Source organism: Triturus cristatus, chromosome 11 (assembly GCF_964204655.1).
Source record: "Triturus cristatus chromosome 11, aTriCri1.1, whole genome shotgun sequence".
Lineage (NCBI taxonomy): Eukaryota > Metazoa > Chordata > Amphibia > Caudata > Salamandridae > Triturus > Triturus cristatus.
Window position 1 is genome coordinate 547,491,102 of NC_140594.1, and position 576,716 is coordinate 548,067,817.

The window sequence follows — 576,716 nt, forward strand, 5'->3', positions numbered from 1 at the left end:
CGGGATGCAGGTGAAGTGAGTGTAGCCAAAAGCACGATGGGGCCTGTAGTCCCAGATAATGCACACCCTCCTGATTGGCCCATCAAGACCTCTCTGAAACATGCCCACATCACAGGGAGTGGAAAATGACTGACAAGATGGCTGACACTGGGTCCTGCTGTGGGGAGCACAAGGCCCTGCTAGGGCTTGTGTGCAAATCAGAAGCAGGACACCACTGACTGACATCCTGAAAGACAACTTGCACGCCCAACAATGGAAGCACGTTTCATCATGGGAAGGAGAACTGACAGCCCTGACCAGACTACTCAGCATGGGGATACACCCCCCCAACACAAACTCCACACAACTCATCGGGAACAATGCATTGACACACACCTCATTGAAATATCAGCAAAAGATACCCCGTACTGGGTGCTGCTGTGTGAAGCACAGGGGCTCACTTGGGACTTGTAGCCAAACAAACACCAGGATTTCACAGTCAGCCATCTTGCCATTGCTGTCACACCCCCTCACAGGGAAGCAAAGTCAAGAGGGAGGAAGCATGGGCATGCTGGGAAGGGGGGTGTAGCCAAGAGTATGATGGGAGTCGCAGTCACAGACAACCTACACCCACCCACATGGCTCAGCAAGATCAATATGAAACATACTCGCCTAACAGAGAGTGGGAAGGGACTGACAAGATGGCTGACACTGGGCTCTGTTGTGGGGAGCACAAGGCCATGCTGGGAAATGGCCAACAACAATATCAAACTCTGTCTGTGACAAGCTGGGAAAAAGCAGTGTACAATGATGCATGCAGAAACATAAATCACATTGTGTGTCTCTTCCAAACACAGGTGGTACTGGGCACCCAGCACCAAATGACGAGGATACCCAGGCCCAGACTCTGGTGGACACGGAGCTCTGTGGTCTGACTCTCTCACTGTCCTCTTCGGATGACGACGACCAACCTGGCACCTCCGGTGTGAGCCATCATGCAGCACCAGCAGCATCAACATCTGCACCCCTGTACACACGCCTCCAGCATCTGGACACCGACAGGGCATCTCCGTCAACACGGACAGACCAAGGACAATCAACACCCACAGCACAGGGACACAGGACCTCCTGGAAGCTACAGCCAACACCACCAGCAACACCATCCAAGGGGTCCCAGTGTCACCTGTGCGTACCGCCGCTGGTCCTGCCTGTGTGGAGAGGGGTGCTGGGAGGAGTGGGAGGCAGAGGGCATGCCTTGCAGAGGGGTCTGGACTGCATGATGACCCCAACTGGCACGCATCTTAGATGTGTACCAGGATAGCACCGGAGGATTTGGCCAGGTAGTGGGGATCAAGGACATGCAACACGAGCAGGTTGCCCACCATGCCCGCATAGAGGCCAAGTGGGATGACATCACTGCGGTGGATTGGGACATACTACAATGCCTCCGCCAGATCAACACCAACCTGTCCACACCACCCTGTGTGCCCACAACCTCTGTTGCAACACCATCTGCCAGTACCACAGGGAGGGAGGAGGACTCTGACGGAGAGTCCCCTGCACCGCAGAGGCCTGCACATAAGGATCCCCCCCGGAAGAAGAGGGGTTGTCCGAAGAAGGACATGTGAGAGGCAGATGTCCCAGCACATCCCCCAGGGCCTCCAAACCTGTTCTGGACAATGTTTTTTGTGCGCAACCCGTACACCTTGTCCAATCGCACACAACTCGCCCACATGACATGTTGGGCCAATGTATCAGATGACTGTGGACTTTACTCTGGACATTTCATCTACCAGCACTTCCAACTCCAATGTGAACTTTGGATTTCCAAACCACTGTACAGCACCCACCATCCTGTGCACTTCCCTCACACATGTTTGTAAATAAACTCACCAGTACACCACACTTGCCTCTGTTGTGATTCCAACTTGTCATGTTCAGGGAGATATCGATCTGCTACATAACACAGTGCATGCCAAATACTGCAACAATGTGACCAACGTAAGGTGAGTCATGGGGATGTGACACATGTGAGGGAGACACACCACTATGGCAACACAAAACATACTCACCATGGCCATGTTACTCATCACACACAATGATGTTGACCTGAAACACATTGGCATGCACAGACACAACACCAAGCCCAGTCAGTGGTAACAAGTCCACAGGTGAGGTTAGCAGATGTCACTCAGATGTGGGAAGACAGACAACGCACATAACAAAGCGTAGCACAGGTTCATTACACATCAGTAACCCGTTTATTTCACACTAGTTGCACGGTAATTCTACGTAACAGTGGCCACACGCTCACAATGTGTTGGAGAATGGAAGACCAGGGATGTGGGGTACATCAGTTGATGGGAATTGTCAACTTCCACACTGGTGTTGGCTTCTGGGTGTTGGGGGTCAGTGTTGACCACACAACAGGCAAAGTACCCTGGGAAGGACAGACAAGATACAGTCAAAAGCACAGAAGAACAGGAGAGAAATGCAATACACATGCACAAAACATGTTGCAAAACACCTACACAAACACTAGTTGGCAGTACTACTCTATTGTGGAGTACACACCAGCTGAATGGACACATCACAGCACGCATCCAGTCAAGTGGCACACAGACACACTCAGACAGCAACAGAGCTGGCTCAACACATTCCAGGCTACCTCCATACATTCACATAACAACCCTGGAAACTCACATTCAGGTGAAGAAGTTGTTGATGAGCTGGGAGCGGACGTCATCATCATCTTCATCATCACTGGCATTTTGGCCCAGGCCGGGATCCTCCACAGGTGCTGGAGGTTGGTCGTCGTCATCATCATCCTGGATGAGAGGTGTTATGAAAACCTAGGACACACTCACTTCCAAGGTGTATTTGGTGTTCTGAATGTTTCTGACACTAGTCTTTTATGTGAACCCTTGTAATCTGTTGCATTAGTCAAAGATGTTTCTAGTGATATTAACCGCCAAAAAGGCATGATGTTCTTTTGATCATTCCCAGAGATTAACATGTTGTATTGCTTTTGCCAATTCATATTGAATTGCTCTTGCCAATGTTCGTTTTTATTATATTTAAATCACCAAAGCTGTTGTTTCCAAGGACAGTACTGGGACACGTTGTTAAATGCTTCAAACACGTTTTGGTAACCACCGAGCCGGTACACGAGTTATGCAAATCATCCTCAGAACACGTTTCAACCGTTTTTAGAGTCATGCGCGCCGGTACACGAGTTATGCAAATCATCCTCAGAACACGTTTTAATCGTTTCCAGAACCATGCGCGCTCAGCTCTATTTAAACCCCACCCGCCTTGCTTCAGCGCTTCGCTTCTTGTGAACTCCACTTACCTGACTCCGTCTCCTGTTGGCTCAGCGCTCCCCGCCTTGAATCCAGGACCCTGCTCCGAGTCTTGACATCCTGGAGACTCCAGTTGTGCCGTCTTCCGCTTCCTGGAGGTCGTCATCGAACTTCCTGTAAAAACAAAAGAAAGAGAAAAGGTCAACAACATCAGTTACTTACCAAGCCTCGAGGGAATGAAGGTAAGGCTAAAAACAAAAGAACTTACGAGGTAAGAGCACTTTGTTTCAAGCATACTTTCGTCACAAGGACTCATCGGGAGAGAAACCTGATTAACCCTTCACGAACTAAAGTAAAAGGAGTTATTGGCAGGTTGGCAACTTCAGGAATATTTTAGGACTACGCTAATTCAGCGGTAGGCTTTGAGATCTAGAAGCTTACGAACTACAACAGTAAAGAAACAATTCTGGAGTTAAACAAAGAACTTGGGTACTTTAAAAATAAGGCCAGATCTTCACTGCCGGCAATATTGTGAACCATATATATATATATATATATATATATTTGGAAAGACTTAATTTTCTTTTATTTGTTAAATCATTTCAGAATCCCGTTTTAAGTTAAGATCCAAGAGACTATCAGGTATAATGTTTTGATAGAGATGATTAATGAGAGTTACATTTAGTTAGGTAGCTGAGCACTCATTTTTTTATTGAAATTATTGTTTATTTGTTACAGAGAGATAAATACTGAATAACCACAGTGCAAAGATATAATCTAGATGGTGATTTCAACGTCCAGGTTCATTTCTGTGGTATGTTTTAGAAAGAACAGAAATAAGTGTTTTACAGAGAAATCTAAGGACAATTACTTAGCGAGTTACAATTGTATTTCTGTGTCTTTAAAGGCAGGTGTTCCTGAAACCTAACAAACAGAAAATACAGAAGTTCACCCTGGCCATTGTCCGAACGACATCACCACCGAGACACCAGTGTTATCTTTTCTCTCTCTCTTCCCATTCCCCCCTTCCCCCGGGGGTCAGACGGAATCGCAAGAAATTTAACTCTTTGCGCTGCCGGCTGACTTCAGGGAGATTCGGGGACAGGCAGCATCGAAAGTGTTCAGGTGGGTGATTTTGCAACAAGAGGCACCTCCTTCCGCACCGCCATGTTGTGTAGCATGCAGCAGACCAGTATTATTTTGCACACCTTTGCACACCTTTGCAGACTCATATGGGAGGGCCCTTCCGGTCTTGTCCAGGCAGCGAAAGCGGCTTTTCAGGAGGCCGAATGTCCGCTCAATCACCCTTCTGCTCCGACCATGTGCCTCATTGTAGCGTGTGTCATTGTAGCTCGGCTGGTGTTACAGGGTTCCTGAGGGGTGTCAGCAACCACGGCATGTTGGGGTATCCGGAATCACCTACACACACAAAAATGAACAAGTAGCTGAGTTTTGTAGGAGTGCAGAATACAACAGTGACAAACACACACAATGAGAAACAGTCAGTACACACCGATAAGCCAGGCACGCTGAGCTGGCATCTGTGACATCAGCGTTGCAATGCGACTACTCCTCATAATGTAGGCATCGTGCGCCGAACCAGGGAACCATGCACACACATGTGTGATCGACATGTCAGCAAGACAGACCACCAGAGCATTGATCGAATGGTAGTGCTTCCTGTTCTGGTATGCCTGCTCATGTGCCTGTGGTGGTATCAGGGAAACATGTGTCCCATCAATAGATCCAATAATGTTCGGCATCCTCCCCAGTGTATAAAAGGCATCCTTAATTTCAGGGAGTTCATCTGGGCTCGGGAACTTGATATACAGGTCGAGGAATTGCAACATCCCCTCCAAGACATCGCGTAGCACCTGACTAAACATCATTTGCGACATACCACCAGCAGTAGCCACAGTGTACTGGAAGGTACCGGTAGCAAAGAAGTGCAGGGCTGCCATCACCTTCACCTCTGGGGTCAGTGCTGTAGGGTATGTCCGGCCAGGTAGCAGATGTGGCACCAACTGCTCCACCAACTTCACAATCAGTGGCCTGGTGAAGCGGTACCGTCTGATGCAGTCGCGTTCCTGCATGGTTGCAAGGTCTGGGAACGGACGATGGACATCTGGTGCCCTGCAGTACAGAGATGCACAAAGGAAGATTGTCGGTACATCCACCCATGTGGCCATGACCACGATCACTATCACATGCTAGTTCATGACATTACACAATGTACTGAGGTGTGGGCTGTTGGGTATGGACACATATGTCACCTACAAGACGACCACCTCACATCTCAATTCCACTTGTCCACATGAGTCCCATGAAGTGCAATGGGCCAATCATCTGGCGTTGTCACCCAACCTATGTGCTGCTGCAACGTTAAAAAAACACACCCCAGTGACAATTGAGGCCTCATGTCTCCCAGGCATCACAGATCTTTGCCATGCAGAAACCCAGGCTCCCTGTATTGCCACATCAACACAGCAATGGCGTAGCAGGTACACACCACAAGGCAAGCATAAGTCCCACAGGTAGTGGCCACTGTTGTTCCTGCCAGCCCTACATGTACGTCTGAGACACAACATGCACACAGACTGTGGGTGCACATCAGTATTGGGGCAACAGGTCTCACTGTGATGTACATACCATCACCCCCAGGACTCAGGGTGTATGTGACATGTCTTAAACATATCCAACCTGACACTGTGGCCTTGACTCATGCCCATTACTGTCCAATTGCACATCACAGTGGTAATGTGCACAACACACAAAGGATTCTGCATGTACATGTGCACAGCCTGGGAGTGGTTGCACAAAGTGCCAGCCAAAAAAACAGCTGTGGCCCCCAAACACCCAGGGAATGCAGCCTTACATACCATTGGACACTGTGTGGCCAATGCTATAGTGTGAGAGGTGTGCGCAGGTGTCCATGGCCAGTATATGTGTGTTGCATCCGTATAATAGTCACACTAATGATGTCCGACGCGGGTGACAATGCGTACGCATTGCATGGTTCACAACTGAGCCGAGCGTACGCTTTGTCATTGAATGCAATGAGGTCCGACGCGGGTGACAATGTGTACACATTGCACGGTTCATGACCGAGCCGTGCGTAGGCTTTGTCATTGAATGCAATGAGGTCCGACGCGGGTGACTATCATGCATACGCATGGTGCGAGACAGGCGTACGCCTTGGCCATTGAATCGTATGGAGACGGGTGCATGTGTACATTCAAAATACACGTTGCACAATCAGTTGAACGGGCCGGGTGCACCCATTGGCTCAGGACTGTCATGGAGACGGATGCGGATTCAAAACTTGTACGAGTTGTGCACTGGAAATTCAGTTGGATGCCTACAACAATGTTGCAATTTCAAGTGTTCCATGAAGGTGAAGATGTGAATGATGCGGAAGGCATGTACGAGTTGTACTTTTGAATGGATTGGCCAGATTCATAGAATGCAACCATGTTGGACCTATCACTTGGGACACATGGCACATAGTCTGCCTCTGCAGCACAGATATAAGGCTGGCTGGCCCCCAGGGAGCTCACTTGCCTGCGCTACATGCTACTGGACCACATCCCTGCTACCACTGCTGCTGTCTATGCATCCTCTGGCTCCTGCTATGGCACGTACTCTGGAGAGGGCCCCAGCCTTCACTGAGGAGGAGAACCAGGCCCTTCTGGACAGGCTCCTTCCAGAGTACAGAAAGCTCTATGGGACACCAGGGGAGCAGGTGAGTGTGCTGTGCACTGCCTTCCTAATTATGTATGTTGTCTGACTAGCAGTACTAGCAGTGTGTACATCAGTGGCAAGCATTCTCACTGACTACTTTCATCCCACAAAGTGTGTAGGTACATGGAATGAATAGTTTTCCTGCTGCTAAAGTGCATTATTGCAAGCGTAAACTATCCAGGCATTGTTAACATGTCAGACATGCATGTGAGTTTTCATTCCCCATGGTTGCACTACCTGTGTAATTTATTTCCCTTTGTGATGATGACATGTATATCCAAATGTGTGCTGCACAAATCTGGGGCATGTGTGTTAATGTACTTTTCACTTTGTCCTCCTCACAGGTTGATGCCCACCAGAAGCAGGAGATCTGGCTGACCATCGCCCGGGCTGTTCGTTCTGTGGGGGTCTATAAGCGCCGGATCCGCAACTTCCAAAAGAGGTGGCAGGACCTTCGGGGCTGGACCCGGAGGATAGCTAGAGTCCAGCTGAAGCTGTCACCTCCACGCAGGAGGGGTGGACACCGGACCCTAACTCCCCACATGCTCCATATCCTGGCGGTGGTCTTCCCGGACCTGGATAGGTAGTTGAATACCAGACAGCAGCAGGAAGGGGGTGAGTCCATGTCTGATCTGTGTACTATGTCTGACATGCAAATAGCAGCCTTTTGTCCTGGTCACACTTCCACATTACATAGGTCTTGTAGTCCAAAACTCAGGTCCCTCATTTATGTGATGCACCCTCCTCATCTGTTCCACAGGTGTGGCCCCTCCAGTCTGTTGCTTGTGTCACTAGGGCCCTGTGTCCCTGCAGTCAGCTATGCTTCAGGTACCGGTCAGCATCAGTTCCCGTGAATCTGTTGTGTGTTTCATGGGTGGGTCAATTGTTTACACAATGCCTGCGATATGACATGTGATCTGTGTGTGCCCTTGAGATGCGTACCAATTGCTGGTCTGACTCGCAACATGTGGCTGTGGTATTCCAAACAAACCCATGCAGCAGGGGACTCCAATTTTTGGGTATCAGGAGTATGTATATCAAGTATGTCACACTTGCTTAGCCACCTGACTACTGTCCGGGGCAAAACACTGTTTCACTTAGTCCTGGCCAGTCATGCCCCTTCAAGGGCATTCAGAAACACTCTGTAATCCCACTCATGTGTATGAAATTGCAGGTTGTGCTTAGTGACATGTGCCCTCAGGTGTCTACCTCTGTGTCATTGGGGTGTGGCTTGTTGCTACGTAGAACTGGGGTGTCCATGATTCAGAGGGTCAGCATGACATCTGCGTTGTGACTGTGAGAGACAAGACGTGTGTGACATATAGGTGTGTGATCATCTGACAGCGCACAATGGTGTATGCAACTGTGTCCTTCATGCATCTGGGTTACATGCATGGCAGACTGTGATGTGTTAATGTACAGGGATTTGTGTTTGCTGAGACTCATATGAATGATTTGCATGATGTGGGGTCTTCTGGGTCCTGGATATGTTGTTTGCATGGGATGGGCAAGTGCACCGGTCATCTGCAGAGTTAGCTTTACCCCTGAGCTAGGATTGTGAGTCAGTGCATATTGTTGTTGTCTGGATGCCCTGCCCCTGTGACAGGAGACAGTGTTGACTGACGTTCAGGGCATCCCGGTGCCATGGCATATAACTTGCTATGAGTGAGCCTGCGTTGTGTTCAAGTGTGCACCATGCACCCCATTGTGGCCTTGCCCATCAGGACATAAGTACATCATAGTGTGTGTTGCTGGCATGCATCCCAAGCATGTGAAATGAGTCTCTGCCCATCCCTTCATCCGGACACCTGTACTGAGTCAGTAGCAAGAGATGTGCTGTGTGTATAGTAACAAGAACACAACCAACTGATGGTTGACACTGCACACTGTGCTAGGGGTAACTGGGACCCTGAACAAATAATCACCTTATCATAAAGAATAATCAAACACAACAGTCCAAATCAAATAAGCATATATTAATTCATATGCAAAGTGAATGTATACAAAGGTAGTTAAACCAATGGTCAGACATTACTGTAGTTATTTACAATCATCAACTGGATACATTACTGACAAAGCAAAAATATAATGCATGGTACATTTGATCGTTCACATGATGACTTAATGATGAGCCCAATGCATTTCGGGACTTAGATGTCCCTTCGTCAGGGGCAATCTGTGAACAAAAGGAACATAATAATCATGGAATGAATTTTAGAAAAAAACTTTGATTCACATAGCATGATGCTCAATGCTAAACATCACAAATCCTGTGGCTACCGATAGTGAATAACCCACGTGGGTACATAACACAACATGCCACTGTTAAATAGGTTTTACAAAAGGTATGCGTTTTGTTTAGAGAGAAAAAACGACATCACCCAATAGTGTAAGATCTCCATAGTGGTATAGGTGAGCAGAGTGGCTGTTAAAGAGGAATAGTGCCCAGGTAAGTATAGAAATATGAGAATATGTGGCGAGAAAGCCTCACCTCATGTACTAACTCGGTAAAGTTGATGAAAAAAGAGTTTGTGACTATCGGATCACAACGTGGCTACAGTGGAGGAGAGAAACAAATGTAAATAAACAACAAAGATGTTGATAAGGGTAAATGTTAAGCGGAGTAAAATGCACCCAACTCACCAGCGGTTTTGTAAGCGGGGCCACGGAGATAGAGACTGAAAACAGAGAAAGTATGGAATCAGCGGAAATGCTGAAATCGGTACGGAAGACAACGCATAAAAGAACTGGGTGCGGTACTTACAAGTATGATCTGGGGAGAGTAGCGTGGACCGTACAGCCAAGGAGCATCCGATACCGAAGGAAGGTGCACAAATGAACGCTGCTCACTCTTGATTATATGTGTATCGGTAAAGAGAGGCGGTTACAGACTTCCGGGAAGGGGTAGAGATGGAAACAGGACTCAAACTATGGTCGCCATGTTGGAAAAGAGTAACGTGGCAGAGTCACGAAAGGGACACTACATGATGAAAATAAGGGGTGTATACGGGGAGTACGGATAGGAAGATCAACAGCGGGAAACCGAATACTTACAAAATAACATGAATGGAAAAAGGAGACTGAAAGTTGAAAATGAATGAATAAAGATTGAGAAAAACGATAAATAAAAATAATGGCATGAGAAAGTGGCTAAATAGAGAAGAGAAATAACCAAAATGGAAAGAAACTAAAAAATGTATTACTAGAGAAAGGAATGTATACTAAGGCAGAGATGGGCGTGATAGAAAAGGGCTGTGCATCATCAGAATGATGCGTCAATATGAAGATTTGTTGGGACCTGAAATGCGGACAATGGGCAGATAAGAGTCAATAGAAAGCAAAGCGCAATACATATAGCGTGAAACAAGAAAGTGCCGAAGCTGGCATCAATAGTGATGAGAAGTCAAAGAGAGTATGGTGTGAAAGTCATTAGTGGATGATAATGGAGGTGAAGTTGTGGTAAAGTTAGTTTACCCCAGGGTGATGAGAAAACACTAGAAATTCATAAACTGAATTTTGAGGGGATTGTCTATAGAAAGCATGACAGATCAAGGCGATCATTGAGACCAAATGGGGCCAAGGTATGTAATTTCTGAATCCAAAAAATTTCTTTACGTAGTAGTAGGTTAGTAGTATCAACTCCTGGTCTGACGCTGATGGTTTCAATAATTTAAAAACGGAGTTGTGAAATCGTATGTTGGGCTTCAGACCAGTGAATCGCAAGGCTTGAGGTGGTGTTTCTGTTTCTGATCCTGGATTTGTGTTCCGTGATGCGGGTCTTAATTTTACGTTCTGTTTTACCTACGTATGCACAGGGACATTTGATACAGTAAATGGCATGTGAAGTATTGCAGTCACTGGTGTGTTTCAACGGAATTTTAGAACCAGATGAGGGATGAGTGAGAATGTTGCCAGTTATGACGTTATTGCAGTTCACGCATGCTTGACATTTACGTGTACCATGGTACGTACTCAGCTTGTCAGAAACTGTAGTGGGTTTCAAGAGGGAACGTAAATTCCTGCCTCTAGTGTAAGCAAACATCGGTTTCTCTTGGAATAGACCTTGGAAATCTTGTTCTTGTTGAAGAAGTTCCCACCTGGAGTGGATGATGTTTTTGATTTTGGAAGAAGCAGTCGAAAAATTGCTTACAAATACCAATCTCTGGCTGGGAGGACGCGTTTGTTGTTTCAGGAGTGCATCTCGCTGTTTGTTCATGGCTCTCGTCATACAGGTGGTTAATACTTTTTGAGGGTAACCTCTTGCTAGAAAACGTTTGGAAGTTTCAAGTAGTTCAAATGTGGTATTAGTGGCTTCAGAACAAATTCTACGTATCCTTATGAACTGAGATAATGGTAGATTCATGATCAGGTTGCGTGGATGAAAACTTGAAAAGGTTAAAAGGCTGTTGCGATCCGTTGGTTTGTGAAATACTGTCGTATTAAACTGGTTGGAGGATATTTTGCTCACTTGTACGTCAAGATAGTGGATCGTATCCTCACTGATGGAGTATGTAAGTTGTATGTGTGGGTTAAAACTGTTGAGTTCCTCTATCATCGTGATGAAAGACAATATGGAGTCGTTCCAGATAAGAAAAATATCATCGATGTACCGATAATACAGAATGATTTTTGTCCACCAATCAGGGTTAGAGATGATGTTATCCTGCTCGTATTGTGCCATGTAGATATTCGCATAAGCTGGCGCTCCCGAAAATCCCATCGATGTACCGTTCAATTGAGCATAGAATTGATTTTGATATTCCAAATAGCTGTTATGGAGACAAAATTTCAGAAGTTGGAGAATAAAACTTTTTTCGGTATCAATGTCCTCCATTTTGAGGAGTGCCCACTCCACCGCATCAAGACCCGCGGAATGTGGGATCGAGGTATAGAGGGCTGTCACATCGATGGTGCAAAGGTATATTGTGCTTTGTGGGTCAATCATGACCTGTTGTAGAACTTGAAGGAAATGCGTCGTGTCTTTGAGGTATGTACTCCATGATTGGACAAACTTCTGTAGGAAATGATTCAAAAATTTCCCGATGGGGTCAAAAATAGACCCACAACCAGATACTATCGGGCGAAAAGGTGGGTCATTGGGGTTCTTGTGAATTTTTGGGATCATGTATAGATGAGGCCGTTTAGGATTCGTAGACATCAGGTAAAGTCGTTTAGCGTTATCAATCCATTCGTTGGTGTATGCCGTCTTAAGAACTGAGTTGAGCAAATGTTGAAGTTGTACAGTCGGATCACCTGGAAGAAGCATGTAGGTGTTGGTGTCAGAGACATATGATGCTACTTTCGAATGGTAATATGCTGAATCCATAACTACTATGGCGCCCCCTTTGTCAGCCAGTTGTATTGTGATCAGAGAATTATTTGCCAAGTTCTGAATGATGTTGCGTTCGTACTTGGAGATGTTACTGTTGTGCTTTGGTCGGTAGTTAAGCTTTTCCAAATCTTTGTTTACCAGGGTTTCAAAGCTGTCCAAAGTTTTATGAGAAGTAGGTGGCATAAAAGTACTCTTGGGTTTAAATTGTGCTAGAGTAGATTCAATACCTTGTGGGGTAGATGTCACAACATTATTGAAAAAATGCTTAAGCAGGATAGTGCGCATAAATTTGAAAAATTCACCCTGTGTCTGGAGATGGTTGGTATGCGATGAGGGTACAAACGATAATCCACGTCCAAGTAAGGATGTTTCTTGATCATTAAGCTTGTAGGATGATATGTTGATGACTAATTCACTGTTTTCCCGCTTCGTAAGGATTTTCCGCTTGCTTCCTTTCCCTCTCCGGGTTTTTCGTGTGTTGTTAATTTGGATGAATCTGGTTGGGACGGTGGACGTCCGTGATCCATGGCCTGTGATAAAAAAGTGGAGGATGTGGAAGGAGCAGATGATATGTCAATGGATGTGGTGGCTGATGGGGTTGAGGTGCCAGTTTGCGGAGTTAGATTGACTACTGTAGCGGGGGTCCGACTAGTGGTAGTATCCTTATCTGAGACCAGACTTTCATCAGAGGATGTAGGTGTTTTCCTGGTATCTAATTGTTTGCGTGTGCATATTTCAGCCCAAGTATATACTTCATTCAGTTTGTAGTCAATCGTGTCTCGCCGGTATTTACGTAGTTTGCCTTCTTGTAATTCTCTTTCATAGTTGTCAAGCTTCTGATTAAGAACTTCCAGCTGTAGTTTCCAAGAGTCAGCCTCCATGCGCAATTGTAACTCGTTTTTTAAAGAATAGATCTCCTCCTCTAAGTCTTTTATAGTTTTGGACAATTCCTCAATTATCAAAAGTATCAGATCTAACGAACATTTATTAAGGATGGAGTACCATTTGTCCATGAAAGAGGTATTGAGGTGGAAGCGAAATAACATGGGTTTGATAGCAAGGCGTAACCCTCTCGGAATCCTCTTAGCTTTGTGATATTGAACAAGTGTAGATGCGTGCAATTTTTGGTTCAGATGTCTCCTTGTTATAAATTCCAGCTGGAGTAGTTGTTGGGTGATAGATCCACCATGTGTATCGGTAGTTTTCACTTCTTGAATGAGTGAGTAAATAGCAGACGCATCATCTGAGGTGTAAGCTTTTGTATTGGCTCTGTTATCTGTGATATTTGTGATTGCGTCGAACGACATGTTGATCGTGGGTGCTGCTGCTGAGACAGTAGAATCAGATGCAAAAAATAGGGGAGCAGCGCACTCCTGATAGTTGACTATACAATTCAGTTGTAGTTTTTTTATATAGGTGCTGCAGTGTTATGCTCGCTGTCTATCGGGCATTGAAGTAAAGAAACAAGAACACAACCAACTGATGGTTGACACTGCGCACTGTGCTAGGGGTAACTGGGACCCTGAACAAATAATCACCTTATCATAAAGAATAATCAAACACAACGGTCCAAATCAAATAAGCATATATTAATTCATATGCAAAGTGAATGTATACAAAGGTAGTTAAACCAATGGTCAGACATTACTGTAGTTATTTACAATCATCAACTGGATACATTACTGACAAAGCAAAAATATAATGCATGGTACATTTGATCGTTCACATGATGACTTAATGATGAGCCCAATGCATTTCGGGACTTAGATGTCCCTTCGTCAGGGGAAATCTGTGAACAAAAGGAACATAATAATCATGGAATGAATTTAAAAAAAAAACTTTGATTCACATAGCATGATGCTCAATGCTAAACATCACAAATCCTGTGGCTACCGATAGTGAATAACCCACGTGGGTACATAACACAACATGCCACTGTTAAATAGGTTTTACAAAAGGTATGCGTTTTGTTTAGAGAGAAAAAACGACATCACCCAATAGTGTAAGATCTCCATAGTGGTAGAGGTGAGCAGAGTGGCTGTTAAAGAGGAATAGTGCCAAGGTAAGTATAGAAATATGAGAATATGTGGCGAGAAAGCCTCACCTCATGTACTAACTCGGTAAAGTTGATGAAAAAAGAGTTTGTGACTATCGGATCACAACGCGGCTACAGTGGAGGAGAGAAACAAATGTAAATAAACAACAAATATGTTGATAAGGGTAAATGTTAAGCGGAGTAAAATGCACCCAACTCACCAGCGGTTTTGTAAGTGGGGCCACGGAGATAGAGACTGAAAACAGAGAAAGTATGGAATCAGCGGAAATGCTGAAATCGGTACGGAAGACAACGCATAAAAGAACTGGGTGCGGTACTTACAAGTATGATCTGGGGAGAGTAGCGTGGACCGTACAGCCAAGGAGCATCCGATACCGAAGGAAGGTGCACAAATGTCATTATATTTTTGCTTTGTCAGTAATGTATCCAGTTGATGATTGTAAATAACTACAGTAATGTCTGACCATTGGTTTAACTACCTTTGTATACATTCACTTTGCATATGAATTAATATATGCTTATTTGATTTGGACCGTTGTGTTTGATTATTCTTTATGATAAGGTGATTATTTGTTCAGGGTCCCAGTTACCCCTAGCACAGTGCGCAGTGTCAACCATCAGTTGGTTGTGTTCTTGTTTCTTTACTTCAATGCCCGATAGACAGCGAGCATAACACTGCAGCACCTATATCAAAAAACTACAACTGAATTGTATAGTCAACTATCAGGAGTGCGCTGCTCCCCTATTTTTTGCATCTGTGTGTATAGTGACATACTCCTACATGTTCACTTGCATGCACAACTAATGTGTCGGTGGTGCATGTTGGCACATTGGTGTGTTAGCATCCAACATGCAATGGACATATGTGTGAAAGTCAAGGAGGGATATGTGTGCTATGGTTGATGTTGAGAATGACAATTGTCTTATCCTAAACAGTGTTGGCACTTTGAGCTGTGTTCAGCTGATGATGCCAGGGCTTGCCCTGTGATCTGATGTACTCACTGTGGTGTGTGCATTTGGTGCAGGTGACTGATGTAGTTCTGTTACTTCCTATTCCTATCCAGATACATCCACGGCCACAGGAGGGGACAGCTCCACAGACCAGGAGGAGCCACAGAGCCTTACAGGAACAGAAGGAGAGGAGTCGGGTGGACCCAGTGGCACGGAGGGTGAGTTGAGCCACACAGAGGAGTCGTCAGCACCATCCCCCAAGCTAAAGGCCACAGCAGCTCTGAGGATGACTCCCTTGTGGAGGCGGGTGTCAGCAGCCACCAAACCCCAGCTAGTGAGGCTGTCTCCGCCCCTGCCACCACCACCACCACCAACCCCTCCCATCGGCTCCCATCCCAGATGTCCCAGTGGGCTCCCGTGTTCGTGACCATGTCTCCTTTGTGCCAGGCACCGCACCCCCTGCCCCTGTGTCCCCTGCTGCCCTGAGTGAGGAGTCTGTGGAATTACTTAGACAGATCCATGTAGGGCAGGCGTCGATGCTGAAGGTCCTCCATGCACACACAGGTCTGTTGACACAACTGGTGCCATTCACGGAGGGCATTTCCTCGGGCATGTCTGCCCTACAGAGGACCAATCTGTCTGTGGCCTCCTCCCTGACGGCAGCAGTGTCCCTCCTCCAACAGTCCTGCACCCCTCCTACCCCTGCACCACCCATGATTCCTAGCACCCTACCTGTCCCAAGCACAGAAACCCCCAAACCAAGGGCTAGACGTGCACACAAGCAAGCGCAGGGGATTGATTCCACACTCACAGGGGCTGGTTTGCTGACACACACACACAGTCATCCACAACCACTCCACAGTCCTCCGAGACCTCTCCCTCCCAGCCCCCTTCCCTTGCTCCACCTGCAACCCCATCCCCCCAGAAGCTCTTCCTCTGTGACCTTGGCCTCTTCCCCACTGACCCTGCAGATCCTGATTACAAGGGGAATAGGAAGTCCCCACACACAGAAGGGAGTGCCCCTCACACCCGGACACCCTCCCCCAGGCGCAGTCAGACTGAGATGCCCACCCGCAAGTCCCCCCCGGCGCAAGAAGAGAAAGACCCCCCCGCCACCACACAATTCCAAGGCAAAGTCTCCATCCTCCATCCCCCAGGCCACCGATCCAGAGGTTTCCCCGCCACTCCCTGCCCTGGGTTCCCCCACACACAGATACACATCCCCAAAATGCTAAGGCCATCTCCCCTAGCACTTGCTCCTCCACACCTGGTCAGACAGTTGGTGCCACTGATGTGGGGACCATGTCCCCCCCTGCCCTGCCGACCTCACCTGTCACCCATTCCGCTCCCATGGATCTAGGCACTGCTTTGGAGTCCACGACCACCCCGTCTGACTTGGGCACTACAGTGGTGAGCCAATCCACTCCATCTGACCTGCCCACTGGAGTTGTGCCGGCACCCACCCCATCTGACTTGTGCCCCACAGTTGTGACAGCACCCACCACTTCAGTCAGCTCCACTGCAGTTGCAAGTGTCTCGCCTGCATCCACCACCTCTTCACTGCCTCCTTCTGCTGCACCCTGATCCTGCGCCTGCGGTGTCTCTCCTGCCCCCATGTATGCCCCTCCGTGGGGATGACCCCGCACCTTAGCCCTGCAGGCGAGCTAGGTGTGACAGTTGTCACTCTAGTTCACTCCTTGGCATTTGGACATGGACTGGCCATTGGCCTTTTGTTTGCACAGACGTTTAGATTTTCATATACTGAATTTGTCACTCAAGTTCAATCCTTGGCATTTGGACATGGACTGACCATTGGCCTTTTGTTAGAACAGACGTTTCACTTTTAATATGCTGAATAAAGCTTTTTTCTTTGTCCCTGTGAACTTGATTTAGCTGTACATCATGTTGATGTTGTTTTACATGCCCTTGTACCTGTAATGCTTGGTTTACATTGTCGCACACTGATGTGTTTTGATGTGAGGTACTCCCTGTGGTCCATGAGATATGTATCCTATTCTGGTGGGTATCCATGTCATCCTTTGCAGCTACCTGGGTGTGTTAGGATCAACTATTTGTGTACATCTCTCTGTGAGCATTTCATTGGCATGGTCGCATCTGTGGCTTGCACCCCTGCACATATGATGTGCTTCCCATTGTCCAATGTGTCACTTCCACATACTTTGTGCTCATCAAGATTGGACCTACAGGTGTGGGCATCATTGTAATGGGAGCAACTGGGGCCTCTGTGCAACTTGCTAGACATATGTTTTGGGTATGTGCAGATGACTTAGGGGAGACTCACGTACCCAGGCTGTTGTGACCAGAGCCTTCATTGTGTAGTAACTGATGGCTGAATGACCAAGTGTTCTGCAGACATGAGTGGGACTTGCGGTGAATATGTTTGGCACAGCTGGGCTCCCACAGGAGTTGTGTCCCCTCAAGTTAGTGTGTTGTCCAGTGATATGGCCTGGGCCCATGGTGTGTGTTGTATGAGCATGTGTGTGTGTCCACATCCCTGTTCATACACAGACAGTGTTCCCTTGATATGTTCCTGTTGTTGATGCTTGTTGAGTGGTACTAGGTTCATCCCACTACTTTTCCAATGGGCTACCAGATGTGTGGGTGCATGACACACTACTGTTAATTGGTGTGTCATCATTGTGATTTGTCAGTTCTGAGTGGTGATGATGTTGTCAGACACAGATGGGACACAGTCACGGTTCCTCAAGGCACCTGTTCATTTGCTAACTCATGTAGTTGCCCATAGGTGGTAGTTTTCAGTGATTGAGACATTTGTATGTGTGTGTGACTGCTCCCACTTGTCGGGTTCATGGCTGCTATGCTGGCAGGTGTCAGCATGTGTGCCTTGTGGTTCTCCTTGGCTTCTGCATTGTCCTGGGACTGTGGCAGGGATTCTGAAGGTTACATGAGCTTTGAGGTCATGGCCATGTACCACATACTGTGCAGTATGTCTGTCATTCCCCAGGGTTGTAAACAGTCCTTGTGTGATGTGTCTGTGCACCTTAGTTCATCCCAACATTCCTGTGTTTGTCATGGGTGCATGTGCAATGTCACCTGTCCATGTGGACTTCACAGATACACATTGTTGCAGTTCAGGTGTGTGGTGTTGAGGGTGGACTGTTGTGAATGTTTGCATGGATGGTCCCCTAGCTCCCATTTGTCCATGGATGAGAGGCCATGCTGAGTGATTTGTGTTTGTGTATGTGTGATGTACGTTTGTGGCACAGGACACATGCATGGGTTTCCCAGTTTGTACGACATCTGCCTTTGTCATCACAGTGGAGGTGTCATGCATGCTTGTGTCACCCCACTGTCTCGTCCCTGGGGGTAGTGGTGTTGTGTGTCAGTCTCTTGCTGTGTTAGTTGGTGTTCATTCTAGCTTGTGTCACATGTGTCTGTTGTGCTCCCTCTCATCTCCCAACGCCTGATTGCCCACTGGGGGTGTCCCAATGATGGTTTACTTTTGTATGGCACTGTGTCCACATCTGTGTCACTGTGGTTCAGCCCCCCTCATGTGTTGTGTAGTTGCCTGGGGATACTGTGAGACACACACACACATGTTGTGTCCGATGTGCAGTGTGAGGTTGCCTGTTTGTGTTTGTGCATCTGCACCAGTGCATTGGTATTGCTGTTGTGGGCCTTTGTCTGGATGCTGTTTCTGTGATTTTGCATGCTGTCCCTGAGAGTCATTTCACATCATTGTGCACATTCATCCTGGTTGTTGGGTGCCATTGCTGGCATGGAATGTGAGTTTGTGAGCTGACACCTATAGTCTACACATGTTGTTTTGATTGGTGTGTCTATTTTCGGGATGTGTGCATGCTTGGTGATGGTCACTTCTGCTGTTGTGTCATTGTATGCTGGATGCATTGTCAGCCCCCATGTGTGGTGCTTGTCTGCACATGGCCGAGAGTGTTATGTTTTCACAGCACTGTTAGCCTCACCACATCTTTGTGTGTATGGGACACAGCCACTAGTTTGCCCCAGAAGTGTTTGATGTGTTGGGAGCAGGGATCATGCATGCTGTTCGTTATTTGCAGCTTTGACCATGATGACACTTACCTTTTGGTCACTGTGATGAGGGGGGTTTGGTCCCCATCACCACAATGCTCCACATCTGCTGCATTTTGTGAGCCCCCACTTAACTCCTGTTCTACACAGTGAGGGGGTGTTCTTTTTACATTTCCACAGTGCTATGGTGATGCTTGCCTTGTGTATGTCACACTCATGTGTTGGTCACACATGTGCTGTTACTTACATTGTATGCTCGTAACCATAATCACTGTTGTGGGCATTTGTCACAGACTACACACTGTTGTCATGATGTTATGGGGGATGTATTTTGCGGACATACCTGATGTTTGTGTATGCTGGATGTGTTGCGCATCACCCATCCTATGGCTGGGGGTGGCAGGGGTGATGGGCAGCATAAGCACTATGGGTGAGGGTGGCAGGGGTGATGGGCAACATAAGCACTATGGGTGGGGGTGGCAGGGGTGATGGTCAACATAAGCCCTGTGAGTGGGGGTGGCAGGGGTGATGGGCAACAGGTCCCCTATTGCTGGGGGTGGCAGGGGTGATGGGCACCAGGTCCCCTGTGAGCGGGGGTTGCAGGGGTGATGGACAACATAAGCACTATGGCTGGGGGTGGCAGGGGTGATGGGCAACATAAGCCCTGTGAGTGGGGGTGGCAGGGGTGATGGGCAACATAAGCACTATGGGTGGGGGTGGCAGGGGTGATGGGCAACATAAGCCCTGTGAGTGGAGGTGGCACGGGTGATGGGCAACAGGTCCCCTATGGCTGGGGGTGGCAGGGCTGATGGGCAACAGGTTCCCTGTGAGTGGGGGTGGCAGGGGTGCTGGGCAACAGGTCCCCTGTGAGTGGGGGTGGCAGGGGTAATGGGCAACAGGTCCCCTGTGAGTGGGGTGGCAGGGGTGATGGGCAACATAAGCACTATGGCTGGGGGTGGCAGGGGTGATGGGCAACATAAGCCCTGTGAGTGGGGGTGGCAGGGGTGATGGGCAACAGGTCACCTATGGCTGGGGATGGCAGGGGTGATGGGCAACAGGTTTCCTGTGAGTGGGGGTGGCAGGGGGGCTGGGCAACAGGTCCCCTGTGAGTGGGGGTGGCAGGGGTGATGGGCAACAGGTCCCCTGTGAGTGGGGGTGGTAGGGGTGATGGGCAACATAAGCACTATGGCTGGGGTGGCAGGGTGATGGGCAACATAAGCCCTGTGAGTGGGGGTGGCAGGGGTGATGGGCAACATAAGCCCTGTGAGTGGGGGTGGCAGGGGTGATGGCAACATAAGCACTATGGGTGGGGGTGACAGGGGTGATGGGCAACATAAGCACTATGGGTGGGGGTGGCAGGGGTGATGGTCAACATAAGCCCTGTGAGTGGGGGTGGCAGGGGTGATGAGCAACATAAGCCCTGTGAGTGGGGGTGGCAGGGAAGATAAGCAACAGGTCCCCTATGGCTGGGGTGGCAGGGCTGATGGGCAACAGGTTCCCTGTGAGTGGGGGTGGCAGGGGTGCTGGGCAACAGGTCCCCTGTGAGTGGGGGTGGCAGGGGTGATGGGCATCATAAGCACTATGGGTGGGGGTGGCAGGGGTGATGGCCAACATAAGTCCTGTGAGTGGGGGTGGCAGGGGTGATGGGCAACAGGTCCCCTATGGCTGGGGATGACAGGGGTGATGGGCAACAGGTTTCCTGTGAGTGGGGGTGGCAGGGGTGCTGGGCAACAGGTCCCCTGTCAGTGGGGGTGGCAGGGGTGATGGGCAACAGGTCCCCTGTGAGTGGGGGTGGCAGGGGTGATGGGCAATATAAGCACTATGGCTAGGGGTGGCAGGGGTGATGGGCAACATAAGCCCTATTAGTGGGGGTGGCAGGGGTGATGGGCAACATAAGCCCTGTGAGTGAGGGTGGCAGGGGTGATGGGCAACAGGTCCCCTATGGCTGGGGGTGGCAGGGGTGATGGGCAACAGGTCCCCTGTGAGAGGGGGGGCAGGGGTGATGGGCAACATTATCCGTATGGCTGGGTGTGGCAGGGGTGCTGGGCAACAGGTCCCCTGTGAGTGGGGGTGGCAGGGGTGATGGGCAACAGGTCCCTTGTGAGTGGGGGTGGCAGGGATGATGGACAACATAAGCACTATGGCTGGGGGTGGCAGGGGTGATGGGCAACATTAGCCCTGTGAGTGGGGGTGGCAGGGGTAATGGGCAACATAAGCCCTGTGAGTGGGGGTGGCAGGGATGATGGGCAACAGGTCCCCTATGGCTTGGGGTGGCAGGGGTGATGGGCAACAGGTCCCCTGTGAGTGGGGGTGGCAAGGGTGATGGGCAACATTAGCCCTATGGCTGGGGGTGGCAGGGGTGATGGGCAACAGGTCCCCTATGGCTGGGGGTGGCAGGGGTGATGGGCAACAGGTCCCCTATGGCTGGGGGTGGCATGGTGCTGTGCAACAGGTCCCCTATGGCTGGGGGTGGCAGGGGTGATGGGCAACAGGTCCCCTATGGCTGGGGGTGGCAGGGGTGATGGGCAACATATGGAACTATGTCATAACATGTACAAACCTAACAACAAATACTGCAAGGCATTGGCATAAATCACCAACAAACACTGTCATCCATTTTGCCACCACTGGCACACTACCTCACAGGTAAGCTGAGTCAAAAGGAAGGAAGGTTGGGTCTGCTGGGAAACAACAGGACACCAATGCCTGAAAGCCTGAAAGGTAACTTATACTCCCTGCAATGGAAGCATGCCACATGGGGGATTTCCTTGCCTCTGTGGGTGAAGGAGGTCCTGCAATAATTTCAAATGCTATCAAGGCCGGCTCAAAACACACCTTCTCAGCCAGAACAAATAGCACCCTTGGGACCAGTCACTCCGAAAGTAAATGCCTTGGCAAGATGGTTGACACATGGTCCTGATATATGAAATGGCTGCAAGTCACACCTACGCACTGTCCAACTCACACCTTTACACTCACAGCCATTAGTACAGTAGGTATCCCCTCACTGTCTGAGGATGCAGTGTCCCTGGGGTGTCCCCTGACCTGGCTGTGACGGTGTGTCTCGTAGATGACAACTGGGGAGATGCAGACATAGTACATAGCACCAAGCACAAACAATGTCACCTATACATTATTGACAGGGGACAATAATGTAATTCCCAAACGGTGCAGTTGTGAGCTGCATTTCAATCCCACATCGTTCTGCGTTGTATGTATCATTCACACAACCCATCACACAATGTCATAGACACTCCAAACACAATGACTAACCAGGACTGCATTGGTGGAGGCATGCAACTCACAGCAGCAGAACTGCAACACACACACCTCTGGCCATCACTGTCATGAGCATGGAAAAGCAAGAGAGCTGCTGTGCTCAATCCGTCTCATCATGGAGGAAATCGACAAGATAAATGATGTTAGCATGGACAAAACTCAGCACCAACATCATTAGCTACGGTAACACCATGACTTGTATGAAATGAGATGTGAACTGGGAACACAGACAACCAAATAGTATCCCCCATTAGATCTCAGGCATACCGGACAGTGACCATGTTGTTCAGACACACCAATGTGACTCACAAAGACAAGCAAAAACTGCCACCACACATGCCCCAAGCTTGCAACATACCCTAAGTGGAATTGTACGTATGTCATCGTTAAAGCACAAATGTGGACAGGGATGATACAGCTGTGTCAGGCATGTGATGGCACTTGAGTAGCAATGGCCATGTACAGACAATTGATCAATACATGAGCTGGTCATGCACACAGCTTGACGTGCACATTGAAATTCTTCAGGTTGCCATGACAAAGTGCTTTAACAATATCAACCTCTGTCTGTCACAACTTAGGACAATGCAATGTACAGACTCTCATAATGATGTCCAGTGGCAACTGTCATGTGTATGAAACGTTGATGTTGGTAGAACCATAACATACATTGTGTGTCTCTTCCAACCACAGTGGATGCTGGGGACACAGCAGGAACTGAAGAAGAGTCCCAGTCCCAGACTCTGGCAGACCCTGAGCTCCCTGGTGTGGAGCAGTCTCTGTCCTCTTTGGACGACGACCACGAATGACCTGGCACCTCCGGTGTGAGTCATCGTGCAGCACCAGCAGTAGGAACATCAGCACCCCCTGCAACCACTCCTGACACATCTGACAACAGACAGAATACCCCTGCCCACACGGACAGACCAAGGCCACAGACCACCAACAGCACAGGTATACAGGGCACCCTGGAAGCGACAGACAACACCGCCAGCGCCAACACCCTATGGGGCCCAGTGTCTCCTGTGACTGCCATGGCAGGTCCTGCTTGTTTGGGTAGGGGCGGTGGGAGGGGGGCAGGCAGAGGACACGGCCTGCAGAGGGGGCTGGACTGCATGATGAGCCACACCTGGGACGCATCATAGATGCGTACCATGAAAGCCCCGGAGGTTTTGACCAGGTAGTGGAGATCCTCAAGGACCTCAAAGAACAGCAGGCTGCCCATAATGCCCGCTTGGACTCCCATATGTCCTGGGTGGAGACACACATGTCCCGCAGGGAGTCCAAGTGGGACAAATTGGATGATCTAACAGCAGTGCATAGGGACAAACTGATATGCCTCCGCCAGATCAGCGCCAACATGACCACACCTCCCTGTGCGCCCACGACATCTGTTGCCACAACATCCGCAACTGCCATAGGGAGGCAGGAGGACTCCGGCGGAGAGTCCTCTTCACCGCAGCCGCCTGCACTTGAGGGTCCCCCAAAAAAGAAGAGGTGTCGTCCAAAGAAGTGCAAGTGAGAAGCTGATGGCCATAAACATCCCCCAGGAACTCAACACCTGTTCTTGATATTGTCCTTTGTGTGCAAACCATTTAACCTTGTTGACTGACTCCCAACTCACCCACTTGACATGGAGGGTCAAAGTTGTGACAATGCATCAAATTACTGTGGACTTTACTCTGGACATTTCATCTTCCAACATTACCAACTCACCTGTGAACTTTGGATTACCATCACACTGTACAGTACTTCCAATTACATTCACTATCCTCACACATGTTTATAAATAAAATCACAATCACACAATACTTGCCTCTGTTGTGATTTAAACTAGGTTTGTGTCATGGAGATGATGATCTGCTAAAGAACACTGTGCATGCAAACTACTACAGAAATGTGAACACCGTTATGTGGGTCATGGTAATGTGACACATATGAGGGAGACACACCACTAGGGCAACACAACACATACTCACCATGGCCATCTAACTCATCGCCTACACTGATGTTGACAGGAAAGACAGTGGAATGCACATACACCACACCCATTCTGAGTCAGTGGCAATCAGCCCACAGGTACAGGATGCAAATGACTGTCGGATGTGTGGATACAGACAAAGCACCTCCCAAAGTGAAGCACAGGTTTATTAAAGATTCACAACCTGATGAGAGGCATCTTCTTCCTCACTGCCAGGATGTGTAGCATGCAGCACACTATGAAGATTTTGCACACCTTAGCAGGTGCATATGGGAGGGCCCCTCCTGTCTTGTCCAGGCAGTGGAATCTGCTTTTCAGGAGACCAAATGACAGCTCGATCACTCTCCTGGTCCGACCATGTGCCTCATTGTAGCGCATCTCCGCCGGTGTCAGGGTTCCTGAGGGGTGTCAGCAACCACGGCATGTTGGGTATCCGGAGTCACCTACATACAGACAATTGCAAATTAGATAGGTCTGAAAAGAGGGAGGAAAACAACTTTACCAAACACACCCAATGGTAAACTGTCAGAACACACTGACAAGCCATGCACGCTGGTACTGCATCTGTGACATCATCGCTTGGATGCGACTACTCGTCATGATGTAAGCGTCATGCGCTGAAACTGGGAAACAAGCACACACATGTTAAATGGTCATGTCCACCAGACATACCACCTGAGCATTGATTGAGTGGAAATGTTTCCTGTTTTGTATGTCTGCTCATGTGCCTGTGGTGGTACCAAAGCCACATGTGTCCCATCAATGGAGCCGATGACATGTGGCATCCTTCCCAGTGCATAGAAGTCACTCTTGATGTCAGTGAGTTGTTGTGGAGTTGGGAAATGGATGTGGTGGTTGAGGAAATGCAACATCCCCTCCAACACATCTCGAAGCACACGGCTGAACATGGTCTGTGACATTCCACCAGCAGAAGCCACAGTGTATTGGAAGGTACCGGTGGCAAAGAAGTGTAGGGTTGCCATCACCTTCACCTTGGGGGACAGCGCTGTAGGGTACGGCTGGCCAGGTTGCAAGTGTGGGGCCAACTGCTCTGCCAAATCATCAATCAGTGGCCTAGTGAAGCGTTACCGTCAGATGCAGTCACGTTTCATCATGGTTGCAAGGTCAGGGAACGGTGTGTGGACAGCTGGTCTCCTGCAGTACATAGATGAGCAAAGAAAGGTTGTCAGTTCCCCTATCTATGTGCCAGTGTCCACGCTAAATAGCACATGAAACATCATAACAGGACACAAGTATCTGATGTGTGTGCTGTTGGGTATAAGCACATATGTCAGATACATGCCCATCATCTGACATCTCAGCTCTACATGTCTACACAAGGTCCATGTTGTGCAGTGACATATCTATGGGCTCTGTCACAGTACATCATTACGAGTATCTCACATACCAAACACACGCCACAGTGACTATTAAGGACAGATGTCTTCCCCACATCACAGATTTTTGACAGACACACACAGGGACCTTGTATTGCCACAAGGACACTATCATGATGTAGCGTCTCATGTACATGCCACAACGCACACATGACACCCACATGAAGTGCCACCAGATTTGTTTGCAGGTCATACATGGATGTCTGTGATGCACAGATGCAACATCAACTCACATTGACAAAACAAATGGATGTGGTGACCGTTTGACATTGAGCACATGAAATCAGTCATCTGCGTTGCAAAATGCACACATACTGTGGATGAACATTACATTTGCGGCACTGGGACACCCTGTGACACACATACCATTCCACCTGAGAGTCAGGGTGTATGTCACATGTCACACACAATGTACCCCTGGAACTGTGTTCATGCCTCGTGCTCTGAACTGTATAGTTGTCAATCACAGTGGGTATGTGTGCAACACACAAAGGTATCTGTCCCCATGACACCTTGCACAGCCTGGGAGTGGGTGCCACTAAGTGCCACATACTAAATCACATGTTGACCAACATACACACACATGTAATGCAGCCTGACATGCCTTTTGATATACTGTGTCACAGGCTGTATTGTTGTAGGTGTGCACATGGGTCCCTGGCAAGCTATGGTGGGTGGCATCCTTTTGCCCATTGACTGCAATGGTGACAGGCGCGGGTGACTTTTTCAAAGACGTGTCATACACCTAGGGACCGATCCTTGCACACGCCTTGCCCATTGACTGTAATGGTGACAGACGCGGGTGACCTTTTCAAAAGACGCGTCGTACACCTAGGGACCAATCCGTGCACACGCCTTGCCCATTGACTGTAATGGTGACAGAGGCGGGTGACCTTTTCAAAAGACGCGGCGTACACCTAGGGACTGATCCGTGCGCATGCATTGGCTATTGACTATCATGGAGATGGGTGCGTGTGAGTTTTCAAAAGACGCATCGACACCTAGGGACCGATCCGTGCGCACGCATTGGCTATTGACTATAATGGAGACGGTGCGTGTGAGTTTTCAAAAGACACGTCGTACATCTAGGGACCGATCCGTGCGCACGCATTGGCTATTGACTATCATGGAGACGGACGCGGATTTGATACTTGTTCGATTCGTGTGCTGAAAAATCTGTTGGCTCCCGACAACAATGTATCAAATTCATTGGTGTTATGAAGTTTACATTTTTTAATGATGCAGAAGGCGTGTACGAGGCGCGCAATGCATTGGATTGGCCAGATTCATAGGATGCAAACGTGTCGGACCTATCAATTTGGACGCATGGGACAGAATCTGCCTCTGCAGCACAGATTTAAGTCTGTCTGTTCCCCTGAGGGCTCACTTGCCTGCACTACATGCTCCAGATTGACATCTCTGCTACCACTGCTGCTGTCTCTGCATCCTCTAGCTCCAAGAATGGCACGTACTGTGGAGAGGGCCCCAGCCTTCACAGAGGAGGAGAACCAGGCCCTGCTGGACAGCCTCCTTCCACAGTACAGCAAGCTGTATGGGAAACCAGGGGAGTAGGTGAGTGTCCAGTCCACATGCTTTCTCATTGTGCATGTTGTCTGCCTAGCACTAATGGCATTGTGTACACGAGTGGCTAGCATGCTCACTGAGTAGTTGTAACCCCCAAAGTGTGTAGGTACCTGTAGTGAACAGGTACCTTGCTGGAAAAGTGCATTTTAACACAGTTATAATACCCAGGCAATGTTTCCATGTTGTTAATGCAGGACTGTCCTTCACCATAATTGCACTACCTGTGTACATCATATGCCCTTGTGATAACGACATGCATATCCAACTGTGTGATGCACAAACATGTTGCATGTGTAGTAATGATCTTTTAACTTTGTCATCCTCACAGGTTGATGCCCATCAGGAACAGGAGATCTGGCTGACCATTGTCCGGGCAGTTTGATCTGTGGGGGTCCACAGGTGCCACATCTGCAACTGCCAGAAAAGGTGGCAGGACCTTCATGGCTGGACCCGGAGGATCGCAAGAGTCCAGCTGAAGCTGTCGCCTCCTCACAGAAGGGGCGGATGACGGACCCTGACCCCCCACATGCTCCGGATTCTGACGGCGGTCTTCCCTGACCTGGATGGGCAGTTAAAGGCCAGACAGCAGCAAGGAGGGGGTAAGTGCATTCCTTTTCTGTGAACTATGTCTCACATGCTCTTTGCACTCCTTCAGCCTGGTTACACTCCCACAGTTCGTCTGTCTGCTTGAACAAGAGTCATGTACCTAAATTAGGTCATGGCCCATCCTCATATGATACACAGGTGTGGCCCTTTTAGTCTGTGACTTGTGTCACTTGGGTTGTGTGTCCCTGCTGTTGTACACATTTTAGGTTGGAAACAGCATCTGCTACCAGTGCATTGTGTTGGGCTTCATGAGAGAGGCAATTGATTGACATGTGTCTGCACATTGCCAGAAATCTGACATATACTCTGTGAGGGCCATTAATATGTGTTCTAATTGCTGCTCTGTCTCACCATATGTGCCTGGGGTATTTACCATACACCCATGCAGCAGGTGAGACTATGTTGGGGCCTCAGAAGAATGTACATCATGTGTGTCACACATGCATAGACACATGCCTAGTGTTCAGGGTAATCCCATGTTTCACATGGACCAGGACAGGTGTGCCTACTCCGGACAAGAAGTACACTCTGTTCTCCTACTCCTGTGTGTCAGCCTACATTTGGTGCATTGTGAAATGTGCAATTAGGTATCTGCCTCTGTGTCATTGTGGAGTGGCCTAGCTTTTTAGACTCCTAGGGTGTTAAACAGTTTGGGGTGGGCAGCCAGCTGAGATGTGGCTGTTAGATCAGCACAATGGGGTAAAACATAGATGTGTAATCACTTGACTGTGCCTAATGGTGTATTCTACATTAAAGTGCAGGCAGCTTTAATTTGTTCTCAACAGACTGTGATGTGATCATGTTTACAGATTTGTGCTTGAAGTCACTAAACTGTAGCATTTGTATAACGTGGGATTATCAGATGCCTCAAGATGTGATTAGCAGTGGGGGAACATGTGCACTTGACAGCTGCAGGGCTTACATTCCCCACAAAAACATGATTGTGACACAGTGCAGACTGTTTTTGGATGCACTGCCCCTGTGACTGAAGCCAGTAATGACTGACTAGCTAGACTGGCCTGTAGCATGGTATACCACTTGCAAATGTGTATCCTGCAGTAATGTCATTTATCCTGCATGCACTCAATTGTGGCATTGACCATCAATACATGAGCACATCATGGTGTCTGGTGAAGGAAGCATATCCATATTACTGACAATGGCTTTGGTCATCCCTTATCCTGACACATGTACTGAGTCAGTGGCAGGAGATGGGATATGTGTGTACTGACACATTTCAATCACAAATACTGCAGTTTAGACAACTGTCTATGTGATGCATGTGTGCACATATGAGTAGTGGCATACTACATGCACCAGACAGATGGGTCCATGGACGGGAAGGATATGAGGGGCATGGTTGACTGGCAGACTGACAAGTGTCTTGTTCAAATATGTACATAATCAAAAGGGGGAACTGAAGAGTTAATATTTATAGAGGTCCTGTACCCATGCTCCTCAGTGTGCATATGTAAGACATTAAAGGGTAACCAGTTCCTCTCTTATAGCATATATGGCATAAACGTGAAAGATACCACTGCATGCCTGGAAATTTCTGTTGCTGGGAGATCTGAATTGCCCTCACACACCTTTTTAGGGGAGTCATGCTTCATCATAGAGCGCTCCTCGTCGGACCGGCGCTGCAATGTCCAACGGGCCTGGTGGCTACTTTGGCGGAGTTCTTTTGATCTGTAAAACGCCATATGTGAAGAGTGTATATGGGCAATCAGTGCTATGTGTGTAATAACGTGAGTGAGTGATTTTAAAAAAGGCTCCAGGTCTGTAGAAATTCTTTATTCAGTATTAGAACTGGCTCTCAGTAAAAACAGTGGTGCCACCTGTAGGACTTTAAGTACCTAGGTGGCAAGTGGTGTATATCAGGTCGACATGTTTCGTGTCATAGAGGCTCCAAAGTCGAGCGACACTTCTTCAGGACCTATGGTGTGCAGTGACGAATCCCCATAGAATACGTCAAACAAAATGGGCCTCCAGAATCGGAGGACATAATAGAGTCAGAGGGGAATCCCGGATAGGGACATCACCCAGCCTTTCACCTAAGTCAAATGGGAGACATAAGGGAAGGGGTGGGAGGGGAGGACAAAGAGAAGCAACATGAGGGAATATACTTCAGAGAAGGCGAGTACTTCAAAAAGGAGTATAATGTCAGCATTAAATATCTGAGATCCATTGTTAATGGTTGTGGTGAAATAAATAATGAGGGCGCCATCACAAACAGGAAAGGTCCTGGACGGGGGTATACTAAAGGTTAAAAACATAGAAGGAAGTTAAAAACTGGTAGTAGGTGAATCAAACGCATAAGCTAGCACTATAAATAAGCCCAATCTAAAGTGGTAATCCATGTCGGAATGTGCAACAACACATCAAGTACACTAAAGGTGATGTGCTGGTCTTACCTTAATTCAGCAGCGGGTTATGCAACATGGAGGAAGGGGAGTCAGCCCAATATATTAAAAGGTAGCCAACTACAATAATAAAAGAGAGGCAAAAAAACATACATTAGTATATAATATTTAATATTAACGCCCTTCAAGTGGAGGTGGTGAGAGGGCTAAATGTCGAATCCGTTCCCATTGTGGAACATATACTCAATCCTGCTATAGAAAGGGTGTCCTTGACTAGGGTTAGGTGTGCGCTCAAAGTGCGCTGAATGATGAGCTTGGTCCCATATTAAAATACATAATCACATGTGTCATATAACAAAGGTCGGGAATTATAGTTATAAGGACCCGTAATAGAGCTTGTAATGTCACAAGATATAGGAAGACTATCCATCATAGAGATTCTTAGATCATGTTTAACGTGTTGGTGGACGCCCTATATAGCGTTGCAAAGCCTACCATAGCAATCAAAATAAAACTTAAAACTAAAGGGTGTGGATTAAGATGAGGATCGTACGGAGAACGGAACCAGGCTGGGTCCGGAGTGCCGAAAAAATAAAATAATAAAAATAAAATAAAGGTTAGACTAAGGACCGACATGTATATCCTAACTCCGGACCTACGCGCATATAAAACGAGCGGAGGGCTGGGATACAGAAGGTACGGAGGTACCGTATTGTGAGTCAGGTGCCCCGAGGTCGGACCAGTTCAAATATGTGTCAGCACTTTATTGCAATATTTTGCAAATTATGCAAAGGCGTGCTCTGTAATGTGCTGTCCTGACTGTGATGTGTCAGGGCAAGACAGGTGACTGATGTGGATCTGTTTATCCTGATTGTTTGCAGATACATCTGCGGCTACTGGAGGAGACAGCTCCATGGACCAAGAGGAGCCGCAGAGCCAGACTGGGTCTGCTGCAGAGGAGTCGGAGTGACCCAGTGGCGCAGAGGGTGAGGGGAGCCAAACTGAGGAGACCTCAGCTTCAACCACCTCAGCTGAGCAACACAGCATCTTGAGTGATGACTCCCTTGTGGAGGTGGGTATCAGCAGACCCCAGACAACACCTAGTGAGTCTGTCCCTACCACCACCACCATCTCCACCCTCCCATCTGCTCCCATCCCAGATGTCCGTGGAGGCTCCCGTGTAATCCGCAAATCCCCCCAGACCAGGAAGGGCAAGACCCCACCACAATCCTGCACTTCCACCACACAGTCTCCGTTCTGCAGCCCCCAGGCCCCCAATCCACAGGCCCCCCGCTTCACCCAGCCCCAGGTTCCCCCACACACCGATACCGCATCCCCAAAATGCTTAGGCCCTCCCCCCTACCACATGCACATCCACCCCCACCTCACACGCTCAGCCTGTTCCTGCCACTGGTGCGGAGACCATGTCCCCCCTCTGTCCTGCCCACCTCATCTGAACCCCATTAAACTCCTTTAGAGATTTGCACTGCAGTAGAGAGCACATCCATCCCATGTGACTTAGGCCTTGCAGTGGAGACCCCGTCCACACCATCTGACCTGCCCACTGCAGTGTTGCCGGTGACCACCCCATCTGACTTGAGCCCTGCAGTGGTGATGGCACCCACCACATCTGACTTGAGCCCTGCAGTGGTGACGGCACCTACTGTGTCAGACACCTCCACTGCAGTTGCCAGTGACACTCCTGCACCCACCACCCCTCCCCTGCCCCATTCTGCTGTCCCCTGATCCTGTCCCTGCGGTGCATGGCCTGCCCCTAGGCATGCCCCTCCAAGGAGAGATGTCCCCTGGCCATAGCAGTACAGGCAAGCAATGGGTGACAACTTGTCACATGTCACCCTGGTAGGACTCTTGGAATGGACTCGCCATTGGCCTTTTGACATTGTGGACTTAACAGTTACAAGGATTTATGTGCTGAATAAAGCCAATTGTTGTTATCCAGTGGTGTTGCATCTAATGTACATGATGTTGATGATGAGTATCATGAACTTGCTGTTGTAATGGTGTTTTAAAGTAATAAGAAACTGATTTGTTGATGTGATGGACTCCATGTGGTCCATGGCATATGTGTACTATTCTGGTATGTATCCATGACATCCTTTGCTGCAATTTAAGGTTGTAATGATAGCAAAATCTTGGGACCAGGATTTTCGCCTTTTGCTTGCTACTTCACATCTTTGGCATACACTGTTTCATATATACTGGGCTTGCATTTGTACACATTGTAAGATTCCCTGACTGGACCCATCTCCACAGGACAGGCCGGTTTGTGCATCAATGGTCCACAAGTCATCTGTGTCATCAGTGCAACTTGCTATACATGTGTATTGCGTATGTGCAGATGACTTAAGGGACACTCCCGTACACAGGCTGATGTGACCAGAGCTTTCATTGTGTTGTAATTGTTGGCTCACTGAGCAAGTGTTATGCTGATATGACAGAGCCCTGCACAGAATGTTTTGCACATCTGAACTTCCCCAGGAGAGGAGTCCCCTCATGGCAGTGTGTCATTCCGTGACATTGCCTGAGCCCATGGTGTGTGTTGTGTGAGCATGTCTGTGTGTGTTCCCTTCCCTTTTTCTACACAGCCTGTGTTCCCTATAGATGTTCCTGTTTGGGGCACTTGCTGAGTTCTCCTGTGTTTATCCAACATCTTTGCCTTGGGTTTTCTGGGATGTAGGTGCATGGCAAACTACTGGTCATTAGGGTGTCATCCCTAGGTCTTTTAGTTGTAAGGTCCGGGGATGTTGTCAAACACACGTGGGACACATTCAGGATTTCCCTTGGCACTTCTGTGTTACCAACATCATGTTATTTTCCCTATGTGGTATCTGTCAGTGAGTGGGTCACTTGTATGTGTGTGTGACTACTCCCATTCATCAGGGTCAGAGCTGCAATGTTGGAAGGTGTCGACATGTGTTCTTTGTGGCTCTCCTTTGGCTCCTCATTGGTGTGGGAGTGTGAAAGGGATGTTCTAGGGTCTAGTCACATATCACTAATAAATGTGAGACTAAAATACTCCCTAAGTAGGGATGTATCTGTAAACAACAATAGAGGAGTGCTCATGGGGTCATCTAAGGGCAGATCCCTTTAAGGACGTAATCCCTCACTCACCATAGGTGACATGCTTCATCATAGGGACTCTCCTCCCAAAGGAAACACCTAGTTCCTTTGAGGGCTACAACCCCCTCACTGTGAGGGAGGAGCTCAAGGATGTTTTGATGGAGTAACTTGGGTATCCTAAACCCACCTATGACGAGTCTGACGTGTGAGTGAGAACGCAGCGCAAAGAATAAACTACAATATGTGATGTGGGTGATTGTTAAAACTGACTAAAAGGCAACAAACAACAATTTTAATCTAGATATGCCAGATGTCAGGATTAAAATAGCAGTGCACTAGCGGTATAGATTTAAACCGCTAGGATGTGATGACAAATGTTCGACATGTCGACCATTTGTCATCACATCCTAGCGGTTTAAATCATCCCTATTGGTCCAGATCACGGTGTGTGGTGTTGAGAGTGGCCAAATGTGAGTTGTCTCATGGCTAGGCCCCTACCTACGTTTTACCCATTGATTACAGGCCATGGCCAGTGTTTTTTGTTTGTGTAGGTGTGATGGAAGTTTGTTGGTCAGGACACATGACCCAGTGAGCACAGGTGACTGTGCTCCACAGTATTGGCAACATCTACCTTTGTCATCACAGTGGGGTTATCATACAGGCTACTGTCACCCCAATGTAGGGTCCCTGAGGGTAGTGCTCTAGTGGGTCTGTCTCTTGCTGTGTTGGTTGCAGTTCCACCCAGCTTGTGTCACATGAATCCGTTGGGATCCCACTCATCTGACAATGCCTGCTTGCCCACAAAGGGGTGCACAGTTAATGAGTTACTTTTGTATGGCACTGTGTACATATCTGTGTCATTGGAGTTCAGCCCACCGTCATGTATTGTGTACTAGCCTGGGGACACTGAGACACACACACATTTTGTGCATGATATGCAGTGTGGGGCTGCCTGTCTGTGTTTGTGCATCTGCACCACTGCATTGGTATGACTTTTGCGGTCCATTGGCTGGATGTTGTGTGGAGGTTTTTCCCTAGTGTCCCTGCGTCTCCTAGCTCATCAGCCTGCACATTCATCATGTTTGGTATGTCCCATTGTTTCCATGGTATGGGAGTTGGTCATCTAACATCTACAGTCTCCACAGGATTCCTTAGTTTGAGTGTCTGTTTGTAAAGATATGTGTGTATGCATCATGATCCTTACTTTTCACATAGTCTAATTGGACACTGGAGGCATTGTCAGGGATCATGGCCGATGCTTGTCTGCACATGGCACAGGGTGTTCTTGTGATACACAACAATCTTTGCATCACCAAATCTATGTTTGTATGTGACACAACCACTACGTTGCCACAACATTGCTTGTGGTGTTGGGACCAGGAATCATATATGCTGGTTTGAAGATGCTGCTATTTTTATGTCCACACTCACCTTCTGGTCACTGTAGTGATGTGGGGTTTAGACCCCATTACCACACTGTTCTTGATATGTTGGTGTTTTGAACCCCACAATCCCCTTTTGGTCACTGTAGTGATGGGGGGTTTAGACCCCATTACCACAATGATCCTAAAATTCTGGATTTTTGAACCCCACAATCACCTTTTGGGCACATATGTGATGGAGTCATATTGTATGTTCACTGTTAGAAATGGGGGTCTCTAGTTGGCAATGGATGGCCACTGTTCAAGTAGGGACCCTTCTTCCTAAGTCAGAGTAAGCCAGCTACACCCTTTGATAACCCCTGCTCAACCCTGTGGTAACGTAGCACAAGCAGCTAGGCCTATCTCAGAGGCAGTGTGTGAAGCATTTATGACCATACACAGTAACACAGTGAGGAACACTACAAAGGGACACCACACAAGTAATTATCAAAAAATAAGTATCTTTATATATAGACTTAACACAAGACCAATAACAGTAAAAAGCCACAATACTAGAAAAATAGGGTTACTCTTGAAATGCTGAAAAAATAGTTCAATTTTGCAAAGAGGAGTTCAGTTCAAAGCAATGGTCTCTGCGACCCTTTTGCTTACAAAGTACCTGGATTCTGTAGCAAAACAACTAAAATGTTGCTAAGGAGCTGTAGCGATGATTTTCCTCACGCAAGACCAGCGATGTGTTGAATCCTTGCCGCAAGGGAGGATGAAGCGCTGATCTGTGTGCAGGATAAAGCGACAAACTTCGCCACGCTAAGCCAGCGATGCATTGAAATCCTTGCCGCAAGGGAGGAATGATGCGCCGAGCCTGTTGTGTGTGCTACCCTGTTGCAATGAGAAGAAATGGAGCTCCGCAAGGGAGCCACGATCCGGGTGCAATGCGATGAAAATAACGGCCGCCCGGCGTCCGCGCTGCGATGTCATGAAGCGATCAACTCGATGCGATGATCTTTGGTTAGCGAGCACTTGCCGGCCCGCAAACATGCGATTATCTTCGGGTTAGCGAGCCTTTGGCAGCCCGCAAACGTGCAATGCGATAATCTTGAGGTCAGCGAGCATTTGGCAACCGGCAAACGTGTGATGCGATGATCTCCGGTAGTGAGCACTCAGCGGCAGCACCGCGATGATTTTTCGTACACGCTTCAGCTGCGGCAGCTCGCAAATGGGCGTTAGCGACGATTTTAAGCACTCTCTTCTCTGTAGTAGAACTAGAGGCCCTGGAACTCACAGGAGCCTCACCTGCAGATAGAAATCCTCGCTGGGAGGAAACAGGAGGCTGGTGGTGGAGTCTGATGTGCCTGAGACTCCAGCAGGAGGCTAGCTCTCTTCTAGCCCTTGGGTGATTGCTTTAGCAAGTTGAAATAAAAGTTCTCTTCAAAGTCCTTTTCCTCTTCTTCCAAGTCCAGTGAAAACTACTGCAGGCCAATCCAAGAAACAGCACACAAGCACAAGGACAGTCACCTCTTGCAGATTCCTTCAGTTACACGGACAGAGGTTCTTCTTGTTGTCCCGGAGCAATACCAATTGTAGGGGTTTCAGCACAGATATTTATACCCCAAAAGTCTTTGTTCTCAGAAGCTACAAGTCACTGAACCCAGCCAGAACCAGTTCTGCCCAGTCCTGGAGCACTTTGTTTACCAGGCTGCATCCTTCCTTTCAGAAAGAGGGGGTCTGCAATTTGACGCACAGTAGGAGGTGGAGCCAGCATTCACCTTGCCAGGCACAGCCCTATTCAGGTCAAGGAGCTACCCCTCCACATAGTCCAATGCAGATCTCTTTATTCAACCCGGGTCTGACTCAGCCTGCCCTGTCCCTCCAAAACCAGACAGCCAATACACATAACAGCAGAGCACACTGGAAGGCTTAGGCAAGAAAATACCTACTTTCTAAAAGTGGTATTTTCAAACACAGAAAATAAAAATAAACTTCACTAAAAGATGTATTTTAACATTCTGAGCTCCGGCACACTAAATTTGTTTTTCTACCATGTTCTTTGGGTCAGTTAGGACAATAGAATGTAATAGTCAAACTGCCCATTCTGGCCTATGGAGAACAGGTACCCTTGCAGTAGTGAAAAACGAAATTGGGTGTAATTCACTACCAGGACATGCTACACACACCAAGGCATGTCATACATTACACATACAATGCACCCTACCATAGGGGTGACTTACATGATGCCAAGGGAAGGTTCAAGGGCTGGGAAGTGGGTGCACTTCACAGCTAAGATGGCAGTTCAGGACTGCACACAGACTCTGAAATGGTAGGTCTGAGACACACTTTACAAGCTGCTTCTGTGGGTGGCGCAAACCAGCGCTGCAGGCCCACCAGCAGCATTTGGTTTACCAGCCCTGGGCACACACAGGCCACGCTACTAGGGACTAACTGGTAAACCAAATAAGCCAATCATAGATATACCAATTCACATGTCATATTTACACAGGGAGCATTCGCGCTGTGGCACTGAATGGCAGTGGCACAGCGCCCAGAGCATCTAATACCAGGAAAACAGAGGAGATAACAGTGAAAAATGGAAGGGAGACCCACGCCAATGGTGCCAGGTCTAACATTCACTGTCTGTGCTGTGAGCATTTTACACACAAAAAAATACAATCTTGCTTAGATACTCTATGTGTGTGAATGCTGATAGTGCTAGGCATCCAGCCCCCTATGTGTAGGGGATACTGGTAGTGCTGGGCATCCGGCTCCCTATGGGTAGGGGTACTGGTAGTGCTGGGCATCCAGCCCCCTATGAGTGGACATGGTAGTAGTGCTGAGCATCCAGCCCCCTATGAGTAGGGGGTACTGGTAGTGCTGGGCATCCAGCCCCCAATGAGTGGGGATGGTAGTAGTGATGGGCATCCAGCCACCTATGAGTCGGGATGGTAGTAGTGATGGGTATCCAGCCCCCTATGAGTTGGGATGGTAGTAGTGATGGGCTTCCAGCCCCCTATGAGTAGGGGTAGTGGTAGTGAAGGGCATCCAGCCCCCTATGAGTAGGGGGTACTGGTAGTGATGGGCATCCAGCCCCCTATGAGTGGGGATGGTAGTATTGCTGGGCATCGAACCCCCTATGAGTGGGGATGGTAGTAATGATGGGCATCCAGCCCCCTATGAGTAGGGGTACTAGTAGTGATGGGCATCCAGCCCCCTATGAGTGGGGATTGTAGTAGTTATGGGCATCCAGCCCCCTATGAGTAGGGGGTACTGGCGGTGATGGGCATTCAGCCCCCTATGAGTGGGGATGGTAGTAGTGATGGGTATCCAGCCCCCTATGAGTAGGGACTGCTGGTAGTAATGAGCATACCCATGTGTGGGGACTGCTGGTAGTGATGAGCACCCCCCTTTGTGTGGGGACTGCCGGTACCGATGACCATACAACCCCTATACTTTTGCAGTTGGTGGGGGAATGGATATCCACCCCCTATGTGTGTCTACCATTTTGTGGGTTTGTGACGTTTGTTTGTGTGGTGGGTGTCTGACCTACCGTCTGCAATGTACGTGTCTGTTCCTTATCTGGTCATAGATATACAGTACTGGAATTACCTGCGCGATGGGATTCATCATTGGTTCGTCTGGTACTTGCTGACTGTTGCTCTGTCTCGTGCACGTTGAGAGTTGGTCTGTCTCGTAGCCGTGGATCGTGTTGTGGCACGAATCGGACCTGCAATACTGCTCTCCCAGATGCTGTGACGTGCTGGAAATGGCGACCGGTTCGGCGCGTATGAAGTACGCATCGTACTTGTCTGGCCGGAAACTGCTGTGAAACTGCTTCCGGGTGACTCGAATCGGCGTTTACAGATCCGGCTTGTACGGCAAATGTTGCTGGAATCGGAGCCTACGTGCCGGTCGGGATTTTTACAATTTGCGCGTAGTACTCATTCGCCCAGACGGACCGGCTCCCGGAATGAGCCGGTCGCACGGTAAGGCTACGGACAGCTCTCGGAGGGCTGTCCGAGAGAGATCGGAATCAGCCCCTCAGTAGGATTTATCAATACCATTCCAGACATATGAAACATGAAAACTCCTCTCTGATCAGGAATTACACTTTTTACTTAACACAGTACCCTGCACTTAGGGCTACCTAGGGCCTACCTTGGGGATGTAATAAAAGGGAAGTTTAAGGCTTCACAAGTGGTTTTAAATGCGAAGTCAAAGTGGCAGTAAACTCCACACACAGGCCCTGCACTGGCAGACCTGAGACAGGTTTGAAAGGCTACTCCTGTGGGTGGCACAATCAGAGCTTTAGACCCACTAATAGCATTATTTTACAGGCCCTGGGTATATGATATACCACTTTTCAATGGACTTGAGAGTAAATCAAATATGCAAAACAGGTGTAAACAATTATAACATGTTTAGAGGAGAGAGCACATGAACTTTAGCACCAGTCAACAGTGATAAAGTGTCCAGACACCAAAAGCCAACAAATAGAAGGCCATAAAAAGAGGAAGAAGATACCAGGCATCTAGAAATAGCAGATCATGTTGCAGATAGCAATTTCAGAATGTGGTGTTACATTGTAAGCTGCATGCCCATTTGTTAGTTGCGTGTCGAATGTTGAGGCAAGAGTGGTCAGAGGATTGGTAAATGATGGGAAGTTGCCAAGGAATGCATCGTACAGGGGAGTTGTGTCTCTGTCTGTCCTGTCTTTTGGTTGATTCATCCAAGTCAAATTGAAGTACCTCACAATGGCCAAGGATTTGCAAAGTTTTAAAGCTTATCCTTTCTCTACATGTCGTCTTATTTAAAATTTCGCCATCTTCACTAAAAGGGGTCCTATGCTTCAGCATGAACCTTGCTCTACTTTACAAGACTGCAAGACTGCTGATCGCAATCCACATTCCACTGGCTATTGATGTGTATTGATGTGCAGACTAGGTAGAAAGACAGGGATGAGAAGAACAGCTTATTATGTTGTATCACTCTGGCAACATGCCTGAGTCCGATACAAAAATGAAAACTTGCTCTCCAATGGAATGTCATAATTAGAGAAACACTCACCAGGACTGGTAGAATGGTTTGAATTGCTTCATTGAAAAAAATCAATAAAAAGAATAAGTATGAAAATATTTGAATGATAACATCAATAATCCAGGCAAGGAGAAAAACAATAAGGGACTTATTAATTATCATATAAGTTATTCTGTTGTTTAGACTATTAAGAAAAGTACAAAAGCATACAGCCTGAGTCATCAATAATGCATATCATATTTATAGTATTTTTAATGAAGGAACAGTGCAGAAGTGAAAAGTGAGAAGACAAAAACAGAGAGAATGAAAAGGTGAGATGAAAAAGAAAGAAGAGATATAGACATGGTTAAGACAAGAGAAATTTGAAAGATACACTAGACATATAAGTTAAAAAAGAGAGAGAAGATATAAAATATATAGACGGAGCCTTGGAAGAAGAGAAACTAATCATTTAAAAATTTAAACGAAAAGAGGTATAAGAATAAAATAACAGTATTTAAAAAAGTAGCAAACTTAAAAATTCACAGTGGCTAAAAATGTTGCATTTGCTTCAAAAGATGGAATGTGGTGTCTAGATAATTATGTGGTAAGTGCTAACCAGAGTAAGTCTATCTTAATTGATTGACGGTTAGATTACACTTGCTCTATCCAGTCTATAGTTCTGACAAAGCATATTCCATCATCTAGTACAAGAAATGTTTATAGCATCTTTCCAGCTAGATGTAATTATTTGTAAAGCAACAGTAATAGGCAAGTCAACAAATTTTCCATCCATTAAATTGTCATTCCAGAGGTGTCAAGCGGAAAATATGCAAGAAATCAAAGTGCAATGATAAGGAACAAATGTTTGAAAAGTTAGCCCAAACGTGTCACTAAAACGTTTTAACTGGCGGACAATGAAAAATATATGTATAAGATCTGCTTTCCCAGTTCCACAAGTTTACCATTTATCATCAACAGTAAGATTATGTTTATGGGAAGAAGCAGGAGTAAAACATAACCTATTTAAAAAATAGTATAGTGTTTGTGTACTACTTGTTGAACTTGAGGTGTCATCAACCTAAGATCCAATGTTACTCTAGGCCTGAAGTGGAAAGGTACAGTTGAACTCTAGTTCCCATTGTGTCTCCACATTGGATTTGGATTGATTGGTAGGGGGAATATCCAGATGTTTACAAAAATAGGAAGCATTCTAAGTGGTAGAAAAGTTAAAAACAGTAGGAGGTGTACTATGAATAGGAGTATTAGAAGGCTAAAGGGCCAATATGTACTGGGAAATAGGTTTGCTTAGTTCTAATAATGATATACATGACCTTTTTATTCTATAAAAAATTGATGAGCAAACTATTTAAGGTTTGAAAAATGTCTGAGGGAGTCTCACAGGGATCTTTGCTAGATAAAAAATCATAATTAGTAGCATCATCATTCTTGATGGTATTTAATCCACCCCACCAAGATAAAAACAAGATAGATTGAAGTATGAGAATTGGAGAACATAAACAAAAATGGATGTGCTATGGGAAACCATTTTAATATACCAGGACCAAAACCATACTAGGCAAAACCTTGCATCATAAAATTCCAATTGACAAGGTCAAATGCCTTTTCCACACTTTAAGTTATGGCTGCAACAGGAAACATATTTTCTGAGGCACGATGAATAATATCTAGACATGTTCAAGAATTATCAGTAATATATCTACCTTTTACAATGCCTGCCTAAACAATTCCAATCAGGTCTGGGATAAAATTGTTAAGTCGTAGAAAGTAAAATTTTTCAAAAATCTTACAATGGGAGGGGAATAGGGCTATAATTGCTACAAATAGCTAAATCTTTGTCTTGTTTGGGAATTAGTCAAAGCATTGCTTCCACAAAGGAACCACAGGCTTCATTTTTTGATCTAACATAACTGAGAAATATCTCTAGTTTAGGGACAATTTTTTTTTTTAGGGGTTGAATGCAACCAGATTATAGATTGTTGTTCTCTAGTTCATTTTATTCCCCACAAATCTCACAAACAATTTCAATCAACTATTTCAAAAAAATGTTTAGTCGCTGCATAGAGATTATGCAATCCTACTGCTAAAGAATATTCTTTTTGTTCTCCTCCACATGGTTCCCTTTCTTGCTTAGACTACATTTTTCTTAATAAATTCCTGGCACAAAATCTCTTTTCCTCCACTATTGAACCCATGGTTATTTCTGACCATGCACCAGTTGTTGTAGAATTGAATTTTCTCCCTTCACGTCTCAAGTCAAACAAGTCAAACAGGTGGAGATTTAATAATTCTATTTTCTTAGATACAGTTTTTTCATCTTCCTTTACATATTTTGCTGACAAGTTGTTTCTGATACATCTCCCCAATTAGTGTGGGATACTTTTAAAGCTGCAGTGCGTGGCTTTATCAATGATTTTGTCTCTAAAAATAATAAGAAACAATTTCTTACACTGCACAAATCCCTCTTATCTAATATTAAACAAGTAGATCATCAATTCTATACTACATCTTCAGATTCTACTTTACAAGAACTTGTCTCTGCTAAACTAGAATTCAATAAAATAAAGATAACTGTGGACAATGTCTCTTCCATCATATTATGTACTAGAACTTGTTTTTATGGAGGCTGTAACAAAGTAGAGAAACTTTTAGCTAATTATTTAAAGATTTGCAAAGAATGTACTTCTATTGCCACTATTCATCCTCTGTTGGGTAGCATATATTCATGGATGAAGACATTCTATAGGAGTTCATAAAATTTTATAAACAGCTTTAAACTCATGATTCTCCTGCTCAAAGTTCTTTTATTGAGGTGTATTTCGACGATAACCCTCCCCCTCCTCATCACATATTTAATTTCCTATCCCTTGAAAATGACATCAATTTCAGAGTTATCCAGTGCCCTTACTTCACTTAAAACACATTACATCTCCAGGCCCTGATGGCTTTACTGTGGAATTGTATCTACACTTCTCCAATATGCTATAAACTAAATTTCTACTACTTTTTCAATTCTATTATCACACGGGGTACTTTCCTGGATGCTACAATTTGCCTAATCCATAAGGATGGTCTAGACCCTATTCAGTGTAAAAATTATCATCCTGTCTCTCTTTTAAATGTTAAATACAAACTGTTTGCCAAATCACTTGCTTTGCCACTTGAACTTATTTTACCTAAAGTAATAGTTAAAGAACAATCTGGGTTTGTCAAGGATCGTTTGACCTCAGAAAACCCAAGACTTTTTTTAATTGTATTAAATAAAGCTTCTCTTTCCTATCCTTTGGCTGCAGTGTCTATTTGCACTGAAAACGTTTTTGATTGGGTAAATTGGTCTGTTTTATTTAAATCCCTTGTCTGGCATGGGTTTGCTCCCAAGATTATTTCACTGATTTCTTTACTTTATACAACTCTAAGGGCTTCTGTTTTATTTAATGGACATATTTACCAGTATTTCTCATTACAACGAGGGGTTAGTCAATGGTTTCCTTAATTCAACCTTTATTTGTTTTAGATCTTGAATCCTTCCTATCTTGTATACACAAGAATCATCTTATCTCAGGTTTTCAATATGGTGATAAGCATTTAAAATTATCTACTTATGCAGATGATATTCTTCTTTTTCTTTCCAATCCAGACAGTTCAATTCCTGCCCTCCTTCATGAGATTTCACTTTTGTTTCAGGATATAAAGTTAATTCTGATAAAACTGAGGTTTTGACCATTACAAAGTTTTGTGTTAAGTAATCTTGTGAATCCACAGGTTTTCATTGGAAAAATTCTAAGAATAAATATTTGGGTATTTAGTTTACTAACTCTATAGCAGATTCAGGCAAACTCAATATGAAAGAAGGTTTAAATAGAATTGATAAGCTTTTGTCTACTGGGAATCCCCTTTTATTTTCATGGTGGGGCCGCCTCAATTCGAATAAAATGATGATTACTCCTATTTTATTATATATTTTTTCTATGATTCCAATATACATTCCATCTATATATATATTTTTTTTTAATGACTCTCTTCTCTCTAAGTTTCTTTGGAATAAAAAAAAATCTAGAATTTCTCTTTCTTATCTCAAGAAGCTTAAGGCAGATGGTGGTGCACATTTTCCAGTCTTTCGGACATATCATAAAGCGCTTTGTTTAAGACAGGCTTCCAAGTGGCTTCTCCCTCTTTCCTCCCCTTTATGGCCTCTGTGGTTTGATGTTCATTTCTTCACCAATTACTCCTGATGAAATACTAGCTTTTTTCTCCAAAAGTAATAGTACATCTTGATCATTATTCATTCATACATGTTCTTTGTTGAAGCCTCATTATCAATTTCGGATTCTATCTTGTGACTCTTTTTTGCATTCTCCCCTTTGGCATAATCATCTTATTATTATCAAGAATAGACCCATGTATTGGCAGTCTTGGAGACAAAAGGAGATAATTTGGGTTCAGGACTTGTTTGACAGTTTTCAATTCTTATGGAACTTATTTTAGATATTCTTTATTCCTTTCAATCACCTTTCACGCCTCCGGTGTCTCACGAATCGCTTCTAACATTACTTACACTTGCTACTCCCATGTTTATACATACTTTTTGAGCCTATACCCCTCACGTACAAAAACTAAGATAGAATATACTTGGGAAGCGGACTTAGGATGTTACTGGACTGTTATATTATGGAACAAAATTAGGTCCAGAATAATTAAAGTTTCGAGAATCGCCTCTACCACCCAAACCCTATTCATTTTGTATCACACACTGGTCTCTATAGTCAATTTTTCAAAAGATTTATTTAGATTTATTTAGAGTTTGTAGAGCGCGTAGTCACCACGAGGGTATCCCAGCGCTAGAACCTTGTTGCTCAGGAGGGGGAGCGGCTAGGTAAGAGACCGGATTAGGGGAAGAGGAGAGTTTTGAGGGTTTTTCTGAACCGAAGTAAATCGGGCTCTGTTCTGACGTTCAGAGGGAGTGCGTTCCACTTGAGTCCGGTGTTTACCGAGAAGCGGCGGCCCCCTATCCGGGCCTTTTTCACCATGGGGATCGTGATAAGGTTTCCGTGCTCTGAGCGAAGCGCTCTCGTGGGTCTGTAGGGGGTGATCCAGTTGTTTAGTATGGGGGGGCCGGTGTTATGGAGAGCCTTATGGGCCAGGCAGAGGGCCTTGAAAGTGACCCTTTCTTTGATCGGGAGCCAGTGTAGCTTCCTAAGAGCGGGTTTGGCCGATGATCTGGCCGGGGTGCTAGTTAGGAGTCTGGCGGCGGCGTTCTGAGCCTTTTGCAGAGTTTGGAAAGTGGATTCCGGGGCGCCCAGGTAGATGGCGTTGCTATAATCCAACCTGGATAGGATTAAGCCCCGGATCAGCATAAGGCGCGACTGGAAGGGTAGGAGAGGGATTACTTTCCTGCAGGATTTAAGTAACCCGTAGCAGGTTCCGGCCGTCTTTCTGGCCTGGGTCCGGAAGGTAAGGTCGGTCTCCAGCCACACGCCAAGGCTCTTGACCTCCTTTTTGGGAGTGGGAGGATCGCCCATGCAGGCGGGCCAGAAGTTGGAAGGGATGTTAGAAGGGAACCAATGTCCTATGTCCATCTTTTTGCATTTCTTAGGTAGTTTATGATATGTAGTTATGTAACAATTTCCATGACAAAAGTTTATTTGATCTTATGCTGGCCTTAGCCTTTCAGCAACTCAGTACTAATTGGAAGTGTTCTACTAATGTATCATTTTCTGCCTGGTGGAATAATGTTTGTCATTATCATAGGTTAGATATTACTTTTTCTTCTTCGTGTAGACCCAAGGTTAATAGAGACATATTGGATGTCTTTAACTAATTACTTAAATATTCTTGCTAAACAACATGTAATTGATACTGATTCAGAAAACCTTAAACCTCTGTAAATTGTAATTATCTCTGCTTTTTCTATATGTATGTCATATAATGTTATTATTTGTGCCTTTAATTTCATACTACCTTCCATCTTCAATTTTGTATTGATGCTACATTTTACCCTCTTCTCCCTCCCTCTTTTTGTACCTTACCCTTCAGAATATACAAAACTTTAAACAGCTTTCCTGTATTTCATGTTGGTAATATGTATACTTTTTTTCTTTTATGCTTCTCTTATTAGGTATACTTATTTTTATGTAAATGTTACTTTTAATAAAGCTGATTAAACAGTTAAAAAATGAGTGCTAAGGAAGAGTCAGCAGATGATGCAAAGATTGACTACATTTTCGAAAAGTAGGCAACCCAAATGTCAGCCTAGATTAAAATATCCGGAACTATGTTACTTTTTTAATCTTGAACAGGAAATATGTACAAATTACAGTAAGCGATGACTTCCAAGTTATCAAAGGCAGCCAGAATAATGCTATGGGTAACCAGATTTTCCTCACAAAGAAAGAAACCCACAAGAGAGTAAAGTAGCTAGCACTGAATTAGAGTTAATACTACACCATTTTATTCTCAAACCATTGTCTTTGTTAACTTCAACTCTTCGCTATGTTATTGGAAAGCACAATGATCTTAATGTGAAAGGCTGAGAATTAAAGGGATGCAGTAGCTGATTTTCCAATTCGATCCATGGCCTGATAGCTTAACAGTGCACCACAAACACTACAAGATTTCACAGAAGTGTCCAACAATCAAAACAACCAATGTCCTATGTCCATCTTTTTGCATTTCTTAGGTAGTTTATGATATGTAGTTATGTAACAATTTCCATGACAAAAGATTATTTGATCTTATGCTGGCCTTAGCCTTTCAGGAACTCAGTACTAATTGGAAGTGTTCTACTAATGTATCATTTTCTGCCTGGTGGAATAATGTTTGTCATTATCATAGGTTAGATATTACTTTTTCTTCTTCGTATAGACCCAAGGTTAATAGAGACATATTGGATGTCTTTAACTAATTACTTAAATATTCTTGCTAAACAACATGTAATTGATACTGATTCAGAAAACCTTAAACCTCTGTAAATTGTAATTATCTCTGCTTTTTGCTATATGTATGTCATATAATGTTATTATTTGTGCCTTTAATTTCATACTACCTTCCATCTTCAATTTTGTATTGATGTTACATTTTACCCTCTTCTCCCTCCCTCTTTTTGTACCTTACCCTTCAGAATATACAAAACTTTAAACAGCTTTCCTGTATTTCATGTTGGTAATATGTATACTTTTTTTCGTTTATGCTTCTCTTATTAGGTATACTTATTTTTATGTAAATGTTACTTTTAATAAAGCTGATTAAACTTTTCAAGTCAAGTCAAATCAGCTTTATTGCGATTAGATTTACCATAAAAGCACATGCAGAAAAAAACCCAATACAGTTCACAAGTCAATTAATACATTTCGATACATAAATCTCATGTTCCTAGATGATTATTAGACATTTTGTTTTAAAATAATTTAAATAAGTTAAAAAATACTAAAATTGATAAGAAACAGATCATTAAACATATAAAAAGGTAGGTCTAAGGACTTGATGGTCATAGGCTTATTATTAAAGTGCTACAGTGTCGTTTATCAGCTTCCTTCGTGTTATCCACATAGAGTGTAAATATTTAGCTACTGTAAAGGCGATCAGTGCATCAGTATCTGTTTTCAAGACCCTAAAAAAAGCCAAATATTGCCTTATGCCCAAGTTCTTACATAGCTGAATTATCCATTTCTTCCTAATGTAGGAATAAGCTGGACAAAAGAGCATAACATGTACCGGAGATTCATTCTCTTGTAGACAACCTGGGCAAGGTCGTGCGGGGCCCCCTTCCCACCTATCAATTTTCTGAAAAAGAGGTAGAGTACCATATCTAAATTGTAAATACAATTTCTTTGCCAGTGTGGGTTGAATTTGGTCAATCACAGACTCGAAGCTATAAGAAAGCTTGATATCCAAGAAATTATCGGTCAAACTTGAACTTTTTGTGGAGCTGAAGAGGTTCATTAGATTTTTTTCTTTAATCATACTTATCATAGTTTGTTTAGAAATGGCCGGGCAGGAGACTTCAGGGTTAAGCCAGAGTTCCTCGAGCCCAGTCAATATATGTGATTTTTTTACAAAGGCCAACCACGGAATCTTGCCAGATCCTATTGTGGCTAGCACAAATTTGAGCTCCTCCTTGTAGTGCACCAATTCTGGGGTGCTCCACAAGCGCTTCCAGTAAAGTAAGGGCCGAAGGGCAATAATTTCTGCGATTGGATAGATATTTAGATCTAGTCTTAAGGGGACCAAAGGTGTGCTTTGAGGCAAGTCCAACAGCTGTCTTATAAAATTATTTTCAGTTAGAGATAAGTTACTAACTGATATGTGTCCCCAAAGTTCTGCCCCGTACAGGGAAGATGCCCTGGCTTGGACTTTAAAAATTTCAAGGGGGGCACTTATTATTTTATGTGTGCAATTCTTTTGTACTTTCAGAATTCCTCCAGCCGATTGTGTTAGCCTTAGATTAGCTTTGGTCAATTGTGGGCCCCATCCCAATTTATCGTTAAGGGTCAGACCCAGATATTCGAAAATCGGAACCCTTTCGAGAGGTCTGGCATCCATTGTTGGATGGGGGCAGTTGACAGTATTGGCGTTAAAGACCATATATTTAGTCTTATTTACATTGATCACCAGATTTCTTTTAGAACAGAATTTAGAGAATTGATTTAACAAGCGCTGCATCCCCATCGGGGATTTTGAAAGCAGAAGCGTGTCATCCGCAAACATTAGAGCGGGGAATCTCCGGGAACCCAATTTGGGGGAGTTGATATCATTTGCGGCTAGTAGGTCTTCGATAAGCCCGTTGAGAAACAAAGAGAATAATGTCGGAGCAAGGACACATCCCTGTCTAACACCTTTCTCAATCGGGAAAGGACCAGTTAACTGTCCTTGTTTACCGAATCGTACTCTCGCATAGGTACCATCATGTAAATGCTTCAGTTGTTGACAAAGATAGGGTGGGCCCCCCATTGATAATAATAAGGACCATAACTGATTCCGTTCCACCATATCAAATGCTGACTTTAAGTCAACAAAAGTAAGGTAGAGACTACCCCCTTCCAAAGTCACGTGCTTCCAATGAAGCACTTGCAACCGAAATAATTGGTCAATTGTTGATGTTTTTGCCCGGAACCCCGCTTGTAGATGTGTCAATATATCATTGTCGTTAATCCAAGTCTCTAATCGATGAAGCAGTAGTCTAGCGTAAATTTTTTGTGTGACGTCGATTAAGCTGATCGGCCTATAGTTTGAGGGCTGGAGGGGACAACCCTTTTTGTAGATCGGAATGATCTCAGCCCCTAGCCAGGTACTTGGCAATGGTAGGCCCTTCAAGATCGCATTGAATAACACCAAGAGGTATGGGCCCCAGACTGCTGGTTCATCTCTAAATAAGTCCCCGGGAATCTTATCGAGTCCCGGCGCTTTATTAGACTGAATACTTAAAATGGCCAGCTTTACTTCCTCCAGAGTGAAAGATTGCACTGGGCATATGGGAATCATAGCTGGAGGCCCAGGGGGTACTTGGTTTATACAAGAAGGAGGAAGTGAATATAGATCTTTAAAATATATGGACCAGGCTTCTTCTGAGATATTCGGGGAGATCGTGGTTCTCCCTTCTGGAGTCCCTGTGTGTACTAGATTCCAAAAGGTTCTTGGGTCCTTGGCCTCAAGTGCGGATGTGATGGCCACCCAGCGATCCACCTCCCATTCTGATTTTGCATTTTTTTGCAGTTTTTTGTATTCCACTCTGGCTGTGATGACATCGGGCCTACTGCCTAGCCTTAGAGCCTGCAATAGCGCATTTTTAGCATCCCTGCATGATTTATTGAACCATGGATTTTTGCCTTTACATTGTTTAGATTTGGCAACGCCTTCCCTATAAAAAGTATCCTTTAGAAGGGTAACCATTCCATTATGGATTTCAGCCATTGTCTCAACCATCATGTTAGAAGAGTCAATTAAGGTGGAGTGTGCCCTTTCAAGGAAGGGGATGGCATCATGGTATAGTTTTGCCATAGTTTCAATGGATGAGTAGGCATCCGCCCAGCGGATTCTTCTCCCGCCTTGCACTATTCTTAAATTATTACTTGGAAAATTATCTGGGGCGCTGTCCCCACTAGATAACTGATAGTCCATCTCAATTATCAGGGGATTATGGTCACTTTCTATGCGGGAAGGCACACTAAAATCTAAAATTTTTGACCAGAGTGCCAAACTCACCTGAAAGTAATCTATGATAGATGAGTGCCCCAAAGAATTATAAGTATATTTGGCGGGAGTATCGCTCTTAAAGCGTCCACTGCAGGCTCTAATAGAGAACGAGTAAGTAAGGGAGGTCAACTGGATAGCAAGGGCAGACCAATTTTTCACTGGATATGCATTAGATGGCGGGACTGACCAAATGTCATCCTCAACCGATGTGATGGGAGGGACCCCTTGCAGGGGTTCAAAGTGACAGTTGAAGTCCCCTCCAATCAACAGGACTACGTCACCCCCAAGCCTGTGTAACAATGCAGACAGATTATCCAGGGTTATAGATGTTTTCCCGGATTGTACTGGCCGGGAGTAGACGTTAATCAGAGCTAATTTTGGTGTTTTACTATGGGTCATCAAAATGCATAGAATATCAGGACTGTTGGTCTCAATTTTTTTTAACGAGAAACCTAAGTGGGTACCCACCCAGATACACAGTCCCCCAAAAGGTCTTCCTCTAATGCCCTTTAAAGCAGGTTCCCCAAAGGTAACAAACCCCAGTCTGTGAGGTGGATCGACCGCCCATGTTTCCTGAAAAAAGCAGATCCCATGGGAGTCCACAAAAGTGCACCAATCCGGGATGTCTAAGTTAGATCTAAGACCCGCTATATTCCATGATAGAATTTTAAAAGACCTGGTTGACGTTGTCTGCTTATACCCTGAGCAGGTCTTGCGGGTTAATTCATCATGACCCGGTAATCCAAGCTCATGTACGACAAAAGTTGGTTGCACAACGGAAATCTGGAATTGAGAATCCAGTGAGGGATGGGCAGACATCAGAGAAAAAGGGTCATCCCCTGACTTCCTTGTGCTGGCCAAAGATATGCCAGTAGACAACGATGTGCCCACTGTTTGGTAAGAGTTTTTGTTGGCACTTTTGATTACCTCCATATAATCCCTCCCGACAGGCTTAGAAGCCGCTATCATGTTGCTAGTTTCCAAGTAGTGGGTGGGTGCGAAACTGGGGGATGCAGAGAGTCAATCCACCTGGTCAAGCAAACTAAATCTATTACTCAGCGGGATTCCAATTGCTTCTCCCCTGCGTTGGTCACTCCTACTTCTATGAACATAGTGCCAAGTATCCTCCCACTGTGGCCTCACAAAGTTCCTTCTACCAGAAGGAAAGTAATCATGATCTGTTATGTAAAAATAGTCTAGCCTCAGAGGTTTGATCGTTGTATTAGGACTTGTCTGTTGCCAACTACAAATATGTTCGACAACCCTATGATCCTTAAAATTAATAATTATACAATCGCCACCCACATTTTTAGTTTTTGGTCCCACCCACCCCGCCCTTCTAACAAACAAGATCTTACTTTGAATTGGTCTAGACAAGGGTCTGTATGTGTTCAACCAATGAATTGTCTTATTTTTAAGTACCTCATAGGATTCCTGTTTGGAGCTAATTAGCTCGGGGACTTCCGTAAGGATTACTACAAATGGGGCACAGTCCAGGGGTAAATTTATACAGGGTAGGTCATGTTGGTTAAAATTTCCTCCGTTGGAGTTTTCATTGTCCTTAGCCGTCTCCTTCCTCAAAGTGGCGATGTTAGGTGAATTAACAGATTTGGAAGGGTTCACTCTTTCCACAATAGAGGGATGATTATTAGGGCCATTGGGATTAGACCCCGAGGATGGTCCTGGAGCAGTAGGCAAAATAGGTTGATCCTTTGCAATAGTATGTGCTGATTTTAGTTTTGACTGTGGAGCGTTGACTGATGTTACTAGGGCTTCAACTTGGGTCTGAATAGCTAGGAGGTCCGTTCTAAAGTCCATATTTCCCCCGAGCAAAGACTCCAGTTTCCCCAGTCTTTCATCTAAACGGTTCAGTTTTAGGACCACAGGTTGGATAAGAGAAGATATGGCCACACTAAACTTCCCCACCAAAGAATCTAGATAGGGGGGATATGTGGTTTCAGAGTCTCCAGTGGCCATGGGGGGGTATCAATTGGGAGCTCAGAGGTGCGTGCTCCTGTAATGTGAGGGCTATTAGGTTTGGACTGTTTGGAGGTTTTTGGTTTTTTTGCCGGAGGGGCAACACCGGGACCGTTCTTGTTTTTTTTTGGGATTGCGCCTTCCCTGGAACGTAAGATCATTTGATTATTAGTGTTCACTTCCGTTGTAACCGGCAGTATATTTGTGCCATTATCAGGTGTTGAGTTGTTTGATCGAAGAGAAGTGTCGGGTTGGGCCCCTATATTGATCTCAGTTTCATCAACAGGAGGAGGCACAGTAGCTCTGTTTGACTGGCTAGGGGCCGGTGAGCAAACATGCGCAATAGGGCCCAAGGAGGATCTTCTCGAAAAGATCGGATCTTGGGACAAACGACGCTGCGTCAGGACTATTTCTCTCTCCAGTACCGATGACGCTCTTGTTATAAATTGGTCGAGAGTCCCTGCGACCATTCCTATAGATGCCCTTTTTGCACCCCTTTTGGCAGGCATAATGCGCAGATGAAGTTATAATAATAGCAGTACTCACAGTTGATGTGGATGTTAGGGGACTGGCCCAGCCCAGCCTATTCCGGCCTCTGACGGCCACAGACGGTCCCGCCCTTGTCCCGGGCTTCTCCCGGCGCCGCCCGCGCGCGTCCCGCGACGCGGGGGGCGAGATCTGTTAAGTAGCGCCTCCGGGCGCGCTGAGGACGTCTTTCCTGGTTCTGGTTCCCAGGGGATCCTGGGTTGTGTAGTTTTTTCTGGCGCTCCCCCCACACGGCGGTCGCGGTGGCAGGCGACAGCGGGAGGGAGACGCTGCAGCCGGTAAGGAGTGAAGGGCACCAGGGGACTCAGGCCCTCTCAAGAACACCGCTGTTTTCCCCAGCCTTCGTCGGGATTACAGTACTCAGCCCCCGCTCTGCCGGGGGCGAGATCCGTTAAGTAGCGCCTCCGGGCGCGCTGAGGACGTCTTTCCTGGTTCCGGTTCCCAGGGGATCCTGGGTAGTGTAGTTTTTTCTGGCGCTCCCCCCACACGGCGGTCGCGGTGGCAGGCGACAGCGGGAGGGAGACGCTGCAGCCGGTAAGGAGTGAAGGGCACCAGGGGACTCAGGCCCTCTCAAGAACACCGCTGTTTTCCCCAGCCTTCGTCGGGATTACAGTACTCAGCCCCCGCTCTGCCGGGGGCGAGATCCGTTAAGTAGCGCCTCCGGGCGCGCTGAGGACGTCTTTCCTGGTTCCGGTTCCCAGGGGATCCTGGGTAGTGTAGTTTTTTCTGGCGCTCCCCCCACACGGCGGTCGCGGTGGCAGGCGACAGCGGGAGGGAGACGCTGCAGCCGGTAAGGAGTGAAGGGCACCAGGGGACTCAGGCCCTCTCAAGAACACCGCTGTTTTCCCCAGCCTTCGTCGGGATTACAGTACTCAGCCCCCGCTCTGCCGGGGGCGAGATCCGTTAAGTAGCGCCTCCGGGCGCGCTGAGGACGTCTTTCCTGGTTCCGGTTCCCAGGGGATCCTGGGTAGTGTAGTTTTTTCTGGCGCTCCCCCCACACGGCGGTCGCGGTGGCAGGCGACAGCGGGAGGGAGACGCTGCAGCCGGTAAGGAGTGAAGGGCACCAGGGGACTCAGGCCCTCTCAAGAACACCGCTGTTTTCCCCAGCCTTCGTCGGGATTACAGTACTCAGCCCCCCTTTTAAAAAATGAGTGCTAAGGAAGAGTCAGCAGATGATGCAAAGATTGACTACATTTTAGAAAAGTAGGCAATCCAAATGTCAGCCTAGATTAAAATATCCGGAACTATGTTACTTTTTTAATCTTGAACAGGAAATATGTACAAATTACAGTAAACGATGACTTCCAAGTTATCAAAGGCAGCCAGAATAATGCTATGGGTAACCAGATTTTCCTCACAAAGAAAGAAACCCACAAGAGAGTAAAGTAGCTAGCACTGAATTAGAGTTAATACTACACCATTTTATTCTCAAACCATTGTCTTTGTTAACTTCAGCTCTTGGCTATGTTATTGGAAAGCACAATGATCTTAATGTGAAAGGCTGAGAATTAAAGGGATGCAGTAGTTGATTTTCCAATTCGATCCATGGCCTGATAGCTTAACAGTGCACCACAAACACTACAAGATTTCACTGAAGTGTCCAACAATCAAAACAACAGTCCATGCTGGTCTCCACGCAGCTCTCACTTCTCAACCCCAGACTCGGATGGGCAACCTGGTAGCTCTCAGGCTGACAGCTTGCACTGGCCTTAAATTTCAATTGCTGTGTTACAGCACCTCGGGCAGCATTTAGTTTTTGTGAATACAGCATTTCAGTGCAGTAATATGATTTTTGCACTGAAATGCATTAGAATTACTTGAAGTTGACCCTGTCGGCCATCTCCATGCATTACTCAGGCCCATTATTAAGCCTGGGCAAAGCACTACGCTACGCTCGCGTAGTTTGCGAAGTTCGCGCTACTTTGCACTATGCGAATTGCACGTAGCACAGTGCGAACACGCGTAGCGTATTGTTGCGTAGTGCTGCGGTCATTTTTTGCTTGCTCGCGGTCCTCAACGTCAAGTTGGCGACCGCGAACAAGCAAAATGACATCCCGGCGAGACTTTTTCCTTGTTCGCGATCAGCAACATCAAGTTGGCGATCGCGAGCATGGAAAATAAACCTCCCGGCGAGATTCCCAACGCGAGGAGGTCAGGTTTCTCATTGCGAGTGGTCGCGTATGCTCGCGACCGCTCGCGATGAGAAACTACCAGTTCGCGTTGAGAAAGCTGCCGCTCGAGTAAAAATCTACTCGAGCAGCAGAAAACTACAGCTCGCACTGTGCAAGATGCCATTTTCAATGATTGCACAGTGCCGGTTGCTTGTCCGCACTGTGCAATCATTGAAAACGACATCTGGCACAGTGCGATCAAGGTACTACGCAGATCGCGAAATGCTACGCGTAGCTCGCGTAGTGCGAACTGCACTTTGCGTAGCTTCGCGAAGTGCTACTTCCACGAACTACGCCCAGGGTTACCCATTATGGCAGTGGAAGTCCCATTTGAAATTGCTGCATCTCAGACTTTAGTGCTTGCAATCACAAAAAAAGCCCATCTCTAGAAACAGTTTGGCTTCCTCCTATCTGGGAGGTTGTCGTTTACCTGTATGGCATCCTGTATTAAATTAGAAGGTCATTACAGAGGGTTGGGCGAGCCTCACTGCTGGAGATCTCCATATCTGTGACACTGGCCAGGCACCAGCAATGACTTTTAATGTGTGTTTGAGTGAGTAAAGCTGGTACTTTATGTTGACATGGTGTTCTGATGTGTTTTCCAGGGTGGTAAGGTATTGTGAGAGTCTAAGAAAGATTCGATATTGTTGATCAGTGTTTTCTTTAATTTAAATTAGTTTTTAGAATGGTTTGTAGTCTACCTCCCTGTGTTCTTTTTGCACTGAGAGCAATATAAAAGATTAAAAAACAAGTATATAGGCCCTGCAAAACATTAAAAGCTTACTTAGTGGCTGTGCCATAATGCACAAGTATATTTTAGCATCAGTGTATTAAGGCACGGCCTTGGAGAATACAGGACAAAGTGGCAATTCCAAGAAAAAACATGAACAACAGGGGTAAGTAACTTGAAAAGGTTAAGGAAAGAAAACAGTGGTGAAGTAAAATGGGCAAATAATGAAAATTTGAATGTCAATGGATTAGGTACAACATTAAACACTTGAGGCATTCTGGGTCATATCAAATCATTATCTTTCTTCGGTTTCTAACGCAAAAACCATAAAAGCACTCATTAAATACAGTTAAAAACTTCCTCAAATAAAAATGTGCCAACTAGAAGAGCGACCGAGACTATATATAAGGGACAAACTACAAAGGGCACCAGCCTCACACAGGCAAAACCAGATGTGAAAAAGTAGCCAAAAAACAACGAGTCTCATCTTTTATAGATAGTTAATAAACAGGTGAAATGTGCAAGACGTTAGAAAGTGCATTTTGCCATTAAAAGAGTATTAAAACGCACTGATTAATCATAGTGACATCTGAGCCTAACTGCAGATTTTTAAAAAACTAAGCACATAAAAAACGGTACTGCCAGTAAGCATTAATAAAAAGATATAAGCGGGACACACTTGCCTGAAGTTAGCTTTTTTCAAAATCGGAATGATAAAGGACTTCCTGGGTAAGTCATAAAAGCTGCAAAACATCAAAAGATGAAGCATGTCCTCTGGAGACTTAACATCGCAGCCACAGGGCGACAACCTCTGTCACTTACACAGCCCCCTTGGGTGGGCGAGAAGAAGATGGAAAAGATTAAACTAGAGTCTGGTCACTAATAAGCGATCGTACAAATTCACATACCCTAATAGGTAGGGTTCAATCTTGGCAAGATAAAACGACGTACACTAGACTACAATTGCTCCTTATCTTCCCTGTCTGCTGTCTAAAAAAGACCTCCTTAATACCGACAAGGTCCTTCTTGTTACTCAATTTTGGGTTTAAAAAAATGTCTGCTCTCCCCAGGTTCATGAAGCACTCCCTGATGTATTTGAGCCATGGAATATGGGAGGCATGATCAAGGGCCATACAGTCCTTTAGGATTGATTTATTTAGTTATGTCCCCTTAAGGTCCAGAGTTGTAACCATAATAAGAGGGAGCAAAAAGCCAACAAGTCAGTGAGGTAGGCCATACCAAGCTCTTTATGTATAATAAAGGTGGAGGTACACTGAGGTACAGCCAGAAGCCATCTCAAAAAGATGTTTTCAGGATTTGAAGGTCATCAAGGGCAATATAGCCCCAGATTTCACTACTGTACAATACTTTTGTGATGTACGTGACTCTGTAGAGCTTCAATATTGCCTCAACTGGTCTTTTGCCTAATGTGAAGGCCAAAATAAAAATAGCTGAATTCGCCCGGGTAAGGTCACTTTTCTTACTAGTTTTTAAGGGCCCCTAATTCATCTTCATTCTGGGTCCAATTTGCCAGGTAATCCTTCATTCACCCTTGCAATTTGCCCATTGACCCTGGAGACATATAAGAAGTCTGAACTAAATCTCTGGTAATAAATGCCTATGTATGCTAGCAGAGAAAAAGGCTGATAAAGCATAAGGGAGACTGCACAAAAAGGCAGGAGGGGGCTGCAAGATATCCCCTCAGATGACAGAAACAACATGACAAGGAAGATTGGCAGATATATATTTCAAAAACGTTTCCCATGCCAATTTCAATGTATACTATCATTAACGATGTAAAGAACAGTTTTAAGGCAAAAACACATTTTCAGAAAATGTACTTTCACAATATTTAATGAAATATTTTGTTTTCAACCTATAAATAGAGAAATGTAAATTTTTAATAAACTTGGCAGGACTTAATCATAGGACATCTCAGAAAACATCTTGGGGATCTGGCCAAACTTGATAACACTTCACAAACACTGTTGCTCTTTAAAGTGGACATACCTGTGGTGATGTCTCTGAGTTGGTTTCTAGCGCTGCCACTCCTGCTAGTGTAGACATTGCCCAAGAGAGAGTGGCTGAGTGTACACAGAAATACGTGTCCTCTAGTTTACCATTTCCATGTGTGAGAAGATCATCCATTTTAGATTTTTCTTATTGGCATTCAGTTAATTGTAGACTTGCAAATCCTATCAAAAAATCATGACTGAAAATAACAGATTTCAAAGCAAAAACAAACCTGGCCTAGATTAACATTTCACACATGGACCTAAGACACGTGAGAGCTTTTCAATAAATTATAAAATTCTGATTCAGGTATCCAATATGCTTTATGTAAATTTAGGACCCTATTCAAGAACCACAAGGTTGGCAGGGACCACTGGACGACTATCATGGTGATAGGGATTGTTTACCTCCGGTGTCCTTAGGTCCATCCTACTATGGCTCTGCGAACTGGACCAACTACCCCCTTTCTACACTCGAGCTACAGGTGTAGCATCCTTCCTAGTCAAGGTACATGCAAAGGATAATGCCTCACACTGAGCATGGTATTGCATGTCTTTATTGCTCGGTGTGTAACCATTAACTGAACGTTCTACATCATGAATTCTATCACCCACACCCACACACTTATGTTGCTGTTCTACGGAATCTGTCAAGAACCAAAACGGTCCTATTATCTCTAACTCACAAGACACTAAATCTCCTCCTTTGTTAAACAAAAAGTACAAATAATACATATATACATTACTACTCTTCAATAAGTTGTTTTGGTGCTCGAATCAATCACCCATATCTGGTCAGGTGAGGCCGCGGAGAAGTGTCCATGACTGCCACTGGTGACAGAGACATTGGTACAGTGGTTGGGATCTCTGGATTCTCAGGTGTGTCAGCCTCAGTTCTCACATCTAGAGTTGGTGAATGTCGAGGTAGGGGTTTGAAATGCAAACAATCTTGTGTAAAGAAAATTCCAGGACGGTAATCACTCACCATGTGTCCTTTATTAGTCATAACTCTCAGTGGATCAGCATCAAAAGGAGCATCCAACTTGTGTTTCCATTTCTGGATGACAATAACTTGGTCTCCTCTTTTGAACAGAGTTCTCGGAGCGCAGTGGCATCTGTCTGCATAGCTCTCAATTTCATGTTTTTTATGATGAATCAGTGGTGGAAAGTTTATCAATGTCATTAGTTCTCTCAGTGGTCCATTGTGGCAATTTGGTTCCTATGGCTCTCACAAACTTTAAGGTGGCAGGCTTTTCACCTGTGGTAGAATGAGGAGTTGACCTCGTAGCGTAGACTGAAGAACTGATTTGACTTCAATCTTTTTCAGCGCAGTACACTGAATGGTCATCTTGAGGGTGCTGATTAATCTCTCGACCACACCATTCGCCTGTGGACAAAGAGGTGTGTTTTTCTGATACTTGACATTTAGATGAGTGAGAACATCTTCAAATTCTCGACTATTAAAAAGCGGGCCATCATCAGATTTCAAAATCGAAGGAACACCCCATGTTGCAAAAATACTTTTAATCTCTCAATGATTCTGCCATAAATGGTTGATGACAGATCTTTCACAAGGGGAAAACTGGAATATTCCCCAACACTTACTAGTAGATGATGTTCATTGTCAATGGGTCCAAAAAATCGATTGCAATCTTCTTCCATGCATGCTTTGGAAGATCAAACATGTTTAACAGATGCAGGGATGTTTTGGATGATAAGCAGTTGTGCAAATGACATGCCCATAACTCTTTTTCAATGCTTTTATCAAGACGAGGGAACCACACTCGGTCCAATGGAATGTTATTACGATCAGCCAGAGAAGTGACAGTTGAATAAATTATGTTTCAAGGACCACTGGCACTTGCAACTCCTTAGTATCGCACTTTTAATACTTTTACCGTCTATACTAACTTTTACTAGCAACAGGCAGGGACATCTTAAGGATTTTGGGGGCCCTGGGCCAAACATATTTTGGGGGCCCCTGTTCAGAACAGCTTTGAATTTATGATCCGATTTGAGTCAGTTTCCCACGCTGTTTCCGCTTCCTCAGCTACGTTAGCGATCCGGTTTGCATCATAGGCATTGGCCTATATATTCCCGATGTAAACAGACGTGCGCAGCTGACAGCGGTAGAATTTAGTGTTTCCTGCCTGCAACTAGGTTTTTAACACTTTTTAAATTGTATATGTGTGGCTATATTACGCTGTGCTTTTTAACAATTTCTCCTACCTTCACGCACTTGCACTTTACTTGAATCTGCTTGCCTACACCTCCTTAGCTGCTCTGATTTGCATCTCACTTTTCCTTCAGTCCCGCTGCGGCTGATACATCGATTGTGCGGAGAGCTGGAGTTACTATCGGGCTCCTCACTTCCGCCCACGCAGTTTCTGCTCCTCAGCTGCGTTAGTGATCCAGTTTGCATCATAGGCATTATCCTATATATTCCCTATGCAAATGGACACGCGCAGCAAGCGTGCTGCTTGAACGCCGAAGGCGAGCCAAAGGCAAGCCCGTCTGTGCCTGCCAGCATCCCAGAGGTGTCCGGTGCCGGCCACGCTGCCCTGTTCCCATCCGGTGAGTTTCTTCCACTATAATACAGTAGGGAAAAACTGCTTAGCCTTAGGCGGCTACCATTTTGTCAGTGCACATCTGCTGATCTGAGCTTGGAGGTAGACTTGAGATGCAATAAGTGCAACTGGTCTCTCCTCCAGCCCAGGAAAATAGGATCCAAGATCCTCCCACGCAACAATAAGTGTAAAAACAATAAGAAAACAGAAGACTTAAAGGCCACCCTTTTAAATTGTCGCTCTATGCAAAAGATTGAACCACACATTTATGACCTACTTTTAGACGAACAGCCAGATCTTTTATTTCTCACTGAGACCTGGCTGTCTGAAGCCTCCAACTCAACTATCACCTCGGCCATCCCTACGGGTTATAAAATCCTTAGGATGGACCGACCGAGTGGGAAGGGGGGCGGTGTCGCCATAATTTGCAATCAAAGGTTAGACTGCTCTCCCATCCCGATGGAAAACATTGAGGTCACAGAGTCCTTAGGCTTCCACTGTACCTTATCCCTTCATCATAGCATAGCTGGTTTTCTGATTTACAGACCTCCCGGTGCAATTGGTAATTTTATTACTACGCTTAATACAGCCACCACCTCCCTGGCCTTAAAATACAACAACTGCCTTATTCTGGGAGATTTCAATACACATATGGACAATGGAAAAGACCCTCAAACAATTTCCTTGTTGGAGACGCTGCAGGCCTGCAACATGTTTCCAACTATTTCTTCGGCCACCCATGAGAAGGGCCATACTCTAGACCAAATCTTTCACAACTTTGACATATCAGTAAGCCTACCTCTTCCCATTACCTGGTCTGACCACCTCCTATTAAAATTTGTCATTCCCAACTCTGCCACAGCCCCTTGGGCTTACGCAGGGCATAGGGTCCCTAATTACAGGACGTTCCATAAAATATCCATCCCGATGTTAGCAGAGGCCCTCGTTGTTCCTCACCCGAGTTGTCTGGCTGCCCCGACTCGGACGCCTTCTCAATAGATTCATGGCTCCGAACCAACATTGGTGCAGCGATACCGGTTGTTTCCTGCTCCTCAAAGAGGTTGGCCCCACCAGCTCCATGGTTTAACTATTCCCTCAGATCTAGCAAAAGAAATTGTAGGAAAATGGAACGGAAATGGCATAAATCCTATGTACCTGAGGACAGAAATGTGTATAAAGACATCTTAAAAGCTCATTACATTCTCGTGAAGGCAGCCAAGAAAAACTTCTTTCAAACCAAGATAGAAAATTGCCAAAATAACAGTAAGGAAATCTTTAGCATAGTTCAGTGGTTCACAAACGTTTTTCGACCCGTGATTCCCTTGACCCATTGGCCATGGCCCGTGGCTCCCCACTGAAACTTTTTTGGGAGGGTGGGGTGGATATAGGGCAGGCCCGGCCTTGGGAGTACTTGCATTTTTCTTCCGGAAAATAATTGGGATGAAGGTATTATAATCATATACGCAGGGCGTTTTGTATTACTAAGGGGGCGCCCGTAATAAAATATTCCTAGTTACACTTCTTTGCCCATGCCTTTTTTAGAGTATCCTCTCAAACTTTTTTATCCCACTTACAGAGCTAAATTGTACCACTGTGCATCTAGGCCCCATTGCCAAAGTTTCTGCGCTTGAAGAATATTTGCATGCACTTTCATATCTACCTATGTCATACGTGCCAACAAACCTGTCTCAGCAGGGTGACTCTTGATTTTTTAAACCACATACAGCTTTATTTTTGCTGTCTCCTCCCTAAAATGGCCTCCAAATCAATGCAAGTAAAATACATTCCTCAGATTTTTATTTTACATTTTTTTAAACATCCCTCTTTCTTGCTTCCAAATGTTGACATTATGATGTATATGGTGTTTTACTTCCCTGTACTCAAGGACAGAGCAGGCCTGTCTGGAAATGTGTGTGTACTGAAAGAAATGTGCGATGGAAGTACCTATGATTCAAGTACAAATGTCAATACATTATTATACTTAGTTTGTTCAATAGCCGGGACAACTGTTCTTTCCTGATAACTTGCATTGGTGTAGAATGCATTTGGAAAACACCAAAACTATTAACGAGTCTAACAAAATAAATCAGGCTTCTTCCACTTATTTTGGGAGTGTTGGAAGTGGGGATCCAGTGAAATATGGAGATCATCTCCCGAGACATGCCATCAATTAAGAGCTATGTTTACAGCTTTAGGCATGTCACTTACAAATCATCGACATCATGTGTTTAAGTCTAATTAGTTTAACTGAAGCCAACTGACCCTTCAACATTAAATGCATTAAAGTGCTTGGAGAGTGGCTCCCCTGGCTAGGTTTGATGGCTCCCCAGGGAGCCACAGCACACAGTTTGGGAACCACTGGCATAGTTAAATCCTTTACCGTCCCGAAAGCCGGCACAAAGGATGGGCCACGCACGGAAGAATGGTCTAAACAAATAGCTCAATTCTCCGACAAAAAGATCTCTGTGATCCAACAAGCCTTCACTAACATCTCAGAGGAAGAACTGACCTTTTACCTTAGTTCTAATAGCAAATTTCACTTATTGGATCCTCCACCATTACTAGCTTTCCCTGAGTTTCAGCTTGAAGAGTCACTGACCCTTCTCCAAAGCATTACATCTGGCTCTCTTACCGACCCATGTCCAGCAAATATCCTGAACCTATTAGCTCCCACCATAAACCCCACGGTAAAACAGCTCTTTAATGCTTCCCTCTCCTCAGGCAACATGCCGAAATTATGGAAGAATGCTAAGATTCTTCCACTGATAAAAGAGGCTAACGCCAAACCGACGGACCCTGCCAACTACAGGCCAATCTCCCATCTTCCGGCCCTCTCCAAAGTATTAGAGAAGCATGTAAACGAGGCCCTCCAAAAACACATTGAAGATGGGAAGCTCCTTCTTGAGTCCCAATCCGGTTTTAGGGCTAACTACAGTACGGAGTCCGCTCTGCTGGAAGTGACTAAATTTCTCAAGGGTAAGCTGGCCCAGGGAAGCAAGACTGTTCAGATACTGCTCGATCTGTCAGCGGCCTTCAACACGGTCCCACATGAGAGGCTCCTGGAGAGACTTGCTAATATCGGCCTGGAGGGACCGCCTTAACATGGATGTCATCCTTCTTGGCAAATAGATCTCGGGACATCTGGCTCCCCCCTTTCTCATCCCCTGTTCCAGTCATGAATGTAGGTGTCCCTCAGGGCTCCATTCTTAGTCCTACCCTTTTTAATATATATCTATCCCCCCTTGCATTTCTGGTAGAGGAAGAGGGCGCCAAAATTGTTTCCTATGCTGATGACACTCAGCTGATTTTTACATGTGAAAAAGGAACTGACTTTGACGGGGCAATGATTAGGTCTTTCCTCACAAAGGTTTTTAACTGGCTTAAGATCATTCAGCTGAAGTGCAATCCTATCAAAACTGAAGTTGTTTTCTTTGGTAATCCAGAAACGCCTGACTGGACCTCTTGGTGGCCAAAAGATCTGCCACCCCCGGAAAAAGAGAAGGTAAAAAACATGGGAATTGTCATAGACAAGACACTCTCCATGCACGTTCAAATCCAAAATCTAACTGCCGCTTGCTTTGGCATACTCTGGGTGCAAAAACAAATCCTGCCACTGTTACTGCTTGAGAGCAGAAAGATCGTGGTGCAGGCTCTTGTGACATCAAAGCTTGACCATGTCAACAGCTTGTACCTCGGTCTTCCCAAATCCCTTATCCAACGCCTACAAGTGGTACAAAACGCGGCGGCCAGAGCCATCCTGAGACCTAAACCCAGATCTAGTATGACCCCTATTCTTAAGTCTCTACACTGGCTCCGCATAAAAGAATGGATCGACTTCAAAGCGATGACCATCTTCTTTAAAGCTGTCCATGGCTTAGGAGCCGGCTACCTAAATATGCACGTTAATCGCTACACAACACCTAGACCCAAGATCCTCCAATGCCAACCTGGCCATCGTGTCGAAAATATGCCGTGCCCTCACTGGAGGCAGATCCCTCGGCTTTCTAGGTGCAAAATTGTGGAATAGACTCCCTGAGTCTGGCTACAATGAGATCGCAGTAATAGGAGTAGCTAAGTACCTGAGTTGGGCATGGGTGTTGCGGATGAAAAATGAGGGGCCCTAATAGCTAAGATATGTTTCCCTGGGGTTTTGAACGAACTACTTGGAATTATGTATTTTTACGGTTTTTATGATGTGCTTAAAGTCTTGTGCGTGGGATATATTTAATCTTGTATTAGGAACTGTTTTAATATGTAAATATAGGTATTTTTTTTTCTTAAACCTTACTGAGAAACTTGTAAATCAGTCTTAGGTCTTGGTATGGTAGATATATGGTTGTATCTAATTTTAATATACTGACTGTTCTGTCTTTTAAGATGAATAATCGCAATAAAGACTTTTTTGAATTGAATTGAGTTGACTCCCTGAGTCTCTGAACCTAACCACAGACCTAGTATATTTAAGGAAGAACTTAAAAACTTTCCTTTTTAATAACTGATGGGTCTTTTACACATATTTTCCTCCCACTGTCACGCATCAGGACACTCTAGTCTGAGTAGCTGCACGCTTTATTAAATACACTATTTCATTTCATTAGGACCCTGAGAGTGCAAACGAACACTCGTCCAAATTGTAACGGCCTTCTTTGTGAGGAATTGCTTCACTTTTATGCCGCCGGTGCATCACTTTTTGTGACGCACCGACAGCGTAAAAAATGTGGCATGTTGTGCCCTATTTACAAAGTGACGCATCTAGGTAGATGCGTCACTTTGTAAACCCCTGCACCACATTATACGTGCACCAGGTATAAGGTATGCAGGGTGGGTGTTCCCCCTCAAAAAGCCTCGTAGAAGTGGCGCATTGAAATCTATGAGATTTCAGTGCGCCACTTCTAGGACGCCATTGCGTCAACATCTTACACCTGCCTCACAGCAGGAGTAAGACAGATGCAGGCCCTTTCACATGGAGCTAGCCCCATGTGAAAGGACACATTGCTGGAGTTGCATCTATTTTTAGACACACCCCAGCTATGCATCACTTTTGCGCCTACAGTTACATCAGAAATACTGACGTAGCTGTAACTCCTTGGGACATGCTTCATGTCGCAAGGACGGTGCACTAAGATGTGACGCATTCCTGTTTTCACACAGCCATGCATCACTTCTCTTAATAAGGCCCTAAATGTGTTTCTTCATCTAAATATTCAGGGATAGTTATGTGTGTTTTCAATATTGTAACACATCAGCAGCTCACCAATATTATTGCAAATAATCTCTGTGACGCCCTCCCATTTCTTATATGTTAGACCTTGTTTTGATCTTAAAAGAAACTTTTTTTATGTATATTGCATGAAACATAAACACAACATTTCTCTGCAAAATGGCTAGACTCTCACACATCAGGTACATAGAAAATAAATTAAAGGAAAACAGTATTTAAAACAATCTGTTTAAGAAATATTAAATGTCATTAGGGCAAAACTCTGGAGAAGGGAGCTGACTCTGTCAGGGGGCCCCCTGAAAGGCTGGGGCCCTGGGCCAGAGCCCACTTTGCCCATGCATTAAAACGTCTCTGGCAACAGGATGCCCTCCGCTGTTTTGCATACCCCCCGCATGTCAAATTCTTCATGTGTTGTTTCTAATCGGACCTTTTTTGCACAAAGTTACTTATGTACAGTTACCTTAGCTTTGCATTTTAACCCCTTTTTTTAGAAGTTATCTATTGCATTTTAACCTTTTCTGACTTGTATTTTCTTCCGCTTTTGTAGAGGATTTTAATTAATCATACAAGAAAGTTGTTTTTGTTGTTGTTGTTGCACACTCGGTCCCATAGAGCTTGTTTAGAAGCAACAACTCCACAATGTACCTCAGGGGTCAATTCAATAACTTGTTGTCTCAGACTCTCTAGTATGACAATTCTCAATCCTCATATGATGATGCCTTGAGGGATAAAGGAAAGGTCTTTCAGCACATTTTAGAATTTCTGGTGTTCCAGGTCATCATGAAGAGGTCCAATATGTATGATGAATAATGTGTTATAATGTCTTTGACTATTAGCGAATCTCTGTCAGTGCTTGTGGCAGAAATGATTTCATCCACTGATATGTCAGCAGATGTACTAGAATTTATGATGAAGTTAACATAAGCATCAGCCACTTTAAAAGTAGTGCCATCACACTGTATTGGTACATGTAAGAAATAGTCAGCAGGGTTTTGATCTTCTCATAGTCGATGCTCAAACATATAATCATACTCTTGCAATTATAACTTTCACCTCCTAATGCAAGGGGGCATCTTTTCTTTAGGAATGCAGAAAATGGTGAGCAATGCTTTATGGTAAGTGAAAACTGTGAAATGCTGTCCATACAGGAACACATCAAAATGCTCACAAGCCCACAACATAGCAAGGCTTTCTTTTTCAGGTTACGAATAGGCACATTCCATCAAGTGACAAACTTCGGTTGGCTTAAGCCACAATGTGTTGTGGGGAATTGGGATGTTTAATGTGATGGGCAAGGATGGCCCCCAACCCCACTGTGCTTGCATTGACAACAACCTCTGTCTGCAATTTCGGATCAAAGTATGCCATTTCAGCGGAGTTCTCAGTTGCCTGCTTGATTTTTTTGAAAGTTTGTTCACATTCACATGACCATCGAAATGGAACATTTAATTTAGTTAAGTCTATCAATGGGGCGCTTTTAGTGGCAAAATCATGTATTTTCTTTGAACAGTATCTGGTCATACCAAGGATAGATCGTTGATAAATTACATCTTGTGAGGTGCTTGTATTATATTTGGATCCAGAGGCATTCCCCTATCAGAAAAGATATGACCAAAGATATTGTTGATCAGTGTTTTCTTTAATGTAAATTAGTTTTTAGAATGGTTTGTAGTCTACCTCCCTGTGTTCTTTTTGCACTGAGAGCAATATAAAAGATTAAAAAACAAGTATATAGGCCCTGCAAAACATTAAAAGCTTACTTAGTGGCTGTGCCATAATGCACAAGTATATTTTAGCATCAGTGTATTAAGGCACGGCCTTGGAGAATACAGGACAAAGTGGCAATTCCAAGAAAAAACATGAACAACAGGGGTAAGTAACTTGAAAAGGTTAAGGAAAGAAAACAGTGGTGAAGTAAAATGGGCAAATAATGAAAATTTGAATGTCAATGGATTAGGTACAACATTAAACACTTGAGGCATTCTGGGTCATATCAAATCATTATCTTTCTTCGGTTTCTAACGCAAAAACCATAAAAGCACTCATTAAATACAGTTAAAAACTTCCTCAAATAAAAATGTGCCAACTAGAAGAGCGACCGAGACTATATATAAGGGACAAACTACAAAGGGCACCAGCCTCACACAGGCAAAACCAGATGTGAAAAAGTAGCCAAAAAACAACGAGTCTCATCTTTTTATAGATAGTTAATAAACAGGTGAAATGTGCAAGACGTTAGAAAGTGCATTTTGCCATTAAAAGAGTATTAAAACGCACTGATTAATCATAGTGACATCTGAGCCTAACTGCAGATTTTTAAAAAACTAAGCACATAAAAAACGGTACTGCCAGTAAGCATTAATAAAAAGATATAAGCGGGACACACTTGCCTGAAGTTAGCTTTTTTCAAAATCGGAATGATAAAGGACTTCCTGGGTAAGTCATAAAAGCTGCAAAACATCAAAAGATGAAGCATGTCCTCTGGAGACTTAACATCGCAGCCACAGGGCGACAACCTCTGTCACTTACACAGCCCCCTTGGGTGGGCGAGAAGAAGATGGAAAAGATTAAACTAGAGTCTGGTCACTAATAAGCGATCGTACAAATTCACATACCCTAATAGGTAGGGTTCAATCTTGGCAAGATAAAACGACGTACACTAGACTACAATTGCTCCTTATCTTCCCTGTCTGCTGTCTAAAAAAGACCTCCTTAATACCGACAAGGTCCTTCTTGTTACTCAATTTTGGGTTTAAAAAAATGTCTGCTCTCCCCAGGTTCATGAAGCACTCCCTGATGTATTTGAGCCATGGAATATGGGAGGCATGATCAAGGGCCATACAGTCCTTTAGGATTGATATATTTAGTTATGTCCCCTTAAGGTCCAGAGTTGTAACCATAATAAGAGGGAGCAAAAAGCCAACAAGTCAGTGAGGTAGGCCATACCAAGCTCTTTATGTATAATAAAGGTGGAGGTACACTGAGGTACAGCCAGAAGCCATCTCAAAAAGATGTTTTCAGGATTTGAAGGTCATCAAGGGCAATATAGCCCCAGATTTCACTACTGTACAATACTTTTGTGATGTACGTGACTCTGTAGAGCTTCAATATTGCCTCAACTGGTCTTTTGCCTAATGTGAAGGCCAAAATAAAAATAGCTGAATTCGCCCGGGTAAGGTCACTTTTCTTACTAGTTTTTAAGGGCCCCTAATTCATCTTCATTCTGGGTCCAATTTGCCAGGTAATCCTTCATTCACCCTTGCAATTTGCCCATTGACCCTGGAGACATATAAGAAGTCTGAACTAAATCTCTGGTAATAAATGCCTATGTATGCTAGCAGAGAAAAAGGCTGATAAAGCATAAGGGAGACTGCACAAAAAGGCAGGAGGGGGCTGCAAGATATCCCCTCAGATGACAGAAACAACATGACAAGGAAGATTGGCAGATATATATTTCAAAAACGTTTCCCATGCCAATTTCAATGTATACTATCATTAACGATGTAAAGAACAGTTTTAAGGCAAAAACACATTTTCAGAAAATGTACTTTCACAATATTTAATGAAATATTTTGTTTTCAACCTATAAATAGAGAAATGTAAATTTTTAATAAACTTGGCAGGACTTAATCATAGGACATCTCAGAAAACATCTTGGGGATCTGGCCAAACTTGATAACACTTCACAAACACTGTTGCTCTTTAAAGTGGACATACCTGTGGTGATGTCTCTGAGTTGGTTTCTAGCGCTGCCACTCCTGCTAGTGTAGACATTGCCCAAGAGAGAGTGGCTGAGTGTACACAGAAATACGTGTCCTCTAGTTTACCATTTCCATGTGTGAGAAGATCATCCATTTTAGATTTTTCTTATTGGCATTCAGTTAATTGTAGACTTGCAAATCCTATCAAAAAATCATGACTGAAAATAACAGATTTCAAAGCAAAAACAAACCTGGCCTAGATTAACATTTCACACATGGACCTAAGACACGTGAGAGCTTTTCAATAAATTATAAAATTCTGATTCAGGTATCCAATATGCTTTATGTAAATTTAGGACCCTATTCAAGAACCACAAGGTTGGCAGGGACCACTGGACGACTATCATGGTGATAGGGATTGTTTACCTCCGGTGTCCTTAGGTCCATCCTACTATGGCTCTGCAAACTGGACCAACTACCCCCTTTCTACACTCGAGCTACAGGTGTAGCATCCTTCCTAGTCAAGGTACATGCAAAGGATAATGCCTCACACTGAGCATGGTATTGCATGTCTTTATTGCTCGGTGTGTAACCATTAACTGAACGTTCTACATCATGAATTCTATCACCCACACCCACACACTTATGTTGCTGTTCTACGGAATCTGTCAAGAACCAAAACGGTCCTATTATCTCTAACTCACAAGACACTAAATCTCCTCCTTTGTTAAACAAAAAGTACAAATAATACATATATACATTACTACTCTTCAATAAGTTGTTTTGGTGCTCGAATCAATCACCCATATCTGGTCAGGTGAGGCCGCGGAGAAGTGTCCATGACTGCCACTGGTGACAGAGACATTGGTACAGTGGTTGGGATCTCTGGATTCTCAGGTGTGTCAGCCTCAGTTCTCACATCTAGAGTTGGTGAATGTCGAGGTAGGGGTTTGAAATGCAAACAATCTTGTGTAAAGAAAATTCCAGGACGGTAATCACTCACCATGTGTCCTTTATTAGTCATAACTCTCAGTGGATCAGCATCAAAAGGAGCATCCAACTTGTGTTTCCATTTCTGGATGACAATAACTTGGTCTCCTCTTTTGAACAGAGTTCTCGGAGCGCAGTGGCATCTGTCTGCATAGCTCTCAATTTCATGTTTTTTATGATGAATCAGTGGTGGAAAGTTTATCAATGTCATTAGTTCTCTCAGTGGTCCATTGTGGCAATTTGGTTCCTATGGCTCTCACAAACTTTAAGGTGGCAGGCTTTTCACCTGTGGTAGAATGAGGAGTTGACCTCGTAGCGTAGACTGAAGAACTGATTTGACTTCAATCTTTTTCAGCGCAGTACACTGAATGGTCATCTTGAGGGTGCTGATTAATCTCTCGACCACACCATTCGCCTGTGGACAAAGAGGTGTGTTTTTCTGATACTTGACATTTAGATGAGTGAGAACATCTTCAAATTCTCGACTATTAAAAAGCGGGCCATCATCAGATTTCAAAATCGAAGGAACACCCCATGTTGCAAAAATACTTTTAATCTCTCAATGATTCTGCCATAAATGGTTGATGACAGATCTTTCACAAGGGGAAAACTGGAATATTCCCCAACACTTACTAGTAGATGATGTTCATTGTCAATGGGTCCAAAAAATCGATTGCAATCTTCTTCCATGCATGCTTTGGAAGATCAAACATGTTTAACAGATGCAGGGATGTTTTGGATGATAAGCAGTTGTGCAAATGACATGCCCATAACTCTTTTTCAATGCTTTTATCAAGACGAGGGAACCACACTCGGTCCAATGGAATGTTATTACGATCAGCCAGAGAAGTGACAGTTGAATAAATTATGTTTCAAGGACCACTGGCACTTGCAACTGCTTAGTATCGCACTTTTAATACTTTTACCGTCTATACTAACTTTTACTAGCAACAGGCAGGGACATCTTAAGGATTTTGGGGGCCCTGGGCCAAACATATTTTGGGGGCCCCTGTTCAGAACAGCTTTGAATTTATGATCCGATTTGAGTCAGTTTCCCACGCTGTTTCCGCTTCCTCAGCTACGTTAGCGATCCGGTTTGCATCATAGGCATTGGCCTATATATTCCCGATGTAAACAGACGTGCGCAGCTGACAGCGGTAGAATTTAGTGTTTCCTGCCTGCAACTAGGTTTTTAACACTTTTTAAATTGTATATGTGTGGCTATATTACGCTGTGCTTTTTAACAATTTCTCCTACCTTCACGCACTTGCACTTTACTTGAATCTGCTTGCCTACACCTCCTTAGCTGCTCTGATTTGCATCTCACTTTTTCTTCAGTCCCGCTGCGGCTGATACATCGATTGTGCGGAGAGCTGGAGTTACTATCGGGCTCCTCACTTCCGCCCACGCAGTTTCTGCTCCTCAGCTGCGTTAGTGATCCAGTTTGCATCATAGGCATTATCCTATATATTCCCTATGCAAATGGACACGCGCAGCAAGCGTGCTGCTTGAACGCCGAAGGCGAGCCAAAGGCAAGCCCGTCTGTGCCTGCCAGCATCCCAGAGGTGTCCGGTGCCGGCCACGCTGCCCTGTTCCCATCCGGTGAGTTTCTTCCACTATAATACAGTAGGGAAAAACTGCTTAGCCTTAGGCGGCTACCATTTTGTCAGTGCACATCTGCTGATCTGAGCTTGGAGGTAGACTTGAGATGCAATAAGTGCAACTGGTCTCTCCTCCAGCCCAGGAAAATAGGATCCAAGATCCTCCCACGCAACAATAAGTGTAAAAACAATAAGAAAACAGAAGACTTAAAGGCCACCCTTTTAAATTGTCGCTCTATGCAAAAGATTGAACCACACATTTATGACCTACTTTTAGACGAACAGCCAGATCTTTTATTTCTCACTGAGACCTGGCTGTCTGAAGCCTCCAACTCAACTATCACCTCGGCCATCCCTACGGGTTATAAAATCCTTAGGATGGACCGACCGAGTGGGAAGGGGGGCGGTGTCGCCATAATTTGCAATCAAAGGTTAGACTGCTCTCCCATCCCGATGGAAAACATTGAGGTCACAGAGTCCTTAGGCTTCCACTGTACCTTATCCCTTCATCATAGCATAGCTGGTTTTCTGATTTACAGACCTCCCGGTGCAATTGGTAATTTTATTACTACGCTTAATACAGCCACCACCTCCCTGGCCTTAAAATACAACAACTGCCTTATTCTGGGAGATTTCAATACACATATGGACAATGGAAAAGACCCTCAAACAATTTCCTTGTTGGAGACGCTGCAGGCCTGCAACATGTTTCCAACTATTTCTTCGGCCACCCATGAGAAGGGCCATACTCTAGACCAAATCTTTCACAACTTTGACATATCAGTAAGCCTACCTCTTCCCATTACCTGGTCTGACCACCTCCTATTAAAATTTGTCATTCCCAACTCTGCCACAGCCCCTTGGGCTTACGCAGGGCATAGGGTCCCTAATTACAGGACGTTCCATAAAATATCCATCCCGATGTTAGCAGAGGCCCTCGTTGTTCCTCACCCGAGTTGTCTGGCTGCCCCGACTCGGACGCCTTCTCAATAGATTCATGGCTCCGAACCAACATTGGTGCAGCGATACCGGTTGTTTCCTGCTCCTCAAAGAGGTTGGCCCCACCAGCTCCATGGTTTAACTATTCCCTCAGATCTAGCAAAAGAAATTGTAGGAAAATGGAACGGAAATGGCATAAATCCTATGTACCTGAGGACAGAAATGTGTATAAAGACATCTTAAAAGCTCATTACATTCTCGTGAAGGCAGCCAAGAAAAACTTCTTTCAAACCAAGATAGAAAATTCCCAAAATAACAGTAAGGAAATCTTTGGCATAGTTCAGTGGTTCACAAACGTTTTTCGACCCGTGATTCCCTTGACCCATTGGCCATTGCCCGTGGCTCCCCACTGAAACTTTTTTGGGAGGGTGGGGTGGATATAGGGCAGGCCCGGCCTTGGGAGTACTTGCATTTTTCTTCCGTAAAATAATTGGGATGAAGGTATTATAATCATATACGCAGGGCGTTTTGTATTACTAAGGGGGCGCCCGTAATAAAATATTCCTAGTTACACTTCTTTGCCCATGCCTTTTTTAGAGTATCCTCTCAAACTTTTTTATCCCACTTACAGAGCTAAATTGTACCACTGTGCATCTAGGCCCCATTGCCAAAGTTTCTGCGCTTGAAGAATATTTGCATGCACTTTCATATCTACCTATGTCATACGTGCCAACAAACCTGTCTCAGCAGGGTGACTCTTGATTTTTTAAACCACATACAGCTTTATTTTTGCTGTCTCCTCCCTAAAATGGCCTCCAAATCAATGCAAGTAAAATACATTCCTCAGATTTTTATTTTACATTTTTTTAAACATCCCTCTTTCTTGCTTCCAAATGTTGACATTATGATGTATATGGTGTTTTACTTCCCTGTACTCAAGGACAGAGCAGGCCTGTCTGGAAATGTGTGTGTACTGAAAGAAATGTGCGATGGAAGTACCTATGATTCAAGTACAAATGTCAATACATTATTATACTTAGTTTGTTCAATAGCCGGGACAACTGTTCTTTCCTGATAACTTGCATTGGTGTAGAATGCATTTGGAAAACACCAAAACTATTAACGAGTCTAACAAAATAAATCAGGCTTCTTCCACTTATTTTGGGAGTGTTGGAAGTGGGGATCCAGTGAAATATGGAGATCATCTCCCGAGACATGCCATCAATTAAGAGCTATGTTTACAGCTTTAGGCATGTCACTTACAAATCATCGACATCATGTGTTTAAGTCTAATTAGTTTAACTGAAGCCAACTGACCCTTCAACATTAAATGCATTAAAGTGCTTGGAGAGTGGCTCCCCTGGCTAGGTTTGATGGCTCCCCAGGGAGCCACAGCACACAGTTTGGGAACCACTGGCATAGTTAAATCCTTTACCGTCCCGAAAGCCGGCACAAAGGATGGGCCACGCACGGAAGAATGGTCTAAACAAATAGCTCAATTCTCCGACAAAAAGATCTCTGTGATCCAACAAGCCTTCACTAACATCTCAGAGGAAGAACTGACCTTTTACCTTAGTTCTAATAGCAAATTTCACTTATTGGATCCTCCACCATTACTAGCTTTCCCTGAGTTTCAGCTTGAAGAGTCACTGACCCTTCTCCAAAGCATTACATCTGGCTCTCTTACCGACCCATGTCCAGCAAATATCCTGAACCTATTAGCTCCCACCATAAACCCCACGGTAAAACAGCTCTTTAATGCTTCCCTCTCCTCAGGCAACATGCCGAAATTATGGAAGAATGCTAAGATTCTTCCACTGATAAAAGAGGCTAACGCCAAACCGACGGACCCTGCCAACTACAGGCCAATCTCCCATCTTCCGGCCCTCTCCAAAGTATTAGAGAAGCATGTAAACGAGGCCCTCCAAAAACACATTGAAGATGGGAAGCTCCTTCTTGAGTCCCAATCCGGTTTTAGGGCTAACTACAGTACGGAGTCCGCTCTGCTGGAAGTGACTAAATTTCTCAAGGGTAAGCTGGCCCAGGGAAGCAAGACTGTTCAGATACTGCTCGATTTGTCAGCGGCCTTCAACACGGTCCCACATGAGAGGCTCCTGGAGAGACTTGCTAATATCGGCCTGGAGGGACCGCCTTAACATGGATGTCATCCTTCTTGGCAAATAGATCTCGGGACATCTGGCTCCCCCCTTTCTCATCCCCTGTTCCAGTCATGAATGTAGGTGTCCCTCAGGGCTCCATTCTTAGTCCTACCCTTTTTAATATATATCTATCCCCCCTTGCATTTCTGGTAGAGGAAGAGGGCGCCAAAATTGTTTCCTATGCTGATGACACTCAGCTGATTTTTACATGTGAAAAAGGAACTGACTTTGACGGGGCAATGATTAGGTCTTTCCTCACAAAGGTTTTTAACTGGCTTAAGATCATTCAGCTGAAGTGCAATCCTATCAAAACTGAAGTTGTTTTCTTTGGTAATCCAGAAACGCCTGACTGGACCTCTTGGTGGCCAAAAGATCTGCCGCCCCCGGAAAAAGAGAAGGTAAAAAACATGGGAATTGTCATAGACAAGACACTCTCCATGCACGTTCAAATCCAAAATCTAACTGCCGCTTGCTTTGGCATACTCTGGGTGCAAAAACAAATCCTGCCACTGTTACTGCTTGAGAGCAGAAAGATCGTGGTGCAGGCTCTTGTGACATCAAAGCTTGACCATGTCAACAGCTTGTACCTCGGTCTTCCCAAATCCCTTATCCAACGCCTACAAGTGGTACAAAACGCGGCGGCCAGAGCCATCCTGAGACCTAAACCCAGATCTAGTATGACCCCTATTCTTAAGTCTCTACACTGGCTCCGCATAAAAGAATGGATCGACTTCAAAGCGATGACCATCTTCTTTAAAGCTGTCCATGGCTTAGGAGCCGGCTACCTAAATATGCACGTTAATCGCTACACAACACCTAGACCCAAGATCCTCCAATGCCAACCTGGCCATCGTGTCGAAAATATGCCGTGCCCTCACTGGAGGCAGATCCCTCAGCTTTCTAGGTGCAAAATTGTGGAATAGACTCCCTGAGTCTGGCTACAATGAGATCGCAGTAATAGGAGTAGCTAAGTACCTGAGTTGGGCATGGGTGTTGCGGATGAAAAATGAGGGGCCCTAATAGCTAAGATATGTTTCCCTGGGGTTTTGAACGAACTACTTGGAATTATGTATTTTTACGGTTTTTATGATGTGCTTAAAGTCTTGTGCGTGGGATATATTTAATCTTGTATTAGGAACTGTTTTAATATGTAAATATAGGTATTTTTTTTTCTTAAACCTTACTGAGAAACTTGTAAATCAGTCTTAGGTCTTGGTATGGTAGATATATGGTTGTATCTAATTTTAATATACTGACTGTTCTGTCTTTTAAGATGAATAATCGCAATAAAGACTTTTTTGAATTGAATTGAATTGACTCCCTGAGTCTCTGAACCTAACCACAGACCTAGTATATTTAAGGAAGAACTTAAAAACCTTCCTTTTTATAAAACTGATGGGTCTTTTACACATATTTTCCTCCCACTGTCACGCATCAGGACACTCTAGTCTGAGTAGCTGCACGCTTTATTAAATACACTATTTCATTTCATTAGGACCCTGAGAGTGCAAACGAACACTCGTCCAAATTGTAACGGCCTTCTTTGTGAGGAATTGCTTCACTTTTATGCCGCCGGTGCATCACTTTTTGTGACGCACCGACAGCGTAAAAAATGTGGCATGTTGTGCCCTATTTACAAAGTGACGCATCTAGGTAGATGCGTCACTTTGTAAACCCCTGCACCACATTATACGTGCACCAGGTATAAGGTATGCAGGGTGGGTGTTCCCCCTCAAAAAGCCTCGTAGAAGTGGCGCATTGAAATCTATGAGATTTCAGTGCGCCACTTCTAGGACGCCATTGCGTCAACATCTTACACCTGCCTCACAGCAGGAGTAAGACAGATGCAGGCCCTTTCACATGGAGCTAGCCCCATGTGAAAGGACACATTGCTGGAGTTGCATCTATTTTTAGACACACCCCAGCTATGCATCACTTTTGCGCCTACAGTTACATCAGAAATACTGACGTAGCTGTAACTCCTTGGGACATGCTTCATGTCGCAAGGACGGTGCACTAAGATGTGACGCATTCCTGTTTTCACACAGCCATGCATCACTTCTCTTAATAAGGCCCTAAATGTGTTTCTTCATCTAAATATTCAGGGATAGTTATGTGTGTTTTCAATATTGTAACACATCAGCAGCTCACCAATATTATTGCAAATAATCTCTGTGACGCCCTCCCATTTCTTATATGTTAGACCTTGTTTTGATCTTAAAAGAAACTTTTTTTATGTATATTGCATGAAACATAAACACAACATTTCTCTGCAAAATGGCTAGACTCTCACACATCAGGTACATAGAAAATAAATTAAAGGAAAACAGTATTTAAAACAATCTGTTTAAGAAATATTAAATGTCATTAGGGCAAAACTCTGGAGAAGGGAGCTGACTCTGTCAGGGGGCCCCCTGAAAGGCTGGGGCCCTGGGCCAGAGCCCACTTTGCCCATGCATTAAAACGTCTCTGGCAACAGGATGCCCTCCGCTGTTTTGCATACCCCCCGCATGTCAAATTCTTCATGTGTTGTTTCTAATCGGACCTTTTTTGCACAAAGTTACTTATGTACAGTTACCTTAGCTTTGCATTTTAACCCCTTTTTTTAGAAGTTATCTATTGCATTTTAACCTTTTCTGACTTGTATTTTCTTCCGCTTTTGTAGAGGATTTTAATTAATCATACAAGAAAGTTGTTTTTGTTGTTGTTGTTGCACACTCGGTCCCATAGAGCTTGTTTAGAAGCAACAACTCCACAATGTACCTCAGGGGTCAATTCAATAACTTGTTGTCTCAGACTCTCTAGTATGACAATTCTCAATCCTCATATGATAATGCCTTGAGGGATAAAGGAAAGGTCTTTCAGCACATTTTAGAATTTCTGGTGTTCCAGGTCATCATGAAGAGGTCCAATATGTATGATGAATAATGTGTTATAATGTCTTTGACTATTAGCGAATCTCTGTCAGTGCTTGTGGCAGAAATGATTTCATCCACTGATATGTCAGCAGATGTACTAGAATTTATGATGAAGTTAACATAAGCATCAGCCACTTTAAAAGTAGTGCCATCACACTGTATTGGTACATGTAAGAAATAGTCAGCAGGGTTTTGATCTTCTCATAGTCGATGCTCAAACATATAATCATACTCTTGCAATTATAACTTTCACCTCCTAATGCAAGGGGGCATCTTTTCTTTAGGAATGCAGAAAATGGTGAGCAATGCTTTATGGTAAGTGAAAACTGTGAAATGCTGTCCATACAGGAACACATCAAAATGCTCACAAGCCCACAACATAGCAAGGCTTTCTTTTTCAGGTTACGAATAGGCACATTCCATCAAGTGACAAACTTCGGTTGGCTTAAGCCACAATGTGTTGTGGGGAATTGGGATGTTTAATGTGATGGGCAAGGATGGCCCCCAACCCCACTGTGCTTGCATTGACAACAACCTCTGTCTGCAATTTCGGATCAAAGTATGCCATTTCAGCGGAGTTCTCAGTTGCCTGCTTGATTTTTTTGAAAGTTTGTTCACATTCACATGACCATCGAAATGGAACATTTAATTTAGTTAAGTCTATCAATGGGGCGCTTTTAGTGGCAAAATCATGTATTTTCTTTGAACAGTATCTGGTCATACCAAGGATAGATCGTTGATAAATTACATCTTGTGAGGTGCTTGTATTATATTTGGATCCAGAGGCATTCCCCTATCAGAAAAGATATGACCAAAGAACTTGAATTTGGTTTTGTGAAAATCACGCTTTGCCGCTGTTAGACTTTGGGGTCTCTAGTTGGCACAGGTAAGTACTTGTGACAAATAGGGACCCTCTCCTCTACTCAGGGTAAAGAGGTACACTCCTTAAATAACCCCTGCTTACCCCTTTGGTAGCTTGGCACGACTAGCCAGGTTTATCTCAGAGGCAGTGTGTAAAGCATTTGTGAACACATACAGTAATCAAGTGACAACACTACAGATGGACACCACACATGTTTTATATCAAAAATAAGTATTCTTTCTATAGGTTTACCACAAGACCATAAATGACAAAAATCCACAATACTGTTACTTTAAAATGGTAGAATTTAGCTTAGTTCTCTTTAGTTCTTAAATGCAACACTTTTAGTTTAATGTACCTTTAGATGTGACACGCAGGGCAATGGAAGTGTGGCAACGATGGTGATGCGATGAATGTTTTGGTGCAAAGAAATAAAGACATGAGGATCATCCTGATGCGTCAAGCTTCTCTGATGTTGCCAGAGATCTCGGCTCGATGCGTCAGCTGCAGCGGCGACACCCTTGTCCAGTGATGCGATGACAGCGGCTTTGGCGGCGACACTCTTCTCCAGTGATGAGAGACGCTTCCGCTCGATGCGACTGTTACAGCGGCGACACCCTTGTTCAGTGATGCGACGGCAGCAGCTCCGACGGCGGCACGCTTCTCAGTGGATGCGAGGTGCTTTTCTAGATGCGGGGCAATGCGACAGCTACAGCAGCGAAACCCTTGTTCAGTGATGCGACGGCAGCGGCTGCGACAGCAACACGCTTCTTCTCCGTGAGCCGCGCTTCCAGCTCCTTGCGACACGCAGTCCCTCAGAAGGCCCAAAACAGCAGCATGCACTTCCAAACAACTCTGGGGAGCTGGTGGTTGAAGTCTGTTGTCCCTGAGACTTCAGCAGGAGGCAAGCTCTTTTCCAAGGCCTTGGAGATCCTTCACAAGTTGAGCAAAAGTACACACAAAGTTCCTTTCTCCTCTCTTTGGCAGTAGGCAACCCCTGCAGGCCAATCCCGAAGTTTCAGGGATAGTCTCTCCTCAGTTTCTTCTTGGTTCCTCTCCTCAGCAGAGGTTTCTTCTTGTTTTCCCAAAGTGATCTAAAGTTCTTGGGTTTGGGTCCAATATTTATACCCAGTTTCTCTTTGTTCTCTGAAGGCAGAGAGGCCTTTGCCTAGTCCAAACCGGTTCTGGTCAGTCCTGGAGCACTCTGTTTACATGAGTCCTTCTTTCCTTTCAGAGAGCAGGGCAGAGACATCAGACGCACCACAGGAGGTGGAGCCAGCATTGTGGAGGGAAATCACAGCCCTATTCAGGTCCCAGGTGCAACTCCTCCCTCTCATCTAGATGCAGATCTCTCTATTCACCACTGGGCTACCTCACCCTGTCTCCTGGAATTCCTCAGCCCCGTCACTTAACCAGACAAGCAATACACAACCTAGCAGAGGCAGGCTTGGACAGTTAAGTAAGAAAATACCTACTTTCTAAAAGTGGTATTGTCAAACACAGAATGTTAAAACCAACTTCCCTAAAAGATGTATTTTATCATTCTGAGTTCAGGCATACTAAATTCGAATTTCTACCATGTTCCCTGAGTCAGTTAAGATTATAAGATGTAATAATCTAAACTGCCCATTCTGGCCTATGGAGAACAGGTAGCCTTGCAATAGTGAAAAACGAAAATGGCTGTAATTCACTATTAGGACATGCCACACACACCAGGGCATGTCCTACCTTATACTTACAATGCACCCTGCCCTTGGGCCTACCATAGGGGTGTCTGATATGAAGAAAAGGGGAGGTTTAGGGACTGGCAAGTGGGTGCACTTGCCCAGTCAGCATGACTGTACCAGACTGCCGACAGAGGACAAAGGATTTTGGGGTATAAGTAGTGGGACCCTGATCCCAAGAATTTAGATCACTTTTGGAACAAGAAGAAACCTTTACTGAGGAGCGGAACCTGAAGTAAACTGAGGAGAGACTATCCCTAAGCTGAAGTGCTGCTTGGGGGATTGGCCTGCAGTGGTTTGCCTGACTGCCAAAGGAAGGAGAAGAGACTTTGTGTGCTTATTTCAACGTGTATGGATCTCCAACGGCTTGAGAGAAGAGCTTGCCTCCTGCTGAAGTCTCAGGGACAACAGACTTCAACCACCAGCTCCCCAATAGTTATTTGGAAGTGCCTGCTGCTGTTTTGGGCCTTCTGAGGGTCTGCGTGTCACAAGGAGCTGGAAGCGCGACTCAAGAGGAAGAAGCGTGTCGCCGTCGCTGCTGCTGCCGTTGCATCTTGGATGTCGCCGCTGTAGCTGTTGTATTGCACTGCATCAAGAGAAGCGTCTCGCAATGCCGAAGAAGCGTGTCGCCTTCGCAGCCGCTGGGGCTGTCGCATCGCACCGCATCACAAGAAGTGTCTCACATCAAGGAAGAAGCGTGTTACCATCGCTGCTGCTGTTGTCGCATCTTGGATGTCGCCGCTGTAGCTGTCGTATTGCACCGCATCAAGAAAAGCGACTCGCATCTACGGAGAAGTGTGCCGCCGTCAGAGCTGCTGTCTTCGCATAACGGAACAAGGGTGTCACCGCTGCAGCTGTCGCATCAAGCGGAAGCGTCTCGCAACATCGGAGAAGAGTGTCGCCGCCAAAGCCGCTGTCGTCGCATCACTGGACAAGGGTGTCACCGCTGCAGCTGACGCATCGAGCCGAGATCTCTCGAAACATCGGAGAAGCATGCCGCATCAGGAAGATCTTCACGTCTTTATTTCTTTGCACCTTACTTTCATCGCATCAACATCGTTGCAACACTTTCGTTGCCCTGCGTGTCGCGTCTAAAGGTACATTGACTTAAAGTGTCGCATTTACGCACTAAAGAGAACTAAGCTAAATTCTACCATTTTAAAGTAACAGTATTGTGGATTTTTGTCGTTTATGGTCTTGTGGTAAATCTATATAAAGAATGCTTATTTTTGATATAAAAACTGTGTGGTGTCCATCTGTAGTGTTGTCACTTGATTACTGTATGTGTTCACAAATGCTTTACACACTGCCTCTGAGATAAGCCTGTCTGTTTGTGCCAAGCTACCAAGGGGGTGAGCAGGGGTTATTTTAGGAGTGTACCCCTTTACAATGACTAGAGGAGAGGGTCCCTTTTTGTCACAAGTACCTACTTGTGCCAACTAGAGAGCCCATAATTCTAACAGAAGGTTGAGGAGAGGGAACTTGAGATTTGTTGGGTTCCCTGAGAAAGCGGAGGTTCCTTGGGTGGAACTGCTCCTGGAGGACTAGATCACACACGAAATGGCTCCCAAGCAGTTGTCCAAGTTTTTCAGTGTCAAAAACTCCCCCCAGACCTTGAGTGCCTCCCCGAGCTATCATAGCAAAGCTATTTCATTTCAGGGACAGAGATCTAGTGTTCTCCAGCTTTCCCGCAGTGGGCCGCTCTTTTTCTTCGAGGGCCACTTAATATCGGTGTACCCGATTACACCCAGAGAGTTCAGGAACAAAGAAAGTCCTTTGTAGCAGTCAAACAGAGATTGAGAGACCTAAACTTAAAATACAGCCTGATGTTTCCGATTAAACTACGTATGGAAAGTGAAGGCTGTGCATTGTTTCTCTTCTCGGCGGAGGAGGCATGGGACTGGTTGGACACCACAGCTCCGGAGGGGAGACATCTGGTGCCTTCTATGGCCTCCACAGGAGCGACTCTAACAAAATCATTTTTGAGGGTCAGTAGGCAATTTACACGACAGGTACAAACCAAACGGAGGGTGAGCTTGGGTCGCATCACAGTCCTCCAGGACGGCACCGGAGCTGGAATCAGTGGAACCAATGCCAAATATGGAGGCTTGAATCGTAGATCCAGGCAGCAACCAAGAATAAACACTGAACGTCGTAGTATGGAGAGAAGAACTGTACAGATGAGTTGGATATGTACTTATGCCATGATGGGTTCCCTGAGAGACTGATACGTAGATATACAGTTGAGGTCCCTGGGGGACTAAAAATGTGGGATCGCATGTGTGACCTTCTTGATCTTGTTTTCCTATCCTGGTTAACTCGGTCCGAATGTATAGATCGGGACCATGCTGTATGTTATCATACTGCGGGTATGGGCATGCCCCCACCAGAATCCAGGCCCTTCTGGGAGGCTTGAGAGCAATCTCACTCCCTGGCGCAGCCAATTCTCTTGCAAAGAATTCAATGGACATTACCAAGTATCTATCAAATAACGCTGAACTGGGCCACTCCCTAGGACAATTAAGCCAATGTTAAAATGTGTTCTAGAAGGGGGGGGTGGCATGGGGCTGTATATATTGTGTTTTCTATGGTTCACAACTTGCACACTGGAATTCGCACAACTGCCCATGGGGTGGGGAGCGGTTGGGTTTGTTAACTTTTTGACAGTTGCTTCTGTTTGTTGGGGAACTTTTGGGGTCGCACAAGATTACACCATGTCATACAGTTTTGTTGGGTTGAAAGGTCGGACTCATAGGGGAGGAGTGGTAGAATTTGGATACTTACAAGTAAACCATCATGACAGTGTAAACGGTGAAGGTTTGTAACTGGAATGTATGGGGCATGGTCGGCAGGGTGCAAGCCTTTCTAAAAAGGTACAAAATAGCAATTGCGGGGCTCCAGAAAACACACATATAGGGAATACGATACTGAGTATACGGAAAAGGTGGAGGGGCCAGCTATATGCCACCCTGTGCTCAGGCTTTGCGCGAGTGGCATTGGTGTGGGTGGCACCGGGGGTCCTATTTCAACACCTTCATATTCTCCTGGACCCTGAAGGGCGATACGTTATTTTATTCCAGAGGTGGGAAGGCAGGGAAATGTGCATTATCAATGTCTGTGCACCTAACTTGGACTGTCCCGACTTTTCTCCATCAGTCCTGAAGGCAGTAACACCATATTTGGGGGCAGAACTTATCCTATTGGAGACTTTAATTGCATCTTCGATGCAAAATTGGACAGAGAACCCCCTAGAGAGAATACCAAACCTTGCATGTCGATATCCCTTATTACCATTTTGCAGGGTATGCACACAAGGGATGAGTGGAGGGCGCGCAATCTCACCAAGAGAGAGTTTTCCTGTTTCACGCCCGCTGCTGACAAATTCACTCAAATTGATCTTTGCTGCCTCTCAGACGGTCTCTCCCCCACCACGGAGGGCATCTCCTATTTACCAGTATACCTATCTGATCATGCACCATTGTTACTAACCTTGAAAAGTTGGCCAGGTCGACTTGCCATCCCACTGTGGCGACTCAAGGCTGAGGTGCCCACAGATCCCCCAAATGTCCAGATTGTAGTGGAGGCTCTAGAACATTACTTTGGGGAGAACTGGGGATCGACAACTAACAGATCCATGGAGTGGGAGGCCATGAAGGTGGTCATCAAGGGGGTTTGTATGATGACCACCTACGGGGTCCAACACCAGCTCAGTAATGATATCGCATCCTTAGAAAAACAGCTAAAGTCACGGGAGGCGGCCCTTTATAGGACACAGGCTGGTGAGGCCGAATGGATGAGGGTGTGTGGGAAGTTGTTGGAAGCCTGGCCAAGGTTAGAGAAGCACAGGTATATTACTTATAGAAAAAGGTTGCGTATGGATGGAGACAGGACAGGAGCGCTCCTAGTGCACCTACTTTGCACAGAGACGGAACATGTACCTACCCTACAGCTTCGCAACAGTGCTGGAAACATTGTATACATCCTGGACACGATTCTAAAAGAATTTGCATCCAATTTACGACACACATGCACTACGACCACCCAGGTTAGCCAACACACAATACAGGACTTTCTTGATGAGATAAAGATTCCCACTTGGGGGAGGAAGAAGCCGAATGCCTTGGGGCACCAATTTTCCATGGAGGAAGTACTAACATTGATTAAGGAAATGCCCCAGGAGCGATGGCCTCCTGGCGGAGTTCTACAAAAAATTTGCCCCACTGCTGGCCGACCACCTTTTGGAGGTGTTTAATGAAGCCCTGACCCGGGAGGCTCTCCCTAATACCATGATGGAAGCACTGGTGTCTATGATCCCCCAGCCGGATAGGGATTCCCTCTCCCCAGGCTCCTACAGGCCCATTTCCCTCCTGAATATTGATGAAAAAATACTAAGCAGCATGCTGGCAGCATGTCTGCGGCCATATGTTGCCCGACTGGTCCACACGGACCAGGTCGGGTTTATTCCCAGGCTAAACAGCACTCACACTCTGCATAGGCTCACGCATCTTTGGCACACGCCACACCTATGGGATGAGAGCTGGGCCCTGTGTCTCCTGGATATCCAACAGGCCTTTGATTCAGTTAAATGGGGCTATATGTGGATGGTGCTTGACAGGATGGGGTCGGGGGAAGAATACATGGGATGTATAAAACTGTTATACACTAGACCTACAGCTTGGGTTCGTCTGCGAAATCAGGTGTCGGAACGCTTTGGGCTCCAAAGAGGTACCCGACAGGGTTGCCCCTTGTCGCCACTTCTGTTCGCCCTCGCGATGGAACCCCTGGCGATCACCTTCAGGAACAGGATGGGGGATCCGGTTAGGATATGTTACTCACGTGGTGTCCCTGTATGCTGATGATACACTTGTATACCTCCGCCAACCGGAAGAGGCAATTCCTGTGCTTCTTGGGATGTTGACGGGCTTTGGGGAGATATCGGGACTGTGCCTTAATCAAGGGAAATCTAAGCTCTTCCGCATGGGACGCCTGGGTGGGAAGGAGGATAATGCATTACCCCTGTTTGGAATGCAATGGGCTAGGGACGAAGTAAGATATCTAGGGATCAAGTTGGCACACACGCAGGCTGTCTACTTGGAGCAAAACATGGGGAGATGTGTGGAGTACATCCAAAAATCGATTGCATTCTGCCAAAAGTGAGTGTTATCTTTAATGGGTAAAGTTGCATTGACAAAAATGGTGATCCTCTCATGCATCTTCTACGTTATGCAAAATTCCCTTTCGAAAATACCACAGAAGTACTTCCGACAGCTAGACCGCCTACTGGTGGAACTGCTGTGGGGATCCAAAAGGAAGAGGGTAAAATTGGGAACATTACAAAGGACATGAGAGCAGGGGGGATTGAGGTCCCTCGACTGGGCCTCTACTATATGGCGGCACAGCTCCAACATGCGGTACACTGGTTGGACGAACACAGGAACTGGGAGAAGCAGCTAAAAGTGGGAACACACAGGGGAATCCCTCTTCCTGACCTCCTCATGCAGGGAGTGAGGGCGCCGGATTGGCTCTCATACATTGTTCAACATGTTGCCACGATTTGGGAAGTTGCAATTAAGACCGTGGTGTAAAGGGCACCTTATGCCCCGGATGCCCCGCTATAGGCCGTATTACCATTTGAACTTAAAAGTCATGATATGTCAACAACTAAATGGATGGAGGGGGGCTGTCACACGATGGGGGATCTCTACCTGGCCCCACAATTCCTCACTAGAGAGGAGGCGGAAACTACATTTGAGCTGGGGGGGGCAATATCTCCAATATGTAAAAATCTCGGCGGTGGCCTGTGAGCTGTGACCAATGTTCCCACAGAAGACGCCTATATCGACTACCCTACAAGCTATTTCGAACTTGGCGGGAGGCCGTGGACTGATTTCTCAAATTTACAGGGCACTAAGGGGAGACTTCGCTGTTGACCCTCTCCCAGTTCATACTAAATGGGACGCGCTAGTGGATGAACCCTTGACAGAAGCAGAGTGGAAAAGGGTGCATAAGGGGGTAAAACAAATTAACTCCGATTCCAGATTTAAACTTACACAATATAACATTGTCCATCAAACTTATCTGACTCCGTGGATGCTGCACAAAATATACCCGGATCGCCCTGCCCAATGCCGCAGATGTGGTTACGGTGACGCCCATTTTCTACACATGACCTGGGATTGTCCGGAATTGGCTTTATTCAAGAGATTGGTGATAGACCGTTTGGGGAAGGTTACCAGATGGATGATACCTCACTCAGTTAAGGAGATACTATTGGGACTCCTACCTCGGACTAAAGGGAGAAATTTTACAAGGAAATTCCTTCAGCTGGGGTTGGTATTGGCCAAACGGAGAATAGCAATCAGGTAGATGAGCTTGACGCCCCCCCCGCGGCGGAGGGCTGGGCTAAAGACCTATGAAAATGGGCGACAGCAGAGCTAATCCGAATGAAAAAGGTTAGGAGAGATGAAAAGCTGGAGGATGGTGCGAGGGCCTGAAACGCCATGATTACAGATGTCCCTTTAAGAGGGATCCTCCCCACGCAAGAGATGGATGGGTCACAAGCAGGTCACGAGGGACCAGGGGTGGCTGCAACAGGTGAGAGCCATTCAGTGGCCAAGACTACAGAAGCCATATAACACTTGTGAGAAGTAGTCCGACTTATGACACTTGGAATGGGAGGGGTGTTCTCTCACGACCCTGGGAGGGGGGAGGCACGGGGACATATTCAAGGTTATGATTTATACTTTTAGGATAACGCTGTTTATGTCGGGACTTAGTGCTATGTTTCATTACTGCCAAGGTGATATCGATAATACGTATAATGTTGGAACAGAATGTACTGGCAGTATTGTCATATTCTCCTGTGATGCACCACTGTGGTTATAATTTTGCTGTGATTCTGGATGATTACTTAGAACAATAAACACTTCTTTAAAAAAAAACTATCGTCTAAGTCCTTTCCAACACAGTCTAGCAACCTGTCACAACAAAGAAATGGTGGTGATGGCGACCAGCCCAATCAAAGAAGAAAAAAATGTATCCCAACCCAGCAAGATGGTTAAGAGAGTAGTTAAGTCAAGGCAACATAAGCTATCTAACAACTCTCTCCCTGCAGCAGTAGCAATGTTTGAAACCCACCCAAGCTCCCCAGAAAGGCAGCCACAAGAAAAAAGAAGTAACTGGTTTTGACAGTCAATGACCAGTGTCCAGAGTATTGCCAGGAACAGCTAGCCAGCGACCACTGTCCTTTCAGGGTATCTTATGATAGTTCAGTAAATAGTAGACAGTACCGGATTGCTTGTTTTATCAATGACCCAAACCTTGTCCTTGACCAAGGCCAGTGAGTAAGATATTCAAAAGACACAGAACCTCATGAACCAAGGATCGACCTGCGCAAAGCTGCCAGCGACCAGACGTATGGGGAATGGCCCTGCCCTGCCTCTTCCTGGCAATGACGGGCAAGGACGGGCCCTCCCTTGGCCGATCTTACCTTGGGCCCGGCCAGCGTGTGCCAGCTTTGAACGAGTGCATAAGCGCTTTTAAGCGCTTAGGAGCACCTCCTCCAGGCAAGCCAAGTTGAATTCTGGGGCTTGAAATCCCCTTGATGCAGATCTCAGTGTTTGTGGCATCCCGCATCGCGGGAATGCAACAGCGCTTTTAAGCTCTTAGGAGCCCCTCCTTCTGGGCAGGAAAGTTGACTTCTGGAGATTGGAGTCCCCTTGATGCAGATCTCGGTGCTTGTGGTGTCCATTGTTTCACAAGCTTTCTGCCTTTCTTCGTTGAAAATATACCTTTCATAGTCAACATTAGGAAGTGGATTGAACTTGGTGTTCAGCAACTCTTCGGTGTGATGGTACGTCACTTCACCACTGGGTGGTAAATTTATCACTGCTTTTACTCATCGGAAGGATTTGATCCAGGCAGTCCACCAGTCACCAATATTCAGCTTTTTGGTGGTATTGAATGGAGGCGGTGGTTTTAAGAAGAGGGGCAGTGTCATATTTTGCACTCTTTTCAGCAGCCACTGAAAAATGTCATTGTTCCGACCACTGCCCCTGGCCTTTCAGTCTGCTCGACATGATTTACCAGCTTCGTAAGCACAACCCCGTGTTTCTGTTTGGGTCTTGCCAGGTGCTGAGGTTGGATGGCTCTTTTTTTTCCGGGTCTGGTATGTGTAATCGTATTCTCTATACCTCGGGTTATCGCCACCTCTAATCTTTCTCTGCATTTATCTGCTTCTGCTCACAATGATCTCTTGCACCTGGCTGTCGCTGCTCGTTGCACTTTCCATCCCTGGTTGTCACTGCCCTTAGCGTCTTTTTGCATAAGATATGTTTCTGTTTTCAGCAGCTCCTTGCACTCGGCTTTCATTGATTTTAGCACATCTCTGTACCTTGTAGTCGCTGCCTTTAGATTTAATGTTCTGTATGACTTATTTCTCTGTGTCCCATTGTGGAACAGTACCTCTTGTCTCGACTTCACCAGCAAATTTCTAGCCAATGACAAACAAACTTTCTGTAAGGCCTTCATTTCTTCACAGACTTTCACTGGCTACAATGGCTCTTTCACTCCACATATGCCAACCGTCGATTTTAACTTCAACTGAGGCACACGTGTCATGCACAAGCAGTTTTCTGGACCACAGCAAACTTTTTGGGAAAGCACTCTCAGTTTTTCGGGTTGCAGGGTTTATGTAATACCTTATCTCATCGCCAGTTGTAGTATCCTCCCCAGCCCAGGTACATGCAAAGGATCAAATCACACACAAAGCTTGGTATTGCCTGTCTTTATTCCTCATTGTGTAAACATTAACTTAACATTCTATGTCATGAATTCTATCACCCATGCCCTTATGTCACTGTTCTACAGAGTTGGTCAGGAATCAAAAGGGTCATGCCATCTCTAACTCACAAGACACTACAACAGGTTAGCGAAGGAGATCAGTCAACGTCTTATAAAGAAGGTAAAGTAGAGGTGAGACCTCAAACTAAACATGCAGTCCACAGACAAAATAGTACAATATCCATCCTAGAGCTTATCTTTAGTTAAAAAACAAGTACTTTCATCCCCACAAAATTCCACAGAGTTCAGTAAAGGTACATGGCATTTTCTCGCTTAGACCCTATTTACGTGCTCTACGGGGCTGCAGTGGGGAGCTGGGGGACAGGCTTGGTGAACCTACTCTTATAGCAATAACTCCAATCGTGTGGAGTGGCGGCAGCCTTACTTGGGACATTGAGCTATAGCAGGGGTCAGTGCAGTAGGCCTGCATGGCAGCACTCGTCTTCATTGCAGTTTTCAACCTTTCAGGCTGGTTGCAGACTGATGAACATCCACAGCAGTTGCAGCCAATGGGCCAGGTTTTTAGCGGATCATAATATTTGGCAGATGCGGTCCACCAGACTGAATGAAGATGGTTCAGTTATGACAGTTGCATCCTCCACTACAGGCCTAGAGCAGAAGCTTGTATTGAGCAGTTTGTCTTTCAGATCAGATCAAGGCTTCCTTGATGATGGCAGTTCTTCTCCAGGCAGCTCTGATGTCAGGTATTGGCAACAGTCTTTTGGGCACATGGCAGAGCTTCAGACAACATGATGTTGCTTCTCACTTTATTGGCTTAGTGAGATTGACTATGAGAACCATTCTGGGAGACTGGGAGACCCCCACACAAAATGAGTCAATCCTGACTTACCTTTCTCATTATCCCCAAAGCAAAGTTTCACCATTAGAGGTCACACAAGAACACAGGCATCACAGAAGTCAGCCAATATAAAAAATGCTGAAATGAGCAAGCTGCAATTCAGGGTCAGATTTATCAAGGGCTTACATTGCTGTTGCAACACGCAAGGGGACATAATGGCAACGTAAGTCCTCAAGTCAAATTTACTATGCCATGCAGAGCCACTTTGTGTTCTTCTATGTGGCATAGTAAATCAGGAGTTATGCAAAGCAGCAAATGTTGCTCCCGTCCCTTACTCTGCGCAGCTAAGGTGGGTGTTCCCACATATCCACTCTTGTTTTTTGGCACATTCCCAGATCTAATAACATTAGTAAACCTGGGGATATTTCAAAATGCTAAGCCTTCCCAGGTGAGGTGGAACAAGGAAAAATATCTTTATTTCTCCATAATTCCTCTTTCTACATGTGCTGCATTCTGCAGCACACATAGAGAGAAAAAAACGCAAAGGATTGTTTTTGTGCAGAAAGGTGTCTATTACTGCACAATTGCATTCCTGTCTGCAATGCAGACACCCTTGCACTATGGTGCAGAGGGAGAGCAGGAATAAACCATATTTTAGTAGATGTTGTGCATTCTTGCCTTCTCCAGTTAACTCATCCTAGCAGACAGTCTTGCTGCATGGCGTTGTCACATCTTTGTATTCTCTCCTTCAGTTTGCATGACCCTTCTTGAGTCGAATATGTCCCACTCCATGCCACTCCAGGTCCGTGATGTCTTTCCCCATTCTCCTGCTTGGCGTTATCCCACTCTCCCACATGCTGTAGCACAACAGAAACTTAGCCTGTTTGTTTCTGCATGTGTGGCACATGTAGAACTGAATGCTGCCGCATTGTATTTGCCTGAATCCTTGCATCTTCTCCGAGAGTGTGTCAGAGTATCTGCAACTTCTTTTGGATTTCACAGTTTACAGAGTGCAGTCAAAACACTGGGTTGTTTGAGGAAACAATCACTGAAACCCACAAGATATTTTCTTTTGTTTGGACAATTGCTTGTGTTCTCTTTATGACCTTATTTTCTGGAGTTTAGGACTTAGAGACCTTTGGAAGCATTGTATTGAGCCTTGGTTAAGGATTTACTTTTCAATTAGGTAGAACAGAAATGTGAATATTAAATGGTGTTTAAGTTTCGGGCTGAAGAGTTGTAGAGCATAACAAGAGTCAAAAAATTTCAAAGATTACCGAAGAAATCGCTTTATTCAAAGGTACACCACCTAGTAACTTGTGTTAGTTATGGAGTTGTCACAGGTTACTAATGTACTTAATTGTTTCTGTTAGGAACATACTTCAATACTAATTAGAAGAAGAGATGTTAATAGCAGTCAATACTAAACCATCAGGGGGCATATTTACAACAACCGGCGATAATTATCGCAAAGCGCACTTAGCGCTAGGATAATTGTCGCCGGCTAGCGCAGATTTTTATCGCTGAGATAGCGTGCTATTAGCAACGCTTATCTCAATAGCGAAAAAATTCATCACGCTAACTGGCTAACGTGAGATTATCGCTGGAAACCCAGCGATAATCTCACGTTACCTTGTTGATATGGACTCACAGGCGTAAGTAAAGTAGCGATAACAGGTGTTATCGCTACTTTTCCTGACGCTAAGCTTCATAGCTTCATAGCATGTTAGGTCAGGAACGCCCACTTTGCATCTCATTAGAGATGCAAAGCTGGGCGTTAGGAATCCTGACGCTAAAGCAAGGTTTCACGCGTTAGCGTGGCCTTGCTAATGTAGCGATAAAATTATCGCCGCTTTTCGGCCGAAAACGGCCGCAAAACCGGCGATAATTTTGTATCGCCTGCTTGTAAATATGCCCCCAGGTCATTTGGAAACCCAAGTAACAGAGAGAAAACGAAATAAGGTCTAAATGCTTATATTATTATCAAAAAGTAACTCGCTCTCTGTATTTTCCCATTGTTGGGAAACAGCATTCTGGCATTCTAAAAAGATTACGACCCCTCCCGGGCCGTCTCCATATCAGATTCTGAAAGCAGTTTGCTTGTCTCTTATTTTTCGCTCCATCAATTTTACCTTCTGCATGCTAATCTAGGCACGTTTCCACAATTTTTTTATTGTCAGAATGTGTTTAGACATTATCAGGAATTGGGAACTGAGCAGCTCAGTTTTAGAACCATATCGCCCCCTCACAATTAACATGCATGTTGGAGTATTTTTAGCAATGTTTAGCACCCCTTCCCACTGGCAATCAACGTCTTCTCAGTGTTCCTCATCATGGGCTTTTCTTCCACAACATGCTCTCTTTGTGCAGGGCTAAGCACTCACTTTCCATTTTCGTTGTAGGTGGCAGGCTTCTAGGTGCTAATCAGACCCTCAGCTCCTCCAGCAAGATGTGCGTATTCCAGGTGATGTCTCATCTCTGGCTGTCATTAAAGATTGAGCCCTGGTCACACAACAGTCCGACTTTTCTATGGAACACTTCCTTCCTTAATCCTGAGGAACTTGGAATTGGAACAAAGTGAGGTGGTTTGGGTCCCACTTTTATATCCATTTTCAAGACAGGGGATGTGGATCGATTGTCTAACCTTTTCCAACTGGGTTGAGTTAGTTCTCTGTCAAATGTAATGTTCTGGTTGTTTCTGAGACCCAGCCTTTGTGCAAGGTGTTAGTTCTCACCGCAGGTTGCTGTGATGCTGAATTCAAACATGAGTATTCAAAAGAAGGGTAAAATGAAGTGTGTGATCTCTGCACCTGGCATTTATCGGCCTTCCGGCAACTGTAATGAGGAATAGACAAAAGGACAGGCCCTGCCTCACTTTAAACAGCACAAACATCTGTCCCACCCATCAACCCTAAAATCAACCAAATGGCAGTGCTTAAGAAGCACTAATCTGCAGCCTTTTGTTAACACGGTCCTTATTGAAAGTCTGAGAGAGTGAGAGAGAGAAGAAGAGAGGGGGATAGAGAGACAGTGCCGCCTCTGCGCACCCAGGCCACACTGCTCACTTGCTGCCACCGGTGTGTCTCCAACCACATGCAGGTATGTATCGCAGTTCACCAGGTCACACAACTGAGTCAGAGCTGCCAGCTGGAACAGAGTCCAGATACATAACTGGCACAGTACACACACCTGCACAAGACAACATCACCAGCCTGCCCATGCACACCCAGGCTGAGGCACCCCAACCCCTCCTGCCGCCCATTAGAGCATGCCCGTCCATGCACACCCAGGCCTCACTGCTCACCTTCCACCACCAGCGCGTAGACGGGAGGTCCCACCAAGTGCCGCTGCAAGCCGGAAGCCCGAGGCCCATGGACATGGCACCCTCCACACCATGCAGCAACGCGCAGCAGGCCAACAGGTCTCACATCTGGTGCTGGGTCTAGATTACTCCATGGCAGAGGACATCCTAGTGCACCCGGCACCATCGCAGGCTGCACATCTGCTCAACCCAATGGGTGCCACTAACTCTCGGATCCTGGAAGCGACGCCACGTGACGGTAGGCCCACGCTGCCTGCTGGCTCTGGTCTACACTGCGGTCCAGCTGGGCACACAAAACCTGAGCTGATCGGACCGCCGGGACGGGGCATCATCGCAGGCTGCACACCCGCTCAGCAGCTTAAGGTGCCACTGACTCAGTGCACCCAAAGTCACTGTCCCGTGGCGGGGTGCCTGTGCCGGCCGCAATGCTACGAGTACCACTAACCCTGCGCAACCCCAGTCAGTACCACGTGGTGGCAGGCTTGTGCCGGCCGCAAGGCCTCAGGTGCCACTAACCCTGTGCAAGCCCAGTCAGCGCCATGTGGCGGTAGGCCAGTGCCGTGCACCACGCCTCAAATGCCACTAACCCTGTGCGCAACAACTCATGGGCCCTTTATGAATGGGAAGCGTGAAGCGGCCATCAGCCAGTCACCACCGGAAGAGGGGAATGTGACGTCGTCGGCCCCTTATGTTGGCGGAGTCACATGGCCAGTGACGCTTGTGCCGGATGGGTGTGGTGTGTGTGCAAACCTGCCCTCAGGGAGTGGCTGTGACGTGCTGGTGACTAGACCAGTGACCTGCACACCACCAGCGAGTACACCTGCGACAGATAGCAATGATGCCCCCGCGTCATCGGAGTGCTCTGGCCTGCCGTATGCCGGACTAGTGCTGGGCTTGCCACAATGACTCGTGGGCTCGGGGCGTGGTCCAGTTCATGTCCGGACAAGGAAGTGACTGATGCGCGTATCCCTGTTGTAGTGTTCACGGGACCAGGTACACAAAATGCAATGTCGCACCCTCTGACTCGCATCCCACAGGATGAACATCATTGATGCAAGGGAAGGCACTGTCCCCACATTCATCCACTCATCCATACCTGAATGATGTAAGACATGACACAGCAGTGCATCACTGGATGTTTATTTGCGCATCCAGTGTGCTTATGCAGCTGGAGCGGTACAGGGCAATGCTGAGAAAACTACACAATATGGGCCCGTGGAGGGCCAGCCAGAGCCCATCTGGGGATGACATGTACTGTGGACAGTCTGTCTGCCATGTCATTGGTCGTCGAACAGGATGTGGCAGTCCATGTCGCTGTCCAAGGTGAGTGCATCGAAGTGTATCGGGGGTCAGTGGAAGGTCATGAGGCCATGTGCGGCACCAAGCAGAAACAGGCCAGGTGGCGGAAATGAATGCCAGTGCCTCCTGATCACAAACCCATCCACGTCATCTTCCCCGGATGTGTGCCCTGCCTCCCCGTGGGTGTTGCAGTCCCGGCTGTGGCACTGTGTGCCACTGACACATCAGGGGCCTGGGTGGATACGTCTGCTGCACTATGAGGTACTGTCACACCAGGGGACAGGGATGTGGATGATGTGGGGGCATCAGCATTCATCAGCGCCACGCCTTGTGGTGGCAATGCCATGATGGAGGTCTGCAGGGCATGATAGATCCCAGCTACATTCCGATGATGTGCAGCGGTGGCTGCCATCCTTTCCGCCTCCATACGCACCATATCCTCCATGAGCCTCCGCATGTGTGCCAGCACACGGCTGGTATCGCTGGAGCCACTCTGAGCGGACAGCTGTTCTACTCTCCGCGTCATGACTCCAGCGATGGCAGTCAGGGCTCAATGGAGACCATGGGGGGGACATAGACACCCAAGGATGGCGTCCAGTTGGGCAGTCATAAATTGAACCTCACCCGCACCTGCTCAGCCATCTCTCTCTGGCACTCAAGCACACGGCGGTGGAAGGCCATTTGTTGTTCCTGGGGGACTTGGGAGGGTGCCGGGGCTGTGGGTGCCTCCTGCTGGGTGGTTTTGGTGGTGGGTGGGGTCTCCTCGATGTAGCTGGGCTGCCTTGATCCTGGAGGCGAGTCGTGGATGAGGTCAATGATGTCTAAGAGGACTTGTGCGTCGATGAATGTGTTGTCCTCCTCATCATCAGTGAAGAGTGGCTGGGACTGCTGTGCAGGAGGTGTTGACGATGCCCCTTGGATGTGAAGGGGAGATGGTGTATAATGTGCCCACATGTAGGTAGCCGTATGGTATAGGTTGACATTCTGACAGCATGGCATTGTACATTGTGACAGTCTGTGGGTCTGGGCGAGGTGCCAGGGTCATTGTGGGTGTTTACTGGGCCCTGCTTGATTGTGCATGTGAACCATCGAGGCCATCTCCACCCGTCCCCCAGTGCCTGGTGGTCACTCACCCTGTTGCGGTTGTGTTGTGTCCTGTCGAGCAGTGTCCGGTCCCACGACTCCGGCCACAGTATCCATGCTGATGACTGTCGACACCAGCTCCTCCATGTTATCCAGCACGAGCTGTGGCGCTGGGCCCCCACCCCCGGTCTGCATTGCTGCCTTCTGGTTGGCGGAGAGTTTCTCCTTGGTCTTCCACTTGATGTCATTCCATCGCCTCTTGGTCTGGTCTACACTGCGGTCCAGCAGGGCACACAAATCCTGAGCTGTCCAGACCGCCGGGACGGGGCATCATCGCAGGCTGCACACCCACTCAGCAGCTTAAGGTGCAGCCAAAGTCACTGTCCTGTGGCGGGGTGCCTGTGCTGGCCGCAAAGCTCTGAGTACCACTAACCCTGTGCAACCCCAGTCAGTGCCACATGGTGGCAGGCCCATGCCGGCCGCAAGGCCTCAGGTGCCACTAACCCTGTGCAAGCCCAGTCAGCGCCACGTGGCGGTAGGCATGTGCCGTGCACCAGCCCTCAAATGCCACTAACCCTGTGTGCAACAACTCATGGGCCTTTTATGAATGGGAAGCGTGGAGCGGCCCTCAGCCAGGCACCACCGGAAGAGGGGAATGTGACGTCGTCGGCCCCTTATGTTGGCAGAGTCACATGGCCAGCGATGCTTGTGCCGGATGGGTGTGGTATGTGTGCTAACCTGCCCTCAAGGAGTGGCTGTGACGTGCTGGTAACTAGACCAGTGACCTGCACACCACCAGCGAGTACACCTGCGACAGGTAGCAATGATGCCCCCCCCTCGGTGCGTCATCCGAGTGGTCTGGCCTGCCGTACGCTAGACTAGTGCAGGGCTTGCCACAATGACTCGTGGGCTAGAGCGTGGTCCAGTTCATGTCTGGACAAGGAAGTGACTGATGCGTGTGTCCCTGTTGTAGTGTTCACGGGACCAGGTACACAAAATGTCGCACCCTCTGACTCGCATCCCACAGGATCAACATCATTGATGCAAGGGAAGGCACTGTCCCCACATTCATCCACACATCCATACCTGAATGATGTAATACATGACACATCAGTGCGTCACTGGATGTTAATTTGCACATCCAGTGCGCTTATGCAGCTGGAGCGGTACAGGGCAATGCTGAGCACACTACACAATATGGGCCCGTGGAGGGACAGCCAGAGGCCATCCGAGGATGACATGTACTGCGGAAGAGGAAGGGTACAGTTCGCAGTCTGTCTCCTGTGTCATTGGTCGTCGAATAGGATGTGGCAGTCCATGTCGCTGTCCAAGGTGAGTGCATCGGAGTGTATCCGGGGTCAGTGGAAGGTCATGAGGCCATGTGCGGTACCAAGCAAAAACAGGCCAGGTGGCGGAAATGAATGCTAGTGCCTCCTGATCACAAACCCATCCACACCATCTTCCCCTTATGTGTGCCCTGCCCCCCCTGTGGGTGTTGCAGTCCCGGCTGTGGCACTGTGTGCCACTGACACATCAGGGGCCTGGGTGGATACGTCTGCTGCCTTGTGAGGCACTGACACACCAGGGGGCAGGGATGTGGATGGTGTGGGGGCAGCAGCACTCATCAGCGCCACGGCTTGTGGCGGCATTGCCATGATGGAGGTCTGCAGGGTATGATAGATCCCAGCTACATTTCGATGATGTGCAGCAGTGGCTACCATTCTTTCCGCTGCCATACGCACCATATCCTCCATGAGCCTCCGCATGTGTCCCAGCTCATGCTGGTATTGCTGGAGCCACTCTGAGGGGACAGCTGTTCTACTCTCCGTGTCATGACTCCAGCGGTGGCAGTCAGGGCTCATTGGAGACCATGGGGGGGACATAGACACCCAAGGATGGCGTCCAGTTTGGCAGCCATAAATTGAACCCCACCCACACCTGCTCAGCCGTCTCCCTCTGGCACTCTAGCACATGGCTTTGGAAGGCCATTTGTGGTTCCTGGGGGACTTGGGAGGGTGCCGTGGCTGTGGGTGCCTCCTGCTGGGTGGTTTGGGTGGTGGGTGGGGTCTCCTCGATGTAGCTGGGCTGCCTTGATCCTGGAGGCGAGTCGTGGATGAGGTCAATGATGTCTAAGAGGACTTGTGCGTCGATGAATGTGTTGTCATCAGTGAAGAGTGGCTGGGACTGCTCTGCAGGAGGTGTTGATGATGCCCCTGGGATGTGAAGAGGAGATCATTTTTTCACCACATTCATGGTTGGGTTAGGTACCACCTTTCACTAGAGAGTCCCCATATTTCCTTTTTTCCACTCATTTCCTTTGGCCCCCATTTTCGGGTTCAGCTAGTTCACTAGCACCACCAAACACTGTGTGGTCTATTGGAGTATTTTTTTTGTGTGAATAATAGAATAGTATAATGTGTCCACATGTATGTAGCCGCATGGTACAGGTTGACATTCTGACAGCATGGCATTGTACATTGTAACAGTCTGTGGGTCTGGGCTAGGTGCCAGAGTCATTGTGGGTGTTTACTGTGCCCTGCTTGATTTTGCATGTGTGCCATCGTGGCCATCTCCACCCATCCCCCCAGTACCTTGTGGTCACTCACCCTGTTGCGGTTGTGTTGTGTTCTGTCGAGCAGTGTCCAGTCCCCCGACTCCGGCCACAGTATCCATACTGATGACTGTTGACACCAGCTCCTCCATGTCATCCAGCACGAGCTGTGGCGCTGGGCGCCCACCTCCGGTCTGCATTGCTGCCTTCTGGTTGGCGGAGAGTTTCTCCTTGGTCTTCCGCTTGATGTCATTTCATCACCTCTTGACCTCGTCCATTGTCCGTTTGTGCTCTCTGACGGCATTCACCTTGTCGACGATGTCCTGCCATATTGCAGTTTTGGTGCCCAATGACACATTGGAGTTGAAGGAGTGTTGTTGGTGGTGTTCCATCACCTCCGTGACTATGATCCTGTTCGCCTACGGGCTGAACTTCGTCTTCCTCATCTTCTTGTCCTCACCCTTCCCTGTCCCCGATGTCCCGGGCTGGTCATCCGGGGTGCTTGTGGGGTTGCGCCCGTCCTCTGTGCCTGCTCCAGCTGCCTCCATGGTGTTTGAGTGTAGGTCAGTTTGGGTGTGGGTGTTTTTTCTACTTTTATGGTGATTTTTTCGGCCTGCCAGGCGTGTGTTGCAGCCCTGGCGCTGCTTATCGCTGATTTCCTCATCGCGCTTTGGCCCATCACGTGTTTTTTGGTGTTGTGGTTTGTGTTTTTATCTCTGTGGTGGGGGTTGTATCACGGACATTGTCCGCGGTCACAGCGGACTATCGCATGGTACCGCCTTGTTGTGAATTCCACTTTGACAGCGGGTTATTTTCCCGCCATGGGCTGCGATATTGGAAGTTGCGTTAGTTATCACAAGTTCTTGTGAATATACCCCTGTGTTTCTTACTAGAGCGGAAAATTACATGAGTGGGATCAGTAACCTATACTGGGCTCTGACACAGAAAAGAGGATTGGTCATAAATAGAGTCACAAAAACTCAGTACCCATGGCTTGGATAGTAGTCCTGTGCCAATTATGAGGGCATTATTGGTGCCGCAATCCAGGTCACAGAAGTGGTTCTAGATCTCAAGTTGTCATGGACAGGTATAGTCCTCTGTGTATGGAATAGATTAGTGTGATGACAGAGCCAAACAAGACACCAGGCACTAGTTTCATATGCAGAAGGGGATGTGTGGCAGAGGAACACACAACTTTTCCATGAAGTCACATTCATGTCTTGGTTGTAAAGCGCCAACTGTTGCTGGATACCGCTCGGAGGCATTAAAGTACTTTAGGAAAATGAGTAGCAAGCTACTCCCCAAACTGAAACAAAATCCCACTGCCACTGCTGCCACCTTAGTCTAGAAAGGTACACAATGGCTATTGGTGGGGAAAATGGTCTACTTAAAGGTGGAACTTTGAATATCAAACAATTGAACTATCACAACAAGAATTTACCGGTATTGCAAATAATCAATCTTTCTATTACTGTAATAAATATTCTAGAGATGTCTCATCGTGGGTTTTTCTCGAGTGTGCATTCATTAAAATACAGTGTTGTATAGTACTATGGCCTCACTGAAATTACTTACATTTATTGTTTATAGCAGGTTATTCAAGTGTGTAAATATGAGAGAATAATAGGAGCCTTTATTAATATTAAATCCAATCTTATTCTGTGTCTTTAATTTTGAAGAAGAAAGCTGGCATGGCATCCAGCTCCAATTTAATTAAGATTTGTTCATGTGTTTATTGATTCAATTACACTACTTTCATTTGTTAACTTTTAAAAGTTGTGCCTCATCAGAAAGGTGTTTTCTTTCTTGAAGTTTTTAAACTCCCACCACTGATTGCTCACTACTTTACTGTAATTATTCTACACTCTCAAGAAAACAATGTCTTGCTCTGTGGATTATTTTGAGCGTTGTAATAATTTCACGTCGAATAAAAAAAAATGAACTCTGTTACTTTGAAAGTTAGTAATTAAAATCGCTTTTGTTCTCTGTTCACATTGTTCGCAGTCAGAAAGCTAGGAAATGTTAACAACAAAGAGCTGTGTTATATATATTGGGGGTTGGAAGAGGAAGATGGGGCTCAAGTACCTGTCCTAAATAGCACCGAGCAAGGTGACCTTGCTCCCGCACTGCCGGATTCCTAAAATCACCCCGTGAACGCGCATTGCCGCGGATCGGGATAAGCCCCTTGAAGCTGCTTCCACCAGTCGCGGACCTTGCCGACTGCTGGTAATTGTATCCATTCATCGCGTACTAATTCTGGATTTCCTTAATTTTCCTGTCCACGTGTTTGATGCGGCTTGCAGCGAGCCCCTTCCACACGGCCTCTCAAGTCTTGTGATTGCCGCACTCTCTCCATTGTACTTCTAATTCCATCCAGCCTCTATGACCCGGACCGCGGTCTACACATTCTCCCTTTTGATCCCGGTTAAATTGTACAGGCCCTACTAATGTTGTCCTGATGATAATCCTAATATTGCGTGTGTAGGATCGAAACGCCGTCGACACTTGTACACACCCTTTATGTTCCTAACTATACTATGCTTTATACATAAGGGTGTCCTATGTAATGTTTGTTAAGTTTACTTACCATTCCCTGCCAATTGTAACAAACATTCTTTTGCCTGAACCTTGTTTGTTGTTTATATTTTCTCCCTATTTTATTGTACGGAACACAGGCTTGTGTCCAACTTTGCGAATTCTCTTTGTAACTGCTGCTTAATTACTATATCAGTAAAATTTATGACCACTGTCCGGCTGGACAAGTCTTTAAAAATGAGCACTGATTGGGTCCTTATTGATTCCCTTCTCTATTTTTACTTGCTCCTAGGGACCTTTTGTTGTCTATAATTACATGAATGCCATGGTCCCAGGCCGACCTTATATGGGTGCTCTTGTTGTAAATTAAATATGGGGGAAATGGTGGCCACAGTCATCAGTGTGGAGACGGTGTAAGGAGTTGGGGTTCCGCACACAGCTCGATATCACCCGACCCAACAGCAACAGGGTGAGTAACGACCAGGGACTGGGAGACGGGGGGTAATGGGCACAATGGCACACATGCACAATTATGTGTAGCACACTGCACACCCACAATGATTGTGGGACATATCCCTGATACCCTTGGCACACTGCAGCACACATAGAAACACCTAGTTGGCCCCTGTCCACTATGTGCACAAAGGGGCCCCGCTCCCTATCACCAATCTCACAACCTACCCATGCACATGTGCAGAATCCAGCAAAGCAGCGTCTCTGTGAGCCACATTGACAACGCAAGTGACACTGCAAGACCGATAGCATGGCTGCAGTCAAAATACATGACATGGTGCACGACACGACACTGAGGTGGCCCAGTGTGGCTCACGTCCTCAAAGGATCAGGTCACGCTCTGACACATCCACGTGCACATACAACCCCTGACGTCAACAACACATCTGCAGACAAACAATGCACAAGAGTACAAAAAACGTCCAAGAGCACAAATGACCCAAGTCGCCAACATCTCAGCACCGTAAAAGCACACAAGTCTAAGGCATACCGCCTCAAAGGGATAAGGGGCCGCTAAATCAGAGCTGCAGGGGTGACTCTCCCACAATGCAGCATGCACACATAGCAATCACAGCACATTAACATTGACGACAATCTAGTACAAAGTGCAACACTTTTACTACAGGAAAGAGGACACAACTGGTGCTGTTTGTGCATAGAAACTGGCCAATCACATCTGGCATAGCAGGAAACTGTGAGATGATAATGTACGAGTACAACCCCACATCCGTCATGTATTCGAAATGTCCACTGTCTCCCATCAAATAGCCAGGTCCTCCAAAACAAGCACAATGTACATTGCCATGCTGTCTGTCTGTAAACATGTACAATGCGTCAACATACATGGAACACACTTTTAACTTGCACCTCCCCTTTATATTGCAGAGGGACAATCAACACCTCCTGCAGAGCAGACCAGCAATCTCCTCAACGATGATGAAGAGGACCCCCTGGCCATCTGCTCCGACACCCTCCAACGGCTCGTGGACAGCCTCTGCACCCCACCTCCAGAAGCAGGGCAGCCCGGCTGCATCAAGGTGACCCCACCCCCTGCACAGACCACACAGCAGGAAGCACCCACGACCATGGCTGGCTCCCACCACCTCATGGAAGGACACATGGCATTCCAACGCTGTGTGTTAGACTGCCAGAAGGAGCTGCCTGAACAGGTGCGGGTGGGTTTCGAGCTCATGGCAGCCAAACTAGATGCCATACGTGCGTGCAGTAGGCCCATCAGGGACCACTTACAGTCCCTAACGGACACCAACAGTCCGTTCCATGTTCTACAACAATTCTTGGCTGACTTCGCTGGAGCGATTACTCGGATACAAGAACGGTCTAGTCAGACAGGCTCCAGCAATGACAGCACAGAGTTGGCACAGCTGCAGAGTACAATGGAGAACATGGAGCGGATGCAGGCTGGAAGGATGACTGCCACGGCTGAACACTAGCGAGATGTAGTTGGGATCTTACATGCCCTGCAGATTCTCATTTTGCCATTGCTGGCACAGAGCCTGTCCCAGATGACTGCTGACACACATCCCCGTCCCCTGATGTGACAGTGGCACACAGTGATGCAGACATAACACCGCCACCCACTGATGTCTCAGTGGCACACAGTGAAGCAGACATAACACCACACACACACCTGACACACCTGACAGAGAAGACATATCAGAGGATAAAGATATGGATGGTAATGACTCTGTGTGCGAAAGGAGGTTGTAGCATTCATCCCGCAATAAGGGTGGTTCCTGCTTGGTTAAGCCCTCTGCATCATGACCTGGAACAACACATTCCACTGTCCCACTAAACACTCTGCGACATTCACCTGGACCCCGATATGGAGTGCCATATCTGCTCTGGTTACCAATGACACAGCAATCAGGATGCAGACTGATCTCTTCGTCTTCCGATTAACTCATCATTCCCCAAAGAACTCTGGTTGGCCCTCCACTGGGCAACCATGTAATGTGGCGTTTGCATGGCCATGTACTGCTCCAGGTCCGACACTCCACAGAATGTGAATAAAACATAACAAATCACACAGATGTGTCATGTCTATGTTCAATCAAGTATGAAGGTATGGATGAATGTAGGGACATTGATTGCACAAAAATGTACACCCTGGGAAATGACATCAATGCGGATGTTTAACCCTGACTCACATGGCCAATTAGATTGCTGTGAAGGTTTGAACTAGCTGTGGCCTCATTGCTCATGGACATCAATCTCGCAACCCCCGACGTAGCCCCACATCCATGTATTAAATAGGGATGTGTGTAAAAATGTCAAATTCGGTAGCAGGCCCAAAGTAGTGTCCCCTATCACATGTAACAACAGAACATCTCTTTGCATGCCTACTCACACTCAACTGTGTGGACACAGCCTGTTTTGATAGATCACATTGATCCACATGGCAAGAGTTGGACACCATACTCACATTGCTGAAAACACGTAAGAGCACAGGTCTACCAGCAACTATCCCAACCACAATGTCTGGCTCACAGAGGTGGAGCTGTCAATAGGGACCCAACCCCAAGTGAAATACGTCCGTCAGTCCCTCCCTGTGTATGGACAATGCTCATTGAGGCACACGATTTGTCTTTCTAATCAACACCCATCACAGTTGAACACTAGTGAAGTTGCGTAGACTTTATTAGCATGTGCGTGTCAGTACGGGCAAGACAAGGGCCACAACATGCAGACCAATGTTTCAGACACTAACAAGCAGCATAGAAACATGTAGAGGTGCAAGAAATGGGGAGGCAAAAATGAACACCAATCATTACGGATGGCAACGGTCTCAGCCACCTTGCCTTGCTGGACGAGTCATGTGATGTTTGGCGTACGCTCATTGCCCCATGTCAGGGGACACGACTCACAGCCCATGGGATCTGCATAGTGCTGTACCACTGGACTGCGCTGTCTGTCTGCTCTGTGAGCAGGTGAAAGGGTCCAACAAGATCACATGTAGTATTACATTGCCATGTGTGTACTCTCCCTCCAGCAGTATGTCAGATGTAGGAAAATTGCCAAACGACGCTGTGCAGGTCCACCCATGGGACTGCCTCACCTTGCACAGGTGTGTTTCAACAAACGTAGGTGCATGCAGATGGATTCTGAGTCCAGGCAAATAAAGACTTGTCCACTGTTGTGGTGGGATATGTGACCATTCCTCCAAGATGCAACAAGATGTTGGGACCTTTGCTCTGGGTAACAATCAGTTGTGGCTGCAAGAACGTAGTTACTCATCCATGAATGCGAGCACAGCTTCCTGGGCAATCAGTTCCAAGAGTACGTCATTGTCGAGTTCACAAAAACAAGTGAGAGCCAATCCATTAACTAGTCCGGACAAATGTGCTCCGCCCATGCCGTTTCACCAATCCGCAACACAGCCCAATAAGGGAGCGCCTCGATGTGGTCACTGCACACGAGGACTTGTGTGCAATCTCCCATGCCCAACTGCCAGCACATACGCCAAATATCAAGGCATCCCATGCATGGGTATCATGGTTACACTCCTGGTCGTAGGCCAACAGGGGGCGCACACACAAGTCTTAATCCAGTTCAGGTACCGTTGTGTTGGATAGGCAGACATTGATCGGCCATTTGAATGTGCATGATCGACAGTGAAACCAGGGCTGGACGCAGGTGACGTGCGTAAGATGGAAGATCAGACGGTAACTGATGCGCAAAACTGCCAGTGGCAGTGCCCCCAACAAATGTAGCATATGTGCACTGTACAGTCCCACGTGACAGGGGTTGTGCATGTGCCTGGGATGTCCTGCCATTGCGTTGGTAGCTCTCATAGAACCGGCACTCTTCTGACCTGTGACAGTTATGTGGATGATATGCCTCAGCTCAGAGCAATGAGTCATATGTGTGTGCAACATTTGGTCAAATGGGTTGTTGTGTACATAAGTGTCAAGGGCATCTCATGCAGGAGTACCTCAAGCAAGGACTTCTGTGTGTGGATACGTTGGTCTTTCATTAGCGCTGTGCGTGGTATGAGAGTCGTCATCATCTGAAATGGTATCACTTTCAGGGGGTGCCAGCCGCATGCCAGACCAAGGTCGGAGGTGCAGATGTCCTTCTGCCTTATGTATTGAGACAAAGGAGCTTTCATCACTAATGTTGGTCTGACTACTGCTTGCATTCTGGAAATCTGATGTGGCCAACAGTTGGCATGTACGAGCCAAGGGCCCGAGCGGCCTTGCGCTCCTTGTACAATCTCTCTCCCTCTTTCTCTCTCTCCCTCTCTCTCCCTCTCTCTCTCCCTCTCTCTCCTCTCTCTCTCTCTCTCTCTCTCTCTCTCTCTCTCTCTCTCGCTCTCTCTCTCTCTCTCTCTTTCTCTCTCCCTCTCTCTCTCTCTCTCTCCCTCTCTCTCTCTCCCTCTCTCTCTCTCCCTCTCTCTCTCTCTCTCTCTCCCCCTCTCTCCCTCGCTACCTCTCTCTCTCTCTCTCTCTCTCTCTCTCTCGCTCTCTCTCTCTCTTTTTCTCTTTCTGTCCTTTGATGAGCGCATGACACACCTTCTTATCTTTAATTTTGTCTTGGAGGCTGTGACTTTCAGATTGTCCAGGGAAGAACCGCTCCTTGTACAATCTCTCTCCCCCTCTCTCTCTCTCTCTCTCTCTCTCTCTCTCTCTCTCTCTCTCTCTCTCTCTCTCTCTCTCTCTCTCTCTCTCTCTCTCTCTCTTTCTCTCTCCCTCTATCTCTCTCTCCCTCTCTCTCTCTCTCTCTCTCCCTCTCTCTCTCTCCCTCTCTCTCTCTCGCCCTCTCTCTCCCTCTCCCTCTCCCTCGCTCTCTCTCTCTCTCTCTCTCTCTCTCGCTCTCTCTCTCTTTCTCTTTCTGTCCTTTGATGAGCGCATGCCACACCTTCTTATCTTTCTTTAATTTTGTCTTGCAGGCTCTGACTTTCAGATTGTCCAGGGAAGAACTGCCATGACTCTTCCAAATAGTTGTTTTGAGTTGAATTTGGAGGAAATATTATGTTTGGAAATTCAAAGAAGGATGAATGATTCTCCTTTTTCTGACCACAAATGAATGTGAATTGTTGTAATTGTGCGACATCAGTTGAATTGTTTTGTTCATGATTTCGTCAAGGTGATGTAGAATATCTTTGTCCAGAGGGGGGGGGGGGTCCTGGGGGTGGTGGTGATGCAGATTGGGGTGTACAAAATCTCCCTACTTCCACGGATAGAGTAATTTCACAGTTACACGCACATACACTCACCATACACTAGGGCCCATTTCACTAACATACACTCAAATACTCTACCAGCATTGAACCTGTGGAAAGAAAACCTTCTAAAACTCCTAATCCCCACACCTACACCGAGGTCGATAAGACCTAGCTATTGCAATTGTCATAATCTAAACAATCTATACATTAATAATCAAATAGAGTACTCAATAATTGACAAGGAATAATCACCAACACCGTATTTAAAATTATGATTCTTTATCTAAAATTAGTCAAAAGAAATTAATCAGAATAAATCATTTTTCTCATAATTACCTATTCTAGCTAAATGTCAGAATGGGTCATCAGGACAAGTCTCTCAGTAGAAATCTCCCATGTCACCGTCTTCACAGCATCGATCCTCACCAACGCAGGTTTGGGAAGAAAATGGCAAAGTGGCCTCCCACCCTCTCTAGGCTAACAATATTTATAATGAAACTTGCAATATTAAAGAAACATTAATGTTGTACACGTCCGCCGAATCCGCTGAGCGGAGCGAGCAGGAAAGGATGTAGCATCGCTACATTTGGAAAAATCTCCGCTCAGAAAAAGTCACAAAAATAAAAAGACAGAACAGGAACTAAATATTAAATGTATCTTCTCAACTTCCACACATTTCCTCTGGTGAGCTCAGAGTTTAGAGTCTTTCTTTAAAGCTCCTTTGTTTTCCAAGGCTGCCAAGGCTGTCCCAATGCATCTGGAGACTTGCCCAGATCTGCTGCTGTCCTCACGGAAAGTTTTAACCAGGCAAGGACTGTGGACAGATGACTCGCATCCATATTCAGCAAGGCCTTTTCCATCACAAATTCTCACTCGAAACCTGGCTTCAAAAGTCAGCCATCTTTGATTAGGCCACAATAGGCCACAATAGACCATCTTAATTAAAAGAGACAAAACAACGTTACCACAGCATAGTGATTGAACAGTGTTAACCCCACTAATACCCTTATGTGTATGTAATTATCTAGCCTCTGCAACACAGAAAAGCATTAATTCAAAAGCGTTTCGTGCTTAAAATAAACAGCACTCAGCAACGTTTATTTAATAAAACATGCACATTTATTAATAGCAATACAAAAGCGTTCCCACGTGTCGGTTTTCTTATCATTAGTATGTTGGTAAGTTTAAACACACACTTACACAAAACAAATAATTATTAATTAATGATTATTAATTTTAATCATAACAAATAGACAAACCAGAGCTTCAAAACCCTATAGATTTCATTTAGAAATTCCTGCTCCAGCAATCCCCCCTTTGGTGATTTTATCACCAAATAACCCAAAAAAAAAATTTAGTGAAATTTAGTCCCATTTTAGGAGAAATTTGAAATGTCTTTTTCCTCTTTACACAACACTACACACCAGACACTCTTTCATCATCCCTCTTTGTTTCTAAGTAGACACTCTCCCTTAATTCTTCTAATTCAATTTCTTGTGATTCTCTTTTCAACCTTTTATTTCTCTTTTCATTATTTCTTTTAATTAATTTCTTTTTCCCTCCCCTGTTTTTACAACACAAACACACCAATCTCAATATCAATAAAGCAACAATTATACAAGTTAAAGGAAACAATATCTTACCTATAATAGTACTACCTATTTTTGCAATAAAACTCTTAACAGCTATCACCTTATTAGCTATTTTAGTCCAGATACTTTCAGCTTCAAGTGGTACTAATTCTTCATGCAAATCAGTAATATTTTTGATATAGACCTTCAGGTCTTTGCTTTCGTCTGGAATGTAAGTGCAACAATGTTGAACTTTCAGCATTCCACAAACTCCACCCTCCTTAGCCAATAAAATATCAAGAGCAAGTCTATTTTGCATAGACATAGCACGCACGGCAATTAATTCCGTATTCACCAAAAGAAACCCTCCAGCGGTATTTGTCGATAAGCGATCCACCACTGTTGACAGTTTCCGAATCCCATTAGCATTTAAAGAAATTCCCACTGCTGGAATTAAAGCTCCAAAAATGTCACCCACAATTTCAGACCAAGTTTCCCTCTTGAAGCGCATTAGTAAATTAATATGTTCTACATCTTCTATTCTATCTATATGAAAAATCTTTGGAAAAACCAGGCCCACATAACACGTGCCATACCAATGGTCAGGCAACTTGTAATAAGCCTTGTTCCCACAAACATAATACACTCCTGGAAAAATTGTATCTTCTCCACCTCTGAAACCCCATCCTGTTGCAATGAAGTATGTATCATGACATTCACTAGTCCCAACAAAATATGTATCATATTGGAATTTCCCTCTTGTAATGCACAGCTTACCCTTCTGTGGTGCATCTAAAGCTAAAGTTGGACTAGCTCCATTTCTCAATTCTTTTCCCATCTCAATGTCCCAAATTGTCTCACTCACTTTATATTTCCCTGCCTTTTCATGCATACTCAATCTCCTCTCCTCCACCATGTTCAGGAAAGCTTTCTCCTCTTCTTCCAAACTACAAGTTAAATTATTTTTAAAAATGTAATCTAATGTTAATTCTTCTTTCTCAATACAAATCTCACCAAAAATGTTAGCTTCTTTAGCTGGATTCAGCTCTTTGTTCATTGGCAAGTGCCCAAAAATACTATCTTTATTAGACATCTTATAATCTATTTTCCCTAACAAATAAAAAACACTACTTAATACACTACAAGAAATTCCATACGTAGCTGGTAAATGGTGATAAGTAACACCCTCTGAAACGGATGCAGGTAATTGCATACAAACGTAGCAATCCCTTACTTCCATTGTTTTCACATATTCGTATAACAACTTTGAAAAAACATTACTAGAAAAATCATTAATTGACCTATCTTTATGCATGTAAGTATTACTAATTCTAGTTGGAACTACTTTTTGCGAATTTTTTTCTACATTTGTCTCATTCTCAGTATGTATTTCAAATGTACCTATTGAAACTCTAAATGTAACTAATAAAGCTAAAATACCCCATAGTAGCATTAGTAATCCAGTACAGCAGCAGCACATTCTACACCATCTTTTTAAGAAGGCACATCTACTTTGATTATTCTCTATGTTAGCCATTTTACTACTTTGACCTTGTCTTTTGACTTAGCCTCTACTACTCCACTACTGTAATTTCTCAAACTTTGGATTACTTCAGACAGCTGAGTTTCAGACTTTCTCCTTTTCACTTTTTCCAAGTGATTTCTTCAGTTCACTCAATTTGGATATTCATCACTTTTCACTCCTTCTTCTTCAGCAACATCAAATTGTATCAGATCATCAACAACATCCTGTGCATCTGACTCTTCTCCAATGTCAGTCAGGATAACTTTTAAGATTCCAACGGATTCTTCCTTTTCCTCAACCACTTTTCTCAAGATCCCCTCCGGATTATCTCGAGTCACTGTTTCTTCTTCTCCTTCTTCAGACAGTGCCACATAAGACCATTCCGGTGATCTGTACTTTTGGTTGGGTCTTCTAATTCTTTTAATTTCCTCAGGTTCTCTTGACTCCTTTTGCTCCTTCCGTTTTACTTCGTTTTGACTCGATACTTCATTCACTTGTTCAGCTTTCGATGTATTTCCTCTTATCAGTCTGTATCTCAGCCTCTTTACTCTGTTGTTAGGCCAAAAATCTCCTCTTACGACCTTTTTCGGTCTTATTTCTGTATTATTTCTTTCTCCAATCCAAGTTCTCTTTCTCAGAACTCGACCCTCTGATTTTCCACTTTCACTTTCATCCGATTCTGTTTCAAATGCCTCTTGTTCTTCAGCAGTTTTCTTTCGCTCTTGTTCTTCAGCAGTTTTCTTTCGCTCCACAGTCTTTTTCACCACTATTTGAGACTTCCCTACTTCTTTCCCTCCTCGGGTCTCCGACACGCAATCTTCTTGCTGTCTACTTGTCCCTTCACCTAGCTTATTAGAAGTGTTCCCTACACCTCCTCGGGGGTCTTCCGCAATCTGTCCCTCTCTATCTTCTTCTGACCCTACTTCTTCAAATATAATCTCAAGTGGTTCTTCAATCTCCTCCTCTTCTGATTCAGGAGTAATTTCTGTGGAACTGCTCTTTTTTTTTCCTTTTCCTCCACTGATTTTTGGAACTTCAGGCTCTCTTTCAGAATCAGATCTCCTTCCTGAGATTCTCAATGGTTCCCTTGAACTTGAAGCCTTTTCTTCTTCTTTTCCTGAACCTTGATTCTTTCTCACTGGTTCTGGGTCTTCATCATCACTGGAATCTGACTCTTCAAAATACTCTCTACCAGTCCCATCCTTTGGGTTTGGAACTCTCAGAGTATGACTCGCATGCACCCAGTTTTTCACACCAGCACACTTCACTGCAGTCGTCGTAGTTAGAATGACTTGTCTTGGTCTTCCCCACCTCGGAACCAAGCAATTTCTTCTTCTGTGAACCTTAATCCTCACCCAGTCTCCTGGACTCAGATCATGAGCTTGCTTCTTCTCAAGTGTAGTAGCTTCTTCTCCAATCTGGTGAAACACAGAATGAACTGCGTCAGTTTTCAGTTTTTAAAGCTTTATTCGACATTTGTCATAAAAGCATTCCCCTATCCCTAATACAATAAATACTACATATAAAAAATACATATTAAACATGAAATGTCGAATAGATACATAATAAAAATACAAGTACTTCGATTTGTCAAATTTCTTAAAATATAGATTTTTCTATAAATAAAATACAATAATCCATGTGGGAGAGTGCAAGATTGGGAATATACATAATTTCATTACGATGCAATTGCCATAAGTGAACGAGTACGAATTAACCATGACCAAGCCAAAATTTTTGCCACCCCAACCACAAGCAATATGGAACAATCTGTTTCAAGTATCCTTAGGGCTACGGATTGGCTGCGGGTTCCCAAACTAGAGCACACAGGTTTTAACCATTTACGTCTGGGGGACGAATACAATGGGCAACAGAACAAAAGATGGGAAATGTGCTCAGTTTGTTCATTACAGTGGTGGCAATGTTCATCCCATGCTGGGGACCAGTGCTTCTTAAACGCATTCACCGGGAGTGTACCTATGCGAAATTGAAAATAAAGTTTTCTATCAAGGGGTTTTTCAATAATATCCCAAAAAATTTCGCAAGAAGGGTACATTTTTATGTCTAAGAAGCGAGATGTTAGGCTTGTGCTTGTGCCGTCACTAGACATTGTAAGATATACCATTTCCCAATATAGATCTTTCAGCTTTGCCTTCGTAGGAAAGCAGGTTACGTCTTTGGTATCCCATAGATGATTCAAATTCATTTTTATAAGGAGTCCCCGGAGCTCCCTTAGCCATGGGATAGTATGGAAACGGTCGAATTTAATAACATCCGTCAATGCCGCCGCATAATGGCTTAATTCTGGGGTCACCATAATCCGTCTCCAATATAGAAGAGGGCGTAGCCTCGCTATGTCCTCTATTCCTTTTCTTCCCATATCCAATTTTAGTGGGATTATGGGTGTGCTTTGGGGGACCATCACAATACCTCGTAAAAACCTGTTTTCTGCTCGGCCCAGTTCTCTCAAATTAGAAAACCCCCATAATTCAGAGCCATATAAGCAAGCCCCTAGTACTTTCATGGAATATATTTCCAACACACAATTTACTGGCTTTGTCAGCGAGGAGCGATGTTTTAGGGTAATTGCGCCTGCTAGCTGCCTAAACTTTAGTAAAGTTGTGGTTATGTGTGGCTTCCAACTCATTTTTTCTTGCAGAGTGATACCTAGGTAAGAGAAAGAGTCCACCCTTTCTAAGGGTGTACCTTTATATTTTATTACACCTTTGAAGGTGGACTGCTGGTTGAGGCACATGAATTTTGTTTTGGAGGTGTTCAGTTCAAGGCCCCTCTCGTCACAAAATATACCAAATCCATCAACCACTTTTTGGAGCCCACTGGGGGTGCGGGAAAGTAGGAGCGTGTCATCCGCGAACATGAGGACAGGTACACGAGAGCCTGCGATTACTGGGGCGTCACTAGCAATCTTCTCTAGATGCTCAACGATGCCGTTTATATAAATTGAGAAGAGAGTCGGTGCTAGGACACACCCTTGCCTCACCCCACGTTCTACCGGAAAGGGATCAGTTACTTCTCCTTGCTTGCCCCACCTTATTCTTGCAAAGTTATTTTCGTGGAGACGAACAAGGAGTGTGAGCAATTCCTGACTTAAGCCCACGTCCGACAAGGTCTGCCAAAGTTTTTCTCTGGGGACCAAGTCGAAAGCGGCTTTTAGGTCCACAAAAACTGCATACAATGTCCCCTTCTTTAGGGTAACATTTCTCCAGTAGATGGTTAAAAAGTGGAGGACTTGGTCAACGCTGCTAGTTAAAGGGCGAAATCCAGCTTGATAAGATGACAAAATATTATTTTCGTTGATCCATTGCTGCAGTTTATTTTGGACTAATCGGCCCATTAGTTTTTGTGCTGTATCAATCAAACTGATGGGTCTATAATTTTTGGCCAGGGTTCTATCACCTTTCTTAAATATGGGAATAATTTCGGCTCCCTTCCATGAGGCAGGCACTTTCCCTCCCATTGCCACCGCATTAGCCAGCATTGCAAAATAGGTACACCAGGAATTACGATCCGATAAAAATATATCAGCCGGAATTCCATCCATGCCTGGAGCTTTGCCCCCAGCCACACAATCCAGTACAATACTCACATCCTTTTCATCAAATATTGGAGATTTGTAGAAGACTTGTGGAGGCGGACAACCAATGGTAAATATGGGATTACAAGCATACTGTGGTTGGAAGTATTCCACCCAATTGCTTTTCGGAACATGGTTCGTAGGATGGAGTGCTGTGCCACCCTTTTCCCATTTTACTGTGGACCAGAAGCGCTTAGAATCCTTGGAGGCACACGCCTCCTTGAGTTCGCGCCAGTATTCCTCATCCCAACGCTTCTTTGCCAGTTTTTGGGCCTGTCTATACTGGTTTCTTGCCAACCTTACTGCTGCTGCATTTCCTGTTCTCAGTTCCACGCTAAGGTTATCTCGTGATATCCTGCAACTCCTGTCATACCACCCTTTACTCTCTTGGACTTTTTTCTTTTTATTTGGGGCTACTGTTTTAACAAAAAAACTTTGGATTTTTGAAAATAGTTTCTCGTGAGCAGCCATCATGTAGTCTGTAAAATCAGTCCTCCCATAGTGGCACTTAATCTTGGATACCTCAGTCGCCACTAATTCCTTTAGAGTCTCTAAGTTGGCAACATCTTCCAAGAGCATACTCCACTTCAGGTGACGAAGATTGTTTGAGCTTACAAGATCTTGCGTCACCATTTGGTTCCCTCTTGGGAGATCGGGCATTTCATGGTAGGGATGGAGTGTCAGGCACAGTGGATTGTGATCACTTTCTATTTTGTCTTTCACTTCCATATCCACCAATTTATCCCAAGCCCTTACGTCCAGTAGTATATAATCTATTCTGCTGGCTGCTCGACCATTGTCGAATGTGTTTTTCCCCATTAAGTCAGAGGATGCCCGTCCATTTACTGCTCTGAGCCCTCTTGATAGACAAAGACTCTTCAGTTGGATTGCTACTGTGGTCCATTTTCTAATTGCTGGGATATCCCAGCACACTTCACTGCAGTCGTCGTAGTTAGAATGACTTGTCTTGGTCTTCCCCACCTCGGAACCAAGCAATTTCTTCTTCTGTGAACCTTAATCCTCACCCAGTCTCCTGGACTCAGATCATGAGCTTGCTTCTTCTCAAGTGTAGTAGCTTCTTCTCCAATCTGGTGAAACACAGAATGAACTGCGTCAGCCAGGCCTTTACAGTAATCCAAAATCATGTCATCAGTTATTGTCATCAACTTATTGACAGGTACATATGCATGTCGCATTGCACGTCCCATTATGATTTCATGCGGACTTAAACCAGTAGTTCTATCTGGAGTAGATCTAATAGTCATTAGCACTAGAGGCAAGACATCTGGCCATTTCATGCCAGTGGCTAAGCACATCCTACCAATCCTGTTCTTGATTGTGCCATTTATCTGCTCAACCACACCAGAAGCCTCTGGTCTGTATGCACAATGTAGCTTCCGCTGTATGCTTAATGCTTCACAAATCAAACTCATGAGTTCATTATAGAAGTGTCCACCTCTATCAGACTCAATCGTTACCGGAAATCCGTATCTAGGAATCAATTCTCTTAACAGTAACTTTGCCTCTGTTACTCCATCATTTCTCCTAGTCGGATAGGCCTCAACCCATCTTGAAAACAAACAGACTACCACTAGTACATATCTCAGTCTGTTCACTTGGGGCATTTCAATGAAATCAATCTGCATTCTTGTAAAAGGACCTCCTTCTCTGCCTATTGTTCCCAGACTCACCACTGTCTTCTTCCCAGTGTTAAATTGCTGGCAAATCAAACATCTTTGACAGATACTTTCTGCAATTGTCCTGAACTTTGCATTGTACCAGGTCTGCTTAAAAGACCTAATCATTGAATCCCTTCCCATACATCCTTGCCATTGCTGACAGCATGGAGTTCGGCATTACTGGTCTGCCATCTCTATAGACCCAAACATGGTCTGTCTCTCTCGGGGCACAACCTGCCTTAATCCAATCTTTCCTTTCTTCCTCCTCCACCTCATCCTGCAACTGTTTCACTTCATCCCATGTCTCTAAGACATTAGTAAACATCACAGAACAAAAAGACATTTCACCCTCACGTTCCCGATTAATAGATTGGTTATTTTTGGCACAATATTGTGCAATGTCGTTAGCATATCTATTACCAACTGTCACAAAATCATCTCCTTGTCCATGAGCAGCACATTTCACAACTGCTAATTCTTTAGGCAGCTGTATCGCCTCCAGCAATTTCCCAATCACTTCAGCATTCTTTATTGGAGTCCCACTCGACGTCAAGAAACCTCTTTGTAGCCAAAGTTGACCAAAGTCATGCACAACTCCAAATCCATACTGACTATCAGTCATCACAGTCGTTCTCAAATCTTTCCCAATTTCACAAGCTTTTGTCAATGCAATTAATTCAGCAACTTGCGCAGATTTCACTCCTTTCAATGATGATGCTTCCATTACTTCTGAAACCTTACACACTGCCTATGCTGCACATAGCACACCCTCATCATTCCTCAGGCATGATCTATCCACAAACAACACATGATCACTCTCATGCAAGGGAAGATCCCTTATGTCTGGTCTCGGTTTTGTACAGTAATCAAGCACATCCAAACAATTGTGATCATCTTCTGTTTTCACACCCACATGTTCAATATCCGGCAACAATGTCGCTGGATTCACATTCACACATCTCTCAAGAGTCACATTTGATGCTCCCAGAATGACTTTTTCATATTTAGTCAACCGACTATGTGACATGTACTGAGTTCTGCTTCTCGTCAAAAGAATTGCCACATTATGAGGTACGAATACCCTTACAGGATATCCCATTATGATTCCCTCACTCTGTTCTAGGCTTCTGCATGTTGCAGCCACAGATTTCAGACAACCTGGTAAACCCACAGCTACAGGGTCAAGTGTCGATGAGAAGTACGCAATAGGCCTTCTCAGTAATCCATGCTTCTGAATTAACACTGAAAGTGCACATCCATTTCTCTCACTGCAGTACAATTCAAATTCTTTTTCATAATCTGGCATACCCAAAGCAGGGGCTTCACACATTCTGCTTTTCAGCTCTTCGAATGCTGCCATTTGTTCTCCATCTAGTTCCAATGGGTCTGTCATCTCACTTTTAGTCAGCTTAATCAGTGGCTTTGCTATCAGCGAAAAATTAATTATCCACTGACGACAATAACCCACCATTCCCAGGAACATTCTCACTTCCCTCTGGGTCTTTGGGGCTTTCATTTCCCTGATAATGTTGATCCTGTCATCAGTCACTTTTCTCAGACCTTTCTCAATATTGTGTCCAAGATAATGCACCTCTTTCTTGCAGAATTGTAATTTAGCTGGAGATACTTTTAACCCTCCATCTGCCAGATGATTCAGTAAAGCTATAGTATCTACTTCACAAGCTTCACGTGTCTTTGATGCCACAAGTAGGTCATCAATATACTGCACTAATACTGAGTTTTCAGGCATAATCAAACTCTCCAATGACTTTTTCAATAACTGATTGAATATTGAAGGACTCTCTGTATACCCCTGTGGGATACGACACCATGCTAAGATACGCTGGCCAAATCTAAATGCAAAAATCGGCTGGCTGTCATGATGCAATGGAATTGAAAAGAAAGCATGACACAAATCAATCACTGTATACCACTCAGCATCATGTGGAATCTGATACAAAATCACTGATGGATTTGGCACAATAGGACAACATGCCACCACAAATTGATTAACTTTTCTCAAATCCTGTACGATCCTGAATTTCCCATTAGGCTTCTTTAGCCCCATTATCGGTGAATTACACGGACTACTCAGTAGTTCTCTCAGAACTCCCTGCTGAATCATTTTCTCAATTATAGGAGTTATTCCCTCAATTATTTCTGGTGTCATTTTGTACTGAGGAATGTTAGGATAAGTAATTCCCTCTTTCACTGAAATTTTCACAGGATCTACATTATTCATCAATCCCACATCCTCTCCAGTAAAATCCCAAACTGTCCTTTTCACTGTGTCTCTCAGCTCTTGAGGCAAATCCTCTGGATCAAACACAGCATATGCACCAATTAACTCACTTTCTCTATTTTCTAGAGTCATTCGGTACAAAATATCCTCATCTGGTGTTTCAAAAGCTATTCCATCTGGTGTACAAAAAATTGTACAGTTCATTTTACAGAGTAGATCCCTACCTAACATGTTCACTGGACTTGTGTCACAGACGATAAATCTGTGCATATCTGAAAATTTCCCTATTTGTACTCTTACTGGTTCAGTAAGACGTGTTCTGATTTGTGTATTGGCTACACCAACTACTTGGATTGCTTCATCCGAGAGAGGAAGATTTCTAATATCTGTTGACCTGACAGTTGATCTTGTCGCACCTGTGTCTACTAAAAAAGTAACACCTTCTTCATTTATTTTTCCATCCACAAATGGTCCTGCCTGGTCTATTTCTAGAGTTGCACCAAGTATGCACTCTTCCTCCTCTCTTCGGCACCGTCAATAATCACCCTCAGACTCACTCCCTTCATTCTTTAACAAGTACTGTTGTACCTGGTTAGAACGCCTTGGTTTGTTTACCTGCTCATCATTGTAGAATCCCGAATCCGGATTATACTTTTGTGCTCCTCTATTCTGCGGCAAGGGCGGTTTTGGCTCTTGACTCTGCTGTCTCACAACTTTCTGCTGTTGCTGCTGTTGATTTTTCCCCTCGTTCTGCACCTGTTGATTCAAGGAGTTTCCCTCATTATTCACTAATGGTGGATTGGTACATTCTGATCTCCAATGTCCCAGTTGGCCACAGTTGTGACATGGGAACTTTTTCTTAGCTTCCTCAAGATTCCCCTTTCCTTTCCCTGCATACCTAGGTCTATTCCCTGCATTATTTCCTGGATTATTCGCCTGTTCCACCAACTGTGCTTCCTGTCTTTCCACAACTTTCACCTGTGCCCACATTGCTTTCTCTTTCAGCTTTCTCTGTTTTGCTTCAATCTCATCACTGAAGTATTTTGCATGTTTCAGAATCTCATCTATTTTCTTACTCTGCCAATCCACAGTATGCTCACGAATTCTTTCACTAATCTCAGGTCTCAGGCCATATACAAATCTGTATACAAAATGACTCAAATCCTTGTTACCCAGGTGTTCATCTCCACTGAATTGTTTAAATGCCAGTATCAGCCTCTCGTAAAAAGCATGAACTGATTGTTTTGCTTCTTGATGTGTTCGATCTATTTTAACCCAGTCTGTTTCTTTTGGAGGTACTTTATTTTTCAGGTATACAATCACCTGCTCATACTTTCTCATTACTTCTGGATCTGGTGCTCCTGTTCTCTGATCCCTTGGATATTCCTCAGTAGGCCAACTCACAACTATTTTACACTCAGTCCACAAGTCTGCTGGAACAATTATATCAAACAGACTATTCAGGTCAATCCACAGCACTTTTGACAATTTCACAAACCTGTCTACCTGCCTGTACCACTCGACGGGCTTTTCTCTCAATCGAGGGAAATCATTCGTAAATGATAAAATATCCTGTCTGGTCCATGGAACATGTACATATCCTCCTCCAGGTATTTCTCTCATAGGATAAGTATCCACTGGTTTTTCCTTTTCTCTCACAGGAAATGCTGAATAAGTCCTATCCCCTGATTCTTCTCTCTTTTTGTACCATCTATCCTTCCACTTTTCAACATCACCCCATTTTCGCAATAAAGCGATCATCTCTTTAATCTGTCCTGTTCTACCAGTACCATTCAAATTTTCTATGTCTTTGTCTGTGAAATCCATCCTGTAAGACTTCTGCAAAACTTTCACTTTATCAATGTCAACTCCATAGTCATTTGCTATCGCTCTTAATCTGTCATGAGTATTTCTCGCTCTCCAGGTGATATTCTTACACATAAACAATAATTCACCATCATGATGATTTTTTAGAATTTCGGTTGGAACTGTCCCTGCAACAAGCTCTTCTAATTCTACACGTAACCTAGCAACATCAATTGCTTGTGAATATTTATCCCTCTTTTGAAGAACTTTCATCCATTCATTCAGATCCTCAGCTGTTATTTCAGTAGATTTTCTCACTGGAACCACTTTCTTCTGCGGTTCTAAAATTGGCATCCCTGAACAACTAGCTTCACCAGCATCCAGTCCTGAATTAGACTCCTCTAATCCTTCATTACAGGTGTCATGTCTGAATTTTCCTGCCCTTTTTCCTGAATCTCCTGAAGGACCAGCCAAACTTGTCAATCTATTCCCAACATATGGAATAACCAAACCATTCTCACCCTTCCTCTGCTTATCAAAAACAGGCATAACCGGACCTATGGTTACGGGTACCGTAACAGCATCTAGATTTTTTGTCAGCTCCTTGATCTTTTCAGTCAGCTCCGATGTAGTTCTGGCTAATTCTCTCGTATTTTCGCCATTGCTTCTACTCTCTCTCTCCCTGAAAGGATTACCACTTCTTAACTCAGGTGTCACATTTTCTGTCTCAATGATACGATGCGTATCTCTTATCGGAGAAACAATTGGTGTACTCTCTTCTGGTTCCGGTCTATATGGAGGTGGTCTTTTGTAAATCATGTCATTTAAAACCTCATCCTCATATTCATTAACTCCATATCTTCTCACTTCTGCCTCAGGAACCCTTTCTGCTCCCTCTTCAACTGTTCTCACAGGATATAATCCCTCTGACATACTAGCATCTCGCCATCTCGTCATTCGATCATGATGAGTTTCACGACCATGTCTCCTCCCAAACATATACCTATAGTTGCCTCCAGACCTCTGTTTCTCTCGCTCATGTACTTCCTCTTCCCATTCCACTAAAGCCTCGAATTGTGTCGGCCTTGGTCTTGGGTCAAGACATAACATCTTTTCCCGTAAATTTTTCAACACGGCCAGATTAAATGAACCATGTTCTGGAAATGCTAAAACTCCATCTTCTTTGGTATACCTAACCCAATTCTCCAACCATATACAGGTATGATACCCATATCTCGCAGCCATGAAGGATGCAGGCGTTTTCGATGGAGGTAAAAATTCACCCTCTCTCGTTTTAACATCTTTATCCTTGTCGAACCAATTTTTAATCTTTCTGAACAAAGATTTTTTCTTTTTCTCCTCTTGGTAATACATTTTAACGCTTACCAAAACTTTCTAATCCCTTCCGTAATACAACTACACAATATGATTTTTCAACCAATAACAGCGCGACTCACACTAACGCACCAATCCTGGAACGTTACGTCACTAGAATAGCTCCACCAATCCTTGCGCGGCTCACACCAACGCACCAATCTCAGCACGAGCACTATTCTGATCTAATATCCAATGAGAGCGCGGTCAGTTTGACGTCAGCAGTCGCTGCAGTTTCTCGCTCCTGTCTCCTGTCAGTCGTCTACCCCTCCTTTACAAAATTTCTCAGTAGACTTCGTGTCGAATTTCTACAAAATCTATTAGTTACAACATATAAACATCTCCATTGTCTGCTTCGCTAACCAAAGAATAATAAAGAAAATCTATTTCACAAGAAACCTCTCGTTGACACAGTAGCACATCCCTCTACTCTGCCCTTCTAACATACATTCATTAACTATTTCCTCTAGGACTTATCCAAAGAGTCTTACAATCAACTAAATGTATACAAACATTCACGCACATTCATACAAGAAAATATAGTACATACACACAGAATCCTGCTTTTCCCGAGAACAGCAAACAATCTGCTCCACTACAGAATTATAACACACATCAACCAAGCAGCTTACTTCTACCCAGTTTCTCAAACAAGCTCAGAGAATACCTATTACTTCTCCCGCGATAAGCTTTAACGGCGAACCTTACGGATCCCTGGGACTTAAAACCAGAGTTTCACAGATAACCTTCACTACCATATGCACTCCTTATATACCAGAAATATCTCTAATAGTAACATATAACAATGTCACCGATTCCGAACCCAGACAATGTGAATTTTCCTGCATACGTACAGGACCAACAATCCCGTCTTTCCCGAGAGCAGCATATACTTCCCTCTGCCCTACTACGGAACTGCTACTAGCTCCCAAATTCCAGAAGCACTACATATAACTCAACATGACGACTCCAACATATAGTATTAGTACATATACCAACATCAATCAATAATCAATAATCAATAAGCTAATGTACAAGCAATCTAATCAGATCAAGACAATCATCAATAACCATCATCACTCTGCTACCAGGAACTTGATGCAGATTGGGGTGTACAAAATCTCCCTACTTCCACGGATAGAGTAATTTCACAGTTACACGCACATACACTCACCATACACTAGGGCCCATTTCACTAACATACACTCAAATACTCTACCAGCATTGAACCTGTGGAAAGAAAACCTTCTAAAACTCCTAATCCCCACACCTACACCGAGGTCGATAAGACCTAGCTATTGCAATTGTCATAATCTAAACAATCTATACATTAATAATCAAATAGAGTACTCAATAATTGACAAGGAATAATCACCAACACCGTATTTAAAATTATGATTCTTTATCTAAAATTAGTCAAAAGAAATTAATCAGAATAAATCATTTTTCTCATAATTACCTATTCTAGCTAAATGTCAGAATGGGTCATCAGGACAAGTCTCTCAGTAGAAATCTCCCAAGTCACCGTCTTCACAGCATCGATCCTCACCAACGCAGGTTTGGGAAGAAAATGGCAAAGTGGCCTCCCACCCTCTCTAGGCTAACAATATTTATAATGAAACTTGCAATATTAAAGAAACATTAATGTTGTACACGTCCGCCGAATCCGCTGAGCAGAGCGAGCAGGAAAGGATGTAGCATCGCTACATTTGGAAAAATCTCCGCTCAGAAAAAGTCACAAAAATAAAAAGACAGAACAGGAACTAAATATTAAATGTATCTTCTCAACTTCCACACATTTCCTCTGGTGAGCTCAGAGTTTAGAGTCTTTCTTTAAAGCTCCTTTGTTTTCCAAGGCTGCCAAGGCTGTCCCAATGCATCTGGAGACTTGCCCAGATCTGCTGCTGTCCTCACGGAAAGTTTTAACCAGGCAAGGACTGTGGACAGATGACTCGCATCCATATTCAGCAAGGCCTTTTCCATCACAAATTCTCACTCGAAACCTGGCTTCAAAAGTCAGCCATCTTTGATTAGGCCACAATAGGCCACAATAGACCATCTTAATTAAAAGAGACAAAACAACGTTACCACAGCATAGTGATTGAACAGTGTTAACCCCACTAATACCCTTATGTGTATGTAATTATCTAGCCTCTGCAACACAGAAAAGCATTAATTCAAAAGCGTTTCGTGCTTAAAATAAACAGCACTCAGCAACGTTTATTTAATAAAACATGCACATTTATTAATAGCAATACAAAAGCGTTCCCACGTGTCGGTTTTCTTATCATTAGTATGTTGGTAAGTTTAAACACACACTTACACAAAACAAATAATTATTAATTAATGATTATTAATTTTAATCATAACAAATAGACAAACCAGAGCTTCAAAACCCTATAGATTTAATTTAGAAATTCCTGCTCCAGCAGTGGCAGTGGGTGTTGTGGCCCTCTTGGGGCTCCAAGCTGCCTGATAAGTTGCTCCATGGCATCTGTTGTTCTTCGGTGTGGCTCTGGGCTGGGCTTCCTTTTATGGTGCAGGTTGTCGTCCAACTTAACACCAGGTATGAGCAGGTGTTAAATTCCTGCTGCTAACGTGCCTTATTGCATGTTTTGGGATCTTATCGCCGATCTGGCTGGTCGTTGAGAATGTTGCGTAGTGGTGTTGTTGCTGCTTTTTGCATGGGAACGCCTACTCTGCATATCATTAGCGTTAGTTGCTGGTGTCATCTGTGGCGATATTTTTTGCGCATGTAAACTGGTTAAACTGTTAGCACCAGCTTGTGAATAGGGCGAGACATTTATCACCACTTTGGCTGCGATAAAGTGCCGCTAACTCGGCGATAAGTCCTTGAGAATATCCTTGAAAACCAAGGAGAGGGGACTCTTGAAGCCAAAGGCTGGAGTACCCAGAAATACAAGTATAAAACTATATGTGCCTGTTGGCTATTGATCAACCGTCACTATCATCTTAGTCATCACACATATTCACATTGCATACATTACTCGCATACTCACTGTTGGGTAGGTAGGAAGCACTTCTAGTGAGACGAAATAGATAAAAAACTCTGTATTTTAATAATCAATATAAATTCATCACTGTTGTGTTGTATAAAACATAATAAATCATATACAAAAAGGATCATATACAGTTAAAAATGATAAAAGCACCAAACACTATATCACAGTTGTTTCACAACATATTCCATGTTATGAAAAGGAGAACAAAAATTGACAAACAATGTGTCATATATCTGTCAATTTGGATTTCTAGAGGCAGTGTCAGACATAAACATACTGATCCCTGTCTTTCCCTAACTGTACCAAATTTAACACTAAAAAGACAACTGGCATCGACGCGTTTCGTTGGTGAGAACTTCACTTAGAACCACCTTCCTCAGGACTCAAGCTATTTTCTCCTTGTAATTATACGTGTTCAGTTATGATGTAGAGTTCACCGGTACAAACGTACTGCGGCAAAGTAGTCTCCAAAGGTGGAGTACTTGTAGATGTCTGGATGGACGTTCGAGATTTGCAGAAATTGCTAAAAAATTTTTCAAGGAACGCCAAAGACGGGGTAAGTTTCACTTCATATTCAATTAGTTTGCCAGAGTAAGTCTTGATCACTTTCGTTTCTGGAGTTTTATTTATTCCAGACGGATATCAGTCCCTCTTTTATATTTATTTCTTCTTCTTTTTCAAGCCGGAGTGCGCATATGGTTTGTCATCTCCCTTAATATTCGTGTCTCGGGGTCGTATGTGTGTCCCTCCGTCTTTCGTCTATTCTTCCGCTTGAGAATATCCCCCTAAATGTTTGAAGCTCCTTTCTCTTTGAAAATGAGGTCAGAGCACAGCAATGCTCAGTCAGGACTGTAGAATTAAACTAAGACAAGGAAAGTATAACTGCCCAGTGTCAGAGAGATAATGATTAAAGTTAGGACACATGTTAAATCATGATCTTTGTAACTACAATTTAAAAAGGTCTTTGTACATGAGTTGCAATCAGTGGAAAAAAGTGGTTGAGTATAACTATTTGGGTATTGTTATTACCTAGCAAATCGAGCTTCTCAACTAGCAAACACATTTTTTTTAATCTAAGTAGTTCCAGTGGTTCTTACTTGTCCTTTAATTTGTGCTCATTGTAATGTGAAACCTACTGTTACGTGTGACGTCATTATCTGGTTACTGATTTTTTTAATGTCGACCGAAAAACATATGGTGAAATTTGGCACAAACTATTATGCATTAGTAAATCAACACCCCTATAACTTATAAGGCTTGAACTGTGTGCATAGTCAAGTGGGCCGCTGCCCTGAGTCACTTTGTAAGTTTGCTCTTCTATGCCAAATGTGCCAACCCTTACACACTGTTTAATTAGACTCAAAGAGCAAATATTTGTATTACTACTGGTAAGTATTGTATACAGGGGAAGATCCGAAGCAATAGGATTAGTTTAACTCGAGAATCCATGTTTTTAACTTCTTAATTTAGCTTGAAAAGCCATGTTTTTCATAAGCATTGTCCCTTCTACTTTAGGGAGCTGTCCTATCAGGCTCTGGACCTGTGACACCTACTTGAAGATTCTTTCATATCCCAGATACTTTATAACATTGGCTAAAATTTGGTTAAACACTACCTTCCAGTTGTCACTCGGATGCAATTGTTTTTGCTATAATGAAATGAAACTCTCTCGGCTGCACAGCCGCAAAGCCGCGAGGGGAACTTCCAGGACTTTAAGTCTCAGCAACCAGTAGGGGCCACCAACGACGCTCTGGCTCCTGCGCCAACCCCCTGTAAAATAGTATTGGAAGACAGCGTAACACGGGTGAGTGCCATATTCAAAAGCCTGCTATTAACTTTGCGTTGCATTGCCATCCCTAGGTCGTTAATATGGGGAAACGCACCACATTACAACTAACATGCTCCACAACCACCAGCATTGGTAGTATGCTTGAAAGGGCCATTAGTATTGTCACAAGTGAAATTGAGCTTACAGAGAGACGCTTGTCCATGGCATTGAGGGACGGACTGACATTATAATTTCTAGAGGTACTCTTCCTGGCACTCCTGCAGACCATATGGCGGATCAGTTCCGCTTGCAGCCAGAGGGTATTGAGACCTATCAATCTCTAACTGCTTGTGAGGGAGCAAGCGGGCAAGTTATAACCGTGGAAGCAGAGCTGCCTACTGACTATAACATTGCTACATCAGTAGGAATGCCCGCTGCAAAACGGAAGAGAAAGACTGGGCCTGGGAAATCAATTAGCAGTAAAAGGAAGCAGCCTACTCTCAGTGCCCCTGTTCGCACCCACACACCTCTTTCCACTTGGATACAACCCTCATCTGGTTCTGGTATAGCTGAAGCCGCTGATTCCCCTGCGCCCACACAAACCGTGAAACTGAGCAACCCTACTAGCACACAAACTGAAGCAGCACTTTGTGTTGAAAATTACGGGGACATTGTTGTCAATATTGTCCCGGTGTTGGTCTCTAAACAAACCATTGAACTTATTGATAACAAGTTTGCTTTAATACAGAGTCGCCTAGACAATTTGGCCATAGTCATGGGAGGGGCTGGCCAACTGACGGGGAATGTACAAATGGCAGTTGATAATGAGGATGGCGGGTGTGGGGCAAACGCAAGCAAAGGTATCGTAATGATTATCCCAAATTCTGAAACTGGGGCACAAAGAACTAGAACCACTGCACTTATAAATACCCTGCGCTTGCCACATGATCAACCTAAGGGCTGTTTCCAATTGCCCTTGGATAGGCATGGTACCGTACCCTTCCCTGAACCCATAACCATCCCAAATATTCACTCTACTAGGGCTGACGTTAATAGTTTAAATAGGCCCAGTGGATTAGACCAGAACAGGTCGCCTAGAACTATGAACGACAATACCCCAGCTGCCCTAAGCATTAACTGCCCGATGGCAAATAAGGATATGCCCTGAGCTTGCCACCCGCTGCTTGCCCCTATGTGCTAGCACTGGCAGGCGTACCAGCTTTAAAGAAGGATCAACATGAGTCATGGGATCAGCTACGCAAAAAATGTGCGGATTTGCTATCAAGGAAGAGGAGGTTTCATGTATCCAAAATAAAGGATATTATTATGGCACGCAGAGTTGGGTGGGTGGAAGCATCTAAAAAGGATATCGAAGGGTACTGTATTGTTAATAACTTTCACAGACCATCCATGGTGAGACACCTACTATAGGATTGCGAATCTACTAATTTCAATAATTCTAACATATTCACATTACCCCTTGGGTATTTTTATAAACCAAGTTATGCCACTCATATCTATAAGCCTACTTTTACCACTCTTAATATGTTTCAGGCTCTGTCTGGATTAGATACCCAAGACTGACTACGGATTTCTGGGGAAAGCATTGATTTGGTTATTAATTCACCTCATGCTCTGACTGTAACTGAGTCTACCAGTCCCCATATGCAAATGATGTACCCTAAACTACACAAACCAGACTGGGCACAGCTTATTAAAGACAAAGACATCCTTTTATTTCAGGAAACTTGGGCTACTCAAGATTTACACATTGAAGGATTTGAATGCCATAATATTTTAGCCACAACCCCCAGGTACGGTCGGCCATCTGGGGGTTTATCAATCTGGGTTAATATTGAGACAGAGGGCAGCATAAAAACTGTATACACAGATAATAATAACTTTCAATGTATATTGTTTAGCAGAGGAATCTCCTTCTTGATAATACTTTTTTATAATAATGATTTCCACTCTGTCCCAAATACGCATTTTATAAATTTGTTTAATTTTATTGCATCTATTGAAAAATCCCAAAACTTTTTTAATCCAGTTGGAATCTGCCTAGGCGGTGATTTTAATGCTAAGTTATCACAATCATGGATAAGTAAATACCAATATAGCAGTGGAGAAACATGTAATAAGGGTAGAGAGCTAATGGACTATTTGAATACCTACAACTTAGTCAATGTTATGGATATTGCTGCAATCACAAAAGAAAATGCCCCCCCGAACCGACATTTAGAGGTAGGTGCTGCTCATGAACTGACATTTAGAGGGAGGTGCTGCTCATCGACAATTGACTATGGTTTTGTTTCCCCTCTCCTAGAAGCTAGCCTGCTTAACCCCTTCGATGCTCATGACGGAATGGTTCCGTCATGAGCATCGGTGCCCCTGTGCTCATGATGGAACCATTCCGTCATGAGGCCAGGGGCACGAAATCCCTCTGCTGCAGACAGCAGAGGGATTTCTATTTAATACCTTTGACCTTGGGAGCTGGAGAAGAGCTTCCCCAGCTCCCAAGGCCCCCTCCCTGGTTTCTGTGCAATGAAGCCTTTAGGCTCATTTCAGTTTCCCTTTCTATGTGCTCAGGGGGCTATCTCAGCACCCCGGGCACATAGAAAGACGGGAGAGGTATCATTGGAAAGGGGAGAATCTCCCCTTTCCAATGGTACCACTCCCCCGTGGATCCCTGCTTGGGGATCACCCCAGGAGGGCGATCCCCAAGCAGGGATCTACCCACTAGACAGCAGGGAGGGGGAGCGGCTCCTTGGGCAAGGGCCTTCGCTCCCCCATACAAAAATTGGCTAAATGCAGTCTTTCTGCCCCCCCCTGGGGGGCATATGGGGCAGTAGCCCCCAATCTGCCCCCCTGGGGGGGCAGAAAGCTCACTAAACACCAAGGATTTTTTTGGGTGTGTTTCTTTTGGGTGGGGGCTACCCGAAAGAGGCACGCCAATGCCCCCACCCCCCTGCCACCATTACAGACTTTCTGCCCCCCCGGGGGCAGATAAGGGCAGTAGCCCCCAATCTGCCCCCCGGGGGGGTAGAAAGCCCACTAAACACCACGGCTTTTTTTTTGCACCATTTATTTTAGGGTGGGGCCTGCCCGAAATGGGCACGCCAATGCCCCCACCACCTGCCACCATTACAGCCTTTCTGCCCTCCCTGGGGGACAGATGGGAGCAGTAGCCCCCAATCTGCCCCCCCGGGGGGGCAGAAAGCCCACTTGATGCCAGGGATTTCTTTTTCGGGGGGGGCTGCCCGAAACAGGCATGCCAATGCCCCCACCCCGCCACCATTACAGTCTTTCTGTCCCCCCTGGGGAGCAGATGGGGGCAGTAGCCCCCATCTTACCCCCCAGGTGGGCAAAAAGCCCACTAGACGTCAGGGATATTTTGGGACAAATCTGAATTAGGGTGGGGGCTGCCCAAAATGGGCATGCCAATGCCCTCACCCCTTCCCCACAAAAATTACAGCCTTTCTGTCCTCCCTGGGGGCAGATTGTGGCATCAGCCCCCAATCTGCCCTCTGGGAGGGCAAAAAGCCCAGTAGACGCCAGGGATTTTTTGGCCAAATTTTAATTAGGTTGGGGGCATTGGCATGCCCGTTTTGGGCAGCCCACACTCTAATTAAAATTTGCCCCAAAAACTCCCTGGCATCTTGTGGACTTTTAGCCCCCCCTAGGGGGCAGATGGGGGCATTAGCCCCCAATCAGCCCTGCCGGGGGGGGCAAAAAGCCCACTAGACCACAGTTTTTTTTTTAGGGCAAATTTGAATTATGGTGTGGCTGCCCAAAATGGGCATGCCGATTCCCCCACCCCCTCCCCGCAAACATTACAGCCTTCCTACCCTCCTGGGGGGAAGATGGGGGCATTAGCCCCCAATCTGCCCCCGGGGGGAAAAAGCCCAGTAGACGCCAGGTATTTTCTGAGGAAATTTTAATTAGGTTGGGGGCATTGGCATCCTGTTTTGGGCAGCCCACACCCTAATTAAAATTTGCCCAAAAAGCTCCCTGGCATCTAGTGGACTTTCAGCCCCCAATCTGCCCCACCGGGGGGGCAAAAAGCCCACTAGACGCCAGGGATTTTTTTGGGCACATTTTTATTAGGGTGGGGGCATTGGTATGCCCATTTTTGGCAAAACCCACCTAAATTAAAATTTGCTCAAAAAAATCCCTGGTGTCTAGTAGTCTTTCGGGGGCATTAGCCCCAATCTGCACCCCCGGGAGGGCAAAAAGCCCACTAGTCACCAGGGATTTTTTTGGGGGCAAATTTGAATTAGGGTGGGGACTGCCCAAAACATACATGCCCATGCCCCCACATCCTCCCCCGCAAAAATTGCAGCCTTCCTGCCCCCCCTGTGGAGCAGATGGGACAGTAGCCCCCAATCTGCCACTCCGGGGGGGAAAAAAGACCACTAGATGCCAGGGTTTTTGGGGAAAATTTTTATTAGGGTGGGGGCAATGGCATGCCCGTTTTTGGCAACCCCCACCCTAATTAAAATTTGCTCCAAAAAATCCCTTACGTTTAGAAGGCTTTAGCCCCCAATCTGCACCCCCGGGGGGAGGAAAGCCCATTAGTCGCCAGGGATATTTTTAGGCATATCTGAATTAGGGTGAGGGCTGCCCAAAATGGGCATGCCAATGCCCTCACCCCTCCCCCACAAAAATTACAGCCCTTCTGCCCTCTCTGGGGGCAGATGGGGGCATTAGCCCCCAATATGCCACCTGCGGGGCAAAAAGCCCAGTAGACGCCAGGGATTTTTTTGGGCAAATTTTAATTAGGGTGGTGGCATTGGCATGCCCGTTTTGGGCATCCCCCACCCTAATTAAAATTTGCCCAAAAAACTCCCTGGCATCTAGTGGACTTCAGCCCCCCCTGGGGGGCAGAAAGCCCTCTAGATGCCAGTTTTTTTGGGGGGGCAAACTTGAATTAGGGTAGGGGGCTGTCCAAAACAGGCATGCACATGCCCCCACCCCCTCCCCTGAAATTTGTGTCAGCCCGGTGATGCCACAACTTTCCCACACAAAAACGTGTGAAAAAAGTGATTTTTTTCAGCTAAAATTGAAGTTTGCAGGGGATTCTGGGTAAGGAAACGTTGGGGAATCAACGCAAACCATACCTCCCTGAAAGCCCCCGGGTATCTAGTTGTCAGAAACATGTGGGTTTGGTAGGTTTCCCTAGATGGCTGCCGAGCACGGGGCCAAAAACCCAGGTGACCCCCCTTGCAAAACCAGGTTGTTTGGTGATAGGCAATTTTGATGTCGCCGCAATACGTTTTGGGCCCTTGCCTGTCGCGGGTACTTGAGCCTCCCACACGAGTGAGGCACCGTTTTTATTGGGAGACCCGGGGGAACGCTGGGTGGTAGGAAATTTGTGTCAGCCCTGTGATGTCACAACTTCCCAACACAAAAATGTGTGAAAAAAGTAGATCTTTCAGCTAAAATTGAGGTTTGCAGGGGATTCTGGGTAAGGAAACGTTGGGGGATCCATGCAAGCCATATCTCCCTGGACTCCCCTGGGTGTCTAGTTTTCAGAACTGTGTGGGTTTGGTAGGTTTCCCTAGGTACCAGCAGAGCTAGCGTTCAGAAACTACAGCTAGGCACTTTGCCAAAAAAGGGTCATTTTTCACTGCGAAATTGAGGTGTGTCCATGTTGCGTTTTGCGCCGTTTACTGTCACGGGCACTATGCCGACCCACACAAGTGAGGTACCATTTTCCTCGGAAGACTTTGGGGAACACGGGGTGCATGGAAATTTGTGGATCCACGTGGATTACAGAACTTTCCACCACAGAAATGTGGGCAAAATGGGTTTTCTTTTTTACAATATTTTAGGTTTGCAAGGGATTCTGGGTAACAGAACCTGAAGGGAGGCAGTCAAGTCACTCCATCCTGGATTCCCCTGGGTGTCTAGGTTTAAAAAATGTATAGGTTTACTAGGTTTCCCTCAATGCCGGCAGAGCTATGGTTCAAAATCAGAAGCTAGGCACTTTGCCAAAAAAGGGTCATTTTTCACTGCGAAATTGAGGTGTGTCCACGTTGCGTTTTGTGCCGTTTCCTGTCGCAGGCACTAGGCCGACCCACACAAGTGAGGTACCATTTTTCTCAGAAGTCTTTGGGGAATGCGGGGTGGGTGGAAATTTGTGGATCCATACGGATTACAGAACTTTTCACCACAGAAATGTTGGCAAAATTTTGGGTTTTTTACAATGTTTTAGGTTTGCAAGGGATTCTGGGTAACAGAACCTGGTGGGAGGCAGTCAAGTCACCCCATCCTGGATTCCCCTGGGTGTCTAGTTTTAATAAATGTATAGGTTTGCTAGGTTTCCCTAAGTGCCAGCAGAGCTATGGTTCAAAAACTACAGCTAGGCACTTTGCCCAAAAAGGGTCATTTTTCACTGCGAAACTGAGGTGTGTCCATGTTGCATTTTGCGCCATTTCCTGTTGCGGGTACTAGGCCAACCCACACAAGTGAGGTACCATTTTTCTCAGAAGACTTTGGGGAATGCGATGTGCGTGGAAATTTGTGGATCCACTCAGATTCCAGAACTTTCCACCACAGAAATGTGGGGAAAATGTGTTTTTTTACAATATTTCAGCTTTGCAAGGGATTCTGGGCAACAGAACTTGGTGGGAGGCAGTCAAGTCACCCCATCCTAGATTCCCCTGGGTGTCTAGTTTTCAAAAATGTATATATTTGCTAGGCTTCCTTAGATGCCGGCAGAGCTATGGTTCAAAAACTACAGATAGGCACTTTGCCAAAAAAGGGTCATTTTTCACTACGAAATTGAGGTGTCTCCACGTTGCCTTTTGCGCCGTTTCCTGTCACGGGTACTAGGCCGACCCACAAAAGTGAGGTACCATTTTTCTTGGAAGACTTTGGGGAACGCGGGGTGCATGGAAATTTGTGGATCCACGCAGATTCCAGAACTTTCTACCACATAAATGTGCAGAAAATGTGTTTTTTTGGACAATGTTTTAGGTTTGCAAGGGATTCTGGGTAACAGAACCTGATGGGAGGCAGTCAAGTCACCCCCTACTGGATTCCCCTGGGTGTCTAGTTTAAAAAAATCTATAGTTTTGCTAGGTTTCCCTAGGTGCCAGCAGAGCTAGGGTTAAAAAACTACAGCTAGGCACTTTGCAAAAAAAGGGTAATTTTTCATTGTGAAAATGTGGTGTGCTCACGTTGGGTTTTGAGCCATTTCCTGTCTTGGGCACTATGCCTACCCACACAACTGAGGTACCATTTTTATCGGGAGACTTAGGGTAATTCAGATTTGTAAAGCAACTGTTATTATCTATTGACTTTCGATGCATTTCTGCCTTCCAAATGAAAGACATTGTGTCAAAAAGAAGTCATTTTGAAAAATGACTGATAATTCTCAAGCTAGTATGAGTATTCCCAATTTCGAAAATGTGCAAATATCTACTGTTTCTAAACTCTATATTTTGTTCCCATTTCAGAAATACATAGGTGTCTTTCATACCGATTATTCCATGTATACATTTTCCCACAATAATTGTTATATACTCGGTACATAATAAAAAGCCATTGCAAATTGCTGCTCAGTTTTTGACTCTGGGTTCGTCGTGTTCTTGGTGAACCTACAAGTCCTATATATCCACACAACCAGAAAGATCCAGCGGATGTAACGGTATATGGCTTTCAAAGAGTTGTCATAATTAGAAGAAGTTACAGGTGAAAATGTTGACACAAAAGGCTGTTTTTTTCAACTAATGTTTTTCCTATATTTAACTGTTAGTTTCTATAAAGAAACCTTGCAGGATCTACACAAATGACCCCTTGCTGAATTCAGAACTTTATCTACTTTTCTAAAATGTATAGCTTTCCAGGATCCATTATTGGTTTCATACCAATTTCTACCATTAACTGGAAAGAGGTTGAAAGCACAAAAATAGGCTATGTCCCAGAAAAATGCCAAAACTGTGTAAAAAATGTTGGTTTTCTGACATAAGTCTGTCATTCCCTAAAAGCTGGGAAAATTTTGATTTCAGCCCCACAAACCCTTTTTTGATACCATTTGCAGGGAAAAACCCAGACGCTTTCATTTGCAGCCCTTTTTCCCAAGAAAACAAACTTTAGCTGTATTTTGGTTAATTTCTGGGACCCCTCCAGGGGAATCCACAAACCCTGGGTACCTTTAGAATCCCCATGATGTTGGAAGAAAAGGACACAAATTTGGCGTGGATACCTTATGTGGTCAAAAAGTTACAGGGGTCTAAGCGCGCACTACCCCAAATAGCAAAAAAAAGGCTTAGCACAGGGGGGGAAAAGGCCTAGCAGCGAAGGGGTTAAAGTCGAGATTATGGCCACAACCTTTGGGGACCACAATCCAATAGAAAAAACATTACGAATGTCCCCAGTTCCAATGGCACAGATAGAATGTGGGGCCAGGGATCTACTACCATCAACAGATAACCTCAGACTGGTGTGGCTAGGCATTAATAACGCCGACCTATTCACTTCAATGGTTAAGGGTAACATGAACCTCATTAACATATGGCTTGAGGCCCTGGACCCACACCCTGAGGCTATTACCGCCTTCATTAAACTTTGCGAATCCATTACATTCCTGCTGTTTAAACCCATCTCCACAGTACAGCGTGAACCCAGATTGTTCAATCAGGAGTGCTCCATTGCCAACAGGATGCTACGCAAAGCCCTATCTCAAAACCCAGGTGTAACAAACTGGTTAAGTCCGCAAGGCTGACATATAAGAGGGCTGTTGCTAGTAGGAAGGAACAGTTAATAAATGAGCACTGGGACGCACTCATTGATGCTGCCAGTCAAAACAATGGTAATGCATTTTGGAATGCCATTAAAGAGTTTTGATCAATGGGGCAACCACTAGCTCCCATTAGCTGCAACATAAAGAGCGCTACCTGGGAAAGCCATTTTCCTGCTATTTATTTAGCACCTGCCTCTGAACCCAATCCTTTTAACAACCGGGTATTATCTGGAGTCCCAATATCAATAAACGAGTGCGGGAAATAAAGCCCCTAGCCCAGGTGGGTTGCCCATCGATCTTAATAAATACGGACCAGACTTTTGGGCTCCACTGTTGTTAGATATTTTTAATAATTTAATGAATGCTCCATTACCGAAGACATGGTCTACTAGTGATGGAGCGGGTAAAAAGTTTTCTTTTTATATACCCAATCCATTTATATAAATTTATATTTAAATGATTAATAATTAATTATAATAATTAATAGCTTGATGTGAAGGTACTAAATCAACCTTATTAACCGAAAGAATACACGTGGGAATGCATTTGCATGGCTAAAATTAATAAGTGAACTAAGTTTGTATGCATATTAAAACGATAAATGTTGCTTGAGTAGTGTTAATGTGATTTGCGCTTAAATAAACCAGCATTAACGGCTTTGGATGTTGCATATGGCTAGATAAATGCATACACATAAGGGTATTAGCAAGGGAATAACACTGTATTAATAATTTCTATGAATTAATTACGATTTTGTGTTTCTTTGCTTAAAGTTGACTATTCTGGCCTACCAAAAGATGGCCGCCGACTGAATCCTAACTAAAGTACATTGCCTCATCATTTGAACAATGGAGAAAGGCGCCTGCACTGACTTAGTTCGTGTCCCTTGTGTGACCTGTCAGACCATGCCCATGAAGACTACCCTGGGCGAGGTGCCAATGTCCCTGAACGTGAAGCAAATGTTGCTATTGGGAAAAATGAACTGTCGAACTCAACCTGTTACCAACGAACTGATACATTTGGGACTATGATTTAGACTTTCCCATACATTTACTGTGAAACTTCTTCCAGTGAAAATGTTTCTTAATGTATTGAGATTTATTTGAATTCAGCCAATCGCCGGCTTGGAAAATGAGAAAATGTAACTTTAATATGTAAATTTTAGTATAAATATTAGTAGACTAGAGAGGGAAGAGGCTGCTCTTCTCTAGACGTCACTTTGTGCCGAAGCTATTGACGGAGAATCGATGATCAGAGATCTTTATGCTGACGGAGAGGACGGAGACTTTATGACTCTGATGAATTTACTGAGGACCAGTTTTGACTTAGAGAACGACATTTAGCCAGAATAGGTAAATATGACAAAAGATAACTTTGCATTATTAGGATTTAACCTGCATTTAAATTAGATAAAGAAAATCATTATTTGAAATTACTGTGTCGGGTGATTATTTCATTGAAATGTTTATTGATTGGTTTGAGAGTTAAAGTGTAATTAAACTAAATAACAACTAAATGATTTTATCGACCTCTTGAGATGGAGGAAGTGTTAGGGTGATTCAGTAGAAGTGGTTTCCTCTATCAAAGTGAACAGTTGTGGTTGGGATTGGATGTCCCTTTGTAGGCACGGATAGTTTGAGGGAATGAATGTTGGTGTTATGGGCCCCACCAGCGTATGAGTTGTGTATGTGCGTGTGACTGAGAAATCAATCTATCCGTGGAAACAGGGGGAAATTTAGTAATCCGAACTGCACCACTAGCACCATTGTCCCAATTTTTAAAAAGGGTGATCGCACTCAACCTAGTTGTTATAGACCAATCTCCCTTATAGATAACACCTTTAAAATTTTAGGTAGAGTTGTATACACAAAAATGTAAACTTGGTCAGAGGATAATCATGTTCTAGAACAATGCCAACTAGGCTTTAGGGGCAAAATTGGCACAAGAGCAATGTCAAAATCTCAATTTGATCATAGGGAAGTATACTATTGCACAGCACTTGCCACTTTATTTAGCTTTTATGGACATAACCTCAGCTTTCGATTTCGTTAATACATCCCGTTTATGGTCCATTCTTTTAGAATATGGTCTGGACGAGGCACTTGTCCATTTTCGAGCCTAACTCCATATGGCCCTGAAAGCACGGGTCAGAATTGACAGTTGTGTGAAGTGTCCAATGACATCAGTGTAGGTAGAGGGGCCCTTCCTTTTATTATTTATATAAATAACTTACATAAGTCACTGACTACACTAACTAACGATGTCCCCAGAATAAAAGGCAAAATACACCTGGTGCTTTTATATGCAGATGATGCGGTTTTAATTGGGCGCACACAAAATGCACTACGCACTTTAGTCCGAGGATTTACAGATTTTATGACTTTATGACTGGATTAGACTTATGTACACATTTTAAGAAATCATTTATAATGTCTTGTGAGCCAAGGAAATATCCTTTGTGGGTGACCAAAAACTAAATCGCACTGTTACCTTCCTTTATTTGGGGATGGTGTTCGCTGCGAATGGTTCTTGGTGTGACCATATGGCATACTGCAAAAACAGGTTCTCGAAGGCCTTTAACTCAGTACTCAGTCTCCCCGGCCCAAAAGAATGGGGCCAATTCCTGCTATTTTGAAGATTTTTAAGACCCAATGTGTACTAGTAGCTACCTACGGGGCAGAGGCATGGGGCATTACCAAATGTGTTAGCGTTCAATCTGAGGAAAATAGATTCTGCAGGTAACTTTTGGGTGCTCCAATCTCCACCCCACTGGACATATGCCACAGTGAATTAAAATTAGGATACATCGAAGATGTTATAAGGACCCACCCTGCATTATTCTGGCTAGCGCTAATGAAGAACCCTGAAGTATCCCTCACAAGGGAAATAATAGACGATTCTCTCCTCTGCAAGGAAGGGATGGATATCCCATGGGTTGCTGGTGTAGTTAAGAGTCTGGAAAGCGTTAATCTGGGCAGCCTGTTTTCTAACTCGAACACAGCCATAACAATGGATAAAAAAGTTTTTAAAACAGCACTGTATGCACTTTATAGCACAGAAAGACTAGAAAGGGAGTCGAAGAAAAAGACTGTTGCAAAATTCATGACTATTGAGCACCCTGGTTGTTATAGAAAAGGGTAAACCCCAAATCACTGGGACCTGGGTGCATAACAGTATAGAACGAGGTGGTCCCAGTACTAATACATCAAATAGTGCAAAAGGAACACAATGAAAATAAATCAAAAGAGAATTAAATAGGTGCTAGAGTGTTATTTAATCACACTAAACACATGATACAATTTTTAAGACACACATTTTACAATGATCATTAAAAACCATAGTTGAAGTGCCCAACTAAGTGTAGGGAGAGGGGGGATGGTGACTTGAGTGAGGTAGTGAGGTAAGTAACAGATAATTCTAGTAAGTATCACAGTCGAATTGATGGGCATGCAATTCAATGCCACATATTCTTAAAACAGTCAAAATCAAATTGATAACAATCAAATACACAGCCATGTAAAATGGATGGTCACAGTGCAACATGCACTGTTGGCAATATGCAGATTTAGACTCCGTGTCCGTGCGATTACACTTTTTATTTTTTTGTAAATATTACATGATATATGCACAATGGTTGTTTATCCCATATTTCAAAAAAATGTCTCCGATTAACTCATCTGATGCTCTTGATTAAATACTTAAATAGGACAATGCTGAACTGATCTTGCGTACCGGAACCTTTTTGAGAGTTGCTACGTGTGCTCGGAAAACAATGTGTGACCCATGATGTTAATCGTATCTTGCTTGTCATTATATGTATTTTATCTATGTTTATTGTATTTTGCCACCCCATAAACTTTGACATTGTTATTCATATGTTTTTATTTGTATATGCTTACTTTTATGGATAGGCTGTTATCCGAATGAAGTCTTTGGAAATGGAAATGGAAATGGAATCATGATAATGTGATAATTTCCCTGACCTTAATGTGCTTTTTTAATGTTCTAACTACTGATGTCAAACTTGAAAAAACTAAGATGAAATTAAGTTAAATAAATGTTTGCGGGTCCACTTTCTCTTTGGAAAAACAATTGCAACACGGCTTTCGGTGAACCAGGAATGACTGTAGCGGTCAAAGAATTAATTGAATGAGGGCAATTGAAGAGTAAGCATACAATTCTATTTCACATGGATACCTTTTTAAATGGGAAAAATTAAAGTACCGGTAGCGTAAGGGGCTTGTAAATAAGCTCCCTAGATTCCAAACCTATGGTCACCAGGCCTTGGTGAAATTGCCGTTATGCTGACTTATACTTGCATAGTTTAGTGAATTTCGCATTATGCTTCTTCAATGAAATACCCCAAATTCCGTGAATGCACTATGACAAGGATCAAACTACGAGTGGCTATTGTTCACAACAATTATGTTTTACGAGCTATTAGAACATTGGAATGTGGAGCACTCCATTGTAGACAATGTAGTGCTCCATGCTTCTACGGGCCGGTAAAGGCCCGCACAGCAACATTCCAATGTTTTACAAAAGCCTCCCGGAGCTCGAGGGGATTTAAATCCCCTCGAGCTTCGAGAAGCCTTTGTTTAATTTGTTAGAACATTCTGCCCTCTAGTGGCAGAATGTTCTAATAGCCTTATAGCCCTTCGTAGCAGGGCTATACCGCTATTAAAGTCCCGCTGCTTTTGTTAAAGTCCCTCGCCTTCGGCTCGGGCCTTTAACGCTGCAGCGGACCTTTAATAGCCGGTATAGCCCGCTACGGCGGGCTATAAGGCAATATTGTTTATGTGTCAAAAGTCCGTTTCACATTTCAATTTTGCTTTGTTTTGTGGGATTTTGTGTAACTACACAAACGCAAATTACACAAATGTCACAGGCCCCTAGTGCTCAAATGTACAACATTAGCACTTTCTAGGGTATCTCTTGCTTTAATTCAGGTTAACCTTATGTACCTTCTATTCTAAACACACAAAATGTATCCAAGGAATTTCGAGGACTAGAAGGGCTGTGATCGTATGACATGGTGTCAGATGGCAACCTTGTACCACCCCTCTGGCAAGGATATGCTTGCTAATCAATGATTATCTCTCGATTGCCTTTTCATATACAATGTCTATCTTGTACAAATGTCATCACATTTCTTCGTAATTATGATGTGGTACGATCACTTTTAATAGGTTCACTCTTTCTGCTCAGTTGTTAATCCCAAGAGTTATTTTTTCTAAACTAAAGCATACATAATAATTCTTAAAAGTAAATTGCATTCTTCTTTTCCTCACTGTAACTAAAATGATGATTCATTCAAATTATTACTTCTTTCCTTGGACCTGCCATGATGCCCACTAGACAAGACAAATACCATAATGTGACTCCTACCAAAATGAAAATCAATTATATTTTTAATGATTTCCGTGAATTATTAGTGTGATAATAGGTATTTTGATATGAATGGATAAGCTTTGAAAATATAATATTGATTAAAACCACAGGACGGTTTCTAACTTGGACAATACTAAAAATACCTACCAGATTCTATTTGTTGGTACATGTGAGAAAATGCCCCTTTATGTGTGGTCACCCCGAATTTTTGGTTGAATATTATTGCTGGTTTTCCGACTCTGCATATTGGGGTACTGCTATCTAGTGCACAGTGTTTGTTCTCTAATCCCTAAAACATGTAAGATGTATGTAATCCCTGCATGGCGTATTAAACTTACCTATAAGGCCAATGTACATGGTGTAGAAACTTCACCCAAGGCGTGGATAGTTAAATGCCACCTTTTGAGTGCACCACTTATTGTGTAGTTCACTGGTGTGACAAGGAACACATGACTTTAGGCCTACGATTGTAAGCTGCCTGCGGAAATTTATATCTGCAATGCAACTTGTTGAGACAACACTTTTTGACAGGTAAAAACCTACCTTTTAAATGTTAGTGAGTTACCCCTATGTTGGCTTTGAAGCCCATAACATATGGTACATGGTATTTGAAAGCGGACCATGTATAAAATTAATGTCAACATTTCCCTACAGTGACAATGCCCTTCACAGCTATTTTCATTGTAGCAGACACACCTGTTCAATGTTAAGAATCAGAGTACAAATTAAAATACTAATACTGTTTCTCATGAACGGGGCCAGCTTGAAAAAAAATTAACAAGTTATTAAAAATTCAATTCAATAGTATAGTCTAATTTTGAATAAATATTAAGGAAAAGGAACTTTAAAAAGTTTCATTTGTGCTGCCTGAAGCAGCTGAAGGCTAATCTGTATTAACTCTCCAGTTTCTCTCAGCCGGTATTTACCCTTAAGAAAGTGTGAAGAAGACGTGAAATTTCTCACTGGAGCTACTAAATAGGTCACTTTGATCGACAGGTCGACTTGAATGATCAGAGACTACTGCTCTGAGCTCAATAGAGTATGCACAATGAGGGCAGTCAGCATTCTGTTTACACCACAGTGTCAAATCCTGCCTGAGCGACATGTTACACATTGACACCCTTGAAAGGGCGAGACCAGGATGCTAGGACAATTCATTTATTTCCCCTGCCTGGTTTTAAACTTGAGTTTGGTGTAGTTGTGGATTGGCACTGATGATCAACATAATCTACTCCACTGCACACCCTCAGCCTCCAATGCTCAAATATAGTGTGGCCAAAGACTTCCACCAACTTGACAGTAAGCTAAAGAAAATGATGGATTCAACAAAGATTTAATAGCGACTGAGGGTCAGTGTCTGAAAAGTTTCAGTGCTCCGTCCATCATCTCCTTGTGTTTCCTCTGTTTGCCCTAGGTTGGCAGGGAATGCCCAGATGTGGGTCCCTTGCTCACTTTGCCACTGGATTCAAGCTAACCTGGCTAATGAGGAGTGTTACGCTGAAATCGGTTACAGGATGCTATTTTCCAGTACAGGGAAGACCTGGCTTGGCAGTTCGGGCTAGTCTGTTCCCATGAGGAACAGGGTCAAGACTGATTGGCATATGGCTGGGTCTAAAATGGGGTAGCAAGTGAGTTAAAGAACGATGATGGTTTCAACCCACATCTAAAAGTTACTGAGGGTGAGTGGCTGTAAAGTTTCAGCGCTCCGCCCATCATCTCCTTGTGTTTGCGCTGTATCTGTCCCATGCTCCATTGATATCAATCTAAAACCATGCCAGGCCCAGGCTACGGTAACCATGACTCTCATTGTCATTTTGCTCTTCTTGGCCCTTTTTTACCTAAAATCTTTACAATTGTTTTCTCCGGCTTCTCTCATTGGACAGTTGTCACTTTTGTATCATTTTGCTTTTTTTAGGATTTTCTCTATTTTCATAAATGGAGAGGGATTTGTATTGTTTAATGATTTTGACTTTTTAAGTGTTTTGGTACTTCTAAATGCCTGACACATTTATATTAAGTGAAGTATTTCTGCTCCATGCTGTAGCTACCAGTGGGTGAGCACAGGTTTAAATTATTGATACATTTGCTGGACCTAAGAGGATAGTGTCTTTATTGCTTGTGGTGGACCTCAATCTACCTTAACTAATAAATCACTTTCTCACATTACACAAACACATTGCTGTCACCATGAAGACACCAGCAAGTAACATCAACCAGAGACCATGTATGAATGGTTGGTGGGTGCCCAACCCCATCACAAATACCTCCAGTCTAAATATTTACACCCAGGGCTTATCTTGTACTGGACCAGATAGATGGTGCTGCAGTTCACTACTTCCAGATGTACCAATTTTTTCATGATTTACACACCCAGAGAAGGCCTCGAAACATTTATATTTTAATCATTTTGCAACTAGACAGGCTTCACATGCTTTCAATTTGACATTCGTAACATTATTATAATAGTGTTTTGTGTAGAACCTTCCATACATTTTAGCTGCATCTCTTTTGTTCTTCTCAAAGAAGCAATTAACTTATATGCAATTTTATTTCAGAGCTCTGATGCATTGTTCTCTTTTATATTCTGCATCAAAATAATGAGCAAACACAAGAAAAGAAGATTTGCAGGAATGAACTAATGACATACTTTCCATGTCCTCCGTTACACATAAGTATCAACTCACAAACTCCTGTTTCCACAATGTCATCTTTTCCCTTTTCCTTTGATCTTAACTAACCAAAAGTTATGATTCTATAACTGATCCTGTATGCTGAAAAGACACAGATGCTTTCCATCATTGACATAATGCTATAAAATATATACTAATAAAAACACTATCGTTTAGTATTACTATTACTAATAGTGATGTTATTTATTTGATACTGGTTTTCATCATGCAGTTATCCAATTGTGATAGCAATATCATATATAAATGCCTAAATCTGACACATACTTTAAATAGGTTGTTTGAATGGTACTGTCTCCTGCACTGCATACTGTTGTGTTCATTCATCGCAAAAAGAGGGAGGGGGTGCAAGTGTTAGCTTCCCAATCTCTACATGTACCACAATCAAGAAACCCTAGGGCGTACAAAACAAAAAGCAACTGTCAAAACAAAGACCTACCCACAAAGGGATATTCCTTCAAAATGACAAATTCCCTCACCCACCAAGAGTGGCATGCTTCATCAGAGGGATTTTCCACATGCTGTGATGCCTAGTCACAGCACTGGCTACAACCCCCTCTCTGAGAGAGAGGAGCTCAGGGATATTTGTGTGTGTAAACGAGGGTATACTAAACACCACAGTAATGAGCTCAAGGTTGTGGGAGTAGCAGAGCAATAAAATTAGCTCCAGAGTATGCAATAATATTTTATGTATGCATTCCCTGGCCAGGAATAAAAACACAACACTTGCAGAAAAAAACATATACCTGCCGTTAGTGTCAAAACGTGGCCAACATGTTTCAGTCTAGTTACCCTCACGTACCGGTTTTCTTTAGGACCAAGTTGTTAGTGCTGATGCTCAATGTGTATAAATATAAAAATTATAGTGAAAAGAAATATCAAATATACAGAAGCATCCAGTGATCCTGTACGTTTGTCTTACATTGATGGATTCACTGGTACTGCCTAAAGAATGCATAAATGAAAAGGGCCCACTGCTGCTAATAGGGAGTTCCACTAGGCAGGGTAATAATACACAACGTAACTTCCTAGGGCAACTCAGAATTAGTACCACATTAAATTATAACAGTTCTAATATAAGGAGAGACAGGGACAAAAATATGTATATTGAACAGTACATAAATAGTTCTTTATTGATAATGTTATATTACATATTCAAGAATTGAATCTAAAACAAACCACAAACACATCACATCTGTCTCATCATTCATACTGAGCAGTCATAATGTATACATCACAGGTACAATAGACACCTGAAATAGTCATGATTCAAAACATTATGTATATAGTCAGTAACTTTATATTGTCATAAAGTGAAGGTGGTAGCATTCTGTGTTTTGTGAATCCATAATTTTGCCAAAGCCTTATTATCTGTGTCACTGAAGTGGAAACCAATGGGCTCATGCGTGTATAGGTTTGCTTCCATAAATTGTGGTGCAAACATCCCAAGTGTATGTTTTGTGTGTGGTACATTCATGGTGTGTGTATGTATTTGTGCGAACCAGAAAAATGGAAACCATTTTGGATACTTGTGATCTGGTATACTGCAGAAGATGGAGGTGAGGTTGTTTTCTGAGACATTGCAAGGGTATTGCTAACATTCCTGAAGCTGAGTGGAAGAAACCTAGGTGAAGGAAAAGGAGGCAATGCTCCTTTAGAAATTGAAGTAAGCATTTTGCTGAGGCAAGGGCTTTAATTAGTACTGCCATTTGGTTGATGGTAGGATGAAGGGCGAGATTGCAGACGTTTTGTGCAAGGTAAAAGGGACCTCTGAAGTGAGGTCCGGTCATTTGTCTTTCCCTGTTTAACTTTGACTGATAACAGCTAGGTGCAGAACGCTGACACACTTCTTAGTGCCTCTGTTGTGGCTACTTCAGACAGGATATAACTATACTCTTAGAAGCATCACTCTATACAAAGGTTGTGTTTAAGGAGCAACCTACAGAAGACACCGGAAAGGAAAAACAGCCCAAACTGGTTTTGACAGTGCAGACAATGGATACACATCTCATGACTGCTGTTATGTATAAAAGTGGAACCCTCTTACCCCACTTGTTGATCCATTACTAAACCGCAGTGCCCACAAGAAGTACAGCCTATATTAAGCCATATTGCCAAGAAAAAGTATTGTCTGAAAAAATCCCTTTTATTCAGATATTACACCATGTGCAGCCTTTTTGTCGAGAGGAGAGCAGCAGGTGCATGGCTGCATGGCCAGTCAGAGATCGGCCAATGAATTGTTGCACCACTAAGTGAGGAACAGCTTATGCACGTCTGCCCTTCCTGCGCACATCAGCCCAGGCAGGCTGCATTGATCCTGAAGCATCTGCCTAATGGTTCCATGTGTAATTCAGTCTTCTGCAAGGTGCTATCCCTGCCTCCAAGACCATTGCCCTAAAATCATTAGACAAGCATCAGCATCATCGTGGACACATCTTCTGGGTGGGTCTCAGCAGTCAATGAGGAGACCATGAAGTATCAGCTGGTTCAAGTGGAGCCTAACCCAGGTGGCTCCTTGAATGGACTGGCCCACCTACGATTGTAAGAACTGAGCAATATAACTAAGCAAGAACTAGACATTTGACCTATAGGTGACTGAGCACATTTTAGACTAGATGGGCGACTTTCAGCTAAACTATAATCACACTTTTGCCTTAATCCCAAGTGAAAACTGCATGTACCAGAATAGGGTGGAACTGGGGAGAGACAGAGGATAGAGGAACATTTCTACCTCAGCCCCAGGACACTAAATTATAGCTTTTATAAATTGTGTGTAGTGGCCAATTATAGTGTGCATTAAAGTACTTCTTAACTGTAAAGCACTGGGTTAGAAATATCAGTTATTGATTGTTGAGTCTTAAGCTTGAGCACCCTCACACTGCCTCCCTGAGAAGTGTGACGGCTTCCCATCCCTACCACAGAGAGTCAAGCGCTAATGAGGTTGTACTTGGCCCAGTTTGCAGATCCATAGAAGGACAGACCCCAGAATATTAAAGGTAAACAATCTTGACCCCTACATTTGAGGCATAGAAACCCCTGCTTGCCCCCTAGACATCCGACTGTGCCTGGCAAGAGACATTAGTGCAAGACCAAAAGCATCTTCATACCAACATCTTTAAAGAAAAAAATCTATTGTACTCATGCTTCCAGCCGTGTTTGTTTCTTATGAATTTAACAGTATTTAATACTTTTTCAGTTATGCTTTAAGAACAGATATTTTGAAATATGTTTCCTCGATGACTCTTTTTTTCACAAAACAAAATGCATGAATTATTGTCTGGTTGCTATGAATTTAAGGGGGAAGATTCTTACTCCAGAAGTCTTTGGAAGTAATACCACATCTGAGTAATACTGATACTCTAGGGCATGGTATTCCAACATCATTCTGGGTTCTGCACCCTGGAATAGGAGACTGCGAAGTAGTTCATGTGTGTTTCCCAGTTCTGAGAATGATGTCTTTTTTCACTGCAAAATTCTGTCAGCTTTTATCAATTCAACATCAAATGAAGAAAAATCTTTGGGTGCAGTAATTTCAGGAAAGGTTGGAATCTTGATTTGGTTGGAAATTGACATTTGTCCTGATGCAAGCTTCCCACAGTTCTCAGAATTCGCCTAATAGTGCGCGGAAACGCTCTTCATGGTCTTTCACTTCCCAGTCCCTCCTTGATATGTAATATGAAGCATACTTAGGGGCATATTTATTAGCAAATCACACAGTGCATGGTAGGGAGAGGGCAAGAAGGTGCCAGAGTTAACATTGTATAGCACATTCCTGTCTTTTCCCTGTGCTGGCGCACAATGTGCTGCCTAGTGCCAAAGCATATACCCTTACACCATGGTGCAAGGGTGCCTGCGTTGTAAGCAGGTTTGTTTTTCTTATAAAGGGGCACCTTCCTGCATAAAAAGAATCCTAGTAGGCATTTCCCTCTTTCTACGTGTGCTGCATAATGTAGCACATATCAACAGAGGAAACAACAAGGTGAAATAAGGATATTTCTCCTCGTCGCACCTCTGGTGGGGAGGCGCACAATTCTGATGCATTACCAGGTCTACCACTCTTGGTAAATCTAGGAATTCATCAGAATACATGGGTGGATGCCCTCACCACTTAGTGTTACGCAAGACAGCAACCTGGACTGGTCTACCTTGTGTTACACTAGATTTGCGAAGCCACGTAGGTTGGCCTTGTTTGGCTTGATGAATCTCATTGTAAGTTTTGCACCACCCTGTGTTCCCTTGCGTGGTGCAGGGTGACGCAAAACCTATAATAAAAATGCCCCTTATTTTAAATGCAAGATTAAATGCTAAAACGTTTTAAGGAATGTAACTCACTAACAGATTCCTAGATTAAGTAAAATTCTCACTTTACAACACATCTCCTGACCAAGGATTAGGGACCACGTTTAGAACATACATGTTGAGAAATCGTCTTTAGGGAAGTTTGAAAATAGATCTATGTCCATATGTGAAAAAGAACCTGAAGAAATTGCTGTCAATGCATGTCACCCTACATTAATGTCTTTCAGAAATCCTTTCCAAAAAGTGTCTTAAAAACCTACATAAATAACAAATCCAGTCTTCAATTTAACATTGGGAAATTGGCTTTTTATAGTAATTTTGTGACATTTATATCGATGTAAATGTTAAATAGTGATAACACTTCCTTCTAGTTTCACATTAAATGAAATACTGGTGTCTCACTGCCATTGTCCTTTAAGGTCCATCAGAGCGTGAAATCGATGTGAACATTGAGCTAGAGCACACGTGAGCAAAGCATCTTTTCAACCTCAAGGATTCTTTAAATAGCTGGCTGGTCTCGAGCCATTCTTCCAAACATCGGTTCAATCTTGTCTTTAGATAATATCGTTTACAAAATTAAAATGAGCTCTTTAGAAGAAAATGATAGCATTTTACAATCTGACCTTCGCTTCTCGCGCTACCTTGTAACTATGTTTCATGCTAATAGCTGAATAGATCAGCATGCCCTTTACAAACCTTTCTGAATTCATTTTGTTAGTATTAGTCACAAAGAAAATAATAGTAGCAATTCGGTGGCAGAGATCATATGCCGTAGATGAAAAACAGCAACGATCCGTAGGAGGGAGATGTGCTGGGAAGTCTTAATGGTGCATATTTTAATATTTGCTGCAGTTTCTGTCAACCTAGTAGTGCTGGTGTTCAAAAACTCAAACACCATCTTCATCATCACAATATTTTTGTGGTTAAGCCATGCCCTCTTTCAGTTGACATGGACATACGTTACATCACTTAAAAGACTGGGGACTGGATGATCACACATTTTTGACTGTCGCTATTTGGAATCTTTGGTGACAAATTAAGATGGGTATGTAGGAGAGTAGAATCTGCACTTATGTTGCCCCCACTTTTTTTCTGATGTTAAGACTGGTTTCTGGCTATAGTCTGGCTGGGTCCCTGCTAATCAGGGCCCCAGTCTCTCTGTTCTCTCTAAACAACTTGGAGTGCATATTAGATGCACTAGTGATTGGATACTGTGGTACCTTATGAGCCCCTAGTATATGGTACCTTAGGTACCAAGGGCATAGGTACTTCACAGGCCTACCAGGGGCTGAAGCATGTATTATGCCACCCCTGGGAAGCAGACTAAATCTGACAACACAGGCCTGCTACTGCAGCCTGGGTGAGGTAGTGTTATCACTCCTCACTGAGATATAGGTTCCCTATATCTCACCTTACACACACATATAAGCCTATCAGTCACCCCTAAGGTAGTCCCTATCAATCCTGAGGGCAGGGTGCTTGGTTTTCCATGTGAGGGGGTGCCTCTGCCTGAGTAGGGCCCCTCTGCAGCCCTCAGAGTCTATTCTCTGTGGCTATTTGTGGATGCGGTTAAACCATATACTCTTAAGTGCATTATAACCTAGCGGTAAATGCTAACTTTGGGATGGCTGCATCAAAACATGTCGTGTTTGGTGTCAAACGCCTTGGAATCATACCCCCACACCAGTAACTGGTGTGGGAGTATGATCTCACCCTTCTAGAGGGATAGACATGTACCTGCTATGGAAACACGGTAGAAATCTGAAAGAGCCTGGCATCACAAAATGGATGCCACCAGCACACTGGGCTGCCCTCCTGCTGCTGACTGAAACTTGCAGTGGAGGAGGCCCAACAATAGGCATCCTGTCACAGGGAGGTGTAACCACCTTCCAGGCAGGATTTAGTGTATTGGGGCTGGGTGAGTGCACTCTTAGAGTGCTTTGAAGTCCTGCACTGGGGTAACAGTAGGCTCCTCTGTGCATATGCCAGCTCAAACCGGTTCCGGGGCTACCTGCCCCTGCCCTGGCGCAAAACTGGACAAAGGGCGTGGGTGTAACCACCCACTCCCCTTACCCTCCCAGAGAAGTGGTCATAGAGCTAGTCCCTCCTTTTCCTTTTGTAAAAGATAGGGAAACCTTGCCATTGCAAACTAGATACCCCTGAACGACGCTCTACAAGAAGAATCCTGGACCTTCGACGTTCCACTACCTTTGGAAGACTGACGAATCTCCCTTGGAGTCAAGGAATGACTCCCCTGCTTGGCAGGCACCAAAACTTTCAATCAACGGTTGCAAACTTTCCCGCTCCCGCCGGAGTCCGAAGTCCCTGCAGCCCCAGAAGTTGATTTTCCTGACTTCCCGACAGCCATTGTGAGTCCCCAGCAAACCTGAGGCAAGTGGACCCCACGAGTGACGAGGAACAGCAATATCAGGGTACCGTGCACTATTGTCAAGTGCAACCCTTTCACAACATTCAATGAACTTGTGCATTGGACCACGTGTGGTCCAAGCCTCCAGCAGGATTCTCCTTGGAAATCAGAGGCCTACCTCGTTCCGAGTGACCGTGGGCTCCTGTGAAGTGAATCCTCATGAGGCATCTTTGCAATCCCTTGCCAGTTGGCTTGTGGGTCCCCTGAAGACTTTCTCATCAAACCAAAGGGCTCCCCTGGTTGCTCCAGGTCTGCCCTGACTTACCCTTGCTGGGTGAGTCCCTCAGACATTGCTGGTCTGGCACCGCTGACTTTCTTCTCATTCCACAAGACTTGCTGTTGCCAAGGCTTGTTGGCTCCAATCCAGTTGCCGACACCTCAGTAAGCTGCAGACTTTGTGGGACACTCCGAATCCAGCTCCTGTTTGTCGTCGACGCCTCCTGGACCTCGTGGCTGAAGAGTCAAGACACCTATGTATCACCTGAAATCACCCGACTACCGTGGGCATCCATCTTCCTGGCCCCGGGTCACTGGCAAGTGACTGTGAACACTGTCCCTTCTGCTTTCAGGTCTTCCTTTTTCTGAATTCAGCCTTGGATTCCACCGGACACTTCTCCAGTCTTCACAAGCAGCAAATCTTCTTCGGCTTCCATTGAAAACAACGCCGTGACCCGACACCAAAATACATCTATGCACCCGGCTTCCCTTGGTGAGGTAACTGGTGCACTCCGGTGCTCCTGTGGGTGTTGGCCCTCGAAGTACTTACCTTGTAGGTGGCATGCTTGTAGACTCTCCCGAAGTACCCTAAAACTTTAAAAATCCAACCGCGACTTGCTCCATTGAAATCAATTGAGAACCCGCGGCTGTGTTCTCACACTGCACGCATCTCCCGTGGGTCCTTTACTTACCTGCCTTGGGTGGATTAGTGAGGCCCCAGTGATTCTAAAGGCCCTAGGCCTTGTCCCCTTGCAAGTCGACATTCCTAAACCTCTTTTTTAGTATATGGTCTGGTACGCCCCTAGGGCCCCAGCCATATAAGTGCGTAATTTGTTGTGAAACATTAATTTGTGCATATGTTCCTGACTTCTAATCTCATAATGAGATTAGTAGAGTGTGTCTAGAAATAAATACATATATATTTTATATATATACCTGTGTGGTGTCCTTTCATTTGGTAATTCAAGAGATTATAAGGTAAAACAAGCTGCTTTACATTCCTCTGAGACTTAGCCTGAAGGCTGCTCTCCACAGCTACCACTAGGATAGCTTTCTTTAAAAGGTAGTCTTAAACCTATCTACCATAAGAGTCGAATTGGACTGGTGCAAGGTGGCCACTTTAACTAGTGACCAGCATATGCCAGGCCAACTTCTCACAGTGCAATCAAACCTTACCACCCTATTATGAAAGGAGGCTTCTGGACTATGGAATTTGTGACAAGAATGTTTGTGCATATTTGTTTAGTGGTATGTTGTTGTGGTCATGATGTGTCCTAATATTTGTTTTGTGCTGCTGTGTTGCAATGTCATCATCATCATAACATTTTATTTCGGTCCAGAGACCATAAAAGTGCAAGTGCAATACAATTCATACAGACTAAATACACTAAAGCTTAATAAAAATATAAAAATACAAAAAACATTCCTTCAAACCATAATCTAAAATTCATTGAAAAAATGTATTGAGCATAGATGTGTCTAGGAATCCAAGCCATCAACAGCCTATGCCTATTCCAAAATGGTGACATGGCCCACTATACTGCCATAGTACCAGAGTTGCACTATGCTCAGAGCTGATTAGGAAATATTGATAAAACCTGGACTAATAAGCTATTAAAACAATAAAAATACTTTTTAAAGAGAAAACATGATGACATATGCAGCAGTCTCACTCTTTTAGCAAGGTCCTTCTAATTGACCACATGATTCCCAAAAACTTTGCAACTGAGCAGGATATCATTGGACGGAGTCCGATTTTAGAATGCGAAGGGCTTCGCCATGAAAGTGTGTTCCCAGTTCTTTGCAAATTGGTTTAAGCCATTTTGCTCTAGGGTGGGAATACAATGGAGAAACAAAAAATACATGAGCAATAGTCTCAGTGACAGGGATGCAACCTGGGCAAAACTGAGAGGTGGTGAAGGGTTGTCTCCACGTAGCTGTGAAAGAGTTCAGGGGGAGGGAACCAAACATGAACTGCATATAGAGTTTCCTGTCCTGAGGCATAGTGATAATCTCTAGGTATTGTTCATATAAACTAAACAATTTAAAATCCATGAACCCCATCGTTAAGCGACCCAAAGAAGGATAGCTAAGTGAAGCCTGTGCGACCCAGTCCCAGTACTGTTTCTTAACTCTGTCTTTGCTGGGGATCAATGTTGGATCCTTAACATCCCAATAACACTCTAATCCAATTGCAGTAAGTAGGGATTTCACTTTGTGGATCCAACCTATCTTCTTGAGGTGGTCGAGTGCACTCACCTCCATGAGAGTGATAGCTTACAGGAACAACTCTGGGGTGGATATTATGTGAAGCCAAAACAGTAGGGGATGTAACTTGTCATTCTCTGTAATAGGGACTCTTCCCAAATCCAGCCTTAGCAGGTGGAGTGGGGTACTCTGTGAAAGCAAGTCCAAGGACCTCAGAAATGTATTCTCAGAGTTCAGCAAGCATCCAGCTTTTTGAAGCCCCAAAATTGTGCACCATAAAAAGCAGAACTTACAGCTTTAGAACCATAAATCCGGAGTGGTGCTGCCATAGGTTTGCTAAAGGAAGTTCAATGTTCTGTGATCAAGGCCCCCGTTATTTGCCTGTGCTCTTTGGTCTGCTTTAGTACATTAGACTTCCATGACACATCCTCCGATAGAGTGATAGCCACATAATCAAAGGTACTCACCCTCTCTGAGGGAACCCCTCCTAATACTAGTTTACCTTTAAAGGATTTATGGGGATTCATCAATAAAAACTTCATCTTTAAGGTGCTGACCTCTAACCCTCGGGAGTCACAAAAATCCTTAAACCGAATTCAAAGTAACTGTAGCCCTCCAGGAGTTTTGGAGACCAACAACGTGCCGCCTGCAAACAATAGGGTTACCACTTTTACCCCCCCCACATGTGGGAGTGTCAACAGAGACATCTGAGACAAAATGACCAACACCATTAACAAAGAGCGAAAAAAGTGTGGGTGCCAGTTAAGCCGGGGCGGAATTCGCGGAGGTCCGCATAGCGGATCTCCGCAAAGTCCAAAAACAACTCCACCGCACCACATGGAGCTCCATGAGCGGTGGAGTTTCTTTAGATAAATGCAGTTTGCGGTGATTTTCAGTGCCAGGTGCTTTTCCGCACTGTGCAATCATTGCAAACAGCATCATGCACAGCCCAGGCGAACACTGCTTCCTTTCTGCTGCTCGAACAGATTTTTACTCAAGCGGTAGCTTTCTCAACACGGATGGTTTCTCAACACGAGCGGTCACAAGCAAATCTGACTCCCCGCATTGAGAAATCTTGCCGAGAGGTTAATTTTCCACGCTCGCACTCATGAACTTGATGTTGACGAACGCGAACAAGTAAAAATCTTGCCGGGAGGAGGATTTTCCTCACTCGCGCTCGCCAACTTAACATTGATGAACGCGAGCAAGGGAAAAAACTCCGCTTCACTACGCGGAGTTATTTGGAACTCCGCATAATGCGGAGTGCAGAAAACTCTGAGAACTCCGTGAGCGGAGTTCACTGCCCAGACCTATAGGGCCAGTACACAGCACTGGTGTACCCCCCTATTGATTTCAATTGGGTCTCTGAGCTGTCCTTGGCTGCCCCAAATAACCCTGTAAAAATGTGCCTGATGGCGGTGAATAACAAGCGTTAAGAACTCCAAGGGTAAACCCATGTCTTTTAAAACGCGCAATTGCTTTTTCCTTGGGACGAGATCAAAGGCAGACTTTAAATCGATGAAGGCTACATGAAGGCTCCCTTGACCAATGACCACAGACTTCCAAGTCAGGAGAGAAAAACTAAACACCTGGTCAATGTGCTAGTTTCTTGTCTAAAACCAGCTTGGAATGGGGTCACTATATTATGCTCACTAATCCAATCCTGTATCTTAAGAAGGAGTGCATGGGTGAACACCTTTTGCACACAGCCAATAAGACTGATAGGTCTGTAATTGGAAGGAGAAGATCTATCACGTTTCTTGTTCACAAGAATCACCTCTGCTCTCTTCCATGAAAAAGGTATTTGAGCTCCAGCCGCAGTCCCATTTGCAATGTGTTTATGTTATCTTGAGCTATGGATGTCATTTTGCTGTTTTGACTGTTTTTTTCTGTTGTCCCTGTTATGTTTTAATTGTTTTGTTAAGTTGCATTGTCTATGTTAATGTGTTATGTTCTGTTGCTTGCTTTGGACATGTCAATAAATAATTATACATTTCCGGCAAAAGCAATGCACGCTTATACACTTCCCATGACAACTAACCATTAACCATTTTCTAAAATTGCAAAAGGTGCTGCTCCAGGTCGAAACCTATCTAAGACAAAAAAACAGGTCAAATTCAAATTCAAAGCACGCTTTATTCAGTTCTTTGCATAAAAACCATAAAAGCATGAAACAGCAGCAAATCCATAAAGATTTACAACCATAGGCATTAAACCACATACATAAAATACGTGTTTCTAAAGACAAATAAATATCCTGGCTCATAAATCCCCATCAGTATTAAAACTAATCAAATGTTTTCCTCAATCTCATGGCGGCTTTCAGAAAACATACCACATTAAAATTAACAGTTTCAGGTAACAATAGTTAAAAACGAAAGTGGGGCAAACTTGTCGGAAGTTCAGTTTTTTAACAATGGTATGATAAACGACTACAATGGACTTTCTCTGCAGGATACCCTTGCAAAACAACAATTGATGGACAGAATGTAAAACAATGTCATACATTCACCCCAGTACAGAGATCTGGGCCTAAATCCATCGTTTTTTTGCTCACCATGCCGTTCCAGTTTGAACCCAGCCATATGCAAATCAGTCTTGACCCTGTGCCTCATGGGAACAGTCCAGACCGAACTGACAAGCCAGGTCCTCCCTGGACTGGAAACAAGCATCCTAGGACCGGTTTCTGGCATTTCAGCCGTCTTCAGCCAGGCTTGCTTGATTTTCAGTGGCATGGAGAGGAAGGGACCCACGTCTGGGCATACCCTTTCCACTCGGGGTGACAAATGCAAAACAACAATTGATGGACAGAATGTAGAACAATGTCATACATTCACCCCAGTACAGAGATCTGGGCCTAAATCCATCGTTTTTTTGCTCACCATGCCGTTCCAGTTTGAACCCAGCCATATGCAAATCAGTCTTGACCCTGTGCCTCATGGGAACAGTCCAGACCGAACTGCCAAGCTAGGTCCTCCCTGGACTGGAAACAAGCATCCTAGGACCGGTTTCTGGCATTTCAGCCGTCTTCAGCCAGGCTTGCTTGATTTTCAGTGGCATGGAGAGCAAGGGACCCACGTCTGGGCATACCCTTTCCACTCGGGGTGACAAATGCAAAACAACAATTGATGGACAGAATGTAGAACAATGTCATACATTCACCCCAGTACAGAGATCTGGGCCTAAATCCATCATTTTTTTGCTCACCATGCCGTTCCAGTTTGAACCCAGCCATATGCAAATCAGTCTTGACCCTGTGCCTCATGGGAACAGTCCAGACCGAACTGCCAAGCCAGGTCCTCCCTGGACTGGAAACAAGCATCCTAGGACCGGTTTCTGGCATTTCAGCCGTCTTCAGCCAGGCTTGCTTGATTTTCAGTGGCATGGAGAGCAAGGGACCCACGTCTGGGCATACCCTTTCCACTCGGGGTGACAAATGCAAAACAACAATTGATGGACAGAATGTAGAACAATGTCATACATTCACCCCAGTACAGAGATCTGGGCCTAAATCCATCGTTTTTTTGCTCACCATGCCGTTCCAGTTTGAACCCAGCCATATGCAAATCAGTCTTGACCCTGTGCCTCATGGGAACAGTCCAGACCAAACTGCCAAGCCAGGTCCTCCCTGGACTGGAAACAAGCATCCTAGGACCGGTTTCTGGCATTTCAGCCGTCTTCAGCCAGGCTTGCTTGATTTTCAGTGGCATGGAGAGCAAGGGACCCACGTCTGGGCATACCCTTTCCACTCGGGGTGACAAATGCAAAACAACAATTGATGGACAGAATGTAGAACAATGTCATACATTCACCCCAGTACAGAGATCTGGGCCTAAATCCATCGTTTTTTTGCTCACCATGCCGTTCCAGTTTGAACCCAGCCATATGCAAATCAGTCTTGACCCTGTGCCTCATGGGAACAGTCCAGACCGAACTGCCAAGCCAGGTCCTCCCTGGACTGGAAACAAGCATCCTAGGACCGGTTTCTGGCATTTCAGCCGTCTTCAGCCAGGCTTGCTTGATTTTCAGTGGCATGGAGAGCAAGGGACCCACGTCTGGGCATACCCTTTCCACTCGGGGTGACAAATGCAAAACAACAATTGATGGACAGAATGTAGAACAATGTCATACATTCACCCCAGTACAGAGATCTGGGCCTAAATCCATCGTTTTTTTGCTCACCATGCCGTTCCAGTTTGAACCCAGCCATATGCAAATCAGTCTTGACCCTGTGCCTCATGGGAACAGTCCAGACCGAACTGCCAAGCCAGGTCCTCCCTGGACTGGAAACAAGCATCCTAGGACCGGTTTCTGGCATTTCAGCCGTCTTCAGCCAGGCTTGCTTGATTTTCAGTGGCATGGAGAGCAAGGGACCCACGTCTGGGCATACCCTTTCCACTCGGGGTGACAAATGCAAAACAACAATTGATGGACAGAATGTAGAACAATGTCATACATTCACCCCAGTACAGAGATCTGGGCCCAAATCCATCGTTTTTTTGCTCACCATGCCGTTCCAGTTTGAACCCAGCCATATGCAAATCAGTCTTGACCCTGTGCCTCATGGGAACAGTCCAGACCGAACTGCCAAGCCAGGTCCTCCCTGGACTGGAAACAAGCATCCTAGGACCGGTTTCTGGCATTTCAGCCGTCTTCAGCCAGGCTTGCTTGATTTTCAGTGGCATGGAGAGCAAGGGACCCACGTCTGGGCATACCCTTTCCACTCGGGGTGACAAATGCAAAACAACAATTGATGGACAGAATGTAGAACAATGTCATACATTCACCCCAGTACAGAGATCTGGGCCTAAATCCATCGTTTTTTTGCTCACCATGCCGTTCCAGTTTGAACCCAGCCATATGCAAATCAGTCTTGACCCTGTGCCTCATGGGAACAGTCCAGACCGAACTGCCAAGCCAGGTCCTCCCTGGACTGGAAACAAGCATCCTAGGACCGGTTTCTGGCATTTCAGCCGTCTTCAGCCAGGCTTGCTTGATTTTCAGTGGCATGGAGAGCAAGGGACCCACGTCTGGGCATACCCTTTCCACTCGGGGTGACAAATGCAAAACAACAATTGATGGACAGAATGTAGAACAATGTCATACATTCACCCCAGTACAGAGATCTGGGCCTAAATCCATCGTTTTTTTGCTCACCATGCCGTTCCAGTTTGAACCCAGCCATATGCAAATCAGTCTTGACCCTGTGCCTCATGGGAACAGTCCAGACCGAACTGCCAAGCCAGGTCCTCCCTGGACTGGAAACAAGCATCCTAGGACCGGTTTCTGGCATTTCAGCCGTCTTCAGCCAGGCTTGCTTGATTTTCAGTGGCATGGAGAGCAAGGGACCCACGTCTGGGCATACCCTTTCCACTCGGGGTGACAAATGCAAAACAACAATTGATGGACAGAATGTAGAACAATGTCATACATTCACCCCAGTACAGAGATCTGGGCCTAAATCCATCGTTTTTTTGCTCACCATGCCGTTCCAGTTTGAACCCAGCCATATGCAAATCAGTCTTGACCCTGTGCCTCATGGGAACAGTCCAGACCGAACTGCCAAGCCAGGTCCTCCCTGGACTGGAAACAAGCATCCTAGGACCGGTTTCTGGCATTTCAGCCGTCTTCAGCCAGGCTTGCTTGATTTTCAGTGGCATGGAGAGCAAGGGACCCACGTCTGGGCATACCCTTTCCACTCGGGGTGACAAATGCAAAACAACAATTGATGGACAGAATGTAGAACAATGTCATACATTCACCCCAGTACAGAGATCTGGGCCTAAATCCATCGTTTTTTTGCTCACCATGCCGTTCCAGTTTGAACCCAGCCATATGCAAATCAGTCTTGACCCTGTGCCTCATGGGAACAGTCCAGACCGAACTGCCAAGCCAGGTCCTCCCTGGACTGGAAACAAGCATCCTAGGACCGGTTTCTGGCATTTCAGCCGTCTTCAGCCAGGCTTGCTTGATTTTCAGTGGCATGGAGAGCAAGGGACCCACGTCTGGGCATACCCTTTCCACTCGGGGTGACAAATGCAAAACAACAATTGATGGACAGAATGTAGAACAATGTCATACATTCACCCCAGTACAGAGATCTGGGCCTAAATCCATCGTTTTTTTGCTCACCATGCCGTTCCAGTTTGAACCCAGCCATATGCAAATCAGTCTTGACCCTGTGCCTCATGGGAACAGTCCAGACCAAACTGCCAAGCCAGGTCCTCCCTGGACTGGAAACAAGCATCCTAGGACCGGTTTCTGGCATTTCAGCCGTCTTCAGCCAGGCTTGCTTGATTTTCAGTGGCATGGAGAGCAAGGGACCCACGTCTGGGCATACCCTTTCCACTCGGGGTGACAAATGCAAAACAACAATTGATGGACAGAATGTAGAACAATGTCATACATTCACCCCAGTACAGAGATCTGGGCCTAAATCCATCGTTTTTTTGCTCACCATGCCGTTCCAGTTTGAACCCAGCCATATGCAAATCAGTCTTGACCCTGTGCCTCATGGGAACAGTCCAGACCGAACTGCCAAGCCAGGTCCTCCCTGGACTGGAAACAAGCATCCTAGGACCGGTTTCTGGCATTTCAGCCGTCTTCAGCCAGGCTTGCTTGATTTTCAGTGGCATGGAGAGCAAGGGACCCACGTCTGGGCATACCCTTTCCACTCGGGGTGACAAATGCAAAACAACAATTGATGGACAGAATGTAGAACAATGTCATACATTCACCCCAGTACAGAGATCTGGGCCCAAATCCATCGTTTTTTTGCTCACCATGCCGTTCCAGTTTGAACCCAGCCATATGCAAATCAGTCTTGACCCTGTGCCTCATGGGAACAGTCCAGACCGAACTGCCAAGCCAGGTCCTCCCTGGACTGGAAACAAGCATCCTAGGACCGGTTTCTGGCATTTCAGCCGTCTTCAGCCAGGCTTGCTTGATTTTCAGTGGCATGGAGAGCAAGGGACCCACGTCTGGGCATACCCTTTCCACTCGGGGTGACAAATGCAAAACAACAATTGATGGACAGAATGTAGAACAATGTCATACATTCACCCCAGTACAGAGATCTGGGCCTAAATCCATCGTTTTTTTGCTCACCATGCCGTTCCAGCTTGAACCCAGCCATATGCAAATCAGTCTTGACCCTGTGCCTCATGGGAACAGTCCAGACCGAACTGCCAAGCCAGGTCCTCCCTGGACTGGAAACAAGCATCCTAGGACCGGTTTCTGGCATTTCAGCCGTCTTCAGCCAGGCTTGCTTGATTTTCAGTGGCATGGAGAGCAAGGGACCCACGTCTGGGCATACCCTTTCCACTCGGGGTGACAAATGCAAAACAACAATTGATGGACAGAATGTAGAACAATGTCATACATTCACCCCAGTACAGAGATCTGGGCCTAAATCCATCGTTGTTTTGCTCACCATGCCGTTCCAGTTTGAACCCAGCCATATGCAAATCAGTCTTGACCCTGTGCCTCATGGGAACAGTCCAGACCGAACTTCCAAGCCAGGTCCTCCCTGGACTGGAAACAAGCATCCTAGGACCGGTTTCTGGCATTTCAGCCGTCTTCAGCCAGGCTTGCTTGATTTTCAGTGGCATGGAGAGCAAGGGACCCACGTCTGGGCATACCCTTTCCACTCGGGGTGACAAATGCAAAACAACAATTGATGGACAGAATGTAGAACAATGTCATACATTCACCCCAGTACAGAGATCTGGGCCTAAATCCATCGTTTTTTTGCTCACCATGCCGTTCCAGTTTGAACCCAGCCATATGCAAATCAGTCTTGACCCTGTGCCTCATGGGAACAGTCCAGACCGAACTGCCAAGCCAGGTCCTCCCTGGACTGGAAACAAGCATCCTAGGACCGGTTTCTGGCATTTCAGCCGTCTTCAGCCAGGCTTGCTTGATTTTCAGTGGCATGGAGAGCAAGGGACCCACGTCTGGGCATACCCTTTCCACTCGGGGTGACAAATGCAAAACAACAATTGATGGACAGAATGTAGAACAATGTCATACATTCACCCCAGTACAGAGATCTGGGCCTAAATCCATCGTTTTTTTGCTCACCATGCCGTTCCAGTTTGAACCCAGCCATATGCAAATCAGTCTTGACCCTGTGCCTCATGGGAACAGTCCAGACCGAACTGCCAAGCCAGGTCCTCCCTGGACTGGAAACAAGCATCCTAGGACCGGTTTCTGGCATTTCAGCCGTCTTCAGCCAGGCTTGCTTGATTTTCAGTGGCATGGAGAGCAAGGGACCCACGTCTGGGCATACCCTTTCCACTCGGGGTGACAAATGCAAAACAACAATTGATGGACAGAATGTAGAACAATGTCATACATTCACCCCAGTACAGAGATCTGGGCCTAAATCCATCGTTTTTTTGCTCACCATGCCGTTCCAGTTTGAACCCAGCCATATGCAAATCAGTCTTGACCCTGTGCCTCATGGGAACAGTCCAGACCGAACTGCCAAGCCAGGTCTGGACAGGTTGTTTGTTGCAGGATACCCTGCATTTTTTTATTCATATTTTGAGTATTTTATGAGGCACCAAGGAAGGCCATGTTAATCCATCGACCAGGCTGGGTCCTCAAAGTAAAGTGTAAGTCCAGCCAATGGGTCACCGTCTTTTTCAACTGGCTGAAGCTTTCTATGCTATCGTGTTGGAGGGGGGTACCTTACCCAAAACCACAACTTAAGGCATAGCTTCCGGGAGCAGGATAGGATTGCCACCCCCTCGCATCTAGGGGCAATGGCACAGTCCGTTGCAGCTTGATTTAGCACAGTGCCATGAGGACACCCCCTGCACCGCTCCCCCTCTCGAACCACAGGGACTGAGTTGACTCTCCTTAAACAAAGATCAAGACAGAGCTGCACACTGTTGGATTCCATAGAACCAGGTAGAGAGTCACCCTGCACATGTTCCCTGATCGATTGACCTTCTCCCGTCGTACTTGAAGTCAACCTCTGGCTGAATGCGACAGCAAGAGAAGGTGCAAGAGTGAAGGTATACTCACCCAGAGCTTGTACAAGTTGGTTTTGCTTATTAAGCTCCAGCTCAACTTCAGTCAGCCTATCTCAAATTAGGGTCAACCTTACATCAATAGCAGAAATCAGGGTATTAAAAAAAGAGTCTAATGAAATTTCTAACTCCCCCTTGACTTTGTTCGACTGAGCCAAATTAACCCTCGGTCGTTTTGTTTTGCTACCCAATTCCTGTCTTTTTCTTTTGCCTGGGACCCCCCATTCCTTACTAGGTACATTCATAACTTCAGGTTCTAGAGGGATTGTAGTGACTAAGGGTGGGGCTACAGCAGTCACCGGTGGCTGATCTTCTTGTCTACTGTCTAGGCCAGACAGCGTCATAATATCTGCCCCTTATGATGAAGTGCATGACCGACTGGCCACAGAGTTTCCAGGGAGGGGAGAAGTAAAAGACGAGAGAGAGAGGTGTCGCTCCACCACCTGGATGTTTTTGTCAAGGATGCCCAATGCTCATGACAAAATTGCATCCATAGTAGTGTTGGGCTGAGGCTGGGATTTGACAGCATGCACAGGTAATTTCCGTTTCCCCACCAAGATGGATAAGGTAGCGAAAAAAAGTCCCAGCAACCAAACCTAGAGACCACTGTCAGATCTGACCCATATGGCACAACCAAAAAACCCCAAAGGATAGCCACTCACCTCCAGAATACACACTTAACACAACTACAAGAAATTTACTTTTAGATGAAACACTGTAGCTCAAGACAGAATCCCGGCGAAAGCACCCACTGCTCCAGTGAAGAAATCTCCCACTATGTTACAACAGCTCAAGCACCAGTCAGGGCAGGGAATATGATTTTTTAGAATTGTTAAGCGTGTCCAGATTTGAGAACTAAGAGGAGGGCCCAAACAGCTCCAGAAAAATATATCTCATGAGAGTGAGGAGGTGCAGAGAAAAAAGTGGAGAGATGAGAAAGTATCTCACATGCTGGCAGGTACTCACCAGCTTGCCAACGATTTTATCATCATTGATAACTTTCTCATAATGAAAAAATAAATTTCATAAAGAAATAAATTGAAAGAATATAAGCAAGACCCCAAAGAGACAAAAGGAGACCTGTGAAGTCTCAAGTAAAATTAGGTCTTACTCATGTATATACTTCCAATTTCTTTATTTCATTGCGTGAGTTATCCCAAGGTTAAAAACACAGTCATGTCGTATAACCACATCAAGGATGGCGAACATGTTTCATTGCCTTTTTCAAAGATAGCGGCAAATTCATCAGGGCATATGAGGTCCACATTCACTTCCCTGGACCTTTCTCAACAGCTCAAGCACCTGTCAGGACAGGCAATATGATTTTTGAGAATTGTTAAGCTTGTCCAGACTTGAGAAGCAAGAGGGGGGCCCAGCCCAGTCGGTCTCTGACGGGTGCAGACAGGCCCACACTTGGCCCAGGATTCACCCGGGAGTGGCCAGCATGTCCCGCATCACAGTAGGTGGTAGGGTGATTTTCAGCGTGCCGCAAACTGATCACTGATTTTCAGCGTGCCGCAAACTGATCACTGGCCACTCCTTATCGTTATAGCAGACTTGTGGGACCAGGAGTCCCGAGAAGTACAACAGACACCACCAACTCCACTAGATGTCCCACAGTAGGTGGTAGGGTGCTTTTCAGCATGCGGTGCAGGGGACCTGATAACTGGTCCCTCCTTCTCTTCACAGCAGGCTTGTGGGATCAGGAGTCCCAAGAAACACAACAGAAACCACCAGCTCCACCAGATGACCTGTGCCACAGTAGGTAGTAGGGCGCTTTTCAGTGCACGGGGGAACTGATCACTTGCCCCTTCTTTTCCTCACAGCAGGCTTGTGGGACCAGGAGTCCCGAGAGGCCCAACAGAAACCACCAACTCTGCCAGATGTCCCGCCCGCTCCTTTAGTCACATTGTTATTCTCTTTACCTTTGTGTACATTTTGGGATCATCCACCCTGCAGTGTTGACACTTTTCTGTTGCCCCTGTTATGTTGTTAAATTGTATTGTTTAAGTTGCTTTGTCTATGTTAGTGTGTTATGTTCTGTTGCTTACTTTACAGATGTCTAGAATTAATAAAACATTTCAGGTATAAGCAATAAACACCTAGAAACTTCCCATGACAACCAACAATTAACACAGCTGGACTGGGAACAGAAATCAGCCCTGGCAAGCAGCTTGACGGGCCCCAGGTGGTTGGGGTGGGGGGTTTGTGAGTGGGAAGCACCACTCACACAGCACCACTGCTGCTTTTGTTACAGGGGGCAGATATGTCAGCTCTGCTGCAAAACCAGCCCCTTGTAATAAAACCAGCCCTCACTACCCCAAAACTGGCCCGACCTTCTAGCCCACTGGGCAAACACCTGGTGCCCACTACGGCCCTGATCATTAACCAATTTCTAAAGTTGTAAACGGTGCTGTTCCACGTCGTTACCTATCTAACACAAAAAACAGACAAAAAAGACAAAGCCTTGTGTTATCATGACTGTATCCTAAACTCAAAAAATCATTCCAACTAAGAAGGATTTTAATCCATGTAAATATATAGTACATCCACCAGCAGCAACCAACTGCATTGCTTCCTCACAAGATCTGTGCACAGTTTATCTGACTTTTTCCAAGGTAAGATCACTAAGCTGACACACTACCTTGGGAAGTCAGAATGTCGAATAGACCACTCCGCAAGGATCTCAATTAACCAATCTCATCCTCCTTTGAGCTTGCGACTGGAACAGATAACTGGATGTCTTAAAGTGGCCTTCCCCAATAGATGTCTGTTCAGTACATCAGTTAAATAAGGTAGCTGGTGATATCCCTCCTGTGTTGACAGTCCTTTGTAACTCTTCTTTCCATTCAGGAAGAGTTCCTGCAAGGTTGAAAAAAGCACTTGTTACCCCACTTATTAAAAAAGTTTGTACGTGGTCCCATAATGCTGTAAACGTCTGTCCCATTTCATTGCTACCCCTCTTTGCAGTGGTCAACAAGCAACCTGTGAGCTACTTGGAAGCACATCTGCCCCTCCATCTGGTCCAATCCAGGTTCCGGGAAGGCAAAAGTAAAGAAACAGGAAACAAATGATATATGCCTCATTCTGGATAATGGCGGCATGGTAGCCCTGATTTTGCTAGACTTATCAGTTGCATTTGACATCATTTATTCTTATATTTTGCAAGAGTGGAAGGCTGGGATTGGTATTACTATGGCATGAAACAGAGAAAAGGCTGAGGTCATCATTTCTGGAAATCCACCATGTAGTTAACTGAATGGTGGCATGAATCCCCTGCAACATGGCAGAAACCTGTGAATCATTTTTGATTCCAAAATTACCATTGAGCCATATAACAAATCATCACTTGCTATAAATCCTCAAAAAGATGTTTCAGTTCCTTTCATCCTCTTCTAGGAAAAACAGGTCCAAGGTCTGGTAATCTCCAGATTGGACTATTATAACTCATTTTTAGTCAGGCTTACCAAATGCATTGTACATAGGCAGTGGCATAACAAATCCTGAGGGTGGCCGGTGCAAAGGACTTTGATGGCACCCCCCTACTCTCGGATCCAGTCAGGAGCTCTCAGGCCAGGCCCCTGCCATTCCTGCACAGTGCTGGAGGGGGCACATGGAGCATGGGGGCTAATGTTACACCACTGGACATGGGGAACCACCTTTACAACGCAACTTTTACAACGCTATGCTATTACAACGCATTTTTTACAACGCAAAAACGTTTACAACGCATGCTTTTACAACGCATGCTATTATATGGTAAGTACTTTTACAACGCATATACCTTTACAACGCATTATTTGAAAATGCCTTTACAACGCATGCATTTACAACGCATGCATTTACAACGCAAGATGTTATATGGTAAGTACTTTTACAACGCATATACTATTACAACGCATTTTTTAATGTTGGTATTTTAATTAAAAAAAGTGAGTAGTTTATCAAAATATTAATACTTGAGTATTTTGTCTAGTAGAAATGTTTTGTTGGGTAGTTAAATTAATACTTGAGTATTTTAATATTAATACTTGAGTATTTTGTCTAGTAGGAATTTTTTGTTGGATAGTTAAATTAATACTTGAGTATTTTAATATTAATACTTGAGTATTTTGTCTAGTAGGAATGTTTTGTTGGATAGTTAAATTAATACTTGAGTATTTTAATATTAGTTCTTGATACTTAATAATTGAGTATTTTGTCTACTAGGAATGTTTTGTTGGTTAGTTAAATTAATACTTGAAAATGGAATGATTGTTTTTATATTTAATTTTATACATATTACAGTGAATAGTGAGTATTTTTAAAGTTAAATAAATAATTGAGAATTATTCTAAATTGAAAGAGTATTTAATATATTTTTTAAAAAAATTATGAGTGAGTAAATACATTTTAATAGTTGAGTATTTTTAAAAAATTAAAGTGTATTTCTTAAATTAATTTAGTTCATTGGTTTTTTCAAATTAAGAAACAGCATATTTTAAATTTAATTTATTTAAAGTTTGTGAGTACTTTTTAAAAATATTAATACTACAGTATCTATCAACAATTTAAGAAATCAGATATGTAAATACTACAGTATTTATAAGTTCAAAAAATAGGGAAAATTGTTTTTAAAAAAAGGAAGAGTACTTTTGGATTATTTATTATAAAAATTAGATAAATTTATTAAAAATAATTTAAAAAAAAATAAAATTTGAAATATTAAAAGAGTAATAAAAAATGCATTTTAAAAACAATAATAGTTTAAAAAAAAAAAAAAACAATAATTACTTACTTTTTAAAAAAAATTCCCACGCTTTTCCATTGAAGTCTATGAGCGTCTTTGTCCTTTATTTATTTTGGCAGCATCACAATATACAACCCGCGGAACAAGAAAAGAAGGATCAGAAAGTGAAGAAAGAGAAAGTTTTGAAAGGAAAAGACAATAGAGTCGAGGTAAGGAACATATTTAGTGAATTAACATTTAATTAGTTATAATTTTGAAGTTAAAATAACTATTTAAAAAATAATGACAGCAAACAATTTTTGTTTTCACATTTTTTATTTATTGAAAAATCATGAAAAAAGAAACCATATTTTTAAAGAATTTTGCAATGTAAGTAACATTTTTGAAACAAAATATAAATATTTTATTAACATTTATAAACATTTATTTACAGGTTAGTTAAAAAAAGTAGTCCGCTTTAAATTTAGATGCACGCGATGACGTAATGACGTGAGCGTCGACGTAATACGCCATTTAGCAGAGCATCGGAGGAGGAAGCAGCAGGAAGCTGATCTGCGGCCAGGTAGGAAATATTTTCATTTGTAATTGTAGAATAAACCTTTAAAAGGGATACATATATAGTGAGGAAAGAATAAGGGGAGGTTGCGGGAAAACTAATTGATTACTTAAGTGTTTTTAAACATGTCCACATTAATGTCATTAATGTATGCCTATGTCGGGTCGCTAAAAGTTATTTATTTCGTTTAAAAAAGTATGTAACTGTTAAAAAATTAAAAGTTACTGTTCAGAAAGTTGATTTGTTTATTTAGGAAGTAACAAAAGTAATGTCGATCTTCATTTCTAACTGCCAAAAAGATGCGTATTTTCAAATTTTGAAAATAAACGATTGTTATAGAAATGATGATTAAGCTGCAAAGTGTATTTCGGAATATGGTTTGAATTGTAGATTTTACATATGTTTCATTTTTGGAGATTTGTTTAGAAGGTAATTAAATTGGATTTTTTCAGTAATTTAATTAATGGAGTTCCGATGTCGAACAATAGTTCAAATACTATGGGACAGTAAATTTGTAGACATTGGTAGTTTTGGCTTGAAATGAAGATTTGTTTTAAAAAAAAAGAACCCGACTTGTTTGTTTGAAAAATTATTTAGAAAATACCTTGGTATGCCAATTGTAATTTGAAAATTAGTAAAATTTAAAGCAAAGCAGGAAAGTAAGTAATTACATTATTTTAAAAAGAAAGAATGTTAGAAAGATTTTCCAGGTAGTCTATAGCCACACACAACGAAAATTGTTGTAGAATTGCCAATAGTCTCTCAGACATTTCCCTTGTTTTGACTGTTACTCGTGGGTTTAGACTACCTGCGAGTGTTTGTGCTATTCTCATTTCTTGGAAACTTTGCTCCTTCTTCAAAGTTTCCAAAAATAAGTAGAAGTTAGGATGTGGTTTACCAATTGTATGGTTGAAGGAGTTATGCCATCCCTCAATGGCATTGTTTGTTTTTGCTTCTCCCTCTAAACAACTCGTGTAGCAGTTCCACCACTCCACATGGAATCGTGGCTTCCTCCTGCGACCCGATCTGCTTAGGTGTCCAATCCATGTGTCCTCAAAATAATTTAGAATGGGTGCCAATTTTTCTTCGTTACTCGTATAATAAACAGATTCTATAATTGCAGTGTAGTACTCGTCCACACTATCGGGAGGAACAAAACAAAGTGCAGTTAATTTTTTTAGTTCAAATTGTAGTTTGCTATCCCGAGAATATTCTGCAACTAGGGATGTTTTCTGTAATTTACGCCAAAATGTCTGCGAAAAATGGAAAAAACATCCCTGAATTTGGGTATCCGTGTACGTTTTAGTGATCACATTGATCATGCTCAATTCAAAATCAATAATTATTTTTCGAGGACTTGAAGATGTTTTACTTTTAATCACTGATAAAAGTTCAGTGTATGTTGCAGAAGTCTTATCAGGTAGCAAACTATAAACTAAGGGAATTACACTATTGTTAATTTTAGCATGTATAGTGTAAATTTGAGTGAAAGGATGGGGTGTACTTTTAAACGTCCCATCCATCATCCAAATTTCACTACTTTCTAACTTAGCAAGGTTACGTGGGGTACTAAAAATTAGAATACGTTTCTGAGGGTTTTCGTTGTCATGCAGAAGGAAAGGTTCATCAGAAAAAGAAATAGAAAGATCATGAGGAATTCTAATGTCAGAGAAAGTATGTGGTGTAGATAATTGAATGTTACTTGCCTGCTTTTGTCTCTGAATAATTCTTCTCAAATTAGGTATTATAGGCATGTTACTAGCAACATGACTGGGGACATGCTGTGCAACCTCTCTTAAAATTGATCCTGTGGAATCATTGGAGGTGCTTGCAATAGCTTTCATCTCGTTTATTGTTTCTCTAATTTCTACATCCATTGCAGAGGCAGAGTGGTTATGTTCTGTGGTTTTCACAACCAAATTATCAACAGTAACCGCTCTGCCACTGCAATGGGTAGTGTAGTATTGCACACACTTCCAATGATTTCTAGTTAAACTTATTCTTTCCTTACTATATATGTATCCACCATGGTTTAACAAATTTTTGCCCTTCCTGGATTTAATAAAGTTGGCAGCTCCCAGGCTAGACATTATCTGAAAAGAGGAGAAAAGAGAAAAAAATTAGCCTGAATAAATTTATGAATTACCTAAAACATAACATTTACACCATCCAACACATTCCCTACTGATGCACCTTCCTGGAGTTAGAATAGTAAATTGCACCCCTACACCATCCAACACTTTCCCTACTGCTGCACCTTCCTGGAGTTAGAATAGTAAATTGAACCCCTACACCATCCAACACTTTCCCTACTGCTGCACCTTCCTGGAGTTAGAATAGTAAATTGCACCCCTACACCATCCAACACATTCCCTACTGATGCACCTTCCTGGAGTTAGAATAGTAAATTGCACCCCTACACCATCCAACACTTTCCCTACTGCTGCACCTTCCTGGAGTTAGAATAGTAAATTGCACCCCTACACCATCCAACACTTTCCCTACTGATGCACCTTCCTGGAGTTAGAATAGTAAATTGCACCCCAACACCATCAAACACATTCCCTACTGATGCACCTTCCTGGAGTTAGAATAGTAAATTGCACCCCAACACCATCCAAAACATTCCCTACTGCTGCACCTTCCTGGAGTTAGAATAGTAATTTTTACCCCTACACCATCCAACACTTTCCCTACTGCTGCACCTTCCTGGAGTAAGAATAGTTAATTGTACCCCTACACCATCCAACACTTTCCCTACTGCTGCACCTTCCTGGAGTTAGAATAGTAAATTGCACCCCTACACCATCCAACACTTTCCCTACTGCTGCACCTTCCTGGAGTTAGAATAGTAAATTGCACCCCAACACCATCCAACACATTCCCTACTGATGCACCTTCCTGGAGTTAGAATAGTAAATTGCACCCCTACACCATCCAACACTTTCCCTACTGCTGCACCTTCCTGGAGTTAGAATAGTAAATTGCATCCCTACATCATCCAACACTTTCCCTACTGATGCACCTTCCTGGAGTTAGAATAGTAAATTGCACCCCTACACCATCCAACACTTTCCCTACTGCTGCACCTTCCTGGAGTTAGAATAGTAAATTGAACCCCTACACCATCCAACACATTCCCTACTGATGCACCTTCCTGGAGTTAGAATAGTAAATTGCACCCCAACACCATCCAACACATTCCCTACTGATGCACCTTCCTGGAGTTAGAATAGTAAATTGCACCCCTACACCATCCAACACTTTCCCTACTGCTGCACCTTCCGGGAGTTAGAATAGTAAATTGCACCCCTACACCATCAAACACATTCCCTACTGATGCACCTTCCTGGAGTTAGAATAGTAAATTGCACCCCTACACCATCCAACACTTTCCCTACTGATGCACCTTCCTGCAGTTAGAATAGTAAATTGCACCCCTACACCATCCAACACATTCCCTACTGATGCACCTTCCTGGAGTTAGAATAGTAAATTGCACCCCTACACCATCCAACACTTTCCCTACTGCTGCACCTTCCTGGAGTTAGAATAGTAAATTGCACCCCTACATCATCCAACACTTTCCCTACTGATGCACCTTCCTGGAGTTAGAATAGTAAATTGCACCCCTACACCATCCAACACTTTCCCTACTGCTGCACCTTCCTGGAGTTAGAATAGTAAATTGCACCCCTACACCATCCAACACATTCCCTACTGATGCACCTTCCTGGAGTTAGAATAGTAAATTGCACCCCAACACCATCCAACACATTCCCTACTGATGCACCTTCCTGGAGATAGAATAGTAAATTGCACCCCTACACCATCCAACACTTTCCCTACTGCTGCACCTTCCTGGAGTTAGAATAGTAATTGTTACCCCTACAGCATGGTACATTTTTACAAGTGGTGCACCTTAGAATGTTGGATAAAATTACCTTTTTCTTTCAAATTTGCTTTTCTTGCTGACTCTTCTTAATTGGGAATGGCGTGTAGGCAGCAGTAGACACTTATGAGGTGATTGGATTTCGAATTGAAAAATAAATGTCTGGAAAAGTGAAAAAAGAAAAGAATGAGAAAACTGAACGATGTTGAGAAATGCGATTTTACAATAATTTTTGAAAAATTGTATATTTGTTTTAAGTTGCAGTAGAGAACACTTTCCCTAATGCTACACAATCCTTTAGTCGCAAAATAAAATTCTGATTTCTGCAAATGTAACCATAATTAAATTGGGTTTTTTTTCAACATTAGCAATGAGATAGCTAGTCTAATATATTGAAGGTTAAGAAACCATCATGAAAATCAATACCTTGTTTTGTAGAACTTGCTTTTCTGGATGAGGCTTCGGAGGATGATTTGGTCTGTTGGTTCTAGATTTAACGTGTGTGGTGGAAAGAATCTTTCTGTAAGGAATCAAATTGTTGTCTTTTGAAAAAAAAGAGGATAAAAAAAAAATTAACGTTGGTTTGAAATGTAAAATCTGAGTATATTTAAATTAATAATGACATACAATATAACTAATACTACATGACACTGTACTAACCAATGCACCTTCCTGTAGTTGAAATAGAGATATGTACCCCTACACTATAAAAAAATCTCCCTAATGTTGCACCTTCCTGGAGAAGAAATAGTATATTGTTACTCTAAACTATCCATTATTTTACTAATTTGGTACGTTAGAGGAGTAATAATTGCAAAAGGAAGGTTTAAAAATGTATAGTAAAAAAAATACTGAAAAGGTAACATACCTTTTTCTGTTATTGCTTGTTTTCGTGCCTTTAAGCTAATGCTTGCAGCAGGATAAAGTTTTTTTTTGGTACAGATGTACTCTTGGGAGAAAAAAAGTTGAATAAATTAATGTTCCTTAGCCAACGTTGGTTGTTAAAAAAATACAATTTATCAACAATTTGATATATGACAAAGGAGTATGAGTAACAATTGGTGAAAGAGAACATATTACACATTTAATGCATTTTTCACAAAAAAAAAAAGGTTAATCCGATACTATCACTAAATTACTATAATGCAGAATATTCTAGGACTTTGAATAGAAATACTTGCCCTAGTAATATGAATCGCTTTTTCAGATGTAGTACCCAACTGAAGTCTTATTAGTAATTGTTACTCCTGCATCATGCTATTTTTTCGTTTATGATGTAGTGAGATTGAGGTTTAAAAACAAAACACCATTGCCATACATCACTGTAGGTAATTTTTAAAAATATGTTTTACAATTAAAACCATTACAAATAAATTACATTTACCTTCACAATTTTATATGTCAGTCGTTTACGTGGTGGTGATGCTCAATTCGGTACACTTATTGTTGGATCTCAATATATTCCGAGTTTCTGTTTTTGGAAAATAAAATACTTGTTTTAAGTTGGTGTATATTTTTAGTGATAATAAATTAGAAACAGTACATTTTAAAAGTTATTATTAAGAATTTTATTTAATTTTTTTTTTGGGTTAAGAAAATATATTTTCCTCAAAACCAACGTTTAAAAATATTATAATGACTTACTAGTAGTTGCTCTATTGTAATGCTTTTACGAATGAATTCCGTGCTCTCTCTGAGGAGGTCGCAGTGGAGGTGACAGAGGGTCAGCTTTTCACGTCTGGTCTCTCTGCTAGTTGATAATCAACTGAGTGCAAAATGGTGTCTTCCTTGTATTTATAAGTTTTACTCTGTGTCACTATTAATTTTTTTAAAAACTGCGTTCGTTGTGTTTTTTTTTATACTTTATTTTACTGTGGAAAATGATAATTTAAAAATGCTTTTTAAAAAATATTGTTTTCATTCATTTGCTCCGTTTTGGCATCCATTTTGCAACATGTCTTTTGGTATTGTTTACATAGAAACTGTGGTAGGACAAGTTTTACAAGTAAGATGGTTAAAATGGCGCCTATGTGTATGTGTGTTTTACTCTGTTTACTTACTTTCCGATTTATTCATAATAAAAAATGTGTTAGTACTGTTGTTTTAACTATCGTTCTTTTTGTTAATCTTTGAAATGTGTGAAAACGGAATTTAATTGGGGATTTTGAGTATTAATTTTAATACTCGAGTATTAATGTTAATACTCGAGTATTAATTTGGTTAAGCATTTCAGTAGATTTACGCTCAGTTTTTCTCCACATTTTAATACACTTCCCCACCCTAAAACCCCTAATTTCCCTGCATCCCATGCCAGATTTTATTGTACTTTTAATTAAAAAAAAAAAAATCGCGTTGTAATGGTATGCGTTGTAATAGATTTCGTTGTAACAGCACTTTTCAGTATTTTAATAGGTTTTGCGTTGTAAGAGTATTCGTTGTAAAGTAATGCGTTGTAGTAGTACTTGCGTTGTAAAAAATGCGTTGTAAAGGTATGCGTTGTAATAGCATGCGTTGTAACGTCATACATCCCTGGACATAGGTTACAAATATTACAAATGCTGCTTTAAGAACAATTCGGGGATTTAAAAGAAGCGCCCTATCTCAACACATCTTTTTCAACTCCAGTGGTTGCCCATCTCACACAGAAGTTGCTTCAAATCACCCTGCCTCTTCCTCCATACTGTATATAAAGTCGGACCAGACACATATATGTACTCCATATTCTCATGGTACTCACCTACTCGCTCCCTGCACTCAAAATCCAAGTATCTGATTGTGGTGCCTAAATAGAAAAGAACCAGGCTGAAAGGATACTCCCACTGAGTTCTGAAGGCTATTGCAGAGAAAGCTATGCCAACACCTCTCCCTCTTCAGTGCAATTACGACAGTATTAAGAAACTGCTGAAATCCTATGTGTCCAACAATAAAATGTAATTATCCCATCACTGTCTATCCTGTTTTGTAGAACTTGTCATGGTAGCAACGGGACAGGTCTCTTTGAGATACTAGTGTGCTTAACAAATATATTTTCTTTTTCATAATACACAAGTAGGCCTAAATCTCTGGCCTTGTCCATATCGTAAATTACCAATTGCAGTGCTCACCTTATCTTACAAAGCCCTAGACCCTCATTATGAGATGTCTGAAAATAATGACTGGCAAAACCGCACCCAGCAATAGCAATACCAGGGCTATTGATAATACAGGGTCCAAGTACTGCTAGGAGATCACACTTTGATCCGCCTAGCCTGTCCATCCCATCACAAAATCTGGGCGCACCTTGCAGTTCAAAATCTCGAAACTGAACCCATTTATGTGAGGTGGCATGTGATTTTAGTTAATTTTTGGTAATAACGCAAAAAGTTACCTCCTGGTGCTTGGTGAACAGCTCTTTGAGAAGATGTATCATCAGCTTCCTACTGTACTTTTGGAGAAATGTAACATGTTTGGTTTGTTGCAACTCTATATATATTTTGTTTTTTTAGAGAGTTTTATATAGCGCAAACTTGACCCGAATCGGGTATCAGAGAGCTTTAGATAGCACCAGTTGCATTACATGAGGATACATACATTTTTTGTTAGGCACCGGGATATTACGTGATTTGCCCAGAATCACAGGATGAACAGCATCATTGCCGAGACTCCAACCTAGTTCCCCAGATTCGAGGTCGACTGCCCCAGCCGTTAGGCCAACTCCTCTCAGGTATATGGCAATATATGTTAGGGTGAAAAGATTTGGTCACTTGTGTGAAACTGTGGTTGATCAAGATTTTTCAAATCAAGGATGCTCTTCAGTGGAGCCAATGTGTGTGTGTGTGTGTGGAAGTGGAGAATAAAGCATTGCCATCATCTAAGTTGAAGACAATCATAGTTTGGACTTTAGTTCTAACATCATCAACAGGGATGTGAGGTTTATTTCTGGCCGGTAGTTGTTACAATGGTGTTTAGATCTATTGGCTATGTTAGACCCGAGCAGTTAGTCTTGAAGATAAAGCCAAGTGATTTTATGGTTTTTCAAGATGAAGTTACTGAAGTTGATATTTTAGATGTATTCCTGAATTTGCATTTTTGATACTGCTTGCAATGAGAAGGAATTCTATTTTCCATGGTTCAGCTTCACAAAGGTGCTAAACACATATTTATGAATAAGAGCGAAGTGATCAATAAGTCAGTGAATGCCATTAAAATTGGAGACCAGCATTATGATGTGGATGGATTTGATGAATGGTAACTAGGGCACCAAGGACTTGAAAGAGCAATTCTTTTTTAGCTGGATTTGAAACATTGGCTTCTCTGTGAGTCAACAAATGCTTTTAGACTGCTGCATGTCCAAAAAACAACAGCTATGTTTTTGTTTTGTAAGAAGCATAAAGATCAATAGACGCAGAGGTGTGTGTATTTTTATATCCTCGTTTTTTTCCCGAGGGCCCCATGTGGTGGTATTAATAAAGGGAGACGAAATGCTAATTCAAAAACAAGAAGATAATATACATTTCATTTTGGATTCCAAATAGCATATCCAATGCTGTTCTTACTCTGCATGGCATGGGGACCTGGAAAGGGAAAACAATCAAAGGCATTTGTGCACAAAGAGTAAACTCCCTGTGCATTATTTCCAGCTTTCTAAGTATGTTTATTAAAAGAATTATAATAATTTGAATAGGCTGAAACAACATGGTGCCAGCTCATTCTTCAGCTTTGTTTACAGTGCATCTGCCTCACCTGCTGATGAATTGTGAGCACAGAGATCCTTGCAAAACAGACTGTGATCCCAAAATACGGTGGATGAGCCTCTTTTCGCGGAGTGGCGGTGAAGGTTTGTGCCAATCTTGTCACATTGTCTGAACATTTGTGTGTAAATGCTACCAGGAGGTAGACTTAGCATTTGGGATATGTACTAAACTTGATCCAGCAACAATTTGCATTAATGAAAGATAATGGTGAACTGTCCATGTGCATCCCTTTAGCTACTGTTACGAAGCAGTGAACTGGAAAGCATGGTGGTACTTAAAAGCACATATATCATATGGTAAAAGCTAAACTACACAGTCCATAGTGCTTCTTGCTGTCAACAGAAAAACAAGGAGTGATGAAGGTTTGACATGTATTGCACTGTGTATGTGTGAGAAATTGTGAATATTAGTTGAGGGGTGGTGATTACCCACCTCAAATAATAATATCTATCAATGTTAGGGTGAAACACTGAAGTTACTAAACTAACCTGAGCTCAACTCCCTGGTAGCTATGACACAGAGCCTCTCCATTACTGTTTTGATACTGTATAAATACTTTGCACATTGTCTCTAAGTTTCAAATATTTATACAGTACAAAAATAGTAATAAAGTCAAAGCACAACACAAGAAAAATCCCAAACCAATTTAGAAAACTAGAGATATTAATAAATGCAATTAAACCAAAGCAACAAAACTCCAAAAAGGGAAACCATAGTTATGAATTTTTAAGGTTTAAATATAAATATAGAGTTAAAAAGCGGTAAGCACCAACCAGAGGTTGTGCTTGACTGGTACTTTGGAGTAAGTTTCCTGGTATAGCTGGTCATTTTTGGAACTTATGGCAGTTGGAGGATTTTGGTCATCCAGGACCATTTCCATACATTCAGTTCACACATGAACCTTTTGGCCAGGTTCCTCCCATTTTGTCTGGAGCAAGACTCCCTTTGAATGACTTTTAGGGGTCAAAAAGTCAACTGCTAAGTCTTAAGGATGATTGCATTGGATGCTGAACATTAAGAAATCATGAAAAATTATTTTGTGTGTACTTTATTGGGTGAGTGAATCTTTATTGTTTCAGTTAATTAAAACCATAACAGTGTGTACTCTATTATATATTTGATGTCCTGATGGCTAAGGCATTTATAAATCATGTGTACTGTTTTTGCTTTCGTCTTGTTCACACGCTTGTTTTCACCTACATTGCGCCATTACTGATAGCACCTACTCATGTTTTGCAATAGCTACTTCTATTTTACTATGTAAAAAATGATTACATTAATTATCTTACAGATTTGTTGTACTTTGAGTGTGATAGTGGGACAATTGAATAGGATAGCACCTGCGGAAGTATTGATTTTGTTTCTGAGTGATCCCTTTAGGATAAACTTTGTGTATAATATAGGAAAAAGTTAAAGCACATTGTGATGGAGCATGGGCTGTATACAGAAACCAGGTTCTACCCAGTCAGAAGTATTATCTTTGGAATTAGCCTTTGAAATCAAAGTTGAAAATCCTCAGCAGGGCAAGGCATCAGGCTGCGGACAAAGAAGGTTCCAAGTCATGGGATTGCAGCTGATCAGTGAAGCTGATGACTTTTCACAAGAGAGCAACAGAGGTTTTACGGAACCTTAGAAAGAGAATACTTTGACACCAGCCCAGAGTCCAGGAGCTTAGGGGCAGCACTTGGGGAGTCAAGTCCCACTCCAGCAGAGGCTAATATGGAGGTCCAGGGTAGATCAAGTTAGAACTGGTCAGCTGTTCTTTAGCAAGAAAATGCCTCTTGTAACTTGTTGTTTTCCTGTAGTTTGAACAAGAGGTTAATCTTATGACCCTTGGAATCTACATCTTTGTCCAGGGTGCAAGAGACAGAGCATGTCCAGTCTTCTAGGCTCTTCTCAGGTGACAGTCCTCTTCTGTTCTTCCACACATCCATAAAGTGTTCTGAGGAGGTTACTGAGGGTGCCACATATATGCTTGCCACCTGCCTGTAGATAAAGGAGACCCCTGGAGTCTCCCTTAGCAATGGGGTGGAAGTTCCCAGGGGTAGCCCTGCCCACTTTTGTAACATTTGCTGTATGCCATACTGCAAACAATTCCACAGTGCCAGCCTAATCTAAAAACAAAATGGAAGAAACGTTCTATCCCTGTGCAGATATCCTGTGCCCACTCCAGAGGTGTGGTCCTGGAAATCAGCAACCCCTCCTCTGTTGTCATCTAAACCAACAGTGGGGGCAGCACCTCTCCCCCTGGAATTGCTACATGCTTGACTGGAGGGACAAAGGGAAGGGACAGGCCTAGGTGTTAGCTACAACTGCCTGTGACATGGTAGGTATCATATTCCTGAGCATCCTGTCAAGGGAAAAACAACCTCTGCCCACAACCAAGGCCTTTTGCCCCTGCACTGGATGAAAGTCCAAACCCACATCAATGGAGATACTTAGCTGCCCATTGAAATTGGAGCTCATGCAAATGGGACTCCAGATGCTTTAGACAGGGAAAAGAAAACTTCAGAAAGTTGCCCTTTCCAAACTATTTTTTATGAATCCAACTTCACCAGTGAATTTGGCCGTCAATATATACTTCAAAAAGTGTAAAACCCACATTTGTAGGAATTTCCTAGATGGAGATAACATTATTAAATCCCATATTATATCCCAATACCTTCCTAAGAAACAGCCAACTCTACATAGTGAAAATTGCTTTTGGTGCCTTTCACTGTAAGGACATGTTTACCTTTAACAATTGACATGTCCTATTTTTATTACCATGCATCCTGCCGTATGGGCACTAAGGCCTACTTAGGGGTGACTTATTAATATTTAAAAGGAAGGTCAGGGTTGTCAAAATTGATTATTTGTAGGAGTGGGTGGGAAACTCTGCTCCGTTGGCAGAGTTTGTAGAGTTTTTGCCACTCCACGCTCTGCTTGAAGTGCGGAATTTGGCCCAAAAAAACACGTATGCCGTGTGGCAGAGTTTACCAGTGCCCCCACTAAAATATGTTTCTAGTTGTGCTACAGATGTGTTCTCAAAGTGCAGGCACCAGGGCCCAAGGCAAAGTCAGATTCAAAAATAGTTTAATAGCCCGCAGTGTGGTATAAAATGCCAGAAGAAACAGGTGGGGTGGGGTGTGGCGCTTAACAAGAGAATGTCATTGGGCTCTTCTTAGGCTTGGAGAAGAATCAGGTGCAACTCATGTGCAGCAGAATGTAGTGCGTCCTCCTCTCCTGAAGGTGGCACTGTGGTAGTGATGTTCTCTGGCCACTCTGACTCTTCAAGTCTCGCTGGCTTCCATGTATATGAGCCATGCTCAGTCTGCAGTCTGCACTGCTAAAGGCTTCACTGATTGTTTGATGAGATCGTCTCACATTATGTGAGGGCCAACCCTGGGGCACCGTACCTCACAGGCCTTAGACTCTGACCCAACTGCTAGTATCTGAACCTGGATCTTTCTGAAGTCTTTCCCTCAGCCAGTGTGACCCATAACTGCTACCGCTGATCCTTAGCCTTTCAGCCCTGCACGCACTAGGATAACCCTGGCCTCTAGAGAACATGATCATTGATTGCTACAACGTGCCCAAGATCTGCCCATGGGAGAAGATCAGGGACTTCATCTGCTACCATTACAGCGGCACCTTCAAGGACGGCAAAACGTTTGACTCCAGGTAGGAGCGTAGGAGAGTGGTTAGTGCACAGCTGTAAAGTGCTTTATATTATAAGGGTGTGCATTGGTGACCAAAGCAGTGGTGGCAGAGCCACGGGAAAAGCCCATATGTTGGAGATTGGAGGGACAGCAGAAAGGGTTTTTACTTCTTTCCAGAGAGTGGAAAACTTTTAAAAGGGAGAGATTTTGATCTAGGGAGAAACCCGACCCACAGATAAACTTTAGTGAAGCCTAATAAAGTGAAGACTCAGCTCCATGAGGGGTCTTTTTCTTCACGTTGAAACTGTCTGAGACCGGCATCAGAGGACTGATTGGTTTCGCCGCATAGTGTGTGTAATGCTTGGGTGCTGCGAAGAAGGTTGTAAGAATACTGACTGCAGCTCACATCATCTGTGATAAAGTATCCTACTCAGTACTCACATGACAAAAGTCCATGGTAACTCTGCCAGCTCACGGAACTCCACGGAATTTGGTTGAGTTTTTCTTAACTCCACTGAATTCCGTAGAGTGAAACTCTGTGAGCTCCACGCAGGCCATCACCACCCTCTTTTGTACCGCTTTGTTCGCCATAAGTTGGCAGGGTATGCTCAGACGTGAGTCCCTTGCTCACTTTGCCACTGGATTCAAGCAAGCCTGGCTGAAGACGGCTGAAATGCCAGAAACCGGTCCTAGGAAGCTTGTTTCCGGTCCAGGGAAGGCATGGCTTGGCAGTTCGGGCTGGACTGTTCTCATGAGGCACAGGGTCAGACTGATTTGCATATGGCCATGTCTGAACTGGGGTGGCAGAGTGGGCTAAAGAACGGTGATGGATCAAACCCAGATCTGTTGACTGGGGGTGAGTGTTTGATTGGTTCTGATGCTCCGTCCATCACCACCCTCTTTTGTACCGCTTTGTTCGCCACAAGTTGGCAGGGTATGCTCAGACGTGAGTCCCTTGCTCACTTTGCCACTGGATTCAAGCAAGCCTGGCTGAAGATGGCTGAAATGCCAGAAACCGGTCCTAGGAAGTTTGTTTCCGGTCCAGGGAAGGCATGGCTTGGCAGTTCGGGCTGGACTGTTCCCAGGAAACCGCAAAGGCGACACCGCAAGGTGGCCGTCTGGTGACAGTGCGCTCTATAAGTACCTTGACATTTATATTTACATTATGAGGCACAGGGTCAGACTGATTTGCATATGGCCATGTCTGAACTGGGGTGGCAGAGTGGGCTAAAGAACGGTGATGGATCAAACCCAGATTTGTTGACTGGGTGTGAGTGTTTGATTGGTTCTGATGCTCCGTCCATCACCACCCTCTTTTGTACCGCTTAATTATTTGACAGGTCAAATTTGCAGTTTAAAACTGCACAGCCAGGCAATAGAGGGTAGTCATACAGTCATGTTAACAATTTCATTGTAGTGAATGGCACAATGGGTGCCATAGTTCACTTTTGACATTTAACATACAGGTCTTGGGTACACTTTTGGACCATATGCTATGTACTTATAAGTAATTTACATATGCCAATTAGAGGTATGCAAATGTCATCATATTGAAAGACGGAGCACAGGCACTTTATCAATTGTTAGCAGAGGTGAAGTGCACAAAGTTCTACAACCAGCGAAAATAGCTGAGGCAAAAATCTGCGGGCACACAATGCAAAAGGTGTTAATTTCTAGGTCTGGGCAAAACATTAATCATGCTGGAGTAATCTGAGTATATTCAGTAACTAATTACACCTATCAGGATTAGGGTGGTGTCCCCCAAACCTTTTGTTTTCATACCTCATGTTTTTGCTGGTCTAGTTTTTGCTGGCATTCGGACTCTGGGCACTTTAGCACTGCTAACCAGTGCAGAGGTGCTTGTGCTCTCTCCTCTATACATGGGGAAATTGCCTTATACCAAATTGGACCATTTAATTTACTTGTAAGGCCCTTAGTAGAAGGGTACCAAAAGTACCCAGGGTCTTGTATTAAATGCTACTGGTGGGCCTGCAGTACTGATTGTGCCACCCACTTAAGTAGCCCTTCTAAACCCACCTCAGGCCTGCCATTGCAGCCTGTGTGTGCAGTTCTTAACTTGCCATTTCAACCTGGCAAAATAAACCTTTTGCCACCCTATATCTTCCGGCTTAATAAATATGTCACCCCTAGTGAAGACCCTGAAAAGCCCAAAGGACAGGATGCAGTGTATTTAAAAAGTAGGGCATGTACTTCCCAAGCAAGATAGTGCGGAGAAGAATCTGAGGAACACAGCAATAAAGAACAGACTGTCTTGTTCAAGTGGACATAAACGTTGTGTGTTGGGGAGTAGTGGAAGTAATGTTTAACTTTTGGGCTATGATGGTACCAAACATCTGCAAGGGACCACTTTTGGAGCCACATCAAACATGCTTAATGCGTTCGTGATTGTGGGAGGGTTAAGAAGGGGAGGGTGGGAGCAGTCCAATGTGGGGTTTAACACAAAGATGAAATCACCCCCCAGTAGCCAAGGTAAGTGGGCCCAAGTAGGTAGGAAGGAGGACAAGTAATGGAAAACTGTGATTGGTTTGAGTTTGGGGCATAAGCACTGTCTAGGAGTAGGGCAGAGCCATCTAGTAAAATCACCATAAGTACAAACCTCCCTTCTGGATCCTCGTCTTAGGATAGCACAGTAAAGGTGACATCCGCCTGCACTCAAATCAATGTTCCCAAGGCATATGTTAAGAAGTTGGCGGTAAAGACCTGGCCTCTCTAGTGCTTCTGGAGTCTGGCCCCTTCACCTCGAGTAATGTGTGCCTCCTGGAGTACAGCTATATAGACTCCCCTATGCTTAAAGTAAGTATCGATTTTATAGTGTCTGTGGGAGGTGTCCATACCCTTGATGTTCCAAGAGATAATACGGTAGGACTGTCTACCAATCATTCTTCAAAGGGTTCTTCCATCAGGTGTTCCAAAGGGGAGGTGAAAGGGTGGAAATCTAGCAGCAAATAGGGGATCTCTCAAGGGGGTGGTAGGTATTGTGGAGGTGTGAAAGCTCAATGGAAAGGGGGAGAGAAATTCCAAACAACAAAACAATCAACAATGGCAATACTATGGGCAGGGGTCAAATGCTGACTGCCCAAACCATAATCCTCGGTGGGACAAGGACTGGTGAGATAGCCGCAGAGACAAGAGGGAGAGAGGGCTCAGTGAAAGAATGACGTTGGACAGGGCAACCTATATTCAGTCAGCCAAAAGAAAAATTTGGCCATTCCGGAGGTAACAGAAAAGTTCTTGGGAACCAGGCTACCGGCTCCCACTAGGAGCGACCAAGGCATACACCAAGTCAGGGACACCTTGAAGTCCATAAAGTACCATCATTTGTTTGGTCAAGGAATGGCTTTCTCAGTGAGGTGCATGTTACAGGAGATCATCTGCTGCCTGGGGTCGAGTTATGGTCACTTACAAAAGTTGAGGTGGATGCCCCAACATCTGAGCATCTGAGTTTCCTGATAAGGAGTTAGAGAAGTTTCTAGGAGAATTGCAGATTGCAGCAGCTGCATCCAGGGCCAACCAGTGACTGCCTTGAACTTGCTCAACGGCATCCGGGCCTTCCCTCTAATTTTTCTTGTCTCTCCATGGGGTGGCCAAATGCTTAGGAGAGGTTTGAGATCCTACCTAGTCCTAGGCATCAGTAGGGTCAGTAAAACATTTACCTTGTTATCGAAGAGGATCTTCAAGTTGGCGCGGAATAGGAGAGCCTACTTAAACTTATCTCTTGAAGTTTCTGCTTAACTCCCAGGAAATATGCGATCTGTCTTTAGACTTCCAGACTGTAGTCCTAGAAAATAAATGCTCACTGATTGTCTTTCTGTAGAGAGTCGGATTGTCTTTCTTTTTTGAGGATGGTGTCCCGGTCTTTGAAATGAATGATTTTTGCCCCTAGAGTGGGCAATGAGCTGGCACACAATGGGCCCTCTCAATAGAGAAGAATGGTCTGAGATCCTGGGGGCAAATAGGTCTTTGAACCAGGTTTCCAAGTACTTCACCATGCTGGAGCTCTCGCTGCCCTCTGGGAGGTCAACAGCTCTAATATATTAATGTGCTGAGCTCACCCTTCAGCGTCATTCATGCGATCTTCAAAAACATAGACACATCCTGTGAGGTCCCTGCGTTGCTTTTGTAGGTCAAATGTTGGGGCTGAAGCGTCCTCTGTGACTGGGTGACCCGTTCTACAAGTTTAAGCTGGTTATTGCATAGCAGGTTGATATCTTCAGACAGTGTATCCTTCTTCATATCAAGATTAATTCCAGAGGCATCAGTCACCTTCAGAAATCTTTCTAATGTATCTGGGCCCTAACCACAGAGAACAAGACTAGTTGCATCCAAGGAAACTGAGGGTTGTGGGGCCACCAGGCTTTAGACAATTCATCCACCCCATTATAAACAGCCACGGGGGCCATGGCCCGGGTGGTTCAAAGGGACAGTAGGACCCGCTTGCCACACCCCACATGGCCCTGGGGGACTTGACAGCACCAGCTGCCCAGTTGCCATCCATTAGTCAGGCCCCAGAGGAACAAATCTTTGATGTGTGTTAAGGGGTCCAAAAGAGGTGTCAGGGGTCTCAGTGGTCCACTGCCATCTAGTGGGAGCTCCTTCACATGGCCAACTGACCTGTGTTAAGGCTTGCTGTCAAAGTCCCTTGGCCATGAGTATTGTAGCACCCTGCGGGTGGGGGCCCAACAATCAGGACCAGGAATGCAGGGCAGGGCCTAGATGTCTGCCCCTGCCTGGGCTGGGTTTAGATGCTGCTGATTACATCAGCAATGTTGCAGTGTGCTGGGTCTCCCTCCCACCTGGGGGTCCCCAGCAGGCCAACACACAAATAGTTCTCCAGATGCATCACTCTCAGGGCACAGCCCTGAGTGGCATACTGCAACCCTATTCCAATATTCACCAGCCCTGGGGCAGCAAGTTGTGGTCAGGGCCTTCTCTGGTGAGGTGCACCCACTGCTGAGGTAGCTGCGCGGGTTGCTGTGTGATTAGGAAGGACACCCTGGCCTTGGCCGGGAAGGGTGCAGTACTGCGTTGGTGACCGCACCAGATAGGAGAGATGGGAGCCAAGAGCTCTCAGCTTAGGTGACCACCATGCTGGCTTCCCAAGGCACGCCCGACACAGTATTTCATCTTGATGAATTTGGAAAATTGGGTTTCATTAAATTTTGGAATAGAAATGTTTTATTTGCAATGCTAAGAAATATTTTACATGAGTTATGAAGGCCTATACAAAAGCAAGTTATTATTAATAAACATGAATCTTTTTCTATATCTGCTATCCCTGAGCACCATTATAGTGAATACCAAACTCTAAATCTTGTTCATTGCTCTGACGTAGCCACAGTGGGAAACAACATATGTTTCTAATTGGTGCTACATAATAAAGGAATTCCTGACTTCTCTAACAGGACTCTTGAGAGGATACAAGACCAGCGCTGGCTCTATGCTCCGATGGACAGCAGAAAACTCAGCTTTGGAGTGGGGGGAGCATGGGAAAGGCACTGAGGGTGGTAGGGTTGGGTGAAGGGGTCTGTTGTTTCTTTGTTCACATTTAGGACAGGGACGAGAGATCATGTTTTATATAGCTCCTGCAGTACTCCTCTTCCATTGAGTAGCACTTGAAAGCAGGGGCAGCTGATTTGGGGGGCCATAAATAATATTAAATTATAAGTGTGTAAAAGTTGAATAGCGGGGATGTTTTTCACATGGGGTTTTAAGTGTCGACATAGACAATTTGAGCTTTGATCTTATCGTCTATCAATGTCACTCAGAATCGCTTAGAAAAAAACCTCCCTGTTTTCACCATTACCGGTCAATACTTCTATGTTTTTTACTGAGCTTATTTTCCAAATTAATTTATTTTACTGTTTTGTAATATAATTCAGGCTGCATTGCAGATGAAACATTAGAATTATTGTATTTTATGTTATTGTTGAGAAACATTTAAGCCTGTTAAATGCTTTTAAATATACGCTGAGTTGCAGATTTTGCAGTGCAAATCACTTTTCTTGACCTTTTCTAATCCAGAGATAAAAAACGGGATGTCAAATGACGTGAAGTGCGATTGTCAGGAAAAAGGTGTGCAACTTGACTTGATTCCATGTCTCAGCAGGGCCGGACTGGACGTAGCAGGCACCGGGCGTTTCCCCGAAGGGGCACAAGGGTGGGGGCGGGTTTTTGACCCCTGGGTGGGGCGTTTTTGTTACTGGGGGCACCCAGCAACAAAAGCCTGGGTCGGTTTCGGTTCCCAGTCCGGCCTTGTGTATGAGGGTGTATTTTTTATAAAAAGTCCCTCAACAAAGTTCTAACTTTAAAATTCAGAGAGGCCAAAACATGTGAACTAGTGCAAACTGGGAGAATTCTATCCTAGAAGTGAAGGACTAGGAGGTAGAAGTGAGTCAAGATATCAACCTCGCTCGATAATTTGTAGACACAGGAAAACCACAGCTATGATTGACCCACACCATCTGCCAGAGCCAAGTGGAAAAGAGGCACAGTTGGTGCTGATGGCAGAATAATCCTAAGGGCTTGTGTTGTTCTTGCATCATACAAGGCTACACGTGCAATACAAGTCCCTATCTAGGATTTACTAAGCCAAGCAAAGCCATTTGGAGTGGCTCTGCATGGTTTAATAAATCCAAAGTAACTCAAAGCAGTGCCTTTCAATGCCTTGGGTTACCTTGTGGCAGGGAGGCATTCGTGTAGAGTGCTGATTCCCACGCATCCATCCATTTTTTTATAACATAATTTCAGATTTACAAAGGTTTGTAAACCAGGGATTGCACTAAAATGGTGCGCCTCCCCGACCATTGCACAACGGTCAGATATAGCTTTATTTCTCCTTGTTATTTCCTCTTTGTCTATGTGCTGCCCTCTGCAGTACATATGCAAAGAGGAAAATGCATTTCCTGATTTGTTTTGTACAGGAAGGTGTTCTTTCTTGCACAAAACCCATTCTGCTTATAACGCAGGAACACTTGCACCATAGCGCAAGGCTGCCTGCATTGGCATTCAGCAGCTGCAGGTGCGTCTGAGCTAGAAGACAGAAGAAATGTGTCATATATGCCACATCCTAGTATATGTGGCACATTTGTGCTCTCTCTCTCTTTCATGCATCGCAGCACAGCAAGTCGTCTTGCTGCATTGCGTTGCATTGCGTGAAATATTGGTAAATCTGCACTACAGTTAAGAAGATAGGGAACAATGAAACAGAGACCACAACATCAAAGACGCTGTCCTCCAGTTTGGACAGTATGCTTTTTGATTTGCTGTAGATATTATCATCTGTCATTTGACATAGACCACTTTATCTGCAACATGAACTTTTCAGAGGAAAGCACTGATCCTCAGGGGGAACTGAATCTCATTCAGAAGCAATAGAACAGTCATAACTGGCTATTAAGAAGAGATTGTGTATTTCTGCCTATCTCTTTCCTTTCAGGTACTGTGCAATTTGTGTACACAGTTACTGCGCATGAGGCACCTATTGATGCAATCTCAGTGGAGAGGGCTGAAATTAGCAAGACCCTCAACTATCATACTGGAAGCAAAAGCCCCCATAACTTTGTTTGCCTTAAAAGATTACTGATATCCATTTAATTGTATTTTTATTTTAACATGGCACTTAAGCTGTTCTTTTTCTCTTCATTAACAAGGTTGCCTCTTTAAATTGTAAGGAGAATTTTTTACTGCATGCTAGACTGGTTCTTTAACTGAGGAGCCTTTGAGTTATTACAGAAAACGTGTTAACATGCACAAGAATGGGATGCACCCACATGCATCCACTTTTCGAACACAAGCCTCAGGAGATGTGCTTGCCTGAAAGGGTCAGTGGTACTAATATGAAACCCGCAAAGCAACAGTCTTATAGAAGTCTGCGAAGCCTGACAGCAGCATTGTGAAACCTGGTGCATAGACTTGTCAAGATCGTCTTATTGACAGGTAGGAAACATGATTATAAATATTAAATAAGTCAGCACTAGGTGCATTTGCTGCCCACCTGGTAGGGTGCTTACAATTTAAGAAAGGACCACTAAGTTTGGACTCAGACCTTTGCTGCCCAGCCCTTGGCCAAAACGCACACAGCACTTTATTCCTAGCCCCCGGAGGGGCTTAAAAATCAACGCGGCGGTCCTTCTGAACGGGAGACCGCTTTGTTTGGACCCAGAACTTTGCTGCCCAGCCCTTGGCCAAAAAGCACACAGCACTTTATTCCTAGCCCCCAGGGGGGACTTGATAATCAACGCGGCGGTCCCGCTGCAAGGGAGACTGCTTGGTTTGGACCCAGACCTTTGCTGCCCAGCCCTTGGCCAAAACACACACAGCACTTTATTCCTAGCCCCCGGGGGGGGGCTTGAAAATCAACGCGGCGGTGCCCCTGAGTGGGAGACACTTTGTTTGGACCCGGACCTTTGCTGCCCAGCCCTTGGCCAAAACGCACACAGCACTTTATTCCTAGCCCCCGGAGGAGCTTGAAAATCAATGCGGTGGTCCCGCTGCATGGGAAGGCCGCTTTGTTTGGACCCGGACCTTTGCTGCCTAGCCCTTGGCCAAAACACACACAGCACTTTATTCCTACCCCTGGATGGGCTTGAAAATCAATGCAGCGGTCCCGCTGCATGGGTGACCGCTTTGTTTGGATCTGGACTTTGCTGCCCAGCCCTTGGCCTAAACGCACACAGCACTTTATTCCTAGCCCCTGGATGGGCTTGAAAATCAACACAGCGGTCCCACTGCACGGGGCGTGCCCGGCCCAGCCCAGGTCAAGACCGGGCCAAGACGGGCCCGTCTTTAGCCAGTCATAGACTGGCCGAGACTGGACAGGGTCATGGCTCTAAAATCTACAGCTAAAGGTACAGTGGGCCGAGAACAGCTGCATTCCTAGTGTAAAAGGGGGACTACATCCACCGCAAAGAAAAACTTTGGACTTATAGTTTATACTGTGTAGCTGTTACATGGGGTAGTGCGGGGTAACTTAAGCTCAAATAGTAAAGACCTGTTTCGCTTACTAAGGAAACCTTTGAGGATAAGAAAGCTATAGCGACACTACAAAAACGATGGGGAAGAGAAAAGCGCCGAGTGTGACGAATAAAAAGCTAAAGAACTCACGGATGCACTCACGCCAGACCTTGCTTAGTTATCTAACGGGAGCCATGGGCGCAATTGAGTGCCAGATTATAACAGTAGAGCAAGCTCTAAACCCAGGCTTATCTGGCCCGGAGGGGGTACCCCAATTGTTAATATATCAAAAGAGGGGCCTGCTCTCCCTTTAGTGGTATCTAGTAGTTTATCAGGCGTGAATGGTTGTATCGTAAATATACAGGATAATATTTCAGGTAGCGATGAAGATTCGGATATTTAACCCCCGATTAAGCGAGCTAGAAATCCGGACCGTTCCAACCATATTTTAGGGGAGAACAGTTTAACAGATAGTGAGATACCCCTTAAAGTTCAGAAAAAGGCCAATAAGAAGGATAAGTCATCATCAGCGATACATACCTCAGCTAATAGGGGTAAACTAAAACCAAGCGTAAATTTGCGCACCCAGAATGAGGTCATAAATTTAAAAACTAAATTGGATGCATTAGATACATTTTTAAGGGTAAGCCTAGGTGGTCTAACACATAGAATTGGACTAATAGAAGAGGCTCTATTCAAAAGCTTAGTTAAACCGCAGCCTTCTGCCCAAGAGATCTCAGTTCAACCGGGAAGTCAGGAGCATCAACCTAACTGCAGGGGGCATCATACCACTCACCCTAATTCTGGTCGTCCTGAGGAAACAACACATGTCCCACACAACACTGCTCAACATATTTCCACGGTTTATCCTGCGGTGCCCTTCCCTATTACCTCCACAGCCCCTAATATGCCAAAACATTATTTAATCTAATAGCCCAAAGATTGATAGTAATAGCAATAAAAATGAGGCAGAGAGATACATGACACGTTTGGATTTACCACCGGCTGCTACACCATATGTGGTGGTTTTAATTAATGTCCCCAAATTACAGAATAGGTTGGGCGATTCATGGGAGACAACGAGGAACAAGTCCCTGCATTGGCTTGGAACAAGGACTGGTCTCACTGAGAGAATATTTGACGAATTTAAGATGGTCAGAAGAGCGAGTTGGGTGGGAAATGGACTAAAGAACCAGCCAGGGAACTGCGTAGTGTTGACCTTCAAAACGCCCCAGCAAGTGAAATTCATCTTGAGTAGAGCAGGCAATCATTGTACTTTGGGACAAGGTGTTAATTTAGTTCCAGTAGGCTACTTTTATCAGCCCACACCTTATGTCGCCCCAATAGATATGAGATCTCAAATTCAGTACCATAAATGTTGGTTCAACCTTCCAACCTATAATCGCTTTGATGCACTTGCTAACCTTGAATCAGTGGATTGACAACAAACGGGAGTTCCCACACAGTGCAACACACCCGATATAGTGAAGGCCCTACTTAAACCGAGTAAGGCGGTGATGCCAGTTAGTAATGATCATATTTCCTCACCTAACAAAGCTATGTTAATAAACAGAGAGACCACAAACGAGATAGATTCAAACCTTCAGGCTGTCTCCACTCTCTCTCTTATTACACAACCTGATAAAACATCAATGAACCGGGTCGAAGGAGGGGGAGAAAGTCAAGGTTCGGGGAACGAAAGATAATTGTCAGATCCGGTTTTGGAATGTAGGGGGTTTAAGAACTAAGGTGTCCAACATTATATGGTATGATTTTGTGAGCAAGTTTGATATTTTCAGCTTGCAAGAAACTTGGGTGGAAGGGCCTATACATATTAGTGGGTATAAAACCCTCCATACGCCAGCAGTCTCGTCACCACATGGAAGAGCGAAGGGTGGCCTCTGTAAATTTTTGTCAAATTATTTGAAATTACGGAAAATCGTTTTTAATGTCTCAGACCAGTATTATCACATTATTAGCCTTCATATAGACCAAGGTTTTTGTATAGTTGTATTGAATTTTTATAATAATGCTTCACCTGAGCTTATTGAGGGAATTTTGGGAAAAGTGAGAGGTGAATTACACAATTTACAAACCCGCACATCTAAAGAGATTTGTGTCATTTGGGGCAGAAATTTCAATTCTCCCATATGCCAGTACGTTAACAATGGGGTCTGTGGTATATCGTATGAAAAAGACCTTAGCATTCCCCACTTTCCCCACACACCTTATGGCGACCTGCTGAATGACATCATGTTTACATTTGATTTTGGGTTTGTTAATGATTTATGTGTTCCCATGGTTCCTTTCCAGCGTACTTTTATTGGTCAGGGCACTTTTTCCACCATCGATTATGTATTAGCATCGAGTAGATTTTCCGCTTGTTTAAAAGATTTCACCACACATGACATCGCATTAAACGACCACTTTCCTATTAGCATAGGTGTGAAGGTGAATAATAAGATTGTTAACAAGAGAAAAAATTCCAATCTTTTAGTGGAAAACATTACTCTGAGCAGACAAAACGGTTACGCACTTAAATGGGAAAATGTGGATTCTGAGGCTTTTATTGGTAAGGTGGCGATGAATTGCAAAGACATGCTCCTAACTTATTTAGATGACAGATCATCTCACCAGGATATCCTAGAAAACTTTTCAGTCATCTCAAATTTTATTAAAGAAACACTTCATGTGAATGCAAGCAAGAAAATGAAACAAACACAAGGGTCGTTTGATACCAGTTGTACAAAGGCCTATTCCGAGCTTAAAAATGCCCTACATGCCAGGGTGAAAAACCGGGATAGTATTAGAGAGGCAAGATGCGAATATAAGAGGGCACTGAGGGTAAGAAAGATGGCGCTAATAGAGGAAGCTAGGCAAGCGTTACATGATGCCTCGGTTAATCAGGACCCCTCAGCCTTTTGGAAGGCGGTTAATGCCCCCTTCTTGGCCAAAAATTATAAATCTACCATTGAGATCGCTATCACTGAACCTGAGTGGATACTACATTATTCCAGCTTGTATAATAATTCACCGTCTTACGAACAGGGAACCTTAGCGATCGTGGACGATACTATGAAATAATCAACACCATTAGACCTAGCATTACATTTTACCCTTACTGAGGTCAACCCGGCCATTAATTTAAGCTTGGGAGGGAAGGCGGCAGGGCTTGACGGCATTCAAGTAGATCTTTTTAAGTCTAATTTAGCTCTCTGGGGGCCACTTTTAACACAGGTTTTTAATGCATACTGTTCACAAGGCTTTTTACCAACTTGGTATGACTCAATCATAGTGCCTATTTTTAAAAAAGGGGACAGGGCACACCCAGCATGTTATAGCCCAATTTCACTGCTGGACTCTACAGTCAAGATTGTGGGTCAAGTCTTGTTAGATAGGCTGCAAGCTTGGGCGGAGGAACAATCAATATTAAGCGACCTACAATATGGGTTTCGCAAGGGTTTGGGCACAATTAAACATCAAATTAGAGAAGTATACGAAAGCAAAAAGGAAAAGGATATATTTAACCTTTGTCGATTTAACACCGGCATTTGATTGTGCTATCCATGAGAAGCAGTGGTCGGTTTTAGAAAAGATGGGCATAAATGTTTTAATAGTTACATTTTTAAAGCAGCTGTATTCGGGGGCAAGGGCCAGGGTTCGATATGGGAGGGGCGGTGAATGTGCTGGAGTGAGGTTTTCCCTAAGAATCGTATACCTCCTCCATTTTATCATTTTGAATTAAAAAGAATAACTGATTAAAATTAATAGTATTAATGGTTTGCTGTGTTAAAATAATCAGCATTACTAATAAGAAAATACACGTGGGAAACGCATTTGCATGGCCTGAATAATATGTAAACTAATTTCGTATGCATACTAATGTCAGATATTTAGAATTTGCATGTTATATGTTGCTTTTGTGATGTGATTTGTGAATCGTGCTTTAAATTGTGAGTATAAATCGCAATGTGTGTCGCTTTTGCTAGATAAATACACACACATAAAGGGTTTAGTGAGGGAATAACATTTTAATAGTCATTTCCATGTATTAATTACGTTTTGGGACTTCTTGCTTAAGTTGACCTTTCTGGAGTGGCCACAAAATGGCTGCCATCCCTATTTTGACGGACAGACGAGATACAGAAGTCACTGAGTGAAGTGCGCCTGCACTAAAAGTTGAGCAACAATAACCTCGTCCTGACCCCAGGCAGACTGTACTCGTGAAGGTCGCACCGGGAGGAGTGCCAACCCTCAAACAAAGAACTTCCTTAAACTAAGAACTGTTATAATTGATGACACCATGGACACAAACCCGTATGGGAATGAACATGCCCTGAATGGACTAGAAACTGTTGCAATTTATTAATAAATTGAGAACTACATTTAATGAAACATTGAACGCATGGGAATCAGGAAGAATGATCCTGGTTCAACCAATCACAGTTGTTTAAAACATGTATTGTAACATTTTGTTGATGAATTTTACTATAAAAGTAGTAGACTAGAGAGGGTCTCTTATAACGCTTATACTCTTTGACTCTTTGACATTCGCAAAGCTTGTTTCCTGATGTTATCCTGACGGAGAGGACGGTGACACTGCTGGACAGCTGCTTGCCAGAGACTCTGACGGACTGATCAGATGCCGAATTAATTTACGAACTGATTGATCGATTTATGGGCATAAGAGACAAAAGATCTGAATTTGACATAGAGGACGCCATTTAGCCAGATTAGGTAAATATGCGAACCAAAATATTGAATGCTTTATGATTTCCTTATACCTAATTAGATAAACTTTTAATTCATTTAAAGAACTGTGTCGGGTTATTATTTGAAGTGTTTTGATGTATATTGTTTAGAAGAATAAGATGTCGCTTTTCCCTGCAACCAGCTGATCCATAGCCTATAGTATGGGAGGAACTGCTAGGTTATAAAGGTATTAAGACCCTGGTGAGGTAGGGATGAATAGGTGAACTTGTTACTCATCAGGGAATTTATGCGTTTGTGCCTCCCATTTCCAGCGCATGGAATAGGTGAAAGGAATTCCCCTCTCTCTCTCTCTCTCTCTCTTTCTCTCTCTCTCTCTCTCTCTCGGACCATTGATCTAAAGTAGAATGAATGATTGGTGTTATGGGCCCCACCAGTAAATGAGTGAATGAATGTGGTTGTTGAAGAAGATCCGTGGTCTGTGACGTAGTGAGGGGATTCTTGGTATTCGGCGCTGGAGCAAATGCACCAAGTATTTTAGTGTTAGAAGAGGAGTCAGGCAAAGGTGCATCCTCGCCCGTTCCTTTTTTCATTATATATAAATAAATTAGAAACTGTATTGGTTCAGGAGTGCAAGGATATACCTGCAGTGGCTAATCGCCCTATACCGGCACTCCTGTACGCGGAGGATGTAGGCCTGATGGTCCGCACATCGCTGAGTCTTCAAAGGGTCGTAAATGTTTTTGTTAACTTCATGATGAGATTGGGTTTTATTGTCAATTGCTCCAAAACATTCACAATGAACTGCGGGTGGGATTAAAAAAGAAGACCCAGGCCCTTTTTATCGATTCAAAGGCTATAGAGTGTACAAAATCTTTTTCTTACCTAGGGATTTGATTTGATCATTTAGGAACGTTGTGACTGGCGATCAAAGCCAGAAGGCTGTTATTTATTAAATCATTGATGGCCCTATCAAATTGTTGTAAAAAACTCGGAAGACGTGCCCCTGCAGCAATTTTACCGCTATACAGGTCAAAATGTGTATCTATTGCCACTTACGGAGCCGGAATTTGGGGTTTTATGGGGGTCAATTCTTTACAGTCCACAGAAAGTATGTTTCTGAGGTCTCTCTTGGCAGTCCCAGACAGCAGTTCAACCTACATATGCCACCGAGATTATGTTAAAACGTTTGTGTTTAAATTAGGCCATCCTGAATATTATAAAGATCCACACACTATACGAAATGTGTCTAGGAAAGACCTTAAAGCCAGTTGTATGCATTATTTGGGTGAAGCTAGAACCACAATTGAACTAAAGAAACTTGGCCCTAGCGACCCCAACTATACAGCCATATATTGTTTTGATTCCTGGCGACTATGAAAGATTTCTGTTGACACCTTTTAGGTTGAATATTTTACATCAACTGTTAAGTTTCCCTTTACAAAATGATTGGTCGAGAGCTTTTTGTAGTTGCCCATGTGATGATGTTTCAGCACAATCGATGTTACACCTATTGTTTTTTTGTAAATTTTATTCCATACAGAGAAGGAGATGGATTATTCCTGTGCTTAAAAAATTTGGTATTAGACAATGTTACCCTGCATTTTTGACCCTTCAACAGCTAGATGATGATTTCATTATTGTCTCCGTGATTGCTTTTAAAAAAAATGTTTTTAAGTCGCGCATATCATTTCTGATGTGAGTCAGTTAATTTCATGTATACACAACTTCGAAAGCTGTTTTAATAGTTTTGATATATGTATTGTGCTTTTATGGTTAACTGTAATAGTTACCTAATAAAGAACTTTTGATTGAAGAATGGAATATGTGTGATATTAAAAATGGCATGTTCCCCTAGTGACTAGACTCAAAACAATATTGCAACTGGTCAGACTATAGCTGGAACATTTGAAAAGTCAACGTATTGATAATACACTTTAGTCCAAAACTTTTGACCTGTACGAGCTACAGACTCCTTTCACAGACACATATTCACATGTAATAGCAATCCCATATAATTATGAAACCAGATTTCTTTTCATTATATTGAAAATGTAACTTTTATCCTGCCTGAAGTTGCTGGATAGTGATTTGTATTAGCTCTCCCAAAACTGCACAGCTGTGTTTGATTTGAATTAGGTGTGAAAGAGTTGAAAACGGCTCCTTAAGCAGAGACAATGGACTGGGAGTGTGGAGGTGGTTTCTCCCCAGGTAGAAACACTAGCTGGGTTGAGTCCAATAATGTTTTTACGTCAAAGGGGCCTTTCCTGGCACAGTAAATGTTAGCTGACACCTCAAAAGTCTCCATCTTTTGTCCCCCTAGTCAGGCTGACACCAAACCTAGTGGAAGGACAGCCATCCCCAAAAACTCTTTTGAGTGAACACAGAGGAGGCGACTGCTCATTACCCTGGCCACACCTTTGGGTGGGCACGCAGGCTCTCCACAATGGGAGAACTGTTTGGATTTTGAGAGTGAGGTGCACCCTGGCATTGTTTGCAGTAGGGAATACAGAAATTGTAGAAACAATGGGCAGGGTTGCCCAATAACTTTTACCCCTTTGGATGAGGAGCCCACAGAAGCTTCCCCAACCCACAAGCCTGTGAATCCTATGAAGCTGGTCCTTCATTCAGCCTTCCTCTGAACACTTTTGGGACCTGTAGAAGAACAGAAGAGGACTGTACTGGCTGTCTGTAACCTGTGAGGGGCCCTGAAGTTCTGTACCTGCTCTTCCTTGTACCCAGTATTAAGAACTGGACTCCAAGGACCAGTTGTCTGACCTCCTGTGTGGCTACAAGGCACAACAAGCTACAAGAGGCATATTTCTGGAAATTCACAATTGTCCAGTGGCAACTGGAATTTGGATTCCTGGAGGAGTTTTTGAAGTGTACTCTTGCAGTTGCCTGGGCCCCAAAATACATTATGGAAATATTTGAAAACGTTTGCTCCCGAGCTGCAGAGCCCAGGAGCCCTACAGCAACAAAGTACTCAACAGCTGTTCCATGGCATTGGACTGAATTTCAAATTTGTTCCCCTAAAAAAGTCTCCTGTGCATACGAAAAAACAACAAAGACACCTTCTGTGTGGAGATTTAGAAACTCATTTTAACTGAAATCTCCAAAGTTACAGAGATTCAGCGGGGAAAACCTGCTTATCTTACCTTCAGTTCCATGGTGATGTATACAATATTAGCCTTGTCCTGGTAGGAGGAGATTTTTCTTTAAAAATTATAAATTGCCTTTTTTGGATTGGTCCTTTTAAACTTTTTAAAACTTTTCGACTACGAAGATTTAACCAGGACAAAACTACTTGATGTATTTAGCAAAGTCTCTATCGTGGTTGGCCTCAAATCGCACCTACGTTCTGGTCTAGCACTTCCATAGACTTTCATTGGAACTTTGCGCTTTTTGGCATTACTTTCACGTAAACCTTTATAAAATCATAGATCCGGGTTCCCTTATTGGTTTTTTGTCGTTTGGGTCTCATTTTAATCAATACATGTTTTTCTTTATTTTAAATATTGGTTGTGGGATTTTATTGTGTTTTGTGCGAGTTTTTCTACGGTGTATGCACTGTATAACTACTTTACATATTGTATTTGCTTTACGCCTGACTGCTTTGTGTAATGTAGACAGAGATTGATTACAGTTTTATTATAATTTGTGTGACATCTAGCAGATAGTGACCTTATACTTTGAGATGAACACTTGTCGATTCCAAATAATAACCCACTTCCCTACACCCAGTAAAGTCAGAACCGTTGCTACATAATACAACTCCTGAGATGCAAAAGGCATCTAATTTCCTTGCAGCGTCTGCCTTTTATGGTCAACCCGAGGGAAACGTTTTCTCCTTACTCTTTCTTTCCATAATTAAGGTTACTATTCATGTTATCTGAATGTGTAAATGCTTTCTGATTATTGCGTGACCCATTCTTTATATCCATATGTGTTTATGTGATAAATACACAATTAGATTTTTGGGGGTAAATGGTTTTAGTGTAACCAATAAGGCATCTGTAGCGGCTAAATTGAGAGACAGATTAAAACATATATAAAATGTGGTAGTGTTTCACAAAAGTGTCACAAAAACCAATGATAAGCGAGGATCGTAGGTGGAAGACAGACGCATTCTGAATCTTTCGATTCAGAGTGTATCATAGCCCAGGAAGACCAGCTCCTGGAATACATGCTGTGTCCCGATTCAAACGTATCAAGAAGTGGACAAATCATATTTGAATAATTATGAGGAGCAACTATTGATTATCAAGTATGATATGCGTACACATCATGTGCCACAGAACAAACACCTCATTTTAATCCATACATTGCTATAAAAAATTGAAAAGATTGAATGGATTATCCACTAACCACATATACCTCTGATATGTGACATACACACACAAGAACTAAGAAATATGTAGATGAAATAATTTCTTGCGCTGTCCCTCCCTTAGTTGTGAAGTTCTCGACCAACAGGGTTCCACTATCACCTACTTGGATAATCTAAAAATAACATGGGTGGTAGGCTTTTTATAAGACACTTTATTGTGAGGATTGACAAGGAAAAGGTGAGAATTGTTTGTATGTTGACAGATTCCTGAATATGTAGGCTCATCTAAGGGCTCGGACAAATAGGCGTGCACGATAAGTAATGGAGAGTCATGATACATACGAGTCATTATTGGAGAGCTAACAAAGAACCTCTCCGCCTAGACTCAAAAGGGAATTGAAAACAAATATTTGGCTACTTGAAAACGGTTTAATGCTTTTAATAGAAAGTGTACTTACCAATAGATCACAAGTAAACACAAATTATTTTTGGTCAAACACTAAAGCCATTGTTTTTGAAGCATAGGGTTCTAATACGATGGCACCCCCCAGCCCCCCAACATCCTCGGGGCCCACTACGGGCCCCTAACTTCGAAAACCGCATGCCTTTCCATGGCAGCGCTGAGGCTGCTCCCTGCCGGCATCCTGATATGGTTGCTGGTGTCTTACAGACACCGTCACTATATTGTGGCAGTTTTCCACCCGGTCGACGAGTCGACCGTAAAAAAGCAGCAGACGGTCTTCCCGTCCGCCGCGGAACCCCCAGCCATCCTAATGTGATGGGGGGTCAATCCTGGAACAATGGCGGGTGGATCGCCCCCACCGGGCCGGCGGTATCTATCGCCATTCGGGGGGGGGGGGCGATCCCCCCGCCATCATAATAGGCACCATAGTTTTGACTGTAAGACAGTGGAAGTTAGGAGCAAAAGTTATAGGAATGGTGGTTAAAGGTGCATGATTTTTTTTAATCTGTTTTAAATCACTTGTTCGTGGAATTGTTCTTTGTGGAGCTATATTCTGCGAAGCAGTGACTTTTAAATATCCAGTGAGTTTTTTGTACAATGCTCAATAGGCCCTTGTGGTCAGACTCGCTTATAAAAATGCCTAAAATAAATTAGAATTACATAAAATTAACTCTAATATGTTTTGACGTAAACAGGAACAGTTGTACTATTGGAGTCCTCATCAGTTCTTTCATGAAATGATGCTCAATTTGGGAAAAAATGCACTTCAGTTTGAAATGGATAGAGTAGTTTTTCCGTCGCAGTTTACCATGGCATACTTTGATGACTGGGTGGATCGTGACCTCCTAAAGTCTTTGAAAAAAATGGAAAAGCTGCTGTCCCTCGCAAATTGGAGGGAGGTCTCAAGGGCAGGTGACCCAAAGAAAATTGTTCTGACAACCTGAGCAGTTTCATTCCTGCATTTACAGTGTAATAATACGTTGCCCGTTTGTCTGACTTCTACAGCTTTTTGCTCCACCTGTCAAATTGATGCAGTAACCTGGTCACAATTTCAGAGAGACAGTAAAACATCTATAAGGTGCCCTCTGCTCTAGGACTCGATTTCCTTTTTATGAGTCATAATAAAAATTATGAATATAATTTGAATTCCATTTGAAATCAATCTCTGAACAATAATGTTATTTAACTAATTGCACAATATATTTAACTATGCCCTACCAGCTAATAAAGAAGCATTAAAGTTACCATGCTGACATGCAAGGAAAGACAAGACAAACTTTCATAATACTTGTTCTGGAAGGTGGAATTAATTGCTGCATATGACACATGAATGTGGGTTCTACCATAGGATAATTGCCTCGAAATAGACTAAGTACTTAAAGTGATAAAAGGGCTTTCCCTGACTTTTGAGATAGTTACCAGAAACAGAGGGACTCATTAGGATGGTGAACGGACTCCATCCTGGTGCAATCCGGGACCCTCCGCCATGTATGTTCCTGTCCTGCACACCCAATCAGGATGCGACTGCCACCATGGCGGGCAGATCCTACATTTTAAAATTGCGGCGGATGCTGCTGACAGCAGCTCCCGCCGCGATGGTAAAATGCCATGTTGTGCATTTCACAGAACTATGTGGCAGGCACCACACGGTGCCTGCCATGTAGTGCTGTGAAATGTTGGGGGGTACCATGGGTACCCCCCAGTGCACCCCTTCAACACAGAGGGGCCTGTAACGGGCCCCCAAATCCAAGCTCTGCCAGCATTGTGATCTGGCGGACGGTGCCCACTAGGCACCGCCACCATTTTCCAGGTGCTGTCCGCTCCGCCAGGCAATCATAAGCATTGCCTGTGGCGGACGCGTGGCAGGCAGTCTTTGCGCTTGCCACGCTTTCGGAATGATTCCCCCCGCCAAAGAAATGTGGCGGGGGAAATTGGCTATCAGATGGCAGAGGGCCTGCCACCGCACGGCTGGCAGTGGTGGACCTTCCTCCATCCTAATCAGTCCCAGATTCTTCTCCAATACATTTAGCCAGTTAGCATGTTGTCATGACCATCTATTTTGTATGGAGCACCCAGGTCTTCGGAGAACGTTTTATATATTTCGAAAAAAGCTTTAGCTACTTACGGGTTATGATGCATTTGATCCTAGGTCATATTCTGCAGAACTTTTAAATTTAAATCACAGGTTGCATTATGCAAATCGCCACTGGGGCTCCATCATGATGCCAATGAGGGTGGAGGGCCAATGGAGATGGGCTCTGTGCATTTGTTCTTTCTCAAAATATGCTCACACATTAATTTGCTAAATATTCAAAGCAGTGCAAGGGTTACATAAAGCAAAGCTCGGAAACAAAGAGCACGAAGTTCCTCTACAGGCTTCAGATCTATGTTGTCTATAGCTCACGCATTACCACAGAGATTTTCCAAGTTAATGTATGCTTTAAACTGGACAATTTTAGGAACAAAACAGACCCAACATGCATCTGTTCTCCACAGTGGACTGCATCATACGAGGGCACAGGTAAGCGCTTACATATTTATGTGTGCAAAAAGTGTCAAGTTGAACAGAAGTACATTTCTTAGTTAATATGTTAAAAGTCATATTAAGCAAATGAAACCCCAACAAATGTATATTTTGTATGAGTGGCTCAAAATACACCCAAACAACATAGCACAAGCACATTTCCACTGGTTAGCCCCCTACATAGGGAAGCTAAGAAAGGTAGAGGCTCCCTTGAAGCGGCAAGAAGACCCCTCCCCCGATGATAAGCAGCTATCCTATACTTGTGGCACAGGAGCCAGGCTCTCTATTGAACTAATGGATACACCAATTAAGTTCTCAATCATTCAGGGAGCAATTAATCAGTAGCTCTCCTCCACCCGCTAACCAACTTAGCCATATTGCTACCTGACACCACAGGGGACAGTACAAATGCTAGAACACAAGACATAAACAGACAATGGGGCAACAGTTAGACTGGTAAGGGGGGTAGGTGGGGGAAATTGGAGAGTGTTGTTTTACAAGTTACTTCACTATTCATCCATAGTTGAGCATTGATCACAAGTTCACAGTTTTATGTTGTAAAGAGCAATAAGCAAAGATACTATCCCTGTAGGTTGATGGAGGCACACCAGCACTGTCAAGGTTAATGAGCTGAACTATAGTTCACACTTCTATTGCTTTGATATTAACTGAACTACTGGTATGTAAAATGCTCATAGTATAAATGGAAATAAAATGTGTTCATGAAAAAAGGAAGAGACTGCTCATTTCCCTGGCCAAACCTCTGGGTATACACAAGAGCTCTGCACAAGAGAGTAAGGGATTCCCCTTCTTGAATTTTAGGAGTAAGGCACACTGTGAAGTTGTTGTTTCACAAGAGGAACCAACAAGAACTGCTGACAAAGTGGGTACTGTTTACCTATGAGAACGTTCATCCAACTGGTTAAGAAGGAGACACTCCTACCCTCTGGCTAGTGCCTACCGTAAATATGGGATTTCAAGGATCACTCCTCGGATCACCTAGTAGGAATACTAGCTAGGATGGGTCCAGGAATATATTTTACATCAAAGGGGCCTTCCCTGGCACAAGTAAATGTTAGGAGACCCTAAAAAAGTCCCCAGCTTTTGTCCTCTTAGTCAGGCTGACACCAAACCCAGTAAAAGGACAGCCATCCCCAGAACCTGTTTTGAGTGAACACAGAGGAGGGAACTGCTCATTACCCTGACCACACCACTGAGTGGGCATGCAGGCTCTGCACAATGAAGAAGGGTTTCTCCATCTTGGATTTTGAGAGTGAGGTGCACCCTGGCATTCTTTGCAGTAAGGTATTCAGGAATTATAAAAAAAATGGACAGGGGTACCCCAAGAACTTTTACTCCTTTGGATGTGGAGCGTTCAGGAGCCTCCCCAACCCACAAACCTGTGAATCCTACAAAGCTGGTCCTTCATACAGCCTTCCTCAGAACGATTTTTGGGACGTGTAGAAGAACAGAAGAGGACTAGACCTGCTGTCTGTGACCTGTGAGGGGCCCTAAGGTCCGGTACCTGCACTCCCTTGTACCCAGTACAAAGAACTGGACTCCAAGGGCCAGTTGTCTGACCTCCTGTGTGGCTAACTGTAAGATAAAAGAGGCGTTTTACTGGAAATTCACAACTGACCAGTGGCAACTGGATTTGGACTCCTGTAGGAGTTTCGAAGTGTACTCTTGTGGTTGTCAGGACACTGAGATAAAGTATGGAAACATATTGAAAACCTTTGCTTTCTCACTGCAGAACCAAGGGGGCCTACAGCAACATAGTACTCAACAGCTCTTCCATGGCATGGGACTGAATTTCATATTTGTTCCCCTAGAAATAGCTCCTGTACTTATGAAAAAACAACAAAGAGTCCTTCTGTGTGGGGACTTAGAAACTCATTTGATGTGAAATCTCAAAGCTACAGAGATATGGCGAGACAAACCTGCTTATCCAACCTTCAGTCCATAGTGACTTATACAATTTCAGCCTTGTCCTGGTTGGAGAAGATTTTTCTTTAATAAATTACACATTTTTGGATTGAAACATTTTCAAACATTTTGACTATGAAGACTTTAACCAGGACCAAACTACTTGATCTATTTAACAAAATCGCCATCATGGTTGGCCTCAAATCACACCTAAAATCTGGTCTAGCTTTTCCATAGACTATCATTGGCACTTTGTGCTTTTTGGCACTATTTTCATGTAAATCTTTAAAATAGAGTTTGGGTCTCATTTTGATCAAACAATGTTTCTCTTTTTTTAAAATTGGTGGTGGGATTTTATTGTGTTTTGTGTGAGTTTTTCTACTGTGTATGCACTGTTTAACTACTTTACATATTGTCTTTGATTTACGCCTGACTGCTTTGTGTCATGTAGCCAGGCATTGAGCACAAGTTTGTGTGGTATCTAGCAGATGGTGACCTTATACCTTGAAGTGAACACTTGTCCACCCCAAACAATAACAGACGTTCTTACATCCAGTAAAGTCAGCACAGTTGCTACATTATATAACTCGGGAGAGACAAAAGGCATCAAATTCCCTTGCAGCATCTCCCTTTATATGGTCAACCCGGAGGACATGTTCTCTCGTAACTCTTTCTTTCGATAATTAAAGTTACTTTTCATGTTATCTGAATGTATGGATGCTTTCTGATTATGGTGTGACCCATTTGTTATATCCACCGTAGTGTTTATATGATGAATACATGATTAGAGTTTTGGGGAGTAAATGGTTTTAGTGTAAGCAGTAGGGCATCTGTGGATGCTAAATTGAGAGACAGTTTAAAGCATGTATGAAATGGGGTAGTATTTCACAAATGTCTCTCAACCACCAGTGATAAGGGAGGGTAATAGGAGGAAGACAGACACATTATGAATCTTTCGATTCAGAGTGTATCATAGCCCAGAAAGACCAGTTCTTTGAATACATGTCCGCTGTGTCACGATTCAAATCTATCAAGAAGTGAGCAAATCATATTTGAATAATACTGTGGAGCAACAATTGATTATAACATGTGATATGCGTGTACATGATGTGCCACTGAACAAACACCTCCTCTTAATTTATACATTGTTATATAAATCCAAAGGATTGAATGCATTATCCACTAACCATGTACTATACTGATATGTGACATACACTCATTAAGAACTAAAAAAATATATAGATGAAATAATTTCTTGCACTGTCCCTGCATTATTTGGGGGGGTCTTGACCAACAGGGTTCTAGTATAACCTAATTTGATAATCTAAAAATGGTTCACTGACAAAATATCGACCCTCAAATTAACAACATACAAAAATATTGTGACCAAAATATTGATGTCAAAAATATCCTCATCCTAAGTACAAAAATATTGAATAAAAGATAGCGATGTCATTAATATTGTTGCATTAAATATGTTTTTCAAATATATATAACATAGAATAAATAATATTACATATCTTAAATAGTCAAATTAATTTGAAAAAAATTATATGTATTTTAACAAATATAACAGATAGACTTTTTGAAATAAAGTTTAACACATATATAATAATGTTATATATATGTATATATATATATATATATATATATATACATATTCACTGAAAAAACCATGGGTTTCACACACGTTATAGTTAGGAATTAGCATTTAAAAAACCTTAGAAATTCAATGAAAAAACAAAAGGTTTCACACATGTTATAGTTAGCTGGACATTTCACTCGTAAAAAACCATTGAAATTCCCCCGTTATAGTTAGTTCAGCTAACTATAACTCGCGCGCCCGCAATGCACTACTGATGACGTCACATATTACATCACTCATGACATGGTCAGTGACATCACTCATGACATCACTGATGACATCTCAAATGACATCACTGATGACATCATCCAGTGAATGTGTGTTTTTCTGAAAATTAAATATTTTTTATATATGTATATCTCAAGGTCGATGGAAGAATAAATGAGTATATAAGTGTCTAAATTGATGATTTGTTTTTGAAAAATTGATTGTATTACTGACTGATTAAGTGTATCTTTTTGAATACATGGCTAAGTGAGTAATGTTTAAATGTGTAAATACCTGTATCAGTCTCTCACTTTGTGTATAAGTGTCTGCATGGGTTGGTGAGTAGCTACATGGGTGTTTATATAGGTTATTATTTGGTTTTTTGAGTCTCAGTATGAGTGTCTGAGTGTCTTCATGGTGCGGTGGGGGGTATTACGTAGTGCATAGATGCATGAATGAGTGACTCACTGTTTGTATGTGTTGAAGACAGCATGTGTGCAGGACTGTATGGGTAGATGAGTGTGTGCATGGGTGTGTTAGTGAGTGAATGACTGTCTCAATAGTGTCTTCATAAGTAACTACATATGTTTTAAACTAGTATATGTGACTATTGGTGTTTATAAGTGAGTATATGTGAGAGTGAGAGATTGGAAGAGTTCCTGTATGAATAAGTATGTGTTTCTATAAGTGATTGTTTAAAAGACTAAGTATGTGTAAGTTTCTGTAAAAGTAAGTGTGGTGGTGTGTGTATAACTGTATATGCAAGTAAATGGATGTTTGATTCTTTATTAGCATGAGTGACTATGTGTGAGTAACTCTATGGATGAGTGGCATTGTGTTACAGGATGTTTAGGTGTATGAGTACATATGATGTGTGAGTACATGTATGAGTGACTGTATAGGACTGTTGGTGGATGAGTGGATGTGTATGTGGATCTTAGAATTACTGAATAGGTTGTTGTAACTGGTATTGGTATGTCAATTTTTTTGAAAATTTCAGTCTCTTTTTTTGAATGTTTGTATCAAAGGTTATATTAGGGTGAGAGGAGGTCTACCACTCTGTCACAAGGATGATGTCATCAGTGATGTCATCAGTGATTTCATTTGAGATGTCATCAGTGATGTCATGAGTGATGTCACTGACCATGTCATGAGTGATGTAATATGTGACGTCATCAGTAGTGCATTGCGGGCGCGCGAGTTATAGTTAGCTGAACTAACTATAACGGGGGAATTTCAATGTTTTTTTACGAGTGAAATGTCCAGCTAACTATAACATGTGTGAAACCTTTGGTTTTTTCATTGAATTTCTAAGGTTTTTTAAATGCTAATTCCTAACTATAACGTGTGTGAAACCCATGGTTTTTTCAGTGAATTTGCAAGGTTTTTTAAATGCTAATTCCTAACTATAACGTGAGTGAAACCCATGGTTTTTTCAGTGAATTTGCAAGGTTTTTTAAATGCTAATTTTTTTTTTTTTCTTCTTTTTTTTTTTACATATTTTTATTTTAATTGTCTATCCTTTTTTAAAGACTATGGTTAAATTTTAAAAATTCTACTATATGTTTTTATTTTACCATTTTTTAAAAATAAACAGGTAAAATTTATTAGTATTACATATTTTTTTTTTTATTTTTTTTTTACCGTGCGCGTACGGTAAGCGCACGTCTTGCTGTAATTACGTTAGATTTCTACGCTGTTTGCGTTCATTTACGCAATTTGCGTAGACGCACGTCACGCGCGCACAGCGCGTAACGCGTACGCTGCACGCGCACGTTACGCGGAAGTGAAGGGGCGTGCCTGTTTTGCGCATGCGCGCGAGCGCGTGTCTTTTTTACGCGCATGCTTACTTTTGCCGTAAGCGCACCGTAAGCGCACCGTAAGCGTACGGTGGGTCATGTGATCATGAAACACAACTTTTGATTGGTTGAAACTACTTTCAGTTCTAGAACTCTCCTACACCACACCCATTCCCCTCATTTCTGCTTGTGATCCCTTAGGAGAAGGAGCTGGGTTGTCTTTGTGATACGATGGCAGAACAGCAGAGCCCTTCTGAGAGTGAGGCTAGCAGCACTACCTTGAGGCAGAGAGCGAGGAAACAAAAGACCTCTTTCATATGGGAGTATTTTTCTTTTCCAGAGGGCCAGCAAAAGGTAAATGCACCCTTAGTGACTTGTAAGCTGTGTGGCCGTGTACTTTCAAGAGGGAATCCCGACAGGAAGTATTCCTTCGGGAATCACACCATGTTGAGACACCTTAAGGATGTACACAGAAGGACACATGCTCGACTTACTGAAGGTAACCCTTCAGTAAATCAACCAAGCACATCCACAGCAGCTCAGCCTGGACCATCATCTGCAGTGCCGAGTCCTTCTTCTGCAGGTCAGGTGAGCCCTTCATCTGTGGGGGGAGCATCTCCTTTTTCTTCTCCTCAGGAAATTAACCCTCGGTTTCTGAGGGTTGAAATACGGTGCGCCACTTGTCATGATCTAATTTGTTATAGGGAGACCAGTATTTCCCTAGTGAACAATAAAATAGATCAGCACACTTGTCGTACCGTCTAATATTCCCATTCTTTTTTTCCTCTGTCCCTGCATGAACACAACGGCTCTTTTAAGAGCCAACCTTACCTTTCATCTATTTTTTATATATGTTTTTAAAACTTTTTTTTTTTTTTTTTCTACCGTACGCGTACGGTACGCGTAATTATTATTTTTTTTAAAAAAAAACACTAAAAATCAATTATCACATTACAAGGTCCTTGAGAGACTACAATGAAAAACTGAAAATGTGATTGTGGGGAAGTGGAAAAAAGGGACCATGATATTTTTGACTTACCATACCCACTCAAAAAAATATTTATTCATTTAAATTTTTTTTTAATTGCTTTAAAAATGGTTCTAGTTTTCGAAAATTTTCTATCTCAATCTGAAAAAAAAGAAAAAAGTATTAATATTTAATAAAACATTTTATAATACAGTACACATATTTACATATTTTTCAAAAAACAATTTTGCCTTTTTTTTGCTGTTTTCAGAATATATTGCATTTCACTATAAATTGTGAAAGCAATTGCATTCATCATTTAACAGTGGGCAAAAAACAAATTAACAATATCAAAGATTGTTTTAAAAAAGCCCACAATCTCTTTTTGCATAAACATAACTTTATAGAAATGCATAATATTCCTAAAAAATATCATCTAATATCAATACTTATTTCTTTAAAATACCGTCTGACATTTTTGTTTCAAAAGTATAATCACAAAAATATATCTCAAATAACTCCACAATACATCTGGTTCCATTTCCTTTAGGCCAAATAGTAATTTTAAAATTCTTTTTTGATTAAATTTCCAATGGTAATCCAATAAAAATCTAAAGTTTAAATTGTACAGATCTCACCGATTGTCTGTAACATTTTGGTTTCCGAAAGATTAATTCATAATTAAATAAGTCCACAATAGAATTGTTTACCTTTCCGCATGGCCAAATAGTAATTTTAAAAATCTTTTTTGAATAAATTTCCAATGGCAATCCAATAACATTCCAAAATTTAAATTGTGCAGATGTTACCGATTTTGTCTAAATTTTTGGTTTTCCAAAGTTTCATTAAAAATTGAAAAAGTCCACATTACAATTGGTTACCTTTCCATTAGGCCAAATGGTAATTTGTAAAATCATTTTTTTTGAAAATTCCACTGGTAATCCAATAAAATGGTAAAATAGTTTTGTCCAGATGTTGCCAAATCTCTCTAAAATTTAGGTTTCAGGAAGATTAGATAGGAATTTGCTAAATCAAAAGGCAAACGTTGCTTAAAAATCAATTGGGAATCATTACACAGTGTCCAGCCTTTTTCACATTTAAGATAAACTGTGTAATGTCCAGAAGTTACAGTAGGTCCATCATGGAAAATTATTGCAACTGTAACAAAAGTTTTTCCTGAAATTGATAATTGCTGTCCTGTAAACTTCTTTATTAAAGTATCTAATTTTGAACCATCAGCTTTACAGCGTTGCATCATTAAAATTACATACTGTCCGTATTGCTTTAAAATTAACGTTGAAAACATGTCAGATTGACACTCACTGCATTCCATGCTATGATTAGCATCTTTAACTAATTTAGCAAAAGTGACTGTTTTACTTTCTGGCAATGTTAAATAAATAAACCTTTCAGAATCAACATTAGAGCCACATATATTATAACAGTTTTCACAACTATGTTCCCATTTATAAGAGAGACCAAATACATTTTTAATGGGAACCCCTTCTTCTTCCAGTACCTGAAGAAAAAACATCAAGAATTCCTGTGCGTCTTGCTGTACATTTTGAGAAAACTGTGTTCGTCCTGAACATACATCTAAAAGTTTTCTAATTTCAGTAGCACTTTCTATTTGAGTTTTATCATTACTCAGCTTTTGAAAAAGGAGACTCAACTCAGAACAGAATCTTTTTCCCTGATTTACTATTATCTGCTCTTGCACACTTTCCAGATAAAATGCAACATTCAGCACTACATTAGCGTAGCAGTTGACACCAGAGCTATTTTCAAAATGACATCCTACAACCTGTTCTTCATTTTCCTTTTTCTTTTTGCTTGCAATTACATCACTCCTCTTTTTTTTCCTCCTCTCTACATCTTCATTACAGATATTCTCATTTCTCCTTTTACGAGAAACTACACGTTTCTCCAACACAGGATACTGACCTAAATGAGGAGCATAGCTTCTTCTTAATCTATGATACTCCTTTACACAATTTGCATCAGCACTAACTTTTGAGTCATCAAAGTCTATCATGAATAAACCTGATAATGTTTTCACTCGTGACAAAGCAACATATGCCATACCTTCTTTGAACACAGTTGAACCAATGTTCACAAATGCACAATCTACAGTCAATCCTTGAGACTTGTGAATAGTTACAGCATATGCTAGAGAAAACGGAAACTGCTTCCTACGTACATATAAATCTTTCACAAGCATGAAACGAACTGAACAACGACAAATGTCTTTAACTTCTTCTATCTGATCAAATTTTATTTTTAAACATTCAATTCCATCTTTTTTCTGATAATTAATAAAACCCACAACTCTTCCCATAGCTCCATTAACTAAACCTTTTTCAACATCCAAATTTCTCCTTAAAAATACTCTACAGTTCATGCAAACATATAGATTTTTTTCTAATCCAGCTGTTTTGGAAATGTTCTTCTCTAGTGAATCCAATTTATTTTTCAGTGTGCCTGTTAATGTGACAGTTATTCTTCCATCCTCAATTTTGTCCACTGCTTCCAATTTCCTGATATCTTCCTTTTCCAATTTCAAAAGCTCCTCATTGAATATTGAGCATTCACGTAGAGTTGGCATTAAGCAGATGACACTTTTCTTTTCTGCAATGTTCTTGTATATCTTCTCTGCAACTATTTCTTCCTTTGGAAAAAATTATGTAGCAGCCGACTCTGTAATGCTTTTTTGCCAGCTTCAGTGAGTAGTCCAATTCTGATATCTTTCAGAATACTTCCATATTCTTCATCGTTTGCTTGCCTCATATTAGTAGTAAGTTCCTTGTACTCAAAGAAGGACCAAATATTTGCATTACCGATGCTTCCCAATGACTTCTTTGTGTCTTCATGTGTCACAGTATTAAACACTGGTTGTCCTTTAACTCGAGTAAGTTGCAAAAGATCTCCAAAAACTATGACGTGTTTTCCTCCAAATAACACGTCATAGTCTATCTTCAGAATTTGCTTCATTCTTAAATGCACAAAGGCAAGCATTAAGTTTGATACCATGCTCACCTCATCAATAATGAGAACTTGCATCTTCTTCAATACTCTTGAAACTTCCAAGCATGCTTCTCCAGTTAGCTTGTTGTATTGTATTTTGTTCTCATGCTCCACTGGTAACATTAGCAAACGATGTAAAGTGATTCCTTTTATGTTATATGCTGCTAACCCAGTTGGAGCAGTAACCACACAAGACAAAGTAGAATCCGTTTTTTGCTGTAGGTAGCTTCTGATGACTTTTATAAGGAAACTTTTTCCAGTTCCAGCTTGTCCGCTTACATACATCCTGATTGGATGAAATGATGTGCATGAGCACTCTTTTTTTTCATGTAGAAATCCGTGATCAATTTTGTTTCTGATCTCTTCATAAATTTGTTGCTGCTCTTCGTTCAGTTGTCTTTCTAAATTTTGTAAGTCTATAAATTCTTCTTGAGCTTGATTCATAGCTGTTTCCACTTCATTCATGGCTATTGATGCTTCATTTTCAACGATTGGTTGTCCTAGGGGATCTTGACTGAGTGTTCCTGAACTTTGGCTGTCCTGAGAACTGTCTCTAGCTATTTCTGCTGCAATTGTAGTTTCCTGTTCAATTTCTTCATTTAACATTTGCAGATAAGTTGAGAATGTACTGCATTGTATGCTGTCTTTGCAAGCATTAAATGAATCTTCATAGCTTTGAAATTCTCCCAGTAGTTCATCCTCTGTACGCCATGGTTTAAACAGCTGTAAAAGAGCCAAGTAGTAAAATTCCTTTTTGTCAGTAGTGTCGCAACTCAGCTTCCTATGATTTATCAAACTTCCTTTTGTTTGCTTCACCAAACATCCTTCCTCACCAATAACTTTATATTTTCCATTGTTGATGTCTTCTGTGGCTTTCCGTGAATAAATGTAGTTCTGCAGCACTTCATAGAGACACATGTTCTCCAGATGTTCACTTCTCTTGGGATAATATGTGTCCAACATGTTTGATTTCAAAATATCTGTACTTTCTGGGTCATTCTCGGCCAAATATTCAATTTCTCCAACAGATTTCAGTACCCGATTTCTCATTGCTGCAAGGCCTAAACTTGCCCAAATTATTCTTCTTGATTTCGAGTAGAGACTTGCAGAAGATAACCTATCTGAACATTCGTAGGATCCAATTTCTCGATGCGATAACATCTTCAAACTGAAACTGTACAGCTTCTTACTGACCGTCTTCTCGTGAGAAATCTCTTACCACATTTCCTTCAATTCTGTTTTTTCTGATTTCGTAATGTAAGACGTTACATATCGAGCAACAGCAATGGAATTGTCAGCTACATACTGTATATCCATGTTAGCATTCCACATGGATAAAATGACTGGGTTGTAGTCATTAATTTTTTTTGATTCTTCTTTTCTTTTAAGGTTGTAGGTATTCTTAGGTGATTTTCTTGTGATAGTATGTCTCACAGATGACATAAAACTGTTTACTCTTCCATTTGAAAGAACAGGTCTAGGAAATCCAAATCGACATTTAGTGTAGTATTTATCTTTGCTCTTGTATTTCCGTCGACAGTATTTTCCACACCGATCACTTTGGAAACGTAACACTTGCTCCTTTAAATTTTTATCTTCTGTGCTTTTTGGTATAGCACATGTTGCATATTCTTCAATGTAAGATAACACTGCTTCATCAGCATCTGTTCCAAACTTTGGGGCATCCTTGATCCACAACAGCATATGAATATGAGGAGCACCTCTTGCCTGGTACACTTTTCTCCAAAAGAAATCCACTACTTCTCCTAGAGGTGGATTTTTTTATTGCAGATGAACGACATCATAGCCTCAAATCTATGATTGAAATATCTGCAAACATTAACCGGATCCAATGAGCACAGTTCTCCTGCTGTCTTGTATTCGATGTTTTTAATGTTTGAATTTGCCTCTCGTAGAAAATCCAGTAAATCATCCCAAGCGTACTCAGCACAGCTTAGGGTAACGAACCATGTTGGTGTTCCTAAATTCCGTAACATGCATTTTAATTCACCATGGCGTCTGTACCAATATTCATTTGTCCCACGCTGACAAGCCATCAGATTGATCAGTTGTGTTTCCAAATGATCATCTCGGTGCTGCACTTTCTCCATAAAATCCTTAGCAGACACATTTTGTAAATGTACTCCACTTTTTAAAATGTGATTTACTGCATAAGACAGTGCAGACAAGTCGCTTTCAAATAAAAGATGGAACAAATAAGGAATACTTTGTCGAAATCTGGGATCTTCAGCATATAGTCTTGTAATCCGATAATCAGAAGCTGGAATCTGTTCCGGACGTTCATCGTATCGTCCTCCTTTTCCTGTAGGAAACAGCTGGGGAAAACATCGAGCTTCCAAGCTCTTCTCCCATACACTCACGGGAGTTCCTTTTGCTTTCTTCATCTGAAACAGATCAATATTGTCTCCCATAACTTCTTTTGAATGAAGAGGATGTATGCTAAAATGTTCATAATTTCTTCTTCCTTTGACTTGTCCACTTTTTCAATTTGTCCAGTTGGTGTTTCTGTGTCTTCTTGTAAATCTTCTTCTTCTTCTATATAAATTGATTCATACCATTTGTTATTCCTTTTCAAATACAAATTTGCTCTTTGTACTTTCCGTACATCTACCAGCTCCTGCCAAATCTTCTTATTCTTTGAAGGTACACCATTAACCAGAATAACTAATGGTTCAGTTTCCAAAGTATCCGCATCAATAGTTTCCATATTTTTTTTCAAATCCAAGGGCAAATACACCACTCTACCTTTTAAACCTCTCAGTAAATCTGAAGGAGGTAATTTACCAGTTTTGGGCTCCATACGTACTATGGTCTGGAACGGATGAACACATTGAATGAGTATAGACTCATATGTATTTAATTCAGAAAGTTCAGCAGGAATTGCATCCAATTCTAAATTATTATGTACAGCTCTGGTCGGCATTCTATTTTCTTCTAACTTATTATAACAGTATTTACAAATACACTGAACTTCACCCAATTCAAAACAATTTTCAAGAAATATATATGTGGCAAAATCCTTCCACTTATAATTATCTTCATTTTCACTTTTTCTATAGAGATCAACATACCTGGTTTGTTTTCTATAATGAGTTCTGCGGCAACAAATACAAGTAATATTTGGTCTTTCATTAGAGATTATTGCAAATTTTGTTATGTGATCATTAAATGTCTTACTTACAGAGGGTTCTACATTCTCTTCCACTTCTTCCTCATTTACTGTGTCCTTTTCTGCACTGTTTTGTTCAGGTCCAAAGTAACAAAACTGAATTTCATCAACAACCTTCTCTACATCTGATACCGATCCATGGAACAGAGCCCTATTCAATTCATCTAACTTTATTGCTGGACTTTTAACAAAATACAACCGTCTCACAAACTTTCTCATTTCAGTATGATGAACAGCCAGCATCCTAAAATGATGGAAAACACTATTACACACTTTTCTAGATAGACAAGTCAGAGAATGACCCTGCAAACCAGTATTCTCTCTCACTCTGCATGGATTCAGACTTTGAAGCACCTTAATCTTCTGTTTTACACTTTTTTTACTATATTCTCTTAGAAACTCACGTAATTTATCAATAGATTCCTGACGCACAGTGCAAATACTACTACAATTCCAAGTGTACACTGGGGCTTTAGGACGTCTCCCCATAGCCTCATCCGCCATCACTTGTACCTCATCTCTTGGAACCATTATCTCCTTCTCCATTATGCAACCATTTTTCACTTCGTAAGCACGACCTCTGGTGTCAACTGCATGCAGCAAACTATTACTTTGAAAATAGCTCTCTTCATTAAAAAAAGGTTCACTACTTGAACTATGCATCCATTTTCCTAAAAACACTTTACAAAAGTTTGTTCTGTTCACTACTCTTTTCCTTTTGCTTTGTGATTTCAGTACATTAACCATTTTATCTAATGTACGCATCCTATTCAAAATTAAAATGAATAGTTTCCTTTTTAATTCTAATGCCTTTGCTGCAATGGCTTCAATTTCTTTTTTTCTCATGTAATATTTTGCCTTTTGCTTATATTTCTTCACATCCTTTATCAAATTGGACATAACTCTTCTCTGAAACATTTTTCTACGTATCTCTTTAAACGCTGTTTTTCAGTTTAAGTTAATCTTTATTGTTGCAGAAGGTATATTTGCATTAACTAATTTCTCAATTTTTTCCTGTTTTTTTCTATTGAAAACATTCTTTCCAGTACAGACATTTTGTACATTTTTCATTTTTTTGAATATGTTCTTTAAAAAATCTTTTGTCTGCTTACCAGAAGATTTTTTCTTTTTCCCAACATGAGCATCTCCAACTAACTTAGGTCCTCCAGTTGTCTTCAAATATAGGTTTTTTTTGTGGTCTTTCTTTAGTCTGGATTTTGTAGGCATCTTAAATTTTGTTCACTGCTCTTCAGCAATACCTGAAAAAAACTAAAAAAAAATTCCTTTATTTTATTTAAATATATTACTACATTTTTTATGATCTTTTGAAATCTTAAAATACTATAAACCCCTTTCCTATAAATGAAAATCACATTAACACCTTCACAAATTAAATATCTAAAAACAATTCCTGTGTGCACAAAGAGTCATGCTTTGAAATTAGGCAGAAAACGAAATTTCTTTGCCAATTGCAAAGCATACTTACTACTCTTTTATTTGGCAAGTGAAAAACACTTTTACAGACTGACACATTATGAATCCACTTTTCAGATTCTTAAAAAAGCACATGTCCAAACTGCTTTTTCAAACCAGCACCATGTGTAACCTGGGTGACTGACTACACTCCAGCAAGGGCAACCAGCCTTATTGATGCTGAATGTATTTGCATTACTGACTGAAAACTCAAACCCCACTCGGTTGTGAATACTGTGCATGATTCCACAGGATAAACAGCTGGGTATGTGCTAAGAGTCTGCTTCTGCACAAAAAAATGGCTCCCACTTTCCATCTAATGCAAATGTGAAATCTCCAGAGCAATACGCAATAAATCTCTGCCTGTAATTCCTATTTGCACACAGAGTCATGTTTTCACATTAGTCACAAAACGAAATTTCTTTGCCAATTTGAAAGCACACTTACTACTCTTTTTTTTGGCAAGTGATAAACACTTTTACAGACTGACACATTTTGAATCCACTTTTCAGATTCTTAAAAAAGCACATGTCCAAACTGCTTTTTCAGACCAGCACCATGTGTAACCTGGGTGACTGACTACACTCCAGCAAGGGCAACCAGCCTTAGTGATGCTGAATGTATTTGCATTACTGACTGAAACCTCAAACCCCACTCGGTTGTGAATACTGTGCATGATTCCACAGGATAAGCAGCTGGGTGTGTGCTAAGAGTATGCTTCTGCACAAAAAAATGGCTCCCCCTTTCCATCTAATGCAAATGTGAAATCACCAGAGCAATACGCAATACATCTCTGCCTGTAATTCCTCTTTGCACACAGAGTCATGTTTTCACATTAGTCACAAAACAAAATTACTTTGCCAATTTGAAAGCACACTTACTACTCTTTTTTTTGGCAAGTGATAAACACTTTTACAGACTGACACATTTTGAATCCACTTTTCAGATTCTTAAAAAAGCACATGTCCAAACTGCTTTTTCAGACCAGCTCCATGTGTAACCTGGGTGACTGACTACACTCCAGCAAGGGCAACCAGCCTTATTGATGCTGAATGTATTTGCATTACTGACTGAAACCTCAAACCCCACTCGGTTGTGAATACTGTGCATGATTCCACAGGATAAACAGCTGGGTATGTGCTAAGAGTCTGCTTCTGCACAAAAAAATGGCTCCCCCTTTCCATCTAATGCAAATGTGAAATCTCCAGAGCAATACGCAAACAAACTCTGCCTGTAATTCCTATTTGCACACAGTCATGTTTTCACATTAGTCTCAAAACGAAATTTCTTTGCCAATTTGAAAGCACACTTACTACTCTTTTTTTTGGCAAGTGATAAACACTTTTACAGACTGACATTTTGAATCCACTTTTCAGATTCTGAAAACAGCACATGTCCAAACTGCTTTTTCAAACCAGCACCATGTGTAACCTGGGTGACTGACTACACTCCAGCAAGGGCAACCAGCCTTACTGATGCTGTATGTATTTGCATTACTGAGTGCAACCTCAAACCCTTAAAGTATTCCTTATTTTTACCAGTACACCTTAATTTATCGTGAAAACATTGTCCATATTATTTTACATGTTCCTCACATTTAAATTTCTCCCAAAACAGAAAATAATAAACACAACTTCAACAAAAGGAATTCCAATTCTATTATTCATTTCTTAATTTACCATATACATCCCCTCTCAAACTCTAAACTCACCTTTTAAATTAGTTAGTTGTGAAAAAAATGTGGCACTCAAACAGCAGATTATCAGAGCCAGGATCTCTGTTCTGTTCACCTCTCTCCTCTCAGCAGAACCAGATAATGGCAAACTTTCCCTCTCTTTTTCCACACTTATACATGTTAATTTCAAATCTCAGTGCTTCCCCCTTTTTTTCAAATGTAATCACACATTTCTATTGGTTGAAAACCAACCCTTTTCCAAAAGTACCCTTCCCCCAACTTGACTTCTGCCTAGTACCCTTCCCCCAACTTGACTTCTGCCTGCTACCATAGCAACAGCTCATGGAACACTGCTGTGTGGAGTTAGGTCAGAAGTTCGCCACACAATGTTTCAATTCCAAAGAGCAGGAGTGCTTGACTTTTCAAACCTAACAGCAAATCCATAGTACTGTTCTTTAGTAACACATTTTTCTGTACCAATACAAAACATGCTTCTATAAATTTACACATACAGCCTAGTTTTTATTCTAGAATGGTATGAAACAGCCAATCAGTTCTTTTTTTATGAAAAAAAAATATGTATGCCTCCATTTCCAAACTGTCTTTCATTTCTTTTAACCATTCTACTGAATTACACCTCCTGAGTGCATCCAGTTCTCCTTTGAAGATGTTCACAGTGTGGATTGTAGGGCACAGCTATGTCTTCTGGAGTGAAAAGTATGCAGAGAAAACAGATATGGTGAGAGACCTTGCTTTGCCAAATGTAGACATTAAATGGATTGGTCAGAGAGGGTTAAAGTGGCACCAATTGATGCCATTGGTGAAATCCTTCATGCAAATCCAACACCCTGACCTCATAATAGTGCACTGTGGTGGCAATGACCTAGGCACTTTGACTGGGGTAGGTCTGGAAATGCTTATGAAGGACACCTTTGCACAACTGTTTTCACTTTTCCCTAAAACTGCCTTTGTGTTTTCTAACATATGCCAAAGGCAAAAATGGAACTGGTCCAATCATTTTTGTCCGCAGATTGACAAAGCAAGAAAGCACGTCAACAAATCTGTTTCTGCTTTCCTCCGTGACTATCGTATGGGTTCCATTTACCACAACAACTTGCGTTACGACATGCAAGACATTTATAGAGGAGATGGTGTACACTTCACTGATGAAGGGAACAGAGTCTTCCTCTTGAACCTTAGACTCTGCATCGGTACTTACTTGTAGGTACCAATAAAAAATCACTTCATAAACACAACGGCTCTTTTTAGAGCCCCCTAATATCTAAACACTTAAATCTGCATTTCATTTCTTTTTTTTATTTTTCTTACCGTACGCGTACGGTGAGCTTACCGTACGCGTACCCCGCGATTTTTTTAAAAATCAATAAATGTTTTCTTTGTACTTTTCTGTCCTTCTTTGACCCCCTTACAAATGTTAGGGGGTCTGTAACTCTCTTCCTTGCCCCCTTTTCAAGATATCACCCTTTTTTTTCTGAGTGAAATACACAAAATGGCGGCCGCCGCTTCCTGGTTTCGACCGATTCGAATGTTTACTAAGATCTAAGAGCCAATCAGAATCGCGCTCGCGCACGTCACCGTACGCGCACGGTAAGCGCACCGTAAGCGCACCGTAAGCTGGCTCAGATATATATATTGATTTAAAGGCTATTTTCTCAGAATCTACTGGACAGATTTACACCAAACCTACAAAAGGCACTTCCTTGACCTGAGGACTACCTCTCTGCCAAATTTCATTAAATTCTGTTCAGCCGTTCGGGCTGTAGCTGTGTCTAAAGGTCCTATGGAAAAATGCATGGGAAAAACGCGTTTTGGGACCCCCCTTTTATCTCAGCCCCCGCTTGACGAATCCCCCCGAGACTTTCAGGGCAGGAGCGGAGCGTAGCGCCCCACCTATTTTGAAAAATTCGCGAGGATTCGTCGACCGGTGCCAAAGTTATTCAAAATAGAATGTTGCGGATTTCCTATGGAAACGTGGTCCTAACTATAACTACCTACTGGCGACCGCCAGTAGGTAATATATATATATATATATTCACTGAAAAATCCATGGGTTTCACACACGTTATGGTTAGGAATTAGCATTTAAAAAACCTTAGAAATTCAATGAAAAAACCAAAGGTTTCACACATGTTATAGTTAGCTGGACATTTCACTCGTAAAAAACCAATGAAATTTCCCCGTTATAGTTAGTTCAGCTAACTATAACTCGCGCGCCCGCAATGCACTGCTGATGACGTCACATATTACATCACTCATGACATGGTCACTGACATCACTCATGACATCACTGATGACATCTCAAATGACATCACTGATGACATCACTGATGACATCATCCTTGTGATAGAGTGGCAGACCTCCTCTTCCCCTAATATAACCTTTGATACACACATACAAAAATAGAAACTAAAATTTTCAAAAAAATGGACATACCAATATCAGTTACAACAACCTATTCAGTTATTCTTAGAACCACATACACATCCACTCATTCACCAACAGTCCTATACAGTCACTCATACATGCACTCACTCTTCATATGTACTCATACACCTATACATCCTGTTACACAATGCCACTCATCCATAGAGTTACTCACACATAGTCACTCATGCTAATAAAGAAACAAACATACATTTATTAGCTTATACAGTTATACACACACCACCACACTTACTTCTCCGGAAACTTACACATAGTTAGTCTAAAAAACAATCACTTATAGAAACACATACTTATTCATACAGGAACTCTTTCAATCTCTCACTGTCACATATACTCACTTATATACACCAATAGTAACATATACTAGTTTAATAGATATGTAGTTACTCATAAAGACACTATTGAGACAGTCATTCACTCACTAACACACCCATACACACACTCATCCACCCATACAGTCCTGCACACATGTTATCTTCAACACATACAAAGAGTGAATCACTCATTTATGCATCAATGCACTACATAATACCCCCCACCGAACCATACAGACACTCAGACTGATACTTAAAAAAAGAACTATTTACCTATATAGATACCCATGAAGCTACTCACCAACCCATGCAGCCACTTATACACAAAGTGAGAGACTGATACAGATATTTTCATATTTAAACATTACTTAGTAAGTCATGTATTCACTATGATACACTTAATCAGTCAGTTACACAAAAAATATTTAAAAAAAAAGCATCCATTTAAACAATTATATACCCATTTATTCTTCCATTGACCTTGAGATATACATAAATATAAAACATATTTAATTTTCAGAAAAACACACATTCACTGGATGATGTCATCAGTGATGTCATCAGTGATGTCATTTGAGATGTCATCAGTGATGTCATGAGTGATGTCAGTGACCATGTCATGAGTGATGTAATATGTGACGTCATCAGCAGTGCATTGCGGGCGCGCGAGTTATAGTTAGCTGAACTAACTATAACGGGGAAATTTCATTGGTTTTTTACGAGTGAAATGTCCAGCTAACTATAACATGTGTGAAACCTTTGGTTTTTTCATTGAATTTCTAAGGTTTTTTAAATGCTAATTCCTAACTATAACGTGTGTGAAACCCATGGTTTTTTCAGTGAATTTGCAAGGTTTTTTAAATGCTAATTCCTAACTATAACGTGTGTGAAACCCATGGTTTTTTCAGTGAATTTGCAAGGTTTTTTAAATGCGAATTTTTTTTTTTCATTTTTTTTTTACATATTTTTATTATAATTTTCTATCCTTTTTTAAAGACTATTGTTACATTTTATAAATTCTACAATATGGTTTTTTTTAACCATTTTTATAAAATAAACAGGTAAGATTAATTGTATAACATATTGGTTTTTTTTTTCTTTATTTTCTTTTTATTTTTTTTTAACGTGCGCGTACGGTAAGCGCACGTCTTGCTTTCATTACGTTAGATTTCTATGCTGTTTGCGTTCATTTACGCAATTTGCGTAGACGTACGTCACGCGCACGCAGCGCGTAACGCGTACGCTGCACGCGCTTGTTATGCTGAAGTGAAGGGGCGGGCCTGTTTTGCGCATGCGCGCGAGCGCGTGTCTTTTTTACGCGCATGCGTACTTTTACCGTAAGCGCACCGTAAGCGTAACGTACGCGCACGGTGGGTCATGTGATCATGAAACACAACTTTTGATTGGTTGAAACTACTTTCAGTTCTAGAACTCTCCTACACCACACCCATTCCCCTCATTTCTGCTTGTGATCCCTTAGGAGAAGGAGCTGAGTTGTCTTTGTGATACGATGGCAGAACAGCAGAACTCTTCTGAGAGTGAGGCTAGCAGCACTACCTTGAGGCAGAGAAGGAGGAAACAAAAGAGCTCTTTCATATGGGAGTATTTTTCTTTTCCAGAGGACAAGAAAAAGGTAAATGCACCCTTAGTGACTTGTAAGCTTTGTGGCCATGTACTTTCAAGAGGGAATCCCAACAAGAAGTATTCCTTCGGGAATCACACCATGTTGAGACACCTTCAAGATGTACACGGTAGGACATTTGCTCGACATACTGAAGGTAACCCTTCAGTAAGTCAACCAAGCACATCCACAGCAGCTCAGCCTGGTCCATCATCTGCAGTGCTGAGTCCATCTTCGGCAGGTCAGCTGAGCCCTTCATCTGTGGGGGGAGCATCTCCTTTTTCTCGTCCTCTGGAAATCAACCATCGGTTTTCGAGGGTTTTAGTTCGGTGCGCCACTTGTCATGATCTAATTGCTCATAGGGAGACCAGTGTTGCCCTAGAGAACAATTTAATAGATCAGCACATTTGTCGTAGAGACTAATATTCCCACTCTTTCTTTCCTCTGTCCCTGCATGAACACAACGGCTCTTTTAAGAGCCAACCTTACCTTTTAACTTTTTTTTATATATTTTTAAAAACTTTTTTTTATTTATTTTTTACCGTACGCGTACGGTACGCGTAATTTTTTTTTTTTTTTTTAAAAACACTAAAAATCAATTATCACATTACAAGGTCCTTGAGAGACTACAATGATAAACTGAAAATGTGATTGTGGAGAAGTGGAAAAACGGGACCATGAAATATTTGACTTACCATACCCACTCAAAAAATTATTTATTAATTAAAATTTAATTTTTATTGCTTTAAAAATGGTTCAAGTTTTCGAAAATTTTCTATCTCAATCTGAAAAAAAAGAAAAAAGTATTAATATTTAATAAAACATTTTATAATACAGTACACATATTTACATATTTTCCCCAAACATTTTTTTGCCTTTTTTTTGCTGTTTTCAGAATATATTGCATTTCACTATAAATTGTGAAAGCAATTGCAATCATCATTTAACAGTGGGCAAAAAAAAAATAACAATCTCAAAGATTGTTTTAAAAAAGCCCAGAATCTCTTCTCACTTAAACATAACATTATAGAAATCCATAATATTCTTAAAAAATATCATCTAATATCAATACTTATTTCTTTAAAATACCGTCTGACATTTTTGTTTCAGAAATATTATCACAAAAATATATCTCAAATAACTCCACAATACATCTGGTTCCATTTCCTTTATGCCAAATAGTAATTTTAAAATTCTTTTTTGATTAAATTTCTAATGGTAATCCAATAAAAATCTAAAGTTTAAATTGTACAGATCTCACCGATTGTCTGTAACATTTTGGTTTCCGAAAGATTAATTCATAATTAAATAAGTCCACAATACAATTGTTTACCTTTCCTCATGGCCAAATAGTAATTTTAAAAATCTTTTTTGAATAAATTTCCAATGGCAATCCAATAACATTCCAAAATTTTAAATTGTGCAGATGTTACCGATTTTGTCTAAATTTTTGGTTTTCCAAAGTTTCATAAAAAATTTAAAAAGTCCACATTACAATTGGTTACCTTTCCATTAGGCCAAATGATAATTTGTAAAATCATTTTTTAAAATAATACCAATGGTAATCCAATAAAATGGTAAAATTGATTTGTACAGATGTTGCCAATTCTCTCTAAAATTTTGGTTTCAGGAAGATTAGATAGGAATTTGCTAAATCAAAAGGCAAACGTTGCTTGAAAATCAATTGGGAATCATTACACAGTGTCCAGCCTTTTTCACATTTAAGATAAACTGTGTAATGTCCAGAAGTAACAGTAGGTCCTTCATGGAAAATTATTGCAACTGTTACAAAAGTTTTTCCTGAAATTGATAATTGCTGTCCTGTAAACTTCTTTATTAAAGTATCTAATTTTGAACCATCAGCTTTACATCGTTGCATCATTAAAATTACATATTGTCCGTATTCCTTTAAAATTAACGTTGAAAACATTTCAGATTTACACTCACTGCATTCCATGCTATGATTAGCATCTTTAACTAATTTAGCAAAAGTGACTGTTTTACTTTCTGGCAATGTTAAATAAATAAACCTTTCAGAATCAACATTAGAGCCACATATATTGTAACAGTTTTCACAACTATGTTCCCATTTATAAGAGAGACCAAACAAATTATCAATGGGAACCCCTTCTTCTTCCAGTACCTGAAGAAAAAACATCAAGAATTCCTGTGCGTCTTGCTGTACATTTTGAGAAAACTGTGTTCGTCCTGAATATACATCTAAAAGTTTTCTAATTTCAGTAGCACTTTCTATTTGAGTTTTATCATTACTCAGCTTTTGAAAAAGGAGACTCAACTCAGAACAGAATCTTTTTCCCTGATTTACTATCTGCTCTTGCACACTTTCCAGATAAAAAGCAACATTCAGCACTACATTAGCGTAGCAGTTGACACCAGAGCTATTTTCAAAATGACATCCTACAACTTGTTCTTCATTTTCCTTTTTCTTTTTGCTTGCAATTACATCACTCCTCTTTTTTTTCCTCCTCTCTACATCTTCATTACAGATATTCTCATTTCTCCTTTTACGAGAAACTACACGTTTCTCCAACACAGGATACTGACCTAAATGAGGAGCATAGCTTCTTCTTAATCTATTATACTCCTTTACACAATTTGTATCAGCACTAACTTTAGAGTCATCAAAGTCTATCATGAATAAACCAGATAATGTATTCACTCGTGACAAAGCTACATAAGCCATACCTTCTTTGAGCACAGTTGAACCAATGTTCACAAAAGCACAATCTACAGTCAATCCTTGAGACTTGTGAATAGTTACAGCATATGCTAGCGAAAACGGAAACTGCTTCCTACGTACATATAAGTCTTTCACAAGCATGAAACGAACTGAACAACGACAAATATCTTTAACTTCTTCTATCTGATCAAATTTTATTTTTAAACATTCAATTCCATCTTTTTTCTGATAATTAATAAAACCCACAACTCTTCCCATAGCTCCATTCACTAAACCTTTTTCAACATCCAAATTTCTCCTTAAAAATACTCTACAGTTCATGCAAACATATAGATTTTTTTCTAATCCAGCTGTTTTGGAAATGTTCTTCTCTAGTGAATCCAATTTATTTTTCAGTGTGCCTGTTAATGTGATAGTAATTCTTCCATCCTCAATTTTGTCCACTGCTTCCAATTTCCTGATATCTTCCTTTTCCAATTTTAAAAGCTCCTCATTGAATATTGAGCATTCACGTAGAGTTGGCATTACGCAGATGACACTTTTCTTTTCTGCAATGTTCTTGTATATCTTCTCTGCAACTATTTCTTCTTTTGGAAATAAATTATGTAGCAGCCGACTCTGTAATGCTTTTCTGCCAACTTCTGTGAGTAGTCCAATCCTGATATCTTTCAGAATACTTCCATATTCTTCATCGTTTGCTTGCCTCATATTAGTAGTAAGTTCCTTGTACTCAAAGAAGGACCAAATATTTGCATTACCAATGCTTCCCAATGACTTCTTTGTGTCTTCATGTGTCACAGTATTAAACACTGGTTGTCCTTTAACTGGAGTAAGCTGTAGAAGATCCCCAAATACAATGACATGTTTTCCACCAAATAACACGTCATAGTCTGTCCTTAGAATTTGCTGCATTCTTAAATGCACAAAGGCAAGCATTAAGTTTGATACCATGCTCACCTCATCAATAATGAGAACTTGCATGTTTTTCAATACTCTTGAAACTTCCAAGCATGCTTCTCCAGTTAGCTTGTTGTATTATATTTTGTTCTCATGCTCCACTGGTAACATTAGCAAACGATGTAAGGTGATTCCTTTTATGTTATATGCTGCTAACCCAGTTGGAGCAGTAACCACACAAGACAAAGTAGAATCCGTTTTTTGCTGTAGGTAGCTTCTGATGACTTTTATTAGGAAACTTTTTCCAGTTCCAGCTTGTCCGCTTACATACATCCTGATTGGATGAAATGATGTGCATGAGCACTCTTTTTTTTCATGTAGAAATCCGTGATCAATTTTGTTTCTGATCTCTTCATAAATTTGTTGCTGCTCTTCGTTCAGTTGTCTTTCCAAATTTTGTAAGTCTATAAATTCTTCTTGAGCTTGATTCATAGCCGTTTCCACTTCATTCATGGCTATTGATGCTTCATTTTCAACGATTGGTTGTCCTAGGGGATCTTGACTGAGTGTTCCTGAACTTTGGCTGTCCTGAGAACTGTCTCTAGCTACTTCTGCTGCAATTGTAGTTTCCTGTTCAATTTCTTCATTTAACATTTGCAGATAAGTTGTGGATGTATTGCATTGTATGCTGTCTTTGCAAGCATTAAATGAATCTTCATAGCTTTGAAATTCTCCCAGTAGTTCATCCTCTGTACGCCATGGTTTAAACAGCTGTAAAAGAGCCAAGTAGTAAAATTCCTTTTTGTCAGTAGTGTCGCAACTCAGCTTCCGGTGATTTATCAAACTTCCTTTTGTTTGCTTCACCAAACATCCTTCCTCACTAATGACTTTATATTTTCCATTTTTGATGTCTTCTGCGGCTTTCCGTGAATAAATGTAGTTCTGCAGCACTTCATAGAGACACATGTTCTCCAGATGTTGACTTCTCTTGGGATAATATGTGTCCAACATGTTTGATTTCAAAATATCTGTACTTTCTGGGTCATTCTCGGCCAAATATTCAATTTCTCCAACAGATTTCAGTACCCGATTTCTCATTGCTGCAAGGCCTAAACTTGCCCAAATTATTCCTCTTGATTTCGAGTAGAGACTTGCAGAAGATAACCTATCTGAACATTCGTAGGATCCAATTTCTCGATGCGATAACATCTTTAAACTGAAACTGTACAGCTTCTTACTGACAGTCTTCTCATGAGAAATCTCTTCCCACATTTCCTTCAATTCCGTTTTCTGAGATTTAGTAATGTAAGACGTTACATATCGAGCAACAGCAATGGAATTGTCAGCTACATACTGTATATCCATGTTAGCATTCCACATGGATAAAATGACTGGGTTGTAGTCATTTATATTTTTTGATTCTTCTTTTCTTTTTAGGTTGAAGGTATTCTTAGGTGATTTTCTTGTGATAGTATGTCTCACAGATGACATAAAACTGTTTACTCTTCCATTTGAAAGAACAGGTCTAGGAAATCCAAATCGACATTTAGTGTAGTATTTATCTTTGCTCTTGTATTTCCGTCGACAGTATTTTCCACACCGATGACTTTGAAAACGTAAAACTTGCTCCTTTAACTTTTTCTCTTCTATGCTTTTTGGTATAGCACATGTTGCATATTCTTCAATGTAAGATAACACTGCTTCATCAGTATCTGTTCCAAACTTTGGGGCAACCTTGATCCACAACAGCATATGAATATGAGGAGCACCTCTTGCCTGGTACTCTTTTCTCCAAAAGAAATCCACTACTTCTCCTAGAGGTGGATTTTTTTTATTGCAGATGAAGGACATCATAGCCTCAAATCTATGATTGAAATATCTGCAAACATTAACCGGATCCAATGAGCACAGTTCTCCTGCTGTCTTGTATTCGATGTTTTTAATGTTTGAATTTGCCTCTTGTAGAAAATCCAGTAAATCATCCCAAGCGTACTCAGCACAGCTTAGGGTAAGGAACCATGTTGGTGTTCCTAAATTTCGTAACATGCATTTTAATTCACCATGGCGTCGGTACCAATATTCATTTGTCCCACGCTGACAAGCCATCAGATTGATCAGTTGTGTTTCCAAATGATCATCTCGGTGCTGCACTTTCTCCATAAAATCCTTAGCAGACACATTTTGTAAATGTACTCCACTTTTTAAAATGTGATTTACTGCATAAGATAGTGCAGACAAGTCGCTTTCAAATAAAAGATGGAACAAATAAGGAATACTTTGTCGAAATCTGGGATCTTCTGCATATAGTCTTGTAGTCCGATACTCAGAAGCTGGAATCTGTTCTGGACGTTCATCGTATCGTCCTCCTTTTCCTGTAGGAAACAGCTGGGGAAAACATCGAGCTTCCAAGCTCTTCTCCCATACACTCACGGGAGTTCCTTTTGCTTTCTTCATCTGAAACAGATCAATATTGTCTCCCATAACTTCTTTTGAATGAAGAGGATGTATGCTAAAATGTTCATAAATTTCTTCTTCCTTTGACTTGTCCACTTTTTCAATTTGTCCAGTTGGTGTTTCTGTGTCTTCTTGTAAATCTTCTTCTTCTTCTTCTATATTAATTGTTTCATACCATTTGTTATTCCTTTTCAAATACAAATTTGCTCTTTGTACTTTCCGTACATCTACCAGCTCCTGCCAAATCTTCTTATTCTTTGTAGGTACACCATTAACCAGAATAACTAATGGTTCAGTTTCCAAAGTATCCGCATCAATAGTTTCCATATTTTTTTTCAAATCCAAGGGCAAATACACCACTCTACCTTTTAAACCTCTCAGTAAATCTGAAGGAGGTAATTTACCAGTTTTGGGCTCCATACGTACTATGGTCTGGAACGGATGAACACATTGAATACGTATAGACTCATATGTATTTAATTCACAAAGTTCAGCAGGAATAGCATCCAATTCTAAATTATTATGTACAGCTCTGGTCGGCATTCTATTTTCCTCTAACTTGTTGTAACAGTATTTACAAATACGCTGATCTTCACCCAATTCAAAACAATTTTCTAGAAATATATATGTGGCAAAATCCTTCCACTTATAATTATCTTCATTTTCACTCTTTCTGTAGAGATCAACATTCCTAGTTTGTTTTCTATAATGAGTTTTGCGGCAACAAATACAAGTAATATTTGGTCTTTCATTAGAGATTATTGCAAATTTTGTTATGTGATCATTAAATGTCTTACTTACAGAGGGTTCTACATTCTCTTCCACTTCTTCCTCATTTACTGTGTCCTTTTCTGCACTGTTTTGTTCAGGACCAAAATAACAAAACTAAATTTCATCAACAACCTTCTCTACATCTGATACCGATCCACGGAACAGAGCCCTATTCAATTCATCTAACTTTATTGCTGGACTTTTAGCAAAATACAACCGTCTCACAAACTTTCTCATTTCAGTATGATGAACAGCCAGCATCCTAAAATGATGGAAAACACTATTACACACTTTTCTAGATAGACAAGCCAGAGAATGACCCTGCAAACCAGTATACTCTCTCACTCTGCATGGATCTAGACTTTGAAGCACCTTAATCTTCTGTTTTACACTTTTTTTACTATATTCTCTTAGAAACTCACGAAATTTATCAATAGATTCCTGACGCACAGTGCAAATACTACTACAATTCCAAGTGTACACTGGGGCTTTAGGACGTCTCCCCATAGCCTCATCCGCCATCACTTGTACCTCATCTCTTGGAACCATTATCTCCTTCTCCATTATGCAACCATTTTTCACTTCATAAGCACGACCTCTGGTGTCAACTGCATGCAGCAAACTATTACTTTGAAAATAGCTCTCTTCATTAAAAAAAGGTTCACTACTTGAACTATGCATCCATTTTCCTAAAAACATTTTACAAAAGTTTGTTCTGTTCACTACTTTTCCTTTTGCTTTGTGATTTCAGTACATTAACCATTTTATCTAATGTACGCATCCTATTCAAAATTAAAATGAATAGTTTCCTTTTTAATTCTAATGCCTTTGCTGCAATGGCTTCAATTTCTTTTTTTCTCATGTAATATTTTGCCTTTTGCTTATATTTCTTCACATCCTTTATCAAATTGGACATAACTCTTCTCTGAAACATTTTTCTACGTATCTCTTTAAACGCTGTTTTTCAGTTTAAGTTAATCTTTATTGTTGCAGAAGGTATATTTGCATTAACTAATTTCTCAATTTTTTCCTGTTTTTTTCTATTGAAAACATTCTTTCCAGTACAGACATTTTGTACATTTTTCATTTTTTTGAATATGTTCTTTAAAAAATCTTTTGTCTGCTTACCAGAAGATTTTTTCTTTTTCCCAACATGAGCATCTCCAACTAACTTAGGTCCTCCAGTTGTCTTCAAATATAGGTTTTTTTTGTGGTCTTTCTTTAGTCTGGATTTTGTAGGCATCTTAAATTTTGTTCACTGCTCTTCAGCAATACCTGAAAAAAACTAAAAAAAAATTCCTTTATTTTATTTAAATATATTACTACATTTTTTATGATCTTTTGAAATCTTAAAATACTATAAACCCCTTTCCTATAAATGAAAATCACAATAACACCTTCACAAATTAAATATCTAAAAACAATTCCTGTGTGCACAAAGAGTCATGCTTTGAAATTAGGCAGAAAACGAAATTTCTTTGCCAATTGCAAAGCATACTTACTACTCTTTTTTTTGGCAAGTGATAAACACTTTTACAGACTGACACATTATGAATCCACTTTTCAGATTCTTAAAAAAGCACATGTCCAAACTGCTTTTTCAAACCAGCACCATGTGTAACCTGGGTGACTGACTACACTCCAGCAAGGGCAACCAGCCTTATTGATGCTGAATGTATTTGCATTACTGACTGAAACCTCAAACCCCACTCGGTTGTGAATACTGTGCATGATTCCACAGGATAAACAGCTGGGTATGTGCTAAGAGTCTGCTTCTGCACAAAAAAATGGCTCCCACTTTCCATCTAATGCAAATGTGAAATCTCCAGAGCAATACGCAATAAATCTCTGCCTGTAATTCCTATTTGCACACAGAGTCATGTTTTCACATTAGTCACAAAACGAAATTTCTTTGCCAATTTGAAAGCACACTTACTACTCTTTTTTTTGGCAAGTGATAAACACTTTTACAGACTGACACATTTTGAATCCACTTTTCAGATTCTTAAAAAAGCACATGTCCAAACTGCTTTTTCAGACCAGCACCATGTGTAACCTGGGTGACTGACTACACTCCAGCAAGGGCAACCAGCCTTAGTGATGCTGAATGTATTTGCATTACTGACTGAAACCTCAAACCCCACTCGGTTGTGAATACTGTGCATGATTCCACAGGATAAGCAGCTGGGTGTGTGCTAAGAGTATGCTTCTGCACAAAAAAATGGCTCCCCCTTTCCATCTAATGCAAATGTGAAATCACCAGAGCAATACGCAATACATCTCTGCCTGTAATTCCTCTTTGCACACAGTCATGTTTTCACATTAGTCACAAAACAAAATTACTTTGCCAATTTGAAAGCACACTTACTACTCTTTTTTTTGGCAAGTGATAAACACTTTTACAGACTGACACATTTTGAATCCACTTTTCAGATTCTTAAAAAAGCACATGTCCAAACTGCTTTTTCAGACCAGCTCCATGTGTAACCTGGGTGACTGACTACACTCCAGCAAGGGCAACCAGCCTTATTGATGCTGAATGTATTTGCATTACTGACTGAAACCTCAAACCCCACTCGGTTGTGAATACTGTGCATGATTCCACAGGATAAACAGCTGGGTATGTGCTAAGAGTCTGCTTCTGCACAAAAAAATGGCTCCCCCTTTCCATCTAATGCAAATGTGAAATCTCCAGAGCAATACGCAAAAAAACTCTGCCTGTAATTCCTATTTGCACACAGTCATGTTTTCACATTAGTCTCAAAACGAAATTTCTTTGCCAATTTGAAAGCACACTTACTACTCTTTTTTTTGGCAAGTGATAAACACTTTTACAGACTGACATTTTGAATCCACTTTTCAGATTCTGAAAACAGCACATGTCCAAACTGCTTTTTCAAACCAGCACCATGTGTAACCTGGGTGACTGACTACACTCCAGCAAGGGCAACCAGCCTTACTGATGCTGTATGTATTTGCATTACTGAGTGCAACCTCAAACCCTTAAAGTATTCCTTATTTTTACCAGTACACCTTAATTTATCGTGAAAACATTGTCCATATTATTTTACATGTTCCTCACATTTAAATTTCTCCCAAAACAGAAAATAATAAACACAACTTCAACAAAAGGAATTCCAATTCTATTATTCATTTCTTAATTTACCATATACATCCCCTCTCAAACTCTAAACTCACCTTTTAAATTAGTTAGTTGTGAAAAAAATGTGGCACTCAAACAGCAGATTATCAGAGCCAGGATCTCTGTTCTGTTCACCTCTCTCCTCTCAGCAGAACCAGATAATGGCAAACTTTCCCTCTCTTTTTCCACACGTATACATGTTAATTTCAAATCTCAGTGCTTCCCCCTTTTTTTCAAATGTAATCACACATTTCTATTGGTTGAAAAACAACCCTTTTCCAAAAGTACCCTTCCCCCAACTTGACTTCTGCCTAGTACCCTTCCCCCAACTTGACTTCTGCCTGCTACCATAGCAACAGCTCATGGAACACTGCTGTGTGGAGTTAGGTCAGAAGTTCGCCACACAATGTTTCAATTCCAAAGAGCAGGAGTGCTTGACTTTTCAAACCTAACAGCAAATCCATAGTACTGTTCTTTAGTAACACATTTTTCTGTACCAATACAAAACATGCTTCTATAAATTTACACATACAGCCTAGTTTTTATTCTAGAATGGTATGAAACAGCCAATCAGTTCTTTTTTTATGAAAAAAAAATATGTATGCCTCCATTTCCAAACTGTCTTTCATTTCTTTTAACCATTCTACTGAATTACACCTCCTGAGTGCATCCAGTTCTCCCTTGAAGATGTTCACAGTGTGGATTGTAGGGCACAGCTATGTCTTCTGGAGTGAAAAGTATGCAGAGAAAACAGATATGGTGAGAGACCTTGCTTTGCCAAATGTAGACATTAAATGGATTGGTCAGAGAGGGTTAAAGTGGCACCAATTGATGCTATTGGTGAAATCCTTCATGCAAATCCAACACCCTGACCTCATAATAGTGCACTGTGGTGGCAATGACCTAGGCACTTTGACTGGGGTAGGTCTGGAAATGCTTATGAAGGACACCTTTGCACAACTGTTTTCACTTTTCCCTAAAACTGCCTTTGTGTTTTCTAACATATGCCAAAGGCAAAAATGGAACTGGTCCAATCATTTTTGTCCGCAGATTGACAAAGCAAGAAAGCACGTCAACAAATCTGTTTCTGCTTTCCTCCGTGACTATCGTATGGGTTCCATTTACCACAACAACTTGCGTTACGACATGCAAGACATTTATAGAGGAGATGGTGTACACTTCACTGATGAAGGGAACAGAGTCTTCCTCTTGAACCTTAGACTCTGCATCGGTACTTACTTGTAGGTACCAATAAAAAATCACTTCATAAACACAACGGCTCTTTTTAGAGCCCCCTAATATCTAAACACTTAAATCTGCATTTCATTTCTTTTTTTTATTTTTCTTACCGTACGCGTATGGTGAGCTTACCGTACGCGTACCCCGCGATTTTTTTAAAAATCAATAAATGTTTTCTTTGTACTTTTCTGTCCTTCTTTGACCCCCTTACAAATGTTAGGGGGTCTGTAACTCTCTTCCTTGCCCCCTTTTCAAGATATCACCCTTTTTTTTCTGAGTGAAATATACAAAATGGCGGCCGCCGCTTCCTGGTTTCGAACGATTCGAATGTTTACTAAGATCTAAGAGCCAATCAGAATCGCGCTCGCGCACGTCACCGTACGCGCACGGTAAGCGCACCGTAAGCGCACCGTAAGCTGGCTCAGATATATATATTGATTTAAAGGCTATTTTCTCAGAATCTACTGAACAGATTTACACCAAACCTACAAAAGGCACTCCCTTGACCTGAGGACTACCTCTCTGCCAAATTTCATTAAATTCTGTTCAGCCGTTCGGGCTGTAGCTGTGTCTAAAGGTCCTATGGAAAAATGCATGGGAAAAACGCGTTTTGGGACCCCCCTTTTATCTCAGCCCCCGCTTGACGAATCCCCCCGAGACTTTCAGGGTAGGAGTGGAGCGTAGCGCCCCACCTATTTTGAAAAATTCGCGAGGATTCGTCGACCGGTGCCAAAGTTATTCAAAATAGAATGTTGCGGATTTCCTATGGAAACGTGGTCCTAACTATAACTACCTACTGGCGACCGCCAGTAGGTAATATATATATATATATATTCACTGAAAAATCCATGGGTTTCACACATGTTATAGTTAGGAATTAGCATTTAAAAAACCTTAGAAATTCAATGAAAAAACCAAAGGTTTCACACATGTTATAGTTAGCTGGACATTTCACTCGTAAAAAACCAATGAAATTTCCCCGTTATAGTTAGTTCAGCTAACTATAACTCGCGCGCCCGCAATGCACTGCTGATGACGTCACATATTACATCACTCATGACATGGTCACTGACATCACTCATGACATCACTGATGACATCTCAAATGACATCACTGATGACATCACTGATGACATCATCCTTGTGATAGAGTGGCAGACCTCCTCTTCCCCTAATATAACCTTTGATACACACATACAAAAATAGAAACTAAAATTTTCAAAAAAATGGACATACCAATATCAGTTACAACAACCTATTCAGTTATTCTTAGAACCACATACACATCCACTCATTCACCAACAGTCCTATACAGTCACTCATACATGCACTCACTCTTCATATGTACTCATACACCTATACATCCTGTTACACAATGCCACTCATCCATAGAGTTACTCACACATAGTCACTCATGCTAATAAAGAAACAAACATACATTTATTAGCTTATACAGTTATACACACACCACCACACTTACTTCTACGGAAACTTACACATAGTCTAAAAAACAATCACTTATAGAAACACATACTTATTTTATACAGGAACTCTTTCAATCTCTCACTGTCACATATACTCACTTATATACACCAATAGTCACATATACTAGTTTAATAGATATGTAGTTACTCATAAAGACACTATTGAGACAGTCATTCACTCACTAACACACCCATACACACACTCATCCACCCATACAGTCCTGCACACAGGTTGTCTTCAACACATACAAAGAGTGAATCACTCATTCATGCACCAATGCACTACATAATACCCCCCACCGAACCATACAGACACTCAGACTGATACTTAAAAAAAGAACTATTTACCTATATAGATACCCATGAAGCTACTCACCAACCCATGCAGCCACTTATACACAAAGTGAGAGACTGATACAGATATTTTCATACTTAATCAGTCAGTTACACAAAAAATTTTTTTAAAAAAAGCATCCATTTAAACAATTATATACCCATTTATTCTTCCATTGACCTTGAGATATACATAAATATAAAACATATTTAATTTTCAGAAAAACACACATTCACTGGATGATGTCATCAGTGATGTCATCAGTGATGTCATTTGAGATGTCATCAGTGATGTCATGAGTGATGTCAGTGACCATGTCATGAGTGATGTAATATGTGACGTCATCAGCAGTGCATTGCGGGCGCGCGAGTTATAGTTAGCTGAACTAACTATAACGGGGAAATTTCATTGGTTTTTTACGAGTGAAATGTCCAGCTAACTATAACATGTGTGAAACCTTTGGTTTTTTCATTGAATTTCTAAGGTTTTTTAAATGCTAATTCCTAACTATAACGTGTGTGAAACCCATGGTTTTTTCAGTGAATTTGCAAGGTTTTTTAAATGCTAATTCCTAACTATAACGTGTGTGAAACCCATGGTTTTTTCAGTGAATTTGCAAGGTTTTTTAAATGCTAATTTTTTTTTTTCATTTTTTTTTTACATATTTTTATTATAATTTTCTATCCTTTTTTAAAGACTATGGTTACATTTTATAAATTCTACAATATGGTTTTTTTTAACCATTTTTATAAAATAAACAGGTAAGATTAATTAGTATAACATATTGTTTTTTTTTTTCTTTTTTTTCTTTTTATTTTTTTTTAACGTGCGCGTACGGTAAGCGCACGTCTTGCTTTCATTACGTTAGATTTCTACGCTGTTTGCGTTCATTTACGCAATTTGCGTAGATGTACGTCACGCGCGTGCAGCGCGTAACGCGTACGCTGCACGCGCTTGTTACGCGGAAGTGAAGGGGCGGGCCTGTTTTGCGCATGCGCGCGAGCGCGTGTCTTTTTTACGCGCATGCGTACTTTTACCGTAAGCGCACCGTAAGCGTAACGTACGCGCACGGTGGGTCATGTGATCATGAAACACAACTTTTGATTGGTTGAAACTACTTTCAGTTCTAGAACTCTCCTACACCACACCCATTCCCCTCATTTCTGCTTGTGATACCTTAGGAGAAGGAGCTGAGTTGTCTTTGTGATACGATGGCAGAACAGCAGAACTCTTCTGAGAGTGAGGCTAGCAGCACTACCTTGAGGCAGAGAAGGAGGAAACAAAAGAGCTCTTTCATATTGGAGTATTTTTCTTTTCCAGAGGACAAGAAAAAGGTAAATGCACCCTTAGTGACTTGTAAGCTTTGTGGCCGTGTACTTTCAAGAGGGAATCCCAACAAGAAGTATTCCTTCGGGAATCACACCATGTTGAGACACCTTCAAGATGTACACGGTAGGACATTTGCTCGACATACTGAAGGTAACCCTTCAGTAAGTCAACCAAGCACATCCACAGCAGCTCAGCCTGGTCCATCATCTGCAGTGCTGAGTCCATCTTCGGCAGGTCAGCTGAGCCCTTCATCTGTGGGGGGAGCATCTCCTTTTTCTCGTCCTCTGGAAATCAACCATCGGTTTTCGAGGGTTTTAGTTCGGTGCGCCACTTGTCATGATCTAATTGCTCATAGGGAGACCAGTGTTGCCCTAGTGAACAATTTAATAGATCAGCACATTTGTCGTAGAGACTAATATTCCCACTCTTTCTTTCCTCTGTCCCTGCATGAACACAACGGCTCTTTTAAGAGCCAACCTTACCTTTTAACTTTTTTTTATATATTTTTAAAAACTTTTTTTTATTTTTTTTTTACCGTACGCGTACGGTACGCGTAATTTTTTTTTTTTTTTTTAAAAACACTAAAAATCAATTATCACATTACAAGGTCCTTGAGAGACTACAATGATAAACTGAAAATGTGATTGTGGAGAAGTGGAAAAACGGGACCATGAAATATTTGACTTACCATACCCACTCAAAAAATTATTTATTAATTAAAATTTAATTTTTATTGCTTTAAAAATGGTTCAAGTTTTCGAAAATGTTCTATCTCAATCTGAAAAAAAAGAAAAAAGTATTAATATTTAATAAAACATTTTATAATACAGTACACATATTTACATATTTTCCCCAAACATTTTTTTGCCTTTTTTTTGCTGTTTTCAGAATATATTGCATTTCACTATAAATTGTGAAAGCAATTGCAATCATCATTTAACAGTGGGCAAAAAAAAAATAACAATCTCAAAGATTGTTTTAAAAAAGCCCAGAATCTCTTCTCACTTAAACATAACATTATAGAAATCCATAATATTCTTAAAAAATATCATCTAATATCAATACTTATTTCTTTAAAATACCGTCTGACATTTTTGTTTCAGAAATATTATCACAAAAATATATCTCAAATAACTCCACAATACATCTGGTTCCATTTCCTTTATGCCAAATAGTAATTTTAAAATTCTTTTTTGATTAAATTTCCAATGGTAATCCAATAAAAATCTAAAGTTTAAATTGTACAGATCTCACCGATTGTCTGTAACATTTTGGTTTCCGAAAGATTAATTCATAATTAAATAAGTCCACAATACAATTGTTTACCTTTCCTCATGGCCAAATAGTAATTTTAAAAATCTTTTTTGAATAAATTTCCAATGGCAATCCAATAACATTCCAAAATTTTAAATTGTGCAGATGTTACCGATTTTGTCTAAATTTTTGGTTTTCCAAAGTTTCATAAAAAATTTAAAAAGTCCACATTACAATTGGTTACCTTTCCATTAGGCCAAATGATAATTTGTAAAATCATTTTTTAAAATAATACCAATGGTAATCCAATAAAATGGTAAAATTGATTTGTACAGATGTTGCCAATTCTCTCTAAAATTTTGGTTTCAGGAAGATTAGATAGGAATTTGCTAAATCAAAAGGCAAACGTTGCTTGAAAATCAATTGGGAATCATTACACAGTGTCCAGCCTTTTTCACATTTAAGATAAACTGTGTAATGTCCAGAAGTAACAGTAGGTCCTTCATGGAAAATTATTGCAACTGTTACAAAAGTTTTTCCTGAAATTGATAATTGCTGTCCTGTAAACTTCTTTATTAAAGTATCTAATTTTGAACCATCAGCTTTACATCGTTGCATCATTAAAATTACATATTGTCCGTATTCCTTTAAAATTAACGTTGAAAACATTTCAGATTTACACTCACTGCATTCCATGCTATGATTAGCATCTTTAACTAATTTAGCAAAAGTGACTGTTTTACTTTCTGGCAATGTTAAATAAATAAACCTTTCAGAATCAACATTAGAGCCACATATATTGTAACAGTTTTCACAACTATGTTGCCATTTATAAGAGAGACCAAACAAATTATCAATGGGAACCCCTTCTTCTTCCAGTACCTGAAGAAAAAACATCAAGAATTCCTGTGCGTCTTGCTGTACATTTTGAGAAAACTGTGTTCGTCCTGAATATACATCTAAAAGTTTTCTAATTTCAGTAGCACTTTCTATTTGAGTTTTATCATTACTCAGCTTTTGAAAAAGGAGACTCAACTCAGAACAGAATCTTTTTCCCTGATTTACTATTATCTGCTCTTGCACACTTTCCAGATAAAAAGCAACATTCAGCACTACATTAGCGTAGCAGTTGACACCAGAGCTATTTTCAAAATGACATCCTACAACTTGTTCTTCATTTTCCTTTTTCTTTTTGCTTGCAATTACATCACTCCTCTTTTTTTTCCTCCTCTCTACATCTTCATTACAGATATTCTCATTTCTCCTTTTACGAGAAACTACACGTTTCTCCAACACAGGATACTGACCTAAATGAGGAGCATAGCTTCTTCTTAATCTATTATACTCCTTTACACAATTTGTATCAGCACTAACTTTAGAGTCATCAAAGTCTATCATGAATAAACCAGATAATGTATTCACTCGTGACAAAGCTACATAAGCCATACCTTCTTTGAGCACAGTTGAACCAATGTTCACAAAAGCACAATCTACAGTCAATCCTTGAGACTTGTGAATAGTTACAGCATATGCTAGCGAAAACGGAAACTGCTTCCTACGTACATATAAGTCTTTCACAAGCATGAAACGAACTGAACAACGACAAATATCTTTAACTTCTTCTATCTGATCAAATTTTATTTTTAAACATTCAATTCCATCTTTTTTCTGATAATTAATAAAACCAAAACTCTTCCCATAGCTCCATTCACTAAACCTTTTTCAACATCCAAATTTCTCCTCAAAAATACTCTACAGTTCATGCAAACATATAGATTTTTTTCTAATCCAGCTGTTTTGGAAATGTTCTTCTCTAGTGAATCCAATTTATTTTTCAGTGTGCCTGTTAATGTGATAGTAATTCTTCCATCCTCAATTTTGTCCACTGCTTCCAATTTCCTGATATCTTCCTTTTCCAATTTTAAAAGCTCCTCATTGAATATTGAGCATTCACGTAGAGTTGGCATTAAGCAGATGACACTTTTCTTTTCTGCAATGTTCTTGTATATCTTCTCTGCAACTATTTCTTCTTTTGGAAATAAATTATGTAGCAGCCGACTCTGTAATGCTTTTCTGCCAACTTCTGTGAGTAGTCCAATCCTGATATCTTTCAGAATACTTCCATATTCTTCATCGTTTGCTTGCCTCATATTAGTAGTAAGTTCCTTGTACTCAAAGAAGGACCAAATATTTGCATTACCAATGCTTCCCAATGACTTCTTTGTGTCTTCATGTGTCACAGTATTAAACACTGGTTGTCCTTTAACTGGAGTAAGCTGTAGAAGATCCCCAAATACAATGACATGTTTTCCACCAAATAACACGTCATAGTCTGTCCTTAGAATTTGCTGCATTCTTAAATGCACAAAGGCAAGCATTAAGTTTGATACCATGCTCACCTCATCAATAATGAGAACTTGCATGTTTTTCAATACTCTTGAAACTTCCAAGCATGCTTCTCCAGTTAGCTTGTTGTATTATATTTTGTTCTCATGCTCCACTGGTAACATTAGCAAACGATGTAAGGTGATTCCTTTTATGTTATATGCTGCTAACCCAGTTGGAGCAGTAACCACACAAGACAAAGTAGAATCCGTTTTTTGCTGTAGGTAGCTTCTGATGACTTTTATTAGGAAACTTTTTCCAGTTCCAGCTTGTCCGCTTACATACATCCTGATTGGATGAAATGATGTGCATGAGCACTCTTTTTTTTCATGTAGAAATCCGTGATCAATTTTGTTTCTGATCTCTTCATAAATTTGTTGCTGCTCTTCGTTCAGTTGTCTTTCCAAATTTTGTAAGTCTATAAATTCTTCTTGAGCTTGATTCATAGCCGTTTCCACTTCATTCATGGCTATTGATGCTTCATTTTCAACGATTGGTTGTCCTAGGGGATCTTGACTGAGTGTTCCTGAACTTTGGCTGTCCTGAGAACTGTCTCTAGCTACTTCTGCTGCAATTGTAGTTTCCTGTTCAATTTCTTCATTTAACATTTGCAGATAAGTTGTGGATGTATTGCATTGTATGCTGTCTTTGCAAGCATTAAATGAATCTTCATAGCTTTGAAATTCTCCCAGTAGTTCATCCTCTATACGCCATGGTTTAAACAGCTGTAAAAGAGCCAAGTAGTAAAATTCCTTTTTGTCAGTAGTGTCGCAACTCAGCTTCCGGTGATTTATCAAACTTCCTTTTGTTTGCTTCACCAAACATCCTTCCTCACCAATGACTTTATATTTTCCATTTTTGATGTCTTCTGCGGCTTTCCGTGAATAAATGTAGTTCTGCAGCACTTCATAGAGACACATGTTCTCCAGATGTTGACTTCTCTTGGGATAATATGTGTCCAACATGTTTGATTTCAAAATATCTGTACTTTCTGGGTCATTCTCGGCCAAATATTCAATTTCTCCAACAGATTTCAGTACCCGATTTCTCATTGCTGCAAGGCCTAAACTTGCCCAAATTATTCTTCTTGATTTCGAGTAGAGACTTGCAGAAGATAACCTATCTGAACATTCGTAGGATCCAATTTCTCGATGCGATAACATCTTTAAACTGAAACTGTACAGCTTCTTACTGACAGTCTTCTCATGAGAAATCTCTTCCCACATTTCCTTCAATTCCGTTTTCTGAGATTTAGTAATGTAAGACGTTACATATCGAGCAACAGCAATGGAATTGTCAGCTACATACTGTATATCCATGTTAGCATTCCACATGGATAAAATGACTGGGTTGTAGTCATTTATATTTTTTGATTCTTCTTTTCTTTTTAGGTTGAAGGTATTCTTAGGTGATTTTCTTGTGATAGTATGTCTCACAGATGACATAAAACTGTTTACTCTTCCATTTGAAAGAACAGGTCTAGGAAATCCAAATCGACATTTAGTGTAGTATTTATCTTTGCTCTTGTATTTCCGTCGACAGTATTTTCCACACCGATGACTTTGAAAACGTAAAACTTGCTCCTTTAACTTTTTCTCTTCTATGCTTTTTGGTATAGCACATGTTGCATATTCTTCAATGTAAGATAACACTGCTTCATCAGTATCTGTTCCAAACTTTGGGGCAACCTTGATCCACAACAGCATATGAATATGAGGAGCACCTCTTGCCTGGTACTCTTTTCTCCAAAAGAAATCCACTACTTCTCCTAGAGGTGGATTTTTTTTATTGCAGATGAAGGACATCATAGCCTCAAATCTATGATTGAAATATCTGCAAACATTAACCGGATCCAATGAGCACAGTTCTCCTGCTGTCTTGTATTTGATGTTTTTAATGTTTGAATTTGCCTCTTGTAGAAAATCCAGTAAATCATCCCAAGCGTACTCAGCACAGCTTAGGGTAAGGAACCATGTTGGTGTTCCTAAATTTCGAAACATGCATTTTAATTCACCATGGCGTCGGTACCAATATTCATTTGTCCCACGCTGACAAGCCATCAGATTGATCAGTTGTGTTTCCAAATGATCATCTCGGTGCTGCACTTTCTCCATAAAATCCTTAGCAGACACATTTTGTAAATGTACTCCACTTTTTAAAATGTGATTTACTGCATAAGATAGTGCAGACAAGTCGCTTTCAAATAAAAGATGGAACAAATAAGGAATACTTTGTCGAAATCTGGGATCTTCTGCATATAGTCTTGTAGTCCGATACTCAGAAGCTGGAATCTGTTCTGGACGTTCATCGTATCGTCCTCCTTTTCCTGTAGGAAACAGCTGGGGAAAACATCGAGCTTCCAAGCTCTTCTCCCATACACTCACGGGAGTTCCTTTTGCTTTCTTCATCTGAAACAGATCAATATTGTCTCCCATAACTTCTTTTGAATGAAGAGGATGTATGCTAAAATGTTCATAAATTTCTTCTTCCTTTGACTTGTCCACTTTTTCAATTTGTCCAGTTGGTGTTTCTGTGTCTTCTTGTAAATCTTCTTCTTCTTCTTCTATATTAATTGTTTCATACCATTTGTTATTCCTTTTCAAATACAAATTTGCTCTTTGTACTTTCCATACATCTACCAGCTCCTGCCAAATCTTCTTATTCTTTGTAGGTACACCATTAACCAGAATAACTAATGGTTCAGTTTCCAAAGTATCCGCATCAATAGTTTCCATATTTTTTTTCAAATCCAAGGGCAAATACACCACTCTACCTTTTAAACCTCTCAGTAAATCTGAAGGAGGTATTTTACCAGTTTTTTGCTCCATACGTACTATGGTCTGGAACGGATGAACACATTGAATAAGTATAGACTCATATGTATTTAATTCACAAAGTTCAGCAGGAATAGCATCCAATTCTAAATTATTATGTACAGCTCTGGTCGGCATTCTATTTTCCTCTAACTTGTTGTAACAGTATTTACAAATACGCTGATCTTCACCCAATTCAAAACAATTTTCTAGAAATATATATGTGGCAAAATCCTTCCACTTATAATTATCTTCATTTTCACTCTTTCTGTAGAGATCAACATTCCTAGTTTGTTTTCTATAATGAGTTTTGCGGCAACAAATACAAGTAATATTTGGTCTTTCATTAGAGATTATTGCAAATTTTGTTATGTGATCATTAAATGTCTTACTTACAGAGGGTTCTACATTCTCTTCCACTTCTTCCTCATTTACTGTGTCCTTTTCTGCACTGTTTTGTTCAGGACCAAAATAACAAAACTAAATTTCATCAACAACCTTCTCTACATCTGATACCGATCCACGGAACAGAGCCCTATTCAATTCATCTAACTTTATTGCTGGACTTTTAGCAAAATACAACCGTCTCACAAACTTTCTCATTTCAGTATGATGAACAGCCAGCATCCTAAAATGATGGAAAACACTATTACACACTTTTCTAGATAGACAAGCCAGAGAATGACCCTGCAAACCAGTATACTCTCTCACTCTGCATGGATCTAGATTTTGAAGCACCTTAATCTTCTGTTTTACACTTTTTTTACTATATTCTCTTAGAAACTCACGAAATTTATCAATAGATTCCTGACGCACAGTGCAAATACTACTACAATTCCAAGTGTACACTGGGGCTTTAGGACGTCTCCCCATAGCCTCATCCGCCATCACTTGTACCTCATCTCTTGGAACCATTATCTCCTTCTCCATTATGCAACCATTTTTCACTTCATAAGCACGACCTCTGGTGTCAACTGCATGCAGCAAACTATTACTTTGAAAATAGCTCTCTTCATTAAAAAAAGGTTCACTACTTGAACTATGCATCCATTTTCCTAAAAACATTTTACAAAAGTTTGTTCTGTTCACTACTTTTCCTTTTGCTTTGTGATTTCAGTACATTAACCATTTTATCTAATGTACGCATCCTATTCAAAAGTAAAATGAATAGTTTCCTTTTTGATTCTAATGCCTTTGCTGCAATGGCTTCAATTTCTTTTTTTCTCATGTAATATTTTGCCTTTTGCTTATATTTCTTCACATCCTTTATCAAATTGGACATAACTCTTCTCTGAAACATTTTTCTACGTATCTCTTTAAACGCTGTTTTTCAGTTTAAGTTAATCTTTATTGTTGCAGAAGGTATATTTGCATTAACTAATTTCTCAATTTTTTCCTGTTTTTTTCTATTGAAAACATTCTTTCCAGTACAGACATTTTGTACATTTTTCATTTTTTTGAATATGTTCTTTAAAAAATCTTTTGTCTGCTTACCAGAAGATTTTTTCTTTTTCCCAACATGAGCATCTCCAACTAACTTAGGTCCTCCAGTTGTCTTCAAATATAGGTTTTTTTTTGTGGTCTTTCTTTAGTCTGGATTTTGTAGGCATCTTAAATTTTGTTCACTGCTCTTCAGCAATACCTGAAAAAAACTAAAAAAAAATTCCTTTATTTTATTTAAATATATTACTACATTTTTTATGTTCTTTTGAAATCTTAAAATACTATAAACCCCTTTCCTATAAATGAAAATCACAATAACACCTTCACAAATTAAATATCTAAAAACAATTCCTGTGTGCACAAAGAGTCATGCTTTGAAATTAGGCAGAAAACGAAATTTCTTTGCCAATTGCAAAGCATACTTACTACTCTTTTTTTTGGCAAGTGATAAACACTTTTACAGACTGACACATTATGAATCCACTTTTCAGATTCTTAAAAAAGCACATGTCCAAACTGCTTTTTCAAACCAGCACCATGTGTAACCTGGGTGACTGACTACACTCCAGCAAGGGCAACCAGCCTTATTGATGCTGAATGTATTTGCATTACTGACTGAAACCTCAAACCCCACTCGGTTGTGAATACTGTGCATGATTCCACAGGATAAACAGCTGGGTATGTGCTAAGAGTCTGCTTCTGCACAAAAAAATGGCTCCCACTTTCCATCTAATGCAAATGTGAAATCTCCAGAGCAATACGCAATAAATCTCTGCCTGTAATTCCTATTTGCACACAGAGTCATGTTTTCACATTAGTCACAAAACGAAATTTCTTTGCCAATTTGAAAGCACACTTACTACTCTTTTTTTTGGCAAGTGATAAACACTTTTACAGACTGACACATTTTGAATCCACTTTTCAGATTCTTAAAAAAGCACATGTCCAAACTGCTTTTTCAGGCCAGCACCATGTGTAACCTGGGTGACTGACTACACTCCAGCAAGGGCAACCAGCCTTAGTGATGCTGAATGTATTTGCATTACTGACTGAAACCTCAAACCCCACTCGGTTGTGAATACTGTGCATGATTCCACAGGATAAGCAGCTGGGTATGTGCTAAGAGTATGCTTCTGCACAAAAAAATGGCTCCCCCTTTCCATCTAATGCAAATGTGAAATCACCAGAGCAATACGCAATACATCTCTGCCTGTAATTCCTCTTTGCACACAGAGTCATGTTTTCACATTAGTCACAAAACAAAATTACTTTGCCAATTTGAAAGCACACTTACTACTCTTTTTTTTGGCAAGTGATAAACACTTTTACAGACTGACACATTTTGAATCCACTTTTCAGATTCTTAAAAAAGCACATGTCCAAACTGCTTTTTCAGACCAGCTCCATGTGTAACCTGGGTGACTGACTACACTCCAGCAAGGGCAACCAGCCTTATTGATGCTGAATGTATTTGCATTACTGACTGAAACCTCAAACCCCACTCGGTTGTGAATACTGTGCATGATTCCACAGGATAAACAGCTGGGTATGTGCTAAGAGTCTGCTTCTGCACAAAAAAATGGCTCCCCCTTTCCATCTAATGCAAATGTGAAATCTCCAGAGCAATACGCAAAAAAACTCTGCCTGTAATTCCTATTTGCACACAGTCATGTTTTCACATTAGTCTCAAAACGAAATTTCTTTGCCAATTTGAAAGCACACTTACTACTCTTTTTTTTGGCAAGTGATAAACACTTTTACAGACTGACATTTTGAATCCACTTTTCAGATTCTGAAAACAGCACATGTCCAAACTGCTTTTTCAAACCAGCACCATGTGTAACCTGGGTGACTGACTACACTCCAGCAAGGGCAACCAGCCTTACTGATGCTGTATGTATTTGCATTACTGAGTGCAACCTCAAACCCTTAAAGTATTTCTTATTTTTACCAGTACACCTTAATTTATCGTGAAAACATTGTCCATATTATTTTACATGTTCCTCACATTTAAATTTCTCCCAAAACAGAAAATAATAAACACAACTTCAACAAAAGGAATTCCAATTCTATTATTCATTTCTTAATTTACCATATACATCCCCTCTCAAACTCTAAACTCACCTTTTAAATTAGTTAGTTGTGAAAAAAATGTGGCACTCAAACAGCAGATTATCAGAGCCAGGATCTCTGTTCTGTTCACCTCTCTCCTCTCAGCAGAACCAGATAATGGCAAACTTTCCCTCTCTTTTTCCACACTTATACATGTTAATTTCAAATCTCAGTGCTTCCCCCTTTTTTTCAAATGTAATCACACATTTCTATTGGTTGAAAACCAACCCTTTTCCAAAAGTACCCTTCCCCCAACTTGACTTCTGCCTAGTACCCTTCCCCCAACTTGACTTCTGCCTGCTACCATAGCAACAGCTCATGGAACACTGCTGTGTGGAGTTAGGTCAGAAGTTCGCCACACAATGTTTCAATTCCAAAGAGCAGGAGTGCTTGACTTTTCAAACCTAACAGCAAATCCATAGTACTGTTCTTTAGTAACACATTTTTCTGTACCAATACAAAACATGCTTCTATAAATTTACACATACAGCCTAGTTTTTATTCTAGAATGGTATGAAACAGCCAATCAGTTCTTTTTTTTATGAAAAAAAAATATGTATGCCTCCATTTCCAAACTGTCTTTCATTTCTTTTAACCATTCTACTGAATTACACCTCCTGAGTGCATCCAGTTCTCCTTTGAAGATGTTCACAGTGTGGATTGTAGGGCACAGCTATGTCTTCTGGAGTGAAAAGTATGCAGAGAAAACAGATATGGTGAGAGACCTTGCTTTGCCAAATGTAGACATTAAATGGATTGGTCAGAGAGGGTTAAAGTGGCACCAATTGATGCCATTGGTGAAATCCTTCATGCAAATCCAACACCCTGACCTCATAATAGTGCACTGTGGTGGCAATGACCTAGGCACTTTGACTGGGGTAGGTCTGGAAATGCTTATGAAGGACACCTTTGCACAACTGTTTTCACTTTTCCCTAAAACTGCCTTTGTGTTTTCTAACATATGCCAAAGGCAAAAATGGAACTGGTCCAATCATTTTTGTCCGCAGATTGACAAAGCAAGAAAGCACGTCAACAAATCTGTTTCTGCTTTCCTCCGTGACTATCGTATGGGTTCCATTTACCACAACAACTTGCGTTACGACATGCAAGACATTTATAGAGGAGATGGTGTACACTTCACTGATGAAGGGAACAGAGTCTTCCTCTTGAACCTTAGACTCTGCATCGGTACTTACTTGTAGGTACCAATAAAAAATCACTTCATAAACACAACGGCTCTTTTTAGAGCCCCCTAATATCTAAACACTTAAATCTGCATTTCATTTCTTTTTTTTATTTTTCTTACCGTACGCGTACGGTGAGCTTACCGTACGCGTACCCCGCGATTTTTTTAAAAATCAATAAATGTTTTCTTTGTACTTTTCTGTCCTTCTTTGACCCCCTTACAAATGTTAGGGGGTCTGTAACTCTCTTCCTTGCCCCCTTTTCAAGATATCACCCTTTTTTTTCTGAGTGAAATACACAAAATGGCGGCCGCCGCTTCCTGGTTTCGACTGATTCGAATGTTTACTAAGATCTAAGAGCCAATCAGAATCGCGCTCGCGCACGTCACCGTACGCGCACGGTAAGCGCACCGTAAGCGCACCGTAAGCTGGCTCAGATATATATATTGATTTAAAGGCTATTTTCTCAGAATCTACTGAACAGATTTACACCAAACCTACAAAAGGCACTTCCTTGTCCTGAGGACTACCTCTCTGCCAAATTTCATTAAATTCTGATCAGCCGTTCGGGCTGTAGCTGTGTCTAAAGGTCCTATGGAAAAATGCATGGGAAAAACGCGTTTTGGGACCCCCCTTTTATCTCAGCCCCCGCTTGACGAATCCCCCCGAGACTTTCAGGGTAGGAGCGGAGCGTAGCGCCCCACCTATTTTGAAAAATTCGCGAGGATTCGTCGACCGGTGCCAAAGTTATTAAAAATAGCATGTTGCGGATTTCCTATGGAAACGTGGTCCTCACTATAACTACCTACTGGCGACCGCCAGTAGGTAATATATATTTATATATATAAATACCAATAACATAAAATATTTAAAGAACTAACAATTCTATTTAAATTAAGAAATTAAACAACTTAAACAGTTTTAAATTTAGAGAACAGTATTATACTTTATAAATATAGAAATAATTAAAAATATAATTTCCAATAAACAAAAACATAATATAAAATATAACAATATAAAATACATTTTAGAATATAGCATTTATTACATATACTAATCCAACTAAAATATAAAATATAAAATGTATTACACAAACTATTCCCACTACAATGTATACAAAACTACGCAAACTATTATGGTAAATATTTAAAAGATTAACTACTCCCCACTTCATGCAATGCAATACAAATAAAACTGGGTCAAATTAACAAATACCCCTCCAATAAATGAAATAGTAGATTGCCGATAGGTTATGTTAACTATACCCTTTCCAGCCAGTACACCAGTAGGGAAAATGTTGGATTCTGGAGGGATATAATGTACTATTCCAATCTTAAAGAGTGTAACAGTAGGGAAAGTGTTCGATTGCTCAGGGATAACATTTACTATTCCCACTCCAGTGAGTACAAAAGTAGAGAAAGGGTTGGATTGTGGAGGCGTACAATTTACTGTTCCCACTCCAGTCAGTACAACAGTAGGGAAATTGTTGGGTTGCGGAGGGGTACAATTTGCTATTCCCACTCCAATGAGTGTAATAGTAGGAAAAGTGTTGGATTGCATGGGGCTGAAATGTACTATTCCGACTCCAGTTAGTACAACAGTAGGGAACGTTTTAGATAGGGGAGGGATACAATTTACTATTCCTTCTCCAGTCAGTACAAAAGTAGGGAAAGTGTTGGATTCTGGAGGGGGCAAACTTACTTTTTCCACCCCAATGAGTGTAACAGTATGGGAAGTGTTGGATTGCAGAGGGGTAACAACTACTATTCCCACTCCAGTCAGTACAGCAGTATGGAAAGTGTTGTATTGCAGAGTGGTACAATGTGCTATTCCCACTCCAATGAGTGTACCAGTAGGAAAAGTGTTGGATTGCGGAGGGGTAAAATATACTATTTACACTCCAGTCAGTACAACAGTAGGGAAAGTGTTGGATAGGGGAGGGATACAATTTACTATTACAACTCCAGTCACTACAAAAGTAGGGAAAGTGTTTGATTCTGGAGGGGGAAAACTTACTATTACCACCCCAATGAGTGTAAGAGTAGGGACAGTGTTGGATTGCGAGGGGTAACATTTAGGGGTCCATTAGTATGTCGGGCAGAACGCCATCGCCCAAATGACGGTGGCGATCCGCCCGCCATAAATCACCGCCCACATATAAATTACCCCCGCCATTTCAGTATGGCGGGGGTACCGTGGCGGACGGGAAGACCCTCTGCCACTTTCCCGCCCGGTCGACGAGTCGACTGGGTGGAAACGGCTTGAACATGGTGGCGGTGTCTGCTAGACACCGCCATCCATATTATTATGCAGGCAGTAAGCAGCCTTCACGGAAAGGCATGCAGAGTTCGAAGTTGGGGGCCGGTTGCGGGCCCCCAGTATGTTGGGAGGTGGTGGGGCACATGGGGGTACCTATGGTACCCCCTGCATTTGCATGCACAACATGGATTTTTGACATTGCGGCGGGTGCTGCTGAAAGCACCGCCCACAGCAATGTTAAAAATTCTGGATGCGTCCTCCAGTGTGGTGGGTGCATCCTAATTTTACATGCGGGACTGCCACATGCATAGCGGTCGGTCCCATTTCCCGGGGCTATTGTGGCCAGTGCACGTCCGCCCGCCATGCTAATCAGCCCCTAACTAATCCCACTGAAGTCAGTACAACAGTACAGAAAGTGCTGGATTGTGGAGGGGTAACATTTACTATTCAGGGGTGACATTTATTATTCCCACCCCAGTCAGGCCAACAGTAGGGAAAGTGATGGATAGCAGAGGGGTAACATTTACTATTCACACTCCAGTCAGTACAACAGTAGTGAACATTTTGGATTCTGGAGGGGTAAAATGTACTATTCCCTATCCAGTCAATACAACAGTAGGGAAAGTATTGGATTGTGGAGGGGTAAAATTTGGCCTTCCCACTCCAATGTGTGTAACAGAAGGAAACGTGCTGGATTGCAGAGGGGTAGCATTTACTATTCCCACTCCAGTCAGTACAACATTAGGAAAAGTGTTGGATAGTGGAGGGTTCAAATTTACTATTCCCACTCCAGTCAGTACATCAGAATGGAAAGTGTTGAATTGCAGAGGGGTAAAATGTACTAATCCCATTCCAGACAGTGCAACATCAAAAACAAACAAAATATCTTGAACAAAATAACATTATTTAAAAAACAAAGTAAATAAAGAAAAATATAAATATGTTGGACAATAAAATTAAAAAAATAATAATATAAAAAAATACATATTACAATGTTGAATACATATCACAAATACCTACAAATATTATTATGAATAAAAGACAAAAATGATTTTCAAACAAATAAATATTTTTATTTAGAAATTATTTATGAACAAAAAATATATTTATTACATATATTTAATTTAGTTACGTTCCACCCTATAAGCACAGAAAACCCACAACCTGCACATATAACGTAACTTCCCAAAAATGATTCACACTATTAATAAAAATATTTATTAAAACACTAATTATCATTAATTAAATATTAATTATTAATTAGTCATAATTAATGTACTTCCCACAATATAACCCCACAAAACACACAACAAACATCTAAAATCAAAACAAAAAAATTGCACAATTAACATGATTAGTTTTCAATTAAGCAAATAATATTAATTAAAAAAACAAAGGGGTCTATTTCGACGACAGGCGGAATAACGGCTAAAGGGACCGCCAGCCATATGTGCGGCGGTCCCACCGTGTGCATTGGGATGCCCTCGCCACACTGGCAGGTGCATCCTGCATTCCTAACATTGCGGCGGGCGGTTCTGTCAGCAGCACCCGCCGCAATGCCAGAAATGCATGTCGTGCATTTGCATGCACAACGTGGCAGGCGCGGTGCCTGCCACCTTGTGCATGCAAATGCTGGGGGGTACCATAGGTACCCCCCATGTGCACCCACCACCCCCAACACCTTGGAGGCCCGCAATGGGCCCCCAAATGCAGGATCTGCATGCCTTTCCATGGCGGTGTTGCCGCAATGGGAAGGCTAATCTCCGCAATCATCTTGATATGGATGGCGGTATCTTGCTGACACCGCCACCATATCAAACAAGTTTTCCGCCCGGTCGATGAGTCGACCATCAGAAAACCAGTGGACGGTGTTTCCATCCGCCGAGGTCCCCCCGCCATCGTAATGTGGTGGGGGAAAAGGTAGGCGGGCAGTGGGAATTGGCGGGCGGATCGCCACCACCATACAGGCGGTGGTGATCCACCTGACAACATAATCGACCCCTTAGGGCCTGATTATGATGCAATCGGAAATGGCTCCGACTGTCATTTGGAGCCTTACCGACCACAATCTAATATGCCGGTTGGATTCCTTTCTGACCGCCGCAGCATGATGGCGGCGGTCAGAAAGGAATCCTAACAGTCATTCCAACTGCCTTCCGACAGGCTTGTAGCACCTGTCTGCCAATCGGAATGCGGCCATGAATCCCAAGGGCGGCTCTTTTCTCCCCTGGGATTATGAATCGGGTTTTGGCTGCCTTTCCGTGCTGGTCTTTACAACACAGAAAGGCTGTCGAAACTCGACTCTGGGGATGCCCAGTAGGGCCCCCCTGTTGATCCTTGCACCCAGTGGCAGGCACCTTGAGGTGCCTGCCACTGGGTGCAGCGATAAACTGCACCTCCTATTTCACAATGGGAGCATGGATTCCGGCTGGAAAACATTCTCCCATTGTAAAGTATAGGAATTCGATCGACCAGTGTTTGTCGCATTCAAATTAATTGGTCAGGACCGCCGACCAGGTGTCGGTTGATCCCTTGACCGAGACGATCGGGCAGAGGAAACTCCGCCCGAATTCATAATGAGGCCCCTGATATTACTTCCTTAAATCTAATTAACTTCCCACCCTTTACCCCATAAAACCCACAACCCGCAGTTAAACTTAAAAAAATATAATTACTCAAATAAAATAATAATTTGTCAAGTAAATAATTAATAGTATTTTACAACTAATTAATAATTAATTAAAATTAGTTCACTCCCCGCACTTAACCCCTATAAACATTTTATTAAACAATTAACATAAGTAATGATCAATTAATTAATATTAATTAACAACTAATTATTATGTAATTAAAAAATAAATTGCTTTTCACCCTTTCCCCCTGTAAACCCCACAACCCACATCTGAAATCCATTTATTACACAATTATAATAATTAATTATCAATTAATTCATTAATATTAATTAACAACTAAATATTAATAAATTGAAAATAAATTACTTCTCACCCTTTACCCCGTAACTCCACAATCCGCACCTATAAAAAAACAAATACAAAATTAACAGGGTATCATTATCATTTGATTATTATTAATTAACAACTAATTATTAATTAATTTAAAAAAAATTACTTCCCACCCTTTACCTCTATAAGGAGGATTAACAAGGAAAAGTTGGGATTGTTTGTAGGTTGACAGACTTCTGAATATGTAGTCTCATCTATTGGCTCGGACAAATAAAAGTACACGATAAGTGATTGAGATTAATGGTATATACTAGTCGTTATTGGAGATTTAACAAGCAACCTCTGTGCCTAGACTCAAAAATGTACTTAAATACAAACCACAAGTAAACACAAATAATTTTTGGTCAAAACACTAAAGCCAATTTTTTCGAAGCATAGGGGGTCATTACAATGGCGGAGGGCCCGCCACAGACAGCCTGTCAGTGGCGGGCCCATCGCCATCCTACTGCAGTTTTCCACCCACCAGATTACAATGGCAGGCCTTTCAAAACCGCCACGGCATTCGACAGGCGTTCATTTTCTGGCTGCCAGTCGCAGCAGTGCATTGCCCAGCATTGCGGCTGTGCCTGTCAGGCACCGCCATCAGGATAATTATATTCCTTTTCGCCAGTCATTTTGCGGTAGCCAACCTGCTACGAAGCGGCAGGCGGAAACTGATTTGGGGGCCTGTTGCAACCCTCCCATCATCCGTGGGCCTGGGTGCATGTTGCCTGCCACGTAGTGCAGGGATATGCAAGTGCCTTTTTTTTGTATTGCAATGGGGTCTGCTAACCACATCCCCGTTGCAATACAGTACATAGGCAATGCGACCGCCGCGGTGGCGGTCGCATCCTAATGAGGTCGTGGGTAGGCTGCCTCATAGGTGGCTGGTCCCACTACCGCAACGGTGGCGGACGGACTTCAGTAATGATCCCCTTAGTTTTATCTGTAAGAGGATGAAAGTTGGGCAGAAGTTGGAGGAGTGGTGGTTAAAGTTGGGTGATGTTTGTTTTAAATTGCTTTCACGTAGAATTGTTCTTTGTATAGCTATTTTCTGTGTAGTAGTGACTTTTATATATCCAAGAGTGTCTTTCTTTCAATGCTCAATAGGCCATAGTGGTCAGACTGGATTTTAAAAATTCCTAAAATAAACTAGCATTACATAAAATGAACTCTAACATGTTTTGACTTAAACAGGAACATTCTTACTATTGGAGTGCTCATCAAATCTTCCCTGAAATGATGCTCCATTTCATATGAGGAGTAGCAATTAGGAAAAGATGCACTTCAAGTTCGAAATGAAGTGAGTAATTTTTTAGTCGCCGTTTGCAATGGGATGTTTTGATGACTGGATGAATGAAACGTGACCTTCTAAAGTCTTTGAAAAAAACGGAAAAGCTGCTGTCCCTCGCAAATTGGAGGGAGGTCTCAAGGCAAGGTGACCCAAAGGCAATTGTTCTGAAAACCTGAGCGGTTTCATTCCTGCAGTTACAGTGTAATAATACATTGCCCATTTGTCTGACTTCCATAGCTTTTTGCTCTACCTGTCAAACTGATGCAGTAACCTGGTTACAATTTCTGAGAGACAGTAAGACATTTTTAAGGTCCCGCTTGCTCTGCTCTTGGATTTCCTATTTATGAGTCACAATAAAAATTATGAAGGCAATTAGAATTACATTTGAAATCTATCTCTTAGCGATAGTTTTGTGTAACTTATTGCACAATACAGTCAAATATGCCCTACCAGCTAATAAAGAAGCATTAAAGTTACCATGCTGACATGCAAGGAAAGACAAGAGGAACTTTCATAATACTTGTTCTGGAAGGTGGAATTAATTGCTGCATATGACACATGAGTGTGGATAATTGCCTCGAAATAGACTGACCTGCACCTGCTGAGAGTGATAAAAGGGCTTGCATTGACTTTTCAGATGGTTACCAGAAACAGATTCCTCTATCGTACGTTGGGCCAGTTAGCATGTTGTGATGGGCATCTGTTTTTTGGATACAGCACCCAGGTGGTCAGAGACCATCTAATATGTTTTGAAAAGCTTTAGCTGATTCAAAAAAACGTATATGGTAAAGGTTGCATTTACTGCTTACGGATTATGATGTATTTTATCCTAGGTCATTCTGCTGCACTTTTAAAACACGGGCCATATTATGCCAATCAGCAATGGGGCTCTATCATGATGCCAATGAGTGCAGAGTGCCAATGGAGATGAGGTCTGTGCCTTTGTTCCTTCTCAAATTAGGCACGCACATTAATTTGCAAAATCTTCAAGGCAGTGCAAGGGTCACAGAAAGCAAAGCTCGGAAACAAAGAGCAGGAAGTGCCTATACAGGCTTCAGATCTATGTTGTCTAGAGCTCACGCACTACCACAGAGATTTTTCAAGTTGGTGCAGGCAATTTCAGGAGCAACACAGACCCCACATGCATCTGTTCTCCACACTGAACTGCATCTTACGAGGGCACAGGTAAGCGCTTTTGTATTTATGTGTGCAAAAGGTGTCCTGTTGAACAGAAGTACATTTGTTAGTTAATATATTAAAAAGTCACACTTTACCATTCATGTTTTGATTCATTTGCTGAAGTTTGAGTCTTTTGCAAATGAAACCCCAACGAATGTGTATTTTCTATAAGTGGCGCAAAATACACTCGAACAACATACCACAGGCACATTTAGCACTGGTTAGCCCCCTCCATAGGGAAGCTAAGAAAGGTAGAGGCTCCCGTGAAGCTGCAGAAGCGCGGGAGGGACTATTGGAAGTAATAAAAGCGAACGATGATTCCCCAGTAATGCAGCCCCTCTCCCCCCCCCCCCCCCCCCTCCGATAAGACGCAGTTATCACAATCTGTTGACACAGGAAGCCAGGCTCTTTATTGAACTAATGGATGCACGGGTTAAACTCTCAATCATTCAGGGAGCCATTAATCTGTAGCTCTCTTCCGCCCACTAACCAGCTGGGTCATATTTCTACCCAGGGCCGGACGGGTGGGTGCCGGTTTTGGGCCCCTGGGGGCCGGTTTTGTTACAGGGCCATTTTTGCAGCATAGCATAACTTGGTTCCCAGTCCGGCCCTGTTTCTACCTGACACCCCAGAGGACGGTGGCAATGCTAGAACACAAAACATAAATAGACAATGGGGCACCTGTTGGAATGGTAAGGGGGAGGAGGTGGGGAATATTTGAGTGTGTGGTTTTACAAGTTACTTCAATATTCATCCATAGCTGAGCACTGATCACAAGGTCACGATATTATGTTGTGAAGAGGAGTAAGCAAAGCTGCTATCCCAGTAGGTTGATGGAGGCCTACCAGCACTGTCAACACTAACAAATCTGAACTATTGTTCACACTGCTATTGCTTTGATATTGACTGAACTACATGTATGTAAAATGCTCGTAGTGCAAATGGAAATAAAATGTGTTCATGAAAAAAGTGAGCGACTTCTCATTTCCCTAGCCACACCACTAGATATACACAAGAGCTCTCCACAAGAGAGAAAGGGTTTCCCTTCTTGAATTTTAGGAGAGAGGCACACTGTAAAGAGGAACCAACAGGAACTGCTGTCAAAGTGGGTACTGTTTACCTAAGAGAACTTTTACCTAACTGGTTAGAAAGGAGTCACTCCCACCCGCCAGCTAGTGCCTACCATAAATGTGGCATTTCAAGGAACACTTCTCAGAACACTTTCAGGACCTGCAGACAACTAACAAGAACTGGACTGCTTGCTATAACCTGATCAGGAGGTAGCACTTGATGCATACCCGGAGAATGTTAACACTGCCATTGCCGACTCGATAAATAATTGCGCCGCTCTGAAAGTACATCGCTGCGAAGCTTACCATCAGACAAATAGTACTAGTTAGAGGTAAAAACAAAAAAGTGGAAATGTAAATCATTGGAGCAAGCCTGCAGGCACTCCAAATGCATTGGGAATCGTCAAGGATATCAGCAAGATTTGAATAACTATCACAGAGCACTTAAAAGAGCTTAAAAAAGACTACTTCGTTAAGAGACGTGAAAAAAACAACAGTTCATTAAAATAACTTTTTTAAATTGTAAAAGAACTCCCGCAACCAGTCTGCCTCTTGCAGATTATCACCCCCTCATCTACTCACTGTAAAGAAATAGGCAATTCTTTTACCGAAAAGATTAAATAAATGTACACAACCTTTGATACACAACTCCATCTAGACGAGTTACCTCGGGAACAATTTAGCTTCCCTGTGATAGGCAGCACAAAACTAGGGAATTTCGTACATTTCTTTGTAGAACAAGTTGGAAAAATGATGATGGAAGTCAAGTCTGGATCCCCACTAGATCTCTGCCCCCATTTTATTTTTCTTGCTTAGCCTCCATACTGTCAGGGACTGTCTGGGACTATGTCGGGAACACAGTCAGGGACTTGAGCAAGGACTGCAGACTGTGTAGAAAATGTACTGTGCACAGTCAGAGGAGAAAAAGGGATCCAAAGGGGAGACCTGTACAAGATGGCTATGACTCAGAAAGGAAGGGCACTCGCAAGGCAATTTAGCATTCAGACTAACTACACTCAGGACGGACGTGCAAGACATATATATAATACAACATTAACAATAATGGGAATGTGGGGTAAATCACTCAGGAGCTCCACACGGTAATACTGAAGCTCAGTAAGTTCCTCACCTACAATTGCTGTTACAGATACTGACTGAAAATACCCACACATAGGATATATATGCAAAGGCAGGGTCTGTGGAACTTATACCTATGGTGATGTTATAACTGTAATTCAAAGAAAATATTCCCAGTGAACAAAAAACACCACCAAGGTAGTCAGCTGTGCCCATGGATCCTGGCGATCAAACAGGAACACGCAAGGCAGTAACAGCAAAGGGGTATAACTAAACACAAGCACAATAGACAAAGAGCTAGCAAGGAGTGCTTAACAGGAAAGGAAGGAAATCACAGGGCACACTTGGCAGAATGCAGGTAACAAACATACAAGGTAACAGAAGCGAGACATCAGAATAGAAAGACAGAAAACTAGAACTGGACCCAAGGAAATGGGAAGAAAGGCAGGGACTGGAAAGGGATGTACAGAAGGGAAGGATACAAGGGTATACAAGAATAGTGCAGGTTACAGAATCAAGAAAACAAAGTAGCATAGAAGGCAGTGCTGGGGCAGGAACAAGAATCGAGCTAAGGCTCAGGAGTCAAGGAAGCATTGAAGACAGTGCTGGTTCAGGAACAGAGAATTACTAAATCTTCAGGAGTCAAGGTAACACTGCAGGCAGTGCTACTTCAGGAACAGGGAATCACTAAATCTTCCGGAGTCAAGGTAGCATTGCAGGCAGTGCTAGTTCAAGGAAACAGGAAATAGCAACAGCTCAGGAAACAAGGAGTCAAGAGAGCACTGCAAGCAGTTCAAATCAGGAACAAGAAATAGCTGAAGCCCAGGAACAGGAACAAAGAATAACTATAGCTCAGGAACTCAGGAAACAAGGTAGCCCTGCAGGCAGTGCTTATTCAGGTACAAGGAATAGCTATAACTCCGGAATCAAGGAACAAGGATCAATTATAGCTCAGGAATCAAGGAATATCACAAGATCAGGAAACAAGGATCGGTCTCGCCGGAAAACAGCTACAGTGACCAACACTGGGCTGAAGGGAGCTGGGGCTTAAAAGAGCTCACAGTACTCATGTGCATCTGGTGTGAGCAAGCTAGCTGCAGCCAGCCACATGTGAGCTGAATTCCTCCACCCATCCTTGGCCTGCAGGGGTGGAGACAAAGCTGTGAGCAGGGGATTATAGGTAATTGAGTTTCCGGCATGAGCAGACTGGCTTCCACAAAACCCGGCATGGAATGGGAATTGAAGTCAATTCCTAAATGATGTCCAAATGCCTGGAAGTCAGGATATGCATAAAGGGGAGTGTCTGGAAGCATATTAGAACACTGGAAAGTCCCACAATTGGGCCCCCTGGTGGTGGTCACGAGAGCACAGGGAGTAAATCGTGACACATACTAAGCCACTACATGACACAAATCTTCAAATTATCCCTTTCTACTGAAGAGTACCCTGACGTTGGGAGGCAAGCGTTAATACTCTCCTTGGGAAAAAAATAAAGCATAGATGCTTTGATTCTATCTAACTATCGACCTATTTCATTGCACCCCTATATGTTTTGGAAATACTAGTCAATGCCAAGCATAATGCCTTTCTTGAAAACAACAACTTCCTAGATCCATCACAGATGGGATACAGAGCCAACAATAGCAAGGAATACACCCGCCTTGCAGTACCTGTCAATATCAGGTGAGAAGTGGATCAAGGCAAGCCCGCAGTCTTGATCCTACTCGATCTCTCCATGACATTTGATAATGTCTATCATAGTCTAATAATATTTTATTAATGAGATTGGGATTCACTCCAAAGCCCTACAATACTTTGGCTCCTTTTTAATTAAGAGAACTCAATCCATTCTATTAGATACCTTCAGGTCCCTTCCCCATACATCCAAATGCAGAGTCCCTCAGGGCTCCTCTTTGAGCCCAATACTTTTCAATGTCTACGTCTCATCCACTGCAAAAAATTGTCAGAAAATGGGGATTTGAGATTTGCTCATACACCAATGACACCCAACTGGGAATCCCAATAGAGAAAAAATGCCATGAAACTAGAGAAACCATTTTATGATTCGCAATGTACCCCACTATAGGCCTGTGTAGTCACCTAACCTTTCACCTACATGTACCCTGCCATTGTACTACATGACAGGTTTTGTGCTGACCTTTTACCTTGTTAGGTGCTGCATAAATGTTGTGTGGTTTTCTCCGAAAACTAGCCTGATTTTTTATGCATGAGGATTCTCAGAATCACAACAGGACTACCATCTTCTGCATAATAACTATGTATAAGGGTCATCCCTTTCGTCATCCACGGCCGGCATGACCCAGCAAAGTAGAACCCCTGAGGGTACATTTTGGGTATATAAGCACCATGGGCCATATGTAGGTAACATACTATTTACCGATTCATAAATGCCGAATTTTACCGAATCGGTATTTATGAATCGGTAAATAGTATGTAGGTAAACATTCGGTATAAATTACCGAATCGGTAAAATTCGGTAAATGAATACCGAATCCACAATACCGGCCGGAATCATGAAGCGGTATTTACCGAATCAGTAAATACGGAAGTGGTATTTACCGTTTCGGTAAATACCGAATCGGATTTTACCGAATCGGTAATTCAAATATACATCACTTGAGGAATCAGCCAATCCTGTGCAAGGCCAACCCCACCCAACCAGGAAGTGGCCACACCCAGGCAGGTGCACACAATCATCAGACTCTGGAGAGGCTGGTAGTGCAGAGCAGAGCAACAGAGCCAGTGCCTGATTGTGAACAACAAACTGACACAATGTCCAGCCAGGAGACAGAGAGAGATGGAGGTGAAAGGAGGAGAAAACAGAAATTCAGCCCAAACGAACTGCAGGTACTAGTGGAGGAGGTGGTCAAGCAGCACCAGAAGCTGTTTGGAAAGCAGTCCGTGCAAGTGCCTGAGTCCGAGAAAAGGAAAATCTGGCTGGGAATCCAGGCGCAGGTCAATGCAATAGGAGTGACCCCCCGGGACATAGACGTGCTGAAGAAGCGGTGGTACGACCTCCGTATCGTCACGAAGAGGAAGATGGGGGAACTGCAGAAAGAGGCCAGCCGGACAGGAGGGGATGCAGACAGCTCTGCCAGAGCCGCCACCAAACAAGGTAAGACGCATGCACAGCAATGTGGCCCCCCCTACCCCTATCCCAACTCCCCAATTGGGCAATGAGAATCCCACTCCAGTACAGGTGTTAGTGCATACTAGCAATGCATTATGGGAGATGTAGTCACTGAAACCCCAAACAGGAGAAGAATAGCACAGAACAACAAGGCATGTTACACACATTAGCGAAAAGCAGGCAGAGGACAATGAGAGGACAATGAGAGAATGTTTCAGAAATGTATTGTGATGCTAGCAATGCAGGGCTTCAGGTACACTGAGCTGATGTTGCATTTCTGTCCACAGACGATACTTTGCGCAGGACTGCACATGAGAAGGGAGAGAGGGCACCCCGGAGGGAAAGCTCAGTTCTGGGCAGAGATCAGCACCACAGCCAGCCTCACCACCACAGCCAGCCTCACCACCACAGCCAGCATCGCCACCCCAGCCAGCATCGCCACTCCTGCTGGAGTCACCGGCATCAACACCACCTGCATTGCTCAGGTCGAGGAGGCCTGCTGCTGTCAGGTTAAATGTCGCGGAGTCCTTATCTAAAGACTCGAGGGGTGCGGAAACATCCACTGTGCCCCTAGATGGTAGCCATGCCAGTGTGCCCTCCGCCTCTGAGGGAGCACACACAGGTGCCAGACGTCGCTGCAGGGCTCGGGTGCAAAGTCCACCTCCACAGGGTGAGAGCCATGGAGTATTCTCAGGGCTGGAGGCCACCATGGTAAAGATACAGCTCCTACAAGCAAAGGCAATAATGTCAGTACAGCGCCAAATGCGGGGCCTCAATGATACCTTGGGCAATATTGACAGGGGCATAAGCGCTATGGCTGAGGGAATGAGTGAGATGGCTGCGGGCATGCGGGACATGTCCCAGTCCATCATGCTGCTGTGCACAAAGATTGATGAGGACAGAGCAGCACGGCGCCGGGAACGGCAGAAACAAGAGCATCACACAAGGGCAGTGAACCGGCTGGCAACTGCCACTTCGCTGCTCTGCAGGCACTCCGTGGCAATGCAGGAGGGGCTTGCACACTGCAGCAATGACGTGTCAAGGGGGATGGTGAGGGTCACCAGTGCACTTGAGGTGCTGCTCACAAGCCAGTGTGCCACAACTGGTGCTGTGGATGCTGGGGACAGCGGAGAAACCACCAGCAGGAGCAGCATTACCCCCCTGTCCCAGACACACGGAGGAGCAGCAGGCGGCATGGGGCTGCCACTGGTCCCACAGCCAGTGAGGACGCACAATCAATGGCATCCCGGACTGTAGTGCGTTGGCGCAGACACTGATGCTGCACACAATCGCATGAGACTATTGGGTGAAGTAACCCTTGACTTACAACTAGTGAATGCACAATATTGATAGGACAGTTTTTCCTTTGTGTTGTGGCGTAGTGCCGCATGATTAAACTACGTCATGACATCCAACTACTGGCTGTGTCCCCTTACTTACTTAGAAATAGTTGCATGTGATCTCTGCCCGTCTCACTCTCCCATCTGTTGCTATTGCCACTCCTGCTGTGTTGGCCTCTGGCTGTGCAGACTCATCATCATTGTCCTCAAGATCAGTTAGTTCCACCTCTGTACCTCTCTTCGTGGCAAGGTTGTGCAGCACATTGGGGGCGCTAGAGGGCGCACAGCGGAATGGCTGCCTCCTGAGACAGCTCCGCCGGACGGGGAACACAAATGGCGCAAAAAGCATGACCGAGGAAGCGCCGCGGCCAGAAACACATCGCAGCAATGATCGGAAGCTGCCCTCCACGGAAGGGGGTTGAGAGAGTCGCTCGAGAGCCCCGCTTTCCCTGAAAAAACGAACTCCGAAGATTCCTGGCGTGTGAGGCTAACGGCTCCCAAGATGGCGGCGCCCACCGATACGACGACGCGATCTGGATGGCGTCGGCAATGCCATTAAGGACGGACGCTGGTGGGGGACGCGATCGCCGCCTGGCCATTGACTGTTCACTCCTGACACGTTGCGGGAGCCCCGGGGACGCAGGCACGGACTGCGGAGCGTTGCGGGGGCCCCGTGGGAGCCCACATGCTGGCCGCCTGCCCGATCGACCGCTGAGGAGGTGAGGGCTCGCCTGCGGTGCGACCACATCGGCGGAGGTGCATAGCGCTGTGCTGTGGCGGGGGCTGCGGGAGTGGAGAGGTGAGGCGACTGCTGGGGCCCCCGTTGCAGGATCGAGGAGCGACTCGCCTGCCAATAGGAAGGACATCTGCTGCAGGCTGGCCTCATGGGCATGATAGACCCGGGCGGTGGCGAGATCCATGTGCGCTGCGGCCTAGACCGGTACATATAGCGCTCAGCGGATGACGGTGAGCGCGTGAGCCTGCTGGCGGGACGGCGATAGCTGGGCCACATAGCGATCACAACTGCACTGAATGGCGGCAATGGGACCCATGCGGGGCGAATAGCTGGAATGAAGAGATAAACAACTGAGCCATTGCAGAGAGCTGTGCGCCTGCCGTTCGGCTGTGACGCCCCCGAACTCCGTTTGCTGAGGGCCCGATAGGTGACCTTAGTCGGCGGGACTCAGGGGGCCCAACGGAGCACTCGGACACAATGGGAAAGCCGGAGAAGACACAAACGAAGCTCCCCTTTGAAACCAAGCGCCAGACTAAAGGCGCCACTCTGCCACCAGACGACACAACGGGGGCTGACGACACAACGCCACAGGGCATGGCGGAGGCGCTGAGGGCCATCCAGCAGAGCTTACAGGACATACATGGTAAACTTGATACCATCACACTGCGAGTCGACAACATGGCGGCGAAGCTGGATGCACACGGGGAGCGACTAACGGAGGCGGAGACCCGAATCGTGGTACTGGAGGACGCCTCCCAAGCCACCACTCAAAAATATACGGAGGCTGAGAGACTGCTGGAGGTGATGAGGCAAAAGACGGAGGATTTGGAATCGCGCTCAAGACGCAATAATGTGAGAATCACGGGGGTTCCGGAATCTACCAACACGGGCCGGATGGAAACGTATGTCGAGGAACTGATTAAGGACGTTGTGGGCGCGGAGCACCTGTCCCCAATGTTCCTCATTGAGCGAGCTCACAGGTCACTGGCTCCAAGACCAAAGCCTGGGGCACCCCCGCGGCCCATAGTCGCCAGAGTCCTCAACTACAGGGACCGTGATGTTGTCCTCCGAATAGCGCGTGAGAAACAGCAGATCACGCACCAGGGAAATAAACTGGCATTCTATCCGGACTTCACCCTCACAGTCCAACAAGCGCGGAAAGAGTTCAATCCGGTGAAGAAAAAGCTTCGTGATATGGGGATTGACTACGCCATGCTCTACCCTGCCCGGCTGCGGATAACGCACGACGGACGTGCGGTGCTGTGCCACTCGCCCCGAGAGGCGTCTGAACTTATCAAAAAAATCGGAGCTAAGCGAAAAGAGAGGCGGAGAGATGAGGAAGCCACGGACGCTGACTAAAGTATTGTGCACAAGGACCACCGAAGACCGGCGAAGCTGCTCTACACCACGTGCTGAACACGCGGCCTTGGCGGGGTGAACTATGTAGGGCGACAAGGCCGGCGGGGTGACCTCTACCATGGCACAGACTGTGAGTGCATTTGCTGTGAATGATCGTGCCGGTGCCTCTGAGGGGCTGGAAACCGGTAATATTGCTACCATACAAGTCATGGTGGTGCTGCAGGAGCTCCTGACCACGGGAGTTCAGAGGTAGGATTCCCCTATCGGACAGAGACCGCATACAGTTGGAAACAGCCGTTCCCTGAGGGGACGGCGTTCGTTCATTTTTGTTATCCTGGGGTGGCAGACGAACCACCCAGATGAACAGCGGGAGAAACGAGCCCGGACTGCCAGGACTAGAAAATAGGTATGTAGGCCAGGTGCGGGAGGAGGGATGAGCGGATGGCTGGAAAAGGACTCTCTGTTGGCAGGACAGTAATGCTGCAAATGGGACGATGTGAACGTTGCTGAGGCTGCGACGGACCCTGGGGAGGGTCGATACGATGCTTACATAGATATGGGATCCTTGGGGTCCTGAACAGGGATTTGTCCCCGTCCACGTCCATTGAGTTGGATGGAGTGGTGTGCTCTAGGCGGTCCCCCAACGAGGGAGATCCCCGAATCTAGTTATCTTAATGTTTGACATTAGTTATGGGGTATGTCTTTGGCATAGTTGGGGTGCTGAAGTGGGTGGGGGGAAGCGGGACACGGTTGGGAAGTTGCAAGGTTGGTCACTGTGCATGAGACGCATCGCTGAATTCCGAGTAAATTTGCTCAGACGACTGAGGGTCCATACCCGCTGCGACAGCTATAGGGACGCGCCCGCTAGGTGTAAGGGTGATTGCTGTATACCTGCTACTGTTGGGAGATGGCCGACAGCGGATTAGGTGCGAGATCGCTTCGATTAATAACATGGAATGTCCGAGGGCTTGGTAACCCCAAGAAAATCAGGCAAACGCTGGCGTACCTGGACAGACAGCGCGTAGATATTGCACTCATACAGGAGACACACTGCGCACCGACACGCCGAGTAACTGTGGGCCGTAGGTGGGCTGAGTCCGTACACTATTCCTCTTACTCCTCCTATGCGCGGGGGGTGATGGTATTGATAAAAAAAGGGCTGAAATATACAATTGAGACGGTCGAGAAGGATGACATGGGACGGTTTGTTATTCTGAATGGTCTCCTGCGGGGACAGAGGCTGGCTGTGGTGAATGTCTATGGGCCTAATGTGGACGATCCACAGTTCTACCAATTGCTGTGGAGCAAACTGCGCGAAATACAGGCTCCCCATGTGGTGTGGGGTGGAGACTTTAATATTGCGCTCTGCGATGACTTTGACCGCTCTGGGGCGACAACGGAGCCACATAAGCACGCACTTCATGTCCTCCAGGACATAATGGTGGATAAGGCACTTACTGATATTTGGAGGCATAGACATCCGGATGTCTTAGAAGCCACACATGTGACTACGTCGCGCGGTAGCTGGTCCCGTATTGACTACTGGCTGGTATCGGGCGACGTTGCACGGTGGACGAGGGAGGTTCGTCACCTGCCTAGAACGCTATCCGACCATAGCCCGGTGCTCCTCGCCTTGGAGCTCCCGGATTACACGCCACCCCCGTTCAGTTGGAGATTCAATGCTAAAGCACTCATAGACCCCCTGTACACTGATACCATCGGGAAGGCGATACAGGAATACTTTGACAATAACGCGCCTACAGCGCCCGACCCGGGATTGCTCTGGGAGGCCTGCAAGGCTACTATACGCGGCGTCTGCATAAGTACCAATGCAGGCATACTTAAAGTCATCCAACGGCAGATCGGAGCCAAAGAGGATAAACTCCGAGTCCTAGAAAGTGACTACGAACGCACACAAAATGATCGGATACTGGGGGACATTCGGACTACACTGTCCGAATTTCAGAGCCTCGCGGACGATGAAATTAAATATACCATGAAACGACAAGTTGCAAGGGCCTATGGAGAGGGCGGCAGACCAGGAGGGCGACTGGCGGCTAAAATATGTGAGGGACGTGCGCCGCAGAACATACAGGTGATCCGTGGACAGCGGGGTGAACGAAAATATGGCGAGCAAGAAATACTGGGGGAATTTATGGCTGCATACGGAGAGCTGTATGCCTCCAGGCCTGCGGCCGCTGAGGCTGAAATCGGGGAGTACCTCGAAGACGTGGCGATAGCGTGGCTATCGGACACACATCGCGAATATCTATCCCAACCATTCACAGTAGAGGAGGTCACAGACATCATTAAGTCACTGCCGAATGGTAAGGCTCCGGGCCCCGATGGCTTTACATGCGAATTCTATAAGGCGTTTGTTGACCAGTTGGCCCCCCGTCTGGTGGAAATGTATGGTAACGCACATGAGCAACAAAGACTGCCGCCCACATTGCGGGAAGCAATACTGCTGGCTCTCCTCAAGCCACAGAAAGATCCGGAGCTTTGTGACTCCTATAGACCATTGTCCCTCATAAATGTGGATAACAAGATCTTAGCTAAATTGCTTGCTGCTCGTCTGAACCCGCTGATGTCCAGATTGATCTTGCCTGACCAGTCTGGATTCATACCAGAACGCTCCACTGCACACAATACGCGGACGCTGTTTGCGCTTGCGCATTACTTAACACCTGAGACGAAGGCTGCGGCGGTCTTCCTAGACGCAGCCAAGGCCTTTGATTCTCTAGAATGGAAATATATGACTAAGGTACTGCGGAGGATGGGATTCCCACTCGCGTTCCTTAAATGGCTCCACTTGCTATATGATGCACCTGTGGCGAGGATTAGGGTGAATAACTATATTTCAGACACCATTGCTATACGGAGAGGGACGAGGCAGGGATGCCCGCTGTCCCCTCTCTTGTTTGCAATAGCACTGGAGCCGCTCGCCTGCAAGATACGACAGGGACATCATTATTCGGCCCTGCAGTTTCCGCAACGGCCGTTGCACATCTCACTGTACGCAGATGATATGCTACTCTACGTGAGGGACCCGCAGACCAATCTGAATCCCCTTTTGAGGGAATACATAAAATTTGCGCGTAAATCTGGGGTCACGATAAATTGGGCCAAATCCCTGATTATTCCCTTGACTGATACCACGCACCCGCACCCCATAGATTATCCCTTGGAGTGGAACACGGACCCGATAAAATATTTGGGGGTATGGTTTCACAGGGACCCGGAAATTGTTATCAGGTCTAACTATGGGACGGTGATTGACACACTGGAGGAGAAGGTGGGAAGATGGATTCAGCTGCCCTTATCGCTGGCTGACCGTATTGCTATCGTCAAGATGGTGCTCCTGCCGAAGTTACTTTACCTGTTCACTAACATCCCTATACACCCCCCAATGGAGGTGTTCCGCAGGATTACCTCGATGGTCCTCCGGCTTGTTTGGGCGGGAAAGACGGCCAGGGTGGAGATGCGGACACTCACGTTACCATACAGTCAAGGAGGGTTCGGGGTCCCAGACTTCTATCATTACTTCCTCTGTGCGCAGGCACAGTACGCACACTATTGGTATCACAGGATCCCATTTCTCACTCACACTGCGATAGAAGAGGGGGATGCGCTGCCTGTCCCGCTCGAGGCGATTATCACCCATCGTAGGCCACCACTGCATACACAAGACATAAACACCATTGACGCAACGAACAAAGCATGGCATACCATGGGCAGACTGGCCAATAAACTGCCGCTGTATGCCCCGGCGCTCAGGCTCCAATGGCATCCGGCTATATCGGTAACGCAAGAAAGAGTGGGGTTGGACTTGTTGCGGCAGGTAGGCATTGACACAGTAGGAGATTTGTACGACAACGGGACTTTTAAAACACTTGAGCATCTCACATTCATTAGTAACATGTCTACGCTATTTCGCTTCAATTATTACCGGCTGCAAAGAGCTGTGAAGCGACTGTATCCAGATTACCCGCTGGAACCGAAAGAACTGACTGCGTTACAATGGCTGATCACCACACCTGCTAAAAGACACCTGGTGTCCACACTCTATACAAAACTACAGGGGGACATAGCGGGGAACACGCACACTTCAATGGAGAAATGGAATAGCTGTCTAGATGCACAGCTAACAGAGGAAGAGTGGACTGTTGCCTGCACCCTGACGGGAATGCTGACGCCCAATGGTAACCTCCGCATACTACATTTCAAATACCTGCACCAAACATACTACACACCGGCTAGGCTGCACCGCTATGGGCTGCGTGAGGATGCTAGATGTGAGCGATGTGGGGCTGAGGGTGCAGACTTTATACATCTGGCGTGGTCGTGTGAGGCGGTGGGGAACTACTGGGAGCAGGTGACAAGATTACTGGGGGCCATGGTGGGGGGTGAGGTGCGCTGCGAGGCTAAAACCTGTTTGCTGGGGTTGCTGCCCGAGATACGGGCCCTAAAGCGCAGATTTTGCGTGATTGCATTGCTAATGGCCAAAAGAAGGGTATCGCTCTGTTGGTATGGAAAGAAGGTCCCAAAACTGAAAGACTGGCTCACGGACCTAACGTACTGTAGAGATACCCTGAGGACCTACGAAGAGGAACTCCCTGCTGGATCAAAACCCAGGGACTACTGGGTATATTTAACTCAATATCTGCAAAGTGTTTCTGTAGAATCACCAAGCGATTAACATATGAGTGGAAGGGCGGTGGGGGTGGAGGACCTCTGGTTAAGAAACAAACAAATGATTCGGATGAAGGATGCTGTTGTGCTGTGACCGAAATGTTTTGGTTATTGTTCGATTGTAAACAATTACAAATGCCAATAAAAAAAAAAAAAAAAAAAAGGTTGTGCAGCATTGCACAAGTGGCAATGATCTTGCAGCAGATGATCGGTGTGTACTGGCATGCGCCTCCACTTTTGTGGAGGCAGCGGAACCTGCTTTTCAATAGTCCAAACGTGCGCTCCACCACGTTGCGTGTTGATTTGTGTGCCACATTATATCGTCTCTCACTCAGGGTTGATGGGTGTAGGTAGGGAGTGAGGATGAATGACCGCACGGCATATGCACTGTCGCCTAGGTGAGTAAGAGAGTACCATCAGTCACATGCCTCAATACACAATCATTTGCAAGAAGTATTAGGGAGCGTCACAGTGATTTACCTAGCAGGTATCCTTCTCCAAATTCTCCGGCAACCAGTCGTGTGTAGATCCCACTGTTCTGGAAGATGAAGGAGTCGTGGGTGCTCCCAGGAAACTTAGCTACGATACCAGTGATTATGTTCCCTGCATCGCAGATTACCTGCACATTTATGGAGTGGGTGGACTTTCTGTGCCTGTAGATGTGCTCAGTGGCTGCTGGTGGGCAGATTGGAATGTGTGTGCCATCAATACAGCCTATGACATGCGGGAACTGTGCCATCTGGTAAAAGTCGGTATTGGTTTTCTGCAGTTCAGCCTGTGTGTTTGGGAAGCTGATGTAGTGTTGCATTCTCAGCATCATGGCATCCAGGAACTTCCTGAAGAAACGGGACAGGCAACTCTGGGATACACCACCTACCACAGCTATCACCCCCTGGTAACTGCCAGATGCAAGTAGATGTAGGCTACAGAGAACCTGCACATGTGGTGGTATGGCATGCGCCCTTCTTGTTGGCTGGTCCAGGAGTGGGTGCAGGTCTCTTATCAGGTCCATGATGGTTTGGGGGTGTAGCCTGTACCTTTCATGTATCTCAGCCTCAGTCTGTTGAAAGAGTGTGATGCGCTGTCTGTAAATGCGTTCCTCCCGTCTTCAAATCCTCAGCCCTGCTGCCTGTAGACGTAGGCGCCTTGCAATCACATACAGAGCGGCCATGGTGTTCACGCTGTTGCATTTTGGGATTGCTTATATGCACTGTTGCTGATTACCACCTGCTTTCAATCTGTGTTATTTACCGACTCTTAAATACCGAATTTCAGGGATTTCTTAAATACCGAATTTACCTACATCTCTTTTCTCGTTTTACCACTTCATATTTACCGATTCGGAAAATATGTATTCGGTAAATATGAATCGGTAATTTAGAATTCGGTAAATATGAATTGGTATTTACCGATTCATATTTACCGAATCCTTCTTTTTGGCCTCCTACATCTCAATAGGCTAAATACCGGTCGGTAACGGGATATTTACCGAATTTCGGCCGTTACCGACCGGTATTTAGCTACCTACATATGGCCCCATATCTTTGCTGGGGCAGGCAGAGGAGAAAGACTTCTATGCTGACATGAGACGCTGAGGTCCCTGCATGCAGATACTCCAGCACGCAGTGGTCTGACATCCCTTGCAGGGTGTCCAACTCGAGACCAAGACGGGGTCCTTCACTTTCTCACTTCAGGTAAAAGGGTTGTCTTTATCCTAGTGGGATTCTTAGCTATACACCTACATACATGCTAGGTACACTTAGGTACATCTAGTTAGGGTTAGCATCGTAGGAACACACATCACTGCTGTTATGTACCTATATACTTGCATATATCCATTGTTTTAGCACAGTGGTAGAATTCTACCCTCCATTTACTCTGTTGGTGCTTATAACTGTATATATCTGTTTCTGTCTTATGGTTGGTGCAGCACACATATTTTACACTAGAATGACGCTGGTTCAATAAATGCTAATTGAAAACATCTGCATTGTTTATTCTGTGTATCTCTCTGAGACAAAATGAGCCCGAGTGACTAAGCGAAAAGTACTGTACTGTTTCAACGATCCCTGAAGGGTCAGGGTTGTCATGTTCGATAGTTGCCAGATACTCTGATCTCCTTGTTAAGAGGGGCATGTAGTGGCACTCGCTGGTCTACAGGCGAACGTATCCTATTGGGGTGTCTGGAATTGTTGTAAATTGAAACTACGATGTGATTAAGCATTTACTAAAGACATGAATTCTCCCGCCTTACACATGTCTCTTTCGTTATGTTGACTGAAGTTTGGACTCCATTTTGTATTGTCATGTCTCCACGTGCTCAACACGAGGAGAGTCCTATCTTTGTGTTAGTTGCTCTTGTAATCTGCCTAGTAACAGTCTATAAATAGTTCCTTTGTCCGTCTGGCGCATGCCCAGACTTGACCACATCTGTTATCAGTTAGTTCTTGCTTGACCATGTTTTCGCGGGCTCAAGGAGTATGTCAGCTCCGCCCACATATTGATCCTGTATTGAAAATGTCCATAAAAGGTAACATTCTTCGCCTCATGTTGTATCCTCCCACTTATGAGCCCCTCTGTTGTGTATAAAAGGGGACCGTGTACGCAAGTTCTTTGTGCTACTCTATGCAATACTGAAGGGTATTGTATGGATTGTAGGACCACCCTTAAGGGTTAATAAACTCTGTCTTTGTACTTTGCAGTTTCCGTGCCAACTTCCTTATAGATTCCATTACAGGAGAGCGAACCCTTGTGTCCTGTGGGCCTAGCTGGGGCCTGTATTCATCAATTGGCGCCCGTCACGTGGGGCTCATCGGCGACTCGGATGCTCGAAGGATTGGTCGCGACGAAGGTGAGGAATTTGGCCGGGGATGTGATCACTGCCAGAGGCATTTTAGTCCTGGCATCCCGAGGTTTTTCTTCCTTCCCTTCTGACCTGACCATCTGGGTGGCGCCGGTCCTCGACTGAGACCTCTTCTGTCGGTCCTGCCGTGACAGCCGTTTGGGCGAATTTTGGAGCTTGGCAGTTGGAATCTGGACTCTTGATTGGTAAGAACCGTTGTACGGTACTTGCTCCGAGTTTTTGAAGCCTGGGTTGGCTATTTGAGTTTGATTTGTGATGACCGGTCATATCTTGTATTGATTATTGTGAGAATATATGCGTTGCAACACATATAGGCAGGTAATGTGGAGATATTTCTCCGAAACTGTGTAACTTTGAACGGCACAACGTTTAAGTGCCATTTTTTTTTATAATACTGCATATTCTGCATTATTTTTGAGCATGCCTGCTTTTAGCGCACTCCGTAAGTGGTGCTGCTGCTTTGGAAACCGGTTAAACCTCGAGGAATCTGCTCCAGCTCCCCCAGAGGGGACTCCTAATAGGGATATGTATGTGAAGCATGGTCTTTCCTCCATAATGTACAGCACATTATGGAGGAAATATACCAGAAAGGATCCTGAGTTACAGTGGCCGTTGTATGGGTCGTTTGATATGCGTAAGATTGAGTATGTGGAACAGTGTATGTGTAAACGGCGTGCTCGTCAAGACATGTTTGAATGTGTGCGATTATGGGTGAAGGAAGTGCGTGAGCGAGAGAAACGTGAGAAAGCGCTGTTTGATAAAGAGCAACGAAAGAATGATCATGTGAGAGCGCAAGAAGCAAAGCGTCGGGAGGAAAGAGAACAGACGGAGAGGCAAGAGAAAGAACGCAGGTTACAAGTCTCGGGTCAATATGCTGTTCGTCAGCCACTCTATCCTGTCCTTAATAATCATGACGATGATTTTTATTTATTAGATCGTTCTCCGCCTCCTTATGTCGGCGCGTCTGCCCCGAGGCCAGAAGATTCTGGATCGGGTTCGGGTAAGGTAGACACGCGGTCCATGTTATCGGCTGAGCGAATGGGTGAGCTTCGGCAGGTTTCCTATCGTGCATGTAAGGGCAAGTTATCCCTTGCTGAGTTGTTGGATTCTTGGGAGTCGTGGCAGGATAGAGAAAGGTTGTATTTCTTGGGACACTTTTCTGATGAAGTGATTGGTGCCTTTCGGAAATATTCCAGTGTCTTTGAACCTGACGATGTGGTATTGGATGCTAAAGCATTGCGTAATGGTGTTTTCTCTCCCTCTAAGGCGCCGGAGGCGGTTCGGCGACTGTTTGCGTTGCGGGATGCGGCGAAAGACCTTAAAGAGAAAGCACGCCAACAACTCGAGGAGGAGAAGCGGTCGGATTCGCGTACCGGAGACGGCCATTCATCCACCTCTCAATCAGATAAGAGCGATCTAGTGCATGCTAAACCAATGCGAGAGGCGGCGCCTTTGTATGTTCCTCCTAAAGGAACGGGGACTAGCTCGGATATTACCTCCGCCGATGCTAAGGGATATTTTGTGTATAATTGGGTTTATACTCCCTGGCACAGGGCTGACGTCATGGCATTAAAGAATGCGTTGCCTGATCCCCGCAAGAATCCAGCGGCCTTTTACGAAGAAGTCGAGGGGGCCTTGAATTCTTGTATTATGACCCTAGCAGATATAGATTTGTTCTTTGGGCTTATTCTACCACCAGATATGTGGCGATCTGTGCGGAAGGTGGATGATGCTGCCGCTTTTAAGGCTCGATGGTCTGAGCATGAGGATGAGGATAGGGAGAGAAAGCCCGCGCAGAAACCACCTCAGATTATCTTAGATCTCCCTGCTGCTATTCTGACTAAGTTGAAGACAATCATTCCCCCTAAAAAGATTGACTGGAATATGCTAGCCTCGTGCAAGCAGAAAGTCGATGAATCAGTTGCAGATTTCTTTACGCGCTTTGAGGAGACGTTTCATGATTTTAGTGGTCAGTCTCTTACGGATGACACGGGTCGACACCTTTTTGCTGATAAATATGTGGCGAATTTATTACCGGCGATCGCAGCCCGCCTAAAAGCGAGTGAAAGTTCTTGGTCCACTGCGACCCCGACAGCCCTCCTGACTATAGCTCAGTACTATGAGCGCCAGGAGCACGAAGCGAAGGGGCAAGAGGAGAAGAAATCGAAGGATTTAAAAACAAAGGTGATGTTAGCACAAGTATATGGTCCGCCCGGACGGGGTGTAAATAGAGGTAGGGGAGGATTTTATGGTCCTCCCTCGGGCCGATCTGATCTGAATAGGAATCAATGTGCGTATTGTAAGCAATCGGGACACTGGGCCAGAGATTGCCCAGCGTTGCATGCTTCGCGTCAGGGACACAATCAGGGTGGCCCGAGAGGGAGAGGGGGTTTCTCGAATTTTAGAGGGAATTCTAATGATCACGCTCGTTTTGACCCTGCCGGGCAGCAACGAGATAGGTCTAATGTTTTCGATCGACAAAACCAGTATCAAGTGTCGGGGATTGACCGTTCTGGGTACCATGATTCTCAGCATGCATAGGAATGCGTTGGATGGGGGTTAGAATCAGTTGAGGTGCCGGTTGATCAGAAGGGTCCTTACGTATCAGCTGAGGTTTTGGGTTCTACTGATCAGTTCCTAGTGGATACAGGAGCGACTCGTAGTGCGCTGTCTAAACAATTGGTTCCGAGGGCTCCCCCATCTGGCTTAATGGTTACATCGGTAGGGTTTGATGGTACACTCTCCCGAAGCCCTCTTTCGCGGCCCCTCACATTTCAGGTTGATTCCTTTTCTGCGCCCTGTCCGTTTTTGCTTGCCCCGAACACGCCGGACAATATTATGGGCCTTGATATGCTGAAGCACTTCAGAGCTACGATCCGCTGTTCCCCTGCTGGAGTGTGGGTGATATTGAATGACAATTACCCCCTGTCTGAACGGATGTGTGTGGTTACAGAAGATGCTGTGTTAGCTACCCTCCCTTGTGCTCTGTGGGCCACCTCGGATACTGATGTGGGACAGATGGTGATTCCGCCTGTTCACATTAGTGTCCAGGAGGGGGCGGTGTTACCACGCCTTCCACAGTATCGTATTTCGCAGGAGGGGGAAGAGGCTCTTATACAGATTGTGCAAGATTTGATTAAGGTGGGAGTAGTGGAAGAAGTTCCCTATAACGTTTGTAATAGCCCGATTCTACCCATTTTGAAAAAGGATACGGATGCCAAAGTCTATCGGTTTATCATTGATTTGAGAGAAGTGAACAAGATCGTGATACCCCAGTACCCAGTGGTCTCTGATATCACGACATTGCTTACTTTGGTCCCGCCTACGGCGACCACGTTTTCAGTTATTGATTTGAAAAATGCTTTCTTTTCAATTCCCATTCATCCCGATAGTCGAAACCTTTTTGGTTTCACTCTAAATAACAGGTCTTACCGATTTTGTAGAATACCTCAGGGCTACACAGAAAGCCCTAGCATTTACAGTCAAGCTTTGAAAAGACAATTGGACTCCTTTGTTCTGCCTGAGGGTGTCGCCCTCATTCAATATGTCGATGACATCTTGCTGGCGGCCGACACTTTGGAGTTGTGTGAAAGGAGTACGTTGTCCTTGCTTTCCTTTTTGGCATCCCACAATCACAAAGTATCTCGGAAAAAGTTGCAATTCTGTAGACCAAAGGTGACTTATCTGGGTCACCTTTTGTCTAAGGAGGGGCGTGCACTCACACCAGTTCGTGTCCAGGTGATTCTGGACACGCCGACGCCGTCCACGCAGAAGGACGTGCGTGCATTTTTGGGTCTTGTGTCGTTTTGTAGGCAATGGATACTAGGGTTTTCACACATAGCTAAGCCATTGTTATCCCTTTTGACAAAAGACACACCTATCCCGCTTCCTTGGACGAATGAGTGTGACACTGCCTTTCAGAAATTGCGACAGGCTCTCTGTTCAGCACCAGTGTTAGGGACTCCTGATTATACCAAACCTTTTTCGCTGTATGTGCATGAGAAAGATGGATGTGCATTATCAGTTTTAGTGCAGATGCACGGCGACAAGCAGCGCCCTTGTGCATATTTTTTGGCTGTACTTGATCCTGTTGCCCGAGCATTGCCTGGTTGTTTTCGCTCGGTTGCGGCAACAGCTGTGTCAATACGCCAAAGCGAGGGAATTGTGTTATCTCATAAGCTGTTGGTATTAGTCCCCCACGCTGTTGACGCCTTGCTTAATCAGACAAAGACTCAGCATTTGACCAGTGCCCATTTAACGGGATATGAGCTGACGCTTTTGGCTCCTCATATTACGTTAAAGAGGTGCGTGACGTTAAATCCTGCCACATTGTTGCCATACCCCGAGACTCGGTCTGAGGCACGGAAAGCACATGATTGTATCCTTGTGACCGAGGAACAAACAAAGGGTCGTATTGATCTCCAGGATACGCCCTTTTCAGATGTAGATGGAGAACTGTGGGTGGACGGGTCATGCCTGAAGCTACCAGATGGTACGACTTCAGCAGCGTATGCGATTACCACATTGCAAACAATAGTGGAGACAGCACGCATACCACAGAAATCAGCTCAAGCAGCGGAACTGATAGCATTAACACGAGCATGTGAGCTCAGTACAGGATTGTGTGTGAATGTTTATACAGATAGCCGCTATGCCTTCGGAGTAGCGCACGATTTCGGCCTGCTCTGGAAGGAAAGAGGGTTCTTCACGTCACATGGAGTACAAATAATGCATGGGGAGTTAGTTCATAATCTTTTAACTGCATTGACATATCCGAAGAAAATTGCCATCGTTAAATGTAGCGCCCATAGGAAAGTAGTCGATAAAGTTGGAGAAGGGAATGCGTTAGCAGACCGGGTGGCACAGGAGACTGCGATGCAGCCCGGTGCTACTGCCATGTATGTAGTGAAGTCGCAAGTAGAAAGATGGCATGATGCGAAGGAAGAAGTGCGAGAAATACAGAGGACCGCTTCTGACAAAGAACGGGAGCAATGGTCCAGTGAGGGAGAATTGGATGATGAGGGCTGCTGGAGAAATAAGCAGATGGATAGATGGAAATTACCCACGGCTTTTGTACAACCTATGGTTCAGATGGCACATGGGCTAGCACATGTTGGAGCTTCCGCAATTGTAAAATTGCTTACCCAAGTCTGGGAGCATCCAGAGATTACTAGCACGGCAAAGAGGGTGGTGCAGACCTGTATGATCTGCCTGAGGTACAATCCAGGAAAGGGTACTCGAACCCCAGCAGGAGGGTTTGTAACACCTACTGCACCCTTTGAGGTTTTGCAGATGGATTACATCCAGCTTGAGCGTTGTAACAATTTGAAGTATGTTCTAGTAGTGGTGTGTGCCTTTAGCAAATGGGTTGAGGCATACCCTATGAAGGACAATACTGCAATGACTACCGCCAAGATGCTGTTGAAGGAGTTCTTCCCTCGATATGGCGTTTGTAGACTTCTGTGGAGTGATAACGGACCCCACTTTATAGCGGATGTTATAAAGTATGTTTTGAAGGGTCTAGGCATCACCCAGAAGTTCCACGCAGTATTCCACCCTCAATCTGCAGGACTAGTCGAGAAGTATAATGGTACACTGAAGCTCAAGATCGCTAAAATTCAAGCTTCGACGTCTTTGACTTGGCCAGATGCTTTACCGCTGGCGTTGTTGTCAATTAGATCGGTACCGCACTCTCGAATCGGTCTTACACCGTACGAGATTGTCTTTGGACGTCCAATGAATATTTGGGGTCCACCAAAACCTAAGACTGTGTATGATGTACCTTGTGTAATGATGAATGATTATCTGGCAAAGTTAACGGATAACTTGGTTTCTATTCATCAACAGGTCCGGGAGGCGCTCCCTGATCGGTCCACCGGCGAAGGACATAGTCTCCGGCCTGGAGACTATGTCATGGTGAAAATCTTTGACAGGACGAACAGCCTGGAGCCGAGATGGGTTGGTCCTGAGCAAGTCTTACTGGCAACGACGACGGCTGTGCGAGTGTCCAACAGAAAGAATTGGATCCATTCCCTGCACTGCCGCAAAGTACCGCCCGGATTGGTGGAGCCTGCTGTATTGACCGATCAACGAGAGATTCTGACCACAGAGAAAGGCCGTGCTGTGGAATCGAACGACGCTGAGGAGCTCTTTCCGGACCACGCGGCTCCTGGAGGAAAGCGATATCATCTGAGGCCAAGAAAGTGAATCCTTCAGTATCGGGACATGTTGTCAGAACGGCCCTTGGGTTAGTGAAACGGAGAGCCAATGAGGCAAGGGGGGGGGATCAGCCCTGCATTAGTGTAGCGACACCCGTCTTGGCCCGTTGGTGAAGAAATCGACCGCTGCCCAAGGGGAAGAGTTCTGACAAACCTTTTAGTTTCAGGAAGATATTGATTCTCTATTCTGACATGGAGAAAAAGAAGATCCTTTGTGCAACAGGTTTTATGCTCACAGTAGCTATTGTTGGGATAACCACATGGTTTGTGGAGGATGTGACTCCTGCTCGAGAGTTACTTGTGTTGACCACTCCAGTGCCTGAGGAGCACTACTTCTATACCCTTCCGTATCAAGAATTGAAGCATCGTCAGTCTTATTTGAATAACACTTTCATCCAGATGTTGCATCATACCCACGTTGCCACAAATGCTACGAACTGTTGGATATGTGGTATGATGCCAGCTCATCAGAAGAAAGGAGGAACGCCATTCATACCTCTTCCTTTCTCTCATAATGGCTCTTGTAGAGCATGGTACACTTTGCTTTTTGCCACTCGGAAACCCACAGTGGGACGATTACTCTTCAGACTCAATAAAGAATGTCATCAGGATAAAGATGGATATCCGCAAGCGAATGGGACAATTTGGGAATGGGAAGAGTATCGATCAGACAATGAATCGATTCCATATGTTTTCACGAACACCAGAGACACTGTGGGAAAAGACAAATTTGTGATTCAAGTGGCACAAGCTCAAGCGGACCTGTGTGTCCAAAGTGTGGGTTATATTCCTGTTGGTGTTAGCGATTGTATTACCATATTAAACATTGATGGGTTGAATAACAGTACCTTCTTAGCATCCCATAATACATACTTCGTATGCGGAAATAAAGGTTATTACCGTTTGCCAGCCGGTTGGTCCGGAGTATGTTATATAGCATTTTTGTTGCCTCCTGTATTTTTGGCACCTGCATCCTATCATAAGGATTTGAAGTTGTTAAATAATGTGACTGTAAATAGGTATAAACGTACTCTATCAATTGATGACGTGGACCAGACTGACACCAGTCTGCAGCAGTATATTGATTTTAATTTAGGATTGTTTTTCTTCGTTGGAGCTGCCCTAAATAGTAGGAAAGTTCGAAGATTAACAAGAGTGGTAGAGGCTGTGACAAACCAAACCGCTGCTGCTCTTGGGAATCTTACGGAAGAATTACAGATTACCAGAATTGTTGCATTGCAGAATCGTATGGTGTTAGATGTTATGTTAGCTGATCGAGGTGGAGCTTGTAAAATTTTCGGAAGTAGTTGCTGTGTGTTTATTCCTGACCACACACCGTCAGTCTATAATGCAATCAACAGGTTGCATAAAATTGCAGCTGAAATCCATACAGAAAACGGCACTTGGTCCTTTTCTGGATGGTTTTGGGCATTGATCACTGCTTGGGGTTGGAAGGTTTTAACTGGTCTCTGTATAATTATAGCAGTTCTGTTTTCTTGCTGCATCTGTGTCCAATGTGGTCCCTTGCTCTGTTCCTTATGTGTATCATTCTGTATCCCCGATAAGAAAGCTATCGCCAATGTCACTTATCAGAAAAGTTTAGCTAAGGAAGTAGAAGAGATGATGATAATTGACATATACGATGATTATCCTAACAAACCGGATGTCTTCAGTAAATGCTGAAAGGGTCGTCTGTTGTAAATTGAAACTACGATGTGATTAAGCATTTACTAAAGACATGAATTCTCCCGCCTTACACATGTCTCTTTCGTTATGTTGACTGAAGTTTGGACTCCATTTTGTATTGTCATGTCTCCACGTGCTCAACACGAGGAGAGTCCCATCTTTGTGTTAGTTGCTCTTGTAATCTGCCTAGTAACAGTCTATAAATAGTTCCTTTGTCCGTCTGGCGCATGCCCAGATTTGACCACATCTGTTATCAGTTAGTTCTTGCTTGACCATGTTTTCGCGGGCTCAAGGAGTATGTCAGCTCCGCCCACATATTGATCCTGTATTGAAAATGTCCATAAAAGGTAACATTCTTCGCCTCATGTTGTATCCTCCCACTTATGAGCCCCTCTGTTGTGTATAAAAGGGGACCGTGTACGCAAGTTCTTTGTGCTACTCTATGCAATACTGAAGGGTATTGTATGGATTGTAGGACCACCCTTAAGGGTTAATAAACTCTGTCTTTGTACTTTGCAGTTTCCGTGCCAACTTCCTTATAGATTCCATTACAGGAGAGCGAACCCTTGTGTCCTGCGGGCCTAGCTGGGGCCTGTATTCATCAGAATCAGTATGGACACCAATTCCATGGTTTATGTTGTCTAAACATACAGATCCTATATAGTTTTATAGGAACTACATGACAACACCTTACCAGTAGTCTTGCTGAGGTGTCAAGCTGGATGAGAGCACACTGTTTGAAATTGAATGCTGAAAAGACAGAGATCCTGCTCTTTGGTGGTGTACACAGTGCTTAATTTGTAAAATATTAAGTTCCGGGGCCCTAGTCAGGAGGACACTGCAGGTTGCACAAGCCATTGGCCCTGTCAGTGATAGTACCAGCACAACTACTAACCACCAAACTCTTACAATTGTGACAAATCATATTATTCCAGGCCCCAAAGCTATAACAATGGCCGACATGACCCAGCAAGGTAGAACCCCTGAGGGTACATTTTGGGTATATAAGCACCATATCTTTGCTGGGGCAGGCAGAGGAGAAAGACTTCCATGCTGACACGACACACTGAGGTCCTTGCATGCAGATACTCCAGCACGCAGTGGTCTGACATACCTTCCAGCCACCGGAGGATGAGGATAACAAACAAGACAATGGCTTGGGTGGCAGGTGGCAGATATTGTTAATGTATGTTGAATTAATAAACAGCTGCTGTTGTGCTCATATCTAAATTAGGCAGACATTGCCACCATGGGTGCTGACAATTAAGTGCAAGTGCCGAGTCCTGGAAACCACCGTCTCAAATGAAGTACTTGGTGCACAACAGATTTGGGACTCCTTTTGGTGGCTGACTGCATTGGGCTCAGCTCCTGACCCCAAGAAAGTGGCTAAAACCTTGGTGTTTTAGTCGATGACTCCTTATCCACGAAGGAGCAATTCAATGCCACATGTTGCACATGCTTTGGTGTTCTTACACTCTTAAGAAAACTCTTCGGCTGGATTCCTGTTGACTGGCGAAAAAACGTAGTCCAGGCACTAATCACGAGTAGACTGAACTACCAGAATGCACTTTGTGTGGGCACAGCTGACTATCTCTTCACTCGACTTCAGGTAATTAAAAATGCACCAGCCAGGCGCATTTGCAACAAAGATAGATTTAGCTCAGCATCTGTGTATAACCCCTCCACTGGCTCCTGATGTGCAAAAGAGCTAAATTCAAACTTCTCTGCCAAGCAAATAAAACACGTTACAAATATGTCCCAGCAATACTATGTTCCAAACTAGAATTTTATAAACCAACTTTGAAACTTGAGGTCAAAGAACTTAGGACTAGCAAGACTAAGCACATGAAAAAGCAAGATCTGCTAGCTGCTCCTTTTCTCACCTAGAAGTGGCTCGATTAAACTTACTACCTCTTAACATCTGCCGCCTGGACAACCATATTAAATTCAGAAAATAACTAAAAACCTGTTTTTTCTCAGACTAATTTTGATGTAAATAAATTAACCTTCACCAGAAGAATCCCTGCCTCTGACAATCGGTTTCTCACCAATTCAACGCCATGATATGCCCAAGGGAATGATTGTCTGCACTCTATAAATACCGTAAATAAATGAGAGAGCTCAGAAGGCCTGGATATGCTGTCTCTCGTATACAGGATGAAGAAATGGTTTCCATGCATCATTATACTGACCTCCTATGTGGCCACAAGGACACAACAAGCTGAAAAGTTACTTCTTACTGGATTCCCAATTACTCAGTCACAATTGGATCTGCACTGGACCTGTTCAAAGCATTTACTGTCAAGTCATAAGAGCCTCCTCTGAAGTCTGGGAGCCTTAGGAGAAGAGGTGATGAAAAAGGAATGTATCTACGCAAGATCTTGGGACTTATAACATTTATAACTTCCAGCCACCGGAAGATGAGGTTAACAAACAAGAGCCAATCCAGTGAAGGTACACCACCTTGTTATTGTATGGTATACACATTTATAGAGTGCGCTATCATCCTGGAGGATAACCTGGCACTGAACACGTCTTAGTCTACCCAAACTCAGGGCTTAGTTGGAATACTCAAAAAGCTAGGCTTTCAGCTTCTTACAGAATTCAGGAAGTGAGGAGGAGGTTCTTATGTGAAAGCCATAGGAACAGTGTAGAAGAAAGCTCAACAACTGGATCTGTTTTCCTGTTTGCATTGGATTTCTGCACGTTGGAGTGCAAAGGAGCAGAGATGTCTGGAGGGTTTGTGAAAGCAGATGCAATTGTTGAGGTATGCTGGGCCAGTGTTATGTAATGCCCTGAAAGTGTGGATTAGGAGTTTGAACTGTTCTTGTTTATGTTTGGGGAGCCAGAGGAGCTCTTTCTCGTGTGAGTATGATCTAGGAGGTTGAGAATGATTTTGACCATGGAGTATTGAATGGTCTGCAGCCTTCAGATGTTTGTTTTTTTAAACCAAGCATACAGGATGTTGCTGCAGTCTAACTTGCTTGTGATGAGGGCAGGAGTAATGTATTTTTTTTGGTACTGATTGGGAGTCCCTTGAAAATGTTCCTCGGAATCTTCAGGGAATGGAAGCAGTGACGGTGCTAGCTTGTATGGTCATGATGATTCTGAGGTTTCTTGCTTGGGGGGTAAGGGTGGATATTGGTCCTAGCTCTATTGTCCAGCAGGTAGAGTCCCACTGGGAAGTGCTATTCCCAAAGGTCATAATTTTGATCTTTTCATTTTTCAGGTGGCTGGTCTTTGTCGAGTGGGTAATGTCAGTCATGGAGGCATTGAACTTGAATCAGGCACTGGGTGTCGCCTCCATGAGGGAGAAAATGAGCAGCATAGAAAATGACGTTGATGTTGTGAGAGCGAATGATGCTGGCTAGATCATGTATGCTTTGAAGAGAGTTAGGCTTAGGGATTATCTTTGCAGAACTAGGTGTACGCTGCAAGGCTGGGTGACTGGAACTTTCCAGGAGGAGCAGATCCAGTGGATTGCCTGACGTTGCATTCCAATGTCGTGTATGCGTTGGATGAGGATGCCATAGATGACCATGTCAAACACTGTGGAGTGGTCCAGTGTGATGAGGTAAGCTGTTTTTCCTTCAACCAGAGTCATGCGATGCATCTGTGGTGGCAATGAGGGCCGTTTCCATGCTGTGGTTGGGTCTTAAACCAGATTGAATGGTGCTGAGGAGTTGGTGGTCATCGTGGTATTAAGTGAGGCATCTGTTTATGATTTTACGTAAAACCTTGACAGGGAATGGTAGCAGTAAAATTGGTCTGCTTTGCTCTTCCAGTGAGGAACACCATCATGAGAGTCATGGAGGAGGTCTAGGGGTGAAGGAAGCTAAACTCCAGAATTACTGTCTGCTTCTGAGCTGGGGCAAATGCCAAGCAGAGCTTGTTTCCCAGTTCCCTAAACCAGACATCAGCCAATGATTTTGACCAGGTGTTTTGGCAGTAGGGCGGCCCCGGGCCACGGCTTCCACAGATCAGTGGAGGTCCAGTGCGTATTAGTGTTTGCTTTAGAAATCATAAAGGGAGCAATGCTTGGCTTAGGTGACCTCTAAGACCAACTACTGGACTGTGCCCAGCTGCATTCAGTAAAGCAGCAGAAGGTCTGGGCACTTGTTCAGACTTTGTTGAGATGAAAAAACAGGTTTGTCCCACTTGGAGCTTCTTTGCAGCAGCAAATCTGATTCAGTGGGCCCTCAATGAGAAGGTATCTGGCCTTGAGAAGACCTCACCGGATATATCCTGCTGCCTTGCCACACTGGTAGAAAAAGACTTCATTTTCAGAGACTACATTTCAACCAGAAAATCTTGACAGGCCAGAGGTGCAAAAAATGTATTCAAATTTCTCCCACACTAAGCTTTGTCTGCCTAAACCAATGGCTTCAGTGGGACCTCTTCCAGTGGCTATGTAGCTTCGCATTGATTAAGCCAGATGCAGCATCTTGGCCTGCCCTGCTGGAAGACTTTTTCTGCTATTTTGCAGACTAAGGGGCTGATTACAATGTCCAGTGGATCGCCACTGACAGTCCATCAGTGGCGGTCCTCTCGACAGTCAGGGACTCAGTCAGAATAGAAACTGTGGGGTGGTGGTTAGGATCATAATCCCTTTTTCGTGGCAGTGCTGGGACAGGCAACGCTGTCGGTATTAAGAGTACAATTTCTCACAGCCTTTTCATGACGGTCCCACCGCCATGGAAAGGCTGTTGGAAACAACATTTGGGGACCCAAACAGAGCCCCTCTTCATTGTGGGCCACTGAAAAGTGGCCTTGGGGGCAAATGTATTGCCCCCACACACAGCCATTCATGTAGGTGCACATATTGTCCTTTTCCACTGTGGCATGTGTTGCAGCCCTTTACCTGGCACAATGGAAAAGGAAAATTTCCGATCATCACAACAGTGGTCCTATCATATTTCGGTGGTCAGAAAGACCACCTCCATGTTGGGCAGTCTTCCGACCGCTTTGATTTCAGGCAGCGGTCCCACCACCCAGCATCATATTCAGGCCCTAAGTTCCAAGGTAAAATACTTTACATGGCTGTCCCTCTTGGTGTACCTGATCTTGGGATCCATAGCTGTCACCCTGAAAATGTGCATAGGTCCAAGTCTATAGCAACCATACACTGCCATTGGTGCATAATGCTTTTTGGCGCTATTTTCACTGAAAACTTCAAAAACGTTTGTCTCTAATTCTGCTTTTTGGATTTTTCAGGATTTGGAATCATTTGGTTTATTAGATTTTACTCTATTTCTTTAAATTGTAGTGATATATTTAGTACTTGGTGTTTTGACTGTATTACTATTTTGGTACTGAATAAGTTCCTTACACACTGCACTTGATTAAGCATGTCTGCTCTGTGGCACCATAACTACCAGGGTTTTCTGGTCAGGTTAATTTAGTAACTTTTGGGTTCACACTGACAAGTTAGTGTTATTATTCTTATTATACTTAAACGTAGTATGATGTAAATTAAACAATTTTAATAAATGATTTCAGTATACATATGTGACCAAGAACGAGTGAGGTTAAAATGCATTACTTACTCTTGTGGCACATTAAACTAAAGTGTGAAAAGCAAGCGCTGACTGGAGTTGCTCATCTTGTTTCGTATGGACCTCAGTAGTCTACTTGAAACTTGTTTGCAGTATTATCTACTGGCGGTCGCCAGTAGATAGTTATAGTTAGGACCGAGTTACCAGAGGAAATCTGAAAATTCTATTTTGAAGAACTTTGGCGCCGGTTGACTTATCTTCGTGAAATTTTCAAAACTAATGGGGCGCTCCGCTCAGCTCCTACCCTGAAAGTCTCGGGGTGATTCGTCAAGCGGGGGCTGAGAAAAAAGGGGGTTCCCAAAACGCGTTTTCGACATGCATTTTCCCATAGGACCTTTAGTCGAAGGTACAGCCCGAACGGCTGAACAGAATTACTTGAAATTTGGCAAAGAGGTAGTCCTCAGGTCAGGCATGTGCCTTTTGCTTAAATGGTGTAAATCCGTTCAGTAGTTCCTGAGAAAATCAAAAGTAAAATCACATATATATCTGGGTGGAGCCTAACCACACATCTCATCGTGAGATCTGATTGGCTGTCAGCACTTCATCCAAGAAGTGTTGGCAGCTATCTTGGGACCAATATACATGATAGCACCTCATTAAAAAGCATCGCAGTTAATAGAAGGTTTTAAGACTTTAGTTACATTATAAATCATTTGTTGATGGTACCATACTCATTTTAGGAATTGTGGTGTGTTCTAAGGTGATTTTACCATGTGAAAAAACCTTCTACTGTGATATCATGAATCATGTTTGAGAGAAAACTATTTTCTCATGCTTTTCCCACAGAGGTTTGGAAGGTGATCTATAAGCTAACTGAGAGCATATTTTCTGTAAATTCACATTATCTTTCTCAGTCATGTGAGAATGAAGTCTGACATTCTCAGTAAAACATGTACATCCAACAAGGGCAGAGACTGTCAGTTGATTCCTTTGTGTTCTACTGCAGCTTCCCAGAGTGTTCTAAAGAACAACTATAGCGCTAACAGTCCTACTTATGACAAACGTATGGCACACCTGAAGCCATCTTGGTTGGAATAAAGTGGTAATTCTTAAAACATTTATTTTAAAAAGGAACAAAATGAGGGGGTTCATTTTGCCATAGAAAGTATGATTAGTGCTGCAGAAAGAAAAATTAGGGCACATTTTGAGTGACTTCTCAAATCCGCTTCTATTTCATTAAAATATTCTGACATGCAGACTGAAACATGCACTTTCAATACCAGCAGCAGACTTCCCTGGTGAGCAGTAGCTTTACTACAGTGACCTAATAAGCAACTAGAGTGCTAACATTCTGAATTTATGGCAAATTTGTGACACATCTGAATGCCTTCTTGATGGAATCAATGTTAAAAATCTGAAAGTATTTCCTACTGAGGAGACTGTAGTAAATGAGGAAATTAGGAAACATCATAACAAATAAGTCTCCCAAAATGGCCACCAGAGACAAAAGAGCCCAAATGTAGCCCAAATATCACCCAGATGTAGCCCAAGTATAGCCCAATGACAGAATGTCCCAGAGTGTTCTAACGAACAACTAGAGCGCTAACAATCTTACTTATGACAAAAGTATGGCACACCTGAAGCCATCTTGAATGGAATAAAGTGGTAACACTTAAAACATTTAATTTACAAAGGAACACAATGAGGGGATTCATTTTGCCATAGAAATTATGATTAGTGCTGCAGAAAGAACAATTAGGGCACATTTTGACTTCTCAAATCCTCTTCTATGTGATACAAAAATTCTGACATGCAGACTGAAACATGCACTTTGAATACCAGCAGCAGACTTCCCTGGTGAGCAGTAGCTTTACTACAGTGATCTAATGAGCAACTAGAGTGCTAACATTCAGAATTTATGGCAAATGTGTGACACATCTGAATGCCTTCTTGATGGAACCAAAATAAAAAAACTGAAAGTATTCCCACTGAGGAGACTGCAGTAAAGGAGGAAATTAGGAAACTTCATAACAAATAAATCTCCCAAGATGGCCACCAGAGACAAAAGAGCCCAAATGTAGCCCAAATATCACCCAAATGTAGCCCAAGTATTGCCTAATGACAGAATGTGCCAGAGTGTTCTTAAGAACAACTAGAGCGCTTACTGTCTTACTTATGACAAAAGAATGGCACACCTGAAGCCATCTTGATTGGAATAAACTGGTAACACTTAAAACATTTAATTTAAAAAGGAACACAATGAGGGTGTTCATTTTGCCATAGAAATTATGATTAGTGTTGAAGAAAGAAAAATTAGGGCACATTTTGAGTGACTTCTAAAATCCTCTTCTATTTCATTAACTCTGCTATTTGGCCTAATACTATTGGCCCGCTATGTAAGAGAGGTGAGCAGCTAATGAACCACTTAAGTTCGCAATTTTTTTTAGATATTATGGAAATTGCAGCCATTGATGGATGTACCGTACCAACCTATAGAAGTCGAGGTTCCACCTCCATTATTGATTATATCTTTGTAACCGCTCCCCTTGTAAACCATGTGCTAAAGGCAGAGGTAATTCCAACAATACAGGGTGACCATAATCCCATTAGCACCACTTTAGGTTTTACACGCCGCCCAACGTACGATCGCACGCAGGGAGCAAGTGATTTAATGATATCAACTGACAATCTCCGACTTGTGTGGCGTGGTATTGATAATAATGCTTTGTTTCAAACAATGATTAAATTCCATCAGAACCTGGTCAATACCTGTCTGACATACAAAGAATGTAATACAGAGGTAGTGCATGCCTTCTCAGAAGTCTGTATTGGTATTAAAAATCTACTGTCCAAACCAATTAAGAATATAAATTTGGATTTAGGATGGTTTGACGCAGATTGTTCTGCGGCCAACAGAGCATTAAGAATTACACTTGTAAGTAAACCTAGAGATAGTTTCCTTGTGTCGACACTGAGAAGAGATTACAAGAAGGCTATCACACGCAGGAAGGAGTAGATCACTAATGATCACTGGATTAAACTTGTGCGTGCAAATGAATTAAAAAATGGTAAGGATTTTCGGAAAGCAGTTAAAGACATGAAACTTGTGGGAAATATATCCACACCAATTAGCTGTAATATTTCCAGCGAGTCTTGGGAGGCTCATTTCAGTCAAATTTATGCCGCCCCTATTATCTGTGAATCTAGGGAGTTTTTACACACTACCAATATTCAGATTGAATTATCTGAAGTTAAAGAAGCCATTTCACAAAGTAAGGGAGGAAAAGCTCCCGGCCCAGACGCCAATCGACTTAATTAAGAGTCACCCCGAGTTTTGAGCACCATTACTTACGAATGTTTTTAATAATCTAACAAATTCATCTATCCCTGAAACTTGGTCTTGTAGCACTATAGTTCCAATTTTTAAGAAGGGCGACCGATCAAACCCGAGTTGCTACAGGCCAATATCTTTGATTGACAACACTCTAAAAATTTTGGGAAGGGTGTTGTTTAACAAGATTAGCTCATGGGCTGAGGAATTTAAGGTTTTACATCCATGTCAACTGGGATTCAGGAGTAAGGTTGGCACTGTGGAACAGTGCCTAAACCTTAATTTGATTATTGGTAAATATAATGTAGCCAAAAATTCCCCTGTGTACCTGGCTTTCATGGATCTCACATCGGCCTTCGATTTTGTAAACAGATCACGTTTGTGGCTAATCTTGTTGGATCTTGGGCTAGATGATTCGTTAGTTTCTTTTTTGGCATACCTGCACAGAGACCTAAAAGCTAGGGTGCGTATTAGCATGAATGGTGAGATCTCTAATGCCATTGAAGTAGGTAGAGGGGTCAGACAAGGCTGTGTACTGGCCCCCCTCCTATTTATTCCATATATCAATGACTTAACTAAATCTTTGTTGACCTCAACCAAAGACGTCCCAATGATTGGTGGTAATAAAATTCCTGAATTGTTATATGCTGATGATGCAGTTTTAATGGGGCGTACTCCTAAAGCTTTACGCATCCTGGTTCAGGACTTTGTTAAATTTATGGCAAATTTGGATCTGTGTACCAATTAAAAAAAATCTTTTTTAATGTCATGTGGGTCTAAGAAATATTTTAACCCCACAATTGTCATAAACTCTAATCATCTATTGAGCACTCGCACTTTCCCGTATCTTGGCTTGACATTTGCTTCAAATGGATTATGGAATGACCATATAGCCCATTGCAAACGAAAGTTTATTAATTCTATTAATACTATACTTAGGCTACCTAAGCCGAGGAATATTGAGGTAGTGTCATCCATTATCAAAATGTATAGATTGCAATGCACACCAACTGTAACATATGGGGCGGAGGTTTGGGGGAATACAGCCAGCATGCCCATTCAGCGTGAAGAGAACAGATTCTGTCGTAAGATTTTGGGCGCGCCTTTCTTTTCCTCAACGTTCCCTGCCCATAGAGAACTTCATCTACCATACGTTGAGGACTTTATTAAGGCTCGCCCAACCCTATTTTGGCTAAGAATCTGGAAGAACCCGGCTGCACATTTGACAAGGGAGATAATTCAAGATTGTCTAAAATGTGATAAAGGGATGGATATACCGTGGCTGGCAGGGGTCCGGAAAAAGTCTAAGGAGCCTGAATATGGAACATCTCTTTCTAAACCCCTTGCAACACAGCTCTATTAATATTAAAATATTGGAAAAGACTCTTTATGCTTCATATAGAGAAGCACGACTAACAATTGAATGTAATAAAACTTCAGTTGCTAGATATATGAAGTTAGAAATGTCCCCTGCTATGCCTAGATATCTTTTGAAACCAATCAGTTGCTGGGAAAGGGGCTTATTCTTCAGGCTAAGGACAGACACCATGAAATATCTATTGTCATTTCCCACTGGGTTTATCCCCAATTTCAACTTACTATTGTGTCCCTGTAATAACATGCAAAAGCAGTCAATGCTACATTTCTTGTTCTTCTGCAGTTATTATTCTGCACCACTAAAAAATTTCTGATCCCTTATTTCAAAACCCGACATATTATTGATTACAAGGTGGCTTACGAGATGGTGCTAGCTTTAATTGATGATGAGCTATGTTTGCAAGTTGGATCATTTCTGAAAACCGCGATGCGTATACGTAACTCTATGCATCCCGATTAATTGATCTTTGTCTCTTTTTAAATTGTGTAATATTTCCTGTGTTTTTATTAATTTTTTAATGCTATTTTATTCTGTACTTTTATGGATGCTGTTTTTATCCGAAAAAAGTTCATATTGAAATTGAAATACTCTTCTATTTCATTAAAAAATTCTAATATGCAGACTGAAACATGCACTTTTAATACCAGCAGCAGACTTCCGTGGTGAGCAGTAGCTTTACTACAGTGATCTAATGAGCAACTAAAGTGCTAACATTCAGAATTAATAGCAAATGTGTGACATATCTGAATACCTTCTTGATGGAATCAAAGTAAGAAACTGAAACTATTTCCTACTGAGGAGACTGCAGTAAATGACTTCATAACAAATAAATCTCCCAAGATGGCCACCAGACACAAAAGAGCCTAAATGCAGCACAAATATCACCCAGATGTAGCCCACATGTAGCCCAATGACAGAAGTGTGCAAAACACTTATTTTTTGTGTATTTGCTGTCTTATATAGTGCAGACTTGTCAGGTATTGGAATGCTTTACATGAGCATTGGTTACATCACACAAGATCAAATTCATTTTGGTTGTAGACATGGGGAGATTAAGTGATTTGACCACAATCACAGAATGTTGAGCTGAAGCAGAAACTCCAACCTGGTTCCCCAGTTGCAAAGTCTGCAGTTCTGGAAGTAACACCACATCCTCTCCCCTTTAATCAAGTGGTCAACTGGATAAAAAAACATAAAGATAACAAATAATTTAAAAGTGCTTTGTCGCTATTTGAAAACTCAGAAAATATGTCCTTATTTTAGTCTTTTAGAGCACTAACCATAATTTTGATGCCAATAAGACCCTCTCATATATGTAATTTCTAAAGGAAATGCTCTAGGTATTACAGTTTTGATTACATCAAGATGACGTCAGGAGTTCCACACTTTTGTAATAAATATAGAATGTTAGCAATCTAGTTGTTCATTAGGATACTGTTGAGAGGCAGAGGTCAGGGGCATGGACTCTGAAAATTGTAGGCAGGTAGGAGGGTGCAAAGGCAACAATTTAACCACACTGAGCAGGCAGGAAGGGCCGTGGCAGCACAACAGACTATGGAAGGCAGTGGAAAGGGGGGCAGGGGCAACAAACCAACAATACAGGACTTGCAAGAGAGGCTGTGGCAATGTAATAGACCATTGTGGGCAGCAGGAAGAGGCAATGGTAGTACAACCATACATGCCAACAGACCCGATTCAGCCAGGAAACGTCCAATGTTTTTAAGCTCAAATGGGCTTTATTTGATCTGTCTCCTGTCTGCAATTTTCAATGTAACTCAAAGGGGAAAATCAATACCCCAGTTTTTTTTCAAAATCTCCCTCTTAACAAGTTCAAAATGTTCGCAAGTATGGTACATTGGATCATGGAAGGAAATGGGGTAGGGACAGAGGACAGGAGGGACATGGAGAGGTGCACCAAACTGACCCTGCAGGGCAGGCATCAGGGATTGCAGCAGCACAATACACCACACAGGGCATGCAGGACGGGAGTGCAGCACAACAATCCATAGAAAGCAAGAGGGAGGGGACAGGACCATGCACATGGACAACAGAGAACAGAGGGGCAAGAGGCAATGGTAGCTAGCTGACCATAATGGACAGACAGGAGAGAAAGCTGCAGCATAACAGGCCATAAAGGGCAGGAGGGACGGATCAGGGGCATTACAATGGAACAGACAAGCCAGGAGGGAGGGAGTGGGGGTCTGCACATGTAAACAGAGGGCTGGGGCAAGGGGGCAGGGCAGGAGCAGCAAGATAGCCATGGAGGTCAGGCAGGATGGGCACTAGAAGCAAGACACACCATGAAGAGCAACAGTGAGACTGTGATGGCATACACACAGACCGGATCACTGACATAATATCGACTACAAAAATGTAGACTTACAAAAATATCGATGCCAAAATATAGAATACCAAAATATCGACTCCCTATCTTCAAACAGGAAAGTACAAAAATATAGAATCCAAAATATCGTTGTAAATAATATAGATAGTCAAAATATCGAATTTTTTAAATGTTTTAAAAGTAATGTAAAATGAATGAAATAATACATATAATTAACTGACACATACTTAAAAATACTTAAATAACATTAAAATTAATAAATAATTAATGTAAGTAAAAAAAAAATTAATACATATATATTAACGTAATATTTATTACAAATATTCAATATTTTCTGCCTAAGATAGCGGGCGGGTAAAATTTACTATTACAACTCCAGTAAGTGCAATTGTAGGGAAAGCGTTGGATAGCGGGAGGGTAAAAATTACTATTCCCACTCCAGAGAGTGCAACAGTAGGGAAAGCGTTGGATAGCGGGAGGGTAAAATGTACTATTCCCACTCCAGTGAGTGCAACAGTAGGGAAAGCGTTGGATAGCGTAGGGGTAAAAATTACTATTCCCACTCCAGAGAGTGCAACAGTAGGGAAAGCATTGGAGAGCGTAGGGATAAAAATTACGATTCCCACTCCAGAGAGTGCAACAGTAGGGAAAGCGTTGGATAGCGGGAGTGTCAAATTTACTATTCCCACTGCAGTGAGTGCAACAGTAGGGAAAGCGTTGGATAGCGGTAGGGTAAACATTTACTATTCCCACTCCAGAGAATGCAACAGTAGGGAAAGCGTTGGATAGCGGGAGGATAAAAATTACTATTCCCACTCCAGAGAATGCAACAGTACGGAAAGCATTGGATGGCGGGAGGGAAAAAATTACTATTCCCACTCCAGAGAGTGCAATAATTGGGAAAGTATTGGATAGCGTAGGGGTAAAAATTACTATTCCCACTCCAGAGAGTGCAACAGTAGGGAAAGTGTTGGATAGCGGGAGAGTAAAATTTACTACTCCCACTCCAGTGAGTGCAACAGTAGGGAAAGCGTTGGATAGCGTAGGGGTAAAAATTACTATTCCCACTCCAGAGACTGCAACAGTAGGGAAAGCGTTGGATAGCGTAGGGATAAAAATTACTATTCCCACTCCAGAGAGTGCAACAGTAGGGAAAGCGTTGGATAGCGGGAGTTCAAAATTTACTATTCCCACTCCAGTGATTACAACAGTAGAGAAAACGTCTAATGGCGTAGGGGTAAAAATTACTATTCCCACTCCAAAGAGTGCAACAGTAGGGAAAGCGTTGGATAGCGTAGGGATAAAAATTACTATTCCCACTCCAGAGAGTGCAACAGTAGGGAAAGCGTTGGATAGCGGGAGGGTAAAATTTACTATTCCCACTCCAGTGAGTGCAACAGTAGGGAAAGCGTTGGATAGCGTAGGGGTAAAAATTACTATTCCCACTCCAGAGAGTGCAACAGTAGGGAAAGCATTGGAGAGCGTAGGGATAAAAATGACTATTCCCACTCCAGAGAGTGCAACAGTAGGGAAAGCGTTGGATAGCGGGAGTGTCAAATTTACTATTCCCACTCCAGTGAGTGCAACAGTAGGGAAAGCGTTGGATAGCGGTAGGGTAAAAATTTACTATTCCCACTCCAGAGAATGCAACAGTAGGGAAAGCGTTGGATAGAGGGAGGATAAAAATTACTATTCCCACTCCAGAGAATGCAACAGTACGGAAAGCGTTGGATAGGGGGAGGGAAAAAAATACTATTCCCACTCCAGAGAGTGCAATAATTGGGAAAGTATTGGATAGCGTAGGGGTAAAAATTACTATTCCCACTCCAGAGAGTGCAACAGTAGGGAAAGTGTTGGATAGCGGGAGAGTAAAATTTACTATTCCCACTCCAGTGAGTGCTACAGTAGGGAAAGCGTTGGATAGCGTAGGGGTAAAAATTACCATTCCCACTCCAGAGACTGCAACAGTAGGGAAAGCGTTGGATAGCGTAGGGATAAAAATTACTATTCCCACTCCAGAGAGTGCAACAGTAGGGAAAGCGTTGGATAGCGGGAGTTCAAAATTTACTATTCCCACTCCAGTGATTACAACAGTAGAGAAAACGTCTAATGGCGTAGGGGTAAAAATTACTATTCCCACTCCAAAGAGTGCAACAGTAGGGAAAGCGTTGGATTGCGTAGGGATAAAAATTACTATTCCCACTCCAGAGAGTGCAACAGTAGGGAAAGCGTTGGATAGCGGGAGTTCAAAATTTACTATTCCCACTCCAGTGATTACAACAGTAGAGAAAACGTCTAATGGCGTAGGGGTAAAAATTACTATTCCCACTCCAGAGAGTGCAACAGTAGGGAAAGCATTGGAGAGCGTAGGGATAAAAATTACTATTCCCACTCCAGAGAGTGCAACAGTAGGGAAAGCGTTGGATAGCGGGAGTGTCAAATTTACTATTCCCACTCCAGTGAGTGCAACAGTAGGGAAAGCGTTGGATAGCGGTAGGGTAAAAATTTACTATTCCCACTCCAGAGAATGCAACAGTAGGGAAAGCGTTGGATAGCGGGAGGATAAAAATTACTATTCCCACTCCAGAGAATGCAACAGTACGGAAAGCGTTGGATAGCGGGAGGGAAAAAATTACTATTCCCACTCCAGAGAGTGCAATAATTGGGAAAGTATTGGATAGCGTAGGGGTAAAAATTACTATTCCCACTCCAGAGACTGCAACAGTAGGGAAAGTGTTGGATAGCGGGAGAGTAAAATTTACTATTCCCACTCCAGTGAGTGCAACAGTAGGGAAATCGTTGGATAGCGTAGGGGTAAAAATTACTATTCCCACTCCAGAGACTGCAACAGTAGGGAAAGCGTTGGACAGCGTAGGGATAAAAATTACTATTCCCACTCCAGAGAGTGCAACAGTAGGGAAAGCGTTGGATAGCGGGAGTTCAAAATTTACTATTCCCACTCCAGTGATTACAACAGTAGAGAAAACGTCTAATGGCGTAGGGGTAAAAATTACTATTCCCACTCCAAAGAGTGCAACAGTAGGGAAAGCGTTGGATAGCGTAGGGATAAAAATTACTATTCCCACTCCAGAGAGTGCAACAGTAGGGAAAGCGTTGGATAGCGGGAGGGTAAAATTTACTATTCCCACTCCAGTGAGTGCAACAGTAGGGAAAGCGTTGGATAGCGTAGGGGTAAAAATTACTATTCCCACTCCAGAGAGTGCAACAGTAGGGAAAGCATTGGAGAGCGTAGGGATAAAAATTACTATTCCCACTCCAGAGAGTGCAACAGTAGGGAAAGCGTTGGATAGCGGGAGTGTCAAATTTACTATTCCCACTCCAGTGAGTGCAACAGTAGGGAAAGCGTTGGATAGCGGGAGGGTAAAAATTTACTATTCCCACTCCAGAGAATGCAACAGTAGGGAAAGCGTTGGATAGCGGGAGGATAAAAATTACTATTCCCACTCCAGAGAATGCAACAGTACGGAAAGCGTTGGATAGCGGGAGGGAAAAAATTACTATTCCCACTCCAGAGAGTGCAATAATTGGGAAAGTATTGGATAGCGTAGGGGTAAAAATTACTATTCCCACTCCAGAGAGTGCAACAGTAGGGAAAGTGTTGGATAGCGGGAGAGTAAAATTTACTATTCCCACTCCATTGAGTGCAACAGTAGGGAAAGCGTTGGATAGCGTAGGGGTAAAAATTACTATTCCCACTCCAGAGACTGCAACAGTAGGGAAAGCGTTGGATAGCGTAGGGATAAAAATTACTATTCCCACTCCAGAGAGTGCAACAGTAGGGAAAGCGTTGGATAGCGGGAGTGTCAAATTTACTATTCCCACTCCAGTGAGTGCAACAGTAGGGAAAGCGTTGGATAGCGGTAGGGTAAAAATTTACTATTCCCACTCCAGAGAATGCAACAGTAGGGAAAGCGTTGGATAGCGGGAGTTCAAAATTTACTATTCCCACTCCAGTGATTACAACAGTAGAGAAAACGTCTAATGGCGTAGGGGTAAAAATTACTATTCCCACTCCAAAGAGTGCAACAGTAGGGAAAGCGTTGGATAGCGTAGGGATAAAAATTACTATTCCCACTCCAGAGAGTGCAACAGTAGGGAAAGCGTTGGATAGCGGGAGGGTAAAATTTACTATTCCCACTCCAGTGAGTGCAACAGTAGGGAAAGCGTTGGATAGCGTAGGGGTAAAAATTACTATTCCCACTCCAGAGAGTGCAACAGTAGGGAAAGCATTGGAGAGCGTAGGGATAAAAATTACTATTCCCACTCCAGAGAGTGCAACAGTAGGGAAAGCGTTGGATAGCGGGAGTGTCAAATTTACTATTCCCACTCCAGTGAGTGCAACAGTAGGGAAAGCGTTGGATAGCGGTAGGGTAAAAATGTACTATTCCCACTCCAGAGAATGCAACAGTAGGGAAAGCGTTGGATAGCGGGAGGATAAAAATTACTATTCCCACTCCAGAGAATGCAACAGTACGGAAAGCGTTGGATAGCGGGAGGGAAAAAATTACTATTCCCACTCCAGAGAGTGCAATAATTGGGAAAGTATTGGATAGCGTAGGGGTAAAAATTACTATTCCCACTCCAGAGAGTGCAACAGTAGGGAAAGTGTTGGATAGCGGGAGAGTAAAATTTACTATTCCCACTCCAGTGAGTGCAACAGTAGGGAAAGCGTTGGATAGCATAGGGGTAAAAATTACTATTCCCACTCCAGAGACTGCAACAGTAGGGAAAGCGTTGGATAGCGTAGGGATAAAAATTACTATTCCCACTCCAGAGAGTTCAACAGTAGGGAAAGCGTTGGATAGCGGGAGTTCAAAATTTACTATTCCCACTCCAGTGATTACAACAGTAGAGAAAACGTCTAATGGCGTAGGGGTAAAAATTACTATTCCCACTCCAAAGAGTGCAACAGTAGGGAAAGCGTTGGATAGCGTAGGGATAAAAATTACTATTCCCACTCCAGAGAGTGCAACAGTAGGGAAAGCGTTGGATAGCGGGAGGGTAAAATTTACTATTCCCACTCCAGTGATTACAACAGTAGAGAAAACGTCTAATGGCGTAGGGGTAAAAATTACTATTCCCACTCCAAAGAGTGCAACAGTAGGGAAAGCGTTGGATAGCGTAGGGATAAAAATTACTATTCCCACTCCAGAGAGTGCAACAGTAGGGAAAGCGTTGGATAGCGGGAGGGTAAAATTTACTATTCCCACTCCAGTGAGTGCAACAGTAGGGAAAGCGTTGGATAGCGTAGGGGTAAAAATTACTATTCCCACTCCAGAGAGTGCAACAGTAGGGAAAGCATTGGAGAGCGTAGGGATAAAAATTACTATTCCCACTCCAGAGAGTGCAACAGTAGGGAAAGCGTTGGATAGCGGGAGTGTCAAATTTACTATTCCCACTCCAGTGAGTGCAACAGTAGGGAAAGCGTTGGATAGCGGTAGGGTAAAAATTTACTATTCCCACTCCAGAGAATGCAACAGTAGGGAAAGCGTTGGATAGCGGGAGGATAAAAATTACTATTCCCACTCCAGAGAATGCAACAGTACGGAAAGCGTTGGATAGCGGGAGGGAAAAAATTACTATTCCCACTCCAGAGAGTGCAATAATTGGGAAAGTATTGGATAGCGTAGGGGTAAAAATTACTATTCCCACTCCAGAGACTGCAACAGTAGGGAAAGTGTTGGATAGCGGGAGAGTAAAATTTACTATTCCCACTCCAGTGAGTGCAACAGTAGGGAAAGCGTTGGATAGCGTAGGGGTAAAAATTACTATTCCCACTCCAGAGACTGCAACAGTAGGGAAAGCGTTGGACAGCGTAGGGATAAAAATTACTATTCCCACTCCAGAGAGTGCAACAGTAGGGAAAGCGTTGGATAGCGGGAGTTCAAAATTTACTATTCCCACTCCAGTGATTACAACAGTAGAGAAAACGTCTAATGGCGTAGGGGTAAAAATTACTATTCCCACTCCAAAGAGTGCAACAGTAGGGAAAGCGTTGGATAGCGTAGGGATAAAAATTACTATTTCCACTCCAGAGAGTGCAACAGTAGGGAAAGCGTTGGATAGCGGGAGGGTAAAATTTACTATTCCCACTCCAGTGAGTGCAACAGTAGGGAAAGCGTTGGATAGCGTAGGGGTAAAAATTACTATTCCCACTCCAGAGAGTGCAACAGTAGGGAAAGCATTGGAGAGCGTAGGGATAAAAATTACTATTCCCACTCCAGAGAGTGCAACAGTAGGGAAAGCGTTGGATAGCGGGAGTGTCAAATTTACTATTCCCACTCCAGTGAGTGCAACAGTAGGGAAAGCGTTGGATAGCGGTAGGGTAAAAATTTACTATTCCCACTCCAGAGAATGCAACAGTAGGGAAAGCGTTGGATAGCGGGAGGATAAAAATTACTATTCCCACTCCAGAGAATGCAACAGTACGGAAAGCATTGGATAGCGGGAGGGAAAAAATTACTATTCCCACTCCAGAGAGTGCAATAATTGGGAAAGTATTGGATAGCGTAGGGGTAAAAATTACTATTCCCACTCCAGAGAGTGCAACAGTAGGGAAAGTGTTGGATAGCGGGAGAGTAAAATTTACTATTCCCACTCCATTGAGTGCAACAGTAGGGAAAGCGTTGGATAGCGTAGGGGTAAAAATTACTATTCCCACTCCAGAGACTGCAACAGTAGGGAAAGCGTTGGATAGCGTAGGGATAAAAATTACTATTCCCACTCCAGAGAGTGCAACAGTAGGGAAAGCGTTGGATAGCGGGAGTGTCAAATTTACTATTCCCACTCCAGTGAGTGCAACAGTAGGGAAAGCGTTGGATAGCGGTAGGGTAAAAATTTACTATTCCCACTCCAGAGAATGCAACAGTAGGGAAAGCGTTGGATAGCGGGAGTTCAAAATTTACTATTCCCACTCCAGTGATTACAACAGTAGAGAAAACGTCTAATGGCGTAGGGGTAAAAATTACTATTCCCACTCCAAAGAGTGCAACAGTAGGGAAAGCGTTGGATAGCGTAGGGATAAAAATTACTATTCCCACTCCAGAGAGTGCAACAGTAGGGAAAGTGTTGGATAGCGGGAGAGTAAAATTTACTATTCCCACTCCAGTGAGTGCAACAGTAGGGAAAGCGTTGGATAGCATAGGGGTAAAAATTACTATTCCCACTCCAGAGACTGCAACAGTAGGGAAAGCGTTGGATAGCGTAGGGATAAAAATTACTATTCCCACTCCAGAGAGTTCAACAGTAGGGAAAGCGTTGGATAGCGGGAGTTCAAAATTTACTATTCCCACTCCAGTGATTACAACAGTAGAGAAAACGTCTAATGGCGTAGGGGTAAAAATTACTATTCCCACTCCAAAGAGTGCAACAGTAGGGAAAGCGTTGGATAGCGTAGGGATAAAAATTACTATTCCCACTCCAGAGAGTGCAACAGTAGGGAAAGCGTTGGATAGCGGGAGGGTAAAATTTACTATTCCCACTCCAGTGATTACAACAGTAGAGAAAACGTCTAATGGCGTAGGGGTAAAAATTACTATTCCCACTCCAAAGAGTGCAACAGTAGGGAAAGCGTTGGATAGCGTAGGGATAAAAATTACTATTCCCACTCCAGAGAGTGCAACAGTAGGGAAAGCGTTGGATAGCGGGAGGGTAAAATTTACTATTCCCACTCCAGTGAGTGCAACAGTAGGGAAAGCGTTGGATAGCGTAGGGGTAAAAATTACTATTCCCACTCCAGAGAGTGCAACAGTAGGGAAAGCATTGGAGAGCGTAGGGATAAAAATTACTATTCCCACTCCAGAGAGTGCAACAGTAGGGAAAGCGTTGGATAGCGGGAGTGTCAAATTTACTATTCCCACTCCAGTGAGTGCAACAGTAGGGAAAGCGTTGGATAGCGGTAGGGTAAAAATTTACTATTCCCACTCCAGAGAATGCAACAGTAGGGAAAGCGTTGGATAGCGGGAGGATAAAAATTACTATTCCCACTCCAGAGAATGCAACAGTACGGAAAGCGTTGGATAGCGGGAGGGAAAAAATTACTATTCCCACTCCAGAGAGTGCAATAATTGGGAAAGTATTGGATAGCGTAGGGGTAAAAATTACTATTCCCACTCCAGAGACTGCAACAGTAGGGAAAGTGTTGGATAGCGGGAGAGTAAAATTTACTATTCCCACTCCAGTGAGTGCAACAGTAGGGAAAGCGTTGGATAGCGTAGGGGTAAAAATTACTATTCCCACTCCAGAGACTGCAACAGTAGGGAAAGCGTTGGACAGCGTAGGGATAAAAATTACTATTCCCACTCCAGAGAGTGCAACAGTAGGGAAAGCGTTGGATAGCGGGAGTTCAAAATTTACTATTCCCACTCCAGTGATTACAACAGTAGAGAAAACGTCTAATGGCGTAGGGGTAAAAATTACTATTCCCACTCCAAAGAGTGCAACAGTAGGGAAAGCGTTGGATAGCGTAGGGATAAAAATTACTATTTCCACTCCAGAGAGTGCAACAGTAGGGAAAGCGTTGGATAGCGGGAGGGTAAAATTTACTATTCCCACTCCAGTGAGTGCAACAGTAGGGAAAGCGTTGGATAGCGTAGGGGTAAAAATTACTATTCCCACTCCAGAGAGTGCAACAGTAGGGAAAGCATTGGAGAGCGTAGGGATAAAAATTACTATTCCCACTCCAGAGAGTGCAACAGTAGGGAAAGCGTTGGATAGCGGGAGTGTCAAATTTACTATTCCCACTCCAGTGAGTGCAACAGTAGGGAAAGCGTTGGATAGCGGTAGGGTAAAAATTTACTATTCCCACTCCAGAGAATGCAACAGTAGGGAAAGCGTTGGATAGCGGGAGGATAAAAATTACTATTCCCACTCCAGAGAATGCAACAGTACGGAAAGCATTGGATAGCGGGAGGGAAAAAATTACTATTCCCACTCCAGAGAGTGCAATAATTGGGAAAGTATTGGATAGCGTAGGGGTAAAAATTACTATTCCCACTCCAGAGAGTGCAACAGTAGGGAAAGTGTTGGATAGCGGGAGAGTAAAATTTACTATTCCCACTCCATTGAGTGCAACAGTAGGGAAAGCGTTGGATAGCGTAGGGGTAAAAATTACTATTCCCACTCCAGAGACTGCAACAGTAGGGAAAGCGTTGGATAGCGTAGGGATAAAAATTACTATTCCCACTCCAGAGAGTGCAACAGTAGGGAAAGCGTTGGATAGCGGGAGTGTCAAATTTACTATTCCCACTCCAGTGAGTGCAACAGTAGGGAAAGCGTTGGATAGCGGTAGGGTAAAAATTTACTATTCCCACTCCAGAGAATGCAACAGTAGGGAAAGCGTTGGATAGCGGGAGTTCAAAATTTACTATTCCCACTCCAGTGATTACAACAGTAGAGAAAACGTCTAATGGCGTAGGGGTAAAAATTACTATTCCCACTCCAAAGAGTGCAACAGTAGGGAAAGCGTTGGATAGCGTAGGGATAAAAATTACTATTCCCACTCCAGAGAGTGCAACAGTAGGGAAAGCGTTGGATAGCGGGAGGGTAAAATTTACTATTCCCACTCCAGTGAGTGCAACAGTAGGGAAAGCGTTGGATAGCGTAGGGGTAAAAATTACTATTCCCACTCCAGAGAGTGCAACAGTAGGGAAAGCATTGGAGAGCGTAGGGATAAAAATTACTATTCCCACTCCAGAGAGTGCAACAGTAGGGAAAGCGTTGGATAGCGGGAGTGTCAAATTTACTATTCCCACTCCAGTGAGTGCAACAGTAGGGAAAGCGTTGGATAGCGGTAGGGTAAAAATTTACTATTCCCACTCCAGAGAATGCAACAGTAGGGAAAGCGTTGGATAGCGGGAGGATAAAAATTACTATTCCCACTCCAGAGAATGCAACAGTACGGAAAGCGTTGGATAGCGGGAGGGAAAAAATTACTATTCCCACTCCAGAGAGTGCAATAATTGGGAAAGTATTGGATAGCGTAGGGGTAAAAATTACTATTCCCACTCCAGAGAGTGCAACAGTAGGGAAAGTGTTGGATAGCGGGAGAGTAAAATTTACTATTCCCACTCCAGTGAGTGCAACAGTAGGGAAAGCGTTGGATAGCATAGGGGTAAAAATTACTATTCCCACTCCAGAGACTGCAACAGTAGGGAAAGCGTTGGATAGCGTAGGGATAAAAATTACTATTCCCACTCCAGAGAGTGCAACAGTAGGGAAAGCGTTGGATAGCGGGAGTTCAAAATTTACTATTCCCACTCCAGTGATTACAACAGTAGAGAAAACGTCTAATGGCGTAGGGGTAAAAATTACCATTCCCACTCCAAAGAGTGCAACAGTAGGGAAAGCGTTGGATAGCGTAGGGATAAAAATTACTATTCCCACTCCAGAGAGTGCAACAGTAGGGAAAGCGTTGGATAGCGGTAGGGTAAAAATTTACTATTCCCACTCCAGAGAATGCAACAGTAGGGAAAGCGTTGGATAGCGGGAGGATAAAAATTACTATTCCCACTCCAGAGAATGCAACAGTACGGAAAGCGTTGGATAGCGGGAGGGAAAAAATTACTATTCCCACTCCAGAGAGTGCAATAATTGGGAAAGTATTGGATAGCGTAGGGGTAAAAATTACTATTCCCACTCCAGAGAGTGCAACGGTAGGGAAAGTGTTGGATAGCGGGAGAGTAAAATTTACTATTCCCACTCCAGTGAGTGCAACAGTAGGGAAAGCGTTGGATAGCATAGGGGTAAAAATTACTATTCCCACTCCAGAGACTGCAACAGTAGGGAAAGCGTTGGATAGCGTAGGGATAAAAATTACTATTCCCACTCCAGAGAGTGCAACAGTAGGGAAAGCGTTGGATAGCGGGAGTTCAAAATTTACTATTCCCACTCCAGTGATTACAACAGTAGAGAAAACGTCTAATGGCGTAGGGGTAAAAATTACTATTCCCATTCCAAAGAGTGCAACAGTAGGGAAAGCGTTGGATAGCGTAGGGATAAAAATTACTATTCCCACTCCAGAGAGTGCAACAGTAGGGAAAGCGTTGGATAGCGGGAGGGTAAAATTTACTATTCCCACTCCAGTGAGTGCAACAGTAGGGAAAGCGTTGGATAGCGTAGGGGTAAAAATTACTATTCCCACTCCAGAGAGTGCAACAGTAGGGAAAGCATTGGAGAGCGTAGGGATAAAAATTACTATTCCCACTCCAGAGAGTGCAACAGTAGGGAAAGCGTTGGATAGCGGGAGTGTCAAATTTACTATTCCCACTCCAGTGAGTGCAACAGTAGGGAAAGCGTTGGATAGCGGTAGGGTAAAAATTTACTATTCCCACTCCAGAGAATGCAACAGTAGGGAAAGCGTTGGATAGCGGGAGGATAAAAATTACTATTCCCACTCCAGAGAATGCAACAGTACGGAAAGCGTTGGATAGCGGGAGGGAAAAAAATACTATTCCCACTCCAGAGAGTGCAATAATTGGGAAAGTATTGGATAGCGTAGGGGTAAAAATTACTATTCCCACTCCAGAGAGTGCAACAGTAGGGAAAGTGTTGGATAGCGGGAGAGTAAAATTTACTATTCCCACTCCAGTGAGTGCAACAGTAGGGAAAGCGTTGGATAGCGTAGGGGTAAAAATCACTATTCCCACTCCAGAGACTGCAACAGTAGGGAAAGCGTTGGATAGCGTAGGGATAAAAATTACTATTCCCACTCCAGAGAGTGCAACAGTAGGGAAAGCGTTGGATAGCGGGAGTTCAAAATTTACTATTCCCACTCCAGTGATTACAACAGTAGAGAAAACGTCTAATGGCGTAGGGGTAAAAATTACTATTCCCACTCCAAAGAGTGCAACAGTAGGGAAAGCGTTGGATAGCGTAGGGATAAAAATTACTATTCCCACTCCAGAGAGTGCAACAGTAGGGAAAGCGTTGGATAGCGGGAGGGTAAAATTTACTATTCCCACTCCAGTGAGTGCAACAGTAGGGAAAGCGTTGGATAGCGTAGGGGTAAAAATTACTATTCCCACTCCAGAGAGTGCAACAGTAGGGAAAGCATTGGAGAGCGTAGGGATAAAAATTACTATTCCCACTCCAGAGAGTGCAACAGTAGGGAAAGCGTTGGATAGCGGGAGTGTCAAATTTACTATTCCCACTCCAGTGAGTGCAACAGTAGGGAAAGCGTTGGATAGCGGTAGGGTAAAAATGTACTATTCCCACTCCAGAGAATGCAACAGTAGGGAAAGCGTTGGATAGCGGGAGGATAAAAATTACTATTCCCACTCCAGAGAATGCAACAGTACGGAAAGCGTTGGATAGCGGGAGGGAAAAAATTACTATTCCCACTCCAGAGAGTGCAATAATTGGGAAAGTATTGTATAGCGTAGGGGTAAAAATTACTATTCCCACTCCAGAGAGTGCAACAGTAGGGAAAGTGTTGGATAGCGGGAGAGTAAAATTTACTATTCCCACTCCATTGAGTGCAACAGTAGGGAAAGCGTTGGATAGCGTAGGGGTAAAAATTACTATTCCCACTCCAGAGACTGCAACAGTAGGGAAAGCGTTGGATAGCGTAGGGATAAAAATTACTATTCCCACTCCAGAGAGTGCAACAGTAGGGAAAGCGTTGGATAGCGGGAGTTCAAAATTTACTATTCCCACTCCAGTGATTACAACAGTAGAGAAAACGTCTAATGGCGTAGGGGTAAAAATTACTATTCCCACTCCAAAGAGTGCAACAGTAGGGAAAGCGTTGGATAGCGTAGGGATAAAAATTACTATTCCCACTCCAGAGAGTGCAACAGTAGGGAAAGCGTTGGATAGCGGGAGGGTAAAATTTACTATTCCCACTCCAGTGAGTGCAACAGTAGGGAAAGCGTTGGATAGCGTAGGGATAAAAATTACTATTCCCACTCCAGAGAGTGCAACAGTAGGGAAAGCGTTGGATAGCGGGAGTGTCAAATTTACTATTCCCACTCCAGTGAGTGCAACAGTAGGGAAAGCGTTGGATAGCGGTAGGGTAAAAATTTACTATTCCCACTCCAGAGAATGCAACAGTAGGGAAAGCGTTGGATAGCGGGAGGATAAAAATTACTATTCCCACTCCAGAGAATGCAACAGTACGGAAAGCGTTGGATAGCTGGAGGGAAAAAATTACTATTCCCACTCCAGAGAGTGCAAAAATTGGGAAAGTATTGGATAGCGTAGGGGTAAAAATTACTATTCCCACTCCAGAGAGTGCAACAGTAGGGAAAGTGTTGGATAGCGGGAGAGTAAAATTTACTATTCCCACTCCAGTGAGTGCAACAGTAGGGAAAGCCTTGGATAGCGTAGGGGTAAAAATTACTATTCCCACTCCAGAGACTGCAACAGTAGGGAAAGCATTGGATAGCGTAGGGATAAAAATTACTATTCCCACTCCAGAGAGTGCAACAGTAGGGAAAGCGTTGGATAGCGGGAGTTCAAAATTTACTATTCCCACTCCAGTGATTACAACAGTAGAGAAAACGTCTAATGGCGTAGGGGTAAAATTTACTATTCCCACTCCAAAGAGTGCAACAGTAGGGAAAGCGTTGGATAGCGTAGGGATAAAAATTACTATTACCACTCCAGAGAGTGCAACAGTAGGGAAAGCGTTGGATAGCGGGAGGGTAAAATTTACTATTCCCACTCCAGTGAGTGCAACAGTAGGGAAAGCGTTTGATAGCGTAGGGGTAAAAATTACTATTCCCACTCCAGAGAGTGCAACAGTAGGGAAAGCATTGGAGAGCGTAGGGATAAAAATTACTATTCCCACTCCAGAGAGTGCAACAGTAGGGAAAGCGTTGGATAGCGGGAGTGTCAAATTTACTATTCCCACTCCAGTGAGTGCAACAGTAGGGAAAGCGTTGGATAGCGGTAGGGTAAAAATTTACTATTCCCACTCCAGAGAATGCAACAGTAGGGAAAGCGTTGGATAGCGGGAGGATAAAAATTACTATTCCCACTCCAGAGAATGCAACAGTACGGAAAGCGTTGGATAGCGGGAGGGAAAAAATTACTATTCCCACTCCAGAGAGTGCAATAATTTGGAAAGTATTGGATAGCGTAGGGGTAAAAATTACTATTCCCACTCCAGAGAGTGCAACAGTAGGGAAAGTGTTGGATAGCGGGAGAGTAAAATTTACTATTCCCACTCCAGTGAGTGCAACAGTAGGGAAAGTGTTGGATAGCGTAGGGGTAAAAATTACTATTCCCACTCCAGAGACTGCAACAGTAGGGAAAGCGTTGGATAGCGTAGGGATAAAAATTACTATTTCCACTCCAGAGAGTGCAACAGTAGGGAAAGCGTTGGATAGCGGGAGTTCAAAATTTACTATTCCCACTCCAAAGAGTGCAACAGTAGGGAAAGCGTTGGATAGCGTAGGGATAAAAATTACTATTCCCACTCCAGAGAGTGCAACAGTAGGGAAAGCGTTGGATAGCGGGAGGGTAAAATTTACTATTCCCACTCCAGTGAGTGCAACAGTAGGGAAAGCGTTGGATAGCGTAGGGGTAAAAATTACTATTCCCACTCCAGAGAATGCAACAGTAGGGAAAGCATTGGAGAGCGTAGGGATAAAAATTACTATTCCCACTCCAGAGAGTGCAACAGTGGGGAAAGCGTTGGATAGCGGGAGTGTCAAATTTACTATTCCCACTCCAGTGAGTGCAACAGTAGGGAAAGCGTTGGATAGCGGTAGGGTAAAAATTTACTATTCCCACTCCAGAGAATGCAACAGTAGAGAAAGCGTTGGATAGCGGGAGGATAAAAATTACTATTCCCACTCCAGAGAATGCAACAGTACGGAAAGCGTTGGATAGCGGGAGGGAAAAAAGTACTATTCCCACTCCAGAGAGTGCAATAATTGGGAAAGTATTGGATAGCGTAGGGGTAAAAATTACTATTCCCACTCCAGAGAGTGCAACAGTAGGGAAAGTGTTGGATAGCGGGAGAGTAAAATTTACTATTCCCACTCCAGTGAGTGCAACAGTAGGGAAAGCGTTGGATAGCGTAGGGGTAAAAATTACTATTCCCACTCCAGAGACTGCAACAGTAGGGAAAGCGTTGGATAGCGTAGGGATAAAAATTACTATTCCCACTCCAGAGAGTGCAACAGTAGGTAAAGCGTTGGATAGCGGGAGTTCAAAATTTACTATTCCCACTCCAGTGATTACAACAGTAGAGAAAACGTCTAATGGCGTAGGGGTAAAAATTACTATTCCCACTCCAAAGAGTGCAACAGTAGGGAAAGCGTTGGATAGCGTAGGGATAAAAATTACTATTCCCACTACAGAGAGTGCAACAGTAGGGAAAGCGTTGGATAGCGGGAGGGTAAAATTTACTATTCCCACTCCAGTGAGTGCAACAGTAGGGAAAGCGTTGGATAGCGTAGGGGTAAAAATTACTATTCCCACTCCAGAGAGTGCAACAGTAGGGAAAGCGTTGGATAGCGGGAGTGTCAAATTTACTATTCCCACTCCAGTGAGTGCAACAGTAGGGAAAGCGTTGGATAGCGGTAGGGTAAAAATTTACTATTCCCACTCCAGTGAGTGCAACAGTAGGGAAAGCGTTTGATAGCGTAGGGGTAAAAATTACTATTCCCACTCCAGAGAGTGCAACAGTAGGGAAAGCATTGGAGAGCGTAGGGATAAAAATTACTATTCCCACTCCAGAGAGTGCAACAGTAGGGAAAGCGTTGGATAGCGGGAGTGTCAAATTTACTATTCCCACTCCAGTGAGTGCAACAGTAGGGAAAGCGTTGGATAGCGGTAGGGTAAAAATTTACTATTCCCACTCCAGAGAATGCAACAGTAGGGAAAGCGTTGGATAGCGGGAGGATAAAAATTACTATTCCCACTCCAGAGAATGCAACAGTACGGAAAGCGTTGGATAGCGGGAGGGAAAAAATTACTATTCCCACTCCAGAGAGTGCAATAATTGGGAAAGTATTGGATAGCGTAGGGGTAAAAATTACTATTCCCACTCCAGAGACTGCAACAGTAGGGAAAGTGTTGGATAGCGGGAGAGTAAAATTTACTATTCCCACTCCAGTGAGTGCAACAGTAGGGAAAGCGTTGGATAGCGTAGGGGTAAAAATTACTATTCCCACTCCAGAGACTGCAACAGTAGGGAAAGCGTTGGACAGCGTAGGGATAAAAATTACTATTCCCACTCCAGAGAGTGCAACAGTAGGGAAAGCGTTGGATAGCGGGAGTTCAAAATTTACTATTCCCACTCCAGTGATTACAACAGTAGAGAAAACGTCTAATGGCGTAGGGGTAAAAATTACTATTCCCACTCCAAAGAGTGCAACAGTAGGGAAAGCGTTGGATAGCGTAGGGATAAAAATTACTATTTCCACTCCAGAGAGTGCAACAGTAGGGAAAGCGTTGGATAGCGGGAGGGTAAAATTTACTATTCCCACTCCAGTGAGTGCAACAGTAGGGAAAGCGTTGGATAGCGTAGGGGTAAAAATTACTATTCCCACTCCAGAGAGTGCAACAGTAGGGAAAGCATTGGAGAGCGTAGGGATAAAAATTACTATTCCCACTCCAGAGAGTGCAACAGTAGGGAAAGCGTTGGATAGCGGGAGTGTCAAATTTACTATTCCCACTCCAGTGAGTGCAACAGTAGGGAAAGCGTTGGATAGCGGTAGGGTAAAAATTTACTATTCCCACTCCAGAGAATGCAACAGTAGGGAAAGCGTTGGATAGCGGGAGGATAAAAATTACTATTCCCACTCCAGAGAATGCAACAGTACGGAAAGCGTTGGATAGCGGGAGGGAAAAAATTACTATTCCCACTCCAGAGAGTGCAATAATTGGGAAAGTATTGGATAGCGTAGGGGTAAAAATTACTATTCCCACTCCAGAGAGTGCAACAGTAGGGAAAGTGTTGGATAGTGGGAGAGTAAAATTTACTATTCCCACTCCATTGAGTGCAACAGTAGGGAAAGCGTTGGATAGCGTAGGGGTAAAAATTACTATTCCCACTCCAGAGACTGCAACAGTAGGGAAAGCGTTGGATAGCGTAGGGATAAAAATTACTATTCCCACTCCAGAGAGTGCAACAGTAGGGAAAGCGTTGGATAGCGGGAGTGTCAAATTTACTATTCCCACTCCAGTGAGTGCAACAGTAGGGAAAGCGTTGGATAGCGGTAGGGTAAAAATTTACTATTCCCACTCCAGAGAATGCAACAGTAGGGAAAGCGTTGGATAGCGGGAGTTCAAAATTTACTATTCCCACTCCAGTGATTACAACAGTAGAGAAAACGTCTAATGGCGTAGGGGTAAAAATTACTATTCCCACTCCAAAGAGTGCAACAGTAGGGAAAGCGTTGGATAGCGTAGGGATAAAAATTACTATTCCCACTCCAGAGAGTGCAACAGTAGGGAAAGCGTTGGATAGCGGGAGGGTAAAATTTACTATTCCCACTCCAGTGAGTGCAACAGTAGGGAAAGCGTTGGATAGCGTAGGGGTAAAAATTACTATTCCCACTCCAGAGAGTGCAACAGTAGGGAAAGCATTGGAGAGCGTAGGGATAAAAATTACTATTCCCACTCCAGAGAGTGCAACAGTAGGGAAAGCGTTGGATAGCGGGAGTGTCAAATTTACTATTCCCACTCCAGTGAGTGCAACAGTAGGGAAAGCGTTGGATAGCGGTAGGGTAAAAATTTACTATTCCCACTCCAGAGAATGCAACAGTAGGGAAAGCGTTGGATAGCGGGAGGATAAAAATTACTATTCCCACTGCAGAGAATGCAACAGTACGGAAAGCGTTGGATAGCGGGAGGGAAAAAATTACTATTCCCACTCCAGAGAGTGCAATAATTGGGAAAGTATTGGATAGCGTAGGGGTAAAAATTACTATTCCCACTCCAGAGAGTGCAACAGTAGGGAAAGTGTTGGATAGCGGGAGAGTAAAATTTACTATTCCCACTCCAGTGAGTGCAACAGTAGGGAAAGCGTTGGATAGCATAGGGGTAAAAATTACTATTCCCACTCCAGAGACTGCAACAGTAGGGAAAGCGTTGGATAGCGTAGGGATAAAAATTACTATTCCCACTCCAGAGAGTGCAACAGTAGGGAAAGCGTTGGATAGCGGGAGTTCAAAATTTACTATTCCCACTCCAGTGATTACAACAGTAGAGAAAACGTCTAATGGCGTAGGGGTAAAAATTACTATTCCCACTCCAAAGAGTGCAACAGTAGGGAAAGCGTTGGATAGCGTAGGGATAAAAATTACTATTCCCACTCCAGAGAGTGCAACAGTAGGGAAAGCGTTGGATAGCGGTAGGGTAAAAATTTACTATTCCCACTCCAGAGAATGCAACAGTAGGGAAAGCGTTGGATAGCGGGAGGATAAAAATTACTATTCCCACTCCAGAGAATGCAACAGTACGGAAAGCGTTGGATAGCAGGAGGGAAAAAATTACTATTCCCACTCCAGAGAGTGCAATAATTGGGAAAGTATTGGATAGCGTAGGGGTAAAAATTACTATTCCCACTCCAGAGAGTGCAACGGTAGGGAAAGTGTTGGATAGCGGGAGAGTAAAATTTACTATTCCCACTCCAGTGAGTGCAACAGTAGGGAAAGCGTTGGATAGCATAGGGGTAAAAATTACTATTCCCACTCCAGAGACTGCAACAGTAGGGAAAGCGTTGGATAGCGTAGGGATAAAAATTACTATTCCCACTCCAGAGAGTGCAACAGTAGGGAAAGCGTTGGATAGCGGGAGTTCAAAATTTACTATTCCCACTCCAGTGATTACAACAGTAGAGAAAACGTCTAATGGCGTAGGGGTAAAAATTACTATTCCCATTCCAAAGAGTGCAACAGTAGGGAAAGCGTTGGATAGCGTAGGGATAAAAATTACTATTCCCACTCCAGAGAGTGCAACAGTAGGGAAAGCGTTGGATAGCGGGAGGGTAAAATTTACTATTCCCACTCCAGTGAGTGCAACAGTAGGGAAAGCGTTGGATAGCGTAGGGGTAAAAATTACTATTCCCACTCCAGAGAGTGCAACAGTAGGGAAAGCATTGGAGAGCGTAGGGATAAAAATTACTATTCCCACTCCAGAGAGTGCAACAGTAGGGAAAGCGTTGGATAGCGGGAGTGTCAAATTTACTATTCCCACTCCAGTGAGTGCAACAGTAGGGAAAGCGTTGGATAGCGGTAGGGTAAAAATTTACTATTCCCACTCCAGAGAATGCAACAGTAGGGAAAGCGTTGGATAGCGGGAGGATAAAAATTACTATTCCCACTCCAGAGAATGCAACAGTACGGAAAGCGTTGGATAGCGGTAGGGTAAAAATTTACTATTCCCACTCCAAAGAGTGCAACAGTAGGGAAAGCGTTGGATAGCGTAGGGATAAAAATTACTATTCCCACTCCAGAGAGTGCAACAGTAGGGAAAGCGTTGGATAGCGGTAGGGTAAAAATTTACTATTCCCACTCCAGAGAATGCAACAGTAGGGAAAGCGTTGGATAGCGGGAGGATAAAAATTACTATTCCCACTCCAGAGAATGCAACAGTACGGAAAGCGTTGGATAGCGGGAGGGAAAAAATTACTATTCCCACTCCAGAGAGTGCAATAATTGGGAAAGTATTGGATAGCGTAGGGGTAAAAATTACTATTCCCACTCCAGAGAGTGCAACGGTAGGGAAAGTGTTGGATAGCGGGAGAGTAAAATTTACTATTCCCACTCCAGTGAGTGCAACAGTAGGGAAAGCGTTGGATAGCATAGGGGTAAAAATTACTATTCCCACTCCAGAGACTGCAACAGTAGGGAAAGCGTTGGATAGCGTAGGGATAAAAATTACTATTCCCACTCCAGAGAGTGCAACAGTAGGGAAAGCGTTGGATAGCGGGAGTTCAAAATTTACTATTCCCACTCCAGTGATTACAACAGTAGAGAAAACGTCTAATGGCGTAGGGGTAAAAATTACTATTCCCATTCCAAAGAGTGCAACAGTAGGGAAAGCGTTGGATAGCGTAGGGATAAAAATTACTATTCCCACTCCAGAGAGTGCAACAGTAGGGAAAGCGTTGGATAGCGGGAGGGTAAAATTTACTATTCCCACTCCAGTGAGTGCAACAGTAGGGAAAGCGTTGGATAGCGTAGGGGTAAAAATTACTATTCCCACTCCAGAGAGTGCAACAGTAGGGAAAGCATTGGAGAGCGTAGGGATAAAAATTACTATTCCCACTCCAGAGAGTGCAACAGTAGGGAAAGCGTTGGATAGCGGGAGTGTCAAATTTACTATTCCCACTCCAGTGAGTGCAACAGTAGGGAAAGCGTTGGATAGCGGTAGGGTAAAAATTTACTATTCCCACTCCAGAGAATGCAACAGTAGGGAAAGCGTTGGATAGCGGGAGGATAAAAATTACTATTCCCACTCCAGAGAATGCAACAGTACGGAAAGCGTTGGATAGCGGGAGGGAAAAAAATACTATTCCCACTCCAGAGAGTGCAATAATTGGGAAAGTATTGGATAGCGTAGGGGTAAAAATTACTATTCCCACTCCAGAGAGTGCAACAGTAGGGAAAGTGTTGGATAGCGGGAGAGTAAAATTTACTATTCCCACTCCAGTGAGTGCAACAGTAGGGAAAGCGTTGGATAGCGTAGGGGTAAAAATCACTATTCCCACTCCAGAGACTGCAACAGTAGGGAAAGCGTTGGATAGCGTAGGGATAAAAATTACTATTCCCACTCCAGAGAGTGCAACAGTAGGGAAAGCGTTGGATAGCGGGAGTTCAAAATTTACTATTCCCACTCCAGTGATTACAACAGTAGAGAAAACGTCTAATGGCGTAGGGGTAAAAATTACTATTCCCACTCCAAAGAGTGCAACAGTAGGGAAAGCGTTGGATAGCGTAGGGATATAAATTACTATTCCCACTCCAGAGAGTGCAACAGTAGGGAAAGCGTTGGATAGCGGGAGGGTAAAATTTACTATTCCCACTCCAGTGAGTGCAACAGTAGGGAAAGCGTTGGATAGCGTAGGGGTAAAAATTACTATTCCCACTCCAGAGAGTGCAACAGTAGGGAAAGCATTGGAGAGCGTAGGGATAAAAATTACTATTCCCACTCCAGAGAGTGCAACAGTAGGGAAAGCGTTGGATAGCGGGAGTGTCAAATTTACCATTCCCACTCCAGTGAGTGCAACAGTAGGGAAAGCGTTGGATAGCGGTAGGGTAAAAATGTACTATTCCCACTCCAGAGAATGCAACAGTAGGGAAAGCGTTGGATAGCGGGAGGATAAAAATTACTATTCCCACTCCAGAGAATGCAACAGTACGGAAAGCGTTGGATAGCGGGAGGGAAAAAATTACTATTCCCACTCCAGAGAGTGCAATAATTGGGAAAGTATTGGATAGCGTAGGGGTAAAAATTACTATTCCCACTCCAGAGAGTGCAACAGTAGGGAAAGTGTTGGATAGCGGGAGAGTAAAATTTACTATTCCCACTCCATTGAGTGCAACAGTAGGGAAAGCGTTGGATAGCGTAGGGGTAAAAATTACTATTCCCACTCCAGAGACTGCAACAGTAGGGAAAGCGTTGGATAGCGTAGGGATAAAAATTACTATTCCCACTCCAGAGAGTGCAACAGTAGGGAAAGCGTTAGATAGCGGGAGTTCAAAATTTACTATTCCCACTCCAGTGATTACAACAGTAGAGAAAACGTCTAATGGCGTAGGGGTAAAAATTACTATTCCCACTCCAAAGAGTGCAACAGTAGGGAAAGCGTTGGATAGCGTAGGGATAAAAATTACTATTCCCACTCCAGAGAGTGCAACAGTAGGGAAAGCGTTGGATAGCGGGAGGGTAAAATTTACTATTCCCACTCCAGTGAGTGCAACAGTAGGGAAAGCGTTGGATAGCGTAGGGATAAAAATTACTATTCCCACTCCAGAGAGTGCAACAGTAGGGAAAGCGTTGGATAGCGGGAGTGTCAAATTTACTATTCCCACTCCAGTGAGTGCAACAGTAGGGAAAGCGTTGGATAGCGGTAGGGTAAAAATTTACTATTCCCACTCCAGAGAATGCAACAGTAGGGAAAGCGTTGGATAGCGGGAGGATAAAAATTACTATTCCCACTCCAGAGAATGCAACAGTACGGAAAGCGTTGGATAGCTGGAGGGAAAAAATTACTATTCCCACTCCAGAGAGTGCAAAAATTGGGAAAGTATTGGATAGCGTAGGGGTAAAAATTACTATTCCCACTCCAGAGAGTGCAACAGTAGGGAAAGTGTTGGATAGCGGGAGAGTAAAATTTACTATTCCCACTCCAGTGAGTGCAACAGTAGGGAAAGCGTTGGATAGCGTAGGGGTAAAAATTACTATTCCCACTCCAGAGACTGCAACAGTAGGGAAAGCATTGGATAGCGTAGGGATAAAAATTACTATTCCCACTCCAGAGAGTGCAACAGTAGGGAAAGCGTTGGATAGCGGGAGTTCAAAATTTACTATTCCCACTCCAGTGATTACAACAGTAGAGAAAACGTCTAATGGCGTAGGGGTAAAATTTACTATTCCCACTCCAAAGAGTGCAACAGTAGGGAAAGCGTTGGATAGCGTAGGGATAAAAATTACTATTACCACTCCAGAGAGTGCAACAGTAGGGAAAGCGTTGGATAGCGGGAGGGTAAAATTTACTATTCCCACTCCAGTGAGTGCAACAGTAGGGAAAGCGTTTGATAGCGTAGGGGTAAAAATTACTATTCCCACTCCAGAGAGTGCAACAGTAGGGAAAGCATTGGAGAGCGTAGGGATAAAAATTACTATTCCCACTCCAGAGAGTGCAACAGTGGGGAAAGCGTTGGATAGCGGGAGTGTCAAATTTACTATTCCCACTCCAGTGAGTGCAACAGTAGGGAAAGCGTTGGATAGCGGTAGGGTAAAAATTTACTATTCCCACTCCAGAGAATGCAACAGTAGGGAAAGCGTTGGATAGCGGGAGGATAAAAATTACTATTCCCACTCCAGAGAATGCAACAGTACGGAAAGCGTTGGATAGCGGGAGGGAAAAAATTACTATTCCCACTCCAGAGAGTGCAATAATTGGGAAAATATTGGATAGCGTAGGGGTAAAAATTACTATTCCCACTCCAGAGAGTGCAACAGTAGGGAAAGTGTTGGATAGCGGGAGAGTAAAATTTACTATTCCCACTCCAGTGAGTGCAACAGTAGGGAAAGCGTTGGATAGCGTAGGGGTAAAAATTACTATTCCCACTCCAGAGACTGCAACAGTAGGGAAAGCGTTGGATAGCGTAGGGATAAAAATTACTATTCCCACTCCAGAGAGTGCAACAGTAGGTAAAGCGTTGGATAGCGGGAGTTCAAAATTTACTATTCCCACTCCAGTGATTACAACAGTAGAGAAAACGTCTAATGGCGTAGGGGTAAAAATTACTATTCCCACTCCAAAGAGTGCAACAGTAGGGAAAGCGTTGGATAGCGTAGGGATAAAAATTACTATTCCCACTACAGAGAGTGCAACAGTAGGGAAAGCGTTGGATAGCGGGAGGGTAAAATTTACTATTCCCACTCCAGTGAGTGCAACAGTAGGGAAAGCGTTGGATAGCGTAGGGGTAAAAATTACTATTCCCACTCCAGAGAGTGCAACAGTAGGGAAAGCGTTGGATAGCGGGAGTGTCAAATTTACTATTCCCACTCCAGTGAGTGCAACAGTAGGGAAAGCGTTGGATAGCGGTAGGGTAAAAATTTACTATTCCCACTCCAGTGAGTGCAACAGTAGGGAAAGCGTTTGATAGCGTAGGGGTAAAAATTACTATTCCCACTCCAGAGAGTGCAACAGTAGGGAAAGCATTGGAGAGCGTAGGGATAAAAATTACTATTCCCACTCCAGAGAGTGCAACAGTAGGGAAAGCGTTGGATAGCGGGAGTGTCAAATTTACTATTCCCACTCCAGTGAGTGCAACAGTAGGGAAAGCGTTGGATAGCGGTAGGGTAAAAATTTACTATTCCCACTCCAGAGAATGCAACAGTAGGGAAAGCGTTGGATAGCGGGAGGATAAAAATTACTATTCCCACTCCAGAGAATGCAACAGTACGGAAAGCGTTGGATAGCGGGAGGGAAAAAATTACTATTCCCACTCCAGAGAGTGCAATAATTGGGAAAGTATTGGATAGCGTAGGGGTAAAAATGACTATTCCCACTCCAGAGAGTGCAACAGTAGGGAAAGTGTTGGATAGCGGGAGAGTAAAATTTACTATTCCCACTCCAGTGAGTGCAACAGTAGGGAAAGTGTTGGATAGCGTAGGGGTAAAAATTACTATTCCCACTCCAGAGACTGCAACAGTAGGGAAAGCGTTGGATAGCGTAGGGATAAAAATTACTATTTCCACTCCAGAGAGTGCAACAGTAGGGAAAGCGTTGGATAGCGGGAGTTCAAAATTTACTATTCCCACTCCAGTGATTACAACAGTAGAGAAAACGTCTAATGGCGTAGGGGTAAAAATTACTATTCCCACTCCAAAGAGTGCAACAGTAGGGAAAGCGTTGGATAGCGTAGGGATAAAAATTACTATTCCCACTCCAGAGAGTGCAACAGTAGGGAAAGCGTTGGATAGCGGGAGGGTAAAATTTACTATTCCCACTCCAGTGAGTGCAACAGTAGGGAAAGCGTTGGATAGCGTAGGGGTAAAAATTACTATTCCCACTCCAGAGAATGCAACAGTAGGGAAAGCATTGGAGAGCGTAGGGATAAAAATTACTATTCCCACTCCAGAGAGTGCAACAGTGGGGAAAGCGTTGGATAGCGGGAGTGTCAAATTTACTATTCCCACTCCAGTGAGTGCAACAGTAGGGAAAGCGTTGGATAGCGGTAGGGTAAAAATTTACTATTCCCACTCCAGAGAATGCAACAGTAGGGAAAGCGTTGGATAGCGGGAGGATAAAAATTACTATTCCCACTCCAGAGAATGCAACAGTACGGAAAGCGTTGGATAGCGGGAGGGAAAAAATTACTATTCCCACTCCAGAGAGTGCAATAATTGGGAAAGTATTGGATAGCGTAGGGGTAAAAATTACTATTCCCACTCCAGAGAGTGCAACAGTAGGGAAAGTGTTGGATAGCGGGAGAGTAAAATTTACTATTCCCACTCCAGTGAGTGCAACAGTAGGGAAAGCGTTGGATAGCGTAGGGGTAAAAATTACTATTCCCACTCCAGAGACTGCAACAGTAGGGAAAGCGTTGGATAGCGTAGGGATAAAAATTACTATTCCCACTCCAGAGAGTGCAACAGTAGGTAAAGCGTTGGATAGCGGGAGTTCAAAATTTACTATTCCCACTCCAGTGATTACAACAGTAGAGAAAACGTCTAATGGCGTAGGGGTAAAAATTACTATTCCCACTCCAAAGAGTGCAACAGTAGGGAAAGCGTTGGATAGCGTAGGGATAAAAATTACTATTCCCACTCCAGAGAGTGCAACAGTAGGGAAAGCGTTGGATAGCGGGAGGGTAAAATTTACTATTCCCACTCCAGTGAGTGCAACAGTAGGGAAAGCGTTGGATAGCGTAGGGGTAAAAATTACTATTCCCACTCCAGAGAGTGCAACAGTAGGGAAAGCGTTGGATAGCGGGAGTGTCAAATTTACTATTCCCACTCCAGTGAGTGCAACAGTAGGGAAAGCGTTGGATAGCGGTAGGGTAAAAATTTACTATTCCCACTCCAGAGAATGCAACAGTAGGGAAAGCGTTGGATAGCGGGAGGATAAAAATTACTATTCCCACTCCAGAGAATGCAACAGTACGGAAAGCGTTGGATAGCGGAGGGAAAAAATTACTATTCCCACTCCAAAGAGTGCAATAATTGGGAAAGTATTGGATAGCGTAGGGGTAAAAATTACTATTCCCACTCCAGAGAGTGCAACAGTAGGGAAAGTGTTGGATAGCGGGAGAGTAAAATTTACTATTCCCACTCCAGTGAGTGCAACAGTAGGGAAAGCGTTGGATAGCGTAGGGGTAAAAATTACTATTCCCACTCCAGAGAGTGCAACAGTAGGGAAAGCGTTGGATAGCGGGAGTGTCAAATTTACTATTCCCACTCCAGTGAGTGCAACAGTAGGGAAAGCGTTGGATAGCGGTAGGGTAAAAATTTACTATTCCCACTCCAGAGAATGCAACAGTAGGGAAAGCGTTGGATAGCGGGAGGATAAAAATTACTATTCCCACTCCAGAGAATGCAACAGTACGGAAAGCGTTGGATAGCGGAGGGAAAAAATTACTATTCCCACTCCAAAGAGTGCAATAATTGGGAAAGTATTGGATAGCGTAGGGGTAAAAATTACTATTCCCACTCCAGAGAGTGCAACAGTAGGGAAAGTGTTGGATAGCGGGAGAGTAAAATTTACTATTCCCACTCCAGTGAGTGCAACAGTAGGGAAAGCGTTGGATAGCGTAGGGGTAAAAATTACTATTCCCACTCCAGAGACTGCAACAGTAGGGAAAGCGTTGGATAGCGTAGGGATAAAAATTACTATTCCCACTCCAGAGAGTGCAACAGTAGGGAAAGCGTTGGATAGCGGGAGTTCAAAATTTACTATTCCCACTCCAGTGATTACAACAGTAGAAAAAACGTCTAATGGCGTAGGGGTAAAAATTACTATTCCCACTCCAAAGAGTGCAACAGTAGGGAAAGCGTTGGATAGCGTAGGGATAAAAATTACTATTCCCACTCCAGAGAGTGCAACAGTAGGGAAAGCGTTGGATAGCGGGAGGGTAAAATTAACTATTCCCACTCCAGTGAGTGCAACAGTAGGGAAAGCGTTGGATAGCATAGGGGTAAAAATTACTATTCCCACTCCAGAGAGTGCAACAGTAGGGAAAGCATTGGAGAGCGTAGGGATAAAAATTACTATTCCCAGTCCAGAGAGTGCAACAGTAGGGAAAGCGTTGGATAGCGGGAGTTCAAAATTTACTATTCCCACTCCAGTGATTACAACAGTAGAGAAAACGTCTAATGGCGTAGGGGTAAAAATTACTATTCCCACTCCAAAGAGTGCAACAGTAGGGAAAGCGTTGGATAGCGTAGGGATAAAAATTACTATTCCCACTCCAGAGAATGCAACAGTACGGAAAGCGTTGGATAACGGGAGGGAAAAAATTACTATTCCCACTCCAGAGAGTGCAATAATTGGGAAAGTATTGGATAGCGTAGGGGTAAAAATTACTATTCCCACTCCAGAGAGTGCAACAGTAGGGAAAGCGTTGGATAGCGGGAGTTCAAAATTTACTATTCCCACTCCAGTGATTACAACAGTAGAGAAAACGTCTAATGGCGTAGGGGTAAAAATTACTATTCCCACTCCAAAGAGTGCAACAGTAGGGAAAGCGTTGGATAGCGTAGGGATAAAAATTACTATTCCCACTCCAGAGAGTGCAACAGTAGGGAAAGCTTTGGATAGCGGGAGGGTAAAATTTACTATTCCCACTCCAGTGAGTGCAACAGTAGGGAAAGCGTTGGATAGCGTAGGGGTAAAAATTACTATTCCCACTCCAGAGAGTGCAACAGTAGGGCAAGCGTTGGATAGCGGGAGTGTCAAATTTACTATTCCCACTCCAGTGAGTGCAACAGTAGGGAAAGCTTTGGATAGCGGTAGGGTAAAAATTTACTATTCCCACTCCAGAGAATGCAACAGTAGGGAAAGCGTTGGATAGCGGGAGGATAAAAATTACTATTCCCACTCCAGAGAATGCAACAGTACGGAAAGCGTTGGATAGCGGGAGGGAAAAAATTACTATTCCCACTCCAGAGAGTGCAATAATTGGGAAAGTATTGGATAGCGTAGGGGTAAAAATTACTATTCCCACTCCAGAGAGTGCAACAGTAGGGAAAGCGTTGGATAGCGGGAGTTCAAAATTTACTATTCCCACTCCAGTGATTACAACAGTAGAGAAAACGTCTAATGGCGTAGGGGTAAAAATTACTATTCCCACTCCAAAGAGTGCAACAGTAGGGAAAGCGTTGGATAGCGTAGGGATAAAAATTACTATTCCCACTCCAGAGAGTGCAACAGTAGGGAAAGCGTTGGATAGCGGGAGGGTAAAATTTACTATTCCCACTCCAGTGAGTGCAACAGTAGGGAAAGCGTTGGATAGCGTAGGGGTAAAAATTACTATTCCCACTCCAGAGAGTGCAACAGTAGGGAAAGCATTGGAGAGCGTAGGGATAAAAATTACTATTCCCACTCCAGAGAGTGCAACAGTAGGGAAAGCGTTGGATAGCGGGAGTGTCAAATTTACTATTCCCACTCCAGTGAGTGCAACAGTAGGGAAAGCGTTGGATAGCGGTAGGGTAAAAATTTACTATTCCCACTCCAGAGAATGCAACAGTAGGGAAAGCGTTGGATAGCGGGAGGATAAAAATTACTATTCCCACTCCAGAGAATGCAACAGTACGGAAAGCGTTGGATAGCGGGAGGGAAAAAATTACTATTCCCACTCCAGAGAGTGCAATAATTGGGAAAGTATTGGATAGCGTAGGGGTAAAAATTACTATTCCCACTCCAGAGAGTGCAACAGTAGGGAAAGTGTTGGATAGCGGGAGAGTAAAATTTACTATTCCCACTCCATTGAGTGCAACAGTAGGGAAAGCGTTGGATAGCGTAGGGGTAAAAATTACTATTCCCACTCCAGAGACAGCAACAGTAGGGAAAGCGTTGGATAGCGTAGGGATAAAAATTACTATTCCCACTCCAGAGAGTGCAACAGTAGGGAAAGCGTTGGATAGCGGGAGTTCAAAATTTACTATTCCCACTCCAGTGATTACAACAGTAGAGAAAACGTCTAATGGCGTAGGGGTAAAAATTACTATTCCCACTCCAAAGAGTGCAACAGTAGGGAAAGCGTTGGATAGCGTAGGGATAAAAATTACTATTCCCACTCCAGAGAGTGCAACAGTAGGGAAAGCGTTGGATAGCGGGAGGGTAAAATTTACTATTCCCACTCCAGTGAGTGCAACAGTAGGGAAAGCGTTGGATAGCGTAGGGATAAAAATTACTATTCCCACTCCAGAGAGTGCAACAGTAGGGAAAGCGTTGGATAGCGGGAGTGTCAAATTTACTATTCCCACTCCAGTGAGTGCAACAGTAGGGAAAGCGTTGGATAGCGGTAGGGTAAAAATTTACTATTCCCACTCCAGAGAATGCAACAGTAGGGAAAGCGTTGGATAGCGGGAGGATAAAAATTACTATTCCCACTCCAGAGAATGCAACAGTACGGAAAGCGTTGGATAGCGGGAGGGAAAAAATTACTATTCCCACTCCAGAGAGTGCAATAATTGGGAAAGTATTGGATAGCGTAGGGGTAAAAATTACTATTCCCACTCCAGAGAGTGCAACAGTAGGGAAAGTGTTGGATAGCGGGAGAGTAAAATTTACTATTCCCACTCCAGTGAGTGCAACAGTAGGGAAAGCGTTGGATAGCGTAGGGGTAAAAATTATTATTCCCACTCCAGAGACTGCAACAGTAGGGAAAGCGTTGGATAGCGTAGGGATAAAAATTACTATTCCCACTCCAGAGAGTGCAACAGTAGGGAAAGCGTTGGATAGCGGGAGTTCAAAATTTACTATTCCCACTCCAGTGATTACAACAGTAGAGAAAACGTCTAATGGCGTAGGGGTAAAAATTACTATTCCCACTCCAAAGAGTGCAACAGTAGGGAAAGCGTTGGATAGCGTAGGGATAAAAATTACTATTCCCACTCCAGAGAGTGCAACAGTAGGGAAAGCATTGGATAGCGGGAGGGTAAAATTTACTATTCCCACTCCAGTGAGTGCAACAGTAGGGAAAGCGTTGGATAGCGTAGGGGTAAAAATTACTATTCCCACTCCAGAGAGTGCAACAGTAGGGAAAGCATTGGAGAGCGTAGGGATAAAAATTACTATTCCCACTCCAGAGAGTGCAACAGTAGGGAAAGCGTTGGATAGCGGGAGTGTCAAATTTACTATTCCCACTCCAGTGAGTGCAACAGTAGGGAAAGCGTTGGATAGCGGTAGGGTAAAAATTTACTATTCCCACTCCAGAGAATGCAACAGTAGGGAAAGCGTTGGATAGCGGGAGGATAAAAATTACTATTCCCACTCCAGAGAATGCAACAGTACGGAAAGCGTTGGATAGCGGGAGGGAAAAAATTACTATTCCCACTCCAGAGAGTGCAATAATTGGGAAAGTATTGGATAGCGTAGGGGTAAAAATTACTATTCCCACTCCAGAGAGTGCAACAGTAGGGAAAGTGTTGGATAGCCGGAGAGTAAAATTTACTATTCCCACTCCAGTGAGTGCAACAGTAGGGAAAGCGTTGGATAGCGTAGGGGTAAAAATTACTATTCCCACTCCAGAGACTGCAACAGTAGGGAAAGCGTTGGATAGCGTAGGGATAAAAATTACTATTCCCACTCCAGAGAGTGCAACAGTAGGGAAAGCGTTGGATAGCGGGAGTTCAAAATTTACTATTCCCACTCCAGTGATTACAACAGTAGAGAAAACATCTAATGGCGTAGGGGTAAAAATTACTATTCCCACTCCAAAGAGTGCAACAGAAGGGAAAGCGTTGGACAGCGTAGGGATAAAAATTACTATTCCCACTCCAGAGAGTGCAACAGTAGGGAAAGCGTTGGATAGCGGGAGTTCAAAATTTACTATTCCCACTCCAGTGATTACAACAGTAGAGAAAACGTCTAATGGCGTAGGGGTAAAAATTACTATTCCCACTCCAAAGAGTGCAACAGTACGGAAAGCGTTGGATAGCGTAGGGATAAAAATTACTATTCCCACTCCAGAGAGTGCAACAGTAGGGAAAGCGTTGGATAGCGGGAGGGTAAAATTTACTATTCCCACTCCAGTGAGTGCAACAGTAGGGAAAGCGTTGGATAGCGTAGGGGTAAAAATTACTATTCTCACTCCAGAGAGTGCAACAGTAGGAAAGCATTGGAGAGCGTAGGGATAAAAATTACTATTCCCACTCCAGAGAGTGCAACAGTAGGGAAAGCGTTGGATAGCGGGAGTGTCAAATTTACTATTCCCACTCCAGTGAGTGCAACAGTAGGGAAAGCGTTGGATAGCGGTAGGGTAAAAATTTACTATTCCCACTCCAGAGAATGCAACAGTAGGGAAAGCGTTGGATAGCGGGAGGATAAAAATTACTATTCCCACTCCAGAGAATGCAACAGTACGGAAAGCGTTGGATAGCGGGAGGGAAAAAATTACTATTCCCACTCCAGAGAGTGCAATAATTGGGAAAGTATTGGATAGTGTAGGGGTAAAAATTACTATTCCCACTCCAGAGAGTGCAACAGTAGGGAAAGTGTTGGATAGCGGGAGAGTAAAATTTACTATTCCCACTCCAGTGAGTGCAACAGTAGGGAAAGCGTTGGATAGCGTAGGTGTAAAAATTACTATTCCCACTCCAGAGAGTGCAACAGTAGGGAAAGCGTTGGATAGCGGGAGTTCAAAATTTACTATTCCCACTCCAGTGATTACAACAGTAGAGAAAACGTCTAATGGCGTAGGGGTAAAAATTACTATTCCCACTCCAAAGAGTGCAACAGTAGGGAAAGCGTTGGATAGCGTAGGGATAAAAATTACTATTCCCACTCCAGAGAGTGCAACAGTAGGGAAAGCGTTGGATAGCGGGAGGGTAAAATTTACTATTCCCACTCCAGTGAGTGCAACAGTAGGGAAAGCGTTGGATAGCGTAGGGGTAAAAATTACTATTCCCACTCCAGAGAGTGCAACAGTAGGGAAAGCATTGGAGAGCGTAGGGATAAAAATTACTATTCCCACTCCAGAGAGTGCAACAGTAGGGAAAGCGTTGGATAGCGGGAGTGTCAAATTTACTATTCCCACTCCAGTGAGTGCAACAGTAGGGAAAGCGTTGGATAGCGGTAGGGTAAAAATTTACTATTCCCACTCCAGAGAATGCAACAGTAGGGAAAGCGTTGGATAGCGGGAGGACAAAAATTACTATTCCCACTCCAGAGAATGCAACAGTACGGAAAGCGTTGGATAGCGGGAGGGAAAAAATTACTATTCCCACTCCAGAGAGTGCAATAATTGGGAAAGTATTGGATAGCGTAGGGGTAAAAATTACTATTCCCACTCCAGAGAGTGCAACAGTAGGGAAAGTGTTGGATAGCGGGAGAGTAAAATTTACTATTCCCACTCCAGTGAGTGCAACAGTAGGGAAAGCGTTGGATAGCGTAGGGGTAAAAATTACTATTCCCACTCCAGAGACTGCAACAGTAGGGAAAGCATTGGATAGCGTAGGGATAAAAATTACTATTCCCACTCCAGAGAGTGCAACAGTAGGGAAAGCGTTGGATAGCGGGAGTTCAAAATTTACTATTCCCACTCCAGTGATTACAACAGTAGATAAAACGTCTAATGGCGTAGGGGTAAAAATTACTATTCCCACTCCAGAGAGTGCAATAATTGGGAAAGTATTGGATAGCGTAGGGGTAAAAATTACTATTCCCACTCCAGAGAGTGCAACAGTAGGGAAAGCGTTGGATAGCGGGAGTTCAAAATTTACTATTCCCACTCCAGTGATTACAACAGTAGAGAAAACGTCTAATGGCGTAGGGGTAAAAATTACTATTCCCACTCCAAAGAGTGCAACAGTAGGGAAAGCGTTGGATAGCGTAGGGATAAAAATTACTATTCCCACTCCAGAGAGTGCAACAGTAGGGAAAGCTTTGGATAGCGGGAGGGTAAAATTTACTATTCCCACTCCAGTGAGTGCAACAGTAGGGAAAGCGTTGGATAGCGTAGGGGTAAAAATTACTATTCCCACTCCAGAGAGTGCAACAGTAGGGAAAGCGTTGGATAGCGGGAGTGTCAAATTTACTATTCCCACTCCAGTGAGTGCAACAGTAGGGAAAGCTTTGGATAGCGGTAGGGTAAAAATTTACTATTCCCACTCCAGAGAATGCAACAGTAGGGAAAGCGTTGGATAGCGGGAGGATAAAAATTACTATTCCCACTCCAGAGAATGCAACAGTACGGAAAGCGTTGGATAGCGGGAGGGAAAAAATTACTATTCCCACTCCAGAGAGTGCAATAATTGGGAAAGTATTGGATAGCGTAGGGGTAAAAATTACTATTCCCACTCCAGAGAGTGCAACAGTAGGGAAAGCGTTGGATAGCGGGAGTTCAAAATTTACTATTCCCACTCCAGTGATTACAACAGTAGAGAAAACGTCTAATGGCGTAGGGGTAAAAATTACTATTCCCACTCCAAAGAGTGCAACAGTAGGGAAAGCGTTGGATAGCGTAGGGATAAAAATTACTATTCCCACTCCAGAGAGTGCAACAGTAGGGAAAGCGTTGGATAGCGGGAGGGTAAAATTTACTATTCCCACTCCAGTGAGTGCAACAGTAGGGAAAGCGTTGGATAGCGTAGGGGTAAAAATTACTATTCCCACTCCAGAGAGTGCAACAGTAGGGAAAGCATTGGAGAGCGTAGGGATAAAAATTACTATTCCCACTCCAGAGAGTGCAACAGTAGGGAAAGCGTTGGATAGCGGGAGTGTCAAATTTACTATTCCCACTCCAGTGAGTGCAACAGTAGGGAAAGCGTTGGATAGCGGTAGGGTAAAAATTTACTATTCCCACTCCAGAGAATGCAACAGTAGGGAAAGCGTTGGATAGCGGGAGGATAAAAATTACTATTCCCACTCCAGAGAATGCAACAGTACGGAAAGCGTTGGATAGCGGGAGGGAAAAAATTACTATTCCCACTCCAGAGAGTGCAATAATTGGGAAAGTATTGGATAGCGTAGGGGTAAAAATTACTATTCCCACTCCAGAGAGTGCAACAGTAGGGAAAGTGTTGGATAGCGGGAGAGTAAAATTTACTATTCCCACTCCATTGAGTGCAACAGTAGGGAAAGCGTTGGATAGCGTAGGGGTAAAAATTACTATTCCCACTCCAGAGACAGCAACAGTAGGGAAAGCGTTGGATAGCGTAGGGATAAAAATTACTATTCCCACTCCAGAGAGTGCAACAGTAGGGAAAGCGTTGGATAGCGGGAGTTCAAAATTTACTATTCCCACTCCAGTGATTACAACAGTAGAGAAAACGTCTAATGGCGTAGGGGTAAAAATTACTATTCCCACTCCAAAGAGTGCAACAGTAGGGAAAGCGTTGGATAGCGTAGGGATAAAAATTACTATTCCCACTCCAGAGAGTGCAACAGTAGGGAAAGCGTTGGATAGCGGGAGGGTAAAATTTACTATTCCCACTCCAGTGAGTGCAACAGTAGGGAAAGCGTTGGATAGCGTAGGGATAAAAATTACTATTCCCACTCCAGAGAGTGCAACAGTAGGGAAAGCGTTGGATAGCGGGAGTGTCAAATTTACTATTCCCACTCCAGTGAGTGCAACAGTAGGGAAAGCGTTGGATAGCGGTAGGGTAAAAATTTACTATTCCCACTCCAGAGAATGCAACAGTAGGGAAAGCGTTGGATAGCGGGAGGATAAAAATTACTATTCCCACTCCAGAGAATGCAACAGTACGGAAAGCGTTGGATAGCGGGAGGGAAAAAATTACTATTCCCACTCCAGAGAGTGCAATAATTGGGAAAGTATTGGATAGCGTAGGGGTAAAAATTACTATTCCCACTCCAGAGAGTGCAACAGTAGGGAAAGTGTTGGATAGCGGGAGAGTAAAATTTACTATTCCCACTCCAGTGAGTGCAACAGTAGGGAAAGCGTTGGATAGCGTAGGGGTAAAAATTATTATTCCCACTCCAGAGACTGCAACAGTAGGGAAAGCGTTGGATAGCGTAGGGATAAAAATTACTATTCCCACTCCAGAGAGTGCAACAGTAGGGAAAGCGTTGGATAGCGGGAGTTCAAAATTTACTATTCCCACTCCAGTGATTACAACAGTAGAGAAAACGTCTAATGGCGTAGGGGTAAAAATTACTATTCCCACTCCAAAGAGTGCAACAGTAGGGAAAGCGTTGGATAGCGTAGGGATAAAAATTACTATTCCCACTCCAGAGAGTGCAACAGTAGGGAAAGCATTGGATAGCGGGAGGGTAAAATTTACTATTCCCACTCCAGTGAGTGCAACAGTAGGGAAAGCGTTGGATAGCGTAGGGGTAAAAATTACTATTCCCACTCCAGAGAGTGCAACAGTAGGGAAAGCATTGGAGAGCGTAGGGATAAAAATTACTATTCCCACTCCAGAGAGTGCAACAGTAGGGAAAGCGTTGGATAGCGGGAGTGTCAAATTTACTATTCCCACTCCAGTGAGTGCAACAGTAGGGAAAGCGTTGGATAGCGGTAGGGTAAAAATTTACTATTCCCACTCCAGAGAATGCAACAGTAGGGAAAGCGTTGGATAGCGGGAGGATAAAAATTACTATTCCCACTCCAGAGAATGCAACAGTACGGAAAGCGTTGGATAGCGGGAGGGAAAAAATTACTATTCCCACTCCAGAGAGTGCAATAATTGGGAAAGTATTGGATAGCGTAGGGGTAAAAATTACTATTCCCACTCCAGAGAGTGCAACAGTAGGGAAAGTGTTGGATAGCCGGAGAGTAAAATTTACTATTCCCACTCCAGTGAGTGCAACAGTAGGGAAAGCGTTGGATAGCGTAGGGGTAAAAATTACTATTCCCACTCCAGAGACTGCAACAGTAGGGAAAGCGTTGGATAGCGTAGGGATAAAAATTACTATTCCCACTCCAGAGAGTGCAACAGTAGGGAAAGCGTTGGATAGCGGGAGTTCAAAATTTACTATTCCCACTCCAGTGATTACAACAGTAGAGAAAACATCTAATGGCGTAGGGGTAAAAATTACTATTCCCACTCCAAAGAGTGCAACAGAAGGGAAAGCGTTGGACAGCGTAGGGATAAAAATTACTATTCCCACTCCAGAGAGTGCAACAGTAGGGAAAGCGTTGGATAGCGGGAGTTCAAAATTTACTATTCCCACTCCAGTGATTACAACAGTAGAGAAAACGTCTAATGGCGTAGGGGTAAAAATTACTATTCCCACTCCAAAGAGTGCAACAGTACGGAAAGCGTTGGATAGCGTAGGGATAAAAATTACTATTCCCACTCCAGAGAGTGCAACAGTAGGGAAAGCGTTGGATAGCGGGAGGGTAAAATTTACTATTCCCACTCCAGTGAGTGCAACAGTAGGGAAAGCGTTGGATAGCGTAGGGGTAAAAATTACTATTCTCACTCCAGAGAGTGCAACAGTAGGAAAGCATTGGAGAGCGTAGGGATAAAAATTACTATTCCCACTCCAGAGAGTGCAACAGTAGGGAAAGCGTTGGATAGCGGGAGTGTCAAATTTACTATTCCCACTCCAGTGAGTGCAACAGTAGGGAAAGCGTTGGATAGCGGTAGGGTAAAAATTTACTATTCCCACTCCAGAGAATGCAACAGTAGGGAAAGCGTTGGATAGCGGGAGGATAAAAATTACTATTCCCACTCCAGAGAATGCAACAGTACGGAAAGCGTTGGATAGCGGGAGGGAAAAAATTACTATTCCCACTCCAGAGAGTGCAATAATTGGGAAAGTATTGGATAGTGTAGGGGTAAAAATTACTATTCCCACTCCAGAGAGTGCAACAGTAGGGAAAGTGTTGGATAGCGGGAGAGTAAAATTTACTATTCCCACTCCAGTGAGTGCAACAGTAGGGAAAGCGTTGGATAGCGTAGGTGTAAAAATTACTATTCCCACTCCAGAGAGTGCAACAGTAGGGAAAGCGTTGGATAGCGGGAGTTCAAAATTTACTATTCCCACTCCAGTGATTACAACAGTAGAGAAAACGTCTAATGGCGTAGGGGTAAAAATTACTATTCCCACTCCAAAGAGTGCAACAGTAGGGAAAGCGTTGGATAGCGTAGGGATAAAAATTACTATTCCCACTCCAGAGAGTGCAACAGTAGGGAAAGCGTTGGATAGCGGGAGGGTAAAATTTACTATTCCCACTCCAGTGAGTGCAACAGTAGGGAAAGCGTTGGATAGCGTAGGGGTAAAAATTACTATTCCCACTCCAGAGAGTGCAACAGTAGGGAAAGCATTGGAGAGCGTAGGGATAAAAATTACTATTCCCACTCCAGAGAGTGCAACAGTAGGGAAAGCGTTGGATAGCGGGAGTGTCAAATTTACTATTCCCACTCCAGTGAGTGCAACAGTAGGGAAAGCGTTGGATAGCGGTAGGGTAAAAATTTACTATTCCCACTCCAGAGAATGCAACAGTAGGGAAAGCGTTGGATAGCGGGAGGACAAAAATTACTATTCCCACTCCAGAGAATGCAACAGTACGGAAAGCGTTGGATAGCGGGAGGGAAAAAATTACTATTCCCACTCCAGAGAGTGCAATAATTGGGAAAGTATTGGATAGCGTAGGGGTAAAAATTACTATTCCCACTCCAGAGAGTGCAACAGTAGGGAAAGTGTTGGATAGCGGGAGAGTAAAATTTACTATTCCCACTCCAGTGAGTGCAACAGTAGGGAAAGCGTTGGATAGCGTAGGGGTAAAAATTACTATTCCCACTCCAGAGACTGCAACAGTAGGGAAAGCATTGGATAGCGTAGGGATAAAAATTACTATTCCCACTCCAGAGAGTGCAACAGTAGGGAAAGCGTTGGATAGCGGGAGTTCAAAATTTACTATTCCCACTCCAGTGATTACAACAGTAGATAAAACGTCTAATGGCGTAGGGGTAAAAATTACTATTCCCACTCCAAAGAGTGCAACAGTAGGAAAAGCGTTGGATAGCGTAGGGATAAAAATTACTATTCCCACTCCAGAGAGTGCAACAGTAGGCAAAGCGTTGGATAGCGGGAGGGTAAAATTTACTATTCCCACTCCAGTGAGTGCAACAGTAGGGAAACCGTTGGATAGCGTAGGGGTAAAAATTACTAGTCCCACTCCAGAGAGTGCAACAGTAGGGAAAGCATTGGATAGCGTAGGGATAAAAATTACTATTCCCACTCCAGAGAGTGCAACAGTAGGGAAAGCGTTGGATAGCGGTAGGGTAAAAATTACCATTCCCACTCCAGAGAGTGCAACAGTAGGGAAAGCGTTGGATAGCGGTAGGGTAAAAATTACTATTCCCACTCAAGTAAGTGCAAAAGTAGGGAAAATAATAAATTAATATTTTGTTAAAAATGTATTAATTATTAATTCAAAACAAGTATTACAATTAATTACCAATCACACAAGATTTAATAATTGATTATTTATTAATACCAATATATTTTTGTTTAATTAATTACCTATTAATAATTAATTAACAACCAATTGTTTTTCAATAACAAACATTAATAAATGCTAATAATACCAATTAATCATTAATTAATAATATATTGATTAACGATATACACAAATTATTTAAATAATTAATTTTTTACAATTATATTACTTCCCACCATATTCCCCTATAAACACACTACCCACTACAAATATTAAATGAATACAATTAACATAATTATCAATTAAACAATTAATACAAATTAATTACCAATTAATACAAATTATTTACCAATTAATAATTAATCAACAACCAAATAATTTTCAATACCAATTAATGATTAACTAATAACAATTAAATTACTTCCCACCCTATTCCCCTATAAACCCACAACCCGCTACAGAAGTAAAATGCTAAATTAAATTAAAGATATATTAATTAACAATATACACACATCAATTAAATAATTAATTATTTACAATTATATCACTTCCCACCATATTCCCCTATAAACACACTACCCGCTACGAATATTAAATGAATACAATTAACATAATTATCAATCAAACAATTAATACAAATTAATTACCAATTAATACAAATTATTTACCAATTAATAATTAATCAACAACCAATTAATTTTCAATACCAATTAATAATTAACTAATAACAATTAAATTACTTCCCACCCTATTCCCCTATAAACCCACAACCCGCTACAGAAGTAAAATGCAAAATTAAATTAAAATTAATTAATAATTCCTATAAATTATTATTTAATGTACTATAATTAAATTACTTCCCACCCTACTCCCCTATAAACCCACAACCCGCTACGGAATTAAATTACAAAAAATAAAATAACATAAAATTCATTACTTTAAAAATATACTAACATACATTACAATATTAATACATACTTTTAACACATATACTAACACTTAAAACACTATAAAAAATTCGATATTTTTAACAACTATATTATGACTGTCGATATTACTTACTTCTATATTATTGCAATCGATATTTCTTACCTGTTTTTCGATATTCTTCACCACTATATTTTGGCAATTCGATATTCTGTCCATTCTATATTTAAAACTCGATATTCTGTCCACTCGATATTTTTTTTTCGATATTATGTCTATTTACCACACAGACCATGGAGGGAAGGTGGGAGGGGGTCAGGGGCAGCTAACTGACCACACAGGGAAGGTGGGAGTGGCCATGGCAGCACAGAAGACCATGCATGGCAAGTGGGAGGGTTAGTGGCAGCACAATGGCTGTGATGGGCAAGAAGGAGGGTGCAGGGGCATGCACAAAGGACGATGGAGGATAGAAGGGAGGGTCAGGACCTGTGCACAGACAAGAAAGTTCAGGGGAAGGGGCCTCACAACAGACCGCACGGGGCAGGCAGGAGGAGCAGTTGCAGCACAACAAACCAGGGAGGGCAGAAGAGTGTGGCAGTACAATGGACCATGTAGGACAGGAGGAAGAGGATAGGGGCATGGCATGTGGACAGGCAGGGTGGCAGGGACAGGTTACAGTCATCTGACAATGCTAGGCAGGTGGGAGGGGAGTGGCAGCTCAACAGAACACTCAGAGTAGATAGGAGTGGCAGGTCCATGGAACATGGTGGGCAAAAAGGATGGAGCAGGGGCATGCACAAAGACATCGGAGGGCAGGGGGAAGGAGAATAGGGGCAGCAAGCTAAGCACAGAGTTTAAGCAGGAGGTTAATGATGGGGCATGGAATTGGGCAATGGAGGGCAGGAGGAGGGGACTGGTACATCATACTAAATTGAGGGCAGTGGCAGCACATCAGACCATGCATGGCAGGAGGGAGGAGGCTAGTCCATGGATTCACACAACAGAGGATAGGGAGGAGGGGGATGGGGCAGCAAGCTAACTGTTCAGAGAAGGCGGGTATTAGGAACTTTATTGTTTTTAAAACGTGTGTCTGTGCGAACTACTTAAAATGTGAACAAGTATGCAGCATAATCTCACTTTTATTCAGGAAGAAGAGGACGTTTGTGACTGTGACTCCGGGCTCACTTGGCAGAAACACCCCCTGACCCTCCACCCCCTATCGCAAAATGTAATGCCCATGAAAAGGGTAGGTGAACACAGTGTTATATAGAACATAGTCCTGAGAGCACGATTGAAAATGAAAACTAGATATAGTGTATGGTATAAACTATGCACCAAAAAGTGTGATATAAGATGATGCGGGCGTGAAATATAATATGCAATACATTGTGCGCAATGACAGATTCATTGGAGAGCGCGAGATAGCACAGGCACTAGCGCGTGCTATGCTATGTGCGCCTTGGAGTGTAATATGCACAGGGCAGTGTTGTGTAACCTAACTAGTCTCTAAAGTTGTAATATAAAATATGTGCTGGGGAGTGTAACGTTGCATATGCACTGTGACAAAGATATGGATCCCAGATTGTAATATGTATAGCATAGCACTGTGCGTTATAACATAGGCATCGAGGAAGGCACGTTAGATGGGGCAATATAACCCGTGCGAAGACAAGTGTGGCATGACATATTCACGCGGTGGTGTTACAGTGCACATGGGCTAGAGAGTGTCATAGCATATGCACTAGCTGGTGGAATACAACACAGAGGTGTGTGGCACTCGGCAGGCAATGGTGGGTGTAACACAGCATTGGGCTCTGCCAGGAGCGCGCTGTGACTCTCAAGTGATGTTCGTCCCCTTTCCAGAGAGTAAAATAAAAAGTATTACACATCCGGCAGTGGATGTGTGTTTTATTAACCGTGAGGGGGGTTTCTTACATAGTTTTTGTCGAATTTTTGTCGAATCCCCTTTGAATGGTTTGGTGTGAATGTGTGTTAAATGTGCCCATCAATAGCTACCCATGTTTGTATAAATAATCGACAAGGGTGTCTACCGGGATTAGGCACGGTAGGGCATCAGACATGTCAGAGCTTCACTAGTGGTGTAAATACATTCCACGTGGATTCATTGTATGCATAGTCGCCTTTTAATGAATATCACTCAAATCGTCATGGTGATAGGTACGTACGGTTTGTCCAGCATGTCCTAGGTGTGTCTATAAATATATATTTTTTAAAAATAATAAAAAACAGTGGCCAGCCCTGGTGATTGGGGTCAAAAAAATATAATTAGGAGACAGGCCCTGGGGGATGGAGTCATCAGGGCAAATAAATTAGAATAAGAAGGGGAACCACACAGCCCCTTCTTAAAAACTTTAAATAAATAACAGACTGGCATCGTGCCGGAGGCCACGCCCCCTCCTTGCAGCACTCTGCAAACGCGCCCCCTGGCGAGTTGTAAGTTGGGGAATGAATTCCTCTTCAATACTGAGGGTCCCTGAGGGCCAACTAGCCCAACAGGCACCTCCAGTATGCGCCAGGGAGCTGCGCTGCAGACAGGTGTTCTGAGGCCAAGCCCCTTTTTACACCTCTCTGCAACGCAGCTCTGTGGTGCTTACTGGAGGTACCTAGTGGTCTAGTTTGACCCTAGGGAACCTTAGGATTCAAGGGGACTTAATCTCTCAACTTAGAACAGCCACAGGGCGCATTTACACAGTGGTGAAGGGAGGGGACGGGGCCTGAGGTGACGTGTGCAAACACGCACTATGGCACGTTTTAAATTGGGGATATAATTTCCCTTCAATACTGAGGGCCCCTGGGGGCTAACTAGCCCACCAAGTGCTTCCAGTAAGCGTCACTGAGCAGAGACGTGGTCCAGGCTGTGCCATTTTTTACACCTCTCTGCAACGCAGCTCTGTGGCACTTACTGGAGGTACCTAGTGGGCTAGTTGGACCTTAGGGACCCTCAGGATTCAAATGAACTTAATCTCCCACCTAAAAACGGACACAGGGCGTGTTTACACAGTGGTGAAGGGAGGGGACGGGGCCTGAGTTAACATGTGCAAAAACGCCCTGTGGCCTGTTTTAAGAAGTAGTTTTAATCCCCTGCCCTATTATATAATAGGGGCTTACAGAGGAGGTCATGCTAATCACAGGGGGACCCCAACGCATAATGTTCCCAAGTGTATGTAGGTGTTTTCACTGTATTCTAAGTGTCTTTTAACATAGCACTGGCTCTAGGACTGGTTAGTCAGACTCAGTTACCACCAGTATCCGTCTGAAAAAGTTGAGGGTACAGGATGATTTTGCAACAAGGATTCTTTCTACTCTTCTTTTTGTTCTTTCTGCACGTTATCCTTCTTTTTTTTTTTTTTTTAAACTTTATTTTCAATATTTAACACATGAACATACAGCACCTCATATATATTAGACATTGGGTTCAGTTCACAACCAAGAGCGATACAAAGTACTTGGGACGTAATAATAGGCAGGCAACGATAATACAGACCCCATCAATAAAGCAACACCGCACTGACATCTCGCGACATTCTCAAGGCCATCCCCACCCCTCCACCCTCCAACAGTTTCCCACCCCATGTAACAAAGGGAGAATCACAGTACCGTCCCACGGCATGAAGCACTCAGAGTGTCTCATTGTACGTGAGAAGGGGGGGGTACCCACCCCCTCAGAGTCCCGCCATTAGCGAACCTTACAGCAGGAAATTATTTAGGCGACCCAGCCTCATCGGCATGTCCCGCCCTCAATAAGTAACAGTGCAGCGGAGCCCATATATCTGCAGGTCTCGATGTAGGTGGTAAGAGTTCAGAGTATGTGTTAAGTTGTTCCTGACAGTAAGTGAGATCCTGCAGCCATTCCTTAAACTTGGGGGCCCTTCCCCTGCCCCATCTACATGCAACTCTCCGTTTGGCAAGTAGGAAGGCGAGCGCCACGAATTTACGGTACGCAGCTTGTATCGGCTCTACATACCCCAGGAGCGCTAGAACAGGCGAGGGTACAATCTCTGAATTAATCATTATGGAGAGGGCCTCAAAGACCTCGCTCCAATATTGGTTCACTGCCTGACATGCCCACGCCAAATGAAGAAAATCCGCCATAGGGGCGCGACATCTATCACATCTGTCATCTTCACGAAGGCGATATCTATAAAGTCGAGCCGGGGTGTAGTACACTCTGTGGATATATTTATAATGAATTATTCTGAGGCGACTACTTGCAGAAATGGGAGATGGGAAATGGGAGTTCTCCCATTGCTTGTCTGTTAAGGGAGCCTGCAACTCCTGGTCCCACTTCTCCCGAACCTCCAGCTGCGGGGCAATTACAAGGGTATGTACCGAGCTATAGATCCTAGAGACCAACTTAGCGGGGGCCTCGTCAAGAAGGATGCGCTGTAGAGGAGCCACAACTTGGGGCTCATTCGGGAAGTCAGACATTAAGGCCTTAATCCCCTGCCGAAGTCTGATGTATAAGAAAACCTCCAGAGGAGAAGGTTGGGTGTCACCACATAGATGCTCCAGCGTGCGGAATGTACCATTATGGTATAGGTCTCCCCACGTCCTAACATTTAGAGAGCCAGCCCACCTCCGGAACCCCCCTTCCTGCAACAGGGGCATGCTTGGATGATAAATAAGGGGCAGAAGCTTTGCATATAACATAGGGGCCTTTAGTTTAGCAATTATTTTATTCCAGGCCGTCACTGTACTCGCCACCGTCGCGGCCAGCGCATCCACCCCCGTAGCGGGCTATACAATGCACCTTCTATGGGTACCGGGTGCGAAAGCCAATGCTCAGCAGCAAGTTGGGGCATATATCTCGGCTGGTGAATCCAGAAATAGGCGTAGTGGGCCTGCGCTGCTTGGAAATATAGCTCAAAATTAGGTACCCCAAACCCGCCCTGAATATAGGGCCGAGTAAGGACCTCCCACTTGATTCTAGGCGACTTCCCTCCCCAAACCAGTCTGAGGAGCTCCGTACGAAGGTACCGAAAAAAATAACTGCCCGGATAAAAGGGTATATTTAAAAATAGATAAAGCAACTGAGGTAGGATTACCATTTTTATCAATGAGACTCGTCCCGCCATCGAGAGGGGGAGCGTTATCCATCTAGTAATACAGTCAGAAATGCGAGTCATCGTTGTTCCATAGTTGGCTCTCATTAACTCATCTTTGCCCTTTTCAATGTGAATACCCAGGTATTTAAAGTCTCCCTCACTCCAGGCGAGGGGGTAGTCCAGCTCGAAACGCTCAGTAGCTGCAGTAAGAGGGAAGATCCGCGACTTGTTCCAATTAATCAGAATCCCCGATAGCTTGCCAAATCGGATGAACTCCCTCAGAATCGGATTGAGATTAGTGCCGGGGTCTCGTATATACAGAGTAATATCGTCCGCGTACATAGAGATCAAGATCTGCCTTTGAAAGCATCTCAATGCCTTGTCTTTATGGTGTTGCCTAAGTTTTGCTGCAAGCGGCTCCATAGCTATGGCGAATAGAAGGGGCGATAAGGGACAACCCTGACGGTTTCCTCTGGAGTTGGGGAATGCCGCAGAAAGAGTACCATTGATCAACACCGTGGCCTTGGGCGACGTATACAAGAGTCTTATCCACGAGATGAAGATGAGTGGGAACCCCATACGTTCCAGTATTTTAAAAACATAATCCCATTCCAGGGAGTCAAAAGACTTCGAGGCATCCAAAAAAACAGCAGCCATAGGGAGGTCCTCGTGTACGGAATTAAGGATCGAGAAAAAAGTGCGCAGGTTATGGGAAGTCGCCCTGCTGGGCACGAAACCTGCCTGGTCAGGCAAAACCAGGTTAGGGAGGAGCAGATTGATACGAGTAGCGATTAATTTCGCCAGTATTTTCACATCACAATTGAGCAATGAGAGGGGTCTATAGGAGTCACAGTCATCTGCGGGCTTCCCGGGTTTAAGTAAGGACGTAATGAGGGCCATGCGCATCGATGGGGGCAAGTGGCCTGTCTCCAGGGCGTCCTCGTATACCTCGCGCAAGACGGGAGCCATAAACTCTATGTAAGTCTTGTAGAATTCTATTGGTGTCCCGTCTAGACCAGTCGCCTTGCCTGATCGCATGCGCATGATGGCCTCTCGCACTTCATCCAATGTAAAGGGGGTGCTCAGGAACTCCCTCTGGGCATCACTAAGCCACCCCAGGGAGACATCCTCTATGTACTCCTGTATCTGCAGATCCCCCGTTCGTGTTGACTTGTAGAGCTGATGATAATGCTCCACAAACGCATTAAGGATATTTTTGGTGTCGTTATAGACTCTCCCCTCCGCATCCCTGATTTCGAAAACGGTGGTGGGAGGCCGCATCAATCGGATCGTCGCCGCAAGAGCTTTCCCCGGCCGTTCACCCTCCCCATATCGTCTGGCAACCCAGTGTTTGCCTCTAAACTTCAGGTCCCTAGTGGCCTCATTCGAGTAGTCTGTCAGTTTTTCGCGTAGAAGTGCAAGTGTAGAGTCATCAGGCATGTCAGCCAGTGACCTCTCCAATGACTTAAGCTCTGTTTCCAGCGTGTTCAAGCGTGATAGTATGCTTTTTAGTACACCAGAACCTTTGGCGATGCAGATACCCCTTAGAGTCACTTTAAATGCATCCCATATAGTTTCCACTGACTGTACCGAGTCTTTATTACGTTTAAAAAAATCTAGACATTCTTCCCGCAGTTCTTCCTGAAACACCGCATCAAGCAGCATCCGTGGTTGCATACGCCAGGCTGTCATTGGGGGCCCCAGGTCAGCCGCTCGCAGTGTGACGCGGACTGGCGAATGATCCGACAAGGTTCTAGGTAGATGCTCCGCTTTAGTCAGAGCTGTATAGAAGGGGGGCGAGATGAAGACATAGTTCAGCCGGGCCCAGGATCCGGCCTGTGCCGTGAAATGTGTGCCCTCTCGAGCATCAGGATGAAGGCTTCTCCACGTGTCTATCATTGTATGTTCAGTTAGTATTTCAGAAAACAATGTGCGTGCTTTGGTGTAGTGGTGCGGGGCCGGATGCGATCTGTCTTTTTGCGGATCCAGCGTGGTGTTGCAGTCCCCTCCCCAGACAAGGCGCCTAGGGCCTAAGCCCACGATGATCACATTGAGGTCCACAAAGTACTGCGGATCATCTACATTGGGGCCATAACAGCAAATCAGGGCAACCGCTACCCCACCCAACCTACCCCAAAATAGGCAGTGTCTCCCATGAACATCGCTATACGTTCCCTCCATAATCCAGGGCACCCCCCTTTTCACCAGTATTGCCGTACCCCTAGAGTAGGAGGAGTAGGAAGAGAACAAAGTGCAAGCCGCCCAGCGACAAGCAAATGTGTGGTTAGCTTGCGGTCGCGTATGCGTCTCTTGAAGGAAAGCTATGTGGACATTATGTCGATCTAGATAAGATAATATCTGCCTCTTTTTTCTGGGGTCCCCCAAACCTCGCACATTCCAAGTTAATACGTTTAAGTCAGTGTCCGTTTTACCCATGCTCGCGGCAAAAGGAATCACATTCCACCATTATGTCACCCCGCATACCATTAGCCTGCGTGCACATGCGAGAGCTCGGCCCTGCCTGTCGACTAATGCGACAGTATGCTCCATATTCTACATCCCTGCATGTGGTGCCGCCCGATAGCCTGTGGGTGTGCGCATGCATCTCAAGTACTAGAAAGTGCTCTCCTCGCATTACCCCAGCATTCAGACATGTACGCTCCCAGTACAATAAGACTGTAAAATACGTGGTGCTAAACATAACAAGAACATTGCAAAAAAATCCCCTCCCCCATTCTCCAACCCACGAGTCCTTCCCAGAACAACCCTCAACTGGCAGCACACCCCGCCCAACATATCGTGAGAACAACCCCCTTAGATAAGGCACAGTACCAAGAGGTATGCAGAACCGTCCCAAGACAATTTCCCAACATGATACAGGTCTTGCCAGTAACCAAATCACATTTTGACCTACTCCCCGCCTAGAGGAACTCAAGGCTGCACCAACAGACATTATCCGTAACACAGGTACATGCCACAGTCTTGTCACCAAGCAGTATGAGGCTATCTCAGAGAGACCCAAGCGCTTGCAAGGGACATGAAACCCCAGGAAGGTCTCGCCCCCACCCCCCACCCACTGAAGCATCCCCAACTTGCCAGCATCCCAACCCCACCCAAAAACCCCCACTACCAGCTCAACGTGAGCAATAGAGTCAATATGGTCATCGGGGTACTCCCCATGAGGTACAGCAAGAGGGCACCCATAGCCACTCCCCAAAACCCGTCCCATCCCAACAGCAGGGGAGAGAAACGGGGGGGGGAGAGGTGCCTGGAATACATTACCGCCACCATCCCAAATCCGGCCATAGCAGTTCCTTATATAGAGGCACTAGCTCGTGCCGCGGGTCCATCAGGTGCGCTGCGGCGCCGCCAACACTGCCACAGGCCGCCAATACGGCCAGTAACAAAAAGTGCCAGGTTCACCAACTAGGTGTCAGCCACATGGTCCTCTGCATCCCGGTCAGGTCCCCCATTCCGCACAGCCTTAAGAGTCTTCAAAAAATCGTCCACTTGTTGCGGGTTGGTGAAGAAATGCTGTTTAGCCTGGTGCGTGACTCTCAATTTTGCCGGGTATAAAAGTGCATAGTCAATTTGCAGAGCCCGCAGCTTCCTTTTGACCTCCAGAAATTTACGCCTCTGCTCCTGCACGACAGATGTAAAGTCAGGGTATACAGTGAAGCTGACCCCATCACATGAAAGCGTCTTGTTCGTGCGCGCGACCCGCAGCGCTGCATCCCGTTCACGGTAATTCAATAGTCGGGCAATTATGGGTCGAGGCGGGGCGCCAGGCTTGGGCCGCGGTCCCAGGGAGCGATGAGCCCTCTCAACAATGAACTGCCTTGACAGCGTCTCACCTCCAACCGTGGCTAGGAGTATCTTTTCCACGTAGTCCTCCATGCGTCCGGTATTGGTGGACTCCGGCACACCAACCACACGAATGTTGTTACGGCGGCTACGAGCTTCTAACTCCTCGTTCTTTGGAGCTATGACCCGTAATACATTATCCATCCTCGTGAGCTGCGCAGCATGGGATGCAGCGGTGTCTTCGCGGTCAGATATCCTCCTTTCTGCTTCAGTAATACGCTCCTCATGTGAGTCTAGTTTCTGCGCAAATGCGTCCACTCTCGATGACAACCGATCCACTTTGTCCACGACAGTAGCAAAACCCTGCCTCATTTCTTGCATCAGCTGTCGCAAGTCCGCTGTCGGAGGGTCAGTACGTGCCCCATCGTCCGGTGGGTCGCTAGATCGTCCCACATCCTGGGCATTACGAGCATCTTTCTTCGCTGCAGGGACCTCAAACGACAGCTTGGGCTGGCGGCTGTCGTGCTTACCCATCAGGAGCTGATATCGTGGGCCCATGGCAGTGATCAGAGGGGCGAGCCACCGGTGCTGGCCAAATCAGGGTCAGGGATGCCAGTCAGAGCAAAGCACCCCCACAGCCGGGGCCAGAGTCCGCAGTCCAAAAGTGCAGGGGGGGAGGGGAGACAGCCACCGCTGCGGGCCCCCCAATGACGCTCACACGTTAGCTGGGCCCCACAGCAGCCACGAAGCCTCACCATCAAATGGGCAGCAGGACCGGCAATGAATGTGCGGTATTCTCTGGAAGGGACAACGGTCCAGCCCTCCAGGGGCTCTCACGACCCAAATAGTCACACGTCACAGTGGGATCACCTCCATACAGCTGCAAGGCACAGGGGTCCCACAAACATGGCATGCGCCCCAGCGACACCGCTGTATGCTCCCTCACCTCTTCGCGAGTGGCGGCGCGCAGTCCCTCCTCAGCTCCTCGCAGTGTACCGTGGCGTCCTGTCTTCCTCCCACCCGGCTCGCCGTTACATCAGGCCAACCGCTTGTTCCTCCAATGCCGATCGAACCGCACGGCAGATCTTTCCGGGGCCCAGCGTCCGCAGGCCGCAGCCGTCACACCCGCTCTACGCCTCTCTCAGAAGCCCTCCACCAGATCTCGACCCCAACATGGAGGGGGGGAGGGGGGGGTTAGGCGCCCCCGTTCGGCCCACCGCGACCACCAAAATCTGCCTCCTTGAGCCCCGCCGCAGCCAGCAAGCCACCATGGGCTCAAGTCTTATCCTCCCGCAAATCCGTTCACAAAAGCGCGGGGGGGTGGGGAGGGGCCCGCACCCCGCACAGCGTCCTGTGCTATCTCCTAGTCCTCCGCTTCTCGCAGCAGCTCGAACCGCAAGGCCGCCGTCCGGGCCCACCAGCCTCGTGGTGCGCCCCGGGCTGTCGTGGATTGCACACCCAATACCGCGCTCCACCGCTGCACAGCTCTGCACCCGCTCCAACTTCAGACGGTGATATCTTCCGCACCTCTTATCCCACAGGTTTCAAACTTCCACCAAGCAACCTCCACAGCAGCAGCAGCGGACAACCGCGGCTTTCGCCGGGGAATCGGTGGACTTAGGAGGATAAATGAAGGATTATTCTTCCAGGCAGCAGGAGCCTCACATCAGTGCGGCCATTCTGCTTGTGCGCCCTCTAGCGCCTCCCTGCACGTTATCCTTCTTCCTGCACTTTTCTTCATCTTTGAGGACTTCTGTTGCTTCTTTCTGCACTTCTTTTTTTTCTTTCTGTGCATTTTTTCTTCTTTCTTCATGTCCTATCTCTATAGGCATAGTTAGAAATTAGCATTTAAAAGACATTTGCAATTCACAGAAAAAAACATAGGTTTCAGGCACGTTATAGTTAGGAATTAGCATTTAAAAAACCTCAGAAATTCACTGAAAAAACCATAGGTTTCAGGGTGTTATAGTTAGCTGGACTTTTCACTTGTACAAAACCATTGAAATTCCCCCGTTATAGTTAGTTCAGCTAACTATAAATCGCGCGCCCGCAATGCACTGCTGATGATGTCACATATTACATCACTCATGACATGGTCAGTGACATCACTCATGACATCACTGATGACATCTCAAATGACATCACTGATGACATCACTGATGACATCATCCTTGTGATAGAGTGGCAGACCTCCTCTCACCCTAATATAACCTTTGATACACACATTCAAAAATAGAGACTAAAATTTTCAAAACAATGGACATACCAATACCAGTTACAACAACCTCTTCAGTAATTCTAAGATCCACATACACATCCACTCATTCACCACAGTCCTATACAGTCACTCATACATGTACTCACTCATCATATGTACTCATACACCTATACATCCTGTTACACAATGCCACTCATCCATAGAGTTACTCACACACATAGTCACTCATGCTAATAAAGAATCAAACATACATTTACTTGCATATACAGTTATACACACACCACCACACTTACTTCTACGGAAACTTACACATACTTAGTCTTTTAAACAATCACTTATAGAAACACATACTTATTCATACAGGAACTCTTTCAATCTCTCACTCTCACATATACTCACTTATATACACCAATAGTCACATATACTAGTTTGAAACATATGTAGTTAATCATGAGTGACCACTGCGCCCTCGGCCTGGTCACCCCCACACCTCCCGCCTGCTCCTTACCTGCTGAGCCTCCTGCTGCCACCTGCTGCCTGAGCCACCACAGGGCCGCCGAGCGCCGCCCCAGCCGCCACAGGGCCGCCGAGCGGCTCCCCAGCCACCACAGGGCCGCCGAGTGGCGCCCCAGCCACCTCAGAGCCGCCGCCGAGCCCCCAGGTTTCCCGCCGCTACCAACGAGACCCCGCCCCCCGCCCGCCGATTGGGTCCCGCGCTCCCCGCCTCCCCGCAGGCCCTCCCTCCCGGCTCCCCTCTTAAGGGGACCCTCACCACTGCCCCAGGAGTGACCACTGCGCCCTCGGCCTGGTCGCCCCCACACCTCCCGCCTGCTCCTTACCTGCTGAGCCTCCTGCTGCCACCTGCTGCCTGAGCCATCACAGGGCTGCCGAGCGCCGCCCCAGCCACCACAGGGCCGCCGAGCGGCGCCCCAGCCACCACAGGGCCGCCGAGTGGCACCCCAGCCACCTCAGAGCCGCCGCTGAGCCCCCAGGTTTCCCGCCGCTACCAACGAGACCCCGCCCCCCCGCCCGCCGATTGGGTCCCGCGCTCCCTGCCTCCCCGCAGACCCTCCCTCCCGGCTCCCCTCTTATGACGCCCCCAGAGCGACCGCGCAGCGGACACATGCAGCGGGAGCACCGATTGAGCGCCGAAGGTGCGCCAAAGGTAAGCCCGTCTGCGCCCGTCCGTGGCTGGACCGCGCCCAGCGCCAGAACCCCTGGCCCCCGCAGAGGCCACCCCACCTGCCGGACTTACGATGCCGCCACCCTCAACGCACTCAACACCGGCCGAACCCCCGGGTGCTACCGAGCCACTCCGAGACGCACCCACGGACCCTTCACCTGCCAGTCCTGCAAGTTCTCCTGCATCCGGACCTGCACTGCTTCAGCACCCACCAAACGGAACACCAGCAGCAACCACCTCAAGTGCATCCTGCTCAACACCCGCTCCGTCCACAGACACGCCGTTCAACTCTGGAACCTCCTCGACACCACAGCTCCTGACGTTGCCTTCCTCACGGAAACCTGGATGAACGACTCCTCAGTGCCCGACATCGCCATCGCCATCCCAGAGGGATCATCCGGAGAGACCGCGACAACCAGACTGGAGGAGGCATCGCCATCATCCACAGGGACACCATCCGTATCTCGACCAACGCCGACGACACCCTGACAACCGCCGAACACCTGCACTTCCAGATCCACACCGACCCCAAGACCACCCTCAGAGGCACCCTGATCTACCGACCCCCGGGACCACGCACTCAATTCAGCGAAGACATCGCCGACTTCATCAGCCCGCACGCCCTCCCCTGCGCTGACTACATCCTCCTCGGGGACATCAACTTCCACCTGGAGAACAACAACGACCGCAACACCACCACCCTGCTTGACAACCTCGCCACCCTCGGACTCAAGCAGCTGGTGACCACCCCCACCCACCTCGCCGGACACACACTCAACGCCGTCTTCTCGTCCAGCAAAGACATCTCCTTCAGCCACGCCACTGGACTCCACTGGACGGCCCACAGCTGCATCCACTTCTCCTTCAAAAGAACCACGGTCCACCACCACCAGCAACAGGCTGCACGAAGAAGCTGGAACAAGATCACAGCCGAACAACTCGCCGCATCCCTCAGCCAGCACCCTCCCGCCAGCTCACCGAACCCCAGCCAAGCCGCCGACAACCTCACGAAATGGATCTCCACCTGCGCGGACGAGCTCGCCCCTCTGAGGACCCCGCCCAGCAGACCCGGAAGCAAGAAGGCCCCGTGGTTCACCGACGAACTCAAGAGCTCCAAGAAGAACTGCCGTGCCCTCGAGAAAGCCTGGAGAAGAGACCCAACGCCGGACAATATGACTACCCTCAAGCTCGCCACCCGAATGCACCATCAACTGATCCACGCCACCAAGAAAACAGCATTCAAGGACCGGCTGGACAACAACGCACACAACAGCAAGGAACTCTTCAACATCGTCAGAGAGCTCTCCAACCCCAACGCCGGAACCAACGACATCACCCCATCGCAAGACCTCTGCAACTCCCTCGCCTCCTACTTCCACAACAAGATCGCTGACATACACAACAGCTTCAGAACACAACCAATGCTCCCCACGACCAAACCAACACCCCCCACCACCACCCTCAACGCCTGGACACCGATCAACCTCGAAGACACCATCAGCACGATGAACTCCATCCACTCCGGATCCCCAACCGACCCCTGCCCTCACCACATCTTCAACAAGGCCGACGCTGTCATCGCACCCCACCTGCGGGACATCATCAACACCTCCCTCGACACCGCCACCTTCCCTGAGAGCTGGAAGCACGCCGAACTCAGCGCTCTACTAAAGAAACCAACGGCGGACCCCACCGAACTCAAGAACTACCGCCCCATCTCGCTCCTCCCGTTTCCAGCCAAAGTCATCGAGAAGACCGTCAACAAGCAACTGGCAGCCTTCCTCGAGACGACTGGTTCCCTCGACCCATCCCAGTCAGGCTTCCGGGCCAACCACAGCACCGAGACCGCCCTCATCGCTGCCACCGACGACATCCGAACCCTGCTGGACAACGGAGAAACAGCGGCCCTCATCCTCCTGGACCTCTCCGCGGCATTCGACACTGTCTGCCACCGCACCCTAGTGCAGTGCCTCAGCAACGTCGGAATCGAGGAGAAGGCACTGGAATGGATCATCTCCTTCCTCACAGGAAGGACACAGAGAGTCCGCCTGCCCCCGTTCAGATCAGAAGCCACGGAAGTCATCTGCGGCGTCCCACAGGGTTCCTCGCTCAGCCCCACCCTCTTCAATGTCTACATGAGCCCCCTTGCGGCCATCGCACGCCAACACAACCTGAACATCATCTCCTACGCCGATGACACCCAGCTGATCCTCTCCCTGACCAACGACCCCGCCACCGCCAGAGCCAACCTACACGAAGGGATGAAAAACCTGGCCGAGTGGATGACAACCAGCCACCTGAAACTGAACACAGACAAGACGGAAGTCCTCATCCTGGGCTCCTCACCCTCCGCCTGGGACGACTCCTGGTGGCCCCCCGCCCTGGGCAACGCACCCAAACTGACAGACCACGCACGCAACCTGGGCTTCATCCTGGACTCCTCCCTCTCCATGACCAGACAAGTCAACGCCGTCTCCTCGTCCTGTTTCAACATCCTGCGCATGCTACGTAAGATCTTCCGGTGGATCCCCACCGAGACCAGGAAGATGATCACCCAGGCCCTCGTCACCAGTCGACTGGACTACGGCAACGCCCTCTACGCCGGTACCACCGCCAAGCTCCAGAAGAGACTCCAGCGGATCCAGAACGCCTCGGCGAGACTCATCCTCGACGTCCCCAGATGAAGCCACATCTCCAGACACCTGAGAGACCTGCACTGGCTCCCGATCAACAAAAGAATCACCTTCCGGCTCCTCACCCACGCGCACAAAGCCCTACACAACGAAGGCCCGACCTACCTCAACAGCCGCCTCAACTTCTACGCTCCCAAACGCCACCTCCGCTCGACCAGTCACGCCCTTGCCGCCGTCCCCCGCATCCACAGAGCGACAACAGGAGGAAGATCCTTCTCCCACCTGGCCGCCAAGACTTGGAACGCCCTCCCGACCGACCTACGCCTGACCCAAGACCACCTCTCCTTCAGGAAGAAGCTCAAGACCTGGTTGTTCGAGCAGTAGCGGACCCCCCCCCCCCCAAGCGCCTTGAGACCCACCGGGTGAGTAGTGCGCGTTATAAATGCCTATGATTGAATGATTGATTGATTGATTAAATACACTATTGAGACAGTCATTCACTCACTAACACACCCATACACACACTCATCCACCCATACAGTCCTGCACACATGCTGTCTTCAACACATACAAACAGTGAGTCACTCATTCATGCACCTATGCACTACGTAATACCCCCCACCGAACCATGCAGACACTCAGACTGATACTCAAAAAACCAACTAATAACCTATATAGACACCCATGTAGCTACTCACCAACCCATGCAGCCACTTATACACAAAGTGAGAGACTGATACAGATATTTACATATTTAAACATTACTCACTAAGCCATGTATTCACTATGATACACTTAATCAGTCAGTTACACAATCAATTTTTCAAAAACAAATCATCCATTTAGACACTTATATACCCATTTATTCTTCCATCGACCTTGAGATATACATATATAAAACATATTTAATTTTCAGAAAAACAGACATTCACTGGATGATGTCATCGGTGATGTCATCAGTGATGTCATTTGAGATGTCATCAGTGATGTCATGAGTGATGTCACTGACCATGTCATGAGTGATGTAATATGTGACATCATCAGCAGTGCATTGCGGGCGCGCGAGTTATAGTTAGCTGAACTAACTATAACGAGGGAATTTCAATGTTTTTGTACAAGTGAAAAGTCCAGCTAACTATAATACCCCTGAAACCTATGTTTTTTTCAGTGAATTTCTGAGGTTTTTTACATGCTAATTCCTAACTATAACGTGCCTGAAACCTATGGTTTTTTCTGTGAATATATATATATATATATATGTATGCAGACTCTAACAGGTCTTGAATTCCTGTTGGTATTTTACCAATTATTATGTGTTTTTATGTATGACAAGACTAAAAAATATATATTGCAAATTTTGTAATGTATATTCTTGTATACAAAGTACATGTCTTGGATTGTTGACTGTATTCCAAGAGTCTGCTTTCTCTTTCCATGTCTAACCATATCACGTGCCGAGTACCGTTCTTCCTACTTAAGGAAGTGATTTGTATTTGCTTGTTGTCATGTGATCAAGGCTCAGGGAGAGCCGAAACGTTATGACAACATCTTTTCAGTTGAGCGATTAAAATCTTTGCACGAAGAAGTTGGTCCGTGTTTGTAATATCTGACCAGAGGCTACGTGGAGGTAGCCCTGCCAGGGGTACAATTGAATTGATATATTTGGCTGAGTGGTGACGTACGGCCAGCACACGAGACCCTTTCCACAAAGGACAACGCTAATTACGGAGCCGTTTCCCGGTTTTACTGGGTATTTTGGATTCCTTGGAAGAGGAACGGCGTTTGTCCCCCCAGAAGCAACGGAGCAGCCAGCGGCAGGCGGAAGATACACAGGAGCAACCCTCGGGCGGTGCTGAGTCGGAGGACAAACCACACCGGAGGTAATTACTCTCAGTAACTATGCTATCCTGCAGCATTCCGAATAACGGGGGAGGAGAGTTCAAGTGCAGTCAGGGAATCACAGATTGGGGAAGAATAGGATTACCAACTGTCCATTCCCTTGACAAATTAATTTAGCTATAACACGCAATTACACATTGGTATGATGTTGGCCGACAACATGATTGAACGCGAGGAAGCAGCATTAAAAATGTTTGCGGACAGTGCCCAAACACCCGCAAACTCACGGGACAAGACTAGCGGTGAACCTATGACGAAAAATAGCACTATTAAAGAAAAAATCAAAATACTTGAAAAAAAGTTACGCAATGAACAAAGCAAGTGGTGGGAAGCCAAATCCTTACAGAGTTACCTTGATGTAAACCGGATTCCCAGAGGATTGCGCATTCTGATGGCGCCGAATTATGAGAGTCCCAACCCTGAGATGATGAAGGAATGGGCGGACAGCAATCTAGAGGCATCACGTCGTCTGGTACAAATCCTGGTCAAGTACGCAGAAATAGACAGGGCACAGTTATTCAAAGATATTGCTGTACTCCAAGATGGATTACAAACTATGGAAGATAACGAGGAGAAGAAAAAATTAATGGAAGAAATGAAGGAGAGACTGAGAAAGGAACAAACGAAAATAATGGATAGGAAAGCTTATAAATTCCAAAGGGACCGTAACGATTACGAGTTGGGCCAAATCTTTACCTTCTCTAGAAAATATGATTCCTATAGGGGCCCGAAAGTCAGGTCTCTCAATATATCGAAAGCTACAACAAGCAATAGAGAACAGGGCGATTCAACCAGATCGGATATCAGTACTTATACTAGCAGCGAATCGGAATCGGAACAACGCTCCAAAGTTCCGAATACTACAGCTAAACTACATCCGGGGGAGGAGATGCATTTTTTATGTCAGGAAAGGATGCAATCCCTACGCCCCCACGCTCTAAAGAATCACGAAGAAAACTTGCCAACTATAAGCGCAGGCAGAGGTACAGGATGCGGAGGCGGCACCTATTACAAAAAGAGAGGCAGAGGCCAGTGGAAAGCGAAGAATTAACAACTGCTGACGACGCAACCATTATTAATCTAACAAACGTCGTTCTCACTCAAGAAGAGGAACATATTCTGAAACTTGGCCTCTCCTACGCCGCACAGTCTAATTTCAACTACATTGACACCAGGTTTGATACCTACAAGGCCATACGCAAACTGAAGCTTCGTAAATTTCATGCTTTGAGAAACACGAATAAAGCAACACCTGAAACCAGTGTTACAATTGATACAGGATCTGTTTCAGAATCCCAGATACCTAAAGAAATTTTCGATTTATGGCACAACAATGGAGCTGGCTCCCAGGATGTCACACAAACACAAGGGGGTAACACTACTGGCCAGGAGATTGCCAGGAAACATATCTCTCCGATAACACCATTTAAACCAATCTCCACGTTTGTTCCAATACTTTTACGAGACTCCATAGACATCTACAATGAGATTGTTAAAACTCAAATCAAAGACTTGCATAAAAAAATCAGCAATAAGAAATATCCCTTTGATGCAAAGAAAGCTAAATACTATGCACTTATTCAAAAACTGAATAAAGACAAGAGCATTATCATACGAGGCAGTGACAAGGGAGGCAACATTGTGCTCATGCCCAGATCTCTATATGACAAAGAGGCTTATTCCCAGCTGAATAATCGACAACACTATGAACGTTGCAATATGTCTACTCTGAAAATCTTGCAAGTGGAATACCATAAGAAATTGCTGAAATGGAATAACACATTTTCGTTATCCAATGATGAGTATGCATATCTTAAAACCGATTATCCTAAAGTTCCATTCATCTATTTTATCCCGAAAGTACACAAGGACATGGCCAATCCTCCTGGCAGGCCAATCATATCAGCCAGAGGGGGCCTCCTGGAAAAAACTTCCGTATATATCGATTACTTTCTACAGGGATATGTCAAATCGCTTGATTCATATATTCAAGACACTGGTGACTTTTTACTAAAACTACAAAAGATTGAATGGAAGATGGGATATTGGATGCTTGCACTTGATGTGTCGTCTCTTTATACCAGCATAGTACACAAAGATGGCATGGCAGCGGTTAACTATTATTTATCCAAGAGGGATGAACAATTCACAGATCATACCAACATGCTTCTAGAAATGTTAAAAATATGCCTCAACAACAACGTATTTATGTATAATAATCTGGTTTATCGGCAGCTCCAAGGAGTAGCTATGGGGGCCAGCTTCTCTCCAAGCTATGCATGTTTGCACATGGGAGCATGGGAGGAGCTGGTCCTCAGAACTGAGCATAAAGACACAATAGACTCAAATGTAATTGCGTGGTATCGTTATATAGACGACCTTTTTGTGGTATGGGGTGGTACCAGAGAAGCAGCAGTGGAATTTGTTAGGTCCATCAATACGAATGATTCCAATCTCAACTTTACAGTTAGTATGAGTCACACTAATGTCACATTTTTGGACACGGAAGTTTACATCCTAAATGGGGCCATTGAAACTAAACTGTATAGAAAGGAAACAGCAGGAAATACCATTCTGCACGCTGCCAGTACACACCCCCAGCATCTTATCACCAGAATACCCTATGGTGAGATGCTTCGGCTCCGCAGGGTCTGTAGCAATCAAATGGAATTGGAGGCGGCCCAAGCAGCCAGTAAGATTAGATTCCTCCAACGGGGCTACTCTGTCAAGACTATTGAGGGGGCCATTAGTAGATCCCGAACTAAATCTAGACAGGATTTACTCAACAAGTATGACATTACGATGAATAGTAAGTTAACAAGCCAATCAAATTCTGAACCTCAAAATGACTTCAGGATTATAACGGGGTTCAGTAAACAACATTCTGATCTCTATCGTATTTTCAACCGTAATTGGCCCATTCTTTTAAGTGACCCCATATTAGGCCCAACATTACCTCGTAGAGCGACTGTTACATTCAGTCGAGCATCTTCTATGAAAGACCACATTGTTGATACCAATCCTGAAATTATGGAAAAAACAAGCTGGCTCCAACCGAATGGGTTTTTTTTAAAATGCAAAACGTGCAAAGCGTGCACACATGGGGTCAATACTAAACATTTTAAGGACGGTTTTAGTGACAGAAAATATATTATTGAGAAATTTTTAACATGTAAAACTGAATACGCTATATATGTGCTCCAATGTACGTGTGCACTCAGGTACGTAGGCAGTACCAAATTGGAGGTACACAAACGAATCCTTCAGCACCTGAGGGCAATCACGAACCAAGACAACACTTACCCAGTGGCTCGACATTTTAAGGATGCACACCGTAGTAATAACAGGGATTTAACTTTTTTTGTTATTGACTCGGTTCCACCGAGCAGAAGCGGGGGAAATAGAGAAGCACGATTAAGACAGTTGGAAACTAAATATATACTCCAGCTAGACTCTAAATTCCCGGTTGGGCTCAATGTCACAGAGGACCTGCATACTATTTTACATTAAAATCATACTTCTCATTCTTTTTATATATATATTATGGAGGTTACTTTATGGCATCAATGCATATCAAGTCTGGACATAAAGATTGGTATCTAACCAACCCATCAGTGGTTTTTATCAAGAGGTTTTTTATATTAGTGTGGGAAAATATTTTAACCTTTTTGTACTCTATTTATTGTTTTATTATAATGAATAGTTACCAATCATGAAGACAAATAAGTCAGCGTTAGGATGTTCAAGAAAATTGTACACTTCATTATTATCTTGTATCCATGCGGCAATAATAGGTGATTGCATTGTGTCATATATACGAACATACCCTATCGTCATTAAATCCATTGTAGCTCTAACTGATGAACCCCATGAAGCACCTTTAACGCCTAGTGTCAAATCACCGTCTAAACTCGGTAAACATCGATAGTTGCATACCCCTCATCTGTATTCCTTTACAGGGGTCCATTTCACTAGATATCATACTGTCATGAACCTACTTAATTGTATTAGAGTATCTGGTAGGATTGATGGTTATACGTCAGTGAAGAAGGTATCTGCAGCTGGGACCAGCAGCAGATTTCCTTCCCTACTTGCACTTTCATTGCACTTTTCTTATTGGACTGCGTCTTTACTGTTTACATATGTATTTATATATTTTATAGGTTATTTATGAAACAGCTTTTTATGTAAAATGACTGAGTGTTAAATTATTAGATAACGTTAATTTATTGGCATTTATTTGCACTCAGCACACTCATATTCGTGCACAATTGCAGGGATCTGCAATTTGATGGGTTTGTAAGACCATGATACATGGAGTTTCCTCAATGTTTTTTGGTATTTATCCCGCTATTTGAACAAGTATGGAGACTCTAACAGGTCTTGAATTCCTTTTGGTATTTTACCAATTATTATATGTTTTTATGTATGACAAGACTAAAAAATATATATTGCAAATTTTGTTATGTATATTCTTGTATACAAAGTACATGTCTTGGATTGTTGACTGTATTCCAAGAGTCTGCTTTCTCTTTCCATGTCTAACCATATCACGTGCCGAGTACCGTTCTTCCTACTTAAGGAAGTGATTTGTATTTGCTTGTTGTCATGTGATCAAGGCTCAGGGAGAGCCGAAACGTTATGATGACATCTTTGCAGTTGAGCGATTAAAATCTTTGCACGAAGAAGTTGGTCCGTGTTTGTAATATCTGACCAGAGGCTACGTGGAGGTAGCCCTGCCAGGGGTACAATTGAACTGATATATATATTTTTATATATATATATATATATATATATATATATATTCACTGAAAAAACCATGGGTTTCACACACGTTATAGTTAGGAATTAGCATTTAAAAAACCTTAGAAATTCACTGAAAAAACCATAGGTTTCACACACGTTATAGTTAGGAATTAGCATTTAAAAAACCTTAGAAATTTAGTGAAAAAACCATAGGTTTCACACATGTTATAGTTAGCTGGACATTTTACTCGTAAAAAACCAATGAAATTGCCCCGTTATAGTTAGTTCAGCTAACTATAACTCGCGCGCCCGCAATGCACTGCTGATGACGTCACATATTACATCACTCATGACATGGTCAGTGACATCACTCATGACATCACTGATGACATCTCAAATGACATCACTGATGACCTCACTGATGACATCATCCTTGTGATAGAGTGGCAGACCTCCTCTCACCTTAATATAAGCTTTGATACACACATTCAAAAATAGAGACTAAAAATTTCAAAACAATGGACATACCAATACCAGTTACAACAACCTCTTCAGTAATTCTAAGATCCACATACACATCCACTCATTCACCAACAGTCCTATACAGTCACTCATACATGTACTCACTCATCATATGTACTCATACATCTATACATCCTGTTACACAATGCCACTCATCCATAGAGTTACTCACACACATAGTCACTCATGCTAATAAAGAATCAAACATACATTTACTTGCATATACAGTTATACACACACCACCACACTTACTTCTACGGAAACTTACACATACTTAGTCTTTTAAACAATCACTTATAGAAACACATACTTATTCATACAGGAACTCTTTCAATCTCTCACTTTCACATATACTCACATATATACACCAATAGTCACATATACTAGTTTAAAACGTATGTAGTTACTCCTGAAGACACTATTGAGACAGTCATTCACTCACTAACACACCCATACACACACTCATCCACCCATACAGTCCTGCACACATGCTGTGTTCAACACATACAAACAGTGAGTCACTCATTCATGCACCGATGCACTACGTAATACCCCCCACCGAACCATGCAGACACTCAGACTGATACTCAAAAAAACAACTAATAACCTAAATAGGCACCCATGTAGCTACTCACCAACCCATGCAGCCACTTATACACAAAGTGAGAGACTGATACAGATATTTACATATTTAAACATTACTCACTAAGCCATGTATTCACTATGATACACTTAATCAGTCAGTTACACAATCAATTTTTCAAAAACAAATCATCCATTTAGACACTTATATACCCATTTATTCTTCCATCGACCATGAGATATACATATATAAAACATATTTAATTTTCAGAATAACACACATTCACTGGATGATGTCATCAGTGATGTCATCAGTGATGTCATTTGAGATGTCATCAGTGATGTCATGAGTGATGTCACTGACCATGTCATGAGTGATGTAATATGTGACGTCATCAGCAGTGCATTGCGGGCGCGCGAGTTATAGTTAGCTGAACTAACTATAACGGGGCAATTTCATTGGTTTTTTACGAGTAAAATGTCCAGCTAACTATAACATGTGTGAAACCTATGGTTTTTTCACTAAATTTCTAAGGTTTTTTAAATGCTAATTCCTAACTATAACGTGTGTGAAACCTATGGTTTTTTCAGTGAATTTCTAAGGTTTTTTAAATGCTAATTCCTAACTATAACGTGTGTGAAACCCATGGTTTTTTCAGTGAATTTGCAAGGTTTTTTAAATGCTAATTCCTAACTATAACGTGTGTGAAACCCATGGTTTTTTCAGTGAATTTGCAAGGTTTTTTAAATGCTATTTTTTTTTTATATTCTTCATTTTTTTCAAACATATTTTTATTTTAATTTTCTTATCTTTTATAAAGACTATGCTTTAATTTTTAAAATCCTTAAATATTTTTTTTATATATATTTTTTAAAATAAACATGTAAAATTTATTTCCAGATTTTTTTTTTTTTTTATAGTACGCGTACCGTAAGCTCACGGTAAGCGTACGGTTTACGCAACGTCCGTAATCTATCTACGCTGCTTGCGTATAGTTACGCACTTTGCGTAGCCGCGCGTACTGCGCGTGGGACGCGTGCGCGCTTACGCAACACGCGCACGTTACGCGGAAGTGCCGGGAAATGACTGTTATGCGCATGTGCGCAAGCGCGTGTCTTTTTTACGCGCACGCGTACTTTTTGCCGTAAGCGCACCGTAAGCGTACCGTAAGCGTACGGTAGGTCATGTGATCTTGAAACACAACTTTTGATTGGTTGAAACTACTTTCAGTTCTAGAACTCTCCTACACCACACCCATTCCCCTCATTTCTGCTTGTGATCCCTTGGGAGAAGGAGCTGGTTTGTCTTTGGGATACGATGGCAGAACAGCAGAGCTCTTCTGAGAGTGAGGCTAGCACCAGCAGCACTGTCTTGAGGCAGAGAGCGAGGAAAGTAAAACCTTCTTATGTTTGGGATTATTTTACTTTTCCAGAAGGCCAGCAAAAGGTGAATGCACCCTTAGTTACTTGCAAGCTGTGTAAGCGTGTACTTTCTAGAGGTAATCCTGACAGGAAGTATTCCTTTGGGAATCACACCATGATGAGGCACCTCAAGGATGTACACAAAAGGACACATGCTCAACTTTTTGGAGGTAACTCTTCAGAAAGACGAGCCAGTACATCCACAGCAGCTCAGCCTGGACCATCACCTGCAGAGCTTACTCCTTCTTCTGCAGCTCAGGTGAGCCCTTCATCTGTGGGGGGAGAATCTCCTTTTGCTGGCCCTCTGGAAATGAACCCTCGATTTCGGAAGGTTGATATTCATTGCACATTTTGTAAAGCTCTAATTTGTTATAGGGAGACCAGTGTTTCCCTAGTGAATAACAAAATAGATCAGCACATTTGTAGCTTTGAATGATTTTCCCATGGTTCCTTTCCTCTGTCCCTGCATGAACACAACGGTTCTTTTAAGAGCCAACCTTATCTTTCATCTTTTTTTTACATTTTTTTAAAAAAACTTTTTTTTTTTTTTACCGTACGCGTACGGTAAGCGTACCTTTTTTTTTATTTTTTAAAAAAAACACTAAAAATCATTTTTCACATTACAAGGTCCTTGAAAGACTACAATTATTACTATTGACTTACCATACTCACTGAAAAAAATATTTATTCATTTGTTTTTTTAAAAAATAGTTTTTAAAATGGTTGTAGTTTACGAAAATTTTCTATATCGATCTGAAAAAAAAGAAAAAAGTATTAATATTTTTAAAACATTTTATAATACAGTACACATATTTACATTTTTTTCCAAAAAATATTTTTGCCTTATTTTTGCTGTTTTCAGAATATATTGCATTTCACTATAAATTGTGAAAGCAATTGCATTCATCATTTTACAGCGGGCAAAAAAAAATAACAATCTCAAAGATTGTATTAAAAAAGCCCAGAATCTCTTCTCACTTAAACTTATCATTACAGAAATGCATATTATTCTTAAAAAATGTCATCTAAAAACAATACTTTTTTCTTTAAAATACCGTCTGATTTTTTTGTTTCAGAAGTACATTCACAATAATATATCTCAAATAACTCCAAAATACATCTGATTTTATTTCCTTTAGGCCAAATAGTATTTTTTATTCTTTCCCTGGAATAAATTTCCAAGGGAAAACCATTAAAATTCTAAAGTTTAATCTGTCCAGATCTCACCGATTCTCTGTAACATTTTGGTTCACGAAAATTTTTCGAATAATTTATTTAGTCCACAATAGAATTGCTTACTTTTCCACATGGCCAAATAGTAATTTTTGAAATCATTTTTGAAAAAATTTCCAGTGGCAGTCCAATAACATTCCAAAATTTAAAATGTGCAGAAGTTACCGATAATCTCTAAATTATTGGTTTTTCAAAATTGCATTAAAAATTTAAAAAGTCCACATTACAATTGGTTATCTTTCCTTTAGGCCAAATGATAATTTTAAAAATCTTTTTTCTACAAAATTGCAATGGTAATCCTGTAAAATGGTAAAATTATTTTGTCCAGATCTTGCCAAGTCTCTCTAAAATTTAGGTTTCAGGAAGATTAGATAGGAATTTGCTAAATCAAAAGGCAAACGTTGTTTGAAAATCAATTGGGAATCATTACACAGTGTCCATCCTTTTTCACATTTTAGATAAACTGTGTAATGTCCAGAAGTAACAGTAGGTCCATCATGGAAAATTATTGCAACAGTTACAAAAGTTTTTCCTGAAATTGATAATTGCTGTCCTGTAAACTTCTTTATTAAAGTATCCAATTTTGATCCATCAGCTCTACATCGTTGCATCATTAAAATTACATACTGTCCGTATTCCCTTAAAATTAATGTTGATAACATGTCAGAATTACACTCACCACATTTCATGCTATGATTAGCATCTTTAACTAAGTTTGCAAAAGTGACTGTTTTACTCTCTGGCAAAGTCAAATAAATAAACCTTTCATTATCAACAATAGAACCACTTATATTATAACAATTATCACAACTATGTTCCCATTTATAAGAGAGACCAAAAAAAATGTCAATGGGAACTCCTTCTTCTTCCACTACCTGAAGAAAATACATCAAAAATTCGTGAGCATCTTGCTGTTCATTTTGAGAAAACTGTGTTCGTCCTGAACATACATCTAAAAGTTTTCTAATATCAGTAGCACTTTCTATTTGAGTTTTATCTTTACTCAGCTTTTGAAAAAGGAGACTGAGCTCTGAACAGAATCTTTTTCCCTGATTTATTATTATCTGCTCTTGCAAACTTTCCAGATAAAAAGCAACATTCAGCACTACATTTGCGTAGCAGTTGACACCAGAGCTATTTTCAAAATGACATCCTACAACCTGTTCTTCATTTTCCTTATTCTTTTTGCTTGCAATTACATCACTCCTCTTTTTTTTCCTCTTCTCTACATCTTCATTACAGATATTCTCATTTCTCCTTTTACGAGAAACTACACGTTTCTCCAACACAGGATACTGACCTAAATGAGGAGCATAGCTTCTTCTTAATCTATTATACTCCTTTACACAGTTTGTATCAGCACTAACTTTTGAGTCATCGAAGTCTATCATGAATAAACCTGATAATGTTTTGACTCGTGACAAAGCAACATATGCCATACCTTCTTTGAACACACTAGATCCAATGTTCACAAATGCACAATCTACAGTCAATCCTTGAGACTTGTGAATAGTTACAGCATATGCTAGAGAAAACGGAAACTGCTTCCTACGTACATATAAGTCTTTCACAAGCATGAAACGAACTGAACAACGACAAATGTCTTTAACTTCCTCTATCTGATCAAATTTTATTTTTAACCATTCAATTCCATCTTTTTTCTGATAATTAATAAAACCCACAACTCTTCCCATCGCTCCATTTACTAAGCCTTTTTCAACATCCAAATTTCTCCTTAAAAACACTCTACAGTTCATGCAAACATATAGATTTTTTTCTAATCCTGCTGTTTTGGAGATGTTCTTCTCTAGTGAGTCCAATTTATTTTTCAGTTTGCCTGTTACTGTGACAGTAATTCTTCCATCCTCAATTTTGTCCACTGCTTCCAATTTCCTGATCTCTTCCTTTTCCAATTTCAAAAGCTCCTCATTAAATATTGAGCATTCACGTAGAGTTGGCATTAAGCAGATGACACTTTTGTTTTCTGCAATATTCTTGTATATTTTCTCTGCAACTATTTCTTCCTTTGGAAATAAGTTATGTAACAGCCGACTCTGTAATGCTTTTTTCCCAACTTCTGTGAGTAGTCCAATCCTGATATCTTTCAGAATACTTCCATATTCTTCATCGTTTGCTTGCCTCATATTAGTTGTAAGTTCCTTGTACTCAAAGAAGGACCAAATATTTGTATTTCCAATGCTTCCCAATGACTTCTTCGTGTCTTCATGTGTCACAGTATTAAACACTGGTTGTCCTTTAACCGGAGTAAGTTGCAAAAGATCCCCAAAAACTATGACGTGTTTTCCACCAAATAACACGTCATAGTCTGTCTTCAAAATTTGCTGCATTCTTAAATGCACAAAGGCAAGCATTAAGTTTGATACCATGCTCACCTCATCAATAATGAGAACTTGCATCTTCTTCAATACTCTTGAAACTTCCAAGCATGCTTCTCCAGTTAGCTTGTTGAATTGTATTTTGTTCTCATGCTCCACTGGTAACATTAGCAAACGATGTAAGGTGATTCCTTTTATGTTATATGCTGCTAACCCAGTTGGAGCAGTAACCACACAAGACAAAGTAGAATCTGTTTTTTGCTTTAGGTAGCTTCTGATGACTTTAATTAGGAAACTTTTTCCAGTGCCAGCTTGTCCGCTTACATACATCCTGATTGGATGAAATGATGTGCATGAGCACTCTTTTTTTTCATGTAGAAATCCGTGATCAATTTTGTTTTTGATCTCTTCATAAATTTGTTGCTGCTCTTGATTCAGTTGTCTTTCCAAATTTTCTAAGTCTATAAATTCTTCTTGAGCTTGATTCATAGCCGTTTCCACTTCATTCATGGCTATTGATGCTTCATTTTCAACGATTGGTTGTCCTAGGGGATCTTGACTGTATGTTCCTGAACTTTGGCTGTCCTGAGAACTGTCTCTAGCAATTTCTGCTGCAATTGTAGTTTCCTGTTCAATTTCTTCATTTAACATTTGCAGATAAGTTGAGAATGTACTGCATTGTATGCTGTCTTTGCAAGCATTAAAAGAATCTTCATAGCTCTGGAATTCTCCCAGTAGTTCATCCTCTGAACGCCATGGTTTAAACAACTGTAAAAGAGCCAAGTAGTAAAATTCTTTCTTGTCGGTAGTGTCGCAACTCAGCTTCCGGTGATTTATCAAACTTCCTTTGGTTTGCTTCACCAAACATCCTTCTTCACCAACGACTTTATATTTTCCATTATTGATGTCTTCTGCAGCTTTCCGTGAATAAATGTAGTTCTGCAGCACTTCATAGAGACACATGTTCTCCAGATGATGACTTCTCTTGGGATAATATGTGTCCAACATGTTTGTTTTCAATATATCTGTACTTTCAGGTTCGAACTGTGCCAAATATTCAATTTCTCCAACAGATTTCAGTACCCGATTTCTCATTGCTGCAAGGCCTAAACTTGCCCAAATTATTCTTCTTGACTTCGAGTAGAGACTTGCAGAAGATAATCTATCTGAACATTCGTAGGATCCAATTTCTCGATGCGATAACATCTTCAAACTGAAACTGTACAGCTTCTTACTGACAGTCTTCTCGTGAGAAATCTCTTCCCACATTTCCTTCAATTCTGTTTTTTCTGATTTCGTAATGTAAGACGTTACATATCGAGCAACAGCAATGGAATTGTCAGCAACATACTGTATATCCATGTTAGCGTTCCACATGGATAAAATGACTGGGTTGTAGTCATTTATATTTTTTGATTCTTCTTTTCTTTTAAGGTTGTAGGTATTCTTAGGTGATTTTCTTGTGATAGTATGTCTCACAGCTGACATAAAACTGTTGACTCTTCCATTTGTAAGAACAGGTCTAGGAAATCCAAATCGACATTTAGTGTAGTATTTTTCTTTGCTCTTGTATTTCCGTCGACAGTATTTTCCACACCGATGACTTTGGAAACGTAGAACTTGCTCCTTTAACTTGTACTCTTCTGTGCTTTTAGGTATAGCACATGTTGCATATTCTTCAATGTAAGATAACACTGCTTCATCAGTATCTGTTCCAAACTTTGGGGCATCCTTGATCCACAGCAGCATATGAATATGAGGAGCACCTCTTGCCTGGTACTCTTTTCTCCAAAAGAAATCCACTACTTCTCCAAGGGGTGGATTTTTTTTATTGCAGATGAAGGACATCATAGCCTCAAATCTATGATTGAAATATCTGCAAACATTAACCGGATCCAATGAGCACAGTTCTCCTGCTGTCTTGTATTCGATGTTTTCAATGTTTGAATTGGCCTCTCGTAGAAAATCCAGTAAATCATCCCAAGCGTACTCGGCGCAGCTTAGGGTAAGGAACCATGTTGGTGTTCCTAAATTGCGTAACATGCATTTTAGTTCACCATGGCGTCGGTACCAATATTCATTTGTCCCACGCTGACAAGCCATCAGATTGATCAGTTGTGTTTCCAAATGATCATCTCGGTGCTGCACTTTCTCCATAAAATCCTTAGCAGACACATTTTGTAAATGTACTCCACTTTTTAAAATGTGATTTACTGCATAAGACAGTGCAGACAAGTCGCTTTCAAATAAAAGATGGAACAAATAAGGGATACTTTGTCGAAATCTGGGATCTTCAGCATATAGTCTTGTAGTCCGATACTCAGAAGCTGGAATCTGTTCCGGACGTTCATCGTATCGTCCTCCTTTTCCTTTAGGAAACAGCTGGGGAAAACATCGAGCTTCCAAGCTCTCCTCCCATACACTCACGGGATTTCCTTTTGCTTTCTTCATCTGAAAGAGATCAATATTGTCTCCCATAACTTCTTTCGAATGGAGAGGATGTATGCTAAAATGTTCATAAATTTCTTCTTCCTTTGACTTGTCCACTTTTTCAATTTGTCCACTTGGTGTTTCTGTATCTCCTTGTAAATCTTCTTCTTCTTCTTCTTCTACTATATAAATTGATTCATACCATTTGTTATTTTTTTTCAAATACAAATTTGCTCTTTGTACTTTCCGCACATCTACCAGCTCCTGCCAAATCTTCTTATTCTTTGTAGGTACACCATTAACCAGAATAATTAATGGTTCAGTTTCCAAAGTATCCGCATCAATAGTTTCCATATTTTTTTTCAAATCCAAGGGCAAATACACCACTCTACCTTTTAAACCTCTCAGTAAATCTGAAGGAGGTAATTTACCAGTTTTGGGCTCCATACGTACTATGGTCTGGAACGGATGAACACATTGAATGAGTATAGACTCATATGTATTTAATTCAGAAAGTTCAGCAGGAATAGCATCCAATTCTAAATTATTATGTACAGCTCTGGTCGGCATTCTATTTTCCTCTAACTTGTTGTAGCAGTATTTACAAATACGCTGATCTTCACCCAATTCAAAACAATTTTCAAGAAATATATATGTTGCAAAATCCATCCACTTATAATTATCTTCATTTTCACTCTTTCTGTAGAGATCAACATTCCTAGTTTGTTTTCTATAATGAGTTCTGCGGCAACAAATACAAGTAACATTTGGTCTTTCATTAGAGACTATTGCAAATTTTGTTATGTGATCATTAAATGTCTTACTTACACAAGGTTCTACATTCTCTTCCACTTCTGCCTCATTTACTGTGTCCTTCTCTGCACTGTTTTGTTCAGGACCAAAGTAACAAAACTGAATTTCATCAACAACCTTCTCTACATCTGATACCGTTCCTCGGAACAGAGCCCTATTCAATTCATTTAACTTTATTGCTGGACTTTTGGCAAAATACAACCGTCTCACAAACTTTCTCATTTCAGTATGATGAACAGCCAGCATCCTAAAATGATGGAAAACACTATTGCACACTTTTCTAGATAGACAAGCAAGAGAATGACCCTGCAAACCAGTATTCTCTCTCACTCTGCATGGATCCAGACTTTGAAGCACCTTAATCTTTTGTTTTACACTTTTTTTACTATATTCTCTTAGAAACTCTCGAAATCTGTCAATAGATTCCTGACGCACAGTGCAAATACTACTACAATTCCAAGTGTACACTGGGGCTTTAGGACGTCTCCCCATTGCCTCATCTGCCATCACTTGTACCTCATCTCTTGGAACCATTATCTCCTTCTCCATTATGCAACCATTTTTTACTTCGTATGAACGACCTCTGGTGTCAACTGCATGCAGCAAACTATTACTTTGAAAATAGCTCTCTTCATTAAAAAAAGGTTCACTACTTGAGCTATGCATCCACTTTCCTAAAAACACTTTACAAAAATTTGTTCTGTTCACTACTCTTTTGCTTTTGCTTTGTGATTTCAGTACATTAACCATTTTATCTAATGTACGCATCCTATTCAAAATTAATATGAATAGTTTCCTTTTTAATTCTAATGCCTTTGCTGCAATGGCTTCAATTTCTTTTTTTCTCTTATAATATTTAGCCTTTTGCTTATATTTCTTTATATCCTTTATCAAATTGGACATAACTCTTCTCTGAAACATTTTTCTACGTATCTCTTTAAATGCTGTTTTTCTGTTTATGTTAAACTTTTCAATTGCAGAAGGTATATTTGCATTAACTAAATCCTCAATTTTTTGCTGTTCTGTAGGTTTTGTTACATTTTTCCGAGAACAGACATTTTGTACATTTTTGTTTGTTTTCAATATTTTGTTTAGGAATTGTCTTTTTTGCTTACCAGAAGATTTTTTCTTTTTCCCAACATCAGCATCTTCTACTAACTTTGGTCCTCCAGTTGTCCTCAAATATAGTTTTTTTTTTAGCGTTTTTTGAACTCGAGATTTTGTAGGCATCTTAAATTTTGTTCACTGTTCTTCAGCAATACCTGCAAAAAAACTAAAAAAAAAATTCTTTATTGTATTTAAATATATTACTACATTTCTTTTCACAATAGTCACAAAACGAAATTTCTTTGCCAATTTGAATGCACACAAACTCCTCTTTTTTTTTGGGCAAGTGAAAATCTGTATAACAAACTGTCACATTATGAAACCAAGCTGTTTTTTTTTCAGACCACCACCGTGTGTATTCTCTGTGACTACCTACACTCCAGCAGGGGCAACCAGCCTTAGTGATGCTGAATGTATTTGCATTACAGACTTAAACCTGAAAACCCCACTCGCTTCTAATTACTGTGCATGACTATACATGGCAAGCACATGGGTGTGTGCTAAACCTCTGCTTCTTCCCCCAAAAATTCGCTCCTCTTTTCCATCTACTGCAACTGTGAAATCACCAGAGCAAGACGCAATACATTTCTGCCTATAATTCTTCTATGCACACAGAGTCATGTTTTCACATTAGTGCCAAAACGAAATTTCTTTGCCAATTTGAAAGCACACTTACTGCTCTTTTTTTTTCGGGCCAAGTGAAAATCTCTTTTTACACTTTGAAATCACTTTTACAGACTGACACATTCTGAAACCTTTTTTTTAAAATTTATTTAAATGCACATGTCCAAGCTGTTTTTTTTTCAGACCACCACCGTGTGTATTCTCTGTGACTGCCTACACTCCAGCAGGGGCAACCAGCCTTAGTGATGCTGAATGTATTTGCATTACAGACTTAAACCTGAAAACCCCACTCGCTTCTAATTACTGTGCATGACTATACATGGCAAGCACATGGGTGTGTGCTAAACCTCTGCTTCTTCCCCCAAAAATTCGCTCCTCTTTTCCATCTACTGCAACTGTGAAATCACCAGAGCAAGACGCAATACATTTCTGCCTATAATTCTTCTATGCACACAGAGTCATGTTTTCACATTAGTGCCAAAACGAAATTTCTTTGCCAATTTGAAAGCACACTTACTGCTCTTTTTTTTTCGGGGGCAAGTGTATATCTCTTTTTTCAATTTGAAATCACTTTTACAGACTGACACATTCTGAAACCTTTTTTTTTAATTTATTTAAATGCACATGTCCAAGCAGTTTTTTTTTCAGACCACCACCGTGTGCATTCTCTGTGACTGCCTACACTCCAGCAGGGGCAACCAGCCTTAGTGATGCTGAATGTATTTGCATTACAGACTTAAACCTGAAAACCCCACTCGCTTCTAATTACTGTGCATGACTATACATGGCAAGCACATGGGTGTGTGCTAAACCTCTGCTTCTTCCCCCAAAAATTCGCTCCTCTTTTCCATCTACTGCAACTGTGAAATCACCAGAGCAAGACGCAATACATTTCTGCCTATAATTCTTCTATGCACACAGAGTCATGTTTTCACATTAGTGCCAAAACGAAATTTCTTTGCCAATTTGAAAGCACACTTACTGCTCTTTTTTTTTCGGGCCAAGTGAAAATCTCTTTTTACACTTTGAAATCACTTTTACAGACTGACACATTCTGAAACCTTTTTTTTTAAATTTATTTAAATGCACATGTCCAAGCTGTTTTTTTTTCAGACCACCACCGTGTGTATTCTCTGTGACTGCCTACACTCCAGCAGGGGCAACCAGCCTTAGTGATGCTGAATGTTTTTGCATTACAGACTTAAACCTGAAAACCCCACTCGCTTCTAATTACTGTGCATGACTATACATGGCAAGCACATGGGTGTGTGCTAAACCTCTGCTTCATCCCCCAAAAATTCGCTCCTCTTTTCCATCTACTGCAACTGTGAAATCACCAGAGCAAGACGCAATACATTTCTGCCTATAATTCTTCTATGCACACAGAGTCATGTTTTCACATTAGTGCCAAAACGAAATTTCTTTGCCAATTTGAAAGCACACTTACTGCTCTTTTTTTTTCGGGGGCAAGTGTATATCTCTTTTTTCAATTTGAAATCACTTTTACAGACTGACACATTCTGAAACCTTTTTTTTTAAATTTATTTAAATGCACATGTCCAAGCTGTTTTTTTTTCAGACCACCACCGTGTGTATTCTCTGTGACTGCCTACACTCCAGCAGGGGCAACCAGCCTTAGTGATGCTGAATGTATTTGCATTACAGACTTAAACCTGAAAACCCCACTCGCTTCTAATTACTGTGCATGACTATACATGGCAAGCACATGGGTGTGTGCTAAACCTCTGCTTCTTCCCCCAAAAATTCGCTCCTCTTTTCCATCTACTGCAACTGTGAAATCACCAGAGCAAGACGCAATACATTTCTGCCTATAATTCTTCTATGCACACAGAGTCATGTTTTCACATTAGTGCCAAAACGAAATTTCTTTGCCAATTTGAAAGCACACTTACTGCTCTTTTTTTTTCGGGCCAAGTGAAAATCTCTTTTTACACTTTGAAATCACTTTTACAGACTGACACATTCTGAAACCTTTTTTTTTAAATTTATTTAAATGCACATGTCCAAGCTGTTTTTTTTTCAGACCACCACCGTGTGTATTCTCTGTGACTGCCTACACTCCAGCAGGGGCAACCAGCCTTAGTGATGCTGAATGTATTTGCATTACAGACTTAAACCTGAAAACCCCACTCGCTTCTAATTACTGTGCATGACTATACATGGCAAGCACATGGGTGTGTGCTAAACCTCTGCTTCTTCCCCCAAAAATTCGCTCCTCTTTTCCATCTACTGCAACTGTGAAATCACCAGAGCAAGACGCAATACATTTCTGCCTATAATTCTTCTATGCACACAGAGTCATGTTTTCACATTAGTGCCAAAACGAAATTTCTTTGCCAATTTGAAAGCACACTTACTGCTCTTTTTTTTTCGGGCCAAGTGAAAATCTCTTTTTACACTTTGAAATCACTTTTACAGACTGACACATTCTGAAACCTTTTTTTTTAAATTTATTTAAATGCACATGTCCAAGCTGTTTTTTTTTCAGACCACCACCGTGTGTATTCTCTGTGACTGCCTACACTCCAGCAGGGGCAACCAGCCTTAGTGATGCTGAATGTTTTTGCATTACAGACTTAAACCTGAAAACCCCACTCGCTTCTAATTACTGTGCATGACTATACATGGCAAGCACATGGGTGTGTGCTAAACCTCTGCTTCATCCCCCAAAAATTCGCTCCTCTTTTCCATCTACTGCAACTGTGAAATCACCAGAGCAAGACGCAATACATTTCTGCCTATAATTCTTCTATGCACACAGAGTCATGTTTTCACATTAGTGCCAAAACGAAATTTCTTTGCCAATTTGAAAGCACACTTACTGCTCTTTTTTTTCGGGGGCAAGTGTATATCTCTTTTTTCAATTTGAAATCACTTTTACAGACTGACACATTCTGAAACCTTTTTTTTTAATTTATTTAAATGCACATGTCCAAGCAGTTTTTTTTTCAGACCACCACCGTGTGTATTCTCTGTGACTGCCTACACTCCAGCAGGGGCAACCAGCCTTAGTGATGCTGAATGTATTTGCATTACAGACTTAAACCTGAAAACCCCACTCGCTTCTAATTACTGTGCATGACTATACATGGCAAGCACATGGGTGTGTGCTAAACCTCTGCTTCTTCCCCCAAAAATTCGCTCCTCTTTTCCATCTACTGCAACTGTGAAATCACCAGAGCAAGACGCAATACATTTCTGCCTATAATTCTTCTATGCACACAGAGTCATGTTTTCACATTAGTGCCAAAACGAAATTTCTTTGCCAATTTGAAAGCACACTTACTGCTCTTTTTTTTTCGGGCCAAGTGAAAATCTCTTTTTACACTTTGAAATCACTTTTACAGACTGACACATTCTGAAACCTTTTTTTTTAAATTTATTTAAATGCACATGTCCAAGCTGTTTTTTTTTCAGACCACCACCGTGTGTATTCTCTGTGACTGCCTACACTCCAGCAGGGGCAACCAGCCTTAGTGATGCTGAATGTTTTTGCATTACAGACTTAAACCTGAAAACCCCACTCGCTTCTAATTACTGTGCATGACTATACATGGCAAGCACATGGGTGTGTGCTAAACCTCTGCTTCATCCCCCAAAAATTCGCTCCTCTTTTCCATCTACTGCAACTGTGAAATCACCAGAGCAAGACGCAATACATTTCTGCCTATAATTCTTCTATGCACACAGAGTCATGTTTTCACATTAGTGCCAAAACGAAATTTCTTTGCCAATTTGAAAGCACACTTACTGCTCTTTTTTTTTCGGGGGCAAGTGTATATCTCTTTTTTCAATTTGAAATCACTTTTACAGACTGACACATTCTGAAACCTTTTTTTTTAATTTATTTAAATGCACATGTCCAAGCAGTTTTTTTTTCAGACCACCACCGTGTGTATTCTCTGTGACTGCCTACACTCCAGCAGGGGCAACCAGCCTTAGTGATGCTGAATGTATTTGCATTACAGACTTAAACCTGAAAACCCCACTCGCTTCTAATTACTGTGCATGACTATACATGGCAAGCACATGGGTGTGTGCTAAACCTCTGCTTCTTCCCCCAAAAATTCGCTCCTCTTTTCCATCTACTGCAACTGTGAAATCACCAGAGCAAGACGCAATACATTTCTGCCTATAATTCTTCTATGCACACACAGTCATGTTTTCACATTAGTGCCAAAACGAAATTTCTTTGCCAATTTGAAAGCACACTTACTGCTCTTTTTTTTTCGGGCCAAGTGAAAATCTCTTTTACAGACTGACACATTATGAATCCACCATGTGTAACTACAACAAAAACAATTCCCATTTCTATTATTCATTTCTTAAGTTACCACATACATCCCCTCTCAAACTGTAAACTCACCTTTAAAATTAGTTAGTTGTGAAAGAAATGTGTCACTCAAACAGCAGATTATCAGAGCCAGGATCTCTGTTCTGTACACCTCTCTCCTCTCAGCAGAACCAGATAATGGCAAACTTTCCCTCTATTTTTCCACACATATACATGTAAGTTTCAAATCTCAGTGCTTCCCCCTTTTTTTCAAATGTAATGACACATTTCTATTGGTTGAAAACCAACCCTTTTCCAAAAGTACCCTGCCCCCAACTTGACTTCTGCCTAGTACCCTTCCCCCAACTTGACTTCTGCCTGCTACCATAGCAACAGCTCATGGAACACTGCTGTGTGCAGTTAGGTCAGAAGTTCGACACACAATGTTTCAATTCCACAGAGCAAGAGTGCTTGACTTTTCAATCCTAACTGCAAATCCATAGTACTGTTCTTTGGTTACACATTTTTTTGTACCAATACAAAACATGCTTCTATTAATTTTCACATACAGCCTAGTTTTTTTTCTAGAATGGTATGAAACAGCCAATCAGTTCTTTTTGTTTTGTAAAAAATATGTATGCCTCCATTTCCAAACTGTCTTTCTTTTCATATTGCCATTCTACTGAAAGACACCTCCTGAGTGCATCCAGTTCTCCTTTGAAGATGTTCACAGTGTGGATTGTAGGGCACAGCTATGTCTTCTGGAGTGAAAAGTTTGCAGAGAAAACAGATATGGTGAGAGACCTTGCTTTGCCAAATGTAGACATTAAATGGATTGGTCAGAGAGGGTTAAAGTGGCACCAATTGATGCCATTGGTGAAATCCTTCATGCAAATCCAACACCCTGACCTCATAATAGTGCACTGTGGTGGCAATGACCTAGGCACTTTGACTGGGGTAGGTCTGGAAATGCTTATGAAGGACACCTTTGCACAACTGTTTACACTTTTCCCTAAAACTGCCTTTGTGTTTTCCAACATATGCCAAAGGCAAAAATGGAACTGGTCCAATCATTTCTGTCCACAGATTGACAAAGCAAGAAAGCACGTCAACAAATCTGTTTCTGCTTTCCTCCGTGACTATGGTATGGGTGCCATTTACCACAACAACTTGCGTTACGACATGCAAGACATTTATAGAGGAGATGGTGTGCACTTCAATGATGAAGGGAACAGAGTCTTCCTCTTGAACCTTAGACTCTGCATCGGTACTTACTTGTAGGTACCACTAAAAAAATGACTCCATAAACACAACAGCTCTTTTTAGAGCTCCCTAATTTCTAAACTCTTAAATCTGATTTTCATTTATTTATTTTTATTTTTTTTACCGTACGCTTACCGTGAGCTTACCGTACGCGTACCCCGTGATTTTTTTTAAAATCAATAAATGTTTTTTTTGTACTTTTCTGTCCTTCTTTGACCCCCTTACAATTGTTAGGGGGTCTGTAACTCTCCTCATTGCCCCCTTTCCTTGTTTTCACTCTTTTTTTTCAGAGTGAAATACACAAAATGGCGGCCGCCGCTTCCTGGTTTCGGCCGATTCGAATGTTTACTAAGATCTAAGAGCCAATCAGAATCGCGCTCGCGCACGCCACCGTACGCTTACCGTAAGCGTACGGTAAGCGTACCGTAAGCTGGCTCAGATATATATATTGATTTAAAGGCTATTTTCTCAAAATCAACTGAACTGATTTACACCAAACCTACAAAAGGCACTTCCTTGACCTACGGACTACCTCGCTGCCAAATTTCTAGTAATTCTGTTCAGCCGTTCGGGCTGTAGCTCGTTCTAAAGGTCCTATGGAAAAATGCATGGGAAAAACGCGTTTTGGGACCCCCCTTTTATCTCAGCCCCCGCTTGACGGATCCCCCCGAGACTTTCAGGGTAGGAGCGGAGCGTAGCGCCCCACCTATTTTGAGAAATTCGCGAGGATTCGTCGACCGGCGCCAAAGTTATTCAAAATAGAATGTTGAGGTTTTCCTATGGAAACGTGGTCCTAACTATAACTCCATACTGGCGACCGCCAGTAGGTAATATATATTCAGTGAAAAAACCATAGGTTTCACACACGTTATAGTTAGGAATTATCATTTAAAAAACCTTAGAAATTCAGTGAAAAAACCATAGGTTTCACACATGTTATAGTTAGCTGGACATTTTACTCGTAAAAAACCAATGAAATTGCCCCGTTATAGTTAGTTCAGCTAACTATAACTCGCGCGCCCGCAATGCACTGCTGATGACGTCACATATTACATCACTCATGACATGGTCAGTGACATCACTCATTACATCACTGATGACATCTCAAATGACATCACTGATGACATCACTGATGACATCATCCAGTGAATGTGGGTTTTTCTGAAAATTAAATATGTTTTATATATGTATATCTCAAGGTCGATGGAAGAATAAATGGGAATATAAGTGTCTAAATGGATGATTTGTTTTTGAAAAATTGATTGTTTAACTGACTGATTAAGTGTATCATAGTGAATACATGTTTTAGTGAGTAATGTTTAAATATGTATATATCTGTATCAGTCTCTCACTTTGTGTATAAGTGGCTGCATGGGTTGGTGAGTAGCTACATGGGTGTCTCTATAGGTTATTAGTTGGTTTTTTGAGTATCAGTCTGAGTGTCTGCATGGTTCGGTGGGGGGTATTACGTAGTGCATAGGTGCATGAATGAGTGACTCACTGTTTGTATGTGTTGAACAGACCATGTGTGCAGGACTGCATGGGTGGATGAGTGTGTGTATGGGTGTGTTAGTGAGTGAATGACTGTCTCAATAGTGTCTTTATGAGTAACTACATATGTTTAAAACTAGTATATGTGACTATTGGTGTATATATGTGAGTATATGCAAGGGTGAGAGATTGGAAGAGTTCCTGTATGAATAAGTATGTGTTTCTATAAGTGATTGTTTAAAAGACTAAGTATGTGTAAGTTTCCGTAGAAGTAAGTATGGTGGTGTGTGTATAACTGTATATGCAAGTAAATGTATGTTTGATTCTTTATTAGTACGAGTGACTATGTGTGTGAGTAACTCTATGGATGAGTTGCATTGTGTAACAGGATGTATAGGTGTATGAGTACATATGATGAGTGAGTACATGTATGAGTGACTGTATTGGACTGTTGGTGAATGAGTGGATGTGTATGTGGATCTTAGAATTACTGAAGAGGTTGTTGTAACTGGTATTGGTATGTCCATTGTTTTGAAAATTTTAGTCTCTATTTTTGAATGTGTGTGTCAAAGGTTATATTAGGGTGAGAGGAGGTCTAACTGTGTATTCTACTATGCTGTCTGAGACTGTATGACATTATGCCACGTATGCTTATGATATTGTATCATGTTTCGTTGTTTATTTGATTGGTTGTGTAAAATCAATAAAAAAACAGATATAAAAAATAATAGGGTGAGAGGAGGTCTGCCACTCTATCACAAGGATGATGTCATCAGTGATGTCATCAGTGATGTCATTTGAGATGTCATCAGTGATGTCATGAGTGATGTCACTGACCATGTCATGAGTGATGTAATATGTGACGTCATCAGCAGTGCATTGCGGGCGCGCGAGTTATAGTTAGCTGAACTAACTATAACGGGGTAATTTCATTGGTTTTTTACGAGTAAAATGTCCAGCTAACTATAACATGTGTGAAACCTATGGTTTTTTCACTGAATTTCTAAGGTTTTTTAAATGCTAATTCCTAACTATAACGTGTGTGAAACCCATGTTTTTTTCAGTGAATTTGCAAGGTTTTTTAAATGCTAATTTTTTTTTTTTTTTTTCTAACATATTTTTATTTTAATTATCTTACCTTTTATAAAGACTATGATTAAATTTTTCAAATTCTTTAATATGTTTTTTTAAATATATTTTTTAAAATAAACATGTAAAATTTATTTGCAGTACTTTTTTTTATACAAAAATATTTTTTTAGTACGCGTACTGTAAGCTCACGGTAAGCGTACGGTTTACGCAACGTCCGTAATCTATCTACGCTGCTTGCGTATAGTTACGCACTTTGCGTAGCCGCGCGTACTGCGCGTGGGACGCGTGCGCGCTTACGCTACACGCGCACGTTACGCGGAAGTGTCGGGTAGTGACTGTTATGCGCATGCGCGCAAGCGCGTGTCTTTTTTACGCGCATGCGCACTTTTGCCGTAAGCGTACCGTAAGCGTACCGTAAGCGTACGGTAGGTCATGTGATCATGAAACACAACTTTTGATTGGTTGAAACTACTGTCAGTTCTAGAACTCTCCTACACCACACCCATTCCCCTCATTTCTGCTTGTGATCCCTTGGGAGAAGGAGCTGGTTTGTCTTTGGGATACGATGGCAGAACAGCAGAGCTCTTCTGAGAGTGAGGCTAGCACTAGCAGCACTGTCTTGAGGCAGAGATCGAGGAAACAAAAGCCCTCTTATGTATGGGATTATTTTACTTTTCCTGAAGGCCAGCAAAAGGTAAATGCACCCTTAGTGACTTGTAAGCTGTGTAAGCGTGTACTTTCTAGAGGTAATCCTAACAGGAAGTATTCCTTTGGGAATCACACCATGAAGAGACACCTCCAGGATGTACACAGAAGGACACATGGTCATCTTTTTGGAGGTAACTCTTCAGAAAGACGAGCCAGTACATCCATAGTAGCTCAGCCTGGACCATCATCTGCAGGGCTGACTCCTTCTTCTGCAGGTCAGGTGAGCCCTTCATCTGTGGGGGGAGAATCTCCTTTTGCTGGCCCTCTGGAAATGAACCCTCGATTTCGGAAGGTTGATATTCATTGCACATTTTGTAAAGATCTAATTTGCCATAGGGAGACCAGTGTTTCCCTAGTGAACAACAAAATAGATCAGCACATTTGTCGCTTTGAATAATTTTCCCATGCTTCCTTTCCTCTGTCCCTGCATGAACACAACGGTTCTTTTAAGAGCCAACCTTATCTTTCATCTTTTTTTTACATATGTTTTTAAAAACTTTTTTTTATTTTTTTTTTACCGTACGCGTACGGTGCGCGTACTTTTTTTTTTTTTTTTTTTAAAAACACTAAAAATCATTTATTGTATTTAAATATATTACTACATTTCTTTTCACAATAGTCACAAAACTGTCACATTATGAAACCACTTTTCAGATTTTTTTAAATGCACATGTCCAAACTGTTTTTTCAGACCACCACCATGTGTATTCTCGGTGACTGCCTACACTCCAGCAAGGGCAACCAGCCTTAGTGATGCTGAATGTATTTGCATTACAGACTGAAACCTGAAAACCCCACTCGCTTGTAAATACTGTGCATGACTATACATGGCAAGCACATGGGTGTGTGCTAAGACTCTGCTTCTTCCTCCAAAAATTCGCTCCCCCTTTCCATCTAATGCAACTGTGAAATCACCAGAGCAAGACGCAATAAATCTCTGCCTATAATTCCTCTCTGCACACAGAGTCATGATTTCACATTAGTCCCAAAACGAAATTTCTTTGCCAATTTGAAAGTACACTTACTGTTCTTTTTTTTTTCGGGGCAAGTGAAAATCACTTTTTACAAGTGAAAATCACTTTTACAGACTGACACATTATGAAACCACTTTTTTTGATTTATTTAAATGCACATGTCCAAACTGTTTTTTCAGACCACCACCATGTGTATTCTCGGTGACTGCCTACACTCCAGCAAGGGCAACCAGCCTTAGTGATGCTGAATGTATTTGCATTACAGACTGAAATCTGAAAACCCCACTCGCTTGTAAATACTGTGCATGACTATACATGGCAAGCACATGGGTGTGTGCTAAGACTCTGCTTCTTCCTCCAAAAATTCGCTCCCCCTTTCCATCTAATGCAACTGTGAAATCACCAGAGCAATACGCAATAAATCTCTGCCTATAATTCCTCTCTGCACACAGAGTCATGTTTTCACATTAGTCCCAAAACGAAATTTCTTTGCCAATTTGAAAGCACACTTACTGCTCTTTTTTTTTTCGGGGCAAGTGAAAATCACTTTTACAGACTGACACATTATGAAACCACCATGTGTAACTACAACAAAAACAATTTCCATTTCTATTATTCATTTCTTAAGTTACCACATACATCCCCTCTCAAACTGTAAACTCACCTTTAAAATTAGTTAGTTGTGAAAGAAATGTGACACTCAAACAGCAGATTATCAGAGCCAGGATCTCTGTTGTGTTCACCTCTCTCCTCTCAGCAGAACCAGATAATGGCAAACTTTCCCTCTATTTTTCCACACATATACTTGTAAGTTTCAAATCTCAGTGCTTCCCCCTTTTTTTCAAATGTAATCACACATTTCTATTGGTTGAAAACCAACCCTTTTCCAAAAGTACCCTTCCCCCAACTTGACTTCTGCCTAGTACCCTTCCCCCAACTTGACTTCTGCCTGCTACCATAGCAACAGCTCATGGAACACTGCTGTGTTGAGTTAGGTCAGAAGTTCGCCAAACAATGTTTCAATTCCACAGAGCAAGAGTGCTTGACTTTTCAAACCTAACAGCAAATCCATAGTACTGTTCTTTGGTTACACATTTTTTTTTACCAATACAAAACATGCTTCTATTAATTTACACATACAGCCTAGTTTTTATTCTAGAATGGTATGAAACAGCCAAGCAGTTCTTTTTGTTTTGAAAAAAATATGTATGCCTCCATTTCCAAACTGTCTTTCTTTTCATATTGCCATTCTACTGAAAGACACCTCCTGAGTGCATCCAGTTCTCCTTTGAAGATGTTCACAGTGTGGATTGTAGGGCACAGCTATGTCTTCTGGAGTGAAAAGTTTGCAGAGAAAACAGGTATGGTGAGAGACCTTGCTTTGCCAAATGTAGACATTAAATGGATTGGTCAGAGAGGGTTAAAGTGGCACCAATAGATGCCATTGGTGAAATCCTTCATTCAAATCCAACACCCTGACCTCATAATAGTGCACTGTGGTGGCAATGACCTAGGCACTTTGACTGGGGTAGGTCTGGAAATGCTTATGAAGGACACCTTTGCACAACTGTTTACACTTTTCCCTAAAACTGCCTTTGTGTTTTCCAACATGGAACTGGTCCAATCATTTCTGTCCACAGATTGACAAAGCAAGAAAGCACGTCAACAAATCTGTTTCTGCTTTCCTCCGTGACTATGGTATGGGTGCCATTTACCACAACAACTTGCGTTATGACATGCAAGACATTTATAGAGGAGATGGTGTGCACTTCAATGATGAAGGGAACAGAGTCTTCCTCTTGAACCTTAGACTCTGCATCGGTACTTACTTGTAGGTACCACTAAAAAAATGACTTCATAAACACAACAGCTCTTTTTAGAGCTCCCTAATATCTAAACTCTTAAATCTGCTTTTCATTTATTTATTTTTATTTTTTTTACCGTACGCTTACCGTAAGCTTACCGTACGCGTACCCCGTGATTTTTTTTAAAATCAATAAATGTTTTTTTTGTACTTTTCTGTCCTTCTTTGACCCCCTTACAAATGTTAGGGGGTCTGTAACTCTCCTCATTGCCCCCTTTCCTTGTTTTCACTCTTTTTTTTCAGAGTGAAATACACAAAATGGCGGCCGCCGCTTCCTGGTTTCGACCGATTCGAATGTTTACTAAGATCTAAGAGCCAATCAGAATCGCGCTCGCGCACGCCACCGTACGCTTACCGTAAGCGTACCGTAAGCGTACCGTAAGCGGGCTCAGATATATATATTGATTTAAAGGCTATTTTCTCAGAATCTACTGAACAGATTTACACCAAACCTACAAAAGGCACTTCCTTGACCTAGGGACTACCTCTCTGCCAAATTTCTAGTAATTCTGTTCAGCCGTTCGGGCTGTAGCTCGTTCTAAAGGTCCTATGGAAAAATGCATGGGAAAAACGCGTTTTGGGACCCCCCTTTTATCTCAGCCCCCGCTTGACGGATCCCCCCGAGACTTTCAGGGTAGGAGCGGAGCGTAGCGCCCCACCTATTTTGAGAAATTCGCGAGGATTCGTCGACCGGCGCCAAAGTTATTCAAAATAGAATGTTGAGGTTTTCCTATGGAAACGTGGTCCTAACTATAACTACCTACTGGCGACCGCCAGTAGGTAATATATATATATAATAGTATATATATATCAAAGCAAAAACCAGCGCATTTCCTTCCAGACCGGAGTCCGACACAACGACAAAGGTAATTTTCCAAATTACTTTATAAGCATTTGATCGAGGGCTATGACGCGTTTCCGCAGGATCCCCTGCCTTGATCACACAAATGACACAAATTCCCACAATGCATTTTATGTGTGCTTCCTCCACCCCGTGATGCAGAAAACATAGACAAAAGACTGCATTTTAAAGAAAAGTTCATTGCTGGCAATTTTCAATACTTAAAAAATATATACCAATGTTGATATAATAACTTCCAGTTACATGCCCCATTCGCACTGTGATTAAGTGAACATAATTTCACATCACTTTGGGCCATGTATACTTATAATGCAATTCTTTTTTCTTTTTTCTCTTTTCAACCTCAATGAACTTTATTGTGCCTTAACCGTAAGCTCAATCGGTGTGTTAAAAAATTGTATGATGAGAGACGTCAGGAAATGCTGTTGCTGTTCTTCATAATTCTCTCAGTGTTGCTGGTTATTGTGGTCGCTGGCCCCCACTGTGTGGCTCTCACTGGGGATCCTCCCACGGCAACTGTGCCTAAGGTTACAGTATTGATCCAAGTGCCCTATATGCTTCTTCAGTGATAACACTGTAGCATACTCGGTCACTATAAATCTGAAATAGATATCAGTGACTATTTCAGATGTCTGGAGAATTGTATGGGTTCCCAATAAAATAAACAGTGGTCTCCTTATATCAAAGGGACTCACTTGTAGGACCCACACTGTGCAAGTCAGCTAGAAGAAATATGATGTTCTTGGGGCATAAAGTGCAAGTGCACGGAGTCACTAGTCAAACTCTCAGATTGTGCAAATACAGCAATTGCAGTAATTCTGTGCAACCACGCAAATTCATAATATAGCTGCCATAAGACATAAAGTGCAAGTGCCAATTGTCATTGTTTGACTATCAAGCCTACCATCTGTAGTTGTATATTACAACTACATTATTCTTGTGCAAAGATGCAAATTGTTATTATAGCTGCCATAAGATCTAAAGTGCAAATGCATGGTTCTAACATATTGTTTGTTCAAATTCAATGCCAAAGTCACCTTCTCCAATGTTTACCCATGGACCCTCCTTGTCCATCTTCTCCCCTTGCAAAATTTTGTATCAATTACGTACCACATGCTTATAGGCATCTTCTCCTGCAGATACTAACAAATACCATTAACATCTACACTTAAAACAAATCTTCAATTCACTCCTGGGTTTTAGTATTAAATCACACTGTGTCTAGTCAAAACATTACACATCTAAATATCATACAAAAGATTTAAAAAGCGTTCAACAGATTCACATTTTCCAAATATAATGAAGTTGTTCCCCTGTCACTAAGACACAATGAGGACACCTGACTCAGTACCTTCTGCTATACTAGATGCATATGCAATCCTTCATCGGAATTAAGGCCATTGGGACTTTTGCAGTTGAGCATTAAAATATACCAGGACTCTAGCTTTCTTAGCTCAACTTCCCTGTTGCCTCCTCTTCTTCTTTTCGGAACTGAGTCATTTGCAAAGTGAGATAAGTCCTCAATTCTTCCCTTATTTTTATTTTTATTTTTTTGCAGACTTTTATATTACGCGAACTTGACCCAAATCCAATCAGGTATCAGAGCGCTTTACATAGCACCAGTTACGTTCCAAGGGGGGACACATTCATTTTATTTTTTTGTTAGGTACGGGGAGATAAAGTGATTTGCCCAGAATCACAGGATGTTCAGCGTCATTACCGAGACTCGAACCCAGTTCCCCAGGTCCGAGGTCAAGCGCCCTAGCCGTTAGGCCAACTCCTCTTATGCACTTCATTAATATGGTGAGCAACTGGATAGGCTGGGTCCCTTTTTTCACTGCTCTCAAATGCTGGAGGATCCTGACGTGGGCCAAATGGATGGTACTGCTCACGTATGTCATGGGGCACGTGCATAGTAGCACGTACACCACGTGATCACTCCTACAGTTTAAAAACCTCAGAATCCTCCAAGATTTAGTTGTTAGAGGTAACTGTACTTCCTTTTTATTCGCTCCATGCTTGCAGGCTTTACATTTAAGGCATTTATTAAAGCCTGGATTGGCTTTAAGCCAACTGCCTGTTTCAGTCAATTATGAGCTGTTATTAACTAGTTGATCTCGCCCTCCTGTAAGAGATCAGTGGTTTCCTAGAAACTGTGTCTTTTAGGATGGGATCCCCCTTAACCAGATGCCAATGCCTACTCATGCTGGCTCTCACCCTTGCATGGTAGGCATTATATCTGGTTATCATCCTAATGTCTTGCCCATTCTGCCTGGTTCTCCCTCTGGTTTTCCTGCTCTCTCGAAAAAGTATGTCATGTTTTTGTATCTTATTTACCTTTGTCAGAGCTTGATCAAGGACGGTCTGGCTGTATCCCCGTTCCCTGAATCTCACAGTCAAATCTGATTGTGCTTGTGCTATTGTGCTTGCCTCACTGCAGTTCCTTTTCATTCTGAGCTGCTCCGCATAAGGAATGCTTTGTTTTAAATTTTGTGGGTGAAAGCTTTTCCTATGGACAGGGTTGCCTGCAGTTGGCTTTCTGAAAGTGTGTGTGTGCACACAACCTTCACTGATAAAAACCTCAATGTCTAAAAAGTGTACAGAGGAAGATCTAATGTTTTCAGTAAAAATCAGGTTAAGATCATTTACATTCAGAGAAAAAATAAATAGTTTTGCATCCATGGCGGATCCTCTCCAAATGATGAACAGGTCATCAATGAATCTGACCCACAACAAGATGTTATTTTTCCATTCCAGCCTGTGGGTGGCAATGAGTACCTGCTCCTCCCACCAGCCCATGTGGAGATCTGCATAGATGGGGGCGAAGCAGGTACCCATGGCTGTTCCTCTGACTTGTCTGTATGTCTCATTGCCATATTGAAATAAGTTGTTTTCAAGACAAAGCTCCGCCATTCAGATTAACATCTCTGAATGTTGATACAGTCCCAAAGGCCTGTTGCCCAAAAAGTGTCTTAACGCCCTCAGACCATCAGTGTGGGAAATGCTTGTATAGAGCGAGGAGACGTCAAGGGTGATTAACATGTCTCCTTCTTCCCACTTGATCTCATAAAGTTTCTTCAAAAAGTCTCCAATGTCTTGGATATGAGAGGGTGGCTTTTTAACAAAATCCTGAAAAAACATAATCCAAAAATCTTGATATTGTCTCAAAAATACTACCAATATATACATATATATATATATATATATATATATATATATATATATATATATATATATATATATATATATATATATATATATTTATATATATGTTACACACTGGCGGTCGCCAGTAGGTAGATATAGTTAGGACCTATTTTCCATAGGAAATCTGCAACATTCTAGTTGGAATAACGTTGGCGCCGATTGACGAATCTTCGCGAAATTTTCCAAACTTTTGGCCAGCTTCGGTCTGCTCCTCTCCTGAAAATTGTGATTCGTCAAGCGGGGGCCGAGGACCTGTTGACGCAGCTACAGCCCGAACTGCTGAACGGAATTACACCAAATTTGGCAAAGAGGTAGTCCTCAGTTCAGACTCGTGCCTTTTGCTTAAATGGTGTAAATCCGTTCAGTAGTTCCTGAGAAAATCAAAAGTAAAATCATAGATATATCTATGGCCTCGGAGGATCCGCGCACTCCCCCCGCACCCAGCGCGCACCCTGCCGTGCACGAGCTGTATTCTAATAGGCTGTCAACACTCCAGATCAGGAAGCGTTGGCAGCCATCTTGTACCTCGGTAGAACCGAGGCACAAGAAACCTATAAAACAAGGACCCCCAGGTCCAAAAAAAGCATTTTTTTTAAAAACAAATTGGCGAGAATTTAGGCCAAAAATAAAAAAAAAGAAGCGCGGGGCTCCCGCGCTTCTTTGGCAGTTGGCCCCCGGGGGACCAAATCCCGGGGGCAGAATTAAAAACGAGGCCGCGGGTTACTGCAGTGAGTCAGTGAGGCATGGGAGGAGTGCTACTTTTGAATCCATGAGTGAGACTCGAAAATATTGTAGGACATCTGTGGGAGGATGGCAGATGTGCTATCAGTGAACTGGAGGGTGTCACTCTGTAGTTCAGCTGGGCATGAGACTCCGCAGTGGTTCGGATGCCACACTGCAATACTGTGGAAGGCATCACCCAGCGAGAAAGAGGAGAGCTGCATCTTGTCAATGAGCAGCTCTCCAGTGTGACTCAGTGAGTGAAAGAGCTGCAACCAGAAAGACAAGGTTGGTTACTATGAACCAGTCACTATCAGTGTGTCATGAGACCTAGAGCAAGGAAGGAAATGGGCCCGTCGGCGCCTGTTTGAGCTGTGCAAAGCAGCAAACCCCAGGATTCAAGGGGCCCCGGTGCCACTGCACCTGCTGCCCCAATGGAAGCTATGACGTCACGCGAGCTGCCGCTGCACTGCAGAGATGCCCTTTTCGCACAGTGGCAATGTATTCACTCACATGAGAAAAATTGCCGATGTCCTTAGCAATCAGAGAAACACGTGCGGCAGGGAGGAGGCTGCAGGGGCTGTTCTGAAGACCGATGACACGATTTTACGGCACATATTCCGGCTAAAACATATTTCAAAGTTCCCATGATCTAGAGGCTCACATATTAAACGAGCCTTGGATTTTTGCAAAGTTTATGATCCGAGCCCTCATGCAGCCAAGCTATCCCTCGCGTTACACCGGCAGTACTCGGTACGGCTCAGATCTTTTCTACGTCCTTGCACAGTTTTCATTCCCTGGCAGCTGAATAGTCCCTCTGAAAAACAAACCCTACAAACGAAGGCTTTTGACAGCAGAGATATCCCTCCAGTTATGTACATCATAAAGGCTGAGGATTCACACGACAGCGTCATCCCCGCGGACATTTAACATACAGCTGAAAATTTCATAAAGCTGAGCTACACCTCAATTTACATAGATCGTTGTGGCTCGGGGCCTCCAACAGACCACCCATGCCACAATATATGCAGTGCTACTGGGTTGCACTGGGAACGGACACAGCAGATTTATTTTCACTGTGAAGTGGATGACACAGATGGACAGCAGAACTATCCCTCAGGTTACTTTAATCTTAAAGGTCGCAGACAGGGTCCGACCTTTTGACCGGAGAGGTGTTTATCGTGTACCTACCTTTCCTCACAGCTGGCCTGGCCTTGCTCCAAATATCACGTTCCCAGATCCGATCGGCTCCTAGCGTGCCGCCGCCCTCTCATACAGTGTCTCGGAACCGATGCTAGGCGCCTTCTTGCTCTCGAGGTTGACGGAGCTGGCTGTCTCGGGAAACACCATCCACGTCATTGACCTCGTGCTTGCTACTAACTTTCCCGTGACTATCCCTCCTCCCCACTCCAACAAGGGCTTAATATTCATAAAGGGTGTAAAAACACCTCAGGGCATTAAGGTGGGGGATGGTGGGTGGCGGGAGCAGACGTGCTTCTTAGGAAGTTCTTGGAAGGTGACCCCCCACCCTCAAATACCTCACCTCCTCCACGCCATTTTTTCTAATTTTGACAGGTCGGTGCTGGCCTACGCATGCAATACCTTTGTAAAACATAAGGGGTGAAGAATGGGGGGGGGGAGGCACAATGTTTTAACCCGTTTCTCACATTTTCTATTTTCTACTTCCTCTTTTGTTCCAGTTTCCAGATTACTTTGCTTTTGCCACATTTTTATCGCCTAGAGGATCACTTGACATCAAACACCGCTACAGAAGGACGATGTAATACCGTATCATGTGGTGTTTACTGTTATTTCCCCACTTGGAACATCTGCGTTGCCTCAAGTCAGCCAGAGTCTAAGAAAGCACGCGATTCAGTTCAGGAAAAATAGGTCTGACGAAGAAAAGATAAGGGGATCATTTTGCGATCTTGTTCTCCCCCAGTAAGATCTACTTGTTCTTAAATATCATACAACATATAGGTAGATATAGATCCGTCCAAACCTATTGGCCCTACAAACACCCTGATTACAAACAGGGACACAGCTTCAGGGCCGCAAAGGTGGTGGGGATGAGGTGGGGTTGGGGTATTAGGAGTGTGACACCCTCCCCTCCCCAAAATAAATGCACTCTTGGCTTCAGAGTTTAGTCTGGGGGCATGAATAGAATTTGCAATGTCTTTGTTAGTTTTTCTTGTCTTCAGTGTTGAGTAAAATTTAACTTGTTTATTTTTTGATCAGGAGCTTAAAACACACACACACGTGCACGCATGTGTGTGCGCAAAAAGCGGTACCCAACTCCTAGTAAAGAAACCCCCAGCGCTACGGTGCAGTTGTTAGATATTTATTTTCTCCAGGGTAGAAGCACTAATGCCAATGCGTTTCGGTGCTAACTCACGAGTTGTTGATTGTTTCTTTACTACAAAGAGTTGGGGACCGCTTTTTGCATTTATAACAGCATGCAGTGAATTGGCAGCCAGAAGGAAACTCGCTGAAACCAGGATATACATATATATGTGTATACATATATATAAGTATATGTATAGATAGTCACTGAAAAAGCAAAGCTTAAAGGGATGTTCTAGTTAAAAATGCCACTTAAAACATACAGTTTTTAAACAAACAAAACCAGTGAAATTCACCAGTTAGTTATCTGAAGTAACTATATCTTGTGTCTTAAAGTATCTATAACTTGTACTCCTGCCATGCACAATGGTGTCATCAATGAAGTCACTTCAAATGTTGCATTCATGTTATCAAAGATGTCATAGAACTTGTCATGAGTGATGTACTATGGGCGGTAATTAGCAGTGCACGGGGAGGGTGTGAGTAGTTTCTGATATTGTCACTTTAAGGAGCCCACATGCCAATTCTCAAATCATTTTCAGTGACTGATCATACAGGCAGAAGGCTCCAGAGATGGAATTTTCGAGCAGGAAAAGCTCTTGCAGATGGGTTGCAGGGGCACTTTTGAGCTCCGTTACATCCTAATCACACCTGCCCTAAGGAGATTTTATTTAGAGCCCTGCTGTGCAGAAAATTCACAAATGAGCTACAAATATATTCTGTGCAGTGGTTATTATCTCACCCTAATGATAATGGCTCTTTAACCAGGTCACAGTGTGAACAGTGAAGAAATCTTGTGATAGTGCATGGTGTAAGTTGGCAACCAGGAAGCCAGTTCACAAAACTTTCCTTACGCGCAAATGTGTGTTATTCCTGCCGTAAGTGTGAACTACACATGACATTTGAGGCCTGATTCGCAAAAAGTAGTAAGTCTGCACTTACTGATGCGCCTATGATCTGGCATAGGTTCACTATTTTTTTGCAATTGACAAACATTGCCATTGGTACATCTGGAAAACGACACCAGCCACAGGTGTTTAGTCTTACCGCTGGCAATGTCATGTAACATTTTCAGGAACTGTGTTAGCCAGGGCCTTTTTACAATAAATATATATATACTATGAATACTTACTTAAAAGAGTTTTCAGCCAACCCTTTTTATCCATTGATCTGCTGCAGCATCAATCACATAATACATCTACACATAATACAGCGCAGGGTCAGCACACTTCAGCCATTTTCTTACTTTTCTATGTGTGAGTGACAACATTCTTGAACAATGTGAACATCGGCACAATAAATAGTCCAGTTTAGTGCCAGGGACATTCATTAAATGATGTGACGTCATCAGCAGTGCATTGCGGGGGCGCGAGTTATAGTTAGCTGAACTAACTATAACAGGGGAATTTCTAGGGTTTTGTAAGAGGGAAATGTCCAGCTAACTATAACGCCCCTGAAACCTATGGTTTTTTCAGTGAATTTCTATGGTTTTTTAAATGCCAATTCCTAACTATAACGCCCCTGAAACCTTTGGTTTTTTCAGTGAATTTCAAAGGTTTTTTGCCAATTCCTAACTATAACGTGCATGAAACCTATGGTTTTTTCAGTGAATTTCAAAGGTTTTTTAAATGCTAATTCCTATCTATAACTTATCTCTAAAGATATCATGTTTAATGATTTTGATTGGATTTCTATATTTTTCCAATTCAGTCTGTCAATTTCATTAATTATGTTTTTTTTAAATACTTTTTTATCACCATTTTTTAAACTTAGTTTTTCAATTAATTCTTTTAAAAATTAAAAAATATTATTTGAATTTAATTGGTTTTTCAAACATATATTTTTATATTTTTTTAACTATATGTTCAAAACTTTATTTCATTCTTTTCCATGTTTTTGGATCCGCACACCCTATGCGCACCGTTCTCGATCCCGACGCGTTAGCATCCGCGCATGGTACAAGTTGGGTATGTGTTTAGTGCGTGATCGCAATGCGACTGGTACGCGACTCCCAGCCTATACGCGACACATTCAATGTACGTAACGCGACGTTTACGTGCTTCCACGATGCGTCATATGCGTCTATGACGCGGTAGTTGCGCGGATCCCACGAAATATTTAACATTTAAAAAAACATATATATGTATTTCATGTGAATATTAATTGAAGACAAACTCTAAACTAGTCTTAAAAGTAATATATTTTTACATTTAATCCTATATTTCTTTTTAATTCAATTTCGCGGATGCGCGCTGGGTGCGTGCTGCGTAAGCGCATGGTGCGCGGATCCCATGTGACCTGCAAAAAAAGAGATTTCATTGGTTCATTACACTTCCTGTTCTAACTATTGAAAGACCCCACCCAACTCAATCATTCTTCTTGGACCTTCTTTGGAGAAGATTTTTTAGACTAAGTTTACACTTAGCTCTAACTTTTTTCAACTAAAAATGGCTTCAGAGCAGCAGGCATCACCTGCATCTCCTCAAACATCTGAGGATGAATTTTTGGAGGAGGCACCACGCAAAGAACGTTTTTCTTCAGTGGTGTGGAAATTTTTTACTTTTCCCGAGGGGCAGAATAAGACCAATGCCACCTTGGTCACGTGCAAGATTTGCAAAAGAGTGCTGTCACGAGGGGATCCTAACAAGAAATACTCATGCGGCACAGCAAGTATGATGAAGCACCTGAGGACCCTTCAGAGGAACAATCTTGCACGACAAGAGTGCCGACAGATGAGAAACACTCCTGCTCCTTCCACCTCATCGCAGCCGAGCACTTCAAGAGTGCATCCATCAGCCCAAAACTTGGACATCCGTCCTCAATTTCAATATTTAAAAGTGCTCTGCACTAAGTGCAATGCGACTTTGTGCTACGGCGGTGAGCAGTCAATCGATCTGATCTGCCGCCGGCAAGAAAGTCACATTTGCTAGTTTTTGGGTTTTTTTTTTGTTCCCTGAAGTTCTTTTTTTGGTTCCTCCTGTTTTTTTTTTCTCCAGAAAACCAAAAAAATCACAAAATTGTTGGAAAAAACAAGAGTTAAATTTCTTTCTAAGTGTGTGAAAGTTTAGATGAATGTATGTGTAGTACGTAAATGATTGAATGAATGCATTAGTAGCGTATGGTGAATGTATAAGTGCAGAACTATGAAGAAGTGCTGCAGCATCACACAGTAACCTCTTTAACTACAGTGCACTGTAGTACTTCCGAAGCACAGGGATGCAACATATGTACATAAATATGTTGCAAATCTATGCTTCTCTCTGCACGGCTGCTTAAACTGCAGCCATGTGGTGACACAGGCACCCTTGCACCATAGTGCAAGGATATCTGTGTCATGCGCTGTTTGTTTTTCTGCAGGAAGACACACCTTCCTGCACAAAAACAATGAGAAAATGCATTTTTCTCCTTCAATGTATGGTGAACATTTTAGCATGCATTAAAGATATAAAAACGTGGAGAAATAAAAATAATTCTCCTTATTGTGCTTTCCTACACCAATTTTAGAATGGTGCAGCATTCACATACATATCGAGATTTATGATTTCTGATAAATCTAGAGATGTATCTTGTTCTCTGAGTATTCAGTGCATTCATGCACAACAACACTTATAGAACACCCTTTTAACGCAAAGTGGTGTGTATGATGAGGTTGTATTTACATGGAGTAGTAAAAGTACACAGAGTGCCTTTTCCTCTCTTTGTAAATATAAAAGAGTGTCTTGCGCAATAACTATGTTACAAAAAGTGACATATTTCCAGTTTTAAAATTCCTTGTGAATGATAGAAGGTAAGCACAGAGTTTTGTCTGCAAAGATGTTCAAAGAAGAATGATTCAAATGATTGCGGTCCTTCAATAGGTACAATGGGAAATATTATGAACCCCTCAAATCTCTTTTTATGCAGGTCACATGATATCTGATTATGGTCAGATTTCAAAACTACATAGGTATAAACAGAGTGTTTTTAGAAACGTGTTTCAACTTTGTAGCTTCTTGCAGACCTCCTCATTCTGCATATTGAGACTTAGTTAAACTTACCTTCACAATAATAGGAATAAAAAATGGTATACATTTTTTTCAGATTTTCATTGCAAACTAAATTCATATAAATAGCTCATTTTATAATTTGGATCTGTGAAAGAAAAAAAAAAATTATAACATGTAATAATACATTTTTTACAACACAGCATAATTTCCACAAAGTAATTTGTTTGCCTTTTTTGCTGTTCTCAGAATATATTGAATTTCACTAGAAATAGTGATTTCAATCGTACTCATCACTTAACAGCGGGCAAAAAAAAAACAATCAGAAAGATTGTTAAAAAAAAAAACATACTATTCTCAGTAAAATACCAGAAAATACAAATCACACATATATGAAATGCTTACAGCTTACAAAATTTTATAACTTTAACTTATAAAAACTGTAAATATTGCCGCATTAAAATAATCACCGAATCAATGACCACCAAAAAGTCCATAATTCAAAAATATACCTTTCCTTGAGGCCAAATGGTATTTTTGCACTCCTTCTTTATGTAAATTGTCCAATGGTATGCCTATTAAATTATAATAATAAATTCCTCAGAGAGTGAATTATCTTCCTAAAACTTTGGCTTTAAAAATATTAGGTAGGAATTTGGTAATTCACTAGGCAAATGTTGTTTGAAAACCAACTGGGCATCATTACAAAGTGTCCAGCCTTTGTCACATTTTAGATAGGCAGTGTAATGTCCAGATGTTGTGGAAGGACCATCATGGATAGTTGTGCTGCTACAAATTGCTTTATTAAAGTATCCAATTTTCTTCTGTCAGCTGTACAACGTTGCATCATTAAAATTATGTATTTTCCATATTCCATGTTAAGAATAATGTGGATAACATTTCTGATTTACTTTGGCTACACTCTATGTTTTGAATTGCACCTTTAACTAATTTATTGAAAGACACTGAGTTACAGTCTGGTAATGTTAAATACAGAAATCTCTCAGTGTCTACATTGGTGCTACATGTATAGATGCAATTTTCACAATAATATTCCCATTTGTAAGAAAGGCCAAAAATATTTTCTATTTCTACACCTTCATTTTCAAAAATGGTAAGCATATACATTACAAATTCCTGAGCATCTTGTTGGATATTTTGTGTAAATTGTGTAGAACCAGAACACACATCCAAAAGACTACGAACATCTGAAACAGATTGTATTTTACTTCTATCTGTTGTCAATTTTTCATAAACAGAATGCAACAGAGAACAAAATCTTTTTTCCCGATTCCGAATAATTTGTTCTTGCAATACTTCCAGATAAAAAAACAACATTGACCACTACATTAGCATAGCAGTTGACACCAGAACTATTTTCAAACTGATAACCAACAATCTCTCCAACAGTGTCCAATTTCTTTTTACCTGCAATCACAACATTATCTTGTTCTTTTCCCTTCTTGACACCTTCAGAACAGATATTCTCTAACCTTCTTTTTCTACCAACCACACGCTTTTCAAATACAGCATATTGACCAAAATTTGGAGCATACACCCTTCTTAACCTATTATACTCTTTTACACAGTTTGCATCTGCAGTAACCTTTGTCTCATCAAAATCAATCAAAAACAAACCAGATAATGTTCTGACTCGCGACAAAGCAACATATGCCATACCCTCTTTAAATACGGTAGATCCAATGTTCACCAATGCACTGTCTACACTTAATCCTTGAGATTTATGAATAGTCACTGCATATGCCAGAGAAAATGGAAATTGTTTCCTACGGACATATACATCTTTAACAAGCAAAAAACAAACTGAACAACAACCAATTTCTTTAACTTCATCAATCTGATCAAATTTAATTTTTAAAAATTCAATTCCTTCTTTTTTCTGATAATTCACAAAATCCACCACTTTGCCCATTGCACCATTAACTAAACCTTGCAGCTACATTTTGAAGATGCATTCCAGTTTTTAAAATGTGATTTACTGCATATGAAAGTCCAGACAAGTCACTTTCAAACAGAAGATGAAACATTTAAGGGATACATTGTCGAAATCTTGGATCTTCTTCATATAATCTTGTTGTCCGATATTCAGATGCAGGAATCTGCACAGGACGTTCATCATATCGTCCACCTTTTCCTGTTGGAAACAACTGCGGGAATCAATGAGCTTCCAAGCTCTCTTCCTATACACTCATGGGACTTCCTGTTGCTTTTTTCATTTGAAACAACTCAATTGTATTCCCCATCACCTCTTTGGAATGAAGTGGATGTACACTGTAATGTTCATAGATTTCTTCACATCTGGACAAGTCCACTTTTTCTATTTGTCCACTTAATGTTTCAGTATCTTCTGTTAAATCTATTTCTTCTTCTCCTACAAACACATTTCTATAGTACTCATTATTTTTTAACAGATACAAGGATGCCTTTTGCATTGTTCTAACATCCACTAACTCTTGCCAGATTTTCTTATTCTTAGTAGGAACACCATTAACTAGAATGACTAGTGGCTCATTTTCTGCATGGTCTACACCAATAGTTTCAATATTTTTCCTTAAATCTAACGGTAAATACACAACTCTTCCTTTCAATCCTCTTTGCAACTCTGATGGAGGTAATTTACCTGTTTTGGGCTCCATACGAACAATAGCCTGAAACGGGTGAACACATTGTATGATAATAGACTCATACGTATTTAAATCTATCAGCTCTGGAGAAATAGCAACCAACTCTAGATTATTATGAACAGCTCTAGCAGGCATTTTATTCTCATCTAATTTGTTATAACAATATTTGCAAATACGCTGCTCACATCCCAAATCAAAACAATCCTCTAAGTAAGTAAGTTGCAAATTCCATCCACATATCATTATCTTCTATTTCACTTTTTAAATACAGATTGACACCCTTAGTCTGATTTTTATAGTGACTTCGCCGACAACAAATACAAGAAACATTTGGTCTTTCACCTGAAATTACCTTAAACTTTGTGATTTCATCCTCAAATTTTTTTGTAATCACAGGTTCTACATTGTCTTCAAAATTTTCTTCTACTAATGTCACAGTTTCTCCACTCTCTTGCTGAGGACCAAAGTAACAAAACTCAATATCATCACAGACCTGCTTCACATCTGATACTGACCCACGCAAAAGAGCACTGTTCAACTCACTTAACTTTAGTGCTGGACTTTTTGCATAATACAACCTTCTCACTAACTTCCGCATTTGAGTGTGATGTACTGCCAGCATTCTGAAATGGTGAAAAACACTTTGACAAACTTTCCCAGAAAGACAAGCCAGAGAATGACTTTGCAAACCAATATGTTTTCTCACTCTGCAAGGGTCTTGTCCTTGCAACAGCTTAATCTTTTGTTTTACACTTTTTTTTAGTATAGGCTCATAAAAAAGGACATAATTTTTCAATAGATTCCTGTTGTACACTGCAAACACTACTGCAATCCCAAGTGTACACAGGGTTTTTAGCACGTCTCCCTAAAACTTCATCAGCTATCACTTCTTCTGCATTTCCTTCAACCATTTTCTCTTTCTCAATTGGACAACCGTCGCTAACCTCATAACCTCTACCACTGGTGTCAACTGCATACAATAATTTTTCGCTCAGTGAATAACTCTCTTCGTTAAAAAAAGGCTCTGAACTGGAACTGTGTTTCCATTTTCCCCCAAAAAATCAAAAATTTTTTTTATTAATAACTCTTTTCCTCCTACTTTTGGCCTTCATTACATGGATTGGTTTATCTAGTGATCAAATTCTGTTTAACACTAAAATAAACCGTTTCCCTTTTACTTCAAAAGCCTTTTCCACAATGTTTTCAATATGCTTCTTTTTTTAAAACAAAGCTCTCTTTTTATATTTCTTCACATCTTTCAGCAAATTATGCACTACTCTCTTGTGAATATTTTTTTGCGTAATTCCTTATACTGATTTTTCCTTCTTTTACCATACTTTATCTCCTTTGACTGACCATTTGCTTTTTACTTTTCCTCTTATTTTGAATTTTTTTCTTACTTGAAGAATTCTAAGTAGTTCCAGCATTATCTACATTCTGTTTGCTCCTACAAACATTTTTAATAAATTGCTTTGTGATCTTACCAGAAGATTTTTTCCTTTTAGCCACATTATCTTGTACATTCAATACTTGTGGTTGATGTTTCTTCAAATAATCCTCCTGTCTCTGTTCTTTTTCTTTTTTTTTCTGGAATGATTTCTCTATTTTAACGTTGAAAAACAGTATCTGTAAAAAAGAATCACTAATAAATGTATATTAATAACTTTCAAATTTATACTATTCCATTACTGTACAAACACATTTTATATAAAAACTGACTAAGAAACTATAGCCCTAAACCACAAGTGTGACGGTGGTTAAAACACTACATGCATAGTGCATACTACTTTGAAGCAGTTCATGCCCTAAAGCCTACCTCACTAAAAGACTACATGCTAACTGACTGAATGATTACAGTACTATAAGGAGACACACTGGGTGAGTAACAGGGTGTTTGCTAGAAGTGTATGAATACTAACTGGGGAATTGAATGTGTGAAAGACAACTGTGTAGGTGGTTAGAGGACTGCATGCATACTGGATAGGCCTTTGAAGCAGTCCATGTGCTAAGGCCTGGCACACTGCATGAGTACTTGGGTACTGACTGAATGATTAGAGTACTGCAAGGAGAGTGCATTGGTGAATGTATAAGTGTTTGGCTTTTGGCACAGGGAATGGATTAGTACTTGGTACTGAATAGGTCGCTAGAGGAGTGCAAAGGGAGTGACAGGGTGTTTCCTGGAAGTGTATGGATACTGACAAGGGAATTGAAGGTGTGAAAAACAACTGTGTAGGTGGTTAGAGGACTGCATGCATAGTGAATAGGCATTTGAAGCAGTCTATGTGGTAAGGCCTGGCTCACTGCATGAGTACTTGGGTACTGACTGAATGATTAGAGTACAGCAAGGAGAGTGCCTGGGTGAATTTATAAGTGGTTGGCTTTTGGCACAGTGAATGGATTCGTACTTGGTACTGAATGGGTCACTAGAGGGGTGCAAAGGGAGTGACAGGGTGTTTCCTGGAAGTGTATGGATACTGACTAGGGAATTGAAGGTGTGAAAGACAAGAGTATAGTATGTTAGAAGACTGCATGCATACTGCATAGACATTTGAAGCAGTCTATGTGGTAATGTATGGTTCACAACATAAGTTCTTAGAAACTGACTAAATCATCAGACTACTGCTAGGACAGTGCATGGGTAAAACTTTTCAATTTTCAGTTCTTGTGCAGTGAAGAGAATGGTACATGGTCCTGCACCTTAGGGTCAAACCCTGACTCATTTTATCAATGCATAAGCAAAGACTAGCTTCTAATGCTACTAAAACTTGACAACATGACCGGTTTTAAAAGAGTTATCTGTCCGAAAATACATGATGTTACCAAATGCTTCTCTCACAGTGGTTCCCAAATGCACACACACTCACAGTGTGATTCTAGACAAGCACCACTATCCCTAGGAGTTTACCAAAACTCATTTACTACAGTGGAAGTGGTAAAGGAACTGCACACAATCTACATATTTCAGGACTACACTTTAGTGTCAATGCCTGACTCATTTAATCAAAGCATAAGCCATAACTGTCTTCTGATGCTACTAAAACTTGACAACATGACAGGTTTTAAAACAGTTATCTGTCAGCAAATACACGATGTTACCAAATGCTTCTCTCACAGGGGTTCCCAAATGCACACAGACTCACAGTGTGATTCTAGACAAACAACACTATCCCTAGCAGCTTACCAAAACTCATTCACTACTCTGCAAGGGATAAGGAGACTACAAACAATCTCCATATTTAAGTACTGCACTTTAGTGTCAAAGCATGACTCATTTTATCAATGCATAAATAAAGACTGGCTTCTAATGCTACTAAAACTTGACAACATGACAGGTTTTAAAACAGTTATCTGTCAGCAAATATATGATGTTACCAAATGCTTCTCTCACAGTGGTTCCCAAATGCACACAGACTCACAGTGTGATTCTAGACAACAACCACTATCCCTAGGAGTTTACCAAAACTCATTCACTACAGTGGAAGTGGTAAGGGAACTGCACACAATCTACACATTTCAGGACTGCACTTTTGTGTCAAAGCCTAACTCATTTAACCAACGCATAAGCAAAGACTGGCTTCTAATGCTACTAAAACTTGACAACATGACAGGTTTTAAAAGAGTTATCTGTCAGAAAATACACGATGTTACCAAATGCTTCTCTCACAGTGGTTCCCAAATGCACACACACACTCACAGTGTGATTCTAGACAAGCACCATTATCCCTAGGAGTTTACCAAAACTCATTCACTACAGTGGAAGTGGTAAAGTAACTGCACACAATCTACATATTTCAGGACTGCACTTTTGAGTCAAAGCCTGACTCATTTAATCAAAGCATATGCAAAAACTGCCTTCTAATGCACAACAAGACAGGTTTTAAAACAGTTATCTGTCAGCAAATACACGATGGTACCAAATGCTTCTCTCACAGTGGTTCCCACATGCACACAGACTCACAGTGTGATTCTAGACAAGCAACACTATCCCTAGCAGTTTACCAAAACTCAGTCACTACTGTGGAAGTGGTAAGGGAACTGCACACAATCTACATATTTCAGGACTGCACTTTTGTGTCAAAGCCTAACACATTTAATCAACGCATAAGCAAAGACTGGCTTCTAATGCTACTAAAACTTGACAACATGACAGGTTTTAAAAGAGTTATCTGTCAGAAAATACATGATGTTACCAAATGCTTCTCTCACAGTGGTTCCCAAATGCACACAGACTCACAGTGTGATTCTAGACAAGCAACACTATCCCAAAACATATTTCTTCATCTAGAAGGAGTACTACATTTTAGTGTAGAAACATAATTCATTTCACAAATTCATAAACAATGACTGGTTTCTAATTCTACCAAAATATAAAAACAGCACAGTTATCTGTCTACAAACACATGAAAAACACAAATGCTCATCACAGAATGGTTTCTACATGCACACACACTATCAATAAGATTGTAGAGAAAAAAAGTACTCTCTACACTTTAGCAGGAGAAATACATTAGTCTGATTAAAATCAAAATAGTCTACATACATCGCCTCACAATTAAATAACTCACCTTTCAAGTTGTTTTGTAGATTAAGAAGTATATCAGTCACACACCAGATTTTCTTATACAGAATCTCTGCACGGTGCACCTGTCAGCAGAACCAAAGAATGGCAAAGTTTCCCTCTCATTTTCCACACATATACATGTAAACATCAAATCACATTCCTTCCCACATAAATTCAAAAGCAAACACACATTTCTATTGGTTAAACATTTCAACCCTTTTCAAATGACATAAATTTGAACCCTTCCCCCAATCTGCCTTCTTCCCGTTACCATAGAAACAGGTCATGGGACACTGTACTGAGCACACAGGTCACAAATTCAGCACACAATGTTGCTAATCAAGACAGCAAGTGTGCTTGACTTTTCAACATATCAGCTTATCATATATAATGTTCTGTACAATCAGTTTTTGTTAACCAATAAGAATCATGCGTTTAAAAAACAGAAATATACACCCTACCTTTCAGTGTAGAAGGTTGTCAGACAACCAATCATTTCTTGTTTTTTCTCAAAATTGCATCTTAGCCACCGTTTTAGAAACAGCTTACTTTCCAAACTGCCATTTCATTTACAGAGACCATCTGAGTGCATCCAGACCTCCTTTCAAGATGCTTAGAGTGTGGATTGTGGGACACAGCTATATTTTCTGGACCCAAAGGTATGCAGAAAACAAAGGCATTCACAAAGACCAAGGTTTGCCAAATATAGACATTAAATGGATTGGACAGAGAGGGTTAAAGTGACACCAATGATGCCATTGGGGAAATCCTTCATGCAAATCCAACACCCTGACCTCATAATAGTGCACTGTGGTGGCAATGACCTAGGCACTTTGACTGGGGTAGGTCTGGAAATGCTTATGAAGGACACCTTTGCAGAACTGATTTCACTTTTCCCCAAAACTGCCTTTGTGTATTCTAACATATGCCAAAGGCAGAAATGGAACTGGTCCGATCATTTGTGTCCACAGATTGAGAAAGCTAGGAAACATGTAAATAAATCTGTTTCTGCTTTTCTCCGAGACTATAGAATGGGGTCCATTTACAATAACAATCTGCGCTTTCATATGCAAGAGATGTATAGGAGAGATGGAGTACACTTTATTGATGAAGGAAACAGAGTCTTCCTCAACAACTTTAGACTCTGTATAGGTACTTACTTATAAGTACCAAAAACTCTCAATGAACACAACGGCTCTTTTTAGAACCACTCAAGAACAAAACATTTAAGCTTGTTCTTTATCTCCCAACAATTTCAATTTTTTTTTCCTTGGATCGCGCAGCCATTGCGAGAGAATCCATGGACGTAACGCGATAGGATGCATGCACTATGCGCGCATTGCGCCATTTTTTTTTTTAAAAAGGGGGCCCCAGGGAGTCCTTCTGGGACCCCCTAAGCACCTCTAGAGGGTCAGAGTATTTCCACTCTGCCCCCTTTATATGTTTTACACACTTATTCCCCTTGCTTCTTCAGCCTCGCTTCTACCGAGGCAGAAAATGGCCGCCAACAGTTCCTGGTTTCGAATGTAGACAGACACTCAACAGCCAATTAGCATTCAGCACGTGATCGGGAGGGTGTGCGCTCAGTTCAGGGAGGGTGCTCTTACGGTGCGGGTAGGGTGCGCTGATCCTCCCCGGCCATAGATATACCTGGACTTTTAACTCTAATTTTCTCAGGAACTACTGAACGGATTCACACCATTTATGCAAAAGGCATGAGTCTGAACTGAGGACTACCTCTTTGCCAAATTTGGTGTCATTCCGCTCAGGGGTTCGGGCTGTAGCTGCGACAACAGATACTATAGGAAATTGCATGGGGAAAACGCGTTTTGGGACCCCCCTTTTTTCTCGGCCCCCGCTTGATGAATCACCACAAAACCTTCAGGGTAGGAACGGAGCAGAGCTGGCCAAAAGTTTGGAAAATGTTGCGAAGATTCGTCAACCGGCACCAGACTTATTGGGAATAGAATGTTGTGGATTTCCTATGGAAAATAGGTCCTAACTATAACTATCTACTGGCGACCGCCAGTAGATAATATATATATATATATATATATATATAAATTTTCTTTACACATGACCCAGGTTACCGACGTTCGTGGCCCATTAACAGGTGGCAAGTTACGTCGAGCAGGTCTCCCGCAATATATAATCCACACAAAAGCTTCTTCAAAGAAGAACTCGCGCTTGGAAGATATTCAAAATTTTATTAAAGGATGGTTACGCGTTTCGACAGAAAACTGTCTTGATCACACAAATTACCATAGAGTCAGGAAGACAATACATAGGTATTGGTAAAAAAGAGAGAAAGGACTCTTAATTGACATGTAGTGGTAAAAACCACGGCGGCCATTTCTAAGTGTGCAAAATAACACAAATAGTTTCCTTCTGCTCAATTTATACATGATCTTATGATTCTATGCAACACGTTATATTATTTGATTTTCTTTCAAAAATGTTTGCCCAATTATACTGCCAGCAAACAATATGCTGTCATGTAACCCGGCTTTCACTCTGAATTGGCCATAGAGACAACGCAGAACTCATTGTGTAAGTATATAGCTGCCAAGAAAATGCAAGGCTGTCAGAGCGGGATACAGAGGTGCCTGGTATCTGTATATAACCCGGTGTTTACATTTGTATATGCAATGGAATAATTGCCACAAAATTAGATAGACCATCTGTGTATATGCACGTAATTCGCTCTGGAAAGGAACATTAGATTTATACATGTCATATATATCCTTAGTGAATTTTGTAAGTTTAAACGTGGATTATATAAGTACATAAATACTATCACATAATGTATTCAGATAATATGAATGCGGCACAGTGCCGTTGATTTCATGTACATATCGGGTCCAATAATTCCCTAAGTGGACGATATATAAAGTATTCTAAACATGGCATAGTGCCAATAATTATGTGTATACATGAAATCTGATATCTTTCAGGTGAACGGTGAGCATTGACATAGTGTCAATATATAAATTAACCATATGCAGAGATACACTATCATTTCATAACAAACAAAATTACGTCTCTCATAAGAAATCCTCCTATGAAGGCTTCCTGAAGAAAAAGAAAGAAAGAAAGTGCCCAAAATCATAATATGAAAACTAGGATAATAAATCTTATCTGAGAATGAACCCACAAGACGATGAAGAAAAGGGTAGGGTACGAAACGGATGGAACAATCCGCAGCAGTTGTGACCCTTCCTTTCCTTCTGTGTAAAGAAAAAGAAAAGATGATATTAAAATCTAAACAGGTCATACTACTGCCTTATAGTAAATACCAAATGGGTTAATACGTAGTCAACAAAGTATACAGTACTAAAGTCAGAACAGGTAGGACATTGTATAAGAATATCAGTTAATCATAGCGTGAATGTGAGCTTAATTCTTCGTCCAGATTATGACCCTTCGGGTACTTGGTTTCAAGTTCAATTATCCAGCTGGATTCACGTTTCCGAAGAAGTAGGGTTCTGTTACCCCCTCTTGGGCCAATGTGGACTTGCTCCAACACAAAATAGCTCATAAAAGAGCTATTAGACAAATTAAACTGATCAAAATGTCTGGCAATAGGGTAGTGAATATCTTTTTTGTTTATGGCGCGCATGTGTTCAAGCACTCTCTTCTTAGCCATTAATGTTGTACTCCCTACATACCACATTTTGCATGGACATTCTAGAACATACACACAGTAAGTCGTCCTACATGTTAGAAATTGATTGATAATTTTGGGTGAATTATAACCTGGAATAGCAACTGATTTAACCATGTAGCTATTGTGACAAGCTTTACAATGACCGCAAGGATAAAAACCTCTAAGATTATGTTCACTTGTGGATTTTCTAGATGTTATGTCATTATGGATAAGGATGTCTCAAATAATGTGGCCTTTCCTATATGTTATTTTAGGTCTATGCTGGAAACTTTGGCCAATAATGGGATCACTAGTCAATATGTCCCATTTTTCAGCAAGTATTTTTTTTATTTGTCCAGAGTTGCCACTGTACGTAAGAATGACTCTGTTGACCTCTTCCGAAGTATTAGTATTCTCAATGCTTTCCTCATCTTTCGCGCTTAGTGTTTGGGCATGATCAATTTGGCTTACTCTATTCATAGCTCTTTGGAGAACCCACTTAGGATAACCTCTTTCTCAAAACCTTTTGATCATGATTTCTTGTTCCAGCTGGAACGCTGCGGTGGTACTGCAATTCCTTCTAGCTCTCAGCAGCTCCCCATAGGGGATACTCCACTTGAGGGTATCCGGGTGACTGCTAAGAGCATGAAGGAGAGTGTTACCAGCTGTTGCTTTCCAGAATAAACTAGTTTGGAGAATATCTTCTTGAGGTGTAATAAGTAGCTCTAAAAATTCAATAGAATGTCTACTCATATTGCTTGTGAGAGTAATGTTGCATGTATTGATGTTCAATTTTTCTATACACTTAATAGCCATTTCTTCCGTATCAGTCCAGATCAAAAACAGATCATCTATATAGCGAAGCCAAAGTTTGACTTTGTCAAAAGATGAAGATAGTGATCTGTCGCTGCTAATGTCTTCCTCCCATTTACCCAAGAAAAGGTTGGCAAAACTAGGGGCAAAACAAGTGCCCATAGCTGTACCGAGGATTTGTTTATGGATGGTACCATTAAACATAAAGATATTATTCGTAAGACACAAGGACATCATCTCTAAGAGCATGTTAGTGTGTTCCAAATATTCTATAGGTCTTGTTTATAAATAGTAATGACATGCTTCAATGCCCTGTACATGATCAATAATCGTGTAGAGGGAATTGACATCAAGGGTTATCATCAAGTCTTCGGGTCCCCATTTAATGTCCTTTAGCTTGGTTAGAAAATCTTTACTATCCATCACGTGGGATGAAAGTTTAGTTACATATTCTCGGAGAAAATGGTCTACGTATTTAGACACATTTTCTATAGATGATACAATATGTCTACCTGGTGGTATACTGGGATTCTTATGTATCTTTGGCAAGAGATATAAAATCGACAATTTGGGGTAATCGCGTTTCAAATAACAGTATTCTTCCCATGTTAGATAACCTTTTTGCTCCCATTCTTTGAGTTTATCCCAAATGTCAAAAATGCTGGCATTATACATGTCTATGTTGACTTTCATATAGAATTTAGAGTCATCTAATTGCCTTTGCGCTTCCGTAATGTACTTGTGTTATTCCCAAAGGACGATGTTACCTCCTTTGTCTGCCGGACGAATAATAATATTAGTGTCACTTGCCAATACTTTTAAAAATTCTTTTTGTTTGTTAGAAAGATTAAACTGGATATTGTTGTTTGTTCTATGTTTGAGTTTCAGCAAAGCTTGTGTGAGAACCCCTTGAAAGGTATCCATGTTATCATGGGGAAGGTTAGGATAGAATACAGATCGGGGTTTGAATTTAGTAGAAGCTATGGAGTCCGTAGCTATATCAAACTCCCACTGTTCATTGCCTGTAAGCATTGTAGGGTCATACCCCATAGCTAGGTCATGCAAATCATGTAATGTCTCTGCATCTGCAATGTTCAAATTAGCGAAAGGACGGTCGATGTTTTCATTTCCAAATACTTTACTGTCTTGATTTGGTTTGTACAAAAAATGCCATTTCTTAAGTTTAGCTTTTCTAACGAATTTATACAAATCGATACAAGTGTCTGCGTAATTAAAGATTTCTGTTGGACAAAAGGTCAGGCCAAGGCACAGTGTACTTTTTTCAGAGAATGTTAACTGTCTTTCGCTTAAATTAATAATCGTTTTGTTTACCATGTCTGGATCCATTATTTCTTGCTTCTTGAGCCACGTGCTTTGTTTCCCATGGGCTCTTTTATGTTGTTCCTTTATTTCCCTTTGTTTTCTTCATTTCCGTCTTTGTTTGCTCCTCCCCCCCCTCTTCCTCTGTTTTGAACAGTAGGTAGATTTAGTTAGGACCTATTTTCCATAGGAAATCCGTAACATTCTATTTGGAATAACGTTGGCGCCAATTGACGAATCTTCGCAAAATTTTCCAAACTTTTGGCCAGCTCCGGTCCTCTCCTGTCCTGAAAATTTCACAGTGATTCGTCAAGCGGGGGCCGAGAAAAAAGGGGGGTCCCAAAACGCGTTTTCCCCATGCATTTTCCCATTGGACAAGTTGACGCAGCTACAGCCCGAACTGCTGAACAGAATTACACCAAATTTGGCAAAGAGGTAGTCCTCAGTTCAGACTCGTGCCTTTTGCTTAAATGGTGTAAATCCGTTCAGTAGTTTCTGAGAAAACCAAAAGTAAAATCATAGATATATCTATGGCCTCGGAGGATCCGCGCACCCTCCCCGCACCCAGGACGCACCCTGCCGTGCACGAGCTGTATTCTAATTGGCTGTCAACACTCCAGATCAGGAAGTTTTGGCAACCATCTTGTGCCTCAATAGAACCGAGGCACAAGAAACCTATAAAACAAACGCAATAAACGCAGAAAGGGGGCAGGGTAGAAACACCCTGACCCCCTAGGCCTGCCACAAGGACCCCCAGGGCCAAAAAAAAGATTTTTTTAATTTAAATCGGCGAGATTCGCGCACCTAGTGCGAATTTCGGCCGAATATTAAAAAAAAAGAAGCGCGTGGCTCCCACGTTCCTTTGATAATTGGCCCCCGGGGGCCAAATCCCAGGGGCAGAATAAAAAAAAGTGTGGGGAGGGGTCCCACTTCCCCCCACACTGCCCCGGGGACTGCCACCCCCTGGGGCTCAAAGTTAGTATATGCAGCGGCTCACAGCCCCCCCGCAGCCCCAGGGACCGCCACCCCCCGGGGCAACTTGTCAATGTGGGATGGGGGCCACGCTGCCCCCCTCCTGGAGCCTTGGATAGGCCCTGGGGACCGCCACCCCCAGGGCTTGCTCCTGCAGTGTCCCAGGGTGTCCACCCCCGGGACACTGTAGTTTGCAATGACAGGGCGGGAGCCTCGCGGCTCCTGCCCTGTCATTGCAAACTGCTTTGCTTCATTGAAATGAGAGCAGGGAAACCTGCTCTCACTCCAATGAAGCAAAGCTGATTGCTTTTCCACATGGGGAGCAGCATGTTAGCTGCTCCCCATGTGGAAAAGCAATGCCGGCTCCCGCAGGACGCGGGGAGCTGGCTGGGACCGTGGGGGGATTGGGGACCCCCCACGGCCCCCAACAGAGGCCAGGCCCTGGGGATGAGGTTCCCGGGGCCATAAGTGGCCTAGGAGGGGGGTCACGCGGCCCCCTCCCAGATAATTTTTATTTATTTTTTTAAAAACAATGGCTGGCCCCGGGAGATGGGGTCCCCAGGGCCTTAAAGTGGCCAGAGGAGGGGGGCTACGCAGCCCCCTTCCTGATTTTTTTTTATAAACAAAAATTGGGGGCAGGCCCTGATGGATGGGGTCCCCAGGGCCAAAAAAATTGAAAAAGCCTCCCTTCTAAAAAAAAGAAGAAAAAAAAAGACCAGGATTGGGCCGGAGGCCACGCCCCCTCCTTACACCACTCTGCAAATGCGCCCCCTGGCGTGTTTGCAGAGGGGGAACTAATTCCCCTTGAATACTGGGGGTCCCTGGCGGCCAACTAGCCCACCAGGAACCTCCAGTATGTGCCAGGGGGCTGCGTTGCAGAGAGGTGTAAAGAGGCCACGGCCTTATTTACACCTCTCTGCAACGCAGCTCCGTGGTGCTTACTGGAGGTACCTGGTGGCCTAGTTGGCCGCCAGGGGACCTCAGGATTCAAGGGTACTTAATCCCCCAACTTAATATGCGCCACGGGGCGCGTTTGCACAGTGGTGAAGGTAGGGGGCGGGGCCTGAGGTGATATTGTGCAAACACGCCCTGTGGTGCATTTTAAGTTGGGGAATTCCTCCCTCTTCAATCCAGAGGTCCCCTAGGGGCCAACTAGCCCACCAGGTACCTCCAGGAAGCGCCACGGAGCTGCTTTGCAGAGTGTTGTAAAAAGGGGCATGGCCTCTGAACACCTCTCTGCAATACAGCTGCCTGGCGCATGCTGGAGGTACCTGGTGGGCTAGTTGGCCACCAGGGGACCTCAGGATTCAAGGGGACTTAATCCCCCAACTTTAAACACGCCACGGGGTGCGTTTGCACAGTGGTGAAGTTAGGGGGCGGGGCTGAGGTGATATGTGTGCAAACACGCCATGTGGCGCGTTTTAAGTTGGGGAATTAATTCCTCTTCAATCCAGAGGTCCCCTAGGGGCCAATTAGCCCACCAGGTACCTCCAGTAAGCGCCACGGAGCTGCTTTGCAGAGTGTTGTAAAAAGGGGCATGGCCTCTGAACACCTCTCTGCAATACAGCTGCCTGGCGCGTACTGGAGGTACCTGGTGGGCTAGTTGGCCCCCAGGGGACATCTGGATTGAAGAGGAATTAATTCCCCAACTTAAAACGTGCCACAGGGTGTGTTTGCACATGTCACCTCAGGCCCCGCCCCCTTCCTTCACCATTGTACAAATATTCCTCTAAAATCAGCCGAACTACGAATTCCGATTTACTCACCTGTTATCAGGAGAGAACCCAGGGCTGCATCTTTTAGCCCAGCACTGACCCTGAAAAGTAATTCTAAGAGTACTTACTAGTAACTTGTATTTTCTTCCATAGGAATCCATTGTGTGGTTTTCACCAGAAAAGTTTCTAAGTGTCCAATTTTTAAACGTACAATTATTCCTCTAAAATCAGCCAAACTACGAATTCCGATTTACTCACCTGTTATCAGGAGAGAACCCAGGTCTGCATCTTTTAGCCCAGCACTGACTCTGAAAAGTAATTCTAAGCGTACTTACCAGTAACTTGTATTTCCTTCCATAGGAATCCATTGTGTGGTTTTCACCAGAAAAGTTTCTGTGTCCATTTTTGAAACTTACAAATATTCCTCTCAAATTAGCCGAACTATGAATTCCAATGTACTCACCTGTTATCAGGAGAGAACCCAGGGCTGCATCTTTTAGCCCAGCACTGACCCTCAAAAGTAATTGTAAACGTACTTACTAGTAACTTGTATTTCCTTTCATAGGAATCCATTGTGTGGTTCTCACCAGAAAAGTTTCTAAGTGTGCATTTTTGAAACGTACAAATATTCCTCTAAAATCAGCCGAACTACGATTTCCAATTTACTCACCTGTTATCCGGAGAGAACCCAGGGCTGCATCTGTTAGCCCAGCACTGACCCTGAAAAGTGATTCTAAGTGTACTTACCAGTAACTTGTATTTCCTTCCATAGGAATCCATTGTGTGATTTTCACCAGAAAAGTTTCTGTGTCCAATTTTGAAATGTACAAATATTCCTCTAAAATCAGCCGAACTACGAATTCCGATTTACTCACCTGTTATCAGGAGAGAACCCAGGGCTGCATCTTTTACCCTAGCACTGACTCTGAAAAGTAATTCTAAGCGTAATTACCAGTAACTTGTATTTCCTTCCATAGGAATCCATTGTGTGGTTTTCACTAGAAAAGTTTCTAAGTGTCCATTTTTGAAACGTAGAAATATTCCTCTAAAATCAGCCGAAGTACGAATTCCAATTTACTCACCTGTTATCAGGAGAGAACCCAGTGCTGCATCTTTTAGATTTTCTCCTGGGATCGCAGGACGGAAGCCTTCATCCCGCACTTTGATCTATTCAAGACGACCTAAGCCATTCATTGCCAACATCCCGTTGATCCTTTACCTGGTTCCCAAAGCCTGATTCATTCTTTGGCCTTCAAAGGCTGTTACCGACTTCCCCACTTCTCTTCCCCCTTGTCCTGATGAAGACCCGTAGTGACTACCGAAGGGAGCACACCGTGGGTTGAAACGTCGACGATATTACTAGGCACAGATTTACCAAGATCACACAAATTTGAAAAAGAAACATTTGTTGTTAGTCTGTTTCTTGGTTGTTACTCTGGCCTGAATTTAACATTGTCCTCCCTCATTCCCCATGTACATAAACTCTTGTAACCACCTTGTAAATATTGCACCTAATTGATCACTAAGCACTTTTGTCACATGAGCACCATATGTATATGCCTGTGAACAGCCTCTTTTGAATATTATTTGTAATTTTGCAAAATGGATAAATCTGAATGAATTAATTCTGATAAAATACATAGCAATACACAAACGTTTCCATTCTGATCATTTCAGACATTGCACATTTCTGTTCAGGTGTGTGTTCCATGTATGTTCCACAAAAGAATTTGTGGTCCTCTTGTGACTCCTTATGCACATAGATAATTCAACCCCACAGAACCAATTTTTGTTTATAAACGTTATACCCAGGTTCTGAGGGACACTGGGTTGCCCCACCTTGTTCTTAGATGGCATCTTTTAGACCAGCACTGACCCTGAAAAGTAGCTCTAAGCGTACTTACCAGTAACTTGTATTTCCTTCCATAGGAATCCATTGCGTGGTTTTCACCAGAAAAGTTTCTAAGTGTCTATTTTCACAAACTATAAATATTCCTAAAAAATCGTCTGTATGATTTAAACATATTCTTTCAACTGTTTACTGGAGATTGGCCAGTGCTGGATCCAGGATACACCACTGAGTAAGAAAAGGTAGCGATAACACTACTTACCTCCTAAGTGAATTTTCTGCCATAGGATAACATTGGTGATTCTATGTGAAAAATATTCTAAGTGTCAACTTTTAAAATACAATAAAATTCCTAAAAAATCACTACTGTAACCAAAAGGCTTTTACTCAACTGTTTACAGGAGATGTCCAAGGACTGAATCTAGGATCCAGTCCTCTGGTTAGAAAAGTAATCCATAAAGTCACTAATTGCATTTGACTAGAAATTCACATTGAGCTCAATGTTGCATTGTGTTTGAAATTGTGTTGCCAATTGCAACAACTGTAACTACTGTACTTAAAAGTCTATTGCCTATTTACAAAGTATTTAAACTAAAGTAATTCATTCTGAGAAAGTATATTTTGTATTGTAATGTATAATGTAATTAAAAAAATAAAATATCTAAAAATAAACAGTTTACAAAATGTAGTAAATCAGTATCAAAATAATCAGTATAACAATTAATACATTAAAAATTGTCATTTACAAAACCTTTGAAATTCACTGAAAAAACCATAGGTTTCAGGCCTGATATAGTTAGGAATTAGCATTTAAAAAACCTTTGAAATTCACTGAAAAAAACATAGGTATCAGGCCTGATATAGTTAGGAATTAGCATTTAAAAAACCTTAGAAATTCACTGAAAAAGCAATGGGTTTTAGGGGTGTTCTAGCTAGCTGGACATTTCACTCGAACAAAACCATTGAAATTCCACCGATATAGTTAGTTGTACTAACTACATCTCGCGCGCCCGCAATCCACTGCTGATGGTATCACATATTACATCATTCATGACATGGTCAGTGACATCACTGATGACATCTCAAATGACATCACTGATGACATCATCCACGTGACAATCAGATACACCTCATCATACACTAGTGTAACCTTTCATCACTCACTGTAAAATACAGAGTGCCAGATTTAAAACCATTGACACACCATTACAAGTTACTAAACACCCACTCAGTGATTCCTAGATCTATACACACATGTAATCACTTACCTATAGATTCACTCATACATGCTGTCAATGATCAATAGAACACTATCAAATATACTTATAAACCTACATCGACATTACACACCAGCACACATCCTAATCACTTATGAAGTCATCCTACTCACTTATGCAAACAATGGATCATACTTTCTTTTACTGAGCTATACACTTATAAAAATACCACTTCATCTATTCCTATAGATAATAGCTCATACTTAGTTTGTTATAAAAACACTATTACAAGTATACAGTTATCCTTACAGTCACTCATACAATCACTGAGTCTTATGTATACTTATTTATATACAACAACTGACACATACACTGGCTTTTATTTTTCTAGTTTGTTGGACATGTACCATTGAGACATATATTTGCTCATCGCCACACCCATAAAAATATTCACTCATCCAAACAACTGTTATAACATGTAGTTTTAACTTCATATACCTATTGAGTCAACTATTCACACATCTTTGGGCAGTCACACACCCCCCACCGAGATGTCATCAGTGATGTCACTGACCATGTCATGAATGATGTAATATGTGACATCATCAGCAGTGGATTGCGGGCGCGCGAGATGTAGTTAGTACAGCTAACTATATCGGAGGAATTTCAATGGTTTTGTTTAAGTGAAATGTCCAGCTAGCTATAACACCCCTAAAACCCATTGCTTTTTCAGTGAATTTCTAAGGTTTTTAAATGCTAATTCCTATCTATATCAGGCCTGAAACCTATTGTTTTTTCAGTGAATATATATATATATATATAGTCGCCAGTAGATAGTTATAGTTAGGATCGTGTTTCCATAGGAAATCCGCAACATTCTATTTGGAATAACTTTGGCGCCGATTGACGAAACCTCGCGAAATTTTCAAAATAGGTGGGGCGCGTCGCTCCGCTCCTTCCCTGAAAGTCTCGGGGGGATTCGTCAAGCGGGGGCTGAGAAAAAGGGGGGGTCCCAAAACACATTTTCCTCATGCATTTTTCCATAGGACCTTTAGTCCAAGCTAAAGCCCGAACGGCTGAACAGAATTACTTGACATTTGGCAGAGAGGTAGTCCTCAGGTCAGGGATGTGCCTTTTACAGGTCTGGTGTAAATCTGTTCAGTATTTCCTGAGAAAATAGCATTTAACACATATATATATCTATAAGCGCGCACCGTGCGCGTACGGTAAAACTTACCGTATGCGCACGCTGCCGTGCGCGAGAGCGATTCTGATTGGTTGTTAGATCTTAGTAAACATTCGAATCGGTCGAAACCAGGAAGTGTCGGCCGCCATTTTGTCTCTCGCAGTCTGAGGGGGTGAAAAACAAAGGTGGAGAACGTGAAAAGGGGGCAGGGTGGACAGTTCCTGACCCCCTAGCCTTTGTCAGGGGGTCCCAGAAGGACCCCCAAGGGCCAAAATTTCCTTTAATTTTTTTGCAAAAAATCGCGGAGTACGTGTACCGTGCGCGTACGGTAGAAACGGAAAAATTCCGCGAACTGCGTAACGTGGGCGCGCGGTGCACGAAGCGCACCGTGCGCGTACGGTACGCGCACGGTGAAAAACCTTAAAAAAAATAAAATAAATACATAACTTAGCATTTAAAAAAACGTACAAATTCACTGAAAAAACCATAGGTTTCACACACGTACACACGTTATAGTTAGGAATTAGCATTTAAAAAACCTTGCAAATTCACATAAAAAAACCATAGGTTTCACACATGTTATAGTTAGCTGGACATTTCACTCGTGAAAAACCATTGAAATTCCCCCGTTATAGTTAGTGCAGGCAACTATAACTCACGCGACCGCAATCCTCTGCTGATGACGTCAGATATTACATCACTGATGACATATGTGTTTTTCTGGAAAAAAAATATTTGTAATATATGTATAGCTAAAAATTAATGGAAGAAGACATGGGTAAATAAGTGTCTAAATACAGTGATGTAATACAAGATGTGTCATGTCCACAATCTTTCTTGTGTGGAACTATGGATCAATGTAGGGTCAGTGATTCCCTGTGCCTTCCATGTTGGCCATTTTGTAGGACTTGGCTTACAAAGCCAACCAAAAAGTCGCCCAAAGTAGCACAATATTGCTACTTTAAGGAAGGAGGGGTAGGGACATTGTCAAGCAGGCTGTGAATGCATTGGATTTGATGCTGCAGCAGGCTGCCAAGTAAATATTTGTCTAATAAAGTGCTTTAACTTACTAGTTTGCTGGAGCGCTGTATATATATTTATAGTCTGGCAACTAGCACAAACCAAAATGTTACAGCACAACCGGGAAAAATATAGCCCAATTGTGCGTGATCTAGCCCAATCTGGCAACAGTGCTGCATCAGTTGATTCCTCATACAGCTCATGATGGAGCCACGCCCATAGCTCCAGAGCCATTCTCCACAGCCTCACGCAAGACTGGCATACGCCAGGCCAGCCCACTCTGCTTACGCTTACAGGGAAGGACAACAACGCTACATGGCCTAGATTTTCATTGTAGTGATCTGCTGGTCACAGGTCTAGTTGTCAGTATGCCACAGCCACTCCCTCACGGCTGGTATATACCCACACTACACCCATCCAGCACAGGTGTCACAGGACACGTGACCCCACCAATAAAAAAGATGTGGGAGCTTGAGGAATCCACTGGGTCCCAGCACATGCTTGGAGACACAGCGGTGGCGTAATGGTGAGCTGTGAGGGTTTTTTCCACAGTATGGGCACTCACTGTCCCTCTTCATCTCTTCCTTTCTCTCCTTCACACTCTTTATCTGTCTCTTCCTCTCACACTGTTTCTCACTTTCTCTCTCTCTTCCTCTTTCTCACACTTTCTCTCTCTTCCTCTCTCACTGTTTCTCTCTCTCTTTGTCTCTTTCACTCTTTCTCTCTATCTTCCTCTCACTCTATCTTTAATTTTCTCTCTCTCTTCCTCTCACTCTCACTGTTTCTCTCTTTCTCTCTTTATTCCTCTCACTCTTTCTTTCTTTTTCTCTCTGTCTTCCTCTCACTCTTGCTTTCTCTCTCTATCTCTCTTTCTCTCTCCTTTTATGGACGCATGACGGACAATCTTATCTTGCTTTTGTCTAGCAGGCCTGCGATGATGCGTGGCCATCCTGCAATCAACAGTCAACCTGAATTGTGAGCTCCGCTGTGCCGCGTGTACACAATGGGTGAGGAGGTTTCTTTGGCGCGTGGTGGACCCTCTTCGACACACGCAAGTGGTAGAAGGTGAGCAGATAGGCTTGTTTGCGCAGCGACGGGCAGTCACATCCGGGCAGCGGGAGTGGATGGTGTGCAGCAGCCTGGATGTGCAGAGGCAGGCAGTAACCCCCGGGCAATGGGAGTGCATGGGGTGCAGCAGCCTGGGTGCGCAGCGGCTGTCATTCACCTGGGGTACACTAGCCTGGATACACAAAGGCAGGACAGTGATTTAGGCATGCGCAATTGTATGTACTCATCCATTACTGATTCCATACTATGTTTCAGATGACTAAGCTTGAGGGCTGCCCTATATCCGGGCACGTGGTTGGAGACACACAAATGGCACAAAGGTGAGCTGGGAGTATTTTCTCCACAGTGTCAACACTCACTCTCCCTCTCCATCTCTTCCTTTCTGTCACTCACACTTTCCCTCACTCGCTATCTCTTCCTTACTCTCTCACATACTCTTTTTGGTTCTTTCTCTGTCTCTTCCTCTCTCTCTCATTCGTTCTTTCTCTCTCTTCCTCTTCCTCTCTCTCACTCTCTCTCTCTCTTCCTCTCTCTCACACTGTTTCTCTCTCTCTTCCTCTATTACGCTGTTTCTCTCTTTCTCTCTTCCTTGTATCTCACTCTTTCTCTCTTTCACTGTCTTCCTTTCTCTCACTCTTTCTCTCTCTCTCTTCCTCTCTCTCACTCGTTCTCTCTCTCTTCCTTTCTCTCACTCTTTCTCTCTCTTCCTCTCTCTCACTGTTTCTCTCTTCATCTCTCTCACTCGTTCTCTCTGTCTTCCTCTCATTCTTTCTTTCTTTTTCTCTTTCTCTTCCTCTCACTCCCACCGTTTCTCTCTTTCTCTCTGTCTTCCTCTCACTCTTTCTTTCATTTTCTCTCTGTCTTCCTCTCACTATTTCTTTCTCTCTCTCTCTCTCTCTCTCTCTCTTTCTCTCTCCTTTGATGGATGCATGACGCACAATCATATCTTGCTTTTTATCTAACAGGGTGTGATTCATGAATCGACGTCCCCCCAACACCACCACAGCTGAACGTGTGTAGAACCTACGATGATGCGTGGCCATCCTGACAACGCTTGAGAAAGTTGCTTCGACATGTGGTGCACCCTCTTACACACACGCCGTTGGCAAACGGTGAGCAAAGAGGCTACTTTCTGCAGCAGCGGGCAGTCACTTCTGGGTGGTGGGAATGGATAGTGTGCAGCAGCCTGGGCGCACAAGAGCGCACAGACACCTCTGAGCAGTGGGAGTGGATGGACTGCAGCAGCCAGAGAGCACATTGCCGAAACAGAGAATTAGGCGTGTGCAGTTGTATGTACTCTGCAATTACTAATTCTATACTATCTTTCAGATGACTAAACTTGAGGGTGCACTATGCCCTGGCACGTGGTTGGAGGCACACCGGTGGCACAGGTGAGCTGTGAAGATTTTTTCCAGTGCCAACACTCCCTCTCCCTCTCTTCCTTTCTCTCTCTCACACTTTCTCTCTTTCTCTGTCTCTTCCTCTCTCTCATTCTTACTTTCTCTCTCTTCTTCTCTCTCACTCTTTCTCTCTCTTCCTCTGTCTCACACAGTTTCTCTCTCTCTCTTTTCCTTGTATCTTACCCTTTCTCTCTTTCTCTCTCTCACTCTTTCTCTGTCTTCTTCTCACTCTTTCTCTGTCTTCCTCTCTCTCATTCTTTCTCTCCTCTCTCTCACTCTTTCTGTCTCTCTTCCTCTCGCTCACTCTTTCTCTCTCTCTCACACTGTTTCTTTCTTTCACCCTTCCTTGTATCTCTCTCTTTCACTCTTTCTCTCTCTCACTCGTTCTCTTTCTTTGTCTTCCTCTCTCACTCTTTCTTTGTTTCTCTCTCTCTCCCTCACTCTTTTTTCTTTCTCCTTTGTTGGACGCAAGACACACCATCTTATCTTTATTTTTGTCTTGCAGGCTGTGATTCACAAATGGTCCAGCGATGACACGACATGGCTGTACATAGTTTTATTTGTTGTTGTTTTGTTTTAATAAAATATTTTATGTGTAAATCCATACATGACTAAGATTCTTATTTGTTCAACCTCACAAGCATCTTCTTATTAATGATTTTAGAACATTACCCAATGTTTCATGTTCCAGATTCCCTAACGTGACTGTCACATTTGTTTGTGGGGGGTGGGGGTGAGGGGGATGGCAGACAAGGAGCTCCTGCTTGGGGATGTCAGAGCAGTGTTGGGTGTCCGACCTGCATGATCGTTACCTCCATTGCATCTGTTCTCAGAGACTTACGAGCTTGCGGGCTGGCTCGTAGATAGAGAACTGCGAGCCGACTGGCAGGCTCATAGAGGAGAACCACGGCCCGTCAGTTCGCAGAGGAAGAGCTGCAGGCCAGCTCGCAGAGGAACACCTGTGGGCTGACTAGTATAGGGAAAGGTGCGGGTCATCGGCTTCCAAAGGGATAGCTGCGAACAGTGATGTGGGGAGAGGGAGCATGAAGATCGTATCTCACAGATGGAGACCTGTGGTATATTTCCAGTCTTGGCTTCACAGATACAACTGTGGGCCCAAGAACTCGCACCCAAAGAGCTGAGAGCTGACATGTGGTTCACAGAGGGAGACTTGTGGGCCCAACAATGTTGTTGGAGGTATGCTGTTGATGGGGGAAAAGGGTGCGTTACCTGCTGATGTAGGGAGACGAAGAGTGAAAGGGGTATCTTGCACAGACAGAGCTCCGGTATATTAAATTGCCCCCGGACCTTTCTTTTATATTTTCACTTGATGCGAGGCACAAGATGGCTGCTAACACTTCCTGGTTTGAAGTGTTAGCAGCCAATCAGAGGAAAGCTCGTGCTCGGGAGTTAGGCACCGTCCAGATATATATATCTTTTTTTCCTTTAATATCTCAAAAACTACTGAATGGATTTACACCATTTTAGCAAAAGTGCGCTTTCTGGACCAAGACCTTTCTCCCTGCCAAATCTGGCGTAATTCCATTCAGCAGTTTGACCTGTAGCCTTGTCTAAAGTTTCCTATGGAAAATGGATTGAGAAAACACCTTTTCGGACCCCCCTTTTTTCTCAACCCTTCCCTTGACCAATCACCCTGTAATATGTCTTAGCAGCTAGATGGCTCCGGTCGTGGGTGCAAATATCTCGCAATAAACTTGCTTTCAATCAACAACTAACCTTGTACGTCCTCAATACACCCGTAATCTTTCAAGATACGAGCTGATCAAAAAGAAACTCTTTCTGGAAAATGTAGTAAAGATTCGTCAAATGACGTAAAAGTTATAAGCACATGGAGGGCTCCAGGTGGGGTGCCATTTATTTATTTATTTATTTATTTTTGACATTTGTTAAGCGCGAACGAATACCCGTAGGCGTCTCGGCGCTAGACCTTAGCAGGTGTCTCTTAACGAGGCATGGGAAACAAGAGGAGAAAGGTATACTATCACTGATTAAACAGCCAAGTTTTCAGCTTCCTACGGAACTGTAATAGTGATGGGCAAGTTCTAATGTGATGAGGCAGAGAGTTCCATATCTTCGGGGCGGCGACTAGAAACCGGCGGTCACCCCAGGACACTGTTTTGGAGCGTGGAACCACTAGTTGGTTCAGATTGGAAGAGCGAAGCTGTCTGGATGGTATGTAAGGAATAAGCTTGTCCTTGAGGAGGCGAGGCCCCTGATCATGAAGTGCTTTGTAAATTATACAAAGTGACTTGAACTTAATCCTGTTTTGGATGGTCAGCCAGTGAAAAGTTCTTATGGTGTCAGTGATAGGAGCAAACTTTGGTGATCGGGACAGAAGACGCGCTGATGCATTTTGTATTGTCTGCAGTTTTTTTATTACCCTAACTTGGGCATTAAGAAAAAGAGAGTTACAATAGTCTAGTGATGAAAGCACTAAAGAGCTGACCAAAGTTTTTGCAGCAGTATCTGGCAGGAAAGGAATGATTTTCCTTATCATTCGGAGTTTGTAATGAGCAGTGGCTGCGACCTTATTTGCATGAGCCATGAAGTTGAGCTGGTTGTCAAAGGTAACTCCCAAATTCCTGACTTTGAGGGTCGGACTAGGGGGAGTACCAAAGGCCGACGGCCACCAGGAAGTGGGCCATCTCGGGGAGAGAGAGACAAAGATGAGCACCTCCGTCTTATCGGAATTAAGTTTCAGACAGTTATCTGTCATCCACTCTCCGACTGCTACCATACCGTTTTTAAAACGTTCTGCTACCTCATGCCCGTCACCTTTGATGGCCAACACTAGTTGCGTATCATCCGCATATGAGGTTAGGCTCATCCCGAATGCTTTGATCACACCCGCAAGGTCCGACACATAGATGTTAAAAAGTGTCGGACTAAGGGAGGAGCCTTGAGGAACCCCACAAGGAAGTGAACGCTTGGCCGATTGATATGGCCCCAGAGTGACCACTTGTGATCTGTTGGACAGGAAAGAGGAGAGCAGATCTCTTGCTGTATGGAGAATTCCCATCCGTCCGACACGGTCTACTAGGATCTTATGGTCGACCGTGTCGAAGGCCGCCGAGAGGTCAAGCAGAACAAGAAGTGCTGTCCCTCCTTGGTCACGGACAATTCTAATGTCGTCCGCTGCCTTAAGAAGGGCGGTTTCGGTTCCGTGATATTTTCGGAAGCCAAACTGTGTGTCATCCAGCAGCTGATGTTTCTCAACGTATTCTGAGAGCTGCTGGTTCATGGCTTTCTCCGTCACCTTAGCTAAGAAGGGGAGGCTTGCTATAGGTCTGTAATTCTTTAGTTCCTCCTTATCTAGGTTGGATTTCTTAAGCAAGGGCTTAATGAGTGTATTTTTTAAGGAGTCTGGATAGATCCCGGAACTGAAGATGGTATTACAGACCAGAGAGATAATAGGCGCGGTAACGTCTATTACGTTGGAAAGCACTGACGGAGGGCATGGGTCCAAGGCCGATCCGGATTTGATGGATCTGATAATGGTTTTTATGTGTTCCGTGGTAAGAGGCAGAAAACTAGACAGGATGTTTCTTGAGGTGGTGTGAGCGGTGGGAGATCTCAGAGTGATGGTGGTGGAAATGAACGTTTGATAAATGTTGTTAACTTTGGAGAAAAAGAATTCAGACAATGCGTCGCAAAGAGATTGAGAGGGCACCGGATATAAATCAGGTGCGTTGCCGGACAAGGTTTTGGTGATATCAAAGAGTTGTTTACTCGAATTTTTGGCTATTTCAATTTGATCTGCAAAAAAGGTCTTTTTGGCAGCAGTGATCATAATTTTGTAAGTGGATAAGGATTGTTTATAGGTGATCTTGCTTTCGTTATTGTAATTTCTGCGCCAAAGCCTTTCCCTGTTCCGACACAGTTGTTTTTGGATACCATGCAACCCCCCTCCCAAACATGAGTGAAGCCCTGGGTCTGTGGGGACCCCAGCGGGCCCCCGCAGCCCCAGCGAGCCCCTGCTATTATTTTTTAAGAAATTCCCCCGAGACCTAGCCCACCCCAGGGTCTCATTAAAATAAAATGCGGGAGCCCACAACCCCAGCACGAATTGCACCAATATTTTTAAAAAAATGCTTTCTTTGGCCCTGAGGGTCCTTCTGGGACCCCCTGAGCAAGCCTGGGGGTCAGGGTGTTTCTACCCTGCCCCCTTCTCTTGTTTTATACCTTTGTTTCTCTATTTTCTGGTGACTCACTTCTATCGAGTCACAAGATGGCTGCTAACACTTCTTGGTTTGGAGTGTTGACAGCCAATCACAGTGAAGCTCGTGCACGGGACTTAGGCTCCGCCCAGATATCGAAACTTTAATTTTTCTAATTTCTCAGCAACTACTTAACAAATTTACACCATTTGAAAATAAGACCGCTTTCTGATCCAAGCACTATCTTCTTGTCTAATTTGGGGTAATTCGTTCAGTAGTTTCGGCTCTAGCCTTGCACAAATTGATTTTTTTGACTCTTAGTCCTTGAATTTCTCAAATACTAGTGAACGGATTTACACCATTTAAAAAAAAGGTCACTTTCTGAACCAAGCTCTACCTTTCTGCCAAATTTGGGGTAATTCCGTTCAGCAGTTTGGGCTGTAGCTCGTCGCAAAATTTCCTTAGGAAATTAACATGGAGAAAACGCGTTTTGGGACCCCCCTTTTTTCTCAGCCCCTGCTTGACAAATCACCTCCAAACTTTGGAGATAGGAGCTGACCTGAATATACTTTTATTTTGGAGAATTTCGCGAAGATTCGTCAAACGACACCAAAGTTATCAGCAAATCAATAAATGCTTTTCCTATGGAAACTAGGATGTAACTATAACTACCTACTGGCAACCGCCAGTAGGTAATATATATATGGCCCATTATCAAAACTGATTTGACTATGTCCCAAATGGTGCCAGATTTACCTGTTCTTACATTCAGACGTGCACCCTCTATGAGGGATGCACTAGTGAGAACCAGTCCTGAGGTTACTGTTTCTTCTAACTGGCTTAGCAAAAGAACAGGCTTTTTCAAGTGTAGCTCGTGTCGAGCTTGTACGTTTGGGAAAAATACTCATGAAATAATTACAGCATTTGAGTCCAAACCTTTAAAAATCAAAACTCTGCTAAACTGCCGGACAGAGTACGCTGTCTATGTGTTGGAATGTTCCTGTAAATTAAAATACGTAGGCAGCACCAAGCTACAAGTATACAATCGCATATTACAACATTTACGAGCCATTGTGAACTCTGACTCTAGCTACCCAGTGGCCAGACATTTCAAATATGTTCATAGTAATGATCTCAAGGATTTGAGCTACTATGTAATTGATTATGTGCCTAAATCAATAGGAGGTGGCAATAGGGAGAAAAAGCTTAGGCAGTTGGAGTCCCACTATATACTTACACTAGATACGAAAATGCCAAATGGTCTAAACACAGGGGAGGACCAGCACAACTTTTTAAAATTGAATAATGTAATACAATTGTGCAACCTGGTTTTCTTCTTTTATTCTAATATCTGACGCTTATTGACTTGATTTTGGAATTGAATTAACTCTGAGATGTTGTCTCATATTTATTCCCGATTTCTGGTCATGTTTTAGCTGGGTTTTACTACTGGTTTTATCTGGATTTTCTGGCTTTTACCTGTGGTTTTACTTGGCTTTTACTGAACTTGGTTGGGGGTAGTTTTATGAGCAATTTTAGAGTTTCTTCCTTTTTTTAAGAAAAACAACTACCCTTATCTTATCTATTGGTTTTTATTCTCCGTACCATTTTGTTATTTATCACATTATTCTAATGTCATATTGATGCATTTACACTTTAGTTTGACATTACCTGTGATCATCATATCAACAACTATAATCAACTTTGATAATAATAATGAGTTATAGATTTGAGATGATTGGCAGCGATTTGCACTTTAGCATACTCTATGCTCTTCATGCTCGATATATAAATTGAGTAAAGTATTTGCACTAATATAACTTTTATTTAATGATAAAAACATCTATACGGCACTTCTTAAACTGATTCATCAGCTATGATTGTAATAACTGGTTGTTAATGAGAAAATGATCTGTTAATCATGATTTAATGTATTGGCATTTTTCTCCAAATATTTGCACATATTGCGTTGTTTTATTTAACAAGTTTTGATCATGATTGTATTTAGACAACCATAGTATTTTTTCTATCTCATTGATTTTAGAAAAAAAGTTTTACCAGTTTTTTTCACCAATATGAGTATTTATTGCGGATTGGCCCTTGGAGCGTCATGTGATCAAGACAGCGTCCTGCTGTCAAAACACGTCATGCTGGGCACTTGCTGTGTGAAAAAATGTAGCTGATTGAAGATGCAATAAACCTGCACTGAAAAGCACGTTGTGGTCCGTACCCGTTTGAAGCTGGAAATAAGCGTGTCAGGATCGTGAATTTATATATATATATATATATATATATATATATATATATATTGGTTCAAACTTGCTTCTGCAACCGACCACCTCCTGAGCGCAAGGCGCATCGGCGCTAATGGACCTCCGAAGCCCGGTCCAGTAATATGATTCAAGCTCCAAAAGCAAATGGAATGTCGACGCCGTGTCGTTTGGAAAATGGTTTTAATGTCAGCTGGAAAGAGTCAGACGCGTTGCTCACCAACAAGCTGCTGGGCAGGCAAAACGCGTCTGACTCTTTCCAGCTGACATTAAAACCATTTTCCAAACGACACGGCGTATATATATATATATTCACTGAAAAAACCATGGGTTTCACACACGTTATAGTTAGGAATTAGCATTTAAAAAACCTTAGAAATTCAGTGAAAAAACCATAGGTTTCACACATGTTATAGTTAGCTGGACATTTTACTCGTAAAAAACCAATGAAATTGCCCCGTTATAGTTAGTTCAGCTAACTATAACTCGCGCGCCCGCAATGCACTGCTGATGACGTCACATATTACATCACTCATGACATGGTCAGTGACATCACTCATGACATCACTGATGACATCTCAAATGACATCACTGATGACATCACTGATGACATCATCCAGTGAATGTGTGTTTTTCTGAAAATTAAATATGTTTTATATATGTATATCTCAAGGTCGATGGAAGAATAAATGAGTATATAAGTGTCTAAATGGATGATTTGTTTTTGAAAAATTGATTGTTTAACTGACTGATTAAGTGTATCTTAGTGAATACATGGCTTAGTGAGGAATGTTTAAATATGTATATATCTGTATCAGTCTCTCACTTTGTGTATAAGTGGCTGCATGGGTTGGTGAGTAGCTACATGGGTGACTATATAGGTTATTAGTTGGTTTTTTGAGTATCAGTCTGAGTGTCTGCATGGTTCGGTGGGGGGTATTACGTAGTGCATAGGTGCATGAATGAGTGACTCACTGTTTGTGTGTGTTGAAGACAGCATGTGTGCAGGACTGCATGGGTGGATGAGTGTGTGTATGGGTGTGTTAGTGAGTGAATGACTGTCTCAATAGTGTCTTTATGAGTAACTACATATGTTTAAAACTAGTATATGTGACTATTGGTGTATATATGTGAGTATATGCAAGGGTGAGAGATTGGAAGAGTTCCTGTATGAATAAGTATCTGTTTCTATAAGTGATTGTTTAAAAGACTAAGTATGTGTAAGTTTCCGTAGAAGTAAGTATGGCTGTGTGTGTATAACTGTATATGCAAGTAAATGTATGTTTGATTCTTTATTAGCACGAGTGACTATGTGTGTGAGTAACTCTATGCATGAGTGGCATTGTGTAACAGGATGTATAGGTGTATGAGTACATATGATGAGTGAGTACATGTATGAGTGACTGTATTGGACTGTTGGTGAATGAGTGGATGTGTATGTGGATCTTAGAATTACTGAAGAGGTTGTTGTAACTGGTATTGGTATGTCCATTGTTTTGAAAATTTTAGTCTCTATTTTTGAATGTGTGTGTCAAAGGTTATATTAGGGTGAGAGGAGGTCTACCACTCTATCACAAGGATGATGTCATCAGTGATGTCATCAGTGATGTCATTTGAGATGTCATCAGTGATGTCATGAGTGATGTCACTGACCATGTCATGAGTGATGTAATATGTGACGTCATCAGCAGTGCATTGCGGGCGCGCGAGTTATAGTTAGCTGAACTAACTATAACGGGGCAATTTCATTGGTTTTTTACGAGTAAAATGTCCAGCTAACTATAACATGTGTGAAACCTATGGTTTTTTCACTGAATTTCTAAGGTTTTTTAAATGCTAATTCCTAACTATAACGTGTGTGAAACCCATGGTTTTTTCAGTGAATTTGCAAGGTTTTTTAAATGCTAATTTTTTATTTTTTATTTTTTTTATTTTTTTTAGTACGCGTACCGTAAGCTCACGGTAAGCGTACGGTTTACGCAACGTCCGTAATTTTCCTACGCTGCTTGCGTATAGTTACGCAATTTGCGTAGCCGCGCGTACTCCGCGTGGGACGCGTACGCGTGTACGCTACACGCGCACGTTACGCGGAAGTGCCGGGAGTGACTGTTATGCGCATGCGCGCAAGCGCGTGTCTTTTTTACGCGCATGCGCACTTTTGCCGTAAGCGTACCGTAAGCGTACCGTAAGCGTACGGTAGGTCATGTGATCATGAAACACAACTTTTGATTGGTTGAAACTACTTTCAGTTCTAGAACTCTCCTACACCACACCCATTCCCCTCATTTCTGCTTGTGATCCCTTGGGAGAAGGAGCTGGTTTGTCTTTGGGATACGATGGCAGAACAGCAGAGCTCTTCTGAGAGTGAGGCTAGCACTAGCAGCACTGTCTTGAGGCAGAGATCGAGGAAACAAAAGCCCTCTTATGTATGGGATTATTTTACTTTTCCTGAAGGCCAGCAAAAGGTAAATGCACCCTTAGTGACTTGTAAGCTGTGTAAGCGTGTACTTTCTAGAGGTAATCCTAACAGGAAGTATTCCTTTGGGAATCACACCATGAAGAGACACCTCCAGGATGTACACAGAAGGACACATGGTCATCTTTTTGGAGGTAACTCTTCAGAAAGACGAGCCAGTACATCCACAGTAGCTCAGCCTGAACCATCATCTGCAGGGCTGACTCCTTCTTCTGCAGGTCAGGTGACCCCTTCATCTGTGGGGGGAGAATCTCCTTTTGCTGGCCCTCTGGAAATGAACCCACGATTTCGGAAGGTTGATATTCATTGCACATTTTGTAAAGATCTAATTTGCCATAGGGAGACCAGTGTTTCCCTAGTGAACAACAAAATAGATCAGCACATTTGTCGCTTTGAATAATTTTCCCATGCTTCCTTTCCTCTGTCCCTGCATGAACACAACGGTTCTTTTAAGAGCCAACCTTATCTTTCATCTTTTTTTTACATATGTTTTTAAAAACTTTTTTTTATTTTTTTTACCGTACGCGTACGGTGCGCGTACTTTTTTTTTTTTTTAAAAAAAAAAAAACTAAAAATCATTTATCACATTACATTGTCCTTGAGAGACTACAATTATTATTATTGACTTACCATACTCACTGAAAAAATATTTATTCATTTGTTTTTTTTAAAAATAGTTTTAAAAATGTTTGTAGTTTTCGAAAATTTTCTATATCTATCTGGAAAAAAAGAAAAAAGTATTAATATTTTTAAAACATTTTATAATACAGTACACATATTTACAATTTTTCCAAAAAATATTTTTGCCTTATTTTTGCTGTTTTCAGAATATATTGCATTTCACTATAAATTGTGAAAGCAATTGCATTCATCATTTTACAGCGGGCAAAAAAAAATAACAATCACAAAGATTGTAATAAAAAAGCCCAGAATCTCTTTTTACTTAAACTTAACATTATAGAAATGCATAATATTCTAAAAAAATATCATCTAATACCAATACTTATTTCTTTAAAATACCGTCTGATATGTTTGTTTCAGAAGTATAATCACAATATGATATCTCAAATAACTCCAAAATACATCTGATTCCATTTCCTTTAGACCAAATAGTAATTTTAAATGTTTTTTTGGAATAAATTACCAACGGTAATCCAATAAAATTCTAAAGTTTAATTTGTCCAGATCTCACCGATTCTCTGTAACATTTTGGTTCACGAAAATTTTTTGAATAATTTATTAAGTCCACAATAGAAATGGTTACTTTTCCACATGGCCAAATAGTAATTTTTTAAAACATTTTTGAAAAAATTTCCAATGGCAGTCCAATAACATTCCAAAAGTTAAAATGTGCAGAAGTTACCGATAATCTCTAAATTATTGGTTTTTCAAAGTTTCATTAAAAATTAAAAAAGTCCACATTACAATTGGTTATCTTTCCATTAGGCCAAATGATAATTTAAAAAATCAAATTTTTACAAAATTGCAATGGTAATCCATTAAAATGGTAAAATTGTTTTGTCCAGATCTTGCCAAGTCTCTCTAAAATTTAGGTTTCAGGAAGATTAAATAGGAATTTGCTATATCAAAAGGCAAACGTTGCTTAAAAACCAATTGGGAATCATTACACAGTGTCCAGCCTTTTTCACATTTAAGATAAACTGTGTAATGTCCAGAAGTAACAGTAGGTCCTTCATGGAAAATTATTGCAACAGTTACAAAAGTTTTTCCTGAAATTGATAATTGCTGTCCTGTAAACTTCTTTATTAAAGTATCTAATTTTGAACCATCAGCTCTACATCGTTGCATCATTAAAATTACATACTGTCCGTATTCCTTTAAAATTAATGTTGAAAACATGTCAGAATTACACTCACTACATTTCATGCTATGATTAGCATCTTTAACTAATTTTGCAAAAGTGACTGTTTTACTCTCTGGCAATGTCAAATAAATAAACCTTTCATTATCAACAATAGAGCCACATATATTATAACAATTATCACAACTATGTTCCCATTTATAAGAGAGACCAAAAAAAATGTCAATGGGAACTCCTTCTTCTTCCACTACATGAAGAAAATACATCAAAAATTCATGTGCATCTTGCTGTTCATTTTGAGAAAACTGTGTTCGTCCTGAACATACATATAAAAGTTTTCTAATGTCAGTAGCACTTTCTATTTGAGTTTTATCTTTACTCAGCTTTTGAAAAAGGAGACTCAGCTCTGAACAGAATCTTTTTCCCTGATTTACTATTATCTGCTCTTGCAAACTTTCCAGATAAAATGCAACATTCAGCACTACATTTGCGTAGCAGTTGACACCAGAGCTATTTTCAAAATGACATCCTACAACCTGTTCTTCATTTTCCTTTTTCTTTTTGCTTGCAATTACATCACTCCTCTTTTTTTTCCTCTTCTCTACATCTTCACTACAGATATTCTCATTTTTTCTTTTACGAGAAACTACACGTTTCTCCAACACAGGATACTGACCTAAATGAGGAGCATAGCTTCTTCTTAATCTATTATACTCTTTTACACAGTTTGTATCAGCACTAACTTTTGACTCATCAAAGTCTATCATGAATAAACCTGATAATGTTTTGACTCGTGACAAAGCAACATATGCCATACCTTCTTTGAACACAGTTGAACCAATGTTCACAAATGCACAATCTACAGTCAATCCTTGAGACTTGTGAATAGTTACAGCATATGCTAGAGAAAACGGAAACTGCTTCCTACGTACATATAAGTCTTTCACAAGCATAAAACGAACTGTACAACGACAAATATCTTTAACTTCATCTATCTGATCAAATTTTATTTTTAAACATTCAACTCCTTCTTTTTTCTGGTAATTAATAAAACCCACAACTCTTCCCATCGCTCCATTAACTAAACCTTTCTCAACATCCAAATTTCTCCTTAAAAACACTCTACAGTTCATGCAAACATATAGATTTTTTTCTAATCCAGCTGTTTTGGAGATGTTCTTCTCTAGTGAGTCCAATTTATTTTTCAGTTTGCCTGTTACTGTGACAGTAATTCTTCCATCCTCAATTTTGTCCACTGCTTCCAATTTCCTGATCTCTTCCTTTTCCAATTTCAAAAGCTCCTCATTGAATATTGAGCATTCACGTAGAGTTGGCATTAAGCAGATGACACTTTTGTTTTCTGCAATGTTCTTGTATATCTTCTCTGCAACTATTTCTTCCTTTGGAAATAAATTATGTAGCAGCCGACTCTGTAATGCTTTTTTGCCAACTTCTGTGAGTAGTCCAATCCTGATATCTTTCAGAATACTTCCATATTCTTCATCGTTTGCTTGCCTCATATTAGTAGTAAGTTCCTTGTACTCAAAGAAGGACCAAATATTTGTATTTCCGATGCTTCCCAATGACTTCTTCGTGTCTTCATGTGTCACAGTATTAAACACTGGTTGTCCTTTAACTGGAGTAAGTTGCAAAAGATCTCCAAAAACTATGACGTGTTTTCCACCAAATAACATGTCATAGTCTGTCTTCAAAATTTGCTGCATTCTTAAATGCACAAAGGCAAGCATTAGGTTTGATACCATGCTCACCTCATCAATAATGAGAACTTGCATCTTCTTCAATACTCTTGAAACTTCCAAGGATGCTTCTCCAGTTAGCTTGTTGAATTGTATTTTGTTCTCATGCTCCACTGGTAACATTAGCAAACGATGTAAGGTGATTCCTTTTATGTTATATGCTGCTAACCCAGTTGGAGCAGTAACCACACAAGACAAAGTAGAATCCGTTTTTTGCTGTAGGTAGCTTCTGATGACTTTTATTAGGAAACTTTTTCCAGTTCCAGCTTGTCCGCTTACATACATCCTGATTGGATGAAATGATGTGCATGAGCACTCTTTTTTTACATGTAGAAATCCGTGATCAATTTTGTTTTTGATCTCTTCATAAATTTGTTGCTGCTCTTGATTCAGTTGTCTTTCCAAATTTTCTAAGTCTATAAATTCTTCTTGAGCTTGATTCATAGCCGTTTCCACTTCATTCATGGCTATTGATGCTTCATTTTCAATGATTGGTTGTCCTAGGGGATCTTGACTGTGTGTTCCTGAACTTTGGCTGTCCTGAGAACTGTCTCTAGCTATTTCTGCTGCAATTGTAGTTTCCTGTTCAATTTCTTCATTTAACATTTGCAGATAAGTTGTGAATGTATTGCATTGTATGCTGTCTTTGCAAGCATTAAATGAATCTTCATAGCTTTGAAATTCTCCCAGTAGTTCATCCTCTGTACGCCATGGTTTAAACAACTGTAAAAGAGCCAAGTAGTAAAATTCTTTCTTGTCAGTAGTGTCGCAACTCAGCTTCCGGTGATTTATCAAACTTCCTTTTGTTTGCTTCACCAAACATCCTTCTTCACCAACGACTTTATATTTTCCATTATTGATGTCTTCTGTGGCTTTCCTTGAATAAATGTAGTTCTGCAGCACTTCATAGAGACACATGTTCTCCAGATGTTGACTTCTCTTGGGATAATATGTGTCCAACATGTTTGTTTTCAATATATCTGTACTTTCTGGGTCATTCTCGACCAAATATTCAATTTCTCCTACAGATTTCAGTACCCGATTTCTCATTGCTGCAAGGCCTAAACTTGCCCAAATTATTCTTCTTGACTTCGAGTAGAGACTTGCAGAAGATAACCTATCTGAACATTCGTAGGATCCAATTTCTCGATGCGATAACATCTTCAAACTGAAACTGTACAGCTTCTTACTGACAGTCTTCTCGTGAGAAATCTCTTCCCACATTTCCTTCAATTCTGTTTTTTCTGATTTCGTAATGTAAGACGTTACATATCGTGCAACAGCAATGGAATTGTCAGCTACATACTGTATATCCATGTTAGCGTTCCACATGGATAAAATGACTGGGTTGTAGTCATTTATATTTTTTGATTCTTCTTTTCTTTTAAGGTTGTAGGTATTCTTAGGTGATTTTCTTGTGATAGTATGTCTCACAGCTGACATAAAACTGTTTACTCTTCCATTTGAAAGAACAGGTCTAGGAAATCCAAATCGACATTTAGTGTAGTATTTTTCTTTGCTCTTGTATTTCCGTCGACAGTATTTTCCACACCGATGACTTTGGAAACGTAAAACTTGCTCCTTTAACTTGTTCTCTTCTGTGCTTTTTGGTATAGCACATGTTGCATATTCTTGAATGTAAGATAACACTGCTTCATCAGCATCTGTTCCAAACTTTGGGGCATCCTTGATCCACAACAGCATATGAATATGAGGAGCACCTCTTGCCTGGTACTCTTTTCTCCAAAAGAAATCCACTACTTCTCCAAGGGGTGGATTTTTTTTATTGCAGATGAAGGACATCATAGCCTCAAATCTATGATTGAAATATCTGCAAACATTAACCGGATCCAATGAGCACAGTTCTCCTGCTGTCTTGTATTCGATGTTTTTAATGTTTGAATTGGCCTCTCGAAAATCCAGTAAATCATCCCAAGCGTACTCGGCACAGCTTAGGGTAAGGAACCATGTTGGTGTTCCTAAATTCCGTAACATGCATTTTAATTCACCATGGCGTCGGTACCAATATTCATTTGTCCCACGCTGACAAGCCATCAGATTGATCAGTTGTGTTTCCAAATGATCATCTCGGTGCTGCACTTTCTCCATAAAATCCTTAGCAGACACATTTTGTAAATGTACTCCACTTTTTAAAATGTGATTTACTGCATAAGACAGTGCAGACAAGTCGCTTTCAAATAAAAGATGGAACAAATAAGGAATACTTTGTCGAAATCTGGGATCTTCAGCATATAGTCTTGTAGTCCGATACTCTGAAGCTGGAATCTGTTCTGGACGTTCATCGTATCGTCCTCCTTTTCCTTTAGGAAACAGCTGAGGAAAACATCGAGCTTCCAAGCTCTCCTCCCATACACTCACAGGAGTTCCTTTTGCTTTCTTCATCTGAAAGAGATCAATATTGTCTCCCATAACTTCTTTCGAATGAAGAGGATGTATGCTAAAATGTTCATAAATTTCTTCTTCCTTTGACTTGTCCACTTTTTCAATTTGTCCAGTTGGTGTTTCTGTGTCTTCTTGTAAATCTTCTTCTTCTTCTTCTTCTTCTATATAAATTGATTCATACCATTTGTTATTCTTTTTCAAATACAAATTTGCTCTTTGTACTTTCCGCACATCTACCAGCTCCTGCCAAATCTTCTTATTCTTTGTAGGTACACCATTAACCAGAATAATTAATGGTTCAGTTTCCAAAGTATCCGCATCAATAGTTTCCATATTGTTTTTCAAATCCAAGGGCAAATACACCACTCTACCTTTTAAACCTCTCAGTAAATCTGAAGGAGGTAATTTACCAGTTTTGGGCTCCATACGTACTATGGTCTGGAACGGATGAACACATTGAATGAGTATAGACTCATATGTATTTAATTCAGAAAGTTCAGCAGGAATAGCATCCAATTCTAAATTATTATGTACAGCTCTGGTCGGCATTCTATTTTCCTCTAACTTGTTGTAACAGTATTTACAAATACGCTGATCTTCACCCAATTCAAAAAAATTTTCTAGAAATATATATGTGGCAAAATCCTTCCACTTATAATTATCTTCATTTTCACTCTTTCTGTAGAGATCAACATTCCTAGTTTGTTTTCTATAATGAGTTCTGCGGCAACAAATACAAGTAACATTTGGTCTTTCATTAGAGACTATTGCAAATTTTGTTATGTGATCATTAAATGTCTTACTTACAGAAAGTTCTACATTCTCTTCCACTTCTTCCTCATTTACTGTGTCCTTCTCTGCACTGTTTTGTTCAGGACCAAAGTAACAAAACTGAATTTCATCAACAACCTTCTCTACATCTGATACCGTTCCTCGGAACAGAGCCCTATTCAATTGATTTAACTTTATTGCTGGACTTTTGGCAAAATACAACCGTCTCACAAACTTTCTCATTCCAGTATGATGAACAGCCAGCATCCTAAAATGATGGAAAACACTATTGCACACTTTTCTAGATAGACAAGCCAGAGAATGACCCTGCAAACCAGTATTCTCTCTCACTCTGCATGGATCCAGACTTTGAAGCACCTTAATCTTCTGTTTTACACTTTTTTTACTATATTCTCTTAGAAACTCTCGAAATTTGTCAATAGATTCCTGACGCACAGTGCAAATACTACTACAATTCCAAGTGTACACTGGGGCTTTAGGACGTCTCCCCATTGCCTCATCTGCCATCACTTGTACCTCATCTCTTGGAACCATTATCTCCTTCTCCATTATGCAACCATTTGTTACTTCGTATGAACGACCTCTGGTGTCAACTGCATGCAGCAAACTATTACTTTGAAAATAGCTCTCTTCATTAAAAAAAGGTTCACTACTTGAACTATGCATCCACTTTCCTAAAAACACTTTACAAAAGTTTGTTCTGTTCACTACTCTTTTCCTTTTGCTATGTGATTTCAGTACATTAACCATTTTGTCTAATGTACGCATCCTATTCAAAATTAATATGAATAGTTTCCTTTTTAATTCTAATGCCTTTGCTGCAATGGCTTCAATTTCTTTTTTTCTCTTGTAATATTTTGCCTTTTGCTTATATTTCTTCACATCCTTTATCAAATTGGACATAACTCTTCTCTGAAACATTTTTCTACGTATCTCTTTAAACGCTGTTTTTCTGTTTATGTAAATCTTTTCAGTTGCAGAAGGTATATTTGCATTAACTAAATTCTCAATTTTTTCCTGTTCTCTTCCTTTTGTAACATTCTTTCCAGTACAGACATTTTGTACATTTTTCTTTGTTTTGAATATATTTTTAAGAAATTGTTTTTTCTGCTTACCAGAAGATTTTTTCTTTTTCCCAACATGAGCATCTTCTACTAACTTTGGTCCTCCAGTTGTCTTCAAATATAGTTTTTTTTTTAGCGTTTTTTGAACTCTGGATTTTGTAGGCATCTTAAATTTTGTTCACTGCTCTTCAGCAATACCTGGAAAAAACTAAAAAAAAAATCCTTTATTGTATTTAAATATATTACTACATTTCTTTTCACAATAGTCACAAAACGAAATTTCTTTGCCAATTTGAATGCACACAAACTGCTCTTTTTTTTGGGCAAGTGAAAATCACTTTTACAAACTGTCACATTATGAAACCACTTTTCAGATTTTTTAAAAAGCCCATGTCCAGAGTGCTACACTCCAGCAAGGGCAACCAGCCTTAGTGATGCTGAATGTATTTGCATTACAGACTGAAACCTGAAAACCCCACTCGCTTGTAAATACTGTGCATGACTATACATGGCAAGCACATGGGTGTGTGCTAAGACTCTGCTTCTTCCCCCAAAAATTCGCTCCCCCTTTCCATCTAATGCAACTGTGAAATCACCAGAGCAAGACGCAATAAATCTCTGCCTATAATTCCTCTCTGCACACAGAGTCATGTTTTCACATTAGTCCCAAAACTAAATTTCTTTGCCAATTTGAAAGCACACTTACTGCTCTTTTTTTTTTCGGGGCAAGTGAAAATCACTTTTTACAAGTGAAAATCACTTTTACAGACTGACACATTATGAAACCACTTTTTTGATTTTCTTAAATGCACATGTCCAAACTGTTTTTTCAGACCACCACCATGTGTATCCTCGGTGACTGCCTACACTCCAGCAAGGGCAACCAGCCTTAGTGATGCTGAATGTATTTGCATTACAGACTGAAACCTGAAAACCCCACTCGCTTGTAAATACTGTGCATGACTATACATGGCAAGCACATGGGTGTGTGCTAAGACTCTGCTTCTTCCCCCAAAAATTCGCTCCCCCTTTCCATCTAATGCAACTGTGAAATCACCAGAGCAAGACGCAATAAATCTCTGCCTATAATTCCTCTCTGCACACAGAGTCATGTTTTCACATTAGTCCCAAAACGAAATTTCTTTGCCAATTTGAAAGCACACTTACTGCTCTTTTTTTTTTCGGGGCAAGTGAAAATCACTTTTTACAAGTGAAAATCACTTTTACAGACTGACACATTATGAAACCACTTTTTTTGACTTATTTAAATGCACATGTCCAAACTGTTTTTTCAGACCACCACCATGTGTATTCTCGGTGACTGCCTACACTCCAGCAAGGGCAACCAGCCTTAGTGATGCTGAATGTATTTGCATTACAGACTGAAACCTGAAAACCCCACTCGCTTGTAAATTCTGTGCATGACTATACATGGCAAGCACATGGGTGTGTGCTAAGACTCTGCTTCTTTCCCCAAAAATTCGCTCCCCCTTTCCATCTAATGCAACTGTGAAATCACCAGAGCAAGACGCAATAAATCTCTGCCTATAATTCCTCTCTGCACACAGAGTCATGTTTTCACATTAGTCCCAAAACGAAATTTCTTTGCCAATTTGAAAGCACACTTACTGCTCTTTTTTTTTTCGGGGCAAGTGAAACTCACTTTTTACAAGTGAAAATCACTTTTACAGACTGACACATTATGAAACCACTTTTTTTGATTTATTTAAATGCACATGTCCAAACTGTTTTTTCAGACCACCACCATGTGTATTCTCGGTGACTGCCTACACTCCAGCAAGGGCAACCAGCCTTAGTGATGCTGAATGTATTTGCATTACAGACTGAAACCTGAAAACCCCACTCGCTTGTAAATACTGTGCATGACTATACATGGCAAGCACATGGGTGTGTGCTAAGACTCTGCTTCTTCCCCCAAAAATTCGCTCCCCCTTTCCATCTAATGCAACTGTGAAATCACCAGAGCAAGACGCAATAAATCTCTGCCTATAATTCCTCTCTGCACACAGAGTCATGTTTTCACATTAGTCCCAAAACGAAATTTCTTTGCCAATTTGAAAGCACACTTACTGCTCTTTTTTTTTTCGGGGCAAGTGAAAATCACTTTTTACAAGTGAAAATCACTTTTACAGACTGACACATTATGAAACCACTTTTTTTGATTTTTTTAAATGCACATGTCCAAACTGTTTTTTCAGACCACCACCATGTGTATTCTCGGTGACTGCCTACACTCCAGCAACGGCAACCAGCCTTAGTGATGCTGAATGTATTTGCATTACAGACTGAAACCTGAAAACCCCACTCGCTTGTAAATACTGTGCATGACTATACATGGCAAGCACATGGGTGTGTGCTAAGACTCTACTTCTTCCCCCAAAAATTCGCTCCCCCTTTCCATCTAATGCAACTGTGAAATCACCAGAGCAAGACGCAATAAATCTCTGCCTATAATTCCTCTCTGCACACAGAGTCATGTTTTCACATTAGTCCCAAAACGAAATTTCTTTGCCAATTTGAAAGCACACTTACTGCTCTTTTTTTTTTCGGCGCAAGTGAAAATCACTTTTTACAAGTGAAAATCACTTTTACAGACTGACACATTATGAAACCACTTTTTTTGATTTTTTTAAATGCACATGTCCAAACTGTTTTTTCAGACAACCACCATGTGTATTCTCGGTGACTGCCTACACTCCAGCAAGGGCAACCAGCCTTAGTGATGCTGAATGTATTTGCATTACAGACTGAAACCTGAAAACCCCACTCGCTTGTAAATACTGTGCATGACTATACATGGCAAGCACATGGGTGTGTGCTAAGACTCTACTTCTTCCCCCAAAAATTCGCTCCCCCTTTCCATCTAATGCAACTGTGAAATCACCAGAGCAATACGCTTTAAATCTCTGCCTATAATTCCTCTCTGCACACAGAGTCATGTTTTCACATTAGTCCCAAAACTAAATTTCTTTGCCAATTTGAAAGCACACTTACTGCTCTTTTTTTTTTCGGGGCAAGTGAAAATCACTTTTTACAAGTGAAAATCACTTTTACAGACTGACACATTATGAAACCACTTTTTTGATTTTCTTAAATGCACATGTCCAAACTGTTTTTTCAGACCACCACCATGTGTATCCTCGGTGACTGCCTACACTCCAGCAAGGGCAACCAGCCTTAGTGATGCTGAATGTATTTGCATTACAGACTGAAACCTGAAAACCCCACTCGCTTGTAAATACTGTGCATGACTATACATGGCAAGCACATGGGTGTGTGCTAAGACTCTGCTTCTTCCCCCAAAAATTCGCTCCCCCTTTCCATCTAATGTAACTGTGAAATCACCAGAGCAATACGCAATAAATCTCTGCCTATAATTCCTCTCTGCACACAGAGTCATGTTTTCACATTAGTCCCAAAACGAAATTTCTTTTCCAATTTGAAAGCACACTTACTGCTCTTTTTTTTTTCGGGGCAAGTGAAAATCACTTTTACAGACTGACACATTATGAAACCACCATGTGTAACTACAACAAAAACAATTTCCATTTCTATTATTCTTTTCTTAAGTTACCACATACATCCCCTCTCAAACTGTAAACTCACCTTTAAAATTAGTTAGTTGTGAAAGAAATGTGACACTCAAACAGCAGATTATCAGAGCCAGGATCTCTGTTGTGTTCACCTCTCTCCTCTCAGCAGAACCAGATAATGGCAAACTTTCCCTCTATTTTTCCACACATATACTTGTAAGTTTCAAATCTCAGTGCTTCCCCCTTTTTTTCAAATGAAATCACACATTTCTATTGGTTGAAAACCAACCATTTTCCAAAAGTACCCTTCCCCCAACTTGACTTCTGCCTAGTACCCTTCCCCCAACTTGACTTCTGCCTGCTACCATAGCAACAGCTCATGGAACACTGCTGTGTTGAGTTAGGTCAGAAGTTCGCCAAACAATGTTTCAATTCCACAGAGCAAGAGTGCTTGACTTTTCAAACCTAACAGCAAATCCATAGTACTGTTCTTTGGTTACACATTTTTTTTTACCAATACAAAACATGCTTCTATTAATTTACACATACAGCCTAGTTTTTATTCTAGAATGGTATGAAACAGCCAATCAGTTCTTTTTGTTTTGAAAAAAATATGTATGCCTCCATTTCCAAACTGTCTTTCTTTTCATATTGCCATTCTACTGAAAGACACCTCCTGAGTGCATCCAGTTCTCCTTTGAAGATGTTCACAGTGTGGATTGTAGGGCACAGCTATGTCTTCTGGAGTGAAAAGTTTGCAGAGAAAACAGGTATGGTGAGAGACCTTGCTTTGCCAAATGTAGACATTAAATGGATTGGTCAGAGAGGGTTAAAGTGGCACCAATTGATGCCATTGGTGAAATCCTTCATTCAAATCCAACACCCTGACCTCATAATAGTGCACTGTGGTGGCAATGACCTAGGCACTTTGACTGGGGTAGGTCTGGAAATGCTTATGAAGGACACCTTTGCACAACTGTTTACACTTTTCCCTAAAACTGCCTTTGTGTTTTCCAACATATGCCAAAGGCAAAAATGGAACTGGTCCAATCATTTCTGTCCACAGATTGACAAAGCAAGAAAGCACGTCAACAAATCTGTTTCTGCTTTCCTCCGTGACTATGGTATGGGTTCCATTTTCCACAACAACTTGCGTTATGACATGCAAGACATTTATAGAGGAGATGGTGTGCACTTCAATGATGAAGGGAACAGAGTCTTCCTCTTGAACCTTAGACTCTGCATCGGTACTTACTTGTAGGTACCACTTAAAAAATGACTTCATAAACACAACAGCTCTTTTTAGAGCTCCCTAATATCTAAACTCTTAAATCTGCTTTTCATTTATTTATTTATTTTTTTTTTTTCCGTACGCTTACCGTAAGCTTACCGTACGCGTACCCCGTGATTTTTTTTAAAATCAATAAATGTTTTTTTTGTACTTTTCTGTCCTTCTTTGACCCCCTTACAAATGTTTGGGGGTCTGTAACTCTCCTCATTGCCCCCTTTCCTTGTTTTCACTCTTTTTTTTCAGAGTGAAATACACAAAATGGCGGCCGCCGCTTCCTGGTTTCGACCGATTCGAATGTTTACTAAGATCTAAGAGCCAATCAGAATCGCGCTCGCGCACGCCACCGTACGCTTACCGTAAGCGTACGGTAAGCGTACCGTAAGCGGGCTCAGATATATATATTGATTTAAAGGCTATTTTCTCAGAATCTACTGAACAGATTTACACCAAACCTACAAAAGGCACTTCCTTGACCTAGGGACTACCTCTCTGCCAAATTTTGAGTAATTCTGTTCAGCCGTTCGGGCTGTAGCTCGTTCTAAAGGTCCTATGGAAAAATGCATGGGAAAAACGCGTTTTGGGACCCCCCTTTTATCTCAGCCCCCGCTTGACGGATCCCCCCGAAACTTTCAGGGTAGGAGCGGAGCGTAGCGCCCCACCTATTTTGAGAAATTCGCGAGGATTCGTCGACCGGCGCCAAAGTTATTCAAAATAGAATGTTGAGGTTTTCCTATGGAAACGTGGTCCTAACTATAACTACCTACTGGCGACCGCCAGTAGGTAATATATATATATATTTATATATATATATATATATATGTATATATATTCACTGAAAAAACCATAGGTTTCAGAGACGTTATAGTTAGAAATTAGCATTTAAAAAACCTTAGAAACTCACAGAAAAAAAAACATAGTTTTCAGGGGTGTTATAGTTAGCTGCATTTCACTTGTGCAAAACCATAGAAATTCCTCCATTATAGTTAGTTCTGCTAACTATAACTCGTGCGCCCGCAATGCACTGCTGATGATGTCACATATTGCATCATTCATCACATGGTCAGTGACATCACTGATGACATCTCAAATGACATAATTGATGACATCACTGATGACATCATCCAGTGAATGTGGTTTAGTTTGAAATTTAAATATGTATTATATATATACCAATCTGTATTGAAGATTGAGTGGATATATAACTATCTGGATGGAGGATTTAGTAGCTGTCTTACTGTCTGTTTAAGTGAGTAATTAAAAGTGTCTCACTTAATACATGGATTAGTAACTAAACTATGTGAATGTGTGCATCACTGTCTCTGTTGTTGTATAACATGCTGCATCAGTTGGTCACTAACTACATGAGTGTTAATATTAGTCATTGATTAGTTGGGTGAGTATTTGTATGGGACACTGAGTTTGTGTGTAGTTGGTTGGGGTGTGTGTAACTCTATGCATAGATGTGTGAATGGTTGATTGACTAGGTGTATCGGTTTAAGACTGCATGTGGAAACAGTTGTTTGGGTGACAGAGTGTATTTTTTTGTGTGTTGGTGAGCGAATATATGTGTTAGTTGTACATCTTCAACAAAGTAAAAAAATAAAACGCATTGTATGTGAGAGTTGGTGTATATAAATAAGTATGTGTAAGAGTCAGTGATTGTGAGAGTAACTATATGAATGAGTGTATAATTGTAATGGTGATTTTTGTATCATATTAACTATGAGTTACTATGTGTTTGAATAAATGAGGTGTCGTTGGATAATTGTGTAAGTGAGTAAATGTAAGTGTGATTAATTTTTTTCATGAGTGAGTAGGATGATTGCATATCCGACTAAGATGACTGCTGATGTGTCAATGTCTATATACGTGTATAAGTGCATTTGATAGTGTTCTATTAATTAGTGACTGCATGTATAAATGATTCTGTTGTTGAATGGGCAGTTGTGTGTGTAGACTTAGGAATCAGTGAGTGGGTATGTAGTAACTGGTATTGGTGTGTCAATGGTTTCAAATATGGTACTCTGTATTTTACAGTGAGTGATGAAAGGTTATACTAGTGTAAGATGAGGTGTATCAGATTGTCACATAGATGATGTCATCAGTGATGTCATTTGAGATGTCATCAGTGATGTCACTGACCATGTCATGAATGATTCAATATGTGACATCATCAGCAGTGCATTGCAGGCGCGCAAGTTATAGTTAGCAGAACTAACTATAACGGAGGAATTTCTATGGTTTTGTACGAGTGAAATGGCCAGCAACTGTAACACGCCTGAATCCTATGTTTTTTTCAGTGAATTTCAAAGCTTTTTTAAATGCTAATTTCTAACTATAACGTCTCTGAAACCAATTTTTTTTTTCAGTGAATTTCAAAGGTTTTTTAAATGCAAATTTTTAAGTGTGATAGTAGTTAGACCTATTTTTTAAATATTTATTTATAAATATTTTTTTTATTAAATAACATTATATATTTTTCTGAAAATTGCCCAAATTTTTTTTTAAAAACATTCAAACTGAAGTATTGATTAATTTTTTATTTTAAATCCTATTTTTTTTCGGAGTCGCGCACTCAAAGCGTACACATCACGGAGGGTGCACAGATTCTAGCCGCCATTTTAGAAAAGTTGTGAAGGATCCGCGTACGGTGTGCGACGGCTGCGTGTTTTTCAGTTACATCATATACATTTAATATTACGTGAAGTGCGCGATTGGTATGCGACCAGTCTGTGACTCCTGCTCCCGCGCATTCGCGACACATGCGCATTATGTTACGACATACTTGCAAAGTGGCGGGTCCCGCATGACGTCATATACATGCTGGGGCGTGCTGGGTAGAGAGAGAGTAGTAGAGAGTTAGTTATAGAGAGTAGGAGAGTGAGTAATAGAGAGTGATTAGTAGAGAGAGAGTAGTAGAGAGTAGTAGAGAGTGAGTAGTAGAGTAGTAGAGAGTGAGTGGTAGAGAGTAGTAGAGAGTAGTAGAGTGAGCAGTAGAGAGTACTAGAGAGTGAGTATTAGAGAGAGTAGTAGAGAGTAGTAGATTAGTAGAGAGTGAATAGTAGAGAGTGAGCAGTAGAGAGTGAGTAGTGGAGAGTAGTAGAGAGCAAGTAGTAGAGAGTGAGTAGTGGAGAGTGAGTAGTAGAGAGCAGTAGAGAGCGAGTAGTAGAGAGTGAATAGTAGAGAGTGAGTAGTAGAGAGTGAGTAGTAGAGAATAGTAGAGTGAGTAGTAGAGAGGGAGTAGTAGAGAGAGAGTAGTAGACAGAGTAGTAGAGTAGTAGAGAGTGAGTGGTAGGGAGTAGTAGAGAGTAGTAGAGTGAGTAGTAGAGGCTAGTAGAGAGTGAGTAGTAGAGAGTGAGTAGTAGAGAGTAGTAGTAGAGAGTAGTAGAGAGTAGTAGAGTGAGTAGTAGAGAGTGAGTAGTAGAGAGTATAGCGAGTGAGTAGTAGAGAGTGAGCAGTTTAATGTAAAAGGACCACAATGAGGGGGTTCATTTTGCCATAGAAATTTTGAATAGTGCTGAAAAAAGAAAAATTAGGGCACATTTTGAGTGACTTCTCAAATCCTCTTCTATTTCAATAAAAGATTCTGACATGCAGACTGAAACATGCACTTTCAATACCAGCATCAGACTTCCCTGTTGAGCAGTAGCTTTACTACAGTGATCTAATAAGCAACTAGAGTGCTAACATTCCGAATTTATAGCAAATGTGTGACATATCTGAATGCCTTCTTGAGGGAATCAAAGTAAAAAACTGAAAGTATTCCTACTGAGTAGACTGTAGTAAATGAGGAAATTAGGAAACTTCATAACAAATAAGTCTCCCAAGATGGCCACCAGAGACAAAAGAGCCCAAATGTAGCACAAAATGACCCAGATGTAGCCCAAGTAAAGCCCAATGACAGAATGTCCCAGATTGTTCTAAAGAACAACTAGAGTGCTAAAAGTTTTACTTATGACAAAAGTATGGCACACCTGAAGCCATCTTGATAGGAAAAAAGTGGTAACACATAAAACATTTAATTTGCAAAAGAACAAAATGAGGGGGGGTTCATTTTGCCATAGAAACTATGATTAGTGCTGCAGAAAGAAAAATTAGAGCACATTTTGACTTCTCAAATCCTTTTCTATTCCATTAAAAAATTCGGACATGCAGACTAAGACTTGCACTTTGAATACCAGCAGCAGACTTCCCTGGTGAACAGTAGCTTTATTACAGTGATCTAATGAGCAACTAGAGTGTTAACATTCAGAATTTATGGCAAATGTGCGACACATCTGAATGTTTCTTGATGGAGCCAAAGTAAACAAGCATAGAAAACGCAATAGGTCTCGCCCTAGTTTAAGTTAAAGCAATTCTGTTTGTAATTAGGTGGCTTTTTAGCTTTGCTTGTATTAGTGTTTTTCGAACTTTCATGTACATAACATGCATATGTATGCATATATGTACATGTATGTGTATTTGTACGCATGCATTTATATTTGTATTTATATAGGTATGCAGATTATATATATGTTTATATATGTATGTATATATATATATATATCAAAGCTCCCAATTGCCAATTAGGCAGGATTGCACTCGAGCAGCAGTCTCATTTCAGCGGGTAAAGGACCTCCATATGCGTCGATAACTGCGTCTTCCTCTGTCATGGATGAAAGCCTGACGCGTTTCTGAGCCGTGTTGCTCGTCTTCAGAGGCTCGACTTGGGGAAGATTTCTGGGGACACACCCACATATATATAATTAACCGCCCTCAGATGGGCATGCTCCAATGAGCACAACGCAGATGGATTGTGGGCAATGTAGTTCATATACATTCCTCCTTCAGGCACAGTTCCACATTTAAAGCCCTCAGATGGGCCTCGGCGAACAGAAAGTCCATTGATCCCTAGCCACTGCTTCACATATTAGACTCTGTGTATCAGAGCCCGTGACCCCCAACGAAGGGATGGTGCAAACCTCACGGCTGGACTGCCGCGCAAAAATCAAAGCTCCCAATTGCCCGTTAGGCAGGATTGCACTCGAGCAGCAGTCTCATTTCAGCGGGTAAAGGACCTCCATATGCGTCGATAACTGTGTCTTCCTCTGTCATGGATGAAAGCCTGTCGCGTTTCTGAGCCGTGTTGCTCGTCTTCAGAGGCTCGACTTGGGGAAGATTTCTGGGGACACACCCACATATATATAATTAACCGACCTCAGATGGGCATGCTCCAATGAGCACAACGCAGATGGATTGTGGGCAATGTAGTTCATATCCATTCCTCCTTCAGGCACAGTTCCACATTTAAAGTCCTGAGATGGGCCTCGGCGAACAGAAAGTCCATTGATCCCTAGCAACTGCTTCACATATTAGACTCTGTGTATCAGAGCCCGTGACCCCCAACGAAGGGATGGTGCAATCCTCACAGCCGGACTGCCGTGCAAAAATCAAAGCTCCCAATTGCCCGTTAGGCAGGATTGCACTCGAGCAGCAGTCTCATTTCAGCGGGTAAAGGACCTTGATATGCGTCGATAACTGCGTCTTCCTCTGTCATGGATGAAAGCCTGATGTGTTTCTGAGCCGTGTTGTTCGTCTTCAGAGGCTCGACTTGGGGAAGATTTCTGGGGACACACCCATATATATATAATTAACCGCCCTCAGATGGGCATGCTCCAATGAGCACAACGCAGATGGATTGTGGGCAATGTAGTTCATATCCATTCCTCCTTCAGGCACAGTTCCACATTTAAAGCCCTCAGATGGGCCTCGGCGAACAGAAAGTCCATTGATCCCTAGCCACTGCTTCACATATTAGACTCTGTGTATCAGAGCCCGTGACCCCCAACGAAGGGATGGTGCAATCCTCACGGCCGGACTGCCGCGCAAAAATCAAAGCTCCCAATTGCCCGTTAGGCAGGATTGCACTCGAGCAGCAGTCTCATTTCAGCGGGTAAAGGACCTCCATATGCGTCGATAACTGCGTCTTCCTCTGCCATGGATGAAAGCCTGACGCGTTTCTGAGCCGTGTTGCTCGTCTTCAGGGGCTCGACTAGGGGAAGATTTATGGGGACACAACCACATATATATAATTAACCGCCCTCAGATGGGCATGCTCCAATGAGCACAACGCAGATGGATTGTGGGCAATGTAGTCCATATCCATTCCTCCTTCAGGCACAGTTCCACATTTAAAGCCCTCAGATGGGCCTCGGCGAACAGAAAGTCCATTGTTCCCTAGCCACTGCTTCACATATTAGACTCTGTGTATCAGAGCCCGTGACCCCCAACGAAGGGATGGTGCAATCCTCACGGCCGGACTGCCGCGCAAAAATCAAAGCTCCCAATTGCCCGTTAGGCAGGATTGCACTCGAGCAGCAGTCTCATTTCATACATGCATACATATATATAAATGTATATGCATATGAAGAGAGAGTTAGAGAGGTAGAGGTGTAAAGGTAGAGGTGTAGAGATAGAGAGGTAGAGGTAGAGAGGTAGAGGTAGAGAGGTAGAGGTGTAGAGAGATAGAGGTGTAGAGAGATAGAGAGTAGTAGAGAGAGAGGTAGAGAGTTAGAGAGTAGAGAGATAGTAGTAGAGAACAGTAGAGAATAGTAGAGAAAGTAGCAGAGAGTGAGTAGTAGAGAGTAGCAGAGTGAGTAGTAGGGAGTGAGTAGTAGAGAGTGAGTAGTAGAGAATGGTAGAACGTGAGTAGTAGAGAGTGAGTAGTAGAGTGAGTAGTAGAGAGTGAGTAGTAGAGAGTAGTAGAGAGTGACTAGTAGAGAGAAGTAGAGAGTGAGAAGTAGAGAGTGAGTAGCAGAGAGAGAGTAGTAGAGAGTAGTAGAGAGTGAGTGAGTAGTAGAGTGAGTAGTGGAGAGAGAGTACTAGAGAGTAGTAGAGATTGAGTAGTAGAGAGTGAGTAGTAGAATAAGTAGAAGAGAGTGAGTAGTAGAGAGTAGTAGAGGGACAGTAGTAGAGAGTGAGCAGTAGAGAGTAGTAGAGAGTGAGCAGCAGAGAGTTGCAGAGAGTGAGTTGTAGAGAGTAAGTAGTAGAAAGTAGTAGAGAGTGACTAGTAGAGTGAGTAGTAGAGAGTAGTAGAGAGCGAGTAATAAAGAGCAAGTAGTAGAGAGTGAGTAGTAGAGAGTAGTAGAGAGTGAGTAGTAGAGAGAGTAGTAGAGAGTGAGAAGTAGGGAGAGTAGTAGAGTAGAAGAGAGTGAGTAGTAGAGAGTGTAGTAGAGAGTAGTGGAGTAGTAGAGAGTGAGTAGTAGAGAGTAGTAGAGAGTGAGTAGTAGAGTGAGTAGTAGAGAGTAGTAGAGAGTGACAAGTAGAGTGAGTAGTAGAGAGTAGTAGAGAGTGAGTAGTGGAGAGCAAGTAGTAGAGAGTGTGTAGTAGAGAGTGAGTAGTAGAGTGTGAGTAGTAGAGAGAGTAGGAGAGAGTGAGAAGTAGAGAGAGTAGTAGAGTAGTAGAGAGTGAGTAGTAGAGTGAGTAGTAGAGAGTAGTTGAGAGCGAGTAGTAGAGAGTGAGTAGTAGAGAGTGAGTAGCAGAGAGAGTAGTAGAGAGTGAGCAGTAGAGAGTGAGTAGTAGAGAGTGAGTAGTAGAGAGTAGTAGAGAGTAGTAGAGGGAGAGTAGTAGAGAGTGAGTAGTGGAAAGTAGTAGAGAGTGAGTAGTAAAGAGTTGTAGAGAGTGAGTTGTGGAGAGTGAGTAGTAGAGAGCGAGTAGTAGAGAGTGAGTAGTAGAGAGTAGCAGAGAGTGAGTAGTAGAGAGTAGCAGAGAGTAGTAGAGAGTGAGAAGTAGAGAGCAAGTAGTAGAGCGTGTGTAGTAGAGAGTGAGTAGTAGAGAGTAGTAGAGAGAGTATAGTAGAGAATGAGTAGTAAAGAGAGTAGTAGAGAGTGAGAAGTAGAGAGAGTAGTAGAGTAGTAGAGAGTGAGGAGTAGATTGATTAGTAGAGAGTAGTTGAGGGCGAGTAGTAGAGAGTGAGTAGTAGAGAGTGAGCAGTAGAGAGTAGTAGAGTGAGTAGTAGAGAGTGAGTAGTAGAGTAGTAGAGAGTGAACAGTAGAGAGAGAGTAGAAGAGAGTAGTAGAGAGTGAGTAGTAGAGTAGTAGAGAGTAGCCAGTCAGTGTCAGTCTGTGTCAGTCAGTGTCAGTCAGTCAGTCAGTGTCAGTCAGTGTCAGTCAATCAGTGTCAGTCAGTGTCAGTCAGTCAGTCAGTGTCAGTCAATCAGTGTCAGTGTCAGTCAATCAGTGTCAGTCAGTTTCAATCAGTCAGTGTCAGTCAGTCAGTGTCAGTCAGTCAGTGTCAGCTAGAGCAGCTTTGCTGACCTCGTTCTCTGGCTCTAAAGCACCTCTGCTGACCTGGTTCTCTGGCTCTAAAGCAGCTCTGCTGTTGTGGTTCTCTCCCTCTAAAGCAGCTCTGCTGACCTGGTTTCTCTGGCTCTACAGCAGGTCTGCTGACCTGTTTCTCTGGCTCTAGAGCTGCTCCTCTGACCTAGTTCTTAGGCTACAGAGCAGCTCTACTGATCTGGTTCTCTGGCTCTACAACAGCTCTGCTGACCTGGTTCTCTGGCTCTAAAGCAGCTCTGCTGACCTGGTTCTATGGCTCTAAAGCAGTTCTGCTGACATGGTTCTCTGGCTCTAGAGCAGCTCTGCTGACCTGGTTCTCTCCCTCTAAAGCAGCTCTACTGACCTGGTTTCTCTGGCTCTACAGCAGCTCTGCTGACCTGGTTCTCTGGCTCTAGAGCAGCTCTGCAGACCTGGTTCTCTGGCTCTACAGAGGCTCTGCTGGCCTGGTTCTCTGGCTTTAAAGCAGCTCTGTTGACCTGGTTCTCTCCCTCTAAATCAGCTCAGCTGACCTGGTTTCTCTAGCTCTACAGCAGCTCTGCTGACCTGGTTCTCTGGCTCTAGAGCAGCTCTGCAGACCTGGTTCTCTGGCTCTAAAGCAGCTCTGCTGGCTTGGTTCTCCGGCTTTAAAGCAGCTCTGTTGACCTGGTTCTCTCCCTCTAAAGCAGCTCTACTGACCTGGTTTCTCTGGCTCTAAAGCAGCTTTGCTGACCCGGTTCTATGGCTCTAAATCAGTTCTGCTGACCTGGTTCTCTGGCTCTAGAGCAGCTCTGCTGACCTGGCCCTTGGCTCTAAAGCAGCTCTGCTGACCTGGTTCTCTGGCTCTAAAGCAGTTCGTCTGACCTGGTTCTCTCCCTCTAAAGCAGCTCCGCTGACCTGGTTTCTCTGGCTCTAAATCAGTTCTGCTGACCTGGTTCTCTGGCTCTAGAGCAGCTCTGCTGACCTGGCCCTTGGCTCTAAAGCAGCTCTGCTGACCTGGTTCTCTCCCTCTAAAGCAGCTCTGCTGACCTGGTTCTCTCGCTCTAAAGTAGCTCTACTGACCTGGTTTCTCAGGCCATACAGCAGCTCAGCTGATCTGGTTCTCTGGCTCTAGAGCAACTCTGCTGACCTGGTTCTTAGGCTCTAGAGCATCTCTGCTGACCTAGTTCTCTGGCTCTAAAGCAGCTCTGCTGACCTGGTTCTATGGCTCTACAGCAGTTCTGCTGACCTGGTTCTCTGGCTCTAGAGCAGCACTGCTGACCTGGTTCTCTCCCTCTAAAGCAGCTCTGCTGACCTGGTTTCTCTGGCTCTAAATCAGTTCTGCTGACCTGGTTCTGTGGCTCTAGAGCAGCTCTGCTGACCTGGCCCTTGGCTCTAAAGCAGCTCTGCTGACCTGGTTCTCTCCCTCTAAAGCAGCTCTGCTGACCTGGTTCTCTCCCTCTAAAGCAGCTCTGCTGATCTGGTTTCTCTGGCTCTAGAGCAGCTCTGTTGACCTTGTTCTCTGTCTCTAGCACAGCTCTGCTGACCTGGATCTTAGGCTCTAGAGCAGCTCTGCTGACCTGGTTCTCTGGCTCTAAAGCAGCTCTGCTGACCTGTTTCTCTCACTCTAAAGCAGCTCTGCTGACCTGGTTCTCTGCCTCTAGAGCAGCTCTGCTGACCTGGTTCTATGGCTCTAAAGCAGCTCTGCTGACCTGGTTCTCTGGCTCTAAAGCAGCTCTGCTGACCTGGTTCTCTCCCTCTAAAGAGCTCTGCTGACCTGGTTCTCTGACTCTAAAGCAATTCTGCTGACCTGGTTCTCTGCCTCTAGAGCAGCTCTGCTGACCTGGTTCTATGGCTCTAAAGCAACTCTACTGACCGGTTCTCTGGCTCTAGAGCAGCTCTGGTGACCTGGTTCTCTGGCTTTAAAGCAGTTCTGCTGACCTGGTTCTCTCCCTCTAAAGCAGCTCTGCTGACCTGGTTTCTCTGGCTCTACAGCAGCTCTGCTGAACTGGTTCTCGGCCTCTAGAGCAGCTCTGCTTACCTGGGTCTCTGGCTCTAGAGAAGCTCTGCTGACCTGGGTCTCTGGTTCTAGAGCAGCTCTGCTGACCTGCTTCTTAGGCTCTAGAGCAGCTCTGCTGACCTGGTTCTCTGGCTCTACAATGGCTCTGCTGACCTGGTTTCTCTGGCTCTACAGCAGCTCTGCTGACCTGGTTCTCTGCGCTCACGATGCACACACCCGACTTCGCGAAAATATATTTAAAAATAATATAAGTTTATTATAAGTACAAATATATTATTTTCATGAATATCTTAGATAATCTCTTGCCCTAATATGTATATTAAAGACACATACATATCATTTTGGAACATAATTTATTTTTGCGGGAGTCGCGCACCCAGCGCGCCCCAGCATGTATATGACGTCAAGTGGGACCCACCACCGTGCAAGCATCTCGTACCGTAATGCGCATATGTCGTGAATGTGCAGGAGCAGGAGTCGCGAACTGGTCGCACACCAATCGTGCACATCACGTAATATTAAATGCATATGATATAACTAAAAAACACGCAGCCGTCGTCGCACACCGTACGAGGATCCTTCACAACTTTTCTAAAATGGCGGATAGACTCTACGCACCCACCGTGATGTGTACACTTTGAGTGCGTGACTCCGAAAAAAAAATGAAATTTAAAAAATAAAAATAATAATATAAATATATTAAAATAAAAAATGAAAACAAAAAAATTAATCAATATTTCAGTTTGAATGTTTTTTGAAAGTTTTTGTTTGCAATTTTCAGAAAAATATATAATGTTATTTAATGAATAAAATATTTATAAATAAACAGTTAAAAAACTGTAGAAAATCAGTAGAAAAAAACAGGTATAACTACTATCACACTTAAAATTTAGCATTTAAAAAACCTTTGAAATTCACTGAAAAAAAACATAGGTTTCAGAGACATTATAGTTAGAAATTAGCATTTTAAAAAGCTTTGAAATTCACTGGAAAAACTATAGGTTTCAGAGACGTTATAGTTAGAAATTAGCATTTAAAAAACCTTGGAAATTCACAGAAAAAACGATAGGTTTCAGGGGTGTTATAGTTAGCTGGCCATTTCACTCGTACAAAACCATAGAAATTCCTCCGTTATAGTTAGTTCTGCTAACTATAACTCGCGCTCCCGCAATGCACTGCTGATGATGTCACATATTGCATTATTCATGACATGGTCAGTGACATCACTGATGACATCATTGATGACATCATCCACGTGACAATCTGGTACACCTCATCTTACACTAGTATAACCTTTCATCACTCACTGTAAAATACAGAGTACCATATTTGAAACCATTGACACACCAATACCAGTTACTACATACCCACTCACTGATTCCTGAGTCTGCACACAACTCCCCATTCATCAACAGAATCATTTATACATGCTGTCACTAATTAATAGAACACTATCAAATGCACTTATACACATATATAGACATTGGCACATCAGCAGTCATCTTAGTCGGTTATGCAGACATCCTACTCACTCATGAAAAGATTTAATCACACTTACATTTACTCACTTACAGAATTATCCAACAGCACCTCATTTATTCAAACACATAGTAACTCATAGTTAATATGTTAAAAAATCACCATTACAATTAAACACTCATTCATATAGTTACTCTCACAATCTCTGACTCTTACACATACTTATTTATATACACCAACTCTCACATACAATGCGTTTTATTTTTTTACTTTGTTGAAGATGTACAACTAAAACATATATTTGGCCACCAACAGACAAATAAATACACTCAGTCACCCAAACAACTGTTTCCACATGCACTCTTAAACCTATACACCTAGTCAATCAACCATTCACATATCTATGCATAGAGTTACACACACCCCATCCAACCACACACAAACTCAGTGCCCATACAAATACTCACCCAACTAATCAATAACTAATATACACACTCATGTAGTTAGTGACCAACTGATTCAGCATGTTATATAACAACAGAGACAGTGACACACACATTCACATAGTTTAGTTATTAATCCATGTATTAAGTGAGACACTTTTAATTACTCACTTAAACAGACAGTCAGACAGCTACTAAATCCTCCTTCCAGACAGTTATATATCCACTCAATCTTCAAAACAGATTGGTATATATATAATACATATTTAAATTTCAAACTAAACCACATTCACTGGATGATGTCATCAGCGATGTCATCAGTGATGTCATTTGAGATGTCACCAGTGATGTCATCAGTGATGTCACTGACCATGTCATGAATGATGCAATATGTGGCATCATCAGCAGTGCATTGCGGGCGCGCGAGTTATAGTTAGCAGAACTAACTATAACGGAGGAATTTCTATGGTTTTGTATGAGTGAAATGGTCAGCTAACTATAACACCCCTTAAAACTATGTTTTTTTCTCTGAATATATATATATTCACAGATGTGATAACGAATGATCTCCTCAAACTCCGCAACTCGAACAATAGAAAGAAAGGTGGGGGGAATATCACAGAACTACAGAGGAAAGTGACTGCAGACTTAAAACAAGATAAGACTATTGTTTGCAAACCATCTGATAAGGGCGGGAATGTAGTTCTGATGACTAAAGACTACTAAATTAAAGAAGCCATGGCACAACTGAATGATGGGACAAGTTATATTCGAGTGACAAGGAAAGTATTTGAGGAAAGTATCAGCACTTACAGGTCACTCATGAATAAATGGTACCATAGAGGGATGTTGAACAGGGAAGAGTTTGCCTACTTGGAATGTAAACACCCTCGAGTACCAACCTTTTATCATCTCCCAGAACTTCATAAAAATGCGACATGTCCACCAGGCCGTCCAATTGTCTCGTCCATAGGGAGCCTGACGGAACATATGTCTAGGTTCGTTGATTATTTCCTTTTAGATTTTGTTAAAGAACTTGCTTCATATATAAGAGACACTAAAGACTTCTTAACTAGGATTGAACGTTTGATTTGGGATGATGACATGGTTATGATAACATTTGATATCTCAAGTCTCTATACGAGCATTGACCATCTCCAAGGATTAGAAGCAGTGAGATGGTTTTTAGGAACGAAACCCATGAATCTAGCTGAACACAACAAGATTATAGTAGAATTTGTGGAATTTTGTCTGTGGAATAATATATTCCTCTTCCATGACCAACTATTCAAACAGATATGCGATGGGCACCTGCTTCGCCCCCAGTTATGCAAACCTTTTCGTGGGCCAGTGGGAGGAGCAGGTGGCCTGGGCAGCAGCGAGAAACACACAGTGGACCCATGGGGTTCTAAGTTGGAACAGGTACATAGATGATTTATTTATCATCTATAGAGGCACAGAACAATCATCTAGAGAGTATATTGACGTTCTCAACACAAATTACCTCAATCTCAAATTCACAGGTGAAGTGAGCACGGAGGTTGTAAACTTTTTGGATCTAAGGGTGTTCACTGCAGACGGAAGACTGTGCACGGCATTGCGCAGGAAACCGACTGCAGGGAATTCCATACTGCATGCAGGCAGTTGCCATCCGGGGAAACCAATAACTAGCATCCCATATGGCGAACTATTAAGAATTAAAAGGAATTGCACACGCCCCTGTGACTTTGTAACAGCAGCTAAGGATAGCATGAGCAGATTTAGAGTGAGGTTATCGTAGAGAGACCTTAGAGGAAGCCATGTCAAAAGCAGAAAAGAAACCCAGAAAAAAGACTTGCTGGTTGGTAGCACGGTGAGTATAGAAGAAAAAGAAAGGGTAAAGGACACCAAAACCAATAGCTTGAGGATGATCACAGACTATTCAGGGGATGCTGTGGAAATTAGGAAGATCTTTGCAAAAAACTGGCACATTTTAAGATCTGACCCAGTGATGGGGAAGGATTTGCCCAAGGCACCCCTATTAACATTTAGGAGAGCAAGATCCCTATGCACTACATTAGTTCAGAGCCATTGTGAGAATGACAGCAAAGTCCCACCATTTGGAAAACTTATGGGATTTTACCCATGTCTCAAATGTAGGGCCTGTAGAAACAGCAAGAAAGTACTGGAGTACAGAGTACCAGGAATGAGAGAGCCGAGGAAAATAAAGAGTCTGATGAACTGTAACACTATCCACACGGTATACTGTTTGGTGTGTCCGTGTGGGTTGCGCTACATTGGAAGTACCATTCATCCCACTAAGATTAGAATTTTGGCACATCTAAGGGCCATACAGGACAGGGATCCCACCTATCCGGTGGCGAGGTATTTTGAGGTGTTTCATCAGAGTAATAGAGATCTTTTGAGTTTCTTCTGTATGGACCAAGTGCCCATGAATGTCAGAGGGGGCAACAGGCAATTACAATTACGCAGACTGGAGTCACGATATATTATTGACAATCAAACCAAGAGGCCAGGTGGTCTCAATAGTGGGGAAGAAATGGCTGTGCACTTATAATGTTTTCTATATCAATGTGATTCTGGAAGTTTGTGCGGTACTGTGACAATAAAATGATTGGGGGCTGATGTGACGGGAAAACATGGCGGCCGCGGGCTAGCGCGGTGCGCACGTCTCTCTCGGAGCTCCTGCTCCTGCTTACTGCGTTTTTGCTTTTTAGGATGGTGATGAGTTGGGTGTAAGTCGAGCCGCTTCTGGCTGTGTTCTGCACCTCAGATTTTAGATCTCCGGACCCCGGAGTCCCGCGAAAGACTTGGGAGTTCCAGGTGACGCATTATCGGACTTTTCAGCAGCGGTCGTGACTTCCTTGGTGGCCCCGCCTTTTGCTCGTTCTGCAGGTGGGGACGGGGGAAGGGAGGACTGTCTTCGCGGGGTCCGGTGTTTGGTGTTGGGCGGTTCGGTGCCGGCACTGAGGGGCCAGGACTTTGGTTGATTTTCGTGCAAGTTCTTCATCCCACCCGGCGGACCCCACCCGGTGGATTGCGAGGCCGATCCGATGTGTTTGGCTCCAGCGGGAGCACTCCACCCCCCACTCCTGCATTCCGAAGTGGAGAGAGCCAGGCGTGGAGCTGAGGAGAGGGCATAGAGCGGCGGCTTGTGGGCTCCTGATGAGAGGTTTGGTGAGGGGTGCGGGAGGGGGGGGGGTGACCGCCACGTTGGATGCTCAAGAAAACGAAGGGGGCCCTACAGTCCCTACAGTCCCTGCTCAAGGGGTGTGTGACTTTGAAAAAGAGAGGGGGGTGGGGGTGGGGGAAAGACCGAGGAGGTAGGGGCAGGCACTAGAGAATATAATCTAAGGAAAACACTTGGGAAACCTCCTATAAAAAGCAAGGGGAAAAGACAGGGAAGAGGGAAAAGCGTACAAGGCTTAAAATCAGGCACCAAAGAAGGCCGGTGTAATTTAGTGGTGGAGAACCCCTCCATAAAATCCGGCTTTGTGAGAGATCAAGTAGAAGGTGGTCGGAGCTCAGATTACTCTAGTGAAAAGAACAAGGGGGGTATCTGAGTAAGGAGTCTGGAAAAAGAAGAAGGGGCAAAGATAATAGCAGATTGAATAGTGTCGTGAGGGTTACTCCTTGTTAGACCTGGCACCTTGGCGTGAGTCTCCCTTCCTCTTTTTGTCGCTGTGCCTCATGTGTTTTTATGGTGTTGGCCGCTCAGCGCGCTGTGCCACTGCCAACCAGTGTCGCAGTGCGAGTGCTCCCTATGTAAATTGTATATGTTGGTTGGATTCCATGATTGGATTGTTTGATTTACTGTCAGACCCCAGTAAAGTGCGCCAGGAGCTCCAGGGCATGTAAAGGCAAACACCGCTGGTGGGCTTGCAGCACTGGTTGTGCCACCCACAGAAGCGGCCGGTAAAAGATGTCTAAGGTCTGCCATCGCAGAACCTGCATGCAGTCTGGTACTGACATGCTGACTGGCAAGCGCCCACACTTGCCGGTCCCTAAAACCTTCCCTTAGCTGCATGTTAGTCACCCCTCTGGTAGGCCCACGGGCAGGGTGCGTTGTGTGCCTAAGGTAGGACAAGCCTAGATGCGTGGCATGTCCTAGTAGTGAATTACCGCCATCTTGTTGTTCACTACTGCAAGGCTACCCTGTTCTCATAGGCCAGTATGGGCGGCCTGGATTGTTACACCCTATGATCCTAACCGACCCAGGGAACATGGGAGGAGATCGAGTTTAGTATGCCTGAACTCGGAATAATAAGGTACATCTTTTCGCAAGGTTTATTTTAATATTCCGGGTTTGCAAATGCCGCTTTTAGAAAGCTGGCCTTTGCTTGCCTGAACATTTCAGCCCGCCTCTGCATGATGTGTATCTGATGTCTGGCTGGTGTGAGTGACAGGGCTGGGGGAACCCAGATGGGCAGGGCTAGGTAGCCTGGGGGTGAATAGGACGATCGACAGGTAGATGGGTGGGAGGAGTGCTCCTAGGCTCTGAATAGGACGGTGCTCTGCCACCTCAATGCCGGCTCCACCCCCTGTGGAGCGTCTGAGGACTCTGCCCTGCACTCTGAAAGAAGAAGCCTGCATCGCGTAAACAAAGTGCTCAGAAACCGGACTGGACTAGGCAAAGGACCCCCTGGCCTGGGAGAACAAAAGATTTGCTGTATAAATGGAGGAGCCCTGCTCCTAAGAAACTAGATCCGCTTTTGACCAAGAAGAATCTCTGCCTGAGGAGGAGGCACCGGGAAAGCTGTAGGAGGAAGACTGTCCCTATCCTGGGGGATTGGCCTGCAGTGGTGACCTTGCTGCCAAAGGGGAGAAGAGAAACCTTTGCTGAAAACTTTGCCTTATTATTACCTTTAAGACTTGTGCTTTTCCAAAACGATCTCCAAGGGCTTGGAACTGAGCTTGCCCCCAGTGGCACAGTGAGTACAGGACTCACGTCTGAGCATACCTGGCGCACTTAGGGCAAGAAAGCAAAAGACACACAATTGATGGACGGAATGCAGAACTAATCAAAACATTCACCCCCAGTCAAGAGATCAGGGTTAAATCCATCATTCTTTTGATTCAAGCAAACCTGGCTGAAGACGGCTGAAATGCCAGAAACCGGTCCTAGGAAGGAGGAATTTCAATGGTTTTTTCGAGTGAAATGTCCAGCTAACTATAACACCCCTAAAACCTATGGTTTTTTCAGTGAATTTCAAAGGTTTTTTAAATGCTAATTCCTAACTATATCAGGCCTGAAACCTATGGTTTTTTCAGTGAATTTCAAAGGTTTTATAAATGACAATTTTTAATGTATTAATTGTTATACTGATTTTTTTGATACTGATTTACTACATTTTTTAAACTATTTGTTTTTAGATATTTTTTTTTAATTACATTATAATTACATTATACATTACAATACAAAATATACTTTCTCAGAATGAATTACTTTAGTTTAAATACTTGGCAAATAGGCAACAGACTTTTAAGTACAGTAGTTACAGTTGTTGCAATGGGCAACACAATTTCAAACACAAAGCAACATTGAGCTCAATGTGAATTTCTAGTTAAATGCAATTAGTTACTTTATGGATTACTTTTCTAACCACAGGATGGATCCTAGATTCAGTCCTTGGACATCTCCTGTTAACAGTTGAGTAAAAGCGTTTTGGTTACAGTAGTAATTTTTAAGGAATATTATTGTATTTTTAAAGTTGACACTTAGAAAATTTTTCACATAGAATCACCAATGTTATCCTATGGCAGAAAATTCACTTAGCAGGTAAGTAGTGTTATCGTTACTTTTTGTTACTCAGTGGTGGATCCTGGACCCAGCACTGGCCATCCTCCTGTAAATAGTTGAAAGAATGTGTTTAAGTCATACGGACGAATTTTTAGGAATATTTTTAGTTTGTGAAAATAGACAGAAACTTTTCTGCTGAAAACCACACAATAGATTCCTATGGAAGAAAATACAAGTTACTGGTAAGTACGCTTAGAATTACTTTTCAGGGTCAGTGCTGGTCTAAAAGATGCAGCCCTGGGTTCTCTCCTGATTACAGGTGAGTAAATCGGAATTCGTAGTTCGGCTGATTTTAGAGGAATATTTGTACCTTTCAAAAATGGACACAGAGAAAATTTTCTGGTGAAAGCCACACAATGAATTCCTATGGAAGGAAATACAAGTTACTGGTAAGTACGCTTAGAATTACTTTTCAGGGTCAGTGCTGGTCTAAAAGATGCAGCCCTGGGTTATCTCCTGATAAATGGTGAGTAAATCGGAATTCGTAGTTCTGCTGATTTTAGAGGAATATTTGTACGTTTCAAAAATGGACACAGAGAAAATTTTCTGGTGAAAACCACACAATGGATTCCTATGGAAGGAAATACAAGTTACTGGTAAGTACGCTTAGAATTACTTTTCCGGGTCAGTGCTGGCCTAAAAGATGCAGCACTGGGTTCTCTTGTGATAACAGGTGAGTAAATCGTAATTCGCAGTTCGGCTGATTTTAGAGGAATATTTTTACGTTTCAAAAATGGACACAGAGAAAATTTTCTGGTGAAAACCACACAATGGATTCCTATGGAAGGAAATACAATTTACTTGTAAGTACGCTTCGAATTACTTTTCAGAGTCAGTGCTGGGCTAAAAGATGCAGCCCTGGGTTCTCTCCTGATAACAGGTGAGTACATCGGAATTCGTAGTTTGGCTGATTTTAGAGGAATATTTGTACAATGGTAAAGGAAGGGGGCGGGGCCTGAGGTGACGTGTGCAAACACGCCCTGTTGCGCGTTTTAAGTTGGAGAATTAATTCCTCTTCAATCCTGCAGTCCCCTGGGGGCCAACTAGCCCACCAGGTACCTCCAGTATGCATCAGGGAGCTGCGTTGCAGGGAGGTGTTTAGAGGCCACGCCCCTTTTTACAACACTCTGCAACGCTGCCCCCTGGCACATGCTGGAGGTTCCTGGTGGGCTAGTTGGCCCCCACGGACCCCCAGTATTCAAGGGGAATAAGTTCCCCCTCTGCAAACGCGCCAGGGGGCCCGTTTGCAGAGTGGTGTGAGGAGGGGGCGTGGCCTCCGGAACGATCCCATTTTTTTTGTTCCTTCTTGTTTTTTAGAAGGGGGGCTGTGTAGCCCCTCTTCTTTTTCTATTATTTTGGCCTGACCCCAATTTTTATTTTTGAAAAAAAAAAATCATGAAGGGGGCCGCGTGGCCCCCCTCCTGAGGCCATAATTTGCCCCGGGGACCCCATGCCCCGGCGCATGGGCCTTTTTAAAAAATTTGTTATGGAGGGGGGCTGCATAGCCCCCCTCCTCTGGCCACTTTAAGGCCCCGGGGACCCCATCCCCCAAGGCTGGCCATTGTTTTTTTATTTTTTTTTAAATTTAATTTGGGAGGGGGGCCACGTTGCCCCCCTCCCGGGCCACTTCTGGCACCGGGGACCCCATCCCCCGGGGCCTGGCCTCTCGTTGGAGATCGTGGGGGGGTCCCCAATCCCCCTACGGTCCCAGCCGGCTCCCTGTCTCCTGTGGGAGCCGACATTGCTTTTCCACATGGGGAGCAGCTAACATTCTGCTCCCCATGTGGAAAAGCATTCTGCTTTGCTTCATTGAAGCGAGAGCAGGATTCCCTGCTCTAGCTTCAATGAAGCAAAGCAGTTTGCAATGGCAGGGTGGGAGCCGCGAGGCTCCTGCCCTGCCATTGCAAACAGCAGTGAGTCCTAATAAACTATAGTGGGCTATTAACTTTCATCCCAGAACTGCATACACACTGCAAAGAATACATTATTAGAACATTGATTAATGTTGCAAAAAGGATTAATTTGGCTAGAAATTGATTCTTATTATTAGGGGTGGCCGGAATTTGCGAAAGCGACTTCCGAAAATTATCGCGAAAATGTTAAAAATCTCCGCAAACAAGCGGAAATATCGCGAAGATGCGGAAGTTTTTTTCCGGCATGTTCGCGAGATTTTCTGCATGGTTGCGGGTCGCCAACTTACCCATGTGGTTGCTTGCGGGCGCGGCCATCTTGTTTTCAGTTGTCTCGCGAGAAAAAAGACGTGATCGCGCGACGCATGACGTCACTGCGGACGCGAACTGTCGCGAGACAGCGCAAATGGCTAAAACAATACAACATCTCATGGAGAACGCGACCGGATCGGGAAAACTTGTCGGCGAACGCGGGGATTCAGGTAAGGCGATCGCGCGCGCGCGAGAATGTATTATTTTACAGCGCGAGCAAGAACCAAATTATCGCAAAGCTGCGGAATGCGGAAATTTTTACATTTCCGCGCTCTCCGCGGAACGCGGAAATGCCAAATTATCGCAAATTCCGCGAACGGAACGGAAATTTTGCCCAGGCCTACTTATTATTAAAGAGATCTCCCAAGTATGCTGTTTCTTTTTCGTCTCTAAGTTTGTGCTTCTCCACACCAAGCACTCTTAAACTATACTGCCTACCAGTATGGATGACATGTGACTCCTACACTTTTAGTCTTTTGGCTTATGTAACATTTCCTATAAACTGATTCACACACGTATGATTGATTGTCTCTGTGTAATGTGTGTGTGATGCAAAGTGCTCGGCCACCCTGCACTGGTATGAGTGGCGCTATACAACTCATTCAATGAATCTGAGAGAGTGGTTATGGAGACTTCGTCACTGTTAAAGGGTGCTAGTGAGAGACTCCCTGGTGGAGATGGTCATTGCGGGGGCGTCAACAAACATTGTCGCACAGGGCGCCACCAGCACTAAAGCCGGCCCTGTGGAGCGCAATGGCAGGCAGAGAGGGTGATGCAAGTGTTCTGCACTCACTGGCCTGGCAGGTTGCTGGCAGTGCATATACCAAACCGCCCCCTCCCCCACCTTTGTGGCAGCCCAGGCACACACACACCGCCGCCCCGAGTACTTCACAGGTCTTTTAAAGACCATTTGCACGTTAATGAGGCCTTACTGTTGTTTCACCCCTTCTAAGAGCCCCTGCAGCTCCACTCTGCCTATTGCTTAAAGATTCAGGCCCCCCCCCCCGAAATCGGCCCCCGAAATTGTAAAAATTGCTTGGGGGTCCCCGGACTCCAGTAGTGATTCAGTGGGGTCCTCAGGAGTCAAGAGTTTGGGAACCACTGCTTTAGTTGAAATACTTTGCAACTAGGCAATAGACTTTTAAGTACAGTAGTTACAGTTGTTGCAATGGGCAACACAATTTCAAACACAATGTAACATTGAGCTCAATGTGAATTTCTAATCAAATGCCATTAGTTACTTTATGGGTTACTTTTCTAACCACAGGACTGGATCCTAGCCTTATCCTTATTTGGAAGACGCCGTGGAGTTCACTTACCTGGGTGGCAGAGCTGGGTCCTTGACGGGTGCGGCTGCATCGCTGGTGTTGGTGTCCTTCCTGGCCTCGTCGTTGTTGTTGCTGGAGGCAGCGGCGCGCTTCGTGTGGGAGCAGGACTACGCTGCCCAGAAGCCCCGCCACTGGCACCGCCCACACACAGCCACACCTCCGCGTCTGAGGGGGATAAATTTGAACTGCTTCCTCCGCGTCGCGGGACGCGCGCGAGCGGCGCCGGGCTGAGCCCGGGCAGAGGGCGGGCCGTTGTGGCCGTCCGCGGTCGATCAAGGTCGGGTTGGGCCACCCCCTTGACATCTAGCTACGTGCCATCAGATAAGTGGACTGCATTAGCACCATTCATCTTTTGCTGTCGTGGGACTGTGCTGGGTGTATTGGTACCCGATTTGGACTGAGTTTGCTCCTGTGATGTCTACCCGTTCTGGTAAAAGCCTGAGGGGGGGTGGTGGGGGGGGTGAGGGAGATGGGGGAAGCATGATTGGCACCATGGACCGTTTTATTACCCGCGTAGCCAATGTGATTGACAAGGAAATTGGTATGGCCGAGCGCCGACTATCGCAAGGGCCCTCTGGTTTTCGACGTTCATCGCTGGGCCCGATAGCCTTGGTGCCTACCCCAGAGCGTAGCCTGGAGCCCCCTTTCCCTGTCCTTCTCCCCCTGGACCATCCCCGGGTGGCGGCCCTGAGAGCCAGCATAGATGATCTCGAAACATTGACTGCCTCGGTACTCCATGTTGAAAACAATATGGCCACAGATTCTATGGCTAATGAGGCAGACATCTCGCTGTTACCCTCAGCCAATCTCCCTAATAACTCTAATATACCCCCTGCTCCGGCCTTAGTGGTACAGGCGGAACTACACCCTGCCCCTACTAAAAGGAAAAGGCTACCCACCTCACGAAAAGGTATCCCGGCTAAAGCCTATAAGAGGCCTAGGCAGGCTGGTGCTAGGTTGGGTGGCCCTTACAAGAAAGGAGGGCGAGATCCTTGCCCGCCGCAGGGAGACAAAGAGGAGGGCATATTGGGAGGGCAATCGCTCACTGGCCGTGAAGCATCATTTGATGGTCTCCCAGCACCTCCATCTCTGGATTCTTTACTCTCTGCAAACTTAGAGAAAATGATGAAATCCTTACTTCTCCCGGTGCTAGATAAAATTGGGGAGCTCTCTCAGCGGATGGACAAATTGGAGCAGGTAACCCTGGATAATTTCTTCTCCCTAAAATCATTTATTAAGTTACAGTTAAGAAACATGGAGGATGGTACAGGGGGGGGGGTGTTACTAGGGTGCCATATATAGCACACCAAAGTTCAGCTTTTCCAACAGGCACCTTACCAGTTGTACCGGAGGCGCCTGATTGTGCCTCACAACCTACTGTTATAGTCGAAGGGTCGGGTGGAAGCCTGGTCCGTCAGCAACTAAATCTGCAGACAAAGCAAAGCCCACTAAAGTTGCCAATACCACCTTAAGTAAAAAGACGACAGGTCCCATAGCTTTTGGCACCCCTGGCAAAGCAAATCCTATTACCCCAGCTACCAAGCCTGTGGCTTCAAGCCCCTCTGAGATCTTAACATCTAACTTAGTCAAGCCTGTAAAGGCTTATACACAGCAGACAGGCGAGGGATTAGAGGAGGGAAGGGCGACTAATGTTAATCTTCCCCTGGCCTGCCAGCCTTATGTAGCTGTCTTGACTGGGGTGCCTGTGCTTAGCTCGGGCAAGCGGGAGACTTTTGAGGACCTGTACAATAAGACCCTTTTTTGGCTTAAAGAAAATAGGCCTTTGCCTAAACCCCTGGTGGGACGAATTATCCACGTAAGAAGAGTTGGCTGGATTGGTTCTAATCAAAAAACCATTAACCGGGATTGTATTATAGTAAACTTTGATGACCCAAGGGTGGCTAGCTATGTATGCAGCGGGCCCTTGAGGGAGTATAGCCCAATTGCTAGTGGGGGTCAAATTGACATCCATGACCTTAGCTACTTTTATCCCCCAATCTTGCCTGGGATGATAGTTAGATTCTCTAGGTGGGAGGATAGAGGTGACAGACAGATTTGTGGTCCCCTCTCCCATCCTAGCTTCTCTGGCAACATTCCATACCAACCACGTGGCTGGCTTTTGCAAAATTATTGACATACTATTCGCCTAACATGGGAGACGCACGTTGAGGCAACTGGGGTGCTACCAAGCAATAGCCTAATGGTAGGGGCGGGACAAGTGAGACCTCCCACCAGCACCCCTTTCTATCCAAACATCTCCAGGGAGCAATCGCAATTTCTCTTGCCATGTCCCGAGACACTTGACCCGTCTCTCACAATCAGGGATGCTCCGAAGGGGGTCATTATATCTAAGGAGACCATGACGTTGCCAACTATCGAGGCAACTGTAACTACCGCTAGTGCCCCCCTTGTAAGAGATTTGGAATTAGGGTGGGAAGGGGGTGGCAACATTCCTTTGAAGGTAGTTAGTTGGAACATAGCAGGACTTGGACGAAATATAGTTATTCCAGATTGGAACACTATGATAGAATCGTTTGGGATTTGTCTGTTCCAGGAGACTTGGTCTCTGGAACCACAACACAAGATGGGCTACACCACCTATTTTGTCCCTGCTGTTCGACCAAGGGGAGGGAAGGGCCGTCCCTCAGGAGGGCTGACAATTTGGGTGAATATCTCCCTGCGATATTCTATTAAATCTATAACTACGAATTCACCTGATCTCCAAAGGTTAACAGTGAGAGGTCCTTGTGGAGGAAAAACATTTGAAATCTTTAACATTTATGTTAGAGGTGCACGGGGGGTTCATCTACGCTACCCTCAACTGGCATTGATGAGGAACTTAGAAATATAAAAGCTGATGCCTTTATCATGCTAGCCGGGGACCTTAATTGTACGTATGAACCCCTTGCTTTGGATGATGTGCTGGGAAATAGAGAAGACGACGCTAGGAGGGGTATCCCCTCGTTGCAAATCTCACCTATCAGGAGATGGAATCAAAACGCCATCGACCTCAATGCACTCTGTATGGAGTATGACCTCAGAGCCACTAATGGCAGATCCAACTCAGACAAATTGGGGGCCCACACGTTCAACAGAGTAGGACATTCCTCACGGATTGACTACATTCTGTTGAACTTTGGTTTGTGGGCTCATTTGCTGGACATGGCGGTTTTGCCGTCTACTGACAGCGACCACAATCCGTTGTCCCTATCCTTGTCCTCCCTATGGATGGATCATTCCCCACCCCGAATCACACATGTGTGGAGATCTACGCACGAAGTATGCCCTTCCAATTGTGGTAGGCGCCTAAAATGGAATAATTTTGCTGGCAAAGAGTGTAAGATCCGGGAGGTAAATTCTATAATGACTAACATTCTCCCACGCTTAGACTCTCCCTCTATTAGCGCTCAGGAGGTCTCATTATTGTTTGACCAAACTACACACGCATTAGGTGAACTATTTTTAGTTCACAACGCGGGAAAAAGATCTAACAAAAGAGGCGTCACAAAGGGCAATGCTGGGTGGTTTACACCTACCTGCCGAGATGCCAAAAGGGAATTAATCAAGGCGGTAAAATCCAAGAACAGAGCCTTGATTAGCGCTGCAAGGGGCAATCAAAGGAGAGTTATAAATGAGGCTAAGTTAGCATGGGAGAACCAGTTCTGGTATGACCTAAAGGTTGCCAGCCTAAGGAAGGACCCTAAAGGTTTCTGGGACCTACTAAGAGCTAGGGACAAGCCTGTGGACTATTTAATAATGCAATATACCAGAGGACGCATGGTTTGATCACTTCTCGCAGCTCTACACTGTGCACCCAGGTGTGGGGACAAGCATGATAGAATGCCAGCCCATAGTATCTTGTGAATTTAATGAGGAGCACTTGTTCACAATCAAGGAAGTGGTAGGGGCGATTACATTCCTTGTCCCCAGCAAAGCAGCAGGGCCGGATGGCCTACCAGGGGACTTGCTACGTATTAACCCAGTGGAGTGGGGGAAACTCATCGCTGCCCAACTGAATGCTACCTTCAGTGGGGCAACTCTCCCGGGCTCATGGAAAGGTGCCGAAGTTGTACCCATCTTTAAAAAAGGGAGGCGGACCGATCCAGCTAATTACCGCCCCATAAGCCTCTTAGACTCCTCACAGAAAGTGGCGGGAAAAGTGGTCTTAGGTAGAATATTACAATGGGTTGAGGAAAAAGGCATTCTCTCTGACTATCAGGCCGGTTTTAGATCGGGTATGGGGACGATAGAGCAATCTTTCCGGCTTCTGATGCTCTATTGGAAAGTAGTTGTGTTGGCCAAGGGCAGTCTGTATCTCGCTTTTATAGATTTGCGGACTGCCTTTGACCTAGTCCCGCGCAGCCAACTCTGGAGTGTGCTTAATGACCAGGGCATCCCACCATACCTTCTAAGTCTTTTGGTAAAGTTGCATCCTGACAACTTCGCGCAGATCAGGTGGGGTAACCAGGGCCAAAAAACAAAACGAATATCTGTAAATAGAGGAGTACGCCAGGGGTGCGTTCTAGCCCCCACTCTGTTCTCTTTGTACGTAAACGGAGTGGTGGAACACTTATTGAAAGTTCCATCAGATGCACCTTCCCTGGCCGGTAGAAGAATACCCACTCTCCTATTTGCAGACGACACCCTCCTGATCTCCAAAACCCCGGTAGGCCTGCAGAGCCTGTTAACTAGTTTCAAATCCTTTTGTGATGTAAGGGGGCTAGTTATCAATACAGATAAAACCAAGTATCTAGTCCTCAATCCACCGAAAATGACAATCAAACCACCAACTCTAGATTCTGTTTCCCTAGAGAGGGTTACTGAGTTTGATTATCTTGGCATTCGCCTTTGTGACTCGATGAGTTGGAAATGTCACCTCCAAAAGATGTTGTTGACTCACAAAAGGGTAGTGGGTGCCCTTCTTAAGGAACAACGTGCCTCACCCCTTAAACCCATTGCACCCATTCTTGATATTTATAGGGCACGGGGTGTTAATGCAGCTCTATATGGGGCTGAACTATGGGGGGTATATAAGGCGAATCAGTTATCACGCTCAGAAAGCAAGTTCCTTAAAGACTTAATGGGGCTTCCCTATAGTACCCCAACCCTCCCATTGTTATTAGATATGGGTACGAGATCAATCAGTGACCAGGCTAGGCTTCGCCCTCTCCTCTTATGGGCGAGAATCTGGAGAGTCCCAGAAATGTCTAGCTTTGCGGATGGCCTAACCGATGTGCTAGATTCACTGGGATGGCCCAAGATTCAATGGCTGAGGGAAGTCAAGTGTCTTCTCTTCAACATGGGCCTTGGCGACGCCTGGGCCAACAGATCAGCCCCCCCCAAAGTCTGTGTTAAAGAAAATATGTTGGAACTGGGTAGCTGATGGTAGATCTAGCAATCCCAATTTGTGCAGGACTACCCTGGACTTTCTTTTAGTAAAAGACATGCCCCTATGCGAACCATACTTGGATACCGTCACAAAGCGCAGTGATAGGGCATTGTACTTTCAATTTAGGATAGGCCTACTTCCCGTCGGGGAACTAACCTCTAGGTGGAAGGCCCCGGCCCAAACAATCTCTTTGTGTCCATTTTGTGAGAACAGGAAAGAGACAATCCCGCACCTGTTTTTTGAATGCCCGGCCTATGCACTACCCCGCAGTAGATGGCTAAAACCACTTTGTAGAGATCTCGGGACAAGGCACTTTATGGAGGCATTACGTATAATAAAAAGTGATCCACGGCCCTTCTTTGCTTGTGGTATAGCCAAGTTTCTAGGTTGGGCTTGGCGCATTAGATCAACTAGGCTTTTGTACCTTGTTTAATCTGTTTTTTAAAATTATTTTACTTAATTTATTGGGCCAATTTGCAGCATGAATTGTATGATTACGCATTGGCTCTTTTTACTGTTTTATTGTTCCATGCTAATTGTATTGCTTTTTAAGATATTTTTTATATCGAAATAAAGCCTATGTGATGGTTTAGATTCAGTCCTTGGACATTTCCTGTAAACAGTTGAGTAAAAGCGTTTTGGTTACAGTAGGGATTTTTAAGGAATATTATTGTATTTTAAAAGTTGACACTTAGAAATGTTTTCACATAGAGTCACCAATGTTATCCTATGACAGAAAATTCACTTAGCAGGTAAGTAGTGTTATCGTTACTTTTTCTTACTCAGTGGTGGATCCTGGATCCAGCACTGGTGAATCTCCTGTAAACAGTTGAAAGAATGTGTTTAAGTCATACAGATGATTTTTTAGGAATATTTTAAGTTTGTGAAAATAGACACTTAGAAACTTTTCTGCTGAAAACCACACAATGGATTCCTATGGAAAGAAATACAAGTTACTGGTAAGTACGCTTAGAATTAATTTTCAGGGTCAGTGCTGGTCTAAAATATGCAGCACTAGGTTCTCTCCTGATAACAGGTGAGTAAATCAGAAGTCGTAGTTCGGCTGATTTTAGAGGGATATTTGCAAGTTTCAAAAATGGACACTTTGAAACTTTTCTGGTGAAAACCACACAATGGATTCTTATGGAAGGAAATACAAGTTACTGGTAAGTACGCTTAGAATTACTTTTCAGGGTAAGTGCTGGGATGAAAGATGCAGCACAGGATTCTCTCCTGATAACAGGTGAGTAAATCGGAATTCGTAGTTCGACTGATTTTAGAGGAATATTTGTACAATGGTGAAGGAAGGGGGCGGGGCCTGAGGTAATGTGTGCAAACACGCCCTGTGGCACGTTTTAAGTTGGGGAATTCATTCCTCTTCAATCCTGCAGTCCCCTGGGGGCCAGCTAGCCCACCAGGTACCTCCAGTATATGCCAGGGAGCTGAGTTACAGAGAAGTGTTCAGAGGCCATGCCCCTTTTTACAACACTCTACAATGCAGCTGCATGGCGCTTACTGGAGGTACCTGCTGGGCTAGTTGGCCCCTAGGGGACCTCTGGATTGAAGAGGAATTAATTCCCCAACTTAAAACGCGCCACAGGGCGTGTTTGCACACATATTACCTCAGGCCCCGCCCCCTACCTTCACCACTGTGCAAACGCGCCCTGTGGCATGTTTTAAGTTGGGGGATTAAGTCCCCTTGAATCCTGAGGTCCCCTGGCGGCCAACTAGCCCACCAGGTACCTCCAGTATGAGCCAGGGAGCTGCGTTGCAGAGAGGTGTTCAGAGGCCATGCCCCTTTTTACAACACTCTGCAACGCAGCTCCGTGGCGCTTAGTGGAGGTACTTGGTGGGCTAGTTGGCCCTTAGGGGACCTCTGGATTGAAGAGGAATGAATTCCGCAACTTAAAATTCGCCACAGGGCGTGTTTGCACACATATCACCTCAGGCCCCGCCCCTACTTTCACCACTGTGCAAATGCGCCCCGTGGCGCATTTTAAGTTGGGGGATTAAGTCCCCTTGAATCCTGAGGTCCCCTGGTGGCCAACTAGCCCACCATGTACCTCCAGTAAGCGCCACGGAGCTGCGTTGCAGAGAAGTGTAAAAAGGGGCATGGCCTCATTACACCTCTCTGCAACACAGCCCCCTGGCGCATACTGGAGGTTCCTGGTGGGCTAGCTGGCCCCCAGGGACCCCCAGTATTCAAGGGGAATTAGTTCCCCATCTGCAAATGCGCCAGCGGGCGCGTTTGCACAGTGGTGCAAGGAGGGGATGTAGCCTCTGGCCCGATTCCGTCTTTCCCCCAGGGCCTGCCCCCAATTTTTTATTTTTTTTAAATTGGGAAGGGGGCCACGTGGCCCCCCTCCTCAGGCCATAATTTGCCGCAGGGACCCCATCCCCCGGGGCATGGTCTTTTTTTTAAACAAATTTATTTTGGAGGGGGGCTGCCTTGTCCCCCTCCTGTTGCCACTTATGACCCCGTTTTATTTGTTTTGCATTTTTTTATATGTTTAGGAGGGGGGCCGTGTGGCCCCCCTCCCGGGCTACTACTAGCCCCGGGGACCCCATCCCCGGGGCTGGCCATCTTCATTGGGGGCCGTGCGGGGTGCCCAATCCCCCCACGGTCCCAGCCGGCACCCCCCGTCCTGCGGGAGCCGGCATTGCTTTTCAACATGGGGAGCAGCTAACACGCTGCTCCACATGTGGAAAAGCAATCTGCTTTGCTTCACTGAAGCAAGAGCAGGTTTCCCTTCTCTCGCTTCAATGAAGCAAAGCAGTTTGCAATGGCAGGGTGGGAGCCGCGAGGCTCCCGCCCTGCCATTGCAAACAGCAGTGTCCCGGGGGTGGGCACCCTGGGACACTGCAGGAGCCGGCCCTGGGGGGTGGTGGTCCCTAGGGGCTATACAGGGCTCCAGGAGGGGGGCCGCGTGGCCCCCCTCCCATATTTTGAAGTTGCCCCGGGGTGGCGGTCCCCAGGGCTGGGGGGGCCTGAGAGCCCCCATCCATTTTAAAGAAGCCCCGGGGTGTGGTGGTCCCCGGGGCTGCGGGGGGGCAGTGAGCCCCCGCATACATTAGCAAAAAGCCCCGGGGGCATTATATATATATATATATATTGCAACCAAGTTTCAAGTAGAGTACTGAGGTCCATACGAAACAAGATGAGCCACTCCAGTCAGCACTTGCTTTTCACACTTTAGTTTAATGTGGCACAAGAGAAAGTATTGCATTTCAACCTCACTCGTTGTTGGTCACATATATATACTGAAATAATTGATTAAAATTGTTTAATTTACATCATAATACATTTAAGTATAATAAGAATAATAACACTAACTTGTCAGAGTGAACCTAAAAGTTACTAAATTAACCTGACCAGAAATCCCTGGTAGTTATGGTGCCACAGAGCAGACATGCTTAATCTAGTACAATGTGTAAAGAACTTATTCAGTACCAAAACAGTATTACAGTCAAAACACCAAGCACTAAAGATACCACTACAATTTAAAGAAATAGAGCAAAATCTAATAAACCAAATGATACCAAATCCTGAAACATCCAAAAAGCGGAATTAGAGACAAACATTTTTAAAGTTTTCAGTTAAAATAGTGCCAAAAAGCGTTATACACCAAATGACAGTGTATGGTTGCTATAGACTTGGACCTATGCACATTTTAGGCTGACAGCTATGGATCCCAAGATCAGGTACACCAAGAGGGGCATCCATGTAAAATATTTTACATTGGAATTTAGGGCCTGATTAAGATGCCGGGTGATGGGACTGGTGCCTGAAATCAAAGCGGTCGGAAGACTGCCCAACATGGAGGTGGTGTTTCTGACCACGAAATATGATAGGACCACTGTTGTGATGGTCAGAAATTGTCCTTTTCCATTGTGCCAGGTAAAGGTCTGCAACACATGCCAATATGTGCACATACATGAATGGCTGTGTGTGGGGGCAATACATTTGCCCCAAAGGCCACTTTTCATTGTTGCACTGATTTTATCAATGATGTCATAGAAGATATCACGAGTGATGTAATATGTGGATTAATTTGCAGTGCCCGCATCACTGAGAGCAGGGAGACAGATCTGAAGTGGACTTTGTGTTTGCTCTTGCTTGCCAGAAGTTTTTTAATTGCTCCCGTCAAGTAAGAACAAACACAGGTTTCCCTGCCCATGCCACTGAGGGCAGTGAGACTGCTATGTCCCAGGGGTGGATACCCTGAGACAAAGCCGTAGCAGTTTCTGGAAAATTGGATACCCGGTGCCATTATTGGAGTGCCCCACCTCCCCTTTCTAATTTAAGCTGTGGAATGGGGTTGTGTGTTCCCCTCCTGTTTTGTAACTATGGCTAGGACCCAGGGTTACGGGTTCCTGGGGCTGAAATCAGCCCGGGAGTGGAGCTGCATGCCCCTCTCCCACTATTTAATAAGGCCAGGCCCCAGAGGATGAGGGTCCTCGGGTCCAAAATTAATCTGGGAAGGGGGGCCATGTTCACCCCCTACCCATATTATTATAAGTTATGCTGCCTAGGACCTGTCCCACCCAGGGGGCTCAACAAACTAGAACGGGAGATCGCACTTGCTTTTTCAAATATTTTGTCTCAGATTCTCCACGGATTTGTGTCAATTGAAAAATATATATGTGTTTGCATCAGCTGGGGTCCCTGTGGGACTGAAACACCAGACCTAAGGGTCAGGGTATTCGTACCCTGCTCCCTTGTGGATTGTTTTTGCATTTTCTTGGGACTCCTGAGTCCCCTTATTATTGCCATCAATTCCTGGTTGAAGTGGTGGAAACTAATCATATCTCAGCATGAGATCTGTCAGATCCACGGATCCTCCATGTTTCCAGATATAAAAAAATCTGAACGGATTTACATCAAGTTACAAAAAACACTCTTTCTGGACCAAGATCTAGCTTTCTTCCAAATATGCTGTAATTCCATTCAGCTGTATTAGTCTTTAATATTTCTATGGCAAATTGCAGAGGAAAAAACATTTTAGGAACCCCCCCTTTTCTCAAGCCCCTGCTTGATGGATGACCCCGAAAGTTTACAGACAGTAGCTTATGTGAGTTGCAAACTTGTTTTGAAAATTTTGTGAAGATTGGTCAAACTGCGCCAAAGTTAGTAGCCCAACACAAAATGCTTTTCCTATGGAAACTAGGTCCTAACTGTACCTACCTACTGGTGACCACCAGTAAGTGAGGTAATATATCTATATCTATCTATCTATCTATCTATCTATCTATCTATCTATCTATCTATCTATCTATCTATCTATCTATCTATCTATCTATCTATCTATCTATCTATCTATCTATCTATCTATCTATCTATCTATCTATCTATCTATCTATCTATCTATCTATCTATCTATCTATCTATCTATCTATCTATCTATCTATCTATCTATCTATCTATCTATCTATCTATCTATCTATCTATCTATCTATCTATCTATCTCTCTATCTATCTATCTCTCTATCTCTCTATCTATCTATCTATCTCTCTATCTCTCTATCTATCTATCTATCTATCTATCTATCTATCTATCTATCTATCTATCTATCTATCTATCTATCTATCTATCTATCTATCTATCTATCTATCTATCTATCTATCTATCTATCTATCTTTTCCACGTCATCTATCCCCGTGTTGGTGAATTCACATTTCCTTGAAGACCTTGCTGGCCTAATAGCACAAATCTCACTAAAAGCCATCACCAACATTATATTAGGAGACGTAAACCTGCACCTGACCAACACTAAAGGCCTCACAGTACAAGGCCTGCCCACCCTCCTGGAAGCAAAAGATCTCACACAACACTGCAACATGCAAACGCACAACAATGCCACCCTTGACACAATCGTCTCCAAGCACAATACACTACTCTATCCTATGATCTGACTGGTCAGATCCCTATCAAATTCTCTTAGATCTCAATTCCATCCACCATCACTCTCGCCAATGCAGCCGTTCCAAGTGCTGGGTAAGAAACATCCACCAAATCCCCCTTGTGGATCTTGAAGCATTAGTCAGTACCCAAATCCTACCTCTTCCTGCCCTATCATCTGCCAAGTAATTCACCTCTCACTACAACACAAAAATTACAGAACTCATAAAAACAATTTCCCCCTGAAACTCAAGAAATAAAGAAAAGTACCCTCCAGATCTTGGTTCAACAAAGACTTAAACAATGAAAGACAACATCGACGATTAGCTGAAAGAAACTGTAGACACCAACCTTCAGAATCCAACCTCTTGATCCTCTGAGCTGAACGCATAAAATACAAAAAAACACGTCCTCAAAGAAAAATCTGCTTTTTTCTGAGATCAACTTTACCGGTGTAAGAACAGACCAACAGACCTATTCAACATCATCAAACAGCAAACCTTCTCCCTCCCCCAGCATTCAAGTAATATATCATCAGAGCGCTGTGGCAAATTTGCCACATTTTTCGCTGAAAAAATATTGAACATTGAACTATTTCTTGAGCAACCCTCCTCCCCACCCTGCATTAAAGATGCCCCCTGCAGAAAGGAGTCACCTATAACCCTACTCTCACTGAATGAATGCCTCCCCCTCTCTCCAACCCAGCTCAACAACCTTCTACCCCTGAAACTGAAAGAGAATGTATCTTGGACTAAGTTTAACTATACCCCTGAAGAAGAAGTCCTCAGGTTTACTCTCCAGCATGAAGCTGGTATCTCACATATCTGACCCCCATCCCTGCTGCTATAATGAAAAGTCTCAGGCACATAATTTCTCTGATTTGGACCAAAATCATCAACTCCTTCCTATCAAGCGGCTATATGCCGGTCGTCCTCAAACTCAGGCAAGTCACCCCCTCATCAAAAAAACGGATGCCGACTAGAACAACCTTAATAACTACAGACCTATAACCAACCTCCTTGTCAAAACCACTGAAAAATGTGTGGTTGCTCAACTCAACAACCACATCGAAAAATACAAACTACCTGACACCTTCCAATCTAGGTTCAAGAAAGAAGACTGCAGTACAGAGTGCAGTACAGAGACTGCTATACAGAACATCAGAGATGACCTGCACAGATCGTTGGATGACACCCAATCCTGCCTCCTAGTCATCCTAGACCTCTCGGCCACCTTCGAAACTGTTAGCCACAGCAGCCGCACAGCGAGCAGGCATCAACGGAACTGTCCTTAGGTTGTTCACCTCCTTCCTAACCCAATGCTCGCAGCTAATCAAGCTCGACAACTCAACCTCAAAAACAACACCAGTCTGTTAAGGAGCCCCTCTAGTGTCAATCCTATCTCCTACACTATTCAACCTCAATATGGAACCCCTTTGTCATGAGGATGGGACTTTAACAAGAATTCCAACCTTGAATCTTCCCCCTAGAGAATCAAGACCTCGCTCTCCTTCTCCTACGAGAAATGTCATAGAGTCTAGTCGTTGTGGTCTCTTTAAAATCTGGGTTTGCCTTTAGACAGGGCGTGGTCACCAGGAGGAGCTGAACCAGACTTCAACGTAAAATCCTCAACCTCCCAAGAGATACGTTCGGCATCCCAGAGGAAGAAGAAACATGGAAGATATCAATGGCGAATGAGAGGACCGCTGTTCACATACAACGACCACCTTTCCCAGTGAATCCTGCCAAGAACACTCCGACCAACGTAATGAAACACATTGAGGGAGAGAGACCTCTGCTGGAACCATTAGCCACCACCAGTCGGACTTGATCACTAGTCACTCTCCAGCAGGAGCGTGGCTTTCCCAGGTGCATGGGCTTTTAAAGGGGCTGGGAAGGAAGGGCGATTACGAGAGAAACACTAGAGTTTGGTAGATTACAGAAACTCTGTTACAGCTCTCTTAACGAAGGGCTTATGTTTTATCTTTTCTTCATTTTCCTATCCTTTTTAATTTTATCTCTTTCACATTCCTATGACACTGTTCATCTCCGACCGGGGTTTTGCACGTCTCTGATAGTCCATTGATATGAGATAGGATTGCGGGCTCTAGTGTTAATGTTCTCATTATGTTCACACTAAAACGCACCAGGTGAATTCTGGAAGGAACAAGCCTTTTACTTATGTAGTATATATATATGTTTTTTTCTGAGAGGGGAAGCTGGCAGCTGCTTTGATAATAAAATAACTCAAGAAGAAGGAATCTCAGTTTTCCCAGGAGAAACCGCCACATTTAATAGTCTGGTCCCTCATATGGATTTTGGGCCCAGGGGATGGGGTCTCTTGGGGCCTCGTTTGGTTCTGGGAGGTTATTTTTGGTCACCTTGGATGTCAGCTCTTTGTATACATGTATACCTAGAGGTAAGGGCCTAGAAGCAATTCAGTATTTTTTAGATACAAGAGCTGCCACTCTATATGAACATAACAACATGCTTATGGAGCTAATATCCTTGGTTCTAGATATCAATTTTTTTCTACATGAGACTAAGTGGTACAGACAAAAAATGGGCGTGGCAATGGGTGCAAAATTTTCACCCTCGTTTGCAAATCTATATATGGGTCATTATGAACTCATACATGTTTGGAGGGAATGCCCTAATAAGTATAGTGACAACATCATCCTTTGGACCAGATATATAGACGATGTTCTATTATTCTGGTCTGGAACTGAAACATGTTTACTAGATTTCATTACATATTTAAATGACAATTCTTTTAATATACGGTTTACACATCATTATGATACTAATAGTATTAACTTTTTGGATACTACACTATATGTAACAGGACAAAAAATCAGATCTAAGATTTTCCGAAAAGAGACAGCTTGCAATTCTGTGCTGCACGCGACCAGCGCACACCCACCAGCACAGATAAAATCAATCCCCTATGGGGAGATGATCAGAACAAGAAGAAATTGTAGCATGGACAATATTTTCTTGGAGGAACTTGACAAATTGGAAAGGAGGTTTAAAGACCGGGGTTATTCTAACCAGGTCCTGACCGCAGCCAAGGATAAACTAGCGAAGGTTAAAAGATCTAACCTACTAGTTAACACCCAACAAGGACAACAAAAAAAGAAAAAGGAAAAAAGGGGCAGAGGACCATCATTGGTAGTCCCCTATAGTGCGGTTACACCAGATTTTTATCGCATCCTCAACAAGCACTGGCACATCCTTAAGATGGACAGTACTATTAAAGAGACTATCTCCAAAAAAGCTACCATCATCCACAGCAGGGGAAAGACATTAAAACAAACTCTTTGCCACAGCTACCTTAAACCAATAACTACCACCACTTGGTTGCCAGCACCGCCCAACGGTTTCCATAGATGTGGACAATGTAGCATTTGCCACTTAGCCAAAAATAAATTGGTATCCTTTGAATACAACACTTTAAAAACATACAGAATTCGGGATTTCATGACTTGTAACTCTAAGTATGTTGTGTATTGTATTGAATGCTGCTGCGGTAAAATATATATAGGCAGCACCATACGCCCCTTGAAGGAACGCATTCAGGAACATGTCCGAGCAATCAGAAATAAAAACTGGGACTATCCGCTGGCGGTACATTACAATCAGATGCACACACTGGAGGGTAAAATTAATATTCAGTTTCATGGCGTCGAAAGTCTAAAAATGTCAAAACGAGGTGGTAACCATACACTGCTATTGAGACAGCTGGAAAGCAAATGGCTAATCAGACTCAGAGCCACTGAGATGGGATTAAACATCGATAAGGAATTATATACCTTTCTATAGCCAAGCGAACCAACATATAAAAGGGCAGGGCTTTTTCCGCTTGATATATGGTATTAACATTTGGACAAGTGTTAATGACTGTATGTTCCCCATTGCTAACCGATCCTCCTCCTTCACGCAATGAATATTAGGTATTTATGGTCATTTTAATAATAATCCTAACCATTTTTAGTAGCATAGGCACACTTTCTTTTAGAAATTTATTTTTCAACATGTCCGCAAAACATCACTCTTGCTCGTGAATATTGTTCAAACACAAGTTATGGAACGAGTAGATTTCCATTAAAAGCCCTATGGTTATTTCTTCCTTGGGATGGGAGAATAGTATTATTTTGCTGTTCTTTAATTATCGGTTAAAATTAGACTGGTGTTGTCCCTGTTGAGTGCGCATTGTGTATTACACACCAAATAAATACACGTGGCAAATGACGGAATAGTACAAACTAAATCTCAAATGAGTCGTAAGAAAAAAGAATATTTAGGTCACACTTTGTATATTCATATAGCGTGTAACCTTTCTAAGATGGCGCGATGTTTAACATTAGGTGTATACATTTCCGTCCGCTTTCGCTTTCCATGTTGTATCACGTTACCACGCCGGTTCCTGTGCCGATAAAAACAGTGTAACAGACTCCAGGCAGGGTATCGGTACGAACGTGAGAAAGTGCGGATGCGGTTATCGACTCAGCTGTCAGGTATGAGGATACTGCTGTATCTGTAGTAACGGAGGCTAATATATATTACGAAGTAGGGCGAAGATTAGCTTATGAGGGTGACGCGAATAGGGGCCGGTCTAGTTTGGACTATTATCCGAGGCTGGGGATTGGTTGTTGTTCTTATCCAGCATATTGAAGAAACAGATTACTTGGGAAAACTGGGATTTTATGTAAGAGGGGTTTGAAAATGAGGACAGACAATTGTAGGTCAATGTTACACGTTTTTCATCTGGTAAAAATATCGCAATGTTTAGGGAGACAAAACAGCGTGTAACCAAATATTTTGATTTCTTCTGTATGGGCGGTTTAAAGTATGTAAACACCAAAGGTTTATCAGAACTTGGGAGATGCCACACTACAAACTTGTATACAAATTGTTGCAAGATAGAAGGACCAGGCCAACAACCCTGTCACTTTAGGAATCAGCATTCTTAAGGGAGAGACAAATGAATATTTAGGATAATCGTGAAATTTGAGGCATGCCCTAGAAACAAAAATGTCAATATAATGTTTGTTCGTTTTAGGGGTCTTTGTGGACTCATGTAAGGATCCACAAGACTTATGTCAAAATAGTCTCAGGGCTAACAGTAATCTTTTGCTATGGTGGGTACCAAGACGTGATTCTGTATGACTAGACATTTTGCATTGACATTAACTCGTTGCCTACAACCACTGAAATACCAACATAAGGATTAAATGAAAAATGGGCGGTTGGTCCTTCTAGTGACCTCACGATTGTAACTATTTAATGACTGCACCATTAATGTTGTTTTTAACCTTGAATATGGCCATCAATTAGAGAGGGAGGAAATGTATATATATTTTTGTCTTTTACTATGGGTCTTTGAATACACAGGTGTATCATTACCTGCTGCAAACGGTGATTTTCTGGCCGTTAAACAATCAACAACGAATGGAAGAATTGTACAGGTCATAGGAACAATATCCATTTTAGATGGTTTTCGGATGTATCTAATAATACGAATCCACCAGTAAGAACAGGAGGGACGATACTTCATATCAACCTTATACATGAGGAAACATTTGTTTCAAGAAGGTCAGTTGTGGGTGTTGACCATGTGAACACTTGGTGGCCCTATGTAAATATGCGCTAGACTTGAACCCCAATAAGACCAAGATGTTTCATTTGGTGGTGGCTCTACACTTTTCATGCCAAATCTCGGCATCAGTTTTCTAACCTTTTTAGACAAATAGGATGACACTAGCCCCTTATGATAATCGAGTGTCAAGACTGGATGAATTGTTATAATATAAGTCCATGTTGATCAGTCTTTTTAAAATGAGATTTTAATGCTGTTTTTTTCAGTTTTAATCATTAAAATAATATATATGTATGTGTTTTGTAATTGGTATGTTTGTATCTATTTGTTCACAGCCTTGAAAAAGTCCGGATGGACGAAACACGTGTCGGCTGTTATGTCTATGTAATGTAGGCCTGGGCGAAGCACTACGCTACGCTCGCGTAGTTTGCGAAGTTCGCGCTACTTCGCACTACGCGAACTGCACGTAGCACAGTGCGAACACGCGTAGCGTAGTGTTGCGTAGTGCTGCGGTCATTTTTTGCTTGCTCGCGGTCCTCAACGTCAAGTTGGCGACCGCGAGCAAGCAAAATGACATCCTGGCGAGACTTTTTCCTTGTTCGCGATCGCGAGCATGGAAAATAAACCTCCCGGCGAGATTCACAACGCGAGAAGGTCAGGTTTCTCATTGCGAGGGGTCGCGTATGCTCGCGACCGCTCGCGATGAGAAACTACCAGTTCGCGTTGAGAAAGCTGCAGCTCGAGGAAAAATCTACTCGAGTTGCAGAAAACTACAGCTCGCACTGTGCAAGATGCCATTTTCAATGATTGCACAGTGCCGGTTGCTTGTCCGCACTGTGCAATCATTGAAAACAACATCTTGCACAGTGCGAACATGTTACTTCGCAGTTCGCGAAGTGCTACGCGTAGCTCGCGTAGTGCGAACTTCACTTTGCGTAGCTTCGCGAAGTGCTACTTCGCGAACTACGCCCACCCTTAATGTAATGTCATTTGGAAATTACAAGAAAGAAAAATAAATAATGAAAACCGAATTACATCCTGGATCTATTTGTGGACTTTTTGAATTTATATTTACTCTGACTCTGTAATTGCATGTGTAACGGATACCTATATATGCCTCGACCGTTTTGTGGTTAATGGTTCTGGGAGGTTGACTGACTGCAGGAATGGTTTACCATAGGGTCTGGCTGCATGACAGGCCCTGTGGTCAACCCACTACTGCGCATGGCTAAAGGCTGTGTGCAGCGTGGGAATGGATGCCTGCTGGGTGGATGGACAGGGCCTGGCTAAAGGCTAGGTCCTTTTGCCAACCCCCACACTGCACATGGTCAAAGGTCGGGGACACCTTGGAGTTGACTGCCTGAGGCCAACCCCATGATGCACATGACCAAAGGTTGTTTGCAGCAAGAAGTTGGCCAGAGGCTCAGGTGCTGTGGCCAACCCCCTCCTGCATACAGCCTTCAGCCATGTGCAGTGATGGGTTGGCCTTACGTATGGTAAGCTTAAAATACCATTCTAGATCAGTGAGAATTTCAATGAAAGGATAACATTTCAAACATACAAAATCACTTAAATTCACTAGTTAAAGTTATCTCTGGAAATTATAACTCGTGCCCTCGCTATGCACTGCTAATTTACCCTAAAAATTACATCACTCTGACATCTTCTATGACATCATTCATAATATCACTGCAACATTTTCCAATAAAAGGATTGGTGAAAAACTGTGTATATTGCAAGCTGTTACTTCTCAACCCTGGATTCTGAAGGTTAACCTGACAGCACTTAGGCTTACAGATTGCACTGGCTATAAATCACACTGCTGTGTTAGAGCACCTTGAGCAGTGTTTATTTTACCTGACTAATGCATTTCAGTGCAGTAATGCGGGGTCAGGGATTGAAATTCGTTAGTCTAACCCAGGATGCGTGGCACTTGGAAGGTAAATCTACAGAAGCTTCATGTACGTTTTCATTAGATTCTGGAAATACAATTTACAAATCGTGTTATTGAATCCTTAACTGTGAAATACTGCCTAGTATAATCATCCTTGCTTTTTTGTTAGCTTTTTTTATCTTGATTTCAAACTTGAAAGCAACATTTCTCTTTGGATTTGCAGTGATTACAAATACGCGACTAAAGAAATAGTCTTTCTCACCTTTCCACAGCAGATCATATACTCTTGTGCAAATATGACAACTAATGAAGCCCTGCTCACTTGCTTCCTTCATCTTCTTCTCCTCCATAATCAATCCCAAAGTATTCCCAGGATATCACATTTATCATTTTCACAAGCAAGTCTCAATTAACTCCATCCCATATGTCTATGTAAGTTCTAAATTTATCGGAACATGTCATACTCTACTGCACATTTCCCACTTTTAAAAAGACTGAACATCCTGTCACGCCGAAGCCGGCATTGAGCGATGCTTTAGTCTTCTCCATTCATCATTCATTATTTATCTTCAGTCAAACATCATTAATATTCTTTTCTGCTTTTCACGCTCTGATGTACATTAATCGAATTTGCAGACTTTATCAAAGACCCACACACGGACAGTGGCGTAGCCAATGTGTCATGGGGCCTAGTGCAGGGAAGCAAATGGGCCTTTCGGCTGCTGTTTGAATTTTAGCAATAATAAGGGTTCTGTGGGCACCGGTGCCACTGCTCCTGCTGCACTAAAGACAGCTATACCCCTGCATACAGAAATACAACTGCACAAAACTAATGCAGGTGCAAACATGTGCATCTACCAAAGCACACAAGCCCGGACTAAAGGAACACCACCAGAGAAGGTCATTAGGTCTCTCATTTCTCTGCAAGGTATGTCATAAGTGTCCTAATTATGAGTGGCCTACTTTTTGAACCTTTTTATATCGGGGTCAATAAAATCCAATCCCACTGGGTAGAAATGTATTGAGTGCAATAAATAACATCCAATTATGAATTTGTAGTGGATAATGTGAAATCAAATGTCGATTTTGGAGCTTCCCATACTAATATTCCCGTGTCCCAGTAATAACCCTGCATTTTGGCTTCAATAATTGTTAGCCGTTCTCATCTGCAGAAATTTACAGGAGGGTGGTATTGTCTCCAAACTGATAATTCTGGTGTTAGACCTGGCACCATTGGCGTGGGTCTCCCTTCCAATTTGTGCTGTTACCTCCTGTGTTTTTGCTGTGTGTTGGACTTCATTTTGCTGGCCCAGATGCTTTTGGCACTTTGCCACTGCTGTTCAGTGCCAAAGTGCAAGTGTTCCCTTTGTAAATTGTTGTTATAGATTAGTGAGTCCATGATTGGCATATTTGATTTACTTGTCAGACCCTAGTATAGTGCACTGTGTGTGCCCAGTGCCTGTAAATCAAATGCTGCTAGTGGGCTACAGCACTGATTGTGCCACCCACAGAAGCAGCCCGTAAAATGTAACTCTGGCCGGCCATTGCAGAGCCTGTGGGCAGTCTGGGACTGCCATGTCGACTTGGCAAGTGCACACAATTGCCAGCCCCTAAACTTTCCCTTTTCTACGTATTAGTCACCCCTAAGGTAGGCCCAAGGTACCCCTGTGGGCAGGATGCAATGTATGTGAAAGGTAGGACATGCCCTGATGTGTGTGGCATGTCCTGATAGTGAAATACTGCCAATTTCGTTTTTCACTATTGCAAAGCAACCTGTTCCCATAGGACTTAATGGGGAGTTGATTATAACATCTTATAAACATAACTGGCCCTGGGAACAAGGTAGAAAATTAAAGTTTAGTATATCTGAACTCAGAATGTTAAAATGCATCTTTTAATGAGGGTGATTTTGACATTCTGTGTTTGAAAATACCACTCTCAGAAAGTAGGTATTTTCTTGCCTAACCATCCAGTGTGCCTCACTAGGTTTGTGTATTACATATCTGGCTTTTGGATGACAGGGGCTGGAGAGGAGCAGTAGCTCTAGAAGTCTGATGAGTCAGGGCTGGGCTGAATAGACCTGGGCTGCATTTACAGTAGGGAGAGGAGATTTCCTTTCACCTGAATGGGCCTGATCTGCCTTCCACAATGTTGTCTCCACCTACTGCCAGGAAGCTGCACCAGTGAGGACAGAACTGGTGTGGCTGGGTATAGACACTCTCTCCTTCAGAGAAAAAAGGATTTTTGTGCATAAAAAGAGGGGCCCAGACCCTAGACTTTTAGATCACTTCTGGGAAATAAAGAGGAACCTTACCAAGGAGAAGAGACGGAGAAGCTGAGGAGGAATACTTCCCCTGTGCTGTTTTCTCTCTGGGGTTGGCCTGCAGTGGCTGCCAAGTAAAGGAGAGAAGGACTTTGCTGCTTGCTTTGTCCCCCTGCTTGAAGAAAAGATCTCCAAGGGCTTCAATGAGCTTGCCCCCTTTTCTAAAGGTCTCAGGAACAGCAAAGACCTTCACCATGTCTGTGGAGACCGTCTCTCATCATCTCCACAGAAGAAAAAGGTGAGTCCGTTGCAGGATTCAATGTCCTGACAGAACCGCCGAGAGCAACGCTTCACTTCGCAACGCAACCATGGTCTCGCTGACTCTGTCAACGAGCTGCTGCTTGTACGGTGTCCTGTGGACATCCCACTCTGCAACGCTTTGCTACACGCTGCAAGGACGTCACCGACTCTGTCACTGACTAACCGGAACATCGACCGTCTCTGTCGCCGCACAGTGACCTGCCAGCACCGCAGCAAGCACCGTCTCACCCTTCAACGCAAGCTCTGTTCTCACAGACTCCGCCAACGAGCCACTGCCTGCACCGAGTTGTGAGGACATCGTCCACCGCAATGCTCCGCTTCAAAACACGACCGCAACATTTGCCCCGACCGACTCGCACCAACGTGTTGGTCACAACAAAAAAGATACTGTGCCCAAGTCTGTCGATGCTGGCCCGTATCGACACGGTCGGCTGGAATTGTTAGACTCTGTCGTATTCAGTTTTGCGGTAGACCCAGGAGGAGCTACCGAGTCGGAAGAACTGTGTTTTATTGATTTTCCTGCAATTTAAAGGTTAGTTTGCACAAATACTATTTTTCAAGAGTATTGTATGTTGGATATTTATCATATTTGGTCTTGTGGGTGTAGAGAAAGATTTACTATTTTTCTAAACTGGTGTGGTGTCCTTCTGTAGTGTTTTCACTGTATTTCTGTATGTGTTCACAAATGCTTTGCACACCGCCTCTGAGATAAGCCTGTCTGTTCATGACAAGCTACCAAGGGGGTGACCAGGGGTTATTTTTGAAGTGTATCCCCCTTGACCCTGACTAGAAACAAGGGCCCCTATTTGGACAACGGTACCTACCTCTGCCAACTAGAGACCCCCATTTCTAACATCTGGTATGTGCTTTAACAATAGTTACTGCAAATATTGGAACAACTTTGTAAAATTGCTCGATGTTGGCTGACGGGCAGTTCGGGCATATCTGGTACTTTACCCATTCAGATCTTAATGAGAATTTATAAAAAAAACTACCAGTCGCATTATACATCAGTGAGTTCTACCTGGGTCAATCCGCCACCTCTAGCAACACAGTTACTTGCTGTTTAGCAAAGACGGGGGAGGCCTGCCCATAAATGATATAAATTAACAGTCCATAGAACTCACCATTTGAAGTGATACTTTAACAGTGCCCAGTGACCAGATTGCAGTGGGCCTTCTGAGTGAGTTTCCAGTCCGTAGACAGGGTCGTGGTACCCATGTGAAAATCTGCAGACTTCCTTGGGGACTCGCCGATTTGGTTATATATAGTACTACCTTCAAAAGTAAGTAAACATATGCTTAAACTAAAATATTGAATAAATTACAGTTAAAAATAGGCCTGGGCGGTAAATTCCGTTCCGCTCGCGGAATTTGCGGAATTTGCGTAATTTCGCGTTCCGCGGAGAACGCGAAATTGCTCAAAAGTCTACTTTCCGCGATTTCGCGAAATTTTTGCTTGTTCGCCTTCTCAAAATGCGTGTTCGCGAGATATTTCTCCCCGAGCACGCAAACAGCAATTGTGAACAGGAAAAAAGCATCGCGAACAAGCAATTCCGTGTGTTCGCGGAATTTCTGCGTGTTCGCGGAGATTTTTTACCGTTTCGCGGAGATTTGCGTAACGCAATTGCGCAAATTCCACCCACCCCTAGTTAAAAATGCAAAATAAAAAATAACTAAGAAAACACTCCACTACTTCTATCTCTTTAGTTACTAAAAGAAATTACTATAACATGGAAAAATAGACACAAGGGGGCCAATTACGATGTTGGGCACAAAGCCTTCTACCGACATTTGGAATTTCCTTGACCGTATCGGACCCCTTCCGACCGTCTTGGTCGGTTTACATTCTGACTGACAGATTATAATGTTCGCGGTCGGATTCTCGGTCGGAACGTTAACCGTGTGGTCATCCCAAATCGGTTTGGATTGACTCTCGGAGTATCCGTATCAGTTGGAACCTCATTGTACAACCCTATGGACAGTGTTCCCGTCCTCGGGATTATGATGTCGGTTTCCAACAGCCTTTCCAACAGCCTTTCCGACATAAACAGGCTGTCAGAAAGTGGCTTTGGGGGCCCCTAGCAGGGCCCCCTTCGTCCTGCGACCTCCAGTTGGGGGCCAAGGGGGGCACCTAAGGGACCCCCCCTGCAAAATCCTGCACTGTTTGGAAGTCACAATGGGGTTTCCCGTGCCAGGGTGCTGGGTTTTTGGCACACTCCCCATTTCCCCATAGGAGCCAGTGTTATGGCCGGTTGTCGGGCGGAACACGAGCTCCCATAGGGAACAATGGGAATCCGACTAAACAGTGTTCCGTCGCATTGTATTCAGGTGGGTGGAACATCTGACTGTGAGTCGATCGGTCACGATTCCAAAACTGTGTCAGGTTGAGGCTTTCCCCCGACATTGTAATCGGCCCCACAATGTAAGTACGTTCAAAATATTAACGAACTGGAACTAACACTGAAATGAAAAAAAATTACAATTGAACTGCCTCAGCCCCCACTAGCTACAAACAAACATTTAAAATCAAATTAATATACTTTTTTGCAACCCAAGAGAAAAGAAATCACCTGTTCCATATTGCAACATCCGCAACAGAAAACTTGCAAATAAAGTGGGCAACACCCAGCAAGAACATACATATAAGTATAAAGCAAAAAAAGAGAAGCATAATGTTGTATGTCAATCACAAATATATTAAAAAGTATAACAATGTAATTATTTATATCAGTACACTATTTTCAGACATAATGACAGAAAGGGCATCACATGACAGAAAGGAAAGCAATTATTATCTTGCATGGGCTAGCTACACTTCCAGCTGAAAACAGTATAAGCACGCAAACTATCAATTGGAACTATACAGAATATTACTCTAATGCGTGCTATGGCAGGGTCACTACAAAGGATGATGGTGTAACTAATGTAAGGGGACACAACTACCACCCTGAATGTGACAGAAATAGAAGTAAGACATGTTTTGCATGATATAAGAGAGACAAACACTGGCTCCCAAGAGCCCACAACAAAAATACTAATGGATTAACTCCCTAAAGTCAGCTACCAGCTATGTTCACTTTAAAATTGTTAACTGTACAAACTAAAAAAGTCACCAGTGACACCCCACCTCCCCCTAGAAGAATAACCACACATAATGAGGAACCCTTCCTCTTACATGATAACCTAAACAATGAAAAACAAATCCTAATATTTTCTGCAGCAGATAACTTACTACATCTAAGCCACTGTTAAACATGGATAATGGATGGAACCTTCAAAATGGGCCCCATGCCATTTACTTATATATACACTATAAATGCTGAATATCAAAACAAAAATACATTAGTCATATATGCCATAATACCTCATAAAAATGTAGCACTTACTATGAAGTACTAAACCACAGTAAAAAAAAAAAATACTGCCTACATAAAATAATCATATATTTTGTACAAGCCATGATTTAAACCATTTTAAAATGTTATGCATACACAGACATATAAGGCTATTACTACTATTGTAATCAAAGCTTATCGAGACACTTCCAACAATGTGCATTAAAGGCCTGATTATGAGCACGGCGGTCCCAAAACTGCCGTACCCATGGTGGCGGTCCAACCAACGCCCCCTCGATGGTCCGACCGCTGGATTACGAGGTTAGTGGTCGGGTCGCCACAAGCCAGACGAAAAAATGCCACCACAGCCAGGATCTGGCTCAAGATGGGGCGGAGGTTGGGAAAGCGCCAGTTAATGCAGGCGGCGCCAATGCCAGCATTGCCGTGCCTATTCTGACCTGCCTTTCCACTGACCTTTTCATGGCGCACATGCTGAGGAGGGGTGAAACCCCATAACCGGTCCTAGGATACTTGTTTCCAGTCCAGGAAGGACCTGGCTTGGCAGTTCAGGCTGGACTGTTCCCATGAGGCACAGGGTAAAGACTGATTTGCATGTGGCCAGGTCTAAACTGGGGTGGCGAGGTGAGAAAAAGAATTATGGATTCAACCCAGATCTCTTGACTGGGGATGAATGTTTTGATTTGTTCTGCATTCTGTTCATCAATTGTGTGTCTTTTGCTTTCTCACCCTAGGTGGGCTGGGTATGCCTAGACGTGGGTCCCGGACTCACTGTGCCAATGGATTCAAGCTATCCTGGCTGATGAGGGGTGAAACCCCGAACCCTTTCTAGGATGCTTGTTTCCGGTCCAGAGAGGACCTGGCTTGGCAGTTTAGGCTGGACTGTTCCCATGAGGCACAAAGTCAAGACTGATTTGCAAATGGCCAGGTCTACACTGTGGTGGCCTGGTGAGCAAAAAAAGTATGGATTTAACCCAGATCTCTTGACAGGGGGTGCATGTTTTGATTTGTTCTGCATTCCGTCCTTCAATTATGTGTCTTTTGCTTTCTCACCCTAAGTACGCCGGATATGCCCAGATGTGGGTCATGGGCTTTCTGTGCCACTGGATTCAAGCTATCCTGGCTGATGTGGGGGATAATCCCAAAACCGGTCCAAGGATGCTTGTTTCCAGTCCAGGGAAAACCTGGCTTGGCAGTTCGGGCTGGACTGTTCCCATGAGGCACTGGGTCAACAATGATTTGCATATGGCCTGGTCTAAACTGCGGTGGTATGGTGAGCAAAAGAATGATGGATTTAACCCAGATCTCTTGACTGTGGGGTAAATGTTTTGATTTGTTCTGCATTCCGTCCATCAGTTTTGTGTCTTTTGCCATAAAAAGGTTGGCAGAAAGGCAGTTTTTGGGGTTGAAAGCGTGTCTCCAGGGCGAGTGTGCCCCAGAGACATGTTCATGGTGACACCAATGTATTCTCTCCTGCCATCTGCACGGTTGGCCGTACTGTTGCTCCTACACACTGTGCTGCAGGGAAACAGTGCGCCCGACTGTGCAGATGTACATCAGCTTTGCCGACATTGGGTGTGTCTCATTCCTAGAGCCGCAACATGCTGCCCCCATAAATGCACCGAGCAAGACTGCCAGCCCACTGTTATGTTATAATGCCGCAGTCAGGATGCTGCCGGCTTGGTGGTATTATCCCACCCACCTCCGCTGCGAGCTGGCAGTCCTCCTGCCTGGGTCGTAATCTGGCCCTAAGTGTAGAATATACAACAAACAATCAATTTACCTTTGAAATAAACAAAATTATACACTAGTCTATGTATATGTCACAGATTTAACTAACTACTGAATGTACTTATAGAAAGCCCTTTCTACCAGCAAAATGACACATACTTAGCCCCTGATTTGATTATTTTAAGATACTTGGGTTGACAGACTGTACCGCTCTTGACACAGACGCCAACCCAAATTCCAAATACCATGGCAGAGAGTCTATGACTACACCTTGGCTCAGACACCCAAAAGCAGCAATGCAGTAGAAGGATGGTAAAATGCCATCCAATACTCAATAGGCAGAACCCAACGTACACTCTATACATTTATAGAAGCCCTAAAAAAAGAACAAAGAGATTTATTAAGAAGGCGGATGGACTTCAGTCCATCTGCCATCGGTTTGGGGAGTGGGACCGTCCACCTACAAGGCGGTGGCCCCACAGGGCTGATTACAATGCGACAACCACCACAGTGTTCACACATATTTTACATTGCGGCAAGTGCTGGTGGCTGCAGCACCCACCACATAGTAAAAATGGCACATTTCACATTTCCCTGCACTATGTGTCAGGCACCATGCGGTGCCCCCCCAAAAGAAAGGGCCCGGGGTGAATGGGGCACGCAATGTCCATCCTGCAACCCTTTCAAAGGAAAGGCTGGTGGGGATGGACCATCGTAATCCCTACGGCGTTGCATGGTAGGCACCGCCACCATTTCAGGGATTGGGACACCTCCATAGCACCGCCGGGCTCAAGGAGCCCGTCGGATGTGCGGCAGTCAGATTTTCCTACCACCACGCACCCGTATGCCATTTAAATATGGCGGGCAGGAAATGGCCTCACGATGGCGATGAACCTGCATCCGACAGCTGGTCTTGGCGGATTCACAGCCCTTGTAATCAGCCCCAAAGCTAGCAACAACTAGGACTGGAACAATCAGTAACTCAAATTAAGCCTCAAGTTAGCAAACAAACCAATAGAATATACAGCATGCTACAATGTAAAGTAAACTGTTTATTAACAACTAAGGAGAACACTTATCAGAATCAAAGGATTAAACCCTATTAAAAAATGAATAATAACTTAGAGAAGACCCAATAAATCAAAAACAGAATCCAAAACAGCATAACAAAAATATTTTCAAGTACACATTAAACATATTATTTGTATACATCAGCTGCAAATATATAAAACAACATTTCAAATAAGACTCATGAATAAAACATTATGGGGTCTATTAGTATGGCGGGCGGAGGCACCACCGCGATGCTGGCGGTGGCGGAAAATGTGTTTTTCCGCACGCCAGCAGCGGTCCACACGCCTGCCATATTAGTATGGCAAAAAATAGCCCATTTCCCGCCTGCGGCGGTGCTACGCGAACCGCCATAAAAGTGCACCCGCCACCGCAGCGGTGGGAGCCAATGGAGACTCACCGCCGTGCGGTATGACGTCCTGTCCGCTGTACAAATCAGGATGCCCCAAACAGCCAGTCGCACCACAGCGGAGAAACCGCCCAACCAGAGACGGCGGAAGAACAAAAGCGGAGCGCGAAACCAGAGTCCTTGTCCCTACCACCCAGTCGCGAACACAATGGATCCAGCTCTACACGGCTTCCCGGTGTTGTACCTGATACATTACCAGCAACTCATGGACCGTAGTGGACGCCACCGCAGGTACGCAAACACACCACTCCACACACAACCACAACACACAACTCATGGGCTGATATAGGGTTCCTGTCCACACCAGACACCCTGGTGGGGACATGAACACATCCACAAGTGTACCCACACGTGTCCTACCTGTCACCAAATCACCCCTCCGCATCCAGGACACCCATCTACCACGATCCTGAAGTAATGTCCTGGTCACATCAACGCAGCGGTGAAGACGCATGAAAACATGCGCACAATGCAGAAGGCAGGGCCAGCGCCAGGCATGGGCAGTCCACAAAGATCACAGGGCCACACCTCCACCCTCCACACTCTAGGCCCCCCAACAGGAAGCGACATGCCATGTGCCCCTCCTGTGCTCCCCATGCACAATAACCAGCCAGGTGAACCCACACCCTACACCACACACCAAACAACTAGGGAGACAGCCACAGCAGGTGTGGCTGCAGAGGAACACACAGCACAGAAGCACAGGGCCAGGACAAGCCACACACCACAAGAACAGTGGTCCAAGCATTAACACACACACAGATAATGAACAATCACTCTACTGGACACACAGCCTGCCAAGGCACACAGACATACCCCACACTGACACACAGCCACATGCACAGACCACATGCCAGCAGCAATGGAGTACAACATATAGGAAAGCTAAAGTGAGGTGCACACAAATGGATGGCCAAGCAGCTAACCACCAAGCATGAGTACATCACATGCAAAACAAGGAACATATAACAACACCCTCAGCCCATCAAATCACACATGGATGGCACAGTGAGTGAAGTCAAACCACAGTAACCTCAGTGCAACAACTCAGGGAGACAGCAAGACAACCCATGTATAGGCACAGGGATGAAAGGAAGGGTATGAAGTCAAATGATGAACAGCCACACATCTGTACCCAACTACTTCACAGGAGTATGTCAGCAGCACAACACATAGGGCTAATTGCAACACTCCATGACTGTCAAACACAAGTAGGAATCTTTACACATACCCCCATCACACCTGCAGCACACAACACCAGTGTCATACACACAGAAGGGTGCCAATAATGTCCAGTCAATACACTGATAAACAATCACACTCCCTTGGTGGTATCCACAAACATTACACACACACAGGGATGTTTGCACAAACCCAATGGCCAAACACATAACTCACCAAAAACACACACAGAACCACAACAAGACCAGACATGACCTGTGCAGCAAAACTGTGGAAAGGCAATGCGAGCACAGACAGAACAGGAGTACACAACCTCATCAGTCAGGAACTGATCTGCACCACAAAGCAAAGTGTTACAAATGTAGTGATGGGGAGGCACACACACAGGCAACCCAAGGGGACAGCTGGCATGAAAGTGAAGTGTTTTGTACGTCAGTAGTGAACATGGCAGCAGTGTACCAAACACAAATAGATGGAGTACAGACTCCCAATGGGTAGGCATGTGAAGCACAGATAGGGGATGGTATGACACCACACACCACATGCCATACTGGGGGCAATAAAGCCCCATGTGACAGCAATGCATGAGAAAACACACCCACAATGTCAGTGTTGCTGAGAAGGTCTGCACAGTGACCACACACAGTATCAAGACACATGGCTGATCAACAAAACACAACACTGACTTGCCAGTCACACACTCTGCATACTCACTATTGCCACAAACAACAAGTAGGAGTCAGCCAGAACTGCAAGGACACACCAACACACTGCACAGTGCACAACATACAACACACATATGCACACACAATCACAGGGCTGAACAATCGCATAAACAGGCACTCTACTCCTGGGTGACACATGTGTGTAGTTGACATTCCAGGGGCACACACACATCAACACTCCCGACAAAGTCCCCCTTATCACTGCACACTTCTTGACCACCCAAGTGCACACATTGAAAGTAACCCATGTGACTAGGATGACTGCCAATCACAAGATGACTATACACCTACACTGCTGGGCACACATAAAGTAAGTTCACACATACATGATTTTCCTGGCCAGCCTGCCTGCAATCCTGTGGATACAATCCCACTCTGTGCTGGCAGTGCCTCCAAACCTGACATGTGTACAATATAGCTAACATGAACAAAGAAAGATAATGAGAACGGTATTTCATCTAAAACCACCATCATTGCACCGACAAGCATCAGAGTCAGAAAGAACTGAAGTCCCTGTCACCCCTGTAAAAACTAGAAAAAGTGAGACAAGCCATTGGCAATGTTGAAGTGGCATACAGAGCATGTGTCACCGTAAACCATACCCACTAAGAAAACACCTTAATCAGTAAGGACACTGACAAAACAGACAACAGGAGAAACTGGCTTTATTCACATATTGCACAGATAGGCACCAATATTAGACAAGAGCAAGGCCAGTGGCCAGCACAAAGTGCTGAGTAATTACATGAGAAGCTGCACAAGCAAGTGACAAACAGCAGTGACCAACAAGGCCAGTGGCCAGCACAAAGTGCCAAGTAAGTCAATGAGAAGCTGCACAGGCAAGGGGCAAACAGCAGTGAACAACAAGGCCAGCGGCCAGTCCAATGTGCAGAATAAGTCCATGAGAACCTGCACAGGCAAGGGGCAAACAGCAGTGAACAACAAGGCCAGTGGCCAGCACAAAGTGCAGAGTAAGTCCATGAGAAGCTTCACAGGCAAGGGGCAAACAGCAGTACTAGATATGTTAGCATATGGCACAGGCGATATTGTATGAGGCTTGGGAAATTCAGTGCAGCAGCGCGAACAGGGAGTAGCACACAACGATTTACCAGTAAATGCCTTCTGGAGAGACATGTATGCATTACCATGTATTATAATTCCACTTCTGTAACATATTGTTGATATACACAGTGTTCTTATTGTGTTGCTTCGTATATATCTGGATAATGTCTCAGATACTCCTGAACTGTTATGCAATATAAGAAAAGGAAAAATAAGAAATGACCAATAAAGATTTTTAAACAAAAAAAAGGGGCAAACAGCAGTGAACAACAAGGCCAGTGGCCAGCACAAAGTGCAAAGTAAGTCCATGAGAAGCTGCACAGGCAAGGGGTAAACAGCAGTTAACAACAAGGCCAGTGGCCAGCACAAAGTGCAGAGTAAGTCCATGAGAAGCTGCAAAGGCAAGGGGCAAACCGCAGTACTAGATGTGTTAGCATATGGCACAGGCGATATTGTATGAGGATTGGAAAATGCAGTGCACCAGCATGAACAGGGAGTAGCACATAATGATTTACCAGTAAATGCCTTCTGGAGAAACATGTATGCATCACTATGTATTGTAATTCCCCTTTCGTAACACATTGTTGATATACACAGTGTTCTTATTGTGTTGCTTTGTATATGTCTGGATAATGTCTCAGATACTCCTGAACTGTTTTGCAATATAAGAAAAGGTAAAATAAGAAAAGACCAATAAAGATTTTTAAACAAAAAAAAGAGGCAAACAGCAGTGAACAACAAGGCCAATGGCCAGCACAAAGTGCAGAGTAAATCCGTGAGAAGCTGCACAGGCAAGGGGCAAACATCAGTGAACAACAAGGCCAGTGGCCAGTCCAATAAGCAGAGTAAGTCCATGAGAAGCTGCACAGGCAAGGAGCAAACAGCAGTGAACAACAAGGCCAGTGGCCAGCACAAAGTGCAGAGTAAGTCCATGAGAAGCTGCACAGGGAATGTGTGTGACTGTACCCTGCCATGGTCAACAACACAGTCAGGGGGGTAACAATGGGCAGTACAGGCACTGCTGTGGATGAGACAGGTGTGTGAGGGTGACTACCACTCAGACTTGGCTGTCAGTCGGACTGGGAGGTGGCTGTGTGTCGGGGACAGTTGGAGGACTTGACCGGAGAGAGAGACGCCCAGCTGAGGTAGTGGCATCAGTGGCTTGGGAAGCCGGAGAGCTGCTTGGACCGGGTGGTGTGGTGGCAGGTGGAGGTGGAGTCATGTTGCCGTAAGATACAGTGTGGGTGGGAGAATGTTGAGGGGTGCCTTTCCACTTTTTGGGGATTCTAAATGGCTTCACTGTCTTGGGAGTAGTGGTAAGTGGGGCGGGCACAACAGGCACACTCTCCACCAAAGCTGCATCAGGTGCAGACGGTGGCCCTCCCTCTGGGGACATACTGGATCCAGCTGTTTGCTTGGCCTGGCCTTGCCTTTGCCCCTCCATTTCTGTTTACCATGTTTACTGCCTACTGTGACCTCCTTTCCCTGCTTCACAGGTCTTTGGATGGGAGTTGAGGTTTTGGGTGAATCTGCCTTGGAGCTCTTCTTATGTGTACTCTTAGCAGGCACCACCTTCTCAGCAGGCATGGAAACTGTCAGCTTGTCTTTGCGAGACGCTTTTGGGACAGGAGAGTCCTTGGCTGGGGATGCCTCTGATGCATGCGACCCTGAGGCCTGCTTATTTTTGGTTTGTGGCCCTTGGTGTTGCCTGACGGGCTTTTGTCTTTGCGCTCTGGGGTGGCTTTAGTTTTCTGTGGGAATGGTGTCTGTGCCCTGGACTGCATGGGCTGCTGCTGCTGTGTGCTATGTGTGCTGTATCTTGCCCTTGATGTCTGTGGTGCGTGGTCACTATCGTCAGATGTGGCCACTGGAAGGGGGTGGACAACGGGACTGGTTTAATGGCTGCCGTCACTGCAGAGGACAAAGACTGGACAGTCCGGTGTAGCCCACCCAAATCTGAATGTATGCCCTCCATGAAAGCAGCCAGCTGTGCCAACTTTTTGTCATGGTCTAGGAAGGCATTTAGGAGAGCTGTCTGGCTCACACACAGCTGGTGTAAAAGGTCCACACACTCAGCACTGATGGCTGCAGGGGGACAGGGGCAGAGGTGCCTGGGGTGAAGGACACTCTTCCCTTCTTACTGTTGCAAACACGGGCAGCACTAGTGGAAGTAGCTGGAAGGGTGGGCACTGTACGCTGTGTGTTGGAAGAGGAGGCAGAGTCCCCGTTCCCTGTGCCCACCAACATGGATGCGTCAACGCTGGCATCAGATGACGTTCAGGTTTGCGTCTCTGGCTGTGATTCCTCAAGCAGACTCCTATCCCCCTCCGAGGCGCTCGTCACATCTGAGTCACTGTGCTCGTATCCAGCTGTTGCGCTTGATGCCTCACCACTGGTGTCCCTCCACTGTCCTTCCGTGCCCACCAGAGATGCTGCATGAGAGAGAGAGATGCAGGGTCAGTTCATTGGCATCAACAGAACAATCATATGCAAGAAAAGCATCACTGAAGATGATGAAATCTACATGTTGCACACCACCCTGTGCAATAACATTGTGCGACCTCAATTTTTAACTCGAACATTGCGTGTCAACAAGCAAACCAGGCATAAGTGAGCCATGTGATGACCACACAGCACAACTGTTCAACCAGACAAACAAATAGCTTTGAGCACACATAGTGCCCCGATGGGGGCAAAGATGAATCTCATGACATGTTGCCACAGTCATATCTGGATGGAGCAGAAGGGGACAACACAGATACAGACTACAACACAACAGTCCACAATGGCCATGAGATCATGCCATCCACCATGTTGTACTTTGGGGCACAACTACTGTTGCACATTGGCGTCAGATGTCTAAGCCTCACAAATCTGAGGTCAGGCAATGCACGCATTGATGAAAGCACACTCAGATTATGCACACTGCCGTTCCCTTCCATGTGATTTTCCAGACTACCCCAATGCAGACAATACGTAAAGCCCACGACTCAGAATGCAATGTCAATGCCCATTACTCAAATTACATTAGGAAGTACAGGTAAGGCAAATGCATGACAGCTGCACCAAACACAGAGGCCACTTACAAGCCACTGCATCACACTACCAACATCACATAGCCCAGCACTGGCCCAGGCTGTGAACACATGCAGCCACTCACAGCCATAGTCACCCTTCCAAGTATACTCACCCCTAACTTGTGCTGATGCTCCTTCAAACGTGCATCCAGCTCAAGCTTTGTCACGGCCAAGATACGGGCCATTAGTGGTGTCATACTGCGGCTCGCCAACCTGCCAGTCCGAGGGAGCAGCCCCAGCGTCATCTCTGCCACGTTCTTGCTCAGCCAGCAGATGTCATCCCACCTCTTGTGACAGTCTGTGCGTCATCGGGTTGAGACAACCAGAGCCCTCACCTTGCATACAATGGCCCTCCACACGGCCTTACGCTGGTGTACTTTGAACTGCAGGCATGGGAGACAAGAGGGGAAATCATCAGTGACACAGTGTTATGTACCAATATCTCTCAGTACAGGAGCATGATACTAACTCATCCCAAATCCACAAATATGTCTAACAGAGACAAGAATGCATCTCACATGGAACATCAGCATGGGAGAACCACGTGTAAATGCATGCAGGTGTGAGGGTGGACACAGTACCTGCCCATCTCATACACATGCAGGTTGCCAGCACAGAAAGCCATGTGTAGTCTGCCCACGTCTACTGTCCATGTTTAGGTAGAGTAAGACATACATTACATATCAATATATGTTTGGGGTAGACTCACTGTGTCCAACACTGCGCAGCCCTCAATGTCCTTGCCCTGTGAAATGCTCACTGTGGCGTGGATGTCACAGTGAGGGACATGATCTCACAAACCCACACCCTTCTCACAAGGCCTGTTGTGTGCAATCTATAGGGCTGAGATGGCTCATTGATGGAGAGTAAGGAAAAAAAGACACATGTAACACTCTGACCATTCAGTGATGTGTCCTTGTCAAATTGGTCGGTGACTGTGCAGGCCAGGTGGGCTCACACTGAGAAGGGCAATAGGGACCCACACAGCCATTCACACAAGCAATCACTGTCCTGACTCCTGCATTACCAACTTGCTGCATCACTGTATGGCTGACAAGACAATACATGTCCCTCAAATCTTGATGTGTAGGCAGGGAAACATGTGAAATAGGCTACACACCCCTTTCCCCTGGAGAAAGCATGCTAGGCAGTGCACGACAAAACCCCACACTCTCAGGCACAGACTGTAGCAGCTCAACTTCATGTGTGCTCCCCCTGCTCTCTCACTCCCACTGTTGAAGACTTACCACGACATTTGGGGAACAATATAGCCTTGGATACTGTGTGAGCACCTCGTTCACCAGGACCTCCAGCTCCTCGCTGGTAAAGGGACTGGCCAGGATCTTCTCAGTCCTCACCATCACTCTGGCCAGGAGACAGCAGCAGTTGGAGTTGAGGGGTGGCAGACAGCAGTCCCTGGAGACAGCAGCAGCAGTTGGTGTTTAGGGGTGGAAGGCAGTAGTCCCTGGAGACAGCAGCAGCAGCAGTTGGTGTTGAGGGATGGCAGGTAGCAGTCCCTGGAGGCAGCAGCAGCAGCAGTTGGTGTTGAGGGATGGCAGGCAGCAGGCTCTGTGAGCTGTGGAAATGTGAGGCTCTTCCCCACACATATATAGCCCCCTGGGCTAGTTTCAGTGGTTCTAAGCTGCTGCAATTGGTGTTCCAGGTCAAACTTTTTCAAATGCATTCAATGACCGGCTCCGCAGTGGCGGAGCATGCCCACCGCGATTTTCAAAATTACATTAGTCTACCGCAATTGTGGTTCCCATTGTCTGTAAGGGAATGGTCCATGGTGGTGACACATCGCAGGGGCCAGGCGGGCACTGCCGCGGTGGTGCATCTTTCAACTGCATCCAATGACCTGCTCTGCGGTGGCGGAGCACGCCTACCGCAATTTTCAAAATTGCATTAGGCTACCGCGATTGCGGTTCCCATTGGCTGTAAGGGCATGGTCCATGGCAGTGACTCACTGCAGGCGCCAGGCATGCGCTACCGCGGTAGTGCATCTTTAAATTGCATCCAATGACCGGCTCGGCGGTGGCAGAGTACGCCTACTGTGATTTTCAAAATTGCATTAGGCTACCACGATTGCGGTTCCCATCGGCTGTAAGAGAATGGTCCATGGTGGTGACACACCGCTGGTGCCAGGGGGGTGCTACCACGATTTGGGTGCCATACATTGATATGAGTGACCATGATTTGGGTGGCGGAGCATGCCAACTGCCATTTGGCAAAACTCATATGCCTATCAATACAGCGATTGTATTTTGGGCATTGGTGGTGACACACCGCTGGGGCCAGGCGGTAGTTACCGAGATTTGGGTGCCATACATTGACATGAGTGACCTTGATTTGGGTGACGGAGCACTTTTACAGAACCTATGGACACATCATGCTGTGTCAATGGCCAATGGGCAGTTATCAACGGACACAGTGGCCACATGATTAATGGCACATCATTGTGCACACAATGCCAATGTAACATTTACCCCATTGCTGAATACACATGCCATGTTTCTGTATGTGATTTTGGACATTGGCATGTACTCCCTCACATGTCACTCGTGATATTGATGGGCATGTACACAGAACAGTGTTGTGATGGACTCTCCAATGTGTACACATGTCAGTGTGTGAAAGTGCAGGAAAAATCACAGTGATGTATGTCTTAATGAACAATGTGCAGCTTTGACGGTCTACTTTTCTTGGCTCATGCACATACTTGTCAATAAACGCACAGTCTTGGGTCATTGTGTTGTTGATGTGTGCCATGTTCAACTTACGCCTGAAGGTGTGGCAAGTACAGCAGCTTGGTATGAGACAGTAGTCTTGCAGTTTCACACATATGCTGTATGAAATACTCTCAAGCCTGCTCATGCTAGATGTGGCCATATCGCTTTGGGCATTCGCATAGTCAGATGTTGTTTTGGAGGTACTTGCTGTGTGAAAGGGGACAAGTGTGCAAGTAGTGTAGCTGAAGGTGTCCCTACATGTAAGCTGGTGTGTAACTCAAATGTGATTACAGTCATTGTTGGCGTTGTGTCAGTCAAAACGTAAGATGTTGTACACATCTCATGGTGTATTGCATTGACATGTGTCCACTTTCATATCAACTAGGAGTAGACCAAATCTGCAATGTCCTTTCACAGTGCTGGCAGACATGGAGAATGAGGAGGTCATCCGGAAATTCCGTCTGGATACAGCATCCTATAAAACCTATGTGCTATGTTGGAGCTCTACCTGCAGCCTCGCAGAACATATCCAACTGCTTTCACCCCAACGTCGAAGGTGATGGCGGCCCTGCATTTTTTTGCTACTGGATCATTCCAGCACACAGTGTCAAGCGCAGGTGGGATGTCGCAACCTATGTTCAGCATGGTGCTGTGTGATGTCCTGTCCGCTATGATGATCTACAAGGACAGATATATCCATTTCCCCAGGGGGTGTGAATTGGCGGCTGTGATGGGAGATTTTTATGCCCTTGGACACATCCCCCATGTTGTTGGTGCCATTGATTGCACCCATGTCGGGCTTGTTCCACCACAGGCACATGAGCACATCTACAGGAATCGTAAACATTTCCACTCCATAAATGTGCAAGTGGTGTGCCAGGCGGATATGATCATCTCACACGTGTGTGCCACATTTCCAGGCTCAGCCCATGACCCATACATCATGCATAACAGCAATGTATCACAGCTGATGGCTAATCTGCTTCCTGAGCATGCATGGATTGTGGATGAGTATGCATAGTCAAATAACGTGCTGTGTGTGTGACATGCTGTCCTCTGCCACAGTAACATTACAAGGTTTCTCTGTGTTTCACACACCTAGGTGACTCTGCATATCCCAACCGTCCTTGGTTACTGAGCCCACTGCGGAATCCCAGGACACCAGCTGAAGTCCACTACAATGATGCCCATGGGAGGACACATCGTGTGGTGGAGCGTACTTATGGTCTCCTGAAATTATGATTTTGCTGCCTGGACAAGACCGGAGGTGCACTGATGTGCTCGCCCAGAAAGGTGTGGCAGATTGTAGTGGCATGCTGCATGCTCCACAACCTGGCCATTCGCAAGGAGATCCCCCTGCTCCTGGATGCTGATGAGCAGCCAAGGCTCCCGCCTGCAAACCAACCCATGCCCAGTGATGAGGATAGTCGAGAGGAGGAAGGTGTCGACCTGCGTCAACAGCTCATTAACTACAACTGACCCATTGTCTGATGATGTTGCTGTTGTTGTCAAGGTGTATGTGAGCTTTGTGACTGCAGCCAGTTGTTGACTCAGTGGTGGCTGACAATGTTTCTGGGACAGGGTAGTTTGGAACATCTACAGGATGTGTATGAGCACTGTTGCTCATTGTGATGTGTGCATGATGGATTTCTTGATGGTAAGTGTTGTGTGTTGTCTGTGATGCCGCAACCGGACTAGTGAATATTGTTCTGTTGTGTTTTCCTACGTCCCTTCAGCCTCTCCTTGCCTACATACATTCAATACTCCTGGTACATTGTAATCATGGTGAAGACTGCACATCCTGGAATAAACACGGAGCAGAAACAACGACATGTGTGTAAGGAATATTTATTTACAATGGTGACATGTGAGGGGGAACATTTACATTGAGGTGATTAGTGAAGCAGTGAGTTGACAGTTATGGTAAATGAGAGATTTGAGTAATCACCACATTGATGTGGTGACCCAGTCCAACAAACAGATGCCATTCACAAGGCAGTGTGGGTAAGAACAGTCCAAAACAGCCAATGCAGTATTGAAGAGGGTTGCCATCGTGGCTGGCTCCGTGACTGGCATTTGGCAGGTGATTTGCCATGGGATACTCCCAGGGATTTCTTAGGACGGCCCCTTCGTCGTTTGGCAGGGTGGGCCTCTGCTACAGGGCCAGTGGGGTCTGAGGACTCGCACCTCTCTGTTTCCTCCGGGGAGGATGCTGAAATGTTATCCTGCAGCCCAACAGAGGGAGTCAAAGGTGTTGGTTGTGGCGCAGGCCTGTCCCTCAGTGCTGCCACTAGCTGGCCACAATTTGCCCCATGCGGGTGTCCATGGACCTCATCAGCAGGAGGAGCTTGCATGAATCTTCCTCAGCCCAGCACCTTCATCCCTGGGCCTGTTCATAGGCTCCAAGGACTCTGGTAATGTTGTCCAGGGCTTTGGTCCCAGTGACCGGTTGTCTTTGACTTAACCTTGCCCTCCCACCTGCCCTGCTGCCATGGACCTGTTGCCTCACCACTGTAGGCACCTGTATCATCTCCCTGCCCTCCTCAGTTGGTGGTGTGGGGTGGTCATCCTCTAGGACAGGGAGGGTGATTCAGGCATCACTGGTGGTGGTGGAGGACGCACAGGCCCTTACAGCAGGGGTCTGCGGATGAGGTAATATTTCTGCAGATGTGGTGGGGGGACGATGGGGTCCTGGGACCTGTTGCACCCTGGCACACCAGATGGGCCGGCTTCAAGCTCCTCGTCCTCAGAATTCCGGGAGTCAACATCCAAGAGTCCATGTTCTGGGGGGGGGGGGGGGGGGGCTGGCTCTGCATGTTGCTGTTGTTGTCCTCTGCAGTCAGTTCTTGGTCACCTGTGGGACAGATGGAAAATGGTCATTGAGGTGCACCCCTCAAGCTTGGTGTTAGATGTATCTAATTCACTGTTTATACACCACACAGTTGACCAGTTATCACATTGTTTGTATGCAAACTACTGTGCATCCTGACATGATGTTGAGGTAAATGCATTAATTGTCCATGGAGTGACGTTTCAATACATACCAGGCGCCACGTGCATATTTTGTGATTACAAGGACATGTTGCCATCGAACGACTAGCACAATGACGAATTTATGTGTAGCCTCTTTTTTGATTACTCTGCCTGGCAGACGTTACAGCTGAGCATGAACTGGCCATTGTTGTCTCAGGCATACCTTTGTCATGTCATGTGCAAATCTCAATTTGTACTACTGACCATGCTTGCTTTGTTTTCATATGGTCCTTGCTGCTCTGGCCTCATGGCCTTTACACATGGCATTCAGTGCTGTGCATGATTGTGCACAGACTTTCTTCGACATGTGAATTGGTCTGTTACACTTTGGTTGCTGTGACAGTTTCAGTTGCTTAGCTGTCTGCACACTGTGAGTGGCAATAGGATCGGTGTATATATTTGTGCAATGAGAGTGCTGGTGTTGTCATATGGCACCATGCTTTTTGAGAGGAATGGCTGGGTGCATGTACTGGCTACTTACCTGTTATGTTTTCACATTTGGCTTGGATTTATGACACATCTCTGTGTATGTGGTGGAGGCTTCCATACTGCTCAGCGGTGGAACAAGAAAGCATAATATGTCTACCTACCTGTTAGTTTGAAGTGGACAGTGCAATGACTGACACATGCATCTGGGTGGGAAGGAGTTCTCCGTCTTGATGAGCTGGGAAACAAGGGGCATGTACTGCAGTCTTCCCACACCAAAACCCCATCCCTGTTAAGATGACTACCTACCTGTTAGTTTGATGTGAGCAATGCAATCTCTGCCATGTGCCTCGGGGGTGCTCCATCCTGCTGAGCTTTGGTACAAGGGTGCCTTGTGGGAGTTGCAGTGCAGGCCTCCCACCCACAGACAGCCCTCCCAGGGAAGATGGCTACCTATCTGTTAGGTGAGTGTGAACCATACAATGGCTGGCACATGCTTCTGGGTGGGGAGAGTGCTCCATCCTGCTCAGGGGTGGGACAGGGGGCTTGGTGGGAGTTGTTGTGCCGGCCTCCCACCCCCAAACAACCCTCCCTGTGAAGATTGCTACCTACCTGTAAGTTTTTTTGTAGTGATACAATGACTTCCAACTGCTTCTGGGGGGAAGTGCTTCATCCTGCTCAGGTGTGTGACACAGGGCCTCGTGGGAGTTGTTGTGCAGGCCTCCCACCCACAAACAGCCTTCCCAGGGAAGATGGCTACCTACCTGTTAGGTGTGTGTGAACCATACAATGACTGGCACTTGCTATGGGTGGGGGGAGTGCTCCATCCTGCTCAGGGGTAGGACAGGGTGCAGGTCTCCCACCCCCAAACAGCCCTCCCTGTGAAGATGGATACCTACCTGTTAGTTTGTTTGTAGTGATAGAATGGCTTCAAAATGCTTCTGGGTGTGGAGTGCTCCATCCTGCTCAGGTGTGTGACAGTGGGCCTGGTGGGAATTGTAGTGCAGGCCTCCCACCCCCAAACACCCCAACCTTTGAAGAAGGCTACCTACCTGTTATTTGTAAGTGTGCAATGCAATGGCTGACAACCCGCCCCCATACCCATGGAGGTTGTGAAGAACTTGGGGGTGTGGCTCGATCAGGGTCTGATGTTCGATGTTCAATCTAAAGCAGTGGCAGGGGTGTACTTTGGGCTCTTGCGGGGTTTAAGATCACTGCTGGGTTTCTTCCCTCCTAAGGTGCGACAAACCATAGTCCAGGCTTCAATTTTGTCCAGATTGGACTATGGGAACGCCCTTTATTTGGGCGCCAATAAGGCCAGTATCAAACGCCTGCAGAGGGTTCAGAATGCTGCAGCTCGTTTGTTAGTAGCACTCCCAGTCCTGTTCAGTTGCCCATCTATTCTCCAAGCTGCACTGGCTGCCCATTGAAAAACGCATCCAGTTTAAGGCGCTATGCATGTCGCACAAGATCTTGTCCCGTCAGGCCTCTTTGGGGCTGTCCAACTTGCTCGAGTTTTATGTTCCGCGGCGCCTATTGAGATCGGCGGGCCGTGCACAGGTCTGTATTCCCTGTGTTATTAAAGCTAGAGCAGGCGGCAGTTCCTTTCGTAGCCTGGCGGCAAAACTCTGGAACTCATTGCCTGTTTCCATCAGAGTAATCCAGAATCATCTGGCTTTCCGTAAAGCCATAAAAACCTGGCTTTTTGCTGGCCTACTTGGTTAACATCTCATTTCCTTCTCCTGGGCGTATGTCTTAGGTTTGGGGTCGCGCTGGGACGCCCCGTTGCTGGGGCAGCCATGCGCTATACAAATCTGATTAATAATAAGGCATCTGGGAGGGAGGGAGTGCTCCATCTTGATTAGCTGGGGAACAAAAGGGCATGGTGGGAGTAGTAGTGCAGTCTTCCCACCCCCAAACCCCCCTCCCTGTGAAGATGGCTACCTACCTGTTAGTTTGTTTGTAGTGATACAATGGCTTCCAACTGCTTCTGGGGGGGAGTGTTCCATCCTGCTCATGTGTGTGACAGGGGGCCTGGTGGGAGTTGTTGTGCAGGCCTTCCACCCTCAAACAGCCCTCCCAGGGTAGATGGCTACCTACCTGTTAGGTGAGGGTGAGCTATACAGTGGCTGACAACTGCTTCAGGGTTGGTGTGGAGTGCTCCATTCTGCTCAGGGGTGGAACAGGGACATGGTGGGAGTTGTAGTGCTGTTTGCCTGGACACATACAGCCCTGTAAATGTTGGCTACCTTTGGGGTGATTCAGATGGAGTGAATTTTACATCTGTGGGACAGTGTTGGATATTATGGTGCATAGGAATATACTTGGACCTCTGAGATGGAGCTTTGTAGTTGTGCTGGACAGTACATAGCTGTGTAATGGTCTACATTTGTTTGTACTTACCAGCCTGAACTCCCCCGGCTATTCCTGTAAGACTCTCTGGATGCAGTACGGCAAGCACCTTTTCCTCCCGTGCAGTGAATGTTTTGGGTGCAATGGGAGGGCCACCGCCAGCCCTCTGAGCCAGCTCACGGTTCTTGCTCCTCTTGTCTTTCACAGCCCTCTTCAAGTCATGCCACCGCTTCATGATTTCCTTCTTTGTTCGCAGGGTGGTCCCTACTGCACTGACCTTATCGACTATCCTTGCCCACATTTGTGCTCTTGTGGCTAATGGTGTCTGTAGGACCAGGATACCAAACACCTGTGGTTCTACTCTGATTATAATATACAAAGAATTCTGTGGGTCTGAGATTCAGAATGTGTACACACACTGATAGGGCAGAGAAAGTAGGAGGGAACCAAAGTAATTGTATGAAACCTCCAATGAGGTTTAAGTTCCCATCACCCACCGAAGGTGGCTAATCATCATCTGGGAACTATGGACATTACCAAGAGTACCAACCACTATGGTGATTGTGATGGTACCCTGGTTGTCCCAGGTATCCGTGCAATATTATTACAAACGGTAGGGTGATGGTTGCAGTGCAAAAAGGTGTAGTAAAGCAAAATGTGATATTAAAAATGGCTACCAAGACACTATATATTATATTCTGGAGCTATCTTGGTGCCACTTAAAAACAATGTATAGACAGCATAAACAAATAACTGTCAGGTCTTTGGTCTACATGTTTCGGCTACTGGACAAAGAAGTCCAAGCTCTCGTCAGGACCATGTAAACGCTACTGCAAAAATGTGTAAGAAAGTATATATATCATATAAATTGATTACACGGTTGGTACCCAATACAACCTGATAAGGTCCTGTATGTCACGTTGGAACAGTTACAGGCAATGTCTGGTAATAGAACTCTAAACGGAATCAAACAAAAACAATGATAAGGACACTCAACTTAATCATGTGTAACATCAGTGTACATCGCAGAACCAATTGCTATTTATAGTTCAAGATAGTACAGAAAGTATTTGTATCGATACTCATGGATGTATACTGTGACAAGAACTTGACACACAAAAAAATAGTACGTGCACTCACCCGAATGATTGTGGGTACGCACCTCGCCTCACCTGACATCCGCTCAGGAATTGAGGCACCGCTCTAAAGGGGGGGAAATTCCAAAGAGAAATGCTATGTTATCCCAGTGGTCAGGATCAACCTCAAGCCTAAGGGGACAAATGGAATTACCGTAATTGGTGCTCGTGAGAACAGTGTAAGAACCAAGGCAGAGTGGGTCAAAAGGCTTAGCTTCTTATAAAAATGGGTCCGAATCTGTTGGAATGTGAACTGTGAGTTGCTAAATAGCTCCTGATCATAAGTCCATTATAATTGTGTATCAAGACAAGTACAACACAAACGGAACTAAATTATATGCAGCATCGTCTCGAAAAGACGTGATAATCTGCAAGGCTGAGCAAGCTGCCAACGGGAAAACCCGAGGACCGGGCGGTGCGTCGGGGGGGAAAACTGTTCGTTCTAGTAACGCAGCCAAACAAGGGTCACTAAAACAAACTGAAATTCGATTGAAATAAAATTTGAAAAGCCCAGTCAGGGAGCTTACCTCTCCGTCGGTACCCCGCTCCAAACACCAGAGCTGGAAGGGGAGGTGCCGGGCGGGCTGGGAGGATGTAATTTTAAGCAGTTGCAATACGTGCGTGCTTCCGTGTCAGCCGCTACGGAGCGCGTGGATGTTCAAAAAAGCGAAATGCAATTCTGCTTATGCAAGTCTTGCTGGGAAATGTAGTGCCCATTGTATAACCACAGATAGCCTCGCATGTATGCAGACTGAGGGAAATAAACCGATTATGCAAATAAGAATGCATCAGATATCTCCAAACAGGCCGAGACATTAAGGGAGCGGCATCTGTTAAAGGGCTAAGATATATTCTTATGGTGCTAATCATTCCAAGTGAGTAGTTAGGAATGGTTGAGAGGCAGCCAGAGAAAGGGGTGCATGGAGAAAAACCCTCCTCATACAAGCCATCAAATGTCAAATAAATGGCTAGTTAGCTAAAGGCGCGTAGGCAAATATAGAGCTCCTGTGTGTTACACACCACGATTTATATATTTTTAGCCTCAGGGAGAAGACAGTTGAAATTTGTCAAAACATATATAGTCCACCAAGTCATAAACTATATAGAAGACCACGGAATGTCATCGTTTAAACCTTGTTGGTCACTCTTTAGTTTAACCACCCATTTTTGTTCTTTAATGAACAAAAATCTTTTGATATCAGTCACATGTGTGGGGATGAAAGGCTGTTCCAAAACCAACCATCTCAAGTCTTCAGGTTTATGTCTAAGTGCCAGAAAATGGTTGGTAAGTTTAGTAGCCTGTTTACTCCGCCTGATGGTACTTTTGTGCTCATTAATGCGTGTCTTAATTTTGCGTGTAGTCATACCGACATAGCGCAAAGAGCAAGGGCACGTAATGAGGTAAATAACTCTTTCTGTGTTGCAATTGGTATGCTTTTTGAGTGTCCAGGGTATACCTGTACCTATGTCAACTGTTTTGATGGGCTGGGTTTGTGGACAAGCAGAGCAATGGCCACATGGAAAATGGCCTTGAACTGGCGGTAAGTCCCATAAAGTATTTGTCGTGCTGGGAGTTTTGCTTCTAGGTCTAGTATGTACAAGGCTGTCACGGAGGTTAGTTCCTCTCTTGAAAGAAAAAAGGGGGTGTGGAATAACCTCGTTCCCTGTATTCAGTATTCACCAGTGTTTACGCACAGTCTTTTGTACCTGGTTGGACCATGTACTGAACGTATTTACAAATGTCATTCTGGACAGAGGAGGCTTAGGCACTGGGGATTCCAAAAGTGCCCCCCGGTTGTTATTAAAGGCTCTTTTGAAAGCCTGTCTTACCAAGCGTTTGGGGTATTTTCTGTCTTTCAGTTGGTTAGACAGATCCTCTGCATGATAGTTGAAGGTAGTTAAATCTGAGCAGTTCCTACGAATCCGCAGAAACTGACCAACGGGTAAGTTATCCCGAAAGGATTTAGGATGGTGGCTTTTGAAGCTGAGTAGAGAGTTCTTAGACAGTGGTTTCCTGTACAGTTCGCTACCAAGTTTGCCCTGATTAGGAACTATTAATATGTCCAGAAAGGGGAGTCGATGTTTGTCAAAGGCAACTGTAAAGCGCAGGAAAGCGTTCTTAGTGTTGAGCCAGGCATGGAAATCTAGCAAAGAGGCCAACGACCCTTGCCAGACGAACAGGATGTCGTCAATGTATCTCTTCCAGATAATAATCTGGTCTCTGAAAGGATTGGATTGGGTGAGTACATTGTTCTGTTCAATAGATGGACATACAGGTTGGCCAGACTGGGCGCAAAAATGCTGCCCATAGATGTACCCGAGACTTGTAAGTATATAGTCTCCTCATACTTAAAGAAGTTTTCCATCATGGCCAGCCTAGCACATTCCATGATGAAATGGACCGGTGTAATGGTGTCTAAGTCTCTCGCATCTAGAAGACTCTCGATGGCTTCTAAGGTTTCAATTTGTGGGATGCAGGTATACAGAGACTCTACGTCAAAACTGACCAAGAGGTCTGTCTCTATATCGTAACTGGTATCAGGAAGTAGCCTCAAGACATCCTTAGTGTCTTGCAGATTAGCCACCTTCGGTGGGTGATGGGAACTTAAACCTCATTGGAGGTTTCATACAATTACCTCCTACTTTCTCTGCCCTATCAGTGTGTGTACACATTCTGAACCTCAGACCCACAGTATTTTTTGTATATTGTAGTTTGTGCAGGTCTCTAAACATATCCCTTGGACCCTCCTTTGGACCCTCCTTTGCATGGTTTTTTTGTTTGTCTACTCTGATTATCTCATCTACCATGACTGTCAACTCACTCTCGGTGAATTTGGACATTTTCTGTGTTGCCATGGTGTGTGATGTGCAAAGGGGTTATAGGTGCAGGGATGTAAGTGGTGGGGGTGGGGATGATTTGTATGGTGTGTGATGTGCAGAGGAGTTAGAGGTGCAGGTATGGAAATGGTGGTGGTGCTGTGTGTGGTGTGAGTAGTGATGGTGTGTTGATTTGCTTCTCTTTTGTGCTCTGGTGTTGGGCCCTTCAGCTGTGGAGTATTGCAAAGGATTCTGGTCAGGGAAGAGGCTGGTTTTATACTCAGCTATGTGGGTGTGTCCAAATGGGGTATTGCTGTCAGGTGTGTAGTGTGGGTTGTCCTGATATATGTATTTTTGTAGTTGCCATGTGGTTGTGTCTTTGGAGTGTGTTATGTGTTTTTGGGGGCATGGCTAGTTTGCTGTGTGCACTTTGTGGCCTTGTTGTGAGTTTTTTCTGTCGACCACCATATATGTCACGGAGCATCTGCAACGCCGGCTCTCCCATTCATCACTGCTAGCGACCACGACGGTCGGAAACAACGGAACGTACCGCGGTCACATCGGGTGTATCCTAATTTTCCATGTGGTGTCTCCGCTGTCATGGCGGCGGTTTGGTGATTTTCTGCTGCGAATCCAACCGTTGCGTTTAAGTTTAATAATGTGGCCAACCCAATTTGTTATCATTATTCTTGTCAGGTATAGGTTTGGAAACGGTAAAATTCAATTCACCAATGTGTTGGTCTGACAGAATCCAAGTAAGGCTATCATAGATATAGTTGTAGGAGAACATCACATGTCTGTCCATGTTTGAAAATTATAATATTACCTGCCCTAGTAAGAAATAGGTCGTATCAGCAGCAATAACCTTTATAGTCGAGAAGAGAGATATTGCACATCTAATTATGCTTGTACTGGCATTAGTTTATCAGAGAAAAATAGCATTCTCTTAGAAAGTGAAATGTTTATAAATTGACCTTATATTTACCATTTCCTTAATACTGTGAATGATTGAAATATAGAGGAAGAAGACATTGCTCCGCAATAAAAGGATGTAATTTGTGTAAAGATCACTTTTACCCAAACTACTTCACTGCTTTATTCCATAGTTAACACAAGAAGAGAATGGACGGACTGCTGAAACTTTTCAGACACTCACCCCCAGTCACAGATCTGGGTTGAATCCATCATCGTTCTTTAGCTCACTTTGCCACCTCAGTTCATACCCAGCTATATGCAAACCAGTCTTGACCCTGTGCCTCATATGAACAGTCAAGACCAAATGCCATGCCAGGTCCTCCATGAATCAGAAACAAGCATCCTGGGACTGTTTTCGGGGTAACACCCCTCATCAGCCAGGCTAGCTTGAATCCAGTGGCAAAGTGAGCAAGGGACCCACGTCTGGGCGTACCCTGTCAACTTAGGGCAAACAAAGCAAACACAAGGAGATAATGAACGGAGTGTTGAAACTTTTCAGACACTCACCCCCAGTCACAGATCTTGGTTGAATCCATCATCGCTCTTTAGCTCACTTCGCCACCTCGGTTCAGACCCAGTTATATGAAAATCAGTCTTGACCCTGTGCCTCACAGGAACAGTCCAGGTCTTCCCTGAACCAGAAACAAGTATCCTGGGACCGGTTTCGGGGTAACACCCCTCATCAGCCAAGCTAGCTTGAATCCAGTGGCAAAGTGAGCAAGGGACCCGCATCTGGGCACACCCTGCCCACTAAGGGCAAACAGAGCAAACACAAGGAGATGATGGATGTACTGCTGAAACTTTTCAGACACTCACCCCCAGTCACAGATCTGGGTTGAATCAATCATCGTTCTTTATCTCACTTCGCCACCTCAGTTCGGACCCAGCTATATGCAAATAAGTCTTGACCCTGTGCCTCATGGGAGCACTCCAACCCAAACTGCCAAGCCAGGTATTCCCTGAACCGGAAACAAGCATCATGGGAATGGTTTCGGGGTAATACCCCTCATCAGCCAGGCTAGCTTGAATCCAGTGGCAAAGTAAGCAAGAACCCACATCTGGACATACCCTACCAACTTAGGGCAAACAAAGTAAACACAAGGAGATGATGGGCGGAGTGCTGAAACTTTTCAGACACTCACCCCCAGTCACAGATCCAGGTTGAATCCATCATCATTCTTTAGCTCACTTTGCCACTTCGGTTCAGACCCAGCTATATGCAAATCAGTCTTGACCCTGTGCCCCATTGGAACAGTCCAACACGAACTGCTAAGCCAGGTCTTCCATGAACCAGAAACAAGCATCCTGGGACCTATTTCGGGGTAACACCCCTCATCAGCCAGGTTAGCTTGAATCCAGTGGCAAAGTGAGCTAAGGGACCCACACCTGGGCATGCCCTGCCAACTTAGGGCAAACAAAGCAAACAAAAGTAGATAATGGATGGAGTGATGAAACTTTTCAGACACTCGCCCCCAGTCACAGATCTGGGTTGAATCCCTCATCGTTCTTTAGCTCACTTCACCACCTCATATGCCAGGTCTAAACTGGGGTGGCATAGTGAGCAAAAGAATGATGGATTTAACCCAGATCTCTTGACTGGGGGTGAATGTTTTGATTAGTTTTGCATTCCATCCATCAATTGTGTGTTTTTTATTCCATAGTTGGCACAACTAATGTTATTGCACTCAGCTCTGTACATGAAAATTGAATGAATTGGGCAGCTTTCTAAATATCCTTTCCCAAATGACTATTTTCTAATAAGGAGTTTCAGTTCCCCTTTTTCGTCGTTAAACATTATATAATATCCTTTTTGCGGTATCCATCTGGTATTCAGGCCAAAATGTTTCATGTCTTTCTTTAGACAAAGCCTCACTACTCTTTTAAAAGACTAATGTTTGAGGATAGGGTATTTGTCTGTTCTTAATTTGCTAGGTACTACCAATATGTTGCCTGAATGGATGTCAAAAATTGTTCAGTTCTATGAATGATACCTCTGTGTTCAACCCTACTACTCAAGTACTCCACGTAAAAAAAGTTGTAGACATTTAGCACACTTAAACGTGCTGTATTTTTGTTAATAGAATAATACAATCCAGGCTAATAGTGATGGTGATATATATATAACTTCCTTATTCTTCTTGGTGATGTGCCCAAACGGATGACGCATATTTCAGTCAGTCTAAAAGATCATCAATCATTATCAAGGTTTAATTTAAATTCTAAGTATGTGTCAATATATAAGACAGATTTTTCAGTTCAGTTCATAAAGCTTTATTCGATTGTTACAAATTTACAATCATAAAAGCACAATTTAAAAATCATTTTTACATTACATTCAATTAAATAGAAATTACAGAGTAGCAGCTATCGTGTTGTGCAAAATGCTTTCATACAATGTACGATATTATTACATAAAGAGTTAAAAACCATTTGAACAAAGATTATAATTCGTCAATGGTAATTAAACTTTTCCTAAAAAAAAATACTCTCTTTAAAAACATGGCAAGTCTCCATACTACATGATCATTATCCAGTAGCTGAAGTTTTAAAAAAGCAGGACAACATTGCCTTAGCCCATCAGTTTTTAGGAGCGGGACCAGCCACACTTTTATTAATTCACAGTAAAATTTACAGAAGTGAACGGTGTGGATTGTAGACCGGCATGATTGGTTATCGCAGGAACACGGTGGAAGTTGTCTCGACCAATCATTCATCTTGGGCCACGACACCATTCTATGGAATGTATTTAACCTACATCTAGCCAATAACATTCTATCAAAGGTAACAGTTACATGAGACAGGTATGACTCCATTCCAAAATTAGTTAAAATCATTTGATGATGGTTAACAGTGGGCTTAGTGAGTTCGCTTGACAGTCTGGCCTCTTCTAACATGCAGAGCCCCTCTCTTTTTAATGTCTCCCTTGAGATCTTCTGCAAGGAGCTTGGGTTTATAAAATACTCTGGGTGCCCTGAATCAGTCATAAAATCACGAACAAAGCCAATCCACGGTATTTTTAAGGCTGCATCTAATTTAAGACAATCAGCAAGAATATCCCGGTTTAACTGTGCCTGCTCCTTAATCCAGATACTATGCCACAATAGTATTGGTTCTATTTTAATTAGATCAGATAAAAAAGGGAGACCCAGTTCTTCATGACAAACAAAAGTTGATGTACTCGGAGGGATGGATAATATAAATCTTAAAAAAGAATTCTCCACTTGTTGCAGCTGCGTGGTGTTTGCTAGTCCCCAAACCCCTGCTCCGTACATTGTGGAGCTGATACACCTTGCCTTGTTGATTTGTATCAGCTCCGCCGGGGGTTTCCGGCCCAGTTTCTTAGAAAAACCCACCAAGGCGTTCGTTGTCCGGAGAAGCATCAGTTTTTTGGCAATTATAGTTTGGGCCCAAGATTCGTTATGATTAAACATAACGCCCAAATATGAGAAACTCTTGGTTGAGCTTAATTTCTGCCCCTCTACAAAAATGTCCTTCACTCGCATAGGTCCACGGCCACATCTCATTACATATGTCTTTGAGATATTAATGCTGAGGCCTAGATCCTTCATAAAAACACAGAATCCATTAAGGACCCTTTGGAGAGCAATTTGAGTTCTTGCCAACATGACTGCGTCATCCGCATAAAGAAGTACCTGGATGGGTCGGCCGGCAACGTGGGGAAAGTCATGTGTTGTTCTAACTAGTGCTTCTCCTAGCCCGTTAGTATACAAATTAAAAAGAAAGGGGGCCAGCACGCAGCCCTGCCTCACCCCCCTTCTAACAGGAAAGTTAGCTGTGCGTTCCCCCCTGTTCCATATATGACAGATTGAAAGTTGGCCATCTACATTTGGGTACAATCACTCAGTAAAAAATTCATTCTATTGCTGTCTAAGTCCCAGGAAGATAAAGGAGTATGTCTTAGTCCTAGTGTTATCCAGTGGAAAACGATCATTTAGGGTATTCGACCAGGTGAAATCTTAAACATTAGGGGATAAGATCAAGAAAGGATTGATTTCTTTCTATGGCTAACTGGACATGAAGTATTAAAGTCATTTTGGGAATTATGTGCAGAATTTCCTCCACCAAAAACTGTGTTTAACTTTACTTACATTTATATTTTAATTAATACTAAAAAAGGCAATTTGAAGTGATATGAGTCGGACAAACTGTTTTGGCGATAAAACCATTGCCTCATATTCAACTAATGTCTAACAGATATTCACTTTTTTTCTGCCAGAGGATTTCAACAAGCAAGCTACTAAATGTAAAAAAAATAATAATGTTGGGCTCACATGTGGCAATATGTTACGATCCATCTCACTTGTGCATTTGTCATTTAAGATGTTGCAATTGGCGCATCACCATTATTATTCAAAAGACACATTTTACAATACTGCTGCCAGGTTATTTAAATGAGAAAGGGGATATAAAACTCGATGCCTTCATCGTGTAAAAAAGGCAGTTGATTTTCACATGATATTGGCAAATCCTGGTTCGGGCCAATACAGGATATTTTCAATTATATGATCCATTTCTGACAAATTAATATCCAGTGAAGTATATGTACAATCAGGCAATGTTTGCTTGGTCATGATGAGCAGCACACATCTGCTTTCTCCTTTGTGGCAATTATTTGATTTGATTGTGACATTTACAAAGCGTGGGCTGTCACTCCAAAAGAAGCATCCTGGTGCTGGGTGGAGGAAGGTAAAGACAGAGCCTGGGGGCCCCTATATGAGGGATAGGCAGAATTTGTCTGAGGATCCGAAAGTCTTCCGTGCCTTCCTGAACTGTGTCACTGTTCAGCAACCTCAGATGTGTAGTCATGAGATTCCAGGCTTTAGCTCCTAATGTGGCAACAGTTTTTCCTGCCTTGGTTTTATACCTAAAACAGAGGGGTTTGAGGAGGTTTGCTGATGAGTATCTGAGATTCCTGGCAGTGGTGTAAGGGGAGAATCTGGCTGAGAGGTAGTATGGGCCTAAGTTTAGTGATGCTCTGAAGGTGATTACGAGTATCTTAAATAAGATTCTCTTATGTAGTGGAAGCAATGGAGGGTTTTAAATGCTGCGGATGCGGAGGACCTACGTGTTAATTTCAGGACTAAGCGAGCCGATGCGTGTTGTACCACTTGAAGTCTCTTTAGTGTTTGTTTATTTGCTCCCATTAAGAGGCTGTTACGGTAGTCAAGGTGCGAGAGGATCAGTGCCGCCGCAACTGTCTTCCTTGCAGGAAGGGGGATGAAGTTGAAGAATTTTTTTAGTGACTTGATAAGGTTAAAGCAGGTCTCTGCCACTGCCAAGGCGTGTGGTCGGAAGGAGAGTGAGGTGTTGCATTGCACTCCCAGGTTTTTTGCTACTTTAACAGTAGTAGGAGGTGCTATTGCATCCTCTGGCCACCAACCACTTGGCTGGAAGGGATTGTCCTTTCCTATCAAGAGGATCTTGGTTTTGTCTGTATTACACCTGAGATGGTTGTCTTTCATCCACTGGATGACCTCAGATAGACATAGTTTGAAATTGAGTTCTGCATTGGTTGAGTCTTTGTCCAGGGATATGATCAATTGTGTATCATCTGCGTAGGATGTTACTTCAATATCAAAAGAAGAAATCAAGGAGATGAGAGGGGCATTATATATGTTGAATAACATCGGGCTGAGGAATGAACCCTGTGGCATTCCTGATGTTATGGGACGTTCCAAGAGACACTGCTTGCCTACGATTGGTGAGAAAGGACCTAATCCAGGCCAGTACAGTATTAGAGATGCTACTGGATTTCAGCCTTGCTAGGAGAATGCTGTGTGCGATGGTATCAAATGCGTCAGACAAGTCGAGGAAAATCAAGAATACCTTCCTGCCTTTTTCAGCTATAGTTTTTATAGTGTCTGAAATTTCCAGAAGTGCAGATTCAGTTATGTTATGTTAAAAGAAATTGTATAGCGCACGTACACCGGGATGGTTTCATGGCGCTCAGTTGAATGCTTGGGGCGGAAGCCTGATTGCCGCAGGGGGAGGGTCCTGGTGGTTTCTAGGTAATTAGACAGTTCTTTGTTGACTGATCTTTCTATGATTTTGCCCAGTATTGGGAGAAGTGATATTGGACTGAGATTAGAGAGATTAGATGAGTCTGGGTTTTGCTTTTATTTCAGTGGTTTCACAATGGCTAGTTTCCATTCATCTGGGACTATGCCTGTAAGTAATGAGGAATTGACTATCTGGTTGATTACAGGGTTAATAAAGTTTATGATTTGGTGAAGAATCATGGGGGGGCAGGAATCCAGGGGAGAACCTGATTTACAGGCGGTAAACAGACATAATATCGAATAAAAAATATCGACAGGGCAGAATATCGAGTTTTTAATATAGAATGGACAGAATATCGAATTGCCAAAATATAGTGGTGAAGAATATCGAAAATCAGGTAAGAAATATCGATTTAAATAATATAGAAGTAAGTAATATCGACAGTCATAATATAGTTGTTAAAAATATCGAATTTTTTTATAGTGTTTTAAGTGTTAGTATATGTGCTAAAAGTATGTATTAATTTTGAAATGTATGTTTGAATATTTTTAAAGTAATGAAATTTATGTTATTTAATTTTTGTGTAATTTAATTCCGTAGCGGGTTGTGGGTATGTAGGGGATTAGGGTGGGAAGTAATTTAATTATAGTACATTAAATAATAATTTTTAGGAATTATTAATTATTTTTAATTTAATTTTGCGTTTTACTTCTGTAGCGGGTTGTGGATTTATAGGGGAATAGGGTGGGAAGTAATGTAATTGTTATTAGGTAATTATTAATTGGTATTGAAAATTAATTGGTTGTTGATTAATTATTAATTGGTAAATAATTTGTATTAATTGGTTATTAATTTGTATTAATTGTTTAATTGATAATTATGTTAATTGTATTAATTTATTATTTGTAGCGGGTTGTGGGTTTATAGGGGAATATGGTGGGAAGTAATATAATTGTAAATAATTAATTATTGAAATAATTTTTGTATATTACTAATCAATTTATTATTAATTAATTATTAATTGGTATTAATTGTATTTATTAATTTTTGGTATTGAAAATTAATTGGTTGTTAATTAATTATTAATAGGTAAATATTTTAAAAAGTATTGGCATTTATAATTAATTAATTATTAAATATTGTGTGATTGGTAATTAATTGTAATACATTTTTAGGGGTATTAATAATTAATTTATTTTTAATAAAATATTAAATTATTATTTTCCCTACTATTACACTCACTGGAGTGGGAATAGTTATTTTTACCCCTACGCTATCCAACTCTTTCCCTACAGTTGCACTCACAGGAGTGGGAATAGTAAATTTTACCCTCCCGCTATCCAACGCTTTCCCTACTGTTGCACTCTCTGGAGAGGGAATAGTAATTTTTACCCCTACGCTATCCAACGCGTTCCCTACTGTTGCACTCTTTGGAGTGGGAATAGTAATTTTTACCCCTACGCTATCCAACGCTTTCCCTACTGTTGCACTCACTGGAGTGGGAATAGTAAATTTTACCCTCCCGCTTTCCAACGCTTTCCCTACTTTTGCACTCTCGTGAGTGTGAATAGTAATTTTTACCCCTACGCTATCCAATGCTTTCCCTATTATTGCACTCTCTGGAGTGGGAATAGTAATTTTTACCCTCCCGCTATCCAATGCTTTCCCTACTGTTGCACTCTCTGGAGTGGGAATAGTAATTTTTACCCTCCCGCTATCCAACGCTTTCCCTACTATTGCACTTACTGGAGTGGGAATAGTAAATTTTACCCGCTAACCTATGCAAAAAATATTGAATATTTTTAATTAATATTACGTTAATATATATGTATTCATTTTTTTTGTTTACTTACATTAATTATTTATTAATGTTAAAGTTATTTAAGTATTTTTAAGTATGTTTCAGTTAATTATATGTATTATTTCATTAATTTTACATTACTTTTAAGACATTAAAAAAAATCCATATTTTGGCTAACTATATTTTTTACAACGATATTTTGGATTCTATATTTTTGTACTTACCTGTTTGGAGATAGGCATTCGATATTTTGGCATTCTATATTTTTTCCTCGATATTTTGGTAGGTCGATATTCTCCTTCTCGATATTTTGTCAGTGATCCTTACAGGCAGCAATTGACACCCGTGTCTGCTCGAGTGAGACTGGTTTAAAAGCTTGAAGTGAGAGACCAATGCTAGTCGGGTCAGGCTCCAGGTCCCAGTCAAGTTTTTATACAGGGGATGTTGCAAAGTCATTTTGAATATTCTGGATTTTTTTCTCAAAGAATATCGAGATCTGGTCACATAAGATCTGAGAGAGAGGTATTTCTTTGTGCAATGCTTTGGGGTCAGTGAAGGACTTTATCATTAAGAAGATGATTTTTTGGTCTTGGTTGGCCTCAAGTATTTTATTGGAGTAATACACTTTTTTTTGTTAAATTGATAGTGCCTCCTGCTTGTTTTGAATGCCTTTTGATCTACTGGGTCATGGACTCTTCTCCACTTGCGTTTCAATTTATTACATTGGAGATGTAGTTGAGTTAAGGTGGGCGTGAACCACGGGGCTTCATGGGTTTTGGCCTTTTGCTTTCTTATTAGGTAGTTCTTGTGGGATTAGCTTATCGCTTGTTGAGTGCATCTTATTGTAACTCATTTTTGTACCACCAATATGTGGTTGTGTGATATCCTTCCCTTGTATAATCAGTGACACAATACCCTAGCCAAAATGGCATTTGTAATTGTATAGAATTTCATTTTTAAACACTTCCTATCCCTAGTGAAGTGGGGAATTTAGCCATAAATAATGGTCTTTACAGTCTGTAGGCAAGGGATAAAAGGGGCAATCAACAGAAGGAGAACAAATATGGTGATCCATAAATAAAGAAGCTCTTGCCTGATTCCCAGTTTGTACACATTACATACATTTCTTTTTACTCCACAATTTAGCAGTGGTGGGTAGATTTCAGACTTTGTGTGCTAAGGTGTACTCAAGAATGAATCTGTGGTAAGCACTTGTTTCAGACAGAAAGGATATATATTTTTAGGGCCTTGATTGAACATGAGTGATGAAGGCACATTCCACTGTATGCACTCCAAATAACCAGCTAGGATAAAAGCTTGAGTGATAGAGTTGCAACCCACAGGTGTGTACTTAGAAATGGCAGCTATACTAAATTATGTTTTTGGCCCTCTCAGGAGTGATAGAGACATCACCATAACGATAGTAACAGAAGGGTTTTTTATGCTAGCACATAAAGGATTACATAATTACATTCAGAAGGCAATTCGTAAAAGTTTGATAAAGATAGCCAGGCATGACGTAGATAGTGGTTGAATTTCTTTATTCTCAGTGGTTTATACAATCATTATTTAAAGAAAGTACAGCTAACATGTGTTTGTCTCCGTGATAATGCTCGGGCCTTGGACTTTTTCAAGGAATAAGACAACATGCAGTCGTCAAAAATTGGAAAGATAATTTCTAAATTATACATATGATTCTGCTGGTGTCCTTATTGACACCGATGGAATTGTGATGTTGATAAGGTGACAGGCAGTAATATAATCATGAGCAAGATGATCTGCAGGAACATTCTGCTTGCAGACACATTTTGGTGTTGCCTCCAGACAGCAACGTATGATCTTTTCAATGTTTGCCCTCATCACTTTTTGAATTCTGTATACCAGACTGGACTTCAAATTCTACTAGGAATCTGGACCTAGCCTTGTCAACAAACACCAGTCAAAGGTTTGTGAACCACTACATTAGGCCATTACTAGAAGTCCACTAGGACAGTCTAGTTAAAATAATACCAGGGTGCCCCCTCTCACAGAATATCAAAGAAATATTAACATAGCAAATCCCCTCGAATGAAGGGTAAATATTGGGAACATTCTTAAAAGGTGGCTGTGACGAAGGCAGAGCAGATGGAGTGTGTAGCTTCCTCTACACACTAAATAAATAAGCCAATGAAGGGTTATGATGGTGATGTTTATTGTTATGACTTGAAGTGCAATTTCATTATATTTCACAAGAAGCAGGTAAAGACATTCTAATATTCGAGAATGATAGTAGTCATTGGAATTCTAAATTGACTTTAGCCTATATATTAAACAGTTATTTATATATTTGAAACTCGTAGCAGCTAAAACAATTCTCAGGGTCTGGATGCGGTGAAGATTTTGTTTGAGTCCCTTGTGATTTCTTGAAGAAGGGGTGCTTCCTCCCAGTATTCATGGCACTGTCTTGTAGTTATCACACATTTGAAACGTGGCATGACTCTCCTTCAAAGGGCCGCAATTGGGTGAAAAAGCCACAAAAGGTAGAATATTCTTCCTTAGCAATATGGTAAGATTGTGACTTAAGATAAAGAGAGAAATAAGAGTTGGAAAGCAAGTCAGCAAAACTACCTTGAATCAGAGCAGAGAAAGAGTTGAGCATAATCTCCCAGACTGAATGATACAACAGGGGAAAACAGCTACAGGAAAGGAGAAAGAAACAGGGTCAATTCTTTTAATAGGTGAACATATATAGCAAAGAAGATTTTGTGCTTTTTATTACATCATTAAATTTCAATATTTTTAAATTGAAATTCACTCACGAGATTAGTTCAACAGAATTAATTTCCCAGAAATTGGAATTTGAATATAGAACGTCAACCTCTGCATAATAATCCAGAGAAAACTGACAAGCTGCAACAATATTCTGCTTGCAAACAGTGGCCACTCCAAAGCACTCAAGTGGAGTGTGCTGTATGGAGAATTTCTCATGGTGGAATTGCTCTGAAAGGTTACCCGAAAACAGTGTTGGATGATGCCTTGAATAAAGCTAAGAACAGAAAGATAGAAGATCTGTTAGTAGCAAAAAAGATAATTCAGAGAAACAATGAAGATAATAAAACAATAAGATATATAATGCACTTCAACACATCCAATTATGAAATAAAGAATCATTTAAAGAATCATTGGAAAAAGATGAACGAGAATCTGAAACAGCTACTATGTGATCATCCTAATATCACATATAAAAGAACGGCATCAAGTGACCTCTTAATTAAAAGTCATTGAATAGCAGTAATCCAGGTGCATCAAATGGGCTAGCAGCGAAAAAGATAGGATTCTGGAATGCCAAAGATGTAAGTCATGTGAAATGGCCAAAATCAAATCGTCTTTGAAGTTCTACATGAACAGAAAAAGGAAATTAGAGAACAGATAAGCTGTGATACCACACACGGTGTGTATGTGTTAGAATGTTGGTATGGAAAAAATACATAGGGAGTACAGTCAACAAACTAAAACTATGCATCCTACAGCAGCTACTTTCCTTCCATCATAACTGTACAGTGACAAAAATCAAATGATTGTGGAAACATAAATAATTTGGAAGTAGGTAATGGTTTTCTCAAGTTCCCAACATGACTTCTCAAAAAAATGCCATTAAATCATCTACTGCTATGTTTATTCAATTTGACCAATAATAGTCTGTCAACATTTTCACTAACATTAAAATCCATACATGACACTTGCCAGACCTTGCCAACATAGAAGAAGGGAATAGATACAAAAAATCTGATTGAATAGGCACACTTTCATTGACTAATGTCATCAGCAGGAGCTAGGTCTTCTGGCTCACATGCGGAATCCCAAATCAATAACATCAATAGACAAAAACATGTCAATGCTACATTTTGTAGATGCAGGATCATTTCAATCCATTGTTTCAGTATTCTGTGAAATGTCCAACCAAGTGTCAGTGGTGTGTCACAAGACGTATTTCATACAATGATGAGACTCATCAACAGCTACATACACTTTGCACACAATGAGGATTTTGTCAATCGGAAGGGAGATTAACATGATTTGGCTCCACTACCCCATGTGGTGTGAGCTAAAAATTTCACACGTACTGTCTTATTGCCAACACATGGCAGAGAACAAGCCCAATGTAATCTTTAAATCTTCCATTCAATCACAGTGCAAGCTGACTTTGCACAAGATTTGAACACCTAAGTCTGTGTCTTTCATTCCCAGGATTAACCCATGTTTCCTTTGTACTTCAAAACAGCACCATATGCCTGCAAATGTCAAAACTCTGAAATGTCCAAATGAAGACGACATGGACAAAGAATCTAAAACGTATCAAAACAAAAAGATTACCAATCAAACATTATAGACATATTACAAATTCAACATTTGGAGAATACAATTTCACAAAACTATCACAGATAAACAATGTAACTGAACACAGTAGTCAATGTGTCAAAACATTGATCAACAGACATCTTTGGCCTGATGGCATCCCAGCACCTGCTGCCCTACTCCACAGCCAACCTGGAGATCCGCCACACCAAGGTAAGAGGTTACATGGTCTCATGGGGGAAAAGGACACTTGCTGCATTGCCTGCCGTCTGTCCATGTGTGGGCTGCTCTGTAGCTTTCACTAGCTCCCTGGGCTGCAGTAGTTCCAAACTACACCTGAACCCCACACATCACGAGTACGAGCTCCTCAGTCTCCACCAGTTCCGGAACCCTTGTTAGCTCCCTGGCCTTCAGTAGCTCTAATCCTTCAGGAGTTCCCCAGACTGCATGAGCTGCACAGACTTCACTAAGGCCCTGGTAGGCAGTAGCTCCTTTAGTGACTGATCATTGATCTATTACAGAAGTGTTGTTAATGTATCATGGTTATATGTGATGTTTTAGTATAATTTATATGCTGAAGAATCACCATATATCTTTTTTTAGGTTGCCTTAAAAAATATCAGTTCATTGGCAGGCATGTGAAGAGCTATACCAAAGCAATTGCAATGCAATAGAGAGTTTGCAGATCATATGCTTTCATGTATATGCTTGATTGGATGTGTCTTGAGGTCATTAGTTATCATTCCTGATAAGTTTTCTTAAAATTATAGACAGGACTATGGCTTAAGAGAAAACACAAGCAGGGTTATTGAGTAAAGCGGACTGATCTAGCTTTGGTTCAGGCTTCCAGATTTGAAGGATAAACACAACACTGACTATGTTAATAGATTCTATATAAATTCACTTTATGTAAATGTATCTTACTTAGATATACTGAAAAGTAATCCTTGACCAGGTAAACTTGAGTATACATTGAACTTATCTGGGGTTAAAGCTTCTCATGAGGAGTTAAAGCTCTTTTAGTGTGTCAATCCGCCTCATGCCACAGCAGAGTGAAGAAAACTATGGCTTTGCCTTTCTAATCCACAGTGACTGGGCCTGAAATACCCCATATATATATGGAGTTCACAGCACTAGGTGTGTCACTATAATAAAAAGGTATACTCCTTTGAGTAAACACCTGAATAATATTCATGTTACCATGAAAATTGAGTAGTTGTTTGCCTTTTCTTTTTGTCAAAGTTCTCTGAAGCAACATCTCCCAATGTTGAGGGTGCTACTCAAACTGAAAAGCATGAAACAATCAAGAGAACTCTGATTTCAAAGTAAATAATGTGTCAATTTACATGCATTACTTCCTAATTTGGATGCCTTTACTTGCAAAACCCTTCGCTCTGCCCCCTTTCCAATCAATGAGCATCCTCCTCCCAGGACTATCTCCCTGCTAATGGAGTGCTCATGGAGCACATTTACACTTACCATAACATGTTCAGTTCATACCATGGGGTGCCCGCCACAGGGTGCAAGGTTTTCCGCAACCAGCCCTTTTTTCAACGGGACCCTATGTTGTCAGTCAGAACACACACTCCCATTGTAGTCGATGGGAGTCCAACCGAACGGTGTACAGAAACATCGTAATAGGTCCGTCGGACTCCCTCAATCTGAGTCGGTTGGAAGGCAAGGAGGCGGTCGGAATGCTTTCCGACCTACATTGTAAATGGCCTACGTGTCATATATTTTGGTCCTTCAATAGAAGGACAATGTTGTTTGGGATTTGTAATCACTTTACAATGTTAAAAAAAAAACAACATTAATATATGTTTTAAAAAAAAAGAATTATTCATGATTTTGTCATACATAATAACAGTACAACATATCAAACATGTAGTAAGCTTCAATTGTCTCATAGTGGTCCCTCGTATACACCGTCGTAAAAGCAATAAATCGAATAGTTGCATTTTGTACAGCATACATTCATTCCGTAACAGAGGAATATAGACGGTGCTACCATAACATATTTGGAGTTCCGGAGGCAGATGACTATCGTTATGCAGTATTATCACAGGCAACCCCCTCAAAGGGCACAGTCCATCCCCTTCCAGGCACAACTAATATTAACCGTGCACCTGCATGATAGCGACAGTAAACCCAATACAAATTATCACAAAGCAATCACTCAGGATCCCGGGGATTGGAGTCTGTCTCACCCGAGTTTTGTGAAAGAAGATACCGTTGCAATGGGCTCCATATATTCTTTGGTTTGGATGTTCTCGGGAGTGTCTCAGCATATGTAGTCGTTTGCTCCTGACAGTACATCAAGTCCGTTAACCAAACCTTAAATTTTGGGGCACGGCCCCTTCCCCATCTGCAAGCCACCCTGCGTTTGGCCAATAGTAATGAAATGGCAAGGAATTTCCGGTATGATTTGGGAACCTGTGCTACATACCCCAAAAGCGCCACCATGGGATCCCTCACCAGTATGCTGTCTATCATTGTCTCGAGTGCTCCAAAGACCCGCTCCCAAAACTCCTGCACCCCAGGACATTCCCACGCCAGATGCAAGAAACCTGCCACAGGCCTCCCGCACCTCTCACACCTATTATTATTATCCACTAGATTAAACCTGTATTTTTTGACAGGCGTGTAATAGAGACGTTGCAGAAATTTATAATGGATAACCCGCAGCCTACAACTGGCAGAGATTTGTCCGGTTTGGATGCAACAATACCGCCATTGTTCATCCGTTATCTCTCGTCTCAATTCTTCCCCCCACTGCGTACGTGCTGAGCTAGTAACTTCCACTTGTTGTGTGCGTATGCAACGGTATAGACCTGACACCAGGGTGCCGATTACGATCCGGCAAAAACCGGGTACGAACCGTCGGACGGAGGCTTTTTTCCGTCCGACTCGTACACGGTCGTACAAATTTAGAAACATGCAATCACGATTCGCACGGAAACACCATTTCCGTACGAGTCGTACAAAACACCGGCCGACGAAAAGATACATACAAATGGGATCCGGGGAATGCGCCGACGTGACGTCGGGACGCTCTCAGGCCGCGTTTCACGAACCAGGAATTACGATTCGAACCGACAGCAGTCCGGACGGCAATATTTTTACGGCACCCAAAAAGTGCCGGAAATGTGAAGTACGGCGCAAAACGACCAGAGTAGGTGGCCCGGTAAGCGCCGTACCCCCCCCAGACCCGCATGTACGCACCGTACCCCGCCAGCCCCCGCATGTACGCGCCGTACCCCCCCAGCCCCCGCATGTACGCGCCGCGCTGGGGGTACGCAGCGTACATACACGGGTGGGGGTACGACTCGAACGTACTCGGGTGTACATACACGGGGGGGTTCGACACGTACTCGGGTGTACATACACGGGGGGGTTCGACACGTACAGTTTGACACGTACTCGGGTGTACATACACGGGGGGGTTCGACACGTACTCGGGTGTACATACACGGGGGGTTCGACACGTACATGCGGGTGCTGGGGGGGTACGGCGCGTACATGCGGGGGCTGGGGGGGTGTACGGCGCGTACATGCGGGGGCTGGGGGGGTACGGCGCGTACATGCGGCGGTGGGGGGGGTACGGCGCGTACATGCAGGGGCTGGGGGGGTACGGCGCGTACCGGGCACCTGTTTGGACGTCTCCATGGTTGCTATGGGAGTTCGGTGCGGACGGTCTTTTCACCATACGGTTGTGAGATCGGACGCACGGGATGGATCGTGATTCCTCGGTCGGACTTGACTGTTCACGTTTGTACGGTAAATCGTCCGAGGATGTGTCGGACACATTTTCCGACCCGAGGACGTGTGGGGACTAATTCCCAAGGCGGTTCGTATGGACTTTTTACCATGCGAATCGTGATTGCCAGTTCGTACGGCACTTGTACGATTCGTACGGTAAAAAGACCGGATACGAGTCGTACGGGAATTTTTTTTACCGGATCGTAATTGGCACCCAGGTGTTTTCCGTCCGTGGATCCCAGCAATTGGTGTAATGGGATGAGACTTGGAGGTTCCTTTGGAAAGTCCGGGACCACCGACCCCATCCCCTGTCGCAGACTTACGTATAAGAACACATCCAGAGGCGTAGGCTGTATCCCCTGAAAGACATTATCCAGGGAGCGGAATAGTCCTTCGTGAAAGAGATCCCCCCATGTTCTAATATGAGTGCGCTTACATAGATTAAGAAATCCTTTTTCTTGCAGTAGCTATGTACTGGGTTGATACAATAGTGGGAGTCTAGAGGAGTACAGGAAGGGTGAAGCGACAAGCTCGTTTATCTGGTACCATGCATCAACTGTGCCAGTAATCGTGGTGGGTGGTGTCACCCAGGTACAAGTAGGGCCATGTATCATGCCATTCAATGGTGTAGGGTCTGCGAGCCAATCTTCTACTGCCACCTGCGGCATATATCTAGGGGGGTATATCCAATAATTGGCATAATGCGCCTGTGCGCTCAGAAAAAGGACCTCGAAATTTGGGATGTCAAAGCCACCTTGATCGTACGGCTTCGTGAGTGTAGACCATTTGAGTGGTGGCTGTTTGCCTCCCCAGAGCAATCTGAGTAATTCCGCACGTAGAGTTTAAAAAAAATAAGATATAGGGTGATAAGGTATATTTAGAAATAGGTAGAGGAACTGCGGCAGTATGACCATATTTATGAGGGATGCTTGACCTGCAAGTGAGAGGGGTATGGATATCCAATGTGTGACATTACTAGACAGACGCGTAATAGCTGTGCCATAATTGAGCCTTATCGTGTCCTCTCTGTCTCTAGCCACCTGTATACCAAGATAGCGGATATCCGTATCACACCACTCCAATGGAAAGTCAAGCTGAAACTGAGGGACCGCCAGCGTAAGAGGAAAGACCTAAGATTTGCCCCAGTTAATTGTGATGCCTGACAATCTACCAAACACAATGAATTCCCGTAATAGGGGATTCATGTTCTGCTGGGGGTCCCTAATGTATAATGTCACATCATCCGCATACAGAGAAATCAGGAGCTGACGCAGACAACAGCGTCAAGCCTTATCTTGGTGGCATTGACGGAGCCTGGAGGCTAGTGGCTCAATCGTTATAGCGAACAGGAGTGGGGACAGCTGGCATCCCTGCCGGGTACCCCTAGAGATGGAAAACGGAGGAGAGGAATGGCCATTTATCAATATCTTGGCAGTGGGTTGATGGTACAATATTCTGATCCAAGATATATAAAGGGGCGGGAAGCCCATACGCTGCAGCACTCCGAAAAGATTGTCCCACTCCACAGAATCGAACGCCTTAGTGGCATCCAGGAATACTGCAGCTAGTGGGAACTCGGGTGCCACCGTCTGAATCAACTAAAATAGAGTGCGCAGATTATGGGTAGTAGCTCTACCGGAACAAAGCCTGATTGGTCAGGGAGTATGAGTTTGTCCATCAAAAGAGTCAAGCGATTGGCTAGCACTTTAGCCTGTATCTTGGTGTTGCAATTTATCAATGAAAGGGGCCGGTAGGAGTTGCACGAACTGGAGGGTTTTCCTGGCTTCAGAAGAGACGAGACCATCGCTTCCCTCATCGAGGGGGGTAGTATCCCAACTTCAAGGGACTCCTCGTACACCTCTCGGAGCACCGGTGCCGTGATATCAATATATCATCATTATTATTATTATATTATTGCTTCCCTGATTTCATCTAACTCAAAAGGGAGACTCAAAAATCCCCTCTGCATGTCGCTGAGCCATCCTAGTGTCACATCCCCCATGAAACCTTCCAGATCCACCAGCCCCTGCCTCTGCGATGCATATAGCTGTTTGTAGTGGGCAGTGAATGCCTCAAGTATATTAAGTGAATTGCGCTGAATCTCCCCTTCAGGCCCTTCGATCTCTAATATATGTGTTGTGAAGCGTGGACATCTGGTCATTTCGGCCGATTCTTTGCCCAGTTGCTCCCTCTCGCCGTACCTGCGGGCTACCCAGTAACGCCCCTTAAATTTCACCTCCCTCAGTGCAGTGTCTGTATACTCCGATAGCTTTTCACGGAATGCTTGCTGCACCTGGCCTGCTTCCCCCGTCCAATCCGTCCCTCCAGTTCCTTCAACTCCTGTTCCAGTTTCCTGATTGTCCTCTGTATATCCCGAAGCACCCCAAAGCTCTTTGAAATGCAGTTCCCCCTTATGGTACTTTAAATGCTTCCCATATAACCTCAACGCTGTCCACTGACCCCTTATTCCTGGAGAAAAAATCTTTTATTTCATCACATAATTCAGCTTGGAAAACTGTGTCTAAAAGTGCAGTAGGTTGTAACCTCCAGTGAGGTCTAGGTTTGTCATATCCTACTGGGGTTAAGAACACTTTGACAGGGCAGTGATCCGAGAACGTCCTAGCTGGATGTGTAACACTACTAATGGAGGATCCCAGCACCCTTGAATGCAGACAATAATCAATACGTGCCCACGGAGAGGTGTGGCTCACTGGTTAGAGGCGGCAGATCCGCAAGCAGAGAAGCGGCCAGGGACCAGGGTTCAATTCCCGACGTGGCAGGGTCGTGGACCAGGGTCAAAACGGACTCGATAATTCTCGCCTCGGTACCTACTCTAACAAGGAACACACTCGGCAACTCTGGGCATTAGCTTGCCTCATCTCCACAACGGCCCCCCACATTCGCTGGGGATGCCTGGTTTCACCTTGGAGATACCCTGGAGGTACCATCTCACAGGGATAGCCAGGACGGGTTCCCCAGCGGTCTACAGCGCCACGACGCCTCAGGGCAGCAGTGCGCTTTACAAGACGCATACATTTACATTTACGTTCCAATATGTGACGTGAAGTGTGTTCCCTCCTGCACCCCTGGGTGTGTGTATTGCCAACTGTCGATCAGACCCCCCTCCTCTAGTATTCCCTGCAATACCTCTTGTGAATTGTTGTAATGGTGCTTAGCAGCATTAGACCTGTCCTGAGCTGGATTAAGGGCTACATTAAAATCACCGCACCAGATTATATGGGTGGATCCTACATTCAGTATTTTGCCCCATACAGTAGTAATAAACTCAGGGGTGTCCACATTAGGTCCATAGCAATTTGCTATTGTGATCGAGTCCCTTCCAAGTCGCCCCCAGACAATGACATATCGTCCCTGTGGATCCTCTATCGTGCCCGCAAGCTCAAATGGGGACTGCTTTTTGATTAATATGGCTGTACCCCTCACATATGTGGAATAAGAGGAGAAAATCATATAGCTTGCCCATTTACTGGCGAACGTCACTGGGGCCCTTGTGTTAAGGTGCGTCTCTTGTAGCAAAGCCACTTGTATCTGTTGTCTGTCAAGGTAGGCCAAAGTTTGCCTGCGTTTCCTCGGATTGCCAAGGCCCCTGATATTCCAAGATAGCACCCTTAGTATGGATTTATCGTCCAGCACCATCACCACAACCTATTGAGCCGTAACTAATGTATTGCGAGATCATATTCATCTGTTTAACCTGAAGCACACCCTTTTTCTTGATGCTTTAAAGTTAAGTTTTTTCACTTTTTAGCGTGCAAAATTCCTATTCGCTCCGTCCCAATGTGAGCGCCAAATAATTGTAAGTGAATGTAGTGACACGTGACTTACGTGTCACTTAGGAACTGCACAGCGCAGAAAACACATATTCCATAAGTTGTCAAGTTAATCCATTTATTCCAAAGTTTCGTTGGATTTTAGCATCACATCAAAGCCAAAAAAGTTTCCATGCTTCATACATCTTATTACTCTGAGATTGCCCACCCGGGCCTATTCACAGGCAAGTGCTGAAACTTCATAATTCAAACGTGTACTACCCAATGCATTTCGGTCCCTGTGACTTTGGAATAAATGGATTAACTTGACAACTTATGGAATATGTGTTTTCTGCGCTGTGCAGTTCCTAAGTGACACGTAAGTCACGTGTCACTACATTCACTTGCGAGATCATATGGCACCATATGCATGCAATGTGAGAGCCACTATACTGAAACGCATAACACATGTTATTCTTGCTGTAACATTCATCTACCCATCTCCCCACCTCCCCCTCCCACTGAAGCATCCCAATAATGCCAGTTGTCCACAACCCTCCCCCCTCCCCAGACCCCCAAAACGTAACTGCAACAAGCATTGACCCTGCTCCTTCCCAGAGCAGCATTGAAGAAAAATCAATAAGAAACACATACAATAAAAGAAAAACCAGTGGGGTACACCCGTTTGGGGGAACGCAGCAGGGTGGCCCATGGGTACCTCTTGCCAGTCCATGTATCTTGCATCGTTGAACAAGTCCCTGAATAGATTGCGAGGGCATTCGGCTGCCTGCCAATTTTGTGTTCCATTCACTATCATTATCATCTAACAACATTAATATATGTTATGTGTTTTAAGCGCTAGATTCTATTTGGTGTTTATATAGAGATATATGTATGTATATGTTGATTTACATGTGATATATTGAAAAACTCACATTATGTATATCGGAAAACATTATATACTCTTTACCACTGTATGTAAATATGTTTTCTGTACTAACCAAATGTAAATGATGTTAGCTATGTGTAAAGCCCCACAGATCACTCAGCCTAAATTAGAGGTCTCCACAAAGTCGTTTGGGAGCTACCAGTAACTTTCAGACCCCTACAGAGTAGCACACAGCCTTGAGGTCACTTATTAGCTGGGCACACGGTCATTTTGTTTCATTTGAAAGTTAAGGGAAGGCTGTGTTCATGTGACATCATGATCAGCAGGCTGTAGATAGCTGTAGATAGATAGAAAGGGCAGTGTTCAGTCAGAATCATGGGCCACATTGGGTTGAGGCACAGGGACTAACAACTGAAGCACTGAGTTATATCTGTCATAAATTTTAACCCCGGGTGGAGAACTCCGCTCCTCCAGCAGAGTTTTTCCCTACACCGCGCTCCATTGAGAAGGCGGAGTTCAGGCAAAACTCCGACTCCATGGCGAAGTGGAGTTAGCCAGCCCTTCCAGCCTCCCTAATTTAATTTTTTTTTTTAAAAGGCACTTACCTGTTGTAGCGTCTCCGGTCTGCCTCCTCCATAGTCTATCTCTCTTCCTCCTACTTGCTGTTGATGAGGTGGAGAGAGAGATCATGGCGAGGAGGAGGCAGCCCGGAGATGCCACAGCAGGTAAGTGCCTCTTTTTTAATAATTAAATTAGTGAGGGTGGAGCGGAATTGTTTCCAACTCTGTGGAACTTCGCATAGTGGCACCACACCAAATCCACCCGGCTTATTAAATAAATTTGAGGTGTGCTCATAAACATGTCCCTAAAAGCTATTAAATGGATGACAATTGAAAGGGAGAGTTACCTAACGTCTTGAGCAAACACTTCATTTAATTTTACACCCATTTGCAAGTGTGTCATGTTCAAACTGCAGGCCCCTTACTTCTAGTGGCATGGCCAGTATTCACTGTGCCATAAGTATTTATATTTAGCCTTCAGTAGTTCACAATGTTTTGCGCTTATCAGACACAGGTCACATCACAGATTATGTAGGAGCCTCAGGGGCTAGATGATGTCACAGGCCTGGATTAGTGACTTTAAGCAATGACATGGGATGAGTTTAGTCAACAGGTTACTACAAAAGTCTGTATTAAGGGATTTGTTTTGGTCAGCAAGTGAAAATAAACATGTTGTAAGGTAATTTATGAGACATGCTTGTGATAGATCTTGAAAAAGTGTGTTACATCAATACAGACAAACAAAAAGTCACAAAATCATTGCTCTTTTTTGTATTTTTTTATATCCATACAGGTCAACGCCCATCAGAAGAAGGACATTTGGAAGGCCATTACCAGGAAGGTGTAGACCATGGGGGTCTCTAAGTGGTGTTATGATTTGCAATGTACCCCAATATAGGCCTGGGTATTCTCCTAACCTTTCACCTACATTTACCCTGCCATTGTACTACATAATGGGTTTGGTGCTGACCTTTACCTAGATTAAGTGCTGCATAAATGTTGTGTGGTTTTCTCTGAAAACGAGCCTAATTTCTTATGCATGAGGATTCTCAGAATCAAAGCAGGATTGCCATATTCTGCATAATAACAATGTATAAGGTTCATCACTACCGTCATCCTCAGCCGAGATGACACAGCAAGGTACAACCCCTGAGGATAACTTTTGGGTATATAAGCACCATATCTTTGCTGGGACAGGCAGAGGAGAAAGACTTCCATGCTGACACACTGACTCCGAGGTTCCTGCATGCAGATACTCGAGCACACAGTGATCTGACATCCCTTTACGGGGTGTCTGTTTGAGACCATGACAGGATCCTTCATTCTCTCCCACCAGGTAATGGGGTTGGATCTTTTCAAGGGGGATTCTTGACTATACACCTCCAAACATGCAAGGTACATTTCAGTATGTCTATTTGGGGTTTGCTTCATAGAAGTACGTATTTTTACTGTCATGTATCTTTATACCTGCATATATCTATCTTTTTAACACATTGGTAGAAATATACCATCGATTTACTCTCTTGGTGCTTATATTAGTTTATATCTGTTTCTGTCTCATGGTTGTTGCAGCACAAATATGTTACTCTAGAATGACGTTGGCTCAATAAATGCTTATTGAAAAAGTCCCCATTGTTTATTCTGTGTATGTCTCTGAGACAAAGTGAGCACGAGTGACTGAGGAAAAGTACTGCACTGTTTCCATGATCTCTGAGGGATCACGGGTGTCATGTTTGATAGTTTACCAAAACTATTTTCTCCTTGGTAAGAGGAGTTTATAGTGGCACTGTGAGTTAGCAGGTATGCAGGCGAACATATCCGGTGGTGGTGTCTGGAATACGTCTTGACACCGATCCCACAATTTATGTTGTCTAAATATGCAGATCCTTTATAGATTTATAGGAATATCACGACATTGCACTGCCAACTTTAGTTTGGTTCCTATTCAATGGTCAAATCTGAGTAGTTCAGTTGCGCTGTTCTTAATGACCCCTACTCACATTATTCCAGAGCCGTCTGGAGTGGGAAGGGAAAAATCTTCCGCAATTGAGTAGGCATATGCTATGTATTAGTTATAGGTTTATTCAAGCTTGAAGGAGAATAGTTCCCTTTTGTGCATAAAACCTTATCTCAATTTCCTTGAAAATATTTCAGCCATGTCTGTCCAAGATGACTTTGCGGCAGCTTTAAATGTGAATCCAGAGGGGAAGCAGAGAAGGAAGGTGCGATAAATAGATCACTGACACAACTACGACTCCTATAATATCGACCTACACAATAATGGAGTCCCTAATATCGCACACAAAAATATGGACTCCCAATACACAAAACTAAAATTATACAAATATAGAAATTGTTATATTGGCAAAATAATTATCGACTTCAAGAATATTAACAACTAAAAAATAAAACACAATTAAAAAAAAAAAATTAAATAACTTAATGCAACAAAAACTACTCTATTCATAATATCGACGACACAAACATTGACAAAATACATATTAACTATACAAAAAATAACATTTAAACACAAAATAACATTTAAACACAAAAAAAATATTTTCAATACTATAAAAAAACATTGCAAACACTAAAAAACAAAACAACTAACTAAAAAATTCCAATAATAATAAACTAAAACACAAACTAATAAACCTAGAAAACCAAAATAAAAGAAATACACAAACACTACAACTGACTTATATATAACATATTTAAAATAATATATAACATTTATTAACGCATACACTTTAATTATATTACTAAAAAAAACACACACATTAAATAAACACAATTAAAATTAAACAAATTAAATTATAACTCCCCAAAAATTCAAACAATGCTATCTCAACCAATGAACTAGAACAACAAACTCAATAGAAAACTCTAATTAAATAAAGACTATAAAAGCAATCAATTAGTTAACACAAAATTTACCATTAAACGGACAGACACTGCAGAAGGACGCAACTTTTCAAAGACAAACAATAGAACGAAAAAGATCTACAAATACAACTAAACAGAAAAGCTTTTATTAAAAGGAAAACCAAAACATTTTAAATAAATATATAAAATTAGCTTAAAAAATTATGCATATACACATACTAACCTAAAATATAATTTCTTTTTCGTTATATTTCATAAACTAAACTTGACAATAACTCTACCGCGAAAATTCTAAACAATGGTTTCCTCCCAAAAGAACTACAAAATCAACAATAACACAATATATAAAACAAAGTAAGTATATTTATTAACTAATTTATAGAGTTAAAGGATTAGAACTAAAAAAAATATAGAAAAAGCAAAATATAACTAAACAATACTTTTATTTTTCTCCTTTCTACAGGTTACAAAACAAAAACAATATCAAAGAAATAAATTACATCAATTAAAAATAGTATGTATGTTTTTAAACCTAAAAATAACTAAATAAAAATGGGGACTAACTAAACAAAACTAACAAACTAAGGGGCCGATTCCTATTCCGGCCGTAAAACGTACCGACCGACACGGACCGGGAACGGAGACCGACTGACACGGACCGGCGCTGTATGACCTGTGCAGTACGATGCAATGTGTGTGAATTACAACCCACTTGCACGGAATACGAGCCGAACGACCGACCCGTACGGAAATCAGTGAGTCACCCATAAAATGACTGGGAATCCTACCGACCGACAAGCACCAAGAATTGACGCAACCGAAACGTACCCACGATGCACGAGCCGCGCAGTACGATGCCAATCATGTGAATTGAGACCGACTCGCACGGAGCACGATCATAAAAACAGAGACGCACAGCAAATAGTGACTAGGAAACAACAGACCCCTCTGCATATGACGTGTACGACAACGTCAAAAACAGCAGAATGTCAGTGTGACAGACTCGGGTTAGCCCGCGCGGACCACATCCAGCATCCAACACGGTCAAACAAATGTCTCCATCATACACAACAAAAGCAAAGGAAAAGTCTCAAAAAAAGTCCAAGAAACAAATGACAAAGCCAATAAATAAAAAATAAATAAAAACAAAGACACACCCACAACTCTACCTATATAATGGCAAGAAAGCCCTACCATGATCCTTTGCAAACTACAGGCATAGGACAGCAGACACCACCACCACATTGCAGAGGCACACCAAAACTCGCACAACACACAACAACTACACCATTTGCACCACTTGAAAACTAAATCCCATATTCACTGACAAACTCACACCCACCACACTCACATACACCCTCCCATCAATCCCCACAACCAGCCAGCACCATGCCCCCCAAGAAGAATCCAAAGTTCACAGATAGTGGGTTGAAAGTCATGATTGACAAAATACTCAAGGTAGAGCCACAGTTGTTTGGCACATTGGTCCAACAGACCCCCATGTCACAGAAAACCAAGATGTGGGAGAGGATTGTTGACATGGTCAACGCACATGCACCTTGTTTGCGCACAAAGGACGACATACAGAGCAGATATTATGATGTGCACAGGAGGGTCAAGAAGCTCATCGACAGGGAACACACCCTGAGCAGGCAGGCTGGCGGTGGCCCTCTTCCCAAACCAACGCACTTCAGGTCCTGATGGAGGAGAAGGTGCGGGCCATCCTACCACCAGAGAGCATACATCGATTAACAGGAATACCAGAGCCTGGCGAGTACACAACCAATTCACTCAACATTGTGTGGCAAAACACATACCAGCAAAGCCATAGCAACGGAAAGGCAAGTATCCTGTGATGTGTATATTAGGTACACAAACACAATACCTGCCATCCCACAGTAATATGGAACTACGTCCTAACATGTACAAACCTAATGACCAATACTGCAAGGCATGACCAACAAACACTGTCATCCATTTTGCCACCACTCTCACACCACCTCACAGGAAAGCTGAATCAAAATGAATAAAGGTTGGGCTGCTGGGAATGTGCATGTAGCAGAAAGCATGATGGAAGTTGTAGTCACAGACACCAGTCTCCCACCCACATGTCCCTGCAAGCTCACACTGAACCATGCTCACCTCACAGGGAGTGCAAAATAACAGCCAAGATGCCTGGCACTAGGTCCTGCTGTGGGAAGCACAAGGCCCTGCTGGGACTTGGGTTTCCACTGACAACAGGACACCAATGCCAGACAGCCTGAAAGGTGACTACTACTCCCTGCAATGGAAGTATGCTGCATGGTGGGATGTCTGGACTGGGAGATGAGGACTGACAGCTCTGACTACATCTACCAGCAGCCCCTGTCACACACTCTCCTCCCACCTACACCACAATACACACCAGGGATCATGCTCCACAAGAGAGCCAGTGAAAAGTCTCTACCAAGAACACTGACAATGGGCTCCGCTGTGGGGAGCACAAGGCCCTGCTGGGAAGGTGGGTGGAGCCAAAAGCATGATGGGAGTTGCAGTCACAGCCACCAGTCCCCCACCCACATGTCCCTGCAAGCTCACACTGAACCATGCTCACCTCACAGGGAGTGCAAAAGTACTGCCAAGATGCCTAACACTTGGCCCTGCTGTGGGGAGCACAAGGCCCTGCTGGACCCTGGCCTCGACCTGACAACAGGACACCAATGCCAGACATCCTGAATGTAACTTGTGACTCCCTGCAATGGAAGCATGCAGCATGGTGGGATATCTGGACTGGGGGAGGAGGACTGCCAGCTCTGACTACATCTACCAGCAGGTACTTGCACACACCCCCCTCTTAACACAAACTCCACACAACCTACCTGGTATAATGCATTCCCTCAGAATCCATTTGAATATCCCACAAAGTTTGACCACACTGGGTTCTGCTGTGTGAAGGACATGGGCTGTTCAGGACTTGAGTGCAAACAACCACCAGGACACCACTGCCTGCCAAACTGTCAGCACAGGCACACCACCACATAGGGAAAAAGATCCACAGGAAGGAAGCTCAGGTATTGTGGGAAGGTGAGTGGAGCCAAAAGCACAATGGGAGTTGCAGTCACAGCCACCAGTCCCCCACCCACATGTCCCTGCAAGCTCACACTGAACCATGCTCACCTCACAGGGAATGCAAAAGTACTGCCAAGATGCCTGACACTAGGCCCTGCTGTGGGGAGCACAAGGCCCTGCTGGGCCCTGGCCTCTAACCGACAACAGGCCACCAATACCAGACATTCTTAATGTAAATTGTGACTCCCTGCAATGGAAGCATGACACATGGGGGATTCGCTGGCCTCTGTGGGTGAAGGAGGTCCTGCAATTACTCCAAATTCCATCAATGCCGCCTCAAAGCACACCTTCTCAGCCAGAACAAAGTGCACCCTTGGGACCAGTCACTCCAAAAGTAAATGCCTTGGCAAGATGGATGACACATGGTCATGATGTATGAATTGTCTGCAAGTCACACCTATGCACTGGCCAACTCAAACACATCTACACTTTCAGCTATTGGGACTGTCGGTATCCTCCCACTTCCTGGAGATGCAGTGTCCCTGTGGTGTCCCCTGACCTGGCTGTGAAGGTGTGTCTTGTAGATGACAATTGGGGAGATGTAGACATAGTACATAGCAATACGCACACACAATGTCACCTATACATCATTGACAGTGGACACCTGATGGTGACTAGACTTGACACACACATAGCTGACACTGTAGCATGGCGTCTTCCAAAAAATGTGCAGTTTGGAGCTGCATTTCAATCCCACATCGGTCTGCGTTGTATGCATCATTCATACAACACATCATTCACTGTCATGGAGACCCCAAACACAATGACTAACCTGGACTGCATCTGAGGAGGCATGCAACTCACAGCAGCTGAACTGTAACACACACACCTCTGCCCATCACTGTAATGAGTATTGAAAAGCAAGAGAGGTTCTGTGCCCAATCTCTCTCACTGTGGATGAATTTGACAAGATAGAAGACGTTAGCACATACAAAACTCAGCACCAACTTCGTTAGCTATACTAACACCATGACTTGTATGAAAAGTGATGTGAACTAGGAACACAGACAACAAATTAGTATCTCACAATGGATCTCAGGCATACCGTACTGCAACCATGTTGCACAGACACACAAATGAGATGCACATAGGAAACAATGACCCAACCTCTCAACATACCCCAAGTGTAATTGTACGTATGTCATTGTTAAAGCACAAATATGAACAGGGATAATACAGTAGTATCAGGCATGTGATGGAACCTGAGTGGCAATGGGCATCTACAGACAATTGATCAATACATGAGCTGGTCATGCACACAGCTTGACGTGCACATCAAAATGCTCCAGGTTGCCATTACAAAGTGCTCCAACAATATCAACCTCTGTCTGTCACAACTTAGGACAATGCAATGTACAGACCCTCATAATGATGTTTTAGTGTCAAATGTCATGTGTGTGAAACATTGAGGTCTGTAGAAACATAACATACATTGTGTGTCTCCTCCAAACACAGGGGATGCTGGGGACACAGCAGGTCCTGAGGAACAGTCCCAGACTCTGGCGAACCCTGAGCTACCCGGTGTGGATCACTCTAAGTCCTCTCCGGATAACGACCTTGACCGACCTGGCACCTCCGGGGTGAGCCATCATGCAGCCCCAGCAGCAGTAACATCAGCACCCCCCTTAACCACTCCTGCCACATTGGATACCAGACAGAGTCCCCAATGCTGACACGGACAGGCCCAGGCCCCAGAACAACAACGGAACAGGTACACAGAGCCCCCTGGAAGCAAGGGACAACACCACCGGCACTAACACTCAAGGGGGCCCATTGTCGGCTGGGCTGGCCATGGCAGGGCCTGCCCGTGTGGGTCAGGCGGTGGGAGGGTGGACAGGCAGAGGACACGACCTGCAGAGGGGGCTGGACTGCATGATGAGCCACACCTGGAATGCATCATAGATGCGTACCAGGAAAACACCGGAGGGTTTGGACAGGTCGTGGGGATCCTCAAGGAACTCAAAGAACAGCAGGCTGCCCATCATGCCCTCTTGGACCCCCACATGACCCGGGTGGAGTCCAAGTGGGACAAATTGGATGAACTAACAGCGGTGCATAGGGACATACTGACATGCATCTGCCAGATCAGCACCAACCTGACCACACCTCCCTGTGCACCCACATCTGTTGCCACAACATCCGCAACAGCCACATGGAAAGAAGAGGACTCTGGTGGAGAGTCCTCGACACCGCAGCAGCCTGCACATGAGGGTCCCCCGAAAAGAAGAGGGGTCGTTGAAGAAGGGCAATTGAGACGCTGATGGCCATGCATATCCCTCAGGCACCCAACACCTGCTTCTGTTAACGTCCTTTGTGTGCAAACCAGGTGACCTTGTCGACCTACATCAAAATCACCCACTTGTCATGGAGGGTCAAAGTTGTGACAATGCACCAAATGACTGTGGATTCTACTCTGGACATTTTAATTACAAAGACTACCAACTCACCTGTGAACTTTGAATTACCATAATATTGTACAGCACTGCAAAATCCTTTCACCATCCTTACACATGTTTGTAAATACATTCACAATCACACAATACTTGCCTCTATTGTGATTCCTATTTGCTTTGTCCAATGGTGATGATGAACTGCCAAGGAACACTGTGCCTGCAAACTAATACAGCAATGTGAACACCATTATGTGAGTCATGTGAATGTGACACAAATGAGGGAGACACACCACTAGGACAATACCACACATACTCACCAGGGCCCCTAACTCCTCGTAAACACTGATGTCAACAGAAAATACAGTGGAATGCACACACACAGCACCCATCCTGGGTCATTGGCAAGCAGTCCACAGGTACAGGATGTGAATTACTGTTGGATGTGTGGACACACATGGAGCACATCCTAAAGTGAAGGGCAGGTTTATTAAATATTCACATTGTGAGAATTCCACAACTGATGCATGTTAACCTCACGTGACAGTGATCAGAAAATTAAACATGTGGTGAACGATGAAAGTCCAGGGGTGTGTGGCACATCATTGGTTGGGACAATGAGTACTTGCACTCTGGAACAAGGATCTGTGTCTTGGGGTTCAGACCGCACCACACAGCATCCAAAGTACCCTGTGAAGGACAGAGAGAAAACACAATCAAAAACACAGATTTATAGCAAACAACAACAATATACATGCCAAAAACAAAACACTAACTACCCAGACGCAACCTAACAATCAGGTAAACACTGGGAGTACAGACTACCAGAAAGGACACATCACAGCAAGCATCCTGACAAGTAGCATACAGCCACACTCAATCAGTACCAGTGCACCACCAACATAGGTAATGCCGACACAATACTTTGACAACACATACCTGTATACTGACATTCATGAGAAGAAGTTCTGGATCAGCTGGCTCCGAACATCACCATCACCCTCATCATCACTGGCATCATGCCCCAGACCAGGATCCTTCATGGCTGGCGGAGGTTGGTCATCGTCATCCTGGATGAGAGGCAACCGCTTCCGCACTGCCAGGTTGTGTAGCATGCAGCACACAATGATGATCCTGCACACCTTCGCAGATGCATATGGGAGGGCCCCTCCTGTCTTGTCCAGGCAGTGGAATCTGCTTTCCAGGAGGCCAAATGTCCGCTCAATCACTCTCCTGGTCCGACCATGTGCCTCATTGTAGCGCATCTCTGCTGGTGTCACAGGGTTCCTGAGGGGTGTCAGCAACCACGGCATGTTGGGGTATCCTGAGTCACCTACAGGGAGACAATTGCACATTAGTTGAGCATGAAAATAGGGTGCAAATCAACTTTAGCAAACACACACAATGCTAAGCAGTCAGTACACACCGACAAGCCAGGAACACTGGTACTGCATCTGTGCCATCATTGTTGGGATGAGACTACTCTTCATTATATAGGCGTCGTGCGCTGAGCCCGGGAACCTTGTATACACATGGGAAATGGTCATGTCCGCCAAACAAACCACAAGAGCATTTATAGAGTGGAAATGCTTCCTGTTCCGGTACGTCTGCTCATGTGCCTGCTGTGGTACCAAAGCCACATGTGTCCCATCGTTGGAGCCAATGACATGTGGCATCCTGCCCAGGGCATAGAAGTCCCCCTTGATGTCAGCTAGTTGTTGTGCTTTCGGGAAATGAATGTACCGGTCGAGGAAATGCAACATTGCCTCCAACACATCCCAAAGCACATGCCTGAACATAGTCTGGGACATTCCACCAGCAGTAGCAACAGTGTGCTGGAAAGTACCTGTGGCAAAAAAGTGTAGGGCTGCCATTACCTTCACCTTGGGGCTCAGCGCTGTAGGGTATGTCCGGACAGGTTGCAGATGTGGAGCCAACTGCTCCGCCAATTCTTCTGATCAGTGGCCTGGTGAAGCGGTACCGTCACATGCAGTCACGTTCAATCATGGTTTCCAGGTCTGGAAACGGTCTGTGGACATTTGGTCTCCTGCAGTACATAGGAAAGCAAAGACAGTTTGTCATTCCCCCTATCTATGTGCCATTGTATACGACAAATAGCACATGATACCACATTACAGGACACAAGAACACGATTTGTGTGTCGTTGGGTATGGACACACATATCAGATACATGCCCATCATCTGACATCTCAGCTCTACAGGACCACACAACAAGGTCCCTGTTGTGCTGTGAGCAATCAATGGGCTCCATCATAGTACATCAGTACGAGTGTCACATAACAGACACACACCATGGTGACTAGTGAGGACAGATGTCTACCCCACATCACATGTTCCTGACAGACACACACAGGGACCTTGTGTCGCAACATGGACACCATCATGATGTGGCGTACCATGTGCACAACATAACGCACACATGACACACACATGAAGTGCCCCCTGATTGATTTCATGCCAGCTCACACATGGATGTCTGTGACACACAGACACAGCATCAACTCACATTGACAATAGACTGGGATGTTGTGAACATTTGACATTGAGCACATGAAATCTGAGTCATCTCTGCATGGAAATGAACACATACCGTGGATGAACATCACATATGTGGCACTGTGACACCCTGTGAGGCACCTACCATTCCACTGAAGAGTCAGGGTGTATGTCACATGACATACACAATGTACACTGGGAACTGTGTACATGCCTCATGCACTGAAATGTACTTTTGTCAAACACAGTGGTTATGTGTCCAGCCAACAATTGGATCTGTACCCATGACAACCTGCCCTGCCTGGAAGTGGGTGCCACTAAGTGAAACATACAAATTCACATGTTTACCCACATACACACACAGGTAATGCAGCCTGACATGCACTTTGAGTTACTGTGTCACAGACTGTATTGTTGTTGTGCCCTTGGGTCAATGGGAAGCTATGGTGTGTTGCGCGTCTTAAACAGTTACTTCTATGGTGACTGACGCAGGTGACCAATGCGAAGGACGCATTGGACATGTAGGGAAGGAGCCGCATGCACACCTTGCACGCACGCCTTGCACAATGTCTCTCATGTGGACTGACGCGGGTGGACCGAGTGGCACGCACACCTTGCATGCACGCTTTGCACAATGTCTCCAATGTGGACTGACGCGGGTGGACCGAGCTGCACGCACGCCTTGCACAATGTCTTCAATGTGGACTGACGTGGATTTGAGGCTGGTACGAATCAGTTTCTTGAAAATCCATTGGCTGCCTGCAACAATGTTTCAGACTCGTCATTGCAATGCTTTTGAATATTTCAAACAATGCGGAAGGCGTGTACGAGGCGTGCAATGTGATGGATTGGCCAGATTCATAGGATGCAAACGTGTCTACATATCGCTTTTGACACATGGGACTGAATCTGCCTCTGCAGCACAGATAAAAGTCTGTCCGTTCACCTGGGAGCTCACTTGCCTGCACTACATGATAAAGATTGACATCTCTGCTACCACTGCTGCTGTCTCTGCGTCCTCTGGCACCAAGAATGGCATTTACTGTGGAGAGGGCCCCAGCCTTCACGGAGGAGGAGAACAATGCCCTGCTGGACAGCCTCCTTCCACAGTACAGTAAGCTGTATGGGACACCAGGGGAGCAGGTGAGTGTGCACTCCACATCCCTTATTCATTGTGTATGTTGTCTGACTGGCACCAATGAAATTGTGTTCAACAGTGTCTAGCATGCTCCCTGAGTAGTTCATACCCCCAGGGTGTGTAGGTCCCTGTAGTGGACAGGTACTGTGCATGAAAAGTGCATTTTCACACGGTTGTAATACTCAGGCAATGTTTCCCTGTAGAGAATTCAGGACAACTGTCAATCAACATATCTGCACTACTTGTGTCCATCATATTCCCTTGTGAGAAAGACATGACTATCCAACTGTGTGATGCACAAACATGTGGCTTGTGTGGTAAAGGACTTTGTCTGCCCTTGTCATCCTCACAGGTTGATGCCCACCAGAAGCAGGAGATCTGGCTGACCATTGTCTGGGCTGTTCGTTCTGTGGGGGGGGCCACAGACGCCGCATCCGCAACTGCCAGAAGAGGTGGCAGGACTTTCGTGGCTGGACCCGGAGGATTGCCTGAGTCCAGTTGAAGCTATTGTCTCCTCGCAGAAGGGGCGGACGACGGACACTGACCCCCCCACATGCTCAGGATTCTGGCAGTGGTCTTCCCGGGCCTGGATGGGCAGTTAAAGGCCAGACAGCAGCAAGGATATGGTAAGTGCATGCATTCTCTGTGTCCAATGTATCACATGCTCTTTGCACGCCCACATCCTGGTTACACTTCCACAGATCTCTTATCTGCTTGTACAGGAGTCATGTGGTAAAACTACGTCATGTCCCATCCTCATCTGATAAACAGGTGTGCCCCTTTCAGGCTGTGACTTGTGTAACTTGTGTTGTGTGTCCCTGCTGTTGTACAAACTTAACGTTGTGAACAGCATCTGTGACCGGTGCATTGTTTTGTCTTCATGAGTGAGGCACGTGATTTCCATGTGTCTGCACATTGCCTGAAAAATAAACATGTACACTGTGTGGGCAATTGATATGTGTTCCAATTGTTGTTTTGGCACACCATATGTGCCGGGGTACTTGACACACAGCCATGTAGCAGCAATGAGAATTTATGGGCCTCAGAAAAATGTACATCATGTTGGACATATGCCTGGTGTCCAGGGTAATCCCATGTTGCACATGTTTCTGGACAGGTATCCCTACTCCAGCATGAAGTACACTCTGTTCTCCTATCCATGTGTGTCAGCTTAACATTAGTGCATTGTGAAGTGTGCTATATGGTGTCTGCATCGTTGTCATTGTGAGGTGGCCTAGCCTCTTAGACTCCTGTGGTGTTGGTCATTTTGGTTTGTGCAGCTAGCTGGGGTGTGGGAAATGGATCATCACAATGGGTTCATGCATAGGTGTGGAATCACTTGACGGTGCATAATGTTGTATTATACATCAAAGTGCAGGCAGCCTCAATTCATTCTCATCATGCCGTGATGTCATCATGCTTACAGATTTGTGCTTGCAGTCAGTCATCTGTTGCATTTTTATTGCGTGTGTTGATCAGATGCCTGAAGATGTGGTTAGCATTGGGTGTACCTGTGCACTTGACATCTGCAGGACTTAAATTCTCATACATGTTAATGGTTGTGACACAGTGCAGAGTGTTTAATTTTGGATGCACTGCCCCTGAGACTGAAGCCAGTGCTGGCTGCTTAGCGATACTGGGCCGTAGCTTGGTATCCCACTTGCTGATGTGTATCCCGCATTGATGTCAGTTGTTCAGCATGCACTCTATTGTGGCATTGACCATCAAAACATGTGCACATCATGGTGTCTTGTGAGTGAAGCATATCCATTTTACTGACAATGATATTGGCCATCCCTTCTCATGACACATGTTCTGAGTCAGTGGCAGGAGATGGCATGTGTTAGTCCAGGCAGATTTAAATCACGAGTCCTGCAGTTCTGAGATATGTCTATGTGGTGCTTGTGCACACATATGAGAAGTGGCATACAACATGACCCAGGCAGATGGGTCCATGGAGGACCAGGATATGAGGGGCGTGGTTGACTGGCAGACTGACAGGTGTCATTTCCAAATAATGTCTCCACTTTTCACAATATCTAGCACTTGATGCAAAGTCGTACTCTGTGATATGCTGTACTGACTGTGATGTGTCAGGTGAAACAGGTGACTGATGTGGATCTGTTTATCCCGATTGATTGCAGATACATCTACGGCTACTGGAGGAGACAGCTCCATGGACCAAGTGGAGCCACAGAGCCAGACTGGGTCAGCTTCAAAGGAGTTGGAGGGACCCAGTGGCACAGAGGGTGAGGGAAGACCACACAGAGGAGACCTCAGCTACAAACACCTCTGCTGAGGAACACAGCATCTCCAGTGAGGACTCCCTTGTGGAGGTGGGTGTCAGCAGACCCCAGACAACACCTAGAGAGTCTGTCCCCACCACCACCACCAACTCCACCCTCCCATCTGCTTCCATCCCAGATGTCCGTGGAGGCCCCGTGTGAGGGAACATTTCTCCTTTGGTCCAGGCACCGCACCCCCTGCCCCTGTCTCCCCTGCTGCCCTCAGTGTGGAGTCTGTGAACTTACTGAAGCAGCACCATGTAGGACAGACAGCGATGCTGAGTGTACTCCATTCCCACACCACTCTGTTGACTCAACTGGTGTCCTTCATGGATGGCATCTCATCCAACCTGTCTGCCCGACATCGGACCATTCAGTCCCAGCTTCCACACAGATGGCAGCAGTGTCCCTCCTCCAACAGTCCCTCACCCCTACTACCTCTGCCCCACCCACAGTCCCCACTACCCTACCTGTCCAATGCACACACACACCGACACCGGCACGCACCACAACAGACCCAGGCAGCACACAATCACGCAAGTCAAAAACAAAATCCACAGGCACGCACACTCCAGGGACTTATGGCACACACACAGAGGGTGGGTCACTAATGCACAAACAGGCATACACGAGCACTCCGCAGACCTCAGATGCCTCTGTGACCTTGGCCTCTTCCCCACCGATCCATCTGCTCAGACACACAAGGGGAAGAGGAAGTCACCACGCACAGGGGGGAGTTCCCCTGCCACACAGACAACCTCCCCCAGGCGCCCAGACACTGAGGCCCCCATCCGCAAGTCCCCCCGGAGCAGGAAGAGCAGGACCCTCCCAATCCCACAGGTCAAAGTCACATTCTCCTTCCTGCAGCCCCCAGCCACCACTCCACAGGTCCCCCCACAGCACCCTGCCCCTGGTTCCCCCACACACCAATACCCCTTCCCCAAAATAATTAGGCCATCCCCTCCTACCACATGCACCTCCACCCCCACCTCACATGCTCAGCCTGTTCCTGCCACTGATGTGGGGACCGTGTCCCCCCTCTGTCCTGCCAACCTCACCTGAGCCCCATGACACTCCCTTGGAGTTTTGCACTGCAGTGGAGGCCCCATCCCAACCATCTGACCTGCCCACTGCAGTGGTGCCGGTAACAACCCCGTCTGACTTGGGCCCTGCATTGATGTCAGCACACACCCCATTGGACTTGGGCCCTGCCGTGGTGACTGTGACCACAGTGTCAGACACCTCCGCTGCAGTTGCCAGTGACTCTCCTGCACCCACCTGCCTTCCCCTGCCCCATTCTGCTATCCCATGATCCTGTTACTGCAGTGCCTGGCCTGCCCCTGTGTATGCCCCTCCAAGGGGAGATGTCCCCTGCCCGTAGCAGTGCAGGCAAGCAATGGTTGACGACTTGTCACATCTCACCCTGTGAGGACTCAAGAAATGGACTGGCCATTATGGACGGTTCCAACGAGTTATGTCCCCAATAAAGTCAATTCTTGTTATCCAGTGTTGTTGCATTAAATGTTCATGATGTTGATGATGAGTGTCATGGACTTGCTGCTGCACAGGTGTTACATAGGTATGACAGAATGATTTTTTGTTGGGATGTACTCCATGTGGTCCATGAAATCTGTGTACTTTTGAGATATGTATCCATGACATCCTCAGCTGCATTTTCAGGGTGTGATGTTGGCTATATGTTGTGGGCCGGATTTTCTCGTTTGGGTTGCTACTTCGCATCTTTAGCATACACTGTTGCACATAGGTTGTGCTTACATTTGGGCACATGGAAAGATTCCCTGACTTGGACTATTTCCACTGGGCAGGCATGTTTGTACATCCATGTTACACAAGTCATCTGTGTCATCAGTCCAACTTGGTCTACATGTGTATTGCATATGTGCAGATGACTGAGGGAGGACTCCCGTACACAAGCTTCTGTGACCATTGCTTTTCTTGAGTTGTAATAGTTGGATCACTGGGCAAATGTTGTGCTGGCATGACAGGAGCCTGCACAGACAAAATGTGGCACAGCTGCCCTTCCCCAGGAGTGCAGTCCCAACATGGCATTGTGTCATTCCATGACATTGCCTGGGCACATGGTGTGTGTTGTGTGAGCATGTCTGTGTGTGTTCACTTCCCTTTTTTGGACGCAGCCTGTGTTTCAGACAGATGGACCAGTTTTGTGGACTTGCTGACTTGGCCTGTGTTCATGTAAGTTCTTTGCCCTGCCTTTTCTGGGATGTAGGTGCATGACAAACTACTGGTAATTAGGCTGTCATCCCTGGCTGTTTCATTAGTAAATTCCAGGGACGTTGTCCAATGCACGTGGGACACATTCTGGATTACCATTGGCACTTATGTGTTACCAACATCATGTTGTTTTCCCTATGTGGTATCTGTCATTGACAAGCTCACTTGTGTGTGTGTGACTACTCCCTATCATCAGGGTCATTGCTGCTATGTTGGAAGGTGTCGACATTTGTGCGTTGTGGCTCTCCTGTGGTTCAACATTGGTGTAGGTGTCTGGCAGGGTTCCGTATGAATTGAGTAGTTTTCATGTACTGCCGATGTGCCGCATGCTGTGCAGTGTGGCAGACCTTCACAGGTTTTGTTGTCAGCCCATGTGTGAGGATTTGTGGCTACCTTTCATCCTCCCACCACCCCTGGGATTTTCATGTGTGCATGAACAATATCACCAGTCCCTGTGTGCCTAGCTGATGCACATTGTTGCAGAACAAGTTGTGTGGTGTTGATGTTGGCAAAATGGGAGTTGTTTCATGTCTAGGCCCACAACTACTTTTTGCCCATTGTTTGCAAGCCATGGCCAGTGATTTGTGTTTATGGAGGTGTGATGTTAGTTTGTGGTCCCGGACACATGACCCAGGATGCACATCTGACTGTGCTCCGCAGTATGGGGAAAACCTAGCTTTCTTATCACAGTGGGATTGGCGAACAGGCTAATGTCACCACAAATTAGGGTACTAGAGTGTCATGCTGTGTTGGGTCTGTCTCTTGCTGTGTTGGTTGCTGTTCCACCCACCTTGTGTCACATGAATCCTTTGTGATCCCGCTTACCTGACAATGCCTGCTTGCACCCAAAGGTGTGCCCAGTCAAAGACTTACTTTAGTATGGCACAGTGAACACATGTGTGTCGTAGATCACCCCACGGTCATGCGTTGTGCACTAGCCTGGGGACACTGTGACACACACATGTGTTGTGTATGATATGCAGTGTGTGGCTGCCTGTCTGTGTTTGTGCATCTGTGCCTCTGCATTGGTGTGGCTTCAGCGTTCCATTGGGGGGGATGTTGTTTGTGTGATTGTCTCTATTGTCCAAGCATCTTTCAGGTCATCAGTCTGCACATTGATCATGTTTGGTATGTCCCATTGCTGCCATGGTATGTGACCTTGTCACCGAACATCAACAGTCTCCACAGGATTCTGCAGTTTGTGTGTCTGTTTGTAGAGATATGTGTGTATGCATCATGATGCTCACTTTTCACACAGTCTAATTGTACACTGTTGGCATTTTCAGGGGTCATGGTCAATGCTTGTCTGCACATGGCAGAGGAAGTTCTTGTGATACACAGCATTCTTTGCCTCTCATGTCTATGTGTGTAAGTGACACAACCACCACATTGCCACTACATTGGTTGTGGTGTTGGGTGCAGTAGTCACAAATGCTGGTCTGGTGATACAGCCCCCTATGAGTTGTGGGGAGTGGTGCAGGACATACAGCCCCCTATGAGTGGGGAGGGTAGTGGTGCAGGGCATACATCCCCCTGAGTGGGGAGGGGAGTAGTGCAGGGCATACAGCCCCTATGAGTTGTGGGTAGTGGTGCAGGGCATACAGCCTCCTATGAGTGGGGAAGGTAGTGGTGCAGGACATACAGCCCCCTATGAGTTGAGGGAGTGGTGCAGGGCATACAGCCCCCTATGAGTTGTGGGTAGTGGTGCAGGACATACAGCCCCCTATGAGTTGTGGGTAGTGGTACAGGGCATACATCCCCCTATGAGTTGTGGGGAGTGGTGCAGGGCATACATCCTCCTATGAGTTGTGGGGAGTTGTGCAGGGCATACATCCCCCTATGAGTGGGGAGGGTAGTGGTGCAGGGCATACATCCCCCTATGAGTGGGGAGTGTAGTGGTGCAGGACATACAGCCCCTATGAGTTGTGGGTAGTGGTGCAGGGCATACAGCCTCCTATGAGTGGGGAAGGTAGTGGTGCAGGACATACAGCCCCCTATGAGTTGAGGGAGTGGTGCAGGGCATACAGCCCCCTATGAGTTGTGGGTAGTGGTGCAGGACATACAGCCCCCTATGAGTTGTGGGTAGTGGTACAGGGCATACATCCCCCTATGAGTTGTGGGGAGTGGTGCAGGACATACATCCCCCTATGAGTTGTGGGGAGTGGTGCAGGGCATACATCCCCCTATGAGTGGGGAGGGTAGTGGTGCAGGGCGTGAATCCCCCTATGAGTGGGGAGGGTAGTGGTGCAGGACATACAGCCCCCTATGAGTTGTGGGGAGTGGTGCAGGGCATACAGCCCCCTATGAGTGGGGAGGGTAGTGGTGCAGGATATACAGCCACCTATGAGTGGGGAGGGGAGTGTTGCAGGGCATACAGCCCCCTATGAGTGGGGAGGGTAGTGGTGCATTACATACAGCCCCTATGAGTTGTGGGGAGTGGTGCAGGGCATACAGCCCCCTATGAGTTGTGGGTAATGGTACAGGGCATACAGCCCCCTATGAGTTGTGGGTAGTGGTACAGGGCAGACAGCCCCCTATGAGTGGGGGGGTAGTGGTGCAGGTCATACAGCCCCCTATGAGTGGGGAGGGTAGTGGTGCACGGCATACAGCCCCCTATGAGTTGTGGGGAGTGGTGCAGGGCATACAGCCCCATATGAGTTGTGGCTAGTGGTGCAGGGCATACATCCCCCTATGAGTTGTGGGTAGTGGTGCAGGACATACAGCCCCCTATGGGTGGGGAAGGGAGTGGTGATGGGCACTCCCCTAGGTGTGGTGACTGCTGGTAGTGGGGACCATGCTACCCCTGTGGTTTTGCTGTTGCTGGTGGAAGTAATTTAACCCCCCCATGTGTGTGTAGCATTTCTCGTGTTTGTGATGTTTATTTGTGGGGGTGTCAGACTGACCGTCTACGTTGTGCGCATCTGTTCCTGATCCGGTCATAGATGTACAGTACTGGGATGACCTGGCAACGGGATTCATCGCTGATTCATCTTGTACTTTCTGCTCATTGCTCCGTCTCGTACACGTTGAGAATTGGTCCGTCTCGTAGCCATGGATGGTGTTGTGGCGCGAATCGGACCTGATATGTAGCTCTCCCGAATGCTGTGACGTGCTGCTAGTGGCGACCCGTCCGGCGCGTAGGATTTGCTCCTCATACTTGTCCGTCCGGAAACTGCTGTGGGAACTGCTTCTGGGCGAGTCGAATTGGCGTTCGGAGGTACGGCTCGTACGGGAAATGCTGCTGGACTCGCAGCCTACGTGTCGGACGGAATTGTATCAGTTATGCGCATTGTACTTCATCGCCTAGACGGACCGGCTCCCGGGACGAGTCGGTCGCAAGGTAAGGCTACAGACAGCTCTCGGAGGGTTGTCCGACCCGGATCGGAATCGACCCCTAAATGTAACCCTTCAAAAAAACAATTTTTTTTTTTTAAACCAACTGGAAAAAAAGAAACCATTGCATAACCTACAAACTTTGAAAAATCATCCAACAAGAAAACAAAAACAAGATATATGTAAGTATATTTTAAAATGTAATAAGTATATCTAAATGTTTACTTTTCGCTAAGTGATAATTAAAATCTATATATTTCTATAAATACATTCACAGACATATACGAAGAAAATGACAGAAGGGACAAGGTTAATTTCCTAACAAAAAGGAAAACTACTTCTATGCTACATGGGCTATACATACACACATGAGAAAAACACAGAAAATAAAACCCATTGAAAATGTAGTAAGTACTCCTCCAATTCTTGTTATGGGAGAGAAACGACAATAGAAACAAATGTTATTAATGTTATACCATCCATGGTGAATTTCAAGAAAATAACATTCCTTTCATATACACCCTACTCCCCAACAAACAAAATACTACCTATATAGAACTCATCACAATAATTAAACAACAAACAGAAAACTACTTCCTACAAAAAATAATAATAATATATTTCGAACAAGCAATGATCAAAGCAATTTAAAAAATATATTCACAAACATCAATACAAGGTTGTTATTATCATTTTAACCAAAATATATGGAGACATCTACAAAAATCAATCCTAAGCATAGAATATGCAACAAACAGCAACTTTGCTTACCAAATTTAAAAAAAAACTAATAGCCCTGGCTTAAGTACCAACAACAGAAGTAGCAAACCACTTTAATATACTTACCGAAAGTCTGTTCTACTAAGCCAATGAAGCAAAACTAACACCCTTTGTTGACTACTTTGAAGACACCTGGGTAGGAAGACTACATAGAGCAGGGCACCGAAGACAACCCAAGTTTAACATCCCCTGGTGGAATGTCCATGAAAGAGCCCTAGCACAAAAAGCTAAAACAAATAACGCAGTCGAAGGATGGCATAATGCCTTCCAAGCCACAATAGGAAAAGTACAACCAACTTTTCACAAACTAACAGAAGCCATCAAAAAAGAATGAAGGGGCTGATTACAATGACGGTGAAAACCCCACTGGCAGGCTGCCGGGGGCGTTTTCACCGCCATTGCCAATCACTTCTCTGCCTGCTATATGATGGCAGGTGGTGTGCTGGCGGATGCAAAGACCGCCTGCCACGGGTCCGCCACAGGCAATCGTTCTAATTGCATGGTAGATCTGGCCAGCATACAGAAAATGTTGACGGTGCCTAGCAGGCACCATCCGCCAAATTATGATGCTGCAGAAAGCCAGCCTTTCCATGGTGGTGAAACCGCCATGGAAAGGATGGTGGGGATTGGATTTTGGGGGCCCGTTGCGGGCCACCCTTGGGATGGGGGGAGGAGGTTGTGCACCGGGGGAGTACTCATGGTACCCCCATACATTTCCATGCACCAGGTGGCAGGCGCTGCGTGGTGCCTGCCACATAGTTCAGGAAAATGCACTTCATGCATTATTAGCATTGCGGCGGGTGCTGCAGCCTGCAACACCCATCGCAATGTTAAACATGCACAATGCGACTGCCACATTGGCGGTCGCGTTGTAATATGTAGTGCGGGACCGCCTCCATATGGCCGGGAGGTCCTGCTTCCTGTGACGATGGTGCCTTGAATCTGTCCGCCATGGTAATCACCCCCCAAGTTACCAAGAAGTAAGGCTAGAACAATCCCTAACTAAGGGACCGATTACGCTGGCGGTTCTAGGCACCTCCGCGGTGCTGGCGGAAAACCTCCATTTACTTACTCCTGCGGCAGTCCTCGCTGCTGCCATATTACAATGGGCAAAGGTAGCCCATTTCCTGTCTGTTGCAGAGTTTCCGGATCTGTCAGTTTTTTCGTTCCGCAATGGTGGCAGAGGGAGACAATAGAGAAAGACCACTGTTCGGAATGACGTTACGACCGCCAGACAAATCCCAATGCCCCAAACAGCCCATCAGAACGCAGTGGAGAAACTAGCCAATCGGAGACGGAGGAAGCACAACTGCGGAGATAAAAACTCAAATCTGAGACACCTCCACACGTTCCTGGCCACTATGGATCCAGCTCTAAAAGCCCTTGCACTGCTGTACCTCATCCAGTATCAGCAGATAAGGCGCCGTCGCAGTCAACACTGCAGGTAAGTCAACAACACATCCCCGCATACAACCACAACACACAACTTTTGTGCTGAAATAAGTGTCCTGTACACATCAGACACCCTGGTGGAGACAGGAACATATCCCCCAATGTAAGTACACATGTCCTGCATGTCACAAATTGACACCTCTGTATCGGGGTCACCGATCACTATATAAATTACTGCAACTAGCCCAGTTATGCCGGTCATGCCACTGCAGTGGTGAAGCCACAGGAAAACCTGCCCACAATGTAGTAGGAGTCCAGGACATTGTCCCAGACAAGCAAGACCAACATCTCAATATCCACACCACATGTAACATAAAAGAAGCACCACTCAGCACAATATATCTGCAGCAAGAAGTCATGTGCAGGGACACTGTCTACAGTGACATCTCATTAGGTTCATCACCAATTGTATAGTACCTAGAGTGTGTGGTGAGGCAAGAGTCCCTCCAAAATGACTACAGTCATTATTGCACACCAATAAGGGTCAGTCCACATACAATGTAGAACAGAGGAGGGCAGACCAAGTAGGGTGTGCATGTGTACTTCACAGTAGGCCAACAAGGTGTTAGAATGAGTCAGTGAGCCCAGGTAGATGACACATCATATCAGACACCACTGCCACACAATCACAGATCACCACAGCCCACAAGCAGACATTGATAGGCCCATCACATACACTGGCAGACCATATCACTCAATGACAGTCCATACCATGCAACACAGAACAACATTTCTGACTCAAACAGCAAACTCAAAGTAAGCACCACTGTGCATTTGACTTGCAAGTATACTGCTGCAATAAATGATGTCATGTGAGTATATCCAGTACATCAACAACACTGACTACAGTGCAAACTCACAGAGCACCAATACACCATCACTCCATCTCAACAAAGGGAGCACCAACTACAAAGTAGCCAATGAATGCCAAAGTGTCAGGAAGAGTCCATCTTTAGAGCAGGAAACTCTGACCTAACACTTAGGAAAACCCGCCTCCTCACACCTGCCTTCCACTCATGTGAATCAAAGTGAGTAATTGAGGAAATGAAGAGTCACTGTGCAGACTAACAACCATGGAACTGTTCACACTGCATGTCAAGTACTACAGACATCTCAAACACTGAAACTTAGCCTCATACACATACCATAAGTCAGCAGCAACAAATGACAATAAATAAACTAGCCTAAAGTGGAGTGCACAGTGCAGGAAAAACATGGAGAAATCACAGATAGCATTTGTACATGACATGCAAGAGGTGCAACATATCACAGTACACCTCAGCCATCACATCAGACATGGGTGTCACAGTGATTGCAATTGAACTAAAGTAACATCTGTGAAATATCCCTGTGATACAGCAATGCAAGCAATGCATTGTCCCGGTAATGATAGGAACTGTCATAAGCCATACAGTGACTAGCCACACATCTGTGTCAACTACCTTGACATGTATATGCCACCAGCACAACACACATGGCTCATTGTCACACCCCCTGACTGTCAAACCCAATTATGACCTTCACACATACCCCTCATCTACCCATCTCACACTGCACTACTCAACACTTGTTAGAAACATGAATAAACGTGTAGATAAGGTCCTGTGAGTTTCCTGATAACTAATGCTACCCACTGGTGTGTATATACAAATGTCAGAATCCCACTCAGGGATATCTGAACCAATGCTGATCAAAAATCAATTTCCAAACACATGCCTCACAAACAAACATGCCTCACAAACAACATTCAAAGAAGTCCAACAAGCTCAGCCATGTGCAGGCAAACAGTGGATGGGCAATGTGACCCTAGACAACAAAGGAATACATAACATTTTTACTCTGGCCAAATTGCACACTCAAAACAAGCTAATGAACATGACTCCACATTGCTGCATGTGACATTCACACAAGAAAAACACACTACAAATTCCACATACATCTGAATGTATTACAATACACAAACTCCTCACACACAATGTCATGCAAAAATGAAATTAACCACACAGGGACCTGTCAGTAGAAAGAGCCAAATGCAAAAACAACAGTTGAATGTGCAACATTCCGTCCATCATCTTGTGTGTTGATGGACGGAAGAGCCAACACAGGCCAAAGACTGCAACCATGAACAACAAAATCACAACATATGCAGATACAAAATCATCACATAGCAAACTCAGCTGGACATCAGGAGGACTCATGCCAGGCAAGGACAAGGTAACATACACTGACAGCAGTGCATGCACAGTAAGCAGTGTGTGAACACCAACAAAACCAGTGTCACACATATCTGAGTGTTCCACCATGAAATTCAACAACACAAATCATCACAGGGCACAGATCACATCACACACAGGATGGGTAGCAGTACCTTAGCAAACACACATACACTTTAGCTATCACCTACTGCTGCACAACTCAGGAAAACACAGATGCATGGAACATGACTAGAGGACTGTGCTAGTAAATCATCTGCACTGTACATTAGCAACCATGACTGCAATCAAGTAGAAGAAAATAGCACATAACAAATTGTGAAACTGTCCTGAGTGGAACATTGGTCATGGACACAGATCATCCTCCCACAGTACAGTGTCACACTATGAAGTGGTGGGGAGGGTCACACACTAGCAAGACATTAGACTGAAGTGGTGTGTACATCAGTATTGGACAGGTGAGGAGTGTACAGAGCAAAAACACATAGAGGAGCAACTCACAATGTGTAGGCATCAAAAGCCCCCATTTGGGATGGTATGACTCTTAATACCACATACTTGTCCAAAGATTGTGTCAAGTGACAGCAATGTAGGGGAAAAGTCACTTATAATGTCATTTTGCCTGAGCAGGTCAGCACAGTGAGCACAAATGTAAACAAGAGCCATGGCTGATCAACAAACCACAAAACAGACATTGCTGTGAACAACTCTGCATACTCACAACTGACAGCGACAACAAGTAGGTGTACCCCAGGACTGCAAGGTCCTACGGACACACTGCACAGTGCTCAGCCAACAACTCCTACATGTTCGCACAATCTAAAGCAGGTGTCTGGTATTGTAAACAAACAGGCACTCAATCAATCAATACAACTTTATTGGATTTCTTAATAAGAAAATCATAAAAGCACATAAAATACAGTACAATAAAATTATTAATTCATAAAAGTGTAGTATATACAATATTAGGAATTAAAAAATATACCAATGATCTTTCCAATTTATCTTAATCGTGACGTGTCACATAATAATTGTCTTCCTACATTGAGGGGCCGATTCCGATCCGGGTCGGAAAGCACTCCGACCCAGCTGATCCGGAGTGTTTTCTGACCGAGCCGGAGGCCTGCAGTCCGACCCAGCGAGTGCGATGCTGCTGTATGCTGCCGGACTTGGTTTGGTCGGACTCCCATGGAAGTCAATGGGAGCCGGTCGTACGACGCGTACATGGGCTCCCATTGACTGAATTGGTCCATCGCGGACAAGTGCCCCCCCTACAGTGGGTACGCATTGGTGCCATCCGCACCGTACATGCCTGTGTTGGGGAGACCCATAGGTCTCCCCCTGTGTCCGAGTCGTAGGGCTGCGGGTGTCAGGGGGTCCGACGCGGACCCCCAAAGGCAACCACCCGGACGTTTTGAGAGCTAGACACTCCGGCTCGCACAGGCTGTCCGACGCGTGCATCACACTGGCTCGGTTGTAAATCGCATCTATTGCACGCCACGGTTAGCTTCCGACCGACACGTACGGAGCGGTTCGGACCTGGAAACGACTCGGTCGGTGAATCTCACGTAGCTCGCATCGTACTTGCTCGCTCGTACAGCTGTACGAGTAGGCCAGAAAACACGCGTACGGCTGGTAGTTTTTCCGGCCGGATCGCATTCGGTGCCCGTCCGACCCGGATCGGAATCGGCCCCTGAAAAACATTTTTCACGAACACAATAACGGAAGTAATAATAAATTCATTCTCTAAGGATTGTAGAATCAAAAGTGAGGGGTGACAATGCTTAAAGCCAAGTGATCTTATAAGTAGTACAATCCACCTCCTTCTGCAGATCGAATAAAATTTACAGAGGAAAAATAGATGCAATGTCGACTGTGATGATACAACGTCGCACCGGTATTTACACATTGGTCTCGACCAGTTGTTCAATTCAGGGAAACTAGTTGTTCTTTGTACAATGCCTAAACTAAAGCGGGTTAACAAAAACGTATCATAGTCACCTGCGACAATCCTTATATACGGTTGCATATAAAATGTAGTTAAAATAGGATGATGTGCCTGAACGGTTGATTTTGTCATTTCACTGGTACTTCTCTTTTCGTCCACCCGGCGCAGACAACTACTTTTAAGATCCTTCCTAGTGATGGAACTCATGATATTGTAATACTCTGGGTGACCAAGATTGCATGTAAATGTTTTTACGTAATGTAGCCAGCTAATTTGCAAAGCCCCAACTAACCCCTTACTATCGTTCAATATTTGTCGATTAAGAGTTGCTTCCTTGGTGGTCCATATCCTGTGCCATAGTAAGACTGTTTGCATCTTTATAATGTCCCCTAAATATGGCAACCCCAGATCTATGTGGCAAATATACGTGGAGGTACTATCAGGGACAGCCAACAGAGACCTGATAAAGGTGTTCTCGGCAATCTGTGGGGAATTACCATCAGCATGGCCCCAGATACCTGCACCATAGGTGGCAATTGATACACACTTAGCTTTACAAATTTGGAGCAGTTCTGCCGGGGGTCGTCTACCTATTTTTCTGCAAAAGTTAAATAGAGCTTTATAAATAATAATCTTCTGGCTTTATTTGCCTCTGTCCAAGTGTTCATACAATCAATCAGAATCCCTAGATAAGAGAATGTTTTAGAACATTCTATCTTTCTGGCATTTTGTGGAAGTGTCTGCACTTATTGCTGCCTGCCCGACACTTCATAATAAATGTTTTAGACGTGTTAACAGTAAGACCAAAGTCAGAATTAAACGTAAAAAAACTATTAACTACCCGTTGAATGCCCAGTGGAGTGCGGGCCATAAGGACCACATCATCCGCGTACAAAAGTATAGCAAGTTTTTCAACTAACGGTAGGTCCAGGCATTCTTTTGATAATACGGCTCCTAGATCGTTTATGTAGATTGTAAAGAGGAAGGGTGCCAGGACGCATCCTTGTCTTACACCCACCTCGCATTATACTAAATGACTTTGTGCACTCCACCCCAGCTCCATACCGGACTCTGGCCTTTGCTTCTGAGTAAAGATGCCTCATACATGATATAAGTGAATTTTCCACCCCATTCCTTCTAATGTTTTCCAGAGCTTTTCGTGAATGACACAGTCAAAGGCTGCAGTTAGATCAACGAATGCCAGATACAACCTGCCCCTTTTTGCCTTTGTATACTTGCCTAAAAGAATATTTAAATTAAGATCATGCTCCACTGTACCAAGAAGAAGCCATACTGCAATGCAATAACAATCGAGTGGTCCACTGCCCAATCCTGCAGTCTAGTTAAAATAATCGGGCCAATAACTTTGACCATAAAATCTAGCAGCGATGTTGGCCTGTAAAATGCTGGATTCTCCCTATCACCTTAATTAAAAATAGGCACCAGGATCGATTCGGACCATGTTGGCAAAACACATGTTGCACAACATGCATTAAGTACTTGGGTTAAGAGCGGTCCCCATAGCAAAATGTTCGATTTAAAAAGGTCCACCGGGATGCCGTCGGGTCTAGGTGCCTTCGATCCCGCACTTGACATAATAGCCTGGTTAACCTCGGCAAGATCAAAACGGTTGTCGATTTGGTTGTTACTTAGGGTTGTTTCTGGCTCGATGACTATGCCTGTATCTCCAGGTAGACTGCTAGTGAATGCTTATACAGTTTAGAGAAATGTGCCACCCATTCAGTCTCACTGATAGCTATCTCTATCGATGCTGTATTTCTATTTACCAGAAAAGGGGCATTGACCGCCTTCCAAAAAGCTGACATGTCTCTAGTCTCAGAGGCTTTATACAAGTCATGCCAGGCTTCTTCTTTTAATACATATTTCTGGTCTCTTAAAGCCTGCCTATATTCCCTTCTGGCCTCTTTAATATCCACTTGATTTCTTACACGATCATGTAGAACTTTTTAAAGTTTCGAATAAGCCTTGGTACATTTAGAGTCAAACCACCCTGTTCCTTTCATGGCTTTTTTATTTGTCTTCACAAATAGCGCTTTTTTAATGTGATCTGATATTTTAGTGAAGGCTTTTATAATGTCACTATGAAGGGTGGTTTCATTAAGGCAAGCTAGAAAGGCTTCATTACAGCTTGACACAACCCTTTTTATAAGCTCTCCAGAGTCCACATTTTCCCAGCGAAGCGCATACCCATTTAACCTACTCAGGTTTATGTTCTCAACAATGGGGGTTGGGCTATTGCTCAGGTTTATTGTGTTACTGTGGACTAATAGACTAACACTTAATGGAAAGTGGTCACTCATGGGGATCGCACGCATACAGAAATTTTGGACTCTTGAAGCGTGTCTGCTTGTGAATAAAACAAAATCTATAATTGAAAATATACCACGACCATTAAAAGTGGGCCTAAAAGGAATCAGTGGTGAGAATAAGTTGTTAGCAAATCCTAAATCAGCGTTGAAGATAGTTTTGTTTAGTAAGTCCCCATAGGTATTGTGTGGGAAATGTTGAAGATACGTATCCGCATCTATCGAAGTACCACAGACACCTCCGTCAGACTGTGGAAATAAAGGAGCGTTGGAATCCCCTCTCCAAATGATAAGTAAATCCTTTGTAATAGAGGCCTGTAAACTATGTAGTTGGTAACTTATTCTTCTCAGTTCATGAGGAACGTTGTTATAAAAATTCAATAAGGCAATACAAATTGATTTATCAACATCAATGGTAATAAGTTGGAAATATATGTCTGTAACATTCAATACAATTTTCCTTATATCCATACGTTTGGAAATATAGGTACCTAGGTCCCCCTTTGATCTTCCATGGGATGATGTAACTGCTGGAGTATGATAGATTTTAAAGCTATTGATGTAAATGTTCCAACAAACCCAAAAACTAAAAGGAAATGTAAAAAAGTAATTTGTTTCAAAGCAACAAAATACATTTTCCTTTTTTTTTTTAAAAAAAAAAAAAAAGCTTTTTCACAATCATAGTGTATCGACACTGGAAACCTGCAAAAATAAAAAAAACAACACCCTCCCACATAAACACATACAAACCCGCACACATTAATTACAACATTTAATACAACATAACATAATTACATATACCATAACTAGCAAACTATAACACTCTACTACTCTTAAAAGCTACATCAAACATATCAAACAATAAACTACCCAAAAAACACCATACTACACAAAAAACTGACATTTAACATTCTAACTACGCAGCCACTAGCCTCCCCCTGCCCTAAAATTACATTGAAAGCAAACTCAAACACATCTACCTCAAAGGACTGAACGCAGCACCCAACCGCGAGCTTCCGTCTTCCAAAATGACCTAAAAAAAAAATAGATAGACAAATAGAAAAAAAAATCTAAAAAATTAATATTTATTTTCATATAATGAAAAAAAATTATACAAAAATATAATAAAAAAAAAAATTAAATATATATTAAATAATATATTATCACAAACCATAATATATAATATTTAATATATATTCACAGAAAAAAACATAGGTTTCAGGGGTGTTATAGTTAGCTGGCCATTTCACTCGTACAAAACCATAGAAATTCCTCCGTTATAGTTAGTTCTGCTAACTATAACTCGCGTGCCCGCAATGCACTGCTGATGATGTCACATATTGCATCATTCAAGACATGGTCAGTGACATCACTGATGACATCACTGATGACACTGATGGCATTCTAGCCGCCATTTTAGAAAAGTCATGAAGGATCCGCGTATGGTGTGCGATGGCTGCATGTTTTTCAGTTACATCATATACATTTACATCACGTGATGTGCGCGATTGGTATGCGACCAGTCTGTGACTCCTGCTCCCATGCATTCGCGACACATGCGCATTACGGTACGAGATGTTTGCGCGGTTGCGGGTCCCGCGTGACGTCATATACGTGCTGGGGCACGCTCGGTGCGCGACTCCCCAAAAAAAAATGATGTTCCAAAATGATATGTATGTGTCTTTAATATACATATTAGGGCAAGAGATTATGTAAGATAATTATAAAAATAATATATTTATACTTAAAATAAACTTCTATTATTTTTAAATATATTTTTGCGAAGTTGGGTGCGTGCATCGTGAGTGCAGAAAACCAGGTCAGCAGAGCTGCTGTAGAGCCAGAGAACCAGGTCAGCAGAGCTGCTCTAGAGCCTAAGAACTAGGTCAGCAGAGCTGCTCTAGAGCCAGAAAACCAGGTTAGTCGAGCTGCTGTAGAGCCAGAGAAACCAGGTCAGCAGAGCTGCATTAGAGGGAGAGAAACAAGTCAGCAGAGCTGCTTTAGAGCCATAAAACCAGGTCAGCAGAGCTGCTTTAGAGCCAGAGAACCAGGTCAGCCATGCTGCTCTACAGCCTAATAACCAGGTCAGCAGAGCCGCTTTAGAGCCAGAGAACCAGGTCAGCAGAGCTGCTGTAGAACCAGAGAAACCAGGTCAGTAGAGCTGCTTTAGAGGGAGAGAATAAGGTCAGCAGAGCTGCTCTAGAGGGAGAGAACCTGGTCAGCAGAGCTGCTCTAGAGCCAGAGAACCATGTCAGAAGAACTGCTTTAGAGCCATAGAACCGGGTCAGCAGAGCTGTTGTAGAGCCAGAGAACCAGATTAGCAGAGCTGCTCTGTAGCCTAAGAACTAGGTCAGCAGAGCTGCTCTAGAGCCAAAGAAACCAGGTCAGCAGACCTGCTTTAGAGCCAGAGAAACCAGGTCAGCAGAGCTGCTTTAGATAGAGAGCCAGGTCAGCAGAGCTGCTTTAGAGCCAGAGAACCAGGTCAGCAGAGCTGCTTTAGAGCCAGAGAACCAGGTCAGCAGAGCTGCTGTAGAGCCAGAGAAACCAGGTCAGCAGACCTGCTTTAGAGGGAGAGAACCAGGTCAGCAGAGCTGCTTTAGAGACAGAGAACCAGGTCAGCAGAGCTGCTTTAGAGCCAGAGAACCAGGTCAGCAGAGCTGCTCTAGCTGACACTGACTGACTGACACTGACTGACTGACACTGCCTGACTGGCACTGACTGACACTGACTGACACTGATTGACTGACACTGAAACTGACTGACACTGATTGACTGAAACTGACTGACTGACACTGATTGACTGACACTGACTAACTGACACTGACTGACTGACTGACTGACACTGATTGACTGACACTGACTGACTGACACTGACTGACACTGATTGACTGACACTGACTGACTGACACTGACTGACTGACACTGACTGACACTGACTGACACTAACTGACTACTCTCTACTACTCTACTACTCACTCTCTACTACTCTCTCTACTACTCACTCTCTACTTCTCTCTACTACTCACTCTCTACTACTCTACTACTCACTATCTTCTACTCACTCTCTTCTACTCACTCTCTACTACTCACTCACTACTTCTCTCTACTACTCACTTTCTACTACTTACTCTCTACTACTAATCTGCCTACTACTCACTCTCTACTACTCTCTACTATTCACTCTCTACTACTCTACTACTCACTCTATACTACTCTCTACTACTCTCTCTCTACTAGTCACTCTCTGCTACTCACTCTCTACTACACTCTACTACTCACTCTCTACTACTCACTCGCTACTACTCTCTACTACTCACTCTCTACTACTCGCTCTCTACTACTCTCTCTACTACTCTCTACTACTACTCTCTACTATTCACTCCCTGCTACTCACTCTCTACTACTCTCTACTACTCACTCTACTACTCTCTACTACTCTCTACCACTCAATCTCTACTACTCTACTACTCACTCTCTACTACTCTCTACTACTCTCTCTACTACGCAATCTCTACTATTCACTCTACTACTCTCTACTACTCACTCTCTACTACTCACTCTTTACTACTCTCTCTCTACTACTCACTCTCTACTATTCACTCTCTACTACTCACTCTCTTCTACTCGCTCTCTACTACTCACTCTCCACTACTCACTCTCTACTACTCGCTCTCTACTACTCACTCTCTAATACTCACTCTCTACTACTCTACTACTCTCTACTACTCTCTCTACTACTCACTCTCTACTACTCACTCTCTACTACTCTACTACTCTCTCTACTATTCACTCTCTACAATTCTCTACGAATCACTCTACTACTCTCTGCTACTCTCTACCACTCACTCTGTACTACTCTACTACTTACTCTCTACTACTCTCTCTCTACTACTCACTCTCTACTACTCTCTACTGCTCACTCTCACTACTCACTCTCTACTACTCGCTCTCAACTACTCTCTACTACTCACTCTGTACTACTCATCTCTACTACTCTCTACTGCTCACTCTCCACTACTCACTCTACTACTCGCTCTCAACTACTCTCTACTACTCACTCTACTACTCACTCTCTACTACTCTACTACTCTTTCTTACTCTCTCTACTTCACACTCTCTACTACTCTGTCTACTACTCACTCTCTACTACTCTCTACTACTCACACTCTACTACACACGCCAGGGAACCAGGTCAGCAGAGCTGCTGTAGAGCCAGAGAAACCAGGTCAGCAGACCTGCTTTAGAGGTAGAGAACCAGGTCAGCAGAGCTGCTTTAGAGACAGAGAACCAGGTCAGCAGAGCTGCTTTAGAGCCAGAGAACCAGGTCAGCAGAGCTGCTCTAGCTGACACTGACTGACTGACACTGACTGACTGACACTGCCTGACTGGCACTGACTGATTGACACTGACTGACACTGATTGACTGACACTGAAACTGACTGACACTGATTGACTGAAACTGACTGACTGACACAGATTGACTGACACTGACTAACTGACACTGACTGACTGACTGACTGACACTGATTGACTGACACTGACTGACTGACACTGACTGACACTGATTGACTGACACTGACTGACACTGACTGACTGACACTGACTGACTGACACTGACTGACACTGACTGACACTAACTGACTACTCTCTACTACTCTACTACTCACTCTCTACTACTCTCTCTACTACTCACTCTCTACTTCTCTCTACTACTCACTCTCTACTACTCTACTACTCACTATCTTCTACTCACTCTCTTCTACTCACTCTCTACTACTCACTAACTACTTCTCTCTACTACTCACTTTCTACTACTTACTCTCTACTACTAATCTGCCTACTACTCACTCTCTACTACTCTCTACTATTCACTCTCTACTACTCTACTACTCACTCTATACTACTCTCTACTACTCCTCTCTACTAGTCACTCTCTGCTACTCACTCTCTACTACACTCTACTACTCACTCTCTACTACTCACTCGCTACTACTCTCTACTACTCACTCTCTACTACTCACTCTCTACTACTCTCTCTACTACTCTCTACTACTACTCTCTACTATTCACTCCCTGCTACTCACTCTCTACTACTCTCTACTACTCACTCTACTACTCTCTACCACTCAATCTCTACTATTCTACTACTCACTCTGTCTACTACTCTCTACTACTCTCTCTACTACGCAATCTCTACTATTCACTCTACTACTCTCTACTACTCACTCTCTACTACTCACTCTCTACTACTCTCTCTCTACTACTCACTCTCTACTATTCACTCTCTACTACTCACTCTCTTCTACTCGCTCTCTACTACTCACTCTCCACTACTCACTCTCTACTACTCGCTCTCTACTACTCACTCTCTAATACTCACTCTCTACTACTCTACTACTCTCTACTACTCTCTCTACTACTCACTCTCTACTACTCACTCTCTACTACTCTACTACTCTCTCTACTATTCACTCTCTACTATTCTCTACGAATCACTCTACTACTCTCTACTACTCACTCTCTACTACTCACTCTCTACTACTCTCTATCTACTACTCACTCTCTACTATTCACTCTCTACTACTCACTCTCTTCTACTCGCTCTCTACTACTCGCTCTCTACTACTCACTCTCCACTACTCACTCTCTACTACTCGCTCTCTACTACTCACTCTCTACTACTCACTCTCTACTACTCTACTACTCTCTACTACTCTCTCTACTACTCACTCTCTACTACTCACTCTCTACTACTCTACTACTCTCTCTACTATTCACTCTCTACTATTCTCTACGAATCACTCTACTACTCTCTGCTACTCTCTACCACTCACTCTGTACTACTCTACTACTTACTCTCTACTACTCTCTCTCTACTACTCACTCTCTACTACTCTCTACTGCTCACTCTCCACTACTCACTCTACTACTCGCTCTCAACTACTCTCTACTACTCACTCTACTACTCACTCTCTACTACTCTACTACTCTTTCTTACTCTCTCTACTTCACACTCTCTACTACTCTGTCTACTACTCACTCTCTACTACTCTCTACTACTCACTCTCTACTACACACGCCAGGGAACCAGGTCAGCAGAGCTGCTGTAGAGCCAGAGAAACCAGGTCAGCAGACCTGCTTTAGAGGTAGAGAACCAGGTCAGCAGAGCTGCTTTAGAGACAGAGAACCAGGTCAGCAGAGCTGCTTTAGAGCCAGAGAACCAGGTCAGCAGAGCTGCTCTAGCTGACACTGACTGACTGACACTGACTGACTGACACTGCCTGACTGGCACTGACTGATTGACACTGACTGACACTGATTGACTGACACTGAAACTGACTGACACTGATTGACTGAAACTGACTGACTGACACTGATTGACTGACACTGACTAACTGACACTGACTGACTGACTGACTGACACTGATTGACTGACACTGACTGACTGACACTGACTGACACTGAATGACTGACACTGACTGACACTGACTGACTGACACTGACTGACTGACACTGACTGACACTGACTGACACTAACTGACTACTCTCTACTACTCTACTACTCACTCTCTACTACTCTCTCTACTACTCACTCTCTACTTCTCTCTACTACTCACTCTCTACTACTCTACTACTCACTATCTTCTACTCACTCTCTTCTACTCACTCTCTACTACTCACTCACTACTTCTCTCTACTACTCCCTTTCTACTACTTACTCTCTACTACTAATCTGCCTACTACTCACTCTCTACTACTCTCTACTATTCACTCTCTACTACTCTACTACTCACTCTATACTACTCTCTACTACTCTCTCTCTACTAGTCACTCTCTGCTACTCACTCTCTACTACACTCTACTACTCACTCTCTACTACTCACTCGCTACTACTCTCTACTACTCACTCTCTACTACTCGCTCTCTACTACTCTCTCTACGACTCTCTACTACTATTCTCTACTATTCACTCCCTGCTACTCACTCTCTACTACTCTCTACTACTCACTCTACTACTCTCTACTACTCTCTACCACTCAATCTCTACTACTCTACTACTCACTCTCTACTACTCTCTACTACTCTCTCTACTACGCAATCTCTACTATTCACTCTACTACTCTCTACTACTCACTCTCTACGACTCACTCTCTACTACTCTCTCTCTACTACTCACTCTCTACTATTCACTCTCTACTACTCACTCTCTTCTACTCGCTCTCTACTACTCACTCTCCACTACTCACTCTCTACTACTCGCTCTCTACTACTCACTCTCTAATACTCACTCTCTACTACTCTACTACTCTCTACTACTCTCTCTACTACTCACTCTCTACTACTCACTCTCTACTACTCTACTACTCTCTCTACTATTCACTCTCTACAATTCTCTACGAATCACTCTACTACTCTCTGCTACTCTCTACCACTCACTCTGTACTACTCTACTACTTACTCTCTACTACTCTCTCTCTACTACTCACTCTCTACTACTCTCTACTGCTCACTCTCACTACTCACTCTCTACTACTCGCTCTCAACTACTCTCTACTACTCACTCTCCACTACTCACTCTCTACTACTCGCTCTCAACTACTCTCTACTGCTCACTCTACTACTCACTCTCTACTACTCCACTACTCTTTCTTACTCTCTCTACTTCACACTCTCTAACACTCTGTCTACTACTCACTCTCTACTACTCTCTACTACTCACTCTCTACTACACACTCTCTACTACTTGCTTTCAACTACTCACTCTCTAGTACTCACTCTATTACTCACTCTCTACTACTCTCTACTACTCACTCCACTACTCTCTACTACTCACTCTACTACTCCACTACTCTCTACTACTCACTCTCTGCTACTCATTCTCTACTACTCTACAACTCTCTACTACTCTCTTTCTACTACTCACTGTCTACTACTCACTCTCTACTACTCTCTACTACTCACTCTCTACTACTCTCTCTCTACTACTCTCTACTACTTTCTACTACTCACTATCTACTACTCTACTACTCACTCTTCTACTGACTCTCTTCTACTCACTCTCTACTACTCTCTGCCACTCACTCTCTACTACTCTCTCTCTTCTACTCTCTACTACTCACTCTACTACTCACTCTCTACTACTCTCTAATACTCTCTCTTTGCTACTCACTCCCTACTACTGTCTACTATTCACTCTCTACTACTCACTCTCTACTACTCTCTACTACTCATTCTACTACTCACTCTCTACTACTCTCTACTACTCATTCTCTACTACTCACTCTCTAATACTCACTCTCTACTACTCACTCTCTACTACTCACTCTACTACTCACTCTCTGCTACTCTCTCTACTTCTCTCTATCACTCACTCTCTACTCTCTATTACTCGCTCTCTACTTTCTACCTCTCTACCGCTCTCTACCTCTCTCTCTACTACTCTCTACCTGTCTACCTCTACCTCTCTACCTCTACACCTCTACCTCTCTACCTCTCTCTACACACAAACATATGCACATTTATATATGCATATACATGCATATGCATTTATATATATGTCTGTGTATATTGCCTACTGGCGGTCGCCAGTAGGTAGTTATAGTTAGGACCTCTTTTCCATAGGAAATGCGCAACATTCTATTTGGAATAACTTTGGCGCTCGTTGACGAATCTTCGTGAAATTTTCAAAACTTTTGGCCAGCTCCTGTCCGCTCCTATCCTGAAAGTCTTGGGGTAATTCGTGTAGCAGGGGCTGAGAAAAAAGGGGGGTCCCAAAACGTGTTTTCCCCAAGCAATTTCACATAGGTACTTTAGCCACAGCTACAGCCCGAACTGATGAACAGAATTACACCAAATTTGGCAGGAAGGTAGACCTTGGTTCAGAGTTGTGCCTTTTGCTTAAATGGTGTAAATCCGTTCAGTAGTTCCTGAGAAAATCAAAAGTAAAATTACATATATATCTGGGCAGAGCCTAACCACACATCTCATCGTGAGATCTGATTGGCTGTTAGCACTTCATCCAAGAAGTGTTGGCAGCCATCTTGGGACCAATATACATGATAGCACCTCATTAAAAAGCATTGAAGTTAATAGAAGGTTTTAAGACTTTAGTTACATTATAACTAATTTGTTGATGGTACCATACTCATTTTAGGAGTTGTGGTATGTTCTAAAGTGATTTTACCATGTGAAAAAGCCTTCTGCTGGGATATCATGAATCATGATTGAGAGAAAAATAGTTTCTCATGCTTTTCCCACAGAGGTTTGGAAGGTGATCTATAAGCTAAACTGAGAGCATATTTTATGTAAATTCACATTATCTTTCTCAGTCATGTGAGAATGAAGTCTGACATTCTCAGTAAAACATGTACATCCAACAAGGGCAGAGACTGTCAGTTGATTCCTTTGTGTTCTACTACAGCTTCCCAGGGTGTTGCAAAGAACAACTAGAGCGCTAACAGTCCTACTTATGATAAACATATGGCACACCTGAAGCCATCTTGATTGGAATAAAGTGGTAACTCTTAAAACATTTCATTTAAAAAGGAACAAAATGAGGGGGTTCATGTTGCCATAGAAAGTATGATTAGTGCTGCAGAAAGAAAAATTAGAGCACATTTTGACTTCTCAAATCCTCTTCTATTTCATTAAAAAATTCTGCCATGCAGACTGAAACATGCACTTTGAATACCAGCAGCAGACTTCCCTGGTGAGCAGTAGCTTTACTACAGTGATCTAATGAGGAACTAGAGTGCTACCATTCAGAATGTATGGCAAATGTGTGACACATCTGAATGCCTTCTTGATGGAACCAAAGTAAAAAACTGAAAGTATTTCCCACTGAGGAGACTGCAGTAAATGAGGAAATTAGGAAACTTCATAACAAATTAGTCTCCCAAGATGGCTACCAGAGACAAAAGAGCCCAAATGTAGCCCAAATATCACCCAGATGTAGCCCAAGTATAGCCCAATGACAGAATGTCCCAGGGTGTTCTTAAGAACAACTAGAGCGCTTATTGTCTTACTTATGACAAAAGTATGGCACACCTGAAGCCATCTTGATTGGAATAAACTGGTAACACTTAAAACATTTAATTTAAAAAGGAACACAGTGAGGTGGTTGATTTTGCCATAGAAATTATGATTAGTGCTGAAGAAAATAAAATTAGGGCACATTTTGAGTGACTTGTCAAATCCTCTTCTATTTCATTAAAAAAATCTGACATGCAGACTGAAACATGCATCTTTAATACCAGCAGCAGACTTCTGTGGTGAACTGTAGCTTTACTACAGTGATCTAATGAGCAACTAGAGCGCTAACATTCAAAATTTATGGCAAATGTGTCACACAAGAACAAATTCATTTTGGTTGTTGACATGGGGAGATTAAGTGATTTGACCAGAATCACAGAATGTCGAGCTGAAGCAGAAACTCCAACCTGGTTCCCCAGTTGCAAAGTCTGCAGCTCTGGAATAACACCACATCCTCTCCCCTAAGTGCAACATTTAATCAAGTGGTCAACTGGATAAAAAAACAGAAAGATCACAAATAAGTTAAAAGTGCTTTGTTGCTATTTGAAAACTCAGAAAATATGTCCTCATTTTAGTTTTTTAGAGCACTAACCATAATTTTGATGCAAATAAGACCCTCTCATATCTGTAATTTCTAAAGGAAATGCTCTAGGTATTACAGTTCTGATTACATCAAGATGACGTCAGACGTTCCACACTTTTGTAATAAATATAGAATGTTAGCAATCTAGTTGTTCATTAGGATACTGTTGAGAGGCAGAGGTCAGGGGCACGGACTCTGAAAATTGAAGGCACGTAGGAGGGTGCAGAGGCAACAATTTGATCACACTGGGCAGGCAGGAAGGGCCGTGGCAGCAAAACAGACTATGGAGGGCAGTGAAAAGGGGGGCAGGGGCAACAAACTAACAATACAGGACTGGCAAGAGAGGCTGTGGCAATATAATAGACCATTGTGGGCAGAAGGAAGAGGCAGTGGTAGTACAACCATACATGCCAACAGACCAGATTCAGCCAGGAAACGTCCAATGTTTTTAAGATCAAATGAGCTTTGTTGATCTGTCTCCTGTCTACAATCTCCTCTTTTTCAATGTAACTCAAAGGGGAAAATCAATACCCCAGTTTTGTATCAAAATCTCCCTCTTACCAAGTTCAAAATGTTTGCAAGTATGGTACATTGGATCATGGAAGGCAGGATTAATTGGGGTAGGGTCATGGACTTGGATAACAGAGGACAGGAGGGACATGGAGAGGTTCACCAAACTGACCCTGCAGGGCAGGCATCAGGGTTTGCATCAGCACAATACACCACACAGGGCATGCGGGACGGGAGTGCAGCACAACAATCCATAGAAAGCAATAGGGAGGCGACAGGACCATGCACATGAACAGCAGAGAACCGAGGGGAAAGAGGCAATGGTAGCTAGCTGACCATAATGGACAGACAGGAGAGAAAGTTGCAGCATAACAGACCATAAAGGGCAGGAGGGACAGATCAGGGGCATTACAATGGAACAGACAAGCCAGGAGGGAGGGAATAGGGGTCTGCACATGGAAACAGAGGGCTGGGGGCAAGGGGGCAGGGCAGGAGCAGCAAGATGACCATGAAGGTCAGGCAGGATGGGCACTAGAAGCAAGACACACCATGGAGAGCAACAGTGAGACTATGATGGCATACACACAGACCATGGAGGGAAGGTGGGAGGGGGTCAGGGGCAACTAGCTGACCACACAGGGAAGGTGGGAGGGGCCATGGCAGCACAGAAGACCATGCATGGCAAGCGGGAGGGTTAGTGGCAGCACAATGGCTATGATGGGCAAGAAGGAGGGTACAGGGGCATGCACAAAGGACCATGGAGGATAGAAGGGAGGGTCAGGACCTGAGCACAGATAAGAGAGTTCAGGGGAAGGGGCCTCACAACAGACCACACGGGGCAGGCAGGAGAAGCAGTTACAGCACAGCAGACCAGGGAGGGCAGAAGGGTGTGGCAGTAAAATGGACCATGGAGGACAGGAGGAAGGGGATAGGGGCATGGCATGTGGACAGGTAGGGTGGAGGTGGCAGGGACAGGTTCAAGTCATCTGACAATGCTAGGCAGGTGGGAGGGGAGTGGCAGCTCAACAGAACACTCAGAGTAGATAGGAGTGGCAGGTCCATGGAACATGGTGGGCAAAAAGGATGGAGCAGGGGCATGCACAAAGACATCGGAGGGCAGGGGGAAGGAGAATAGGGGCAGCAAGCTAAGCACAGAGACTAAGCAGGAGGTCAATGATGGGGCATAGAATTGGGCAATGGAGGGCAGGAGGAGTGGACTGGTACATCATGCTAAATGGAGGGCAGTGGCAGCACATCAGACCATGCATGGCAGGAGGGAGGAGGCTAGTCCATGGATTCAGACAACAGAGGATAGGGAGGAGGTGGATGGGGCAGCAAGCTAACTGTTCATAGAAGGTGGGTATTAGGAACTTTATTGTTTTTAAAATGTGTGTCTGTGCGAACTACTTAAAATATGAACAAGTATGCAGCATAATCTCACTTTTATTCAGGGAGAAGAGGAGGTTTGTGACTGTGACTCTGGGCTCACTTGGCAGAAACACCCCCTGACCCTCCACCCCCTATCGCAAAATGTAATGCCCGTGAAAAGGGTAGGTGAACACAGTGTTATATAGAACATAGTCCTGAGAGCACGATTGAAAATGAAAACTAGATATAGTGTATGGTATAAACTATGCACCAAAAAGTGTGATATAAGATGAACCGGGCAAGAAATATAATATGCAATACATTGTGCGCAATGACAGATTCATTGGAGAGCGCGAGATAGCACAGGCACTAGAGCGTGCTATGCGATATGCTCCTTTGAGTGTAATATGCACAGGGCAGTGTTGTGTAACCTAACTAGTCTCTAAAGTTGTAATATAAAATATGTGCTGAGGAGTGTAACATTGCATGTGTACTGTGACAAAGATATGGATCCCAGATTGTAATATGTATGGCATAGTGCTGTGCGTTATAACATTGGCATCGAGGAAGGCACATTAGATGGGGCAATATAACACGTGCGAAGGCAAGTGTGGCATGACATATTCACGGGGTGGTGTTACAGTGCACATAGGCTAGAAAGTGTCATAGCATACGCACTAGCTGGTGGACTACAACACAGAGGTGTTTGGCACTCGGCGCGCACTGGTGGGTGTTACACAGCATTAGGCTCAGCCAGGAGCGAGCTGTGACTCTCAAGTGAGGTTCGTCTCCTTTCCAGTGAGTAAAATAAAAAGTATTACACATCCGGTGGTGGATGTGTGTTTTATTAACAGTGAGGGGGGTTTCTTGCATAGTTTTGGTCGATTTTTTGTCGAATCCCCTTTGAATGGCTTGGTGTGCTTGTGTATTAAAAGTGCCCGTCAATAGCTACCCATGTTTGTATAAATAAACGACAAGGGTGTCTACTTGGAGAGTACGCACCGGCGCGGGTGCCGGGATTAGGCACGGTAGGGCATCGGACACGTCAGAGCTTCACTAGCGGTGTAAATACATTCCACGAGGAGTCATTGTATGCATAGTCGCCTTTTAATGAATTTCACGCAAATCGTCATGGTGATAGGTACGTACGGTTTTCCAGCATGTCCTAGGTGTTTCTATAAATATATATTTATAAAATAATAAAAAACACTAGCCGCCCCAGGGGATGGGGTCCCCGGGACCATAAGCGGCCTGAGGAGGGGGCAACGCAGCTCCCCTCCTAAAGAATAATAAAAAAAAAAGGCCATGCCCTGGGGGTTGGGGTCCCTGGCGCCGATTAAGACCTTGGGTAGGAGGGCCACACGTCCACCTTCCAAATTTTTTTTTTCCCCCCCCAAAAAAATTAGGAGGCAGGCCCTGGGGGATGGGGTCCCCAGGGCCAATAAATTAGAAAAAGAAGGGGGGCCACACAGCCCCCCTTCTTAAAAAATAAAATAAATAAAAGACCATCATTGCACCGGAGGCCACGCCCCCTCCTTGCAGCACTCTGCAAACGCGCCCCCTGGCGAGTTTTAAGCTGGGGAATTAATTCCCCTTCAATACTGAGGGTACCTGAAGGCCAACTAGCCCAATAGGTATCTCCAGTATGTGCCAGGGAGCTGCGTTGCAGACAGGTGTTCAGAGGCCACGCCCTTTTTACACCTCTCTGCAACGCAGCGCTGTGTCGCTTACTGGAGGTACCTAGTGGGCTAGTTTGACCCTAGGGACCCTTAGGATTCAAGGGGACTTAATCTCTCACCTTAGAACTGCCACAGGGCTTGTTTACACAGTGGTGAAGGGAGGGGACGGGGCATGAGGTGACATGTGCAAACACACCCTGTGGCACGTTTTAAGTTGGGGAAATAATTCCCTTTCAATCCTGATGGACCCTGGGGGCCAACTAGCCCACCGGGTGCTTCCAGTAAGCACCACTGAGCTGCGTTGCAGAGAGGTGGTGCAGGCCGTGCCCCTTTTGACACCTCTTTGCAATGGCGCTTACTGGACGGAGCTAGTGGGCTATTTTACCCCTAGTGACCCTCAGGATTCAAGGGGACTTAATCTCCCAACTTAAAAAGGCCACAGGGCATGTTTACTAACCCTGGGCGTAGTTCGCGAAGTAGCACTTCGCGAAGCAACGCAAAGTACAGTTTGCACTATGCGAGCTACGCGTAGCACTTCGCGAACTGCGTAGTACCTTGTTCGCACTGTGCCAGATGTCGTTTTCAATGATTGCACAGTGCGGACAAGCAACCGGCACTGTGCAATCTTTGAAAATGGCATCTTGCACAGTGCGAGCTGTAGTGTTCTGCTGCTCGAGTAGATTTTTATTCCAGCGGCAGCTTTTTCAACGCGAACTGGTAGTTTTTCATCGCGAGCGGTCGCGAGCATACGCGACCACTCGCAATGAGAAACCTGACCTCCTTGCGTTGGGAATCTCGCCGGGATGTGTATTTTCCATGCTCGCGATCGCCAACTTGATGTTGCTGATCGCGAACAAGGAAAAAGTCTCGCCGGGATGTCATTTTGCTTGCTCGCGGTCGCCAACTTAACGTTGAGGACCTCGAGCAAGCAAAAAATGACCGCAGCACTACGCAGCACTACGCTACGCGTGTTCGTACTGTGCTACGTGCAGTTTGCGTAGTGCGAAGTAGCGCAAACTTCGCAAACTACGCGAGCGTAGCGTAGTGCTTTGCCCAGGCTTAGTGTTTACACAGTGGGGAAGGGAGGGGACGGGGCCTGAGGTGACGTGTGCAAACATGCCCTATGGCATGTTTTATGTTGGGGATATAATTCCCCTTCAATCCTGAGGGTCCCTGGGGGCTAACTATCCCACCAGGTGCTTCCAGTAAGCGCCACTGAGCTGCATTGCAGAGAGGTGGTCCAGGCCGTGCCACTTTTTACACCTCTCTGCAATGCAGCTCTGTGGCGGTACCTAGTGGGCTGGTTGGACCCTAGGGACCCTCAGGATTCAAATGAACTTAATCTCCCAACTAAAAACGGCCACCGGGCGTGTTTACACAGTGGTGAAGGGAGTGGACAAGGCCTGAGTTAACGTGTGCAAACACGCCCTGTGGCGTGTTTTAAGTTCGGGAAATAATTCACCTTCGATCCTGAGGGACCCTGGGGGCCAACTAACATACCAGGTGCTTCAAGTAAGCGCCACTGTGCTGCTTTGCAGAGAGGTGGTCTAGGCCGTGCCCCTTTTTACATCTCCTTGCAACGCAGCTCTGTGGCGCTTACTGGAGGTACCTAGTGGTGTAATTGGACCCTAGGGACCCTCAGGATTCAAGGGGACTTAATCTGCCAACTTAAAACGGCCACACGGCGTGTTTACACAGTGGGGAAGGGAGGGGACGGAGCCTGAGGTGACGTGTGTAAACTTGCCCTGTGGCGCATTTTCAGAGGTAGTTTTAATCCCCCTGCCCTATTATATACTAGGGGCTTACAGAGGAGGTCATGCAAATCACAGGGGGAACCCAAAGCATAGTGGTTCCCTAGTGTATGTAGGTGTTTTCACTGTATTCTAAGTGTCTTTTAACAGCACTGGCTCTAGGACTGGTTAGTCAGACTCAGTTACCGCCAGTATCCGTCTCAAAAAGTTGAGGGTCCAGGATGATTTTGCAACAAGGCTTCTTTCTGCTCTTCTGTTGGTTCTTTCTGCACGTTATTCTTCTTCCTGAAGTTTTCTTCGTCTTTGAGGACTTCTGTTGCTTCTTTCTGCATTTCTTTTTTTTCTTTCTGTGCATTTTTTCTTCTTTCTTCACATGTCCTATCTCTGTAGGCATAGTTAGAAATTAGCATTTAAAAAACCTTTGAAATTTACTGAAAAAACCATAGGTTTCAGGGGCGTTATAGTTAGCTGGACTTTTCACTCAAACAAAACGATTGAAATTCCCCCGTTATAGTTAGTTAAGCTAACTATAACTCGCGTGCCCGCAATGCACTGCTGATGACGTCACATATTACATCACTCATGACATGGTCAGTGACCTCACTCATGACATCACTGATGACATCTCAAATGACATCACTGATGACATCATCCTTGTGATAGAGTGGCAGACCTCCTCTCACCCTAATATAACCTTTGATACACACATTCAAAAATAGAAACTAAAATTTTCAAAACAATGGACATACCAATACCAGTTACAACAATCTATTCAGTAATTCTAAGATCCACATACACATCCACTCATTCACCAACAGTCCTATACAGTCACTCATACATGTACTGACTCATCATATGTACTCATACACCTATACATCCTGTTACACAACGCCACTCATCCATAGAGTTACTCACATACATAGTCACTCATGCTAATAAAGAATCAAACATCCATTTACTTGCATATACAGTTATACACACACCACCACACTTACTTCTACATAAACTTACACATACTTAGTCTTTTAAACAATCATTTATAAAAACATACTTATTCATACAGGAACTCTTCCAATCTCTCACTCTCACATATACTCACTTACATACATCAATAGTCACATATACTTTTTTAAAACATATGTAGTTACTCATAAAGACACTTTTGAGACAGTCATTCACTCACTAACACACCCATACACACACACGTCCACTCATACAGTCCTGCACACATGCTGTCTTCAACACATAGAAACAGTGAGTCACTCATTCATGCACCTATGCACTACGTAATACCCCCACCGAACCATAAAGACACTCAGACACTCATACTGATACTAAAAAGAAACAGCTAATACCCTATATAGACACTCATGTAGCTACTCACCAACCCATGCAGCCACTTATACACAAGGGGAGAGACTGATAGAGATATTTACATATTTAAACATTACTCACTAAGCCATGTATTCACTAAGATACACTTAATCAGTCAAGTCAAGTCAAGTCAATTAATCTTTATTCGGATATAAAAAAACCCACAAAAGAACATGACACATACAAAATAAGACATTTCATGATTAAAACACGTTATGCATGGTTAAAAAACATTTAAAATACTTCACATCAACGGGAGTTGGCCAGAGCAACAGCGCTAAAATAACAGGAACATGGGGATTGTAGGGCCACTAGGTAAAAAAGACCCCGTACATAGCAGCATGATATAAAGTGATAAAATACAAGAGTTTGGCAAATTTAAAACGGGATACCATAACGTGGGCCAGGCCTCTGTAAACAACATAATACACCATTATAAAAGTAAGCCAGCCCATACATATTAGTAAATGGGTCCTTGGCTGGTAAAATGTTAAGAAAAAATGCAAAGGAACTGCATAAAAACAACTACCAAAAAACAAGGAACCATGGCTACGTTTATGCGTCCCACCCATCCCTAACCTCTGAAACCAAGGTAGCTACACCTCATTTCTAGTCTTCCTAAGTTTTACAGCTAATATTAAAAAGTTCACAGTGCAGAACAACGTAAGGGGGTCAGAGGAAAGTTTCAAAAACAAGAGTGCCACCCTAACCTGGGTACATTTATTATTTCTTAAAATGGATTTTAAAAATAAAACCCTCGGGTAACAAAAAAAGACAAAATGAAGAGTATCCTGCGGAGATCTCAGATCGCAGCCGCAAGGACCCTTTATGTCAACTTCTGTTGTGTACCCTGCAGGAACAGATAAAATATGATGCAAAAGATTCAATCTGAATCTAGTAATTAAAAATATATCATTTTTGTTATATATATACGCCAGGTAGGGTTCCAGACCCGGTAATGATTTTGTTAACAGGTGGCCTCTCACTGAGACTTTCAGAAGTTCGCTATCCTCCCTTACACAGGCTAAGCGCCGAAGAAATTCAGATTTTATAACACCCTTAACTCGAGGTGTAAGTGTCGCGGGCTCATCAAAATAGTTGGCAAATCCCAACCATTTCAGGGTGTCCTTTACATATTTGATCCAGGGTATCCGGAGGCCTTTATCTCGATTAATACAATCCTCAAATATTTGTCTGCTTAGACTAGCCTCGGGATTGGTCCAAATTTTTATCCAACAAGTGATGGGTTTAAGGCTTAACCTATCACTAATATAGGTGAGGCCTAGCTCCTCATGGACAATATAGGCAGGCGTACTTTGGGGCACTTGCAAGACCCTCCTGAGGAACTTATTTTCCTCAGTTTGTATCAAAGACGTATTTCTAAAGCCCCATACCTCGCTCCCATACAGGGTTTTGGCACAGCATATTGAACTGTACAAGTGCAAAATTTCGTTTGGTGACCAACAACCATATCTTTTGGCATGGTTCATGATTGAACCCATCGCACTAATTAATTGACTACATTTGTCAGAGATCAGTGTTTTAAAGTTAAGGCATTTGTCAAATGTGATCCCTAAATAATTAAAAACCTTAACTTTTTCCAGTTTGTGAGCCCCGATTTTAAAAATGATATTCTTTGTCGGTCTTTTCCCTGTTTCCATTATATATGATTTAGTGAAGTTGGGAGATAAATCTAAATCCGCCATAAAACTGCCAAAACCATCAATACGAGACTGGAGTCCCCTTTCTGTGCGGGACAAAAGAACTGCATCGTCCGCGTATGGGAGGACAGGTATACTTCTCTTACCTATGCGAGGACAGTCTACCCCCAGCTCTACAAGTGCCTTATCTAAACCGTTGATGTATAACATAAATAGAAAGGGCGCCAGAATGCATCCTTGTCTTACCACCCTGGTACACCGAAAATGTTCCGTTAGGTTCCCCTCGTCGCTGTATCTGACCTGTGCTGTTGTATTCAAATGTAGCATTCTTAGGATATGTATCAAACCTGGGTCAACGCCAAGGAGCCCTAAAATTTCCCACAAAGGGCAAAAACACCATCCCCTCGCCTAGCAGGGTATACTTGGCCAGCAGATGGTAAAGATTGAGGCACTGGTCCGTTGTGGACCGGCCATTCCTAAACCCATACTTGGAGGCTGTAATGATGTCGTTTCCCTCGGCCCAGATTGTCAGACAGTTGAAAATTACCTTTCCTAGGACTTTCGCTGTCACGTCTATTAGTGAAATCGGGCAATAGCATTGCGGATCACTCCTGTTTCCCTTTTTAAACAGTGGTACAATACTAGCCGTGGACCATGACCTGGGCATTCCTACTTCTGCTGCAGTATTAAAAACTCTTGTGAGTATAGAGGCCTATAGATCAACCTGACATTTAAATAGGTCTGGGGGAATCCCATCCGGGCCTGGAGCCTTATTTCTTGTCAGGGCGTTTATTCCTTCCTTAATCTCACCCACCAAAAAACGTGTCCACGTACTAGGTTGAATGCCTACATCTGGGGTGTGTGGGTCGACAGAGCAGCCATGATTATACACATTTTTAAAGTGGAACATCCATGCTTCGGGCAGAATATGGCAAGCCACCTTCGGATTATTCGGTGCCTGGAAACAGGGATCAATAATCACCCTCCAGAAACTGTTCATATCCCTGCGCTCGGCTGCCTCCCTCAAGTTCTCCCATGCCTCGCGCTGGAGGGAATGTTTTTTCTGCTTTATGGCCAATTATATTGGGCCCTACGTTCCGCAACCCTAATCCTATCCTTGGGAACCATTTTAACCCCTTGCCTGCTCATGACTGAACCACTCTGTCATGAGCCACGGGCGCCGTGTGCTCATGACGGAGTGGTTCCGTCATGCTGCGGCCGTTGCGGCCGCTCCGCCCACGCGGCACTGATTCCCCGCCTGTGCGGGCGAATAATGCAAGTGGGCGGAGTCATGACGGAACCACTCCGTCATGAGCACAGCGCGCCCGTGGCTCATGACGGAGTGGTTCCGTCATGAGCATGGCGGCGCAGCACTCACCCCGAACCCCCCCAGTGCCGCGGCAAAATTCGTGCCGCGGCGAAGGGGTTAAGTGCCAACTTCAGATCCCTATGTGCCCTAGAGCAAGCTTTGTCAAACCATGTGGGAGATAAGTTGGATTGGGGCTTCGTTTTGCTCCTCAGTAGCCTATTAATGTCCAGTGCCGTGCCCTCGAATGCACTAATCAATTCTCTTCCCTCCACTGTGGGGTCTAGACACCTCCATATCCGGCTTTCCGAGTTAATCAGACGCATTCTATAAAATGCTTCCCCATCTACATTGCTCCATCTTATTCTCCTACCCTCAGTCAGTTATACAATCAATTTTTCAAAAACAAATCATCCATTTAGACACTTATATACCCATTTATTCTTCCATCGACCTTGAGATATACATATATAAAACAAATTTAATTTTCAGAAAAACAAACATTCACTGGATGATGTGATCAGTGATGTCATCAGTGATGCCATTTGAGATGTCATGAGTGATGTCACTGACCATGTCATGAGTGGTGTAATATGTGACGTCATCAGCAGTGCATTGCGGGCGCGCGAGTTAGCTGAACTAACTATAACGGTGGAATTTCAATGGTTTTGTATGAGTGAAAAGTCCAGCTAACTATAATGCCCCTGAAACCTATGTTTTTTTCAGTGAATATATATATATATGCCACTGAGCTTAATGATGTTTTTCCTCCTCAAAGCTAGTGCCTTGCTAAAGATAAAGACATTAGTAATCAATTTTGTTTAATTTTTTTGATTTATTTTCATTCTTCCACTTTTTGCAGTTGCTGATATAAAGAACTGGCTGTTTAATAATATTAGGATGATTTGATTTGAGAAGTGAAAAATTGTTTGAAAAAATTGTTTGGAAAAAATGGTTTAATATGAATGTAAAGTCTGTCATCTACCTCTATTAGTCACATGATCGGTGTATTTAAATGTGTAGTAACACTAAGAGACTCCACTCGTGAGCAAGGGGAGCGTCCCCGAAACGCGTAGAGTTTTGGTAAAGCCAAGGGAAATAAACATCTTTTGCAAGACGTTTTGAGTCCACAGTCTGCTGTTTTATGATCAAGGATTCGGCATTTGAATAATGATTAGGGACACGCCGTCCCGCTGTGGAGGTCCGTTGGAAGAGGCAGAGAGAAGGCAGATGCTGTGTTGCGCGTTGTAAAACTGCTCAACCACATCGGCTTATACATACATAAATGAACATATATATATAATCTGCATATCTATATAAATCTAAATGCATGCATACATATACATTTATGCATACATATGCATGCTATGTACATGAAAGTTTGAAAAACAATAATACAAGCAAAGCTAAAAAGCCACCTAATTACAAAGAGAATTGCTTTAACTTAGACCTATTGCATTTTCAATGCTTGTTTACTTTGGTTCCATCAAGAAGGCATTCAGATGTGTCACACATTTGCCATACATTCTGAATGGTAGCACTCTAGTTGCTCATTATTAGATCACTGTAGTAAAGCTACTGCTCACCAGGGAAGTATGCTGCTGGTATTCAAAGTGCATGTTTCAGTCTGCATGTCAGAATTTGTCAATGAAATAGAAGAGGATTTGAGAAGTCAAAATGTGCCCTAATTTTTCTTTCTGCAGCACTAATCATAATTTCTATAGCAAAATGAACCCCCTCAATTTGTTCCTTTGCAAATTAAATGTTGTAAGTGTTACCACTGTATTCCAATCAAGATGGCTTCAGGTGTGCCGTACATTTGTCATAAGTATGACTGTTAGCGATCTAGTTGTTCTTTAGAACACTCTGGGACATTCTGTCATCGGGCTATACTTGTGCTACATCTGGGTGATATTTGTGCTACATTTGGGCTCTTTTGTTTCTGGTGGCCATCTTGGGAGACTTATTTGTTATGAAGTTTCCTAATTTCCTCATTTACTACAGTCTCCTCAGTAGGAAATACTTTCAGGTTTTTTACTTTGATTCCATCAAGAAGGCATTCAGATGTGTCACACATATGCCATAACTTCGGAATGGTAGCACTCTAGTTGCTTATTATTAGATCACTGTAGTAAAGCTACTGCTCACCAGGGAAGTCTGCTGCTGGTATTGAAAGTGCATGTTTCAGTCTGCATGTCAGAATTTTTTAATGAAATAGAAGAGGATTTGAGAAGTCACTCAAAATGTGCCCTAATTTTTCTTTTTTCTGCACTAATCATAATCTCTAAGGCAAAATTAACCCCCTCATTGTGTTCCTTTTAAATTAAACTACTCACTCTCTACTACTCACTCGCTACTACTCTCTACTACTCACTCTCTACTACTCACTCTCTACAATTATCCACTACTCTCTACTACTACTCTCTACTACTCACTCTCTACTACTCACTCTCTACTACTCTCTACTACTCACTCTACTACTCTCTACTACTCTCTACCACTCACTCTCTACTACTCTACTACTCACTCTCTACTACTCTCTACTACTCTCTCTCTACTACTCCCTCTCTACTACTCACTCTACTATTCTCTACTACTCACGCTCTACTACTCACTCTCTACTACTCTCTACTACTCACTCTCCACTACTCACTCTCTACTACTCACTCTCTGCTACTCACTCTCTACTACTCACTCTCTATTACTCTACTACTCTCTCTACTACTCCCTCTCTACTCCTCTCTACTACTCTCTACCACTCACTCTCTACTACTCTACTACTCACTCTCTACTTATCTCTACTACTCACTCTCTACTACTCTCTCTCTACTACTCACTCTCTACTACTCTCTACTACTCACTCTCCACTACTCACTCTCTACCACTCGCTCTCTACTACTCACTGTACCACTCACTCTCTACTACTCTCTACTACTCTCTCTACTACTCACTCTCTACTACTCTACTACCATCTACTATTCTCTCTACTACTCACTCTCTACTACTCTCTCTACTACTCACTCTCTACTACTCTCTACTACTCGCTCTCTACTACACACTCTCTACTACTTGCTCTCTACTACTCACTCTACTACTCACTCTCTACTACTCCCTACTATTCACTCTACTACTCACTCTACTACTCACTCTCTACTACTCACTCGCTACTACTCTCTACTACTCACTCTCTACTACTCACTCTCTACTACTCTCCACTACTCTCTACTACTACTCTCTACTACTCACTCTCTACTACTCACTCTCTACTACTCTCTACTACTCACTCTACTACTCTCTACTACTCTCTACCACTCACTCTCTACTACTCTACTACTCACTCTCTACTACTCTCTCTCTACTACTCCCTCTCTACTACTCACTCTACTATTCTCTACTACACACGCTCTACTACTCACTCTCTACTACTCTCTACTACTCACTCTCCACTACTCACTCTCTACTACTCACTCTCAACTACTCTCTACTACTCACTCTCTACTATTCTATTGCTCTCTACTACTCTCTCTACTACTCACTCTCTACTACTCACTCTCTACTACTCACTCTCTACTACTCTACTACTCTCTCTACTACTCCCTCTCTACTCCTCTCTACTACTCTCTACCACTCACTCTCTGCTACTCTACTACTCAGTCTCTACTAATCTCTACTACTCTCTCTCCACTACTCAATCTCTACTACTCACTCTACTACTGTCTGCTACTGACTCTCTACTACTCCACTACTCTCCACTACTCCCTCTCTACTACTCACTCTCTACTACTCTCTACTCACTCTCCACTACTCACTCTCTACTACTCGCTCTAAACTACTCAGTGTACTACTCACTCTCTACTACTCTCTACTACTCTCTCTACTACTCACTCTCTACTAATCTCTCTACTACTCACTCTCTACTACTCTCTACTACTCACTCTTTACTACTCACTCTCTACTACTCTCTACTACTCACTCTTTACTACTCTACTACCATCTACTATTCTCTCTACTACTCACTCTCTACTATTCCCTACTATTCACTCTACTACTCACTCTCTACTACTCTCTATTACTCACTCTCTACTACTCCACTACTCTCCACTACTCCCTCTCTACTACTCACTCTCTACTACTCTACTACTCCCTACTACTCCCTCTCTACTACTCACTCTCTACTACTCACTCTCTACTTCACTCTCTACTACTCACTCTCTACTCCTCTCTACTACTCACTATCTACTACTCTCTACTACTCACTCTCTACTACTCTCTCTCTACTACACTTTACTACTCTCTACTACTCACTCTACTACTCACTCTCTACTACTCACTCTCTACTACTCTCTCTCTCTACTACTCTCTCTCTACTACTCTCTACTACTCACTCTACTACTCATTCTCTACTACTCTCTACTACTCTCTCTCTCTGCTACTCACTCTCCACTACTCACTCTCTACTACTCTCTACTACTATTCTCTCTACTACTCACTCTCTACTATTCCCTACTATTCACTCTACTACTCACTCTCTACTACTCTCTATTACTCACTCTCTACTACTCCACTACTCTCCACTACTCCCTCTCTACTACTCACTCTCTACTACTCTACTACTCCCTACTACTCCCTCTCTACTACTCACTCTCTACTACTCACTCTCTACTTCACTCTCTACTACTCACTCTCTACTCCTCTCTACTACTCACTATCTACTACTCTCTACTACTCACTCTCTACTACTCTCTCTCTACTACACTTTACTACTCTCTACTACTCACTCTACTACTCACTCTCTACTACTCACTCTCTACTACTCTCTCTCTACTACTCTCTCTCTACTACTCTCTACTACTCACTCTACTACTCATTCTCTACTACTCTCTACTACTCTCTCTCTGCTACTCACTCTCCACTACTCACTCTCTACTACTCTCTACTACTCACTCTCTACCACTCTCTACTACTCTCTACTACTCACTCTACTACTCACTCTCTACTACTCTCTACTACTCATTCTTTATTACCCACTCTCTACTACTCTCTACTACTCACTCTCTACTACTCTCTACTACTCACTCTCTACTACTCACTCTATTACTCTCTCCTACTCACTCTCTGCTACTCTCTCTACTACTCTCTACTAGACTCTACTACTCACTCTGTACTCTCTACTCTCCATTGCTCATCCTCTACTCTCTACCTCTCTACCTCTCTCTACCTCTCTCTCTACTACTCTCTACCTCTCTACCTCTACCTCTCTACCTCTACCTCTCTACCTCTACACCTTTACCTCTCTACCTGTCTCTACACGCACACATATGCACAGACCAGAACGACACTCCTGAGGCGAGCAGCCGGGAGGAAACACGATTTTTAAAATTGTATTGAATTGATTGAAATCTGATTTTATCTGTGTACTGCACCTTCCCCTGAGCACTCTCCCCTCGCCAACCAGTCCAGTTCTCCCCGCGCAGCCGATCGAAGCGCTGCTGCGGGTCAGAGAAGCAAAATTAGCCGCCATCTCCTCGGAAACGAGGCCACGCCCACCTCACGTGGCCACGCCCCCCACCCTGGTATATAAGTCGCGCTGAACGCAAGAGCCCGCATTGACCAGAACGACACTCCTGAGGCGAGCAGCCGGGAGGAAACGCGATTTTTAAAATTGTATTGAATTGATTGAAATCTGATTTTATCTGTGTACTGCACCTTCCCCTGAGCACTCTCCCCACGCCAACCAGTCCAGTTCTCCCCGCGCAGCCGAATGAAGCGCTGCTGCGGGTCAGAGCAGCAAACTTAGCCGCCATCTCCTCAGAAACGAGGCCACGCCCACCTCACGAGGCCACGCCCCCCACCCTGGTATATAAGTCGCGCTGAACGCAAGAGCCCGCATTGACCAGAATGACACTCCTGAGGCGAGCAGCCGGGAGGAAACGCGATTTTAAAATTGTATTGAATTGATTGAAATCTGATTTTATCTGTGTACTGCACCTTCCCCTGATCACTCTCCCCTCGCCAACCAGTCCAGTTCTCCCCGCGCAGCTGATCGAAGCGCTGCTGCGGGTCAGAGAAGCAAACTTAGCCGCCATCTCCTCGGAAACGAGGCCACGCCCACCTCACGAGGCCACGCCCCCCCCACCCTGGTATATAAGTCGCGCTGAACGCAAGAGCCGACATTGACCAGAATGACACTCCTGAGGCGAGCAGCCGGGAGGAAACACGATTTTTAAAATTGTATTGAATTGATTGAAATCTGATTTTATCTGTGTACTGCACCTTCCCCTGAGCACTCTCCCCTCGCCAACCAGTCCAGTTCTCCCCGCGCAGCCGATCGAAGCGCTGCTGCGAGTCAGAGAACCAATCAGACCTCGCTACTGACTGGACCACGCCCCGTCCCCGTATAAATGTGCCTTCCCCGGACGCGCAGCGGACGAGCGCAAAGGCGAGCCTGTCTGCGCCCGTCCGCGTCAGACCGGGGCGGGGCCACATCTCCTGCCGGACAGAACCAAATCCCTTCCCCACCCATCTGCTATTCCCGCTGTGACCTACTGACATATGCAGGCAAAGTGGGTAACACCGGAGGGCCTTGTTTTAAAGCGGAACCAGGCCTATCCCACGGGCCCTTCTCTTGTCATGCATGCCATTGGTCCAGTATGGGCATCTCTCTACTGGGCAATCATTTAACTCATGCCACCAGTAATATGATTCTTAGTTGTTTATATCTTAACGCTAGATCCCTACCCAAACACACTTTAGATGTTTGGGATTTACTTACTTCAAAAACCCCGGACTTACTTTTCATTACCGAAACTTGGCTGTCCGACCAGAACGCCCCGGATCTAGCCAATGCCCTTCCCGTTAACTACAAAATTATCACACAAGATAGATCGGGTAAGAGAGGAGGAGGGGTAGCGGTGATATTTAAAGAGCAGTTAGCCTGCCTAGTGGAACCAATAGCCTCTTATAGTGAACATCAGACTCTACCTTTTAGAATCCTCCACGAGGGCCTTACCATACTGGCTGGAGCTGTAATATACAACCCCCCAGGACAACAAACCAATCTGGGAGCCAAACTGCTCAATCAACTCCTGCCACTCTGCTTAAAATTCAAGAATTACCTTATTGTTGGCGATTTTAACATCCACTATGAAAAAGCGGAGGCATTGGGAACTTCCCAATTAAAACAGGATATGGAGATTCTAAATCTGAAGCAATGGGTTGTAGGCCCCACTCATACAGCCGGCCACACATCGGACCTATTTTTTACCAACATTGAATCAACTCATGTATCTGAGGTCCAGCCTCTGTTTTGGTCAGATCACTTTCTTATATCCTTCCTACTTGATGTCCCTTGTAAACCCCAGAAACCTAATAAAGCTCAAAGAATCTCAAAACGAGCATGGAGATTAATCGAGGAATCGAATTTTGACACACATTTTCAGGAGGTCGATCTTAAATTCTCTATCGACTCTCCCGTATGTATGGACGTCGCTTCTCTCGATGCCGGCATTCTACAAACCTTAAATAAAATTGCCCCTACACGGGAAACTAGGAAAAGGGCTCCAACAGAGAAATGGTACACCCCCCCATCTTAAAAATCTCAAAAGGGAATGCCAAAAGCTTGAACATCTCTGGAGGCAATCCAAGGACAAGTCAGCCAAACTCAAACTTAACTATGTTCACAATCGGAAAAAGTACACTCTAGCCATCAAGCACGCTAAGACAGATCATTTCACTCAACGCATAGAGGAGAATAGTAACTCTGCGAAGGAACTATACAAGATAGTGAAAGAACTGAGTAAACCTGCCGGTATTTCTCAAAAACTTACCCCCACGGTTGAGGCCTGTAATCGCATTAGCACCTTTTTCTCAGAGAAAATCAAGAAAATTTACTCAAATTTCTCCCCCCGATCTGCCAAAATCAATATAGAGAAAACCTCTAATATTATACTAGACTCCGAAACCCCAGATACGGGAACTACTCCCCGCCTAGCGGACTTTGAACCACTCTCAGTGGAAGACGTTTTAACAGCAATGCAATCAGTTAAATCGGGCTCTCCTTCGGATCCCTGCCCCCATTTTGTGTTCTCCAAGATTGCACCCACACTTTGCCCCTTGATCACTCAACTCTTTAACAAGTCTCTCAAAACTGCCATATTTCCCAATGTCTGGAAGCATGCAGCTGTGATCCCTCTCCTGAAGAAACAGGGTTCCGATATTGCCAACCCTGAGAACTACAGACCCATTTCTCAGCTCCCATACCTTTCTAAAGTCCTAGAAAAATTGGTTAATGTCCAACTGACCAAATACTTAGAGACTAATTTTCTCCTAGATCCTACCCAGACTGGCTTCAGAGCTAATAATAGCACTAAGGCCACGTTGCTGGCAGTTTCAGACAGTATTAGGTCCTCCTTAGATCAAGGAGGATCAGTGGCACTAATACTGCTCGACCTGTCAGCGGCGTTTGATACGGTTTCCCATCAATGTCTGTTGAACATTCTTCGCCACAAAGGAGTGCAGTCCAATGCTCTGAACTGGTTACATTCCTTCTTGAGCAACCGCACTCAAACTGTACACATGGGCCAATTTTACTCCAGCTCTACCTCCATCGACTGCGGGGTCCCTCAGGGCGCATCGCTGAGCCCCACCCTCTTCAATGTTTATATGTCATCTTTGGCTGACATTGGAAGAAGGTGGGGCATTTGCATGTGCTCATATGCGGACGACACGCAGTTGGTGGTGGCCCTGGACGAAAAACCTGAAATTGTCAAAAATAAATTACAGGGCTGCCTTGCGGAAATGGCCCAGTGGATGCACTCTCACTACCTGAAGCTAAATGCTGAAAAATCGTAGATTCTCTTATTTGGGGGAGCCAAATAAATCTGGAATGCCACGTGGTGGCCGCCCACACTGGGTTCGGCCCCCAACCCCAAACAATAGGCTAGGAATCTGGGAATTATAGTGGATGATGAGCTATCCATTAAAGATCATGTGCGATCCCTTTTTGGCAAGGGCTTCGCCATTTTGAAACTCCTAGTAAGGTTATTCCCATGGATACCGCTGGACTGCAGACGCTCAGTTACTCAA